The following is a 445,487-nucleotide window of genomic DNA, read 5'->3' on the forward strand; positions in this document are numbered from 1 at the left end:
ATTTATTTTTCCAGGTTTTTTTAAAGTTTTTAAAAAATTTATTTATTTGAGAAAAAGAGAGCGAGAGAACTCAAGCAAAGGGAGCAGCAGAGGAAGAGGGAGAAGCAGGTTCCCCACTAGAGCAAGGAGCCTGATGCAGGTCTCCATCCCAGGACACTGGGATCATGACCTGAGCCGAAAGCAGACACTTCAACTGAGCCACCCAGGTGGCCCTATTTATTATTATTATTATTATTATTTTGTTTTAACTAGGCTCCGTGCCCAACGTGGGGCTTGAACTCAAGATCCTGAGACCAAGAGTCAACATGCTGCACCAGCTGAGCCAGCCAGGTGCTCCAAGATGGTCCAATTTAAATGAGAATTCTACAAACAATTTACAAACAGATGTTTGTGTTACAAACAACTCATAAGAATTTTGGATTAATTAATCCAAGAATCGGGGGTTGGTGCTGAAATGATGCACCAATGCAAAAAAAAAAAAAATTAATCAACTAAAATAAATGAAAAAGATACGAACAATTGGAGAACAGGGCACCTGGATGGCTCCGTCGGTTAAGTGTCTGACTTTGGCTCAGGTCATGACTTCGGGGGCCTGGGACAGAGTTCTGTGTTGGGCTCTGCACTCAGTGGGGAGTCTGCTTCTCCCTCTCCCTCTGTCCCTGCCCCAACTTATGTATGCATGCTCTCTCTAATAAACAAAGTAAATCTATTTTTAAAAAGATGGAGGGGACACCTGGGTGGCTCAGTCGGTTAAGCATCTGCTTTCGCCTCAGGTCATGATGATGATCCCAGAGTCCTGGGACCGAGTCTAGCCTCGTGCTCCTCGCTCAGCCCTGAGCCTGCTTCTCCCTCTGCCTGCTGCTCCTCCTGCTTGTGCTCTCTCTCTCTCTCAGACAAATAAATAAAATCTTTAAAATACATACATACATAATAAGATGGAGTAAAAAAAATAGCTCCTCATTTTTTATTAACAACAACAAAAAAAGGCATTAACACCTTCCAAATGCATGTTAAGTGCTGCGCTCTCCACGGGTGGTCATCTCCAAGTGACATAAATCTCACCTAAGACTCCTGCAAGGCCCTCATGATCCAGAAGGGGAAACACACATTAGCAGGTAACGTTCATAAGATGATAGGAAGGGACAGTGAAAGAGAGGTTTTCTTGGTTTGGGTGCAGCAGAGATAAAAGTAAAGACTCAATCACTAGTAGCAACACCCTCCTTCACAGTCAAACTGGTATATAGCCTTGTAAGATTGAGAACCATTTAAATTAAATCAGTCAAGTAAAAATTTGCCTTACCAGATGTGAAACACATTGATTTAATAATCCATAGTAATTTGAAGAGCATATCACTGGTTTAGAACTTGGTGGATATAATAAAACACAAGAGAGATTAAAGAAACAGAATCTGGTCTCTCATAAGCATAGAATTTCAAATCAGTGAATGGAATACAGATTATTCAATAAGTGATCTTGAAATAAACTTTAATTTGGAAGAAAAATTATATCCCTAGTCCTCCTTAATATCAAATAAACTATAGTTGGATCAAAAATTAAATAGTTAAAAAACATGCAACGCTGAGAAGAAAATATAAGTATTTTATTTATTTATTTAAAAGATTTTATTTATTTATTTGACAGACAGAGATCACAAGTAGGCAGAGAGACAGGCAGAGAGAGAGAGGAAGGGAAGCGGGCTCCCCAGCGAGCAGAGAGCCCAATTCAGGGCTTGATCCCAGGGCCCTGGGGTCATGACCTGAGCTGAAGGCAGAGGCTTTAACCCACTGAGCCACCCAGGCACCCCTAAAATGTAAGTTTTTTTAAAAAAATCTTTGGGCAAATATCCTTCTAAACTGGACACCAAAGCTAGAAATTCCTTAAAAATGTTGATAGAGGGGCACCTGGATGGCTCAGTTGATTAAGCAGCTGCCTTCAGCTCAGGTCATGATCCCAGGGTCCTGGGATCGAGTCCCACAGCGGGCTCCCTGTTTATCGGGGAGTCTGCTTCTGCCTCTGCCGCTCCCCTCTGCTTGTGCTTTCTCTCTGGCTCTCTCCCTCTCTCAAATAAATGAATAAAATCTTTTTAAAATATGGCAGACATTACTAAACTAAAATTTAAAACGTCTGAACTATAGACAACTCTCAAAAACAAATATAAAACGCAAAGCAACAATTTTTTTTTTAAAAGCTACATCATCTAGAGGCATCTGGTTGGCTCCGCTGGTAGAACATGGGACTCTTGATCTCAGGGCTGTAAATTCGAGCCCCACATTGGATATCAAGATTACTTTAAAAAATTAAATCTTGGGACACCTGGGTGGCTCAGTGGGTTAAAGCCTCTGCCTTCAGCTCAGGTCATGATCCCAGGGTCCTGGGATCGAGCCCCACATCGGGATCCCTGCTCAGCAGGGAGCCTGCTTCCTCCTCTCTCTCTGCCTTCCTCTCTGCCTACTTGTGACCTCTGTCAAATAAATACATAAAATCTTTAAAAAAAATTAAATCTTAAAAAACAACTAGACCATCTGAACTAATATCCTTTAGATAGATTTTAAAAGCTGTTATACATAATTAAGAAAAACATGACTCTCCCCCATAAAATGGAGAAATGAGATGAAAACTCATTTCACCAAAAAAAAAAAAAAAAAAAAGACATGCCAATAGTCATGTGGAAAAATGCTCTAATAGTCAAAGAAATGCAAATTTTACCACAATAGAAGATAAGTGAAGATTTAAAAGATGAAAACTACCAGTGTGTGTAGAAAGCAGACATTATACAGTGATGGTGGGAAGATACCTAGGTGGAAATCTTCTGGGTGGGAATTGGGTAATATGTGTAAAAAGAAATACAGGCAGTTCTGGGAGCTGGGAGTTGAAAGGGGTACTTTTGAACTAGCTAGTCCTTTTCTAGGAATTTATCTTAAGTGTGCATCTCTTGTTGCCTTTATAATAGTGTATTAGTCAGCTCAGGCTGCTCAGTCAGAATGCAGCAGACTAGTGGCTGAAATAACAGAAGTTTATTTTCTCACAATTCTGGAGGTTAGAAGTCCAAAATCGAGGCACTGGCAGGGTCGGTTTCTCCCCAGGCCTCCCTCCTCGGCTTACGGACGGCTATCTTCTCCTGGGTCCTCGCGTGATCTTCTCCTGGGTCCTCGCGTGACCTTGGCTCCCTCTTTTCTTCCTCTCGTAGGAGGACACCAGTCATTCTGAATCAAGGCCCCACCCTATGACCTCACTTACCCTCCATGACCTCTTTAAAGGCCCCATCTCCAAATAGTCACCTTGAGAATTAGAGCTTCAATGTATGAATTTTGGGAAAACAGAATTTGGCCCATAATGAATAATGAAAAATTGGAAACAACCGGAAGGTCCATATAGTACAATATTATGCAGCCTTAAAAGTGATAAAATTGATTTGTATGTGTTAACATGGAAAGCTGTCATGATATATGACATGTTTCTGTTTTTCAAGATTTACTTATTTATTTTAGCGGGGGGAGCACGCACACGGGTATGTGAGTAGAGGGAGGAAGAGAGGGAGAGGGGGAGAGAGAATCCCAGGCAGACTCACTGCTGAGCACCCAGCCCAACATGAGAACATGACCTGATCGAAAACCAAGAGTCAGACACCCAACCGACTGAACCACCCAGCGGCCCATACATGACACGTTTCTTAAAAGACTTAAAAACAATAGGCTAGTGTGACCAGATGCATATGCATATTTGAAAAACAAAGTTCAGGCATCTCAATGTAAACAAGATAACCTGTGAGTAGTGGAGTTGGGGGAAATACACACATCAGCTTTATATTTTTATGAGTAATACATAATGAAATGTTTACCTTTGTAGAAAGAGGAAAAGAATTATTGCCTTTTTTAAAAAAAAATGTTGTTATTGTAGTGGACGTATAATGTTATGTTAGTTTCAGGTGCATGACATAGGGACTCGACAATTCTATACCTGTTCAGTGCTCCTCCTGCTAAGTGTGAAAAAAGTCATTTCCCAAAGGACACTTCAAATTTATGTCTTTGAGGATCATTGAAATACATTTTGATTTCTGGTTATTAATTTCTTGCATAAATAATTGCAGCCTATGAGCCGAGGTGTCTCTACAGAGTATGGCGGTAAAGAGGCCACAATGTGAGGCAGGTTACAGTCTTGACCAGAAGTTATTCATTTGCAGGGAAATTATGAACCAAAGTAAATAGTGATTACCCGATAGAATTTATGGATACTTGGCGATCCTTTCTCAATTTGATCAGTATAAGATTAAATAGATCGTTTAAGCCAAAAGGCCCTTAGAGTAAACAAATACACTGACCAATTTCAAAGATAATAAATTTTTCTAGCAACTTGGAATCGTGTGCATAATTCAATACCAGCGGAATGGAATCCCTCAGCGAAATCCACTTTTACAGCTAGGGGAAAAAAACCCAGCACAACGGTCTAGAGTATGCTGCTTTCATTCTTGATTGGTTTATCAATGAATTCGGCCCCTAGAGTGACAACTCATTCCTTTTAGTGAAAAATCACCCCAGCTTGCTGCTTATTTTGAGTTAGGTTTTGTGTTGAAAGAATCAAAATTCAACAGGGTGCCTGGGTGGCTCAGTGGATTGGGCCTCTGCCTCAAGTCACAGTCTCAGGGTCCTGGGATTGAGCCCCGCAGAGGGGTCTCTGCTCAGCAGGGAGCCTGCTTCCTTCTCCCTCTCTGCCTGCCTCTCTGCCTACTTATGATCTCTGTCTGTCAAATAAGTAAATAAAATCTTCTTTAAAAAAAAAAAATCAAAATTCAAGTCAGATCCCTCAAATTCTAAGACCTCAGCGATGAAAGGTCCCGTATTGGTGATGGTCGTTCAAACGGAGCAACACACCCAAGACTGTTCCTGATTCTGCATCATCAGTAATGCTCATGCCATAGACGGAACCTTCGAAATGCTGCTGGATTTGCCTCAACCTGAGAAACAGAACTTTTTCCCGGGAGACTGGATTGTGCCGTCGAGGGTGCAAATTCATCGCCTGAATTCTCACAGTTCCCGCATGTCTGGTGAACTGACTGATCAGAACAAACAAAAGCAGAATGTCTTTCCACCTCTTTTCAGATAACCAAGCGGCTGATCGCAATCTTCCACGACCTTCAGCATAGGGGTTGCAGACTCTATGGGAGGGTCCTGCAAAATATGCTAAGAACGGTTTCTTCTGTGACATGCAAGTTAAGTATCACTACTGAATCTTTAATACTTAAAAAACACACAGTGCTTAATTTGTTCATGAATCAGTGGTTTAATAAATGCCAGTGTATATATTAAATTCTGTTAATGTTTAACATCTTTTTCAAGCAGTCAAAGTGCATTAAAAATTAAAATAAAATTAATTCCCGCTTTCCCATTCTTAACACTGTAGGTAATGTTACTTTACACTGTGCTGTAGTGTTCTACAAATTGATGTTCGGTGCTTTGAATTAATGAACTTTGTGATTTATTTACTGCCTGGGGTGCTATTCATTAGTTTTTCAATTACAGTGAAACTTTATGTAACATGGCATGAGACGCTAAGCAATCACATGAACAGTACTGGGAGTTTTGCTTTTAAACAGAAGCATGTCCTAAAGAGAGAAGGCTAAAATCAGCAACTCTAACAGGCCAGCCAGAGACACTGGATGCCAGGTTGGTAGGCTTGTGAAAAACCTTCCAAAAGTGAATCTTTCAGAGTCAGAATGCTCAGGAAAATCCCACCTCCACCCCTGAGTAACTGTCAAAGTCATAGTGAGCCATCTTTGTCCACAGAGCTCAAAACAAGAATCTCTAGGATTCAGCATCTTAGCAAGCAGCAGCTGGGATTTGAAATCCTGCCACATCCTATCATCCTACAAACTTTTAGAACTGCCAGAAGTGACGGTTATGCTTTGCACCAAGGCTTAAAGGTGTCCATGCGTCTGATTTCTTTCCCTGTTTCTTTTGGTAAGCTGTAACAAGATGCCTGGCACCGTCCCTCGGGGTTTTCTGAATCTGCTAGAAACACTGTCATTTCCAGGAGGGACATTCCACGCAGAACACAGTCCCTGATGGAACACTCACAGGGAGGTGAAGCTGAGGGGAAGAAAGTGTAGAGGGGGCCTTACTCAAGGGCTCCCACAATCACAGAACGCCGAGAAGAGCAGCGGGGAGTGAGGGGAAGCTGTGGGCAAGGCTACAGAAGCAGCTGATAGGCTTGGTGGGAAGTCCAGACTAAGCACCAGCAAGGGGGCTGGCCCGGCGACCACACAACCATGGGGCGGGGGGGTGGTGGTGGTGGTATCTCGCTGCTAACTCAACCCCCTCTGCCCTGTGACCCAAAACCGATGGGTATCTCAGATGTGCCAACAGAGAGGAAAATTTTTGTCCACCACAAGGGATTTACCTTTCAAAGGTAAGGATGAAGGCAAGAAGGAAATGCTTGTTATCTTTGCAGGAAAAACATCGGCCTGAGGACAGGACCCTGCACTGCCAGCGACCCAGGGGCTGGGTATCCCCTTGGCTACTCAGGCCACTTGAGATCAGACCATACAGAGCACCAGAAGGAAGCCTGTGCTGGGGACGGTGGGGGCAGCTATGTAACTCATAAGCACTTATCGGTCTTTTGCAAAGTTATACCAAATACTCACGGCATGAGGAGACTTCTAACTTTAATTTTAGGGATTTGATTTCTGTATGGAAAATATCGCAGAACCCCAGTTTTCTAGAGTTTTCCTGGTTAGTCTGTTCTGGCATATCTTAGTTGGCCAATCTGCCCTCACCCCCATGGTCACCACCAGTTAAAACAGGTCCCCTGCAACACCATTGCCTCATGGGTCACGGGGCTGGTCCCACTTCACTCACCTGTCATACAAAGCATCTGTCTGACCTGACCTCTCACTTCTTATTCACTGAACTGTTTTCTCCTTACAGCCTTCCTAACCCTCTGACCTGATGCTCAGGATGGCTTCTCTGGCTCTTAACCCCGTCTTCATGATTCTTCCTTGATTTAAACCCATCCCTTTGCTAAGCCTCTCTAGGAGCCCCTCACCCAGGACAAGTCCCCACCAAGCCAGTCCTGGTTCTTCTAGTTGAACAGACTAAGGCATTCCCGGAGAAATCTGGTTCGGGGGGGCCCAGGGGAAAAAAAATCTGCGTTTTCTTCAGCTTTTATTATAAATAACACTTCTAAAGACCTCGTGGATTTATTGTCTGACCCCACCTCAACAATGAGAGATGGTGTGTATCTCCCCAACATCAGGGAAGGCTACACAGGGTCATGGTTCACCCAACAATATGGTTCATCAGCTAATAGGACCCAACACTGGGATCCTTGGCTCAAGTCCCCTCTCCTGTCATTTGATGTTTTCCGATAGGAGACAAGTGCCATGAAAATAAATAAGCAACAGATGACCGTTGCTGCAAGTTCGGGGAGTGGAGGTCTCTCAGGCTTGCTATCCCATACCTTCCAAGTAGATGCCAAGCTATGTAGGCCCTGGGAAGTCAAGGTTATCTGGGGTCTCTAAAACTACACAGACGATTACCTTGATAAATCCATCACTGACTCTAGAAATAGTCCGATCATTCATTGTACAACATCGGTTTTCCGGTTACCTGAAGAGGCTGGATGCAGAGACCTAGCACAGGTTACCTAGAGGGTGTAGGTTCTGAGGAATTCAGGACCAGTGCTCACTTCCGTGGTGCCTCATGGGTACTGGATGGCCAGTCCCAGTCTGGACCCACGCAAGGCTCCATGTGGCTTGTCCAATGGCCACCAGACCCCTTTGGGAAGGGTGACTGAGGGAACATTCAGGGCTGGGCCCCACCTTGGTCTCTGGAATAGGTGTGTTATTTTAGCCCCGGTCAGGAGAACTGGTGAATTCCCCAAATCCAAATGTTAGAGTGATGACTTCCTGTATAGCAGGACCAAAGCCCTGGACGTTCTGGAAACTAACCATCTGGTTTCCCCTTATCTCTTCTGGGAGAGCGCTCTACTTCTACACATCTGCTCCTAGGAGATCAGACCCCAAAGAGCTTCCATTTGAGTGCAGCTTATGGGGTCAAAATGCCTTTGCATCTGCCACCATCTCGGGGGGATGTTGGCAGAGAACTTGGAACAGGAGGGATGTGGTGTTTTGACTCGCACTGCTCCCACTGCAGCATACACACACCAGGAAAATGATTTTGAAAAGTCTAGACATCTTGTTGTGTCTGTTCATCTGAAGCTTACCTTAATAACTATAATTTTAAATGGTCTACTTCTCTCCTGATCTTGATTCTTACAACTTATGCTCAATTGTTTAAAGTTTTATAATGAATATTAATGAAACAATTTACTTGGGAATCTAGTGTCTGTTTCCTCATGTATGGGTTGTTTTTTTTTTTTGTTTTTTGTTTTATGAGAGCAATCCCAAACTGCTCTAGGAATATTACTGGCATATTTATGGCTCCCGTTATTTCTATTGGGAAATATTTGAATGCCTTCTGCTGTTTTGTTAACTCAAGGAGCTCACTTACTTTAAAAGGAAAAGTCTTTTTTTCTTAAAGATTTTTTTTTTAAGTAACCTCCACACTCAACATGGGGCTTAGTCTTACAACCCCGAAATTGAGTCATATGCTCCACTGAGTCAGCCAGGCCCCCTTTAAAAGGGAAACTCATGCAATCAGATCAAATGACTCAGGTCTCCCCCTCCAGCCACACTGCTGGGACGCTTCTCACACAGCTCCAGCCACATGTGCGCTACCCAAAGCACATCTCTACATTTCCACACGGCCTGTTGTTCTCTTCTTCCGTAAACTACTTCCTTTTCCAAGTCTCCCTACTGACTTCCACCAGCTACACTGTGCTATTCCTATTTCCTTTGCAGCTCCCAAATCCACCTGTGTCATCACCCACTGCGACCCACGAACCGCCCCCAAAATAACACATAATACTTGGTACACGTGTGCTTAATTTTCTGGGGAGAAGACCCATAGCTTTGGTTCTATCCTGAAAAGGTCCATGACCCTCTCCTCCAAAAGGATCGAAATGGTCTGTCATTTTAACCAATACTATCGTTACACTATACTTGCAACATTAAAGCAAGCTCCCGGCTGATTTCCCCACTTCCAGTCTCCTTCCAGGCCATTCTGCACACTGACGTCATCGCGGTGTTTCATCCTCCTCCCCTCCCCCCACCAAAGCTTAACTGCCTGAAGTACCCAGAGAAGCCTGACGGTGGCGCCACCACACCACTTTTATTCCCAATTCGCCGCCACTCTCCAACCTAGAACACACACCTCCCCCGCCCTCTCCCCCCACACACTTCAGGCCCCGCAGAAGATGCCTCCCAGAATAAGAACAGACCAGAGGAAGAGTTCGGTTTTAGATGCCAGAATACCCGAGTGGGGATGTGGGCCTGGAGGTCTACAGAGCTGGAAATGTCAACTGGAGAGTTGCCTGCCTAGAGTTTAAAATCTTGAAAAAAGATGAGCTCTCCAAGGAGAAATAAAAACAGAAAACATTCAAGTGCTTACCCTCAATTGCTATAACTCCAAAAAGAGCAGCTCTGGAATGCCTACAGAATGAATGCAGAGTGGGACACTCAAAACAAAACCTATCTAAGTGGGTGGGAGATTATGAGGTCAGAATTTGCCGGCAAAATATTTTGAACAAAATGTTCTATACAAAAAGCAGGTGAATTCTTTCCCTGATCTTTGCATCAAAAATTATTTATAAAAACATTACAGTTGATAAGTTTTAAGCAATGCACTAGAAGTGAAATGACATCTTTAATGTGTTAAACATACATCTTTCATTAACATGTTTCAAACACATGTAAATCTAAGGTGGGGAGAGAAAATACACTGAATTAATAATCAGCAAATAATTATCTCTGGTATTTGCTCAGTTACTGTTACTTGTGCAACTAACCCCGGGCATAGTTATTTAGGGAAGAATTCACGTCCTCTTAGCAATACATTCTAAGCAGATAGTGTTGGTTTCTAAGACATAAATGTGTCCGCAGGTAAGTTAGGTGTTTAATAGTATGAGTCAGTATTAATATTTGACTTGGAGCTGAAGAGAGAACAAAAGCCAGGCGGGTGCACAGCGACTTAAGCACACGATGGTCTGTGATTTCTGCAGGCAGCTGGGGGATGCCACATTACAGGTTACTGAGACGGAAGACCAGGCAGGAAGCCAGGGGCTCAGCAAGCGGGGCTCCTCCCTCCTGACAACAGTGCTCAAAAATCTACTGCTCCCACTTGATCTTCTTTTGCAGAGGATAATGGATAATGTCAAGGTCAGGCAAGTTTGGTCAATAACACAAGGTCCCAGCCTGTAGGCACAGAGTCACCAAGGAGCCAGTCCCTCTACCTGACCATCTCCTCCCTCCCGAACTGGCAGCAATTTATTTTATGTTCCTGCAGGGCTTAACCATGCCCTTTGGTCCTCCACACACAGGAGTCTTTTAAAAACCTTTCAGTTGGGGCACTTGGGTTAAAGCCTCTGCCTTCGGCTCAGGTCATGATCTCAGGTCCTGGGATTGAGCCCCTCATCGGGATCTCTGCTCAGCAGGGAGCCTGCTTCCTCCTCTCTCTCTGCCTGCCTCTGCCTACTTGTGATCCTGCTTTCTCCTCTCTCTCTGCCTGCCTCTCTGCCTACTTGTGATCTGTCTGTCAAATAAATAAAATTTAAAAAAATAAAAAAAAAAAACCCCACACACAAAAAACCTTTCAGTTGGGGCACCTGGGTGGCACAGTGAGTTAAAGCCTCTGCCTTCAGCTCAGGTCATGGTCCCAGGGTCCTGCGATCGAGCCCCACATGGGGCTCTCTGCTCGGTGGGGAGCCTGCTTCCTCCTCTCTCTCTCTCTGCCTGCCTCTCCACCTACTTGTGATCTCTCTCTCGGAGTCAAATAAATGAATAAAATCTTTAAAACAAAAAACAACCTTTCAGTTAAGCTCCTGAGAGTTCCTCAAAACCCTCATCCCTAAAGGGGTCTGCTTGTAGCATTCTCCCCATGTTCAGACTACACGGCTCAACTGTGCCCCAAACCTACACGAGGATTTCCAAGCTAGAGAGCCTGTGACAGTAACCTCTCCTTTCATTTCACACATGACAACATGGGGGCCTGAAAACTCCAAGAGCTGACCCAAAACGGTGCAGCTGGCTCAGGACACAGCAGGGCCAGAACCCCCATCTTCTCCCAGTCCAAGGGAGGCTCTGCTGTCTCCCACTTCTTCCAGCTGTTAGTTGAGGGGGGCAGGATTCCAACCAAAGTAGGTCTGGCTTTTCAGGAGATGAAAGTGGGGTCCTTTAGGAGTCCTGAGTACTGGGGCCTTTGACTTGTTCAAAAGGCCTTGCTCTAATTTACTGGAATTTTTTTTCTTTACAGACTCCCTGCCCTTACCAACCCTTCCCATTCATTCCTTTGCAAAATGTCTATTGTGACAAGTCTTGACATTATTACCCAGTTGTGGGCACAGGGACTCCTGTCTACTGGACACCCTTGTGTACTTAGCAGAGGCGAAGAAGGGGAGGAAAGGGTTGGAGCTTCTGAGGTTTTCTGATGCAGCCAGTGGCCAGATCCTTGCACCTGAACCCTGCCCAGGGTGTCTGTCTTCAAAAAAGGCTTCACAGGGGGCGCCTGGGTGGCTCAGTGGGTTAAGCCGCTGCCTTCGGCTCAGGTCATGATCTCAGGGTCCTGGGATCGAGTCCCGCATCGGGCTCTCTGCTCAGCAGGGAGCCTGCTTCCCTCTCTCTCTCTGCCTGCCTCTCCATCTGCTTGTGATTTCTCTCTGTCAAATAAATAAATAAATAAAATCTTTAAAAAAAAAAAAAAAGGCTTCACAGGCTCAGAAGAGCCCTTCAGGTGATAAGCTTTGCGCAGTCCCTCAGCTGCCCGTCTCCACCAATTAAAGCTCCCTCACCCCTTTCCTTCCTGGTATAGGCAGATGGTCCAGTTTGTCAGCAACCAAAGCAGAGACGAAGGCTGAGCTGACTCATTTAGGAAGAGTAATTCCTTCCAGAGAAGATTCCCCATTCATTTAGACACTGGAGCAATTATTTGCTGGCTGACAGTTGTAATTACTTTTTGCTACAGGTAGGTAACTGTTCCAGAAGACAAACTAATAGGATTACTGGTTTCTGAAGGGCTTTTGGAACAAGTAATTTTCAAATAGTCAGCGCAGTATGTTCAGTGAACTTTCCACCCGGGGTAAATTCCTTCCTCTGTGGCTCCCCACGGCAGGCAAGGCATTGGGTTCTTGGATGGGGGGACTTTGGAACTGCAGGGACATTTTTCTTCTAGGCTCCTTTGAAAATGGGACCTGAGCAAATCATGCTTGGAGAGATCTCATGAGCTTGTCTGTAATCACTCTAATTTTCAAGTGTTCTGAGACTTGCCACTAAATTCTATCAGCCAACCAACCAACCAACCTTTTTGGCCATAGTGGGACAGATCCCTTTCCCAGTCATGGGATCCCAGGGTAACGTCTCCCTCCGTGCTACCCATTTTTGAAGGGAAGTGAAAGGGGAAAATCGGCCCAGACAACGTTTTCGTTAAGGTTTCTAACAAGATTACTAACTATTGTTGACTGTAGATAAGGTTTTCTATTTGGTAAGAAAAAGCCTTTTTGAATCCATGTCAACATCTGACTCTACCTCACGGTTCGACATTTAACAGAAGCACTCTCAGGCGGCACCTGGGCGGGTCAGCTGGTTGAGCGTCTGCCTTCTGCTCAGGTCATCATCACGGGGTCCTGGGATCCAGCCTCTGCTCATCAGGCTCCCTGCTCAGCGGGGAGTCTGCATCTTCCTCTGCACCCCCCCCAACCCCCACTCGTGCTCACAGTCTCTCTCACTCTCTCTCAAAAATAAATAAATAAAATATTTAAAACAACAACAACAACAACAAAAACCCCAGCCCATCCATGGTCAGCTGGGACAACAGTTTGTTTTACTGAGAAGTTTGAAGCATTTTTGTTACTGTTATCAGTGGCTCTGTTGTTAAACATTTCCGAGTCCTGCACTGCCATCCTCTGATTAGCTGAGCTCTGGTCTCGAGCGGGCCACACCTGTTCTCTCTGCGTCTGACCTGTCCAAGAACACTGAGATGCTGAGAATCAAGAGAGGATGTACTACTCAGACTATGGATCTGCAGACTTTTTCCTTTTTTTTTTTTTTTTTGCTTTACTGAAAGGTAACTGACACATAACACGGTATTACATTTAAGGTGTAGAGCGAGATGACTTGATACACACACATACTGTGAAATGATTACCGCACCAAGGTTCATCACCCCACATAATTACCTTTTTTAGAGGTGTGTGGTGCGAACATTTAAGATCCACTCTCTTAGCAACTTTTGAGTATACAATATGCTACTGTAACTATAAACTACAGTCACCTCGCTATACAATAGATACCCAGGATCTACTCATCTTACAACCAAAAGTTTGTACCCTTTGACCTACATCTCCTTTCCCCCACCCTCACCCTCCCAACGCCCAGCAACCTGTACTATCTACTTTCCATTTGCAGGACTGTGGCATTTTTAGAAACCACATAGATGTAAGATCATACGATATTTATTTTTCTCTGTAGAGATTATTTTGTAGAGTTTTTGACATATGGTCAATGCACAGAAGTTTGCAAAGGATTTTATTACAAGTCATTTGTGCTATCAGTTTGGTGTATTGATATGCAAATGCATTAGAGTCTAGGATCCCCAGGGACGGAATCATAACTCTAAACCAAACTTCCTTCACGGCCCTTAGAAACGGAAAATCTTTTCTTATTGCTAGGAAAATTGGAAGTATGCTAGATAGCTGTCCTCGAAGCCTGAAAATACTTAGCTGAAAATTGTAGAGTAAGTTCAAGAAATTTTTCTTACTGTTTAATATCACACAACCTTCAGTATGACCACCATCTTTGCAAGTCATTCTGGTGGGGACACTAAGGTCACCCTTAGCTGTAGGACCCCAGCTCTAAAAGATTAGGGGAGTAAAATTTGCAAATGAAAGTATAGGAATCAAAGTGCATGTTTGAAATTAGGGGCAGCTGGCTGGCTCCCTTGGAGGAGCAGCAACTCTTGATCTTGGGGTCATAAGTTCAAGTCCCATGTTGGGTATAGAGATTACTAAACAACAACAACTTAAAAAAAAGAAAGCACAAGTTTGGAATTAGATGAATCTGGGTTCAAATCCCGCCTTACCACTTCCTACCTGTGCACAATTGTTATCTACCCTGCAAGGGTGAAACTGAATACTGTGCCTGGCACGTAGGAAAAGCTCAACAAACCATAATCAACACATTAAATACCCCGATGAATCATGCCTCCTTCAGTGACATAGGCTGTTAACATTTCTGAACGCAGGGCACACGATTTGCTCACCAAGCCTCCTTCGGGGAAGGGCTAATGTTAAAGAAAATTCTAAAGTATCTACCAGACCTAGGCTATCACAAAAGGTCCTTCTGGTCACTGATCACAAAATGTGGTCACCCACGGCAGCAAGATCAGCAATGGTGTATGTTTATAAAACTGGCTTCTGGGTCCCACAGAAGGGCAGGCTGTGTTGGTCAATATTGGCTAGGCTATGGTAACGGACACACCCAACAAGCTGAAAGGTTTACTTCTCACTCATGCCAAGTCCACTGTGGTTCTGAGACGTGAAGCAGGGATTCAGGAAGGCAGGCTGTTTCTCTCCTGTGTCTCCGCCAGGGAGATGAGGCCTCTCACTGGTGATGTGGCAGGTGGAGAGACAGTCAAGGTGACTTCTGGCCCATCTATTCACAGTGCTATTGGCCAGAAGCTGTCACAAGATAGCCCTCCCCTGCCACTGTCAGGGGCTGAGAAATGGCTATCTGGAGAGCAAAACATGTCTCTGGCTCACCTACCTATTTAATCAGCCCCCTGCCCGGGGTGGGAACCAGGACTCTACACTTTCAAACTCCCCCAGTGACAGAATTCAAAGTTGCAGCACTGTGATTATCTGCTGTGGGTGATATTCCTTTATGGGATAAATAATCTGAAATAATGGGAAAGTAGCTCTGTCGATATGCTAATTTATTAAAATGAGCATCTAAGGGTCTAAAACAGGTTTTTTTCTGGCTGTTATTTAAGTGTGCCTCTTAGATACAGATGACTCTCACACTGATTTCTGGTCGACACCCCCCTACCCCTCTCCAGCCCTCAGTCCTGTATACACTCAGCCAGGGGCTTGCAGGTACCTTCGGCTGTTTGTTCATCCCTCCCAAGCCTGTCCTGTGGCCAGGGACAGTGCCTGTACCCACCCTTCCACGTGACTTTCACGGCCTCCTGACTCAGGAGTCTCCCTTGCCCCTTTTCTTTTGGATCTCAGAGCCAGGCACCAAGAGTGTATTTCTGTCTCTTTCTTACGTATTATGTCTATTCTTGTCTCTCTTCCTTCACTGCTATTCCCTTCGTCTAGGGATGTATCATCTGTCACTCCCATGGTCCCCCCACCCCAGTCCAGAGCTTCTGTCCCCTCTCTCTCATGTTGCTGCCAGAGCAATAAATTCCCTTATATGATGAGCACTTCCTCACCTTTCATGAATCAGCAAGACTCCTCCCCTCTATAAGCCGTTTCTGATTATATTCTTTTCTCCTCCACTGTTCTCCAGCGTAACTTCTCCCATGCGGCTATACGCACATCTTTGTCTCTGCCTGCCGCAAGGCCTGTGGGGGCCGACAACAAGTTTGCCTCTCTCTCTCCAGGTTATCTTGTCATAGTCTACACCGCGCTCAGCACACGGCAGGCGGAATGGGGACGGGCAGCAGCATGGAGTCTGGCACACGGTAGGCACAATATAGAAGCTTGTTGGGGGTACCTGGGTGGCCCAGTCAGTTAAGACTCTCACTCTTGGTTTATGCCCAGATCGTGATAGCAGGGTCGTGGGACTGAGCGGCACATCGGGCTCCGTGGTCAGCAGAGAGCCTGGTACATGAAAAAATACACATGCTCATGTATCCTCTAAATAAAAAAAAAAAATCTAAAAAATAAGTAAAATCTTGTTGAATGAAGGATTAAGTGAATATCCAACCATTCTCCTGTGCTTAGTTAGCTGAAATAGCCACTAGTTTCACCAAGCTCAAGGTGATAAACTAATTTAAACAGACTGTTCATCTATATGGGTATGGCACTTCTTCTTTGGAAGACATGATTAGGCAAATCCATGGTTTCTTCACTGGAAACCATGTTCTGCAGCTGTGATCAAAGATGAGAATCAGGCATGAAGCAAATCATCATGTTCAGGGTATCTGAGTAATACTGTTACCAGAGCATTCCACTCTAATTGGCAGAAAAAATTTTTGAGTAAAATAGGGTGAACTAAAAATCAAATGAATTAAAAATACACTGCATGAGGGGTACTTGGGTGGCTCAATGAGTTAACCAACTGCCTTCGGCTTGAGTCATGATCCCAGGGTTCTGGGATCAAGTCCTGCATCAGGCTCCCTGCTCAGCAAGGAGTCTGCTTCTCGCTCTCCCCCTGCCACTGCCTCTGCTTGTGCTCTCTCTCTGTGTCAAATTGGGCTCTCTGGTCGGTGGGGAGCCTGCTTCCCCCTCTCTCTCTGCCTCTCTGCCTACTTATGATCTGTCAAATAAATAAATAAATAAAATCTTTTTTTTAAATGAACGAGGAATATTCTCAAAATTATATATTTAAAATTATTTCATAATTTCAAAATTAAATCATAATAAAATTTTATTACAAAAGTTTGAGGTATTTTATTTTCCTACTTCTAAGTCTGTTCTTCCATTTTTGTTTTTGAGAGAGAGAGAGAGAGAGAGAGGGAGAATGTGTGCAGGAGAGGGAGAACACAGAGCCCAAAATGGGGCTCCATCTTATGACCCCGAGATCATGACCTGAGCCAGACATTTAACTGACTGAGCCACTGAGGTGTCCCTGTTCTTTCATATTTTTAAGGCAAGACTTAGCACTTCTATTCACTATAGATTCCCAGAAATGAGCCCCAAATGGGAAACTCTACAAAAGAGGGTAGTAATCCTTTAATATGTAGGTATAAAGAGATGAAGAAAGATCAATGAATTAGAAATAGGACTTGAGGAGCGCCTACGTGACTCAGTCAGTTAAGTGTTTGCCTTTGGCTCAGGTCATGATCTCAGGGTCCTGGGATCCAGCCCCACATCGAATCGAGTTCTCTGCTCAGCGGGGAGCCTGCTTCTCTGTCTCCCTCTGCCCCTCCCCATGCTTGTGCTCTCTCTCAAATAAATTTTAAAAATCTTAAAAAAAAAAAAAAGAATGGTACATGAAAAAATATGAAATTCCTCAAAAATAATTTTTCATAATACATGAAATATAGACAAGCAAAAATAATAAAATCAGTCATAATCCCCCCAAACCAGATAACTGCTATTAAGGTTTTGGCCTTTCTACCATGAATAAGCATATTTTAGGGAACACAAAGTAGGGGGCATCACAACATGTGTGATGCTTCAGAATTTGATTTTTTTTCTTTTTTCATTAAACAGTATAGCATGAGATCTTTGGCTGCTTATCATTTCTACATCAATGACATTCTACAGATCCATTACAATGACCTTCCTGTACCATGATTCATGGATCACTTCTCTCTGGTAGAATTTAATCCCACTTTTAAAACATTATAAATAAGCCTGAAATTGTTATCTGTAAATTAAACCATTGTGCAAATCCATCATTATATCCTTAGGATAAATTCCAAGAAGTAGAATTTCTGGGTCAAAGGTGATGTGGGAAACAAAGGCAGAAGAAAAACTATTAAATTTCCTTACTACCTAAAGTCCATTGACAATTCCTTGAAACAGGCAGAGGGACATTCCTCTCTGGATTCAACTGCCAAGATGTTGACACTTTGCTAAGGGCAAAAGGCAGTCCTAGCCTGGAAACCTCCCTCTCTGCCTCCCAGGATCCTGTAAGTCTAATTTAACATATAAAAATTCCTTTGAACCCCTGGGGCTAATAATACATTATGTGTTTATAAAAATTTTTTTTTTAAATTCCTTTGGAAACCTCCTTTGTCTCTAAACCCCCCAAGGTATATATTGGCAATCATCCTCCAAGCATATGACCCACGGATACACATCTGAAGGGTCTCATGACTCAGGTTGTATTAGGCAGTACTAAATGACCTTTTCCTAACAATAGCTAGCCCCCTTGCTTCTCAAATTCCTTAGAGACTTAGACTCCCCCTAACCCACTCCCAACTTGAAAATATATAATGGGGCACTCCTCATGACCACAGTGCAGCTCTTTCTGCCCATTGGTTCTGTCCCCGGGGTTTAATAAAACCACATGTATGCACCAAAAACACCTCAAGAATTCTTTCTTGGCCATCAGCTTGAAACTCCAACGTTTTCCTACATCATAAGGGAGTAAAAACTTTTTTAATATACATGGTTTATTTATTACCTAAAGCTGATGAGCTCCAGAAATATTATACCAATTTATTATTTAAATACTTATAGCTCTTCATATTTTCCTCTTTGGTAAATTGCTTAACCATGACCTTTTGCCCAGGTTCCTATTGGAGTGTTTGTCTTTTTCTGATTGTAAGAATTCTTTATATGTACATATATGGGATCTTATGTAGGCCTATTGTATATTACATAAACATATTAAATATATTGTCTCAGGTTTTTTTTTTTAATCTTAAATTTTTGTTTATATTGGTTTCTCTTGCCTTTGGAAAGTTTTTAGAAAGTTTTTATAAATTTCCTTTTAGTCAGATCAATTAATTATGTTTTGCTATTTCTAGTTTTGGTGTCAGGTTTAGAAAAATCAAGGCCAACTCTAGAATATATAAAATTTTATCACTTGGGTAAAGCCTTATAAGTTAATTTCCATTTAAAGAAACTGAGCGGGTATAGCAGGTGTTGTGTCCTCCTTCAAAGCCCAGAATTTTAGATTTCTGCTCTCTAGAACACAGGTGTTGGTGCTTTTTCTGAGATCCTTTGCTTTTGCCACATTTGCGAGGTTTCTTGGTTCTCGGAGGGAACGGGAATACGCCAGCAGTGGTTGCCAAAATGCCCACCCAACCCCCAGCACCCTGGGCACCTCATTCCTGAAGCTAGGAAGACTAGTCAAACCAGAACAGGGAGTTCTAGAGCAACATGGTTAGAAGTGGGTGGGGGTGGGGAGAAAGGGTGCCGGAAGACATTTTCCAAAAATTTAAATGCATTTGCCCAGGATACTGCTCCTTTGAATCTAACCTAAAGAAGTACATTCACATATGGAGAAAAATCTATGGGTAACACTGTCTGCTGCAACATTATCAATTACAGAAAAAAAAAAAAAGTACAAAATTGATTACATAATGATATACCTATATTATGGTGTCCTCTGCAGTGATTAAAAAGAATAAGAGGGAGGGAGGAGGGGCAGGAGAAAGATGGCAAAAAATCGTATTAGAGATGCAAATCCCACTTAGGAAGTAGCAAATGGAATTAAGAGGGAGAATGTTGGGAAAAGGGATAGCAGACAATTTTTTTACAGCTTGCTTTAAATACTTCTGTATTTTTAAAAATCCTTTACAACAAGAATATCTTCAGGAAATGTTTATGCCATTTTTTGAGATAAAAGTAAAAATACAAAAAAGGAAGATTTTCATGGAAATCCTAAGCCACTTAACACCAGTATGAACTAGTGTTCCAGAGCTGCAAAATGGCTCGGTCTTTCTTATCAGTAATTTCAACACGCCCAGGCAGGTGCAGCTGAAGGCCAGCCCACGAATGCATACCTGGGACATGGCGTTTCATACAGGAAATGCAGAATGGGATACATAAGAACAAGAAAACATAGAGGCAGCCCAGAAAGTTTTATATTAAGAACCAAGAAAGTCCAGAATTTAAACAAAACAAAACAAAAGGAGCTAGGAAGGATGAATAGAACAAAATGAAACATCACCCAGATGGAGAAAGAGGACTAGATGGACTTTGTTCTGGGTTGGACTTGGCTATACCATGGCATTAAAAAAAAAAATTATATAACTTTCTTTTACAACCCCAGAAGAAAAATAGAAAAGGTGTGCTTTGAAGTGACCAAAAATCCAAAGTTCTAGTTTTAAAAGTGGAAATGATCATCTATTTTGATACCGTGACATATCTTGTGATTTACTGGTAGATGAAAACTGAATTACTCAAGACGTGGCCTTCAGTTCCTCTTGTATTTATAGCCGCTGTCAGATTAGACACTATCAAACACATGAGTAGAAAACACCTGTCCCAGCCTGTAGCATCAGCCTGGGGCTGAGGACTATCTGTGATAGGAGGGAAAGTCCACTTTGCTTTGTCACACAGGAAAGCCAGGGAGGGGAAAATCCTAAAGAGTCTGACTAAGGAAGGAAACGTCTCCTCTTCCACCTAGGGCCACCTTTTCTGTCTTCTCCTGCTGTAAGCATCCGATGACCTTTCTCTGGCTCAAATGTTCGAACTTTCCCCCTCAGCTGCCACTCTCAGCAGCTGAAGGCTCTCCCATTAAAAAAGAAAAAGAAAAAAAAGAACCTTCAATATCACCTACATGCCAATGACTTGGACTTTCATCTTCAGCTAGGACCTTTCCTCTAAGCTGCAGACGTACAGATGCCTATTTGACAGCTGTACTCGGTATACTCTAAGCCCAACATGTCCACAAACATCTTGCAATTTTGCCCCCTAACCAGGCTCTTCTTCAGTGTCCCCCAACATGCATCCAGCAAAGGAGTTGGAAATCTAGGAATGAATCATCCCTGACCATTTCCCCTTCCATGCCATGTCTGACCTAGCACCAAGGCTTGATGATTTGACTTTCTATGACCACTGCCCTCCACACCTCTTCCTCTCACCCGCCCTACTGCATAGCTTCTTCACTGCTACATCTGCATCTGTTCCTGCTTCACTAACCCATTCTGCGCATTGTAGCCAGAGTGAATTTTTGCAAACTGCAAATCTGATCTGGCCTATTCCTGCTGAAATCCCCCAGTAACGTTATAGACTGATGCTTTTACATTATGACCAAGATCCCTAACGTCGGCCTAACAACTCATCTCACATCCTTTCCAGCTTCTTCTCATACCACACTTCCCACTCATTCTCCACACCACACAGGCCATGCTCCCTCCCGCCAAAGGACCTCGCCTAGAATACTCCAATCTTCTACTCTTTACCTGGTTATGGGTTGAACTGGGGCCCCCAGAGAGGCTAAAGTTCGACCCCCAGTACCCCAGGATGTGACCTCATTGAAGACAGGGTCTCGGCAGAAGTAATCAAATTGAAATGAGGTCATTAGAGTGGGTTCTGATCCCACAAGACTCATGTTCTTTTTCAAAAGCAGCGGTTTGGCACAGAGATAGACACACGAAGAGGGAAGATGATGTGAAGGCACAAAGGGAGAAGACAACCTTGAGTGGCACGTCTACAGGCCAAGGGACACTGACAATGGCCAGCAAATACCAGAAGGAAGAAGAGGCAAGGAAGGATTCTCTCCTGGAACCATCAGAGAGCATGGCCTTCCTGACATCTTGGTTTTGGACTTCTAGGCCCAGAACTGAGAGACCATACATTTGTGAAGTTTTCAGCAACCCAAAGTTTGGTATGTTATTATGGCTATCCTGGGCAACCAAGATATCCTGCCATTTTTTTTGGTCTCATTAACTCCCCCTCAGCCAAACTCTCTCAGGGAGGGTGTTCGGGATCTCCTGGCTCGGTCGAATCCCCTATTATATACACGCAGCACTCTGTTCCCCCGTCTCCTTCGTAGCATTTACCACAGTTATAACTTGACATTTATTTATGCAATTATTTGATTGTTCCACCCTCTCAGTAGACTCGAAGTCCCTTACCATAGGGACCGTGCCTTCTTTAGCTCACTGTGGTACACCCTGGGCCTGGCCTAGTACAGGACACACACTGGTGCTCCAGAGATATTTGCTATACTAAGTAAATGTAGCAAATATACTGAATGAATGAATGAGAGAAAGACGTATGAGGGGCATGCTGGAGAGGAGACTACAGGTGGTGAAGACCTTAAGAGAAGGCCGGGAGATAGTTTAATGTGACAAACTTTCCACAAGGGCTCCCAAATACTTCTGCTGACCGCTGATGTTGTCATTGCACCAGAAGAAAGCTCTGAAATGCATATATCCCTGGGAGAGATCAGACATTAACCTAAATTTGCATTAGCATATTAATAACACATCTTTTCCAGAGAGCAAGCTGGAGGAGAGGGTGTGTTGTGAAGAATACTAAATCAAGACTCTGAAAGTCTAGAGATAGAATTTGTCCCTCGGTGACGAAAAAATGTGGGAACCAGGGTGAACGGTATAAAAAAAAATAACCTTTCTTACGTCATAGCTTTGCTGAGGGTCACCTTCCGCTGATCAGGAACAATCCACCAGATCACAACCTATCTAGGGTCAACGAGACCCCTTCTTGTGCATCTAACTTGCTTCATGGACCTTTGGCAGGCACTGGCAGCCAGGGAAGCGATCATGTCCTCTTCAGCCAGATGGATGTTGGGGGACAGTAGGAAGCTGTGCAGCTGGCTCCCACCCAAAGGGTTCTGATCACAAGGTTTTTCTTCTGGAATTAATATGGAAAAAGCTTCACCATTGATCCTGATCCAGATCCTACAAGGCCACATGTGGTGGCCACTTATCACAGGACAGTCATTTTTGGGGGGAAGGTCAAACTCCATGACCCAATAATGACAGAAGTGGTCCTCACATTCTATTCAAAAAGGACTTGAAGATCAGCAGACACAGAAGAGAAACTGGAAATGGATAACTGTTTTTTATCCATAACTGCTTTATTAAAGCACTACCAGAGCTACAGGGGCTCATTTCTTCCCCTCTACTGTCAACATGCCTTTAACGATAATAAAAAGGGATTTTTCCTCCATTGCTCCAACTCAGGATATAGTTCCAGAATAATGATTAAACACCCCCAAAATACCTCCCATTCTGATATTGTTATGGTAAATTCCATAGAGTATTAGTCTGAAGTTTACTAAAATCTTATACTTTCAGAGTTAGAAGGAATCACTGAAAAAATTTGGCCCAACCCCCCTCCAGTGAAAAAATATGTTCTATAAAGTCTCCAGCAATGACCCCAACTTAGGCTTGAGCTTTCATAAACAATGATCTAGTTTACTTCCGTTTTAGCCAACTTACTCCATTATAAAGCAATACTACTTGGCTTTTCAAATATATCTTACGACCCGAACTCTATAAAACCAGGTAGTTCAATTTAAATTTTACACTGGTATCTTGTTCTTCCAAAAATAATTGCCCAAATAAAAATCTTTTTTTTTTTTTTTTTTAAGATTTTATCTATTTGACAGAGAGAGACACAGCGAGAGGGAACACAAGCAGGGGGAGTGGAAGACGAAGAAGCAGGCTTCCCACCGAGCAGGGAGCTTGTGGCAGGGCTCGATCCCAGAACCCTGAGATCATGACCTGAGCCTAAGGCAGACCCTTAACAATTGCCCAAGTGCCTCCCAAATAAAAAATCTTAATTGCATATTTAAGTGGAAGGCTTAGCAATAATTTTATCTTTAGATTTATGGACACCGGAATATTCCTGTGGCAGGAGAGAAAGTAAACTAAATTTTAAAATTTAACAGATAGCCATACACCTGTTTCAACATGTAAATTACACATGTGCATTCCTTACCAAAACTGGGTTTCAGCATTAGAACTGTTTCAAGTTTTACTTTTTTTTTTTTTTAAGATTTTATTTATTTGACAGAGACAGGAACAGAGAGAGAGGGAACACAAGCAGGGGGAGGGGAAGAAGCAGGTTTCCGACTAAGCAGGGACCCCGATGTGGGGCTTGATCCCAGGACCTGGGAATCACAACCTGAACCGAAGGCAGACACTCAACCAACTGAGCCACCCAGCTGCCCCTCAAGTTTTACATTCTTTAGTAAAACGTGAATCTCACAAAACTTACTTGTGAGATATCCTTCCTACAGTAATTTATTTTTGTGAATAATTTTATTTCTATAAGACATATTGTTGGCACTTAGTATAGTCATTTGATTTTATTATATGACAGCATATTTTTTTAAAATTTTATTTATTTATTTGACAGACAGAGATCACAAGTAGGCAGAGAGGCAAGCAGAGAGAGGGGAAGGGAAGCAGGCTCCCCGCTGAGCAGAGCGCCTGATGCGGGGGCTCGATCCCAGGACCCTGGGATCATGACCCAAGCCGAAGGCAGAGGCTCAACCCACTGAGCCACCCAGGCACCCCTATGACAGCATATTTTAACAGTAAAAACAAATGTAGATTAAGAAATTTTGAAACATCAATTGAGCAACTGGAAGTAAAACCAAACGCTTCCTCAAATATGTTTTAAGTAAACTCTTAGAGCCAAACTATAAAAGATACTTTTAACTTGGAGTAGGGTTTTAAAATATTCTAAATATTTGTAAAAATCTTAAAATACATAACCAAAATAAATGAGAAAACATGGATGTCACAGACTTTGATTGCGCTGAATGTGGACATAACACTGCATTATTTCCTGAAAGTCAACAGGGCCAGTCAAACCAAGAGGAGAAAAGAATCTAAAGAAAGGGCATCTGATTAATTAAATCACGAGATGATTAGAAAAGCATTCACCTTTCAGGAGGCAGTAGGAAGAATGTAATCTCAGCCAATGTCTGTAGTTAACAAAATGGGAGCCCTGAGAAGCTGAAATGGATGCTCCGCTACAGTTCTCCATGAATGATACCAGCTGCTGATGTCAGATTCAGAAAGAAGGATCCATACTGGTGGAAATAAGTTGTATCAAGTAATACTTGCACTGTCAGCCACGTCCAAGAGCTGCCTTCTACTGTACTATCATAATCGCGTTTCAACTTGAAAGGGACTAAAACCACCACAAATACTGAAGCATACTGAAAATAAATTGAAAACTGGTGGGAAGTAGAACACAGTTTAAAAAGCTTCGTGAAGTCAGCAACCTTAAAGAGGAGCATTACTGTTTTTGCCCCAGAGAAAATTTTAGAATGCCCATTAGAAGCGACCTTCAGGATATTTCAGTGTCTCAAATTATATTATTGGGAAGGGCGGCTGAATGATTTTCTTTGGATCTGTTTTGGACAAAGCAAAGTGTAACCAGAGACAAATTCCATCATCTACTTGGGATGCAGTCTTTCTGCCCTTGGTCTTTTCTTTGCAATATTTTAGAGTCACAGTTTCAAAAGAGTTGAAAAATGTTTGCTACTGTCTAACTCCCCCATGTTCACTGTGAACAAAAGTTCCGTGTTGTGAATTTTTTTACATGCCAGAAGATAAATGCTATGGTGTGTCGCAAGCGATGGAAGGATAAGTTCCACAAATGCTCATCCTAGTTGCAGTGGAAAACCATCTATTCTCATTTCTCAGACATAGGAAAGAAAAAAAGAAGACAGTTACATTTCACAATCGTGGCTGATCACAGCTTTCACAAAATATGTACACCAGCGCTTCTGCACCATCATTTCAAAGAACATTCTTTTGTCCCAAGTAATTTCAAAAGCAAAAGATAGCCATTTAGAAATTGAAAGTTTGCCTGGAAAATAATTATTGGGATCGATAAAGAACTAAAACTGGAGGTAGGGGCTTTCTTAGATTTACTTCAATTCTTTACTAGAGGGTTAAAACTAAGATTTATCAAAGAAAATTGATTTCAAGATACTGTACAAACTCCTTTGGAAATGAGCTACACACACGTAAGCAAGTATTCACTTGATGTGTGCAAAAATCATCTCCCAACAGACCCTGTATTTCGGTAGTTCCATTCAGGATCCATAAGATGGCAGGCCTAGATCTCACAGTGTTATTTGTTTCCATCCAACCCCCACCCCCGCCCCCATGATATTTTTACAAGCATAAATATACTCATTGCCTTGAAACTGATACTGTGTATTATCAGCAGCAGGTGGCTAGTAATAACATGTTAAGAGCACCTTTCAGATTAAATTTGTAAATTATGAAAGATGGGAACCATTAACAAGCTAATGCCTTCATTAGTTCAATATGCATCACAAAACACTACAGCCAAAAGGAAACTTATGGTCGCTTATTCTGGTATTGCCTTTCTCTGGATAAGGAAACCCAAGTCCAGATTTCAGAAGTGCTTTGCCCAAGGCAAAGGGGGTAACAAAGGGTTCTAAATCTGCAGCAGTGCTCTTGTTCACTGTATATCTCCAACTCCTCATGGTGGCATCAAAGTCCACATGACTACTCTTCATGGAGCCCCACTTTGCACTTCACAGACTGCCTTTCACCTGTCAGGGCGTCGCTCATCAGTTACCCTGAGCCTGGAATTCCGCAACTCTCCTCCCGGGTCTGTCCATGTGTTTCTCAAACTGGGGTGTGCTGCTGTACAGTGGTATTTGAAGCTGTAAGAAGAATAAATCCTCCTAGATGATCAGGGCTCAGGGAGGACAACAATATCTTTTTAATTAAAAGAAACATAATATGTGTATGAATTTTAAATACAAAATACATGAAGTTTCAAAGAGGTGTGTTGCTTTGGGTAGACTCACTCAGGCTAGACCCTCAAGCCCGCAGTAGGAGACACCCTCGGACCCCTATCCTGTTGGGATACTTTAGTGGAAAGGTCAGAACAGCACCTGGTTAGAAGTTTCCTCTCCATCAGAGCCCACCTTGTCTACTATAAAGCACATCAGTAAGGTCACATTACACTTGTGTCCTAGACAAATTGTCACACGGCTGTCTAAACCCTGTGTACATGATCCCAAGATAAAATCAGAGTCTATATAAGACAAATATTGCATTAAAAACATTATAATATAGGGGCGCCTAGGTGACTCAGTGGGTTAAAGCCTCTGCCTTCAGCTCAGGTCATCGTCCCAGGGTCCTGAATCAAGCCCTGCATCAGGCTCTCTGCTCAGTGGGGAGTCCGCTTCCTCCTCTCTCTGCCTGCCTCTCTGCCTGCTTGTGATCTCTGCCTGTCAAATAAATAAATAAAATCTTTAAAAAAACCCATTATAATATAAATCAAATATCAACTATTATACAGCTATTATACATGGCTGATCACTACCAGATAGAGATCACCAGTAGGCAGAATTCTATGGGCAAAGCAAACACAGTAGATGAAATTAATAAAAATAAACCAATGTACTACTTTCAGGGTTTTATAATGACTTTTTCCATTAGGCATATATGCTAAAGACAAAAGTACAGGGATCCAGGAAGCAGGAGACCTGGAGGGCTTCTGATCAATTAATTACCTAACCTGTCTTAGTCTGTTTTCTATTTTCTCTTAACAGTGGATTGTGTCACTATGGGGGTGGAAATGTCTAGAATTCTAAATTGCTTTTTCTCATCCTTTGCTCTACCATTTCTTTGGGTGTTATTTTTTAATGAATGTAAGATAAGATAATCAGCACCTAAACCTTTTCCTGTGGGTCCTGACAGTGATTAATTCAGTTACTTGAAATATACTTAGTTCCTTAAAAATTCTCAGCATATTGATTGGTTAGAAATCAGTAAATTAGTCAATGCTGTTAAAAACAAAGACAAAATGAAGAAGGATTCCACATTAAATGAAACTAGAGATGTGACACCTGAATGCAATGCATGATGTGGGATTTTCTTCTGCTGTAAAAAACAGTATTAGGACAACAAATTTTGACTATAGATTAGACAATAATAAACAATGGTATTACGTCCTCTTCCTGATTTTGGTAACTGTACTATAGTTATGTGAGACAATGGTCTTATTTCTGAGTTATACACTGAACTACTTAGGGACAAAGGGGCATGATGTCTGCCACTAGAGAGCGAGCACAAGAAAACACGTGCAAATGTGCCAATGTGTAAACGTTAACAGTTAGGAAAAACAGGGGAAGGGTACACGAGAATCCTTTGTACTACTCTTGTAACTTTTTTTTTTTTTTTGAGAGAGAGAGAGTGAGTGAGCATGAGCAGGGGGAAGGGCAGAGGGAGAGAGGGAGACAGAGAAGCAGACTCTCCACTGAGCAGGGAGCTTGACGGCACTCAATCCCAGGATTCTAGGACCATGCCTTGAACCAAAGCCAGAAGCTTAACCAACTGAGCCACCCAGGCGCCCCGTTCTTGTAACTTTTCTGTAACTCTGAAATTATGTCAAAAAATTAAAAATTGAAAGAAATGAGGAAGACGGTTTGTTTGAGTGATTGCATATAGAACTGCAATGGAAACTAGATGTACAAAGATTAACATGAAGGGTAAAACGGTCCTGGAAAGGAACCCTCTTCATTTATAATAATTCTTTAGAATTCAAGTTTATGCTACTAGACATGATACGCTATACTGCATAACATCCGAAGGCATGCTCCTAGTCAACACTGGTGTAACAACTCTTGTTTGAGATGATAAATGTTGCTATAATGCCATTCTGTTAGTCTTGTCTTTATTTTTATGCTCTGCTTCAGTAAATCTTGACTTATAACCAGTGTTATAAGGCGTCCCACAAATGTGTAATTCCTGATAAAGAACTACACAGATTTGCCTTCTGTAAATCCTGATTTATACATCTCAAAGTTAAAACACTCCTGAATCAAGAGTGCAGTTTGGGCTGGTGGGAGGTGTGAGGATGACATTTGGAAGTTATTTCCCATAGTGTTAGTAACTTTCTAGTTATTTGAATAGGTGATGGGTTAAGCTTATTAATTTACATTTACTATATATATTATTTTGTGTATGTTCAATATTTCTAAAGGTGTTTTAAAAGCACATAATGTAATATTTTCCTTTTTAAAAGCTATATTACAGAATAGCAGCTTTCCTTTTATTTAACTCTCTCTTTCTCTCCAACTATTTTAATAGCTGTTGATCCAAATGTTTGACATATATTTATTTAGCAACTACCACATGTCAGACATGGTTGTATACTGAGGATATAAGCCAATATAAACATTACAAAACCAACATTAATAGAAACATGGTCCTTGCCTGCAGGCAGATGATAGTCTAGCTGTGAGCACCTAAAGGACAGAGCTGTGTGTAATTCTTTGCAAGCCTGGTACCTCCCATAGAGCCTTGCCCATGTGAGAGCTTCAATACAGGTCACTGATGATGCTGTTTGCACCATTTACAGATCTTTTCATTGACAGATTTTTAAGATCTTATTATTTTGAGAGAGACAGCGGGGTGGGGGTTGCAGAGGGAGAGGGAGAAGGAGAGAAGCAGTCTCCCCACTGAGTGTGGAGCCCAAGGCAGGGCTTGATCCCAGGACCCCAAGATCACGACCTGAGCTGAAATCAAGAACCAGACGCTCAACCAACTGAGCCACTCAGGCACTCCTTAAAGATTTTAAGTTCTTTAGACCCAATGTGGGACTTGAACTCACAACCCTGAGATCAAGAGTCATATGTTCTTCCAACTAAGCCAGCCAGGTACCCCAGTGAAGTCCATTTTAAGTGGCAAGATGATCTGCATACAGCATAAAGAATCTTCTAGCAGGGCGTTGTTTGAGCCCCACATTGAGTGTAGGGTTAATTAAACTGTAATAAAAGAGTAAAATAGATTTCATTCAGTTCCAAGGAAATCCATCATACTGGATTCCTAAAAGCCAGTTAGAATCTCATCCTTTTTGGGAATCTCAGCAGCCTTGTCTTACTGAAATAACTATCACTGCAACAAGTTTCCAGGCGGAGATAAAGATTTGGAGATGTTTGTAAATTTTGTTCAGTGTCCAATTATCCCATCATAAATTATTCACAGAGAAGAAATTCTCAAATGGCAGGTTTTGTTCCCTCTCTGCACCTTTTAAACATACAAGTTCTAGACAAATTTATAGATTATGACAGGTTTCCTCTTTATCAGTCTTTCTGTAATAAATTTAGCAAATACTGACATTAATTAGGAAGAGGAACACAAGGGAATACAAAAAACCCACTGGGAAACCATTCTGAAAATAACTCATGTAGTCACTACTCTTCAAGATAATAAATGAACATTGATTGAAAACATCAATTGTACTAAATATTACAGGAAAATGTTCTATGAAAAATCTCACTTATGTATCTTGTTTTTTAGTTGAATCATACACATTTAGGGTGGCACAAAATTTAAAATAAAAGAGACTAGAACCTCAAAGTTTCAAAGGTTAGGTCTATCAACATGGCTATTATTATTTGAAAAATGTTTTTATCAGTGATGAATTTGAATGCTTACCTTAATGAATAATGGTGCTATGATGTTTCATCTCCCAAATTCTAGTAGTAGAAAGATGACCATTTTTGCTTTAGACCGTCTTAAGATTAAAAAACAACCAAGCAGGGATGCCTGGATGGCTCAGTTGGTTAAGCGTCTGCATTCCGCTCAGGTCATGATCCTGGGGTCCTGGGATCGAGTCCTCCATCAGGCTCTTTGTAGGCTCTTTGCTCAGTGGGGAGTCTGCTTCTCCCTCTCCCTTTGCCTGCCACTCCCGCTGCTTGCCACTCCCACTGCTCTTTTTATAATCTTCAACGATTGGGAAGATAGTACCAAGGGGAAGCAAGCAATCCAGTGGTTCCTCAAGGCACAGTCACTAGCTCTTTTTCCTTATCGCTTTTTTTCTTAGGAAGGCAAAGTGGGTGGGGGTCGCAGACTTGACCAAGAGCATAGGAAAAACCACTCCTCCAGTGCTCTGAATCCATTAAACATCTTTAAACAGATGCTAGCCCAAGAAATCTTTCACCCAAGGCAAATACTTTGAAAAGTTCTAGTTCACATTCAGGAGACATCCCCAATAGGTTTTTTGGTAGCATAATTTGGTAAACCTCCAAGACAGTGCTTTGGCTCCTTTCTTCTGTGAGGTTTCTGAGGAGTCCAAGTAGAAGGCCAAGGCCAACTAGCATTTAAACCCTTTCTCCATTTTGGTATTATGAGTTTTTATAAACTGAGGCAAAACTGTAGCAACTGTATTTTGCTTACTGGTGTCTTATTTCTTCACTATAGGAAAGTATGCAAGAGATACACAGTGAGATCAATATTTAAGAAGACAATCTTGGGGGATGCCCGGGTGGCTCAGTGGTTGGATGTCTGCCTTTGGCTTACATCATGATCCCAGGATTCTGGGATCGAGTCCCGCATGGTGCTCCTTGCTCAGCAGGGAGCCTGTTTCTCCTTTGCTTGCTCTGCCTGCTGCTTCCCGTGCTTATGCGCACACGCTCTCACTGTGTGTCTCTCTCTCTCTGACAAAGAAATAAAATCCTTAAAAAAAAAAGAAGACGACAGTGCAGGAATTTAGCCCAAACTTGGTGATATTTGTTGTTTTTTCATTTTTTACTTCAAACATAAAGTAAAAAAATACTACTACTTAAAAAGAGCATCATTTCTTAGATCATCTCTAATTCCACTGCTAACATTTTCATATTATAGTTAACTCGTGGACCAACTACTGCAGGCAGATATGGTTCAACTTCCAGCTCTGTCACCATGGGTGAACCTGGACAAGTTATTTATTCTTAGATTTCCTTATTTGTGAAAAGGAGTGAATAATGGGGTTTTTGTGAGCAATAGACAAGATACTACAAATAAAGATACTGCACAGCATTTTTTTAAGTGCTCAATAAATATTTGCCATTATTCTCATTGCTATTGCCTTTATAAGTCTCCCCTCTTCAATCACTCTATAAAATTCACCTCCCACTATGGTGCCACATAATTATTCTTGAATCACCTTTGATTTTGTCAGTCTCTTGTCAAAACTCTTCAAAGGATTCCATGCATACAGGATAGTCTTATCTTCTTGTCTGGGGCATGTTGCTATTCTCTGTCAACCCTTAACCAACCTGACACCAGCCTGATCTCTCCTGAGGCCCCTTAATAACAGATTAAACTTCCCCTTCCCCAACACAGGCTGCTCTTTTCAGCCTCCTTGCTTTGTTCCTGGTATTCCCTCTGCATGGAATGCCTTCCCATATAAGCTTGAAGGTCACTTCCTCCACAAAGTTTTTTTGTGATCTGTTTAGTAAAATGAGTTTTTCCTTTGCACTTCTGAAATACTTGTTTTCTTCTACCTTGAAAACATATTTCTTAGATTTGCATTATCTCCCAAACTGAAATGTAAGTCCTTTAAAACTAGTTGACAAAAACTGTTGGATCTACATCAAAATAAAAAGCTTCTGCACACCAAAAGAAACAACCAACAAAACTAAAAGCCTACAATGGGAGAAGATGCATGCAAATGACATATTTGATAAAGGGTTAGTATCCAAAACATATAAAGAACTTCTACAACTCAACACTAAAAATAATAATAATAATAATCCAATGTAAAAAAATGGGCAGAAGACATGAACATACATTTCTCCAAAGACATACAGATGGCTAACAGACACTCAACATCACTCATCATCAGGGAAATGCAAATTGAAACCACAATGAACTATCATGTCACATCTGTCAGAATGGCTAAAATCAAAAACACAAGAAACAAGTACTGGCATGCATGTGGAGGAAAAAACCCTGATGTGCTATTAGTGGGAAAGCAAACTGGTACAGCCACTCCAGAAGACAGTATCAAAAAATTAAAAATAGAACTACCCTATGATCCAGTAATTGCACTATTGGATATTTATCCAAAGAAACACTAATTCAAAAGGATATATGCACCCCTATATTTATTGCAGCACTGTTTACAACAGCCAAACTATGTGAGCGGCCCAAGTGTGAAACGACTGATGAATGGATGCAGAAGATGTGGCGTATATATACAACAGAACATTACTCAGTCATAAAAAAGAGTAAAATGGGGGCGCCCAGGTGGCTCAGTGGGTTAAAGCCTCTGCTTTCGTCTCAGGTCATGATCCCAGGGTCCTGGGATGGGATGGAGCCCCATATCGGGCTCTCTGCTCAGCAGGGAGCCTGCCTCCCCCACCCTGTCTCTGCATGGCGTGCTTGTGATCTCTGTCAAATAAATAAACAGGATCTTTAAAAAAAAAAAAAAGAAAGAAAGAAAGAAAAAAGAGTAAAATGCTGTCTTTTGCAATGACATTGATGGATCTAGAGAGTACAATGCTATGTGAAATATGCCAGTCAGAGAAAGACAAATTCCGTATCATCGCACTCACAGGTGGAATTTAAGAAATAAAACAAATGAACAAAGGGAAAAGAAAAAGAGACAAACCAAAAACCTGACTCTCAACTATGGAGAACAAACAAAGGGGAGCAGGGAGGGGGGTCTGGTGAAATAGACGAAGGGGGTTAAGAGTACACTTATCTTGGGCAGCACTAAGTAATATATGGAATTGTTGAATCACTCTATTGTACACCTGAAGCTAATATAACACTGTACATTCATGACACTGGAATTTTAAAAAGAAGAAATACAATTGTCTAAGGAAGACCAGCTTAGAGAGGCAAGTTTCAGAAATAAATATTTAATGCCACACAGAGTGGACTACTGGAGGACAGTCTAGAAGTATGCTAAGGTAGTCCATGAAGATCAGTTTTAAAAGGTGAGAGGGAGAAATAAAAGGAAAGCAGTTGTGAGATCAGTGACTTGGGGGTGGTTTTAGGAAGCCCCACATAGTCTCCACCAGGTCCCCTAAATTCAACCAAAATTAACATTTAAATAAATCTGTTCTGCAAATGAAAACAAAAATAAAAACAAAACAAAGGTACAAATCAGTTTTACCTCATATCCCCATTGCCTCTAGTACAGGTCCAAAATTAACAACAGGTACTTGATATTTATGGAATGAATAATCAAATACTCAATAAAAGTAGAATGTGGTACAGAAGAGGGTGAAATAAAGTGCTAAGGGAGCTCAGGGGAGGAAGAGGTTATTTCCATTAACTCTGCATTTGAAGTAAGCCTTCTTTGTGAGGTAGCGATGATGGAAATCAGAATTCTAGGCCAAGAGAAACATGTGAATAAAGGATAGAGGGGGAAAGCACAAATATTGAATAACAATTCACATGGCTCAAATCTAGGAGACGCAAAGGGTTGTAGGTTATCAGGACTGAAAAGGCCAGCTTCCGAAGAACCCTGAAGGAACTCCTAAGGAATCTGGACTTAATCCTCGAGGCCACAGGAAGCCAAAGCAAGTCTGAGGAGGAAATTACATAATCAGATGTGTGCTTTAGGAAAACCACTCCATGGGCTGGGCAGAAGATGGAACTAAGCGTGGGAAACCAATGAAGGTATTTGTGAGAGTTAGGGAACAGCAGCAGTGCCTAGAACTATGGCGGTGGCAGCAGAAATGTCAAGGTGAAAGAATGTAAAAGGGGACAGAGTAGAGAGAAAGCTGCAATGGGGCAATGCAGGGGCAAGGACTCTCCATGCAGGGAATTCACAAGGTACATGAACTTGGTTGGAAAAGCAGAACATCTTTATTTTCACCAACCTCAAAGTGAAATGTAGCTTGTCTTCAATTATGAATATGGGCAACAAACCATAGCAGCCAGGAGGCTTCACTGGGCTGGCAAAGGGCTCCATGGCATAAAAAAGAACTCAATCACTCTGAAGTGACTAAAAGCTCAATAAAGACTTTACCAGAGATAAAGATTTGAATTAAATACAACGACAACAAAAACATGTGTGGGGACAGAGAGAAGGGAGAATAAAGATCGATGGGAGTATCAGTTTGACTTTGGATGAGCTTCAGGTGTCAGCACACGCTTATCTCATTTCTTGTAACCAGTGGCCTTCAGCTGCAGGGAAACCTAATCGCCTCTATACGGCAGGAATCTTCATTTCCCATTCTGTTCACCCTCCCATCTTGCACACTGCAGACAGTCCAGCGGTGCCCCAATGTCCTGGTTTGCCTGGGAGAAGAGAGGCTCTCCAGGACATGGGCCTTTGATGCTAAAGCCAAGAAAGTCCTAGGGCAAACGGATCAGCCAGTCACCCCAAGAGTCCTCAAATCTGGCAGTGTATGCTAATAAGGCTATATTAATACTATGCCTTCTATTAAGGAAAAAAAAATTATGCCATTTAAGATTTTGGATCTGAGTTTCTCCATCTGTTGTTCTTCCCACAAAGTAGAAAATCTTGAAGGAAAATCTCTCTCTCATAAGGTCAGACAGTTACGGGCCTTCAATAAATGCTTTAGTAACTGCATATCATTATCAGTAGTTCTGTAATTTACAGCGCTGGCACATTCACATCTCATGCAAAACTCACAAGGGCTCTGTGAGATAGACTCGATTCTCTTCATACTACAGCAGAAGCCACCGTTCTGGAAGATTTAGTCCTTTGCTGTACTTCACACAGCAAGCAAAGTGGCTGCTCCTCGCACTGCAGCTGCCAAAGAACACTGAATTACTGAGTGTTCCACAGAGGCCCAAGTGGTTGTTGCTATATGGAGATTATGCAAAGCTGCAATTTTCTTTCTTTTGCAATGTCCATGAACTCAGTGCTCTGGCAGTATACTGAGACACGGCAAATGGGAGTGTTCTTTTTAAAGGGAAGGCACCCTAAGGGAAAGTGATGGTTTACCTATGGAAAAAGGCATAAAAGCCGATAATCAAATGTTCCGAATTGGTTAAGGCTAGGGAGGAGTGGCAACAACCTGCAAATCAAAATGTGTGGCAAACGGTACCCAAACCACTCTGCTTCAGGCAGCGTCTAATCAGAAAATCCACAGAAGGCAGTGAACACACCTGTATCAGCCGACACAGTGACTGACACACCCAGGTGTGCCTTGTATAGATCAATTCAGGAATCGTGGACAGGGACGGGAATGGAGGACTTCATACATGGAAGAGGCCTGGCCCTGCTGGGTTTATTGGCCCCGCAATTCCCCAGCCACCTCTCCCCGTAGCCATGGCAACACCCACACCCAGGCAGCGCCAGGGTTCACCTTTGGATAGCCACACTCCACCGAATTTGCACCTGCGCAGCTCAAATAAAACCAACAAAGACATCACCTCCCGCTCAACAGCACGACCCTGGCCTCTTCCGTCTCCCCATCTAACTCATCCAGAGAACATATTCCTTCCTTTCACCCACATCCACGGAACCGGGGGGATGAGTCCCACACAACGACCACTTGGGACGCAAAGAGGGCTTTTCTTCCTTTTCCCGTTTTGCGGGGGTGGACATCAGAGACGGATCAGAAGCGGATGCACACACAAACACAGCAGTTGCCTAAAAAGGCAAATAAACTGATATGATCAAAGTAATTTTCGGCCGACGTCTCGTGCCCTGTCAGGCAAGCTCCGTTTTGCCCCTGCAGGGCACTGTCTCCGGAGCCGGGACACTGGTCCCAGGACGGCTGTTTGATTTACAGTTCCAAAAAAAACCGCAGACCGTGCGGGCGGGACCGCGGCGCAGCAGGAGCGAGAACCAATGACGTATTCGGGAGAGCTTTCCAGAACGGCTTTCCAGCTCGAGCAACAAGCCCAGAAAGCAAATCTCCTTTTCGCTTCTAGAAAACGAAAGGAACCGCGCACGCCGAGAGAACGCAAAAGCAAGCGGTTTTCCTGAGGCGGCGGCGAAAGCTCTCGCCGGAGCCCTCCTCGAACTCTACCCCCACCACATCCCCGGGACCGGAGCCAACACAAAACCACCCTCCGCAAAGTAAAAAGGGAAAAAGAAACCCTAAAGGAAACTTCGGTCACAGAGCCTTTCTCTACCGGCCAAAGACTCCGGGGCCGTCCGCGCTGCCACTAGTAAAGATGGCGGCCATAGGCGGAGCCGCTCCCTCCCGAAGGCAGCCAGCTGCCCCGCCAGCCACAACCATTCACGCGGAGCCCTCCACGCCCGCCGCGGCTTGACGCATTGCAGGTGCGGCGCGGCCAATCAGGCGGCTCGACTCTTTCCGGCCAACCACTGCAGGGTCGCGCTGGCCTATCACAGCGTCCTTGTCAAACTGAACGAGGAAAGAAGGCTCAGCAGCGCCAACTAAGCAACCGGCAACCGAGCGCATTTTGGGGCGTGTGTTGTCAGCCTGTCGTGTGCTCCTCCGCCGGGAGATATAGTGCCCTTGCCCGCGCCCCGCCCTGCCCCGCCCGCCCGCGCGCTCTTGAAAGGCTTAGGCGCGACGCTTGCTTTTTCGTTCGCCCTCGGAGGGACTTGAGACAAATAGCTGTGTTAAAAACGATGCTAAAGGCCATGGCCGTGGCCGGTGGCCCTGCGAGGGGTGATCTCCAACCACTGCCGCCCTGACCCCTTGCTCAGGGAGGCCGCGCGCGTTGCCGTTTACCGGCACGCTTTGTGAACACAGTGCCTCCGGAGAAATAAGAAAAGCTGCCTTTATCTCGAAACCTCGGCTCAAACTGCCGCGGAGCCGACCCTTCCTGTTTACGGGGCGGCCTGGGCGCCCGAGAAGCACCCTCGTGGGCTCTTTTGTTTCAGAAGGGCCCGTTTCCATTTCCCCTCTGTGGTTTCTTATCTCCTCCCGCCGGCCGGGTTTTGAGCCCGGTCTGAGCCGAAGGGGACCGCCAGGGACGCGGCCAGAAGCCGGCTGGGGGCCGCGGGCCGACCACCGGGCTTGGAGGAACAGGCGGTGGCCGCGGAGCCGCGGGGCTGGCCGCTGCTGAGCTCCTTGGGAGACCAAGGGGAAGCTTCTAGCGACCTCCCCCACGGAAAGCCCCTTGTGACTTCTTGGTGGAAAGGCCCTCCTAGACGGAGGACGGGGTTCAGTGGAACAGCTGGGCCAGATCTGGTACCACAGTCTGTCTAGTGCTGGGTGGTACCTCTAAGCCCTGCTTGTGCAAGTGAAAAATCTAAGACCCAGGAAGGGCAATCGACACGCCTGCAGTCACAGAGCAATTGAGTAGCAAAGTGTGGAACACAGTCCAAGTTGTCTGTCTCCCAAACCTGGGGTTTTTTGCTCCCGTAAAGACTCCACTTTCTAGAGCTGACGCTGTAGGTGTGAGATGGTTCAAGCATTTGGGGAACTTGACTGTGCAACGGGCAGAAGGTGTGGGGACTAAGGGAAAGCGTTTCTCTGAACATAATTTTCAGTGTCCTACAGAGAACTATTACATGCTTATTTTCAGTACTCTTAAGAATCTAGCTGAGAAAGTCTTGTTGAAATAAAGATTTCTTAGAACTGCCATTTCCTTTAACATCCTCTATCTGTGATTTTGATGCAATATGGCTTTGGTGATCTAATGAGGTTTGTGTGTGTGTGTGTGTGTGTGTGTGTGTGTGATTGAACTATTCTCTACTCACATCCTGTTTCTAAGGTTACCCTGTTAATGGTGTTTCCTGAAGTTTTACAACCAGTAGTGGGTTTTCTTCTGTACCCACGTAAAGGTTGTTCTTTGATCTAAGGCTGTAGTTGCCAGTAGCAGTTTATTGCTGCTTCTCAAACCTTTATTCAAAGCCTTGTTCAAAAAGGAGAAAAGCTGTGGTTTTCTTTCTGTAGGCGGGTAGTAGTCATCCCCAAAGATGCTTGCCAAGTGAGCAAATCTCTGAACTTCCAAATGAGCAGCTCATCATAAAGATACCTGCCCAAAGAATCAATATGTCACATTTCTTTTGCAATATATATGTTATAGGAAATATATACCATGACTTCTTTGTGTTAAGTCAGATCATGATGCCAGAAAAGAGATTTGACTGGGCCACTAACAAATTGGGAATTCCTGCATAAGTCCCTCTGATCTTGGGGCCTCAGTTTTCTGTTCTATAGAATGAGAGGATAGGATTAGATGAGCTCCAGGTTTTCTTACAGTTCTACTATTTTATTCTGCTGTGAAGAAGTTAGACCACAACTTATTATGTCATATTTAGGCTTATCAGATTCTACGTACAGTGCTTCAGGCTTTTAAAGTTACTTTTACATTTATTTTCACATTTAATCTTTGCAATACTTCTGGAGGGAGAGTCCCCATTGCATAAGAAGTTGGGTTTACTATAAAGTTGGTCCCAAGATTGTGTAAATGTGAATCAGTGTGCTACAAAATATTCCTCTGGGCCTATTACTTCAATCCTAGTACCTACCAAACCTGCTGCTTCTTGGTGGTCAGCAATTAGCTTGCTAATCATGAGCTCTCTAAGGATAGGGCCTTTCTAATTCATCTTTATATTCTCTGTGCTTAGCAAATTTCACTTTACAGGAACTCAATAAAGATTAAAAGAATGAATGAACAATAATTGGGACAGTGGTAGAAGAATCCAGATATAAGTGTGTATTTTGAGTTCCAAGAAAATCAATCAATCAATATTTATTCATAGTCTATAATGTAGATGGTAGGCTTTTTTTTTAACACCACATTTTTTTTTCTCCATTTGTTTCCACTTTTTATTTTTAAATTAAGGAAATATCATCATTGTGGGAAATTATTAATGTCTTATTAGATATCAAGGTTTACCTCCAAACTTTCCTTTGTGTGTATTCTATTACATTCTTTAAACAATACACAGATTTATAAGAAGATAATAAAAAAAATCAGATTCACTCAAACAAAATCACTCAGTTTTCCTTTCTACTGTTATTCTTCTGGTCTTTATAAGGAGATAATGTCCTGGGGTGCCTGGGTGGCTCAGTGGATTAAGTCCTCTGCCTTTGGCTCAGGTCATGATCCCAGGGTCCTGGGATTGAGCCCCGCATCAGGCTCTCTGCTCAGCAGGAGCTGCTTCCCTGTCTCTCTCTGCCTACTTGTGATCTCTGTCTGTCAAATAAATAAAATCTTTAAAAAAAAAAAAAAAAGGAGATAATGTCCTTTATCCAGCTTTTGATTTTTTTGTAATTTGTAATTAATTGTGACACAATCAATTGTGTCACAATTGAAAAGTCAGTTGTTTTGCTTTGTTTTTCTTTAAGATTTTATTTATTTACTTGAGAGAGAGAGTAGGGGGAGAGGCAGAGGGAGAGGGAGAAGCAGACTCCTCTCTAAGTGGGGAGCCTGATATGGGGCTCAATCTCAGGACTCCAAAATCATGACCTGAGCCAAAGGCAGATGCTTAACCACCTGAGCCACTCAGGGGCCCCAATGAGTCAGTTTGAGTAGGCATGGGCTAGTCTGTTCTGAGTATTCTCATCAACTATCATTCCACAAAGTAGGAAATTTATCATGATCTTAATTTTTACTGTTTATAAAAAGATGTAACTCTTGAGTCAAGTCCCTTATGACCTTAGTTCTATTTATATCCACATCTCTAGGGGTCTCCCAGTTACTAATGGAATTCTGCACAAATCTTTCACAAAATTCACGAGCAAAATATTTAGAATCATAAAATTCTAAATCTGGGAGGAATCACAGAAAGGCCATCTGGTCCCCCTTTCCCATTTTACAGAAAAGAAAACTAAGTTCTGAGAAGTGAATAGTTAGGGCCAGCGTGGGCTTTAGGATCCTTACTAGGCTGATCTTTCCTTTGACCTTTGAAAACACTTTAATCAAAGATTAATTGTAATAAGGGGAGCAGAGGAATGTTATCATCCACAAGGCCTCCCAGCAACTGTGGAAAATCTTGAGATGACTTTGCTTTGGACTTTGTTATTCCATTTAGGGATTGGCTGCCCTGAATTGTTCTCTGTGTTTGGTCTTATCTATACAGCTGGTTTAAAATCTTTGACCTTCGTTTAAATTGCTGACACTTTCCGTTGTTAAGCTGTATCAATTCTTTACTTTTGTCTTCTTCAGACTAGCAGTGTTTTCCTTTCTTCTTCCCAGAAGAGTTCAGAGAAGCTCATTTTCTGAAAGGAGTAACCAACAAGTGAAAAGGAATGTAGCTACACAATTGCAATTCTTTCATGAGGTTCTGAAGTATTTTGGGAGGGATTGCAAAGTGCTAATAAAGAATCATCATTGTGGGGGCGCCTGGGTGGCTCAGTGGGTTAAGCCGCTGCCTTCGGCTCAGGTCATGATCTCAGGGTCCTGGGATCGAGTCCCGCATCGGGCTCTCTGCTCAGCAGGGAGCCTGCTTCCTCCTCTCTCTCTCTCTGCCTGCCTCTCTACCTACTTGTGATCTCTCTCTGTCAAATAAATAAAATCTTAAAAAAAAAAAAAAAAAAAAGAATCATCATTGTGGGGTGCCTGGGTGGCTCAGTGGGTTGGGCCGCTGCCTTCGGCTCGGGTCGTGATCTCGGGGTCCTGGGATCGAGTCCTGCATCGGGCTGTCTGCTCGGCAGGGAGCCTGCTTCCCTCTCTCTCTCTCTGCCTGCCTCTCTGTCTACTTGTGATCTCTCTCTGTCAAATAAATAGATAAAATCTTAAAAAAAAAAAAAAAGAATCATCATTGTGGTTTTATCTTCATTTCTTATTATGCAACTTTCATTTTTTACTTATTTATACTTAGATTTTTTTTATTGTTTGACAGAGAAGGACACAGAGAGGGAACACGAGCATGAGCATGAGCCGGAGGAGTGTGAGAGGGAGAAACAGACTCTGCACTGAGCAGGGAACCCCGACGCAGGGCTTGACCCTAGATCCCCAGGATTGTGACCTAAGCTGAAGGCAGACACTTAATGACTGAGCCACCCAGGCGCCCCATCACTATGCAACTTTTAGGCTGCTTCCTAAAATCTGGTTCTCCCCTTCAGCTGATGAAAACAGGTATAACTGGACTTGTTTTGAGCATGGCACTCTTTCACAGAAAAAGAGACTCGTTTCTTGGCTCCTGCAACACCTAACCCCCTCACCTAGCTCGCTGTCTCTCCAGTGCTCACAAGCAAAAAAGAGTTTAGAAAGAATAGCCCTGTGTGAGCCTCTGCACAAAATACAGGCTGAAATGGTGCTTAAACCTCAAAGTATCCCAAAATACAAAGCTCCCATAGGTACAAAGCACCAAACAGCTTTAATGGGTACTCACCTTCCTCTGGGATTGAAAACCAGAAATACCTCCGTCTGAATCATTTGTTGGTAGGCCGCTCAAAATATGGCTTATCTATTTTGCTGCTACCTGATTTGGGGGGTCACGTTTTAGGTTTCCAACTCGATGTGAAACAGGTGCAACTATGAAAATCTGTGTGGCAGGGAAGCGCTGGGGCAGTGAAACACGACACTATCCATCAGTTTTCTGAGTCACAAATCTCTCAGGCTGCTCTGTAAGACGGTGATGACTCAGCAGCATTCCACTGGCCCGGTGGAGGGAGGGAGGCCAGAGGGCTTGTTGCCCCGGGCAGCAGCCTATTGGGGGCGATGGGAGACCTTTCCGATCTTCCCACTGCCGAGCCTTAGAATGACTGCCTCAGATTCCCTGACTGGTCCTGAACTGACTTCTGACCTGACCTTTGCCGCATTTAGCTGACACGTATTCTAGCTATTATAGATGACCACACCTTACATTTGTCTAGGGTTTTATTGTGTACAAACTAATCTGACATTTTTTTCTTTCGTTTTCTCATTTTTTTTTTCTCCCCTTCACAAGAGCCTTTGAGGTATGTTATGATTATGTAGCCATTTTACAGGTGAGATAGCTGAGTCGGTGTGGCTGAGGAGCCAAGGAAGCAGCGGTTAACCTAGCAAATGGTATTTCACAATGCTGTCCTCTTCTGGGAAACAGCTGTTTGCTTGGTCAAGGTTAATAGAAATAAAGCCTGGAATAAACTTTCACTGAAGTATGACAAAATGTATTTCTGTCATCTTGTTTTATGGAGGAGTGTTGGGAGAAGGCACGGGGAGGGGTGAGTACCAATACCAATACTCATTTATTGATACAACTTGCAAACTTTCTTGAAGGCAAAATCTTTTCAGTGACCGAATGGTCCACTCATCTTGTTGTGACGCCGAGAGTTGGTTTATTAGCCAATGACTCAGAGTCTCTACTTAGAATGAATAAGACTCAAGAAGCATCTTCATTGGGCTTAGGCATAGGTAGTTCAGTTTTCCCATTCAAGTACAACTTGCCTTGGGCCATATTTTCTCTACCACAGGAAGCCGGGAATGGAATGTGAAATTGGGGAGAGAATTGCAGAAGACGGGATGGATATGCTTGTACAGGTCGGGAGCAAGGTAGGAACAGTCCAGCACGTCCCTGAGGAGATGTGGCCTGCTACCAAATCTAAGAAGACTGGTTTCAGGCGGTAGTTCAGTGTTAAAGCAAAGATTTCCTTTTCCTTTTCTCACTACCTTGGAAAATTCGTGTCTAATATCTTCCCTAGTTCTAGGAGTGAACTAAGGTCAACACTAACCAATTAAATAATGTATTGGTATTTATTGACTGAGGTACTATGCTGAGTTCAAAGAGTATAACATGGGGACGCCTGGATGGCTCAGTCAGTTGGCCATCTTGCCTTCTGCGGGGGTGGGTCCTGGAGTCCTAGGATGGAATCCTGCATTGGGCTCCTTGCTCAGTGGGGAGACTGCTTCTCCCTCTGCCTGCCACTCCCCCTGCTTGTGCTCTCCCGCTCTCTCTGACAAATGAATAGGTGAAATCTTTAAAAGAAGAAAAACACGGGGTGCCTCGGTGGCTCAGTGGGTTAAAGCCTCTGCCTTCAGCTCAGGTCATGATCTCAGGGTCCTGGGATCAAGTCCCACATTGGGCTCTCTGCTCAGCAGGGAACCTACTTCCTCCTCTCTCTTTCTCTCTCTCTCTCTCTGCCTGACTCTTTGCCTACTTGTGATCTCTGTCAAATAAATAAATAAAATCTTAAAAAAAAAAAGAACAAAGAACAAAAACAAAAACAAGGAGGATAACATAGAGCTTTTGCTACTATCTAAATGAGGAGATAAAATACATGAAAAGATAATATCAGGTAGAAATGGGTAAGAGATAGGGAATTTGGGAGAGAAGAAGTTCATCTGGAACTGTAAGAATCAACAAAGTTGGAAAGGTGTGGGATTTAAACTGGGCATGAAGAACCCAGAGGGTTTAGACAGCTGGTGAGGATATGAGCAGAGAATTTGTTTTTATAGAATAACAATAGTAACTCTGAAAAAGTAGATCAACAAACTGTTGATGGGCTTTGAATTCGAGGCCTGAGGACTTAGCATTTTCTTTCCTGTGGGCATTGAGGAGCCACTGAAGGTTCTGGAGTAGAGAAGTGACACAATGAAACTAACCTGGTGGCCACACACTGCCTCACTCAGAAAGAGAAAAGCTCACTGAGATGAACAAAGAATCATGGATTGGGTATTAAAAATTTGGGGGTCCTCAACATTCTTGATCCAGACAAATGTGGATGTTTCTTCCCTTAAAAAAAAAAAAAAAAAAAAAAAAAAAAAAATATATATATATATATATATATATATATATGATGTTGTCCAAATAGAATTTTTGTGAGGCCAGAGATGTCCTTTGCTGTGTAATATGACAACCACCAGCATATGGGCCTATTGAGTAGTTGAAATGTGGCTAACGACACGGAGGAAATGTATTTTTTACTTCAATTAATTTTGATATATAATTTTGATATATAGCACATATGGCTAGTGGCCACTGTGTTGGAGAGCATGGCTCCAGAACACAGGACCAAGACAATCTATTATGATTCAAAACCGAACCATATAGTTGCCAGACTAGACCTTCCCTCTGATGGACTTGGTGAGGCCCGTTCTTTGCTATAATCCACAATCAGCGTCAATTTATCTGATTAATCACTGTGGTCAGTTTTCTCCATATCAAGACCGTATTTAAAGTACCCATTTGTGCCAATCACTGGCTCTGCTCTTCAGGCAAACTAAGTCACCCCAAAACATGCTATTCCAGCTTACCGTGGTGTGACCACATATCGCTCAGCTGAATAGTTGTCATTTAAAAGCTGCTAAATGTCTATTTTTGTAAGGATGTCTTAGACCAGTTCTCTGGTTCGTCCCCCACTCTCGCACACACAAGAGTAATGAGAAGTTGGATGTTTGGATGTTGATTAAAGTGACTTGTACACTTGACTTTGGGATTAATAGGGAAAATGGTGACTTAAGAATTTCCAAAATAGGGGCGCCTGGGTGGCTCAGTGGGTTAGGCCGCTGCCTTCGGCTCGGGTCATGATCTCAGGGTTCTGGGATCGAGTCCCGCATCGGGCTCTCTGCTCGGCGGGGAGCCTGCTTCCTCCTCTCTCTCTCTCTCTGCCTGCTTCTCTGCCTACTTGTGATCTCTCTCTGTCAAATAAATAAATAAAATCTTAAAAAAAAAAAAAGAATTTCCAAAATAAAATGACATAGAGAATATGCTTCTTAGTGGGTCAGCTGCATTTACCAAAAAAACAAAACAAACAAAAACAAAACAAAACAAAAACCCAAAATAGCAAAACCTGGTTGAATTTAGTGTAAACAACTAAAGCACAAAATGCTGTGATCTTATCCCATTGGGCATTTTAGAATCTGAATTCACATACTTGTTCCCTAAGTCTGTACAACCATTGGCTGCCTGTGACTTAAGAGCTCAGTGGGGGAAAGCACAGAGCTAATGAAGCCCAAGTCATGGGTCCAGACTTATTAATGGCCAATTATTTTGCTCTGTTCTCTATCCCTGACCCCAACTTGCTGTGTTGCATATTCATGACCTTGGTCACAAGCGTGGAACAGGCCAGAGAGGGAAGAGTGCAAATCCATCACCACAGCTACTAGCAAAACAAGCACCAGCCCTGTACAAGGAGGGCAAGATGTCCTCTCCCCTACAAAGGAAAGCCTTAAAAAAAAAAAAAACAAGAATGGGGCAAACATGCAAGGTGGATGGTGTTGCTTGGAAATATTGCACTTTAGACCATTAACTAAATACACTGGGGAACATGGCAGGCTGGAACATACCACAGGGCATTTAGTCTGGGTATGATTCACTCAAAATTATGGGACACAAAATCAACACATGCTAAAATCGATCATGTTTTTCTTCTGGTACGAGGGTTTGGCCTAACACCTGCTTATTGTGTTCTGATGGTCACATGTATTAAAATTTCAGTGTAATGCTAGAATTCTCCCTTTATTCTTTATCATAAGAGCCAGTCATGAAAGATCATACCCCCCAAACGCCGTAACGGCAAAGTTTAAAATGGAAAAATAAGGAGGTATTTTGTTTGTCGGTAGCGATAGTAAAGCTTTTATAATAGTAATCCTTTATGACATTTAATGAAATGTAAATCCACACACAAACAGCAAGAATCTGTTCCTGCTCATGGAGATGATTAGAGAGGCAGAGAATCCCAAATAGTAGATAATCATTAAAGTATTATGGGGTGGAGAAGGAGGGAGCTGGGGACAGTGAAGAGGGAGAGACAAGACTTCTTTCCTGTGCGAAAGCTCAGGGGGCTTCAGTCTGGCATTACAAATTTCTTGAGGAAGATCTTCTAACTATTCAGTTAGAAGATCCATGAAGACAGCACTGACTATAGGTACATGCAGTGAATGAATTTAGATGGGATACTTTGTAAAAATCATCAAACCAACACTCTCATTCTTTCTCTCCCACCCCAAACCCCACACCAAGAGTCATTTTCTCAAAAGATTGTAAGTTTCAGGAAGGCAAGATCTATTTATTATCATCTGCAGTACTTCTGATGCCTAGAAGGGTGTGAGTATAAGAAATACTCAAATAGGCAGAGAAAGAGGCAAAGGGAGAGGGAGAAACACACTCCCTGCTGAGCAGAGAGCCTGATGTGGGACTTGATCCCATGACCCTGAGATCATGATCTCAGACAAAGGCAGAGGGTGAGGGAGAAGCAGACTCCTGGGTGAGCAGGGAGCCCAGCGTGGGCCTTGATCCCAGCAATCAGGTTCCTTCATCAGAAGGGAATCTGCTTCTCCCTTTGCCTCTCCTCCCCCTTCACCTGCTTGTGCTCTCTCTCTCACTGTTTCTCTTAAATAAACAAATGGAATCTTTAAAAAAGGGGAAAAAAAAAAAGAATTCAGTGATTCATCACTTACATACAATCTTCAGTGCTCATCCCAACAAATACCTTCCTTAATCCCCATCACCCATCTAGCCCATCCCCTATCCACCTCCCTCCATTAACCTTCAGCTTGTTCTCTATAGTTAAGAGTCTTGTATGGCTTGTTTCCCTGTCTCCTTTTTTTTTCTTTTCCCCCTCCCCATATGTTCATCTGCTTTCTTTCTTAAATTCCACATTTGATTGAAATCACATGGTATTTGTCTTTGACTGGCTTACTTCATTTAGCGTAATACACTCCAGCTAAATCCATGTTGTTGCAAATGACACAATTTCATTTTTTGATGGCTGAGTAATATTTCACCGCATATACATTTATCACATCTTACAAAGTAAATGTTTTGCTTTGAGTTTTCTTTCACAAATACCCTGCTCCTTATGTAGGAGATGTAGCTATTACTACATTCCTATGAACTTATTTTACTTTCAAATCCTTGGGTAAGAAGTATTTATTTAGGGGCCCCCAGGTGGCTCAGTTGGTTGAACGCCTGCCTTTGCCTCAGGTAATGATCCCAGGGATTGAGTCCCATGTCAGGCTCTTTGCTCGCCAGAGAGTCGGCTTCTCACTCTCACTTTCCCTCTGCCTCCTTCGCTCTCCCTCTCTCTCACAAATAAATAAATAAAATCTTCAAAAAAATACTTCTTTTTTTGAAGATTTTATCTATTTATTTGATAGACAGAGATCACAAGTAGGCAGAGAGACAGGCGGAGAGAGAGGAAGGGAAGCAGGGAGCCCGATGCAGGGCTCAATCCCAGGACCCCGGGATCATGACCTGAGCTGAAGGCAGAGGCTTTAACCCACTGAGCCACCCAGGCGCCCCAAGAAGTATTTCTTTAAAAAACAAATTAAAAAAAAATTTTTTTTAAAAGATTTTATCTACCCATTTGACAGAGATCACAAGTAGGCAGAGAAACAGGCAGAGAGAGAGGAGGAAGCAGGCTCTCCACGGACCAGAGAGCCCGATGCGGGGCTCGATCCCAGGACCCTGGGATCATGACTCAAGCCGAATGCAGAGGCCTTAACCCACTGAGCCACCCAGGTGCCCCACAAATTTAAATTTTTTTGAAGATTTTAATTTTAAGTAATCTCCACACCCAATGTGGGGCTAGAACTCATAACCTGGAGACTAAGAGTCACATGCTCTACCAGCCAGGCCCCCCTAAAAACAGATTTTAATCTTAATCTTTGTTCTTCCTCTCCAGAAAATTAAATTAAAAAAAATTCTATTAAATTACAGGAAATAGTTACAGTGTTATGTCCAAAGAGCTCGGAGCTAGATATTGGGGTTCTTCCACTTAAATTAGGAAAATCACTGAATCTCTTAGTGCCTATTTCTACATAAGGATAACAATACCTGCCTCATGGTTTGGGCAGGAGAATGAAATAATGCATTTAGCACAAGGGCTGGCTGTAGTCAATGCTCAGCAGAAGATGTTTTCTTTCTTTCTTTTTTAAAGATTTATGTACCCATTTCAGAGAAAGAAAAAGAGGGAGAGAGAGGATGAGTGGGAGGGGCAGAGGGAGAGAGAATCTGAAGCAGGTTCCACACTGAGCCTGGAGCCCAGCATGGGGGCTCCATCTCTCAACCCTGAGATCATGACCTGAGCTGAAATCATGAGCTGGCCACTTAACTGACTGAGCCATCCAGACACCCCGAAAAATAAAACCTTTTAAAAAAATTATGATAAAATGGCTTCTCAGCTTTTTGGCTAAGATCAAGTATGAAAATATTATTATTAAAAAAAAAGAATCTAATCAAACCATAAGAGACTCTTAGTCACAGGAAATAAACTGAGGGTTGCTGGAGGGGAAGTGAGTGGAGGGATGGAGTAACTGGGTGATGGACCTGAAGGAGGCATGTGATATAATGAGCTCTGGGGACTATATAATACTGATGAATCACTAACCTCTACCTTTGAAACTAATAATACATTATATGTTAATTCATTGAATTTAAATAATAAAAAGTCTATTTGACTTTAACAAAAGCCTAGTGATCATCTAGGTAAAAGAATCTGCTTCATGAAATAGGCAAATCCTTCACATTGTATATTTAAAGTCTTCAGATATTGATTTCTCTAATATGTAATCTAATATTAGAGTCCCACACAAGGGTCTATGCTCTGTTTTACATCTTTGACTCATAGAAAGATCTTGGGCAAGTCACTGACCTTCTCGTATTTCAGTGTGTCAAACTAGCCAAAAAACTAAAGCATGACCTCACTACAAACCCAGTACACTTGAAAGGTGAGATGTGCTTTGATACATTAAAGAATTATCAAAAGAGAACTTAAGCAAGTAAAACCATATAAAGAATCAGAATTATGAATTTTATAATGAGTAAAATAATTCTAAAATATACAGTTTTTAGCAAGTAGCATCATGAAAAGTTTCAAAGCTTTTTATCTGGGTGAATTTGGTTAAATGACAGGGAGAAATATTATTTTCAAAATCATGGATTATAGCAATTTAACCAAAATAATTATAAGGAATGGGAAGACAGAAGCTAATGAATCCTCAATAACTAAACACATTTCATTTCCAGGCCTTATTTCCCCTTACTTATACAATGTGCACAGTATTTTAAAATGTATTTCATTAAGTACTATATGAAAAGAATACAAATTCCTTTAGAAATGAAGCAGTTTTAAGATGTATCAGGCCATTTAGACTTGTAACTCACCAGATTATTGAATATTCTTTAAATTGATTTCGTATTAGTCCCTTTCCCTCTATTTTCCTATTTCCAACTCTCCCACTCAGGTTTCCTGCCATGAGCAAGCACAAGATGAACAAGAAGAGGAAGAGGAGGAGGATGATGATGGTGATGATTGGCTGATTTGTGAAGTAAATATGTCTTTTTAATCTGCAGAGAGAAGGCAACACCATTCCCTGGCTTGCTGCTGCAGCCTCTCTTTAAACTGATCAGCAGGTTCACCCTTTCTGCAGCATTTCAGAAAGAACAGCAAGTAAGAACAGTTCGACAGAGGTTATACCAGAAGTCTTGTGGCATCTGCAATATGCCTGAACATTTTTCCTTTTTAAAAAACCTCTTTCAAAAAAAAAAACCCAAAAAACCTCTTTCTGCAAATTTTGTCAAAGCCGGAAGCAAACGTCACCAAGGGGAGCCTTTTCTAGCAGAGTTTGTCAATTACACACTTTGCACATCTCTGAAAGAGTAAACAAATGATAAATTGCAACTGTTGCCCAGGCCCTGTAAACAAAAGATCAAATTCTCTGTGCTGCCTTGGCAAGAAAACTAACTGCAGCATTTTGTCAAGATTTTTACAAGTTCTGATTTCAAATTAATAACTGAAATTGCCCTTTTTCTAGTTTACAGAAAAACTGAAAATATTTATTAAAGATAAAATATTTTAAAGAGAGGAACAGAAACAAGACTGTACATTAAAATAAAATCTAGTTCCATTGTAGAGACAACTTGCTGTTTGTTCCAGCTCTAATCTAGGGGATTCTAAGTGCCTGTTTTTTTCTTTTTTTGTTTTTATGAATGAAGATCTGATCCCTCTCAGGACCGGGAAAATTAAGAAAAAACAGAAATCAAAGCATGGGTTTTAAGGTCTATGGAAGATTCACACAGGTACATTCATTTCAGTTAAGACCAGAGCCAGGATGAATAGTATTTTCTGTTGGAAACAAAACAGTTAAGGGAGAAATATTATTCAGGCATACAAAATATTCAGTGGAATCGTGAAAAAATTAAAAGACTGGCTAAGCATATGAGCATGACACAGATTTAGCAACTTAGCGTATATAATGTTTCAGAAATTGCTTCAAAATTTTAAAAGAAAAAAGACATCTGACCAATTTCTTGCGAGAGGAAAACTGCTATGCCCCTTCCAGACACTCTCCAAGGCAGGGGAAGGTGTGCTGTCAATTCCTCTGTCCCCAGCTCCCCGCGGACTTCCCCTGCCCCAGGACCTCCTGAAACATCCCGAAAGGAAGGTGGCCAGCTGGAGACCCCGGGGCGCGGGGCCGCGGAACCCGGCTGCGCCAGGAGAAGGTGTAAAAGATGTGAAGTCCGGGGAGTGGGGGTGTCCCACAGGTGGAGGTGGGTCCGGGGTGAGAGGCGGATAGCTTCTCACGTCCATGGCCGCCCCAGGTCGGGGCTGTGGAGACACTCTGCCCTAGTCCAGCCCCAGACAGGAGTCTCTGGGGATTCCTCGCTCCACCTGCTCCTGCGTCGACCCCAGCCCTCCGACCTCTCGCCTCTCAGCGAACCCGCCGCCTCCCGGGGCCCCAGGCTGGGCCCGCGGCGGGCGCGCCGGGGAAGAGAGAGGCGGGAGGCGGGAGGCGGGGCGCGACGGGGGCGGGGCCAACCGGGCGAGGCCCGGCCCTCCCCGCGCCGCTCGGAGCGAGCCGGCAGCGCCGTGGCGGAGGGATACGGAGCGCCGTATATATACCGCCGGATGCAGCCCCGCACTTCGGCAGTGGTGCTGGGAGCCTCGCGGGCGCGGCGCCGTTACTCACAGTCGGGCGGCGGCAGCGGCACAGCGCTGAGCGCACATCGCGCCTTAGCAGCAGCAGCTACAGCAGCGGAGGCACCCCCCGCCGTCACAGCCCCTGCGCTGGTGCAGCCACCCTCGCTCCCTCTGCTCTTCTTCCCTTCGCTCGCACCATGGTAGGTCGGGAGTGGTGTAGCAGCTGTCTGCCCATTTCTTCCCAAATTTTGAGTTGAGCGCCCCCCCCTTTTTTTCCGTGTGGGTTTTTTTTTCTCCCTCTTTTCCGGGTGTTACGCAGCAGCTGCAGTTAAGGAGGACGCATTTTGGATTTGCATTTCGCTTTTCTTGGCCAGGGTTTCTTATTTAAATTTTGGTCCCTCTTGGAGCTGGACTTGGCCGTGGGCTGTCCGCGGGCAGGGGCTCCGGCCGCAGCTGCACCGGGGCCTGCCGCATCCACCCCCTCCCCCAGCCCCGCACCACTGCATCCAGCGCGCCGCACCCGGGCTTCCCGCAGCGCTGCGCCTGGGCCGGGGCCCCGGGGGGCGGGGGAGCCGGGCGGGGCCGGGCACTCGATCCCTCCCCTGAGCCCCCCCCGCCGCCCTCCACCCTAGGCACAGAGGCGGGGGGTCGGGCTGGCTGCGGAGAATGAATGGGCCCGACCTACCCGGTGGCGCACATTGCTTCGGCCCGGACGTGGGGGGCGCAGTTCGCGTCCATCTCCTCCCCCACCCGACGACCCCGCTGGGCGCCCTGGCTCAGCAGCTATCCCTCCTCCCTCGCGGGGGGCGCGGCGCGGGCGTGGGTTGGGAAGGAAGGAGCCGGGGAAGGGTGGGGTGGGGGCAGGAAGGCGAGGGGTGGGGGGCGGAGAGGGCGGAAGCGGCGGGCCGGCCGCCCTGCGCCCGGGCGGGGCCCCACCGTGTGGCCGGGGCTCGTGTCCCCATGTTTCGCACCCCTGCAGCCCCCTACCCAGTGCGGCAGTGAAGGCGTGCTTGATCCTCTGTACCCCGGAGGTCCCTTCCCGAGGGAGGCACTCGGCTCGAGCTAATTGGGGCGGGGGGGGGGGCGGGGGAGGAGGGAGCTGGCGTGCGGCTCGGTTTCCATTAGAGACGCAAAGTTTCTGCTCCGGTAGGAGGCGGCGGTGCGGCTCGCCGCCTGGGGGAGCAGAAGCGGGTGGGAGGAGCGGGGCGGGCTTGGCCCCCTCTCACCGCGCGGTCCCGGAGCGGGGGTGGGAGTGGGGGGGTGATCCTGGCCAGGGAAGGGCGGTGCCCCCACCCTGGGGCTCCCTCGTTCCTCCGCATCCCGCCTGCTCTCGGGGCATGCATCCCTGCCTGGCCCCTCGCCACTTTGCAGTCCGCAGAGAGATGCCCTCCACGTTTCCGCTTTCTCTGCAGCCTCTAGATTGCCAGATGCGCCTGTGCGCCTGGCTGGGTGTGTTTTCTTCAGCCCCCTTCCTCCATGGGCGGGCTGGGCTGACATCACCCACAGCGCTTTCTGGCTTGGCGGGACGGGGAGATGGCTCCCGACAGGTTCAGAGCACCTTTGCCCTTTAGACCAGAGCGATTTGGGGGTGGGTATTTCTTTGTCGAGGAAGGCTGATGCTCTCGGAAAGCTCTCTTACCAGGAGAGTTTTGCGGTGAGGTGGGACTGTTCTTCCCGGTTAGGTGACAGCTTCTCGTTCGAGGTGTGGCAGGGCTTCCTGTGGTACAAAGACAGATGTTGTCCTGGCATTACGTAAATCATCGTGTCTCCTTCATGCGATATAAAGAAAACCGCCTTCGGATGACTGGGGGAGAAAGGAAGGAAGACCTAATTCTAATTTGAAAAAATAAGTTTTCCCCCAAATCAGTAAATTGGAACACCACACCTATTGGGAAAGTTTTCATTTAAGATCAGTGTAGACATAACGTGGTTAGCTTTCTATTGGGATTTGTTTTGTAACTGGCTTCCTTAGGTGTCCGTCATTAAAATAAAAATACTTATTAGCTCTCCTTGCATTCTGGAAGCTCCCCCCTATTCCCCCCCAAGGTACAGGTCACAGGTTCCGTGTTGCAGGGACCAGACAAAACAAGTGCAAATAACCTGCGTGGCCATCACCACCTGAGTGTAAAGTGGCTTTATCCGAGCAGCTCCTCTGTCATCCTGAAAATTGGTGAATATTCTCTAGCAAAGTTAGTAGTTGCTCTTTTTCCAAAAAAGACATGGTAGAGACTCATAATTATTTCATACCTTTGTGGGTACTTCACGTTTGCGGTTTTGTAACAGCTCAGTAGTAGGATGGTTGCATTTTTTTCCTGGCTTCTTTATCAAAGATAATTTGACTGAGGGCATCAGCCCTTACAAATGGGGGGCTTTTCATAAATAACTGCCTAATTTAAATGGAAAAGCATTTATTGCATGGAAATGAAGTTGGTGGGGGTGAACCATTGCGGTATATTTATATTTTCCACTTAATTGTATTTCATAAAATAGATACTGAAGCCTGTTAATCCAACCCAAGGCCGTTATGTAACGCCTGTTTGGAGATTTTGGAGCGCCCGCAGCAATGCGCAAGGTGCGCTAAAAGCCTGCCCCTGGCCGCGATCCTGGCGGTGGTGACAGCAGCCATCAGGCTGGCATCCTCCGATGGAAGGGGGGACTGCGGTGTCCCTGGCGCAGTAGGTGGCGCTCTTCTTTCTCTAAGCTGGCTGCTGCCTCCGGTGTGGTGGGGCCTTTGCCACTAGAGGTGCCATTTTTCAAATTATGAACTGACCCTTCCTCGTTAGACCTCAGAGTGCATTAGCCATTGGCTCAGCAAAGAAAACGTGAAGTGAAATGTCACCACTTTGTCATCCTTTGTTTTTTCAAGTAGCATAAAGTGTTCCTTTTATTCTCATTGTTTTCATTTAGTGACTAGCAGTTTCACGTGGTTGGCTTTTTTTTTTTTAAAGAGTGATTTTTGAAAGGTCAATATCAAAAATATAATTGAGAAAACCCTGCTGCTCTCCATCAGTGCTTGTGCACTGAGGTATACCTCTTCTTTCTTTACGTAGGCTGATCAGCTCACCGAAGAACAGATCGCTGGTAAGTCGATGACTTCAGGGGGTCCCCTTAGGCCAGAAGGAGGCTTGACTCCTTTGGGATAACTTCTCTGACCCTTCCCTCCCACCCCCACCCCACTATAATTTGAACGGTTTCTTAAGAATTTATTTAAATGGAAGCAAGAAGCAGAAATATTTAGGTCAGGTGTTCATTCCTTGCCAGCGTGTCAGGCCTTGTGGAAGTGGAGCTGGGAATACGTTGTTCCACTCCGGCATGTTTGACTGGCTCCTGCCGGTCCGGCTTTGCATGTGGTGGGAGTGCCGGGAGCCCGCTGTAAGGCGGAATTCAGGTCTTTTCGTAATTTACCCTGAAGGCTCGTGCTTGCTCTTTGAAAATACAGGGGAATGGGTGGAAATGAGGGTTAGTTCTACTGTAATAATTGGAAAGGGAGTCCGTTTAGATTCTAGCTTTGATTATTCCTTGGAGGATTCTTGAGATGATTTCTCTTTAGGAAACCAGGGATGCCTTTGAAATAAATGCCATATAGAGAGAACTCTGGTTCCCTGGGAGGGTGCATTTCTAATAACCCCTTCATGTTGCTGTGAAAGGCGTTCCTGTGGCTGGAGCAGTTGAACTGGAAGGGGCCTTAGGGGGGAGCATGGGGACCAATCTTCACTTGTCAGATTGGACTGAGGATTAATTGAAGTGTGTTTTAAGTTTAATTTTCTTTAAAAATGTGAGAGTACTGTGTGGTTTTATGGAACCAGTTACCAGGAGCAGTGTCTGCTTTATGGAATACGGAATGAAGGCCGTCCGATAGGACTGTCGTGGTCTTTCTTTCAGGAGATACAGGCGAGGCAATTTGTGATAAGTTGCAGACTTGGACGGTTTGCTTTGGCAAGCCCCAGGGAAGTGTGTGCTGTGGCTGGGTTGGGTAAAGACATTCATTCTAAAGGGTAAACTTCTGTTTTCAGAGTTCAAGGAAGCTTTCTCCCTATTTGACAAAGATGGCGACGGCACCATCACAACAAAGGAACTTGGAACTGTCATGAGGTCACTGGGTCAGAACCCAACAGAAGCCGAATTGCAGGATATGATCAACGAGGTGGATGCTGACGGTGAGGGCTCAGACCTATGAATGAGCGCCAGTGTTGTGTAATTCGAGTTCAGACATGTTACAAGATTGTCTTTCAGGTCCCCAGAGCAAAGCAAATGTGCAACGATCTTTTTGGTGGTTGCCTGACGGCCGCTGACAATGAAAATAGAAGATTATGGACCTGCCTTTGGCTGTGCTCACTGTCTAGAACATTTCCTGGATCAGATTGGCATATTGTTCTTTTCTACTTGCCGTGACCTACAGCTCAGTCTTTTTTATCAACTGGCCCATGAGTCTCCACTGAGTCTTCTGCGGAAGTAAAAATAAAAAGCCATAGACCTTTTCTAAAGCTGACTGTCTCCAAGAGGAGTGGGAAGTGAAATGGAAGGAGAGACCCTTAGACTTTAGTGTCGAGTTGAGTACAGCATGAGTTGTAGTTGTGTTTATTACAGAGAATTTTGAGGGTTGTATAAAGCTTGGACATGGAGTGCTCAAAGACTGTGGGGAGTAGATTATAGAACCTAATAGAAAGGGAAGATGAGTAAAGTGCAGAGCAAGAAGGAATAAGCAGTAGCCCTTGTAATGGGGTCACCAGTTGGTCACCGATTCTTCTGTACTCTAGAACAGTGGACAGTAACCTGCTACTGCTCACTTCTCTCCGGAAGCAGTTTCTGAGCATTTCCTTGTCAAAAAGCTGTCCTTTTGGAAACCATGTACATGCAGATAATGTATAACATCATAGAACATGGGAAATTTTTTTAAATGAGCTAAGAGTAAGCAATTTGGATCTAGATTATTTTCTAGACTTGGCTTGAAAGTAACCATTTAAACAAATGTGGTATCATAAAGTGATAAAGTAGAATTAAATTTGGTCATGCACATTGAGAAGCTGGGTGAGCTCTTTAACAAATGGTTTCAGCCCATTCAAGCTACTTTGAAAAGAGTTTTTGTCCCTCTCAATGTTCTGGAAAAGGGATACTTCAGAATTCCCTCTTGGTTGACTGCTAAGATGATTGGCCATCTGGGAACATGGGGTGGCCACTCCCTGTTTTATGGGAACTCTGGGAAATGGTACTTAGGGACTGGCAAAGTGTATTAGGCCCTTAGATTGTAGGGAGCAAGGAAGGAGAAACTGACTCAGGCTACAGAATCTAGTAATGAATAAACGTAATGCCCAAGGATGTCTGCTCTGTGTGGTTATGAGATAGCACTTCAAATAATTTACTTTGTCTTGTGTGACTATCATAATGCTTTAAAATTTTGGAGGCCAAAGGGATTTCTGAATCACTTTGATTTAAAGGTACTGGTGAAAATGAGTATTTTAACCCAGGGCTTTTTCCCATTTAATTTTCTTTCCGTTTAATTTAAGTTATACTGTTAATTGTTTCTGTCTTTGTGGGTGCTCGCCAACTCTTAGTTTTAGAGGGGAAGTTACTTAGAATACTGGCCGTAGAACAGGCTGTTCCGACCCTGTTACCTAAGTGGTAGTGGTCTGAGCTATGAAAACACTTCCGAGCCTTGCCCTTACTGGGAAAGCAAAGATCCTGAGCTAGAGAAAAAAATGATTAGGTGACTTATCATCAGAATGTGGGCAGGAAACGCCTTCTGGAGAAGACTGTGCTAATTTATGGTCTGTGGTATAAGAAAGTCTGTTTTTGCCCCCACTTCCATAATCCTTTTCTTCCATAAAACATTCTGTTGTACTGGCAGGCCAGTTCTGGGACTTGACCAGGGTAACGAACCAAGGCAGAGGTAGGGCCAGGGGCTTACCCTCAGCCTGGGGTCGGGGTAGGGGGGGATGTTGTCTCGAGGGCTTCCTGCAGGAATGGAAGGGTGCTGTAGGCTTTCTTTTGAACTGCACAACTGCCTTTAGTGGTCAGGAACCTCCACGTGCCGTTTCCTTTGCATCCTGAAGTGCTCTCCTGGGCACTGATGACTGGTTTGGATTACATGAGTCATGTGAAATCTCTGCGAAGTATTTGAACAGTTGAGACTTAAACATGGTTTAACCTCGTAAAATAAATAACTCAACCGGTTTGTCCGAGAGAGTCTTAACCCTTCTCTGCCGTGCTTTGAAGATGTTCCCCGCTGGGGAGCATTGCCGGTGCATTTATTTTACGCGAGCTTTTGTTTTCTTATTTGAGGTAATGGCACCATTGACTTCCCGGAATTCTTGACTATGATGGCTAGAAAAATGAAAGATACAGACAGCGAAGAAGAAATTCGCGAGGCATTCCGAGTCTTTGACAAGGTAATCCTGCGTCTGAGTTGCAGCCTGTCCCGCTGCTTTGCCACCGTTTCTGAAATACTTAGAACACTTACACTGAATTGCCTGGGCCTCTGTGGTGATCTTGCTTTGAAATAAGCCGACTTAGCTGCAGCAGCCTTAAATTAGGCGGGGGTGAGCATGATGATAAGCAATGGGGAATTTTGAACCAAGCTTCTTGATTGCTGCTTTCGGTTCCTTAGTGTTTTCCAAGCGCCTGCATTTCGGTGCTGGCCGGGGGCATGCGCTTGGTGGCTTGGTGGGGGAAGCGGAGCTGGGTGGCCTGTGCCCGTTGGGAAGCCCTCTCCGCCGCCCTCATTAGCACCTGCTTAATGTTCACAGGATGGCAACGGTTACATCAGTGCGGCAGAGCTTCGTCATGTCATGACCAACTTAGGGGAGAAACTAACAGATGAAGAAGTAGATGAAATGATCAGAGAAGCAGATATTGATGGAGACGGGCAAGTCAACTATGAAGGTAAAAATGCTGCATTAGTCTCTTCAGCTTAGTTTTGAACAGTCCTCCCTATGGTATCTAGAAACAAGTTAACTGCTTCAAGAGACCCTGATCTTTATTTATTTCATTTATGTGGAGTAGAGATGTTGTGTTCATTCAAACTGCTTTTGAAGATAACCACAAGTTATGATTGTTTGTCTTTTCAGAATTCGTACAGATGATGACTGCAAAATGAAGGCCTACTTTCAACTCCTTTCCCCCCCTTCTAGAAGAATCAAATTGAATCTTTTACTTACCTCTTGCAAAAAAAAAAAAAAAAGTTCATTTACTCATTCTGTTTCTATATAGCAAAACTGAATGTCAAAAGTACCTTCTGTCCACACACACAAAATCTGCATGTATTGGTTGGTGGTCCTGTCCCCTAAAGATCAAGCTACACATCAGTTTTACGACATAAATACTTGTCCTACCTTAATGATAAGGAAGCACCTAGTGGACTCCTCGCAGTTCCATTTGCTCATGATTAATACACTGGGCTGGCCAGTTTTTCATGCATGCAGCTTGACAATTGAGCACAGTCAGGCATTTGTATTAAAAACGAAAAATGAAAAAAATTTAAAACTTCTTCAAATGGGTTCTAGTTCAATTTGTTAGTATAAAATTGTCATAGCTGGTTTACTGAAAACAAATATTTTAAATTGGTTTACCTCAGGATGCTGTGCAGAGAAATGGGTGAAGGATAAGCTGTCTAGACGTAGCCCCACTTAGCAGGACGGCCCTCTCGTACTTCTGGGTGCCCCCATCTTTGGTGACCATGACGCTCATCTGGGTGGCATGCCTCACATGTTGGTTTAGCGTTGTCCGCGTTGTCCTGGAGTGACATGGGTGTCAGGCTGTCACCATTCACACAAATTTAAAACAACAACAACAACAAAAAAACCTTTACCAAGGGAGCATCTTTGGACTCTCTGTTTTTAAAACCTCCTGAACCATGACTTGGAGCCAGCAGCAGAGTAGGCTGGGGCTGTGGACTTCAGCACAGGCATCAACATTGCTGATCAAGGAATTACAATTTACGTCCATTCCAAGTTGTAAATGCTAGTCTTTTTTTTTTTTTTTTTTCCAATAAAAAAAGACCATTAACTTAAAGTGGTGTTAAATGCTTTGTAAAGCTGAGATCTCAACGGGGACAAGGCAGTCGGAGGAGAGGTCAGTACCTTTAAAAGCCCGCAGCCCAGCATTGGGCTTCTTGCCCTCCCGCCCGCTCTCTCTCCCTCCTGACATCCCAGCACCAACCTCTGAGCCTGAGACCTTGCCTAAAACCGGGCAGATAGCAATTGCTTCATCCTATCGACGGACATGTAGGTCTACTTGTATTTTCACTGGGGGGCGGGTGGGGGGGGAGTGAACCCTGTTTAACTTAATGATAATTCAGGCAGTGGCGCTCTTTAATGAAGGAAAAAAAAAACCACTTTTTCTCAAGCATGTACTTAGGGGTTCTTCTCAAATCGTGCTGCTGATTACCTGTTTTATGTAACTACTTGAGACCATCTGTGCAAAGAGACATGATTTAGTGTGTCTGTCTGTAATTTAATCCTTGCTGTGTGGTAGAAGCAGTAGTCCCTTCTAAGCCAGTCTTTCTGCCTAAAAGACACTACCGGTCACCTTCGAGTCATGATTTTTAATTTATGATGATGACTTCCCTCAGACTCCTTTTCCTTTTTTTTTTTTTTTTTCTTTCTTCCAAAGTTGACTTCGCTTCCTCCCTGCCTCCCCACCCCCCCCCAAGCAGAACTAAAGCGAGCCTCCAGCTTGAAAGTAAAACTCGAGCCTGGAGGGGATTTTGTGTCTAATTATAAACCTGTAACCAAAACTGAGATGCTGGTACTGGTCTTTGCAGTGGGATTGGTGTGCTTTAAAAACCCCTTTAAAGGAATATTGCGTCTAGTGCAGAACTCTTTTCTGAAATGTAGCCTGGATGTGCATTTGGTGTCTCCCCAGGAAGGAGAGTTGGGTTTTTGAGTGTCTGTGGGAGGTTTTAATTTGCCAGGGAACCACGGCAGGCTGCTTCCGAGGCAGCGAGAAGCTCTTGGCAGCCAGATGGGTGCGTTCGGGGCTGATTTTTAGAGACCCTTGGCTTCTCCTACTCCCTGTCTTTCTGGCGTTTTGCAGCTTGTTAGATTTCCTGCCATAGGGACAGGTCAGAGCAGTGGAGAGGAGCCCGCCCATCTACTTCTGCCGTTGGTCCTTAGACTGGGTGGTTGTAGAGGAGACCTGGAGCTGGAGGGGACTTGTCGGATTCCCCGAATCTGGAAGGAACACCTTGGAGGTTCTTCAGGTGAGAGAGGGAGAACCGGGGGTTCCTGGATGTTTCTTTTTGGGAGGCCACATGTTGACCCATCTCAGGCCTGTGTCCGATGGCTTCTTGGTAGTTTCAAAGAGAGTTGGGGGTAATTTAACTTTTTAAAACTTTGCCTTCTGTCTTAACTCTTCTGTCAAGTCTTTCTAGAAGCTGGGTGGGCTCCATTTTTGTGGTCCCACAGTCCTTCCGAAAAGACTGCTTTTGAAAAAAACAGATTCTTAACATGGCCAGCATCCTGTATGGGAAGCGAAGCCTTTCCCCCCCTGGGGAGTGCTGAGTCCCAACTTGGTGCAGGGGGCAGCCCGGTCCCCGGAGCTGTTTTCCCTCTGGCTTTTGAGGGGAAGACCAGCCCAGATCGGGTGTTTGCAGGCTGCAGCATGCGTTTGTGAGAGGAAATAGCTGGGTGTTGGGTCCGTACCCTTAAAAGTTGGTTAGCACCTCCCTGTAAACTCTTGCCCCTTACTTCTAACTGCTCTATAAATATATACATATATTTATATATATAAAGTGACTAGTTTAACTGGCATCCTGCTTGAGCCTGAGACTTGCCGTTAGAAACTGCTGAGTCCTTGGCAAGCACTTTCATAGTTTTGTTCTCCATCTGTCGGGGGTAGGTGTTGAGCGAGGCAAATGCATCTCGATGTTTCAGATGGGCTCTTGACGCACTCTTGCCAGGAAAGGCTTTTTCTGATTTTTAGACAAATGAATTTTTGCACACTTCAATTGGTGTCTTTCGGCAACTTAAAACACATTGAAAATTAGCTACTGTACATATTTTTATATTCTCTTTATAAATGCATGTCTGACTCCTACCTGTAACCTGTGTTGTGACAAGTGGCCGTCCAGTAGGCCTCCCGAGTGCCGCTGTGGCCCGTCAGCGTAGCCGCGTATTACCAGCCCCGCAGCATACTGGGAACTTATTCCTCAACAAAGAATGTAAATTTGGTCAAAAGTCTGCTCTTTGGTTTACTCGATTAATTTTAGACATTGGAATTAATTATTATATATCCAAACTACATTCCCCCTTTTGGCAGTGACGAGTTTCCACGAACGTGTCTTAACCTATCCCCTTCAGCTGGAAGTTAGTGTTTTTCTTTCTTTCCAATCCCTCGAGGTTGTCTTGTAGGAGACAGAAATCCTTCGCTGTCCGGATCCCTTGGAGTAAGAAGGTAGCGGCGCGGGTGGAGCGTGTGGTCTTTCTCCAGCTCTTGCGAGGTTCCTTAAACCACGTCCGTAGCAAAGATGGTGGTAGTTCTGGTAACAGAAGTTACCCTTCACCGTGGCAATTGGACAAGGAGATGTACTTGAACGTTTTCTGTAAATCTTGAGATAAACTGTTTGGAGATTTAACCACCTCTCTGATGGGGGACCAACTCTATGGAAATTGTAAATAAGTTTTATTTATAAACCTGGCACTGTATTCAATAAACATTTCTGCAGCCTTTCATCTCTAACTGTGAATGTGTAGGTTTTTAGCTCTGTGTATCCCCTGGTCCTTTCTGCCTGATGAACAAGGTACACCTGACCCCGGATGTAATTCCACCCAGGCTCTAGGACAGTAGGTAAGCGCGAGAGGCCAGAAACCCCACGGACACACCCCGGCACAGCTTTGCTCTAGTTTTCAGCTTAGGTTCAGGTGTTCGTAGCCGACACTGGAACATGATCTCGTGGCCTATTACTGTATCCAGGTCCGCTCTACGTGGGAAAACACAACACCATAAAAAGATGTACCTCGTTGTTAACCCCAAGGGTTTTCAGGAATGGCATGGAGAAATACACTTTAAAAAATTGGATGGGAATTTTAAATTACATAAGCACGTGCCTCTTCCTGTGTCAAAAGCAGAGGGGCTTAGGAAAGGGGGCGGGAGGCAACTTTCCAGCTCTGGGGTTGAAACCTTTCCCTTGATCAGTCCTGGTCCACACCCTGATCCTAGACAAAGTTCTGCAGCAGGAAAGGCCACCTCTGTTTCCAGAAGGATCTTTTCCAGGCTACCTTGCTTGTTTCCTTCTACACAAAAGCAACAAGAGGGCTGAAAAGAAGGGGCAAGATGACCGGGAGAGCTGCTGCTTTGGTCAGAAGGCTTGAGCCCCACTTGCAGGAAACATTTGGTTCCTCCTGTATACAGGAGCTGAATTAGAGGATGCGGATACTGCCTTGGGGACGGAACCCTCTGCCCTGACACTTTTTTTGGCCTGGGTCTTAGTTTTGGTTTTGTTCCTCTGTAGCTATGGGCAGACACTTTGCTTCTCTGGGCCTCAGTTTCCCCAGTAAAATCAGATGATTGGACTAAGTGGCTTTCTGGGATTCTGACCAACCCAGCTTAGCATCACTTGTTAAAGTTGAAACTGTGGCCTGGGGTGCCTGCAGAGGTGAGGGGGAGCTCAGTTGCTTAAGGGTCTGCCCTCAGCTTGCTTGTGATCCCGAGGGTCCTGGGATCCAGCCCCACATCAGCTCCCCCTTCATCAGGGAGTCTGCTTCTCCCTCTCCTTCTGTCCCTCCCCCTGCTTGTGCTCTCTCGCGCGTGCTCTCTCAAATAAATGAAAAATAAAACCTAAAAAAAAAAAAAAAATTGCAGTCTCAAGGGTGGGAGGCAAAATAGCGTGGGCGTGCTGTATGCTTTGAGGTGACAAATGGGATTTTTAAAGTGTCAGCAGCTCCGTGTGGGGAGCGGAGCGGAGGGTAAGCTCGCTGTTAGACTGTGATGTAATACTGGAACGTGGGTCAGAGAAACTGATCATTAAGTGACTTCCATCCTCCTCCCAGGACAGAAATAGGAAGCTCCCACTCTGCGTGCAGAGATTCAGTCCAAGTGGCAACGTCCTCTGGGTTTTCAGCAGCTTTGGCTCAGGAAACACAGACACACACACATTTCCGATTTGAGCTGAACTTCCCCGGGGGCACTGGGGGCTGGAGCACCCACTGACTCAGGATGCCTTAGAAGGAAATAAAACTCGAACTTTTTCTTTTTTTTTTTATAGCTTAGAGCTCCTCTCCCACTGCCCTCAGCCCTCTGCCAGGAAGCGGGAGGAGTCAGCTCAGGCTTCAGAACCCCACTGGAGAGCCGGGGAGGGCCCAGGAGCCGCCGGCTTTTCCTCTGCTCCCGTGGACAATCCCTGAACATGGGTTTAAAAAACCAAAGGTGGCCGCTTTCCTCATGAGAATTACGTTCTGCCGGCGTGTTAGCAACCTTTAGAATGAGTGTGTATTTACACATGCAGAGAGTACTCGAAATGTCTCATTTTAAAGTTTTATTTTCACTTTCACGAAGATGAAAGGGAGAAATCTGGAGGTTCTTCCACTAGTTAGACAATTTCTTAAATTTTGTTACATCATCTTTCTATCCTGGCTGCATAGAAACGTGGGTGGTTTGTTTTTTATTTATTTTTTATTTTTTAAAAGATTTTATTTATTTATTTGACACAGAGAGAGCGATCACAAGTGAGCAGAGAGGCAGGCAGAGAGAAGGAGGAAGCAGGCTCCCTGCTGAGCAGAGGAACCCAATGTGGGGCTTGATCCCAGGACCCTGAGATCATGACCTGAGCCGAAGGCAGAGGCTTAATCCACCCAGGTACCCCTGATGGTTTGCTTTTAAACAAATTTCCTTCCCCTTATTGGGTCTTAGTATACCCTTCAAGTTGTAACTTTCTTTTTTAATTACTGTATTTTATAGCAAAAGAATCCCCCCCCGCCGCTGCAACAGAGATTGGTACCAGAGGCAAGATTTGAGATAATGCGTTATAAAAAGAAAATAGAAAATAAATGAAAGAATAATTGTAAAATAATACTTTAGTTATTATAGACCAGGGGTTCCTAAGTGGCTCAGTTAGTTAAGTGTCTGACTCTTGATCTTGGCTCAGGTCTTGATCTCGGGGTTGTGAGTTCAAGCCCTACACTGGGCTTTAAGCCCGTCATGGAGACTATTAAAAAAAAAAAAAAAGAAAAAAGAAAAAAGGACTGTATACACTGTAGGTCAAACTCTCAGTGCAAATATCCGTATCTGGTGATTCTCAAATTTTGGGGAATATATACCAAGACAAGAAGCTTGTCACCTCAACAGGTGCCCAGTCCCATTTTTATAAAAGTGTGTTTCTGATTCTAAAAGAAATGTTTATTGTATAAAATCTGTGATATCAAATGACCCCACTGCCCTGTAAAACATAGTTAACTCTTAGGATTTCCTTCCAGAATTTTTTCTCACCATATGGATGCAGAGATATAAGTCACAAAATTGGGATCTGTAGGTATGGTTTTAAAAAATTAAGCATAATTTTCTTTATTAGATATAACTACATGTTCTGAATATTATATACATATATAATACAATATTTTGTTCCTTATGCTTTTTTCTTGAGATATGATTCATGTTCCACATAATTCACCCTTTTAATAATGGTTTTAAATACATTCACAAGATTGTGTGGCCATCCATATCGAATTTTAGAGCATTTTCGTCACCCCAAAAAGTATCCGTTTGCAGTCACTCCCGGTTCTCCCTTTTCCCTACCCGTGGCAACCGTGAATCTACTTTGTGTGTCTTCGGATTTACCTATTTTGGACATTTCATATAGATGGAATCATGTATTCATAATTTTTTCTCTTCTCTTTCATTTTTTATGCTGGACATTTCTCCATATACTTAAATTCTTGGATATAATTTTTAGGAGCTGGCTATTTTAATATGGTATGCTTTCGTTAACCAATCCCCTAATAAAGGCCATTTGGCACATCTCCTTTTGAGCCGTTGTAAGTGTGAGAACGTTCTTCTTAGTTGCCCTATTCCTTTTAGCTTCTGCCCATTGGTTCTGCGTCAGCCTGGTGGAGGTAACACAGGACGTCTAATCCTTTTTCCACTTCCACACACCCCTCCTTAAATTTTCAGGCTTAATATTTACTTCTTATTTTTTGTTGTTGGTGGTGGGTTTTTTGTTTGGTATTGCCTTGTTTTGAGATTACTGTGAGAGGAATCAACACAATATAGTGAAATTTGCCCAGATTCTGGCTTCAAACAGATTTCTGCATTCAAATCTTGCTCTCCCAAGCGGTACAACTTGGCAGGTGACAGCTCTGTGCTTTAGTGTCCTCAAGGTGGCTGTTAAGAGTGAATGAGGTGACAGAAACCCTCTAGCACGGTGGCTAGCCCATGGAAGGTGCCTACACGCTCTCTTCTTCCGTGCGTTGTGAACTCCCTGACTTCTGGAGAAAATGAGGCCAGGTTTACAGTCTCCTTCGTTGGATCTGGCTCTTGCTGGCTCTAGGGAATTGCCACTTCCTCTCTTTGTTAAAAACACACAAACCTTCTGTTTAGGCATTGACTCCTTATCCTTTTGGAAGTCCTGATGAGAGTCGCCCGTGTCTAGCCTTCTGGTATCGTTCCCCAGAGCTAATGGGCAGGCCTACTGGGCCCTCAGCGGGACCAGGCTTGAAAGTGTCTGTTGGTGTTCTCCCTTGGTGTGCCCACACAGGAAGATCTGTAGTGTCTTTGGGCACTTCTAGGCTGGGTCTCCTCTGGAGAATGATGGCAGTCCCATTTTTGTTAAAAGTCAGTCTTAGCAGAGGTGGTTGACTATGGGTGGGAGAGGTCAGTGATTATACCCTCTCTTTGTTCTCTGGCAATATCCCATTACCTTCCATCTCTGGCAGAGGCCTGCCTCTTGCCGCTCCTTCTCTTCTGGAACCCCTGTGGTTCTATCGGAATTCTGACGAGCCCTTGAGAAATGCTCACTGTCCCCAGCTGGGAACCCTTCTCTCTAGTATGGCTGGACCATGGCCCAGACCTGTCTAACACCATGGAAAATAAAGCCACCTGGTCACATCCTGCCTCCCCTCTTCTATGCCAAACTCCCTCTTCACCTGGAACATGTCATTTGAGGGGGCCCCCAAGCCCTGATTCCAACTCCAGGTCGGAGACCCATCCCCAAGCCTCAGAAGTAGGCAGTGACTCAATGGTTGGCTAAATCTTAAGGAAGCTCATCTTTTTTGAAGGGTTCTGGAAGGAAATGCAGGGTCTGGATGCAGCTGTTCAAACAGGGCAAATCCTTTAACTCAGCCCTACATGTAACTTCTGGGTCTTCCCATTCGGGCTGCCCACCTGTAACCAGGGAAGAATTCTGAACATACTTTTTTTTCCCGTCCTGTTTCTTCCTGGGAGATCCAGCCAATTAAGGGAAAGTGTGAGAGAGGCTTGTATTCTAATTATTTGCTCTCAGGTTTGATGCCTACAATGTTCAGAGCTCAGTCTCGACCTTTTGAGGTGCTTCTGCAGGCTTTTCAAAGAAGCATTAGTAATTACAACTGCCAAATGGCATGCCGATAAATGAATATACCAACTTGAATACAGACATTAGCAGAACAACGTATAAAACAAAAATTGACACGAAGAACAACTCCATCATGAAAGAGATTTTAATAGTCTTCTTCCAGTAATTAGGAAACAAGCAGACAATAGTACCTTTGAACTACACAATACACAAATTTGATCTCAAGCATATGTAGAACATTTTGTCCAGCGAGTAGAGAATTCAGATTACAGATACTAATTAGTTCTTAATAATGTAATAAACTATTATATTTTTATAATATATAATTATAAACACAAGTATATAATAATACTAACAATGAAATTAATAAGAAGGCATTAGAGAATTAAGATTGATTGTATATTAGGTCATAAATTAAATCTCAACAAACATTTAAAAAATATTTCATACTGACTATGTTATCTCATAACAATGCAATGGATGAAAAATATTAAAATAATGCAACATTTTTATTTTTAAAGATTTTTATTTATTTATTTGACACAAACACACAGCATAAGCCGGGGGGAGGGCAGCAGGCAGAGGGAGAGAGAAGCAGGCTTCCTGCTGAACAGGGAGTCCAATGTGGTGCTCCTTCCCAGGACCCTAAGATTGTGACCTGAGCTGAAGGCAGATGCTTAATTGAATGAGCCACCCAGGTGCCCCTAAAAAAAAAAAAAAAAGCTTTAAAAATACCCATTTGCTTTGAAAATTAAAGTCCATTTCTAATAATACATGGATCTTAATAGAAGTCATAATGGCAATCTAGAAAATGTTTAGGACTGAATGAAAACAAAATTCTACATTTCAAAACTGTAGGACACAGCTTAGAAATTCATAATCAAAAAGAAGAAAAACCAAAAATAAATAAAGTAAGTCCACCTTAAGTTAGAAAAAGAACACAGTAGGTCCAAAGAGAGCACAAGGAAAGTATCAAAGATAACCACAGGTACAAAATACAAAATGAAACACAAAACAAAGGTGCCAAAAAGAAAATCAACAAAGACATACAAGTTGACTCTCTGAAAAGATTATTGGAAATGGTATGGCAATGTGTCAGAAATTAAAAAATATAATTACTCTATGATGAAGGAATCCCACTTGTGCGTATATACCCCGAAGAAGTGAAAGAAGGGACTCAGACAGATGTTTGTACACTCATGTTCGTAGCAATATTATTGACAACAGCTAAAATGTGGAAGAGACCCAAGTGTCCCTCAGCGGGGTAGTGTGTAAACAAAATGTGGTATCTATACACAATGGGATATTACTCAGTCTTAAAAAGGAAGGAAGTATTGACACACACTGAAACATAAACGGACCTTGAAGACATTGGGCTAAGTGAAAAAAGCCATTCACAAAAGGACAAATACTACACGATACACTAACACAAAGTCCCTAGAGTAATCAAGTCACAGAGAAGGTAGACTTTCAGTGTGGATGCCAGACAGGGGAGGAGGGTAAATCTTGTGAAGTGAGTAAGGTTTCAGTTTTGCAGGATTAAAAAGTTCTTTGGAGATGGATGGGGTGATGGTGGCAAAGCAAAATGAATGTACTTCATGCCACTGAACTGTACACTTAAAGATGGTTAAAATGGTAACTTTATGTTATGCATGTTTTACCACAATTTTTTTTTAAATAGAGGAAGTAGAGAGAACATTCCAGAAAGATAATGTCAGCCTGGAAGTTTCTCATATTGCCCATGATGTATTCTCTTCTGTTTCATTGATTTCCCATTCCAATTACTTCATCATTACTATAATGTGTCATTTTTATAGTTTTGTAATCAAAGTTAATTTCTGGCATTTCAAGTAAAAAAAGTTACTAGAAATATCAGGCAGGGCTGATGAAAACAATATTAGGAACAAGAAGGGAGGCACAGCCACAAATAAACCAAAAATAAACTTTAAAAAAAAAAAGCATGTTATAAAACTCTGATGCCAGTTAATATGAAAACCTAGGTAAAAGGGACAGTTTCCTAGAGAAGAGAACTGACTGTGGAAGAAGTAGAAGATTTAAAACAAACTATACCCATTAAGGAAATCTAATGAGTAGTTAAAAATATATCGACCAGTAGTGAAGGTCCGTCAGATTGTTCCATTTCTCCTGAGTGACGAGGTCTTTGTTTCATCCCTTTGAATCTAAGTGGGCACTGTGACCACCCTGATCAATGGGATACGGTAGAAAGGAAGGGCCAGTTTCTGGGTTGATGCCTTAAGAAACTGGGTTTTTCTAATTCTGTCCGTGGAACATTCTGGAAGCCCTGAGATCTCAGTGCTGGAGAGGTCATGTGTAGATGTTGGGCCAAGCCTTCCTGCTGAGGTTCCTACCAAGGTGCTCAATGTCTGAGGCCATCTTGGACCCTCTAGACAGTGTCATTGACCCCTGAGTCACCTCAGTTGACCTCTGGCCACAATGCTTGCCCCTTCACCATTGGATGACTGGCTCCTTCTCAGCCTGTGCATCTCAGCTTTGATGTTTCCTTTTCAAGAATCCTTCCCTGACCATCCTCTATAGGACTCTACAAAAACCCTATCCTGTGAAGCAATCACTTCCCATTCCCTCTTCCTCCAGCCCCCTCCATTCTAATTTATTGATTCAGGATCTTTCAGATAAGTAGTATCACACAGTATGGGACCTCTCATGTCTGGCTTCTTTCACTCAGGGTAACGTTTTATAGTTTCATCTACAGGGTCACATGTATCAGTGCTCTGTTCCTTTTCATGGCTGAATAATACTCCACCATGGAGAGAGACCACCATTTGAGCGAACTGGGTTCTCTGCCCCCAAACGGCAGGTTCCTAACTCTAAAACAATGAGAAGGGACATCTTATATCAAACTGTTGAGGAAAGGGACAGGCTCTCTGGGACACCAAGCTCTCACTCGCAGAGATTGTAGATAAAATCCTTACAGCCATGCGCATACAAGCAGGGCAACTACTATCAAATACAGGAACAGGGCCCTCTTCTCCCTCCACTAACTAGAACACTTTCTTTCCTTCACTGGAGCAAGGCTGGGAGTGAACCCTTCAGTGAGAGGCTCATCTGTGTCAGGGGGCCAGGGAGCCACTGAAGCAACAAGAAGGCATCTGGGTGTTTGGACCCGTGGCTGATGTTTTATAAGGCCGAGATGGTACTTCTCAAGTCCGTATCAGATGAACGTCAGTGTTGCCCAGCTGTGAACAAGCACACACAGGGCACACATCTTCATGTCCACACGTGTCCCCTGCCCAACACCACACTTCCCGACCTCCTGTAGTTCGTTTTCCTTGAATGAGGCCAGAGCTGGACTGACTCAGGTGGCACGCTGCCAGCTTGCTGATATTTCCCTCGGTTCTGGCCTGAGAGGCTTCAGGGAAAAACCCACTCACATCCTGAGTGTCTGGATGTGACCTTCTCTGGGCGGGCCTGCAGGCTTCCTGGCCTGCGTGTCAGGGCAAGTGGCTGTGGTTCCCCCCGGCTCTTCCCTCTGCCAAACACGTTTGTGGGAGAAAAACCCACCCCACACAGGATTTCTCCAGAATCTTCCTTGGAGAGAGGCCTGCGGGATGGGCTGAGTCTGGTTTTCCTACCTTCTGGAGCTGGGATAACTCTGGGATAACTGTTCCAGGGGCTTCACTTGCCAGATGAAGAATTAGGTCCCAAACACTGGAGAAGAACCAAAGTCCACAGGAGAAGGTGAGGCCACCTTCTCCTATGGAACCTAGGCCTTCTGATGGCCCAACCACGGCCTTGTGCCCCAGCAAGTCACAGGTGACATTCTCTGCCTGGGAGCCCTGGTTACCTCCTGGGTAGGAGGGGCCCCCTTTGGTAAAATGGCCTGACCTGCTTGCTTTCTTCTTGAGTCCTGCCCCATTAGCATCCTGAAGGCCTGCCTTGGACCAGCTCCCTTCAGGACTCCCCATCCCATGGCCTGCTCTCCAATTTCTGGTAGGGAGCATGTCCCCTGACTGGCCAGGTGACAAACACACAGAGACCTTGTAAGGAACTCCCTGGTGGGATGTGTGTGGCCTTAGCCTGGTTAGAACTCAGCCCTCCTCAGGCCAACCTTATGCTCACCCAGCGCCCCAGGCAGAGAGCCCACGGAGGCCAGCGCTGGTCAGTCTGTGGCCTTCCCCTCGTGGAGGCCAGTGCGGCACCAGACTCCGAGCAGGCGCTGCTGAGCATGAGGGGAAGGAGACAGAAAAGAAGTCCACAGCTGTGCCTTGAACGGAGGGGACCCAGAGGACAGGAGCCCTCAGGGCGGGCACGGGTGCGGCCAGGTAGGGCAGTGCTCCTCCGGGAGGCCTTGGAATCCGGAGGCCACCATCCTCAGCCCCCTAGGAGTGCACGCACGAGTTCCCCACCCTGCGCGGGACACCAGCCATTCTTGTACAAGATGAGCCCCATGGTGACTTCGGAGGCCTGGGGTGTGCAGGGGGAGGAGCGGGGGCGCCGGCAGCGCGTCCTGATTCTGACTCCTGAGAGAGGTTCAAGGGCAGCTAGGCAGCCCTGAGGGTGCCTGGATGGGTTTCCCAGAAGGAGCCAGGGAGCTCGTTGTGCCAGCTGTTACCCTCTCAACTCATTTCTGCCCTTCTCTGCCCACACCTGGTGTCCAGGTTGAGGCTGGCCTGTTCCCACTGCATGAACGGCCCCTTGCCCAGGGCTTCTGGTTGGGGTTCGCCAGACATGGGCACCAAGGAGACTGAGGGTGGAGGGCCATGGGTCCCTGCTGGGTGGTGAGTCAGCAGGGCCTGTGGCCCAGGGTCTGGGAGGCTTGGCAGAGGGAACCAGCCTTGAGGACACAGCTGCTTCTGCAACTCCGGCGCCTTATCCCCTTGGCCTGGGGCTGGTGCTATGTCTAGCCCCAGGGATGCTTCAACATCCCCCCGGGGTTTCCTTAACGTTGTCTGCACAGGTGAGCAGTCCCAATCCCCTTGTTTGAGGGAACCCTCTGCCTCCTGCGGACATCCTGGCTGGGTTCACAATCCTGTGTGTCGGGACTGACAGTTGACAAGCACTGGTCTAGAAGAGGAGGGGAGAAATGCAGAAATGCCAATATCGGGGACTCAGGGGACTCAGGCTGGGAAATGGTGAGCAAGAAGGAGGTTCACCCCCAGAATAGGGTCCACCCCGCAGCCAGACTTCTGGGCTGCCCATGGCTCAGGCTCTTCTGGGGAGGCCCTGGGGGGTGAGATGGAGAACCAGCTGAGTCCAGGGACACAGGGAGGGTGAAGGTCCTGGCTCCCAGGAGCAAGAGCCCAAGGCCAGGCAGTGTGATGGTTGTGGGGTGGGGGGTGACTAAGCAGGTAGGCAGGCTCCCCAAAGGCTGGGTTTGGGGGGCTAGGAAGTCCTCAGCAGGCCAATACCCCATTCTCCACCCCCACTCCCATGCCTGCTGCACCCCGCAGGGAATTGACCTGGACTTCCAGTGTGCGAATGGACTTCCTAGACCTGGAGGAAGAGACCCAGGCCTGAGGGAGATGTGGGAAGGGGTGTGGGGGTGACATAAGCGCTTGTTCCAGCTCTAGCCATCCTACCAATTGGTGACCGGATCCCAGGGGGCAACTCCTTGACCCTGGGGCTGCAGGTGACCCCCTCCCATGCCTGAACTCTGGGCCTCTGATCCAAATCTACTTGAGAAGCTATCGAGAGCTGCCTTAGCTTCTCTAGAAAATTGGAGAGAACAAAGAAGCAAACTTACCAGTTACCATGGAAACCACCCAAAATTTAAAAGACTAAAAAAAAAGTTTAATATCTCAAAAACCCTTTGGTTGGTTTTTTAAAAAAATCCTTTTAAAAGCATGCACTCATATACAAATCCTATTGTATCACATTAGTCTGATGAGAAAGGGCATGGGGAAGAGAAAAGGATTCAGGATCTCAGGGGGCCATGTGGCACAGGGAGGCCCCAGAATTAGTTTTAGGGATTTAAATTAAAAAAATGAATAAACATTTGAAATGCAAAAGAACTAAATCCTCAGTCTCCACTGCAGATTGAAAAAAAAAAAAGCAAAAGCTTTTTGCGGGATTAAAAGGGAGAGATGAGGTGAAGGTGGGGGAGGGGGAATGATGGAGCCCACTGGCCTCTGGGGTCCCGGGGAAGGCCAGGAACAGCTATTCCCTCCTGGGCTCAGTGGTCATTCCAGCTCCACCTGTCCCATTCCACCCTCCCCCCACCCCCGACCTGCAGGGCCTGAGAATTGAGGACCCAATATTTAAGAGAAGCAAGGCATCCCCAGCAACCCCATTGCATTGGGTTGGTGTTGGGGAGTGGGGACTGAGCTAACTTTCTACTTTGTGGAGGCCATTGAGCCATCGCCTAAATGCTGGATCCACTCCTGTGAGTACAGGTCTCGCCCCTCCCCCAAATGTCATGCTGGTCCTAGGGACGCTGCCCTAGTGGGTCCCTTGCTATGCTGTTCCCCACTGCTGGCAGGGTGAGTGTGTGGAGCATGCTTGCTGCCCTCTCCTGGGAACAGCTCCCTGAGTGCCCACATATAGCCACCAGCTTTGAGTCTCAGGCATGTGGCCTGTTGACAGAGCAGTGCTGAGCCAAGATGATCCTGGATTAAGCTTTACCTGAAGCCCATTCCTCCCAACCCCCCAACATTTCGGTTGTATAAACTGATACATTCCCTTTTGTGCTTAAGTCAGTTTGAGTTGGTTTTTCCATCATCTGTTCCTAAAAAAGTTCTACTTGGTATAGACTCTCAACCCCTCATCCTGGCATTAAAGCTCCTTGACATCTGTTCCTCTCTTCTTTCTTCACCCCCCACCCCGCACTCACTGCTCTGTACTCCTCCGCTCAGCACACTGATCCAGTGGGTCCTTTCCAAACACAATGCAGGCAATCTGCCCTCTAGGCTACTCGTAACACTCTTCCTACCTGGTGAGCTTGCCCTACTTATCTAAGTACCAAGTATGTAGCACTTAGTACAATCTAAGCACTCAGCATCATCTAAATAGTACTTAGACATACACGCAGATTAGATCTATACTAATTGCTAAGGACTACTTGTCTCACTATTTACTTATCTTCCAAGGCTCTTCTGCCTCTTCCAGGAAGCCTTCCTTGGAAGCCTCCGTGTGTGTCTTGTTGCCCCGACTGCCCCAAGTTTCTCCTCTGGTCTCCAGGAAATACCTTTGGCTCCCCAGGTGCTCCATGAATTCCAAGTATCAGCCCTTGGTTTAGTCGATAGCTTTCCTAAGACCTATTCTTATCTCACAGAACCAATCCAGCAATGGACTTGTGTCTGTGGATACCTGTCCCCAGGCCGCAGCCCTGCCCTGCTCAGGAAGGAGAAGAAACGATCAAGTCATACTCCTTTCCTTGTTTGGCCACAATAGCCCCGGAAGAGGAAGATTTTCGGCCACTCTCACAACAGGACCTTGAGGCTCCCAGCAGTTTAGTGACTTGTCTGGGGTCACACGTCCCTGCGCTAGCAGCCCTGGGCTGTCAAAACCAGGTCGTTTGATGCCATCCCACTGAGCTCCCCTGCTCATCCCTCTGATGAAAGACAGATCTGAATTTTACCAAGGGGTCCCAGGGGATGTGTGTGTGTGTCTCTCCTTGGCTCTGCTGAGCCAAGGGTGACGTGGCCAAAGCTCTGCCTTCGCGGATCCAGCAGGCTGCCTCTCACGTGGTTGTGTTTCCAGGCGCAGGCCAGCCTCATCCTGACCACGTGAAATCCCAGAGGTGTCGCTGAAGGATTGTGCCTCTCTAGATGAACGGCGTAAATTCGTGGAAATGTTTTCAGAAGGGCGTTTTTCCTCTGCTGGTCTCCATTTCCTTGAAAAACAGACTGGGAGGTAAACAGTCTTTGCGGCTACAAGTGAGCAGAAACAGATTTCCTTCCACATCCCTAGATCTGACAATTCTGTGTCCTCTGCCCCTCCTCCCAGCACTGCCCCCCAGGGAGGCCCACTAGGACCAAACTCCAAGGAGGGAGGGTGTCCCTCCCGAATCAAGGCACAGGGACTCCTGGGACTTTGGCTGCTTCTGTCTCCCCAGCTGTCAAGGGACTTGACCTTCTGCCCTTTGACTCTCTCCTCGACCATCAGACTGGGCCCAGTGCCCTCCAAGAAGCAAAGGTGGCACATTCCTAAAAGGAGGAGTGTTGTCAGGTCAACAGGGACGCTCCATCCTAACTGGAAAGAATGATCTGTGGGCTTGAACTATCCTTTCTTCTTACTTTCAGACCCTGAAATTTGCTCGTAAACAACACATTGTCAGATCCATTTTCAGCTCCTTGAAATTAAGCGCTCCGTGAGGAAGGGTTTGTGCGAACATCTCTAACTGCAGAGGGCAAGATGAGAGGAATTACTGCCTGTTTGTTTATGCTTTACACCGTATACTTGCAAACTACTTCGAAATACATTTCATTTTCTGTCTAAGGTTTTTTTTTTCCTCCCCAAGATCCTGGTGGTGGTGGGGGTATGCATATTTCTGGTGATTCCTACGTATGGGTTGAAGGAAAACAGCAGTAAAGGAACCAGCCCTCAGGCAGCTGCAAGCTAGAGGTGGACGTGTGGGTCCATGCCAGGATGACGGGTGACGATCCCTCCCTTCCCTGTGCTTGTGTAATAGACCCACAGCGAGGCCCTCGCTGTAGCCTCACAGGAGAGGAAATTTCTTCTCCCCCTTGGCTGTGAGGCTGACCCTGTGACTTTTATTTTTTTTGCCCAGTGGCAAGTAGACAAAAATGCCAAGAGCCAATTCTCAGCTCAGGCCAGAAGATACTGTGTGTGTTTCCACTTGGCCTTCTGCCATCTCTATGAGGACTTCCCTTGGCAGCTCCTGCCCCTTTGTCCTAGGCCCCAGCCTGAACACATAGGGGAGGGCAGAGTTGCTCCTGTCGACCTGCAGATATGTGAGTGAGAACATATGATGGCTGTTTCAATTCCTTGAATTCAGGGGTGGTTTGTTACTCAGCATTTCATGCCTATAGCCGACTGATACAAGTACTTACTAGAAATTCGGTATATAGTAGGCAATGAGTCAGTGACACCATCCCTGGCACATATATTTCCTACAAAGTTACTGAGCATCTGTGTTTTTGCTGGTCACTGTGATAGGTTCGGGGCTAGGGATACAGATCATGACAAAAATCAATAACATAGTAATGATAATAGTTAGCGTATATTAAGCCTTTACTAGGTTCTAGGTACCACGCTTCACTCTTCATGTCTTTCCCTTATTGAATTCCCATCATTCCTGTGAAGAATAGAGGAAGCACAGACTATGAGTGGCAAGGACCCTGCCTCAGACCAGAGAGATGGGAAGACCCAGCCCCTGCCCTCAAGAAACTCACAGAATGGCAGAGAAGGACGCATGATGCATCCCTGTCTGTGTGGCCAGACTGATGATTATTACGGTCCACGTGTGGAGTTGGTGGTGAGACAGCAAAAGGCAGACTGGCAACTTTGGGGAGGAGAGTCTTCCTTGCTCCTCTCTGCAGGCAGAGCCTTTGTGCTGGAGGCTGTTAGGAAGTCAGGGGACAGTGAGCATAGGACCAACACGAAGGTGAACATGTCAGGAAACCCACAGATGCTTAGGAAAGCCACCCCGCCACCAGAGTTGTCAGGTGCTTAAGGCCAGGGTCCTATGGTTCTGGGCCCAGCTCTTCCACAGTCATGTTGTGTGACCTTGGCTTTACTGCTGGCCCTCTTTTGTCTCAGTCTTCTCACCTGTAAAATGGGCTGGAGGTTGCAGTTGGGTGATCTCGATGGTGACTTCTGTTTCAGAGATGCAGGGAGCTCTGGATCCCTGCTTTGGAAGGAAAGTCTTTCTCTTTGCTCTTATCATTGGCAAGGGGGGAGGGGAGTGTTATCATCTGCAAGGGTGAGTGGGGAGGGAGGAGTAGACAGATCCTCTCAGCTGTATGTTAAAAACAGCAGCCTCACTGTGGTATTTGTTTGATTAGAGACCATGACGACTGTGTCCCTTTTTCTTGGGAACTGAACTGTAAGAGTGGGATTTTAGCACCAGCATATGCTGCGTGTGTCTCTTTTGTAGGAGTGGTGGTGGTGTTTGCAGGTTCTGTGGGTTTCGCTTTTTTTTTTTTTAAAGATTTATTTATTTTAGAGAGAGAGCTAGAGAGCTAGTGTGCATGTGCGGGGCGGGTGGCGGGCACAGAGGGAGAGGGAAAGAGAGAATCCCAAGTAGACTCCCCAATGAGCTGGGAGCCCAGCTGATACGGGGCTCCATCCCACGACCCTGGCGTCTTGACCTGAGCTGAAATCAGAAGTCTGATACTCAGTCGACTGAGCCCTCTTGGTTTAGCTTTTCATAACAAGAGCTCCCATTTGTTGAGCAACTCTTACGAGCCAGGCACTTGCGTTTTCTCAATCAATCTTCATAATCGCCCTGAAAGGATTTCTCTACTTATAAAAGAGACAACTGAGCCCTCTTCGGGTTGGATCTACCATGATTTTTTTCTGTTGCTCAGGAGCATCTCTTCCTAGCTTCCCCTTTGGGGAGAGCAAGATGTTCTTCATGGTTGTGTGATTTCGGACAAGTTCTGAGTGTTTCTGAGCCTCAGTTACCTTATCTATAAAATGGGCATAAGAAGCCCTTCCTTGCAAGTTTATGGTGAGGATCACATTGAGAAATGTAAATGTCTGGGACATAGAAGTTGATGTGGGAAACAAAGGCAGAAGAAAAACTGTTGAATTTCCTTACTACCTACAGTCCATTGACAAGTCCTTGAAACAGACAGAGGGACATTCCTCTCTGGATTCAATAGCCTCGATGTTGACACTTTGCTAAGGGCAAAAGGTAATCCTAACCCGAAATCCCCCTCCCTGTCCCCTAGGATCCTGTAAGTCTGCTTTAACATATAAAAATTCCTTTGGAAAATTCCTTTATCTCTAAACCCTCCAAGACACATGCTGGCAATCATCCCTCAAGCATATGACCCACTGATACACATCTGAAGGGTCAATGCTCAGGTTTTTTTAGGCAGTACTAAATGACCTTTTCCTAACAATAGCTAGCCCCTATCAAGGTCCTAGAAACCTTGCTTCCCAAATTTCTTAGGGGTTAGGCTCCCCCTAACCCACTCCCAACTTAAAAGTATATAATGGGCCACTCCTCATGACCACAGTGCAGCTCTTTCTGCCCACCGGTCCTGTCCCCGGGGTTTAATATAATCATCTGTTTGCATCAAAGATATCTCAAGGTTTGAAGCTTGACTTCAAACTCTAACCTCTTTTCCTACCTCAGAAGTCATTTGGTAAAGGTAATTCTTTATTTAATGCATAGCAATTATGTATCTACTTGAAATACATTAGTCAGTCCTTCTTCCCAGATAAAATGATTCTAACTCCACTTTCCCTCCGCAGAATTCTTGATTTTGTTTTCACAGTTACTCACTTTGTCTAATTCATTTCAAGCCACTGAATCACAGGACATCGAAGATTGAAATCACCCAATGGTGATCAACTGCCAGTCCAGTTGATTTTAATCTTATTTTTTTGTGAATCTAACCAGAAAACACTATTTCCTAACAAAGCCTTGTGGGGAAGGCCCGTGAACAAAACAGAGAAGAGCAGCGTTGCTCTGAGTGAGGAGGGAATGATGGGAGGTGAAGGCCCAAGGTCCTGTCCGATGGGGGTCCCTCCTCCCTCAAGGGGGGCCTCTTGGTGCCTCTGAGACCCACTGCCTGGGGCTTTTACCCTACAGTCATGACCCACCGGTTATCATGAAATCAACATAGCAGTGACCACTTCCGCCGTGTAGAGCAGGAAATGTCGTGAGAGGTGGTGAGAGCTGGTTTATGCCTGTTGTGTCCCGGTTCCATAAACACCTGTGTGTCTACTGGACCATGATGTCAAAATCCATTTCTTGCCGTAATTTGCCATTTAAAAAAGGTTGGAAAGCTGCTGCTACTCAGCTCAGTCTTTTCAGCCCACATTTGGGGAAAAAGAGCCCAGAAGAGGGAATCGAACACAAGCAGGGGGAGTGAGAGAGGGAGAAGCAGGCTTCCTCCTGAGCAGGGATCCCAATGTGGGGCTCTATCCCAGGACCCCGGGATCATGCCCTGATCTTAAGGCAGATGCTTAACAACTGGACCAACAAGGCACCCCTGCCCTGGGTCTTTCTAACGGGCCATGCACTGGGCTAGTTCAGAGCTGCCAAGCACTCGCTCTGTGCTGGTACTGCGCTCAGTGGCTCAGACAGGAAGAAACTGCATTCCCACTGCCCAGGACAATATTCCTGTCCCCATCACCATGCAGAAGGGAGGAGCCTGGGGCACACAGAGAAGATGCAGGGGGAAGAGAGAGCCTGATTCAGCCCCAGGGTGTGCCCCCTGCTGCCTGGGAGTAAGGAGGGATCATGGGGAACCCCAGGCTGGTTGGAGAGGTCAGACCCAGGTGCAGGGAACCCTGCCCTAGACTACAAGCAGGCTCCTGCCACACACCCGACAGTGTGTTGGTGGAGCTCTGAGGAAGTGGGATCCCATGAGGGAAGCAGTTCCCAGTGGCTTCTGCCAGGTGGGCTGCTGTCCTCAGGCTGGAGCGGGGGTCACCCCCAGCTGCACCCCGGCACCCTTGGTTCTGCTCCAGAAACCTCTGGGAAGGCAAGAGAGCAAGGGTGACGCTATTAAAGGGACAACCTTGAACCACATTTAAGTTCAATTATATGTAACATATACCTAATAGATACTTAGTACCTTTGCCCAAGCAAATTGGCTATCCTAGACCTCACAAGGGCTCGTGCCTGACACAGGGAATCAGGAGGCAACAGGCCTGCTGTAAAGCAAATTTTGATTTTTGTTTCTCTTTTTAATATTCATTTGTGCACCACTACTGTCCTCTGCCCCTATTGTCCAAGTGTTCCAGTCCCTCTCTGTGTCTCTTTTTGTCTCAGTGTGTGCCCCCCCTCCCCCCCCCGTGGATGCCCCAGTCTTTCTCTCTGTCTCTCTGTCTCTGGGTCACTGTCTCTTCCTTTTTCTCTCCAATGTCTTCCCTTCTTTTTCACTAACAGGAACAGGGATGGCTGCTTGGAATTCCTGGTTGCTACCGGTTAGCCAAATGCACCAATAGACTAATTATGGGGGTGGAGGGTAGAAGAGGTTTTCTTGTGCAAATTTCAGGGCAACGCCTTCTCCCCCTTACAGGAGGGGAGCCATCAGTAGTAGCTGCTTTCTCCATGGGAATCATAAACAAAGTGCTGTTAACCACTGGAGGGCTTTTGAGCCTTGATCCCCTTGTTCTGGAACACTGTCCAATTCCAAAGAGAACCAAAACGAAAGTATCCACACTGGACAGGACAGGGTTTTGCAGTGACCTTAACACTATGATATGAAACAATTTACCCCAGCCTTCCCAGGATCCTCCCAGCAGCTCTGCGAGGAAGGCTGATATTGTCCCCACGTTATGGATGGGGAAACTGAGGGCCAGAGGGGTAAGTGAAGTGACCACCAGAGGCCATACAGCTAGGTCACGGCAGTCAAGATTTGAATCCCCCAGTCTGGGGAGGATCCCCAATCTGAGGTTTCTCTCTCCTTCTCTTTTCTAAAGATTTTGTTTATTTTATCTGAGAGAGTGAGAGCAAGAGCGAGAGCGAGAGAGAGAGAGAGAGAGAGAGAGAGAGCATGAGCAGCAGGGAGGGGCAGAGGGAGAGGGAGAAGCAGGATCTCCAATGAGCAGGAAGACCAAAGTGGGGTTTGATCGTGACCTGAGCCAAAGGTAGACGCTGAGCAGACGGAGGCACCCAGGAGCACCCCGGCCCCCCAATCTGAGGTCTCTTGACTCCAAACCCCAATGCTAATTCCCTGAGGCCTGTTGAGATGGAAACTTCAGGAAAATGTTGGCAGAGAGAACAAGAGAAGCAGGATGCAGGTTGCTTAGAATTTTGACCGTCTGTTTCCCCCATATTGAGCTCCTCTATTTCTTTGGGCTAAAGAGGGAAAGCTCTCCCATGAACAAAAGTTGGATTGCTCCCTGCAGGCGCCTCCCCGCCTTGGGCGGTGGAGGGGGAAGGTTCCCAAAGCAGGAGGGAAAGGGAGCAGGTGGCGGGTGCTTTCCTTGTGTTGTCCCAGAATCCCATGGGGCTAGAATGGGACCTGTGGCCCCCGGAGAGAGCTTTAGCTGGCATGCCTGACAGGTCCCCACGGCTGCACACAGCTGCTAATTTCCCTCTGTCATCCCAGCCTTCTAACAAAGTTGGGTTAAGGGCTTCTGTCTGATCTGGAATGGGCAAAAGGTTTAAAGGGGAACCGGGAAGGGATGATGAAAAGGGAGCAGCATCCCACGCCCCAGAGCTGCACGTGGGAACGTGGTGACCAAGGAGAGCATGCTAAGGAGAGTCCAAGAGGACCTCAACAATTGTAGGGACTGGGTGACCCAGCCCTCACCCCACCCCACGGACACTCTCCCTTCACTGCCAGCTTTGAAGGGTCAGGGTGAGTTTTCATATAAGGAGCTGAAGCTTGTGGGCTCAGCCGGTTATAGTAGGGGGTTGGAGGCACTAGTCCCTTGTTCTCTGTTCTGGGGATCTACCAGTGGTTTAGGGAAGAAATTCTGCCTTGTCCAGCCTCCTTGGAAGGATGCACGGTGCACAGCTTTGGGGAGCACCATTCCCATTGTGCAGTGTACAACCTACACTCTGGTATGAGGCAACCTAGTGGGGGAAGGGACCCGGATTTTGACTGTGCTCTGGGCCCTGCAAATGTTGTAGCTGGTATGCCTCTTCACATCACCCCATGAAACATGCCTGTTGGGCATTGTCATACCTATTCTACAGATGTACAAACTGAGGCACAGAGAGGTGACATGACTTGCACAAACTTAACCAGCCTGTAAGCCGCAGAGCAGGGCTCCTCTCGCATGGACCTCCATTAGACAGAGTTCATTTCACTGGGGTGGTGACCCTGTTGCTGTGGCTGCACACCTGCTGGGCCCAGCAGTGGACAGGTGACAAGGCCACAGACCCGAGTGGCCTTTCCCTCCAGCTCTTAGAGGACAGGGATTTGGAAGATCTGCTCAGTCTCTGGGAAAATGTCCAGCCTTTGACAAAGCAGTGAAAACGGCCTGCAGTCCTCCCACTCTGTTTCTTTCTTGTTCTGGAAGATGAATGAGAGGGAAATGGGGGAGAAGCAAAGATGACTAAATGTCACAGACAGTCAACAGTACCTCCCTCATCAGTCTGAGCAAGGCAAGGAGGACACAGGAGAATGTCAGGAAGGAGCAGCCCCCAACCCAGGTGTGGCTCTGTCCACAGCCCTGGCCACAGCTCTCTGAGCAATGCTGAAAACAAAGAATGCAAGGCAAGCTGGCTTCCACCGCCTAGAACAAAGGGAGGCTGTTGTATCTTAGTCATTGCTAATTTCTAGCAAATAACCGGCCTTGGGACCAGGACTGCTTGTAAAGTTCCCAGCTGCTTCAAGCTGGAGGTAACTTATTCAAAGGGAAATAAGGACCACATCTGTTGCCGTGATGAGGAGACCTTGGGAGCCTCTAGCAAGCTCGTAATGCCTGAGCCAGAATCTCAGATGCACCTGCCGTGGGCTCGGGGCTCTCCCCAGCACGGTTTTCATTCCTTTGGAGTGGTTTGTGGAAGGATGCTCAGAAGGGTTTATGCGAGCTTGGGAAGGTGTGTGCGGGTTTTTTAAAAAAACTAATAAAGTCCTCTACTACTCCCAGGGCTGAGCTCATCTAGGGGAGTCATGGGCAGGAGGAAATTGCACATGGTTTTTTTTTTTTTTTTTTTTTTTTCAGCCTGAGAGGGAGGCCATTGGAAACAGGTGCCCGAGGAGAGGAAACGCTCTGTTAGCCCAGAATTCTGAGGTGGTGGCTGGATTCACACATAGCATGCCAGCAGCTGAAAGCAAGGAGGGAGTTTCCGGTCCTAGCCTAGCGTGAGTCTCAGGGCTGGGAACCCCATGGGGGTAGGAGGAAAGAAGGACGAGGACATAATGTCATTACTTTCTCGACCTCAGCTTCCTTCTCTGTAAAATGAGACACAGGAGGCCAGACTAGAATGGTCTCTTCCAGCTTGGACATTCTCGTTTAGGAACCTAGAGAAAAGGGACAGGCAGGAAGAGGTCATTCAGTAATATGTGTACATTACTGTTTACGAGGCTCTTTAAACACACCGTCTATTTCTTTATCATCACAGCAGACATACAGAGAAGGACATAAGTGTAAATGTCACGAATCATTGTAATTGTAGTACCTGTAAAGCAAACACTTGTGTAACAGCCCAACTCAAGACAGAATGAATAGTACGAGGATGCCAGGATCCCCGAGTGGCCTTTCCCGCTCACAACCCTTCCCACGTCCTGCAGGCACTCGCTGCTTTGCTTTTATGACGATTGTTTCCTTCTTCATTTTAGTTTGCCCCCATGTATGCATCCCTAAATAATAAAGTTGAGTCTTGTCTGGCTTGGACTCATACAGTCTATGTTGTCTGTGTCGGCTTCTTTTGCTCAAAATCCGGATTGTAACATTTGTCTGTTTATCCAGATGAAGAAATGGAGGCCCACAGAAGTTAGGCGACACACCAGAGGTCACATGACTGGTCATGGCAAAGCAGGACAGGAAGCCACACTGCCTGGCTAATCCACTACCCAGAGTAGTCGGCTGGGGTTGGTGACTTCCATTTCCAGCAAAATGGCGGAGTGAGGAACCCGAGGACGAGAGAGATGGCCCATATGGCTGAGCTGAGGGCACAGGCCCGGAGAAGAAGCCTGTGTCCCTTTTTCTTCTGAGGTAGGGTACTGTGCCTGGAATCATCCTGTCGTCAAGAGTATAAAGAATGAGAGAGAAGAAATTCTTCTAAAGGAAGAGGGCATGCTAGTAGGCCGGATAGCCAACAACGGCTCGTCTTCTCATTCATGCTTTCCTCAAGGTAGGTCAGCCATTTTGAATTTCTCCTGCTTCACTTCTTAATATATGAGTTAGGACAAGGTATCAGAATAAACCCCTGAGTACCCATGGCCTGCCCTCGCCTCTCATTTCTATAGTGAGCAGACTAAAGTGATGGAAATATTGCTTTTCTGAATTTCTTCTTCAGGAGAGCCTGGAGTCTCCTCAGAGGCTGTTGCTCCAGAGGCTGAGACCAACATAACATAAAATCACAGCACTTTACAGCAGCTCGATGCCCGAAGGACTACTTTTCCCAGTTCTGCCTGGGGTTTTCATGTTACTCTTGCTTTCTCTCAGCCCCTTGACCTCATGCCAGAGACCTCTAGAGTCTTGAAAAACACCCTCATATAGTTCCCAGAAGTTGTGCAAAATGGTTTCCTCATCTTGTCTTCAGTGGGGCTCCTGGCAAGTCAGTTAGGGCCGAGTGTGTGGAGAGACTCTGGATTTTTAGAAGGTATTAGCAGCTGGGATGAGACTTGGGGAAGGGGGATTCTTGGCTAGAGAGGAGAGATGGTGAGGGAGGAGGAAGGAACAGCTGAAGAAATTGGGCTGGTGGAGACCGGGGCACAGGATTGAGGGCAAGGTCCCACACAGGAAGCTTAGGAGTGACAGTGTAGAGGTTCCAGGTGCTTGTGGAGGAGGCCAAGTGGCAAGGACAAGGGCCTGGACAGTCCCTGTGCTGGCTCAGGTACTCTGGGGGTGCTTGGGACTGACTACTTTGGCGCCTTTCAGGAGGGCACAGCGCCGCTCCCGCCCCCCCCCCGCCCCAACCAAAACCCCTCACCTTGGTCTGAGGATCAAGCCCTGGGCGGCATTCGGGAGCCCTCGAGATGAGCCCAGCACTGCTCCAAGGATGTCCGTGTGTTAATTCACTTGGGACTTACAGGACCCCACATGTTTTATTGGCATCATGACTTGATGGCAATGATTTTTTTTTTTTTTTGACAAATAGGAAAACTGAGGCACAGTGAGGTTATATGACATGCTTGAAGCCCCCCAGTGGTGGAACCAAAATTGGAACCCTGCTGTCTGGCTTAATTTCTCTTCCTCTTTCTCTCCCTCCCTCCCTCCCTGCTGTAAAGTGCTGTGATTTTATGTTATGTTTTTATTTTATGTTTCTTCCTTCCTTCCTTCTTTCCTTCCTTCCTTTGTTTCTCCCCTCTTTCTCTCTTTCTAAGGCTAAAAAGATGAAGGGATGGGATTGGGCGACTCCCAAGGTCCCTCCCCCATCCCGTCATTGGAATGGATGATGGTCTTCTCTGCTCACTTAACAGCAGACACTCTGGGGTCACACAGGGCAACAGAACCAACCTTACGAAAGACAAGCGGCTTTGTAAAAAGATGAGGCTGTCAAGCTAACCCGATTTCCTTCCTTGAGATCACGAGATGATGAGTGAACTGCGGGGCCAGGGGCACACTGTGGCTTGTGGAGGGCGGCCGTGAGCCCTCCACTGTACTCGGTGTCTCAGAACAGGTCCCGCGCTGCCTGGGACAGCTGATGCCGGGAGAGCTGGCCCCATCTCTTCCGCCCACCCCACCCGCTGCCCTCTGCCTGGGGCCCCTCTGGGACTCTGCATCCAAAGTGCCGGGACAGGGGGATGAAGACGGGCCTCTCATGCTTCCCCCCTAGGGTAACACTGGGTTGTCATAAAGCGTCTCCGGCCCCACAGAGGTGAGAACCCAGCGCTTTATTGGCCTGCCTTGACCCTGGAGTTTGCAGAAGCAGAAAAGCAAAGAAAAGCCATGGAGATCAGCACCCAAGGATTGCCTGGTCATCCCAGAAACAAGCAAGGCTGTGATCGGAGGGGAAAATTTAGGTCCAGCTCTGGGGAAGCTCTGAGGGGCAGAACCAGGGGCTTGAAAGGCACCTCTCCCTGGACAGAGGCTGAAGCCCAGAGTAGGAGTGACATGGTCCCGTCCACACAGTGAGCAACAGCAGAGCTAAGATTCCAACGGCATCTCTCAGGGTCAAGTCCAGGCTTGGTGCCCTTAACCTTGCTGCCTGAGCGGCAAAGCTGAGATGCGTGAGACCAGAAGACCTGAAAAGGAGCTTGCCCCGCTCTCTGGGGGACTCGCCCACGGGGGTGACCGAGCAGCACGGCATCCTCTGAGGTCTCGGGGCTCTGCCATCCAGAACCCGAGAGCCCGGTGGGTAGACTGGCTGGCAGTTCTGAGTCTGCAGGCCAGGAGAGAGACACAGCTGCCCCAGCTACTGGGATACCTGCCTTGTGCTTAGGGTGACATGTAGTACGTGGAGAAGCCAGGGTTGCAAACCCAGATAGCCTGGCTCCCAGGTCCAGCACCCCACTATTGCGCCCAGGTCACCCTTCCCTCCTCCTTTCTGAGGTGACTTCATTCAGCATTCCTGTTCAGAAGCACACCCCTCCCCCCATTCCATGAGGTCCCTGGAGGCCTGTCCCAGTGCCCTGCTCAGAGTAGGCCAGCTGAACTCTCTGGTGCTTGACCTTAGGCTGAGTGACACAGGGACCTTGGGTCACCCTCCCAGTCGTCGCCCCAATAAGCCCATTTCTGCCAGAGTGCTCTGGAACCACAGTTGCTTCTCCAGCTTTTCCTTCACCACTGCTCACTGTCTGGCTTCCTCCCAGTAAGTGGATTTTCTCCCTGTTAGTTAGCCGGAATTGGTTTCTGGAATCCAGCCACCCCGTGGATACAGTCCTCCAGAAATGATTTTCTTTTCATGTCATATGTGTTTGGTAGCCACCGCACATGTGCTCAAACAGGCCTGGATTCAAAGGTGGGCTCTACCATGTACTAGCTGTTATGATTCTGGGGAAGTGACCTCACTTCTCTATCTGATCTTCTCCTCTTTCATCTGAGAAATGAGGATATTACCTTGTGGTACAATTATAAAGGTGATATTCCAGGAAGAGGAGAGAGCAGGTGCAAAGAATTGGAAGTGACTCTTTGCCCTTGACCACAGTGGTGGGTTGCATTAATGGTCTCGATTCTTTTTTTTTTTTTTTTTTTAAGATTTTATTTATTCATTTGACACACAGAGAGAGAGAGAGATCACAAGCACATGGAGAGGCAGGCAGAGAGAGCAGGGGAAGCAGGCTCCCTGCCGAGCACAGAAACTGATGTGGGCTTTGATCCCAGGACCCCAAAGCCATGACCTGAGCTGAAGGCAGAAGCCCAACACGCTGAACCACCCAGGTGCCCAATGGTCGCGATTACTGACTCCTCCCTGTGTCCGTACCCTTTGCTGTGTGACATTACAGTGCCCTCCTTATTATGGATGGAAGGTGGTTCCCTACCTCTTCACTCTGGCCTCAGCCGTGTGCATTGGCCAATAGATGATCACAGACATGGCTCAAGAAGACCCCTGAGACGGGCTTGCAGAAATGAGTTTGTTCTCTTATGCTGTTCCCATGGTCTGCAGATGGGCAGACCCAGGCTTGCCCCCTAGTCCCAGAAGGAAGTTGAGAGACACATGGCACACAGCCGTCCCTAACTGAGCCCAGCCCGGATCAGCTGAGCCCTGGCCGACTGCAGATTTACAAGTCAGCTCAGCTCAGCTGAGACCAGCAGAGCAGGTCAAGTTCAGCCTGGATCAGCCAACCCCTCTGTGAGTCATCACAGACATGTGAGAAATAATACATTTCATTGTTATTTTAAGCCACCGAGATTGGGGATACGTTGTTACGGGGCAATAATTGACTCATAAACGGGTATTCGGAAGTAGGGTGCTGCCATGAGCAAACTTAAAATAGGCAGCATTGGTTTCGGGGACTGGGAAGGGGGGATGAGCAAACTATTACAGAACAACAGTAAGGAAACTGGTATGGGAGGCTGGAAAATGGCAGCCCATGTTAGGCAATGTGGAGTTGCTTGGTCAAACCGTTGTCTCTAGTAACTTAGGAAATAACAAGTGTATCTAATGAACCCTTGGACTTGGGCAAAGAGATTTCCAGGCACAAAATCGAAAGCATCAGTTGGCTTTTATGGCTGTGTTTGTTAAGGTACTAAAAAAAGAGGTGAGCTCAGAAAATAACTGGTCAGTTTGCAAATAGAATTAGAAGGACTATAGAGAAGTTAGAATCTATTCTGTTGACATGGCTTTGGCACAGTAAGTAGAATGGAAGCAAAGACATAGGGAACCCACAAAGTCTTAAGAAAACAGTGATATTGACAAAAGGACTACCAGCCTGATTTAAAAGAGAAACTGTTCAAAATGTAAACAGATCGCAGGGTGAGAAGCAACTTGATTGTTTCAAGGATGTATTTTACAGTGCCTTCAGAAGTGACCCAGGAAGGTACCAGAAAAGAGGCTGGAGCTGGAGCCATGGAGAGCCATGCAGATGGGCCCCTCTCCCAGAAGCAGATCAGGGGGTCAATCGGGGAATGTTATCTGCCCTCAGGGTCTGGTTAACAAGAGACATTTTCCCAGCAGGAGTTCAGAATTGCCAGGGACTGAGGAGGACAGCTATGGCCCTCCTTCTTTCCCTGTTTGAATGGTAGTGTTGATTGCAGACGTCCTGTTCCTAGGTCACCACATATATGAGGTGTGGGAAACAGATACTTGCCCATCCGTGTCTGAAGCAAGAGGAGCTACATCTGGGCTTGATGCAGAGCACGAGTGAGTAGACTTTGAGCTTGCTGCCATCAGCTGTTTCGGATTCTTGCTAGGGTAGTTTCGGGGAAGTTATTCAGGGAAGGACCTAAAAACCCGGGCTCGTCAGGGGGTAATGTGGTAGATTTGACTGCATTAAGGGATCTAATACTTTACCCTTCCCTGTATCGGAGTCCTTTATCATGCAACATAGCAACACAGTCCTATTGTGGACAGGGGGCACTTCCCCATTCCTGACTCTGGGCTCGCCCCGGGACTTGCTTCAGACCACGGGATGTGAGCAGAGAAGAACAAAAGCAGAGCCTTGACCAGTGCTTCCCAGCGGGGGCTTGTCCCCTTCACCTCTGACAATGGCGCTAGGAGGACACGCTCAGGCTAGCCCAGCGATCTGTGGGGGCGGATGAAAGACACATGGATGAAAGCCCAGCCAGCTTCAGACTTCGTGGTCCCTTCAGGACCCATAGAACCCCCCAGCCTACGCAGTCTAAATCAGTCCATCCTGGCCACTCCACTCGCCAATAAGGCCAATAATCCTTGCTGTTTTAAGTTACAAAATTTTTTATGCAACAGTAGCTGATCTAATACAGCTACAGAGCTGAATTTTTCTCCATGGGGAGCTGCTAGTCATGGATGAAGATGGAATGAACCCTTTCTCTCTCTTTTTTTTTTGAAAGATTTTATTTATTCATTTGACAGACAGAGATCACAAGTAGACAGAGAGGCAGGCAGAGAGAGAAGGGGAAGCAGGCTCCCTGCTAAGCAGAGAGCCTGATGTGGGGCTCGATCCCAGGTCCCTGAGATTGTGACCTGAGCGGAAGGCAGAGGCTTAACCCACTGAGCCACCCAGGCACCCTTGAACCCCTTCTCTTATTGTAAGAATTCTTCTACTACCAATTATGACCGCAATAACAACAAAAGCCCCTTCTTATTGAACCCTTATTGCCAGGCCTTGTGAGAAGAGCCACATCGGTATCAGCTCATTGAATTGAATTCTTACAACGACCCTAAGAGTGATTATTCCTGGTTTACAGATGAAAAATAGTGAGGCTCAGAGAGGTTAAGAAACCAGATCTAGGTCACACAGCTAATTTGTAGTCGAGCTGGGCTTCAACCCCAAGCCAGCCTAACTCCAAAACCTGCCTTCAGAGAGTTTTCTGTCCTACTTCTGACTATTTATGGCGTGACCATTTTCAGTATAATCTCAAAGAGAAAAAAAAATACCTTGTAAAAAGAACAAAACAACAATGACCTTATTCTGAGTATCGCAGTAACTTTTTTTGTGTATGTACTTAGCCGTACTATAATTAGTTGGTTTGTGTGAGATGATTAAAAAGGGGCTGAAGATAAAAGGTTTCTTTTTAATCCTCTTCCGGTGCAAGAAGTTGATGTTTGCTTTTCTCGTGTTTGTTCTATGTGTGAAACAATGTTGTTCAACAATGAGCAGGAGTTTTGTTTTGCTGAGTTGTTCTAACAACAACGACAACAACAACAACAACAACTAAAAGCAGGCACAGGTGTCGTAATCTCTCTGGATGGTTTCTTCCTTGGGAAGGAGTGACTCAATTCTTTGGGCTGACTTGGGGCTCACACGGCACTTGCTGGGGCTGTTTTCCCGACAGAAAATGCTAGAAGAAATTCTGTCGACAGGTGTTGGAGCTCTGATGTGAAAGGGGGCACTCGGATACCGCTGCGGGAGAAACTGCAGGAGGCTGCCAACACCCCTGGGACCGGGAACAGCGGGAAGAGGTCAGAACTTTGCGGCTAGGAGTGGGGCCCCATGGATTGGCATTCTGTCTTCTGTGAAGTGGCCCTGCTGGGCCCGTGCTGGTGCCCCTGAGCGGGGGACAGGGTATTGATGACATGCCAAAGACATCAAGGAACACAGATAGCTGGTTGGAGGGTGGCAGTTCCTTTGTTCCATACATAAAGAGGATACCCAAGGAGAAGGAATGATGCCAGGAAGAAAATGGGGCTTATACTGGGCATCAGAAGATGGTCAGGATTTGGATATTTTAAAAGAAGGCTAAGGAAGGAGTCACTTAGCCAAAGTTACCAGGACGAGAATGGGGCAGGGTAGGGACAGAACACAGATCCTGGTGTGTGCACTTACTTCTCACTACCCCATACAGTCTTGGGGAGTGACCCCCCTGTGGAAGGTCTGTCCTGCCGCTGGCACAATGTCTACGAGCACCTGCGGCCCTGGGTGGGAGCTGGGGGATGGCAGGTGACGGTGGCCTTCTTCCTGAGTGGTGGTCTGAGGGGCTGGTGGTCACAAGCATGGACTCTAGCAGGTGGCTTGGGACCTAATCCTCGCTGGGCCACCCATGATCCTTGCGACCAGGCAAGTCGCTTAACCTCTTTTATTTTTAAACTTTCCATTTTGAGAGACTTAGACTTACAAAAGAGCTGCCAAGAGAGTTCCCGTATCCCCTTCATCTAGCTTTCCCTGATGTTGACATCTTCTGTTACTGGGATATGTTCCTCACAGGTAAGAAATTAACACTGGCACATCCCAGGTTACCTGACCCAGATATTATTGGTGTTTCCCGTTTGTCCACCAGTGTTCTCGTCCTGTTCTGGGATCTAATGCGGGTATAACACTGCACTCAGACTTCACCTCTCTCTGCTCCCGTCCCCTCAGTGGCAAAATGGGGATGATGGTAATGACAGCATTTATTCTGTCATCCCGCGTGAGGATCACGGGATGAGCCACTGATGTCCAGCACATAGATGGTGCCCAGTGAGGGAAGGTGCTATGTACGTGGAGGTCATGATTATGTCACTTAACCTAGCAACACCTTTCCATGTCCTCCGGAGTATATCTCAGAGGACCAGCTGGGGTCTCTACCACTCCCTCGGAACTCAGATTCTTTTGTCACCCCTGGCAGACTAGGTTGGTGACAGCCAACCCCAGCTATTGGCCATGAGACCCAAGGGGCATTTTCTCTGTCTCTGCAAACTGACCAGGGGCAATGGTTAGGGACTCACTTTGGAATCAGGCAGGCCTGGGTTCAAATCATGGCTTGAATGAGACAGGGGAGGGGAGTTCCACACATCCTCCTGTCATCTAACAAGTTGTCACCAAGGGCCTACTGGCCATGCCTGGCCCTTCACGAGGCACTTCCACACATCATCTCATTGAACCCTCCCAGCAATGCCCCGGATGGTGAATGTTTTCATTCCCATTTTACAGATAAGGGGACTGAGGCTCAAAGTGTTTAAATGACTGGCCAAAGTCATACAGCTAGGAAGTAAGGGAGCCAGGACACAGGCCCAGATCCTTTGGGTGTATCTGAAACCAAAACCCTTAGTTGTTCTTTCTGAGCATTAGCCCTGCTTGTAAGAGCTATATCACCGGGTATGGGGCGTGGTTCTGAGCTCTTACCAAGACCTCAGCCAGTCAGTAAAAGCTTTTTGTTTTAATCCACTCACTCCTTATAATAGCTCTTTGAGGTAGGTACTATTATTATCCTTATTTTACAGATGAGGCACAGAGAAGTTAAGTGACTTGCCCGAGGTCACACAGCTGGAAAGCGATGGAGGCTTTGAATTCAGGCTGTCCAACTCCAGCATTTGCACTCTTCGGCCCTGAGCCACACTGATGCACACTCATCATTTTAGGTCGTCAGGATTTCACAGGCTCAGGGTTTGAGGGCCCCACACATCCTGGGGGCGGTGGTGGACAGGACACAGAGCCGCCTTAGCAATAGCAGAGATAGAAGCAGAAATAGAGAGCAGAATAGGAGGAGAAACAGAAGCAGAAATAGGCACCCAGAGAGAGGGTGGGCAGCAGAGCATCGTCTGGGACAGCCGGAGACCCTCCTCTCCAAGTCACGATGCCACCTGGAAGGCCTGGCAGGGCGCCCGGCGCTGGCGAGGTTCTAGAAGGGGAGGGTGGTGGTGGGCACATATGCTGAGGCCGCCCAAGACCACCCTTGGGGAGCCTCCCGCTGCCTCTGGGTTTTGGAGGTGGCCCCCAGGGAATGCCCTGATGGCCTGGCTGGGCGTTTCTGCAGAAGCATCGACTGGGAGAAGAGAGCACACGGGGAGGGGGGCAGAGAGGAGACGGAACAATATGGCCAAGGCGAGGGGCAGCTGGGCAGAGCGGAGAGGAAGCTGGCATATGTGATTCTGTTAGCCAGGCAGCGTGCTCAAGCGAGGACAAATATGTATGCATGGGCACGGAGCCCATGGGAGCCCAGCAGAACAGCTCAGACAGGGCTCAGCCTTCCCAGGAAGTCATCGCATGGGTCTGCATCACGCAAGGGAAAGCAGGGAGTCTGGGTCTGCTGCCACCAGGGTATGGGGTGGGGGTGGGGCAGAGGGAAGAAAAGGAAGCTGCCAAGTGTCCTGCCTGTTGTGTGCCCTGAGGCCCAAATCACTGTCAGCCACCCTCTCTTCCAGCCACCCTGAGAGGTGGGGATTATGGAGGCTCTGAGAAATGCACTGATTTGCCCCAGTTCGCACGGGTACTAATTGCAAGGTAGAGTGTCTCAGACAGTATAATGCTCCTAGGAGGGTGGGGTGTTTAGGACTCACAAAGCTTCCCCACCAGGCTGGCCTCCCAGCTTACAGCCCCACCTGCTTGAGGTGTGGAGGGGACTCTAATGCAGCTCATGGGCTCTGGAGCTTATACCTAGCAGTGGAGGCAGCTGGGAAGGTCAACGCACAGTCGTGGGGACAAGGACAGACTTGGGGGCATATATATATATATATTAGGAGGACAAACAATCCAGTACCCCCATTTAGTTTGAAGTGGATAAGGAGGGAGACATTCAGGCAAAGCTTTAAAGAACTAGAACAAGGGGCACCTGGGTGGCTCAGTTGGTTAAGCGTGTGACTCTTGATTTTGGCTCAGGTCATGGTCTCAGGGTCATGGGATTGAGCCCTGTGCTGGGCTCTGCACTGGGCGTGGAGCCCGCTTGAGATTCTCTCTCTCTCTCTTTCTGCCCCTCCCCACCACTTGCTCTTGCACACACTCTCTCTAAAAAAAATAAAATTAAATTAAAAATTAAATAAATAAATAAAAAAGATCTAGACTGAGAAAGGTCTCAAGGAACAAGAAACAGGCCAACAGGTGGAGGGAAGAGGGGCAGAGTCCGTGTTTGCTGGCGACCACATGAACAGCCCCAGTGAATGCCCTTCCTGTACCCACACTTTTGCAGTGAGACTCTGGAGCTCCTTCCCACCCCGCAATCTGGGATGCCCTCTGTACTTGCTTTGGCAGAGAGAATGCAGCAGGAGTGTGCCAGTCCTGAGCCCAGGCCATAAGAGGCCTTGCTTGCCGCCACTCGCTCTCTTGGACCCTGGCCTCCTCAGTGTGAACAGCATGGCCTAGCTGCCTCAAGGGGGAAACACCTCATGGAGCCAAGCCAAGTTGCCTGGTTGTCCCCCCTGAGGTCCTGGCATGTGAAAGAGCCCAGCATACAGCTCCTCGGCCAGCTAAAGCAGACGCAGACATGCGTGAGAGAGCCAAGATCAGAACTAGCCCCTCTGACCCACACACTTGGAGGCTAAAGAGATGCATACTCTTTAAAAAAAAAAAAAAAGATTTTATTTATTTATTTATTTGACAGAGAGAGAGAGAGAGATCACAAGTAGGCAGAGAGGAGGCAGAGAGAGAGGGGGAAGCAGGCTCCCCACTGAGCAGAGAACCTAATTCGGGGCTTGATCCCAGGACCCTGAGATCACGACCTGAGCCAAAGGCAGAAGCTTAACCCCCTGAGCCACCCAGGTGCCCCAGAGATGCATACACTTAAGCCATGGGGTTTTGTGGCTTGTTATGTAACATTATTGTGACAAGAGAGAGCCAATTCAGTGCTCTGTAAGGACAGAGGGAATGGAAAGAAAAAGGCTTGGAGGTAGAATATGGACAGGTGTTGGCGGTGGGGGAGCAGCCCAGAATTTGTTATTTAAAAGGAGAACTGAAGGTACTCTCCCCAGCTAGGAGCCTTGAGGCCTCCAGGGCAGGCTGACTTGGCTGGATGATGAATGATAGATTAAGTGAGTGTCTGATTACCTGATTGATCACCAGCCTGATGCTGCCAGGTTCACTGACAAATAGGCCCATGGGTGAGATGTTTCCTCTGCCCATTTCATCCCACTTGGCAGTGGCGGGCTTTGGAAACTCCTACCATTGGCCATAGCTGCTCCCACATTCCCAGTGGGTCCTGGTGGAAGGTTGTCTCATAGATGAGGTTTTCCTGATGTTGAGCAAGAACTTCCAGAAACTCCTGGAACATGCACCTCAGCTCTGCCACTTCTCATGCCTTTTATTATGGACTGATGTTTGGTTCCTCCACCAAATGCATATGTTTGAATCCTAACCCTCCATGTGATGGTGTTAACAGGAGGGCATTTGATGGTGTTGGAAAAACTGGATAGCTTACCTGCCAATTTCTTACACCAGACACAAAAATAAATGAAAAATGGGGTAAAGACCTAAATGTGAGTCTTGAAACCATAAAAATGCTAGAAGAGAGCACAAACAGTAGTTTTTGTGACGTCGGCCATAGCAACATTTTTCTAGATATGTCTCCCGAGGCCAGGGAAACAAAAGCAAAAATCAACTATTGGGACTACATCAAAATAAAAAGCTTCTGCACAGCAAAGGAAACAGTCAACAAAACTAAAAGACAACCTCCAGAATGGAAGAAGATATTTGCAAACGACATACCCAATAAATGGTTAGTATCCAAAATATATAAAGAACTGATAGAACTGAACACCAAAACCACAAATGATCTAATTAAAGAATGAGCGGAAGACACGAACAGACATTTCTCCGAAGAAGACTCACAGATGGCCAACAGACACATAAAAAGATGCTCGACATCACTCAGCATCAGGGAAATGCAACTCTAAACTACAGTGAGATACCACCTCACACCTGTCAGAGTGGCTAAAATAAAAAAAAAAAACCAAAACACAAGAAACGACAAGTGTTGGTGAAGATGTAGAGAAAAAGGAACCCTTGTGCCCTGTTGGTAGGAATACAATCTTGTGCAGGATAGGTTCACAGTAGGGAGGTTCCTCGAAAAATTAAAGAATTATTTATTTATTTTTTATTTATTTGACAGAGAGAGATCACAAGTAGGCAGAGAGAGGGGAAAGCAGGCTCCCCATTGAGCAGAGATCCCGATGTAGGGTTTGATCCCAGGACCCTGAGATCATGACCTGAGCCGAAGGCAGAGGCTAAACCCACTGAGCCACCCAGGTGCCCCCCTTTAAAAATTTTTTTTTAAAGATTTAAAAACATTTTAAAAATTTATTTGACAGAGAGAGAGAGATCACAAGTAGGCCGAGAAGCAGGCAGAGAGAGAGGAGAAAGCAGGCTCCCTGCTGAGCAGAGAGCCCGAGTTCCTCCAAAAATTAAAAACAGAATTACCGTATGAGCCAGTAATTTCACTACAACTACTGATGAAGTTGTAGGTCATCTAGTAGTTGTAGTGATCGTGATGGAATATTACATCATGATCATGACGGAATATTACTCAGCCATAAAGGAGTGAAATCTTTCCATTTTCAAGGACATGGCTGGAGCTAGAGAGTATGATGCTAAGTGAAATAACTCAGAAGAAGATCAAGACCATATGCTCTCACTCACATGGGAAATTTAAGAAACAAAACAAGTGAACGAAGGGGAAAAAAAAGAGAGAGAGACAAACCAAGCATCAGACTCTTAACTATAAAAAACAAACTGATGGTAGCCAGAGGGGAGCCGGGTGGGGGGGATGGGTGAAACAGGTGAAGGGGATTAAGAGTTCCTGTACCATGATGGGCACTGGGTAATGTATAGAATTGCTAAGTCATTGTATATTGTATAGTACACTTGAAACTAATATAACACTGCATGTTAACTATACTAGAATTAAATTAAATTAAAAAGGGGGGCATTTGGGAGGTGTTAGGTCCTGAAGGGGGAACCCTCATGAACAGGATTAGTGTCCTTATAAACAGACCCCACAGAGCTCTCATACCCTCTCTGCAACTCAGAAGAGGGCCCTCACCAGAACTGGAGCAGGCTGGCAACCCAACCTCAGACTTCCAGCCTGCAGAGCTGTGAGAAATAAAAGTCTGCTGTTTGTAAGCACCCAGTCTGTGGTATTTTCTTACCACAGCTCAAGTGGTCAAAACATCTTCTGTGTGTCCATTGCTTGACGGCCATAAGGGCCATGTATACTGATCTGGGTGTTTGGAGTAGGGGGTGGGGAAGGCCATACCTGGGACCCGATGACATAGGAAGCTGGAGTCAGGATAGGTAAGGTTGGGGGGGAATCTTAGATGTGTCTCCCCCTCTGCTGGAGTTACCAGAGCTGCTTGGGGGTGGGGGTGCGGGAGACCTGCAGGCTGGAAGGAGTCCAAGCGTGGAGTCTGGAAGCCGGCCCCAGTCCTAGTACCCCCCCAACCACTATGACTCTTGGGCAAGACCTTCCCCCAGGGACTCTGGGGAATCTCTGTTTGTCAAGTGGAGAGTGGGGAGTCTAGGGAAGTTCTGCAGTCCTGGTCCCCAGCCTGTACCTTCAGTGGGCTGTCCCCTGAAGAGTCGCATCTGAAAAGGCAAGGAGGCTACCTGAGCAGAACGCTCAGCTCACTTTACGCTGGGAACCCTTTGCACCTGCTCCTGGATGTGATTCCCCAGAAGCCCAGAGGGGTTCCAAGACCGTGCCCACATTCCACAGCCAGTAAGTGGTCCAGGCTGAACCAGAATCCCAGTCTCAGGCCCTGTGAGGGTGCTCTGTGGGACAGAGCTGGGACCCTAGCTTAGCTGTACACCTGAGCTAAGCTGGCAAAAGCTCAGGTAGGATGTAGATGAGAATGAACTAGTTCATCGGGTGTGGCCCAAAGGGAGATCTATTGCCTCTATACTAAGGAATGAAACTGGAGAAGTTGGGGCTGGGGGGGCCTAGGCCTCTGCTCTGTTACTAAGGAGGGTAAGAAAATGCTCCCTGTGTCTTGACTCTGGGGCTCCAAGTGGAAATGGGGTTGCAAGATAGGCTTTCTCTTTCCCATCCAGGAAGATCCCCCATCCTTAGAACGTCCACTGCAGGCCCTCACACCCAGGTTGGAACCCTCACTTCAGCCTGGGTGACTCTCAGGCTGGTTACCTGTGTGAGCTAAAGAGAACTGGCCTTGCAGTCAGGCAGTTCCGAGTCAGGCCCTGGCTTTCTAACACTTCTGCCTCTGTGTGCCTCAGTTTCCCCATCTGTAAAATGGGGATAAGAAGAGCAATGACCTCCCAGGGTTGGGGGAAGGACAGAGCCCATGCGCGTCTGTGTTTGGGGTTTGCATTCATGGGGCGGAGGATAGGAAGGAAAGGCCCTCCCCACAGGGGTCTCCCCACAAATACCCCTAGCACTGGCGTCTGGCGTCTCACTCCCCTCCTCAGAGCGCGGGAAGTAAAACCTGCTTCAGTCCCTCTCCCTCAGGGCATTTGAATGATCTTTTCTGGAAAAAGCCCAGTGATTTCCCAGACAAACCCAAGTCGTGAGCAGTTCCCACTGCAGGTCCCCCATTTTGGACTCATCCCATGGTCACACTTTATTTCTGCTGAACCCAGACCCCCGCACTCTGGGTCCAGCGCTCCTCCCTCGGGCACCGGCTGTCTGCGGGCGGCCGGGGCTGGTGCCTACTTCTCCTCTGAGCTCTCCCGAGATCTGCACGCCCGCAGGTGCCAAGACGCTCGCCTGCCCGGGGAGATGACCGAGTGTGGTGTTTAGAACCCGCAGCCGCGCTCCCCCAGGAGCTTTGAGCTCCGCGAAAGCCCCAGACGGCGCCCGCCAGCCCCCGGGCCTGCTCAGGGAGGGACAGGGTTCCCCGCCCAGCCCTCGACCCCCCAACACTCCTGCCCCTGCTGGGTCCAGTGACCCCCTCCAGCAGCAGAAAAACTTGCCGCGGCGAAAGGCGCCGCCCCCAGAGGCCTCAGGAGTGGCAGGAAGGGCAGCCAATGATGGTGGAGGCTGCGCATTACATCATCACCGCGGGCTCCCATTGGTTAATAACACAGCCTCCCGGGCCCTGCATCCCAGCTGCCACACTGGGCTTTTGCCCCCCAGGCTCCCAGATTCATGGTGTCCCGCTGGCAGAGAAGGCCCGCGTGGGCAGAACGCTGGGCAGACGGAGGCCCAGGCTCTGCCACTGAGCAGGGCAGAGACATCGTGTCGGTAGGTGTCACGCTCTTCAAGTGCAGGAGGAGAAGGTTTCTATTCTAACGTCTTCCACCCACCCTCCCGCCACCATTTTATAGAACCCACCCCAGTTCTGCCCCAGTTCCTCCACCAACATACATTCACCCACTTGGATGTCCTCCCTGCAGGGCTGCCAGCCTTGGGCGGGGGGAGGGACAGGGACCCTGTCTGGCTCGCTCTCCTTCGCATCCCCAGAGCCTGGCCAGACGTGGACGTGTATGAAAATGGTAAGCGTTAGCTGAATGTTCCCTAAAAGGTGGACACGGCTAAGGCTCCAGCGTGATTTTATTCATACTATAAACATTCACTCCGCACGGACGTTGAGGCTGGGTGAGGATAGCCGATGGTCCAAGGTCATAGAACTGGTGAGTTTGCATCCAGGCAGGCTGGCTCCGGAGCCCTTAATCCCGATGCCTGCCTGGGGAATGAATGCAGAGCCAACCCTCACTGCTGTGTTTGGTTTGAGCTCCGGAGCCGATGGGCAGTCTTTGGCAGGAGCCTTTCCTGGTCTGGCTTGTCAGGGCCAGGCTGCTCTGCGGAGCTGTCCTAGCAAGCTTGGGTGGCAATGGGGAAAAGGCGTTGCTGGCATTTGAGGAGGTCAGTACTGAGATGTCAGAAAGGACTTCAGCACTCTTGTCACCTCAGGGATGATGGTGGCACATAAATCACAGTGAGCGGGCTCATGTCAGGTCAGCCGAGGCAGTGGATGCTGGCATATTCCTGCCTCCTCTCTCTGTCTCCTTTCTCTCTCTCTCTCTCTCCCCTTCTCTCTCTGGGCTCTAGTCACAGCCCAGTATGGAGTCTCTGAGTGATCCTGGGAAACCTGCGCCTCCTATCTAGGCTTTGGGGTCCTCTCACCAGCATCAGGAGAAGTTAGGATGGATACTCTCAATCCCAGAAAACCTTTGGAGTCCAACCCATGCCCTTTCCTCCAGCTCTCTGGCCTTCAGGCCTGTGCCCTGTGGTTTTGAGCCCCCAGGGGCGCTGTCCCAGCCAGGGGCACCAGCGACAGGGTGCAGATGTCTGAGTGCTTCCTAGGACCAACACCTCTAACCTTAGGGAAGCTTCTGTGAAGTCCAGCCTGGTGACTTGGAACATGAATGTCTGGCCGTTTTCCACTTCTCCTTGGTGGTTGCTGCGGAGGGGGATGGAGAGGGGTTCAGCTCTGCAGGGTGGATTTTGTGAAAGGGCATCTGGCCTGCTCACCTGGTCCCAGGTGGAAGTTTCCTGTAGGCAGACTCATACCTAAAGAAGAGCTTGGAAGCTGAGCGACAGGAGCGGCGCTGTGACGGCGAGCTCTGCCTCCAGAGCCATGCAAACAGATCTCTTTCCCGTGCACCATGCAAAGAGCTTGGTCAGGGGTGTGGAGGAGAAGGATGCCCTGCAGGGGAAGAGCTACTTTCACAGATAACTGCAAAGCTGTGAGTGTGAGCACTGGGAGAGAGCGTCCGAGTCTGCACGGGAGCCTGAAGGGTGCTTTGGGGATGAGAACACAGTCCTTTTCTGAGCCTTAATGTGGATACAAAGTTTGTCAGGCAGACCGGCTGGAGGGAGAGCCAGCATGCATTCACACATTCATTCATTCACGTTATATTTTCTGAATAAATATAAAGGGCATATTGTGGAAGAAATGGATCAGGGGAAGATAGGACTGGACACTTTTAAAATCCAGGGTGGTCTTCAGCATGGGTGGTCAGAACCCATCTCCATGTAGCATTCCAGGAGGGGCCTGGGCCTCTCCCTTTTCGGCAGGCCTGTCTCTTGAGTGCTGTCTTTCTGTTCCCCTCCCCACTGCACAGCCAGCCCGTCCAGTGTCTGTGAGCCACTCTAGAAAGAGATGACTCCAAGGAGGATCTGGGAGCTGTGTATCCTAGCAACCACTGAGGCTGGCATCAGCGGGGCGAGGCCCGGACTCAAGGTTTGTCCCAATTCCCCAGCCTTCCATTAATGGTGCATCTCCTACAGGGATGGGGGATGGGGGTAGGGAGGAAGAGGAGAGAGATGGTCGGAAGTGTAGCGTCCAGCCCCATTATTCTCTCTCAGACAACACAGTTGGGGTGGGAGAACGGGGTGGGGGGGGACAGGGGAGTCCCTTAACTGAATATACCCCCTGCCTGTCACCAATTTGTCACCATTCAGAAGACCATGAATCTAGGCAGTGATCGTCAATGACAGCTAACATCATAAAGGGATAGACAGTTGGAAATTAGTTTCCTTCTCATGGAAGACCGTAACACCACCTATGAAGTGTTCCTGCCAAAAATCAAACCAGAATCAGATAAGCCTCTAGAGGTAACTCCTGGTTCCACAGATAGAGCCAGATTTTATCTGCAGGCAAATGCTTACAGGTTACATCAGTAAAAGATTACAAGGAAAAAGAATAAAAGGAAGGGAAAAACCTACCAAACAAAACAAAGGGGAACCTATAAATTAACAGAGAATCTCCAGAGAAATATTAGCCAATTATCACAGATGGACTTCACTTGATTCCTGACAATAAAAACCGAGACATTCATGAGACAGTTGAGGGACATTTAAACACTGACTGGGTATTTATTCATGTCAAGGAACGATTTTTAATTTTTGAGGGGTATTAGGATGGCATTTGGACTATAATTAAAAAGAGCCCTAATTGTTGAGGTATACATATGGAAATATTTATGGATGAAATAAGATGTCTGGAGTGTGCTCTAAAGTCATCCCTAGGGATGCCTCGGTGGCTCAGTGGGTTAAAGCCTTTGCCTTCAGCTCAGGTCATGATCTCAGGGTCCTGAGATCAAACCCGGCATTGGGCTTTCTGCTCAGTGGGGAGCCTGCTTCCCTTCCTCTCTCTCTGCCTGCTGCTGTGCTTGTGATCTCTCTCTCTGTGAAACAAATAAATAAAATTTTTTTTTTTTTAAATAAAGTCATGCCTAGTGGGGAGGAGGACGTGGAGGATTAGAGGTACCTAAGCTGATAATTGTTGTAGCGGGGTGATGTCAGGGACGTGGGGGGGGGGGTCATACCACCCTATTAAGTTGAGTCATATGAAATTGCTGACATTTGTTCATTTTTGACCTTCAAAATGCCAATTTTATGTGGTGCAAACATATCTTCTGGTATATGTCTGACATTTTTCATAATAAAAAATGTACTTTTAAGAGCAGTAGGAGATGTCCATGCCTGCTTTTCTAAAAGTCTCTGTACTAGGAAAGAGGTATCTTGGGCTGGTACTAGAGTCTATAGCACTGTCAGGAGAAAAGCTGAAAACAGCTCTCAGAGACATCTGTAACTTGCATGAGTTATTTTCTGTTGAACTAATAACAAAGGTAATAATAATTTATTGGCCACTGGCAACAAATTCTCAGTGACTTGCCTGGGTATGTGTGAGCTGTAGAAGGTGGCTTCATTGATGTTTCAATTGCTCAATAAGTAACAATAAAAATGTAAAGGAATTCAAACAAGCACTACACTGGGCATCAAATGGAAATGCTTGCTTGCTTAGGAAGGCACCCTGGGTCTTAGAGCATAAAATAGTCTTTTGAGACATTGGCTGAAAGACCCTGCAGTGGGGGCAGAGGCCAGCCTGGGACTTCAGCCCTGCTGCATTCCATGGTCCATGCCAATCTCCCAATCTTTGGAGGGTCAAGTCCTGCCTATTTCTCAGACCTGAGGTTTCCTGTACCTGGAGAAGGCTCAGGTTTTCCATTAAGTCCCTGCTGTGGTTCCTGTTTCTATCTCAATGCTGAATTAATCACTGGATCAACCCACAAGGTTGTATTTGTTTGTTTTAAAAATATTTATTCGTTTATTCTTTTTAAGTAGGCTCTATGGCCAACATACGGTTTGAACTCACGACCCCAAGATCAAGAGTCACGTGCTGTACCAACTGAGCCAGTCAGACACACCGCCCTCCCTTATTTGTTTTTCATGTCTTCTCTTTGCTGACCGCTGTGCTGGGTGCTGTAAGTGAGGACTTGGTTTCTTGTCCTAATAAGCTCACAAATCTAATCCTGACTCCCCTTCTTAAAAGCTTTGTGACCTCTAGCAATTGTTGAATCTCCATTTGGGCCTCAGTTTTCTTACCTGCAAAATGGGGGTGATGACAGTTTATACCCACATATAGGGATTTTATGAGGATTGGATAAAATAAGGCAGTCAAGTACTTAGTGTCTGGCACATTGTAAAACCCAATGAATGATAACTACTACTACTACTGTAAGTACTACTAATACAGTAAGTATGAGTGCATAAAACTCTGAGGGTTTAACAGTGAATATAAACTGTTGGTTCCAATGATGTGTGATCTAAGATATATGGGGGGACTGGTGTCACAGGGACATCTTGTACTAAACCATAAAGGATAACAAAATCAGAAAGCACTAAGTGCCCCTCAATATTCGCTCTTTTTCTTTTTTTTTTTTTAAAGATTTATTTATTTGACAGACAGAGATCACAAGTAGCCAGAGAGATAGAGAGAGAGGAGGAAGCAGGCTCCCTGCTGAGCAGAGAACCCGATGTGGGGCTCGATCCCAGGACCCTGGGATCATGACCTGAGCCGTAAGCAGAGGCCTTAACCCACTGAGCCACCCAGGCGCCTCTCTTTCCCTTTTTCTTAATAACCAAATTAAGATGACATTTTCCAGCATTCCTCACTGCTAGCTTTGGCAGTGTGACTAAGTTCTGGCCAAGAACGTTGATGTAGGACTTTTATGTAGGACTGGTCACAAGTTTTAGGTAGAACTTCTGGAAAACCTGCTTAAAAGAATCTGACTCAGCTGGGAGGAGTGTCCCTTGATCTCTGTTTGTTTTCTCTGTTGGACTAGAATGCTGATGTGAAGGCTGGAACTCCAGCATCTACTTTGAGGTGTGAGTTGACCTTGCAGACGGAAGATGTGCACTGAGGATGATAGTGCATGATGAGAGCGTTTCTTTTTCTTTTTTTGTGACAGTTTGGAACCACTATGATGTCCCTGAACTGTCTATCTCTCTCATTTTCTGTGTGAGAGAGATGAACTTCTGTCTTAAGTCTGCCCATTTTCCCCTGTTATATGCAGTTGAACCTAATTCCAGGGGTGCTACTCAAAATATTTCACAACCAGAATGGCGTGGGCACTGACCAGGCAGAGCAAACTCTGGCCATCATGCTAGAGCAGCAGGCGAGGGCTGGGAGTAGCAGGGGCACTTTTAGCAGCAAATATTTACCATGTGGTATGGATGCATTTTATTATTTTAGCCACCAGTCCAGTTATCTCAATACCTACCAGTTGAAAACTAGCTGAATACCAGACCTGCTTCTTTTATTTTTCTAAAAGACTTATTTATTTATTTGAGGGGGTGGGGAGGGTCATCAGAGGGAAAGGGAAAAAGAATCTCAAGCAGACTCCCCACCATGACCCTGAGATCATGACCTGAGCCGAAATTAAGAGTCCAAGGCTCAACTGACCGAGCCACCCAGGTGTCCCCAGCCCTGCTTACTCTTAACTGATAAAATGAACAATGTTTGAGAATAGCTAAAAAGACAAGAAGGCCTCCAGGCCATGGACACAGCTTGAGTACAGGCTGAGTGGATGAATGAAGCATGGAGAGTTAGGAGCACTGAGAACCCTGGTTCACTCTGTCTGGATGGGAATGTTTTTCCCTTTTTTTTTTTTTTAAATTTTCTGTTATGTTAAAATACATGCATATAAAATTTAGCATTTTAACCATTTAAAAAATTTTTTTTTATTTTTATAAACATTTAACCATTTTTTAAAGTGTAGCAGTATCAAGTCCATTTCTAATGTTATGCAATCATCGCCACCATCCATCTCCACAACTCTTTCATCTTGTAAAACTGAAACTCTGTCCCCATGAAACGATAACCTCTCACTCCCCCTCCCCCCAGCCCCTGGCAAACGCCATTCCACCCTCTGTTTCTAAGATCTGGAGTCTTCCAAGTACTTCATAGAGTACTTGTCTTTTTGTGACTGGCTTATTTCATGTAGCAGAATGTCCTCAAGTTTCATCCACATTGTTGCTTGTATGAGCTTTCCCCTCCTCTGTGAGGTTGAAGAATATTCCTTTATATGCATATGTCCCACTTTGTTTATTTCTTCATCCATCAAAGGACACCTGGGTTTCTTCCATGTTTCAGCTATTGTGACTAATGCTGTTATGAACGTGGGTGGACAGACTGATGATCTATTTGGGTCCCTGCTTTCGGTTCTTTTTGATATACCAAAATGTGGGATTTTGATATACCCAGGAGTAGGGTTACTGGGTAGTAGGATAGCTCTGTTTTTAATTTTTTGAGGACTCTCCGCACTGTCTTCTACAGTGGCTGCACCAGTTTGCATTCCCACCAACAGCGCACGGGGTTCCAATTAGTCTGCATCCTCGCCAACACTTGCTGTTGACTGTTTTCTCACAGTAGCCATCCTAAAGAGGTGTAGAGGGTTATCTCGTAGTTTTGATTTGCATTTCCCTCATGACTAGCAATGTGGAGCTTCTTTTCATGCATTTACTGGCTATTCATTTATCTTCTTCTTCTTTTTTTTTTTTTTAAGATTTTATTTATTTATTTATTTGACAGACATAGATCACAAGTAGGCAGAGAGGCAGGCAGAGAGAGAGGAGGAAGCAGGCTCCCTGCTGAGCAGAGAGCCCGATGCGGGGCTCGATCCCAGGACCCTGGGATCATGACCTGAGCCGAAGGCAGAGGCTTTAACCCACTGAGCCACCCAGGCGCCCCTCATTTATCTTCTTTGAAGAGAGGACGTCCTCTCGAGTTTATGCGTATATGCGTCCGTTATAAAGAGGGACTGGAAGATAACATCAGAAGTCAAACAAATCAGGTTACAGAAGCCTGTGAAAGGTAGTTTCAGGAGTATTCTTGAATCTGAACATTGGTGGGTGTTTGGATGTGTGAGGGACTAGATGGCCATGAGAAGTGAGGAATCTTGGCTCTGTGATGCTGGGTGTGTATGTGTGTGTGTGTGTGTGTGTGTTTCAGTGACCATTGTAATAATAACCAGCCATCCCTATTAGTCAAAGAAACCCAAGTCCATTGGGATTCAGGGGGGAACAGGCATGGATGCTCCTCTTCCCGGGAGGAGTGTCAAGGTCACGTTGCCGAAACATATGTGAGGTGGGACATACTGTCGCGGCCATCTTTGGAAACAACCACCTGGCACGGGAGGTGTCCTTCCTTTTCTGCCACCTGTCTTGTTAAGAAGCCCCTTTGCTTCCTCCTAGCTCCAGCCTGTTCAGAACCATCAGGAGGTTCTCACTGTCTTCTAAATGGGATACACAGTGTGCACCTAAATTATTTCTGGAAACCAACTATATCTTTGGTGGAAAATGTCCAAGAAAAAGCTTCAGCATTGAACTAATTAGCTAATGTAATTGAAACAAAGGGAACAGTGCAGGCTCTAAATGTGATTCGAAAATGAAGAGAAATGGATTTTTCAGTGGGAGGTGATATAGCTCCCATCACTATCCAAAATTACAGGTTTTATGAGCTTTTCATTTACCAGAATTTCCTGAGAAGGGGTGTAAGAGTACCAGGAATTCACGAATAAAGCAGACCCTGGAAGCTCCTGATGCTTGATCTTTATATATATATAATAAAGATAATAAATATGTATTATATATAAATATATGCAAATATATTATTATATATTCATATAGGCATATATAATATATAATATATATAATAATTTATATATATATATTGTTTTAATATATGTATATATGGTTTCTGTCGCTCACCATAGCCTCAAGATGAACAATGACAAGTCAGAAATGCATCAGAGACCAATTATACAAGCAATATGGGGTCATTCAGTGAGAGAGCAAGCAACCCCAAATTCTATAAGCTCAGAGGGAATGGAATTGCCCAATCCTATTTAAAACAATCAATGTCCAGGGGCGCCTGGGTGGCTCAGTGGGTTAAAGCCTCTGCTTTCGGCTCAGGTCATGATCCCAAAGTCTTGGGATTGAGCCCCACATCGGGCTCTCTGCTCAGCAGGGAGCCTGCTTCCTCCTCTCTCTCTCTCTCTCTCTCTGCCTCTCTGCCTACTTGTGATCTATGTCTGTCAAATAAATAAATAAAATCTTTAAAAACAAAAAACAAAAAACAATCAATGTCCAAACTTTTGATTCTGGGCCCTTTAAATTTTAAGTTAACGCTTAGATCTACTGTTTTAATGAGGTATACTGGATGATTGCGTTTTAAAGTCTTGTGTCTTAAAGGAAAATCAATCATCCTTACATAAATTTACAAAGAACTTATACGCATAGGCTTTGATCTAATTTTCTTGACAGCTGTGTCAGAGGAGTTCACTCCCATTTTTTGGATCATGCTCAGCAAGATCAAGTGGCTTGCTCAAGGTCATGCAATTAAAATCAGAGATGAAAACTCCAGCCTAGTTCTTCTGCTATGTTCTACTTTCTTTGTTGGATAATTAACTTCGGGGGAACAGCTGCTTCTTCCATGATGCCAGATAAATGACGGATGAATGGATTTGAGCTAAAATGATGGAGGGGAGAGAACCATGATCTTTTATCATTTAGATCTCCCCTCCCCACCCCCTGCCAAGGTCACTTTGACTTTTGACATTCATACTGGCAGCAGGAGGAAGAGAGGTTTCCTTGGTTAGGTCAGGGTGTGGTGTGCAGCATGTCCCCCGCATTGTCTTGGCCAGAACACAATTACTGGGCCCCATCTCAAGCTTAGAGTGTCTGCGAAATAGGGTCCCCAACTAGCCAGGTGCTCCCCAGCCCACCAACAAAGAGGAGCATGATTGTTTGGCGTTCAGCTGGTCATCTCTGCTGTAAGCCAGCAATTATAGAGCGCTTACGATCTACCGGGCAGCACTGTAAGAGCTCTGCCTGTATTAATACATTTAATCTTTGAAACCTAACTCTGTGCGGATGTACTACGTTTTGTCCTGTTTTATGGATAAGGAACCAAAGGTTCAGAAAGGGGGTTAGTAACCGGGATTCAGACTGAGATCCTTGCTCTGGACCCTGGAGCTTGGCTGCCCCCCCCCCATGCATCCCTCATTGATTTCTCCTCCAAGACGGGACCACTCCATCCACTCCATCCCTCTGTCACCGTTCCAGGTCACATCCTCTTCATGTCTCGTATGTGTCCCCGTCCCCCAACTTATCCCCTTCCATCTACTCTTGTCTTTGTTGCCAGTGATTTTAAATGTCAAGTGAGGTCCTGTCTCTGCTCTTTCCCACCAGAGCGTGGATGGTGTCCTCAGAGTGAAGTCCAGACGCCCCTCGTCTCTCAAACACTCTAGGTTCCCGCCCCCTGAGCTTCTAACTAGGCCCCACACTCACCAAGGAGCCGAGCCGTAAATCCCTGCTTTTGCCACGTTGCTCCTTCTTTCTGGAATGTTCTTCCTTTCTCTCCTTTGCCAAACTGCCAGGCCCTCAGGACAAGGCTCAGGAGCCACCCGCCTCAGACTTCCCTTCCAGGCTTCTCCTTCCAGGCAAGTCCTTCACTGTCTCTTCTGTGCTCCCCGAGTTTGCGCCTAGGCCCCAGCTGCCCTGTTGTTGGCTCTTTACTCAACTGTCTCCCTCCCCAGAATAGGAACTATTTAGGGTCAGGACAGTATCTCACCTATGATCTTTCCTACGGTGTCCCAAACAGTGGCTGAGCTCTCTGTCACACCAGGAGGAAGGGAGCCCGTTTTCTCGGGCCTGGCCTGCCTCTGCCTAGATTTGACCCTGGCTGGCTTCTCTATTAGGGGAAAGCATTTGTCTAGTCACTGATTCTGAACCCTGGGAAACCTTGTGAAAATTACTGATGGCCAAATGTCACTGCTCCCTAGTGACACTATGATGCAGTCGGGGTTGAGGCCTACTCCCCAGCTCTAACGTGTCCACGAGCTCCCCGGGACCCTGCTGGAGGGCTCATTGGAATCCAGTAGGTCTGGGATGGGGTTGCAGTGCCTGCATTTCTCACTAGCTCCCAGGTGGTGACAATGCTTCTGGTCCACGGATCATGATGGGAGTCGAGAGTCCTTGGATGATCTGGTCATCCCTTGCCTGGCATTCAGTGTCACTGAGATGGAAGGAGGAGGTCTGGAGGTCGGCATGTCAGGAAGGAGGGGAGGGGTGAGGGAAGGGGGTGAGGTCGGGAGGTGGCTCATCCCTGAGAGCTATCACAGAGGATGCGCGGGCAGGACGTGGTGACCCGTGGCACCAGTGGTGGAAGTGCTTGGACGCCTGCCATGCACCAGGGCTCCGTGGTTCTGCCGAGCCGAGGGGCTAGTGCTTGACGTCTGCAGGGCACTTTCCCAGACTTCTCTTCTGGCTCTCATTTAATCCCCTGTCCTATTTCATCGACGACGAGGAAACAGAGGCCCAATAAGGAACAAATCCAAGGCCTGCAGCTGGGAAATAACAGAGCCCTGGCTCCAGAGGTGTGATTAGCCCCTTGGCCGTATGAGCCTTCTCGTTATGACCTGGTACCTTTTCATTTATTTCTCCATCTCATTAAATATCTAATGAGCCCCTGTTCTAAACCAGGCTCAAGGTTGGACACGGGAAACACAGGGTGGTCACCACCCAGGAAAGAGCCCAAAGACAGGTCCTGAAGATGCACTCGGAAGGCTGAGAGTTGGGCCTGTCTGGCCAACCCACAGAGAAACCCCCATCCCTCCTGCAGGGTCCATGCTGATGAGTAGCTCCCAACCTGGGGCCCCTCCCTGAGCATGTGCCCCGCTATGCGACGGGTCAGTGGCTGACCCCGCACAGGTCTCCGGAACCGGAGGCAGACAGAGCAGCCTGGGGCTCCTACTCACAACCTTCTTTCCCTCCCATCCCGGCTTCTTAGGATTTCTGTTCTCTTCAGGCCCCTCCTGCTCACTCCATCCTTTGATTCTTATCGTCACAGCCCACGGGCCACATAACAGCCTGTCCTTAACAGAATCAATTCCATTCTATTATTTACTAATTGCTTAGTTATTATTTTGATGGATGGAATAGGACATGCAGCCCTCTGGGCTCCTGGAAAACAAATGGACTCCCAGCCCACGCCACTTGGATAATAATAGATCTTCATGTGGGCGGGTGCACTGGAACACCATTGTGTCCTTTGCCCCTCGCTCCTGGGGACCTCACTTCAGGTGGCTCTCACAGGGTGGCGGTCCCATCTGATGCCCTCCGGAGCGAAGGGCAGAGCTAGCTCTCCCTCAGGACCCCTGGTTGCTATGGGGCTGATGCTCAGAGCTGCAGGTGAGGGAAAGGCAGAGGGAGCCCGGGTTGGGAGGAGAGTTATCCAAACCAGAGGGAAGCAGACAATCGGATGGAAGGTGTACTCAAAGCCAGGCGCTCCCTGGTCCCAGCTCCTGTTCCACGGGCTGTCCTGTCTGTTGGCATCACTGCCGCCATCATCAGGCTGGGAGCTGCTGCAGGATGTGACTCATATTCATCTCTATCATCCCAGGGGCCAGTGTGGAGTTGGACAGGCTCAATGAAGTCATGTGCATCCCCCTGAAGGGGAGGGCCAAGAGTCGTAATTCCGGCGTCTGACCCCAGCCTGGCAGCTGCCGTTCGTGTCCAGTTCTTTCCAGCAGCTCACATGTGTGACGCATGCTCCCTAGGCTAGGTGACGCTCTGGCATACTGTTGTCAGTATTTCCACTTGATGAAACCCGGTGGGATTTTGCCACTTATGTAACCAACTCTTAGGGAGCATCTACTAGGAGTCAACCCTGTTTTCGGTGTCACTGACTCACCGATTCCTTATAATAGCCCTCTGAAGTAGGTACCATCATTATCCGCACTTTGCAGAAATCTGACACGTGGAGGAGATAAGCCAACCAGCTGGGAAGTGCCCTTCCGCTAAGCTTCTCCTGGTCCCATTTCCCAAGTTCCCTGACCTGTGTGTCTGCTTTGATCTCCGAGAAGCAGCTTCCGAACTTCTTTTCCTGTTATGTAAAATGCCAAGTTCCTCAGGTACTTCCTTTGCCTAAGCCAAATACCAGGATCCAGTGAAAGATACTGTACAATTAACTATGAATGTGCTAACCTCACTTTGCCAACCTTTTATTAGAAGAATAATAGCTAACATTTGAAGAATACCTAAGGCTTTATGCCACAAACTTTCAAAAAAGAAACCAAACTTCAGACATGTTAAGAAACTTCTGAAGGTCACACAGCTAATATTTTTTTTTGTGGGATTAAAATTTTTTTAATTGTTGAAATTTAGTTGACATACAACTTATATCAATTTTAGGGGCATGGGCTTAGTGATTTGACCATTTTATACATTATTCAGTGCTCACCATGATGAATAATGTAGTTACCATCTGTCACCGTAACTTCCTGACTTCTTGATCATGCACTCCACCAGCAGAAACTTCTGAGCATTCATCCCTCCAATATACGTGTGCTTAAGTGCCTATAAACCATGTCCAAGTACTGTTATTAGGAATTACTGTCTCAAGGCCCATGATAGATTTAGGGCAAAGGCCCTCATTTAAAATGATGGAACTAACCCTACTTTTTCCTTCTTGGGAATTTCTGACTGGGGGTGACGGATAATGGCTGGTCAGATCTGTTGCTGGTTTGATCTCAATGCAGCTGAAAAGAAGGGTTGTCCTTGCAAGAGAGGGAAGGGTCAGCCTTGTCATTTGCTTGTTTTTCTTCTGCACTTCTGTGATCAGTACTGTCTTCAGCCCATAGATCTCTGATAGGAGCCTTTTAAAGCCATCTGTCCACTTCGAGAGAGTTGACTTGATGAAAGGTGGACAGTTGCAAATCCAGGGGCCCAGCAAAGCCAAACTACCATACATTGAAACCCCAGTGGGAGACGGCAGTTGCCATGAACCCCTCTACGCCATGGTCATCTTACCCCAGACAACCTGGAGGTCAGTTTGTAAATTAAACATTTGTAAAGCTTTATTTCTTTCCTAATTTTTGCATGAAGATCTGAATAAAAATTCTAATATTGCCTTCCTGCACTCAGATGAATCTGCTCTCCAACCCCCTGGGGTCTACCTCTCCCTCCTTACTACCCCCTGCCCCTGTTATAGTCTATGTTTTTGCTCCTTTAGCATGTAGTAGCATTTCTTTTATGATTTTCCAGAGTTTTTAACACATGATTCAGCCATTTTTATGCAGATTAAATCTTCGGTTGAGCAACTAAATGTTTAAAAATATCCACAGATAATTATTTGATTAAATAAATACATGTTCAGAAACACAAACAGTTCTCAAAAACACTTTTATGTGCGGTATTAAGTTCAAAATAGGTGCTCTCTTTTGGTATTATACACGGGAGAAAATTCTAAGCTTGATTTTAAGAGATCAAATAAACAAATGCTCTGAAGGGCTTATAATTCTTTTAAATAAGCCCTCCCTATCTGTCACTGGTTAGGGCAACATTTGTAAAGTGACAGGCGTGGGTCTTAGGGGGTCACTGTCTGGAGAGATCATGGGATTAGTGGGCCCAGCTGGCCACGCAGCTCCCAAATAAGCAGAGATTTAATAGGACAAGCACCGGAGTTAAATGTCCCACAGTTAATGGTGGAGCTGGATTAAAATCCCTACGGAGAAAACTTGTTGTTCTTTTGTATGAGGCAGCTATTACCACAATAACGCTGTGTAACAAAAAATCCTCAGGGGCACCTGGGTGGCTCAGTCAGTTGGGCATCTGACACTTGATCTTGGCTCAGGTCTTGATCCCAGAGGTGTAAGTTGAGGCCCCATGATGGGCTCTGCCCTGGGTGTGGAGCTTACTTTAAAAAAAGCTTTAAAAATCAAAACCCCAAAACACACTCCCAAACCCAGTGGTTTGAGATGGCCATTCATTATGATCATGTTCATGGGTGTGCAAGGGTAGGGCACTTCTGCTAGGCTGAGCTGGTTTCCAGATGCCAGGCCCTGGGCTCCAGGCCCCAGTTGCTGTCTGAATTCAAGCCTGTTCTACATATGGGTCATCTTCCTTGGCCCAGAAGCTATGGGGGTCATGCAGTCTTCTCCACCTGCCTCATTCTAGGACTCAGGCTGAAGGGCCCCGTGTTCTTCCATGGCGATCACGAGGGCTCAATAGGGCGAGTCCAGCTGGGCAAATTCATTTGGAACCTCTGCCCACTACATGGCCATGAATATTCCACTGTCACCGAGTTACATGGGTCAGTCTAAGTCAGAGGGTGGGGGACTACCCTCCATTCACCATGAGGCTGTAGTCAGTGCAGACTTAGAACTCTGTGATGCAGGAGGCACAAATTGAGACCAGTAACTCAAGCCAGGTTCCCAGTGTAAATTAGAGGCCTGCCACATGGGCCCCACCATCTTGAAGGCATCATTACTATCTTGGACTCATACCTGCTAGAGCGTTTTGGATGATCTAAGGAAGAGGAATGCTTGATGTGAAGGTAAGAAGGCTTGTTTGCTCACTCCATTTTTGCTGAGATATTTGAATAAGCAGGGGGATTTCCTCTGCCTCCCTGCTGCCCTACGGGGGTATCATTCAGTTGCTGAGTGTAAAGATGGTCCTGGCTGGTAGTCCTGGGTTTCCCGGTGCAGGGCTGGGGATTCTGTACAGTGTCTCTGCAGGGGCTCCTTGAGAAGTCCAGAGAAGACCCCGGTTGGCACCCAACACTGCCAGGACCCCTCCAATAGGCTGAGCTATGCGGAATGATGGACCAAGCCGATGTGAGGTCACAGAAATAGGATGCGACCTGGTTGTCCTCCAAATACCCACAGTGATAGAGGTAAGTCTGAGCTTCTGTTCATAGGGTTCCCTGGAAGTACCAGAGTCCCCTTTCTTGCCCACAGAAGCAGTGATGTGGGTTCACAGGGGCCAAATCCCCAGTTGCCTGAATGGACCTGGACTGTGGTGGCTGCTGGCCCAGAGGATGGGACTGGGGTTGGGGCTGGGAAGGATGGCAGTTCTGCCCCCACTGGAGGCCTTTGGTTTTCTTTAACTTTTTATCATGAAACATTTCCAAACATACACAAAATCAGAAATAGTAGTACATCGGACTCCCAAATACCCATCACTTAGACTTAACATTCTGACATTTGCTTCATCTATTGGTGACGCATAACACCAATAGCACTATTATCATGCCAGCATTAGTATCTCATTGCTTAACATCTTCTAGTACCCTTAATTTTGCCCATTTCTCTCACAGAAGTCTTTTTACTGTCCTTTGTTTGAATTAGGATTCTACACATTGCCTTTGGTTGGCATGTCTCTAGGCTCTTTCATTCTGTAACACTTGCCCCTCCTTTTATTCTTTAAGAACATTTAGTTAATTGATTAATTAGTTAATATGAGAGACAACATGCATGTGGAAGGAGGGGCAGAGGGAGGAGGAGTGGGAGGCAGGCACACTCTGCATTAAGCCCAGAGGCTGGAGCCCAGAGCCAAGAGGGGACTTGATCTTATATCCCCGAGATCATGACCTAAGCTGAAACCTGGAGTTGGTTGCTTAACCAACTGAGCCATCCAGGTGTCCCTTGTTCCCCCTTTTAAAAAGCCATTCCTGGGACGCCTGGGTGGCTCAGTTGGTTAAGCAGCTGCCTTCGGCTCAGGTCATGATCCCAGTGTCCTGGGATCGAGTCCCACGTTGGGCTCCTTGCTCCGCAGGGAGCCTGCTTCTTCCTCTGACTCTGCCTGCCACTCTGCCTGTGCTTGCTCTCTCTCTCGCTCTCTCTCTCTGACAAATAAATAAATAAAATCTTAAAAAGCCATTCCTTTGTCAAAGAAACATGATCACTCCCCCTATAAAAAGTCCAGCATTCTGGCTTTGGCCAATTGTGTTCTTGTGGTGTTGGTTTGGCCCGTGCTTCTCTCCTCGATGCTCCTGTAAACGGGACGCTCTGGAGGCTTAAAAAGATGCTCATTTAGTGTCTGGGGTGAGAATGGCTTCCTGAGTGACGCTGTGTACTTGTGGGAATCATGTCAGGAAGACCTTCTGTCCTTTTGTCTCATTTGGAGTGATGTTAAGACTGACCAATTGGGGCAGGTGCTGGAGCCTGACTTATTCTAGAATTCTCCATGAATCTTCTCCCACTTGCAGTTTTAGCAGCCATAGACAGACCCATTATTTCTTTATTTCATTAGGAGTTGCAATGGTGATAGTCTAATTTCATCATTTCTTCTGCTTTTTTTTTTTTTTTCTTAATTTTTTGGCTCTAACCCTTCTATATAGAGGAAAGTTCTCACCTCAGCTATTTGGTTATCTTGAAGATGAGCTTTTTTTTTTTTTTAAGATTTTATTTATTTATTTGACAGAGAGAGATCACAGGTAGGTAGAGAGGCTGGCAGAGAGAGAGAGAGAGAGAGAGAGGAGGAAGCAGGCTCCCCGCCGAGCAGAGAGCCTGATGTGGGACTCGATCCCAAGACCCTGAGATCATGACCTGAGCCGAAGGCAGCGGCTTAACCCACTGAGCCACCCTTGAAGATGAGTTTTACAGGAACGACACGATAAGTGCTTGATTCTCTCTCTTCAATGATCAGTTTTTCAAGTTACACTGTCAACTTGATGTGTAACCATCATAATGTAGAGTTAGGCTTATTTCTTTCAGTTTGGTGTCCAATTAAAAAAATTCAGAGATACTTCGAGCTTTTTTTCGTTTTTATATACTTGATCTCAAGTCAATACTATAAAGCAGGGTATATTCAGAAAGCTCCCTTCTAGCTTTGTTTGCTTCCTTGTTTTTATTAGTTTTGGGGAGTCCTTTAGTCATTTCCTTTTGAAAGTATAAACAAATACATACGTTTGTGTATATGTGTATTTCCCCTGTTCTACCCAAAAAGTAGCCAACAATGCACTCTGTTCTGTATCCTCCCTGAGCAACATGTCTTGGAAATTGCTCCATAACATCGTTTGGAGATAATCCTCCTTCTTTTATAGCTGCATAGTACTCCATTATATGGGTGAACATCATCTTTTCAACATATTCCCTATTGATAAATATTTGGGCTATTCCCAGTCTTTTTCTTTTTTGCTCTTACAAATAATACACCAATGAATGGCCCTGTGCCCTATATCATTTTTTATTTCTTTCAGTGTGCTTTTGGGACAGATTCCTAAAAATGGGATTACTGGATCAAAAGGTAGATGCATATCCAACTCTGCTAGATATTGCCAAACTCTCAATAGAGATAGCATATTTTTGCTTTCCTATCAGTATTATATAAGAGTGCCTGTTTCCCTAAGGCTTATCCAACAGAGAATGTTGTTAAATATTGGAGTTTTGCCCATATGATAGGTAAGAAGTGGTATTCTGTTTTAGTTTTAATTTGCATTTTTCTATTTTCATAAGTTCAGTAGCTGTTTGCATTTTTTCCCCTGGGAACTGTCTATTCACATCTTTCACCCATTTTTCTACTTCATATTTTTAGGGATATTAACTCTTTGTAGTAGGTTAAAAAATAGTTCCCCAGTTTAGCATTTTCCTGTTTATGTTTTTTTAAAAAATATGAACACATTTAAAAGGGTTTTTTAAAAAAAGATTTTATTTATTTGAGAAAGAGCAAGCTAGAGAGAGAGAGAGAGAGTGTGTGTGTGCACAGGAGGGGGAGGGGCAGAGGGAGAAGCAGACTCCCTGCTGAGTAGGGAGCCTGAGGTGGAGCTTGATCCCAGGACCTCAGGATCATGACCTGAGCTGAAGGCACATGCTTAACCGACTGAGCCACCCAGGGGTCCCTAAAAGCTTTTTTTTTTTTTTTTTAAATATAGTAAGTTTACTATTGTCCTCATTGCTTCTGGGTTTCTAGTCATAATTAACAAAATGTTTTTCCAGTCATAGGTTATAAAGATTATTCATATTGTTTTTGTTTTTACAATTAGATTTCTAATTTAAATGGAATTTATCCTGGTGTACAGTGTTTGTCTGGATCCAATTTTATCTTTTTCTGTATGGCTATCCAGTTGTTCCACATGACTTATGAAATATCCTTCTTTGTCCCCACTTACTTGAAATGCTGCCTTTATCACATATTCATTTTCCATAAGTACTTGGGTCTATTCCTGGATCTTCAATCCATGTACCAGAAATAGATATATCCATATTTATGCACCAATACTACACTGTTATAATTATAGAGGCTTCAAAATATGTTTAATATCTTATAAGGCTAGGACTCCTTATTACCTTCTTTTTTTTCTAGTTTTCTTTTTTCCTGGTTACGCTTACTAGCTTTCTTCCATGTGAATTTTATAATCAAACTTTAATGCTCCAGGGGGGAAAAAAATGTATTTTGGGAGGGGAGAACCCCATTAAATTTATAAATCAACTTATGGAGAATTGACATTTTTACAATGTTGAACTTTTCCACCAAGAACATGGTATACACATCAATTTGCTCAAGTGTATATATTTGCATTTCAGGAACTTTAAAAATTCTCCTCCTATAGATTTTACACATTTCTTGTTAAGTTTATGTCTAAATATTTTATTTCAAGTTTTGCTGTTATACATGGAGTCTGTTCTTCTGTTTCTTCTTACAATTTTTTATATTTATGAAGATGACTGGTTTACGTGTGTTGATATCTTTTTAAGATTTTTATTTATTTGAGAGAGAGAATGAGCGGGGGGCAGGGGACAGAGGGAGAGGAAGAAGCAGATTCCCCGCTGAGCAGGGAGCCTGATGTGGGGCTGGATCCTAGGACCCTGGGATCATGACCTGAACTGAAGACAGATGCTTACACGACTGAGCCACCCGAGTGCCCCATGCATGGTGATTTTATTATCTTACTGCTTACTAAATTCTCATTGTTTATATCAGTTTCTCCATGTTCTTTTGGCTTTTTCAGGTATATATACAGTTATATCTGCAAGCAGATAGTTTTTTCTTCCTTTCTGATTACTGTACCTCTATTTATGTTCTTGTATCTAATTGCATTGGCTAGTACCTCCAACACATGTGAAATAGTCAGTATGTGCTATTTTAAATGTGCTGTTGTTTTTTATGTGCTATATTTTACTGAAGATTTTTCTGTGTCCATAGGTTGAAATTGACGGGGCCTGTTTTTTTTAAACCCTTCTGCGGTACCCATGGCGTGTCACGTGTGGGTGACAGCATGAACTACAAAGAGGCTCAGGAACTTCACTTTGCATCTTCTCTTTTTTCTTCCATCCTTGCTGGTTGGTTGTTGCTCTCTTTGCCTTTGTTTCATTGTCCGTTGCTTTTACAGTCCTTTCCATTCACCCTCATGTCTGCTTCTGTTCTTCCTCCTTCCTGGAGATCAATGAACCTTGGTGGTGTTGGGGCAGTGAACGTGCCTCCAACTCACATGAACCAACCTGGCATTAAATCACGGCTCAGCCACTTGCCAGTTCTCTGACTTTGGGTCAGTCACAGAACCTTTTCAAGCCTCAGACTTCTTATCTGTAGAATGGGAATGATAATAATGCCTTACTTTACAGGATTGCTGATAAGACAACACAATTAAAAGAGCCCAATTAACACAATTAAAGAGCCCAATTAAAAGGGTTGCGATAGCGGCTCAACACACCTGTTACTTTCTCCTGGGCACAGACTTAGATAACGTTTTCCACCTTTCTTTGCAGTTGCGTGTGTCCACCCGTGCCTGTGTGCTAGCCAATGGAATATGATCAGAATGTGTGCCACTTCCAGGTAAGGCCGATAAAAAAAATCCCACAGTTAATTGTTCATGCTCCTCTTCCTTCTGCGAGTCTGATGCGGATGAGCAAGGCAAGGATGATGGAGCTGCAATGTGGAAGGGGGCTGGGCCCCCCATCATGTGAAGGTGAGTGTTTTGGGACTTTACATGAACAAATAATACATTTCTAACACATCGAACCCATTGTCCATTTCGGAGTTTGCTTGTCGTGGCACCTAGCATTACCCTAATTAATACCTTGCTCAACAAACACGACTTCTTCCTCTCACTTCTCCCTCTTCTCGTCCCTCATGACCCAGCTCAAAATGTCAGCTCTCTGGTGAGACGTTCTCCAACCTCCTCAGGCAAAATTAATGAGTCACTCTGTCTCTGTGTTCCCAGGGCACTTCCAAGCCATGACCCAGGCACAAACTGGGTTGTGAATTCTTTGTTTACACTTCTTCTCGAGGGGCCTGGCCCAGAGCTGGTATTCAGCAAGGGTCAGAGAACTGTGTGAGGAATGAGTCTAGTATCCAGATGCCTCAGATGCGCTTGCTGAATAAAGACTGAAGGCCGGATAATGTCTGCAAAAGGGTGTGGCAAACACACTGACCTTCTCATCTAACCTCAAGTCTCAGAGTAAACTGTTGGCATGGTTCTACCTCTGGGTCACTGCCCGGGACAGCTCTCAGTAAAGGCTCCTCTTTTGACATTAGTGCAAGTGATGTAGGTTGCATGGGCCCTTCATTTCCTACCACATAAGGTTCACATCTTGGCTGTGTCCGGAACTGGCTCTGTGGCCTTGGACATGTCAAACACACATGTGCCCCCCCACACATGCACACACATATACAGAGAGCTGTATCTGGGAGTGGGGAGACCACTTCTGACCTTCCCTAGGTGGGCCTAGGGAAGATGAGATGCAGGGAACTGAGGCTGGGGGAGGCAGCTGGAGGGCTCAGGTCAGCAGATTTCTGAAACACCAAAAGCAGTGGCCTAGGACTTGGCTCTCCCTGCCTTGGTCAGCTTAGCCTGTCAGTCTTGCTGCTCCCAAATCTCCCACATGAAGACTCTCTGAAACCTTGTGTTTGGAAGAGGTCCACGGGCTGAGCACTACCTCACAAGTCATACAGAATTCAAATAATACTGAGAATACCATAGTCTAATTAAACTCTAATTTTTTTCACGACTTTTACTTTAATAATACTTTTACAGCATGACATATCAAAATCTTTTAAAAATGTTTAATTTTTCCTCATTTATTTTTGATGCCCTGGTTTGCTGTCATCTTTAGCACTTGTTGGGCCTCCTGTTGGAGGATCCAAGAGGTAAGTGACACTAGTCTTGAAGCACCTTGAAAACTGTGCCTCCCCGGTATCCATGGGAGTGGAGCCCAATTCCCATCCATGTGGGTAGGCGCTAATACTTCCCGTCACACATGACTGGAAAGGAGCCAGGTCTCAGAGCTGTAGCACCTCTCCTTAGTTTCTTTGGTGCCTGGAGGAGGCAGGAAGTCTTGCAAGCTGCTGAGTGTGGGGGTGGGAGTGCGACGAAGGGCGCTGGGGATAGGGACGGGCGGGGAGTGGAGAGGCTGAGCTGGGAGGAAAACAAGTAGGGAGGGGCCTGTGGAAAATGCCACCTGCGTCATCTCTTGGACTCTGGGTGTGGCAGAAAAATGTGGAACAAACCCAGGTGCTTCTTGATGCAGGGACCTCAGAGAAGTTCCTTGGGACAGCAGCTTGATGGGTTGGGGAAGGTGGCTTGGTACTTGGAGCAAGGAGCCCCTGGTTGGCCTTGGAGCCTTTCTTCTGATGTCTCAATAGGAACAGTCAAGAAGATTTAGAAAACATGGACTTTAGAGTCAGATTGCCCAGATCCAAATCTGGGCTTCTTCATGCACTAGCTCCATGTCCTTGGGGAAATCATCTAACATTTTTGAGACAAGAGTTGGTCCAGACTGGAAGGGATCAATAAGCCAACTAGTCTAGCAGACTTGTTTTACGTATGATGCTGCTGAGGTCCTGCGTGAGGAAACAGCTCTCCAAGGAGCTCTCCAAGAGTCCTAGCTAGTAGGAGGTAGAGTTGAAGCCTGAACCAAGGACTTCTGATGCCCATCCAAGTACTTCGGCTAGCCTGTCACTATGAACATTGGGCACAAACAACATCCAGCCACCAATCCCCCCATTTAACCATTCATACACTCGCTCATTCATCATCCTTCCACAAACCCACAGGCTCCTTCACTCAACCCTTCATATAAATATGCCATTCATCACCCATCTGCTGTCCATCTATCCACCCATTCATCACCCATCTGTCCATCTATCTATCATTTTATCCAACCATTCCTTTGCCACCCACTTACCCACCATCCTTTCCATCATCTGTCTATCCTCTCATCTCTCCACCCATCTTTCCATCCAGCCATCACCACATCCATCAACTTAAGCTTGGGGGTGGGTGGAATGACTGGTGGATATGTAACACCAACAGTGTTTGCCATGGGATGTGAGAAACTGCAATTATTACCTTTAAAACGTGTATCTCTGGGGCACCTGGGTGGCTCAGTGGGTTAGGCCGCTGCCTTCGGTTCGGGTCATGATCTCAGGGTCCTGGGATCGAGTCCCGCATTGGGCTCTCTGCTCAGCAGGGAACCTGCTTCCCTCTCCCTCTCTGCCTGCCTCTCTGCCTACTTGTGATCTCTCTCTGTCAAATAAATAAATAAAATTTAAAACATGTATCTCTAATCCAATTCAAAGTGGTTACTGAATTGCTATTTAGGTCACAGTGTTGTGTTAGCATTGCTGGCTAGAGGTAAGAGTTCAGAAAAACACTCCATTAAATAGAAAACATTTCATCCTAAAGAAGTATGACAACTAAAAGCAATTCAAGGCCCTGGCTTGGATCTTGGACTGGGAAAATAAAATAACTACAAAGGACATTATTGGGACAGTTGATAAAATTCTAATATGAACTGTGTAATAGATCATAGGATATTGCTGGAGTGTTTGATTTCCTGATTTTTGTAACTGTGCTGTAGTTACAGAAGAGAATGTCCTTTTCTTTAGCAAACTTACACAGAATTATTTAGAGTAAAGGAGCATAATATTTCCAACTTACTTGCAAATGATTAAAGAAAAAGATATTTATATATATATAAAATGTACATATAAACATTGTAATATGTAGTATAAAATACATTTATATATAAAATACATCAAAGATTATTTTATATATCTTATATATTACACATAAATATATTATAAATACATTTTAATATTTTATACAATAAACAATAATTATATATAAATATATATCATAAATATATTTTTATATTTTATATAATAAATAATAATTCTATATAATAAATATATATTATAAACATTTTATGTATTATACATACATATATTATAAATATATATATTTATAAAAAGAGAGAAAGCAAACAAATGGAGCAATTAGTGAGTTTTGGTAAAAATTGGTGAACCTTTGTGAAGTATAGAAGGGAGAACCTAGTATTATTCTGACAAATTTTCTGTTTGAAGTGATATAAAATGATTAGAAGTCAGTTCTTAAATGCACAGTCCCTTTCTCCTGGAGCTTACTGTCAGATGAGGGAGGAAACCACAGGAAACCCAAATACATATGAAGAGGACAAGACCTGTTAACCCATGAGCATTCATGTTCCCTTTTCACCCCAAGTACTGTATACAATAAAGAACTAGAGGGGAGAGAATGGAAGAAAAACCACAGCGGTGGGGCCAGGAAGAATCTGTAGAGAAGGCTGGTGAGAGCTGTAACTCACCAAGGTGCAGAGACCTTAGGGGTGCCAAAAGAAGCTACTGAGAAGTCTGCTACGGATTATGAATTTGATTGTTTTCCAAGAATTAAAAAACAAGGATTGAATTATCTTTTAAAATTACTTTCGAGGGGCACCTGGGTGGTGCAGTGGGTTGAAGCCTCTGCCGTTGGCTTGGATTGTGATCTCAGGGTTCTGGCATCGAGCCCCGCATTGGGCTCTCTGCTCGGCAGGGAGCCTGCTTCCCCCTCTCTCTCTGCCTGCCTCTCTGCCTACTTGTGATTTCTGTCTGTCAAATAAATAAATAAAATCTTTTAAAAAAATGAAATAAAATTACTTTTGATTGCTAGATTTTCTCTGAGTACAACTTCATGGAAAGACTGATTCACATGGAGCCCTGCATTTTATCAGGTTGCAAATGTATAATTCTTCTCCATCAGTTAGTACTACAGTAAAGAGATCATTGGGGAATGGATTGGTAGAGAAGCTCTACCTCCAGTAGTCACTGGAAGATGTTGGGGCTAGAGTTTGAGATTTACATGGCAGCTGGCTAGGCAGAGAGGAAGAGGAAAGCTTGGGAATCCAAGTGAGACTGGGGAAGCCCCACACTAGACTTTTTTACCTACCTATATTTCACTCAATCCATTCCAAGTCCCACTTACTACCTGTCATTTTACAGATAAGGAAACTGAGTCATAGAGTGACTCACCCACACCACTGGTAAATGGCAGAACCAGGAACTGCATGACTCCAAAGACCTATGATGGCATGCTGCTTCAGGAAGTTGCAGGGCCCGAGGAGATGTAGAGAGAGATAAGGTGGGGATGGCTCAGAAGGGAAAGGCCTTGAATGCTAAGAGGATTGGCTCAGACTTTCCCAACATAGATTTCCAGAAAACTACTTAGCAGGGAAGGATTCTGGTGGATGAGGGATGTTAAGAATTGGAATCAGGGCTTTACAGTCTTATCCAGCCACACGAGTGGTGGTGACAAAGAAGGGCACCTCTTACAGGACCTGCTTGGGAGACCCCTTGTCCTGATTGGGTCTCGTCAGGGTAGGAACAGCTTCTTTCACCATGACACCTGATACATTTAAATTCAGAGAGGAGGATATGTGATTCTGTGTGGGCAGACTCCAGTTGTGAACTTGCCAGCTGCCACTTCCTGTTCTCACCTGCTGCAGGATGGGGTGGGGTGGGGTGGGGTGGGGTGGGGGAACAGGCCACCTAGTCTCCTTGAAGAATGGGTGATTATTGGATGCACACCAGCTGCTCATTCATCCAGTTTCCTTCTGTCTGGTGACTTGGACAGCACCGCTTGTCCAGACTAGGCCCTTCCTAGATGGCCATAAAGTTTGAGCATGTGACAGAAGGGGCTAAGAGAAGGCTGAGGTCTGGGGGAATGACTCAAGGGTAGAATGAGGGGAATAGTGAAAATGAGAAAAAAATCACTTGGGGTTTCAGCAAAGTAGAAATAGAGTTTTCTTGACTGGGCCAGATCTCTCTCTTCTGTCAGCTGGAGGAGGACTCTGATGAGGCCCCACAGGATGGCTGATCCACGAACTAGAGAGAGCCTGGGTCTCTAGAAGACAGTGAGGAGGACAGCTAACCAGCCTGCTGTTGGTTGTTCAGGACAGTGTGTGCTGAATGCCTGAATGCCAGCTCAGGATTGGTGTGAGCAGAGTAACTTCTGTTGTAGGGATGTGTTACATGTTTGGACCTATTTGTTATAGCAGCTAGTCTACACGTACCCAGACTGAATCATCTAGGTGCCATGTAAAGAGCACCCTATTCCTGGCTCTGCCACCAATTCCCTCTGTCATCTTGGACCAGCGACTTTTCTGGGCCTCGAGTCACCACCTGTGAGAAAAGAGGATCTGTTAGGTGATTTCCAAAGTCTCTTCTATCCTGTGAATCTCTTTTCTAAACGGTGAGCAGCCATTCTTGAGAACAGAAACCCAGCCAAATATTTGACAAAAGGCCTCACAACATCCTTACTGATAAGATGGTGCAAAATGGAACCTTTCAGGTAGGTGGAGATAAGTCACAGCTGATAGATTAATGGTGCCCAGGGAGCATTGGTTAGTACATCAATAACAGCCTGGAAGGGAGGTCTCTAGTGACATTAGTAATTTGGATGACTACAAAGAAAGGAAGCTGAACAAGTATATGGAAAACATGAAGCTGGGGGGCTTATAGACGGATGAGACCCTCAGGGTTCAAATAGTTATTATAAGGCAAGAGCTTGTGACAAAGACAACAAAGGGAAATGAAGAAGGTAATGTGAGCCCGGTAGAGCTCAAGAGCTGGGGAAGGTTGTCTTGGCAACAGGCCTTAGCAACACGCTGTGCAAAAGTGACCTGGGCATTTTTGTTGAGGGCAGGTTCTCTTGGAGCCAATCCCAGGCCATTGCTGCTGAAACTCCACGGCCTCCGTGGCTGCACTAGGTCTCAGGAGGGGCAAGGAGCAGTCCATCCTGAAGATCAGGCCATACCTGGGGTTTCCTGTGCCAAGTAGGGGACCACTGATGCTTTAGAATAGAGGTCAGAAAACTCTTTCTGTAAAGGGCCAGGTGGTAAGTGCTTTAAGCTTTGTAGCACAAAAGCAGTCATAGCCAGTAGTAAACGAAGGAATATGACTGTGTCCTAATAAAAGTTTATTTACAAAAATAGGTGGCAGGCCAGATTTGGCCCTTGGGCTATAGTTTTGCCAGCCCCTACTTCAGAAATAGGACAGACAAGTATCACAGTATAGTACAGGTTCCTGAGGTTGAGGCATATATGGATTGGTAAAAGAACTGGGTGGGATGAAGTGTGGAGAGGTAAACATGCCTTATCAGTGGTCCCAGAGGAAAAAGAAGAATGAAGGGAAGTTACAGAAGGCTTATTTTCATTCATGTCGGGGAAGACCCTATAAAACAACAAAGGGGTAATCCCGTATCATCAAGGTGTGCAAACAGAGGCTGAAGGGATGGAAGAATAGGGCTTGGTGTTCTTTAATGTTTGGCTTTGCTCTGCAGGGAAAAGTTCTCTGCCTCCCGTGATGGCCCTGTCTTCCCATCCTTCCCAGTACTCAGTGCTGAGCTGCAGCATCCTGCCCGCACAGCAAGACATAAGTAATACATTGGAGATACAACCACCATCCCTTTGATCACAAGGCTCCAGGAGTCGGGGAGGCATTTGTAGGACTGGCTTGATTGGAGACTTGTGGAAGCGACCCCTGCGGGCTGGAGAGGCCTCTGGCTGCAGATATGTTTCCCTACCTGCACAGGAGATAGAAAGCTCAAATGGGGAGCCTGGCCTGGGACTGAGCGTTCAGAACTTGGTCAGTCTCCCCCTGACCAAAATGATGGAGGAGATTGGATGAGTTAATTTCTCTGGTCCTTCTGAGCATAAGCATCTTGGGGCAAGGACATGACCACCGATGACTACAGACGGAAGCACAAGCCTGAGATCACTCCCCGTAGTTGCCATCAGTTTTGGCTGGCTCCTGGAAGGAAGCTCATGAATAGAACTGGGATTTCCAGATTTCTCAAGGCAACATTCTGGATCCACTCCCTTCAGTTCTGTAAAGTTGTGACTGAGCTTGGAGAGGTCTGATCATTGAATCTCACCGTAAACCTGTGAAATGGGTGTTACCACCCGGGGGTTTGGGTTGCTAGCAACAGAAACCCCGACTCAAATGGCCATAGTAGAGAAGTAACTGACTCATCACCAAGGGCAGGAGGCCTCCAAGTTAGTGAGGGGCTGCTCAGCTAAAGGAATCACCGATTCCAAGTGGCTTACATTGATAAAGAAATGGATCCATTATCTTGGCCACAATATTCAGTAAGGTGGGACCTCCACCTCCCTGGCCACAACTGATTGGACGAGAGGGAAGCAGGAGACTAAGAGCAGCTAATCAGTAGCCTGGTCAGCAGCCAATGGAATAGTCTGGAGGCCGAGCTCTGCCCAATTAGAGTGCCTGCAATTAAGAGATCCAGGGTGGATTTTGGGAATTTGATCTACAGAGTTGGATAGAGTGTGGGATAGTACCTGAGGGATCTAAAGGGTAAAAGTCCAACCAAAATAGTGGATAGAGGGAAATGGGCCAGAAGGAGGCAGAAACCAGGGGGAGGGAAGAGCAGGCAGAGTCAGCCTGGAGAGGAGTTGGCCATTTTAAAGTCCCGAATAGGGGAGTCTCTTTCCCCAGAGCTGAAGCAGGTCTTCCCCAATCTCTACTTTGTTCTGGCCTTTTTTTTTTTTTTTAAGATTTTATTCATTTATTTGGGGGAGGGAGAGAGTATGAGTAGGGGGAGGAGCAGAAGGAGAGGGACAAGCAGACTCCCCACTGTGGCGTTTGATCCTAGCACCCTGAGATCACTACCCGAGCAGAAGTCAGTTGTTTAACTGATTGAGCCCCCCAGGTGTCCCTGTTTTGGTCTTTATGAGCCTGGTTGAATTGGTGTATTTGCTGCTGCCACAGTATCTTTGTATATGGCTACCATCAGCCTCTCACTGTGGCCTGGGAGGTTTTGAGGAGAGAAGTGAATCCTCTGGAATTCTAAGTAATTCTTGTGCGGGGTCATGATGTGGCATAGGCCAGAGTTCTTGGGGTTTCTCTTGCCCCATGGTACCCCAGGAGGAATGAGGGGGTGCTGGAAATGACACCCAGATCTCTGGCCTCCTGGACCTCCCAATGCCATGTGTGGACCAGAGAGTGTGAGCAGTTGGCCAGTAGTGCGAGGGAGGTGTGGTCACCAGGAAGGTCAGTGTAGGGTGCAAACAGAAGGAAGGGTGAGGTGGGGAATGTCTTTGGGGGGGGTGTCCAGAGAATAAACATATGCGCCTGTGTCAACTGTCTGCCTCTCCCACCCCCGATTTCATTAGCAGCACCTGGAGTTTTTCAGACCAGGGAGACCATCCAAACACCATAGCGGCTGAGGATACAGTCACAAGTCCAGCCAAGCTCCTGAATCTGCCATTTACTGTGTGAGCTGGTAAGTCACCTGAGTTCCCTGGGCCTCCACTTCCCCATCTGTAAAATGGGGATGATGAGGGAACCTACTGCATAGGGTGGGAGGCTTACATGAGTTCACATGTGTCAAACACTCCAAATGGTGGCTCCATAAATGTTAGCCGCTTCTCCTAAGAGCCAGGGCTCAGGAAGAGGAGTGAGGCAAGAGGGATTTAGAGAAAGGAGAAAAAGATGCAGAGAGAAACACTGAAAGAGGAAGGGAACAAAGAAGGCAAAGAGGAAATGGGCCCATTTGGGTGCAGGCTTTGCCCACTCAGCTCCGCTCCTTTTCTTATTCTTCCCTCCCCCATATAATCTCCCTGGAATTCTGAGGAATTCTGTCTCTGTCTCCCTCCCCCCTCCCCGTAGTTGCCATGGAGACAGAAACCTGGACCCAGTGGAAAGTTCTGTGCTTGGCAACGAGGCTGCAGCACCCTGCCTTCCGCCTGCCTGCCTGTGCGTGGGCGGCCAGCTACAACTGCTTCCAGATTTGGGGCCAGCGCGGCCTCTCTGTGGAGACCCAGCCCTCCCTCCATCAGAATCTAGGATGGGGGCTGGCGTGTGACTGGTTCCAAAGGTCCTCGGAGAATATCTAGCTCGTCCCTTTCCTACAGCTGGGACATTGGGGCAGAGCATGGCTTGGATGATTTGCCCAAGGTCACTCAGGTCTCCTGACTTGCCCAAGTCCTGTCTCCTGGGCTTAGCTTCGAGTCCAGCCGTCATGGTGCACCTGAGGACATCGCAGATGGGAGTAGCTATGTGATAGGCCAGCTCCAAAGAACAGGCCAGCTGCTGAGAGCCGGTGGAGGGGGCACAGGTAAAGAATTGGAGCCTGGGGAGAACACCACTGCCTCCACTTCTCCCACATATAGTGTTAGGTGGGGTTTATTGGGGTGCCGTGTTTGTTTGCTTCTCAACAGCCCTGATTTCCAACTTAAGTGAGAAGTTCACAAAGCCAGCCTTCAGCTTCCTCCTCTAGTGTTCCCTGGGAGAGTTCTGTTTCCTATCTTGGCTTACCCCCCCCACCCCCCACCCTTGCCCTTCCTCTTAGACTGAGCTTTGGTCCCCAGCAGGAGGCAAGCTGCCCCTGTCAGGGTTGGTAGGTCTTGATTTAACAGGGAATCGCCTACATTTCACCTCCCCATGTGATTTCTTCTGTGGACCCCATGTTGTCAAAACATTTGTCCCTTGAGCAAACAGCCTTTATTGAGTAATTGCATACCATAGTCCATTTTTTTTTTTTTTTTAATCATCAAAGCCCTATAGAAACTTGGCTTTGACTGTCTCAAAAGCAGAGACATGGGGCTTGTGTGGTTGAGTGGTAGATATGTGAGACAGTTCCAAGAACTGAAAACTGACACTAGCTCAGGGCTTATGGTCCCCACCTCTCAGAACTTGGCAGAAGGTACCTCGGTGACAATTGAATTTCCCCCAGTTCCTATATGTCTACCCCAGCAGATAGGATGCGGACTTTCTTGGGAGCTCTGGTCACTGACCAGATTGAGACCAGGCTGGGTCATATCATGTTTACCTGCACTTCCCATGAGCCTTGACTGTGTAGACATTTAAGATTACTGTTGAGAATCCAGCTCATGGAATATAGTGCCCCCCTCCCCCATTTTCTGGCAATGTGACTTGGAGACATAACCATGTATTGGAGCAAAGGCCTTTCTTTGTGCAATTTTAGTGGCTAAGAAACTATTATCCAAAGAATAGAATAGGCTGGAGGATTCCCTTGGAGATAAATTTAGTCCAAGGTCCTCATTACACAGAGGTGTGAACTACAGTCTAGAGGGGGCAGTGATGGCATGGATAGGGGATGGGTACCAGGTCCAGGTTTCACCTCCATCACTGCTAAACTAGGTGGTTACAAAAGAATTGCATCATTTTTCTGAGCTTCAATCTTCCCACCTGTAAAATGGGACCCAGTTTATCAACCTTTGTTAATTCCTCCACCAGGTTGGGTGTTCCTTAGGGTAAGGACCATGTCAACCCCTTATTTCTCTCCACCATACTAGAACAGAGAGCCTGACATAGTAGTGCTCGTTTAACCAAAGGGTGAGAACAAACATGAAGGCATTTCTTCCCCAGATTGTTCACCACACATTCATTTCATTCATTAACTCATTTATTTGTTTAATCAAAATTTATTGCCACTGCTTATGTGTGGGAGACAGACTGGGAGCTTTAAATAGGTTGATGGGGTTTGGACAGGTTGTTCTTACACACTGGAATATGGGAAGTGCAGGATATTATGTGAACACAAAGGAGGAAATCACCCTCAGTTATGCAGAGCCCAAAGAAGACTTCCCTGAGGAGGTAACAACTCAGCCAAGACCTCAAAGATAAGAAGGTTTAATAAAAGCAAAAGAAGCAGAATTATGTTCCAAGGAAGATGAATATAAACTGCATGAGGAAGAGTCCTGTGGGGTCACACAATTCTCCTCTCCCCACCTCTATTTCTCAAAGAATGAATCTCATCCATAGCAAAGACTAGCGAGGTGGTTCAGGACCACGGAGAGCACCACAGAAACCTCCTAGCCACCATTTTGGTCTTGCTAATTCTAAGGGGCACAGCTCAGGCTAAGACCCGAGATGAAGAAAGGCAGGGTCTTTGGGGGTTTGGAAACCCCCAGGCTGGCTACAGAGGAAGGAGAGTCTGGGAGACTTGCTGAGGTTGAGGGTAACAACTGTTACTTCTCCAGCTGGGTGAAGGCTGTAGTCACAGAACAAGGGGAGCCTGGTGAACAACTCCTAGGTCTGGGAGCCCAGGAGCTCTGTTGGCCTCAAGGGAAACAGCAAGATAGTTGAGACAAGCAGTTCTCAACTGTTTAGAATCAGAAATCCCCTTGAGAATCTGATAAACAATAATATATTTAGAAACATAACTTGAGTAAATTATATGGCATGTCAGAAGGTGGCAAATGCTGGGGGGGAAAGAAAACCATATTCCCCTCCAAAACCCTCAACTGAACCTAAAATTTTGGCACGATTCAGGAGGCTTTTTATTTTGCATACACAAGATCTTTATGGATATAGTTAAGAACCAGTCCCTCCCCAGTGTATAATTCACTCTGTATTAGAGTGAGGAAGTGGAGGAAAAGGAGGTGGAGAAGGAAGCTGGCCTGAGTTTGCCTCAATTCCCAAGCCCAGTATGAGCCCGTGCTCCCTGACCAGCTTTTAGGGGCTCCCAATTCCCAGCCCCTGATTTGCTTGTAGCCCCAACTTTCCATTATCATATTTATTAATTGAACACCTATCTCAGATGAGTCACTGTTTAGGATGAGCAGAAAAAAAGTCAGTATCCCCATAAAGTTTATATTCCAGTGGATGGAGACAGATAATAAACAATAAAATAATGAAATTACATGGTATGTTAAAAGTGGTAAATGTTATGGAAAAAGAAAAAGGAAAAAAAAAACAAACACATCTAGCAGGGTAAGAGGAATTGAGAATATCCAGGACAGGCTGGGAAGTAGAGAGACAGTTGCAATGTCAAATATGGAGGTTATAGTGGGTATCTCTGAGAAAGTGAGCCCCGAGGAAAGGTGTGAAGGGGTTGAGAGACTCAGCCATGCATACATGAGGTTTGGGGGGCTGAGAGAGTCTCTAGGCAGAGGGAACAGCCAGTGCAGAGACTGTGTTGAAGAAAGAGCATGGAGGAGTCAGGGAGGAGGTGAAAGGGACAGTGGGAGTCCAGATGGTGGGGAAGTTTGCACCAGGTTGTAGCCAGGGCAGTGGAGGGAGCAGGCAGATTCTGGATTGATTCTGAAGGCCGAAACAAGATTTGCAGAAGGATCAAACATAGGATGGAAGAGAAAGAGAAGGGTTAAGTACGACTGGAGTTTTAGCCTGAGTCTCTGGAAAAATGGCGTTGCCATCAACTGAGATGGGGAAAGATGTGGACAGAGCAGGTTTGGGAGGACAGAACAAGAGCTGAGTTTTGGCTATGTCTTTTTTGAGACATTCATTAGACATCCCACTGGAGACACTGAGGAGGGATTTGGAAATATGATTCTGGATTTCATAGCCCAGGATGTCTGAAACGGAACGAGGCTGTAAGAGTCCAGGTCCCCATCAGAGTCAGCATAACTCGTCCACACATTTCCATGGCTCTAGGCCTGGGTCATTGCTGTCTGCCAGGACAGCCCCTGTGTGCCTGAATAGTTCTGACAGAGAAGTTCTTCCTACACTGAGCAGACTTGCATCCCAGGGTCTCAGGACCACAAGAGATGCTTAGTTCAAAGACGCTGTGACTTCCAGGTGTAAGAGAGAGAGGTAAAGAGGACTTTTAAGGGTTCTTGATATCTTCTCAGTGTCTGCAATCCTTTGTAAGATCAGTTTTCTCTAAGACATCTGGGGGCTTTCCAGTATGTGCTCCCTTTCTCTTAAGCTGGCTATGGTGGACTCTGTTCCTGCCATCAGAGACCTCTGCCCAGTCAAGTCAAGTACTGACAGAAGGGCTGTGATGATTCAGTGAAAGAGAAGATGTCAAATGCTTAGTCCAAGCCTGGTGCAGGGAAGTACTAGGTACAATGAAATAGTCACCTGTGCCCCCAGAAGCATCCAGAAGGACAGTGATCAGAGAAAACCCTTAAGTGAAGTCTTAAGAGGAAGGTAGGAGTTAACCAGGTAAAGAGGAGGATGAAGGCACTCCCTGTCCCCAAGCCATCTCTTCTCATACTGAGCATGCCCAAGCTCCTGCCACAAACCTCTTCCCATGGCTATTATGGTTCTGCTCCTTATTGGCCACACCCTGGAGAGCCTTGAGAGAACATGGCACAGTGCAGAAGTATGTGGGGGACTAGAACTAGATATTCACATCCAGGTCTCATACTGGCTGTGTGACCTTGGACAAGTTACCTGACATGCCTGTGTTTCTGCTTCCTCATCTGCAGACCAGGGGATAGTAACAGGCCTATTTTGTAGACTATTTTGTTGTGAGGATAAAATGGGAGAATGCTGGGGCACCTGGCTCCGTTGGTTGAGTGGCTGACTCTTGATTTTGGCTCAGCTCATGATCTTAGGTTCCTGGGATTGAGCGCTAAGTTGGGGGGGGTCTGTGGTCTGTGGGGGCTCTAGTTCCGATTCTTTCTCTCCTTCTCCTTCTGTTTGTCCATGTGCACACATGCAAGTGCACGGTCTCTAAAATAAATCTTAAAAAAAAAAAAAAAGTGAGATGTGCCTGGCAAGAGTCTAGATGTGGTGAGTGCTCAAGGACTGTATGTATTGTCACGGCTTGGGCTTCACTCTGCACCGGCCTCAGCTTCTGCTCAGCCCAGCATCCCCTGATGGGTCTGCCATGGTTCACCAAGCCTGCTCCAGTCCCTGAGCTCAGGTGGCCCTGTTCTACGGAGAAGGAAATGAAGGGAAATCAGAGAGGCCAAATGACATTTCTGAAAGCCTGCATCTAGTCTGGGGGCAAACTCAGCTGAAGGAGACAGGCAGTCGCTGAGGGACCAAGTGTAGGTGTGAGGGGGAGCTCAGGGCTGGGGGAAGGAAGCAGAGGAGACAGGCAGGGCTGCATAGGGAGGGAGGCAGGTTCCAGCAGGAAGAGGGAGAGGAAACCAAGCAGCCTCCTGAGGGGTGGGGGAAGTTCTGGTCACAGACACCTGGCTGTCCCATTAGGTCCCTGCAGACCTCTCCTGCCTCACTTCTGTGGCCTGAGCTGCAGCAGAAAAGCCCTTTGCTGAGTCACCCCACAGCTGGAGGAGTCCTGGAGCTTCCTGAGTCTTCCTGTAGAGCTGGCTGATTTCATTCCCCTGCCGAGCAGCTCCTCGGAGCCTCAGCTTCTGCTCTGGCCTGGCTTCCAGCTGATTGTGTACCCTTTGGGTAGGTTGCTTTACCTCTTAAGCCCCTGGCTGTCCAGCAGGGGTTCTCATCACCAGAATGCAGCTCCCAGGAAGCCAGGGACTTTGATAGCCTGATTGCTGTGTATGCTAGGGCCAGCAGTGTAGTCAGGTCCACGAGGTTCTGAGAGCTTTCGTCAAGTAAGTGAATGAATGAATTCTCAGCCTTGGTCCGAGGGCAGCAGTGGAAACCAAATAGGTAGCAAGGGCCAACTTGGTCCTATGCTCTAGATCTGAACACTCGCTGGCAATTGGACCCTGGCTTTAGGATGCTTCCTGGCCTCAGATTCTCTATAACCGAACCCGGACTCATCCCCACCCTCCCATCCCTGCTCCTGCTCACACAATCCCAGCTCCAACGTCTTTGCCCCTGGCGATGGGGCAGTGTCCTCACCCTCATCTCCTCACCTCCTAAATAACTCTCCATCCCACCCACTCTCTCCATCTGAACTCCATCACCTTGCCAGACCACATTCTCTCTCCCCTCCTTCCTTCCAGAATGATCTCCCAACTGGCCTGTCTCCAGGCACGCCCTCACCCACCTTACCCTACCCCATTTCATTCTCCCCACTGCAGTCAGATGGGTCTTTCGCTTCCAGGGCTTCTCATTATTTTCAGGACAGAGTCCAAATTCCTCAACAGGGCCTGCATGGAAACTGGACCTCCGCTTATGTCCAGCCTCTTCCCTCTCCATATTCCCCTCCTCTTCATCACCGTCCCCTTATGTTTCTGGAACCACCATGCTGTTGCCATGCCTCTGCACTTTTGCACATTCCGTTCTTTTGGCCTCTCTCTGTCTGCATGATAAACTACCCCCCCTTGTCTGCATGATAAACACCAATCTTAAAACCCTTAAAAGTCCCAGGAAACCCATCCTAATAGCCCCAGAGTTGCATAATTTCCCCCTCAGACTTGCACAACTTGTTGTGAACATATTTACATCCTATTTCCCATATTGTACTTTAAGTATTTGGATGTCTCTGATCCCTAAGGGGGTATTTCTAGAATAGGCACATGGTTTGTTTAAACATCAATACACATATATGAATATTAAAGTATAAACAGTATCTAGCTCAAGTAGGTGTTCATAAATATGTAATCGACGAATGTATTGAAGGATAGAAAAATGGGTAGACAAAAGGAAGGATGGAAGAAGGAATGGTTGGATAGATGGAAGTAAGGAAAAAGGAAAGGCAGATGGGTGGATATTTCAGAAGAACAAGAATGAAAGGAAGGATGGACAACTGAATGGTAGAGAAGAAGGATAAAGACAAAGGATGGGTAGATGGAGGGATGAAGGGAAAGACTCAAGTTTGGATGGATGAAAGGAAGGGTGGGGGATGAAAGAAAGGATGAGAAAAAGCATGAGTGGCTAAAAGAGTGGTTGGATGGAATGGATGGGCGGAAGTAAGAAAGGGTGAAATGATGGATGATGGATGGTTAGATGGATGGTTGGATGGATGGGTGGATGGGTGGGTGGATGGGTAGATGAATGTTTGGATGGATGACTGGATGGATGAATGGATGGATGGATGGATGGTTGAGTAGCTGAAGGGAGAGATAAAAAGAAGGAAGAATGTAAGGGAAGGAAGGAGGAAGAATGGGGGCGTGGTTGGGTGAATGGATCAATGTTCAGCTGTGATTCATGGATGGAGGTAACAGTTTTTGTGCCAGTTGAGCTGGTCAGCTTTCTCACTCTGGGGCTCCCAGTTGGTCCTGGCATTGTACATTTACACTGCACATTTTGACCTTAGCCAATAAACAAATCATCTACTTGTGGTTGTTAGGAAAAACTAGAATGCTGGCGATCAGTCAGTTCAATATGTTCACAGGAGAAATGGGGCTCAGGGGGCTTAGGCAGCCTGCCTAGGTCAGAGCCAGTTCCTGACGCATCTCACTGGAACTTGGCTCTTCCAGCTCCTTCCAGAGCTCTGCATTCTACTTTTTGATTTGCTCAAAGCTTCTCTCCAGAGGCTCATTTTGAGCAGGACTTGCCTGTCCACTAACCTGGGAGAGATTTTTTTCATGGAACAAATGAGAAAAGGAAATGATCTCAACCTGGAGTTGAGGCTGGGGAGGCCTGAGTGAGGCAGCTGCTTTTCCATACCAAACGTGACCCTGGGCACATTCCTGAGTGGCAGGAAGAGGATCTGGTCCAGTGCCAGCTTTCCGGCCTCCTGCCAAGGCCAGGACATAGGGAAGCTTTGGGTAGTAGCAGAGAGAGGTCTGGGTGCCCAGAAAACCCTCAGGGAAGTGAGCTGTGAGGTCAGAGTGCCAGGGCAGGGCCTGAGGGTGGAGGCATCTGTGGTACCCCTGCTCCTGCCCCTGCCTTGTGGTCAAGATCCAAAGGCTGACCTTCTACCTGTGTCTTCAGCCTTGGATCCGTGGTAACACTTTCCTCTTTCTTTCTGAGCTCTTCACCCATGGATTTCATTAATAAAACTTCTTGAAGATGCTTAGACACCACCTCTGTCTTGTATCCTGACATCCCAGTGTGGACAGCAGTGACCAAGGGGAGCCATGCCTGGGAAGTCATTTGTCCCTTTCTTGGTTCTCCTTCCATGCAAAGCCCCCCTCTGGGATACCTGGTGTTTACTCCCCCAGAATATCCACCTTTTCTTCTCATGGAGGCCTCACAGCCACTCATGGGGAGGGCCTTGGGGTTTCTACTGTACAGACATGGACCCAGAACCCAGCGTAAGAGGTCAAGCGAGGTCACGCTCTTTAGTTACCCAGAGGTGCCTATCAGGGAAGGTACCATCGATGAGAGGTACAGACTTCACTTTTTTAGCCTCTCTGTCTAATTCTCTAAGTTCTGCTGCATGTTTGTTTTCTTTAGGGCAGTCGAGGGACAAAGCATGTATTTTTGAACCAGTAATGTTTTTAGTGTTTTCTTTTTCTCCCTTTCTTCCTGGGAAACAATTCGGGGCTTTCTTTTCATGCTTCATGACCATAGTGACTGAAAAAAAAAAAAAAAAACAACTGAAAAAAAAAAAAAAAAAACCCAACCCTCTGCTTTGGAAAATCCAGGGAGAGTCCAAGTTTCCTAGGGAGGCCGGCCTGACTGGTGGGGTGTGGGCTTCTCGCCTTTTTTTGGTACAGACGTGGTTGGAGAGTCCCCGCCGGTCAGCCTCAAACACTCAGTCCTTTGTGGGCCTCATGCCCGCTGAGGTTTTTAATGTTGTTATGTTTCAGAGTTAAGAATCTGTGGTTTTTAATTACTCCTCAGGATACCGCTTGGCTGTTCTCAGTAACTGTGCCCCTTACAGGCTGAGCGGAGAGACTCAAGGCAAGGTTTGAAGCTCTGTCATGCTGGTAATCCATGAAAAAACACGCAGAAATCTGTATTTATTCAACCGGCGATGTCCTAGAAACCTTTGCAGAGAACTAGATATGAATTCTAATTTTAAAATATTATGTTTGTGTAAATTCATATTTGAGTTGGACAAATATATAGAAAAGTCTGATAACACTGTGCTTTCTGATGCTTAAGAATCCATATCTCACTGCTTTAGGGTCCACTCTTCTTATGGGCTTCCTTGTGTCTGCTCTTGACCCTTATTGTTTCTTTTCAGCATCACAGACAGAGCAAAACTTAAGGCACCCACATTTAGGACAAGGGTCAGAAAAGTTTCTCTGTAAAGGGCCAGATAATAAATATTTAAACGTCATGGGTCTTACAGTCTCTGGGATGGCCATTCAACTCTCTATAAAGCAGCCATAGGCAATACTAAACAAGTGGCTGTGTTCTAATAAAACTTTATTTATAAAAGCAGACTGAAGGCCTGATTCAGATCTTGGGCTATATTTTGCCAATCCCTCTTTAGAATGACAGACATAAATTATCTGTATGGTGAGGAGGTTGAGATATATGTGTATTAGTGGGAGAGCTGCATGGGGTTCAACATGGAGAAGACCTAGAGTGTTGGACATCTCCCCTTAAAAGATCAGGGGATTGGAGAGGGATCACTCAGGGGTCCCAGAGGCAGGCCATAATGACGGGAAAGTACTGGAGGTTTTTTCACTCATGAGAAGACAAACCCCGTAAACAACAAAGGGGTGAGCTCCCCATCATTAAAAGCATGCAAGCAAAGGCTGGGGTATGGAAAAATTGAGCTGGGTGTTCTTTAGTGCCCAATCCTGCTCTTGGAGTCAGAAGTCCTCTGCTTCTGCTCAGAATTCTCCATGCCCTTCTGTGGCCCCTGGTTTGCACAGAGCAGAAGCCAAAGTCCCCACAGAGACAGAGGGACATCTCTGTACAACCTGGTCCTGCCTGTTGTCTCCCATTCCTCTTCCTCTCTCCCCACTCCTGCCCTGGGGCCTCAGGGCTGCTTCCTGAGCCCCAGACACACACTCACCCAGGGTGTCTGCTCTGGCTGATCTGTTTGATGGAATTTTGTCCCCAGACTTTCCCACAGCCAGCATTCATACAGCCACCTGACGTATATGTCACCCCCCACCCCTTCACTCCCTAGTTCTCTATCCTACATTCTCTTCCCCTCAGCCCTTACCCCTACCTGGTACGCCTTTGAGTTTACCGACTTCTTTGGCTGACCTGCTGATTTAGTTGACTGATTTGGCGTGTTCTCCAACAAAAATGTCAACTCCATGAGGCAGGGTCATTCTGGCAGGGTCTCTGGGTCTCTGGATCATTAGTGGTTCATAGTAGGCACTCAATAAACAGTTACTGAAGATGGCAGGTTGTATTTTTCAAAGATGGCTGCACCACGTCTCCCATAGCACTGCCCCTTCTTCTTTTTCTTAAATTTGTTTCTTTGACACGGAGAGAGAGAGATCACAAGTAGGCAGAGAGGCAGGCAGACAGAGGGGGGAAGCAGGCTCCCTGCTGAGCAGAGAGCCCGATGCGGGGCTCCATCCCAGGACGCTGAGATCATGACCTGAGCCGAAGGCAGAGGCTTTAACCCACTGAGCCACCCAGGTGTCCCAGCACTGGCCCTTCTTACGGCGTGATATCAACATGCCTCCTTTCAAGTAGTGGGGAGTCTCTGCCCTCTCCCCTTGAACCTTGGCAGTCCTGTGACTGGGTCAGAAGTGACGTTATGTGACTTCACAGATTGGGTCCGAGAGAGCGACAGAGCTCAGTCCAGTTCTTTTGGGATGTCTGCCCTTGGAACCTCCCGCCATGGCATGAGGGAGCCCAAGCCACATAGGGACCACATGCAGATGCTCTGGCCAATGGCCCCTCCTGAGGTTCCAGCTGGCAGGCAGCCTTGATCGCCAGACCCAGGTTCGAGGAAGTCTTCAAAATGGCTCTAGCCCCAGCCACTGTCATAAGAGCAGCTCTACATTGAGAACGGGCCAACCCCCAGAACTGTGGGATGTCGTCATAAAAAGTTGTTTGAAGCCACTACATGTCAGGACCAATTTGTTTTCTAAAGAACATCCAGGGACAGTGGGCTGATGGGGTGTTTCTAACTCCCATGTTCCCCACCTCAGTGCTCTGGGACCCCACGTGACCCTGACCCCTTGGCGGAAACCAGCCCCCCTCAGAGGGGTCCTGCTGTTTCTGCAGATTTTCCTGGACGCCGCCTACCTCGTGTGCTCTCTGGAAGCTTGCCCTGCGGTGGAGGGCGGGTCTGCCCTCTTCTCTGGTGTCTGCTGTCACTACTTCTTCTGGCCTGGCTGTCTGCCGAGGACCCAGGAGGCATGGGAACATCGCTCTCCCCAGGCTAGTCCCCGTCCCCAGGGTAGCCAGGAAGATGCCCCTGAGGAGCTGAGGGCTCCTCAGTCATCGTTCTTGACACCGATGTCTCAGAAACCATTCACCACTCCGGGTGCCTCGACCACCCTCAGCGGGAAACAGAGATACCAGGTTCTTTTTACCCCCCAGCTGCCTCCGCGAAACCCAGGAAAGCTCACCTATCACCAAGACTGCTTCAGGCCCTGCAGCTACAAATGCGAGTCCAAGAAGAGGAGAAAATGCTTCCATACTCCTTGCCCCACCCCCCCCCACCTCAGTGATACTTCCTTTTCATGAATGTTCTTTCCAAGAAGATTGGCATCCCCCCTTCATTCCGATTTTACCTGACAAATGTCCCTGTGCCCCTCGAGGATGTGGCCCAGCATTGTGGTCCCGGCAAGTGATCCCCAGAGAGCCTAGTATTTTCCTGAAAGTCTGATCTATCTACAAGCACCGGGTTCTACTTCTCTTTTTCCAGAGTCCTCTGGCCCAGGTTGGGACAGGCTCCCCTGCCCCTGCCCTCTCTACGGGAGTTGCTGAAGGTGCTGAGGGCCAGGGCAGGGTTCGGGCTAAGAGCCCGGGCTCCTGAGTCAACCAGACCCAGGTTTTCATCTGCTCTGTGGCTTTGGCTGAGTCATTTACCCTCTAATGATCTCCGATAGGGGGAAGTGGTCTTTCTGGAGCCGCTGCAAGAATCCGTGAGGCAGTATGTAAAACGTGCTTCGCACAGTGCTTGGCCTGTTGTAGGCTTGCAATCAATCGTCACTCTCTTTATGCGACTTGCTTGGTCATGCAGACAGTCACGGCACAGGCAGCCCTGTGTCCCTGTCTCCGTGCTTCCCCTGGCTGACTGCACCCTGCCTCACATCTTGCCTGCACACTCCCACTTCCGGGGGCTTTGTCCTCTCCTCACTGCCACGCTTCTGGAAAGACCAGCCCAGGGAGCTACCTCAAGGCCACAAAGCCAGCTCCCCGCAGGGCTTCCTTTTGGGGCTTGCAAATCAGAAGAAGCTCTTCTTCTCTGCCTTTGCAGACCTCCCCTTTCTTCTTATTCTCTCCAGACAACACAGAAAGAAGTTTCCAGGGAAGGAGGACATGTCACCATCTGGCCTTTGACTCAAGGTCAAATGGATCAAGACTTGGAAGTAACATGAAGCTCTGGAGGGCTTGGGGTATGCAGCTCTGCCCCCTACCAGCTGTGTGACCCGGAGCAAGTTCCTTTACCTCTTGGAGCCTCAGTTTTGTCATCTCTGAAATGGGTATAGTAATACTAGCCCAAGGCATTTCGTGCTTCTGCCTGCTCTGGAACCGTAGTCTCTTTTCATCTCCTCCCTAGAAGAAATGTCACGGTGATGATGTGTACAGGTTTGCTTGCCCTTCCCTTTCAAGCACCTGAGGCCTGAGATCTCTGCTGTGTCTCCTGTTAGTAGCTCCACACCCAGGACAGGACCATATATGAAGAAACCAACCTGTGTCAAAGGCACAGAATGGATGGACTTGTGACCTCCTCACTCCAGCTGGGACTGAGAGCCCAGAAGAAAAAGGCCCCAGCAAGTGCCCCAAGCAGGCAGAGGTGGGAGCAGAGGCCGGCCAAGGAGGGCTGCTCTCTGCTCACCCTGGCCTTCGGAGAATCTTAGTTATTCTCATTGTCATCATCTCATAAGCTTACGGAATATGCTTATGATACACCACGGCTAGTCTAAGTGTTCAAAATGTGAATTCACCTACTGTACCAACTCCAGAACCTAGGGGACTGTTCGTTAACCTGGGGCCCAGAGAGCTTGGGTAACGTGCCCGTGTCACGTGGCTGATGGGCAGAGTGTGGCTCTTGGCTTCCTTCCGAGAGCAGCAGCTGAGAACAAGGCACCAGGCAGTTCTAGGCCCATCTCAGGCACAACCGTGGGTTCTCTCCCCTGCCACCTGAGGCCCCATGAGCTTCGAGTTCTTCATTTGTAAAGGGGGACAGAGACGGCCAGCTCTGCAGAGGCACGGGGCTGGGTACCAGAGGGAGCTCGATACTCACCGTCTGCCCTTCTCTCCTCCCTGGCCACCCTCTGCCTAGGGCTGGCTCAGCAGTCCCCGCTGATACCGTTCTGTTGGAACAACATACTGGGGTGGAAGGGGGGTGAGAGCAGGGCTGGGGAGGGAGACTGTGACTCCAGGCCTGGCTGTACTAGGGGGGCAGCCCGCGTGTGACATCCTCAGGCCACGGAGGGTGAGCCCAGACCTTCCCTTGTGAGGCAGAAAGCCTTGGCAAGGCTCTCAGCACCCCCAGGGCCCGGGCTTGAGCTGTGGGCTGTTTGCCAGAGTAGTGTGACCCTGGGTCAGAAGGCCTCCCCGGGGTGGCCCACCCCCACCTTTGAGGAAATCCACTCTGTTCTCCAAAGGATTCCCTGTGGGAGTGTCCTGCTGGCCAAGGTACACAGGGCCTTTGTTTATGGAGCCTGGGCTGTGGGCAGGAGGGGAGGCTGGGGCTGGGCCCGGAGGAGCACCTGGCCTGGCAGAAGCCCATTGGGCACCCCTCCCGCCGCGAGTCATGGGTACCCCCGGGGAAATCAATTTCCAGACCCCAGAACCCCACCCCTGGCCCTCCTAGGTCCTGCGGGAGAGATGAGGCCTAACTGGGACCTGAGGGCCAGAGAGGCAGAGCCCGGAGTATAATTTCTCCTAGGCGAAGGGAGCCAGGGAGGGGGGCCTGGCTGAAGGTCACACAGGAGGCCTGGCTGCGGGCCACCGTGGACTGCGCCTGTCACGGGAGGCCTCTCGTGCACCAAGGGCTTCCAGGTAGCCTTTGACATTCTCCGTACAGGAGATGACAGCCTTGGGCATGACTGAGCCATGCACAAGGGCTCAAGGAAGCTCATTGTGTGGCCGCCTGGGAGGGTTCCCTCACTGGGTGCGGCCCCCCACCCCGCCTTGTAAGCCTGTATGTGCGGGAAAGAAATCCTTCACTAGCTGGGAGCTACCCCTGGGATACTGGGGAGGGGGCTTTAAAACCGATTATTGATTAATTGTAAGCAATCAAAACAAGACCGTGTTTTTTTTTTTTAACCCTATCTTGATACGTCTTGGTGTGGTAAGACATAAAGACCCTCAGAAATGATTGCGGTTTCAGTTGTTCTCCACGTCCATGGGCCTGGGCCCGGGGACTTCTGGGTAAGGGCTGGGCAGCCTTCCCCTGACTCCGCACCCACACTAGGGATGGCGGGAAGGTGGTGAGGAGTCACCTCTGAGCCAGGGGCTGACGCCCAGTGTGTAAGGGAGAGGCCGATGCCTACCCAGTCAGCTCCATGCAGAAGACAAGACTCTCAGCGGCCAGGCCCGTCCCAGCCAGCTTTCCTCTGTGACCCGGGGCCAGAGACCCCTACGCCCCTTATCCCTACGCCTTCCTGGGGCCTCAGTGCCTCCACCTGAGCCTCAAGGGGCTGAGCTGAGTGACCTCTCTGGTGTCCTCTGGCCCTGCCCCTGATGGCAAGGCCACCCCAGCTTGGTGCTGGGGAAGCCCCTCCAGTGTGGGGAACCCCCTCAGGCAGTCCAGGGCTTGAGCAGCCTCAGGAAGGAAAGAAAATGCTCTTTAAGTTGTCATAACAGAGCGGGCCTCCCAGGCACCTCCTGTTTCCCGAGGCTGAGTAAATACAGCCGAGCCCTTAGCAACGGGCACAAAGGGGCCCTTGTGCCTCCAGCTCGCCGCCCTCTGCTCCCTCCCTGAGCTCAGCCCCAGCTGGGAGCCCTGTGAGAGACAGGGTGGCCTGGCTCAGGGCCATCTGGTGGGTGACAGTGATGGGTGCAAGACCTGCGGTGGGAGGGTTCATTCTGGGGTTTGGGGGGCCAGGTTCTCAGGGGTCCCTGTCTTCTGCGGGCAGGAAGCTCTGCCTTGTTTCCGTCCGGCCTGTCAGTCACAGATGGAGAAGGCGAGCCTTACACCAAGGAAGCCGGGGTACAATGTGAGTCTTCACTGTGAAGTCCAGGCGTGTCATGAAGCCACCTTGAGCCTCGGTTTCCTCATTTGTGATCAGGGACTACTAGACCCTATCTGCCTTCCCGGCCACCTGGGCTCCAAACGAGAAGGAAGTTTATTCTATAAAACCTGTCCCAGCAGACAGAGGGAAATGCTTCAGACCCAGGGGCAGACCAGGAATGAAGAGTCAGTGATAAGTGGCTGGTTCACCTGTGGAGCCCTAGAAACTCCCAGAGCCCCACTTCAAACGATGAGGGGTCTCACTTACCGGAGGCCTGCTCTGGGCCAGGCACTAGGGGGCAGGCCGAAAGGCCTGTAACCCTCTCCCCTGAGACCCTCACTGTCTAGACAGGGGGTAGGACAGGTGATGACAAAGGGTTGATTTCCTTAGTATGTAAAGTGTTACCACAAATCAATAAAAAGATGAATGGTCTGGTTAAAAAATGGGAAAGGGTGTAAAAAAAGTAATTCATGAAAGAATGTCTGAGAAACAATTGGGGAAAAAAAAACAAACAAACCACTACCAGTAACAAAAATGGAAATTAAAAACCCCAGTGAGGGGGCGCCTGGGTGGCTCAGTGGGTTAAGCCGCTGCCTTCGGCTCGGGTCATGATCTCAGGGTCCTGGGATCGAGTCCCGCATCGGGCTCTCTGCTCAGCGGGGAACCTGCTTCCCTTCCTCTCTCTCTGCCTGCCTCTCCGTCTACTTGTAATCACTCTCTGTCAAATAAATAAATAAAATCTTTAAAAAAAAAAACCCAGTGAGATTTTCCTTTTTTCCCTTCCATTGGATGATCAAAATATTAGAAATGTTTCTCCGTGTATTCACGCAAGTGGGGGAAGTGTGCCTTCCTGTACCAACGCTCTGCCACTTACTAACTCGGGACGACTGACATAAATTTCCTCGGGCCTCACTTTTCTCATCTGTAAAATGGGGTTGACAGCACCCACCTGACAGGTTTGTGGGGGACATGAAATAAGCCATAATGTATGAAGTGCTTACGACAGTGCCAGACAAGAAGGAAAAAGCACTTAATCCGTGGTAGTTATTTGTTTGTATTATTATTGTTCGTTCAAAGCATAAATTGGTAAAGCCTTTCCAAAGGCCAACTTGGAAACACACGTCCCACTTTCAAATGTGCCCCCTAATTCCAGCTCTACGAAAATAATCCAACAAGAGAGCAAAGAAGGATACACAAGGATACTCATCGGAGCGTTGTTTGTGGAAACAGAAATAATGTCAATGTCCGTGAACACGGAATAGAATCATTATGTTATAATCCACCTCTCCAAGGTAGTGCCCAGCAATTAGATCAGATTGGGTAGACATGTTTGTATGCACATGGAAAGTTCTCCGTGTCATACTGATGGAGACAAAGCAGGTCACATGACTGCTGGTGATGCAAAGAGATTGCATTTCTATGCGAGTGTGCCCAGATTTGGAGGGCCGTCGGAGCCCCGAAGGAAGTGTGTGAAGATACTCGCCAGAGTGCTCTCTTAAGGTAGCCTGTATTTTCTCCTTTATATCTTTTTGTACTATTTAAACCAAAATACACACAAATGAGTATAAAGTTGTTTTTAAAAAGTTTATTAAAGCTATTTTTTTGTTGTTGTTGTTCATTAATGTTCAAAGGCAGTTAAGTGCTGCATGGAAACACGGCCTGATGTTCTGCTTCTGGACATGGCCCAGTGTGGAGGGACTTTAATCGGGATTGAAGGGTTTCCGCCAGGACATCACAGCATTCTGTGAGCTCCCAGGCTCCAGTCTCTGTGCTCCAGCCTCTTCCCTGGCTGGCCGGAGTGGCACCAAGGACATTTGGGACTCAGATAACTCCATGTGGCAGGGCTTGTCCAGTGAATGGCAGAATGTTCAGCAGCATCCTTGACCTCTACCCTCTGCCGTCAGATAGAACGACCCAAATGTCTCCCATCTTCCCCGGGTGGCACAGTCACCCCCCCCGCTGGGCTTCCCAGGGACTTCCGTGGCCGGCAGCCCCTCGCCAGGACTGAGCACGCCTCCTCCAGGGTCTCCCCAGCTCCAGCCGGAGCCTGGTAGTTTGTGATGATGGCAGGTGAGCTCCACCCCCACCCTCCCTGGACCTCCTGGATGCGTCCCCTGCCATAGGGAGAGAAGCACCCCCAGTTCCTCCCTGCAGTGAGAGAAGCACCCCTAGTTTCTCCCCTGTGGTGGGCCTGCCTGGTCCAGACACTGAAAGCCTCACTGCGCCTCCCGCCTCTCCCAGCTCTGGTCTGCTGGTCGCCAAGGTAGAAGGAGTCAAATCCTTCGAGTGCCGCAGACCTTGGTGACCTTTTCAGACAAGTGCTCCTCATCACGCCTGCACACATGGGGAAGCCAGCTGCTGGCACTGCCCACGTGGGGACTCCTTGTCCTTGGGTCACTACATAGATGTCCTTCCCTCCCAGTCTTCCCTGGCACTGGCTGTCTCTGGGGGCAGGGCCACCCAGACGTAGTGGCCTGTCTGTCCTTAACACCCCAAAGCACTGAAGGGGAGCTACACTCTCAGAAGGGAAGTTGGAAGCATGCCATAGGTGCTGTGCCTCTTGACGCGTAGGGAGGGGACACCCCGGAGGGGTCCTACGCCGTGCACAGCCCCCGTGAGAAGGGAGCCTCCCGTGGGGTTCATGCAGCAAGCGTCCCGGGGCTGGGATCTGCACCTAGAAGGGTTTTTTTTCTTTCCATCCTACACACACAGATCTGACAGGATTCTGTCACCTGCAATGTTTGGGACAAGGGAGATGTGGGGCCCAACATCAAGCTTGAAGCCATTCTCATTAGGCCGGGGGGCGCCGGGGCGCAGAACGCTTCGGGGGAAGACAGCCCACGACAGCAGCCAGGCAGGCGGTGGGCCGGCAGGGAGCTGAGAGCGCTCGCAGGTTCAGGGACTCCCCCCGCACTCCCCCAGGCTGTGCCTGTGGTGACGCAGCCCTGTATCAGGAGGGGCTCCTTCCCAGGACCCAGGACCTGGACGAGAGCTCCCAGGGTGCACAGGGCCTCAGTGGAACTCAAAACTGGGACAGGGAAGTTTCCATGAAAAGGCTTGTCACAGGTCCCCAGAGAGGAGAGACTGGATCCTGATGACCAGACCTCACTGTCCGGGCTCCGCCGCGACTGTCAGTCCTCAGACTGTGCTCACGGAAGGGCAGACACATTCCTTTTTATTCCAGAAGGTGCCAATAGGCAGTCGACCTCAACAAACCATCTTTACGGAGTGCTGTCACCCAGGGCTTCCGAGCTCCACGTGGTCCCTAGGGCTGTGGGCTCCACGGAGAAGGGTCATACCGCAGTCTCTGGGCTTCTCAATGACTCCCTGTTTTCCCCCAGTGAAAGGGGATTCTGGGGCCACCTGTGACATCATGGCACGCAGGCGGGCAGACGTTTTGATGAGGGCTGGCGAGGAGCGGGGGACCCTGGAGGGAATGTGGCATGGTAGGAAGAACAGAGGCCATAGCCTTGATGTCTGGGTTTGGGGACACTGGACAATATGACCAAGATTCTGGTGCCTGGTGGGGGGGGGCACAACCGGGTGAACGGGCCCCTCCCGTGGCCTGCAAGCGGGCTTCCGAAGCCTGGTCCTGGCTGGGCTTGCTCCCTTCACAGGCACAGTTGCCCTGGAATTTGGGGTCCCTTTCTCTCCTCCCCAGGGACTTCAAAGGCCTGTGCCTTCTGTGTCTTCTGTCCTCACATTGCCCCCTGGAGGAGGGATAGAGGATGGAGCTCATGGCCAAAGGGGCACAAACTGACTAAGCTGGCATTTCAACCTGCCCTTCCCTTCCTCTTCTTGGCCATCCCGTTCCTGACATGGTTCAGACCAGCAGAGCGATGGGCCCCGGAGATGAATCTTGCCTCACTGATGGTCCTGTGTGCCTCTGCCAGATTCTCTCTTTCCTGGCCTCCCCTGTCCCTCTAAATGGCCCTTGACCCAGTTCCAGGCAATAAAATATAAGGGAAAGTCCGTGGAGAGGGAGAAGGTGGGAACTGGGAGAGCGTTGGTTTCTTCAGAAAAGGAACAGGTATGAAAGGAGAGTTCCCTTCAGTCACCTTTCCTTTTCCTTCATGCTGGAATGCAGACATGATGGCCAGAGCGACAGCAGCTATCCTGCAACTACGTGGCACCAGATGAACACTGAGGATGATGGGCAGTGAGATGGAAAGAACCTGGGTCCTTCCTTGATGACCTCACCAAGCTGCTGAACCAACCGAAAGTCCCCTGGGAAATGCCCAGGGTCCTTGCTAACTAAGCAACTAGTGTACTTGTAGTTTAGCTAGATTCTTAGAACTGAACATGTTAGGGAGACAGGGAGGTGCGTCTTGCTCAGTGTGAGTGTGTGTAAAGGACCCAGCATGGTGGGTACTCTCACCACTGTGTGTATGTGCTTACACACATGGACACGTGTGGATGGATGATGGATGTGTCATGTGTATGTATGTACACATGACCTCTGGGGTCAGAGTGTGAGTCAAGTCTAGGTCCCATGACTTGGCCCACTTCCTTGGGGCTCTCCCCAGTCCTCGCTGAGGTGCAGCTTCCAGCACTAACTGGGGAGACTGTGGATGACTGACTAAGCTGGCAGTTACAGGTCAAACATCAAGATAAACCAGAGGTGGGGCAAGAGTCCTGGGTCCACCTGGCAGATGGGGAAACTGAGGCTCGGGATAGGCCAGAGTCATGAGCCCAGCTGTGGCAAAGGTGGGACCTGAACCAGATCTTCTGCGCTCTTGTGTGGTTTCACACAGTGCTCTGGCCTGCTGGAGGACTGCGTGTGTGCATGGTGTGTAGGACACGTGTGCAGGGTGTGTGTGCAGAGGTGTGTGTGGGAAGTGTGCAGGGGCGTGTGTGCAGGTCTTGTGTGCAGAGGTGCATGCACAGGTTATGTGCAGGGGTGTGTGTGCCTGCAGTCACACAGGCCGGTCACATGGGTGTTCCCAGACTCCCAGGCTCCAGCGAGGCCATCCCTGTGCGACAACCAGCTCCCTCCAGCTCCCTTCTGAGCCCTCCAGCTCCCCGGGGGGCCCCAGGGCCTCCACAACAGCTGCCTCCTGCTCCCTTCTCCAAAACAACTTCATCATCGGCATGGGCAACCGCTCCCTGGGGATGGGCCACCTCCTGTTTACCACCTGTGTGGCCCTCCCCTCGCCACGCTGCTCCAGGCTGCCACCAGCCAGCGTTTCCCAGGCCCCAAACCCTTTCTCTTCTCGCATCTTTGGTACAGCTGCTCCCGAGAAGAGTTTTCCTTTCCTTTGCTGCCAAGAGCCCCCAAACAAGTGGGGCTCGGCAGCCTGGGGGCCAGGGGTGGGGACCTGTGTGCGAGAGAAGAAAGGCAAAGGAAGCCAGAAGCTCATAGGGAGAGTTCCAGGCTCCTCAGCCCACTGGCATCCACATTCTTGTCCAGCAGATCTTTCGAGTTGCCCTGAAGACAGAGGTCCACTGGGACCTCAAGCTCAGTCATGGCAAACATGCTGGGAAACTTCTGTTCTCACCTGACCCTGAAGAGCGCTATCTCTTCCTCCCTCCTCCTTGTCCTCACCCTTTCTTCTAGCATCTCTGGTCTCGGCCCCACCTGGAGCTCAGGGCCATCCCACCCCTGGACCCACCTACCTCCTCCAGCATCTGAGCCACAGGCCTTGCCGCTATGATTTTCTCACAACAAACACACTATCCTGTTGTCCTCCCACCAGGGAGTCTTTGATCCAGCTTGAGCCCTGAGCCAAAAAGTCATTAGAAGAAAGTACAGCCAAGGAGAGGAAAAAATTGCTCTTCTGACAGGACAAAGCCAAACAGTGTCACATGCCAGGGCCGCTGGCTTCCTCCCAGGAGCTTGGAGAGAACTTCTGGGGGTAGGGGCAGAGTGGGGGCCAGGGAAGGAGGCAGGAGAGGGCTGGCTGTGGCCAGGGCCTGGCAGGTCAGCTGGGGTGCAGACCTCAGCTGCATTCCTTCCACGGCCTGGAGCGGGCACCCAGGCCCTTGGGGACGGCCACCCTGCAGGGGTAGGGACCGTGGAGGCCTGGCACAGAGCAGGTCCCAGTGTGGAGTGCCTTCTGTGGTCTCTGCTGCTTCCCACAGCTCACAAAACTGTTCGAGAGGGGACAGTCACCGGACAAGTGACCAGCTGAGGTTTGTGGGGGCAGGGGTGTGTGAGCTGCTTGACATCACGGTTGGGACACCCTTGGCTGTACCCACATTCCCCGTGGTCCCCATACCTGTCCCCCTCCTGGCTAATGAAGACAACACAACAGTAAAGATAGCATCCGTCAAGAGCCTCATCTTCTCAGTCCCCAGCCGGAGAAACTGAGGTCCAGGGCTGGAGCTCTGGTGCCACTGGGGCTCTCTGAGACTCGTGTCTCGCTAAACTACACAGCTGACACTTACTGCACGCGGGGCCAGTGCTCTGAGCTTTCCGCATACGATCTTCCAAAGGGATATGAGGAGCCTTTATTATCCTCCCATTTACAGGTGGGTGGGCTGGGAGTGCAAGAGACAGACTCAAGGTCACACAGTGGACACATGGCGGAGTCAGGACTCGAACCCAGGGCAGCTGACTCCAGTGTCAGTGGCCATGGCCTCCCATGAGGGCCTCCTCCTGTTTTAAGTGCTTTGGGTGTGTTATCTCAGTCCCTCGGTTTCTTCTAGGGGATCTCGGCCAGAGTGTCTGCTCACGGACAGCTCAGCCTGTCGGCATCTCAGCTCAGTGCTGTGCCTGCTGGGTGCCTACGAGGTGCTGGACACACCAGAGAAGGAGCCCCTGGCTTGTGGATTCGGGGAGGGGCAGAGAATGGCTGTGTCAGCTCTTCTCAGGAGAGGGGAGGGAGAAGGAGTGGGGAGGGTGGGCGGGGGAGGGGAGGGAATGGGTGCTGTGGTCCATCCTCCAGACAGCCCTGGGAATCAGGGAGCATGGCCACCCATTTTGTGGATGGAACCTGGGGCATCACCTTGGCCAGAGGCATAGCAGGGAGCTAGGGTCCCTCCCAGACCTGCTGGTTCCAGGACCACACTCAGCCCCTGGCCCCACTTTGTCAGCCCCTGGCCCCACTTTGGCATTCCTTCCGGCTGTGGGGTCAGAGCCCAAATCACACCCTTTGCTCTGTCCCGATAAGACTCTGTACCTGGTGCACCCTGGTAGATTTCCGGGCTCCCCTGTGGTCCACCCTCCTGGGGTGAACTGGGAACAGCTGTGCACGAGACTCCGTCCTCTTGGGGTCCCGAAGCGGGAGCAGAGTGTAGACCACAGAAGGTTGAGGACCAGGGAGCCCCAGGAGGAGATGACAAGAGAAAGGGCCATGGGGGCCGGGTCCAGCCACACCCTGGCCAGCTACTTACCCACGGGCCAGCTGAGTGGCCCAGGGCTCCTGTTTTCATCACCCTGTCCCTCCTGCCCCAACCCCTGGGGAGGCCTGGGGCTCTCTGTGGGAAGAGTCAGGGAGCTGCTCTCCTTTCCAGAGACCTCGGTGGACAGAGCATGGGGGACAGATGGTCCTGGCTTCCTGTCCTGCCCCAGCTGCTCCTAGCTGGCTGGCCCTACGTGGCCCTGTGTGGCCCTCTGTGGCTCTGGATCCGGTTCTCAGTCTCTCCAGAGCTTTGGCCTTTTCACCTGTCATCGGGCACATATATTAATCTGTTTGTGGGGCCGTGACAGAGTCCCACAGACCGGGAATTCAGCAATGGACACTCCCTGTCTCACAGGCTGGAGGCTGGAAGGCCCAGGTCAAGGGGTCGGCAAGGGCTGGTTTCTTCTGAGGCCCAGCCCCTGGCCAGGGTCCCACACACGTTATCACGATGACCCTCGCAGCTCAGGGGCTGCTCCTGATGCTGACAGCGCCCTGTGGAGATGGAGGGTGCCTGGTTCATGTGGACCCTCGGCCAGGATGTGGCTTTCCAGGGCCTGGATTGTGCCCTCTCCCACAGAATAAGGCAGGCGTGCACAGTTTTCGGGGCCTATCCACACCTGTGGCCCAGCTGCCACAGCCCAGCTCTAGAGGGGGCAGGGCAAGGTAGTAGAGCGCTGTACTTCCCAGATGGGGAAATCAAGGAACGGAGGAGTTTGGCCACACCACAGCAAGGGGCTGACGTGCATGGGGGCCCGGCCCAGGGGAAGCTGAGGATGAGGGGCTCACTCACGGGCTCTTGGGAGGTGGGGGACAGGAGGTGAGCCTGGCCTGAGCACGGGGAGGGGCCCTGGGGCCCTGGTCCCTTGGTCCATGGCCCCTGTCCGAGGCCCTGCTCGGCCAAGCCTCCATTTCCTGAGCCGGCCTCCAGGACAGGCCGAGCTGCTGAAACCCTTCCTAAAAAGGAATTGGGCTGTGATGGTCCAGGCTATTTTTAGACAATTGTGTTGAAAAATCCCCAAAGTACATGAAGCATCATGTGTTGTATTTTTTTTTTTTTTTCCTTTGGAGTAAGAAGAGAGGGAGTAAGTGGATCCCTCCTTCCAGTGGGAGGAACCCCACAGCGTTCCGTCCTTGGAGGGGCTGTGGCCATGGCCCTGCCACTGTCTGTCCAGGAAGTTTAAGAGCTCAGGACTTTGGGCCAGGGGTGGGGCTCCCACTGGCCCCCACCTCACCCTGGGCTCTCAGAGGGTGTGGGGCACATGGGATCACTCTGCACTACAGGTGAGGACGATTGGGGCCACACTGTCCTTGTCCCCAGACTCAGGTTTCACGTTTGTATTTGGTTTTTTAACAATATATGTATGTATGTATTTTTATAAAGATTTTATTTATTTCTTTGGGAGACTGTGTGTGTGTGTGAGAGAGAGAGAGAGAGAGAGAGAGAATGCACAAGCAGGAGTAAGGGTAGAGGGAGAAAGAGACCCCCGTCAAGCAGGGAGTCTGATGTGGGACTCGATCATCACCAGGACCCTGAGATCATGACCTGAGCCAAAGGCAGTGGCTTAACCCACTGAGCCACCCGGGCACCCCTATGTATTTATTTTTTTAATGTTTTATTTATTTGAGGGGGAGAGAGAGAGCGAACATGACCGGGGGAGGGGCAGACTGATTAGGGGGTCTGATGTTGGGCTCGGTCCCAGGACCCTGAGATCATGACCTGAGCCAAAGGCAGATGCTTAACCGACTGAGCCACCCAGGCGCCTGTACATTTTTATTTCAAATTTTTATTTTATATTAAGTTTATTTATTTACTTACTTTACTTATTTAAGTAGTCTCTAAACCCAGCGTGGGGCTCGAACTCACAACGTGGAGATCAAGAGTCACAAGCTTTAACCGACTGAGCCAGCCAGACGCCCCAGGCTTCACTTTCTTAAAAAGCAGCTTTATTGAGGTATCCTTGGCACGGAATACATTGCATATATTTAAAGTGTACCATTTGATGTGTTTTGACACATGTACACACCCATGAAGACATCATTACTGCTGAGGTCGTGAACGCCCCCATCGTCCTCCGGTTTCCTTCTCCCCTTTGTGGGCCCTCCCTCCCTCCTCACTTCCCACCTGCCCCAGGCAACCACTGGTCTGCGTTCTGTCACCACAAATGAATTTGCATTTTCTAGAGTTTTCTGTAAATGGAATCACACCGTTCTGTTTTGGCTTCTTTAGCTCATCATCATTATTTTGAAATCCATCCACGTTGCCCTATGTCTCCCCAGCTCCTTCCTTTTTCTTGTCACCAGCACCCCACCGTGGGCTGTCCCATTCTGTCCCATCTTCTCCTGATGGCCATCTGAGCTCTTTCCAGTTTGGGGCTCTTAGGAGGAAAAGCTGCTTTGGGTTTTCCTAGACAAGCCTTCGTATGGGCAGATACTTCCTTTTCTTCAAGGTACCTATCTAGCAGAGGAATCCCAGGGTAGTTCTTTGTATCATATTTTAAGAAGCCGCCAGACTGTTTCGAAAGTGACGGCACCAATTCTCAGTCCCGCCAGCAGTGTAGAAGGGCTCCAGTTCCTCCCCATCCTAGCCAACACTTGTTGTTGTCTGTCTTTTTGACGAGAGCCATCCTAGTGGGTGTGAAGTGGTGGCTCCTTGTGGGTTTGATTTGCGCTTCCCTCATCACTAACGATGCAGAGCCTCTTTTCCTGGACTTGTTGGCCCAGATCTCACTTAAATACACACATGGGCGCGCACACACACACATTTTGGAATAATTTTAGCTGTACTGAAAAGTTATGAAGATAACATGAAAACCCATATACCTTCACTCCGTTTCCTCTACTATTAACCTCTTTCATTGCCTGGTACGTGGCTTCAGCAAAGACAACACTGCCGTGCCCTGTGGGTTGAACTTCAGACTTGATTCAGATGTCACTAACTGCCAACACTAGCGTCCCTTTCCTGTTCTGGAATCCCACCCCGGAACGCACGCGCTATCCCGCTTGGTCATCATGTCTCCATGGAAGCCTCTGGTTGGGATCAGTTTCTCAGACTTTCCTTGTTTGTTTCGCTCTTGACAGCTGTGAGGAGCATTGGTCAGATATTTCGTAAAGAGTTCTTCCATCTGGGCTTTTTTCTGATGTTTTCTCATGAGTAGACTGGGGTTATGGGTGTGGGGGAAGCAGACCCCGTAGGTCAGATGCCTTCGCATCCCACCGCATCATTTCCCACCCTCTTCCACCCTGCCCCGTCCTAGCCCGTCCCATCTGGGGTACATGTCATCCACATGACTTACTGCTGATGACATAGGCTTTGATCACATGGCTCAGGTGGGGTCTGGCCGGCTTTCTCCACTGTGGCATCACGGTTTTCCCCCTTTCCAAACTGCTCTGTGGGTGCCATCCCTGAGTCCAGCCCACACATGACTGTTCAAGCTCTGGAAGCCTCACTTTTATTTGAGAAACTTCTATGCCTGGTATTTCACATTGACACCTCACTTAATCCCCAGCCCTTCCACTGTCCCTTTGGGACAGGTGCCAAGGGTCCCTAAACTTGGTAATGGTTAAGGTTTTTCTACCAAAGAATTGGGGTCATTTAGTGACGCCCTTTCTTGCCCTGTTTACAGATAAGGAAACTGAGGCCCAGAGGGAAGTGACCCATCTGTGTTCACACCACTGTCAGAAGGAAAGGCTCTCAGGGCCTCAGAGCAGGGCAGAGATCCAGAGGGATGTCCGGGCGCAGAGTAATGCTCAGTGGGTAATTACTGGCAGATGCGGTGAGTGTATGTTGGATGCATAGTAAGGACACCCATTGGTGATAAGATTTCTCTGTGGGCAGCACAGACACTGGCCACTTCCTAGTTACCTGCACAAACCCAGGGAGCAAGAAACATGTGACGCCAAAGGGCAGACCCCACTCTCCCCTGCTGGGAGCCTCGAATGCCTCCCAGGCTGGCCAGATGGCCCAAAGGCTAGAAGAAGCCAGATCTGGGGCTGCAGCTGGCTACAGATAACCCCTTGAGTGGCCAGTTGGGAACTGGAACCCCACAGTCACATCTCATAGGCAAGAACCAAGTGTAGGACCGTTTATAACACACACCAAGGGCATTCAAAATGTGAATGGCTTTTGCCCTTGTTCCTGCAGGGCGGCAATTGGATCAGATGGATCCTGCACAGAATACAGGTTGTGCTCTTTGGTGAGTCAACCGATCACTCGGTCTCAGTTTTCCCATCTGTAAAATGGGGATAGTCACTGCATCTACCGTTTTGTTTTTTTATTGATGGATTGATTTAATGTTTTTTAAAAAATATTTTATTTATTTATTTGACAGAGAGAGACAGAGAGAGAGGAAACACAAGCAGGGGGAGTGGGAGAGGGAGAAGCAGGCTTCCCGCCGAGCAGAGAGCCCAATGCGGGGCTGGAATCCAAGGCAGATGCTTAACGACTGAGCCACCCAGGCGCCCCTTTTTGTTATTTTTAATTACTTTAATATACATCAGCAAGCTCAGTGCAACATATGTATGTTAATTCTGTTGTACACCTAGAGATGCTTACTTAACATTTAAAGATAAGTGTTATCACTTAACACTTAGACTTAAAGAAGTCTAATCACGAATACACACTCCAGGGCTGCTGGGTTAGCATGTGAGAGACTCTAATGAGAAACTCATGGTCTGAGAGGCACACCTGCTTAGCATCATCTTATCTTCCATCAGGTCCAGAGGGTCTGGGGATGTGCTAGTTAGTACAAGGATATGAAAAATGCTATTTGGGGGGGAACTGGTGTCCACAATTAGCGTGGACTGGCTAGCCCTAGTGTATGGACCCCTCTAAGGGTCCAGCACTCCAGGAATAGCCCAGCACCAAAGACTTGATCTAGTTCTATATCCAGATGCCTTTGAAGACTTTGTTGACTTGATCTGACTGGGAGGGAAGCCAACCTCTGAATCTCGTCATTAGAACCCTGTTGCGTCCCCACTTTGCTGGGAGCCGTGCCTGCTGTCTGCGATGCCCGGAGCTGGGACCCCACCCAGCACAGACCAGGCACCTGCTCTGAAGGCTGCTTGCTGAAGGGATGATCTGCCTGTGCTTTGCCTTCCCTGGGGCTCAGCTGCAAGGCGAGCTCGTAGGGCAGGAGCCCAGAGCCGTCCCTGCCGTTCACCGCTGGCCCCCACTTAGAGCCGCTGGCGAGTCCAAGCCGTCAGCTGGGCTTCATGACGTTTGTGAGGCCCAGGTTTGTGAGGCCTAAAGGTTTGTGAGGCTCTTAAGGACGTGATCCACGGGAAGGGTGTGGAGTGGCTCCAGTACCAGCTAGCATTCCCTCTAGACGTCGATCCTGAGATCGTCCATCAGCAGGGCTGGGGGAAAAAACTGCACGTGAGTGGCTTGGAGTGTGGGTTCTGGAGTCAGGTGACCTTGGTGGGACTCCTACCACACTGTCCCCCAACCTTGGGCAAGGTTCTCCTCTCCTGAAGAAGCTTCCTTTCCTCATCTGTACCATTATCTGTTGCAATAGTATCCACCGCACAGGGCTGTCGTGTGTATTGGAGGAGTTAATCTGAATACAAATGCTTAGATCAATGCCTGGTGCCCAGCACAGGGCTCCGTAAACACGAGCCAGCGGTGATCATTCCGTCGCGATAGGACAGTGCAAGACAGTGGCCGACATAGGGACGGGTTGAATAATTTAAAGTGCATCTGTGTGAAGATTAGGCAGTCTTTAAATTTAAATCTTAAGTGCCAAGGTCTCTAAGTATTATAGATAATAACATTTCCCCTTCATTGGCAATAGCTCAAAATGCTGAGAGGACAAACCCTAGATGGTGACATTTAACAACTTAGTCTTTATATTTCTGAGACTGTCCGCGGGGGTTACGGCGGGCACAATAACGGTCCCCAGCGATGTCCACGTCCTAATCTTTGAAGCCTGGGAATAGGTCACCCTCCACGGCAAAAGGGACTTTGCAGATAGGATTAAATCAAGGTTATTGGTACAGGGAGATTATTCTAGATTATCCAGGTGGGTCCAATGTCGTCATAGGTCCTGACACATGAAGGGCGGAGGGAGCAGTTGGGGCTGGAGAAGGAGATGGGACAAAGAAGAGAGAGTTGCCGTGATTCACTGTTGGCTTTGAGGATAGAAGGAGGCCATGAACCAAGGAACATGGGCTGCCTCTAGGACCCTGAAAGCATTGCTCAGAAGGAGCGTGGCCCTGCTGGTTTGCTTTTTGTGGCAGTTTGCTACAGCAGCGATAGGAAATTAATTCAGATGATATGATTTTTATAATTTTAAAGGAAAAGAAAAAGGTTTTTTTAAAAAAATTAATTGATTGATTAATTATTTTAATGTTGTGGGTGAACCAGCTTCATTTCCACGTGGGGCTGTGTGTATCCGTCCATGCAGATAGGGACGGCCCAGGTTCAGGATGTTATTACCATGAAGGGAAATTTGTAAAATAGCTTCATAAAGTTGAAAGCCAGAGAATTCAAGACAATGTACCAAACAGCCTTATTGTCTTTGAATTCCCCCTGGTTTCTTATTTAATTTTATTGTTTTTAAGAACACTGTTGGCCAAATAAAAATATTTATAAAAGGTAACTTAGTCACCTTTGAATAACCATATATATATATATATTTTTTTAAAGATTTTATTTATTTATTTCAGAGAGATCACAAGTAGGCAGAGAGGCAGGCAGAGAGGAGGAACAGGCTCCCCGCTGAGCAGAGAGCCCGATGTAGGGCTTGATCCCAGGACCCTGAGATCATGACCTGAGCCAAAAGCAGAGGCTTAACCCACTGAGCCACCCAGGCACCCCTATTTTTTTTTTAAAACAACCTAGGTGATTTTAAAGCTGATCCCATTATTTTCAGCTCAGAGAATGAATGCTGTCTCCTTTTCAGGTGCTCAGCCCGGCAGATCCCAGCTGCCAGCCAGCAGGTGGGCCGCCATTTTGTGCGCTGCGAGAGCCCAGCAACTAGCAGAAAGCACAGAACCACCAGTTTCTTGGCTGTGGTTGCTCCCGGGGCATCTGCACACAGTCCCTTTGAGGCCGAGAAGCTGAGGCTCTGACATCTCTCCATAGCGGGCCCCTTCCTCTGGCTCAGTGTCACGCCTCACAGAGGTATTCCCTGACCGCCCAGTCTCAGGTAGACTCTACCCATCACTTAGAACTTGCTCTGGTTGGGGGAGGGGGGCGCACCTGGGTTTCTCAGTGGGGTTAAGCGTCTGCCTTTGGCTCAGGTCATGATCTCAGGGTCCTGGCATCAAGCCTGGTGTCAGGCTTCCTGCTCAGGCAGGGAGGGTGCTTCTCCCTCTCCTTCTGCCTTTCCCCTGCTCGTGCTCGCTCTCTCTTGCTCATTCTTTCTCAGATAAGTAAATAAATAAATAAATAATAAAATCTTAAAGAAAAAATCTTGCTCTGACAGGTCTAGGCATCTGGTAATTATCTGTTTACATCTGTTTGCCATCTGCCTCCCCAGTCCCCATGTAGCTCAGGGCTCTCAAGGCAGGAGGTGCCTGGTACAGGGTAGCTAACCAAGGAAGGACAGCCTTGTTACTGCTGGGATGGGGTTCCATACCGGGGAGCCTCAGGGGGGTTTGGGGGTCTGCCTTCCCAACAGCTGTACCTTACCCAGCTATACCCCCTCCCAGGTGCTGCTGAGGGACAGTGGGGTTGGGGGTAGAGCTGAGGCTTGGTCTGGGATCCTCCTTCCGCCCGTGACCTTGGGGAGCAGACCCACTGGGGGTGTGGCATGGGGGGGTGAGGCTTGGCTCTGGCCTGAGTAATTATAAACACACTGGGGGAGACGGATGGACCATGTACCCTCCTGCTTGTTCTCCACATGCCCTGAATCTCTGCAGTGACCTTGTTCTGCCCATTTGAAGATGAGGAAACTGAGCCTCGGGAGGACTGGTGACCCAGTGACCCTCCCCAGGAGTCCTCAGAAAGCAGGCGTCCGGGTCCAGATTCAGACTCAGCAAACAGCACAGGAGGGCAGGGCTGGGTCTCACCTCCCTGCTCAGGCTCGCCAGACCTAGGGCCACTGGTTGACCCTGTGGGGCCGAGGAGGTACAGTAGGGCGGAGGCCACCAGCTAGTCCCACCCCGGGGACCCCAGCCCAGGCCCCTCACCTCTTTCTCCCCACAGAGAGGGACTCTTGACGCGCTGGGGGAATCATGGCGCAGCTTCCAGCTCTGCCACAAATAGTTGTGTGTGGGAGGGGGAGAAGGGAGCCGCTACATCCCCTCCCTGCCCGCCCAGGGCCGCTTGGTGTGTTCCGGGCTGCTCAGCCCTCCCCCTGTGCTAGGCAGAGAAGACAGAAGCAAGTCCTTGCGGTGCGCCCCTCGGACCAGGCACCGTGCTTCACTGAGATAGTGCTAGCACACACAATACCTCCCTGAGGGGAAGTGTCACCCCACTTTGAGACAGGAGCTCGAGACCCTTTTCCATCGGAGGTGACGTCACCATGCAGAACTGGGACTCCAGCCAGATCTGTGTGACCCACAGCCCAGTGGTCACCAGGAAACCCTATTGTCCTCGGAGGGTCAGGGGCCAACCAGCAGAAGACGGAGGAGGCAGGGAGGGCTGTGGAGGCTGTGGGTGGCCCAGATGGCCGGCTGGAGCTCCTAGCTCCGGATGCACTTGCGGAAGGCACCCCGGAACTGCCTGGTATTTCCCCGGAGCCAGCCCCACTGAGGGCCCGGACCCCCTGCTACAGCCTGGCCCCAAAGCCCCACATGGCGGTCCCACGGGTTATGTACCCTGCCTGGCACCCCACATACCCTACAGAAGTTAGGCTGGGCAGCGCATTCTATCCCCACTGTACCCCGGAGCCCAGACCGGGATCGTGATTCAGGCCAGCGCAGAGCTGGACTGGGTCTCCCAGGGCACGGCCTTGAGAAGGGGGCCCCAGCTTAGCTCCAAAAGACCTTCCGGAGGAGCCCATGCTTGCCTGCCAGAGACCTTTGCAGGATGTCCTTTTCCGGGTCCCATCCAGCTGCTGCGGGGGGGGCGGGGCGGGGCAGCAGGAAGTGAGTGACCACAAGTCCGGGAGGAAGGCCGGGGGCGGGAGTGGCGGGAGGAATAGCAGCTCTGGGCGTCAGCTTTCTGGCCCCAGCCCCGCCGTTGTGTGTGCACGGGGGACATGGGGACCTACCGGCCCCCTGTGGCCTCCCAATGGCTTATCTGCCCCGTGGAAGGACTCAAGCAAGGTCTGGGGTGGGGGGCCAGTCAGTGCCTGGTTCTGAGGAGGCAGGAAGAAGCAGAGAGAGGAACTGAGAGAGGGACAGGGAGGGCAGGGAAGGCGCAGAGAAGGACAAGAGCGTCCACAGAGGGTAGCCCAGGGAAGAGCGCCCACAGAGGGTAGCCCAGGGAAGAGCACCCACAGAGGGCCCGGCCGCCCGCACAGGCCTGAGAGCGCTGGTCACAGTTCTCCAGTTCCTCTCATGCCCTTGAGCCCGACCACGCATGTCCCGCCGACCCCGAGAGGTGGAGGGGAGAGAAGAACACGAAGGACACAGGAGGAGACACGGGAAGGGGGAGCTGAGCCGTTACCGGGGGCCCCCCTATAGGGGAGGCTGCGGTGCGGATGGGAGTGGGGACGGCGGGTGCTTTGGAATCCCCTTCACCCTATGGCCCAGTGTAATGGGTCCTGGCCGTGCAGGGTGTGTAAGTGTGTGTGTGGGGGGGTGTTGGGGAGGGGCTGCTGGGGCCGCTGGGGCGGGTCGGGGTGAGAAGCCCCCAAGGTCCTGCACCAACGGGGTAGAGGGCGCCTGGCAGAGGGCAGGGCTTCCTGTGGACAGACGGCAGGGGCAACCGAAGATGACTGTGGGACCACAAGGTAGCTCTGAGCGACCTTCTGCTGTGGTTCCATGCGGTCATGGACACGGACACATGCATGTGCTCCCTTAGGCCATGAAGACAGGTAAGGGCACAGACAGGAAGCCTTGGTTCTCACCTGGGGACACTGGAGCTCACATCCCTCCCAGGCCTGAGGCTGTGCAGAGCCCAGGCCTCCAAGATCCCCAAGATCCCGAGATCCTTCTCTGCTGGTGGGGGCTGGCCTCCTCTCTTCCTTCACCTTCTTCCTCCTCCGCTCCCTGGTCCACCCCCCCACCCCCCAGGTGCCGTCCAGTGTTCTCCGCATCTTCAGCTTGCTCTCTAGGACGCTGAGAAGTGGGGGCCACAGGGGGAGGATTCCCAAGGTCCATCGGCCTCTGGGGTTGGGTGCTCTACCCGAGGAAAACACCTGCGCTCCTAGCTGAAGCCGCCCGCTGCCTCCGGCTGCTCGGGGACGCAGCTCCAGCACTTTCCGCCTCTGCCCTCCGGGTCCATCAGCGGGCCTCTCTGCCAACTTGAGTGTGGGCCCATCGGAAAAACACCCCAAGCCCTCCAGCTCCCCTACCTTCTCCATGCCCCTTGGCAGAGACGTGCTTGAAACGGACGTCTACGCTGCCATCTTTCCTCCCACTCTTGAACCTACTCCAAATGCTTTGTCCCAACTACTCCATCCCAACAGGCTGCCCTAACTCAAAGGCCACAGGCTGGGGGGCTGAAGCCGCAGACATTTATTTCTGACAGTTCCAGAGGCTAGAAGACCAAGGTCAAGGTTCCAGGCCATCCGGGCGGGGGAGAGAGCTCTCCGGCTGGCTTTCAGGGGACACATGCTCGCATGGTGGACAGAGTGAGCGTGAGGTCTCAGCCGTCTCTTCTTACAAGGGCACTAACCCTATCGGATCAGGGTGGTACACATGGGAACTGATTTAACCTTAATTACTTCCCGAGGTTCTCTATCCAAACACGGGCACAGTGGGGGGCAGGGCTCCTGGGGGACACGACTCCGTCCTTAGCATCGCTCTTGCCAGGATCATCGCCGGCCTCCACGTTGGCAAACCCAAGGGTCATTCGAACACGCCCTGCTGGACCTGTGTGCATGAGCCCAGCCAGCGGCCCCTCCTCCTCGGCCTCTGGGACTCAGCCTCCTGCTTCTGCCTCCCTCCCTCCTAGCTGCTTCTCTTTCTTTGTGGTTCCCTCTCCACTTCCCCAGCCCATTACCCTTGCCACGGCCTGGCACTCAGCCCTGGCGTTTCCCTTTCTGTCTACACTCGCTGCTGAGGCGGCCCCGTCACAACCCGGCTCACGGAGGCCCCCACGCTGACACCGTCGTCTTGGACTCCGGCCGGTCCTCAGCCGCGTCTGACGAGAGCTGCCCCTCACTCAGAGGCTTCAGAGGCGTCTGACACGCCAACTTGCCTCCAACAAGCGCCCGCTTTCCTCCTCACCTCGCGGATCTGCTTTACCTGCAGTCCTGTGTGTCGGGGTGGGGGGCGCCAGCTTCCACATGGGAGCGCGTCCTTTTGGCTCCATCCTCGGGATATTCACGGTCTCACCACCCCTTACCACGTGGCCTGACCCCTGTTGTGTTCCCCTCGAGGACCACAGCAGCCTCCGGGCACCCTGTGGGAGGCTAGTCACGTCTGTCCTCCCCCAAAGACGTCCACCTCCTCATCCGTCACCCGTGAACGTGTGACTTTACATAGCGAAAGGGGCTTCGCAGATGAGATGACACGAAGGGCTCCGAGGTGGGAGAGCACCCTGTGGTTGGGCTGCGCCCACTGTCCCCCTCGCTGTCCTGCTGAGAGGCAGGAGGAAGGACCAAAGGGGGCTGAAGGCAAGAGGGGATGTAACAATGCTACAGGGAGGGAGAAAAGGGGGTGTCACGTGGGGCCATGAGCCGAAGAATGTGGGCAGCCTCTGGAAGCAGACTCTAGAACCTTCTGGAAGAACACAGCCCTGCCAACACAGACCTCCAAAACGGTAGAACTGTAAGTTGTTTTAAGCCACTAAGTTTGTGGTAATTTTTAAAGTTTTACAGCAACCACAGGGAGCTAATGTACACCCTTAATGTGGGCCACAGGACCCCACGGGATCTGGCCCCCGTGGCACCCTCTGGCTCATCTTCTTGTTCTCTCCTCCTTTACCACCCTGCCCCCCTCCCACCTCTGAGTCTTTGCAACTTGCTGTTCCGGCTTCCTGGGATGCCTTTTGCTCACAGATGCACCTGGCTAATTCCGGCCAAATGGTGCCTTATCAGAACCTTTTCTTTCTTTAAAAAAAAAAAAAAAGATTTATTTCTTATTTTAGAGAGAGAGCATGTGCATGGCAGGGAGGGGTAGAGGGAGAGGGAGAGGGGGAATCTCAAGCAGACTTTCTGCTGAGTGCGGAACCCCACATGGGGCCTGATCCCAGGACCCTGAGATCATGACCTGAGCCGAAATCAGGAGTTGGATACTTAACCAACTTAACCACCCAGGCGTCCGTGTAAGGTTTTTCTGACCATGTCTATAAAATCGTGACTCCAATGCCCCGTGTCCTTCTGTACGTGTATCACTATGTACGTCTGGCCCATATGCCGTATTATATATTTTTCTATTGTCTTCCACAAAAACACAAGCCCCATTTATATGTACTGCTTACCCTTGGTGCCTATAGTAAGTGTCTGCTGTTCTAAACACTCTTTGATGGACGGATGAATGAATGAATGAATACATTTTACAGATGAGGAGACTAGGACCAGGGAAGGGGAATAAATCAAACACTGTGTCTCCCACATCCGCTGCCCCAAATTGCCTCTGCTGGGCAGCCTAGGGCACCTTTCAAAGGTTTATCCCTCAGGTCCTGGTCTGTCCTGGTTCTTACCCACTCAGTTTCTGCTCCCTGATCTATTAACAAATGAATGAATGCCTCCGTTCATTCATGGGGGCCCTAGGCTAGAGGACCGGAGGAGGGCTGGAGCCAGGAGAGACTGCGGTGGGGGAGGGGTGCTGGCAGGGTCAGGCTCTGCAGCTCCCGGGGAGCACAGAGCACGGAGCTTGGCTCCAGGAGTGAGCTGGGGAAGCCGCAGAGCGTGTTTAGGGGGCAGAGGCCTGATCCAGTCCTCACCTGACACAGGACGCTCAGGGCTGCCCTGAGGATTGCAGGGGGCCAAGGCAGAGGCAGAGAGGACCCTGCGGTGGTCTGGCCAGAGGCCAGAAACAGAGGGCTGCTGGCTTCCCATTGGAGATGGGATCCTGGCAGAAAGGACAAGACTCGCTGAGAAGTAAAATATGGGGTGGGGAGCAGGTGGGATTAAGGAAGAGGACTGAGGGGTTCGGGGAGAGTTCCTGAATGGGTGGGGGTGACGGTCCCTCCCAGAAGCCTGCTCCGCTGTCCCAAGCACAACAGGGAAAAGTCTGGGGCTCCAGTGCTCCAGCTAGGACTCTGGGACCTGGCCTCTCTCTCTCTCTCTCCTTGTGCTCTTTTCCTGTGTTGGCCTCCTTCTCAGGCAGGCTGCCCCACACAGTGGCCCGCGGGCGGCAGCATGCCGAGGCTGCATCCCATCAGGATAGCAAACCCAGCAGAAAGAGTTTTTTCTGATATTCCCAGAACACAAGCCTTGGTGGGGGTGGGGGAGGGGGTGGGGGGGACGGGCGGGGGTCTTGTTGGCCAAGCTTGAACCACATACCCAAACCTGGCTGGACCCACAGTCTTTGAGCCTTGTGGCTGGGGAGCTGGGGAGGGAGTGGGACACCGTGGAGGGGCTGGATGGTGGGCCCTGCGCAGGCTGGTGTGCACGGGATTTTCTGACAGAAGGGCTCTGCATGGGGCTGGCTGGGGAGAGAATGACCAGCAGCGTGCCCGGAGGATTTGTGGGTCGCGCCAGCTGCCTGCCTTCCGGGTCCTGATCCGGGCAGGCCTTTCCCTGTGCTCCTACATAGGCTGGCTCCAACCAGTGTGAACGGCCACCCCACTGGGCGCCTGGCCTTCCCGGCCCGGCCAGAGTGTCACGTCAAAAATTCCATGACTGATGTGTATCTACAGCCTCAGATGCTGCCTGGCAACGTCAACGCTGAGGCTGGGGTGCCCACCTGCTCTGGCCGTGGCCTCTGCTCGCACGGTTACCTCCCCAGACCTCAGCTGACCTCACGCCTGCCTGCTGGTGAGTCAGGAAGATTGTGCTCAGCTCAGGCGGGGGAACCTCTGAATCGGAACTCAGGCCCCCCGCCCACATTTCCTGGGGAGCTGGCAGGGAACTGGAGAGGTCCGCTCAGCTTCTCTCTGGTCCTTGGGCTTTACTGTCCACTCTGCTGGAGTCCGTCTCCGGCTCCTTGCTCGGCGGGGAGCCTGCTTCTCCCTCTGCCTCTACCTGCTGCTCTGCCTGTCTGTGTTCTCTCTATCTCTCTGACAAATAAATAAATAAAATCTTAAAAAAACAAAAACAAAACAAAACAAAAAACCTTAAAAAAAAAAAGTAAGTCCAGCAGGAGAATGAGAGCCTTTCCTTACAGCTCCCTCTTTAATTGGGCCACTTCAGGTCACACGCTCGTTCCCAGGCCTCTGTGCCCACAAACGCTGATATTGATTGCCCGGGCCCGAGTCCCAGACAACAGAGGAGAGATGGGAAAGGTGAATTCCCATGGGACAGTCAGGGGGCCCTCCCAGCGCCTAGGGCTGACCTGGCCAGGGCAGGTGCCCCGTGCACACCGCTTCCCACCCCAGGAACAGCCTAAACCCCTTGGCTCTGTGGGCTTTCACCAACGACACGGGCCATGGGTCCATTTAAAAATCGTTTTATTATTAACATCATCTTCCCATTTAGCCAAGTGTCTGTCATGTATAAGGAATGTCGGTAAATATTCCATTTGAAGCTTCTTTGTACATATTTCCATCGATAAATAAACTCTGAATTCACATAAAAAAGTTAAACTTAAATAGCTCCTATTTCCTTCTCTTGTAACAGGCATATATTGGTGAAATAGAAACATTCTCACATCAGGCTTTGCTCTAAGTGAGGACAGGAATTCACACGGTGTAGTTACTGACAACAAAACCAAGAGATCGTCAGCTGGTGTCCTGGCTTGGACTAGGACTGAGGTGGGAAATGGAAAATTCACATTTGGTTTCCAGGCGGAGGTTGGGGCGGGGATGGTAGGGGAGGAGAGTTTACTTTACAGCTCTGATAAAAATAATCTGCTCTGCCACTGAATTTTACCTTTGAATATATTCGTCTACATTTGCTGATTAAGTCCATTATCATTTGACTTTAAAACGCAGATGTCGACTAACAAAATATGGCACATAATCCATTTTGAACAATGTCAGTAGGTTCAGAAACTATCACCGGGCTGGTCAGCACAACAACAGAAATGCACGTGGAGAGAGCAATGGACCGGGGCTCGTTCGCTTAGCTCAGTGTGGCCAGTCGCACGCTCCTCCATGGCCTCGGTGCGGGGGGCGCCCGGGGTGGAGGGGGGGCCTGGGGGCCTTAGCGGCAGTGAGGCTGGCAGGCGCCTGCTCAGAGCACCCGGGGGATGATGGTGAAGGGCACGGCTGGGCTGCTGGCCTCCAGCTCCAGGGCCGTCAGGAAGCACTCGGTGGCCGCTGCGTCGTTGCCCTGGGCTTGCAGGACCTCGCCCAGCCCGTTCCAGACCTCGTGGGCTGTCGAGTTCACCTGCACCGCATCCCGGAGGATCTTCTCCGCTAGACTGTAGCGGCCCAGCTGATGAAGGATCAGGGCCTGCAGGCGTCGGGGAGACAGACAGACAGTCAGAGGGACTCTGTAGCTCTAGGCTCTTACCTGTCCTTGAGCTCCTGCACGCTTCCGGGAGGCGGGCATAGATCTCTACTGGGCTGGCACACAGGGTAAGTTCAAGCTCCTCCTGTGCTTGTGGGCAATCATTCCAACAGTCGCTTGAACTACATATGAAGTGGCCCGTGTTTGGCCATTTTGAAAGATAAAAAACCGGCAATTTCACATGGTTCGGGTGAGTACTTAATGCCCAGGAGTGAACCCGTCAGGATGGCCAGTCTGTACTGACCCCATGGGCTGCTGCGCTGGGCATTCTGGCTGCTAATGGTTTTTCTTTTCTTTTTTTAAATTATTTATTTATTTATTTGACAGAGACACAGCGAGAATGGGAACACAAGCAGGGGAAGTGGGAGAGGGAGAAGCAGGCTTCCTACTGAGCAGGGGGTGTGATGTGGGGCTTGATCCCAGGACCCCGGGATCATGACCTGAGCCGAAGGCAGATGCTTAAGGACTGAGCCACCCAGGCACCCCGTTAATGGTTTTTCTAACCTAGAGAAACGTCATTTGTGGCATTGCTGGCGGTCATGGTTAGAACACAACTTTTTTTTCATTGCCCCTGCCTTTACTGCACCCTGCTCACCTCAAGCACAGCTGTCGTCTTACACAGCTTTATTTTAATTGTTTCTAAGATTGATTTTAGAGAAAGAGAAAGAGAGAAAGAGCGGGAGCAGGGGGAGGGGCAGAGGGAGAGAGAGAATCTCAAGCAGACTCCACGCGTCACTTGGAGCCCGATATGGGGGCTCCGAGATCTCATGACCCTGGGATCATGACCTGGGCTGAAATCAAGAGTTAGACACTTAACGGACTGAACCACCCAGGTGCCTCCATTTTACACAGTTTTAATTAGGATGTAGGTGTTGGTCGCCAAATATTTTGCCATAACCCTGTTTCCGAGTCGTGCATCCCTACGACTGATGGGTTCGCCCCCTTTCATCCAACGATGGACTTTCATTTACTCAGTCTTTCCCTTGCGGGGCTGACCCTGAGGTTGCACCCACTCCCTTTGCTAAATCACACCAAGAAGAACATCTTTCCAGAAGCACCCCGCACCCTGACAGAATGGCGCATTTCAAAGCAGTGACAGGGAGAGAGAGGGTCAGCTGGCTCGTGTCCAGCCCAGAAGAGACCCACGTAGGTTCCCGTCTCCCGAGATCCAGAGCAACTACTTAACGGAGTGGAACTGAACATGTCAATTCTCTGAAAGGATGATTTTCAGAGCTTTGAAGTGACAAAAACAAAACAAACCCCCCCCCAAAACCCAACACTCAAGTTCAACGAATCCAATTAAACTAAAAACTTCTCTTCAAAGAAAAAAATTTCCGAAGTTAAAGAACTGTCTAGACAGTTGTGATTGCAGATGCACAGCTGTCCTCTAAAAGGTGCAGACAAAGACAGGGAAAGTATGTAACCCCGACTGTTGGTAAAGAGACGCAGGTTTCAATAAGGAACGTTCTGTGCTTATGAGACCAGCAGCGGACCGGGCTGTCATGCTGATGTGAGAGCGGGGGGCAGGGGACCGACCCCTGACGCTCTGCTTATGGCTCCAAGAGGGACACGACCCTGTGGGGATATAATCTGCAGGGTATTTGGAGAACCTAAAAAGAGGCATATCCTCTGGCCCAGTCAGGCCACTTTGGGGGAAATTTGCTCTAAAAGAAGAATCTCCAAATGGTTGTCAAGCTGGTTCCACGGAGCCCCTGTCCAGGGCTTCCACGAGGGTGACCCGGGTGGAGTGCAAGGCCTGTGGCGCCACAGCCAAGCAGAAGCAGGACCCCAGGGCAGGGGAACTGTGTGCTGAGAGCAGGGACAGATGTCCAGCACAGACCTGGCTTCCTGGCCGGACGATGGATGGTGACAATAGAGGACACATTCCCATCTGGCTGCGAGGCCCGCTTCTGTTGCTGTGGACAAAGATCCCGCAGTCGAGGAGCGCCTATCACATGGTGGGGAGATCTCCCCATGCACTCCCCCATTTTGTGGGTGAGTCAACTACGGCTCTTGCAGGCTGAGTCCCCGGCCCCGGGCGCCAGGCCAGCTACTACGGTGCTAGGCTAGAACCCTCATATGCTAACTCTTAGGGCCTGCCTGAAATCCATTTCGGCGCAGAGTCCTGGTGGGGGAGGGAGGAGTAAGTAGGCACCTCCATCTCCTGGAGGGGTGCTGTCCCCACTTTGGCCCTCCCTCAGACACACTTGGAGAGCTCGGTGCCCACTTCTCAATCATAGCGGCCGTGCAGAGAGAACAGGACTTCCCTAGGAGGTGTGCAACAGGACTTGAAAATCAACGCGCTCCTGCCTCTTTTCTTCCAGGGGAGGTCATCAGCTTGAGCTCACTCCAGAACCTTCCCATTCAACCAAAAGAGAAGTAAGAGGTGGGAGGGGGTTCTGGGCAGTGGCAGGAGCAGAGGCATGACCATGACAAGAGTCACCCTACCCCACTTCTTTGAGATGTGACTTTGTCCCTGCATCACATTATTGAATACACACAACCCTTTTCTGAGTGGCCCTACCACCCACGCTGGGTGTGCTGGGCAAAAGGGTGATGAGGGACAAGCCCCCTGGGGAGATGGAAAGAGGCATCCCTGGTTTCTTGGCTGAAGGCTGAGAACAGAATTTAGGTTCTGCTAGGCTCTGCCACAAAGCCAGGCCTGCACTCTTTTCTGCCTCTACAAGGAGTGTTTTCTCCCCATCAGCCACGAGGCTAGGCACATGTACTTGGCTCAGCTCACATTCCCACTGCTTTAGATACAAAGAGACAAGGTTCAGCGGACCAAGGGTCTTGGCCAAGGTCACAGGGCCAATGAGTATGGAGCTGCAGGCCAACCTAGGCCTGCCTGAGGCCAAAAGCCCCGTGCTCCCCTCTACACCTTCCTACCCGCTCACCGGCTCACTGCTGCCTCTGTCCCTTTAAGAGAGGAGCCTGGAGCCCCTGGGGCACTAACCCAGTTACGTCTGAGCAACAGCTAATGGGCATCTGCTGGGTGGGTCTTCCCTTTCATTTCTCCAACCATGGATCGCTGGCTCTGCTCCTGCCCATGCTTGTGACCCAGGCGTGGTTCCTCTCCAGGGGATGCCTGGAGATCATCCTGCATATTCACTCAAGGGCTAGGAGGGCTCCTTGTCTTCCTTCAGTGGGCCACAGCCAGGCTGTGATCTTGAGGCTTGGGATGGATGTAGGTGCCAAAGGACTGCAGGGTTTTGTTAGCCAGAAAATGGGCCCAACGGCAAGTGGTGACCCAGGAGGGCCAAGGCCTGGGCCCAGCAAGACCCAGAGGTCATTACTCTCAGCAGCAGTGACCTGACCCACCCTGCTGGAGTGCGGACAAGGACACCAGCCTTTTTGCTGGGAATTTGGTGTAGAACATGGCAGGTTGCTGAATCTGGCTAAAGCTTATCCTGGGGGCTCCAGGGTATACAGCAGGGGCCAAGCCTACCCACCCGAAAAATGCCTGCAGAGAACCAGCCCACAGGCTAATCTGACTTAGCACCCTCCATACTGGGCAGCTGGGGATCTTCATGTTCTCTAGGGTTCTAGGGTTCCCATGGGCTTGGAAATTTCCAGCCCATATACCTGGACTTATATTCCTAATGTAGGAACAGGCTATCCTTTCCAGATGACCTTGAAGCTTCCTGAGCAATCTGTTTAGTGGAATTAATTCCTAAAGCTGGAGCTGCTCAGGGAGACATCAGACGCTTGCCAGGGGCTGCCAGCTCAGGCTTGGCAAGGGAATGAAAAATCAGCCTCTGCCCAGTGCCCCAGCAAGCAAGAGCTGCTCAGAAATCAGTCACATAATGGGATCAACCAGGACAAGCTCCGGCTGGGGTCTGAGCCATTGCTGGCAGGTTGGCTAGAGGTGGGCTGGGACCTGGCTGTCAGCCCCCTCCACCAAGCCCCGGTGAGCTGTGAGAGGCCCTCCTTGGCTTTGTGGTGCTCTTATGCACTAGAACCCTGACATCTTAAAAAAAAAAAGAATCCTGACACCTTTTCCAATTCTATGCGCCCTGCTTCCTCTCTTCTCCAACTATCAAAGGCCTGACTCCTGAGGCTTGAATGGGACTATTCTTACTCCTGGCTGGACCTTACTGTAGTACAGACCCCAGAAAGCCCATGCATTTCTGCAGGATGCATCCCAGCCCCCTTCCACCTCTCTGATGTCACCATTCCTGGTCTGTCTGGCCCCTCCTGCTGGAGCTCTAGACCATCTGTTCAAAGCCCTATTGATTGCCATTCCCTCAAGATCCCAGGCCACACTGCACGTCCCCGGCCCCTGACCTTAGGCAAGACTACCCAGAGGCTTGGGTCTGGCTCCCAGCCCCCAGGCTGAAAGGAAACAGAGATTTCCAGGACTGACATATTTCAAGACCAGAATAACCCACCTTCTCCCCCATATCAAAATCCCCAACCCCACTGAGTGACTGTCCAGATCCTGGCCATGTAATGGGGATAGAGAGGAGGCCAAGGAGCAAGGCTGCTCTGGAAGCTTGGGGTCCCGTGCAAATCCTAACGAGACCGGGCGACAGCTGCATGCCAGGCGTTGGACTGTGCCAAGGACCTAAGACCCTTGGCAGCAGCGAGTGGCCTAGCTTGAGACGTGAACTCGCATGGTTCATGCCTGCTCCTCGCACCAGATCGTTTCCTTCCCCGGGAGAGGCTGTGCAAACAGGCTCCCCGCCTTCTCCACCCTGGCGTTCCTGAACCCTACAGGTGAGGAGCCAGCAGGGCTGGCCTTCCTGGAGGAGGGGAGCCACCCACAGGTATCTTATTTGTCCCTTTGGACACAAATGAAGACAGCCTCCCAAGCTGGTGATTATTATAATCAGGTGTTCTGTACAAACGAGATCTTGGTGCTGTACCAAATTGGAAGTAAGGGAGGAAATTAAACCTGTTATTTCAAAAGAGACAAAATGGACTTGGCTAATTTGAGGACAATTAGCCTCTTCCTCACTCATGTCCTGCGTGCGTGCGTATATGAGAGAGAGAGAGAGAGATAATTGATGCCTGAGGCCTGAAGACCTTGCCACATGCCCTGGGCAGGCTTCCTGCTCCAGCCTTGGGTCCGGTGACCCACAGCAAAGGCTATAGGACCAAAGCCCCCCTGGGAGACTTCAGGCATTCCCTGTGATGCTCTGCGCAAGTGCCAAGTCAGCCCTTGGCTGGGCTCAAGGGCATGTCGCGGACCACTGCTGGTCCCTGGAGGGGGATGGGCACCGAGAGATAACATCCCTGCAAGGAAGCGTCCTTCCCGAGCGTCGAGCTGCCGCTGAAAAGCAGTCTTGCAGCTCAGCTCTAGCTGGGGATCAAGCAGCGGTTTGGTTGTGGCTCTCACATTTCCCCAGGTGGGATGTTCCAGAAATCAAACCCTGGGCAGCAGGGTGGGGACGGGTGATCCCTCATGCTTGCCCTGCCTCAAGGGGTTCCTGCCGCGGACCCCACCTATGGGCGCCCCTCTCGGCTTCTGGAGCAGAGGCCAGCAGCTGCCCTTGCCATGGCAGAGCTGGCCTGGGATTTGCAGAGGCCGTTGGACCTACCAAGGCCGGGGTGGGGGAGGTCGTCCCCCTTGGTGGGACTTCTGTTGTTAGGACCCTGGGACTGTGATGGCAGCTAAAGCAAAGCGCATTTCCCCAGCCTGTCACCCTTTGGGACAATGACAGAGCTGCCGGGCTGGCTGAAGCCTGGGCATGGCTGTGCTGGCCAGAGACGGCTTGTCGCTGGGGGGTCAGGACCCAGGTGAAGGGTTCGAAAGATCTCTGGCAACGGCCAGAGGATCCGCGCAGCACAGGGGAAAGGCCTGGCATTCTCTTAGAGAGTTCGGAGTGGAGGTTAAGAGTGTGGCCTGAGGCTCCCTGGGACAGGGTGTATACCAGCTCCACCAGTGACCTGGACGACTTCTGGGTCCCAGACGCTTTGTCTGTCTAAAGGGAACAACTTCTAACTCACAGGACAGTCGTGAGGCCCAAATGATAGCAAGTTCGTAAAGTGCTCAGTAAACCTCCGGTGAAGGGTCACCTTGATCGGCAGGATGACCATCACCATCAACCTTACCGACTGAGGGGAGGGGAAGCTTTTCTGGGATGCCCACGGTTGCAAGACCCTTCACTGCCAGCCTCATGTCCCTCTAGATAGTTCTCAGTAAGAGCAAGGACCATCTGATTCGTCCTTGCACACGCAGCCCCCAGAGTGGGGGTGGCACAGAGGAGGTTCCTCGTGTGCATCTGGTGAACCAATGGAAAGACGATGAGCGGAGGCGTGGGACACTGTGCGAGGGTGGGGAGGACAGAGGTGGGCATGACTTCCTGCCAGTGCTCTCAACTAGCGTGCGCAGAAGTCCTGGCCTCAGGTCACCCTGTCCACACCGCCATCAGAGCCCGTGCACAGGAGCCTCCTCTGCCTTCGGGGAACATGAGCGATGCAGCTATCTGGGGGAGGGGGGCAGCCCCGCAGGGGAAGGTGCTCTGCTCCCAGTCGGTTGCCACGGCCTCCCCCCCAGGTACTTGGCCATGCACCACAGATCTGACGCTGCTTCTGAAGAAAACCCCAGCACCCTCTGCAGACTCTACTGACTCTCTGGCCGGGCACTCTGGCTCAGATGAGGAAACAGAGGGTCAGAGAGGAAATGAGCCTCGCATAAGGCCAGAATAGGGCTAGATCCCTGAAGCAGCCGAGGAGGGGGCCTGGTGTGGTGCCTGCCACGGGGCATGGCCCCGAGTCTGTGACCCCATGTTCTGTACTCTGACTCGGCCCTCAGCCCTCGGGCCCCCGAGACGGAACAGGGGCCTCCTGTGGGCTCCCACTCCTCCCCAGACGTTGTGGGTGGACGGGACTGGAGTGTGCATTAGCTGAAGCAGAAGCATCACTGAGGAAACTAGCACGCTAGCCCCTGAGTCTTGTCAGGATTTGCCTTTTCCTTCCTGAGGATGCAATCCGTCAGACGGGGGCCGGGTGGTAGTGGCTGTGCTCTCAGAGCGATTTTCCTGTCAAACCAAAATATAAATAGCCTGCCAGGCAGGGTCGCCCTGAGAAGGCCACGGGAGCTGAGGGCTCCGCAGAGACCTTCCTGGAGCCGAGGTGGGAAGGCCAGGTGAGGGGCTGCCCACTGCCTCCCTTCCCCGGGCGTGGCCCTTTCTTCCCTGAGAGGATCAAAGGCACTGATAGTTCCCAGCACTGGCATTCTGTGGGCGCAGCCGAGGGGGCAGCGGGAGCCCCGCCCTGCTTCCCAACAATGTCTCCAAAAGGAGCTGAAATGGGGCGGGGGCGGGGCTCAGCTTCTCTACCTGGGTTCCGGCAGCTCTGGGGGAGGTCTGGTCTATACCAAGCTCTGTTTTATGTTTCCTTTCTGTGTGTTTTGAGCGTTCAGAAATGCACACTGCCTTGCCAGGGGGCTGAGTTTGTGCGAAAGGCCTGCCTAACCAGGCCAGGAGCTCCAAAGGGCTCAGATGCTAGGTGTCCTGGGGGACGCCAAGGTCATCACTGTCCCTATAGCCCTTACACACGTCTGCCAGCCGAACCTCTGGAAGCAGGGGAGGCTCACACACTGCAACTCAGCCCTCTTTGCTCAGTCAGTCAAGAGAGACTTGGGGGTGCCCTGGAGAAGGGCCTCCTGGAGGGTCAGCGGGTCGGAAATCTGGAGTACGGACTGGTATGGAGTTGGTCTTTTCGTTTTGGCCATTTTACTTTGTTCTGGATCAGTTTCCACAAAGGCCTAGGCCAATCGTTCCCTGGAAACTCACGCCCGTCTAAACACAGAGAGCAGGCTCATGTGTGGCGGCCACGGCCGCTAGCCGGGTTCCAGGTCCCGTCTACCTCACCTGACCCTCATGCAAAAGCATGCATGAGACCACTTAACCTTTCGAGCAAAGGGCCTTAACATCCTGTACCAAGGACTCGGACTGAAGAGCAAGAAGGAAGAGGCTGAGGGACAAAGGGGAGAGGGAGACATGGGCTGAGCAGCTCCTGGGGAAGGGCCAGTGGCTGGACAGGCTGCACTGAGAAGGGACTCTCTGTGACGAGGAGAGAGGAAGTCAGGCCCCCACGGTAGCTGGCCCTGCTCCAGCTGTGGTGGGGCCAGAGGTGGGTACTACAGCAGTGTGTTCTCCAGTCTGCAGCTGGGCAGGCCTGGGGGCTGAGGGCAGGACAGACACCCCCTGGAGGCCTTCCCTTGCGGTGTGCTGTGAATTGGAGCTGAGGATTCCAGAACGGGGGAAGCAAAGACCCCAGCCCTTCCATTCCCTCCACCCAGGGAATGACCAGACATGCCTGAGAGGCTGTCTGCATCTCTGTTCACTCAGGATATCTGACGGCTGTGGGAGGCTGTGCTCTCCCGGGGCCCCTTTTCCAGGTCAAATGCTTTATTTGAAGAAATATGCCTTCTGGAGACCAGGCCTTTCTAGCATTGAACTCAACTCGGAAGGAAACAAAACTCAATTTTCTCCAAACCTCTTAAGCCAGCAGCCAACCATCTACGGAAGCAAAGCTTTTCGTGGTGAGGAGGGGGCTCAGGCCTCTGCTTTATGACGCACAAGCTCCTGCTGCAGTCTCTGACTGGCAGCCTCCCACTGTGGCTTACTCCCTCCAGTGACGGGGAGCTCACCACTACCCCGGGCAGCCCACACCGTTAGTGGGCAGTATGAACTGTCAGTTAAAAATGTGAAGCCCTAATTAGGCTTTTTGTCTAATTCCCACTCTGATATTCATTGAGTCCTCTGGAGTCATGTGGAAAAGGTCCCCTCCCCTCCCCTTTTCACCAGACAGTCCTTCAGGATGTGAAGAAAGCTTCCAGAATCACACACACGCATGCACACGCAGTCCAGGGCATTAGAGGAACAGTAAACGCAGGCCGCCCTCGCCCCCCGCCCCGAACTCTGCCACTGAGCACAGCCCCCCCAAGGATGAGCCATCAGGCTCCAAGACAGTGTGAGTGTGGCTTTCCTTTTCGTAAAGCGGGTGACTGGCAGCATCTTTTCAAAGCCGTCTCTCCTCCAGAATGGTTAGGAATATTCTGGAGAAGCTAATTTTGCAAATAGAAGCGCGACAGGCTGTCAGGCAGGAAGGATGCCAGCAGTGAGAAATGGGGGCAGTGCGGCCGGAAGCCAAAGGGCCTGCCCAGCCTCGCATGGATTTCACGCAGAAATCCCAATTTGGCCCCAAATTTCCTCCGACCTCATTTCTTTGAAACTGGGTACTTCAGTGTTGGTGCCAAAATATCCACGTGCTGCAGCGGCTTGTAGAGGACACTCGCCGGGGATCACTGGGACCTTGAGGGAGGGACACAGCCAGCCTGCCAGCAGCTTCTGAGCACCAGCGACCCCCAGCCTGGCCCTGCCGTGGAAACGTGTCTGGGGCGTGGTTGGGGTGGCTGAGAGGAGCGCAGATGTATTCCCCAGAGGGCTGGCACTCCGCCCAGATCACGGACTGGGCTCAGGAACAGCATCCGGGTCCCAGGCTGCGTGGGTCTGTTGGGTTGACTATAACCACAAGTGCTTCTGGCTCGTTCCTCCCTTCCGTAAACTTCATGAGCACCTGTGGATGTTCCGACCCCAGTACGCTGAGGGCTGGGAGCTCAGTGGCATAGACTGTCACTCCGGTCTTGTGCCCTGCCCTCTCTGAGCCAGACAGGGCCGAGTGCCCCTGTGGGGGCCCAGCATCTAGAACAGGAAGGCCTGCTGGAAGGAGGAGAAGGGAGGACATCTTCAAAGACATAAAACGCCCTTTTCTTAACAAATGAGAAAACTGGAGCTCAGAGTCGGGGTGGCTGGCTCACGGCCACATAGCTACTCTAGCCTCTAAAAGCTTCGTGTGGATGGGCCTGTGGGCAGTCACAGCTGCGAAGGGCCTTATTGATGACAGAGACATGAGAAAACGGTCCTGGGCGGGCAAGCACCTGGCTCAGTCACCCAGCTTGAGGGAGGCCAAGTTGGGTCTTGGGTTCCAAAGGGCTAGCTTGGGGCTCCTTCTCTAGGTCAGGGGACCAGGGTCTCTGGAGGGTGGTGGGCATTTAGGGGACCAAGAGACACATTCTAAGATGACTTCTTAGGGTTAGCTGGCTCTGGGCGGAGCTGCTGGGAAGCAATCCTCTTTGGGGGAGAAGTTCTGGGGATGTGACTTTCCTGTCCAGTTCCATCAGCCTGCCTGGGCTCTGCAGGTCCCTCTCCCAGGTGGTGGCTGCCGCACTCCAGTGGGGTTAGACTGGGGTCTCTCCAGACCTGGGTGAGCACCACGGGACCTCGCTTGAGAGGGGCTGACAGGGCTGCTCACAGGGGCATGACAGGAACAAAGCCCACCCTATCCAGAACCCTATGCTGGCAGCCCGGATGGTAGCGCCCCGCCAGCAGTCCCTCCAAGTCTGGACCCTGCTGTGCGGAGGAGGACAGCCCAGCCCAGCTCCCTGCCATTCGGCCTGCTCTGCTCATCCTATAACTGCCCCTTCTGTAACGCCTGCTGGTGCTGATACCATTTAGGAAACTGGTCACTCTCCAAATCAGAGATGGGGTACTCTGTGCCCTCAGCAGTAACCCCCACCCTAACTAGAACCCACTATCTAGCACTCTGACTCCCTTTCTTTACTTGCCCTTTGGAAGGGATGGTGTGAAGGTTTTGTTAGTCAGGAACAACAATGTTGGAGCCCCTATTGGACTTCAGCATTGTAAAGGCTAACAAGGCATCTGCCTCCTCCCTGGAAACCTCTCCAAGGCAGCCTGTGAGCTGCTCCCTCTCGGTCCCAAGCACAGTCCCCACCCCCAGCCCTGGGGGGTGAATCACTCTGATCTGCATGCTAATACCCTGCGGCCAAACACTGCTTTAGGCAGGCCCTTGGAGACCAGGCCAAGGGCAACGGGGAATCCCCATATCTGGTGGGGTGAGCTCTCTTCTCCTCTCCACGGCAGCCCGGGGCAAGGCTCACACAAATTCCACGAACACGAACACGGCACAGAAACCCTGGCATCAGCGCCTCTACAGGTCCGCACGGCGCACTGACCTAAGTGAAGAAACGTCAGGCCAGGCTGGTCCGGCACACAAGGACACCAGCGGGAAGGTCTGCCTCTGTGCAGCTCAGGTTGAGCACCCTGACGAGGGCGGAGAAGGGGACAGGAGGAAGCCCTGGGGTCCCCAGAAACATACAGGGATGCTGGGCATCCTCCTTACTCTGACGCTTGGGTCAGTTCTTGGTAAAATTCCAGATGATTCTCCACCTGTCCCCCCCCACCAATTTGCCATTTAAACTGCATGCCCGTTGTTGCAGTATTCGCTCCGAGGCTCCGCGTGGATGTGAATATTAGCTAAGTCTATTTCGATGAGAGAGAGCCACAGCTGGCCCTCGTGCTGTGGGACCAGCCATATCCCAGCCAGCATCTTTTGTGGGTGCAAACACGGCTCCCCTCGCTCGTACTTGCTCGTACTTTTCCATCGGTAATGGGCAAGAGACTCCTGTTGACTTATTTCTACATCTCCCAGGCTGACTTATTTATTTATTTTTATCTACTTTCCCCAGCAACGAGTCAGGCAGGGACAACGGCACAGGGCGGCCTGGAAGTCAGCGCCTCCCCACGGTGGAAAGTTTGAGCTAATCACTCCCTGGAGTCCGAGGCCCAGTCTTCCAACCCTCTGGGAGGCTGCTGCTTCCCCAGGTGGGTGTGAGAGGATGGCGTTCCACCCCAGCCAGTGAGGTGTGGGCCACGGGGAAGCTCTGAGTGAACTTCAGGCCCAGCTTTGCCCCGGGGTCCCGGGACCCTGGCTTCCACAGGTGAGAAGGGCAGCGCAGGCAGACGATTTGCTCCCCGTGAAGTGATGGAGATGGGCGGGCGCGGAGGGAGAGACGACCCAGAGCTCTGGTGGGGCAACGTGTCTGACAGGCCCCAGCTGGAGGTTCTCTACCCTCTGGAGAATAGCCACACATGTCCCCCCACAGCGCTGAGCTGAGGGCTTGCTGGGAGCCAGAACTCCGGGCCAGAGCATGGGAGAGTCCTAGAAACCCCTGTCCCATTCCTGAGGTCAGGGGCTGGGTGTCCTTCCCAGTGACCCTGACAGACCCTCATCAGGCCTGGGTGGGTGGGGGCAAGGGGAATGTGTCACGCCTTTCACTGGGGTGTCACTGCACTTCTTTCTGACCACTTATCACCAAACATGGCAAAAGCCTGTCCCAGTTACTCCCACGGAGAAGTCCTGGCTTTCCCTGGAGTAGAAGCACAGGCTGGGGGGCCTCCTGCCAGTTGGTGGGGGGCGCACAGCCTCCAGCCTGCTCTGCAGCCCAGCCCCAAGCACCCAGCTTGGGCAGGAGCTTCTCTCTGCCTCACTTTTCCAGTGTGGAACACAAAGTGGTGGAGCACGTGCTCGAGATGACAAGTCTCGGGTTTGGTAAAATCTTTCTCCACCAAGTAATTTGGGGGTCACCTAATGCACCTCTGGTTTCAGAGCTTGAGCGTCAACTAGAGAAACAAGCAGAAAATGCTATAGGGTAGCATTTCTTTCCGCAGCCTGTGGGGAAGACTGCTCACAGCATACCAGGAAAGGACAGGGTGGGGGGCCTTTCTGGAGGAGGAGAGGCTGACACAGGCCAGGGCAGTGGCCCTGGGATCCCGGTTTCCCTTGGCGCTGAGTTGGCCGGGGCATTGTGGGGCGCTGGGCCACGCCATGTGGCTTCTGACACTTGAAAGGCAGCCATGGCTGGCAACACCTTGACCCAGTGTGGGCAATTGTCAGAAGATGAGCTCACTGGCAGTACCGACGACCACTGGATTTATAGGAAACCCTGAAAACTCAAGAAGCCAGCAGTGCAGATGGCAAGGGCTATCAGCTGCTGGACTGTGCCAGGGCCTTGGGGACTCATCTCCATAACCCTGTGTGGTCTTGGAACCCCGTGGACCCTCATTGATGACAGGAGCATGGGTGTCCTTCTCCCAGCCATGAGCCTATTGCCCCCCGCCAGTCCAGGCCTGGGTCCACTAGAAGGACCTGAACACCTCTCCTGGCCACCGTGCCAGCCTGTAGCTCTGGGCCAGGTGCACCTCTGTCTGTGTGGTGGGGTGGCAGGTGCGCTCTTCAGCTGGGCCGGCCAGCAAGGCTTCCAGACCCCAACCCTGAAGGCCACCCGGGGACGCAGGCTCATCTGGGCTCCATGGAGCACACAGGCTCCACCAGCAGCTGCGAGGATGACACAGAACCAGGGTGCACCCCAGGTCTGACCGTTCAACAGGCTCTGCTAGGGGCCTCTGCTCCCCCACACCCCCTGGCCCTGCCCTGGCAACGCCATGCCACTGCTAGAGACAAACAGTTCTCTTGACGACGCGCTGGGACACAAACGCTGCTGATTCACTACCTGCCACGGGGGACGCGGTCACTTTGGCAAGCGCCTTCCCCATCCCTGCCAGGGTCTGGCACCAGCTCTTTTTTCCACGTTGAAACAGAAACAAACAAAAATGATAAGATAATTCTGATGGAGAGAGGACTGCAATCGATAAGCCTTGGAAAAATTTTTTCCACAAATGACATGAGAACCTAACAACACAGAATGCAGGCAGCAAGGCAGGGCCCGGGGCTCACTGGGCAGTGCTCCTGCTCCGCCCTGACTGCCCCCCATTCCAATCCTCATGGCATCCACCAGAGCCGAGAGACGCTACCATCGAGTGAGAGAAGAAAATAGGCAGTTTGCTCAGAAATGGGGAATTTTACTCCTGGGCCTTTGCCAAGATTTTCTCCCTGGGGCCCCAGACCTTGTCCCTGGACTGGAACAGTGACAATGGCAGACGGGCTGGGGACTTGCGGGGAGCAGTTGCTGGCAGGGAACCACATGGCTGCTGCGGAAATGGGACAGGGACTCAGCCTGGCACTTTCTTTTCCAACACAATTGAGCTCTTATCACTGGCCACTTCAATATGGAACAAATCAGCATCAAGATTAGAGTCATTTCCTCTGAAATCCCCCAGCAGCCCTAAAGGGAAGAGCACGGGCATGCGCCCACTCCCCAGGACGGAGGCTCTCGGGGATGACTGAACGCACACTGGCCACCTGCTCTTGGGTGGGCCTGGCCAGTGAGGAGCATCGAGCCTCCTCCCAAGCCACAGGCCCACGCGCAGAGCTCCAGACCCATCTGAGAGGGCCTGCAAACGTTAGCCAACAGCAAGTATGGCCCTCGAGGTGCAGCACGCAGGCCTTCCATGCCACATGGATTTAGGAAAGGGTAATGCTAAACGCTGCTCCCTGGGGTCCACAGACATGGCTGCTTGCAGCAGGGGGTGACCTGCTCGGGGGCTGCGGCTCCAAAGGGCTGAGGGGATGAGGCCTCAGCCTCCCTGTCCCCCACCTGGGCACCCCCGGCTCTCTGTACTGCCCTCTCCTTATCTCAACGAGTGAGGAAGAGCGGAACCGTGGGGAGGCCTAATGTCCGTCCCCACGGCCTCTAGGCGACCTCTTCACTTCACCCGTGATTCTTGAAGCCACACTGTTCTGCGAGGAGGAAGGCCGAGAAGACTGGCAGCTGCTGGGTAGACCTGATGTTCCAGGCAGGTGCTCAGAACCATGTTCGAACTTGATGACAGTTCTGTTAGGGTGGAATTTCTACTTTTGAGTGACAGAGGTTAAATAACATGTCCAAAGCCATACAAATTGCCAATGAATGAATGCATGGTAGAGCTAGTGTTCGAATGGAGGTCTTTTTGTTTCAAACCATGGTCCCCTTCCTGCCACCTGCCCGGGCAATTCTGTGTCTCGCTCTTTCTCCCCCGAGCCTCTGCTCAGCTTCGTCTCTTTCTAGAGGGACAAGGTGAGCTCCACTGTGTCTGTGCCACGAGCACCCTCCACCCCGGATGTCCTGAGTCAGGGACACTGGTGTTCTTCTGTGCTGATACCCTCTTGCTCCCTCTCCTCTGCGTCCTCTTTCCCTCATGAAACCATCTAGATCTGTGAGTCCAGTGGCGTTCTGGTATACTGGCTCTCTGAAAGAAACGAAAAGGCCCTGATGTGGAGTGCTTGCCAGTTTCCATGGTATAAATACTCCCGCCATGGCTGGTTTCGAGCTCCCCATGACGTCACTGCAGGCAGGGCTGGGGAAAGAGAAGAGCGGGCTTGCCGGCGCCGCGCACCGCCTGCACCTGCTAACGGGCGGGAGCTGCAGAAGGCCCAGGCACAGCGGTGGGCGGGACCACGGATGACGCAAGGGACGCTGGTGCCATACAATCCACCCAGTTTGTTGGCCAAGCATGCTGCTACCTTGATGGCTGGGGGGCAGGGGGCAGCACAAAAGCTCTTCAGGGTTAAAGGAGGCCGACAGGGAGAAAAGAGAGATGTTTTCTACGGTGATCGAGTAGCTTGACTGGGGGAGGGCTGAGAGCATCTGGGGAACCATGCTCTCAAACACCTCTGACATCCGGGAAAATGGGGCTGGGGGCTTTGTCTTCTCCCAGTTAGTCTCCAAAAAAATCATTCAGCAATACAGCGCTTTGAGCCTACTTTCCCTAAAGCCGATTTTCTTGTCAGCTGGGCTGCGTCCCATGTCATCCTTGCTGGTGGGTGTGTGGGCGTTGGCGCCATGGTAGGGGGTGGCTGGAGGGGGCTGCTGTCGGCAAGAAGGATGGGGCTGTAGCCGGCTTTCTTTAATCATTCCACAGGCAGAAGCAGATGTGTCACCTCTGTGCAAGATGCCAGGCAGCAGGTAAAAGAATTTAACAGCTTGTGGGAGTTCTAATTAGATTGCCAATTATAACTCCATTGACCTGCCTGGCTTTGAAAGGCCTGGAAAAAAAATGCATGTTGTCCTTAGGAAGAGGCAGATTCTGCTTCTAGTTTGTTCTGGGAGATCCCTGCGGGGATGGCTTGCTTGCACTTTGGTTCTAGCCCCATGACTCTGTCTGGACTCCCGCTGCCCTGATGCAGAGGATGAGAGAAATCTGCGGGGACTCGGATCCCTACAGGCGAGGGGCCGGTTTTTGCACTAGGCATGCTTTGCTCCTTTATTTGTGAAGAAAGACTCAGCATTGTGTGCCACAGGCTCCCCGGTGGGTGGGCCAGCAGTTTCTGCTTCCTTTTGGAAGGACATCAGCCAGCATTGCAATTAATGGATCTAATCAAGACTGACCTCTTGGGGTGCCTGCGTGGCTCAGTCAGTTAAGCAGCTGTCTTTGGCTCAGGTCATGATCTCAGGGTTCTGGGATCAAGCCCCTTCTCTCTCTCCTCCCAACTTTTGCTCTCTCACTCGCGCGTGCACGCTCTCTCTCTCTCAAATAAATAACATCTTAAGAAAAAAAAAAAAAAAGACTGATCTCTTGGCAAGGGCAGATCCCAGGCTATGTGGAGATTACTTGCCGGAATGGTCACTGTTGTCATCAGCCTGGGTCACCCCCCTCCCCAGGGGCGCTGGCACCTGGCAGGAGAATCAGGTCCCCAATAGACATGACAGGGGATGTTACACATTCCTCCGAGGAACTATGGCAAGCATTCACTGTGAGACACCATCAGAGCCCTGGCTCACACAGGGGATCACATCTGATTCTCCCATCATCATTCCTCGTCATGGAGGAAGATACTGAGGCCCAGAGGAGCTCAAGGCCCTCAGCTAATCTATGTGGAAGTTGTGACTGTAATTCAAGTCACTCCCACTTCCCACACTTCTCACAGTGATCTCGTTGACCGGGACCCTTCCTCTGCACGGTGGCTTCATGGAATCCCCTAAACCACTGCAGAACCCAGGGCTGGCCACAGCCCTGAGCTGAGAGCAGACTGGGACTGTGGGAACAGGAGGGCTTGTGCATCTGGCAGGGCTAGGCCCAAATGCCAGCTACGGTTTGGATGAGCTGAGTGGATGGGAAAACTGTCAATGACCAGAATGTTCATTTCCTCATTAGCCAAATTTCTCTCTTGTTCCGCAAATGTTGGTGCTTCTTGGGTTTCGCCCTTGGCCCTCTTTCTTTCTCTGTCTCTGATTCACAGTCCAGCTGGGAATGGGTCTCATGTCCCTCATTGCTTCAGCTGTCCCCTCCAGGCCACCATGGCTTCCTAACCACGGCCCCTGCCCTGGAAATGCCTCCAGACCCAGCCAGCCACAGGCCAGGCCTGTATCCTTCTTCCTATAGTTGCTCTTCCTGCGTCTCCTCCTGTCGGGGAGGTCGTCTTAGCCACCAGCGACATGGCCCAGGTGTCTGAGAACCAGACAAGAACCTTCCAGTTCCTCCCTGAGCCTTACTGAATCTACTTTCTCAATACCTCTTATCCTGGACTGTCAAGACGTTACTAGCAGAGTCCTTCATGTCTCTTAGCCTCTGCCTAACGTAGCCTCCCTGGCTTTTAGAATGATCGCTCCAAAATGCAAACCTGATCATGTCACTTTCTTTGTTTTAACCTGTTTTAATCTTGAAACATTTCAAGCATGCGGAAAATCAGAAAGGTTAATGTCATGAACATCTATATACCTACCACCTAAATTTAACAACCGTTAACTTTTTTCACACTTGCTTTATCTATTCTGGGGGCAAGAATTGGTTTTTTTAATTATAGGCATTGTGACACTTCATCCCTAAATAGTTCAGCAGGAAGCTCTGAAAAATAAGGATGTTTCCTTATGGAACCGCCTCTACCAAAATCAATAGTACCAAAATCAAATCTACCTCGCCATCATCTTTTGTCTGACCCCAACTGTCCCATACGGATCTCCAAGGGCTGGTTTGTTTATTATGTATTCAAGCTCCATGTGTCGCCAACCTGTGGCAGAGCCCACATCTCTGCCCAGCTGCTGATCCCTGGCCCCCAGGTCACACCTATGGTAGAGCTGTGTTTGTCCCTCTTGCTCCAGGAGACCAGATAGCCTGTGACCTGTACTTCCGCCTACAGGAGTCCCTCTGGCTTTTCCTACATTTTCCTTCTAGACTAGAGCATCTGGCACAGAACCAGGCTCCATGACTCTTGCATACATCGTGTCATTTAATCATTATGACAGTTACAGAGAGGCCGCTGTGCTGAACTCGTGGCGTGGGAGGCGAAGCTGGAGTGGTGCATGGCACAGAGATGGTGCCCAAGTCCTGGGTCCCTCCCTGGGCACCAGGGAGCTGGGCATCAGCTGAGAGGCTTGAAAAGTAACAAGTCCTGAAAAGGTATTTTCAGAGACAGGTGTTCCATAAATACCAAGCAGACGAGGAAAGGGAAGGATGAGAGCTCCCTCGTCTGTTGGTGAGCTTGGGGGGAGGTAAAAGCAGCCGAGGGACCATGGGGACAGGGGGTGGGCTGCAGGGCAGAGGGGCTGGAGGCCCAGGAACCCCAGGGGAGGAGCTCTCGCAGGGCTTTCCTGAAGCTTCTGGAGCTTTCCGGACGCAGGGGCCCAGATCTGGGAGCTAGGGGTGGGCCCTCAGACTGTGGTTCTGTCCTCTCCCCAGTGCAGCTTCTGGGGCCTTGGGAGGCACATGAAGGGCAAGGCTGTCTCTGGACCCCGGGCGGTGCTCTCACGCAGTGCCCCGGGATACAGCCTGTGCACAACGGCACCCATTCCTTGGTCAGCGGCACTTACTGGTTCCCAAGAGTATGGGGTCTCCAAGGACAGGGCCCAGAGCACACTTCTGTGACGAGCAGCCCCGTCGTCGGGGGGCTGCCTTGGCTCCAAGTAACTATCTTCCTGGAGGCCGAGGGTTTGAGACTTGGTGATACTTGGAATTTTGTCGCTGGTACGTTTGTCATTCCTCCTCCTAAGCAACCCCTCCCCCCACCCTCCTCGGCAACAGGAAGGGTGCCAAAGGCACCTGGAAACTTCCCTGTGCCCAAGTGGGCTCATAAATCAGTGTTGATGCTGGTGATCCAGGTAGACGGGGCAAGGGCAGCTGCGAGAAAGGGACACTATCCAGTAGGGGTCACCTCGAGGCCAGGGTAAGAGGCAAGTGGGGAGACCAAGTCTGGACTCCAGTTGGAAGCAGAGAGAAAGGACACAAGCTCAGAGGATGCTGTGTGACCCCAAGACAGACTGGAGCCCTCTGACCCCCTCATCCCCCCAGAGCAATGAGTGGAGCTCCGGGGGCTCATCTCTTCTCCACCCCCACCCCAAACGAGAAGGCAGGTGCTATGGCCCACTTCGCAGACAGAGGAAGTGGGCACGAGGCCTTTGGGAGTGACGGCCTCAGGATTCCAGGTGGGTCTGTGCTTTTGCTGAGTCCCGTCCCCTCTTTGGCCTCAGTTTCCCCATCTGCACAAGCGGGTGCTTAGACTGGGGAATTCTGTGGACTTCTGAATCCTGCAATGCTCTCTGGTGAGTGCCAGGTCCAAAGACTCCCCGGCCACGTTAGGCCCTCACCCCTGACACTGACGCAGAAAAGCTGGAAGTGGTACCTGAGAAGCTTCTAGGGTGTCCTCCCTAGACCTTTTAGATGAAGGCTTTTAAGCTCAGTCTGAAGGTCTGGACAACACGTGGGCACACACATCCCCGAGAACCCATGAGTTCTTGGTTGGGGAGTCTGGAACCAGCACCATGGGATGCAGAAGCTAGGTGGGGGACAGCCAACCCACGGGGCCCAAATGTCACTGCTTCGTGGTGACAGCCACTCCCTCCTGTTGACTTCAGGGGCAGGCGGTGCTGGGGAGGAGGGTGCCGAGGCGGGGCTGACATCCAGGGAGGCCGGAAATAAGGCAGGGGCGTTAGGGACAGCTAGCTGGGAACACAGAACAACGCAGACAAGTGAAAATGTGGATCAGATCCTCTGATCCAAGCCAGGGTGCAGTAGCTGTGGCACGGCAGGAGCGCGATGGAAGGGAAATGTCAAATCACACCGGAATAACGGGGCAGAATTTCTAAGAATAAATGGTTTGGAGAGAGTATGTCAGATTTTAAATAATTTTAGATCATAATTACTAATGAAACACTGAGCTGCACTGCCTGTAATTAGTCATCTGAGACACCAAAACAGAAAAGAGAAATAAACACAGAATTAATTTTTTCTGCAAGCCACAGCAAAGGAAGGCCTGGTGACATGGCTCGTGTTCAGAGCCCGCGCCGGGCTTGTGTTGCTTCTGGGTCTGTGATTTCAGCCCTTGATGAAAGCACCGGTGGCCCAACGCCAGATCTCCCTAGCCAACACTGAGAAAATGCGGCAGTGGGTAGGAGGGATCCAAATACCAAGCAGAAAATGTCTGCACAGAGCACCTCTGCACCAGCGATGCTGCTTGCCACGGGAGAGCTTTGCAGGAGAAGGAGGGCCATAAGCCACACAGCAGTCACGTGGGTACAGGAGCGCCAAGTTCCCAGGGGACACTCCTTTTGCTCCAAGGACGACACACAGGCCCAACTAACAGAAAATGCTCTAAGCTAAAAATATGTATTTTCAAAAGAATGTGAGGACATAGCTTGAGTCATTAAAAACAAAAACAAAAAATAAAACCCACCTTTCAATTACCCGGTTCTTCCCCTAAATCATTTCCAATCCTTCTCCCTTCCTCAGATGTCCTCTCCACATGGTTCGCACCCCTGACCTGGCTTTAGTGGGCTCCTGTTATTGCCACTGTGGTCATCCTATCCCAAAGCAAGTGTGGGCACTGTGCAAACCCAGTTAGAGCAATGCGGTCCCCTCCCCCATCCCCAGAGGAGCCCATCCACAAAGCTGAGCGTGGAAGCAAGGGACATGTCTTGGCGCTGTGGAAACCAAAAGAAGCTACTTGAATCTATGTTTCGGGTGGGGGTGGGGGTACAAGCAGAGGCTCCCTCAGCCTGGGACCAAGATCAGAAGGCACACCCTGAACAAGACGCCAGGCTCACAGTCTACAGCGGGAACTACAGGAGGGCTAAGGATGCGTCTGGGGTCACCATCAAGGGAGGAGGGAGTGTCCTTGGGATGAGGTGACCAAGGGGGCAGCTTGCCAGGAACTCCTCAAGAGAATTTGTCTGAAGAGAGGGAGTGGGGTTTGGGCATCTGTTTTTCTCACATAAAAAATGGTATTTAATGATATTTTTATGGCACACTGGGGAGAGAGGACCAGGTGGCTCTAGGCCAAGGGTGACAAGCTCCCTGCCCTCCTTGGCACTCCCAAGGGCAGAGGCTATCCCCTCCTTGGCTCCTCTGTAACCATGGGACATTGGCAGGGACCTCTGGTTTAAAGGGGGAAGTGACAGGAGGAGAGTCTGGGGCCCAGGAGGGGCCTCTGTGTTGGAGCCGGGGCTACTGCCTGGATCTGTACAGCCCCAATCCCTCGGCACCTGCCACGTCACCCTATCTGCCTCTGTCCTGGCCTGTGTGGGGATGGCCATTTCAGCCTCCCTGATGTCTGTCTCCAGGAACCTAACCTGGCTTCTGGCTTAGAGGGTGAGCTCCTTGGGGATGAGGATGGGTGAGAGGGAGCAGGGGGTCTGCCCAGGAAAGGCACCATTCTTTATAAATTATCATTTTAGTTCCTAGTCTGAAACTAGGTCTCTCATGGGCAGGGTCATCGTGGGTCAGCTTCTCCGAGGGTGGTCCCCTCCAACAGAGCTGAGAGAGACGGAGAAGAGACCTGCAGGACACACATGGGCCCAGGAAGACCACTGCGGACTCCAGCATGGCTGCCTCACATCGTTCTGCAGCAGTCTCTGGTCTAAGGACAGTGACCCTTGCCACCCCCAGGTGGGGTACAGGGGCTGGCAGAGAAGAATGTGCTTGGGAGCAACAGGATGGAGCATCTAAACTTGAGTGGGGTGGCCACGGCTCCTATCCAGGGCCCCAGGGCTGCCCCGTGGCCTTCAACCATATTGGGCTGTGGAGTAGGTGCTGTCGGTCAGCTTGGGGACACGGCTGTGCCAGGCACACCGGCCAGGAGCCCTGCCTTACTGCATAATACATCCCCTTTGAGATTTGGCCTGTAATACACTCAGATTCCACTGCACTGGAAGGTTCTATTAATTAGCTGACTTGGCCTCCATGGTCTGGTATGAAACCATGTGCTGTGTCTTCCAGTCCCCCCCAAGGTCATTTCCTGTACCCGTGGTGGGAAAGGAGTATGCCAAGGCCAAGCCAACAATCACCCAGGGGCCTCTGCACAAAGAGTTAACCTGACTATTTAAAAATAACATGTTCCAATGATACTGGCTTATAATCCATTCAGGGGAAAGCACTCGCTGCTTTGGCAGGGGGCTCGTTTGTAAAAGGGGAATAATGATATCTGTCAAGGTCAAGCTGGCTCTTGAACACGTTCTTCCTCTCTCCCTGCCCCACCTCATCTACCCACCACCCTTGGTCTATACCCGCCACCTCAGGCATGGAGCCTGCTCCAACGAGCGACACATCCATGAAGAAAGAGCTTGATGTTGGTTCAACAGGGGCTTCAAGGGAGGGAAGTGAAGGGGTTGAGGGCCCCTCTGCAGGGGTGTGTGGGGAGGGGGCAAGGAAGCCTTCTCAGAGGGTGACACTTGAGCCGGGCTCCATGGCAGGCTCTGCTGCCTGGCCAGTCTATGGAGCCCGCCCACCCTCTCCATCCGGGTCCAGGGCCTGGCTACCCCTGCCCCTCCTCCCCGCCCCAGGCCAGAGGTGGGCCTAGCTGCCCGCAGCCCTGGTCTGGTCCCCCCGAGCCCAACCAGAAGAGATTCTCCCCGTTTCTGCCTGACATGTCACATCCCCCTTTCTACTCCTTTCAACCCTTAAAGGCAAAAGCACACGGTTTTGGGCAGCCACACGCTATGATATATTCTTATTTTGGCTCCTCCAGCTGCTGAAATTTGGTTCAGAAGGAAAGCCAGGCCCAGGGGCAGATCTTTTGGAAAGGAAAGGCACCCCACCCCGGCCACTGTTAAGTAGATAAGAGGGAGACAGGGAAGCAGGGAGCCCAACACGGGACCCTGAGATCATGACCTGAGCCGAAGGCGATGCTTCACGGACATGAGCCACACAGGCGCCCCTGTGTTAACTCATTTAACCACACAGTAACACCACGGGGGGCACTAGGGTTCTCCCTGCTTAACGGCTGAGGGAATGGCTGACGGAACGGAAGTTCGGATAGATTAAGGAGCTTCCATCAGGCCGTACTATTTACACGTGATGAAGCTGGGATTCGAACCCAGACAGGATGGCTCCAGCGCCAGACTCGTAACCCCTGTGCTGAGCTACTGCTCGAGGCCTAGACTCCTGGAGCTTGGGTGACTCCAGAAATGCCCAGCCCTGGTTCTGCTGAGCAGCAGGGTAGCCTGGGATGGGTCACCGAGAGCAGTGGTGAAAAGGAAATTGTCCACCTTGGTGCCTGCTGTGAGGACCAACTCATCTGGCAGGTGAAGTTTTACATTTCTCTGCAGAGGTTCTATTCGTGCCCAATATTAACGGTTCTTGAATGGGCCTCGAGCTCCTAAGGGGCTTAAATGGAGTGTGTCCCATTATAAGAAGGGTGAGAAGGTAGACGGAGGAGCAAAGTCCGATCCACCCAACAGAACGCACTACTGTCTCTCCTGCACTGTTAGTGTGAATCCCAGTTCGCACGAGTCAAGATATTAGAGAAATTAAGTCTTGTGCACTCAAGGGGTTCTATCAACCAGCCCACAGATGTGTAGAAAGGGAATAAATATTCCCTTAATATTAAATATTTCATCAAGTCTTTCTTCAGAGAAAAATATCATTCTCCTTAATTTTAAAAGCATTTTTTTTAAAACCCAGGAAGCAAATAAAATGCAATTCATAGATGAAAGAGGCTTCTCACTTGACCATGGCAAGGTTTTGTTCCTGCCAATCATTCTGCGAAGAGGAAGAAAATGGATACTTCGGATGAAAGGGATCCATTTCCAAAGATCAGCGTTTGGAAGGGGCAGGGTGTCTGGATTCTGTTTCATCTGCTTGGTTGTCTTGCCCAGGGTAACAGAACGGATCAAGGGCTGCTCTTTGAGACGGGGTTTGCTCGGGGACAAGTGGAGCTGTGCCCATGTGAGACCCTGCCCAGTGTGTCAGCCCTGGGCTGCCCTCGACCCCAGCGGCTCCTGGCCAGACGGACGAATGGATCAGACAGATACACAGACACAGGCTGTCCGTCTCTCGGGTAACCCCACAAGTTCATCACCTTCGTGCTACATCTCTCCTCCAACAGATGCACACACCCCCAAACATACTTCCAAGTAGTAAAATGTGGGACCCAAGCAAGGTCCCCCCAGCGTTCACAAAACAGACACTTAAAAAGATGCTTGAAGAGAAAAATGCCCAGGCTCTTCCAGCATTTCTTGGTGCAAGCTGGCGGCAGCAACAGAGCTCACCTCTTTCTCTAGATTCAGGCATTATGGGGTGAAGTCTTTTCCCACAGTCAACAAGCACCTCAGCCTGAAGATAGCTTAAAGGGAACTCGCACTCTGGCCTCCTCTGAACTTCCAAAGAGCCTTCTTTTCTGAGCCATGTCGTTAGCCAGCCTAGTTCTGATGAGTACTTCCAGCTCAAACTTTAGAGCTGGTAAGACAACGGAAAACGTGGTAAGAGTCCACAAGACACATCCCACGATATGGCATGTTGGCTGTCCTCCTTCCAGACCTGCCATCCATGTGACGCGCCTCAGCCACTTAGTCCTAAAATGTACTTTTCCAGAACGCCTGAGTGGTTCAGTTGTTTAAGCCCTCGGCTCGGGTCATGATCCCAGGATCCTGGGATCGAGTCCCACATCAGGCTCCTTGCTCAGCGGGGAGACTGCTTCCCTCTCTGCCTCTGCCTGCTTGTGCTCTCTCTCTCTCTGACAAATAAATAAATAAAATCTTTTAAAAAAAATTTAAAAAAAATGTACTTTTCCAACAGCTAGTCTTCCCCACTAACGTGCGCCCTGGGACAGAAGTCCAACACCACCCCTAACGTCTCTAATGTTACTCCAGATTTCTGATGTTTCCGAAAACCCTCGAAGAAAACCCTTGGAGAAAACCCTCGAAGACAGCCTGCGTATGAGAACACCTGAAGTCAGCCTGACTGACCTCGGGGGGCTTTTCACGTCTTATGATCCTTTCACAGAAGACAGGCCTCAGCCACACTCCTTGGGTGGAGTGCCAGGCCTAACCCATTATCTCCAACCGCCTCTTCCCAGCCATCTTCCCCTCTCTGTGGGGAACTCCATCAATGGTCTCTCACCACGACGCTGTGCTAAGGTGCTGGAACTTTCCACCATCCCCAGTCTTCTGGCTACCTTCCTTTGAATGACTGCTGCCTTCTGTCCCTTTCTAGGCCTTGTTTTGGGAATGTCAACATTCAAGAGGATGGCCCCTTACTGCTTTTAGCCTATATTTTCTCCTCTCTGAGCAGCAGCTCTGGATTATCTCCAGAGATACTCCAGATACTTCTGGAGATGCTCCAGAGGTAGCTCATCTCCAGAGGTAGCTCTGGAGTGTCTCTGTCGTACCAGACTTGCTCTAGGGGATGGCTGATCTCTCAGGGTGACACATCAGCTCTCCTCCTGGCCCCTGCAGAGGGGTAGGCTCAGGCTCTGTTGGCCCCCCCACCCTCCCCTGCTCCCCTGGGCCCAGTCCCTCTCCAGCTCACAGCCCTCTCTTTGGGAAGCCCTGGGAAACCCCCACCAATGGCCTCTGCTCCACACTTTTTCTCACCCTGTCAAGCGGTCTGGAGGAAGGCCTGAGTTTCCTGCTAATACGGTCTGGGATAAATTAATTTCTCCATCTTTGCTTTATCAGCTCCTGTCCATATCACTTCTTAGCTCCCTGTCATGCTCCTTCCTCTCCTGAAAGTTCTTGTTCCTTTCTTGCCCTCTAATCTCGCGCATTGCCCCCAAGAGCCCAGGCTGACATTATCAGATGTTAGGTGGATAACATTTTGTCTGCAAAGCCTGTCCCTGTCTCATAATTCTGTCCTTAGCTACCCTGAGTCTCTGTGCCTGCCCTGGGCCTGGGCACCACTGTCCAGCGAGCCCATTCCTCGGCCCCCAGGCCTCGGGCAGCACTGTTTCCACCTCTCCCTTTACTCCAGATTACAGGATAACTGGTGTGGAAAATCTTGCTCTATGTTTCATTAATTCATTTGGGGTACTGGGAATGAAACATGCCATGCAAATGTATGTAAATATATGCACTTATGCAAAAATGATGTGAAAATATGCTTTTAGATTCTCTGGAAGAAGTCTGCTCACTCTCCGAGTTCTTCCCCTTGTCAACAACATTACTCAGTAATTCCTTATCCCTTCGCCTCACCGGTCCCTTAATATCTGCCCACACTCAGCTCTTGCCTCCCTTGTCTTGTGCTAACTCATTATTAATATGACACACATTATTTCTGCTCTCCCTTCTCTCTGTATGTGAATTTAAACACACAGATGAAGGCTAAAACTATTAGAAATGTGTTCATTTTCACTGGGGTGTAATTTACATTTCTTTTGTCAAGTCTGACCTTCTATTAACTTTAATGAATACCATCTGCCTCCAAGTCATTTCTGCTTTTCAGGCAATATTCACGTGTTTGTGTTTCTGCTTAAATTGTACCTCTCCTCCAAGCTGGGTCGGGCACTCTGGTGCACGCCACCACGAGCAACCCTAGGAGTTAATGAATCATTGTTCATCACGGAACAAGCTGAGCTCCTGACCACATTCATAGTTCTCTGCCGTCGCCATGTGCCTCCAGGGCCCCACCTGCAGTGGACACGGCTTCCTTCCTCCAAAACAGCTCCCTCCCACGGTCCCTCCACCGCCTCTCCTTCCTCCACCCCTCCACCCCCAGCAGTACTGCTGGCGCAGACACACTTTCCATCGTCTGTTTTTTTCTACGACCCACAGCTGGCCTGTACGGGTTCCTTCCCTGGGAACCCCCCTTGGCTGGTTCTCGGGAAGTCTCCAGCGCTCAAGTTCTTTAAACTCCTTCTAACTCCGCCATCCGCATCCCCTCCACCATAGACATCTTGAGCCCCCGGCTCTTCCCTGCTGAACACTTCTGATCTCTCTGCTGACCCCTGTGCCTCAACCTAGGGACCGGCAAACCAATCCGGTTTCTGCGAGAGCAGAGTAGGACCTTTTGTGACTTGATAAGAGACTTCAGTTCTGTGCTTTAATTTGTGTCTGGTGCCAATTTTATCCCCATTCATATGTCTGAGGATGCTGAGGTACCAAGAGGGTGACTTGCCCGTGGTCCCAAAGCCAGCAACTGACAGAGTTGGGATTCGAATTGCACATCTTGTCTGGCCCAAAGCCTCATCCCTGGCCGCTAGAGTACATTGCAAAGGCCACCTTCTTCCCTTCTTAGGCCCCAAGCCATAGAAACACAGCTTTCCTGCACAGCCTGGGGATGGAGGCAGGGGAGAGAGGGCTGAGATGTAGCTGGGCCAGGGGCCTCCCCTCCACAGACACCATGCGGGGGGCAGTCTGGGGAACACAGGTCGGGGGGTGCCATTTACAAGGTCACAAAGAAGGGGCCGTCCCAGCTGCCCTTTGGGGGTCATCCCAATCACAGTCACTGGGCAGTATTAGATTCCAAAGATTGAAACTCTTCGAAATTTGCAGGCCTGCTGCTCTCAACCTGCCTCCAGTCTGGACAGAAATATATCAGGATGCACTGAGGAAAGTCTTCAGGGTTTATGATGACTGCTTTTTCCCGGCAAGAACGCCTCTGAGCCAGACAGGGCTCAGCGGTTGCCCTGATCCAGCAGGCAAGGCTCGGCCTCATCCGGGGGGGCTCACCGGCTACCCGGCCCGGGGCTGCACCTTCGCAAAGGAAAGCATCCGCCATTTGCCGGGGAGCTCGGGTGTCTCGAAAAACTCCAAAGGTGAAACAGAAAACTTTCCCAGTGCGATTTTCCTATTTGATCTTTTGTCTCATGTGTTCCCCTTGGGGATGAACAAGAAATACTTGTCTGAATAATTCATAGCCCCGAGGCAGAAACACGCTGCTTCTTTCCAATAAAAAGCCTGGGTACAAGCGTTGATTATACCTTTTCTGCGATGCTCTAGCAAAGACACAGAGATCTGAAAAGCTCTTTACAAAACCCTCTTACAATAGAGAGACAAAAAATTTAAAAGCCATGTAATATTTTTAATCAAACAGGCTAATGTTTGGATAATACGTAAACTTATTTATAAAGCCGTACTGAGCTACAAAATACGCGCCTCAAGGGAAGGTGGAAAGAAATCAAGTAGTTATAATTATGAGAAGGTCTGATTTATTTTTAAAATGGAATACCAGTACTTAGTTATTTTTGAAACTGCTGAGCCCCTTGTACATTTTGCCCCTATGACTATGAGGAACGGCAAGAAAATGGAGGCTTTGGGATCCTTTCAAGAACTTTACATCTTAGGTCCCAAACTGTACCCTCCTGGCATTGGAGGAGACTCACAGCCCATCCAGCTGATTGTTTTCACTTTACAGAAAGGAAACTGAGTGCAGACAGCTCAGGGTCTTTCCCCAAGGTTAAAGAGCCAGCGACCGATGGCACAGGGTCTGTCCCCAGACAGACTCCCTGTCCAGTGCTCGCTCTTCGTATCACACACTAACCCCTGACTACGGACCCCGTGCTCCCAAGGGCTGCGGACACGAAGGCCACCTCGGCTTCAGTCTAAACCTCCCCTTCTCATGGTTCATTAGATCAGAGAGAGCCTGCCATTGAGTACAAAGCGCAGATCCCGAACCCTAGCCGGGCACGCAGGCACAGAGAGGCAACTACCAGCAACTCAGCAGCACAGAGTTTGGTACCTTTTGAGTTTCAATTCAGACTCTCACAGGAAGACAGGAGGACACTGCCAGCTTTGTGGGGCAGCTGTGCTCAACATACGTGCCTAACACAGTCAGCCTTACGAGAAGAACCCAGCAGGGGGACCAGTCTGCTCCCCCACCTAACCAAAACCCAGGCGGAGGGAGAGCTGACTCTGGCAAGGCAGGGAGGGGAGCAGTAGGGCCGCCCCAGGCTTCTGGCCTGGCCATCTGGGAAGGGCACAGGTGCATTTCTGGGGAGCCACCACCCCCATACACAGGGTGTGAACTAGGTGACTTACCTGGGTCCTCCCAACATAAGAGGGTCCACCTCTCCCTCCACTGATAGGATACCCCTACTAGCTAGCAGCATCAGAGACAAGCTCGGGTCTCTCTGGCGTATGGACATCCCACAAGGTGGCTGCCACTAGCAGCACAGCGACCAAGGTGACAAGGGCAGTGGCCAGGGGACCAGCGACTCCCGCCGGACCCTTGCACAGAACAGGACCACTGGGTGGAGTGGCAAAGGCTGAGCACGGCTAACTCCCACGGGATCCATCTGGATAAACCACCCGGGAATGGGCACTGCTGGCCCCAGGCAACGGGACAGCCTGGCAGGCTAAGTGCCTGGGCCTTCAAAACTGGATGAGGGTTTAGAGGTCCTGAGCTACCGGCTATTCCAAAGTGGAGCCCCAATCCAGGAATGGGGTCCCACCCTGGTTCAGGGACTCACCAGTCGCTGCATGCTCCTCACGTGGGTGGGACTGATGGATAAGGCTTCTTCGTACCACCGCCGGGCTTCCTCAAGGTTTCCTCGGAGCTCTGCGACCTGGCCGCGCATGTACAGGACGTTGTGGGACATCGGGAAGAGGTTGGCAGCTTCCTGAGTACAGGCTGTGGCTTCTGCAGGTTTCCCGATGCCAATGTAGACTTCAGCTGTGGGTAGAGAGCAGAAGGCAGATGCTTTCCTGGTTCACTGCCCTTCAGAGGCCCTGCAAACGGCTGTGATTCTGGGGGTGGGGGGCATTTATAGCGCCCCTCCCTTGGGAATCTGGCAGGGGCCCATCTGGAATATGCAGGGCCCAGAGCCAGCCAATCCCCCAGCCTAAGTGGAGACAGCTGCAGGCTGGCGGGCCTTTCCGCCCACGGTGGCACAGAGACTCCAGTCACTCCCGGTGTAGGGCCTTGGAGGGCACACGTGTCACCATCTGCCAGAGGGGAGGCAGGCCTGCCCAGCCTGACCCGCCCCACCCCACCAAGGTCACCCACGTTCAGGGCCCACCTTGGTATCTAGGGCATCTGCCCTCCTCTTTGACAACCATAAAGAAAGGGCTGGGATGACAGAAGGACAAGGAAGCCAGAGGCACACAGCCCGTCAAGGGCACCAGCTCTACCCCGCAGCCTGTTCTCCTGACGCCAGAAAGTGCACACGAGGAGCAGGCTGTGGCTTCCATGTTGACAGGCAGGAGAGAAAATGGTTGGTCCATCACATCCTGCCCTCCATCCCGGGAGAGGTACCATGCCCTGGAAACTAGAACCCCGTAACACCAACACGGCCCTTTGAAAACCAAGCTGTCACTTTTCAAAAAGCAGGAAAATGACCTTTTCTCCACTCGCAGGCCTCGACTCTCTCCCATGGAGTCCTGAGTTGCACGGCAGCCCCTGCCTCCCAAAGAGGAGGGATGTTCAAGTGTCACCCGCCCCGGCTCTGGGGTGTGCTCAGATGCGCTCTTCTTCCGAAGGCCTGTGGTCCCAGTGCTGGGCCTGCGTCTTCAAGGACATCAGACCCCTCTCCTCTTTCCTTGGCTGTATCCGTCAAGACTACTGCCCCGAGTCCTACTCAGGTGGCTGCTGAGCTCCGGGACCCTCAACCCCTTCTCCTCGGGCCTGCGCAGCCCCTGGCTTGTGGGTTCCTGCCTGGACCACTGGCTCTCCACCTCCAAGTTCCACGCACAGTAATATTTTATGTGTAATACAACACAAGCCAAAACAGAAACGGAAGGACAACACAATACAAAAGGAACAGAAAAGTGTCACTATTTTCCTTGTGCACCTCATCTGCGGTCTTCTGGAGGCCACTCTGGAAGTGCCTTGACTAGCCCAGGGCCTCCTTGGGCCCCTCACCTGCTGGCCATACCGTCTGTCCTCACCACTGTGCTCCCAGGGATGAGACGAGCCCCTGGCAGTCAGAGCTCAGGAAGCAGCTGCTGAACGAACGAATGGCGGAATGACTGATAGCGGTAACAGCGGCTAATGTTCATTAAGCACGTGCTTGGTGCCTTTCTCCCTCACCTGCACAGGATCCCATGGTACACAGGTGCACAGGGCCATTGCACAGACGAGGAAACAGGGGCAGGGGAGCTGAACAGCTTGTCCCGGGACTCAGGGCCAGCTAGAGGCAGAGCCTAGCTGGAGACCTGTGAACAGAGGTTCCCCTGCCCCCAGGTACCATCCAGTTCCCCTTGCCTGGCATTCGGAGCCCTTGGTGGTAGTTGGTTCTACTGGCCGTACGAACCTGTGTCCCTCCTGCTCCCCAACACCCCAGGCTCTGCCCTGGTGAGCCCGTGCTGTTTCCACACACGATTTCGGTCTCCTGTCTCCTCTGGTAGGGCCGTGACGCCCCAGCTCCCTGGAGGCCTGCTCTGTCGCTGCCATTCCTGACAGCTACTTCCGACCCACGTTTCCCCTCAGAGGGGAGCCCAGGCTCTGCGCTCTCTGATGGCTGAGGCCCCGCGTGTGATTTCCTGAGGGGGGTCCAGGGTCCGCCCCCGGACAGAGACTCCTCTATCTCCCCACCTCCAGCTTCGAGCCCTGAGGCTGGAAAAGGGCAGGTGTGTATCACACAGTTGTGGTGTGTTAACGCTGCTGACTTTTGACTTCAACCCTCCTGGATGGACCTTTTCTTTCCTGGTGATCATGTTCCCCAACAGCAGTCGCCTCAGGCTAGGAGAGAGCCCCTCAGGCTAGGCGCGGGCCTGCGCCCCCATCTGTTCTTCCAGCCTGTGGGTCCCCCCCGTCGACGAGGGATCCAGCCTTGCACAGAGATGATGGGCTGGCACAGGGCCCCCCAGACATGGAAACGGGCCACTCCAATCCAGTTGAGCCCCGACAGCAGCAGTGCTGGCTCAGTCCTGCCTCCTGTCCTGCGGAGGTCCGGCTCCCCAGGTGTTCACTGCACACCTATGACACATGGGGACTGTGCAGGAACAGGGGTGACACGTATCTGTCCTTCGGTTTGCGCCCCGGCCAAAGCCTGCCCATCCTGGGAGATAAACATACTCCTGGTGCCACCACAGGGCTGTCTGCTTCCGTCCTGCCGTGCCCTTTCCGCTCTGGCCAGCCGGCTGCACGCCCGCCATGGTTTTAGGCTACCTGAGTGTTCCAGCTGTATGAATGTTCCTCCCACTGTGCACTGGGCTCCCAACTGGCTCCCATTTTGAGGGTGGGCTCACGGACATTTCTAAGGACCTCAGGGCCTATAGCTGATGGGTTGGGTGACCCACTGGGCCTCTGCCATCCAAATCACTAGGCAGAAAGGACCAACTTGGGAGTGGGGACAGAATGCTTCTAGAATTTTTATAACAAGATTGGGGAGTGGGGCAGCGGCTTAAACACCAGCGTGACAATGTACCCATCAGCCCTATTCTGGGAGGGTCCTCTGTGGGACCTCGTGTCTCAGGGAGTCTGATGCTCACTTCCTTCCGGAGGAATCGATCGGAAGACAGAGACTCCGCTGAGTCATGATCATGCAAGTAGGAGAAAGAACTCAGGCCTCCAAGGACTTGTTTTCGGTGGTGCAGAAGTTGTAGGAGGAGACCTGCATGGCTGGTAAAGCCTATGCTCCTCACGGCAGGGGGTGGGGGGAGGCAGGTGCGTGGCCGGCTGAAGCTGGAATGGAAGGACATGGCACCATGTGATATGATGATTTTTAAACTGTCTTCCGCAGTGGAGCCTCTTCTGCCAAAGGCATCTTAAGAGTGGCAGCTCGTCTCCCTCTTGGTTTGGTCCCCCATCCCAGCCTCTGGGGCACCCCTGGGGACTTCCGGGCTCCAGGTCCCCCATTTGTAAACCAGCGTCATGAGAACACAGAGGGTTGGGTTCCTGCACCTGGGCTGTGTGTGCAGCCTTGGGCGAGGCGGGAAGGTCCCTCGGCCTGTTCACCTGTTGGCGGGGGCCCGATGTCGGCCCACAGCTCTCCAGGATGGTGGGAAGGATCGGCCGAAGTGGTGCAAGCCGATCCCAGAGGCAGCTGAAACCGCTGAGGACAGCACTTGGTGCAGCCCCACCACCTTCCAGATGGCAGGGAGAAGACCGAGGTACAGGGAGGGAAAACCACTTGGCAGAGCCCGCACCTCTTTGGGCTGGGGGTGTATCTGGGGGCGCCTTTCATTTTACCATGGCTCCTTTGAGACGATGGCTTAGAACAGTCACTCCCCCTTTACGAGGAAATCACATCTTCCTGGGGCACAGAGTCTTTGGCTCCAGAAATAAAACCTTAGTGCTGGGATTTCTGACTTCAGTCGAATCTTTTGGAGTACGGCTAGGGAGGAAGAGGGCTGTACTCATGGTCCCATACAGGTCCAGTTTCCTTTCACTCATGCTTCTAACACTTGTCAAGCACCTGCTTCATGTCAGTGGCAAGCTTGAGGTGGCTTCCAACATGCCTGCCCTGGGCTCAGGACTGTGCACTGTGCAAAAGTACTGGGCAGTACGGGGCTGAGATCGAGTCTGGACGCTGCTGGGGCCAGGCTGTGTGCCTGGCGCAGGGCTGCGTTTGCCCAGAAAGATGCAAAGTGGCTTCTCACACAGGTGCCTTCAGCTATCGAAGCCTGCCCCCCGGGGGTTAGTCTACCCAGAGGGGACACCTATTTTGAAGCTCTTACAAAGGAGCGGCAGTAAATGCTGGAAGCAGCCTGAGGGCTGTACCCGCGCGGGTGCTGTCGGCTCTTCCATGCCACTTGAGGTCTGGCAGAGAGGGAGGAAGGGAAGGACTCGTGTGCTCCCCGGTCTCACAGGTGAGGCCTGCAGGCAGGCAGGCAGGGAGTGAGGCCGGCAGACTCCCTGAGCCCTGAAAACAATTTCCTTTACCCTAAACCCTGCTTTCCTGACTTGTGCTTGGAAAACAAATCTTAGCAGCTTGGTTCCAGGCTAGCCCCTGCCTATGGGGGTGCTGAGGAGTTCCCAGGGGGAGCACAGGGTCCCTTTCCGAAGCAGCAGGTCCTCCCAGAGCACACCGTCTGTGCTTTCATGAATTCCCTCTCCTATAAACTTCAGCACGAGGGCCTGGGTGAGCTGCCCTCACCCTTCAAAGTCACGAAGGTCTCGGGGAAGGGACTGCAGCCGTTATCAGCTCTCCCCAGAACTGTTCTTCACTTTTCCCTTGTTTGGGCAAGGTTGGAAGTGATTTTGTTTGTGTGTGTTGGTCCAAACCTGAGCTTCTCTGGCCGGGGTCCCAAGCCGGGCCTGTTGTGCCCAAGCTGAGTGCAGCCCAGGTGCTTTCCTCAGTGAAGGTCTGGCCGAACGCCTCTGTCAGGATCTTGGCTGCATGACTGATACTTATTTCTGAGTTTCCAAGTGGCGGTGCCCACCTGCCTGCAGGGACGCCTTCCCCAGTGGCTGGGCAGGGTGGTGGACTAGTTCCTCATCCTCTCGCTCATTCGGGAGACACTTGACCCCATCCAGACCCTGGCCCAGCTGGTCTCCTGATGCTTCCATCCTTCCCCAGAAGCCCCCCTCCCCTTTGGCTGACCTTGATTCTTCATTCAAAGGGAAAAGAGAAGCCAGTAGAACAGACCTGAGCGTCTCCTTGCTGCCACGTTGACAAGCCCTCTGTTGTCCTCTGTGCCCATCCATTCTGCTTCCCTTCTGCTGTAACTGAGGCCAACCCCTCTGCCTGTGCCCTGGACCCCAGCACTGGCCTGCTCTCCTCAGGGATTCAGACCTTCACGAATCCTCTCTCTCTCTCTCTTCGGGAGGAAGAGGAGCTCAGTGTGGATGTGATCGGCCCAGAGGCCATCAATATGCTTCTGGGTCAGCCAGTGCAACCTCCGAGCTTGAACTCAAGCACATTTCCTCCCCAACTACCCCACATTTCTCTTCTCTGCTGCACGGGGGTCTTTCCTGGGATGACCGTGCACCCTGGCCTTGTCCTCCTCACCTGCCGGAGCCCTGTAGCCACATTGGTGGGCTCCATCCCCAGCACGACCCCCCTTTCCCAGCCTCACCTGTCATGGCCACCGACAACTCCCATACGCCACGTCCAACAGGTCCTTTTGTCTGCGCCCATTCGACCTCCCAGCAGCACTTCCTACCAGCCACAACCTCCTCAATAACAGTGATTTTAAGAGTTACCAGGTGCTTGCTACCCACTGAGCACTCCGCTCGCCTTATCTGGTGTAGCTGTCACAACCGCCCTCATTTTGCACAGGAGCAAACCAGGGCTCACCCGGAGGCGGGAGGACCCGCCCAGCTCACCCTGCCGGAGCGAGGTGACACGGGGATTTGCACTAGTCTGACTGCGCAGCGCACAAGGGAAGGAAACCCCTCTAGCTGCCCCAGCGCTCCCCCTCCTGTTTTCCTCCTGCCTGACTGACCACCCCCTCTTTGCTCACTTTGGCTTTCCCCACTCCTGCCCAAATTTTAAATGTGGGCGTGGCTTGGGGCTTGGTCCTGGTCCTTTCCCTTCTCTGTGGAGAGAGGCCTTCTCCTCCCAGGCCTTCTCATCATACCCCCGGGCATTCCATCCTTACTCCCCAGTATCTGTTTCCAGGCAAATCTGAAACGAGGCTGGACTCTCCAGCTGCCTGCTTGCGGCCCTCACTCGCATGTCCACGGGCACTGGACACTTCCAAGTTCAAACGCGACTCTGGTTTCCCTTCCTCCCTGACTCTACCACATCGGTCCCTCCCCACCAGCTTCCCATTGCAGAGAATGGCGTCACCAGTGGCTCACAGTGACTCAGGCCCCGAACACAGGCTTCTTCTCCACGCCCCCAACATCACACCCATGGAAAGTCCTATGGTTCCAGCTCCACGGTGCATCTCAGAGCCCACTTCCCTCTGCCTCCACACTCTGCTCTTTCTCTTCCCACTTTTGCTGCTTCCATTCCACTCTCCATGTTTAGACAAAGTGGTCTCTGACCCTCTCACTCTCCTACTGGAAGTCCATCAGTAGCTTTTCAATGTTTTTAGGATTCACTTAAAGACCTTAGCATGGCTTCCAAGGGCCTTGGCATTTCTCCAACACTCTCTAGCCTGGTCTGCAGGCCTCCCCACCATTGGCCTGACCACCACCGATCACTGCTCAGGCCTCTGCTCCCCCCACCAGCCCCATGCTCAAACCTTTTCTTGCCTCTGGGTGTGGGGACAACCTCTGCCACCAGTTCTCCCAGGGGACCACGCTGCCCCTTTATGGCACCTGGCACCATAAGAATGAAGTGCTTCTCTAATTGTTTTGTTTCACGTCTGTAAGCTGCATCAAGGCAGGGACTGTTGTCACAACCACTGACTCCTGAGCCTTGCTCTGACGCTGCCCCATAGACACGTGCTTGAAGACACTGTGCTGCCCACCCGAGTGCCCACCCTGGCTTACAGCTGGGGTGCCAGGGCCACACTGGCTGGCTCTGAGTTCTGGCTCCTCCACTTATTAGCCAGGTAATAATAGGCAAGAGACTTGAGAGCTGTGTATCAGTTTCTTCATCTGTAAAGTGGGGTGAATAAGGTATTTATACCTCATAGGGACAAAACAAATTAAGACACACAAAGTCCTTGGAATAAAGTCTGACATATGGGCAGTGCTCGATAAAGGTGTAGATCATTAATCAACCCCCCCGCCCCAGGGCAGGAGCTGGGGTTGGGGGTAGAGGTGGGGTTTGCTTAATCTAGACTGGCCCTGAATGAGGCAGGCCTGATGGGGTGGGGGGGTGGGGGTAGGGAGGGGGGGTAGGGGTGGGGGGGGTGGGGAACCATGTGTTTGCTTCTGTAGGGGCTCCCAAGGACGTGGACACCACCTGTCTGGGCACAGGCCTCATCTCTTCTGGGGGCCTGGCCACAGGATGCCCCCTCCACCCTGCTGATGCAGCCTCTGGGAGGAGCCTGGGAAGGGGGTGGGGGAATGGGAGAGGCCAGGCCAGGGCTGGGGAATTCGAGAGAGTATTGAGAGAGTATCGCGGCTTTAAATTCACAGTAGAAATCAGAAAATCTGATCTTGCACATCTAAGAATAGCCGTTGGTTTCAACTGTGAGAGTGCCAAAGTGAAAGCTATAATTATTAGTACGTAACAAGCAGAAATTAACCACCTACCGCAAAGTCATTTTTAGCTGCCATCCCAATGTGGAAATTAAAAGATGGGCACCAAAAAGCTGCCTGGCTTGGCAAAGGCTCTGGTTCAGCCTGGAATATCAGCGAATATCTGAGTCTTTGATGGCCAACCAGGAGGTTTCCATCCTAAGGAAGCGGTATGGCTTCCAGGGAGATGGGTTTTGCAGTACAGTAAACTTCAAATGCTCTAAGGCAGCTCCCCTGACTCTGACTCCTGCCCCAGTTAGACCCCAGAGACATTTATTTCTACCCGGCCTGGGTTTCCCTCTTGCAAAGTGGTGGAGATAACCCCTTCTGACCTTCTTTATAAGACGGTGTTTATACTAACGGTCCCAGAAGATACTTGGAATTTCAGGAAAGGAAACCGTAAAAATAGGTAAATGTCATGTAAAGCCCAGAAGCCATAAAGAAAAGATTGATAAATGCATTTTCTAAAGACTGGCAAAACAAAAACAAAAACAAAAAAGACAAACATGAACACTAACAAAATAAAAACAGGAGAAAATATTTATAGCTTGTATCACAGACATGAGGCAAATTTCTTTGACACATAATAAGCGCTTACAAACCAAAAAGGAAAGCTCAGTGTCTAAGAAGACAAATGAGCAGAAGCCATGAACAGACAACTGAAATACCACTTTTCACCGATCGGACTGGCAGAGATCTAGAAGTCTGAGAATGCTCTGTGTTGATAGGGATGTAAGAAAATGGGCATTCGCACATTATTGGCTGGGCTGTGGACTGGTACTACTCTGTGGAAGCCAATGTGACAACATTTATCAAAATTAACAAGAACACACCCTTTGATCCATCAATTCCATTTTTAGAAATTTATCTAAATTTACCTAATTTATCTAAATTTTATCTTTTTATCTTAAAATATAGATGGATACTTATTGATGTATTGTAAAATATTAGAAATAATCTAAATGTCAATTAATGGAGTACTGGTTAAATTACGGTAAATTCACACAATGGATTTATTCTATGCGGCTGGTATAAAGTCTGAGTCAGTGTTAGGTACGCTGATAAGCAATGACATCCCAGTGTGTGTGACAGCCCTGGAAAGTGCACAGGGGCTTACTAGCAGTGGTTGCTGGGGCCAATGGTGGCTGAGTCTCAGGGGAGGGCTAGAACTTCTCACTCTCATCCTTTGTACCTTTGTAGTCGTTTACGATTTGCAGGTACTATTTATTCAAAACGTAGGCCCCAACAAACTAAGGAACAAAACACACACAACCCATGCTGGTCAGCCGCCAGGTGTCCTGGCAAGAAACCCAAGACGCTGGAGTCAGAGGTGTGCAGGATCGGAGGGGAGGCACAGGGGGAAGGGTGTGGGTCTCACCCCTTAGGAATGGAGGGGCCCTGTGCGATCAAACACTGTTGTCTTCCAGGATCTGTGACTCCCTGCTGGGCCATTGGTCCACCCCCTCACAGAGCAGCAGGTGGTTTAATGTCCAAGTTCATGATCTCTCTGCCATTCAAATGGACATATCCTGGCCCAGGGACCTGCTCATACCATAGGCTGGAAATTGAAGGTTGTCTCAGAGTGACCTCACCTGCAAGCCTCAAATCTGGGGTCCCCTCACCATGGGCTCCTGTCATGGGCTCCCACTAGACTAAACTCACCAGAGAAAACCACCAAGAGAGAAGAGACCCGCAAATGCCACAGAAAAACCATGGCCTGGGGGTGTTAGGCCTTGATCTTTGGAAGTTTCTTCCAAAGCTTGTAAAATTTACACAATCTGGCCACAATACTTTAGACCTAATGATGGAACCATAAATTGTCCAAAAGTAAGGGGGGGAGTGTGTCACTGTTATTTTGCCTGTCAGAGCAGCAGAGCTCTTACCACGGGTGGTAAAACCTCACAGATCAGAGGAAGCTGTTTTCTGAGTTCATTCTGAAGTTACCTCTTCAAAGACCATATGAATATATGACACGGTTCTAAATCTTGGTGTAAACCAAGTCACTGCTTTGAAAGAGTCACTATGGCACAAATCCTATAAAGATTCGAATTTACTCAATTCCTTCGTACAACAAAAGCCCCCTGTATATTCTGTCCAGAGTTTAGAAGGCAGGTTTGGCGTTCGTTTTAATTGTTCAATCCCACCAATTTATAGAAGGTTAAAAGCATACCCATTAAGTAAGGAGAGGTTTATCCTGTGCTACAGGCTATGCCAATGAGAAGTGGATATCATGCAATTAGGTCCAAATTCAAGGACCTCTCCAAACTGAATCTTAGCCACCAAGTTCTTCAATGTTCTAATCAGCGGCTACCAAATTTCCTCCTGAGAGTCACGGGGACCACGCAGAAAGGAACAGAGTCTGGATAACTGAAAAACGGGCAGCAAGCCAGCAGAAGAAATGGTCCTGGAACTTAGTGACCCTCACTTGGGTCACTGACTTTTCCAGGAAACAGGGAAGAGGAGCAATGCCTGTGAGGTCAAGAAAGTTCATTCCAGCCTTGAAGGATTGCCTTTAGCTCTGCTGGGTTTTTTTTAAGAGGCAAGCCCTTCAAATCTCACTTTCAATTCCGATTCAAAAGACACCTCAGCCCCCCACACTGACCCTGCAGGGTCAGCCGGTCTTTCCTGGCCCAGACTCTGCAGCCTTTTCAGGCTTCTCTCTGAGGTCTCTGCAGTCACTGCTCGTGAGGGCTACCGAATGGGACAGGAGCCAAGCCCTAGACGGGGGGCACAGGACCTGGGGGGCAGGGCATGACCGCTGTCCCTGCACCCTGCATGCCGGCTTTTCTGGGACCCAGCGAGAGGCCACACGCTGGCAAGTGTCTGCCCTGGAAGAACAATCAGTACATTCATGAATCATCCCTCTTTTGTGCTTCTGCTTTGAGGAATGTAATTTGTTAATTTATGGTAGTTGTTATGGCTCCATTAAAGATGCCAACACAGAGGAGGCTGGCTGAGCTGCACTTCGTGACACACCGAAGCCAGGTGAATCCCAACACGTTTTCATACATGGAGGTCTGCCAACGGTTCCAAACAAGGCTGACCAGCACACAATTAGCTTTGGCAAAAAAGGAGTAAACAGACGGACAAGGGTGGATAATAAGCAGTTTCCCCAGCCAAATCTGGCCTTTCACTGTGCACCCTGAGGGTCCGGCCTGGGAAGGCCCAGGTGACATCTTGCAGACCCGGTGATAAAGCTCGAGGAACAGAAGTCACCGTTCGTACAGAAACATAATGTCAGTAAATCACCAGCAACCATTTGCCTAGAGCCTCTGCCTAGGGGGTTCTCCTCGATACACTGCCGGCTTGTGGGATGGATTGTGGGGATTTTCAGCTCAGTATCGGCACCCGCGTGAAGCTGGAGGAAGGGCGGTCCTCTCTGCTTGCTGGGCTGGTTTCCAGTTCTGCGGCTGCGGCTCCCCTCTCCCTGCTCTCTGGGTTGGCAGGAGTGCCAGGTTGGGGGTATGCAGGGACATCGAAAGTGTTGCCCCTTCCTGGGGTTTGATGAAGACCTCTGAGTCATCAACACACACGTCCCCTCTCCCAGGGACTCTAGATGTCCCCGCGGAATGCGCCAGGTACCAGCTCATCAACCCCAGGAGGTGGGTGCTAGTACCCTCCCCCCCAAGATGAGGAAGCCCCAGCTGCGGTGAAGCAATTAGCTCCCGTCCACACAGCTGGTAGAGGATAGAACTTCTGGACTTCTGCCTGGGGCACCCTGCCATGCTGTGCCCCCTGCGAAGCAAGCCTTGGTGTAGGTCGCTCTCTGGCTCCTCTGAGGGCACACAGCTGGCATCCCACCCGGTGACCTCCCTGTGCCCCTCAGAGGCCAATCGGGTCATCTTGGCTGCCTGTCTGCTCTGTACCAGGTTCTGGGGCATGACGGGGAGACACAGAGGAACTCATGGTTCCTGCAAGCAGCTGTGGCATTCTGACCTGTGACTGCTTTGATTTCTCAAAAACCCTCCAGAGAGGGGTCATAGGTAAACAGGCGAGCACCCACAGGCTCCCCCGGCATCTGGCACGGCCGTGGGGGTTGCGGGGGGCAGAGCCATACCTGCATGGAGCCAGATCTGCGCCAGCGTCATCCAGGGGTGTAGCGGGCCCTGCTTGGGGGCACTGCTCTGCAGAGACGAGGCCACTTCAGACAGTGCCTGTTCCACTCTGGATGCTGCCACGGATGTGGCATGGACAGAGCCTGTGGGGGGGTTTTGAGAAGACGGCATCAGAAGTAAAAGGACAGACCTGCCCAACCAGCCATCCACCCGCCTCCTCCCGCACACAGACACAAGTTCAAGACGAACACACACTCCTTCCCCCATGGTGTCTCCAAGTTGGATGTCCATGAAATACAGACAGGCATTACGGCCTGGAACGGGAGTCTCCATCCTCCACTCTAGCTAATCTTTAGTCAACAACCAGAGCACATGCTAGGGGAAGTGCTCCACGCGGGAGCTGAGTCTAAGACAGTGCGAGTGTTCGGGGGCAGAAGGGCAGAGTTGGACACACGGCTGTGACGCTCATGCTGGAACGTGGCATAAGTGAAGGACCACAAAGGGAAGTGACAGAGCACGCCTGCCCGGGTCTAAGCCTAGAAATCACCAGAGGGCCAGGCAGGAGTCAGCCTTGTCTCGTGGGGATGGAGAAGGCCATTCGTAAGACAAACCCAGCAACTTGCCAGTCCTCTCCCTGGCCTTCAAGAGTGGGCCAACATCCCTAGATTTGGAACCACATTCTAGGACATGACCTAAGGATAGGAGGAAGAGCACACGTTAGCCCAAGATTTAAGCCGATGTCCATTGTCAAGGCTGAACTAGGAGGATAGACTACAGCAAACGTCCCTGGGCTCAGGAGTGGTACCCGTGTGCCTCAGGGTCAAAACTTGTCTTAAATAGCTACGGAGATGAGCAGACCAAGCACATCTACTAGTCAAAGGAAGCAGGTAAAGGAACTTCTATTCAGAAATCAAATGCCTCCTTCCTCCTCACTTGCCCATCTACGAGGCCTGGTGACTGGAGACCATTCCCTGCTCAGGGGGCTGGGTCTTCACCTCTCCCTGACACTCCCTCTTAGAGGTGTGGTCTCGGAGCTGAGAGCAGGCATCTCAGTTATTTTAACTGCGAACTGTTGATATTTATATCACTGGCCATATTCTTCATTTTTAATTTATTGTGAGGGTACCAGGGAGAGAGATGTTCTGACATGGGTGAGCGATGACTCTCAGCTTATCGTTAGGTTTCAAATAGTGATCATCGATAAAGACAAACACTGAACACTCTAGAAAACCGGAGCTGGTTATACTCTGGATAAGAAGAAATTGTGAGCATAAAAGTAATTTCTGTTGGGGCTTTGAGATGCACTACAATTGATGCATCTTGAGAGTATTTGCAACAAGAGGCTGGCCACCCATATTGTGCTTTGACAGTTCCAACATGAAGGAAACATGGGTACTTCTGAATACCATCACATCCTTCAGCAGGGGTTTGCTGGAGGGGGCTCACGGGAGGTGGACGGAAGCAGACTGGGAATCTGCCTTCGGTGGATGAGCCATACAGAGTGCCCACGGGGACAAGCGGGAGGAGGGCGCCTCTGGGAATGGCCAGTGAGTCCTGCAGAGGGAACAGGGCTGCAGCGAGGAGGAACCTGAGACTCAGTTAAAAGACACCAGCCGTTGCCATCATGATCCAGCACTAAGGAAGTCCCGCTAAGGACTGACCCTCGCTTAGACAAAGCGTGTCTGACTACTTAAAAAAAAAAAAGAAAAAAAAAAGAAAAAATCAAAACAGCAAAATGATTAGACTGCTGTTGATTTTTTTTTTGGGGGGGGGGTCTTGTTTTGTTTTGGACTTTTTTATGGAAAAGAAATATTTTAACTTTGAGAACAAGGATTTGATATAGTTTTCCTGAGACTTTTAGCAGCAGCTAAATTTCAACTAAATAAACAAGGTTGTTGTTGCTATATTCTGACGTCACCAGGCCAGTTTGCCTTCTCACCGACCACCTTGAACAGTGGTTCTCAACTGGGGCTTCAGATAAGAATCACTTGGAGATTTAAAAGACCACGATGCTGTAGCTGGGCCCAGGCGAACCGAATCCCTAACTTTTGCAAGAGTGGGACATGGCAGGCCTCTTGCGAATCACTCCAGGGAGTCTACTCTGTGGCCAAGACTGAGAGGGGCCCACCGGGAGAGACAGAAAGCAGTTGTTATTAACATTTGGTCAAAAAAAAAGCCTGAAGGCGTCTTCTACACACGCCAGGCAGGGAGCATGTGCTCCCCTGCTTCCCTGCAGCCCAAGGGGAACAGTGTTCCAGGAAGATCTTGTTCCTTAGAACACTGGTTCTCAATTCTCCTGGTCTCAGGATCCTTTTATAGACTCTGCAGAGTTCCCGAGACTCCGCCCAGAGATTCTGCTTATCTGGGTTGTATCCGCTGATGTTTTGCCACACTGGAAATCAAAACCGAGAAACGCTTAAAATATTTAGTCACTAATTCATTTGCAACTAACAATAATGAACAAATACTAAACAAAAATTCTACCCGTTTTTCTCCTAGTTTCTACGGGTCCTTTGCTACGAGGACCTGTGACTGTTGGAGGGGCTAATTTTGATTTTTGGATTCACTGTTTTATTTGGGCTGCAAACGAATTAATCAGAACCATTGTTAAAGTCCCTTCTCTTCGTGATAGCTATACACAACTACATAACTAATTATTCACATAATAACGTGTTTCCCTATGAATAAGGTCTGGCTAATGATGACGGGAGTCATTATCAGTTTTAGTTACATGCCATGGCAGGTTTCAGGCACTCCGATGACCACTTTACATTTATTATTTCATTTAACCTTTAAACAATTCTGTGAGGCAGCTAACGGTGTTACCTGCATGCTTTAGATAACGAAGCTGAGATTTAATGAGCTTATGAACTTATCCAAAGTCGTACACCCAGTGGGTGGCAAAAGTAGGACTCGAACAGTAGTCTAACTCTGAATCTGGCTTCTAATCCAGCTCCGCTACCACCTCCTCCAGGAAGGCTGCCGTGAGCCTTCCGTTTTGTTTCCCTGTCACACCCCTGTTAGAAGGTGGGCCTTGGGTCCTCAGTGCTCCTCCAGCACCCTGTGGCTATGGCTACCTGGCTACCCACTGCACAGACCACACTGTTTCCTGTTAATGTCACTGTCTCTCCTCTTAGATTGCGTGGAGGCAGGCCCCACATCAAGGTGCTCTCAGAGGCTGACAATACCAGGCCCATGCGAGGTACTAGGTAAATGCTTGCAGAATGAATAAGTACTGTCGACAGACATGTCACGGGCTGCAATCTGGAGGACAGTGGTCGGTCCCCTCTTCTGGAAGCATGTCTGTGTGCTCTACTGTCCTGGCCTAACAAGGACTCAGGGGCCAGAACCTTCACTGTCTCAAAGGGCTTCTCGGTGTGGCTGTTCTCACCTCCAGCCACTAGGACTGCAGATGACTGCGGCACATCGTAGGGTTACACGCTGTACCTCGTTCCATGACTTCTCCTGTCTTCGATATAACCAAGCCATTTAAATATCAGGGGGACTATGGATTTCCCTCCTAGCTGGTCCCTTTATAACACATGCTTCCCAAGGGCAGAAACCCTTCATATTCTAAACTAGGGATGAGTATTAGAGCATTTAGGTACTGGCTAACAATAGCAGTTGACTAATAATAAGGGCAACATTACTGACTAGTTAACCTCTACTATTCCTGGCAATAATACAATCAGTCAAATTCTTCCATAGGATTAGAATTTGGAGGAAAAAAAATAAACATCATTATGAATCAGAATGGCTATATCTGATTAAAAAAAAAAAAAAAACACCACAAAACCAAAAAACAAAACAGTCTTTAAGTGACTATCTCATAGGACTGAAACAGTGAGTGCCAGATAATAGATCCTCTCTACCAAACCAGATTTTGGTTTAAGTAGGTACACAACTAGAAATGCTCGTTCTTACCAACATTTTTTTTTTCTTTTAAGGCAACCCTTGTCTTTCTCACCAAAGCAAATGTATTCCCACAGTGTACGTGGGGGTGGAAGGGATTATTATCCTAAGGGAAATGGACAAATTGAGGCTTAAAAAAGGAATCAGAGGGAGGAATAGAAGATAGATTTCTCATTTGAGATCCAAGACTCTGGAGGGATAAGCCTCCACGTAAGCAGGTTCAAGAGGTAAGCCGGGGAGAGAGCCTGGCTGGTGGGCATCTCTTATTTATCACATTAATTCGAGACGTGCTTACCGCCGTCGTCACCCAGCAGGCCGAGCAGCTGCTGTGCTCCCCCAGCTCCCTCAGCCATAGGGCAAGGAGGCTCTGCAAAGCCACCGCAAAGCCAACCGAACCGAGAGCGGGTGCAGGCAGCTGAGGGCATGCCTGAAAATCCGGCCTGGGTTCCGTGAGCTAACTGTCCAGATGCTCCAGGTGGCTTCAGATGCCCTGGCGCTGAGCAGATCTGGACCTCCTCAAGCCAACTGCTTTCTCTTCTCTGCCACCCAGATGCCCAAAGGAAAATGTGGTCTTGGACCCCTGATCCAAAGGCAAAGTGCCGCCTGAAGAACTGTTCTCATTCAGGCTTTTCGTCTGGAGGGGTTGTGGGGGAAGGGAAGCAGCAAAGAGGACCTGGGAACCGGACGGGCAGCTCCCCATGGCTGATGGGACCCAGAACCAAGGTCACTGACCTCAGGAAGCTGTGAGTCCGAGCTCCGAAGCCCTCCCGAGGTTTCCTGACCCAGGCTGCTACTGTGCGCGGAGGCGTGTTGAGGAACCCGGGACACTGGGAGCCTTGGCTCAGACTGCGGGTGCAGCTGGAGCCTTTTGGAAAACCCCTTGTCCAAAGCTCGCCACACCTGTGCTCAGGTGTGCTCAGACAAGGGTTGCCTCACACAGACCGCCCCGGGGGCATCGCACGTGAACCCCATCTCACCATTCAGAGGGATCTCGGAGGCAACAATCTTGTTAGGCATAAGGCATAAGAGATGACGGGGCGTGGTTATGTTCGATAAGGCCTGTTTTCGCGAGCAGGGTTCCTGAACGCAGAGCCTCCCTCTACAGTCCGGCTGGCTGTCCTGACTGTTCTGGTGGCACTGGGTGAGCGGCTCTCGTCTGAAGGGCATGCACCTCCCTCTCCCCCGTATCTTCCCAGCATGTCGTAGCTAGACTAGATCTTAGATGGATCTCCGCCCCCCTGGTGCCTGGGTGCACGTCAGCGTCCAGGAACAAGGGCCAAGTGTCACATGATGTGCAACGAAAATCCTTTACTGCATATCCCACATGAGTTTGCTGGGGCTTTGGGCTGCTCGCGGCTTCCCAGCCCCAGAATTAACTCAGATGCCTGGTGTGCATGAATCTGGGATAATGGGCCTTGCGGCTGTGCCCGAAGTCCCCTGTCTCCGCTGGGCACCCACCTTCTCCCTGACGAACCCCATAGCAGCAGACACCTGTGCTCCCCATGTTCTTCGGAAAAGAAAAAGAGCCACTCAGGGGCGGGCACACAGCAGCCCCGACGGCTGGTGAACCTCCACACTTAGTGCCCCTCAGGTCTGAAATGATTCGATATTATCTGTCACTAGACTTTATTCAGCTCCCAGTTCTGAGAAGCTGTCCCCCCCCAACCCCCAAACAACTCAAACAGGAAGGAAGAGGCCGCCGGTCTCCCTCTTCAAGACCCCGAATACTGAACAGCGGTCTGAATGACTAAGCATTCTTGCCAGAGAGCTCTGCTTACGATGCTTCATTTTTAACAGGAAAAGAACGTCTTTCTCGAGCTAAGGCTTGAAAGTAAAATCAGTCCAGCACTGCTCACTGCAGGCAGCCTGGTGACCTTCTCACACTTGCCACCTGGGCTCTAAGAACCAGCATGTCCCCGGGGCTGCAGGAGACACAGCTCAGTAGCCTTCTGTTCTGAAGACGGGGGACAGTCCACTCTCACACCAAGCACCAAGTTAGGCACTTGGCCTCTACACCTTTTTTTTTTTTTTCGAACATTAAACATTCCGCCCCCACCCCCCGCCCCCCAGGTGTTATAGGACAATTCCCATCTTTGCTAGAGGCAGTCCTGCTTCTCTGAGGTAGCTGACGTGGGGTTTGGGGTGGGGGGGCTCCTCCCTGGCATATCTTCAGTTCCGTGACAGTAGCCACGTCCCCTGTAGCGTGTCTGCCAGTCTGACAGGGTGTGGGACCATAGCGCTTGGCAGGCGCCCGCCATTCCTGCCTGATTCCCCCTGACAACGGGGCTTCTCCTGTCTGTGGGTTCCTCTGATAAATAACTTTGGTCCCCGTTCTGGGAGACAGTTCCCTTTTCCACGGAATGGAAAAGAGATGAAGACAGCCAAGTAAGTCAGGACAGCCAAACCCACGGTCTCGAGACGAGATCACAATTTCCAAGTGACTTTAACAGAATATCAAGCACATGGAACCTGACAGGATGTGTCTTCTCCTGACGGGGGGGAAATGTTCTCCCCAGGGAAAGCTTTAGGGAAGGATCCCACTAAAGCGGGGGCGGAGGCGGGGGGGACTGGGGTTTATGGCCACCAGTGGGCATGCGGGGGCACCCGGCATGCTGCTGACAGGTGTTGGCAGGGACAGGTGGGCACACGGGAAGCGTGGCGGGAAGCCGTTCGCAAGCATGCGGGAAGAGGCCAGCTGTCAGAGCGAGCCGAGCCACAGCTCTGGGCTGGAGACAGTACCTTCTGGAGGACTACACCAGGCAGATGCTTTCATCTCCACTAGAAACCCTCCCTGTCGCATATTCATGAGGCTGTGCGTCTGGACTCAAGTGCTGGGGGAAAGGTTGCGTTTGTCTTTGAATGCAGCTTCTGGGAAAAGCCTCTCCAGTTTGGGTGACAATCTCATTACTGGACACACACTCCTTCACTTCCGTCTGAGTGCCACTTATTACTGCCTCGTCAATCTCCTAAAACTGTCTTTGATCTCATTTAAAGAAAGACACCACAGAACTAATTGGGGAGAATTAATTTTAATTTCATTAAAATAGCAAGAAAAGTTTCATCCTCGAATCATCGAGGCTTATTTTTTTTTTTAACCGCCACCCCGCAAGAGCAGTGGGGTCATCACTGGAGTGATGTTTTCATACACAGATTCTAAAAACCTGACTTTATTCTGTTAAGCAGGAGCAGAGGGTGAAATGTACACCCCATGGACTAAGTCATTTCCCGATCGAGAGATACAGTATTAAATGTCAGAAAAAATGCAAAGTCAATAATGAAATGCTAGCCAAAAGAAAAGGGGGAAACGTAACAACCTTGAATTTGTTTCTCAACCTTATTTCATTTAAGAGGTGCGTTTTGTCATGACTCTGCTGATTCCCTTCCCCGGGGTTCCCCGTTCCTAAAGAGAGCAGCAGTCTCACTGGAATCAGGGATCTGAAAAGCCGAGCCAAGAACCCAAGTCGGAATTCCTGATTTTAGCACCTTCTTGGAGAGGCGAATAAAACGTCAACATGCATTTTCCTCCAAGATGACTGTGAGCGCTCAGGAATGGGGGTGCCTGGGATCCCCAGGTCTAAGGAGTGGTGAGCAGCCCACATGGAGATTGGAGAGCACAGAGTGTGTCCCAATAGGGCTCCTACCACCCGGCGGCCACCTCCCTGCAGGAGCCACAGCTGCCCGCTGTCACTTGGGAGTGGGGCACCTAACCCAGGCCTGGAGATCAGGCTGCGCTCCTGGCACGCCATAAAGGCATGTGTGAATAGGATTAGTAAACTGACGTCCTTACAGATAGAGAAGCTAAGGTGCAGGGAGATTAAATGAGTTGCCTGGGTTCTTCTGCAGAACAAGTCCTTGAACCTAGCTTTCCTGACTTTGGAGAGCTGGAGTGGTTTCCATGGAAGACAGTTATGTCCCTTGTATAAATGCACTGAGCCTCACTGTAAGTAATGAGGGCTGCCTGAAGATTCTAGTGTAACCTGACTTTCTGAAAAATCAAATCTTTTTAATGTATCTGAGGAGCTTGATTTGAAAGAACGCTGGCAGTGAAACTTTTTTCCCTTAAAACCCTAATGTGATGACAATACCAAACAACTCTCTTCTACTATGTACTTTTATTCATTTAAAAAATATTTTATTTGTATGGACACTTTCAAAAGCCAGAAATAAAGTCATATCTAAGCTGAGCTGGATTTCAGAGGGGGAAATCAGCTCCCCTGAGAGGAATATTTGCTCTAAGAAGTAAAGGCTCAGATCATTCAAATAGCCTGGTTCACTATTACATACATTAGCATTTCTAAAAATGCAGTCCCTGGAACACGGATTCCATAGGGTGAGAAAATGATGAAATTAGCTGGGGAACAAGGGGTCAAACTTCAGAACCTTGACTTTTTTTAAACTGCAGGACTTCTCAGAGCCTTTAGTGTGCCAGTATGAACTGTCACTCTCTAAGAGAGAGATGCAATATTTCCCCAAAATATTTGATCACAGAGAATCTGCAGTCTAGGAAACATCCTTGGAAAAATAATTCACTCATGCCTTAAAAGAACACCATTGAAAGTGTTAGTCCTATGCCTGGGGAACTGCTTAGTGTCCTTTCAGTTTGGTTAGATGCAGGTTAAATTTTATGAAGTCTGTTTTGCCTTTTTTAAGGAAAATTAATTATTAGAATTGCTTTTCTAAATAGCAATAGTGGTTGAACTGGAAAAAACAATTCCATGATTCAACTGGTTCCCTCTACCCCAAATTCACAGATGACCTGCACTTGGGGGTGGTGGTGGAGCATCAGCACTTCCGATCAGCTTCTGATCAGCACGGGGGTGGGGGGTGGGGGTGTGTTGTGTGTGGCCAATCCACTGGAGGCCTGACTAGGACATCTTTCATGCACTGCCTCCTTCTGTAGTCCCTCCCAGAGAAGTACTGCCTCCCCAGTGCTTACACCCAGGCTGCAGGGGGTTGGGGCGGGGTGGTGAGGGGGTGGAGCATGTAGGGGGGGTGGGGGGGGAACATTAGCATCTCAGGAGAGAAGGGCCCCAGGTAGCAGTGGACAAGCAGGTGGCAGCCTCACACCCATGTCATCTCAGCATTCCCCACGATCCACAACTGCAACACACGTTCCACGGTGGAGGGAAGCGTGATTCTGGAGACCCTCAGAAAGGTTAATAGAGAGATCGGTAAACTACTTACTAACTGAAAAAAGGGAGGGAAAACCATGAAAGTATACTTCTGGAGAGTTGCCTTGGAACAACAAATCAAATCAAAAATTAAAACCAAGAAACAAAACATTTGAAAAATCAAAATTAAGGCTAAGAAAGCAAATAGAGTTCTAATAACCTTCCAACTGTAAGTCTGGCTGGCTCAAATTAGATTTCAATTCAAGAGTGACACATGTTTTTCCACTAACAATGTTTTTTGTGTTTTGTTTTTTGAAACCAAAGAAAGGCCAACTGGGCATTCCCCTCTACATTTAAATGTTCACCCAGCACATGAAAGCTGACCAACCCATGTAATGTGTTTTGTTTCCAGGGCAGGAAATTCCAAAGGGAAGGGAAAAATAATCAAACAAGCGGTTTTCAGATCTTTCCACCATTAACCCTAATCATGATTCTAATAGTTTGTAGACTTGGGCTAGTTTTCACTCCTATAAAGTCAAAGGATTGGAGAGAGAAATTCAGAGAACTTCAGGCCTTGGCTATCTGTCCTCAGGAAAGGAGCCAGGATTCAAATTCATTACACTTCTAATCAAGAAATTTTATATCTATCGGTAATGTACAGTATGCTTCTCTAACTAAATGTGGTAGCTATGGGCGAGAAAAAGATTCTCGGGAACATCACCTGGGCACCTGTGAGGCACTCCCTAAGGGCAAGACATGACTCATAGTTTCACAAAGAATAAACAATTGAACCCTGCTTGGGACGCAGCACATTCAGCAGAAAGCCCAGTGGGTGCTCATCGCCCTGACAATTTACTAATTAATCAAGTATCAGATGTCTCACCAGAGAGGATCTCAGTCTTCAAAGGTTTAAAGGAACGCTGGGCTCTCTGGGATGTGACAAGATAAACACTGGCGGGGGTAGAGGTAGGTGGGTTTGTTGTGCAGCGAGAGTGGCCGGGCCACTGGGAATCTGTCATGCTATTCTAGAATGGTAAGATCCCATTTGAAGACAGAAAACTGGGCAAAAGGCAATGTACCCAACACCTTTTCCAGAAAAGCGGAAGGAGGCAGTTGCCCATGGGCACTGTATTAAAGGGAAAATGTCTATTTTAAGAAATAGATTAAAAACCACATAAGCAGTTTATAAACATTATCTTCGCCTTGCATTTCATAAAGCCGGGATTGCCATGAAAGCCGAGTTCAGAAAACTTAACTATGCAGTGAAGTAAAACCAGAGCGTTTCTTGGTTTGGATGACTTATTTTAGATGATAGCATCATTTCTGCCCAACTTTGCGTGTGTGTGTGTGAGTCTAACACGGCAGGGTAGCCATCAGAAAGATGAGCCCATTAGAGAAAGTAGTTCTTTCTGGCAGCAGCTCCCCTCAGGAGCTTTTGTTCAGCATATAACTGAGCATTTGGGACAGAGATGAGCCCTTATAAATCGTGGATACAGAGATTAAATTTTCTGGCAATGCTGCAGGAAAAGCGAACATAGAATAAATGAGTGAGAGAAGGCAAGCTTGGCCTCTCCTGGTGAGACCCACATTTAGGTCCCATTTAAGGACTTGATCAACCAGTGTTTCATTTTAATACAGGAATCTGTTTGTTTGTTAAATGGACAGCTCCCCAAACACCATAAAACAGACTTTCCAAATTTTTGTATTATATAAAGGCAAGATTAGATTAAATCCTGTCCAATTTCTCTGCCTAGTTTCATAGGTTTCCCCACAAGCCCTACATTTTCCTTCCTTGCAAATGGAGAACAATTTAGAGCATGTTTCTCAAGATGTAATACCTGACCCACTGGCCCGGGAATCCTCAGTGGGTTCTCTGTAAATCCACATGCCTGGGCTCCAGCTCAGGCTACTGAATCATAAACTCTAGGGATGGGGCTCAGGGGATCTGCAGTTTTCAAAGCTGTTTCTGTGATTTTAATGCATAGTCAAATTTGAGAACCACAAATTTAAAGGGCTTATGACCATTATCTTTATGATATCACCTTGATCACTGTATGCTTGTTGAATTAATTTCTAAGTAGAAAATCAGAAATTCATAGAAATAAATTATGTGCAAAATGTTCTAATTGGCCTTTTTTAAAAATGGGATTTTTATGCATGTATATTAACTCCAGGAAAGCATGCAAGTATGCTGAGAACCAGAAGCATTGTTTAGAAAAGCTTCTATTTATCCTGCTCAAAACAGGTCTCTTTCACTTTTCAAAAAAGAGGTTGGAACTTGGGCAACAATGTCTCCTTCTGCCCCACACAGCTTTGGGATTTTCAAACTGGCAAGATTTTCCTCTCCGATAAATTTGATGGAGTTTCCTACCCAGCTTATCAGTTAGGAAGATTATCAGAAAATGAAACATCAGGCAAATGAAGCAGGTCTAACAAGAAAGGAAAAACCATAAACCATGTTTACACAGAGAGGGTTCCTGGCGGGGACTTGGGTCATTGAATGAATGAGCCGCGGGGGGCCACACAAAGATGTCAGGTTTAGGATGAGAACGAAGATGAGGAGACACAAACAGGTGGAGAGGAGATTCGGTTCTTGAAAGAGAAGAGGAGGAGGAGGAGGTATCTGACACTAAAAAAGTGAAAGAGAAAAAAAAACGATAAAGGCAAAAAAAAAAAAAGCTTTAGAGACACAAAGGAAAAAATAAACTAGCTTTTAATATACTCACATAAGCTGCAAAGAAAACGAGGTCATGTAATACACAATCATTCCTCTACTGGACAATAGAATACAAGTGTTTTTCGAAGAAAACAAATTTGTTGTTTTTTTTCCCCACTGGTTATTTAATTGTTCTGCAACAACACCACGGAATAAAAATAACTCCGATTTACCTGGGCACAGACTCGGCAGCATGATCCGCTGAAAATAATACATCTTTAACCTACAATATCCAGGATATTCTAGAGGAGACCACTTTTCAGTTGGAAAGGTACAGACCTTGGCTATTTCTAGATTTAATTTTTATGAGAAGCACTTACATAAAGTTTACTTGAAAGTGAAGGTTTTCCTAGGTAGAGATACTGAGGTATAACCATAGGTCATGGTGCCAGCATCGTGACAATGGAGGGCTAAGCTTTCCAAGCTGGCCTGTGGTCGGGTGCACAGGCTGGGCACTTTGGAAAGAAGCTGTCACCACCACCTTCATGCCTCGCCACTGGAGACATATCCATTAACAGGGAGACAACCACGGCTACAATGAAAAATTGTCCCAGACACAATGGACTAAACTTTCACGGTAAAAGAATAATTTTGCTTTGGAGAGGTGTCTGGTAATATCTACCAATGATTAGAGATAAACCGCCTTACTCCACATCCTGTTTTGAAGGCAAAAGGAAGAAAAAAACATTTTTTTCTTATCCTCTATTTAAGGAACTACCAACTTATTCCTAAGAAAAGACAATGATTCATAGCTTCAACGCTAAGACTGTCACTCTATCTGATTCCTCTTTTTTTCCAAGGCTGGGACCTATTAAAGGTGGGGGCAGGGGAGCCAGAGGTGACAAGGGAAGGGAGATCATGTTGTTTTGGGGCTTTTCCAATTTGCCACATCCACTTAATGAAATCATACCTACTCCATTAGCCACAGTGGACTGGGCCAGTCCCAAGCTTCTAGTTCCCCTTACAGTATTCCATAGATGTTTAAATGGGCAATTTCAGAGGTAGAGAACCACATCCTAGTTAATTAGCCACTTCCCAAATCAATAATGCTAAGCCTGCATCTTAAAATGATCCAAAGGTATAATAATGGCACTGTGCTTCTAGTTTTTAAGAGTTCTTATCTCTTTGACATTTATACTGAAATTTTAGCATACGAAGTATGATGTCTGGGATTTGCCTTAAAATACTCTATAAAAACTAAGTGTGGGACAGGAGAGATGATGAAAAAGGAATACTAATCATTGAAAGCTGGTGGTAGGTACGTGGGGATTCATTATATTGGTATCTCTGTTGTGATATATTTGAACATTTTCCACAACAGAAAATTAAAAACCACAAAACCAAAAAGGAAATACATTTTAGTTCTGGAACACAAAAACAAGGGACCCAAGAGGGCCTGTGGCTTCACAAAGGACTCTCTGTCTGTACCCTGGGTGACAGAGAATGGACAGGGTCACGGTGGTGGAGGTTCACCATGGCCCTGGCCACGTCCTTGTGGATGCCAGCACTGTGCGGCTTCGCTCGTGTCAGATGCCCAAGCCCTTTAAATTAGGGAATTCAGGAAAGGAGAGAAGCCCCAGGTGGGGCACGGACCAATACTATCAGCGAGCTGTCCCCTGCCAGGGCTGTGTCCTCTCACACCACAGTAGACCTCGGTCATTTTGTTTCGATTTGGGACCACTTTTACCTTGGATAAGTTCCTTTTCTCTTTTCCTCGATAGCCCAGTTGCTTCCCTAAATGAGCAGTGCCGTTCAAAACTGGCCAGCCTCCTCCCTCACGTGCACTGAAGACCGTGGCAAAGAGGAGGAGGAAGCCGGGATGGAGAAGCCCGGAGTGTGAAGCCTGCGCCACGGAACGCCACGTTGCCGGAGAGGACGTGGACGTTCTCTGCAGGTGGCTATGGAAGGGTCTTCGGGACGTGTGTGAACTGAAAAGTGCCAGGTGCTCGATGGCACAGCTACACAGCATTATGCTAATTCTGACGTAGGGGAACATGGGAAATCTTATCTATGATTGTTTGCGTGAAGAAAACACTGGAAGGGCAACCACAACGTTAATAAAAATGGTCACCTTCGGGGAAAAACAAGACGAGGGTGTAGGGATGGGAGCAAAACTTCTCTGTGGCACCTTGTGAATCAGAACTTAGACTCTGCGGGATGTTCCCCAGTCAGGCCATCCGGAGGCGTACGAGTGAGAGTGCGCCGGCTGAACTACAGGAAACTGGGCTCTAGGAATCAAGATGGAGGCACGCTTTCTGTTTTTAGATGCGTCTTCCTCATTTTTGTCTCTTTGATTTCAATCGTCATTTCAGAATGTTCTACCCTCATTTATAACCAGTTGGCAGTGATAAGCCCTCCTAATGTGGCCTTCCCCATTTCTAATTCCCTGGCCTCCTGGGTAAGTAGGGAGTGGTGTGTAAACCAGTAATTGCGGGCTCTGAGGGCAGGACCGGTAAAAGACGATTCCTACAGGAATCGTCTTGCAGGGATCCTACAACAACAGTCAAATGGCCAGTGACCAGGCCTGGAGGCGGTGCCGTGGTCCTGTTGTCCTAGGGCGTCTGTGTCAGCGCCCCACTCCAACACCCTGGGCTTCCAGCGGGAGGGACGGAGCAGAGACCCCAACCCCACTAGGGATCAGGGTGCGGCAACGCCCTCACTGCGCCCCACCCTGTACACACCTCATCTGGACCCTCCCGCATCTCAGAAGGTCTAACCTGCCCGGGGACACTCCTGAAGTCTCCAGGGGAAATGTCCCACGGGGCAAAGGGGAGAACAAATAACAAGGGCCTCTCCTCTGTTCTGCCACAATCTGTATTCGGTGCGATGCGGCATTCGAGTCTTGGGACTGCAGGGGAAATTAAGGTCCAGGCCAGCTGGAAGGAAAGGGGTCTGAATTTAGTAGGACTGTCCTCACAGGATCCTGAGGAGGGGGCAGAAGGGGGGAGACGGCCCCGGGCAGGCGCGGCAGCTGTTCTGAATCAGCCAAAATTGCTGCTGGTGCCTTAGTGAGCTTCACCTCCTTCTCCCTCCAACTGTGTCCCAGCCTCACCCCGCAGTGGCTAGAGCCTATGGCCCTGTCCTCCCTTTCCAGCAACGAGGGGGTTCCATCGCATCTCTAGGAGGACTGCTGTGATATGCAAAGTCAGAGGCTCCCCACCAGGACTGCTGGTCCATGAAGGACCAGCGGCTGGGATGGTAGGGGGCAGGTCACTGCAGCGGCTGAGTTTCTTTGTGGCTTTGTCAGTCTGCAATTTGAGCAGTGGCCTCCAGCCCTGTTCACCTGCACTGATCTGCAATTCGTGGCATCCAAGACCCAACACTCTCTTGAGTTGGGAGCCCCCGGGGCCCTGGGATCAGACTTCTCAAGCTGACCTTAACTTTGGTCAGAGGGAGCCTAGCAAAGGAATGAAGTCTGCAGGCAGCTGTGGGCATGGGCTCGGCGAGGAGCACAGCTGGCTTCTAGAGGTGGTCTCTCTCCCATCCTGCCAGGGCCAAGATTTTTCCGGAGACAGCTGTGCATACCCGAGGGCTGCTCTCTGGCTTTCTCTGGAAGGACTTGGGCAGGGGCTGGGGACTGTCACAAGGTCAGGAGAGGGACCTGGCAGCTCCCTTCATGAAGCCAGCCAGAAAAGAGGAGGCACATGCGGTTGGAGAGCAAGCCTTATACAGGCCCTCTGTGGGGGGGGGGGGCATGGGGGGCTGAAGAAGCAACAGCACCAGCTTTCTTTCAAATCACGCTCTGGAACTACCTTTGAGGCCTGAAGCAGAGGGGAACTTCTTTCCAAATAGCCACGGAACAGTCGGTAGAACTATTAGAATTACTTGTCTGGAGTTTTGAAAACGACAGAGGCGTATTTACTCCTCTGTCCTCAGGCAAATGTGGAAGCGCAAATGACAAGGTTGTACACATGTGCTCAGGGGACCCGAGAATCAGAAGCTCAGGACCCACCTGGGTCCCTAAGGGACATTTTTGCTGGGGGCGGGGTGGGGGGGGGATGTTCCTATGTTCAACTGATTAAAAATCAAAATCTAAGATCTGAAACTTAAAGAGAAAGGGAGAAACCGAAAAGCAGAGGGGAAGCTTCATGGGGATGTGAAAAATCTAATTTTAGTCTTGAATTTGAGGCTTTGAGAGCATGGGGTAAAACAGATCTCAAAAGAACTGTGCCAGCCAGGCACCAGCGTATCCCTCACTGTGAACACACACTTGGAAAGACACTTGGAGAAAACGTGCCTCAACTGAGTTTAACCTCTTAGCGTAAGGAACATTTTCGAGCCCCGGCCCTGGCCGTCTTTGTCCCACGCCACTCGCCACTCGGGGCCAGGCTCCACGCGCTCGCGGACACCGCTCCGTCCCCTCTGGTCTGTTATTCTCACCTGTCTCGGGATCGCTGAAGTCTGGCAAAGTAATTGTGTTAAGCTGTCGTCTGTCAGCAATGGTTCTATCTAAGAGGCTGCTCCCACGTCCAGAATCACTGCAAAACACAGCTACAGAGGTCAGTCATGGGAAAGGGGGCAGAGGGAGAGACACAGAATCAACCATCACCGACCCCTGATGTGCAGTAACAACTTGTGTGCGTTTGGGATGCTCCTTAGCCCCTCTCCGTTGCCTACCAGGCATCCTGTGTCCTGGCTCAGCCGGGACTGGGATCCCTTTCCATGTTCACTGTCACAAACACGCTTAAACCACACCCACAGACCCTTGCTAATTTTAGCCTCTTTGGTGTCATTATAAGATACAAAACTGAAAACCTGAAGCCAGGTTCTCTGTCCGCCCTCTAACGGGGAACTGACTGGCCTTCTGTGTAGGAAGTCTTGGAACGCATCAAGCCCATAAACATACCTCCCCTGAACTGTCTTACAAATCAACGGTCTACAGCTGGAGCCCTCCCTGCCCAGGGAAGACACCCAGGGCATTTCTAGAAGACCCTTATGTCAAGGCCTCTCCCCAGACCAAATGCATCAGTATTTCTGGCGAGGTCCCCGTTTTGCTGAGCTTCCCAGATGGTTCCAATGTGTAGCTAGATTTGAGAACAACCCCTGGCTCCTACTTTTCAAAGGGCAATCACAGCCGTGGCCTATCTAATAGTCACGAGATCACACAGGGAGCTGCTGGTCACTGGAGGAGCTGGGGATGTACCAGCCCACGCCCACATCTGACTCGTGCATTGATGGGAAGCCAGAGAATGTTGGGCCTTGCAAACACACAGCACATACAGCAGGCTTCGGGCACCAGCTCCCAGGCCGGCAGCTTCCTGCCCTGAATCCCCCCTCCCCAGCCCCACTACAGAGCAGGCTTGGCACCATTTGTTTGGGTAGTCACATGGGAGACCACCTTGGGCCCCAGTGGAATGAAACACAGGGGACCTTCGCTCCTACAGACTCTGGTGTTGTTTTGTTCTGAGAAGCGTGCAAGCAAAAACAGTTACATTCTTCTTTTTTCTTCTATCATGATATTCCATCCAAGAAGCTCTGAAAAGCAGCACATCTGTCTCATGAGGTTTGAGTCCATAATGCTTTTCTTTGAAGCTCTTTTGTTTTGTCAATCGGGGGGCTCTAGGCATGGTATTTTTTTGTTTTTGTTTTTTGTTTTTTTTTTGTTAAGAAGTTCAAATTCTATAATAAAGGGACACAATTTCCTTCCTGTATGCAGCTGTTGCTAAAAGCAGTACAAACAAGATTTGGTATGAAACTTAATATGGCTCACAGGCTGTAATTTCCACGTCCAGTGATGTAGTTAGAGAAATCCACAGGAAACAGACGGAAACTTGCTTCAGTACAGACTATCTGCCAGCCTATACTTATTACATCTTTGGAGACACAGTTTTTGGAAACTGTCCTATTAATTATTTCCACAACTGCGAAACAGTAACTGTCTCTGAGCAGAAGACAACATAAAAGTAGCTACAAATATTCATGAATCACATTACTGACTGAATATTTCTCACACTGGTCTGTTCATGTATATATTTTTATTGTAATTATTAGAAAAATATTACCAAGAGTTATGATCCGAATACTCTTAACGGCTCCCTGCCTCAGAGATTTTCAGAAGATGTCATCGCAAAATATAGTGATTTTTTGCATCGTCTTGGGGATTCTAGGGCACATGGTAAGGTGGTAGGCATTGCAGGAAAAGGATTTGCCTGGGTTTTTGATGGGTTTGCTTTGGCCATAACCCTCCGGGCTGACCCATCTCACCAAGTCTCATTGCCCAGGATTAGCGGCCACGTGTTCTGCTGGGTCCTGGAAGCTGGCCAGGGCTCTGGGATCTTATCTTCTGTCTGTTTTAACAAGTAGGTCACTCCGGTCCTAGTCTCCCTGTGCCTCAGTGTTTTCCCTGTCAGATGAAGGTAAGGATTGTTTTCCTACACACAGCGGTGTGAGCCTGAACTGAGGTCATATGGACAGAACATTCAGAAGATGTCATCGTAAATACATATACCTCCAAACACACACCCGAGGTGAATGTGGCTGGCCACTTTCCGAAGACCACTTATTCCCAGCCCTCTAGTGCAATGGTAGGTGTGGGGAAGCTGAGTTAAGGGCCTCCTGCTCTGAATGTTAGAAACTGCTGCTAAAACCCAAATCCTCTCTCACTCTGGCCAGTCTCGCTCACGAAAGTCTTCCTCTCTCCCTGTGGGACCCTGCTTGGGCCCTTGGCAGGGACCACCCACTCCCGCCTCACTGCCCAGGGACCTCCCCTCTTCTGTGCTTGGCCCAGAGGCTGCCAGGAGCGCCTCCTGAGGAGGACGGCAGGAAGGGAAGGAAAACAATTCCCAGTCAGTGGTACTAAGGTTTAGGGGGAGGGCACTGGCAGGAGCCCCAAATCCATGGTATGGAAGCTGTACATACTCCCACAGGTAGACTCGCGCATGCGGGGGACTTCTGTTCGCCGTCAGGACTGAACATTCAGAGTACAGTCCTGTGGCGGTCCTGTCAAGTTATACTGGAAACGGGGAGCTTCTCTTGGAAATCTTCCACCTTCCACAGCCCGCAAAGGCTGTTAAACACAAGAGGCAAGCTGGTGGTGGGCTTGGGGTGAGGGCCCGGGGCTCTCTGCAGCAACCCCGGGCTCCTACCTGCTTCTGAACTAGCGCCCGCAAGCATTTACTGGATGGAAGACAGAGGCCTGGGATGAGAGGCCAGAGCGGGGCAGGTGGGAGAGGAGGAAATGCCTGTTTTTCTCCAGGCCCCTCATCGCTGATTAACAAGAGTCCAGGCAAGGTCCCAAGACCCCGGACCCTCAATTCTCATCAGTAAAATGGGTTGTGAAGGAATGTGACTTGGCCTGCTCTATGGGGCCGCTTGGAAGATGGAAGGAGAGCACGCTTTGTAAAAAGAAAATCTTCCCCAAACACGGGTGACTATTCGGTACCAGATGGGGTTTCCAGCTTCCAACTTGAGGTTACAGTAAAGAAAGCATATATATCCTATCTCAATCACTTACTTACAGAGCACTTTAAGTTTTTATTTGTTAAAAAAAAAATTTATTTGTAAATTAAAAAAATTTATTTGTAAAAAAATATTTATTTATATATACATACATATGTATATATATAAATAATAATAATGTATATATATAAATAATAATAATTATTATTATCTTTTTACAAATAAAAACTTAAAGTGCTCTGTAAGTAAGTGACTGAGATAGGACTGGGGAAGAAAACCTTGTCTTCCGATCACATGGCTCCTCCCTTGTCTTCCGATCACATGGCTCCTGGATGGAGATGGTCCACGTGGCTGGGGCGAGGAGGATGGGAAAGAAGTGGGGAACAACAGAAAACAAAAATAAAGGGAAAGAAGTTGGTTGCTGACTGGGAGACGTGGCGCGCGTGGCGCCTCTGATGTCAGCGCAGACCTGGGCCTGAATCCGAGCTCTAGTGCTTCTTTAATTGGGAAAATTTAGGCAATGTATTCGGCCTTGCTTATTTTCTATAAAATGGAAAGAAGAGTTGCGGTCTCGAGAGGCTGATGTAGGGACTGGAGGTAAGGCCCACACGGATGGCCCAGGGAAGGGGGCTGCCCTCCCCAGCTGAAACGCTGACTGTCCGTTCTGGGAGGCGGCCGGAACCTTCCAGTGAGGCCCTGGTCCCCAGTCACGCTGTTCTGAGCAGCTGAGCCAACGGGCACGAGAACTGAAGGGACGGGCTCTTCTACTGAGAGAGGAGACGAAACACGAGACAGCTTTCTCTCTTAAAGGCAAGTCAAACTGCAGACCCAGCAAATAAATCCAGGCTTCTGAAATGACACACACCTTGCCAAGTGTACACTCGAGAGAATGCCACCCACCACTCCGCTCGCAGCAAGAGCTGCATTCCCAGCCTGCAGGTGGAACGCTCTCTGCGAGTCGTCTAAGGCTCGGTTCAGCGACTAGCTCAGTGGGATCTTCCTTCAAGCAAAAATCAAGACGGAACGAGTTGCAGGGGACACCGAAAGCTCGGCCTCTTCTCCACGTGGCCGGTTACTGCTCAGATCTCCCTCTGTGCCTCATCATCTCACCGCGGTGGAGGCCTGTGCCAGTCCAGGGTGGAGCGGGGAGGGGGTGGGCGATTAGAGAGCCCTGGCAGGGGAAGCAGAAACCTACCAGGATGCTCTCTGCCCAGTTTTTGTTGCCTTTTTTTTTTTTTTTTTTTTAAAAGCAGGGATGCTTCTCATGCACTTGTTCATGCAATTCTACTCTCTTCTAGAACCCTGCGTGACCTGATCATGAACTTGACGCTGCTGGACCCAGAGTTGGCCTTATCTGGAGAACGAGGAAGTATGCCGTCCTTTGTCCAGAGGCAGCCTTCCCCTCTTTATGCTTCATTCTTCTGCCAGAGTCTAACCTGACCATACTGGGGAGGATGTCTAGATTTACGCAATGGTAAGGCCTACAGGAGAAACATTTATTTATATCCCAGAGAAAATAAATAAAGTTTAAAAAAAAAAATCAGGAAGCTCCTTAATAAGGGGCTGCGCAATTACCACCCCCTCCCCTTCCCCCAAGGCTTTGGGAGTCCCTGGAGGGAGCAGTTTTGCAAACCGGTGATGGGTCCTCCCCCGTCCACCCCCACACCCCCTCCAGACTCTGTGCCCGGAGCCAGGGTTCTCTGGCCCTGCAGGATCCTTCAGGAAACGGAGGAAGCATGGACACAGCCCAGGCATTTGGTTAAGTATTTTAAAAAAGCTTTCCAATTCTGCTATTTTTTTTTCTCCTCACATCCAATATTCTTGGTTGCTAAGTGGGAGGAAATGTGGGGAGGTGGGAGAGGTGTGGAGAACGGAGGGAAAATTGGCAACATGAAGGCCGATGGGTTTATTTTCTCATTCTGAACGGGGGTACAGGCAAAGGAATGCTCCAGGACGGAAGCAACCAGCCTGGGGAGGATCTCCTGTTAGCGGCGCTTGTGGCCAAGACTTCCCTAAATCCTGCTGCTTCGGAGAGGCTGGGAGTGGGGGGCTTTTTGGGAACATAACATGGGCATTTTCTATTTCTGCTTACAGACTTAGAAAAGTGGAATTCTTTAAAAATTAAAATGATCTTTATTTTCAGAACATATCCGCAAAAGGGAAGAGGCCAGTTTCAGGATTATCTTTTCACCGAGAGGAAGAGGGAGCATGGGGCCATCACGTGCCACGGGCTGAGCTACGAAGGGGGTTCTTGGCTAATTCTCGAGACTCCAGCTTTGCAAGGGGCATGGGGCTGCCTGCTGGGCCTGGGGCCAGACAGCATGAGCTCCCTCCCTTCCCACTGGGCGGCTCACGAGGCCCAGCTGCGGTCACAACTCTGCTGAATGTTAGTTCACAAGGACCCGTCCCCTAACACGGAGGGCCCTGATTTTGAGTATTTTAACGGCTGAAATAAAATCCCACGTGGAACCCCTCCTGCACTCAGCTGCTTCCCTAACGCCCACCCCACCTTTCTTCTCCCCGGGCCTGCATAGCAAAGCCACTAGCCTGTTGCCTCCCCCTGGGGGCGGGGGGGGGGGGCTCTAAGGGGCAAGTGACATCCTTAGTTAGTACACATTTACGACTTGAGTTGAATATTTTTAGCCTCCCGACGTTTAAGAGCCTCCTGTGGGCTGTCCGTACATCTTGCTATGAGCTTAAAAAATGCACCAAGCGTATGAGCTGTTGTCTGAATGCACTTGGATTATTAGGTCCCTTTTCGTTAAATGACTTCCTTCCAAGGGCAGGACACACTTAGTAATTTAAATAGATGCCAGGAAAAACTGCCCAAGACTTGCAAATGGGCACAACAGGTTAGTGGGTGTCTTTCAGTGGTGACTTGGGAGTTGACTAGGGGGCCTTTCCCCAATTAATCGGCTTCAGTCGGGGTGGGGATGTGCCCTTGACTGACTCCAACTGATTAAGGTCATTTTACTGTTCTGCAGGCAAATGAGACAAAATTGATTTCCACCCTGTAAAAAGACAAACCCAAACCATACATTTCATTGTCCTGTAAGAATACTGTTTTTGTTTTTGCATTTCTTTGCAAATTCACTTCAGTAACTCTTTTTTTTTTTTTAATATATTTTATTTATTTATTTGACAGACAGAGATCACAAGTAGGCAGAGAGGCAGGCAGAGAGAGAGGGGGAAGCAGGCTCCCTGCTAAGCAGAGAGCCCAATGCGGGGCTTGATCCCAGGACTCTGGGATCATGACCTGAGCTGAAGGCAGAGGCTTTAACCCACTGAGCCACCCAGGTGCCCCTAGGATATCTATCTTTCCAATTCTTCTCTGAATGAATCTTAACATTTTACTGGTTCCCTCGTTAGCTAATGAGGTAAATAAAACCTCTGATACATGCTCATTTTATATTTGTGTCATGATTTTAATGGTTTGACAATTACATTTTATCTTGCCCATCATGGTGATCTCTCCTCTCCTTGGTAGGACATGGCCTATTGTCTCTGCAGGTCTTTTAAATACTATTCTAAGACCCCCCTACATCTGAAGTAAGTAATTGACTAGTCTATCCATCAATTACCACAAAGATGCTAAGACTTGTCCATGAACTTAAATAAATGGATGGTTGAGAGAAATCAGGTGGAGATCAATGGGGCCTGGGGCCTCATGGGTCACGGCGGCCGCAAGAAGAAAAGCAAGCCCCAGTCTGGGGGCCTCATCAGCCCCTGGGAGAAAAGCCCCTGACAAATGGAGTATGTATGGCTCCACTGCGATTATCTGTTGCTCACGAGGACCTGGAGGTGCACAGGGGGGCAGGGGGCTTGCCTGCCTGCCAAGTGCCCACCTGAGACGGCTCCGGGAGGTGAGGACCCATGCAAAAACCACACAAAACAGGCCTCGCTGGCCTCTTACCTGGGATTGGTTAGGTTGTAGCAGGATTTCCATATTTGTAACATGTGCTTACAAGTGAGGAGCGCCTCATCTGGGCCCCGGCAGAGAGACTCCAACTTCACTTTGGAAAACAGTAGTCTGTGATGGGGAGACAGAGGGAGAAAACAACACAGCTCAAGCCAGAGTCTCGCCAGAACCACCCACATGGCCTGGCCTAGACCTGGAAGGGACGGCACTCAGTCTAGAATGGGGTGGGCAAAGGCTTGATCCGAGGGAAGTGGTGGTAGCAAGGGCAAGGGTTCCAGAACTCCTAGCTGGATACATGGCCTTGTAGACTGAAGGCAAATGCAGGTGCAGTCAACGTGATGATTTGAGATCAACTTAAAAGAATCAGAGTGGCTAATTTTATTGAGAACACGGGGATTTTATTAAGAGCCTGCTTTTTAAAACAAAACCAATTTATTTGTAAAACTTCAAAAATTCATTAAAACCAAATCTTGATTTATTTACAGATTTAGATGGAAGACATGAGTCAGTTGATATAAATGATCTACAAATCCCTTTCCACAAAGATCCTCATCATGTGAAGGTTAACATGTGAGCATCGAAAAGGCACATAAAGAAGGGGGCGTCTGGCTCAAGCTCTCCCCTCAGATCTTCCCAGCCCTGCTACTGAAGGACTAGGACTTCACCAGCTCAATCCACAATCACCAACTCTCTTTTCCCTATTTTTATTACCACCAGTGGCTCTACCCTCTGTCCAGATCTTCTGTGAGATAAGCTTAGACCGTTCTCTCTTTCTCAGCCCCTTGGTTATCCCATTCCTGAATTCTACTTATGCCTTTCTGAAGACTTTAGCTCCCCTGGTCCCTGAGCTCATTAATACTACCCTTGTGAAGCCCCAGCATGAGCCCAGATAACTTCCTGGTGGTTTGCCTATTCCCCCGAGTTGCACAGCTCTAAGAAACCACCTTATGAAGATCTCTAAAAATCAGTTTCAGTCCCAGCTCAAGAAACTACAGCGATTCCTTACTGTTTATAACAATAAGTCAAAATTCCTTACTGAGTCCTCGAAGGGCCCCTGCCCACCAGCCATGCCTGTCTCACCAACTCATTCTGTGCCATACATCCCTTCGGACCCAGTACTCCTACGAGTATAATTGATTGGCCAAAGGCCAGGTTCTTTCCTAACTCTATGAATATACATGCTGTGTCCTCAGTTTTGATCTGTATGAACCCTCTGTTTTCCTAAATTCTTCCTGAATTCTAAGCCCAGCTACAACCCCACCTCCTCAAATAATACCACGCTTACATCTCTGTCTACTCTACTCTCTATCACATTAGCTGGTGTTTGCTGTTAATGATAATACAGAGAAGAAAGAGATGGGAGAAGCTCCTGCCTATTAAAGACCTCCTCTGTGCCACTTCACAACACAACCAAGGTGTGTAAGGACCCTTCTTGGTGGGTGGTATTTATCTCTCTTCCATAATAGAACACCACCCTTTCACTTCCACAGTGCCTAGGATTGTGCTGTAAGGCTTGGGGGGGCCCAAGATCCACATTTGCTCATTGACTTTCTCTACAAACCACAGAAGACTAAGAAATGCATATCCAGTGATTTAAGTTAGACATAACAAGAGAATTCCTCAACCACGCATGATGTAATGGTCTCAATCGAAGGCATTTTGGAGGAAGTCTCTTTTTTCTCAGTGGGCGATGGAAAGAGGGTGGTCCTAATGCATCACCTCCCAAACTCTGGAATGGGTTCCTACCACCCACTCCCTCCAGATGGAACAGAGGACGCCCAAGGGGCTGCTGGTGGCTCTGGGAGGGCTCAGGACTGCAGCCTCCTCGAGCCTGGGTCTGTGGACACCAGGGATGATGGCAATGGGCCAGGTGAGGGCAAGGATACACCCCTGAGCCACAAGCAGGTGGGCGTAAAGGCTGAGGCTAGACGTGAGACCAGGGCTTGCCTTCTGCTCAAGAACATTTCAGGAAGTGCAAGTTCTCTGAGGGGTTTCTTAGGAGCCAGGTGCTAGCTCCTGCGGAGGTCTTCACCAGTCCAGAAAGTGGTAGGAGCCTTTTTGCATCACAATCTCCCACCAAACGTGGGTCAACTGGGAAGTGTGTTGCAAAGGGAGGAGAAGCTGCCAAAGGGTCACTTTGCAGCATTTGGCAGAGACTTTTTCAGAGACCAGAGACCCTCCTGCCAAGCAATTTTGGCCAAGGGAGATCCCACCTAGGACTGCAGTGATGTTCTCTGGGAGGCACAGCAAACTCTTCTGGCTTAGCCAAGCTTGGAGTTCACTGGCCCCAGGGAGGGGGTGAGGTCATAGGGAAGGCTGCCCTACATGTGGTGGTGTATGGCTCTAACTGTCCAATTGTCCTCTAACTGTACCCCAAGTACAGAATGCCAGAGCTTGTCTCTAAGCCTCAACTTGGGGGAACGGTTGCATGCAAGGCTTCTTGGCTGGAAAAAGAACTTCTAATTAACATGAAATAACAGCTTTCAAACACTTGACTCAGGATATGGAGTTGAAAAGGTGTGGGCTGAATTTCAGAGAACCAGACAGGAAGAACAATAGTAGAACTGCTGAGCACAAATGATGGGAAAGGCACCTGGAAGTGAAGCGGGAGGAACAGCATGACAGAGAGACTGGCAGAGAGAACGAGCTGGAAAACATGGGCAGGGGAGCAAAAGCAAAGCCTGGCAGCTGCTGTCAGGTGCCTCCCAGATGATGGGCAGATTGGGGGGCCCTGACAGGCTGAACCCAGTTTTCTCTTGGATACACAAATAAGAGCAGGAGACAGAGGCACCGCCTCTGGGACACTGCTCCTCCTCGTCGCGTCCTCAAACTTCAATGTGGCTATATGGGCAGAGACCGTCCTGAACACAGGACAAGCGATGCTTGTCTTCGTATTTGCTGAACCCTGTGCACACATTTCAAGACTGTTCGAAAACATCGGGCTGGGCATATGCCACATTAGCACAGAAATGAAGAGAACACAAACAGTGATTGGCACTGGTTTGCTGCAGTTGATGTCCAAAGATATCAGAGATTCAACCTACTGAGGAAACCCAGAGGACAAAACTAGAAGTCATGAAAAAGAGGGCGCCTGGGTGGCTCAGTCGGTGAAGCAACTGCCTTCGGCTCAGGTCGTGATCCCAGGGTCCTGGGATGAGACCCGCGTCAGACTCCCTGCTCTTTGGGGAGCCTGCTTCTCCCTCTCCCTTTGCCCCTCCCTGCCATCCCCGCTCTCTCTCAAATAAATAAATAAAATCTTAAAAAAGAAAAGAAAGAAGTCATGAAAAAGCCTGGGACAAACCAGCATCGTTGACATTCCTGCATGTGGAATGAGCAGGCGGAAGGGACTGCAGGCCCAAACAGTCTACAGGGCAACAGCAGCAGAGACCGGCCATGAATTAAGTAAGGTGTTTCTCTTGGTAAGAAGCCATGTGCTGGAAAAGTGGTCTACTCCTACTCCCTATACCTGGCTCAAAGTTCATCAACCTAACTACAACAGTTTTCGTTCAGAGACTCACTGAAACTTACAGGAAATTAATGAAGACTAGATAGAAGAAGCCTGCTGATGGATGAATCTGACTATGTTACCGATAGCCCAAATCTAGCATCTCACACAATGCTGTTCCTGATCTGGCTCCTGCCCAAATGCTCAGCCTCGGTCTGCTTACTGTCCATCGTGGACATCTCCCACTCTAGCCATGATCGGCTTCTTCCATGTGATTCTCCCTCATGACTCTGGGCCTTTGCACATGCTATTATTCTTTCTGTCTGGAATACCTTTTCCACCCATCTCTGTTTTTCAGGCATCTACTCATCTTCCAGGTCAAATAACTGCTTACCTCCATCCCCCCACCTCAGTAAAGCCAACCTTAGGTACTAGAAGCTAAAGCTCCCAGATGGAAATGCAATTCCAGAAAATACGAAAATAGAGACCTCTCAACCCTGGAATAATAAGAGACAAGCCAGGAAACTTCTGCTTTCAAGACAAGCAAATTAAGAACAACAGCTGCTGCCAGACACTTGAAATATTTAATCGCTGATTCTTATACCAACCCTGCAGGTTAGATCTAGAGTAATTTGCCTAAGTTCACAATGCCAGTCTCTGATAGACCAGAACTACGAACCCAGATCCACTGAACAAGAAACAAGGAAGAGTGACTTAAAATATTCTAACGGCACTCCTGATGTTAACGAAAATAGACAACATTTTCTAATCCATTGCCAAATACGTAAGACCCTATGATAATGCGAAGACCTGCGTTACTGTGTGAATTTAAAGTAGGTATTAAAATATAGTCCCTGGCCCTCAAACAACTTAAGAGTCCAAGCAGAAGAAAAGACCTGGCCACAAACATGAGGCAGGATTCCCGGTTTAGGGACAGATTATGGCCCTGGAACTCGAGCGTGGCCACAGGAAGATGGGGCTGCGCTTTTGGGGGACTGTTGCTAGGATACATCACGTGAACTTCTTCAAAAAATGATCGCATTGGCCTGAGTTTTTTGTGACTTGCCTCTCTCACCCCAAAGTTCAGTGCATGTAAAATTCTAGTCATTTGAAGGATTCAGTTAATCAAGGTTTTACTTTCATTAAACCCAAGGGAAATAATATTTTACCCTATTTTTGGAATTTCTTATGACTCCCAAGATACTTGTTGAAAGAACAGCTGCGTTCGGCTTGGGGTAGAATTTAGAAAGAAGATACACCCCTCAGCAAAGCTCTGGGGTGTGTGGCATTGTGACTTGTCCTTAGGCACCTCAGGGAACATATCAAAGTGGCTTTTTATCAGGGCCTGGTTTGATATCTGATGATCTTCCTCAGGAAGACTTTCCTAACTCCCTGGGAACTGCCCCCAGTGACTTGACACTCATGTCCAGAGGAATAGTCTGGTTTAGTTTCATCCTGCCGGACCCTAGAGCCACTCCGTGAGCTCAATGTAGACCCTCACATCTTCCCACTCAGCTCAAGGTGCTGCATCTACCTCCCATAAGTCCACCCCGCAGAGCCCCTCCCACGGCCAACTGTGACAACCCCACTGTCTGACATCTTCTATGACCCCCAGCCTCGGGCAGAACGCTGTTTCCTTCCTCACCTCAGATCTATAAAATGTCTTTTACAATCTGTTCAAATCCTGTATTTGTATCGTTGAGCACCTATATGTCAATGTACCTGAGAATGCATTCAAATCTGTTCACCCTTTTGTGGATCATTTTCTTATTTACTTATTTATTTTTAAAGTTTTTAAAATTTGAGACAGAGATATATATATAGAGAGAAAGAAAGTGAGAGAGAGAGGACATGAGCCAGGGGAGAGGGAGAGGCAGACTTCCCTCTGAACCGAGAGCCTGACACGGGGCTTGATCCCAGGACCCTGGGATCATGACCTGAGCCAAAGGCAGGTGTTTAAACGACGGAACCACCTAGGCACCCCTTGTCAATCATTTTAAAATTGCCTATTATGCCCTTGAGGCGACAAAGGGGAATCAGACATGGTATCTTCCCTTATGGTCGAGTGTTCTGTACACAGGATACATGATGAACGGATATATGGACAAAATTCTACAGCAGCACAAAAGGAGACTCTGCCGGTGAAGGGGGGGGGGTCATGGAAGACCGCAGAGAAGAAATGGGACCCTCACGGGGTGGGGGGTGCTGGGGAGGGGTCTTTCAGGCGGGCAGATGGACAACATCTCCAGCATCGTCAAGGAGGTGTGAGCAACCACGATATGCCCGGGAGTGGTGTCTGCGATCTGGGCCAGAAGACTGGGACCTGAGATAATGGTAGAAGGGCCAGTCTGCCTGCCTTCCCACCCCTCCCGCCCTCTGTCCCTTCCTTCCTTCCTTTTATTTGTTCTTTTTTTTTGCCAGAGAGGGAGGTGGGGAGAGGCAGAGGGAGAGGAAGAAAGAGGGCATTTTAAGCAGGCTCCACGCCCGACACCGAGCTCAATCTCATAATCCCGAGATCATGACCTGAGCCAAAATCAAGAGTCAGATGCTTAGCCCACAGAGTCACCCAGGGGCCCTAAGGGTAGATATTTCTAAATGCTAAAATTTAATATGCCTTACAAAGCTTTCTGGTGAAGAACTCTCGATGACAGTAAATGAGAAAAGTTTAGAGAAGTACTAAATTAATGATTCCCTCCGACCTTATCTGGCAGCATAAAAAAAAAAAATGTGCTCATTAAGTGCATCAAGGAGGAAACATGCATATTAATACACAAACCCCACACTAATTAGCCGATCTGTAAATGCCGTCTTCAAGGCAGCTGATTCAGAATGAAAATCACGGGAACCTTGAACATTTGGTATTTTGTGCTGGCCTGGGTTGGAATGCTCTTGGGCTCAGCCTGCTCTTTGTTTATCTGCCGAATGTAGGCAGGGACGCCAAACAGCTGTGAAGAAAAGCACGTGGTGTCTGCCCAAGTGAGGCCACGGCCATGGGGACCGTGGGTGCCATCCCCATCTCTCCCTTCCAGGGAGCCTGACCTGGGAGCTGAGGAGGGTCACCTGAAAGAAAGTGCAACTCAGTCACCAGGTGAAAGAAACAGGTCGGGCAGAGGGGGCCGGTGTGGGGGGCACAGGTTTGTTGAAATGGAATTTTAAATTGAGAAGATGGTTGGCAAGCCATAGATCAGAACGGCAGGAGAAATCAAAAGAGACGTGCCAAAAGCATGTGGTGATGAAGGGGAGATAGATGGCAATTTGAAGCCAGATGAGTCAGCTGGGAACCAAGTCTGAAAGGACCCAGAAGGAGGCAGCCCTTTGCTGGTCAGGCAGGGGAAATGTGGCCAAACAGATTGAACCAACCCCTTAGCGTGGAACGAGGGGTTTCTTCCAGGTTTCAGTGTGGCTCTCAAGAAGGAAATCTAACTCAATGTCATTGTCACCAACATTCCTGATGGCCTACTGTGTGCTGGTCTCCGAGCCTCTTCTGGCTGGGGGTCAAAACAATCCAATCCCAGATGGTGTTCCTGGCAAAAAAGCAGCCTCTGATTCTGGGCTGAGTCACTGTTGCTGAAAAGCCATACTGTGCCTGGCCGGGGAGTCCTTGGGGCTGACACAGTTCAGCAGAGTCCCCTCCACCATAAGATTGGACGATGATGCTGGGTTTACAGCTCTGCCCACCCCAGAGCTGCAGCCTCAAACCGTCCTGAGGGTCCTCTGACAGTTGCTGGAAGCGATGGGCAGTAAGGAACCGGTTTACGGCACCGCTCCCACTCGACATCAAATACTGCTCAGGGACTCACTAATGGGGCACATTCAGTAAACATCACCTTAATGAATGGTCCATCTATCAACTGTGATGCAGGAAACAGACAATTTCGTTGACCACTTGGCTTACTTCATTGCTGCACTGACGCACTGTACACTGGCTCATTAGGGGAAAAAATACATAGATTTTTCCAATTAATCCAAAGCTGGACAAGGTCTTGAGCGGTCCCTATAATGCCTCAATACTCAGGAGTGTGGTCTGGGGCTGGCCGCCTCAGTGAGCCCCCAGTGCAAAGCCCCCTGAGACCTGGTGAGCCAGAATCTTCACGTAACATGACTCCGTGTGATCTGTGTGCAAATTTAAGTTCACTCTGGTTCATAACTCTCCATCCAAACCTTCAATATGCTGATTTTTTAGAAGACCTCCAAAGGAAAGAGTTCCCATAACTGTCCCTCCCCTTAAGAAATTCTACCTGTATTTATTTTACTCCAGTAAGAATTCTGGGAGTATTTTATGCTTAAATTCAGTGGGAATTCTGATCAACCACCTCCATTAAGCCCACAAATGGAGGGGGCCTCTACCCATGATCTTGAACGGAACACTTCCATTCCTTCTGGAGAGATTTCCGGGATGGCTTTCTGATGGCTGCCCTAGAACCCGGTCCAGGTCCTCCCTGAGACTGTCCCCAGGGAGGGTCAGTGTGCCAACCCAGGGGGCACATTCACACGGTCACCCACATACAGGGCACCCTGAGTCTTCAGAGCCCTGAGCGGTCATCCACGGCTATTGGGAGTCCTCTTTGAGGACAGAAGACTCCAATGTCTTCCACAATCAGGCAAGTAAACAGGAGCCAAGCTCAAGACGTTCGGGAGCATTTGGAGTCGTGCCCGCCTACCCAAGAGGTAATCAAATCCAAACATTTTTAAAATGTGCGCTGACCTAACAGGACTCAGTGAGCCAATGTCAACGCACAGGCAGCCAGACAGAAACCCCCCAGTTTACAAGCTTTTCAGGAGTCAAATCTGAGTACCTGGTTGTCTTTGTAAAACCCTAAAGCCCACGCCGACTCCGTGCCAGTTTGCCAACACAAGCACCAAAGGGGGTTTTGACAAGTGCGGCTCTTCTCTAGGGTCAAAGCCCTGTCTAGGAACTGACCCCATGGCTTACCCACAAACTTCTGTCTGAGAGTTTTTAACCACTGAGGAAGTTCTAAAATTCTGACCACTTTTAAGATCTCGAGTTGCTCAAGAAGGAGATGCTGCCTAACGAGTGCCGGCCCATCTGGGCGGTTATTCGGCATGTCCCTACATTGGCCTTGCTGTCACCCTGAGTGTCATCTCGGGCCAGGCTTCCAGGTCTGCTGGGTCCTGGAGATGGACCCCACACATATTTAACAAACTCAAGTATCCGGAGCAGGAGCCCTGCTCTCCAGAACTCTGCAGCCCCTCGTCCCCGATGGGGTGGGTGCTGCGGCGGACCGACCCCCGTGTGCGAGAACTTGGCTGTGCCTCTCCGATATCCTAACCCGGCGTCCTCTTCATGACAGGCAGGAGCTCCTGTTAGATCCCCTATCAGTTACATTTCGCTTCTCATTTCAGTCAAAGTGTCAACAATCTGGAATACGCCCCCTTCCTTCTAGCGGTATTTTTAGAACAAACAAACAACTGACATATTTAGCTAAAATAAATCACCTCAAGAAACCCGGGATTGGCTCATTTTTTGCTCCCGGTTCGGCTATGAATCTCAACTTGGACCAGTGACTGAACTAGCACCCAAGCTGGAAATGACGGGGTGAATGAAAACACCCCTGGAATCACATTGCCCGTGTCTCAAGGACCTCCCTCAGTGTCCACGTTTGGCACTTTTGTTGAAGAGAGTCCTTTCACGCGGTGCCATCCACAAAGCAGCCAAGCGTGGACGTGGGCGGTCAGGACTGCTTCTGGAGCGCTGTCTCCCGGGGGCGGGGGAGGGGGATGCCCTGCCCTCTGCTTCACTAAGGAAGCTGGTCAGCAAGTGCCCTTGGCCCCGGAACCATCTAGTAAGCAAACATGTGATCAGGAAATATCTGAATGTAAGTCTTCCCATCAAATGATCTGGATTGACAAACAAAAACCAGTTTATTCTCTCTGAACCACAAAGCCCTTGGTCATTTCCAAAATGGGGGAGGCAGTGAGCCTGAAGTAACACTACTGACTGGCCCCTCCCCAAAGGCCAGACCTTGGGAGCGCTTCCCTGTCTTTAGTTCTGACTCAGTTCCCATGGCCCCGATTTCCCCATACTCTCAGGTCTGAGGATGGGGGCTCAAGTGAAGAAAGGAGACATGTGGGCCTATTTTAGTGGGTGATGGCAGAGCCCAAAAGAATGGGGATCCTTCAAGGGGAAGAGCCCAGAGCCAGATGTGACAAGGGCAGAGGGATTCATCAGGCCCTGTAGGATCGAAATGGCACCCTCCAAAGTCAGGATGGGAGCCAGAAAGGAGGAAACCAGGCAGGGTGTCGGCAAACTGAACCAGCTCTCTGGGACCACAGGTAGACGATGCCTCTCTCTGGGATCTGGAGTCCTTCCACCAGGGAACTGTGGCTGTGAATCCAGCCTGTTGCACATTCCTCACATTCTCTGACTTTACGTCCTGCGTGTTCTTGTGGACTATGCCACGAAGGGTTGGACTTAGTTTTATTTGGCTTTGTTTCAGCAGCACGAAGGAGACCAGAAGCAGGACCCATGTCCCTGGGGGCTGGCGCTTTCATGGAGGGCCCTGCTCTCCAGGGGTGCCAATGGCCACGGTGGCAACCTTTGTTTCCTCTGAGGCCCTTGGTACCTTCCAGAATAACTCCTCACGTGTCACTGTGAGTGGCACGAAGGCGGGAATGCTGCTTTCCTCGGCCTCAGCAGAAAGCGGGGGCTCTCTGACCTTTAACTAGAGAGGTACTCAAAGGACAGTGAATCAGATCATCTGTAGGTGGGCTTATTGATCCCGACCAGCTGTTTCTGGCTCAGGACTCCCAGGAGAGTACGCATGGGATAAATGTGGAGCTTGTCTTCTGTATCTTCTTTCCTCTCAGGTGTTTTTTGTTTTGATTTTAAACAAATAGTAAATACTAAACTTTCATGACCTTAAAATGCAAAAAGACCATTATGAATGCACTGACATTCAATTGTATATCTGGACTGTTGGATGTGTTTTGCAGTTGGCTGGGTGCTTTTACTATGCCCCACATGCAGTAAGCAGAACTCATTATTTTATATAGCAAACTTGGCAAATTACGGTCCAAAATGGACCGTAGAAGAAACACAGGTAGTCATATGCTTAGCTATGAACTAAGGCTCCCAGATGACTTCTCAGGGTCTTCAGTTTCAACCACCTATTGCACAAACATGTACTCATGCTTGCAGCTTGCCGACCATGGGGCTAGGTGCTGGGGACCCAGAGGTTTCAGGAAACACCTTGCATGAATCCTGAAGATGATACTCCATACTCAGAGTGGTTGAATGAGATACTCCGAAGAGCTTGAGATCTTGTAAAGGAAAGCACCAAAATAAATAAACCTTTTGCATGCCACCATTGGGGATAGATGTCTTTGGTGTGGTTGTCCTACCCTGGCCTGTCCCAGCTGCCAGGCCTCCTGAGGAGCTCTCTCCCGTGGCTGATGAGAGGGTGGCAAGTCCTGCTTTTTTCTCCCGCCTATCCTGAAATAACCAAGAAGAGGGGAACTCTCTGGAAGGGAAGCAGGACACTCCCATGAGGACTTCGGACTGGCCGCATGCAAGTGGACTTGGGGAGCAGAGCTTGGGCTGGCACAACTGCCAACCTGGGGACAAGGCCATCCCTCTCCCTGGAGAAGGGAGGGTCTTCTCATAAGCAATTGGGCTTCAAATACATTTCTTTTTCATTTCCTCTTTTCCAGTTCTTCTTCTATCCTTGCCTCAAAAACCCAGTTTTTCAGTTTCTAAGCCATTTTTCATTGCCTTTTTGGTATTCTGTCTCTCTTAACAAGCATGGACATTCACTGAGGGCAAGGACCCAAGGACCCTGGCCAGAGACCCAGGACCTCACAGAAAGATTATCTAAACAGGCTGGCACAGGGGGAGGCTTCTTCCCTGCTCTAGCCAGCCCCTCCCAGAAGAGCGCTGGCTTCATGACCCAGAGCAAGAGACTCCCAGAGCAGACAGGCCCCCAGGCACCTCATCTCAACCTCCCAAGAACACTGGAAACCCTCCCATCACTAAACATGTCGAAAGGGAGAGGTTGGAAAGATGATTTTTTTTTTTTTAACTGTAGTAAAATATACACGACATAAAATTTCTCATTTTAATGTGTCTAGTTCAGTGGCATTAAGTATTTCCACATTGCTGAGCCATCACCACCACCACCCATCTCCAGAATATTCTTCCCCTTGCAAAACTGAGACGCTCCAAACCCATTAAATGATAACTCCCCATTCTCCGCTTCCCCCAGCCCCCGGCAACCCTGCTCTACTTTCTGTCTGTGGGATTCTGACTGCTCTAGGAATCTCATACAAGAGTAACCACACAGAATTTGTCTTTTTGTGACTAGCTTCTTTCACTTAGCTTGATGTCCTCCAGGTTCATCCATGTGGTAGCTTGGGTCAGAATCCCCTTCTTGTTTAAGGCTGAATGATGTGTCACTGTATGTATGTATCACATTTTGTGTATCCATTCATTCATCAATGGGCACGTGCATCAATGGGCACGTGCTTCTACCTTCTTAGCTGATGTGAATAATGCCACTGTGGACATGGGTGTGTGGTATCTATTTGAGTTCCTGCTTTTAATTCTTTTGAGTACTTACCCAGATGTGGAATTGCTGGGTCATATGGTAATTCTATTTTTAATTTTTTGAGGAACTGTCATACTATTTTCCACAGTGGCTGCACCATTTTACATTCTCACCAGCAGAACACAAAGGTTCCAGTTTCTCCACAACCTTGTCAACACTTGCAACTTTCTGTCATGTGTGTGTGCGTGTGTGTGTGAATAACAGCCATCCTAAGGGGTATAAAATGGTATCTCACTGTTTGATTTGCATTTTCCCAATGACTAATGATGCTAAGAATATCTTCATGTGCTTATTTTTAAAAAGATTTTATTTATTTATTTGACGAGATCACAAGTAGGCACAGAGGCTAGCAGAGAGAGAGAGGGAGAGGGAGAAGAGGAAACAGGTTCCCCAGCGAGCAGAGAGCCCGATTCGGGGCTCGATCCCAGGACACTGGGATCATGACCTGAGCCGAAGGCAGAGGCTTTAACCCACTGAGCCACCCAGGCACCCCTCATGTGCTTATTGGCCAGCTGAATATCTACTTTGGAGAGATGTCTACTTTGGAGAAAAGTTACTTTGCCCATTATTTGTTTGGGTTGTTTTTTGTTGTGGCAAATCGCCTTTAAATGTGCTAGTGTACCACTGAACTTGCTCCATCTTGATCCATGGTGTTTTTGAGGGGCTCCCCACTCTCCTTTGCCCAAAGATCCTCTTCTCCAACTTGTATCTGAGAGGCAGGCATCCCTCGGTCGGTAACCTTGCACTCATCCTTCCCAGACACCCTTCAGGTACCCACGGATTACTTCTCTTGAGTTAATGAGAACAACTCTTCTTTGTGGCCCAGCTTTCTACCAAGTGCAGATTTAATGGGTGTGTTCTTCACTGCCTCATTCAGCTCACGCACAACGATAGCCTACAGCACCAGGCCTCTTAGTAATCACTACATCAACACATGACTCGGTATCACATTTCTACTTAAATTGAATGCAAGTAAGACAGAGTGAGAAAGAGGCAGTCTTACTTGCCAAGTAATGATTTTTTTTAAAAATGAGATACATGCTCCACTTGAGTAAAGAATGATCCTAACCATGTTTTCCAGTTTATTGCTAAGATTGACAGGGGAGACAGCAGAAAAATCCTGTTCGTGTGGATTGCTAGCTCTAAGAAAGCACGAACTGTCTTTCTCTTATTTGTGGCAGCATTCCTGATATCTGGCATGGCATGTGGAATGTGGTAGCAACTCCGAGCTTCAGAAGTGGTGGTCAAGAGCACAGATGTTGAGGCCAGACCACTCAGATTCAAATCATGACTCGGTCACTGACCAGGTGGGTAATTTTGGACAAATTAGTTTACAATTCTGTGCCATGATTTTCTTATCTGTAGGTATGATCATATCATCTACTGTGGTTCTCATGACGAGTAAATTAGTTTAAAATCTGTTACTTCCTGGGGCAGCTGGGTGGCTTAGTCGGTTAAGCATTCTCTCTCTCTCTCTCTTTTTTAAAAGATATTTATTTATTTATTTATTTGACACAGAGAGAGAGATTACCAGTAGGCAGAGAGGTAGGCAGAGAGGCAGGCAGAGAGTGCGGGAAGCAGGCTCCCTGTGGAGCAGAGAGCCCGATGCAGGGCTCGATCCCAGGACCCCGAGATCGTGACCCCGGGCCGAAGGCAGAGGCCTAACCCACTGAGCCATCCAGGCACCCCAAGAATCTGACTCTTGATCTCAGTTCAGGTTTTGATCTCAGAGTTGTGAGTTCAAGCTTCGAATTGGGGCCAGCGTGGAACCCACTTAAAAAAATGTGTTAAGTGCTGCTAAGAGTTGTCTATACCAAGGTGGTATATAGATGCTACTGGTTATCGCCGCTAAATGAGTGAATGAATAAATGTTATATATGTTCGCTTCTTTCCATAGTTAGTTCCTGTTGGCATGAAAAGAACTGTGATCACATGACAGGATCTGTTCTCCAGGTGCAAGAGTAGAAAATCATACACAGTAGTGTTTAGAGGAACTGGTGGTCTTCTAGCGAGGTGTTGTAGTATCTCCTCATGTATCAAAGTTATGGGTCAGAAAACATACTGAAAAGAGTCATCAAAACACCTCAGTGGTGCCATTTGGATTTGTATCCTTGAAGGTTCCAAAATACTTTCTTATGATTCATGTCACATTTAACGGTTTAAATTAGAAAGATTAAAATTCAAATCAATTAATAATCTGTAATTAGCAAAGTTGAGTAACCATGATTTGTCTCAGGGCAAGAGACTAAATCCAGCAGCGTCTGTACTTCACGGCCACTGTGAGGCTTGCTGAATCAGAATAAAACATTCCAGTCACACTACGGTTCTCAGATGCCACTGTATATACGATACTATCTGATATATTTTCCCAAGACAAAAAGCAACAAATTATCAGCTCTCATCCCAATATTTTATCTAAAAATGAATCCCCGTGGCAGAGACACAAAGTCTCCAAGGGGTTGATCAAAGCGCTGGCTGACAGACTGCCGTACTGTCCTCAGGAGAGATGACTGTCCCGAATGTCACCTGGCAACCACTTCTACCTTCTTGGGCCAATGAGGAAAAACACTAAGTGAAATGGAGTCATCAATTTGGAAATTTTTGCAAAGCTGCATTTCAAAAGAAGGTATGTCAAGGATCCTCTACCAAGTACAGTAGATAGTGAATCCACCTGAATTTATAAACCCTCTTCAATATAAAAATGTGTTCTTTGTTAGATTTTACTTTGGGGAAAACTTGCAATGCATTAAAGGTATTTCATACACCATCAGCAAGTAATTTCTCATTCCTTTGTTTAGGTATTTAATAGTTAAAGGGTTTTTACAAAAATTGGTTTTCAACAGAAAAAGAAGGCAGATCAGGAGGAACAAAATAAGACAGGACACAGAGAGAAACTGTACACATAAATCCAACCATAGCATTACCTACATTAAATGTGAATGGACTAAACATTGAAGACAAAAGGTAGGAATTATCAGACTAAATAAAAAACAAGACCTGGGGGGGCTCGGTCAGTTAAGCATCTGACCTTGATGTCAGCGTCACAAGTTCAAGTTCAAGCACTGCATTGGGCTCTATGCTAGGTGTGGAGCCTACCCCCCCCCCCCAAAAGCAAACCCCAACTCCATGCTGTTAAGAGAAGTATTTGAAGAAGTAATGGCTGAGAATTTTCTAAAAATGATAAACAATACAAAAAATATCAACCTGCAGCTTAAGATAGCCCAGTGACTCCGACCAAGAAGAAGCCATTCTGAGCTGTTTCACAGTGAGAACATACAGCGCCGGCAAAACGACAATTGGAAGTGGCCAAGGAGAAAAGACAGATGACATTAAAATGATCTAAAATTAAACAAACAGTTGACTTCTCAACCACTACAAGAGGAGCAGGATCATTTGTGCTGTGAGAAAATGTGAGCCTAGAATTATATATCCAGTTGGAAAAGCTCTTTTGAGAGTAAAGCCAATATATTTTCAGAAACAAACTGAAAAAGTGTGCCAGCAACAGACCCTCACTAAAATTTCTAGGATAATCACTAAACAACAACCAAAACAGAATGCTTCTTTTCCAAATCAGTAAGGAAAAACAAAAAAAAAAAAACACATAATAAAAACATCATGAACCTAAAAGAAGAAGGAAGGAAGAGTAGACTATGAAGGAAAGGGCAGGACAAAGAGAAAGCACCAAAGGAGGAGATACTAACACAAATGTACCAGCATTTACAGTAAATGGAAATGAACTAAATGTTCCAGGTAAGACTGTCAGTCTGAGTTAAAAAAAAAAAAACAAACAGCTGTATATAATGAGCACAAGAGTGAATCTAAAACATTAGACTATAAAAAGTTCAAGGTAGGAGAATGAGGAAAGATAGATTAAGCATGCATGTGCAAACACATGCACACACACATGTGGCATATGTGTATCTGTAAATGGACACACAAATGTAGAGAAGTGTTGTGGATGTGTGTGGATCGCATCCAAACGAGATTCTGAGTCAAAATGAATTATGTAACTTATTACATAAAGATAAAGGGTTGAATCTACCAGGAAGACAGCAATTCTAAATTTATATGCACCTAAGAGCACAGCTTTAAACTATATAAAGCAAACATTGCTATGACTATGTGGTGAAATAGGACACTCTACCATCCCAGTGGTAGATTTCAACACATCTCTGCTCAATCATTGACCAATTAAGCAAACAAAAACCATCAGTAAGAATAAAGAAGATCCGAATAGCAGAGTTAATAGCTTAATCTAATAAAATGTATAAAATGTACCCCTAAATGCAGAAAGCATTCTTTTTAAGCACACATGGAGGATTTATAAGATGTGACCATATGCTGGGCCAGAGAACAAGTCTCAATACGTTTCAAGTTCATGTAAGATGACAATCTCTGAACACAATATAGTGAAGTTGTTAAAAGCTCATTAACGACAGATAAGTGGGGGAAAAGACCCCATATATTTGACAATTAGAAAACACAGTTCTAAAATAATGAAGGAGCCAAAGAATAATAATGGAAATTTAAAATAATTTGAATGAAATGATAAAAATTTCAGATACTGAATTTGTGGTCTACAACTAAAGCCGTACTTGGAAAATTATGTCTTAAATATTTATGTCAGAAAATAAGACAAAAAATTAACGAACTAAACACCAAACTTGAGAGATTAAGAAGGAAAACCAGGTAAAACAGAACAAACTCAAAGAAAAAAGTAGAAAGGAAATGTTGGAAATAAGAACAGAAATTCATGAAACAGAAGTAAATATATAGTTGAGACTATAAAGAAGCTGGTTCCTTGAAAAGGTCAACTTAACAGACAAATTTCTGGCAAGGCTATTCAAGAAAATAAAAAAGAAGGCACATTAGGCAATATTAGGAATGAAAAAGACTTAACCGCTGGTGCTGTATGACAATAAATAGATAATTAAAAAACACGAACAGCTCCATGCCAAAAAATTTAAGTTTTAGATCAAATGGACAAACTCTTAAAATATATATGCGTTATATATATTTTAGCTTCTATGTTTTACATAGCTTAAAAAATGAAGCAGAAAACCTGAATATCCTATAATCATTTTTGTAAAAGCATAAGAAGCCTTTCCTTAGAAAAAGAGACCAGCCCCAGATGGTTTTACAGGCAAATTCTAGTGAAACTTATCATTCTAGAAACAGATAATTCCAATCTTACACGAACAATTCTAAAACACACAAAAACGAATCACTCCAACTTATTTTATGAGGCTTGCCCAACCCTGATGCCAAAATCTGACACATATACAGTGAGAAAGGAAAATGGCATGTTATTTCACATATGAACAAATATAAATGTTCCTTAAAAATTAGTAAACTGAATCTACTAAAAAAAGCTAATATGTCATGATCAGGTTGAGCTTATTCCAGGAATGCAAGGTTAATTTAACATTTAAAAATATCAAGTAATAAGGGGGTTCCTGGGTGGCTCAGTGGGTTAAAGCCTCTGCCTTCAGCTCAGGTCATGATCCCGGGGGGTCCTGGGATCGAGCCCCACATTGGGCTCTCTGCTCAGCAGGGAGCCTGATTCCCTTCTTCTCTCTCTGCCTGACTCTCTGCCTACTTGTGATCTCTGTCAGATAAATAAATAAAATCTTTTATTAAAAAAATCAAGTAATATAAAATTCCCAGGTTAAAGGAACAAAACCATATAATCATCTCAACAAATACAGAAGAAGCATTTGATAAAATTCAGTATCACTTCATGACTGAAAAAGATCAACTCTTAGTAAAATCAGGAGTTGAGGGTCCTAGATAGTCTGGTAAGGCCAGTTTTAAAAAGTTGAAGGATTAGAGATAAAGAAACTAAATTTTATTATTTCAGAAGAAAGTCATCTGTATAGGAAGTCCAAACTAACCTACACATAAATTGTTAGAATTAACAAGAGTTTAGCTGAGTTGTTAGGTCAAGAAGAATGTACATAAATCAGCTGCCTTTCTATACACTAGCAACAAGTAGGTAGTAAATTTGATTTAAAAAAAAAAAAGACTGCATACATACAGTGTATCAAATGGAAAACTTTTTGGGTAACTAGGAATAAATCTAGTAAAAAAAAGGGCAAAATATTTATATGAAAAATTGTAAGACTTCATTAAAAAGTATCTTTAAAAACCTAAATAGATATAATGGCCATGGTTTGGAAAACCCACTGTCACAAATATAGAATTCTCTCCAAGCTATTAGATTAAATGTCATCCCAACAGACTTCGTTGCTGTTGTTGAACTTGACAAACTTGATTCAAAAACTTACATGCAAACTCAAAGGCCTGAAATGGCCACAACACTCTTGAAGAGCAAGATACAGGGATGGACATACTTCACATATAATAAAGTTGTAATAATAATAGTAATAATGATGATGACGATGACAATAATAAAGTGGTAATCACACAGAGATGGGCACACTGACTGAAAGAACCAAGTAGAAAGGTCAGAAATAGTTCCCCACTGACTCCCTCACCCACATACGGGCATCTGATTTAAGACAAAGGAGCACGTGGAGCCACAGGGAAAAGGGAGCTTTTCAGTACATGACACGGGGACAACTGGGTATCCACGTGTGGGGAACACCACCATGAATCCATCACACCATACAGACATAACAATCATTTCTAGATGGACCCTTAGATTTAAGTGTGAAAGGTAACACAAAGTGCTCTTAGAATATAACTTAGGAGACTGTCTTCGTGACCCCGGAGAAGGGAAGGGAATAAACTAGATGCAGAAAGTACAATCCATGAAGGAAATGGTTGATAAATTCAACTACTTTAAAAACAAGAACTTCCATTCATCAGGAAACAAGTCACGAATGAGGAGATGAGTTCTGGAACACATGTAAGCAACAAAGGGCCTTATAACCATAATATATAAAGAAATTTTACGAGTTGGCATGAAAAAATCAACCCAGTTAGCAAAGAGGAAAGACCCCTCCATGTGCTTCATAGAACAGGAAAGCTAAATGAGCATTAAACAGAGACAGAAGTGTTCAACCTCATCATGCCACTTAAACTCACAATGTGATGCCATGAACCAGCAACCACGCGGCCAAGAATAAGTCTGAAACGTGAGGGGGGCATCGGTATGTGCGGCCCCACGTGCTCTCAGGCGCTGCCGCTGGGAGCGTACAGTGGCACAGCCCCCTTGGAAAATGGTTTGGAATTATTTGGTGAAATGGAAGAGGCCATATCCTATGACCCAACCATCTCACTCCCAGGTAATCCCCAGAGAAGAATGTGCACCTGTGTGCCAGGAGACACATACAGGGATATCTAAAGCAGCGTTGTTTCTAATAGCTGAAAACTTCAAACACCTGTATAGCCACTTCCAACAGCCTGGAAAAACACATCATGGTATATTTATATAAAAAATAAAATAAAATAAAAAAATACTACATATGGGCGTAAAGGAATGAATTGTTGCTGCATGCAATAAGGACGAACCCCGGGAATGTGATGTTAAGCAACGGAAGCAAGCAGTATAAGGATATATTCAGTACAAGGCCGCTGAAAATTTTTCAAATAGCAAAACTAGAAATTTTTATAAAATTTTTCAAATATGCAAAACTAGAAATTTTTATAAAAAATTTTATTATTTGGGAGTACGAACATATATGGCATATATATATATATACATATATATATGCGCCAAGGGAATGCTCCGCCTGGAATTCAGGATGCGGTTAACATCCAGAGATGTTAGACAGTAAGGGGATAGGATAGACAGGGTTGCAGAGGAAATTCATAGGTAATATTAATCTTCTTTTTCCAAAACTAAGAAGTGGGTATAATTGTTAGTCGTATTATTGTTTTAAGTATATTTAATAAGTATCCTTTGACTTTTACTCAATACTTAATAACAACAACTTTGAAGAATTCTAAATCTTTTTTTTTTTTTTTAAGATTTTATTTATTTAATTTGACAGACAGAGATCACAAGTAGGCAGAGAGGCAGGCAGAGAGAAAGAGAGGGGAGGAAGCAGGCTCCCTGCTAAGCAGAGAGCCCGATGCGGGACTCGATCCCAGGACCCTGAGATCATGACCTGAGCTGAAGGCAGTGGCTTAACCCACTGAGCCACCCAGGCGCCCTGAAGAATTCTAAAATACAGTATTTGAGGAACACTAGAGAAGTACCAGTCATCCTGATCGTATGAATTTCTACCAGGTACTGAGTCATTACCATTACAAATGTCTTAAATGCAGTAGCTCACAGAGCTCAAGATCCTTGGAGGGGGCAGGTGTTTAAGTACCTTGAGTGCACCTAACAGGGACCAGTATGTCGGCGATTCTCGGCATCAGGCGAAGAGGCTAGCGAAATCCATTCTCTGCTCAACAGCTGAGCTGTCCAACGGTTCAACAGGGCTCATTCTAACTGTGGCGAGGCCCTTTACTTCCAGCCTGCAGGAGTGGAGGAAACACCAGCCATGCCTTCAGCCTGCGTCTGGCTGATGGGACGCAAGAAGCATGAGGCCCTCCCGGGCTTCCGAGAGTCTACGGTTCTGCAGGAGACGGGCTTGTCACAAACAAACAGATACTACTGCCCGGGATTCGGGACAGGTGCCCACATAATCTTGTTTCGGTTGGTGTTGAAATGTTTTACCCTGGGTTTGGAAGGAAACCACGGGATCCACCAACTACATCTGGCCCCAACTTTTAATAAAGTATTCTTGGGAAGAAGTTTCCCATCACATAGGAAGAAATACAAATATTTAAAAAGCAAACAAGTCATCGGCTGCTCTCAGACCTGCTGCCATATGCTTTGCTTTTTTGAGCTTACAGCTTAACATTAAAATAACAGGCTCGCATTCCTCAAATATCTCTACTGCTGTTCCTTACTTATTCTACTTGAAAAGGCTGTCAGCTGCTGTCACTTGGAAGCATTACCATATTAGCCACCACTGTTTACTGCTCACTGCATGGTGTGGCTATTAGTTTAATGATGACACCCTGGGCTGTCTACACAGGAGATGCATGGTGGAGCCTACCGTCTAATGAAGGTGTTAGGGGTGGGAGGCAGGGAACGCCGCTTTATAAATATTGATGAGAGAAAATGACTTCAGTTGCATCAAGGTTGTCCCTTTAAAGTGCACTGACTTCCTGAAGATCCCCGGGGCTAATCAGCTTTGGAGGAAACTCAGAAACACACTCGGTGTGCAACAGAGCAAGTGTGAGGCCGGCACAAAGCAAAACCCTGAAACAAGGCTCTTTAGTGCACTTGGCACAGATAGCTGAACCTACAAAAGAAATCTCTAGTCAGAGGTTGCCTGGATTATAATGAGAATTTTCTCGATGGGGAGAAGAGAAGTGCCCTTTTCACTTGAAGACAAAGAAATGTCTGTAATGGAAATGTGTGAACCAATTTTCCAAGGCGAGCTGCTGAAATGCACTGATTAAAGACAGTGAGGTGATGAGGCAGAGAAATAAAGCCAAAGTCGATCCACTTAAAATTCGCCGCGGTGCTGATGGCTTGATTTCCCCAAGTGATGAGAGCTGCCCTGAGCCCCCGCCCATATCCCCCTCCCCCGCCCCCCCACTCCCCAGCCACCACTAACCCTGCCACTTAGACAATTAGAACCTGCCAGTGTGTGCGGTGTTTACTGTTTCTGGCTGCTGTGTCCTGGTTACCAGACTACTCCACTGCAGATAAAACGGGAACTGAGCACCCACATGACAATGCCCTTCTCCACAAAGCCTCCCCGACAGGCCTGGATTCAGGGATTTGGAGGAATGTCGAGAAGATAAGCAGACAGTCAGGCCTATGGTAGCTTATGATGGCAATTCTTCAGTTGGGTACAGAGATGAACTGATTTATTTAAGGAATTCTAGCTCCTAGAGAATGAACCAAGGCATAGAGAGGTCAGGTACCTTGGTCCTTAAAATACGGTACCAGGTACCAGGTACCTAAAATACGACACCCCCTGGAATTAGTAGAAGGTGCTGGTAACAAGGACAGATCAGCCACAGAGCGTGTTTCCCAGGCTTGTCTTTGGGCCTGTTCGGTCTAACTGCTGCCGGAGCTGGGCATATCTGCAGTAGCATTTACTCACTATTTTCTTCAAACTGACTTTAAGATGACTCATTTAAAAGATCTGTCATCTCCCCCTGACCAATAATTTCTGTGAAATCACACTTTGATAGGCAGTAGATTTTTTTTTCTACTTAAAAATGTAAAACTATTACAGTAAAAATGTTCATCCACCATCCACCTAAAATCATCTTGCGTGCACCAAAGGTACACACTAGAAAAGACCCAATAAGGTATTTTTAAACTAAATAAGATTTATTAACTAAATAGATAACAAATAAGGGTGACCTAACGGGTTATGTTTGTTTCCAAATATCATGGAGAAACAATAAGGGAAGTTAGTACTATTTAATCCTCAGGATATCCACGAAGGACTTCAATGAAATCGAATGAAGGAAGGGAGGAGGAGTGAAAGTGAGTAACTTTCTGAGTATGGGAAAACAAAAGGCCAGGAGCACTTACATAAAATTCTCCGGATATTCACTGAGGGCCATGTCAATGATATTCAGAGCATCGTGGTAATGCTTTTGTGCAGACAGTAGGAGGGCAAGGAGGTGCAGGGAGTTGGCGTCATCACCTTGAAGTTGAAGAGCTTGGCGGACGTACCCCAGAGCCTCTGGGATCTGGTTTAAAACAAAATCAAAAAGAATTTTAAAACACGCATGTATGTGCGTACGCGCACACACACAGACACACGAAGCTACCACTTCAATATCTGATTCTCTGTAAATATCAAAAGTTGCTTCACCCTGTGCCACATTCAGATTCTAATCTCTGTGATCGCTCCAGGATATTAACCACAGACATGCAAGCAGATGTCCCCTTGAAGCGATGGTGTGACCCAGGGAGTGAGGCAAGAGGCTCTGTTTCTCTGTAAGATTGCCAGTCCCAAATCTTTTGTTTTTCCTAAAACACAATTTCTCTTTTCTGCAAAGCTGATGCACTCTTGATTGTGCCCAGGATAATTTCACTCTCAATGGACAGACATACAATTTGCCAGAGGTTCTTAGTGGAATTAAACTACCTTAGCTGAACCATTCTCATTTTTTAAGGTCTCACTGAAATGAAGTACACAGTGAGTTGCAAAACTTAAACAGAGTTTTCCAGACGATCAGACACCTGTGAATCTTTCCAAGTTCCTCAGTCCAGGACACCTCCATTAGACATCAAGGAAATATGCAAACAAACAAACAAACAAAAACCCCACACCTTTCCAAACTACAACCCCAAATAGCTCCATCTGAGAAACAAATTGCAATGCCACATACAAAGCAGATGTATCCAAATTCAAATAGGACGGGAGACGGGCTTAACCTTGAAAATGCAAGAGCTGTTCAAGACTTTCTTCAAAATCACCCAAGCACCACGGTAGATAAAATGCATACATAATGGATATTTGAACACCCGAGATTCCTTGCAGGTTTAACAGTGACCAGGAAGACTTAGAACCTGACACTGGATTTCGAAATAGAGCTCGGGACTGAAGCATTCTTACACAACCTCCCCCGGGACTTCTTCCAGTCCGCCCCTCTCCTCCAGCTCCAGTCCATGCCGGACCTCTGCTCGGCTCTCCTGCCTCTTCTCGGTCCTCGTCTCCTCACTCCTTCAGGAAGAAGCCACGGCTTCCCAAACCTCTTCACTTTCCTCTCTGATATCCTATTTTTGACGGATTTAAGTTATAAATGCTGGCTACAGAGCCTTTCTGCCACCAAGCCACAGCCTTAGGGCTGTCACAGCCCAGCCCTTCATTTATAGGGACGGAGCCCGGTCCAGGGAGGTGACATGGCTTGAGCGCTGCCATCCAGCTACTGACTGACTAGGACAAGAGTGGCACTAGACCTTCTGATTCCCCTCCTGTCCTCTCCTCCTGCTCAAATGGCATTGGCTTTAAAGACAAGAGGGCTACAGCCCTGGGCCCCTGTCCAGCAGGGACATCGTCCCACAGAGTGTGGGCCTTAGGGTGTGGGCCCACAAAGGTGGAAGCTGCACCCACGAGGCCTCATCCTCTTATCCTCGCCTCAGGACGACCACCCAACGTGTGGATGGCACCCAGCCTGCGCTTACAAGGAGGGTGGAAAGGCAGGTCTATTCATGGTGGTGATTTGCAGGTATGACCAGAACAAGCAGGACAAACTGCTTTATGGTACAATATGACGTCCTTGAGGGCTAGATGACTTGAAGGAACTCAAAGCTGGTTCCTTCACGGGATGAGCATTACTGGGTGCCTAACACATGTCGGGCAGTGTTCCAGCTGCTGGGGTAAAGCGATGAGGATGACGGACAAGGGCCCCTGCTCTCATTGAACCTAGTCTGGGGAGGAGGACAGATCCTGAACAGAAGAGCTGAGCAGGAGGAGGGAGAAGCGCAGGCCGCTGGAAGGAGGCTTTGCGCAGAAGGTGAGAGGAGCTCCCAGGGGAGGGGGGACCAGTGCCCAGCTGCTGCCGAGCAGCTCCTCATTGGTACAACTGTGAGCCCCACCACGCCAGGTGACAGGGCCTGTATGGAGGAGTCATCTTGGTCACCACTGGAAGCCATTCCTCCACACCATTCCCAGGCCTGTGGGGAGTCAGAGGCATGCCTACAGCCCAGGCCTGCCCCGGGAATGGCATGTCTGGGGAACTGACCTTTGCTTCACCCGCCAGTCAGCACTCAGGAATGTGCTGGGGTTACCACCAGTGTCTTGCACCTGGTGGGCAGGCAGGCATGAGGCCAGAGCCTCAGAGCAGCTGGGAGGGGACGGGAGGGGGTGAACGTGGCCAAGGCAGCTTCTGGAAGCTGCCATTGAAAAGATGAAGGCCAGCAGAGCTTGCCTCCCCAGCAAGGAGCATAGTCCCGAGTCCCACATTGGGAGGAGGGAGCTACTGTGACTGTCCCTATCTTCTACATGTTATAAAGGAAGCAGGTAACTCTCGCCCCTGCCGGCTGGCATCTTCGCCGTGACAACCAGTGGCTCATTCCTCACCAGGCAGCTCAGCGCTGGGCCTGCCAGCAAGCAACAAAGGCTCCTTGGTGACTCCTGGGCTCAGGGCACATTCCATGAGCTGCATCTGGTGCTGCCCTCCGAACCCTCCCGAGCTGGGACTTCCTCTCCCAAAGCAGAGCCTGCGACACCTGTGTCTTCCCAGCAGGGGCTCAAGCTGACCGAAACACCCGTGTCTGTGCTGTGAGGAGTCAGCATCCTCTCAGAAGAGACCCTAGCTCCAGGTCCGCCTCAGGTGAATGAGGAAGACCAGCTACGGCCTCACACGGAGGCGCTGAAGGAACTGTATGGAGACGGAGCCCCGGGTTTAGGGAATGTGGGAGAAACTGACCTGTCTGGAGATGGCCAGCTGCAGAGCCAGGTAGAAAGCTGCTTGGTGATCTGTAGGTGACAGGCTGTGGGCCCTGAAAAAGTATTGGTGGCCATTAGTACACGGGAGAGGCCATCCTGCCTTTCCTAGCCAATGGGTATTTATAGTTGCTGTTTCACACCAAAGCCATGTATTTAACTATGTGATGTTTCACTCAAACTCCTCTCTGGTCCACCCACAAATGTAACGCATGTTCCCTGTCAGGACTGTGTGCAGGTAGGACACAGGAGCGTGTTTCTGTGTCTTCTCTGGCATCTGAAGTGGCAGCCCGTGATTGTTGGCTCCGAGGAAGAGCCCGAGGGGAAGGACCTCCGGGCGCTGGGGTATGATCCCCCAACCCCAGCAGACGCCTCCCCTTGGGCCGAGCAGGAGAGGCCCACGTGTCATGCTGGGACATGGGGAGCTTCCAAGTGTCCTTGGCAAAGCGACGGCTGCTTTGGTTAAGTGTTGGGTTGGCCTTAACGCTACTTCATCCAAATGTCTGGATTTCAGAGAAACGGTATGAAAATCAAAGACCTGGCTTTGTTTGTAAAATAAGGTTTTAGTTTTTGATGAACCAAGGGAAGAAAAGAAGGGTTCTCATTCAGTCTTTTGAAGCTTTTACTAAGTTCCACGCAGTTTACTAATGTAGACTGTGTAACTGTGACATGCAGGGCTCTGTGGCCGGGCACCAGGCGTGGTTTTATTAATTGGCCTCTGACAGTGGATGGGGAGAGGCTGTACCGGCCTCCTACCTAACAGCAAACAGTCATCCTCGCTTTTATGTGGAAGTCGACTGTACTCCACCCGGAGTAACTCAACATGTGACTATGTACAAGACATAATTCTGCATTTAAAAATTGGGGAGGAAGAGAAAAACAAACTTTCACTTTCTTTAAAAGGCACTATGGGGCAGACTAATTACCAATGGGGGGCAGATGGTAAACAACCCTTCATGCTCTTCAGTCAATACTCGGTGACTAAAGGAGGATCTTCCACCAGCAGAAAACAAATTCGAGATAAAAAAGGAAGCCAAATCATTATGGATTCAACTGCATCAAACATGCCAAGGATGGTTTTTCTGTAGTAATAAAGCCTTTTACTGAAACCGTCCATCCTGCTATGGAGAGAAGGCTCAAAAGTCTTCCAGGTATTTGGCTACCAGAAAATACACAAAGTCCAACAATTAGGGCATTGCTTAAGCAAATGTGGTAGCTCCATGCTACCACATTGTGGGTAAAAGTGTTGTGGTGGGGACCTGGGTAGTGGAGGCGGCGGGGGGGGGGGCGCTCTGTCCTTTTGTTAATCTCAACAGCAAAGCACCTAAACTCTCATTCCTGGGGAGTCTTCAGTGGTGACCTTGCCTTAGGACACAATCTTAGTTTAAGAGGTGGTGACTGAGTAGTTGCCTGTGTCACCTTTTTAAATGTCTTATTGCTATGCGAGGTCTGATCTGTGGGCTCCAGTTTTTCTTTTTTTATTTTACAAGTATTGGTTTTCCATGAATTTATATATCAAAGAATTTTTTTTCTTCAATATTCATAAAAAGGGAGATTGGAATATCATGGTTTCTGTCTCTCCTGATTACTCAGGAAAAATGACTACAAAATTAATTATGAAGAGACTCTGAATTATTTAGCATTATTTATCTTATCTTCTTTCACAATTGATAAAGCCAGGTTTCTACAACTTTAAAAAAAAAAAAATTCCTCAGAGCTATAATTTTCTCAGCCCAGTCTAGAGTTGTCACAAATGAAGTTAAGTCAAATCATGCCCTCTGCCCAACACCAACCGAGGGAGAAGCTGGCAATAGCCCGGTGAGTTCGGGGAGTGGGCGAAGATAGTCCTAACCAAAGGCCCCACTCTGGCCTCATCATATAATGACTAACTGCTAGCCACAGCACTGACTGTGAAAGGAACAAACCAGAAGGGATAGAAATATCAGCCTTCCATGGTGCATCAGCGCAAACTGAAGAACTGCCAACTTGACTAATAATGGATATCCAACTGCCAAGTTTCTAGGAGACGCAACTTAAATATACACATTTGAAAAATTTCACTTCAGTAATTTGGCTAATGAATTAAACTGACCACTTTAGCCTATGAGAACAACAAAGAGATAAAGGAGAATGTCCAAGAAAGCAAGAAACAGTACACAGTGATGAGGTCACACAGACTCCAGAAAACTTGCTTCAGTCAGGCAGAACAGCTTCAGCAGCCATGCTTCCCGTGGCAAAGCCACGTCCCCAGAAATCCGCTCAGCAGAAATCGGCACGTTGATGCAGGCAAGAAGGACATTAGTGATCTTGAGAACTACAAGCCTGCTGGACTTGCACATGGATTTTGTTTTTGTTTTTGTTTTAAATGTAGGCTCTACACCAAGCATGGAGCCCCATGGGGGACTTGAACTCATGACCTTGAGATCAAGAGTTGGATGTCGAATTCACTGAGGCACCCTGGTGCCCCTCTGCACATGGACTTGAAGCACCCTCATAAAGCCTATTCCCATACAGTGAGGACCTGGTGAAGCTGCTAGGAGAAAGCCAGAGACCTAAAAATGGCACCACAGGGACACTCACAAAAGCACTTCCCTTGTCAAAGCACTTCCATATCCATTAAGTCAATTCCTCTTCTATAAGGAAAGAAAGAATTATTAGATTGCTGCCTCACTGATGTTGCCCATCTATCCATCCACTTACTCCCATTTATTCACCTACCCAAGTAACCCATCCACCCATCTATTCCTCCATCCATCTATCCATCTGTCCACTCATTCTTCATCCATCTATCTACCCGAGGCACCCATCCATTCACTCATTCACCATCCAACCATCTGCCCACACATCTATTCATCTATCCACCTGCCCAAGTCATCCATCCATCCATCCATCCAACCATCCATCCATCCATCTATCCACCTATCCATGCACTCATCCACCTATCCATCCACTCAACAATCCACCCAACCATCTATCCATCCACCCTAGTCATGCATTCATCTACCCATCCATCCAACCATCACATTATGCAGTACGTACTGTGATGCCAGTACTTTCTCCAGCCACTGGGGAGGCTGAAGATGAAAGAATAATTCAAGTGCCCTTCCTTCGGGAGCCCGCCCCCCTGCATCCCACAGAGGGGGAGACCAAAAGTGATCACGCCCTGAGAGAGGTATGCCAGGCTGTTATTGAAAAGCATGGACTGGCCTCCCAGACCACCCAGCTAAAACTCGACATGCACTGAGGTCACACCAGTGCTTCCCTAGACTCTGTTTCTAACATCCTCTAGAACTGAACCAAGAATATAGAGAAGACTGGACAATTTGATCCTGGCCCATAAGACACATTCCTTGTAACAATCATAACTACAGTTTATAAAGCATCTACTATTAACCATCCTGTCTAAGAGCATCCAGCTAAAGCAGTAAAGCCAGAAGCGAAATCCAGAGGCCTGGCCTCCCTACCATCACTCTGCTGTCTTGTTCAGTCAGTTTTTGAGGTCCCTTTAGTCCTGATTCTAGTGGGCATGACATCAGTGTGTTATTAAGAAAAAAAAATATATAAACCTGATGAAAGCTATTACTCAGGAGTTACACACATAGAATGACCAACTTGTCCCAGTTTGCCTAGGATTGTCCTGGTTTTAGCATGGAAAGGCCCACATTCTGGGAAACTGCCTAGTTCCTGGCAAACCGGGATAGTTGGTCACTCCACGCCCACAAAACATACCACATTGACTTAAACTCAAGCTCAGAGGGAGAGAGAAAAAAGAATGAGATTGGACATGCTGGGTCACTTTGTATGGCAAACGCGAACGACACCATGTCCCCTCTTCTTTGTGGAGCAACCTAGATTTCTGCACATGGTCAGGGGAGGGGGGTGAAGTTCCTGAAACATGCTTTCTACTCTTTGTAGGCTTGTTTTTCTCTGGAGGATGTGAGATCCCTTCAGATCAGCTGTACACCTTCAGAAAGTTTTGCAGACAACACTGTTTTTCTTCGTGACACTTCTGTACCAGACAAATGAGCTGGTTCAGTTGCCTGGGCTGAGTGTATGAGTCAGCAAACAGCTGAGGGTCTCGGGATTAAGACATAGTCATGCATCTGGTATGTTTTAAAAAATCACCTCTTTGCGTCCACTAGAGAGCAAGTCTTTCCGAGTTCTGACTCCAGTGATAATTGAGTTAATTTTCACGTGCTGTAACTATAACACCATCCCTTTCCCTTTTTAAAGCAGGCTTCATGCCCAATGTGGGGCTCCGAGATCAAGAGTCCCATTCCCCCCAGACTGAGCCAGCCAGGGGCCCCCACCTCATCCTTTCTGAGTCACACCGCTTTCTCTTTAAACAAAAAAATAGTCAAACGATAGTAGACTTAATAGAATTGTGGGGAGAAGATTTACAATGCACAGCAAATAAGTACTTCTCTGCCAAGTGGTTTTTAAATACCTGCTTACATTTAAGAAATAATACAGATCATTCTTACTTACTTCAAATCATTCCGTTATAGATTTACATCTACAGTGTACCAGAATAGTTCCAGTTAATGGATGTATTTGAAACAAAATAATTTTATTCCTTTGAAAAATATTATTTTTTTTCCACAAATACTAATTTAGGTTAGCCTTCCTCAAGATGGTCATGTAGGTAAGCAGGATTTCATTACTCTTTATTCCCATGAACTAATATATTTTTTAAAACCTCTATGAATTGAAACCTAAGTAAAAAAGGAACAGAAAGGAATTTCAGGCCAATGGAATGGCTGTTATGTAACATGAAGTTACGAATTCTGGCAGCTCAAGGCAGACCACCACCATGGCTGTTTTTAGAGAGTCGGTAAGATGTGCTGATTTAAGAAAAGTGAAACAGATGTGATGACCACTTTTGTAGGCATCCATGTGTGGGTTTGACAAACTAGGACTAGAGGACATAAAACTCCAAATCATTTGAAAGGGAAATGCTTCTACACTCCATGCTGGAGAACGTTAACAAAAGCTTAGCATAGAGACAGAAGGTCTGTTGGCAGATGTCAACTGGTACTTTGTGCTATTAGCCAATTGGGGCGGGACTGGCAAAGTGAAGAAGCCATCAGCAAGCCCGCTAGGAAACAAAATGAAACAGAGACGAGAGTCTTCCAGTCACTGACGCCAAGTGATGATGATTTTATGAGAAAAGGGAGGTGTGCATGGTGACAAATGTGTAGGCAATCCCCGTTCGAAGGAAAGAAATTGAACGAAGGTTATTAGGTATTGAGAGGGCCTCATGAAATTTTTAGGTAAGCAACTAAGTTTCTTTTTTCTTTTTTTTTTAAAGATTTTATTTATTTATTTGACAGACAGAGATCACAAGTAGGCAGAGAGGCAGGCAGAGAGAGAGGAATGGAAGCAGGCTCCCTGCCGAGCAGAGAGCCCCATGCGGGGCTCGATCCCAGGACCCTGAGACCATGACCTGAGCCGAAGGCAGAGGCTTAACCCACTGAGCCACCCAGGTGCCCCAGCAACTAAGTTTCTAATACAACTCCAAGAAGTCAGTGCGACTCAGATATATTCAAGGTGGCAGGATCAATACCCATTCAAGATTTGACATCATGGGGTTATACTTTCAGGCAATGATTTGTTAGGGTGATTTATTACACCTGCAGTAAGAAACAAAATTAGGGCGGCATGGTATAGGAGGGACAAGGAAAGCTTGAGTGGGAGTCAGGAGACTCTGACCTCAGCAGCTGTGTGACTCAGGTAACTATTTTTCCGTCCTGTGCATCTCGGTCCCTTACCTGCAGAAGATGCACCACTTGTTCTGTCTGTGTTAACTGGCCCGAGGATCAGGCTTGAGAAGGAGTGGGAAAGAGCCCTCAGGCACTCTCTAATTATAAAGCCCTCTCCTAACTTCCCGAAGATCATAATGACGGAGACAATCACAAGGTTTATGGAGCACGGTGGGGTAGCAGGGTCCTGAGATTTGCTCACCTGCCATTAACCAGTATTTTAGAAAGATTACCCAGTATTTTAGAAACTAATAACATAGCATTTCAGAAACTGTCCTAAAATCTGTTTTTTTTCATTCTGTCATATAAAAATCTGCAGCATGACATGTAAAACAAAAGCTAGCAAAGAACGATCCCTCTTCTGGGTGAGGACAGTTGCCTTTAAGAAAAGGAATCAGCTCCCGAGACATCCAGAGTACCCATCTTCTTAGAGCTGAAATCATTTGATTAGGAATGAACAACACGTGCCCAAATGTAGGTAAACAGAGTAAGAGTGCGGATTACACGGCAACAAGTCAGGCAGCAAGTTTTGATACTGTATGTTCAGTGCGCAAGATGAAAGACTCCTGGGGGGAAAACACTGTTTACATAATCTTTATAAATATCTCTTCTTTTTATACTTATCATACTTTGGTGTCATTATGAACAGCCGAGTGAAAAGATGAACTCCCACTCACCTCTGAAATGCAAGAAGCGCCTTTCTCTGTAGGACCTCCTGCATCCCTCGCAAAGAAGCTAAGAAAAGGGTTCAATTAGTCAGTGGCATGGAATATCAGGGAGTTTTTGACAAACACGAAGCTCATCATAAAACCTATACATTCAACTGGAACAAAAGCAACACGTTTGTGGCCCCTACGTGCCTGCAGAGGTGCAGACACCGGGCAATGAAGCCCAGGCCGACTCCAGACATGTGCACTTGATGGGCACCACTGTGGAGCCATGCTTCGGGGAGAGTATGAGTTGGCAGGTGACCTTGATGCCTGAGGCAGGGGGCGCTGTTGTCAGAAGGCCAGCTGGGAACTCCAGAGGGCGCAGGCGTGTCTGGGTAAGGACTGCCTCCATGGGGTGGTATGGAAGATTCCAGCACCAACGGTGTTGACTAGAGATGGCCTTCAGAGGTCCTTCTGGCACTGAGAAGCTATGACACTGAGCCAAGGGAACTAGCCTGATGCTATAAAAGGCCCCTTTAAGTCACACTGGACAATGGTCAGGACCTTTAATACCTTGACGTAAACACAAGGGAGAGACCAGGCAAAGCCAACACTGACACTAGAAAATCAGCTGGAAAGTGTGAGGCCATCTTGCCGCGAGCCCACATGTTCCCTGTAGAGAGCATGTGAAAGATGGTGCCCTTCGAGTCTGTCAAGGGAAGGTACTTTTTACTGGGGCAAGAGCAAAAGTCCTGGAGGAACTGCTTATGGGTGGAACTGAAAGGGCCCGCTTGAACATCATCACGGGCCAGATCCCTTCCTGCCACCGCACTGGGAACGGAGGATGGCTGTCCCCAAGTGCCAGATGTGGCTATCACCACAGCGAACTCAGAATAACAGGGACGAAGCTAGAGGGAACCTCAGGTGATCCTACTGAGCCATGAATAAGAGATGAGGATCAACTAGGCTGAGCCGCTCTCCCAAAGCTACAGGGTGCGTGAGAGGTGGGTCCAAACTTGGAATCGATAGGGATAAACACAGGGCATTACACTCCTGCTTCACTGAGAGTCTACTACAGTTAAAGCAAGGTGCTGGCAGGTGTCTGCTAGCGCACCATGTATGCATGAAAAATTAGCCAAAATGCCATTATTGAGAATCAACTGATATGTGAAACCTCTTTAAGTTCTTGGATTATTTTAGGGCAGATGAAAGAAGGCTTTGGGGTAATCTGTAAAATTAACTATAGCAAAACCATAAAAAAAGAAAAAGTAAATGAATACTATAAAAATCAGGAGAGCATTTTCTCTTAGGAGTCCTGTGACTGGCAGGGGGCACACGCAAAGTTCCCCAGGGGGCTGGCAGGCTTCCACCTCCTAAGCAGGGTGGAGATTACAAAGATATTTGCTGTATCCTAATTCATTAATTATACATGGGTTTTTGAAATTTTTTTGTATTCATATTATATTTAACAATGAAATGCTGAAGAAATATTAAGAGTTCAGGAAAGTAATTAATCAATTTATACTTCCTGCAAACACATAATGGAAAACTTCATTAAGGATACAAAGCATAATTAAGATTTTTAAAAAATAGCCAGAGTCCGTAAGGTCTATGTACAACCCAAATGCATGTCACCGCATGGGTGTTCGGTAAGTTGCCACACAGCATGTGTAAACATCTGTGAATTTAAATGTACCCATAGAGAAGGGGCATCCTGAACAATCAAGGGAAGCTGCCTGGAGGAGGCTGACCCTAAACTCTTCCACATTCCAGTACCTGAAATCCAATATCTCCTTGTGTAGGGACAGCCCCACCAAGTGCCGGGGTGGATGCAGGTGCAGGCTGAGTGGGGGGAACCATCTCTCAAAGGCCCCCTCACCTTCACCTCATGGCAGATGCCCTGAACCTGCATGTTGGGCACTGTGCACCACTAGCACATGCCCCCAGGACCTTGTTCTCTGCTCTCCAACTCTCCAGCCAGTTTGAGCAGAAAGGACAGCAGCCACAGGTTCCCACATGATGGCATGCCTGAGTGATCCAAAATACGTGGCCTCCTGCGACAGTCCTCTCTGGGGACTGTGGGAACCCTGCAGTGCAGACTTAAGCTCCCAGATCCCAGGGGGGGCAGGGGGACGTCTCTCACCATCAGTGGCCTGCAGACTGTACGTGAGCCCCAGAGCTAAGTAGCCTTTGGCCTTGAACTCTGACGTTTTCTCTCCCGCATCTACGACAGTTTTGGCAAACTTCTCAGCCTCTTCCAACTGAAAAACCAGACAAGTTAAAAAACAACAACGACCTGCAGAATTTCTAACATGAGTTCCCATAAGCATCTGCTGCCAAAAACAGATTTCTGATGAGTCACTGTGAAAATCACTCCCAAATCTTCCGACTCCACTGCGGCGATTCCGTTTTCTTTATTTGAGTCTCTCCAACGGTCCTCAGGGTTCCCACCTTGCCTTTTTTCTTTAACGTTTTCCTTACTGCTTTTTTACCTTCTTTTCCAAAGTCATTTTCATTCTTGGTGGGGTGGGGGTGGTTCTTATCTTTTTTATCTCTATTTTTTACTAATTGATTTTCTGTTAGGTATTCAGTGAATTCTATATATATTTAAAATAAAGTCCTTGAAAATTTTGTGTCTGGGTCCTTCCTTCCTTTTTTTTTTTTAAACGACAAAAAGAATACATTTAGGCTTGGATTCTCTTTCCTACAAGATGTTAATGTGTTCAGGACTCCCCGTCTATTTATTTTACAATGCACATCACATGGACCTCGTGCCAGCAGATTCCAATGAGAAAATGTGCACCTGTAAACTACACCCACAATAAGACCTTCGGTATAATTCATTAGAAGCCAAAATAATAAGATTCATTCCTTCAAAATATGGCCAACATTAAGGTCCCGGAAGCTGGGTGAGAGTATCTGGGAGTTCATTATATACTCTTTACTTTGGTAGAGTTTGGAAATCTTAATAATAAAGATGTAAAATATAAAAACAGAAAAAATCTGTTAGGCTCATCTTTAAAAAAAAAAAGTCTGTTTATTTTTGGTCTTAGATCTATGTGACAGTCACGAACAATGCCATAGCTGGAAGGGGCACGACAAAGTTCATGTCTGGAAACTGGCATTTTCAAAGCTGCAGGGTCTGGCCCGCTCCCCGGCCTGCGGCTGGAGCGCGCCTGCATTGTTCCCTGCCAGTGGCACCAAATGTTCGAATCCTGCACGGACCACACGACACCTTCACAGCTGTGAGAGTCAGGTGAGAACCTGCTCTTTCAAAATGTCTTTTTCCTTCTACATTTCCCCCAGTCCAACTGAGCAGAAGAACACTTTCTCACAAGGCTTACTTTTGTCTCGCTGGGTGAGGAAAAGTGGAAAAAAAAATAGGCAGCAAGGACCGTAATGGTGAAGACCCTTAGTAAGGCACTACGGTCTTTTGAGCAAATTCTTCTTGTAATTAATCTTTTTTTTTTCCTTCTAATTAATCTTGATGTGAAGTTAAAGAAAAGAAATTAAAACTGGATCGCATGTGGTAATTATGTGTACCAACACCTCAGCAGTTAGTGGAGGCTTTTCTATTTTCTTCAATGGTGCATTTTTGAGGTACTGGAACTGTTACAAACCAGACTAGCCCCCAGTTTGTATCTGAACAAGACTATCTGAAGAGGAAAGCCTACATGAAGGAAAAGGAATGAGCATGGTTGGCTTACACAGGAGCTGAAGGAGCGGATGACTGCTTTATAGAAGAACTCAGCCTTGCTAAGAGTGATTCATTCGGTGACATAAACCTTTTCAGCCCCGCACCCCCTGCATCTACAGCAAAACTTAGGTGAGTATGAATTCCAATTCTACTTTATCAATTCAACTTTTGAAGCATTTGAAGCACATTCCCATGGGGATCCCAGGAACATGATTTCCGTCAGTCCTAGGATGGGTTAGGGAGGCCTGAGGGGGTCTGGGGGCCGTGCCTCTGAACAGCCTTGGTTTTTTTTTTTTTTTTAATTTTTATTTATTTATTTATATGACAGACAGATCACAAGTAGGCAGAGAGGTAGGCAGAAAGAGAGAGGAGGAAGCAGGCTCCCTGCTGAGCAGAGAGCCTGATGCGGGACTCGATCCCAGGACCCTGGGATCATGACCTGAGCCGAAGGCACAGGCTTTAACCCACTGAGCCACCCAGGCGCCCCAGCCTTGTTTTTATGTAGCTGAATGATTGCTATTTTCTCTCAGTGCCTTGAGGTGGGAAAGGCTGCCACCTTTCAGCTCAGTGCCTGTGAGCGCAGGGCCCTAGCCTTACTCACCCAGTGAAGGGAGCCCATGCACAACTTCGCGGCGAGGAGCGGGATGGTAGCGTCGTCAGGCTTCAGACGGATACACTCTTTCAGCACCTTCACGGCCCGTGCAGACTTGGCAAAAGGAGATTATTTCGGTGAAACTCAGAAGTTTTTGATGGAACCAAACACTAAGGCCTTCCCTGAGGGGTTCTGGTTAGGAAACCTGTTAATGAGGTTTTTCAACCTTGAGCCCAAGCTGAGGACGGCGACAACCAGGGTGTGGGGCTCTTGAGGGACTGGGGAGTGAACTGTGGTTAGAACAAGCAGAGGTGCTTCCCTGGAATCACCCTCATTTTCTTCCTTACTTGTGTAGCCATTGTAAAAATAAGAAGAAAAAAAAAAGACAGGGAAGGCTTAAGTTACTATGAAACATAGACTATATAATTTTAGAGCACTCTATACTAAATTTCTGCATCCACTTGGCCCAAATAATCTCCTACCTCAGACTAAATAAGTCACTAAATGGTCTGAATTAACAAGAAGTACAACGGCTCCTCCCTTTATTGAGTGTATACTATGTGGGGGACCCTGTTCCACGCATGTTACGGGTATTACCTCATTTACCTAGAACGGTTCTGTGAGGGAGGTGCTGGGATGGCTCCACTTTGCCAAGAGGACCTGGAGGCCAGTGACCTGGCCCAGGTCAAGGCCAAAACCCCAGCAGCTGGACTCCAGAGCGTGAGCTTCCAACCAGTATCATATGCTACCTGATGTGATATGTTGCTAATGATCACTAATGGCCTCCTCCTCTAGGAATACATTTATGCTCTCAAATTAAGTGAAAGGGTCTGTGTGAAGAACCAGCCTTGGTTTAAGCTTGTCTTCATATGACAAAGTTACCAGGGCTAGAAAAAGGCAAATATGTCTGATTTTTTTCTTTTCTATGCCATGTCCATGCTGGCTCCCAAATCACTAAATTTGATCGCTCTTTTGTAAATGACCACAGGACAGCTTCCGATAGATGGTTTAGACTTCTCCAAGGCCTCATATCACCCCTTGGAATTCTGGGATGTGAACACTGACAGGGAGGATGGCGCCTCCCAGGGGGTGACTCACTTTTCCCGCAGCCATGAGAGACAGAGCAAACTGGTACCAGAGCTGGAACTCCTCGAAGGCAAACTTCATGGCTCTTTCCAAGCACTGGTGGGAGAGAAGAACAAAGGCAGACATCTGAGAACCTCCAGGGTCACAAGCGGATGAGTATGGGTTTGCGTCTCTGCACATTAAGTCTTACAAAACCTAAGCATTCCCTTGGAAGCTTAAAACAGAATCTTCCAGGACCATCCACAGTTGACTAGAACACAATCCTGGGTCTCACGTGGTTTCTCATCCAGGACAAAGAAGGAGGCAGGGACACAAACAACTCAAATACAAGGCCTAGAGGGACAAGTGCCCCATGCATGGGAAAGTAATCACAGGATTCAGAAACGACATCCTGCAAAAATACTCCTTAAGCTGGGCCTTGATTAATGAGAAACAAACAAACAAACAAAAATGCAGCTATGATTTGGAAGGGGGGGTTATGAACAGCCATGTAGAGGTGACAGGGTACGCTCTGACTGGAGGACGGCAGGTGGTTCCGTATGAACCTAGCTTAGGGCACATGGGCAGGAATGGGTGGAATCAGGCTGCACGGGGGGTGTGGGCTGGGCCCACGTCACTGAGTCTGACATGGCAGCTCTGTTTCAAGGATAGCCCATCTCCTTCCTCCATCCCAGCTTTGGTTCTCCTTCCTCTATGGGGGTGGTAATCTACAAACACACTCCCTCTCTGTCAGTGAGGAGCTTCTGGCTTCCGCACAGAGTGGTAATGATCACATCAGAGCTTAGGAAGTTCAATTGCGGGGTCAGGGGAAGGCTGTGCTATCAGAATGGAGACAGACCAGGAATAAGGTGCATAGAATGGTCCAGGGACCCAAGAACCAAGAAATGTATCCGAGTTAGAAGCAGCAAAGACAGGCCACCCAAGCAAGGGGTGGCTGGTGAGGTGTAGGGACTGAAGGAGGCCTCCAAAGTCTCTGGGACCAAACTCCTGGCAGAAAAGACCCTTGTGTATGCACGTGTGCGTATGTGTGTGTTTATGAGAAAGAGAAATTTTTTTAAAAGATTTTATTTCTTTATTTGAGAGAGAGAGAGAATGAGACGAGAGGTCAGCGGGAGAAGTAGACTACCTGCTGAGCAGGGAGCCTGATGTGGGACTCGATCCAAGGGACTCCAAGATCATGACCTGAGCTGAAGGCAGTCGCTTAACCAACTGAGCCGCCCAGGCGCCCAAGAGAGAAAATTTTTAGAATAAAAGGAGAATGCGGAAGAAAGGATTTTTTTAATTAATGAGCTTGGTAACAAACATGGTGGGCTTGAGATGTCACATGGATGACTTACTAGAGATAATTAGAGACAATCTGGGGACTTCAGAGAAGATCTAACAAAAGACATACCTTTAGCTGAGAGAAAGACAAAAATAAATGGAAACAAATCAGTACTACTCAAAGAGTTCTATGTATTCAACACAATCAATCCCTATCAAAATCCAAATGGCATATATATATATATATATATATATATATATATATATATATATTTTTTTTTTACAGAAATAGAAAAACCTGTCCTAAAGTTCACGGAATCTCAAGGAACTCCAAATCGCCAAAATAATCTTCAAAAACAACAGAGCTGGAGGACTCACACTTCCTCGTTCCAGAGCTTACTACAAAGCTACAACAATCAAAACAGCATGGTACTGGCATAAAGACAGACCCCAAAGAATGCAAAGCAGGGGCTCAAACAGGGATCTGTGTATCGGTATTCGTAGCTACATTATTCACAGCAGCTAACACATGGAAGGGACCTCAGTGTCCATCCAAGGATAAACAGATACACAAATTGTGATGTTAACACACAATAGAATATTATCTAGCCTTAAATCGACTTATTTTTTTAAAGATTGATTCATTTATTTTAGAGAGAGAAAGAGAACACATGCGAGTAGGGCAAGGGGAGACAAGCACATTCCTCACTGAGTGGTGGGCATGACGCAAGGCTCGATCCCAGGACCCCAAGATCATGACCTGAGCCAAAACCAAAAGTCGGACATTTGACCAGCTGAGCCACCCAGGCGCCCCTATCTAGCCTTACATTGAAAAGGAAGGAAATTTGGACATAGGCTACAACACGGACAGACCTTGAGTAGGTGATGCTCAGTGAAGTAAGTCAGTCACAGAAAGACAGATGTCATGTGATTCCACTTGTATGAGGTACTTAGAGCAGTCAAAATCAAGAGACAGACAGCAGGATTTGGTGGGGGGCGGGGCGGGGGGAGTAAGCGTTTCATGGGGACAGAGTTCCAGCTTTACAAGATGGAAAGCGTTCTGGGGATGGACAGCGCTGAGGATTGCACCACACTGAGGGGGTCTTCAAGGTCACCGAACTGCACACTTGAAAACGGTGAAGGTGATGAGATATGTATTTTACCACAAGAAAAATAACTGGGGAAAAAGTACATTCAAGAAAATAGCTGACACCCTCGGAAGACGCTGGAGGACGTGAGAGGAGTGCTCGCAGGGACGGCAGCTGGGGCGGGACCTCAGGAAGCATCTCAACTTCGGGGCCAGGAAAGGAGATGCAGGTAGGGTTTCAGGACGGAGAAGACGAGAGGGTCAGGGCGCTGGAGGCCCAGAGGCCCCGGACCAGGCAGTGGGTGGCCCAGCTCTGGGAGCGCAGTTCTGGGGTGTGCTGGAGGGCGCCCCCTGAGGAGCAGAGGAAAGAAGGGTGAGTGGTGAAGCACACGCCTGTGGAAGGAAGATCAGAGACTCACCATGGAGGCAACCTGAGATGAAGGAGCAGAAAAGGCCCCCCAGTGGAAGGCCTTCTCTTCAGAAGGCTCTAGAAGATGAAGAGGAGAGTCCTGTCCTAGATGTCCAACTCAGCCACTGTCTTCCCGGCAAAGATGGGATGAAGTGGGTGTAGGAGCAGAGAAACGGAATAGAGCTGGGGGTTTTCAGAAAAGCTTTAAACAACAACTCCCTCAGGGGACAGAATGTAGACATCAGGGTCACCTTGGGGACTGGGGTGTCAGGCTCTGGCGTCTGCAGCACAGGGCTGCCAGTTCTCATGATGCTCTGTGGCCGGCCCCAGGCAAGGAGTGAAAATGGAAGTTTCAGGATTAATGGACAGACACACAGGTAGGGGCAGGGGGCTGGGGGACATAGGAGCCACAGAGAGGGTGACAGACTATAGAAAATGATGAAGGTGGATTGAGGAAGTAGGAGAGGATCTGGGCTGGTATTTACCTAGAAGGTTCCAGCAAATTGTATGCTAGCTGGTTTACTGGGGAAACCTGCCCTAACAGATATATATTAAAAAGTGAAGTAGTGAGCATTTAACACGTACCACCTATATGCCTAGTGATGGTACAGTACAGGCATCTGTAGATCCCATGCAAGATGAACACTTAGAGCCTCATTTTGAGCTGGCAATGTGCTTAGCCCAAATCTGTGGACATGTGACTTCACTGTGGGCGATGTGATGTCAGCAGAAGCCGCTGGGCGAGGCTTCAGCAGGGGTGTCTAAGAGGAGGACGGTCTCAGCTGGCACACACCTGCCCTCAGCCCTGGCCCTCCCACCCGGGACGCACATTTGGTGCTGGAGGTGGGGACGCCAGTAATGGGAGCAGCCCACTCTGTAGAATGGCTGAGCAGAAGGAGGGAAAGCATTAGGTCCTTGAGGCCGTGATGTGCTGTGGCTGTGACTGCAGCCTCTCGCCAGACTTGCTGTCATGGGGGAGAAATTCATTCCTACTTGGTTAAGTCACTGAGAGTTGATTTTGTTAATTACATCTGGCTACACCTCTCACTAACACAGGCACCAAAGAGCAGAGCTGGGATCTGAACTTGGCCCAAGAGCCCTCTTAAGAGTTCTACTATACTGATAAGAACAGGAAGCCCTTAAGAAGCCCTCACTGTGCCTTTAAGAAGCACCTTGGGAGTGAAAACCAAAGCTTCTTGTTGAAAAGATCAAGTAGGCAAGATGGGCAGAGGGGAGACCCCATCTAGGCGTGGGGTGGGATGGGCTGGCAAGACGTGGGGGAGGACGGGTGCCACAGAGAGAGCCTCAAGTGATGAAAAGCCAACAGTACTTGGAAACTGAGTGGGGAGATGAGGGGTTGTTGGGGAGGAGGAACCAGGAATCCGGATCACGCTGCTGGAATCAGGCAAAGGAGCCAGTGCGTGGAGAAGGATGCAGAGGACATCGAAAATGAGGTTTGTCCTAACAGCTCTACATAGCCAGCTCACTGCAATAGAACCACTAAGTACTTAAATATATACACAGAAACATTTAAATGTTTAAATGCTTTTCTTCTTCCTATTGCTAGAAGGAATGACAAATATCAACTGTTTTCCCAATAAACAGAAGGAGCTCAGTCGCTGAAACAAGCCTGTCCTGAATCAGAAAGCTAGATGTTACAAATGAGTGTGCATCCTTATTTTCTTTTGTGCCAAAGGCTAACATACTCATTACACAGTCACTGAAAAACACTGGAAGCCTAATTGGTATAGAGCTCTGTTCCACGTTCTATCAGCCACAGTACCAGGAAAACAGCAGCTCTCCTGAAGAGCAGATCCAGAGAATCTTGGGGATATGAGAGAACTTAAGAAACATCCAACTGAGGTCCCCAAAGGAAAGGACATTTGTCATTTTGGCTTCCTCTCACCTCAAAACTCTTCTGAAGTTTTTGTACTGGGAGTGGGGAATGGTGGGGGGTATGCCCTAGATAGAAGGAAAGCAGCCTCTCCACCTGTCAGTAATGAAGCCTTGAAGGAAGGAAGCAAGAGGGTGTCACGTGACCCAAGCACAGCCAATCAGACGCTCCTGCCAGAGCTCAGCACGGGGTGGGGGGGGTGGAGGGTGGACTGGGATGTCATTCCTAGTGGCAGGGCCTGGGGGCCCAAAGAGCACCAGGGTGGGTGGAGGCCCTTGAGCCAGGCGTGTCCTCCCAAACTAGGCCAGGGACCTTGCCTTCTTAATTTCTGCCCACGCCCATTCTTCAGCCTTCTGTGGATCCTGTGAGCAGTACACATGGATGAATGCCTTTTCTGCTTGAGTGAGCGAGTCAGTTCTGCTACCTACAGCCAAGGCCCTGAATGTCCCCCAAGCCTATACTTCAGGCTCTTATAATCAGCTCCTGCCTCCTAGCCCCCAAGTAGTCGTACTGTTTTGTCATAGCCGTTTGAATGGACTAAGACAACATGCCTTTGGATCACACTATGAAGCCAGAGACATGAACTATCTTTCTTTTTTTTTCTTTCTTATTTTCATTTGAGAGAGAATGAGAGAGACTGAGCAGATGGAAGGGTCAGAGGGCAGCGGAGAAGCAGACTCCCCGCTGATCAAAGAGCCCCACACAGGGCTTAATCCCAGAATCAAGGGGTCCATCCCTGGGATCATGACCTGAGCTGAAGGCAAACGCTCAACTGACTGAGCCACCCAGGCGGCCCACCAGGAGTCATTTTAATTGCTTTACAACAGCCCCATTGCTCATCCTAACAACTCTACCAGGAAAAGTAGGCACTGTTATGGTCCTCCATTTATAGATGGGGAAACTGAGCACAGACTACAGTCTAGGGTCCCCTGCATGACTATGTGGGGTCTCAGTGTATTGGTGGAAGGGCAGGACCTGAATCCGGGCAGTGTGGTTCCAGAGTTGGAGCTCTGAACCACAGCACTCTGCTGCCTCTGCGACTTTAATTACAGACATGCCACTCTCGCTGAACTTATCAGGCCCACTTGTGCTGTGTAAAGCAAAGTATAGCTAACTAAAAGGCCCCTAAAAATGCCACATGTTCCTTGAACTGTTTTGAAGATTCAGTAATATTTTTTACTGCTAAAGGGGCATGGCCTCTTTGGGATCCTTCAGGCTCCAAAGCACTGAGGCCTTTCCAGGTGGCAGAATTTTCGAGAAACCTCACAGACCCCATGAAACCCACCAGCACCACATATGATATCAAAAGCACTAAGGTTTTATCAGTCAGGCACTTCCCCTCTACTGTCTTGTCTTTCACCGTTTGGACCTCTTCCCCATAACTAAAACAACCCACAGCCCACAGAAAGTCACTGGTGTGTCATCAACAGAGTCCAGAAATACAAGCCAGCGACTACAGATTAGCCCTTCACCCCCAATTCTGAGGTGTCTGAGCTCCAGCATCATAGCTGATGGCCCTGTCCTCCCAGGGCTCTTGGCATCTTATATATAGTGATGACTCGCTGGCTCTGAGAAAGTGCCCAGAGAGCTCCAGGTGGTTCTGGAAGCCCAATGCCAAGCATACCACGTGGATATAATAGCACATCCTCCCCTGTGTTCCGGTAAACATCACGAGTACACAGTCCCTCAGTAGCTCAGGCCAACATACCTCAGAAACAAAAGGAAGCCCTCTCCCCGTGAACACATCTGAGAATAAAAGGCACTTGGGTTGACCCTGGAGGCATTTGCTACCCACAGCTTCGCCTCCTGAGATGGTATGCTTGCTCACCCAGTTCTGACTACCCCTTTTAAACACCCTAATCATCTCTGTACACAATAAATGAAAAATTTCCGGTTTCAATATAGTAGCGGAGATTGCAATCAGAATATATGCTTTAAAATGAAATAAAATAAAACAGAAACATTCACATTGTTCACATAATGGCTCCAGTCTGAAAGAAGGACTAAGGAAGCGGACTTTTGAGAACACGTGGGTGTAAGGTGGACTGGGGGCAGGTAAGGGGCTGCTTCCGTCCCCCAGCCCTGCATGGCTAGTGGCTGGGAAGGGGACAGCAGTGGCATGGGGCCAGGCGAGAGCAGTCACGTGGTGAAGGTGCTGGCCCTGGGCCCACGGCCCAGGCTTCATCCAAACTCCCTACTCACCAGCCATAGGCTGTCGCAGGGTAGAGTGAAGGAACACGTGTCAGATGCTTAGAAGAGTGTCTGCCCCAGAGCCAATGCTATAAACGTTATCACTGTTGATGCTGCTTTTATGAAAAAAAGAAACAGCAGATGCTGAGGACCTCCGAGTTTGACCGGAGGGGGAATGAAGGAGGAAGAGAGGAGCCCTGGGAATGGTGTGGAGGTGCCGGTGGGTGACAAAGGACAGATGGAAAGGGAGACATGACAGCAAGATTCTGGCCCTTTCGCCCTCGCAGTGTCCAGTGGAGAGGCGGCAGTGTGGCCTGGGCAGGGGGACATGGGGCAGGTGCCTGGGTCGGGTGCACCAGGCGAGCCACCTCCCTTGCAAGGAAGGAAGGGGGCTGTGGCAGTGCTGTTATTTCTACCAGGAAAGAAAGGCCCATTCGCCGTCATCACACTTCTGCCACCTCACTAAATCCCAGATAATACCACAGATATTTGGTAGGACAATAATTACACTCTAAATGGCATCCTAATCATTTGAGTGCGGTTATGAAAATGTCACTTGCAAAAATCTTGTTTCCTTTTGGGAGCAAGAGCTCCTCCCTTCCGGTCTCTTATTTTGGCTTTTCCTAGACCAGCTACCTCTGAGGGGGATCCAGGAATGAGAAGCTCTTCTGGCACATGGAAGGGATTTAGCAATTACCTTCCTGGTACCCAAATCCCAATGACATGAACTGGGTGCATGGCAGTGACAGCTGGGTACTAACCACAAGCAAGGAAAAGCCAAAGCCTATTTTTGGAATTCGAGAGCGAGATTCAACAGCCAACACCCAGGGGGGAGGGGGCAGGAATAAAACAATCAGATACCCCTCAAATTTAGCCTGCAGCTTATGTCTAAAATCCACCAGTGTTAAAATAGAACAAATAACCCAGCGAACCGTCTTCATTATTCACCTCTGTGGGCAGGTTGGCTGTGTCCTCAAAGTTCTAGTCACAGAGATCCTTCCGCAGCTGAGGAAAATTTTCTTTTGTACATCATATATCCTTAATGAGTTAGTTGATAAATGTAATCCTTTGCAGTTGTGTAAAACTGTGGCTTTTTTTTTTTTTTAACTTTAACACAGCACATAGATAATATTTCATGTCTTCACTTGCGGCAGTGAAAAACTACCTAAGCAACTGGGACATTTTGGACTACTATCTTTTTTTTTTTTTTTTAAGATTTTATTTATTTATTGGACAGACAGAGATCACAAGTAAGCAGAGAAAGAGAGGAAAGGAAGCAGGTTCTCGTGCTGAGCAGAGAGCCTAATGCGGGGCTCGATCCCAGGACCCTGGGATCATGACCTGAGCTAAAGGCAGAGGCTTTAACCCAATGAGCCACCCAGGCGCCCCTTGGACTACTATCTTTAAGACAGTGTCTGGCTTTTTTTTCCTTTACAGATAGGGAAACTGAGATGCAGAGGGAAGACAGGATCTGCTCAGGGCCACTGAAATCAGAGCTCTGGTGCTCAGTTCCGAGCCCCTATTTCTAAATTAATTACAAATAAAAGTACACACGACAGTGGAGTTTGAGAGATCTACTCCACAAGAGTCAGGGTCCAGGAAAGCTTCTAAAAGTCATGCTTATGGGACTTTCGGCTAGAAAGAAAAGTCTCCCCTGCCCAGGTTTTGAGGAAACAGATGATGCCCATCAAATCTTGCTTAATAAGATTTCTCCTCTGAAATGAGAAATAAAATAGAGCAAACCCCTCATCCGTGCCCCATCCATTTATCTTTTTGCTTTACAACACCAATACTGCTCCAAGCAGAGGTTTCTCAAAGCTTTATTGCTTTGGCAAATGCTGAAATTAAAGGATACCACTGCCTCTGGCCATGGTGGGAGGAGTAGAGAGTGGGCTGTTTTTCAGAGGTCACGGTTTTTATTATAGAATTTGAATGTTGGATGCCATCCTCTGGCACACTCTCTGCTCAACTCTATGAAGCAACTGGATCGAGTTTCCCTAGCGAGTGACGGGTCTCCAGGGTCCTACTCAAACACTGTTCTATCCGCCGCTGTGCTGCTGTTGCTGCTGCTGGTGACTCTTGCAAAATCAATCACTAAATTCAAGAAACGGGTGTTTCGTTCGTCTCTCGCTTCCTCCTCCACTGCCTCTCACCTCGGGTCTTCATCTGTTCTCAGTCCTTCTGCCCTGGCTGGGGGCCCTGGGTGTCTGCCCTTCAATGATGCGGTAACAGTAGCCCAGGGGCGTGTCATACACAAAGCAGGTGCTCAGTGAATGCCTGAATGAAGGGATAAACCTGCCTGAGTGAGGATCCATTCTTCCGGATATCCTTTAAGGGGGCCACCCGAACAAGAGAGCACTTGGGAAGAGGACCCACAAAATGCTGAGAATCCGAGGTCAATGCGCGTGGCCCGAGAGCCAGATCCGACCCGCTGCTTGTTGTCATAGAGCCCAACAGCTAAGAGTCGTTTCATAGATGAACATTTGCCAGCAGTTTGATGAGAGGAAATACTAACTTTGAGTCCCAATTAAGTGAACTGTTGTCTTCCAAAACCATCCCATTCTTCTCATTAGTGGACCCATATTATAGAAAGTTGTACTCACTATTGTATTTTGAATTTAATAAAGAGAAAAATCTGTGGAAATTTGTTTCCTCTCTTGTCATACGTACACAGTATCCTTGATTTTGCCTCTTGGTTGTCAAAGCCTAAACTATTTAGTGTCTGGCTCTCTTTATAGAAAAAGCTTGCCAACCCTGAAACTAAAGGAATGGGATACTCTGTGCTCAAGGGAAGAAGACAATAGAACAGTTGCTTTCAATCAGATGGGTTGTGACTGAGGCAGAAGTGGCCTTGCCCTATTGTTCCAAAGAGATAGACTAGATGGAGGTTACAGGAGACGATCTTCAACTCCATCCTTTCTAACAGCCAGAAAGGAATGGAAGGTATGTATTATATACCCAGGGCTGTGCTGGCTATTTTACACCTATTGTCCCAGCATGTCTCCTAACTATCTCTGAAGTGGAAGCCCAGAGTGGCGAACCCTTCCCAAAATCATGAGCTAGGAAAGAGTAGTGCCAGGTTTGGAACTCAGATGTCCTTTGACTTCAAGGCTGTTTTTTTCCACTATTCAATGAAGGACCCTACTAAGGGTCAAGCATTATCTGCCAAGGTAATTACAGAGGGCCATTTCCTTGAGAAAGCAGACTATCAACACCACTGATAAGAACAGTAATGTATACTTTGCATTCGGTCTCTCCTCAATCCTTACAATAACCCTTAGAGGCAGGTCCTATCATTATCTGAAAATTTTCCCTTGGGGGATAGGTTTAGAGAAGTACAGGAATCTGCCCAAGTTCTTACCTAGCATATAAAGCAGCAGAAATGAGATTCAGATGAAGATCTGGTATCAAAACATGAGATACTGTTAGAAGGGTAACACTATCCAAATGATCCACAGAGTCAACACAATCTCTATGAAAATTCTAACAGTCTTCTCTGCAGGAATGGAAAAGCCAATCTTCAAATTCATGTGGACTTGGAAGGGGCCCTGAGCAGGGGGAAACAATCTTAAAAAAGAACAAAGATGGAGGATTCACACTTCTTGATTTCAACTTGTAACAAAGCTATAGTAATCAAAATCACGTGGTACTGGCATAAGGAGAAACAATAGACCAATGGAATAGAACTAAAATCCCAGAATCCAATCCACACATATATAGTCAATCAATTTTTGACCAGGGTGCCCAGTCCATTCAAAGGAGAAAGAACGTTCTCTCAACAAATGTTGTTAGGACAACTGGATTTCCAAATGCAAGGAATGAAGTTGGCTCCCTATTTAAAATACAGAAATTAACTCAAAATGGATCAACATGCTAAATATAAGAGCAAAAACCATAAAATTCTTAAAGGAAAATATAGGAGTAAATCTTCAGGACCTCGGCACCAAAGGCACGAGCAACAAAAGAAAAAAACTGACATTATAGACCTCATCAGAATTAAAAGCTTTTGTGGATCAAAGGACATTATCAAGAAAATGGAAACACAGCCTACAAAATCAGAGAAATATTTAGAAATCATAACTGTTAAGGGTTTATTATCCACAATAAATGAAGAACTCACCTAACTCAACAACAGAAAGACAAACAACCCAAATTAAAATGGGTGACAGTCTTGAAGAGATATTCCTCCGAACAAGACACATAAGTGGCCAAAAAGCACATGAAGAGCTATTCAACATCATTAGTCATTAGGGAAACACAAATCGAACCCACAATGAAACACCATTTCACACCTACTAAGATGGCTATGACAAAACAAAACAAAAGTATTGCCTAGGATGTGGAGAACTTGGAACTCTTATGCCTCGCTGCTGGTAATGTAAAATGGCGCAGCTGCTGTGAAAAATAGTTTGGTAGTTCTTTGAAAAGTTAAGCATAGAATTATCATATGAGCTGGCAGTTCCACTCTTGGATATATACGTAAAAGAACTGAAAACAGAAACTCCAATGTGTACACCAATGCTCATCACAGCATTATTCACGATACTCAAAAGGTGGAAACACTACACATGTCCACCCACAGATAAATGGATAAACAAAATGTGGCATATACATACATGGGAGTATTATTCGGCCAAAAAAGGAACGAAGTCCGATACATGCTACCAGATGCGTTATCACAGCAGAATGGGACCTCAAAAACATGAGGCTAGGTGAAATCAGACATAAGACACAAGAACTGCATGCTTCCATTTACATGATGCGGACTCACAGAGACTGAAAGTAGATGTCAGGAGGGAATAGGGAGCTATTGTTGATGCGTAAAGAGTTTCTGTTTGCGGTGATGGAAAATTTGGAAATAGTCATGAAGGCTGCATAATATTGTGAATATAATTAATGCCACTGAATTTTACACCTTTTAAAAAGGTTTAAAATGGCATGGTAAGATTCCATAAGATGGCATGGTAAAATGCCATAAGAAGAGAGCAATGATACTTAAGTCAAGAAATGCTTCCATAATGGTGGAAAAGAAGGTGCTGGCGGCCATGTCAGTAGCTGGGATGCTTCGGGGCAGGCCTGCCATGCAGGGTCCTGGTCCCTGCTGGGTGACCCCTGAAGCTGGACCAGAGCTGGGATCTGTATGATGCTCTGTCCCACTTTGGGACCAGCTCTTCCTCTGTTACTATTTCCCAGCTACATGACCTTTACCCTTTGGGCCCACCTGGGGTATATACCCAGGGAAAATTTATCTCAAAAATCAAAGGAAAGGGAATGGGATGAGAAGGTACATTGGCTTTGAAGCACTGGTTTATTCAGCAGGTTTTTACTGAACACCTACCATGAACTAAACATTCTGCCTTCATCTCTCAGAAGTCTTCAGCCTTATTGGTCAGGACACACCGACACTGTCCAGGGAGCTTGGCACCCAGGTCAAGGCTGGGCTTCTGCAGTCCAAGTGGGGCTGCATGAAACACCAAACTCTAATAGAAACTGACAAATGGTAGGCCTGTGAACAGACTTAGACGTTCAAGTGTTTTTCACAATACTCCCTGATTAAATAAGTGTTTGGGTTAGGAATGTGTAAATTGTCCCTTTGGTACAAGCACTAAGCCAGACAGTTCTACCCACAGAACTATAATGTTGTTGAGATTTACCATAAACAAATGAATATGAGTTCAACAGGGAAGATAAAAATATCATTTCTGTCTCCCAAGCTGCCATAGCTATGTACAGGGGACACATACACCCTTCTAGAGGGACCCCATAACATTCTGTCAAAATGGAGCCATTAATAGTCAAATTCAAGAAACAAACCTACTTAGCAGTTTGGGTTCATTCTGAAAAACAGAGGAAGCAAGGCTTGTTGCTTTACTTTTAATAGCATGGGTTGTCATGCCAACTAGTGCTGCTGTTTAAATTGAAGGGGGAAGAAAAGAAGTGTTCCTTCCTACACAGACCTTTCAGTGAGGCTCACAATTAGTCTTTTAAAAACACGAAAACTCATCGCACTGGAGATATGGTAAACATTGTGCTTATATTTAAACCTGTCAGAATAAGGATGTGATAACCTCTGGTTTGTATTTCCTTTGTACTACGGTCCTGGCCCAGTATCTGGTCGCACAGTGCCCTGAAAAGAAGAAAGGTGTTCTGTGGGCACCCACGAGGGTAGCCAAGCTTGGGCTGGGAGAGGAACTGTCCATCTGGAATAAATACAACTGAAGAAACAGACAGAGAGGACAGTTTTCTCGCGAGAGCGGCTCTGCTCCCCTGCAAAGGCACAGTTCCTGAAAGGCTGGGTCTGCTCCATGCTGCAGGACAGACCAGAAGTGTCAGCGAAAGCAGGAGAGCAGATGACAAGACAGGCTGGGCACCGCGGCAGAAGCACCCCGTCTTTTCCCCTGTCAGTGTGGGAGTGCTGAGGGGCTCAGCTCAGCCGGCGAGGCGAGCCAGCAGAAGGAGAATGGGCCGTGTCTGATGTGGAGCGTTGGTGGTTGCGGACAAGAGAAGGCAGGAAAGTCTGAGGCAGGGGGAGGAGGTAAGGGGTCTTCTCTCCCAATAGCCTGGTTGTTGTTAAATTCTGTTTATAAAAATTTCCAACTGATATAAAAGATCTGTGCAGCGTCGCTGAGGCTGGGAGGACCTGCTCACGGACCAGCCAAAGGGGGGTATGGCAGGAGCCCGTCGGCGAGGGGCACAAGCAGTCTGTCCCAAGATGTTGGGGGGCTGACAACCTGGCCCCGCACTTTCGGTTCGGTGTCCTGTCCTCCTTCCATAAGAGCGAGCTTTTGGCTCCTGGATCCTCAGGCCTTATGCCCTTTACCCCACAGTCTTGAGGATGAGTCTCTCTGCTCTGGGACTTTTTAAATTCCTATCAGTCCTTGGTGTACCAGCTGTTCCTACTCTCTCAAGGGCACCCAACCTCCAAACATGGCTGCAACCCACCCAGTCTGTTCACCTGCAATGAACATGCCTTGGACTCACCGGTCTTCTCTGATCAGTTGTCTTTTCGTGTCTTTCTGTTTGATCTCCTGAACTAGACTAGAAGTTTCTAGAAGCCAAAAGACCTTTTTCTATACACACTGTTACTTCTCCTGTGCCTGGCCACTCCTGGGCATACGGTGGTGGGAACAGCGCAGCAACACACAGCTGCCATTTAATAAACTCCACTTATTATCATGTAGTAGGTGCGGGGCTCTGCTCTGGTTAACTTACATGGTTAGTAAATCACCTCACAATGATCTGAGATAGGTATGGTTATTGTCCCCATTTTACAGAAGGGAAAACCAAGGCATAGGGGATTAATGACTTGCCAGGATCACCAAACTATAATCTGGGAGTGGCAGACCCGGGACCCAAACCCAAGCTTCCAGACACAAAGGCCTGGGCTCAGGACATACGAGGTTGCTGACCTGGGTCTGGGATCTAAGGAGACAAGAGTTAGGGAGGAGTGCCAATGGAGGGGAGAAGAATGGGTGGGAACACCTACAATAATACATATATGACACTATTCCATTCCTTGAAAGTTACATAAATGTACATGCATTTACTCATAAAGAGATACAAGGAAAGACGGTCTCTACAATGTCAATGGTTGGTCAATCTCAGAACGGCAGGACTCTAAGTGACTTTTATTTCCTTTTCCATACTTGTCTGTGTTGTTTGATGCTTCAAGGAATCTGCAAGGTGCTGCATATTGCAAAAAAGATAATTGAGGAAGTCACTTTCTTGATGGGAGGAAAAGGAATACAAGACAAACGAAGTAAAAAGTGGGGCGGATGGGAAGAGCCATCAAATGTTTCTGCACAGAAGGGTGGCATGACACTCCTGTGTCTTAGAAAGGTCGCTTTGGCGACAATGTAGGAGGTGAAGAAGACACGGACCATACGACCACGATGAATGACAGCAACGGTAATCACTAACACTCACGGGGTCCCCAGAAGTAGTACAGGAAGTTTAAAATCCAGTGGCCCCCATAGCAGCACGACTCACCAGAGTCAAATGCCCACCACCGGATAACTGGGTGAAGAAATTGTGCTAGATTTACACAACGGGATGTTGTTCAACCGAAAGAAGGAATGAAGTTCCGATGTGGGCTACAGCATGGGTGACCTTGAAAACATTACTCTGAGAAAAGCCAGATATCAGGTCACTTACTGGATGGTTCCAGTTATAGGAAATACCCCAGATGAGTAAATCCATAGTCAGAAAAAAGATTGGTAGTGGACAGGGACTGGGGGAGCAGGATGGAGGATAACTGCTTACTCAGGAGGGGGTTTCCTTCTAGGACTTAATAGAAGTGAGGCGGCATAGCAGTGAATGTACCAAATGCCAAATGGTTACCTTTATGTTACAGGGATTTACCAAATGCCAAATGGTTACCTTTATGTTACAGGGATTTACCCCAATTAAGAAACAATACAGTTAGCCTTTTAGCCTAGAGCCGTGAGAAGACAGAAGGGCAGATGAGAAGAAAAGAGAAAGAAGGAAGAAGAAGAAAATCCCAGGAAATGAAGGAAGCAGGATCCTAGGCCTGGGGCCAGGGGAGAGAGGGTCTGTGCTCAGCCAAGGCTGGACCTTCCGAAACTGAACACCCAGATGTCAGGTGCTTTCTCCTAGATAGGGCCTGTTTTAGTTAAAAAAGACCTGAGACGACATGGTCATCAAAGGTTTGCTGGGGGCGGCTCCAACTGCAAAACTAAGTAGAAAGAGCAAAAAAGGCTGGAGCCGTGTATTCAAAGGCCTCACTACTGGAAGCAGACCCTGCCTCCCCGGCCCCAGACACATCAGATGATAGCTGCCTGCGGCCTGGCTGCCTCCCGCTGCACAGGGGGTGGGGTGGGGGGTGCTCATGGGCAGGGACCGTGCCTCACACATGGCTGAATCCTGGCCTTAATCACAGCCTCTGGCTTAGTACAGGGGACCCCATATATGTGTATTACGGAAATGAATGTCCTCCATTGTCTCTATCTTATCAACGGATTTATATATTTAATAGATAATACACACATATGGTATACAATCCTTCAAGTAACATATAGTGGTAAATTTCCCTTTCTCCCACCCTTGTACTCCCTCACCGATGAGGCACCCTCTGGCTCTGTCCTCATTGCTTTAAATGTGACCAGTGCAGTGAAATTCTGAATCGCCAAAGCTCTGGCAACCGGATCGGACCACCTAGTGACTCAGGCATCAGGTCATTGCCACAAGGTGGAAGCTATGTGTGATACCAAGACAAAAGTCACCGGAGTGAAAACGAGGCCCAGTATTCGGTGCTGGAAGGAGGCGTGTGGCAGGCTTGCAGAGGAATGCTGCTAAGGTGACAGCCGTCCCCCTACAGCCATTCATGGCATGACCAGAAGCCTGTGGGCAGGAGCCAGCCAGCCAGCCAACCACGCCAGCCGCCCCAACCTCCTCACACCTGTTCCTGACGTCGGTGAAGTTCAAGCTGAGGAAAGGCCAGATTGCTACATGATGGTATGAAGGGAGACCCGCCAACCACAACCAGCCTCGGACCCAGAGAGATGCTTTCTTTAGTGGTTTGTCTGGAGGAAAAAAAGTTTACCGGAAAAGGACTCAACTGGGAGCTGGGTGGCACTGTCCCCACGGAGGGGCTCCACAGTAGACACAGCAGACAGGCACTAAGTTGGCTGGGAGGGGAGGGTCCCGGGAAACGGAGGCACATGGAGTGGGGAAGAATCCGGGCAGAGTCCCAGGGGATGAGCCGCATGTGACAGGAGCACTGGGCACACTGCTTTATCTAGCCGGACTGCAAGGGGCTTTTTTTGAAGCCTGAGTAACCACTGCCCTGTACAGTCACCAAACCAAAGACTAAAAAAAGACCCGAGCCATGCAGGCTCATCTGTCCTCCAAGGCTCCTGCCTCGTGTGGCAGCGTCACAACAGCAGGCTAGGGGCGTGAGCCTGGCACTCATCTGATTCCAGCCAATGTGTTACTATGTTTCAATCCCTGTCCCCAGGCCCCGAGGCTGCTGCGGTGTGTATAAATTTAGAAAGTAAAAGAAAAATAACATGCAAAGTCCACTTGAACAAAATGAGTTGTTTCCCTGTTTCCTAACTTCCTTCCTTCCTTCCACATTCTCTCTCTCTCTCTTCCTTCCTTCTCCACTAAAGAAAGAATAAGCTGATCGTGGCACTCATTCAGTCCTTGCCCGGGTGGAATCTGGACTTCTGGGCTACTGTGTAGTAACGCATGACTGCAGCCCGAGGTTAACTAGCTTCCTCTGAAAACTGTGTTAACCGTTAAGCTTCCGTCCTCAATGTTCTTCAGAAGATGAAAAAACAAAATGACAGGACCTTGCACAAGATCTGTAATCAACTCGGGTCTCTTCTGAACGAGCAAAAGTCTTTAAGTGAAAACTGTGTTTCTTGACACGAGAGACGACACCCGCTCACCTGACAATCACGTGCCTAAGGGGACCATTTCACCGGGAGTTATGCATCCATGTTTTAAACAGAGTAAAACTGGCTTTTTAAGGAAATTAGGATCACAGATGGAAGATTTTGGGTGATGGTAGAAATTACCCTGCAAGAGAAGCCGCTTGAGAAATGCTTGCCTTTCCTCACACACAAACTCAGTGGGTTTGGGGGCCACTGCTAGGAAGTCGCCACCAGTGAATTCCATGATCCAATCATTTAACCCAATTCCCATTTCACAGAGTTAAGAGTCGGGCCAAGGTCACATGGCTGCCAGGGACAGAAGGGTCAGGACCTGGTCTCACAGCTCTTCTCAGTGCTGCTTTGGCTAGCACCGCGCCCCCCCCCCAACTGGGAAGTACCAGACTCAAGGGCTCTACCTCCGACAGCATCTCATACTGGCCTCTTCTTCCAAGGGCAATGGTCAGTAGATCATAGACCACCGAGGCACTCTGCAAACTGATGAGACGGTCACTCTTGTGCTCGGGTGTTCTGCTCAGCACAGCGTCCCGGTTGGCCTGAAAACAACACAGAAGACAAGAGGAGCAGCTGGTGAGTCAGCCCATGCACACAGCTATCATTGCGTAGAGAAGCCACCTAGGCCCTCCTGCCCCTCGTGGCTTGCCAAGGGCCTGGAGACAAGGGCAGGAGCAAGTAAGGGGCTTGTCACCTTGGCTTGTTTACTCAGAATGCCCCAAGCCCCACAGCACGCAGTACGAGGTATTAGCCTGGAGATGTGGAGCCAGAGGACCCTCGGGACCCACCAGCCGGTGGTTGCAGGGGGCTTTAGAAGCTGATGCCAAGCAGGGTGATGGCTCCTGGGCTCAGGCCCACCAGCCAGCCCTGCTGCAGACACCGCCAGTGCTCTGGGGTGGCAAACTCACACACCGGGGCGGGGGGACTGTCGTGTCTTGCCTGTCGGTGCAGCTCCTGCTCTGCGTTACACAGCAGAGGGAACATCCCTAGCCCCATACTCCCACCATCACATGGTGCCATTAAGTTCCCTCAGTCCTGCAGGGACATGTCGTACTTTTCCTGTCACGAAAGCAACATTCAGGTCCCTCTATGGCACCTTCATTGGAACAGACTACAAAGACTAATGCAATCCTGATTAGGGAAGCACAGAACAGCTGTAGAAGAGAAAGCAAGAAGCAGACTGAGTTTTGTTTTAAAAGATATTACCAGAGGACTCAGGAGAACACCTTGCCTCTTGCATATCTCCACAGCTTGCTGCAGAAATACAGCAGGCACATTCGAGCTTATTAATCTCATCTATCTAGAAATCAAATGCTCTTTACAACAACGTGCTTTCATTACTTTTTGAAATTTAATTTCTCTAGGGAGTCTCCAGACATATCACATGTATTAGGGCCACTAAACAACTCTAACCATTTTCCATCCCTCCCTGCTAGGGAGTTCAGAATCAATTAAGTTAGAGTTTGCCTGTATTTTCTCCCCCTGCTCATTACCAGAAGCTTCCAGAATGATCCTTTCCTAGGAGGAGAGAAAGGGGCCCTCAGTTTTCCCTGTGCAAGTGGTAGGTGAGGCACCAGGGTCCCTGGTCCAGGCAGGGTGACAGCTGACACGCCTACACACCTTCTCCCTCACTAATGAGATGAAATGCCTTCTGTGTGTGTGTGAGTCCAAGCCACTCACTTTTAGCCATCTATCCGTACTTACTCACTTTAAAACTCCTTGCTCTAAAATGTCAAAGACAAATAAGAATATATGACAGGCCACTTCCTACCAAGTGAGTCATCTCTTACAGATACAAGCCTGCTTTTGAAGATTTCATTCTAAGGCTTTCTTGTGAGGAGCAACTTTGAGCCAACAAAGGAAGCTCTAAGGGAAACAGGGGCTGCTGTAAGGAGTCTCATTTTATTTACTTGCTATAAATGTTCCGTATTAGGACCAAGGCCTGGAAGAGAACAAAACAAAACAAAACAAAACAAAATACTACTTAAGAGAGATTTTTGAGTTGTGCCAAGTACATTTTTTAAAAATTGGTGTCTTTTGATTCGAACCTCAAACAGGTCCACAAATAAGAAATATCCCAGAACACTGTCTCAGAGGCAGTTGTGCAAATGTAGTTCTGATTAAGCCCTTTCTCCTGGGGAAAATGCATTTGATTTGAGGTGAGAAAGCAGTACAATGCTAAACCATATCTTACAGGTGGAGAGACTACGGACAAACGATGTTTCTAAGTTAAAGTCAGAACCAACGAAGAATACAATTTTCTCAGACAACAAAAAAACACAGTAATTCTCATTTGGTTCTGAAATTGAGCATGTGCATTTTCTGTCTAAAAAACTGAAAAATCAAGAAGTCAAGAAACATGAAAGAGGCTTCCAAAAGGAACTTAGTTTAGACTTCTACCTACATAATTATGGAACAATTTACAGGGAGAACATAATCATTTTGGTTGGAAACCCAGACCTTCATATTTACTGATGATGTCATTGGGTTTCACCATCCTCTGAAGAGAGTTTCCAGAAATTAAATACCATAGAGCCACAACTGATGGTCTCAAAGGGATCTCAATTTTGAGTATTATTAGTTTCTATCATTTCAATTAAGGAGCAGGAAAGGTGGAGACATCATTCCCAAGACATCCACACTTGGAGCAAGCATTTTAGAGATGTGGCTCTGTTTTCCAAATTCTAAAATGGGAACACATGATCTGACAACGGAACACAGTATTTTCGATTAGAATTGTCCAAGAAATAAAAAATGTGTGGTCGCTACTCCTTCATGACCAACATAACATTTCCCAACATAACCAACCAAGTGTGCCCGAAGGAAACTCACTGCCAACCTGCGAGGAGTCCCCCTCAGAATGAGGGAACATGAGCTAGGGGGCCAACACGAGGGGGTCGCCCCCACCGAAGAACTGATGGCAAAGCACGGTGAGACCGGCTCATTCGAAAAACGGTTACCAAATGCCACCAGGTGCCAGCCTGTTCACATAGATGCCTTCCCCGGCCGTGCCAAGGCAAAGTAGAGAATGTAAATGACACCATTCTGAGTTACCAGCTGACAGTCAAGGAAAGATGAGTCCAGGGGGGCGACCTGTTTCCTTCAGAGGAAGGAAGGCCAATGACGTCAAAGAGCTTCCAAATAAAAAAGCAGTGGTAACTCAAGCAGTCTTGTTCTTGTAAACATCTCTGGGCCGTTTCGCAGAACAAGAAAACGCAAGGCTTGAAATTAAGGCAAGAATGCAAGCCTCCCTGACTAACCCCGCCTCTCCAGATCCCTCCTTCACTCAGCCCATCCGGCATTCTTCTTGGGCTCCATTTCTAAATCCTCTTCAGCTGGGTGTGTTTCATGCCTCCACTGAAACCACCTGCTTGGGGAAGAAGGCAAATACCTCCTCTTGCTTCGGTCACGATTCCTGTTCCTCCTCCTTCTCCTCCTGCCAGCCTGGTGAGGTGGGAGACATGGGAGGAGGCACTCTGATCTAGAAAGAGCAACAGACCACTGCAGGATGCATCTGTTTTTCCTGTTCTGGTCCTCAGGATTCCCACTCATGGTATGAGGGAATGCGTACGAGGACATCTAGGTCCTTCCCAGTTCCAGGAGCCCCACCGTCCTGTCCAGGTGTTCAGCAAACACCGCTTACATGCCAAGAGACTGACTACCATGACACAGATTGCCTCCCACAACTTCAAGCCTGGGCAGTCATGCCTAGCACGACGCAGAGCAGAAACCCAATAAATGGTGAGGAATGAAATTCTAGACGTAAACTTTGATAGCCTGGCCAGACATTAACAAAACATTTCAAGGGAATCCAATGGCCTTGCAAAAACTCCCTCATGACAGCAGAGCCAGGGAACAGGAACGCGCTCTCACAGCCGGGGACTCCGGAGTGCCTTGGCGCAAGCGGGAGTCCGACCCAGGAGGTTGAAGCTGCTTATCAGGCTCAGCCACCACCCACTGATTTATCCCTAAACTCTCCCTCCTTCCCCCGGGCAAGTTGAGGTGGCTTGGAAAGGTTACCCTGGGGGGACTTCCTTCCCTTCTCAGGATTCCTCTGGTCTTCTTTCAGCTATAGTTTACCTATCCGCAATCGTGTTTGTGTCCTATCAGTAATCAGTGGGCAAATGAATGAACTCAGATGGCCTATAACGGCTTGCCGAAGAGAAGCTCCATGCTCCAGGCTGGGATTAACCTGCAAGGGACACCTCTAACTAGCCCAAGAATTAAGAAACATCCCTCTTCTTCGGGGCGCCTGGGTGGCTCAGTGGGTGAAAGCCTCTGCCTTTGGCTCAGGTCATGATCCCAGGGTCCTAGGATTGAGCCCTACCTCAGGCTCAGAGCCTGCTTCCTGCTCTCTCTCTCTGCCTGCCTCTCTGCCTACTTGTGATCTCCATCAAACAAATTATTTATTTATTCTTTAAAAAAAAAAAAAAAAGAAACATCCCTCTTCTTAAATCCCTGTTGTTCCTTCCCTCCCCCAACCCAGGTATCCCCCCTAGAAAGTATTCTTTTCCCAAGTAAAATAGCCACTGTACTGATGGAGTGACCATATCAAAAACAGGACTGTAGGAAAGGGGGGTGGAGAAGAATTTGAAAGCACATTCTACTTACCATCGATTCACTAATCAGCAGTAACAACAGGGCTTCTTCAGTATTTTCTTGAGGACAAAAAATGCTGTGTAAAGAAAATTGAGTTTTATATATGGCAATTTCAAGATCATATAAAATACATGACGATGAATAGCACTAAATATTAAAAGCTAGATTTTTATGTAGAACCACAAAATATACTGTATCATCTGACACTTGAATTAATTTGCTTATTTCTATGGTAATCTATGGAATTTATACATTTTAACTATGCATTTTAATAGCAGGCAGCAGAGTGAAGTCAAGCTATAAAAACCAAAATAAAAGCCCAGAGAACATATATGCCTGTTATAGAGGCAGAAATTGAGATTGCTACAAACTGACATCATCTCAGTGATAAAACTTTCTCCTAAACCCATTTTGGGGGTAGAGACTGTAGACACCTCACTAAGCAGTCCGCTTCTTACCTCTCACTTGCTAACTGCCGTATCTTATACTGTCCTTCAGATGAAATAAGAGATTGGAAGCAATTTTAGACTTTGAATCATTTCAAGAATACTGTAAGAACTTGGGCAAGTCACTTTAATTAAACACACGTGTTCTATTGTGGGGTGGCATGCAAGTGCTAGTTGTCTTATTAATCTATTTTATGGAAGTTGGCCAAGCTCTGACATCTGTGATTAAAAGAAAAAGCTTTTTAAACTCAATATTGCTCAAGATTAGAGAACAACAATAACAACAAAAAGCCCCAAGCCTGACCCCAACCTCCAGCCTTTGGAGCCTACTTTTTTGGTGCTTTGAGGATTTTTAGAGACTTGCAGCATTTTTTCTCTCTGTTCTAAAAGCTCTAGAATCCTTTGAGTAGAATTGAGAGTGTTATCACCAATTGAGCCAAACTCGATTCTTTTTCACAAAATGAAAGAAGAGAGCAACAAAAATGAAGTTGGTTTAAAAAAATTTCTGGATGTTTTAGAGATGATCAAATAAAGACTAAATTTACATCTTCCCAGTGCTAACATCACAGTCATTTAATTTAAGAGATGGGATGATCCTCCCCACCCCTCAAAATGGCAAAAAAAAAAAAAAAAAAGTCTTCCATATCATCATTATAAATACTTGTTCTCTTTGAAGTGCTGGCAACTTTTGTATGGCATCAAAGGACCAGGAAGAGCAAGACAGAAAAAGCACAGGACCTGGTTCTCTTTCTGTACCTCTGACGTCCATAAGGGTAAGGAGACCACCTGTGGAGTGGTTCCCATTGCCCTTGTAGGGCTAAAATTTGGTGAAAAGTCTGGCCTGTAAGTGGAGAGCAGGATTCTGGGATTTGCAGAGAACTTCTTTAAACAGGAAGCTTAAGGGGAGCTGGGATTTTCGATGACAGAAGTCTTCTTTCCCCTTCAATTCAGAAATAGAGCCTACAGGCTTTGAATGAAGAGTGCTCCCAAGCATGTGTGTGTGTGTGTGCCCACCCAGCAATCGTTTCCTGCCATCCTGGCCATGCTTCCATACCATTGGGACCTTACCAATCGAGCAGTAACATTAACCATTTTTTCCAGGGCGGCTAGCCAGTTCTACATGGTCTAGACTAATTGAAAAGAAGAGAGCCCATGCTAATTGTGACTTAACACCAGCCAATTCAGTCCATGGATAATCCCCAAATTCCATCTGAGCCATCCAGCCTGCTTAAATGCTAAGTTGTGTTATTTTTACCAGAGCTGCTAACAAGTAGCACATTAACTGATTCTAATTCCACTTCCTCTACCCTTCCTTTTGAGGCAGGCGAGATGGGACTCAGGAGTGCGGCAAACTCTCAGAGCTGGCAGGAAGAAATGGGCAGAGAGAAGAGGAGGAACGGCAGTTTTAAGAGACATGCTGAAAAACTATACACCAGAACGCCCCTTCCACTACGTGTGGATTCTCTGGACCCCCTCTCTGGCCATTCCTCCCCTGTTCTCTGTTGAAGGAGATATAGAGCTCAGAGTAGATGGTAGAAAACACTGGGCTCCTTTGTGACAATCTCCTCTGTGGGCCCAAGAACATCGGGGAGAGCCCTGGTGCCTAAGCCTCAGCCTTGTGGAGTGGAAAAACTGGGGGCCTAGACCAACAGGACACTGACTGAAGGGCAGGGTGCAGGATAAGAAGGGACAGGGAGCACACAGGGCTCACGGACAGTGAGGACAAGCTGCTGGTGGGAGCACAGAGCTTCTGAGCAAAGCTCAGAACTGATGGTAATAACTGGCCCAGGCCCAGCCACCTTACTAACTCCTGGGCTGACCTTTAGGCAAGTTGCCCATTTTCTCACTTTGGATGAATTTATCTACTCACTGTCTGACTCTACACAAAAGGAACAAGAGCAAGAATCTTCACTTACGGATCGTGATCATGACCTTGCCAAGGCTGCCAGATCACAGCCCTTTCTAAAAATTTCCCCAGATGGGTGAAAAATGTCACTGTATGTGGTAGAAACCATCCTACAAAAGAAATTAATCCAATTTTATCCAAATGCAGTTCATCTTTCTGTCATCTTTAGCTATTACACAACCAATGACGAGTTGGATGTCTGAAAGTCAATGGCACCATCCAGGTGTCAATGCAGACTCCAAGTAGGTGCAAGGAGGGCTCCGACTGTTCTCCAAGGAGAACACCTCCAACTCACAAGGAAGTTATGTGTAAATGACAACATCAATTCCAAGGCCCAGCAATAGTGTCTTTCTAGTTTTTTTTTTTTTTAAGATTTATTTACTTATTTTTAGAGAGAGAGAATGAGTAGGGGGAGGGGCAGAGGGAAAGGTGGGAGAGAATCTCAAGCTGACTCCCCACCAAGCAGGGAGTCCAACTCCGGGCTCAAGCCCACGATTGGTGAGATCATGACCTGAGTGGAAATCAAGAGTCGGATGCTCCATTCATTGGACCACCTAGGCGCCCCTGCCTTTCTAGTTTTAATATGCCAGGCCCGGTTTTGAAACCCCTAGAGAATTCCCAGAGAAATACAGCCTCTGAACCACAGCCAGTGGATAAGAGCTAAAAAGAGTCAAAGCCCACGGTGGCTGCTGCTCTGCTTCGTCCCTGAGTCACACCGTTAAACATGCTGAGGCAGAAAGTACCTCAGTCTCAGGTCTGTGTGGAAGGACAAAAGTTCTAAGAAAGGAAAAGGACTTAAATTAGTCATTGAGAGTACCTATTGGTTATGAAGGATCGGCTAGTCCGACCTGAGGATCACCCTGGCACACAATTCCAGACAGGCCAACACCCCGTCGTGACAATAAAGAAGGGTCCTCCATTCGGATCAAGTCCACTCAGCCATGCTCTGGAGTGGACTGGGAGAGTCCCACAAAGCCTACGTGGAGGCCACCGGAGCTTTCCCTGACCCTTCAATGCCCCCATCTTCACACTTTCAACAGTGTCGTCATCCTTTCCCAAATCCTGTGCCCTGGCTCAGGGAGGTTCAGACCTGTATTTAGAAGTCCACAACAGTCACCCTCTCCTGCAGGGCCTACAGAGGAGCTGAGCACCACGTCTGGCTCCCAGCTTTCGGTAAATGTTTTCATCACCCACTTTTTGACACAAGAGTAGTTTTTAATCTCCTTTCTTACTTTGTGCTAATCATGAAGTCTAACATGCGTTTAATGATCTAAGCCATCTCAAGTGTTTTTTTACAAGGAGAAACACAACAGCAGGAAGACATCCCTGATGTACGTGCACTAAGGAACATGTATGAAAATGTTCACTGCAGCACATTCTAGAAGAAGGATAAACCAAAAAAAAAATCTGTATTTTAGGTGCTATGATGAAAAATGAATGAGCTCATGTGATAGAAAATGCTCAGAAAGGAGGACAGTTAGATAAGGTGACTGGGGAATACCTTTCTGAGAAGGTAACGGTCAAGCTATTTGGACCTGGGCCTGAATGAGATGGAAGCAGCCCCATATGCGAAACGACTCTAGCATCCATCACGAGTAGAATGGATCAATATATTGGAGTATATACGGAAAATTTCATAATAATGGAAACAAACTCCGGCTGCATGCAGAAACACAGATGAATCTCTCAAACATAATATCAGACAGAAGTTAAACAGACGAGTTTTTAATATATTATTCCAGTTATATAAATTTCAAAAATGGCCTATACTAATGATTGGGCTAGGACTCAGGATGGTTACCCTTGGATAGGGGCAGTGATCAGGAGAGGGTACAAAGAGGGCCTCAAGGGTTCTGGCAATGTCTGTTTCTTGATCAGGGTGCTAATTACATGATGTGTTCATTTGGTAAAAATTCATCAAGTTTTATACTTTCGGTTCGTGTATTTCTTCCAGTATGTGTTATGTTTTTTATTTATCTCTCAATAAAAAGCTTACTTAAAAAATAAAGCGGGGTGCCTGCGTGGCACAGTCAATTAAGTGTCTGACTCTTGGTTTCCACTCAGGTCATGATCTCAGGGTCCTAGGATTGAGCCCTGCGTTGGACTCTGGGCTTGGTAGGGAGTCTCTCTACCTCTCTTTCTGTTCCTCCCGAAATAAATAAATAAATCTTTAATAAACAAATGAGCAAAGGTCAAAAAAATTCCTCACAGAAAGACCTAGAAGGAAGAAAGTAAAGAGGTCCATGTGATCCCTTTCCTATCTAGGATTGTCAAGAGAATGAGCACCCTGTTTCCACCCCAGGTCCAGGCCACAGTGACAAGGAGTGGAGTTTTCTGACAGAGCTCACTTTTCTGCTGTATTCCATTATGACCAGCTATTCTGAATGGTTCTTGTGATCTGCTGGAGCTGGAAGGCTCTGTGCTCATACTTCTCATAAGGGACTAAGGAGGGGAAGCGTTTGAGACTATTGGCCAAGATGGGGTTTAATCATTATCTGTGGATTCCCTTTTTTACCCGCCAAGCAGTATAACTGAATTGGTATTAATATCCTTTTTGCCTAATTAGAGAGTCCTGGTGATCAGGGAGCCCCAAGACAAGTATAATCCCAACAAGGCTTTCTTTCTCTCTTACCTAATAAACCAGAATTATCATTGTGAACAAACAAAACTAGAAAGCTCAGAACTGATGGTGATAACTGAAAGAATAAGGATCAGTGTGGAAATTAATAAAATTTTAGTGAACAGAGACACAATAGAAAAAAATGAACAAATGAACAAAAAAATGAACAAAACCAAAGTTGGTTCTTAAAAAAGATCAATGAAATTTGTCAAAGATTGACTTTAGCATCTGAAAATCCATTAATGTAATACATTACATCAACAGAATAACAAATGTACATGATTTTCTCAATTGATGCAAAAAAAGCACCTGACAAAATTAAATACCCTTTCAAGATAAAGAGTACTCCACAAACTAGCAATAGAAAGAACTTTTTCATCCTGATGAAAGGTATTTATGAAAACCCACAACTAATTTCACACTTAATGGTGGAAAACTGGATGCTTTTTCCCTCCTAACATCAGGTATAAGACAAGGATATCCACCAATCTTTGCCATTTCTATTCAACATTGTACTGGAGGCTCTGGCAAAGCAATTACGGAAGAAAATAAAATAAAAGCCATTAAGTTAGAAAGGAAGAAGTAAGACTACCTCTATTTGCAGATGACATATTCTGGTATGTGGAAAATCCTAAGGAATCTAAAATACTATTTGAACAAATGAACAAGTTCAGCAAGATTGCAGTATATAACATCAATACAAAAAATCAACTGTATCTCTCTATACCTGAAATGAAAAAACCAAAAATGAAATTAAGAAAACAATTCCATTTATGGCAGTATCCAAAAGAATAGCAGGCACACACACAGTAAGTTTCAAGAAAGAAGTAAAAAACTTACACTCTGAAAACAACAAATCACTGTTGAAAGAAATTAAAGAAGACCAAAATAAATGAAAGACATCCCATATTCATGGATCAGAAGACTCAGTATTGTTAAGATGGCAATATTCCTCCAAATTGATCTATGGATTCAGTGCAATTCCCATCAAAATCCTAGCTGCTTTTTTTCTTTTCTTTTCTTTCTTTCTTTTTTTCAGAAATGGACAAACTGATACTAAAATTCATATGAAAAAGCCAAGGGATCGGGGATGGTGAGGTGACACCTTAGGGGCACTAGGTTTATTTTCAGGGTAAAAAAAATTTTCAAAGTTGATTATGATGACAGAAGCACAATTATGTGACTATATTAAAAGCCACTGAACTGTATTTTTTTTTTAAGTTTTTTTATTTATTTAAGTGATCTCTACATCTCATGTGGGGCTTGAACTCATGACCCCAAGATCAAGAGGCACATGCTCTTCTAAGACAGTCAGGTGCCCCCTGAACTGTATACTTTAAATGAGTGAACTGTATAGTATGTGAATCACATCTCAGTAAAATGGTAAAAACAAAACAAAACAAAAAACCTGACTGTATCTGTGTGGAATGAAACTGTGACTCAGCAACCAGTCCTGGTAGGGGAATCTCCCTTTAATTGTCATTGCATTTTCTAGATCTTCATGTTGCCTCCATAATTCTCCTTGGACAGCTGGGGCTGTTGACATCAGGAGAGTAACAGAGTCTGAGTGGTTCACAAAATAAAGGAGAAATGGCCAGCATCCTGAGCTTTTCTGCCTTCAAGGGATGAAGCCACATTGGAATAACACCCAAAGAAACAGAGCTCTACCCATGTTTCCAGCTTGATCAGGGGAAGGAGCAGGAGCTGAGTTTCTCAATATACCTGGAACCTTATACATCCGTCTACTAAGCAGCATAGAAGCAGAAAACAAACAAAGAACTCAGGCCTATTCTTAGGATATAAATTTCACTTTCAAGATGAACCCCAAAACTGCTTCTAAATACTTCATACTGAGGGTTCAGCATTTTTAAAGTGAGAGTTTGGGATTTGCTAGAACAGATGTTCTGTGAATTCAGATAAGGACTAAGGAGTAACACAGGCTGTGAAATGAGCAAACTCATGGTTCAACAAGGCCACAAAAAGGGGGGTTAAATTAAAAGGGGGATTAAGCGCAAACTAAAATAAACCTAGGGAAAAAGTTAAGAATATGCTCGCTTCTCTGAATCCATGTAAGAAATGCAGTTTGAACAAGAGGAGGATGAGGGAGAGAAATGCCAGGGTCAACGTAAGGGGATTAAGAGAAGGCTGCCTGCCAGGGATGGGTTGTCCCTTTTGAAAATGTGACAATCATTTCCGGAAGTCACACATGCAGTAAGCATCTAGTCAAAACCCCCTCCCCGCCCTAGCTCTGGAGCCTCAGAAGCAGCCGCCTGCAGTCTCTCTGCCATTTCTCATTTGATAACCATTGTGGAAGGTTTCCATACTTATTCATACACGCCCCCTTCCCCTCACAGAGAGATTCTGAAGAGCCATCAAGCCTCCTCCTTGCAGGAACCGGCAAAGATGGGAGGGTGAGACTCTAAGGGGAGGAATCAAGAGTGAGTCAACAATCTCCTGTCTCCTGGCCCCTCTCATGGTCAATGCCTGCCACCTCCTGCTTCCCAAGCTGGGGAAGGCCCACATGGAGGCTGTAGAGGTTCCCGAAACCACCTTCCTCCAAGGTAGCCAAGTCCCAGATTTATTTATTTATTTTTTTAAGATTTTATGTATTTATTTGACAGACAGAGATCACAAGTAGGCAGAGTGGCTGGCAGAGAGAGGGCAGGAAGCAGGCTCCCCACTGAGCTGAGAGCCCGATGCGGGGCTCAATCCCAGGACCCTGAGATCATGACCTGAGCCGAAGACAGAGGCTTAAACCCACTGAGCCACCCAGGCGCCCTGTCCCAGATTTAAAATAAAAAAAAATTAAAAAGTTCAAAAGAGACGTCACCTTCCAGTCACTTACAAGTTATTTAATTCTCTTTCTTCTTATAGCTAATTTGGTTTAAAACAAATTTATAAACAAAAGGATCAAGGAATTGCTGAAGAAAAGAAAAAAAGGCTAACTCTGGCTTACAAACAGTTTTGTCACTGATTACTGGCTAATGCTAGGGTTCTTAGAAGAAACAGAATGAGAATCCGAAAGACCAATAGTGATGGCCAAGAACAGTGGCCAAGGACTGAGAGGAGACAATTTTCCTACTTAAAATGTACCCACTGGTGCACAAATATCTACTGAGGTTACTAAAAGGAATGGAGTGTCTCCATTAAATTGGCAAATGAGACTTGTTTGTCTGGTTCTCTTTTACGGGAAGAATCTGTTCCAAACTTTACTCATCCTTGAGTTTTCCTCCCATCCCCCAGCCTACGAAGGAGGACATCAAGGGCCATACTTCTCTCCTGAGTAGACGCGGGCTTTCCGAGTGAGGGTGTAGGTTTTTGTGTTTGCTCCTTTCCGGAGAGGGTCGTCCAGAGGTGACTGGCAGGGTGGATCCTCCAGAGGGTTCCAGTAGCTCTGTTCACACATACCCCGCAACAAGATCTCCGCCAACTGCCTGGCTATTGTCTGGGAACACAAAGGAGCAAAGGCATAGCTGTGAGTCCATTCTGTATCATTCCTTCACTCATTTGCTCATTTGGTTAATATTTTCCAGTCATCACTTTGTGCTAGGCACTATCCCAAGACTCATGATTAAAGATTTTTACTTCTCCGATGAACATTTTACTACAAAAAAGGAGAGAAAATACACTAAGGTATTTGAACCATTAAAAAAAAAAAAAGTCTATGCCCTTCGAGCCATCCTGCCTCTGTGATATTCTGAAACAACCGAAACTTTTAGTTTAGCTCTTTTCCAAAAGCTCTTATCATAGGTTAATTGCAAAATATTTCATCACCTCCCAACAGATAACCCAAACTTGGCACAATGCTGGTGCTCAACCTAGAAGACGTTACTCCTGAAGGGGAGGAAAAAAAAGCTCTTCATTGCTGATAAGATGGTATCCAGTGTAGATTTCGGAAATGCCTTCCCTCTTTGAAGTGCCAAGGGCCAGTCCCATGGTGGCCCCGTCCTGGGACTCAGCGCCCTGTTCTTAGTGCACTCTGGGCCTTCCAGCCCAAAGGCTACTGCTGGCCTGTGCAAAAGAGAAAGCAAAGTGGCAAGTATGGCTACTGATCAAGAAAGACCTCTTTGCAATGCTGCATAGGTATCTCTTTCCTCCCTGAGAAAACCCAGACATATCTGGATCTTGTCATCCTAAGTTAGACAACGACTACTATGCTTTTCGAGCTCTCTGCAGTAGAACAGTGCCTCGTCTGATGAATGGGAGGAGGGGGGTATGTGACATCTAGAAATATTTTGTTAGCATATCAGTTTACTTACCTCATAATCTTCCAGTGATAAAGAATAGAAGTAAAAACAAACAGATAAACAAACCCCCCACAAAATCTCCCTGAGAACAGAAGCAGGTGTACCTCAACGTGGCCCGTGCTACCCCACGATCAGCCAAAGGTGGCAAAATAAAACTTCAACCATCAGGTTTTTCCATAAGGTTTTTATGTTCTTTGGAAACACGCAGGCAAAGAATGCTGATCTTCCCTGAGAGTGAGACTTTTTAAATAAATATGTTCTAGAAGAGAACTTTGCTAGGTTTTCATCCACGTGAAATCGCCTAAAACACCACCAGGAAACTTAAATGCAACCAAATCACTAGCTTAGTGGCTTCCGATAACCACTGGGGAAAGGCAAATTTTCCTGATTATTCCCAAGTAAGACCCACTGGCTTTAATGTCTATAAAAATGTGAAATTAAGTGCACTCCTATCATCCCCAACTGAGCCATCTGTAAAGATCTCATAAGAATACAATTTTCAGAACCTAAACAGTACCTGCACTGTTTTCTTAAACCTTCCATTATAGTTTCATTTCAATCTCCCTGCAGTCATATAAGCTAATGACTTCTGCTGGAAGCATCAACGGGCAAAAATAACCTCGACTCCCTACAGTCGAGAAAAAAAAAATGTCAAAGGTAAAAAAATGAACAAGGAGCTTCATTTTCTGAATATACCTGCCATGGACAGGGATTCTAAAGTTACAAAAATCTCTGCCCTCCACAGTCTGCTTGTCCACTATGCGACAGCTTGTGCTAGATCTCACTTTACTTCCGGGTATTAATCTTCCAGAGAGACTTTTAAAATGAGGTTTTGATGTGATTGCGTATTTTAAATGTGTCACTCTACCACTGCACTAACCAAGGAAGGCTGTCTGGTTGTGTGCACTGAGAGCTCACATGAAGTTCAGAACAGGAGATGAATATGAGAAATGACCAGCACAGTCACCAATAGTGATCAGACCTTTTACTTCTTATACTTGGGTTTTATATGCTTGCCATTGAAATGCTTACAAAGTGTTGGCAACAGATAAGATCAGAAGGAAAGGAAGGGAGCCAGAAAGAAGTCAAACCTTAATATATAAACTTGGTCATTAAATCTGTTTAGTTATGTATTTTCTTAATTGTGGTAAAATTTACCTAACCTAAAATTCACCATTTTAACCATTTTAATGTATAACCCAATGGCACTTAGTACATTCACAGTACTTGGCAACCATCACCTCACCCTGGTTCCAGAATATCACCCCAAGAGGAAGCCCTATACTCTTCAGTGGTCATTTTCCAATCCCTCCTTCCATACCCCAGGAACAACTAACCTGCTTTCTGTCTCTGCAGATTTGCCCATTGGGGACATTTCCTATCAACGGAATCCTATAATACGGGGCCTTTTGTGACTGGCTTTTTCACTTAGCATCAAGAGGTCAAGGTTGACCCATGTAGGGCGCCTGGGTGGCTCAGTGGGTTAAGCTGCTGCCTTCGGCTCAGGTCATGATCTCAGGGTCCTGGGATCGAGTCCTGCATCGGGCTCTCTGCTCAGCAGGGAGCCTGCTTCCTCCTCTCTCTCTCTCTCTGCCTGCCTCTCTACTTGTGATCTCTCTCAGTCAAATAAATAAATAAAAAATCTTTAAAAAAAAAAAAAGGTTGACCCATGTAGTAGCCTGGGTCAGTGTGTTATTCCTTTTTGTGGCTAAATAATACTCTATTGTGTGGACGTACCACATTTTGTTTATCTCGTCATCAACTGATAGAAATTCGGAATGTTTCCATCTTCTGGCTAGCATAAACAGTGCCGCTACAGACATTCATGTACAATGTTTGTTTCTAACACCCACTTTCAGTTCATTGAAGTATTTGTCTAAGTTGCTGTAAATGGACTTGTAAATCCTTCTCAGCTATGGTCTCACCGCCTGACAGAGTTTACAAGGTAAATTTTTCACTTCCTAAGAGCATCATAAATTTGCAATGATCAACTAATCTCGAAGGAATCACAGAGTTGTGAGCAGCATTAACTTGACAAGCTTTCTGATGGCTACTGTAGACCAAGATACCAGTGATCAAGGCCCATGAAGTACTTCTCAGCTAGGGAAGGCAAACAATTCCCCATGGAAACGAGAAGAGAAGATTGTTGGATTCTGCCCCAAACCTACTCAGCTGGCATTTCTGAGGTCAGGAAAAGGGATGTGCATTTGTTCAAAGTTCCTCAGATAATTCTGATGCACACCTTCTGCTGAGCACGCAAGGAACTGTAAGCAGTTCAACCTAGGTCACCTGAGACTCATCAACCAAGACCAAAGGCCTACTTACTTGTACCGCAAGTCCAACAGAGAGAGGAAGTGACTCCCCTCATGTCAACATCAACCAGTTAACAGCTGAAAATGTGCAGGGGCAACTCCAGTCTACCCAGCCTTCTTCAGAAGCCTCCTCACAGCATGTCTCAGAAAAAAGAAAATAATAATTGAAGAAACTTATCTCACTTCCTGACATGTCTTTATTCAGAATCTCCCCTCACAGAATTTTTAGAAGTTAAAGTACATTGATCCAAATAACAGAAACCTTAGGCAATAATGGAAGATATTCTCTAATTCTGTGAAAAGTAGTGTTGATGTAAGCAGCAGGTAGATGGCCCACAGAGTAGTCAATGCACTCACACCTTCTAACAGGGCAAAACCCATTAATCACTATAATAAAATATATATGCTTTTGAATCAACAACATGGACAAATGCTCCACATTTAAGCAATTCTGAAAGATTGGCTTTTTAATCAGCTTTTAAAACAATGATAAGAACACGAGCCAATATCATCGATTACTTTAATTGTGCTTCAAAGACTTAAAAAGAGCTGTTCATGCTGACCAGACAAGAAGTATCATGAAATGTTGTTAGTAGGTCAATTTGAGAGAAAAGACACTTGGCAACAATTTTTACCCATATTTTTTCAGAGGTTTTTTTGCCTTAAAGAACTCCACAAATCAAAATGTCTGGTTTGAACTTCTTAAGGCACACCCAAATCATATCGGGTATATAAATAAATACCAAAGACCAAGTGAGGTCTTGGGGGAAGGGTGAGGGAGTGTAAAGTTGCTCCTTTGTCTCGCCCCCATGAGTTCCAGGAAAGCCTATTGATTCGTCATCTGGCCCCATGAGTCGGATATCTGCATCCCCAAACCCTGAAGACACCAAAATGAAGAAACAGCCTCACTTCCTATAACAGGAGTCACTGAGCCTGGCCTAGCTTTAAACTCTCTGGCAACACTGAAAGGGGTCATGACAATGGGAAAACGATGGCGCTAGAGAGAAGACCCAAGAAGGTGGACTCTTCCATGGGGCTGTTGTGTCAGTTGTGACACGTGGTATTTGCTTCATCTCTGGTGAGCACCAGGACTTCACCCAGACAGCCCTTGGCAGAACAGCCATAGAGGGATCAGCGATCACCTCTCCAGCCAGGAAAAGTTCAAGGGTTTCAAAAGGCAAGAGAGAACCTAAATCAACAACACAGCCAAACTGCTGATGAGCCATGTTCTCTAGCTAGCTTTTGTTTCTCCTCTAAGTTTTAGCATCACTATACTTAGTCTAACAACTAGGTACTCTTCAGGATCCAATCTGCTCTGCTCTGGCTGGGTTTTGGTGTGAAATCATCAGCGTACAGCCAACCCCTTCACCACCCTGGCAACTGGAAGGGCTTATAATCTCCCTGCCATGAGGGATGCCGTTCTTTTGTTTCAAGAGGTAGTACGACCGATCAGTACATAAAAAGATGCTCAATGTCAATAGTCATTAGGGAAATCTAAATTAAAACCACAATGAGACAGCACTTCATATATACTAGAAGGACGAGACCAAAAAGACAGGCAATAACAAGTGTTGTCAAGAATATGGAGAAATCAGGAGTGCCTGGATGGCTCAGTGGGTTAAAGCCTCTGCCTTCAGCTCAGCTCATGGTCCCAGGATCCTGGGATCGAGCCCCACATCAGGATCTCTGCTCAGCAGGGAGCCTGCTTCCCTCTCTCTCTCTGCCTGCCTCTCTGCCTACTTGTGATCTCTGTCAAATAAATAAATAAATAACCTTAAAAAAAAAAAAAAAGAATACGGAGAAATCGGAGCCCTCCTAACTGCTGGTGGGGATACAAACTGGTACAGCTGCTTTGGAGAATTGTCTGGCGATTTCTCCAAATGTTGAATGTACAGCCTGCCCACCTAAAACTTGTCCACGTGTCCACTTAAAAACTTACGTAAGAATGTCCATAGCAGCAATATTTACAATAGCCAACAAGTGGGAACAATCCACGTGTCCATCAACTGAGGAACAAATGCAAACAATGTGTTCTGTCCCTGCAGTAGGATAGTATCTGGTCACAAAAAAGGAGTGACGTGCTGATCCATGCTCCAACGCAGGTGAACCTTGAAAATACCACACTAGGTAAAGCAGGTCGGTCACAACAAGACCACCTAGTATATAATTCCATGTATATGAAATGTCCAAAATGGGCAAATCCATAAAAACAAAACACAGATGAGCAGTTGCCAGAGGCTGAGGGTAAAGGGGAGAATGGGGAGTGACTATTGAGAGGTATGGGGTTTCTTTTTGGGGATGAGAATGTTCTGAAATTAAATATTAGTGATGACTGAATAATGTGGTTAGTACACTAAAAACCGCGGACTTTAAAAGGGTGAACTGTGAACTGTGTGGTGTGGAAACTGTATCTCAACAAAGTATATACATATATATGTATATATGTGTATACACACACATACACACACACATACACACACACATACATACATGTATGTGAAGGGGGAGAGGCAGGAGGGAGGGGGAGGGAGGGGAGGAGAGAGGACGCCTAAAGTGCCCTTCCGGCCTCAATCAAATTACCCATCACACTCACCATTCGCAGGTTTTGTGTTGTTCTTGTTTCTACTGCTCTGAGGATCTCTCTGAATCTCCCGACTCCTCTCGTCAAGTTCCTGTGTGCACACAGAGTTTGACAGGGTTTCCATCTGGCGTGCATTAATATTAAATATTTTATACACATATTTCAATGCATTTTGTCTACATAAAAGCTGTTGGCTAGATTTTAAGCAAACAATTATTCTGCACATGTCTGTCCATCTTTGCTTGACTCTGAAAAATTTGGCCTGGGATTGCTGGTCTTTTGTGCTTCCACAATCAAATTTTCTTAAGGAGAAAAAAAAAATCCGAACATCAGTTCTGAAGCCAAGGAAGGAAGGAAGAAAGAAGAGAAAGAGAAAGAAAGAAAAAGAAAGAAGGAAGGAAAAAGGAAAAAAGCAAGGGAGGAAGGAAGGAAGGAAGAAGGGAAGGGGGGAGGGAAAGGGGAGGGGAGGGGGAGGGGAGGGGAGGGAAAGGAAGAGAAAGAAAGGGGAAAGAGAAGGGAAGGGGAGAGAGGAAGGCAAGGGAGGGGGAAAGGAAGAGAGAGAGATAGATGTAAGGCATCTAGCAGAATCTACCCTCAACCTCCCAATGGCTCCATAGTTTTCCTGCTCTACTGAGTGGTGCTGAAATCTGTTTTCACTTAAAAGGTGGGGGCGAGAGAGTGCGGGAATATCCACAAGGCACAGAATGCGGTGTGCTAAAGCCTTCCTGTAACTTGCCATTTTTATGGTCAGGACAAAGATAACAGGCATGAAAACTGAGGGGCTCCACCATGCAATCACTCTGCATCTCTGAGAACCTAAATTACTGCCCCAAAAAAGCCACCAAGCCAACGCTGCCCTCCCCACTCTGCCCGGACAAGAAGCAGCAAGTGGTCAAGGCCCCTTTTGCAAGCAAATGCATGAGGACTGGAGCCCTGAGCGGTGCGACTCTGATGGGAACACGTCTCCTCTCACTGCCCCACACTTCACCGAGACACGTTTGGTGACACATTTCCATCAAGGACAGGTAATTATTTAGTGACACCCTGGGCACTGTATCCAGCAGTCCTCCCTGCAAAGCTGTGCCCGGCCCATTCGGCTGGGAACACTTCCCAGCCAGTCCCTTTACATTGAGCGCTGCCACCACCTATGACATAACTCGGTGATATTTATAACTGCTCATTAGAACACATCTCATCTTTCCAAAAAGCCGCAGAGCGGGTCAGCCGGTGCGGACCTGTCAGCCAGCCTCTGCGGGCTGTGGCAGGCGCTCTAGGCATTTGGCTTTCTTCTTGGATGACATTTTCAATCGCGCAAAGGTACTGAATCAAACTGAACGTGGGCTCTGTATGCTACAAGCACCCACAAGGGCTATTAATTTGTATCTTCTCCCTACACGGCATCCCAGGACTCTCGTTCACAAGAACAGCCCCGGAACTTTAAGATAACAGTTTACTGGCGAGAGCCCATCAGTTCTCCTGTGTTCCTCTCACCCACACATTTCAGATGGTATCAGATCAGAAGCTTCACAGTGGCATAAAAAGACACTGGTGCTTGGGACTCCAAGCAGTGCTACAGGGACTCTAACAGAGCCGTGAATGCAAATTAGGTCATGGGCCCCAGGACACGCGAGCCACTCTGCTTTCCCTTTCGTTTGTTTTTATGGGATCCATGCTCATGGGCAACAAAGTATGTTTGCTCTGGATGGAAGCGCAGCTCTCCTAAGTGATGGGGGGAAGGAAATAGCTCTAACTCACCCGGGGGGCGGGGCGTGGATACAGTGGTCGAATTTCATTCCAGAACCACGGACTAAGCTCCTACCCTGTGTACACAGAACAGCAGTCTTGACTGTATGACACAGGGGTGGGAGGGACTGAGGGAACGTAACTGGAGACCCAGGTTCACAGGACTGTTTCACCAGGTGGCTATCAGCTCTGAAAAGGCAGCATCAAATCTAAATAGGATAAGCCGGGGTCGGCTGCAAGATAGGAGCTGGTCATCCGCACTGTCTCTCGCGCCCTCCTGGCAGAATGAGATACTGATCCAGTTACGAAAGCCCAGAATTTTCTGGCTATCCACAAGAGCCAATGCAGACTAGCTCCTTATGACACAGAAGTGGAATGCCTTGCTCAGTTCACCAACCCAGTGAGAGAGTGAGCTGGAAGCTTTCTACTAGATTCTGTCGCCTTCCTGGGCAAGAGAAACTAAACTGGCTCTAAAACTGAACTGCAGCTCTAGAAGAAGGAACAAAATTAGAATACAAGAGCTCAGGTCTCTGACTTAATCATTTGTATGCAAATTACCTCATATATACCTAACACACATTTTATGCATTCCAGTGATCACGGCTAATGAGATGCTCCCAGGAAGTGCCTCAAAATTGGAAAGAAGACCCATCGGCCCAGGTGAAGCAGGCCGGTGTCGAGGGTCCTGCCTCAGCTGCCTTAGAAGAGAAAGGATGGCTGGAGAAATCAACTCCCCTCTGCGGGCCGGGTGGCTCTCCCGCGCGTGACCGAGGCCCCCTGCTGGACAACTCGAGGAAGTGCCCGGACTCACGGAGGCGCCGCGCGGGAGGAGGTGGTCAGCCACTGGGGGCTTATTCCCAAGGCCCGGTAGTGGCCTTGAAGCAAATATTGTTTTTCGCAACTGTTTTCAGATTATTCTGGAGAGAGCCTAGGATTCAGCATCAAATTCTTCAAGCTCTGGGAGGTCCTGCTTGTAAACAGTAACCCTCAGGGGCTGACACCTCGCCAAGCAAACAACAGGGAGCCCTCAGGAACCACCACAGATCAGTCTGACAGCAGCAAAAAGCCGCTGGAGGGGAAAGATTTTAAATATTAGAAAGAACAGGAAGGAAGTTTCCCAAATGCAAAAACATCTCATTTTCAGCAACTCCTATACCATTCATACATTTTTTTAATCACCTAATTTTATTCAGTCAATCATTTCTACTATTGCCATGAGAGCAGAAAAAAAATTTTTTTTAAGCTGGACAGATAGGGACGCCTGGGTGGCTCAGTTCGTTAAGTGGCTGCCGTCAGCTCAGGTCGTGATCCCAGGGTCCTGGGATCGAGTCCCACATCCGGCTCCCGGCTCAGCAGGGAGCCTGCTTCTCCCTCCCACTCTTGCCTGCTGCTTTCTCTGCTTGTACTCTCCCTCTCTGTTAAATGAATAAATCAAACCTTTAAAAAAAAAAAAAAAGCTGGACAGATAATCATGATAAAAAGGAACAAAATGGGGAAATTAACATATAAGAATTATATTCTAAGTGCTATGAAAGACTCCAATTTGAGGGAAATAAAAGCCACATGATTGCTTTCATGTCTCTAAACTATTAGTTCATTCCTAAAACGTTGAGGTCGTTAAATATCCAGAATGAACTGTTGCTTAAAAACTCCACTTCAAAATGAAGACAAGGGAGCCAGGGACTCTCCTCGGTTTTGAGGGTTTCCACAAACCCTTCACATTAGGTCATTTATTCCATTTCAACATTCCTGACTGAGCGAGCGCAATGATGTCAGAATGCATTATGGCAAACTATTCTCAAAAACGAATGTTCCTGCCAGCCAATGAACAGCGGGCACTTTGGCAGGCTGTCAGAACATGGGGTTCACCTCCCGCATCTTGCTTGGGGAAGCTTCCCGAGCTGGGTGCGTGTCCTTCCGTGTGGAATGGTTCCCAACGGCTCAGCCATTACCAGGGAGAAAGGAAGGGCCCTTGAGCACCAGCTGCCTGTTAGTCTGATGAGCAGGCACAGCCCTGTTTTCCCTTACCAGCCCCTCTTTCTGTCCCCTACCCTGCAGCGGGAGCTCAGGCCAGTCCCACCGCTTTGCTCAGGCCATCTACTGCTCTGTCTTGACAGGAAAGCCCACCCACTTTTCACAGGGACACATTTGACTCCTGGTGACCTATCTGCACTTTTTCTTCCCTCCTCCTTTTTCATCAGGTTTCATCATCTTCCTTCCTCCTTCCAGGTCTCATCTGCTGGCCCTCAGGTCAAGGCAAAAGCATGACTTCCTGAGGACACAGAGGGAGGCCGACTCGGTAGCACTTGGCCTCCCTCCTGACTTGGAGGCCCTGCCTGTAAGCAGGATTTCTGAAGGCGGGTCAAGTCCAGGGTGGGGCCTGTTCTGTGACTCTGAACCACATTCAGAGCTCTTTAACACTGTCACCTGTGACTCTGTACCACCAAACCAATGGGAAGCTGTATCAGGAGGGAGGCCAGAGCTCCAAAATCAGAATCAAAATGGAAAAGTGGGACTGGGAGAAACTCAGAGACTTAGAGAACCATTTCGCCTCGTGATGGGTGGCTACTCGGCTCAATCCACTTTTTTGGTTGTCATTTCTCCTTTCATTTCTTGGGACTAGGCTGGGAAGAGACAACTCTTCTCCTTAACTTGTCCTTCCAGATTATTTTCTGACCTCGGAGTGTGGCCTAGGCTACCAACGCATTTAAATTCAATATCAACCATCACTGCCATGCTAACTCAAATGTCAGAGGTGAATAAAATGTTTGGCAAACTCTGGATAGCGAGGACAAGGCATTTTTTCTCCTTCCCAGTGGTTTAGAAATTATACTTAGAAAAGATCAGTTACAAAATGAGTCAACACCAGAGATGTCTCAGAGCCTAGAAATCGTGTGGCATTTCCCAGGTCCCTTTGTACCAACGAGCACTCTGAAGCTCTTAAGCAGCAGGTCATTTCAACAGCTACTAAGCGCTATTGTACATCAGGTTCCAGGCTCATCCGCGAAGACATACTGGTGAGCAAAGGACACCATTCCACCTCAGGGAGCCCGGAGAGCTTCACACCCCTCACCCCCATAAACACATGGGCACCATGTGGACTAAGATCTGTGTTTTGCTCATCGACATATCCCAAGCCCCTCCAACAGAGCCTGGCATACAGCAAGTGCTCAACATACACTCGTTGAATGGATTTCAGAATGACAGTGAGTTGAAATAACCAAGACCAACAAGGGGGCACATTTTCTACCTGTTCCTTGTCCTCGTTCTCACTGTACTGGATTGGGTAGCCCGGCAAAGCAGAACATGTCACATGTGCCCTCGGGGGCACCGCAACATGGGTCCTGTGGGGGCAGGGACCCACACGCCTGACCAAGTGACACAGCTGGGCAGGCTCTGCCTGACAGCATGGAGAGGGCTGCAGGGATCATAAGGATTTTGAAGCCCTTTTAAAAAAACTTCCAGACATTTCAGGGTAGCTTTCCTGCCCGTGTGCCTTTATACGTGCTCCTTTTTGTCTGAGGTGGCCTGGGGGAAGGGGACTGTTAGTGACCCTTCCAGACCCGGGTCAAAGGTCACCCTAGGGAATGGCTTCCCAGCTTCCCTAGGAAAACACAGGTGCTCAAAATACATGCAACCTAGAATGCTTTCTAGGTGCTCCCAACAAGCTTGCATGTATTTTGAGCAACACACTGATTTTCATTTGTTTTGATGTCTGTTAGCCCACCAAACGGTGATCACCTTGGGAGCAGTGGCCCTCTTTGTCCCAAGGGCTGCACAGAGCCAACCAGGCACCCAGTGACACCTAGGAAGCTGGTGCCCTCAAAAAGAGACGAGAGCGAGGGCCATCTTATATTCTGAAGTCTCCCCCCACCTCCCTGCTGAAGTGAAGAGTTTTCTCAGTTACAAACAGGATGCCTAAAGCAGACACTTCTTACTTCACAAGACCCACCCCAGTGGAACGCTAGCCACTTCAACATGACCCCAGAAAGCCAGAAATAAACCCTGCTGCTCCAGGTCACTTGCTCTGAGTTCTCAGGCTGGAAAACTGCTTCCCCTTCATTTACATAACCTCAGTGGCACCTATCTGGAAAAAGTCTGAAATCAAAACCAGAGATCCAGATCTGGAAAGTAGAAGAAAAAGGCATCCTTCTCAGTCCAAAGGGCACTTCTGGCCGGCGCTCAGGGAGCTGTTTTTCCCAGAAGGGCCTCCAGCTTCTTGCTCTGTATGTGCTCTTCGCCTCGTATCCAATGACATGCATTTATGGACACAGATGGCCCACTGGAGTCAGAGGTCAGGGATCAAACCCACAACCTTGGCCTCAATAGCAAAGGACCCCATCTGATCCACCGAGCAAGCCAGCTGCCGCCTAGATATGGAGACGGAGGGTGTGACAACTCTCCACGCTGGGATGTGAACAAGCCGGCGAAGCTTCCGGAAGCCTCATTTCAAACCTAATGAGAGCTGTACTAGGCTTAACAACATTTTTTGTGACTACATCAGCAACTGAGGATTCCCCGTGACAAAGGCAGAGCAGAGGAGACACTCTGGTCAGCTGGCCAGGCAGCCGGCAGCACGCTGAGCGGGTGCCGTGTACCAGGCCATGTCCTGGGCAGCAGAGGTTCAAATCCAACAAGGCAGACAGAACTGTCTTGGTGTCAGGACAGGGACATGCAGACTGGTCCTTCTGACGGGGCATGCTAGAAGCCCAGATGCAAGCCCGACTCCGAAAATGAACCTCCCTGCCTCCCTCAACGACCTGGTCCCTGACATTCGTCCAGACCCCAGCTCCCTGATGAAACAACAGAGTACAGGAAGCCTTGCCTCCTCCCATGTCCCTCTTCTCCAACCTTTGGGAACGGGTTAAAGGATATCAATCCTCATTCCAGCAAACTATCCAAAGAGCCTACTGTGCACCAGGAAAGGGCCCTGAGGGTACAGTCATGAACCAGCACGAGCCAGGCTATCACCACGCTCAACGTCACCCCGGAAGCCAAACAGTCCCTAGCACGGAGCTGGGCTGCTCGGTCTGATGACACCTATGCTGGACAACCCAGAGCTTGTCTGCTGTGGAAGGCCTGGAGATCCCTACACTTATCTATACACTGACACCAGGAGACACAAAACAGAACGTGGACCCTGGAGCCAGCTGGGATGGGCTCAAGCCCCAGCTTCACACTCACTAGTTGTTGACCTTGGGCGAGGGCCTGTGTCTCAGCATCCTCATCTGTAAAATGGTGATGACAAGAGCACCTGGGTGGCCCAGTGGGTTAAGCCTCTGCCTTCGGCTCGGGTCATGATCTCAGGGTCCTGGGATCGAGCCCCGCATCGGGCTCTCTGCTCAGCAGGGAGCCTGCTTCCCCCTCTCTCTCTGCTTGCCTCTCTGCCTCCTTGTGATCTCTCTCTCTGCCAAATAAATAAATAAAATCTATAAAATAAAATAAAATAAAATAAAATAAAATAAAATAAAGTAAAATAAAATGCGTCCCCCTTGTAGACTGGTCCTAGGAATTAAATGAGTTAATGCATGAAGTACTTTTAAGTGTTCACCTGTATTACTACTATTCCCCTCAAAACTCTGCCTTTGCTCTGAACTGTTTTGGAATTCTGGTATCTACCTTCCAGTCCATTTACAGAATAAATATCCGTTTTACTGCTTTGGTGACATTTAATTTTGGAGGGGAAAAAAAAAAGGTATTCCCCAGTTTGATTCATTCATTGACTTTATTATTTACTGAAAGCCTGCCATGTTCTCAAAGACAAAAGATAGCAGCCGATGTCACAGGAGGGTAATAGAAGCTCCTTCTCTGGGGCTCTGTGGTTACTCTGCCAGGAAAGGATGGTGACATCGCCTAAGAGGGCAGGTGCCCCCACGGAGGAGCGCAGAGTCTCCACCGAAGGCCAGAGTAGGGGGCAGGACAAAGGCAACACTGAGAAGTTGAGGAACTGAATCCTTCTTGTTCTAGCTCCGTTAATACAGCCAACTTCCAGAGATTGTTGTGGAATCAACTGACAAGGGTCAGGCCAAACTCAAAACTGTTATTGGGCGTCTGAGCCACAAAAGATAGTTTAGTGGCTCAAACCAATAATTTGGGCAGTTGAACTACTAAGGTTTTGTAAGTGTGTAACACAAAGCTGACCAGACAGAAGCTTAGCACTGACATAATTTCCTTCCACTGAGGGAAGTGTTTGCTCCAGATCCTGCCCAGGCTAGAAGGAATCCATATTTAGCAGGAACAGAACAGGAGTGGCCAGGGCTCCAAATGACTTGCTTCCTAAGAAGGGACATAACTGCACGTGACACTGGAGCATCAGGCCAACTTACTATTCATTTTATAAGTCACTATAAAGGTAGTAGAAAGACAATCTAAAAGGTAGAGATGGTCTGCTAACAGTAGGACTTCAAACATTAATGGACACTAAGCGGCAAAGTCACATAGATAAAAGGATTTCTGATCTCTTCACCCCATCGGCTGTGCTCTGGAGAGGGCAAAAGGCAGGAACAACATCAAGGGGAGGACAGTCCTTGCAAATGTACCAAAGTTCTTGAGCTAAACGTTAAGTACAAGGATCAGAGTGCATGTTCACTTCTATTTCAATTAGCAAAAAACAGAACTACATTTCCAAAATAGCATCTGGGGACAATATTTCAAAAGCTATGACAAGTGAGAAAAAAATCCAAAGGACTCAGTTTAAAAAAAAAAAAGACCTTAAAATGTACAGGGGTCACCGGTCCAAATGCCTCCAGGAGCCAAACAGGCAGCAACGTGGGTAGGGAGGGACAGTGGGCCCAGGGAATAGCAGCAGCTGCGGGGGACAGGGGACCGTGCTCAGGCCCAAGGCCAGTCTAAGGAGTCCTGTCCAAAACCAGGCCAGATGCACTCAGTAGTGGGCTCAGCCATTACATCGGCAAATAAAAGCCTCCAATATTTTCTTGGGGGAATAAAGCACCACAGTATGGCTCGGCTTGAGGCAGCCTGGTGCTGTTTGGGATTCTTGTACATCCTCGTGAGTCATGCCAGATAATTTTCTTGGGCCTGGGAGAGGCTAATCAGAAAAGAGAAAAGGGCAAAGGTTGAGAGTGATCATGAGAAGAAGAGGAGGAAAGGAGAATGGAATGTGAGACATCTGGAACCACATGGAAGGGAAGACAACTCCAGATGCTAGGCATGCACAGAGAGAACTAAGGACTTGGGCAATGGGCTTCACCCTGCTGGGCCTATTTCCTCATCTATGAAATGGGACTGTCCCCACTCCTGATGCCCCAGTAAGACGACACTTGGAAAGCTCCTGGCCCAGGGCTCAGAATCATGTTGACCCTCCCATTCCCTTACCTCCCCATGGCCTCCCACCACCTGGCCCTCTACTCCACAGGGAAACATTCACTGGGCAAGAGCCAAAAGCAGCTGGTGGTGTGTTTGTGTGGCTCTGGTTTAGCAGAAAATGCTGCAAAATCATAACTATTTTATACCCTGTCAAAATTATCTTTTCAAACAACAAGTGTTTATTTAGCACCTACTAGAGTTTAATATGTAGGGAAACAGGCTTAGGATATTAGGTACCATGCCCATGGTCACCATCTAGCCCACAGACAGAAGAGCTGGGATTTGAATTTGATTCCAGGGCACGGAAAAGCTGAAGACGACCCCTGTGGTGCGGGAGCCAGGGACAAACTGGAAACTGTGACTATTTCCCATGACATGAAAACAGAGGCAGGAGAGGAGCCAGAAAGGCCGGGAGCAGACAGGGCCAGATCAAGGGTCCACCTGGATGCGCTTGTTCCTGAAGAAGGGGTGGGATTCAGGGTCCTCCCAAGAGGGGTGGACGACAAAGGGACAGCAGAGAATTTCTGCTGAGCGGTCTGAGCAGACACAGAACTCTTAAGTAAGACAGTGTCAGACAAAGAGACTCACTGACAATACCAAAGTGGGTCTATCCACGCTCATTACGTTATAAATTCAGTCCTCTCCTCCTACAGCGCCTCATGTATCTGGCCCTTCCCAGTCAGAATTCACAAACAATCACCTCAGATGGTGAGCTCAATTGTACCTTTGGACCACCTACAGAAAACAAGCTTTGCCAAGTGCCAAGAGCAGGACAAGTGTCACTACGAGGAGCATATGTAGTTTGCTCAGGGGGATAAGCTATTCCCAAGCCCCTCGAAGCCATTCAGAAAACCACTGGCAAGATCACTAAAACATATTTCGCTCCCTGATCAAGAGAGCCCCCCTAAGAATTTTGACTCCTTCAGGACAGAGACTGGGTCCTCATGTGCCCCATGTAAAAGACCCAGCAGCACACGCGCTACTCACGGGGCCACTGTGAGGATAACATGAGGCGACAGTAAATATGAGTGAAGGTGAGCCATCACTGTCAGCTGAGGTGACACTAACTGGTTCCATGCCGCCCTCCAACCTGCTATTCCAAATGGTTCTCCCACCAACCTAGTGAGGCACACAGGACTTCAGTATCTTCCACTGATTGGGGGGAAACGGAGTCCCTGAGAGAGAAAGGGAAAGGCTTGCTAATTGGGCCTGTAAGGAGCGGCCTCTTGATTCCCAGCATGGGGACCCCTCCCCTGGCCTCCGCTGGGCAGTGTTCTACCTCATTTTTCACTGTCCTCCCCATACACGGAAAGCCACATGAAACAAATCTATCACCTGGGTAATTCTTAGGAGACAAACACCCTTGTAACTACCACCTAGGTTTAAAAAAGACGATTGTCGATATCCTCATCCCAATTAACAGGCTCCCCTGTCCACCCGAAAGTAACTGCTACCCTGACTTTTGGAATGATCGCTTTATTCCATTTTCTTATGGCTTTATCACTCGCGTGTACATGCCGACACCAGAGTTCAGTTTGGCCACTTTCATCCTTCCTGAAGGAGGTTTTCAAATCTCTTCATCTGCAGGTGCCCCTTCTAGCTCTTTCTTTTCCTTACAATTTATCTGTTAAAGAATCTGAACTGCTTGACCTGTAGCATTTCCCTTGGATAGAAAAATCATAGTTTCATATATTCCTCTGTCCTCTGTTTCTTTCACTTGACAGCTGGATTTCAAGGCTTGACCAGTCCAGGTTCAGTCCCTTTGCTCAAGATTTTGCCAGTGGTACGTTCTTCTATAAGGATCTTCATCATTTCTTGCTGTCACTGTTTTTTTGCGGGGGGGGGGGGGGGGCGGGGCAGCGAGGTGCCAGTTGCCCATGATGCTCGGTGGTTAGATACATTAATTCGCTGTGAGTTACAAAATGGTGACATTTCAATATAGAATGTCTCCCTGTAGTTTTCATTCATTAGCTGGAATAATCTTACAGAAAGGTGGCTTCTTTCATCTAATATTTGGTTCTCTAGTTCTTTTTATTTACTTTGTTAGATACGGATTTAGAACTCATGAATTTAAACATATCTGATGAGGTTATTGCAATTTTTATCCTTCTTGAAATTCAAATTGTCCCATATTTGGCCTCAATTCTTTTACCGTGATCCTAGAAATCTTTTGAGCTTCCTTGCTATCTGGTATGTAAAGATGTTCCAAGTTCATCTTATTCATCTCTTATTCCAGAACTGGAATGAGGTTTCTTTTATTGGTAAATGATACTTCAGGATCACAGCCATGGCACTAGGGATGTTCACTGGTATTGGGTCAGTCCCTGAGATGGAGCTCTCTCTCTCTCTCTCTGTCCTTCCCTCCCTCCTTCTCTCCATGCACCCATATATATACATTTACATACACACACATGCACACACGTACCTATGCAAACACACACAATTACCTCATGATTTCCATTGTTTCCAGTATTTCCAATTTAATCATTTGAATTCAGGACTGACAGTTTGTTTCTGATTTCTCCTATCTCTTTTAAGATTGTATTTATTTATTTGACAGAGAGAGATCACAAGTAGGCAGAGTAGGCAGAGATTCCCTGCTGAGCAGAGAGCCCGATGTGGGGCTCCATCCCAGGACCCTGAGATCATGACCTGAGTGAGCCACCCAGGCACCCTGATTTCTTCTATCTTAAATCTATTTTGCCTTTCTCCCACACCAAGAATCCTGGTTCTCAAGGACACAGGGGATAATACTTAGAACATTCCATAAGTATTCATTTGCTTTATACAATGTCATGTAAAAGCATTTCAGAAATGCAATGCTAATAATACCACCATCATTATGATTACTGAAATGTTAAAAATTTATTTTCTGCATGTGCTATCAGCATTCTCCTTCCATTTTTAAATGTATGATTGTACTCTATCTGTTATGAGACACACAGAAAACAGAAAAGCATGACCTGCAGTGAGAAAAGAAGACAATCAATAAAAGCTCACTTCAAATGGGCCCACATGTTGGATTTAGCAAAGACTTCAAAGAAGATAAAAGTACGATCAAAGATTTAACAGAAACTATATAGAAGACTTTTTTCAAGATCAGATGACGATGATTCAAAAAATGGGGACTCTCAATAGTGAAATAGAAATGATAGAAACTAGCCAAATGGAGATTTTTAGAATTAAAAGTCTAAGTACAATGAAAAATCCCCTAACTGGCTCAACAGCAGCTCTGAGATGGCAGAAAAAACAATGATCTTAAAGATATACGAATAAAAATTATCCAGTCCAAAGAACAGAAAGAAAAAGGACTGAAGAAATACAGACACATAATTATAAAACTGCTAAAAGACAAAAGAAAAAAATCTTCAAAGTAACAACCAAATTAATCACATACAAGGGAACAATAAGAAGATTGACAGCAACTTTTCATGAGACATAGAGGAAGATACACTCAAGGTACTCAAAGAAAAGAAACAGTCACCAAGAATTCTATATATAATAAAACTGTCATCATGGGGGCGCCTGGGTGGCTCAGTGGGTTGGGCCACTGCCTTCGGCTCGGGTCATAATCTTGGGGTGCTGGGATCGAGTCCCGCATCGGGCTCTCTGCTCAGCGGGGAGCCTGCTTCCTTCTGTCTCTCTCTGCCTGCCTCTCCATCTACTTGTGATTTCTCTCTGTCAAATAAATAAAATCTTAAAAAAAAAAAAAAAACTATCATCATGAGTGAATGAAGGCAAATAAAGATGTTCCCAGATAAACAAACAGGTGAAAGAATTCATAGCTAGCAGACATGCCCAATATGAAATTTTAAAGGAAGTCCATCAGACTGCAAGGAAATGACAACAGAGGGTAATTTGAATCCAGAGTAAAAAATTAGTTAGAGTATCAGAAATGTAAATATGTGGATAAATATAAAATATTGTATAAATACATTTTAAATCATTTCAAGTTCTATAAAAATAAGATTGTTATGAGGGAATATTTCCTGCACTGTTGTGTTTCTAACATATAGAGACATTAATAGCACAAAGAAGAGAGGAAATAAAGCTCTATTAAAGCCAAGTTGTATATTTTACTAAAATTAAGTCAGTATGAACCTGAAGTACTCTGCGATAATTTAAAATGTACATGATAATTCATAGAGAAACCACCGTAAATATTTTAAAAAGACAGCTAAAAAAAAAAAATCAACAGAATTAAAATGTAATAATAAAAAGTATTTGTTCAAAAAGATGCCAGACATACAGAAAACAGAGCAAGATGGCAGACAAAAATCTGATCATATTAATAGTTCCATTAAATGTGAATGGATTAAATATGCCAGTCAAAAGGCAAATATTTTTATGTGCTATCTACAAGAAATATAAAAGAGAGGTATTTTGCTCCAAAGACATATATAGTTTGAAAATAGAAAGATAAAGAAGATATACCTCTGTAAACTAACTACAGGATAGCTGGTGTAGCTGTATTAGGATCAAGTAAGACAGTCCTTAAGTGATGAAACATTACCAGAGACAAGGAAGCATTTATGAAGAACCTACAGCTAACATCAGGTCATGGTGAAAGACCAAATGCTTTCTTCTTAAGATCAGGCAGGAATAAGATAAAGATGTCTGCTCCTGCCACCTCTCTTCAACTCTGTATTGGAGATTCTTGCCAGTGCACTAAGATAATAAAAGACATACAGTTTGGAAACAAGAAGTAAAACTGTTTTTAGTTACTGACGACATGATCCCATATATAAAAATTCTAAGTAACCTATTAAAAAATTCCAACTAATTAATAAGTTTGGCAAAGTTGCAAGGTACAACAACAACATACAAAGTCAATGGTTACATCCATATGACAGTAAAGTAATCTGAAAGTGAAATTAAGGAAATAATTCCATTCACAAGAGCATGAGAATTGAATAAAATACTTAGGACAAATTTAACAAAAACTGCAAAACTTGCATAATAAAATTACAAAAAATTTTTGAGAGAAATTAAAGAAAATCTAAATAAATGGAGAGATACTGGATTGGAAGATTCACTATTATTTATATGGCAATTCTCCCTAAATTGATCTAGAGATTCACTGCCAAACTTATCAAAATCCTGGCAGGCTTTTTGTGTAGAAATTGACAAGCGGATTCTAAAATGTATATGGAAATGTCAAGGGCTGAGAGTAGCCAAAATAATTTTGAAAAAGAACAAAGTTAGAGAACTTATACTCTCTAATTTCAAAACTTGCTGTGAAGCTACATATTTAACACAGTGTGTTACTGGCTTAACGGTAGACATATAAATCAGTGAAACAAAATAGAGACTCTAGAAATAAACCTTTAGATTTATTTTCAGTTAACTAATTTTTTACTATAGTGTCAAGGCAATTTAGTGGGAAAAGAGACTTTTCAACAAATGGTGGTTGGACAACTGGGTATCTTAGATACAAAAAAATTTTACTTTGACCCTTACCCCACACTATACACAAATATCAAAAGACAGACTAGAGACTTTACATATAAAAGCTAAGACTACAAAATTTCTGGAATAAAACATAGGAGAAAATCTTTGCTGTCTTAGATTAGGCAAAATTTTCCTGACAGGACACCAAAAGGATGATCCATAAAAAGAAAAACTGATAAACTGAACTTCATCAAAATCAACTTTTCCTCCTTAAGTGACATCATTTAAAAAATGAATACAAGCCACAGACAGGCAGAAAATATTTGCAAATTATATATCTGGTAAAAGACTTGTATCCAGAATATATAAAGAGTTCCTACAGTTTGATAATAAGACACCGGATAGAAAACAGGTCAAAAAATTTGAATAGATGTTTCACCACAGAAGCTACAAGAACAGCTAACAGGGAAACAAAAACGGCTGAACCTCCTTAATCATTAGAGAAATCCACATTAAATCACAATGAGATACCATTACGAACCCAGAGACTGGCTTCATTTAAAAACTGGCAACCCCAAGTGTTGCAGAGAATGGAAAGAAGCTGGAACACTAACACACTGCTGGCAGGCATGTAAAATGGCACGACCACTTTGGAAAACAGCTTGTCTGTTTTCTTGAAGAGTTAAACATGAACTTGTCATCTGACCCACCAATGCCACTCCTATGAATCTCTCCAAGGGAAATGAAAACATGTGTCTTCAGAAAGATTTGCACATGAATGTTCATTAGCAGCATTATGCATAATAGCTAAAAAGTGCAAACGACCCAAATGTTGATCAATTGGTAAATGAGTTAACAAAAGAGAGCACAGCCATACAATGGAATAACTTATTTAGCAATAAAAGGGAGTGACCTACGCAGATACTCTACAATGTGGGGGAACGCAGATACTCTACAATGCTGGGGAACGTGAAAACCATGCAAAATGGAAGAGGCACGACACAAAGGTCCACCTACTCCTCGATTCCATTAATGTGAAGTTTTTAGAAGAGGCAAATCTATAGGGACAGGTAACAGATCAGTGGTTGCTTGGGGCAGAGGGTGGGAATGGGAACTGACAAATAGGCGGGAAGAACTTTTTAGGGTGATGGAAATATTCTAAAGCTCAAGCATGCTAATGGCTGCCCTGCTGTGAAAACTGATTGAGAACTGAACTGCGTATTTACAACACATGAATTTTATATATATATTACAACAGGTAAATTCTATATCTATATATCTATATATCTATACATAGATATAGATATAGATATATATATATCTATATATCTTGAACAGAGCTGCTAAAAATATTCAGCAGCTTGCTTTATGCTAATTTTTGTCTACCACCCCTCCCCCATGTTCACCTCTACCTTTCAGCTCTTTTTGTCCCTTGTGCCACTACTTGGTCAATTTCCATTCTACACTCCCCAGCTTCCCCTCATTGTGGGGAGCAGTCCCAGCAAAAAGCCCAGTGGTCTATTTTCAAGTCTTTGCAGGGACCAGACCACTCCAGCTCCTTGGATCTTACTTGGCTAATTCCAATTGGCTAGTAAATACCTGTTGGCTATTTCAGGGTCTCTTGTTCTCAGGCCCATGAGATGGCCCATTGCTTTCTCCTACACAAATGCAAGTGACACACCAGACCATAGTGGTAAGTGCTCACTACATGCCAGACACCATCAGGCAAACTACCATTAATAACTCACTTAACCCACCCAAAAACACTATAATGTATGTGCATTATTGTCCCCAGTTATGAAAGGGTTAACCGAAACACAAACAGGTAAATAACTTGTCAAGGTCACAATGCTAGCAAATGTCTCTGATAACATTCAGAGTCAGTGCTCTTTATCCACTAAACAATGCTGCCTCTAACAAGAGCATATGAAGTTATCCTGCCTGACAGATCAGCATTCACTCATGACTAACAGCCCTGTCCCCCTCAATCCTCCCTGAGATAGGAAACTGTACCCCTCCTTCAAAGACTAAGTTCAAATGTCAGTTCTAAGAAACCGGATGAACTCACATTGGCAGGTGGCTACCGCTTCTTCCCCTCCCTTCAATTCTCCAGCCCATCCCTCTATGACAGTGCTTTTCCCCAGGTGTTACAATTATACGTTGACATCCTTGTCTTTCCCATGAGCTCAGAGAACATTTTTTATTCATCTCATATCCCAGAGCTTACCCTAGTGACTGGCGCCCGGCAGGCTCTCAATAAGCATGCACGGAATTGAGTGGGCAATAGTTAGTTTAAAAAAAAAAAAAACTAGCTCAAAGTGTACTTGAAAGCAATATAATTACATCTTTTAAAAAGATCTGTAATTCAGAGGTTTTACCAAGGCTGGCTAATGAGTTTTTCTGGGGTATTCTTTAGAAGAAACACAGCATTTGATTCTTCCTGGTATTTTAGCTGCTTATTCCCAACAGGCAGAGATTGGTGCTTCTGATGCTAATTTGCCAGGGAGATTCAAAGGAGAAGCAGCTACCACAGCCTTCAACCAAGCACCTGCCAGCACAGAGAGGACAGAAGAACAAGAACTAGCAGACGGAAGGTAAGACGGGTCTGTGCCAGGCCTAAAGAATTACCACCAAAGTCACCTACATGAAAAAACGAGAAAATTTCAAACCTAAAATAGAGAGGAAGGTGGAAAAACCAAATGTCAGTTGAAAAAAAATTCATTAACTTTTTTAAACTCTTACAATTTAATGCAGGATTTTGCTATGAAAACACACAAATATATTGTGGATTTCTTTGTTGATGTACAGACTTCCAGTAGACATTGCCATAAAAATATAAAGGCAGATACTTATAAGAGAATTTATAGCCCCTCTCACTTTCAGTAGAAGGTTCTAGTATTTCCTAAGAAAAGTCAGAAATTCTGCAAAGATGTCTCAGTCATTTTCTGGGCTTTAACTCAATCCCTCTCTGTAACTACAAGAGTTGACTAAAAATACCTCTGGGGGAAAAAAGAATGGAGAGAAAAACAATGATTTAAAAAGAAATAGGTAGGAAGTATCCCTTGAAAAGAGCTGGCGCCCTCACGCCCTCCAACCCTCCTCTCATGTGAAATATCGATGCATTTGACACCCAAACCAAGGAAGGAAAAGATCAGGTTAAGGAGTTTGCTCTGGCCAAGAACCAGAACAGGGGTGCTGCCTATTCTCCCCAACTTCTCCCATGCACCCCGCCTTCTAGGGCAAACACATCTGGACCCACTCTGTGATACAGATGTCACCAAATTACCAGGAACAGTCCCCACAGTCTGAGAGGCTCAGAGATGGTAAAATCTGCCTTCCTTCTTTTTTTTTTTTTTATTATTTTTTTTGTGTGTGTGGCATAACAGTATTCATTATTTTTGCACCACACCCAGTGCTCCATGCAATCCGTGCCCTCTCTAATACCCACCATCTGGTACCCCAACCTCCCACCCACCTGTCAATTCAAACCCCTCAGATTGTTTTTTAGAGTCCATAGTCTCTCATGGTTCACCTCGCCTTCCATCTGCCTTCCTTCTTCACCAGACAGGATGCGAATTCCTTTCCCAACACACATGTGTCACTTCAACCGTCTACCCTTCAGGGGCTGTGTACAAAGGCCATAAACACTGTCACATGCCTCTGGGTCCAACTTGGCTCCACAGAGTTTCAAGTTGAAGAGATACTTAAAAAATGCGGGTCTGGGAGGTCCTGGGAGCAAACTTTCTCATCAACTAAACCACTGAAGACAATAATTCTCTTTCCTGCTGTGGGAACTCTGGAACTCCCATCCAGATGTGTATACGCTAGGCTTAAGTGAGGAGGCCTCTAATTACCGAAATTCCGCTAAGCTAGGAGCATCTCAGGAATGAGAATCTGTCAGAGCCTGCTTGAGGACTTTCTTTTTTTTTTTCTTTTCTTTTCTTTTTTAAAGATTTTATTTACTTCTTTGAGAGACAGAGACAGAGCATGGGAGGGGGAGACGGAGAGAGGTTGAGGGAGAAGCAGACACCCCGCTGAGCAGGGAGCCAGATGAGGGGCTCGATCCCAGGACCCCGAGATCATGATGTAAGCAAAAGGTAGACACTTAACCGACTGAGCCACCCATGTGCCCCAAGGATTTTCTTATAATTAACACACCATTATTCTAAGTACTGTCCAATCTCGGAGATGGGGAGAAAACAGAGTGCCCTATGATTTACCCAGAAAATGTATTATTTCATACTGAGGTCAAGGAAGGTGTTTGATACCTGTCCCCCTTCACCTTCCTTTAGCAGAAGAACATCATATGCAGAAAGACCTAGATAAGCAGAGCACATCTCCCTTTCCACCACCAAGACGCAGGAATCAGGCCAGTAAGTTCTACTTAGCTCTCAATAAATATATGCTACGCTACCTAACTTTAAAGAAATGTAACCATTAGGCATCTGTGAGCCACAGCCATATCCGCTGAGAACGAGAAGCTCATTCACTCATTCATTCACTCATGTACAATTTATACCAGACATTGCTCAAGGTACACATCCCTCCCCAAACAAAAGAGACATTTCTGCCCAAGTGGAACTTATATTCTAGTGAAGAGAGACAGACAAATTAGATAAGAAAAAAAATACAATGTGAACAAAGGGTTAACAAATTCCTTTCCATCTCTGCTCCAGAATTTGACCTGAGGTTAACTTCCTAGTTCTGTTTCCCTGGAAACCTAATAAAGATAAAATGTCGATTATGTGACTAGGCAACACTGTTTATGATAAAAATGACCCCTGATTGATAACTTGCATCTGGACTAGAAGGACCATTCGTATCTGATAGGGACATCGTAGCTTGGGCTTCCTGACATGAGGACTTCCTAAGTCCTTCCTAACGTGAGGACTTAAAACTGAGCATATCCCTTTGGGAAACCCTGAATTCTTGGGACAAATCCCAAACTCACTCATTGTGAGGCTCATTCTCTACAGCTGAGCTGTCACTTGAGCGGGGAGGGGCAAACAGAACAGCTCCTGGGCAGCCATATGGACTGCTGAGGGCATGATTCACACAGAAGAGAAACCCCTGACATTGCCCTGCTGGCAATTCATGATCCTGTTCTAGATCTTTCTATTTAGATGGGAGTCAACTGTGGCCTATGGAAGTCTTGAGTTGGAATGTTTAACTGAACCTAAGAAGACCCTGGTTAACACTGTTTATATTTGATGCTGGTTAAATGTTAAGGAAAAAAGTAAGGCTGGGGAAAAAGGACCAGCTAGTTGGACTAGATGCTTTTGAAAATCCCTTCAGGTCTAAATAATAAGCATCCCTCCCGCCCCACTTTGGGGTTGCTAGTTAGCTCTCACACCCTGATCTGTCCGATTTGTTTTCAGGCTTCTGCTCAGTCACTCCCTCGGGGAAACCTCCCTTAATCACCAAATCTAGGTCAGTTTCATTTTAAAATGGACTCTCCCAGAAATGGGTCCCTCGCCTGCTGAACACTATCTCAGCGCGATACATCCAAGAATAAAATGATCTAACGTCTCTCTGAGAGCAAGCCACGTGTCCAGCTGCTCGCCATTTTATCCCCAGCACCTGAAGAATGTCTGGCACGGAGCAGGAGCTGAACAAATGTTGGCGGAACAAGTGAATATCACAACATACCTGAAACTGAACAGAGCTGGGAGTAGCGCTCATGGCACACTGCTACACTGTCTGTTCCTGAGTGTTCTAGTCATGCTACTCCCATCCAGAGCGTGATCCCAGAGGCGCTCTGCAAACATTGCCATTGTTATCAGGAATTCCCAGGGGGTCCATCTCCGGTCATATCAAGAGGTTATGGGAATATTTTTAAAAAATTAAGTTAATTTTCATTGTTAGACACTGTATTGTACAACTATCTCTATTTAGGAAAACTTGCAAAGTGATAGGGTAAATTTTAAACCTTAGCACTGTCTTCTTCCTGTTTTCCTAAGGCTTAACCCACTGGTAGTTATTAGTTTGCTGCTGAACTAGAAAGTCCATAGGGATCATTTGCTGTCTTGACCCTAGCTCCTAGCACATGAATATTTGAGGGATGAATACATAAGTGGATGAACAAACAAATAAAGAATCTCTCCTTTTCCCTTGCCCCCGTTAAAAGAGAAAATCACCACCCGAGACAAATCTCTGGTGAAGAACTAAAATAAACTCCTGTATCAGTTCACGTTCCCGAGAATTCCAATTTGAAATGGTGGCTAAAGGAGGCAGTGTATGGCTGGTCAAAACCATGTGGGGAAAGGCCTTTATAAGATGGGATAACTGCTAGTTAGTTTACTGGTCCCTCTCCCTTCACCGGCCCCCACCTCAGCACTCTGGAAGCCTGGAATGACCCACCCTGTGCTCACAGAGCTTGCAGACGACCCAGAACTCTAACACATTGTTAGTACCCTGAAAGCAATTACCTGTTCCCTAGAATTCATGCCCCATAATTCATCACTGATGAATTAGCCTTGGAGTTTCATAATTAAGATTGACAAAGACTTCTTTGTTTCCATACTAACAGTTCTGAAGGGATTAGCCAGACCTAGTCTACACTTAAACAAACAGAGAAGATTTGGCTGATGCTTTGGTTACATAAATAATTATATCTAGACTGGCTTTTAAAAGTCCCAGTTTTCTAAGTGCAGTGTATTCATTCCAGTTCTGAGACTCAGTGCTCCACTTTCAAGAACAGGGTACAACCTGGGTGTGGTCCATGTGGTCCAAGTGGTGAGAAATGGGACTGGGAGTCATAAGGAGGAGGTGCAGGTCCCAGCTCTGCCACCAACCAGCTATGTGGCCTTATTTACTGACTGTTTTCCCAACCAAAATGGAAACTCTACAGGGGGCAGTGACTGGGTCTCACTTGTTCTCTTAGAACAGTGTTTGGCTCTAGTAAGTAATCTAGTAAAGGTTCTCAATAAACATTTATGAAACAATACTGCATGTGATTTTCTGGATCTTAGAATACTCATCTAGAAAGGGCAGTGATCGAAACAAACGTGCTCTGACAGATTCTGTACCCCACCATCAGCTCAACGATTCTGGAACTTCTCCTACATGGTGAGATGATTCACGGGACGTGCTCAGCACAGGGAGCGAGGTTGACCAGAGTCTTCCACACCCAGTCGTGCCTCTCTCCCCGCTCGCAATGGCTTCTACCACCCTGGACCCCTTTCAGATTCCGAAGCACATCAAACTCTTTCCTGGGTCAGGAGCTTGCACATGCTGGACCCTCCACTTGGAATCCTCTTTCTCCTGCTCTCAGCAGGGTTACCTCCTGCTCACCGTCATGTCCAGGGCTCTGGGTCGCCTCCTCAGGCGGCCCAGCCTGACCACCTACCTAAGCAGGTGCCCTCTGTGAACCACACGCCCTGTATCCATTCATTCCCTGACACGCATTCTAATTTGTAATAGTATCGTCAGTTTCCTGGCTGATTGTCTGTCTCCCTCAGTAGACGGCATCCTCCCTGAAAGCCTGGACCATGTCATCTCTTCTATTTGCCAATGTAGCACCAGGCACAGTACCGGCCACATCGGGGAATTCAATAAATACTTGTCCAGTGACTGGTCAAACCCACCGTGTGCCAGGTGCTCTGCTGAGAGGTTTATATAAAATCCACAGATCTCTACAGAAACCCTCACTCCAGCCAGACTGGTCTCCTCATACCCTGCAGGATATATACAACGCTGAGTAGGGCTCTAACTGCACTCATATAACCACTGTCTGGGAGGGGGCCCTGGCTTCCCCAATCAATTCGCATGGACAGGATGAGCGCCCTTCACTGAAGCTTTATTCCAGCTTCGCTGCCCTTTCCAGATGGTGCAGCTGTGTCCATACGGCAGCTTCCTTATTTGCTTTTGTGGCAAGCTGAACTCGCCTAGTCAGCACACACAAACTATCCTGAAACTGCTCGTTTGCACCCTTAATTCCCCATGGGGCTGTGCGTTGTAGCAAGGCAGGGACTTTGCTCCTCCTCCTTGCTGCTGCCTAGGACAGGGTCCAGTACCTAACACGCAGGCAAGTCATCCTCCTTACGTGATGAACAAATGACCTTCCTGAATAAAGAAATAAATGGGCCTAGAAACTCGAGCTCACTTCGGTCAGTTAAAGTGCTCTCCCATGGTTTGCTCCTTTATACAACAGAACATTACCTACATGTACATATAAACCCTTCCTTCTCTCCGACTATCTCCTAAAATGCAGGCCCTTTTCCTTCTAATATCTGAATTTCTCTCAAAGACTGTTCACAGACAGAAAGCTGATACATATTAAATGCTTCCTGGAAACATCTGAATTCTCTATTCGTTGCATTTGATTTAGGCTATAAAAAGTCACGTGCAGATTAAAAAGTGAACACTTCTTACCACTGCGGGAGAGAAGACAGCCAGAATGCTAGAATGCACAGGCCAACTCGAAGCTGCTCTGGAGCTTGGGGAGCCACCACGGGGCCCCCCCCTCGCTTCCTGGCCGGCCCCCGCCCCATGGCCATGCGGTCTGGCTGCTGCGGCTACTCTCTGGGATGGAAACACAGGAAGCGCCCTCCTCGGCAGCCACTGGGACACTGCAGGCCCCACGGCCCCTTTTTCAACCTGCTAATTCTAGGCCACATTAAGCAGAGCTGAAGAGTCACAAAGGTCAACAAAATTACCGAGGAAGTCTGGGGATTTTTAAAGCCAGTGCACAGTGGTGATCATCGGTCTGTTGGATTGACTATAACAAAACTCCCCAAACTCCCCTCTACATGACTTTATTCCCCGGCCTGGCACCAAGCATGGTAGGGCAACCCGAGTCTCATGGTACCCCCTGACTTCCCACCTTCTCCAGGTCAGGGTCTCCTGGGCAGAACTCCGTGATGTACCCCAGCAAAGCATACGACCCACGAGCATATCTCCCAGGAGGTGCGGGGCATTGGCCTTTTGGTTTTAATGTATCCGCATCCTCCCTGAATTAAAACCAATTCAGAGCCAAGGAAAACACCAGATGCCATGCATTTTGCCCAGTCAGTGCATCTGACAGGGCTGACAAGAAGCAAAGATACTTGAAATGTCCTTTGCCACCCTTTGTTGATAAGAGTTGGGCAAATATTCCTAAACCAGCACGCAGACCATAACTGGCACCCCAAACCCAAGCTTCCTGGAAATTCTGGCCATAAGGACTCCAGTGAGGAGTATCATTTCCCTTTCCCTTCGAAGGCTGAGGGTAGGAGGATTCCTGGCTCACTCAGTGGGGAGTATGTGATTCTTGATCTCAGGGTTGTGAGTTCAAGCCCCACACTGGGTGTAGAGATTATTTAAAAATAAAATTTTAAAAATCTTAACACCCCAAACAACAAGGCTATGGGGACCCCAGGCTGAAGCCATCTCTGGGCACTAGCTGTGCTGCCTAGCAGACACCTCTGACTACCCCATGAGACCAGTCACCCCACCTCCTTTCACTGGCGCACCGACAAGGTCTTCAGTCATTAGCACTAGGCCACTCAACCAGGACACATCTTGAGCTGAGCTCATCTAAACCAGCAGTTGAAAATAAATGACCTTCCCTTAAAAATGTGTCATGGAGGGCGCCTGGGTGGCTCAGTGGGTTAAGCCGCTGCCTTCGGCTCAGGTCATGATCTCAGGGTCCTGGGATCCAGTCCCGCATCGGGCTCTCTGCTCAGCAAGGAGCCTGCTTCCTCCTCTCTCTCTGCCTGCCTCTCTGCCTACTTGTGTTCTGTCAAATAAATAAAAATTAAAAAAATCTTAAAAAAAAAAAATGTGTCATGGAGGTTCAGCAATCAAATGAGTGCTTTGCAAACTCCCACTTCCACTGGAGGCCAACCTTCACCTAGTACCGTCCTGCTGGAAAGTTGGCCAGGCATCCGCATCCCTGGAAACGACAGCTGGGCGCCCACTACCTGCCTGATGACTTGCAAAGTGCTTCCACACATGTTGTCTTACTTGTGTCTCACCTCAGCTCTTGGTGGTTGGGGGTGGGGGGGCTAGACCCATTTTACAGATAAAGAAATTGAGACCCAGTGAGGAGAAGGACTGGTTCCAAATTGCTGCTCTTCCTCTGAGTGCCTGCCTGGGCAAGGCCACTCCAGAAACGCTTGGAGCTTGTGTCCCAACCCTCTGAGGCTAATGCATTCTCATTTACCCTTGGCAGAGCTGAGCAAGAGGGGGTTTTTCATCCCTCCCAGGCTTATTCCTGCTACCCAGAGGGACAGGAGAACTAGACCCGAAACAGAAGTGGCTCGGTGGGGCTCAGATGGCACCAGGTATTCTGTGCCTCCGGGAGGAAAGAGGCTACAGGGGATGTGGGGAAGAGGAAAAGGGGAGGAGAGAGAAGGAAACACGATCTGAGGCGTGTGCTGGAAAAGCTGCAAGGAAAAGTGGGAGGAGAAAACCCCAATCGACAGCACAGGCTGGGAACCACCCCTGGCAAGGTTTCATCCTTGGGTCCAGTGCCTTGGCGAGGCAGGGTGACGAGAGACCACTCACTGTCGGAGCGTCGGACCCGGCCTCTGCACACACAGCCTTTCCCCTGAGTGGAGCAGTGCCAGGAGGACGGATGGCAGATCCTAGCAGCCAGGTCACCATGGGCACACGGGGACAACACTAGTCATGGCGCCAGCCTCGCAGGGCACCAGTGCCCGGGAGAGAGCCGAAGCTGTGGAGATCAAGGACGGTGAAGGAAGAGCCTTGGTCTGGGACTCGGGTGCTTTCTGAAGGAGACCCGAATTCACTGGTTTGGCATGTACTCTTGGGAAAGATGGGAGGACTATAAAAGAATAAGATTAATTACTCAAACTCAGTAAGTACTCTGGGATGACAACTACGAAGCTGAAGATACCGAAGTACATTTCTAAAGACAAAGATGGGCTTTATCAATTCCCATCTCTTATTGCAAAGCTCTTCTATAGCCCATTTCCTTAATCCTTGCAAATCAAATGCTGTCCATGATACCCTTCCAGATACAGATTTCTAAAGTGCAGAGGGGCACCTGGGTGGCTCCGTCTGTTAAGTGTCCGACTCTTGGTTTTGGCTCAGGTCATTATTTCAGGGTTGTAAGATCAAGCCCCATGTCGGGCTCTGTGCTGGACATGGAGTCCACTTAAGATTCTCTCTCCCTCACCCTCTCCCACTTCCTGCTACGCATGTGCTCTCTCTCTCTCTCTCCAAAAAAATAAATAAAAATAAAAGTAATTTAAAAAATAAAGTGCAGGAAAACAAAAGGAAGCAAACACATCAGAAGACCGGATGTGGGAAGCCACTGGTGCTTATGGACAGCAGCTACCTCCAGATGTCCCCACCTACTCCACAGAGATCCCAGCTGTGAAAGTCCATTGACAATGACCCAGGCGTGGTTCTTGGGCCCTGAGAAATCCACTGCTCTAAGTCAGGCAGCCTGGAAGCACTGGACATGCCCAAAAGCTCCTGCTGCTTTCTCTCCTTTCATCCATAGTCTGTGGTCCCCAAACTGGCCTTCGCCTCCATCTACCTCAAAGTAATCTCTCATTCCAGCTGCAAAGGACATGGTAGCTAGCAAGAACCCTCTAAAGAAGTTGGCCAATCCTATCACTGGTCTTTGAAGCCATAAAAAGAGTGAGAGGACAAGAAAGGAGAAAAGTCTTCAAAGTTAAGCAGTCCCTTCACCTTGGCTACGTCAATGGGAATCTCCTTGAACTTGGGTAAAATAAAAAGAGAGATGAGCCGCTAAGCAATTCCCGGCATGTAATCAGTCTTCTAGGGCAAATCTGTCATCATTATATTTTTTAGTTGGATTCCAGGGGGCAGCCAACATTTCAGGGCAGGAGGTCAGAGCCCAAGGGGACTAGCTTCTTCCTCTTCAATGAATAGGCTTCAGATGAAAATAAATTATCCAGCCCACCTTCACCAATCCTAAAATCCAAAGCATTTTCAATAGAAGTAGTGGTTGGGCAACCCTGAAAGCCCCAAGCGAATGCATTCCTGCCTCTGGACTTGCATATGGGAGACAAGCACACTTACAGGTTAGAGGAAGAGAGAGCAGGGTTGGGGTTCCTCTGTGATGACAACCATTTATTGTCAATAGGGAGAAGAAACAAATCACTCAAAAAAAAAAAAAAATTCCACTTTCACTCCCTTCCCCCTCTATTTACAACACCATAGGAAATAGAACTAAAAATTCAGCTTAGAGGACATGCACTATTGCTCAGATGAACCCAATCCATAGCAGATGAGATCAAACTCGAGAGCATCTTCTTGGCCACCAAGGCCTCGGGCCAATCCAAACCTTGGGGTGTTACTGCGAACCTTCACACGCCGTGTTGATCTGAACCAATGGCCTTTGGAGCCAACCAACAATTTAACTGGATTTGGAAAGCATTTACCGGCAACAAATGAGAAATGATTGCACATGTCTCTGAGCCACTGGGCAGAAGAAACGCCACTTCCATGAGCTACGCCCCAAGGTTTGATGCTCTTGAAAATGAAGAGGGAGCAACTCCACTGTTCATTTATCCAAAGGCTGGGACTCATGTCCCCTCTGTGGTTCCAAGCACTACTGGACTATTTCTAGAGGAAGGGGAACAGGCCTACGAGGAGCTATGGAGAAGCCAGATACCTACTGTGGGTCTTCATGCACATCTATCCTGCAGCACAAGGTCAAAACAAGGGACAGCTGAAGAGATTTGGAAGACAATCATCGCATTTCTCATAAAAGCAACACAGAAAGGAAAACAAACGTCAAATGTATCAGAGAGCTATCCCTCACGGTCGCGTTGATAAACTTTCCTAAACCCTTCTCGAAAGCAGCTCAAGGTGAAAGTGTGCCCGGGTGACAGCAGAGCCACACTCACTTTCCTAAAAACTGCTAGAGATTTGGCAGACCCAATTCTCTGAAGTGAGAAGCCAACCGGTGATGACCCTGGGTGCGGGGATTTCCAGGTCACGGACTCCTCCCCCAACCAAAGGGGTTGGCCTTGGCCACCACTGCCCAGGAGAGGGGGTGTGGCCTAAAGCTGACTCCCCAGAGACCCACCCACCCAGCTGGTGCTTCTAACCTATGACTCCTACTCAGGAAGGGGCCCTCCTTCCTCCCTTCTCCCACCTTCACACCTCATGGCAAAGGGAGAGAGCTGGGGGAGAAGACACAAAAGAGCCTACATTCACGATTTTTAAAAACCCTTCCAATCATAGTTCATATTTAAAATTGCTCTGGTACAATAGCTAAACCGGAGATAGCATGGTGAGGCTTTCTACTTTCCTCCTTTAGGAACCTGAGTTAAAAAACGAAGAAGGCTTACCCATTTTTGAAATAGAGGACATGGGCTCTCTGAAGTCCTGTTTCTAGGAAAAAACCTAGTTCTTGATCGTGGGGAGCAGGGCCAGGCTTAGGGCTTCTGTTTTGAATATTGGTAAGTATTACCTGGAAGGGGAGAAAATCGGAAAACTAATCAGATCCACATCCAAGCCTAATCCTTTCAAACCACATCTCTAAACGCGCTGCACGGCCTGATGGATCAGTTTCCTCGCGCCAGCATCGGTGCATGGGGACTGGTGCAGAGGTGGGCGCGAAGACTAGGAAAGCTGGGGTGTGCCCGGCTCTCCTGGCACAGAGGGCTCAGGACTGAAGGGTGCTGAGGGGTACACAGTGCCAGCAGAAGCACTGAGGCGGAGGGGCTCTGCTAGGTGCCAGGATATGGCCGGAGAGGGGGAGTAAGAAACAGGTCCTGGCAACAGACAGGAAGAGAGTCATCGTCCACCGATGGGTGAGGTCACAGACAGGTGGGCCAAGGCTCCAGCCCTAAGTAAGCTTGATGAACCCAAGGAAAGCTAAGCTGAGAAGTGCCGTGACTAGCACTGGCCCCGAAATTCCCCAGGGAGGGCGAGCTCTCTAGTCCAAAGCCAAGGCCTATGGACTCTCAAGGGGACTTCGGAGAAAAACAAACTAAGTTCTCTCTCTCTCAAAACTTGATCTTTTGTCAACAGATGATGAGCTTGTAAAGGTCTAAATGTTTAGCCCCACAAGAAAGACTGCCAACAAATCAGGAGAAAGACCTTCAAGTCGAGTGGGTTACAGAGAAGTGTAAACACATGTCTACTATTAGAGGTTACCCGCTTTATACTGGCAAGTGAAATAAAGCATTTATCAAACAGAAGCTCCTTGCAGCCCATTTAAAAACCCTACACGTGTTCTCCAAACATGTTGTCCCCATCTGCTGAAAGTCAGCAGCCCTTCAAAGACCCAGCTGTAAGCCAAAGCTCAGACACTCTAGAGGTCTCAGAAGTATTCTCCATGTGGAGTTGAAGCAATTGCTGGTTCTCTAACTTTTAAGCTTCAGGAAACAGCAAAGAAAGTGCACAATGAACAGATGTTGTGGGATGAAATCCAGGTGAGCAACCCTTGCATTTGAACTACAGCCCAGCATCTTATCAAAACTGCCTGGCTCCTTCCCGACTTAGCACTTGGCTCTGCGAGTGCTAAGCAGTAGGTGTTCCTCATACCCCATGTGAACTGTCATTTTGGGCTTTACTGCAGGTTCCTCCCCAACACATCCTCCAAGAGCTGCACATGCAAAGAGCACGGTCTCCTGTAAGTCTCTCTCAGGATGATCTCACCCATAGAAATCTCTGAAGCCAGCTCCCAAAGTTATCCTCTCTACTACAGACTTTCCTTCTGAACACTAGACTCATACATTCAACTGCTTCCTTGTTATCTCCACTTGGAGGCCCAACACTTAAACCTTTAAAAAAAAATTAGCCTTCATTTGCTTTCAAGAATAGTTTTTAATTTTTAAAAATACTGTTATTACTGTAAAGCAAAGCCAGTTCGGTACAGTACAGAAAGAAAATAAAAAATCATCTCAAAATTCCATCGCACAGAAATAACCAGGTAACATTTATTTAACAATAATTCAGGTATCTCTATACATACGTATCAGGGAAAGAAAGGTAAAAGTCATTTTCCAAAAACTGAGATTGTGTTTCATATGCCAGTTTTAAATGGAAACTATTACATTTAATTTTAATTAAATTTAACAGGAGAAACTAAAATGTGACCAAAGTAATCACTCAACTTCAGAAAAATGTGTTTTTTTACACAGAGTCATTAAAGGTATGGGCACTTGTCTTAGTTAAAAATGAATCTTGTATTTATTATATGTATATATGTGTGTGGGTGCATGGAGAGAGTATAGATGTAGATACAGATATATTTTAACAAATTAAGTCTTTTGCTCCATAAAAGTGAGATGTCTTACCACTATTTAGTTTTCTTTAATTTCTTTCAATAGTGATTTGTAGTTTTCAGGGTATAAGGTTTGCACTTCTTTTTATTATTCCCATGTATTTTCATCTTTTGATGCTATTATAAATGAAATTGTTTTCTTAATTCCATTTTCTGGTTGTTAGTGTAGAGAAATAAAAGTGTAGTTTTTATACCGACCTTGTATTCTATATTCTTGCTGAAATCATTTACTAGTTAAAATTGGGTCTGTAAGTGTGAATTCCTTAGGATAGTCAATATACAAGACCATGCCATCTGCAGACAGAGATAGTCTTACTTCTCCCTTTTCAACCTACATGTCTTTTATTTCTTTATCTTGCCTAATTGCATTGGTTAGAACCTCTACTACAATACTAGAAAGAAGTAAAGAGATCAGACATCCTTGTCTTGCTCCTGATCTTAGGGGCGAAATACCCAGTCTTTCACTATTATATATGTTGTTAGATGCAGGTTTTTCATAGGTGCCTTCTATCAGGTTGAAGATGTGAACTTCTATTTCTATCACGAGAAACGGTACTGGATTTTGTCAATGCTTTCTCTACCTCTACTGAAAATATCATTATAATATGGGTTTTGTCTTTTATTCTACTGACACATTACATTAATTGATTTTCACATGTTAAGTCAGCTTGCATTCCTGAAATGAAATCTTGCTTAGTCATGGTATATAATCTTTTCTATATGTTGTTGGATTTGGTTTGCTGATATTTTGTTAAGAATATCTGCATCTATATTCATAAGAGGTATCAGTCTCATAAAATGAGTTAGGGAATGTTTTCCTCCTCTTCTGTATTCTGGAAGTTTTTATAGCATTGCTGACATTTCTTCCTTTAGTGTTCAGCAGAATTCACCAATAAAGTCAACTTGACCTGTAGTTTTCTTTAAGGAAAGGCTTTTAACTACAAATTAAATTTCTTTAATAGACACAAGAATATTTGGGTCATCTATTCCTTCTTCAGTGAACTTCAGTAGTTTGTGTCTTTCAGGGAATCTTTTTTTTTAAGTGATCACATTTATTGGCATAAAGTTGGTCACAATTTTCCCTTACCACCTTTTTTTTTTTTTAAGATTTTATTTTTTAGGGCACCTGAGTGGCTCAGTTGGGTAAGTGTCTGCCTTTGGCTCAGGTCATGATCTCAGGGTCCTGAGATCAAGTCCCATGTCCATCTTTCTGCTTCTACTTCTATGCTCACTCTCTCTCAAATAAATAAAATCTTAAAAAAAAAAAAAAAAGATTTTATTTTTTTAAGTAATCTCTACACCCAACATGGGGCTCAAATTCACAACCCCCAAATCAAGAGTCACATGCTCCACTAACTGAGCCAGCCAGACACCCCTCCCCTCACAGTCTTTTTTTTTTTTTTAGAAGATTTTTTTTTTTTTATTTACTTGACAGACAGAGATCACAAGTAGCAAAGAGGCAGGCAGAAAGAGAAAGAGGAGGAAGCAGGCTCCTTGCTGAGCAGAGAGCCTGATGAGGGGCTTGATCCCAGGATCCTGAGATCATGACCTCAGCTAAAGGCAGGGGCTTTAACCCACTGAGCCACCCAGGTGCCCTCCCTTGCAGCCTTTTAATGTTTATGAATCTATGGTACCATCTCCTCATCTTGGGTGTTGGTAATTTGTGTCTTTTCTTTTATTCTTTTCAATCTTGTTAATAGTTTACAAATTTTATGGATCTTTTCAAAGAATCCATTTTTAGTTTCACTGATTTTCTCTGTTTATCTCTTTTCTATTTCATTGATTTTTGTTCTGATCTTTATTCCCTTCCTTTTGCTTGCTTTGGCTTTAATTTGTTCTTTTTCTAGTTTCTCAAATTGGAAATTTAGACCATGGATTTGAATTATTTTTCCTAATACACATTTAATGCTATAAATTCTTCTATATATTTTGTTTTAGACATTTAGAAGCTCTATTATTAACTACATACACTTTTAGAATTGCAGTGCCTTGTTGATTGACTCCTTTCTAGTGTACCTTCTCCCTTTATTGCTTGAAAATATTCCTTGTTCTAAATTCTACATTCTGATGTAATAATCACCCTAGCTTTGTTTTGATTATGGTTTACATGGTATATAATTTTACTTTTTGTCAACTTAAATATTAATTTTAAATGGTTTTCTTATAGATAGCATATATTAGGGCTTGCATTTTCATCTAATCTGAAAATCTCTTCCTTTTAATTGTTCAGACTATTTACATTTAATGTAACCATTGACAGGATTGGAACCATCTTGCTTGTTGTTTTTTTAATTGTCCCATCTGTTGTTTCTTTTTTTCTTTCTCATTCTGCTTTAAAAAAAAAAGAAAAAAAAAATATATATATATATATTTTTTTTTTTTTGACAGAGATCACAAGTAGGCAGAGAGGCAGGCAGAGAGAGAGAGGGAAGCAGGCTCCCTGCTGAGCAGAGAGCCCAATGTGGGGTTCGATCCCAGGACCTTGAGATCATGACCTGAGCTGAAGGCAGAGGCTTTAACCCATGAGCCACCCAGGTGCCCCTCTCTCTTTCTTCTTTTTTGATGATTCCATTTCATTTCCACTAATGACTCGTTAATTATGCTTGTCTACCTGTCCATTCACCCATGCCCCCATCCTCCATCTCTTAGCTGCCCAAAGGTATATAATATAGCTCTTTAGTTTATCATGGTCTATGTTCAAATAATATCACACCAATTCATATATAGTATAAATGCTTTATAAAAATATACTTACATTTCTTCCCCCATCTTCTGTGCTTTGGTTGTCACACATCTTACTCCTATTGTATATTCCACAATATGTTTACTATTACTGGTTTAGGTGGTCAATTATATTTTTTAAAAACTAAAAATAAGAAAAAGTCTTTTATATGTATGCTCGTTGTCACCACTGATGATGATCTTTATTTCATTGTATATATCTTTATTTTCTTCTCCTTGAAATTTCCTTAACATTTCTTGTTATGCAGGTCTGTTGCTAATGCATTCTTTCAACTTTTGTTTGTCCTATAAAAAAAACAAAGTCTTTTGTCTTCTTTCATTGAAGGTGTTTTGAAATTTTTCATCCAGCACTTTAAAACCATCTCTCTGATCTTCTAACTTGCATGGTTTCTAATGACAAATCTGCTGTAACTACTAGCTTTTATTCTTCTGTATTTAAAATTTCATTTTCTCTGGCTTCAAGATTCTGTCTTTGATTTTCAATAGTTTAACCACAATACATCTAAGTGTAGGTTTCTGTTTATCCTGCTTGGGGTCCTCTGAGATTCTTGGATATGTGGTTTGTTGTGTTTCATAATTTTGAAAAACTCTCAGCCATTTTCTCTTCAAATAGTTCTTCTGTTTCAGCTTCTCTCTCCTCTCCTTTGTGGACACCAAATACATATTTTTTCTGTATTTCTTGGATGCTGTTTTGGTTTTCCCCACTCTTTTTTTCTTTTCCTTTTGTGTTTCTATTTGAATCATCTCTACTAACCTACAATCATCTGAAAGATTTTTTCCTTAGCTATGTCCAGCATTCTAATAAGCCATCAAAAAATTTATTTATCTTGGGGCTCCTGGAGAGCATATGACTCTTGATCTTGGGGCTGTAAGTCTGAGTCCATTGTTGGTGAGGTAGAGATTACTTAAAAATAAAACCTTTTATTCAAAAGATTTATTTATTTATTTGAGAGAGAGAGAGCACACACACACGTGAGAATGAGGAAGGGGCAGAAAAGAATCTTCAAATAGACCTCCTGCTGAGCTTGGAGCCCAACATGGGGATCAGTCCCAGAACCCACGAGATCCTGACCTGAGCCAAAACCAGGAGAGGAGTGAGATACTTAACTGACTGTGCCACCCAGGTGCCCCAAATACGAAATCTTAACAAAAAAAGTTTCTTCATCTCTTATATCATGTTTTATCATTTCTAGCATTTCGGTTTTACATTTTTATAGTTTCCATCTCTGCTGAAATTCGCATCTCTTTATGTGTGTTGTATACTTTTTCCACAATATCCTCTAATGTACTATTTTTAAAAAAATATTTTATTTATTTGACAGACAGAGATCATAAGTAGGCAGAGAGGTAGGCAGAGAAAGAGAGGAGAAAGCAGGCTCCCTGCTAAGCAGAGAGCCCAATGTGGGGCTCAATCCCAGGACCCTGGGATCATGACCTGAGCTGAAGGCAAAGGCTTTAACCCACTGAGCCACCCATCTCTAACATACTATTCATTAATATTTTTAAGCTCCTATCTGATAACTCCAACACCTGGGGCACTTCTGAGTTTCATTTTATTTATTGCTCCTCGCAATAGTTTGTGTGTGCACTTGTGTATATCTCATACTTTTAAATACAATGTTTAAGATTGTGTGTAGAGAATGAGGATGAGGTAAATAATATTTATACCTGAAAATGGGCACCTCTTTTCATCTATAAGGCAACAAATGTGAGGGACTGAGTCAATCCAGTCAGTAGTTGAAGTTGGGCTGAGCTTTGCTGTTTTTATAATTACCTCCCTACACTGCAGACTTCAAAGTCCTCAGGCAGTGGGCTACTGACTTGTGCTTACTGTGGGACCGGGATTCTGGAGGGGTTTTCTAAGTGTTTCTGCTCCATCCTATTTTCAGCAGTCCCTGTATGCTTGGACTAGAGGTGATTTCTCTCCAAATTCATGCCCCTTTCCCAGCAGTATTCTACAGTTACTTGTTACTTGGTGCTTTGTTACATTGCTGGTGGTGGGAGGGAGAAATTCTTGGATTTTCCTGGTCCAGCCTCAGTTTTAGGAAGGGCCTACATACCTAGACCTCAGGGATGGGGCTCATCCTCAAGGGGCCTTTTCTGGGCCTCTCCCTCCTAGCTCCTAGAATGTCTTCTGGGGGCAAGAACCACTTAAATTCCACTTCCAGGAAAACTCTAAGCAGGAGTAAAGCTCCTAGAAGCCCAGTGTCACCCCCAAAACATAATTTTCTAGTTATCCCATCTTAATAAATAACATCATCCACCCAGATGCCCAAATCAGACCCTGGGTGGGAGGTAGGGAGGTAAAGTTTGAAACCCTGCCACTCTCTATTACCAAGTTCCTCCTAATTATTTCTCAAAATGTCCGTATCTATCCATTTCTACAACAATTACCTTCACGGAAGCTACAATCACTTCTTGTGAGATTTCCACAATAGTCTCCTAAATGGACTCTCCATGTCATTTCGTGCTCCTTTTCTTCCTTCCCACTTTCCACAAGAGGTCTGAATAACTTTCTATAACACAAACTGGGTCATGCTGCCCTTGTGATCTTTCTCATACTTCAGGTGTCACCTTGATTGTCACCCTGTTGGAAGGGCCTTCTCTTAGGTGGAAGGGCCACCTAACATCACATAGGCCTACCTCTATTATTCCCTCTCCCAGCAGCCCAACCTATTCCTTCACTGCATTTATCAGTGTATTTTTTTTTTAACTTGATTACTGACTGTCTCCCTCTGTGGTGCTGAAACATCCACAAAGTCAGGGCCACATCTATTTCACTTATTAATAATGTTCAAGGTCTACTGCGATGTTTGGTGCAGGGTAAGCATTCAATATACATAATAAATGAATGAAATACATGATGAATGAATGAATGAATTTGCAAGACTGACCAGAAACGCAGGAAAAAAAGCAGTAAGAAAGTAACCTACTCTGCACTAGGCACTATGTAGCCACATAGGCTCTCTCATTTATTCCCCCACAAAAAGCCACTGAGACCTATACTACTCCCCTCACTGCACTAAAGGAGGAAGCAAAGCTTTGCTCCATTGGGTGAGTCCCCAAACTGCATGGTAGCAAGGGTTAGAGTCAGTGCTAAAACTCACGTCCACCTGACTCTGCAGTCCAGCTCCTTCCCCTTTGTCCCATCAGTCTGCCTTTGCTGGCAGAACAAAGCCCAAAAGACAAGAGGTCAGAGCTGCCAGGATGAGGTTATAAATGGGAAGAACGGGGAAGATACAAATGGGGAGGCAGAGAGAATAGCTTATCTCAGGGTTTAGGCTTAAGCCTAAACATCTTGGATTTCATCCCTTCTTCACAAAGAGCCTCTAACACATGGGCCTGGGCAGGAGCACTGTTTGGCAGTGTCGAAGCCACCACTTGTTCTGAGGATAAACACTTCCCTGCAACAGGACTGCCAACAAGCATCCTTAACATGCGCGGCCCGCTTTGGCAAAAGCATATATGCGGTGACTAAGGAAGCACGACAGCAAGAGGGGCAAAGACTTTTAGGTCCCAAGACCCAGGTTCAAAGTCAGGTTCTGATACCCCTCACCACTTGTGGACTTAGGACAATTCCTTCAATCTCAGACCTTCACTGTCCTCATCTGTGTAATGGGGATAATTATATCTGATAAGATTGTTACAAATTGTAAGTGGGAAACTTAATGAAGATATAAACATTATAATCCTTAATGGAGGGGCGCCTGAGTGGCTCACTTGGTTAAGTGTTGGCTCGGGTCATGATCCCAGAGTGCTGGGATCGAGTCCTGCATCAGGCTTCTTGCCCATTGGAAAGCCTGCTTCTTCCTCTGCCTGTTTGTGCTCACTCTCTCTCTCTCTCTGGCAAATAAATAAATAAAATCTTCAAAAATAATAATAATCCTCAATGGGGATATATTAAAGAGTTACCTTCAAGTAGGAACAAAAAAACTTTTATTTTTTAACATGGTTTTAGAAAATCTGGAGATTGGAAAAAAGAATCTGGAGATAGGGGGGCGCCTGGGTGGCTCAGTGGGTTACAGCCTCTGCCTTCGGCTCAGGTCATGATCCCAGGGTCCTGGAATCAAGCCCCGCATTGGGCTCTCTGCTCAGCGGGGAGCCTGCTACCTCCTCTCTCTCTGCCTGCTTCTCTGACTAATTGTGATCTCTGTCTGTCAAACAAATAAGTAAATTCTTTAAAAAGAAAAGAATCTGAAGATAGGGAGATAAAAGGAAAACATGAAATAGGCAGGAATAATAACAAAAATCATTCCTCTGCCACATAGTCATACTCTTAGAAAAATGAAAAGAATCAACTCTATTTTTGTAGAATTCAGCATTGTGGCTAATATTCCTATGTCTTTACCCTTGTCAGCCTTCAAAATTCAGCTCAGGTGTCCTCTCCTTCAGGAACCATCCCTGAACTACCAGGCTGGTCCACCAAGACACTTCTCTGGGCTTGCAGAGTCCTCTGAGTGTTCATCACCAAAGCATGGCCCACACTGGTTATAGGCCTGGGTCTTTGTTAGATCATATGTGTCCTGAGGACAGGCTCTGTGGCTTTTTCATTCCAGTGCCCCTGATATCAAGCACAGTACAGAACATAGACAGCACTCAAAAGGGGTGCCTGGGTGGCTCAGGCGGTTAGTGTCTGTCTTCAGCTCAGGTCATGATCCCAGGGCTGGGATCCAGTCCTGCATTGGGCTCCTTGCTCAGCAGGGAATCTGCCACTCCCTCTCTCTCACCCTCACCCCTGCTCATGCTCTTGCTCTCTCTCTGAAAAGAAAAAAAAAAAAAAAGGGGGGGGGGACTCAACAAATGTTTGTGTAAGTGAATTAAAAAATCAGAAGCATTGCTATATGTGAAAATGTAATTTAAAAAATAATGATCCTATTCATAAAGCAATACAAATAGAAAAACCTGGGAATAAAATAAACCCATTAAAATCTGTGAAACAAAAGGTCTTGCAAAATGGAAAGAGATATCATGGTCATAGATGAGTGAAGACTAAATATAAAAATTCTCCGAATTATGTATAAGGTTCATAAAATCCAAACAATCCCAACAGGATTTTTTTAGAACTCAAGAAAATTATTCTAAAATTCACCTTTAAGTATCATCAGAAATGAACTAAGGATATTCTGAAAAATACAAGTGATATGTAGTTACAATCCTTTCAGATGTTGAAACCAGTCATAAAGAAGTACTTATTGAATGGTGTCATACTGGTACAATATAAGATCAGCAAAACAAAATAGGAAAGCCAGGAATTACTACTGTATCTAAAATTTTATTAAATTACTTAAAATATATGATAGCAAACGTATAAAAACAGAGATCATCTTAAAGTGGTAGTGAAATTTGAGAAAAACATTCATTTAGAGTCATATCTAGTGTCGCACAACAAAATAAATCCCAAGAAGTTTTGGAAGCTAAAAGTTGTTTTGAAAATATGGAAAAGGATTGAAAACTTTTTAAATCTTGGAGGGAGTCTATCCCAATATTTCAGCTTTAAAACAATGAAATAAATGTAAAAAAAAAAAAATCAGGTTAAACTATATACAGATTTAAAATGTATGAGCAACTTAAAAATGTAAATTTAGTGACTGAGAAAATACTCAGAGCAAATATGATTAAAGAGTTAACATATTTATGATGTAGACTTTATTCAAATTGTCAATGACTTCATCCAAAAACTGGACAGAAAGTATACACAGACAAGAACGGAATATAACATAAAGTTACAATATGAGCCAGCAATTCCACTCCTAGGTATATACCTGAGAAAAATGAAAGCATTGTCCACGCAGAATCTTGTATATGAATGTTTGTTGAAACCTTATTATAAGAGCCCAAAGGTGGAAGCAACCCAAATGATAAATGATAAATGATGAATGGATAATTATACCCAATGCAGCATATCCATAAAATCACATATTATTTGTCAGTAGAAAGAAATGCAGCATTGGGACATGCCGAAGGAGCCAGTCATAAAAGACTGGCTCATAAAAGGAGCCAGTCATAAAAGATGTGTGGCTTTATTTGTATGAAATGTTGAGAATACACAAATCTGTTCAGACTAGGGGAGATCAGAGGTAAATGAAGAGTGAGTGCTAGTGGGACAGGTTTTCTTTTTGAGGCAACAAAACCGTTCTGGAATTAAATATTGGTGATGGTTGTATGACTCTAAATATATTATAAAGTATTGAATTGTGTACTTTAAATGGGTGATTTGTATGGTATGTGAATCCTATCTCAATAATGCTGTAATTCAAAAAGAAATGAAATATAAATCATAAGCAAACAGATGGGAAAAAAATTCACCCGGACTGATAGTAAAAGAAATGTAAACCAAAATTGCAAGCAAGGCACCACTGTCACCTAGCAAACCAGCAAAATAACATTTACATAACAGCAACCCCATCAAGAGTGCAAAGCGACCACTACCCCCCTGCACCGCGCCAAAGGGAAATGTTGGCATGACTCGTAACAAGCAAACGGGACACAATATGTACTTAAAGTGAATGTCAAAAATACCTCCACTTGTGAGAATCTGCCCTTGGGGAACAATGACAGTAAGGGGAGAGTTAGCCGAAGGAAGGCAACATCAGCATTATTTACAACAGGTCGGACCCAACAAGAAGGTAATTATATCATAGAGGCCATGTACTTGATGAAATAGTGTATCTCCATGAAAACATTTTCAAGTGCTGACATAATGTTGAGTGAAAAAAGACAACACTCTTTAACGCTGTAAGATTATAAGGACAAAGACTAACCAAGGATGTACGAAAATTAAAAGAAGCTACTGTTCTTTTCTGGTTTCCAGACTTTTCTAACTCAATTTCAAGTGCATGTGGCCCCCCCATCCCAGTCAGTCAGATGGCAGGCCTGGAGTCAGAGCACATTTACTGGCTGGTCGCTGGCTTGCCATTTCTTCAAGGAAGAACCTGGTCCCTGCCGCTTGGGTTCAAGAGGAGAGGGAGGGAACGGAAAGGACACGGAAGGCGGAAGCTTTGCCTTTATGTTGTCTCACACGTGAAAGCCCCAAACATGGCTGTGTGGATGCCTCTGCCATCAGCAGCACCGAGCACTTCTCCTGGGATGTCTCATTTGAATTCAAGATGCACCCGAATCTCACCCACCAAGTCTGGCACCTCAGCTCTGTGGCCACAGCGAGGAGGAAAGGAGGCCAGGGCCTGACCATGCTCACCAGGGAGCAACTCCCCGAAGAACAGAGGAATTCCGATGGGGCCCGGCAATATTTGGGGACTGCCTGTTTCCCCTCAAAACGTTAGCCCTAAAACTGCCCGTCAAAGTCGATTGGTAGCCCATCATTTAGCGTTCACTTCTCTAAAATAGGGTGTGAAGAAGTGAACTGTCGGTGGAAGGTGAAGTTCCAGCCTGGTCTGCTCAGGACAGCCATAAGCAGCTGGTGGGACAGAGATGGGCTGATTTCATTTGCCAAAAGCAGGGCTCAGAGTGTATGATATTCAAGAGTGAAGTCATCGTTATTCCTATCACGGCACCATGAGAAGCTCCTTGTGGGGCAGGTAACTCTATTTACCATTGGCAGGACGCCACCATCTGAAGAGAAACAAATCAAGGACAGCCTCTGTCATTTCTAATCTAACTCAATTTGTCTGATTAAGTTGTTGTATATGCACAATTTTGGAAGTACCTTTTATTCCCCTTCAGAGAACAAACTATCAGAGAAAATTAGATGGTTCTATAACCCTAATAGAACAAGAACAACACTAAATAAATAGTTAATTGCCCTGCTTTTGTGTATTCAAATTTTCAAATATTTGAAATATTTCAAATATTCAAATTAGTGTATTCAAATATTCTTTGGCCCTGCCTCCACCTTCAGATGGGGGCAAGGGGGGCAAGAACACATGGAAATTTCCTATGGCAGCTGGCTCACGAGTTCTCTAGCCCCAGACAAATCAGGCAATATTAGCGCCCCCATGAGAACAGGAAGCTGTGGCACACAGAAATACACAACTGGACCAAGGTCAGACAGTTGGGGGGTAAACAGAAGCCCAGAGCCCAGATATGACATGGAGACTCTGGTGGGGGTAAGATGCTGTCCCATCAGCTTCTGCACAAGAGAGGGAAAACCAAGTTCTCCCAAGAAAAACTACTCTGTAAATATTCGGTTAAAAATTATTTAACATTGGGGGGCACCTCAGTGGCTCAGTGGGTTAAGCCTCTGCCCTCAGCTCAAGTCATGATCTCAGGGTCCTGGGATGGAGCCCCACATCGGGCTCTCTGCTCAGCCAGAGCCTGCTTCCCCCTCTCTTTCCGCCTGCCTCTCTGCCTACTTGTGATCTCTCTCTGTCAAATAAAGAAATAAAATTTTTTAAAAAATTAACATTGGGGCACCTGGGTGGCTCAGCGGGTTAAAGCCTCTGCCTTCAGCTCAGGTCATGATCCCAGGGTCCTGGAATCGAGCCCCACATCAGGCTCTCTGGTCGGTGGGGAGCCTGCTTCTCCATCTCTCTCTCTGCCTGCCTCTCTGCCTACCCGTGATCTCTCTGTCAAATAAATAAATGAAATCTTAATTAAAAAAAAAAACAAAAACCAGCATGTTTCTAATGTTCTACCTATATGAAATCTTCTAAGATGAAGAAAGAATCCACTGGCAGATGACACAAATGTCATCTGTCATGTCAGAACATGACAACAAAGCTAACATTTAACTGTTACTAACCACGTACCAGGAAGTATATTAATTAAGCCACTCTATCCTCACCATAGCCTGATAGCAGTCACTATTGCTACTTTACAGATGAGGATCGTGTGGTGCACAGAGAGGCTGAGTAACTGGCCTGAAGTCCCACAGCTAAAAGGTAGCAAATCCAGGATCTTGACACTGGCCATCACTCTACCACAGTGCTCTGCTCCCTCTCACAGCTTAAGTTAGCTGCCTCAGGGGTCAGCCACGGTCTCCCCCTTTCTGAAGAGTTATTGTCCTTCAGGTAGCAAACAAATCTATCATCAAACATCTCCACTATTCAGAGAATGGGGCTGCCTCAGAAACATGATTTTGTGGCTTCAGATCATGAGAAAATACTGACCATGACACTCCAATCTGTCCTCAAAAATTCTTCCCCGATTTTTTTCTTGCTAGTGAATGAAGTTAAGAACCAATACTAATAAATAAAATGCCAAAGGTCCTCACCAACAGAAGTTTCTTCACTATGGAATGGCTGGGAAATGGAGGTAAACCAATGAGCAATGGCCTGTCCCCAGCAGAACCCATATAGGAACAGAGTGTGCGGGATTTTCTAGATCCAAGGCGTGCCTACCCAGAAAAACAAAGCCCTATTTACCTAGGCTTGTCCCAGTCCATTACTTCTTTCATAGTCTATTTCCCTAACATTTCTGTTTTTATTTATTTATTTATTTATTTGATCTATTTATTTGACAGAGGGAGAGCCGGGGTGCACAGGCGGGGGAACTGTAGAGAGAGAGGGAGAAGCAGGCCCCCCACTGAGCAAGGAGCCTGATGCAGGGCTTGATCCCAGGACCCTGGGATCATGACCTGAGCTGAAGACAGTTGTTTAACCAACTGACCCACCCAGGTGCCCCACATTTCTGTGTGTGTGTGTGTGTGTGTGTGTGTTTTTAAAGATTTTATTTATTTATTTGACAGAGATCACAAGTAGGCAGAGAGGTAGGCAGATAGAGAGAGAGGTGGAAGCAGGCTCCCCGCTGAGCAGAGACCCCGATGCGGAGCTCAATTCCAGCACCCTGGGATCATGACCTCAGCTGAAGGCAGAGGCTTTAACCCACTGAGCCACCCAGGTGCCCCCACATTTCTGTTTTTAATTTAGCATAATTCTTAAAAGTTATTTTAAGTTCAAATTAAAAGAAAAGGTCAAGGTGGTATCTACTACCTAGCACACCCCCATCTTGCCTCATAAAGACCTTGAACGCTCACCAAGCCCAGCAGTCACTTAAGGAAAGTGGTTTTTCTCTTAGACCTCCCATGAATCAACAAATGGCTTCTTGAGCACTTACTACAGTCAAAACAGATACTTGGTTCTATTAGTCTCTCCCACTACTAATATCCCAGTTTGCTGGACCTGGCGAGGACTGAAGTGGTTTCCCATAAAGGAAAACTCACGCTGGAAAATCGGAGCCAGAAATGTGAAAATCATCTCTACCCCCTAGGACTGTACCCAAGCCTGAGGCAGTTTCCTCACGCTACCAAGAGCTCGCTTGGCCAAACGGAGCGCTTTCTGCAGGTGAGAGTGTGGGAAAAGACACAGTATGCACTTGTGTACAGCGGCCTGGGATAATGACATGAGAGGGCCCTGAACTTGGTGTCAGAAGAGTTCTAATCCTAGCTTTGGTCCTAACTTCTCTGTGTCCTCCCTGTCTGGGCCTCCATTTCATCTTCAAATCTGACATCCTCTGACACCGTCTCCCCAAAACTGCACATAAAAATCTCTTTTAAATCCTATGATCAGGGCACCTGGGTGGCACAGTTGGTTAAGTGTCGGACTCTTGATTTCCACTCAGGTCATGAAGTCAGAGTTGTGAGATCGAGCCGCGCATCAGGCTCTGTGCTCAGCATGGAGTCTGCTTGAGATTCTCTCTCCCCCTCTCCCTCTGCCCCTCCTGCTCTTGTGCTCTCCCTCTCTCTCTCTCTCCAAAATCAATCAATCAATCAATCTTTTTTTAAAAAATGCTGTGATTATACAAGTCTCCTCCTCGATGGTCTGGCCAGAGAACCCAACAGTGAGAAGGTGGTTACACACGAACACAACAGGAAGTACATCCAGATCTGCCAGTCCCCATGTCATTAAATACATGTGTAACAGACACGCCTCCTCTCTGCCAGCCAAGAGAAGGCAGCCCCGAGAGGACAGGGCTGTAACAAATGTTGGAGAGTAAGGTACAAAGCAAGGGCCCCTATGGGGCAAAAGGGCTGTGGGGTCAACAAGAACTGCTTCTCCCTTTCTAAGCACTGGCTATCAAGGAGGTATGTGATGAAAACAGTGTAGATTTTCAAAGCAGGCTGCACAATCATTTCTCTAAAGATCATACCACAAATTCTGAATAACCAAAAAATTCCTTTCTCAGAGCAGCTTTCTGATAGAACATTTTGGCAAGACAGTCGAGGATCTTCCTGAGTTCCCAGACATCACGACCCCTGATTTAGAAGCCATGCTGGTGTTGCCCAGGTTCCAAGCTGGGCCCATCACTCTCCCCTCCCCGTCTCTGTGGCGCTCACCTGCACTCCCTGCCCCTTACAAAGCAATTCTGATCCTTGTCACACACATCAACACACTAAGAGAAGACTGTCAGCCTGTACAGTGACAACGGAACAAAGCTAACCAGACTTTGGTAGCCCCTCCCCATTCTAATCCTCAGGGAAACAGAGAACCCAAAAAATTGATGGGAAATAAGACTTGGATCATTTTCAAAGTCTCACAGGATTTCTCATCTTTTCAAATAATCTCACAGGACATGTCTCTGGGCAGAAAGGGGGGAATCTCAGTGGAAGCCTTGGTGAGAATGTCAGGAAACTCTGCTGGGAGCAGAAATGACTAGAACCGGTTGTTATCAGTAAAATAAATAAATAAATGACATTCACTAAGAATCCAGGGTTTCTGCATCTGGGCTAAGTCCCTTCATTTACATGATCTTTTATAATCCCCACCAGAACTCCATGGGGTTGAAACTATTCTGCTCTTTTCACAGATGGTAAAATTGAGGCTGAGATGAAAGAACAGTAAAGAGCAAAGATAAAAGGCAGCAATCCTTCTGAAGAGACAAGTTCAGAGCAGACAAGCCTCTAACCTCCTGTGCCCGAGGGTGTGGGCTCAGGGCTTCCTGCTCCGTGTCTGCTCGGCTGGCCCCCCGTCAGCTGCTGGTTTCATTCCCCACCACAGGCAACCACTGACTGGTAGGAGGAAGCCACCCCAGATGGTCTCAGAGGATACACACTCGCTCCAAGCAGGTCAGCTGGGAGTCCCCAGCAGTAACTTTCTTTCGAGTAACTACTGAAGTAAAGCCTCCCAAACCCCGGAGGAACGTTCTGTCGGCATCTCGTCCCCGTGAGTACAAATGAAGGCAGCCCACTGTGTACCAAGAGAGCACGAGTGACTGGCCAGCCTCGGGGCACACCGTCATTTCTGCTCTGAGGATGTTAACTGCTTCCCAAACACTCTTCACAAGGTCCCACTGTGGCCACCATCTCTTCTGCCCTGAAACAGAAGTCAAGCTTTGCACCCAGAGGCAGATGTGTTGAAGGTTTTCCAGAGATCGCTCACAGCTCTCTACAGTCTGATTTGAAATTTTTAAAAAATTATCAACTGGAAGAAACACTTGGTCCTCACTTACTCTTTCTATCTCTTGGAGGTACAGGAGAGCGATGTCCCCAGCTTTCTCATAACAGGTGATGACATCCTGTTCCCGGTCCACGTGGAGGTTACTGGTAGAAGAGGAAACAGGCAACTTCTCTAAACAAAGTCCTAAAAAAAATCAAACATACAAAACCTGGCTGAGTTTTCATGGAGCTTAATTTTTCAATATTGCCCTAGAGGGCCAGAAAACAGTCCCAGGATGTGACAAACTGTCAGAAGAAACAGGTTCTCTGTCCTTTACCCTCCCTCAGTAAGGACACATGACCTTGACATCCAGGTTGAGAATCTAATCAGGTACTTCACCATGACCCCATTCAGACCTCACGGAGCTTCTCAGTCAAGTTGTCCCAAGATCCTTAAAGTAAGCAAAGGTAGGCTCACAGCATAATCCTACCTGAAGAATATCTTCTAACCCAAAATGTCCACTTAACTCATTCAACATCAAAAAAAAAAAAAAATTGTTAAATACCCTTGGGGTCTCAGTTACTAAGAAAATCTTCCAACTCGGAGCCTTAAAATTTTGGAGTCACAATAACACCACAGACCACGGCTCAGTTGTGGGCTAAGAAAATACCAGAACTGCTCTGGGCACTTCTTTGGAGATGGAGGAGATCCTCTTTGCCGAAAGAGCTCCGAGTTGGCATGTATGAAGGCAAAAAGGGCTGAAAGGACACAGCAGCGGGAGGAGTGGCTCATGCCTGAACCACCTCCAATCTCTGGGCCTGCCCTGGGCCACCAGCCCGGAGCAAGCCAGGCCCCAGGTGTCTTTGCACAATCCAGGGTGGAGAGAGGGCACACTGCAGGGAAGGCGTCTGGTGCCTCCACATAAGAGGGTTTCTGCTGTACCACGTGCCCTGGGACACATGCATACACAGAAGACACACATTCCGCTCCAGGCCAAAGTGTGGAAGAAGGCTTGATATTGACAGAAATGGGATCTGGAACTAGAAGAAACCAGGGACACCTCCCCCCCTCAGAAAACCCACTCCTTGTACAGAGAAGCTGAGATGGGCCATGGGAAGGTAAATGACTTGCCCCAAACCTGGCAGCCAGGTAAGGACACAACAGGACTCAGAAATCAGCTCTCCGACCTGCCAAACAATGCCCACCTAGTTAGCTGCTGACTTTCAGAGCAGACGCCACTGAGGACAGGGCCCCAGATGCACTAAGCACCAGCAAATGACCCATGGGTTCATGCACCATCATTTCCTGAATGGTCTCTTCCAAGCTGCTCTTGTCAAATAGTGATTGTCCCTCCAGGCTGTCCCTCCAAGGCCACGGGAGATGGTTCTGCAGAACCAGAAGGAGGAGAAACTGCTTCCGCTCACCACGGACCGTGTGCCTGGGAGCTCAGAGGTTACTGGTCTGTCACAGAAAGTATGGCTCAAAGATTCTGTTATTTTCTTGATGGCTGTTATGGAGGTAGAATTGGCATATAACAAGCAAAACATTTTCTCAGTGTTGCATCATGATGATTCTTTTGTTCGTATTTATTTAGTCTTATTTTTTTATTAACTATAGTCCATACTTAAACCACTTTAGGGTTCACGGTGTTCTGTAGTTCATGAATTTTAACAAATTCATAATGTCGTGTGTCCACCTTTACAGCACCAGATAATTTCACTGCCCTAAAATTTAATGCCCTAAAAAGGATAAATTCACTGCCCTAAAAAGGTCCCTTACCCTCTAGTCACCCCTACCTCCGTCTTCCTGAACCCCTGGCCATCACCCATCTTTTCACTGTCTTGATGGTCTTGCCTTGGGCAGAATGTCACACAGTTGCAATCATGCAGTATACAGTCTTTTCACACTAGCTTCTTTCACTCCTTTTACTTAACATTTAAAGTCCCTCCACATCTTTCTGTGGCCCAATCACTCCTTTTTGTCCCTACATAATATTCCATTTATTCATTAATCCATTGAAAGGCAACTTGGTTGATTCCAAGTTTTGGCAATTATGAATAAAGCAGTTATAAACCTTCATGTGCAGGTTATTGTATGAGTATAGACTTCAAGTCAAGTGGGTAAATACCAGGAGTGAGACTTCGTAAGAAAGAGTGAAATAAATATACTTTATGAATAGCTTTGAAACAATATATTTAGCTTTGTAAGAAACTGTCCAAATGTCTTCCAGGGTGGCTGTAACATTCCACATTCTTGCCAGCAATGAATGAGACTAACTGTTGCTCAGCATCTTTGTCAGCATTTGGTGTTATCAGTTTTTTTTAGATTTTAGTCATTCTTTTTAAGATTTTATTTATTTGAGCTAGAACACGAAGTGAGAGAAAGAGCACAGAGGGGCAGAGGGAGAGGAAGAAGCGGACTCCCTGCTGAGCAGGGAGTCCGACATGGGGCTCGATCCCAGGACCCTGGGATCATGACTTCAGCCACCCAGCACCCCAGTTTCAGTCACTCCAATAGGTATGTAGTAGTGTCCCCTTGCTGTTATAATTTGCAATTCTCTAAAGACATGATGTAGAGCACTTTTCTGATGCTTATTTTCTATCCGTATGTCTTCTTTGGTGAAGTGGCTGGTTGGGATCCTTGGCCCTTTTTTCAATTAGGTTGTTTGTTTTCTTATTGCTGAATTTTAAGAGTTCTTTGTATATTTTGGATACAAATCATTTATCAGATATTTTATGTATTTGCAACTATCTCCTTCCAGTCTATGACTTGTCTTTTCATTCTCTGACCAGTGTCTTTCACAGAATGAGAGTTTTGGGTTTAAGCACAGTCTACACTATCAATTTTCTCTTTCATGGATCCAGTGATCTTGGAATGGTATCTAGAACCCCAGTGCCACACCCAAGGTCACCTAGACTTTCTCCTGTGTTCTAAAAGTTTTACAGTTTTGCATCTTACACTTAGGGCTACAATCCATTCTAAGTTAACATTGGTGAAAGGTCTAAGGTTTGTGTCTAGATTTTTGTCTTTTCCATGTGAATGTCCAGTTGTGCCCAGCCCCATTTGTTAGAGAAACTATCTTTTCCCCTATTGAATTGCCTTTGCACCTCTGTCAAAAATCAGTTGACTATAGTTGAAAGGGTATCTTCCTGGCCTCTCTGTTCTGTTCCATTAATTTCTTTGTCTATTCTTTCCTCAATATTATGCTGTTCTGATTACTGCACACCATTTTATTTTAAATAGCTCTATTGAGGGATAATTTATATGCCATAAATTTCACTAGTTTAAGTACAATTCAACAACCTAGATTTTATTTTTATTTTGTGACATGTGTAGGGTATTTGTTCATAGGAAGGCCACAAATTTTGTGCTCCTTGTCACAATGAACCCAGATTCCTGTTGGGTGTGTTGTAAACAGAGGGGCCATTTCTTCAGGCCCCCTGCTCTGAGCACACCCCTTAGAACTTTTAATAAACGCAGAGCTGTGCAACTGTCAACACAGTGCAGTTGGAGAACATGTCCATCATTCCCAAATGATCCTTTCTGCCCCAAGAAGTCAATCCTTATTCCCACCCCTGCTTCAGGCAACCACTAGCTTGCTTTCTATTTCCATATTTTTACCTTCTCTGGACATTTCATCAAAACAGAATCATGGAACATGTGGCCTTTTGTGTCTAGCTTCTTTCACTTAGTATAATGTTTCCAGTGTGCCTCCAAATTATAGCAGTACTCCATTTCTTTATACTCCTGTTTGGATAGACTGCATCGAATCTCCCCATTTGCCACTAATGGACGTTTGGATTGTTGCCACTTTTTAACTACTATAAATAATGCTGCCATGAACACCCACGCGTCATTTTTTGTGGGGACATATGTTTTTAATTCTCTTAATGGGTATATTCTTAGAACTGGAATTACTGGGTCAGATAATACATTTATTTTTAATATTTAAGAAATACCAAACTGTTTTCCGAAGTGGTAATACCATCTTACTATCCCACCAGCAGATTACAGTGGTGGGGGGGGGGCGGAGTTTCCAGTTTCTCCACACACTGGCTGACACTCATTGTTGTCTGTTTTACCATAGCTGTCCTGATGGGCATGGTGAAGTGGCATCTCACTGTGGTTTTGACGGGCATTTCCATAATGACTAATGATATTGTCCAACCTTTCATGTGCTTATTTGTTATCTAAGTATCTTTTTTGATGAAATGTCTATTAAAATCTTGTATCCTTTTTTTTTTTTAATCTTGTATCCATTTTTATTGGGTTGTTTTCTTATTACTGAGTTTTGAGAGTTCTTAATATACTGTGAATATAAGTTTTCTACCAGATAAGTGATTTACTAATATTTTCTCTCAGGTATAAAGTTTTATCATTCTCTTAACATGTCTTTTGAAGAAGAGAAATCTTAAATTTTGATGAAGTCAAATTTGTCAATATTTCCTCCTCTAAATTGTGCTTTGGCTTTCATATCTAAGAAGTCTTGGCCCAACCTGAGGTTACAAAGATTTTTTAGGTCTATGATCCATTTTAAAACAATCTTTGTACATGTTGCAACATAAAGATCGGCATTTACTTCTTTACAGATAGATAGCCAAGTATGCTGGTACCACTTACCAAAGATTTGCCTTTGTACTTTTGTGAAAAATCAGATGGGTACAGTCTTTCCTGGACTCTCTTTGTTGTGCCAATGAGCCATTTGTCTATATTTATGCCAACATCACCCTGTCTTGACTCCCGTAACTTTATAAATCTTGAAAGTAGTGTTAGTGTTCCAATTGTATTCCCATTAATCAATTTTCTTGGCTAATGTTAGTCTTCTACATTTCCATATAAAATCTGCTTGTCTATATATATTTTTTTAAGTTAGCTGGGATTTTGATTGGGAGAATTGGCATCTTAACCATATTGAGTTTTCCAACCCATGATCACAACATGTCTCTTCATTTATGCGGGTCTTTAACTAATCTTTTGACAATGATTTGTTTTCAGTATACATGCCTTGGGAACATTTTCTCAGATTTACCCTTAAGTATTTAGTATTTACTATGGTGTTGTAAATGGTATTGTTTCAATTTCAATTTCCTTTTGTTCATTGCTATAGATTTCTGGGCTGCCTGGGTGGCTAAGGAGGTTAAGTGTCTGACTCTTGATTTTGGTTCAGGTCATGATTTCAGGGTTATGGTATCGAGCTTCACATCAGGCTCCTCACTCAGCAGGGAGTCTGCTGGAGATTCACCCTCTCCTTCTGCCCCTCCGCCCCAAAGATAAATAAATAAATCCTTAAAAAAACACACACTTGATTCTTGAATACCGGTCTTGAATTCTGTAACCTTGCTAAATTTAATTGTGAGTTCTATCACCCATTTTTGTGGATTCCCTAGAATTTCTACACAAACCATCATGCTGTTTGCAGATACAGGCAGGGTTGCTTCATCCTTTCTAATCTGGATGCCTTTTATTTCCATGTATCACCTCGTGTTTTATTACCCAAGAACCTCCAGCTGAATGTACTGGTGAGGGCAACATCCTTACCTCATTCCTATTTAAGGAGAAAGCACTCAGTCTTTCACCATTCGGTTTGATGTTAACTGTTAGTGTTTCACAGTTGCCCTTTCTCAGGTTGAGGAAGAGCTCTTCTACACCAATTTGGCTATGAGTTTATATCATAAACTCATATGGATGCTGGATTTTCTCAAATCCTTTTTCTTTGTCCATTGAGATAATCACATGGCTTTTTCTCTTTTAGTCTTTTAATCTGGTAAATTACACTGATTTTTCAAATACTAAAAACAAACTTTCTGTCCTAAGATAAACCCCATTGATTATGATGCATTATTCTTTTTAATATTGTCAGATTTGATTTGTTAAATTTTTCCTTAAAATGTTTTTCATCTATATGCATGAGTAATATTTGTCCATAGTTTTCCTGTAATGGTTTTGGTATTTGTGTAAATGCTAACTTCATAAAATGACTTGAGAAATATTCCCTCCTCTTCAATTTTCAGGAGGAGTTGGTGAGGAATTTTTATTTTTTTCTTATGTTTTTGGTAGAATTTACCAGGAAAGCCATCTGGACCTAGAGTTTTCTTTGTGGGAAGCTCTTTAACTATAAATTCAATGTCTTTGATATAAGGTTGTTTGGATGATCTCTTTCTTCTTAAGTGAGTTTTGGTAGTTTATATTTTTTGAGTAGTTTGTCCATTTCTTCTCAGTTGTCAAATTTATTGACATAGTGAGTTTTTTTTATATAATATTCCCTGCTCCCTTTAATATCTATAGAATCTCTAATGATGGCAACTGTCTTATTCCTGATTTAGGCAACTTGTGTTCTCTCTTTTTATCCTGAACAGTCTGACTAATGGTTTATCAGTTTTATTGAAACTCTCATTAAAGATCTTTTTATTTCATTGATTTTGGTTTTCCAATTTTTCTCTATTATTTCCCTGTTTTCTATTTCATTTATTTAAGCTCTAATTTGTATTATTTCCTTTCTTCTGCATACACTGGATTTTATTTACTCTTCCTTTTCTAGTTTCTTAAGGTAGATACTAAAGTATAAATCCAAGACCTTTTTTCTTTCCTAATATAGGCAATTAATCAAAAATTCCTCCCTAGGGGTGTTTCAGTGGCTCAGTTGGTTAAGCTGCTGCCTTCAGCTCAGGTTATGATCCCAGAGTCCTGGGATCGAGTCCCACATGGGGCTATCTGCTCAGTGGGGATCCTGCTTCTCTCTCTGCCTCTGCCTGCCTCTCTGCCTGCTTGTGCTCTCTCTCTCTTTCTCTGACAAATAAATAAATAAAATCTTAAAAAAAAAAAAGAATTCCTCCCTAAGTACTGCTTTAGCACTATCCTACAAATATTGATATGTTGTTTTTATTTTCACTCAGTTCACAATACTAATTTAACTTTTGATTTCTTCTCTAGAAATGTATTATGTATTTATGATTTTTATTTCTCCTCTTTCATTCATGACCCCAAATAGCCAAAGGAATGCTGAAAAACGCATCACAATCTCAGACTTTAGGCTATATATCACAAAGCTGTCATCGTCAAGACAGTACGGCACTGGCACAAAAACGGACACACAGATCAATGGAACAGAACAGGAAACCCAAAAATGGACCCTCGGCTCTATGGTCAACTAATCTTCAACAAAGCAAGAAAGACTATCCAATGTAAAAAAGTCTCATCCACAAATGGCGTTGGGAAAATTGGACAGCCCCATGCAGAGCCACATGCAGAAGAACAAAATTGGACCACTTTCTTATACCCTACACAAAAATAAACTCAAAATGCCTGAAAGACCTAAATGTAAATCAAGGATCAAAGACCTAAAACAGGAATCCATCAAAATCCTAGAAGAGAACACAGGCAGCAACCTCTTTGACCTCAACCACAGCAACTTCTTGCTAGACACGTCTTCAAAAGCAAAAGAAACAAAACAAAAATGAACTATTGGGACTTCATCAAGATAAAAAGCTTTTGCACAGCAAAGAAAAGTCAATAAAACTAAAAGGCAACCTATGAAATGGGAGAAGATATTTGCAAATGTCTTATCAGATAAAGGGCTAGTATCCAAGATCTATAAAGAACTCATCAAACTCAATACCCAAAACCCAAAACATCAAGGGGTACCTGGGTGGCTCGGTCAGTTAAGCAACTGCCTTCAGCTCAGATCATGATCTTAGGGTCCTGGGATTGAGCCCCATGTCAGGCTCCCAACTAAGTGGGGAGCCTGCTTCTCCCTCTCCTTCTCTCACTTGTGCTCTCTTTCTCAAATAAATAAAACCTTTTTTTAAAAATCCATGAACAGAAGACATAAACAGATATTGCTCCAAAGAAGACACAAATGGCCAACAGACACATGAAAAAATAGCTCAGCATCACTCAGCATCAAAACCACAATGAGGTATCACCTCACACTGGTCAGAATGGCTAAAACTAACGAGTCCAGAAACAGCAGATGTTGGCGAGGATGTGGAAAGAGGGGAACTCTCCTACATTGTTGATGGGAACAAAAACCGGTACAGCCACTCTGGAAAACAGTATGGAGGTTCCTCAAAAAGTTAAACATAGAACTATCCTACAACTGTACTACTATCCAGCAACTGCACTACTAGGTATTTATCCAAAGGATACAAACATAGTGATTCGAAGGGGTACATGCACCCCAATGTCTATGGCAGTCATGTCCACAACAGCCAAAATATGGAAAGAGCCCAGCATCCACCGACAGATGTTGCATAAAGACAATAGTGGTATGCATACCATACACACCACATCTTCTCACAAACACACGCACACACGCACACACAATCACACGCAATGGAATATTACTCAGCTATCAAAAAGAATGAAATCTTGCCATTTGCAACAATGTGGATGGAACTAGAGGGTATTATGCTAAGTGAAATAAGTCAGTCAGAGAAAGACAAATACCATATGATTTCACTCATATGTTTAAGAAACAAAACAGATGAACATAGGGGAAGGGAAAAGGAAATAAAATAAGACTAAAAAAGGGAGGCAAACCATAAGAGACGCTTAACTATAGGGAAAAAACTGAGGGTCACTGGAGGGAAGGTGGGGGGAGATAGGGTAACTGGGTGACGGGCATTAAGGAGGGGACTTGATGGAATAAGCACTGGGGGTTCTACACAACTGATGAATCACTGAATTCTACCTCTGAAACTAATATAGTATATATTAATTAAATTGAATGGAAATTTAAAAAAAATTTTTTTAAGAAGTGTATTATTTAGTTTCCAAATACTTGGGCATTTTCCCAAGATCTTTCTATCCTTGATTCCTAAACTAATTCCATTATGGTCTGTGCAGAAAAAGGCAAAGCAGGCTTGGGATGTTCCAACTTTGCACATTCCCAAGAAAGGACTGGCCCTTGTACAGTTCTTAGGGAATACCCTGTAAGACCCTGGACCATCCCACCTCATAAAAAATCTCTTTGTATATCTGGGGCCTTAGGCCATACCCGATAGTTATACTTGCAATGTGATTTATGGGTGAAGGCCTTGGGCCACACTGTATCAGTCTGACCCCTGGAGGTGCTAAACACTGAATAATTAAGGTCTGTTCCACTGGGCACTCCATAAGCACCTTTTCCCTTTACATATTATCATCTGCAGCCTTTTGTTGTGATCAACAGAAACTGGTGAGTAGCGGCAGCTTTTCTGAATGCTGCAAGTCTTTGTAGTGAATCACTGACCTGAGGGTTGACAGAGGTCAGAGAATGCACTCAAACCCTTCTAATCTGTAAAACTTATTTCTGGCTCAGAATATAGTCAATCTTGGTAAATGTTCCATTACACTTGAAAAAAACATGTGTTCTCTTGTTGGGTGGCGTGTCCTATAAATGTCAATTAGGTCAAACGGGTAGACTGTTTTGTTCCAGGGTCTTGTATCTTTATGGACCAATCAACCGTGGACTTGTTCCATCACGTATGGAAATGGGTATTGACGTCTCCAGGCAGAACTGTCAGTGGGTGCTTTACGGTTTAACTTATCACGGTCAACAGTTTCTCAAATGCAGACTTCCGTTTCTCCCTTTCCAGACTTTAACCTCTCACTATATATGCATTTTACTTTCACACAGGTTATCAGTGCCACCCTCTATAGTTATTATTTTTAAGAAAATGACCAATTATCTTTTAAAGACATCTAAATAATAAGGAAGAACACATATAGCAGCCATGGACACAGCTGTGACTTCCAACGCGCTTCCTTTCTTTGTATGGATTCGGACTTCCTTCCTATGTCATATTCCTTCTATGTAAAGGGACTCCTTTAACCTGGACTTGCAGTCCAGCTAATGAATTCTTTCAACTGCTGTATGTCTGAAAAAGGCCTTTCTCAGCCTTTTTTGACATTTTTGACAGATATCTTCACTAGCTATGGCAATCAGAGCTGATAGTTCACTCCCCACCTACCCGGTATGGAAAAGGTGTCACGCCACTATATTCTCACGTCCATGGTTTCTGACAATAAGTCCACCACCACCGTTACGCTTGTTCATCTGCATGTGCTGTGTCTTTCTTTCTAGCTGCTGTTCAGATTTTCTTTTCATCACTGGTTGTGAGCAATTTGGATTATGAAGTGTTTTGATTCAGTTTTATGTTTCTTGTGCTTGGGCTCCACTGAACTTTCTCGATCTAAGGATTTATAGTTTTCATAAAATTTGAAAAATGTTCAGCCATTATTTCTTCAAAAAAATTTTTATCTACCTCTCTCATTAGGGAGCCCCAATTATATGCATATTAGGCCATTTAAAGTTACCCCACAGCTCACTTATGCTCTCTCCACTTTTTGAAAAAGAATAATTTTCTCTGTTCATTATGAATGGCTTCTATTACTATGCCTTCAAGTTCACCAATTTCTTCAAAGTCTAATTTGCCATTAACCACATCCAGGGTATTCTGCATCTAAGACACTGCAGTTTGCAATTCTAGAAAGTTGACTTATGTCTATTTTTATCTTCCAAGTCTCTACTCAATTTTTAAACAGAAGGAATACAGTTCTAATACCTTTTTTAATGCACCTCCAATCCTGGATGCTCAATATTCAATCCCTTCCTGTTTAGAGCCAAGTTTGTTTATGCAGTCGCAAAAAAAATCACTAAGCAGCCTCTCTCCAGTATGAACTCTGCTACAACCTCTTGAAATTTTCTTTGGAGGTGAATACAAGATAAACTGAATGAGTTCAATGGGAGTATTAGTTGAGTTTATTTACATAAAGCACTCAATAAGGGTTTGCTATTATTATTGTTAAGATATTATTACTATCACAACAAATTGTCTTATACTCAAAAACCAAACCAAACCAAACCAAACCGAACAAATTCACCATTTGGCAGAACAGCGCTAAAACTACTCAGGCGCACACACTTGACTGGAGCTTCCTAAATGTGCTTTAAGTGCTCACTTGTGTAAAAGCGAAACCACCAAAAAACAACAAGAAGAGATAAATTGTTTCATAATCTGCCCTCTGCTTGCATGAGAAATAACCAAATAATGTGCAAGTCGATATCAGGAATTTAATATAGAGAAAAAATAATTCTCCAGAGTGTGTCCAAGGGCCAGGAAAAAAAAAATGGGTCTATTCTTTGGCACTGTGTAACACTGCAGTCTGGCCCTGACTGCTAGTGCTCCCGAAGAGGACCACAGTGCTCAGGACCTGCCAGGCCCACTCACTCAAAGAAAAGCCAAATCTGGTTCAACACGGTTTGTCTACCTTGTGTATTTGGAGATCTGAAATATTTGAAATCCAGTCATCTAGGTCTGCAATCCATCGACAAGCACAGTTGTTAAGAACGCTCCACCTAGTTACACAACTTAAGCCTCCACTATGAGGAGACACTGCTGTTCTTTCTGGGCCTGTGTTCTAATGAGGGAGATATATGGATACCCAAGGACTGGGGTGACAGATGGGTCCCCGGCAAGGAGTCCATTCTTAAGTAGGGGGCCCTTTATGGTGAACATTATTCCTTTCCTTCTCCCAAATGCTGTGATATTCTTTCCATGTGTCACAGGCACATCCCAGAGCAGTAGCAGAGTCTTGATTTACCACAATGAATTCGTGGCTCCGCAGCTCAGTTCCAGAATATTTAGTTCTCTGTCAAAAGCTACTTACAGGACCTCTCGACTAGACTATAAATTTTCAAGTGTCTGGGATCGGATCAACACTGTCCGAGAAGTGAGTCCTGAGGTCATGGCCCAAACTGGTCCCCATTACAATGTCAGACGACACCCTGTCAGTTTGGAAAGCGATCATCAATAATGTTTTGAGTTCCTTTCTTTTTTCCAGAGAAATGCATGACCAAAAAACTGAAAAACAGACTTGACAAATAGCTGGTCTGACAGCAACACCCAATGCACATCTTGATAAGCTCGGCACCTCCAAGATCAAAGCTGCCTGCAGAGAGTGGCAATCAAGCGCTCGCTGTCCAGTCATTGCGGCCAGCTTCAGAGCATGGATGGCGACATAGGCGGACTAGGTGCTCTAACTGATAGAATGCTGGGTAGCCCCTGGCCCCCAAAACTATCTTCCTCCAGAGGAAGGGGTTCCCACAGGCAGACTCACTTCTGAAAGATCCTGTTTAGGAAGGGTTTAACACATTTAAATAAATTCAGGATGAGAAAAGCCTGTAGATCACACTTGACTGCTTTCGAAGCTCTTCCATGGACACTGGCCTATTTGGCCCTGTTTAATAGGCAACATTCTCTTTCCAATCTTATGGAAAAAGAATGTCTCAGAAAAGTGAAGTGACAGGCTGAAGGTCTGTGGGAGGGCTAGAAGGACACGGTAAAAGGGCCCAGGGTGAAGGGCACATGTATCCTGCCCCAGGCAGTATCCTAAGATACCGTAACAAACACCAGTGGGAGGCAGGAGTCGTCTCATCTCTGAAAGGAAGCTCCATTGTATTTCCCTGAGGGCTCGACACGGTTGGAGGTCTGGCTGAGGAAGTGGAAAACTGTACATCTCACTGCCAAAACCTGCAGAAGGGTAACCACCCTCCAATTCTTTCAGGACTGTCCAAATTTGAGAAGCCTCAGCGAGGAGCCTGATTGGGTACATAAGACTGAAGAGTTTCAACAGTGATAAAGGTTCCTGAATCGAGGCCTCCTCTGCACCCAGCGCTCTGCCTGGGGTTTGACAGGTCCCATAGCCACCCTGCCAGGAAGGTGTTAACAGCGCCTTACAGATAAGACTGAACTTTGGGCTCCACAGCTGGTAAATGATAAAGCCATGTTTCAACCCCTGGTCTATCTGACCACAGAACCCTACTCACAATCCCCAGTCTCACTGAGCTGCCGACAGCATATTCAGGGTCTGATAAGAGCAAGGACAATAAAAATGAGTTTCAAATTGGGAAGGCACAGAAGTCAAGGTCCAGGGCCCAAAAGCGGTGATGTCTCCCACCCAGCACTGCACACCCTCGCAGCTCTGAGGCTCACCGGCCCTCCCACTCCTTGTCCGCATCAGGAAGGCTCAACTACTGGGAAACCAGCTTGAACGGTAGAACTTTGGAGCACTAACAGCCAAAACAAATATTTTGACTTTTTTAATCTCATTAAAATGAACAAGGAATTAATTTCTTATAAAGTTATGCAATGCGATAAAGGCTATAAAATATAATTACATGAACTATGTACTACAACATTAGGTATCGTTTCCTTATTTATCTTTAACCGCATCTCTGGAAGCCAGACCCAGGACAGGTGCACTCTACTCTGATTGTTTGTTATAACATGACCCATGAGGGAGTTTATAACTGGAAATACCAGAAAAACTTTATTTATAATACCCTGTCTCTGATCACCCAGCCCTGTGGTATAGACTTCAAAGATAGTAAGAATCTCCAGGGATCTCAATTTCCATGGCTGAAAAGAAACTCAGGAAAAGAGATTGAAGATCTTCAAAGCAAAGTCCTGGCAAAGGCAGCCTCAGATTGCTGGTCCTGTGTTCTCACCTCTAGAATAGCCAGATTCCCACAGGTGTCACATGTATTCAACTCAGAAGAAGGACAAGCCACCGTACAGGGAATAGAGAGAAGAAACCAATGGAAACCACCAAATACTGGTGGGGTGGGGGATGGCCGGCCCAGAATTCCTATGAAGTTCCTGTCAATCCAGAGATTCTCTGATTTGTAGTGGTCTCTGACCTGGGAGACTCGTTTGGCCCCTTCTGGATGTTTTTGGAAATTCTTGTCTTCTTTCCAGAGTTAGCATCTTCTTAAGAAGATGTGCATGTACACACACATACACACACACACACACCCCACTCATAAAAGATGCCAGATCTTGAATCAGACATTCACCTGCTAGAGCAGATGACCTTTCAAAGCCCCTTCCATAATTCTGTGAGCAAATGAGATGCTAATTCAATCTGAAATGCTCACTCGATGAGTCTGCAATTGAACTTGGGCTCATTAAGTCACTACTTAGTTACACCATAATAGTAGTAACAACAGGTAGGGAGTACTAGCTACACATGAGATACTTCTGAGAGTTTGGTATAACTGACATGACCTTCAAAGAATGCTCTGAGAGAGCTTCTAGAGAGCAGGAAACTGGTCTCTGTACTATTAAGTAACCCAGCCAAGATGATGCAACTGGTAAGTGGCAGAGTAGGACTCCAACCAGATACTTACTTGAGTTTTTGCTCTTAGCTTTTTCATTACACTGTCTCATGTCTCTGATTCACCTGTCTCCATACGTAAAGCAGCACTATGTAGAGGCTAAGAACATGGGCTCTGGAGCCAGACTCCTTGGTTTCCAACCCACAGCTGACTTTGTATGTAAAACTGTTATGCGCTTGCAAATAGAATCTTAAATAAATAAATAAATAAATAAAATGGGATGCCTGGGTGGCTTAGTCGGTTAAGCACCTGCCTTCAGCTCAGGTCATGATCCCAGCATCCTGGGATCGAGTCCCACATTTGGCTCCTTGCTCTGCAGGGGGCCTACTTCTCCCTCTGTCTCTGCCTGCCACTCTGCCTGCCTGTACTCTCTCTATCTCTCTGACAAATAAATAAAATTAAAAAAAAAACAACAAACTGTTACGTGCTTGGAACAGTACCCAACATACAGTACACACCTGAAAAATAGTACCTACCAAGATTATTCTCGAGACCACTATAGTTGTTAGGTAATAGGAGGCTGGAAGGTCTCCAAGTGGGAACATTTTATTCATTTGTATATTTCTATACATATTTTAAAAACAGCTTTACTGATACATTACACATATATTAGAACACTTAGTCTGTTTAAAAAATCACAAGTCAGTGGTGTTAGTATATTCACGTAGCTGTCGAAACGTCCCCACTAGCTAATAGAGGAACACTCTCATCACCCCTAAGAGAAATCCCATACCCATGCACAGTCAGTCCCCATTTCACCCTCTTCCCAGACCCTGGCAGTCACCAATCCACTTTCTGTCTCTATGGACTGGCCTGTTCTGAATATTCCATGTCAATGGAATATGACTGTTATAAGATCTTTTGTTTCTGGCTTCTTTCACTCAGCATATTTTCAAGGTTCATAGTTCTTAAACCAAGTATCAGACTTCATTCTTTTTTTTAATTGAGGGAAAGTGCACATAACATAAAATTAGCCATTTAAAAAATATTTAATGGCATTTATTACATTCACAATATTATATAACCACATCTCTATCTAGTTCCAAATACTCCATTCTTTTTATTGCTGAGTAATAGTCCATGGTACAGGTATAGCAAGTTTATTCCTCCATTCATCATTTGATGGCCATTTGGGTTGTTTGCATTTTCTGGAAATTATGAAAAATGGTGCTATTAATATTCACATATTGGTTTTCGTATACACGTATGTTTTCTTGTAGCTGTTGTTCTAACATCCAGTCTTTGTTTTTTTTAATTAAGTTTTTAATTTTAATTCCAGTGTAACACAGTGTAATATTAGTTTCAGGTGTACAACACAGTGATTCAACAATTCCATATACTACTCAGGGCTCATCATAAGTGTGGGCATATGTTTTTAATTCTCTGGATATATACCTAGAACAAAACGGATACAGGACATGGCATATTATTATAATTATATAATATTAAAGTGTTGGATTACTTTCAATCTTTGTTCTAAAAAATCAAATTACTATTGAACTGCCACACTGCTGGATAAAATATTAAGGAGTGAAAAGACAAGGGCTTCTGGGTAGACAGACCTGGACTCAAACACCCTTGCTTTTCCATTTATTAGCTCGATGGCTTTGAGAAAGTTGCTCACTGTCTTAGAGCCTCTCTGTTTCCTCATCAAGTCAATGAGAATAATAGCACTTACTACAATTACTATGAGGCTCAGCCCAGTGCCTGGCACACAGTGAAATAAGTACTTGATAAATGATAACTATTATTACCAACCAAGACCCTTTCCTGGGGGCAATGACAAAGCTCGGCTTTTTTGAGAGGTATGTGAAAAAGACAGAAAAGCACTGAGAAGGAAATAATAATCATCGTATCCCCACCATTCAGAATGAAACGCAATTAACATTTTAGCATATACTCTCAACCTTAACCATTCATGATGCCGTATAAACTCTGGTCTCAGCTTTCCTAAGAGAAGCGGACTGACTCATCATCCTGGAAGATCTCTACAGTGCAAGTGAAGGCCCTGGATGCCCCAACTACAGCAAGGAATGAGGGCTGCCAGTGAACAGATGTGCCTGTCCTTCCTTCATTTCCACAATTTTCACTGAGCACCCCGTGTGCAGTGCTCTGGTGCGAGCTGGGCTTCAGAAAACAGGCCCCGCTCTTCTCCCTGGAGAAACTCACCTCTAGTGCAATGGAGAAAGACATTTTCAAAACAATGTAAGAAGTGCAGTGACTCAGACAGAGCAGGTATCACAGAAGAACTAAGAACAAGCACCTGAGTGGACCTTGGCCTAGGACTCCAGCCCCCAAACTTTTTTTGGTCCCTTTGAGTCTCTGCTTGCTTTCACAAGGAGAACCAATGAGGAGCCTATTAACACCACCAACATTAAATATGAATATGGGTCAGTGGCAGTAAAAGGGCTCTTACTCTTCTTACACCATCTAAATATAAACAGGAAGCTTTGACTAGCAACCTGAGATGAGTGGCTGCACAGCATGTGGCCTCCCACCAGTGGCAAAATGGTTACATCTAGCTGGGAAGAGGCCTGAGATCACCAGTGAGAAGGCTTATGCTGCACAACCCCTCCCCCCACTGCCAGGCCATGGCCTCAAAGCTCCTCCCATTCTTGCACCCCTGGTTCTGGGTTTGGCACATTAGCAAAAGCAAGCACTCTGCAAGTACACCCCTGGCCCCACCTCTATTCCCTCCACCTTTCGATTTCTATGCAACTACTTTTTTCAGGGTACCCAAAGGGATCTAGAGGCTTCAAAAAAAAAAAAAAAAGAAAGAAAGAAAAGGAAGAAAGGAGAAAGCAGCTTCTCAAGGAAAAAAACTGGATCTCCTATCTTCTCTGCTCACTCTGCAGATGAGGAAACTGAAGCTCAGAAGGGTTCCTGATCTGCCCAAGGTCACATGAGTGCTAGTACTGGCAGAGTCAGCCCAGAGCCCTGATCCCGCGAGCTAACTGCCAGAGCAGAGCCGCAGTGGTTGGACCACGGGCCCCAACGGACCGGAAACTCCTTCTGCCAGGGAAGAGACACCATCAGCAGTTACCTGTCCGTGCTGGGCCTCCGGGATACCTAGAGGGTCCCTGGCAAAAACCTAATTCATGAAGGTCAGACCTAGATACTGTCACTCCAAGATCGGTATATTAATCTATCAAGCAATCTTCCAGGGAAATCATCCTTGGACTTCCACTGTCCTCATGGCCAGGGGTTTTTTGGTCCGTGATAAAAGGGGGCCGTGTCAACTCCCGCGAAACCTCCGCCAGCAGCCTACAGACTGGCATGTCCTTTCCCTTTGCAAGTGATGCCTGCTGGGAAAGCTTCGGGGACCAAGGGCCGCGGACGCCTGCGGGGAAACAGCTGAGGCTGGGCGGGGTCAGCACCTGCCAGCGAGGTCCCGCTTCCAGAACCGGCCCGAGCTTAATAAATAAGCCTGGCAAGCTCACCCCTCTCCTCTGACCCCTTGCCTAGCGCCGAATCTCACAATGACCCCAGTTTCGGGGACTGCCTCGAGTCAGCCCGGGCGACGGCAGCGGAGGCCGCAGCGAAAGGCGGGAGGCGGGAGGCGGCAAGCGGGGGCTCTGGGGCGGGCTTGGCGCATGCGCGACCCGGACGCCGGGCGAGGACGCGACTCCCACGCCCCCTAGCGGCGGCGGCCGGCTCGGCCTGGAAGCCCTGGAGCGGCTGCTGGCCGCAGTCCAGGTTGGTGTGGCCCATGACCGAGTCTTGAGCAGGTGGCCTCGCTCGAGGCCTTCTGTGGAATTCCGGTTCTGGAACGTGCTCACAGGACCAAAGAACTCCACTGCTTACATAGGAACCCGAGTGCTGTCTGTGCTGTTCACGGAGGTGGAATGGAAGTTCTCCAAGAGCTCCTGGCAGCAAACCAATGCACCCCTGGAACCCTGGGGTCCACGCGACCGAAGTCCAGCTTGGACAGTATCTGGAGGTCACCTGGGGGTTCCTACCGACACGATATGCCAGCCCCAGTCTAGGAAGCAAGCCCTTGACACAAAGGAAGAAAAAGGGCCAGGGGCTGGCACAGGGGACCCACCCCTCACTCCTCTTAAATGGGGAACCCTACCTGCTTCTGTCTAACAGGGTTGCTGTGAGGATGAAGGGTGTTAAGGGGCAAGGGCTTATAATGGTGTGTAGAATGCTGTAGATATTAGTAATAATTTGCTACTAATATTCCAGAAGCTGGCACACAGTAGGAGCTCACCAAAGCCGAGAACCCCTCCCTGTCTTTTGAGTTCTCCGTGTACCGTTCAGGGCAGCTGCAAGCCTCTGCCTGGTTGCCGGGTCAAGGCCCTGCCCCAGCAGGCCCAGCCCAGCAAGGCCCAGCCCCGGGATGGCTAGCCCCAGCCCACCACAGCTTCCCACTCTTCTGCACCAGTCCCAGCCTGAGGGAGAGAGCGGGAAGAGCCAGCTCTGACACCCTCCTTCTCCACAGAACAGTCTGTGCTCTGCTCCCGCCCCCAGAGAGCTCTGAGCTTTCCAAATATGGATGCTTTTTTCATTCCCGAAGCATCAGGAACATTTGGGGGAAGAAAATGAACACCAGACATGGTTTGGAAATGATGGAAGCCAAGTGATGGGTGGTGGTGGAGGGAGCACTGTCTGAAGAGTCAGAAGTCGTGGTTTTTAAGATATTGAACAGGAGTATGAACTAGATGATCTTTTAAAGTGTGGCCAGCTTTGTATGCATCTAAGCCCCAGGAAGATCCCAGTAGTAAGGACCCGGATCCCAAGAGTGAAAAATACAGCAGCTAGCACACAATGCAGGGGAGAAAAACGGCATTAGCGACACCCAAAGAGTCACCGCTTCCAAAGTAAAGGAGCCACGGGAGATGGACTCTCTAGAGCCCCACAACCTGCATTAAGTCCACAGACTGGGATGATCCAACCTGAAGGTGGACGTGGTAGGAGTTAGAGACAAGACTATTTTGTTTCATATCAGCACCAAACCAAAATCTGTTTTTGTCTAAAATGGAGAGGATTTCAGTACACTGAAAACACTGCACTTTTGCTTAAGCAAGAGTGTGTTACTCAGGTCGAGTTTATCTTCAACAGTGCACCTGGGGGTTGCTAGGGAAAAATGTTTAAAGACCCACCCCATCACAAGTAGGCCTGTGTGGCAAGCATTGTCCCTGGTGCAACTGTGGAGACACAAAACAAACAGTTTAGACATGGCACAGCCCCAGAGCCCAACCTTAAGTAGGCACTCACGTATCTGCTAGTTTACTGAATTAATTAAACATATAATCTAGTTTGAGAGAGGCAAATGACAGATATGATGTAATTAAAAACCAAATGCCAAACTGCATGATACTAACTATAAATAAAGGTGGAACTATAAATAAAGGTGGAAGAGGAAGGGGAGATTGAAATGGACAACAGAGCTGCAGAGGTTGTCACTGACACGTCACCCAGGGTGGACTCCTGGCAGGGAAAAGGAGGAGACCCCGGCTGGAGGACAAAGACAAGCAGAGGTAGGGAGGGGGCCTGGGAGAGGTGAGGGCGGGCATCAGCAAGCAACCTGGGGCAGAGCATGGGTGGGACAAAGCAGGCTATGGGGGCCCCCTGGCAAGACCAGGACATAGCCTTCAGAATCTGAAAAAATGATTGGCCATGCCTAGACCTGCTTTAATTAGCAGAAGCACTCATCAAGAACCCGGGCTTCAATAAAAAGGGAAAAGATGACTTTGAGGGGGAGGCAGAGGGCTCCACTCTTGATCTCCTGAGTGTGGAATTTTCCACAGTACATTAAACCTCAGACTGACTTGTCCTGACACTCAGGCCACTGTCGACTTACAGTTTTCCCTGCATTTTCACTTCAACCTACTTGAGAGTATCAGTCTGCCACAAAGGTAAATACTGCTCCTGTGTTTTAGGCCCCGTAGAGCCCAGGGAAAAGCTCTTTGTCATCTGCATCCCTCCTCCCTTTCAGTACCTCCCCGCCGCCCCCCCACCCCCAAACCCAGGTCCTGCTGGTTGCTCTGCCTCTAGTGGAGCTCCCCTGGTACATTCTGGGGCCCCCAGCCCTCCGGGTTCACTTCTTGCCTTCCTCAGTCTCTGTGTTCTTCTGAGCGAGCACCAGACGCTGCTGGGTTGTGACCAATCTATACTCAAATCAGTTCCTAAATCCTGACCAACAAACATATCGCCTAGTGACCAGACCAGCGTGCTGAGCCAAGTCCCTGGAATTAGACTGATTCCCGGCACAGCACCCCCTTGCGGTCACAGAGGTATCACCACGTCGCCCTCCAATCCCGTATCTTCCCCCACCCTCCAAAGGAAGCTGGCTCCTCCTCCTGTAATCCTTAACCTGGTTTAACACCATTCCCTGCCCAGAGAGTGAAGCTAAAAATCTCAGTCATCTGGATTCCTCCCTCAACCTCCCTCCCACTGCAACTCCTTCAGCACACACACACCATCTCCTTGGCCTGCTCCAATCCAGGTTTTTGCAATATCTGTCAGGCTCCAGCCAGGACAAAAGTATCACTCTAGATCTTTCAAATAAAGGAGATTTAAGGCAATGAAACCAATGAGAAGCCAAACAGGATAGTATCTCATCCCAGAATTCTAAAGCAGCAGGAGGCCACTAACTTTCCTAGGGCTAGAAAGGACAAAGGGATGAGATGGAGTTCCAAGAGCCCAGAAGCTGGGGCCACAGCCTGGGAGACAGAACCCAGCAGAAGCTCCCTCCTGGGAGCCAAAACCCCAGGGGGCAGCAGGGATGGGCAGGGATGAGTCTGTCATAGGTGCTGCTGCTGGAGGCAGAGAGAGAGAGAGAGAAATACCCTGGCTGCTCTCTCCTCTTGCTCCTTAATTTCCCACCAATGCTTCCTGTTGGCCAAACCCAGGCAGAAACCAGTTGACTAGGGCATCCTGGAAACAGCTTGCAGAAGTCAGGCCCCCTGCAACACAGAACAAGAGGGGAAGGGCCTAAAGCCAGTTCACCTCTCTTGTCTGTCTCCTTTCCTCTAATCTCTCATTCCTTCTAATTGGTTCTCCATTCTGTGCCAGATAGATCATTCTGACTTATAAGCTTAAGTCATTCCTTCTGCTTAAAAGCTGGCTGGAGCTGGCAGTTTCCTGGCAGGGAAATCCAGGACTCCTCCACCGGGCTGACTTTGTCAATCACTTGCAAACACAGGAAGTGCTGCTTCCCTTGACAGCAACATGTACGGAGTTCACTGTAGGGCATGGGATGAACTGCTGCTCTAAGTATTACTGGACGAGAAAACAGAGACTAGTCCTCAAAGTCATCCACTCGGAAACCAGTAAGTAAATAGCTAAGCTTCATTCCTTTCTGGCCAGGGTTGTTTGCCACGATCCAGAGGCTTAAGGCTCCAGTGAAAAGATGCCACGTCTGAGAAAGTGGAGAGTAAGTAAAGGCTTCTCAAATCTATTAAAACAATAGAGTAACAAAAGATTCAACTGAGTAATCAAAAAACCTCCTAGAAAGAAAAGCGCAGGTTCAGAGGGCTTACTGGTGAATTCTACTAAATGTTTAAAGAATTAACACAATGCTTCCAAAGAGTAAAAGAAGAGAAATAACTCAAAATTTACTCTGTAACCCCAGTGTTACCTTGATACCAAAACCAGACAAATGCATCACCAAAAAACTATACCAATATCCGTTCTAAAATTGAAGTAAAAATCCTCAACAAAATGTTAGTGCACCAAATCCTGCAACATATTTTTAAAAAAGAGTGTATACCATGACCAAGTGGGATTTACTCCAGGAATGCAAGGCTGATTTAACATATGAAAACCAATCAACATAATATACCATATTAGAAGGATAAGACACAAAAATTATAAGATTATCTCATTAGAAAAAGCATTTGACAAAATCTAACATTCTTTCACGATAAACAACACTCAACAAATAGGACATAAAGGGAAACTTCTTCAATCTGATAAAGGGCATCTACGAAAAACACACCACTATCATCATACTCAACGATGAGTTCCTATCTTAGAAGAAAGGAACCTTCCCCTATGTTAGAAGACATTTGCTCTGGTCATTTCTATTAAACATTGTAATGGAGCCTGTAGCCATTGCAACTAGGCAACAACAACAACAAAAAGGCATCAGATTGGAAAGGAAGAAGTAAAACTATTCAATTTACAGGTGACATGATCTTGTATAGAGAAAACCCCAAGGAATCCACACACACAAAAATTATTAGAGCTAATAAGTGAAGTCAGACATTATAGAGTAAGAAATCAAAATATAAAAATCACTTGTATTTTTCTATACACCAGCAATGAACAATCTGAAAGTGATATTAAGAAAATCATTCCATTTATGATAGCACCAAAAGAATAAAATACTTCAGAATAAATTTAACAAAAGGAATGCAAGACTTGCACACTGAGAATTACAAAACATTTTTGAAAGAAATTAAAGAACACATTCTATGTTCATGGGCTGGAAGACTTAATATTGACAGGATGGCAATACTCCCCCAAAATGATCTATTGATTCAACAGAACCCTTATCAATTTCCCAGCAAATTTTTTTTCCCCCAATAATTGACCACTTGATCCAAAAATTTACGTGGAAATGTAAGGGACCCAGAAGAGCCAAAATAATTTTGAAACAGAAAAAAAGTTGGAAGACTCACACTCCCCCATCTCAAAATTTAATACAAAGCTACTTTGTATTAAACTGTATAAAGACAGTATTGTTATTGGCATAAGGATAGACATATAGACAAATGGGCTAGAATTAAGAATCCAGAAATAAACCCTTACATTCATGTTCAGTTGATTTCCACAAAAACACCAAGACAATTCAATGAGGAGGAAAACATTCTTTTCAATAAAAGCTGCTGTGATTACTGGATATCCACATGCAAAAGAGTCAAGTTGGAACCTTACCTCACACCATACAGAAAAATTAATTCAAAGTAGATTATAGAGCTAAACATAAAAGTTAAAACTTTAAAACTCTTAGAAGAAAGCATAGGAGTAAATCTTTGTGAACTCAATTAGGCAGCAACAATACCAACAGCACAAAAGCAACCAAAGAAGAAGGAGGAGGAGGAAGTGGGGGAGGGGGGATGGGAAGGAGGGGGAAGAAAAACTGAACTTAATCAAAATTTAAAACATTTGTGTTTCCAAGGCTATCATCAAGAAAATGAAAATACAGCCCACAGAATTGCAGCAAATATTTTAAAACTAAATATCCACAAATCACACATCTCTAAACCATGTCTCCTATACCCGTATCTAGCATATGTAAAGAAATATTACAAGTCAATAATAAAAAGACAAATAACCCAACTTAAAACTGGGCACAAGAGCTGATTACACATTTCTCCAGAGAAGATACACAAATGGCCCATAAGCACATGAACTTTTGCTCAACATCATTAGTCACAGGGAGACACAAATCAAACCCACAATGAGATACCCATTTCACACCCACTAGGATGGCTAGAATCAACAGGACAGATAAGAAAGTGCTGACAAGCTGTGAAGCAACTGGAAGCTTTAGAGCAAGGCAACCACTTAGGAAAAACAGTTGTGGCTCCTCAAAACATTAAACCTAGAGTAGTCACGTGACCCAGCCATTGCAATTCCAAGTGTATGTCCAAGAGAAATGAAAATATACACGCACCCCAAACATTATACACAGATGTTCACAGCAGCGTTACTGATGACAGCCCAGATGTGGAAACAATCCCACGTCCATCAACTGATGCATATGGATTAATAAAAATGTGCAAAATGTGGGCCATCCGTACAATGGAATAGTATCTGTCAAAAAAGGAACGAAGCATGCATTCGTGCTACAACACATTTGAACCCTGAAAAACATACTAAGTGAAAGAAACCAGACACAAAACATCACATATTATGTGATTCTATTTATATAAAATGCCTAGAATAGGCAAATCTACAGAGACACAAAGTAGACCAGTGGTTGACTAGGGCTGAAGGGACGTGAATTAGATAATTGAAAGTGACCACTGATAAGTACAAGTTTCTTCTGGGGGTGATGAAAACATTCTAAAATTGACTATGGTGATCACTGCACAACTCTTAATATACTGAAAACCACTTAACTGTATATGTCAAAAGGTTGTTTTTCATAGTTATCTGAATTACATCTCAATAAATCTGTTTTTTTAAGAGCTATAGACCATATTTGTAATATAAAAAACTGTATCAGACATTCCATAAGCAACCGTTCAAAATATCCATAAGGCACATCATGGTGCAGTCACTAAAAACTTTTTTCACAAATATTTAATGATATGGAAAAATAATTGTACACACACATATACACATATGGTGAAAAACAGACTGTAAAATAATATATGGCATGAGCCTAATAGTGTATAAAATATTGTATAAGTATACATCTTTATATCTTTAAATATTTTATATAAGTATATATCCTTCTCTGTTTTATATATTTATATATAACTTCAACAGTGGTTCACTAGCTCAAGTGGTCATATGGTGACTGATTTTATTTTCTGCTTTATATTTTTCCTTCTTTTCCAAATAGTCTACACTGAACACACAGCCAAGGAATCAAAGTTCACTTTCAGATCAAAGGGATTCTATTCAGTGTCAGCCAGAAGGAGAGGCAGCTGGTCCCACACCCTGTGGGCAGGAAAGCACAAAGGTACAGCCGTGCTGCAGAGCAGTCTGGAAATACTTCTTTTTTGACCCAGAAACTCCACTTCTGGAAATCTCTCCTAGGGAAATCATTAAGGACAAGCACAGAGACCAGGCTGAGAGGGAGTTCGTCACAGCTTTACTTATAACTGTAAAAAGCTGAAAACAACCTCCATGTCCAAAAATAGAGGCTTTTTAGTTAAATATATTATAGCTTATCCATATAATGAAATGCTGTACAGCTGCTAAAAGTGTTTATGATCTGTAGCGAAGTGGAAAAAGCAGGTCATAAAGCAGTGTATGTGGTATAATCTCATTTTTATAAAAAAAAAATCACTCATGATAATTATAGAGATCTAAAAGTAAATGCACTAAAATGTTAACAGAATTTGGCTCTGCGTAGACCAGGTGACGGATATTTTTATGTTCTTTTTGACCGGTCTGTATTTCTGATTTTTATATAATGCACACATATGTTGTCTCTACCAAGAACAATAAGATAAAATTATAGGGGAAGGGGCACTCGATCAACCCCAGTGAAAGCTAGAAGCCCTGCTGTCTGCCCAAGGAAAGGAGCGTTCTAGACAGGATTGGTGGGGGAGGCCGTAGGGACAGTGAGACCATCACAGCCATCGGCTGCTCCCAAATGCAGGTGTGCATGAGGACGGACTACACAAATCCCCTGCTGTTGAGCTCAGATTTAAAGATTTCAAAGCATTTTCCCATTTTGTCTTATTCAGCTTTCTTAGTACTCTCATCTGAGCATTATCCCCATTTGGCAGATAAGAAAAGCGAGACTTAGAGACTTAGATCAAATGGCTTAAGATCACAGAGCGGAAACAAGGGCTCACAGCTTATCTGACACCAGACCCTTGTCAACAGCACCCCCACTCCAAATGAGCATTTGTGCTCAGCTGAAAGGCAGGTCAACAAAGCAGACAGAGCAGAGATTCCGAGGCCACAGCCCTTGATGTGAGTCCCTCCTCACCTCGAAGTTCAGCCTCTCAGCTCCTCCCAGGGAACGCTAATCGCTACGCATGGGGCAGTTGCCAGAATGAGGCGCCGTCGTCACACAGGTCAATCCACAAGCACCACACGTGGCTCTGGGCAGGGCGGGATCTATGCTAACCCCCTGGAACCCCGACCTCAGGGTAGCCGAACTCAGAGATGGCCATCACTATTAGAAAGACTTCAGTCCAGGCCTAAGGCTGGAGTTGGTACAGTTCTCACTGCCCAGCTCTGGCGCCATCCCCAAGCCAGAACAGGGAAGCCTTTCCTCCCCCACGGGCCCTCCAGCCCTGGAGACTACTCTTCTCTAAAAGGCCCTATCCCTTCAGCACGGACCCACCTGATGAAGTCTGGTCTCGAGGAATCACCAGTCCAGTCCACAGACGGACGGTCACCAGGCTCCTCCCCAACCATCCCTCCTCCTTCTCCCCTGGAAGGACCGCCTCCAAGGAGAGAAGGGCACACAGGGTCCTGGGCGGCTTTGACGAGAGGGCTCCTATTCAGAAGAGCTGAGCTGTGGACATCTGTCATGGACCCTCCCTCTGATTCTCCTAGTGGGACCACGCCCCTGCATCACAGCCTTCAGGCCACACAGAAGCCAATCCTGGGGCATGAGGCTGGCCACTGGAGCTAGATCACAGGTGAGAATGTGATCCACCAAGGCCACTGAGACACAGTGAGGAGGTGGCCCAGGTTAAGAGAATCAAGGGTCTGGGGCTGCTCCAGCCAGCCCCGTGGAGACTGAAAGGGGAACTGACACGGATTATAGCAGGACGAAGAATGGGGAGAAAGAACCCATCTTTGAGCCCTGAATCCAACTGCCACTGAAGTCAGACTAGGTGGGGTTTTCTTTCACCAGTAACGCAAAGGGACCTAACCCACGGAACTGGGCAGAACTTCAAAATGGTCTTCAGCTGGGCTCGGGACCTCAACTCCCCATATACTGATCCCATCCCTGCCCCCACACAGCTCCAGCACGGAGGCTCTGGACCCCCCACCATGAAGCCCTGCAGGATGGAACTGGGTCCGCATGGCCTCCTCCCTTTCTGTGACCACGTCACTCGCGTACCACCTCTGCCAAGCAGCTGGCTGGGCCTGGGCAGGCCAGATGACATGGACACATGCCCCTGGGCCATACCCTCCCTATTCCGGGCTCCCCAGCAACTGTCACATCTCTCCAGTGACACCCTCTCCTACCAGGCACAAAAGCGGCCTCACCCCCTCTCAGCCATGTCTCGCCACCCCCTCCCCAACACTCCCCAGCAGATTCTGCCTCTGTGTGTGGGCCAGCTGGAGAGCTAAGCCCTGGTCACCATGTTGGTGCCTGAAGCCAACTGGTTCAGAAGACAGCTCCTCTGCCCACCCCACCCCCGTCTGGAGAGGGCGGGGGGCCCTATGTGTGAGTGTGACCCCCAGAGGCCTTCGGCACTGGCAGAGCCTGACCAGCCTGCTGCCAGCCCTCCACACCCAGGGTCCCCTTGGGACCAGCACACCAACCTCTCCACGGACAGAGCCCACATCAGTGACAGCCCGAGCACTCCCTAGTAAATACGCTTCCACTTTCCTGGGGCAAACTGGGGCTGCTCCTGGGAACCAATATCCCAGGATGGAAAAAAATAAGCTTTGAAGCAGGAAAGTCAAGCATCCTCATAGGAAACGCATCCCTCACGTCTCGGGGGTCTGGCCTCACCTTGACATTCAGGACTGTTAGAATCAGCCTCTGAAGGGAATAGAGCAGACACGCCTTCATTCTCTTTTCTTTTCTACTTCACAGAGGGAACCCCTGATTAGAGAGAGATGCTTCTTCTGTGGTCTACGTGCATGAAAGTCTTTAGGGAAGACGAAAGATCGTAAGTCATAACCACCCACAATCTGAAGAATTTCCAACTCAACTTGTTCCAAGCCTTTTCCCATGGCACCCAGATGCCGAGGACCGGCAGGGTACGGGAAACAAACACACAGGCAATGCATGATAGAAGCCCCTCATCGAGGGACTGCGTCCCTTGTGCTGATGTATCTGAAGTTTGCTCTGGTGGGAGGCCCCCCGGAGACAGCGAGGAGCCCCAGGAGCATCTTCCGAAAACACCTGTTGGTAAACATGTTAAGTGTCCCGGTCTAACTCCTTACGGTAAGCTGAAGTCCGAGAGTGGGTGAAGACACTCAGTTTCAAGCTGGGGAGAGCAAGGCTGGGATCTAAGCCTTTTGGAGCTGGGATCTCTGTTTAAACACTAGTGCTCATCAGCTTTGGGGAAAAGGCAGCACTTCTGAAAAACCTCCCTTGAGAGTTCCTTTGCCCCTTCACCCTGCCCACTGCAGAAGCGGGGTGTCTTCATTCCTTCCTGACACCATGTCATGAGACGGGATGCTCAGCTTCTCACAGCGGGCCGTCCATACAGAGCCCCGGGACAGCTTTACATGAGGCAGGCAAAAGAAGCTGGAACATTTTCCAGGGGAGGTCATTATGTAACCCGAACGCTATCCTTCATCGCACCTATGCTTCTGGGAAGAGCAAGAGGTCCATCAGCTCTGCAGACCCCAGAGAAGGGGGCGTCGTTAGGATCAGCCCATAGCCTCTGGCCAGGGAGGGCAGTCCAACCGAGACTCATAAGAGTCTCCCCTTTTAGGAGCACTGGGTTTAGCATGCTTCTTATGAAGACAGCTGTCTGAGGATTTTGAATGGCTCTCACCTCTTAAAGGACGACTACTCAAATCACCCATCCATTCCACTGTGAATAGCCTTTTGTGAAAAAACCGTGAACATGGGCCCAATTCCAAAGACCTCTGACCTTCTGGGTCTGCCTCTGGCAGGACTGGCAAAGCACAGAAGGAGTGATCTTGGGCCCCCTCCTCGAGCAAACCTCTCCATCTGCCCCCGGCCACTGGGTGCTGACCATCCTCCAACCATCCATATCGCTTCCTCCCCAAGTGGCACTCCGGACTTCGGTCTCTGCTTGCTCTGCCTCTAAAGAATTCCCTCTCAACGTACCATTCCCGGGTCCACTCCTGGGACCACACCCTCTGCCAGACATGGCAGATATATAAAGCAACTCTCCCCTCTCCCCTGGAATTGGATGTTACCTGGGGCTCCCAAAGAAGTCTATCCATTTGGGGGTCATGCCCAGGAACAAAAGGAGCTAAACTTTGTTGCTTTGCCAGGCACAGTGCTAAGAACTTCAGCCCCTCATTCCCTATAATCACGCTATAATGTAGAGACTCCTATTACCTCTGTTTTACAGATGAAAAACCTGAGTCCCAGGGAGGTAAAAGTCACTTGCCTAAGATCTTATAGCTAATAAGTGACAAAGCTAGAGATCAAACCTGGGCAGTCTGGCTCCAAAACACCAGGCTCTTAACCAAGACATCAAAGGCACAATTTCAAACCTGGGAGCAAAGGAGGAAGAGAGAAAATAGGAGGCTCCATGGAGCTCCCCAACACCGTGCCGCCTTCTCTACCTGGCACAGAGGTCACGCAGTTTAACAGGAAGGTTTTCTACCCCCTCCTGGCCTTGCCTGCAGCTTGGTGGGCGTCATCGGGCAAGTCCCTTCGCCTTTCGGGCTCAGTGTCCCCAGTGGAAAAAGAAAGTGTTTGTATAAGGGATGATTGGGAAGGCCCCGCTGACCCTCTGCCATCAGCCCTTCTCTGTATCCTACCGTCTGATCTAGAAAGGAAGCTTAATACCAGGCCACTGTTTCCAGGTTCATAATTTCCCTCCTCTTGGGCACCAGAGCCTCAGGTCCTCCACGTCCCCTTCATTCACCTGAATGCAGGCTACTTCCTCCTCCCTGCCCCCTTCTACGGATGCCAACTGGCTGAGAGACTGAGCTCTACTGGACATGTCTAATCAGAGACTTAGGTGAGACCCCAGTCTTCTTTTTCCCAGGCTCCTGGTGGCTATGTATGGTGCTAGAGTAACCTCTCTCCAGGGGGCTGTCAGCAGAACCAACATGCACTTCTTCTGCTCACCCCAGACGTCTCCCTCTATCCCCCCTTTCCATAAGAGGCAGCAAGCCAGCACGCCAGCTTCAATCACACAGACGAGGATGGCACTCTAGTGGATGGGGAGAAATAAGAACCTTCAAGAACACAGCTGCCCCACCAGCTGTGACCAGCCGGTTGGTGCCAGGACTCCCTTATATTGGAGCCAGTGAGTTTTTGGTCTCTGTGAGACAAGAACATATATACCAAGGCTGTTCATAAAGGCCATATCTGGGAAGGCAAGCCACTTCTAGCTCCCACTGGCCTGTCGTGGAAAGTCACCCCATGTCCAGCAGATCTAATTCCCAAAATAGATGGCGGCCATGTGTCCACTATTCCCCAGCCTTCCCACTTGTGAAAAGAACATCTGTGGCCACTTGGTGTCCTGGAGATTTCATTTGCTACTTCAATCTGTATCCCAGAGCAAAGATGTCTACTCACTTGATTAAACCAGGACTACCAGAAGCTAAAGAATTTCTCCATTTCGATTCCCACTCTCTGTTTGTCTGCTTAGATTTACAAGACGGAAGGAAGGAGTTGAGGGGATCGTGGGGGGAGCTAAGATCCACTTTGGAAGTCCCTGATCATGGTAATGAACTGAAATGTACAACCTTTCAGAAAGAAGTCCGTATGGGGCTCTCTTACAGTGTGACGTCAGCATGCTCACAGAGGTATTGCCTGTAATCGGCTGGGAAGGACTCTGAATCATCGAAATATGCCCAGTATGTCACCTACAAAGAAGACGCATCTCACCATGCCAGGCTAGGAGTAAAGGTGCCCGGATCACCTGAATGACATGATGGGCATCTCAGTAAAAATGCCACCAAGGGAACTTGTACAAATTCCACTCCATAACTGAGCACCGATTACATGCCAAGTCCTGCACTGAGCTGTGAGGATGGCAAACAAACAAAACAAATAGCTCCTCCTTTAGAGGAACTCACAGACCGGCAGAGGCGGCTGATACCGGGACAACTGATGCTAGTACGATTCTCACGTCACCTACTGATCTACTGAGCAGTGAATCTGACCAACTCTGAACAGGTGAGTCCCAGAGGCTGTCAGAGAAGACAGGACATGTGAGCTGGAGGTACAGAATTTATAGGAAGAAATCTGGGCAAGGAACAGGAATGATGGTGGAAGAAAAACGAAGGTGAGGCTGCCAAGAGGGGTCTAGTGCAAATCAAGAGTATCCTCTAGCAATCTGAATGTTTTCCACATGAAGAAACCTCACCTAGCCCAAGCATGCTCTGATCCACATGCACCAGAGCAGAATGGTTAAGAACATGGCTTTAGACAGAGGCCCCTTCTGCCTCTCACTAGGAGAGCGTGGGCTCTGCCTCGAGTCCTGCCTCAACCACTTCCTGGCTTCAGGACCCTGGACAGCTTATCTAAACTGCCTGTGTCTTGGTCTTCTCATCTGTAAAACTGGAAAGAATAATAGAGGCCACCTCCTAGGGTGGTGGTGAAGACTGGCTAAGATATCCAAATAGAGGGCCTCTAGTGGGCATTCCACTAACCTCGACCAGTCTCATCTCCCTTGTCTGTAAATTACAGGTTTGGAGGATTTCAGAGATAGTGAAGCTCTAACTGATAAGGAATGATGTTGGCTGCAGATTCCCAATAAGCCAAGGCTACCATTAACTGGCCAGGGGAAGAGCTCGCAGCCACGGCTGGAAGCACGGATGTGGGAGTAATACTCCCAGGCTCTGGCTGAAAACCTTGGTCCGGTCAGACCTCGGGAGACCGTGGTGGCCAGGGAAGAGGTGCGTGCTAGATGCCCATCCTAGGGGCAGTTGCACTCAGCTCCAGCCCCAGCTTGCCCTTCCCTTCTTCCTGAAGAAGCCAGGAAGCCACATTTTTAACAGGATGGTCTCAATTTGGCAATGTCAGCAACTATTTCAAAAGCGCTGGAAATGCTGAGCTGACGACACCAACCCTCCCTCAGGCACCGGCAGGCTTGTGGCTCACGACGGAGTACACTGGCATTCACTGAATGTTTGTCCACAGTCTCTAGTGGAAAGTTCTCAAGGAACTTGAAGAAGAAAGAGGAAGCAAAGAGTGCTACTACACAGAATTAGGACCAAGAGCCTCTTGAACTCCTCAGAGAGCTGGCCCGTCTTTGGGCATCTCCACAAATTAAAGGTATAGTATTTGGGCTATTGTAAGTCACTTCTTATGGTGCCCCATCAAACACTCAGCTTTTATGCTAGTATTTAAATCATGTTCACTATGTGCCGGGCCTTCAATACGTAGGAGCTTGTGAAATCCGCAGGACAACCCAAGGAGAGCTGGACAGACAGAGAAACCGAGGCACAGGGCCAGTATGTGGTGGCGGTGGGCAATGGAGCAGGCAGACGGCTAAGCTCCGGTGCTCAGAGCCACCACTCCGCACCACCTCTCCCCTGGCCGGCATCAGCTCTTAGTGCTGGGGTCCCCCTGGGCTGAGAGCCACTTCCTCTGGCACAAGCAACCCTTCCCTCTCCTGTATGTGTGTGACACTGTGTGAGCCCACGGAAGCCAGCCAGGACCAGGGCTCCCAGAAGCCAGCCAGCGTGTCCCAAGTGCCTCACAGCACCATGGCTGGGGGCCCACTGCTAGCCACGTATGACGGGGGCCCAGCCCCAGCAACCACGTCTCCTGGCCTCCTTGGCCACTTGAAGCCACGAGACTGAGAGGGCTATGCTGCCTACAAAGGGCTGCTGGGGCCAGTCCATCTTAGAGCTGATGTGAGGGCCCAAGCTCTTGCTGCAAAGTGGGCCCCAGAGCCACCCCCCTCCGCAACTAGCAAAACACTCCCGGCAACAGCCCACCGGGCCCCAGGTGCCCAGCGACTGCCCAATAAAGCTTTGCTCTCCTTGCAGGATATTGTTTCTGGCCCCAAATCACACACAAACTCCCAAGCCCAAGTCATGTGAGGTGAGGAAACAGGCAGCAGGAAAGTGGCACACAGCCCAGCACAGCCTGCAGAGCCCCCAGGACCCCTCCAGCAGCCTCAGGGGACTGTGCCCTCCAAAGCGCCAGTGCGTTCCGCCAAGAGTGACAGCGTCTTTCCCCGGGCCGCAGGGAGGTTCAGAAGATTAATTAGACGAACCTGGCAGAACTCGAGGTTCCCCAGGGAACTGGTTGAATATGTCACCCCTGACACAAAGCTCTGAAGTGTGCCTCGGGCTGGGTCTTTGTTCACCATTGCGCAGAACAACCCAGTCAGACAGCCAACAGCACACGAGTGCCCAGGGCCCTGGCCTCCGTGCCAGCCACAGTCAGTTACAATGCATGGTTTGGACAGTAGGTGGCAGGAGGGAGCAGAGCTGCTTCAGATGCTCCCTTTCTTCAGGTGGCCTTTAAATTCATATTCAAAACCTCCTCCTCTTCCAGGAAGCCTTCCTGCCCTGCCAGCCTGTGTGACCTCTCTCACCTCTAAAAAGCTATTAGCCATGCCTGACTTTTACCATCTGCTATCTTGTTTGGGGCTGATATTTTAAAATATCATTTGATAAACACTTTAGTATGCGCCAGGTAGCGTGGTCAGTGCTTTACATACGTTATTTGACTGAACCTTTAGAATAAATCTATGAAGTGAATATGATTATACCCATTTCACAGATGAGGAAGTGGCAGCTTGGAAAGGTCAAACAATGTGTGTGTCCTGCGTCTGTCGTCTTCCTCTCCGTGGGACTATCCTCTCACGTGGGATTGCACGCTCCTCCTGGGCAACCAGGCTGACGTTTATGCTTCCTTCCAGGCCCAGAGCCCCCAGGCACACAACTGAACACGAGATCACTGGCTGCTATGGTGACTGCCATTCGCAGAGACCAATCCACCTTTCTTCACTTAGCCCAGAGGCAGCATTAATGAATAACACTGGTCAACCATATCGCAAAGGGGCCATTCGACAAGAATCCTGGCCTGTTCTGGGCAGTATCTTAATTATAGAAAAGAAAAATCCTGCTTTCATTGCATATTAATTATCAGAACACTTTACTGGAATTCTGCTGAGGAACTGAGGGTCTGAGGGAACGATGTGTGGCAGGGCCCACACCATGCGATGTGCTGTGGGCCCAACCCCAAAGCCTTGCTGGGAGGTGCTGAGCCAGGGCACAGGGTCGGCCTGTGGGTTCCATGCAGCGTGGCCCCGGGGGACAGCCACCCAGGAGGGAAGGCGTGGGCTCACCTTTGGTAGCGTAGGCTTCCGCAATCATGCGCAGCCTGTAGGGAGGGACGGCTGTCAGCGGCAGGTCATCGAGGCCCACCCGGGCATAGATGTTGAGAGCCTCCTTATAATCTCCTTCCACATAATTCAACTTGGCCATGATCAGATTGGACTCTTGTAGGAACTCTGACTAGAAGGAAAAGGAGAGAGAAAAACATTTTCCTACAATGCTATGAGTAATGCTCCCTCGGGGACCCGCCACCTGCTGCCACAGAGCCTTGGGGCTCTCCACACAAAATCACGCACAGGAAGGTTCACAGCAGAACTGTTCACCATGGCCCCAGGATGGGCAACAACCCGAATGCCCACTGACGGGGGAGTGGATAAGAAAAATGTGGTCTGGCCTCACAGAGGAGTATAACTCAGCCACAGTGTAGAAGGAAACATTGCCCCATGCTTACAACAGGGATTGTAACACCTTGGCAGGTGAAAAAGCCAATCATAAAAGGCAACATGTTGTCTGCTTTCATGGACATGAAATGGCCCGAGCAGTCAAAGCTATGGAGGCAGAAAGTAGATTAGTGTGTGTGCCTAGGGCTGGAGGGTGGGGGGAATGGCAGGTGACTGCTAATCGCTTTATTTTAAATAAATAAATTTTAAATAAACCAAGGTTTATTTTGGGGGTGATGAAAATCCTCTAAAATCGGGTAAGGACTGCACGAGTCTGTGACTATACTAAAAACCACTGAACCACACATTCTAAATGGGTGAATTACATGGCATATGAGCTCTACTTCAAGAAAGCTGCCATAAACCAAAACAAAAGAGAACACCGAGGCTCCCCGCAGGCCCGTGTCCTTGGCTGTGATGGGCCAAGAACAGAAGGGACATTTTATGAACAAGACACACAAATACCTGTCTCAAAAAAGGACAACCTGGTGCATCCTGCCTGCTGCACTAGGGCTGTGCCACAAGACTATAACCCAAATAACCCAAAGAGAGAGGTTTTCTAAATTGGTGCAAAACCCAGGACTTGCTTTCTTTCCAGGGTCTAACTTTTCCCACTGAGCCATTCTTGCTCGTTCAGGGGACTGAGCCCTGGTCCCCTCTGCCCTGGGAGGCTGCAAGCGCCCCACCAGGAGACACACTGGTTTAGGTCAAACAGAGAACAAGTTTCACATTAGCCAGCTATTGGGACGACACACCCACGTGAAAGCTGGGTGACTTTGGAACATTCTCTATAGGGTAGAGGAAACTAAAAAATGGCCACCACAGGAGAAAAATCTCTAGGTAGAACCAATAAAATTGCAGTAAACAAGTCTCTGGTGTTGCGAAGTTGTGAAAGAGCTTCCACATCTGAGCCTTAACACAATCCTGAGCTACCTATGCTTATAGATGAGAAATGTGAAGCTCAGAGAGGGTAAGTAACTTCGCTAAATCACACAGCTTACAAATCTAGAACTGGAACACAAAACTCAGGAATTCTAACTTGAAATTCCATGTTCTTACTACTACATTGGGTGGAGAGCAAAAACCACCAGCACCTGGTAAACCAGAAGGTTAATTTTCACAGTGAAGTCAGGGATCTGGAAGGCAGAAAGAAACTAGCCAGATGTCAGGCCTGGAGCATGGTCCTCAACCTTTCTCCCCCAGCACACAGCCACACCCTCTGGCCTCTTGAATGGATGCTTGAGTCTAGGAAGCAAAGCCCACGTGTCCACTGTCCCTCCACCCTTCTTCACTGATGAGGACCAACCAGTATCACAAACTGACTCTGAGGAGAAGTATGGCATGGCCCTTTGAAAGAAATAGGGAAAGGGAGACCATGTGTTCTAAAGGCCCAATTTACTTAAATGTATCAAGCCCTTAGTAAACCGGCCTTCCTATGTTGAAGGGATGTGTGGGGCGCCTGGGTGGCTCAGTCAATTAACCGTCCGACTCTTTTTTTTTTTTAAGATTTTATTTATTTATTTGACAGAGATCACAAGTAGGCAGAGAGGCAGGCAGAGAGAGAGAGAGGAGGAAGCAAGCACCCTGCTGAGCAGAGAGCCCGATGTGGGGCTCGATCCCAGGACCCTGAGACCATAACCTGAGCCAAAGGCAGAGGTTTAAGCCTTTGAGCCACCCAGGCAGCCCAAGCGTCCGACTCTTGATTTCAGCTCAGGTCATGATCTTGGGGTTGAGAGATCGAGCCCTGCATCAGGCTCTGTGCTCATCATGGAGTCTGCTTGTCCCTTTCCCTCTCTTTCTACTCCTCCCTCCACCCCCACTCACAATATCTCTAAAATAAATAAATAAATTCTTAAAAAAAAATAAAATAAAAAAATTAACTGATGCTCTCAAACCAGCCTGAGGGGCCTAGAAATGTGTCCAGTGGAGACAGACATACACAAAGGCCTTTCAGAAAGGAGGCTTTCTGCCTGCATTTCCAGAAACCTGTAACCACATAAGTGACAAATACTAACACTCAGTTATACAAATTTTGCCCAGGCCCCTAAATACTCCATGGCCAAGGAGGTGACCAGATGACAAGGAGGAAGGACATCTCCTTGGGGTCACACAGCAATTTGAGAATAGGCACAAGCTTCCAAAACAGATAAAAAAAAGTAAGCTAAGGAAACATGGCTTTTCGTGGTGGAGGGGGGCAGGGAATGTACACAAACATGAGAATAAAGCCCAAAGAAGTAGGTTCTGAGATGGGAAGCGGAAAAAAAAGGAAAGAGAAATCATCAAGATTAAAAGCAAAGAGATAAAACAGAACAACAGCAAAAAAAAAAAAAAAAAAAAAAAAGCCCAACCCAAATAACAAACGGGCAAAGCACCTGAATAGATTTTTCTCCGAAGACATACAAATGGCCAATAAGCACACAAAAAGATGTTCAACATCCCTGATCATCAGGGAAATGCAAAGTAAAACCACAGTGAGCTCTCACCCAAAACTAATAGGATGGCTACTATCCAAAACCCAAACAATACCAAAGAACAGAAAATAAAAAGTGCTGGCAAGCATGTGGTGAAAGTAGAACTCGTGTTGGTGAGAATGTAAAATGGCGCAGCTGCTATGGAAAACAGTATGGAGGCTCCTTAAAAAATTAAACACAGAATTACCACATGATTCAGCAATGCCACTTTTGGGTATATGCCCAAAAGAACTGAAAGCAGATCTGGAAGAGATATTGTGAACCCACATGCATAGCAGCATTATTCAGGGCACGTTGGTGACTCAGTGGGTTGGGTGGCCAACTCTAGATTTCAGCTCAGGTCATGATCTCAGAGTTGGGAGTTCAAGCCCCACATCAAGCTCTGCACTGGGCATGGAGGCTGCTTAAGATTCTCCCTCTCCCCCTCTTCTCTCTCTCTCCCCACCCTCTAAAATAAATAAATCAATAAAGTTTGCATTATAGCAGCGTTATCAAAGTCCCAAAAGGCAGAAGCAACCTCAGGGCCCACGGAGGGATAAACAAAATCCAGTATAAACCTATAGTGGAGTATTACTCAGCCTTAAAAAGGAAGGGAATGCTGACACAATTTACAACAGGGATGAACCTTGAGGATGTTACGTTAATGAACTAAACCAGTCATAAAGAGACGAATGCTCCAAATTCTGCTTATCTGAGGGACCTGGAGCAGTCAGAATCACAGAGACAGAAAGTAAACGGGGGTTGCTGGGGGGCAGGGAGGCTCGTGCACCGAGTTTCAGTCTGGAAGGATAAGAAAGTTCTGGAGACGAGATAACGGTGAGGGTTGCACAACAGCAGGAGGGCAGCTGAGGACACTGATGGGCCTGGGGCTGGGAGCAGGCAGGCGCAGGAGTGAGGAGCATGACCTCAGAAGGGCAGGAAGAACAGGCCTCGGCCTTCAGGGAGGGGAAGAGTCCGGAGCCCAGTAAGTGAGGTACTGGGTGAGGGAGGCGGCAGGGACAGGGGGAGAGAAATGGAGAGGAAAGGAGATTCAAAGGAAGCAAGAAAGGAATATGTGGTGAGAGGGAGAGCTGAATCTAGAGACAGGAAGACAGGGCTGGGGAGGAGCAGGAGGGTAGCACTTAAGGTCTCCTGGGCCTTGGGGTTAGGGCCATGGCTCAGGCGGTGGGGACAGGCCCAGCCTGGCTGCCTCCCACACCGAAGTACCAGGCCAGGAAGAGCCCAAAGCATTCCGGGCCACAGAGGCCTGGGGATGCTCAGGAGCTGCATATTTGAGGCAGGAATCGAGAGGTAAATGGCCCTCCTGACTGACTTCTCTCCTTCCTAGAGTGGGCCGGGTGTCAGGTTGAGCTCTGGGCCCTATAGAACAGCTCCCTTCCAAGCGCCTGGAGAAGATTTTTCAGAATAATGAGTCTCTGAAGACTCAGCAGAGAGCCCCTAGTGAGCTGGAAGCGCCCAGAAGGTGGTGGACACACGCAGGATGAGCAGGCCTGCTTCTGAGGAGCCTCGCCGTGGCAGCACGCTCGTGCGCTCCCAACACTGCCCGGTCCATCACGGGCCGTCCTTCCCGACAGCTCACTGCCCCAGGGAGGCTCGCAGCACCCCACTGCCCCCCTCAGCTCAGACACCCACAGTACCTTTAGGTTCCCACGGTCCAGGGCGGCGGTCAGGTGCTTGCGGACCTCGGTCAGCTGGGGCCTGGGGCCTCGGGGACTGGCCCCCTGCCGCAGGGGGTGCTCCTTCAGGGACTGCTCCAGCTTCGACTCCCCAAGGAGGAGCTCTGCCATGTCATCTACAAAGAACCAGGTAAGAAGCTAAATGGGAGCCGGGAACGGTCTGCGTGTTGGGAAGCCCCCCCAAGGACTTTGGGACTAACATGCCTCAGCAAGGCCCTTCTGGAACTTCATAGCCTTAGAGGGAGTCCAAGTGGGCACCAGCTTACAGTGAATTTCATTTATAAGTAAGAATGTTCCAGAATTTGTACGCAGACAGGGGATAGCTCATTCCTTTGTCACACATTTACTGGATCTAGAAAGACTAGAGACATATTAATATAGCAAGAGTGCAAGTTCAGTAGGAAAACACAGCTGTCTGACGTTATTTTTCAGCAGGATCTGTATAAAACAATACTATGTATTTTCTCAAACACTGACGCAGTGAAATCTCCTAGCTCTTTTGTGTTCCCACAAATGGATGTGAGCGGGAGCAATGTCTTGTACAGTCAGATTCTTAAAACAAGTTTGTGTCAAAATGACATGCATGCACCCGGTCTGTTTCTGCCTACAACTCAAAGCTATACAGACACTGTCAACTAGGAACCTCTCCATGAAGGTTTTACCCCTAAGAGTACTCTACTTAGAGTTGCAATTTCGTTACTGTCTGTGTCGGCTTGTTAATTAGAATGAAGAGCTCACTCCAGAAGTTGCTCTTGGGAATCCACTCATCTAGACATTCTGAATAAACCCAGAACAATTCATACATCTGCCTGAGCTTGACCTACTTGGGACAGGACTTAATTATATTAAAATATAAGCACAGTGTAAAAGGCAGCTACGTAGTGTAGCTACTACCACTGGGCTGCAAATTTGGAGGGGACCCCAACTGGAGTTAGGGATCAAAATGGCCTTTAGTTTTATCTTTAGCACTGCTGTCCCAAAAGGAGAACAGATTTGCCTATTATTTAGGTAATCTAAAATTAACTCCAGAAAGAGTCATGGAGCACCCACTGAGATTCTGAGTGGTAGGTGCACTGAAGGCTACGAGCTATAAGGAGAACCTTCCCAGTCCTCTGGCCAGTGACCCAAATCTGCCAAATCTAAAGTTCTCAGCAGTGTCTCTGTCTGTGTACAGGGAAGCCCAAAATAGTCTCTTAGAGATGAGACCCAGGGTCCTGGGATCGGCCAAGCCACAGCAAACCAGGGCTGAGTTAAGCTACCGAACTCAAGAATTCCCTCGGTTGTCCAAGAAGGAAAAGCAAATTGCCTTTAACATGAGGGGAGGCTCTGGCTGGACCCACAGCAGCATCCAATAGCAGAAGACAATGAAGCGATGACACAGGGACACACAGCTTAAGCCAATGGGCCTGGAGTGGGCCCCAACACCAGTCAGGTGCGAGAGCTGCAGGCAGCCTCCTCCCAGAAGCAGGAGCCCTTCTTTAGAATGAAACGCAGCTAAGAGAGAAATCCAGGGATGAAGGATGTGTCGGCAAAGGCCTGACCATGGGGATCAGAGCATTTACATATAGAACACTAAATGCCTACAAGAGTTAGTTTCGGAACAGAACAGGACTGCTTGCTATAAACCAACCCAATGCAGAAGTGACAGTGCATCAAAATTGGGAAGTGCTTTAAAACATGGTAATACATGCTTAAAGAGAAAAACATGACTCCGATCAACTTCACTGCACTCTTGCAGGAAACCATGCCACGCGGTGACACATTTACCTAGAGCTCAACAATTCCCTTAGATTCACTTTTTGTTTCCTTCTTCCCATTAGTACTTACTGATAACTTTATTTTTAAAACAGCTGCTGCCCAACAGATACGGATGGAAACCACATGTTATTTTAAAAGTTGCAGCAGCTATGTTAAAAAAGGAAAAAGAAACAAGTGAAATTAATTTTGATAATATCTTTTATTTAACTCAATATATGCAAAATATTGCTAGTTGAACAGGCAATCTACATTTTTAAATTATCAACATGTTTTATATTCCTTTTTATATTAAGTTTTCCAAATCTAGGGGCACCTATCTGGCTCAGAGCATGTGACTCTTGATCTCGGGGTCATGAGTTCGAGCCCCATGTTGGGCTCAGAGCTGACTTAGCGTACTTTGCACTTATGACACATTTCAATTCGAACCAGCCACATTTCAAGTGGTCAGCAGCTACCCGTGGCTAATGGCTGTGATATTCGATGGGAATGTGATCACCATTTATAAAAGTATGCCTGTTTATCTTTATTCTGTTTCCCTAAAAAGATGTCTAGAATGAGTATCATTTAGGAATAAGTAATAAAAACTTCTGAATGATAGGAGCTGGGATAATTTTTTCACTCTCTTTGCAGTTTGAATTATTTTTATTGAGCAAAATCATTTTAAATTACCTTTAGCAAAAACCGTGACTCTTCTTTAAAAACTAGAAGTACATACCTTGGGACATTAATGGTGGTTATTTCTGAGTGGTGAGACTATTAGTATACATTTGTTTTCTTTTCTGTATATTTTAAATTTCAAAAAAATAAAATAACATGAGATTCAGAGTCGTAGGTATAAATCTCAGTTTGTCACACTGTGTCCATGGCCCTAGAATTTAGCCTCAGTGTTTTGGGGGACAATTCTAAGAAAGCCCCTCTGAACATCTGAGCTGAAGATTGCTATCTCCCATTATCCTCCATCACTACCCCCCACTCCAATGATCTCCTTGCGGCAGACTCCTCTGACCTTGCAGCTGGAAATGGCTGTTCCAAGCAGAATCCCCAGGCCAACAAGCAGAGATCACAGCAGATCAGGCTCTCTGCTGCCTGCTACCTCTTTCTAGCTGTGGGACCAGGGGCACATCGCTTACCCTCTTGAAGCATCGGCCTCCATTTATGAGTCGGGAACAATAAATACCGCGACCATAGCAAGACTGAATGAGAGCTAATGAGTTCTCAGCGAGGGAAATGCTGTGGCCTGGCCTGCCACACCTCTCAACTAGACCTCCCAGGACGAGTAGGGTCTGGACTGGCCAACAGGAAGGAAGGGCAAACCAGGCTGAGGGAACAGCAGGGCATAAGAGAAGTGGGAAGGCAAAAGCACACTGGACCAAGTGGCCAGAGAAGAGGGTGTGGGCGAAGGAGAAGACAAGAATGGAGACTTAAGTGGGGAGCAGAACATGGGACTAACGGTTCCCTTCTGCCCGCTCAGCCCCATCCCCACGTTAAACAGGTCCTGGCAGTTTCCATAGGCAGTCCTCCACACAGAAGCCCCGTGAACTTCCTCCATATCTTTGGGACGACTCGCAAAGCTGAGAACACCAACCGCCATTACTTGATAAAGACCTATTAATCTTCCTGCGCTCGTCATCAACCCTGCTCCCAACATGCCCTATCCCAAGCCAGCCCCAGCTGCCCCAGGAACCTCGAGCACCCCAACCTGGACGTTTACGTATCTGTTTGCCCCTTCAAGACTGTAATGAGACCCTGAAGGAAGAGTCTGTGTGTTACTTTTTGGTCTCAGAGCACAGCACAATGTCTGGCACAGAGTCAGCGTTCAATAAATGGTGAATTAACTTAATGACAGGCCAAGGCACTTGACCCATACCCTCCTGTGTTAGGCCTGGTCCTGTGGCACGATCTGTCAGTTGTCCCCCAAATATTCGTTCTCTTCTTCTTCCTTTATTATTAGAGTCCCTGAGTTTTATCAGGGCACAGAGCTGCCAACATAAAGACTATTTCCCAGGCTTCCTGGGAGGTGCAGGCTGTCACACGACTAAGTTATGGCCAGTGTGATGTGAGCAGAAGTTCTGCATACAGCTTCTCTGCTGGGCCCTCCCAGGGAATGCGCTTACCCTCCAGTTCCTCTTCACCCTACCCCATTAGCTGGAATGAGTCTGTAGCTGGTGGAAAATGGAGCCTCCATTCTGGTCCTCAAGATGGAAGCCATCTACTCAGGATCCCAGAGCGTCACAACATTAGGAGCCTTGGTCTCCAACACCCCGGAGCTGCCACTCAGCCCAGAACTGCTTATGATCAATTATCACACTAGAGAGAAACATTGACTTCTACCTTGCTCTTGCTTTAGTCACTGTTCCTCTGACCTTAGTTACAGAGGCCAAACTGTTATCCTAGCTAGAGCTCCCCACTACCAAAAAGACTTTAAGTTGAGAGCTGCTACCTGATAATACCTTACCAGTCAATACTCATTCCCAGGGTCCCTCATGTCTGGAAGGAATCTCACAGAACCAACTGAGGCCTTTGGTAGAACACCCCTGACGTCACCTCTCCTGTTTCACTGGCTTGCAGAAATATTTAAACAAAGGACTACATACAAAGAGAAGTATAAAACTACCACCTTAGTGCTTTGTAGGATTTACCGACTTTTTGTTTCTTGATCTCCTGATACTGGGGGAACATACCAGAGTCTTGCTGCTAAGATGTGCAGAGCGCCCAGCTCTATCAGAACAACGGGGGCAGCGGGTTGCTGGGAAAGGCTCAGCTGAGAGGAAGAGGCTTTGCACAGAATGCGGAGACACAGCCCCTTGCCTCATGCGAGTTCCAGTCCCTCAGCACCACCCCTCATGCTGTGGCTCTGCTGGACATGGTAGTTCTGGGTGGTGGAGGAGGAGACAAAGCCTTCACCAAAACAATACAGGTACATGTTTACAAGATGGAAAAGGTGGGGAAAGGTCTTTCAAGCAGCAAAAACAGACTATGCAAAGGCACAACATGGCCTAGATGTTTGGGGAACTCCAAGTAATTTGTTAGAGCTGAACCATGAAGGGCAGAGGGAGGGAGATGGCCATAGTTGGGAGTTTCCTGCCAGGCAGGCAAGGATCAGCTCCTCGGGTCTGAAAGGAGCTGTGCACTCTGAGGAAGAGCTTACAGTCCAATTGGAAATTAGCATGCTGGCTGTAAAATCATTTGTGCAATTTTAAACATTTTCTTTGCTCTCCTTAAAAAAGGTGACTTCCCTACCACTCACTCTCTCAACCAGGAGGCTAAAGATCGGAAAAACATCCAATGAACTCAGGCCGGAGAAATCATACAGAGACTGCAAGGCTCCATCCTCACGAGGTCATCCTCAGCAGCCCGACCAACGCTCCACTGCTCTTGTTGAGGAATTCAGAGTCCACAAGTGACAAAAGAAACAGAGGTCACCTAGCCAGCTGTTACTGCCCATAGTGTGTGTGCTTACATGCTAGGACAGTGACCTACAAGGGGAAAAAAGGCACCTCGGGCATACAAGAAAATTAATTCTAGCTGGATTAAAGAATTAAATATGAAATAAAAGAGGATAAAAAGATAAAAATAGAACTTTTGCTTTCAGCCAAGATGGAACAAATTTACCCTCCTGGATAAAACAACCACAAACGCAAGATAGAATATATGTTTTTCATATATTGTTTTCATAAATTGTTTTTTACAATTCTCAAGACACTGGACATGGGACCACAGAGAAAAGTGATCCCTGAGAAGCAGGTAGCAAACAAGATGAGCTCTGGGATTTGCCTTGAGAGTTTCCAGCTGCGCCACAGGAGCAGGGAGCCCTTACTTTAGGATTCTGCCTCATGAAAGATTTAAATCTATCTCTCCCCCCATTCATTTGCCTGCTCACACTCATCAGGCACAGAGCGGGGCACATCCAGGCATTCCACACTGCAGAGGGTGAGGCAGGACTGCAAAGTGGGGCCAGGCATGTACTTTCCAGAATGCAAAAGCCCAAGATTACAACACAGGGGACAGAGCTCTGGCCTCAGGCAGCCCCGGGCTTAACACCAGCTCCTCTGCTTGTTAGCTGTGTGGCGATGGCCAAATTAGTTAACCTCTCTGAGCCTTCGTTTCCTCACCTGGCTACTGTGAGGCGAAGACATAATGTATGTAATGCAGAGAGTACAAAGCAGGTGCTGAATAGATATGAGTTCCTGTTCCTTTTCCTGCCATTCATTTTGGACTTGGTATTTCCCAGAACGGATATGTTGGATCTAATGAGGTCAGAAAGCACTGTGAGACACAACCCTTGTGCTCAGGAGGCCTGCAGTTCAGTAGGAAGATAAGAATGTTTGCAACATTTATTACTAGACAAGCCATGCCGGGCTCTTCTAAATGCCGTGCAGTGGCCTAAGCATCTTCACAATCCTGTTAGTCCTCCCAACCTCGCTAGGACCTGTCAGCCCCTCCATCTCACAGATGGGGAACCAGGTACAAGAGGGGAAGCAATGCACCAAAGGTCGCAGAGCCAGCACATCCCGGAGGTGGGATTTTGAACCCAGGCCATCTCTCTGCCTGTCACCCCAGCATGAGGACATCAGCTTCTGGAAAAGGGGCTCAGCTTCCCTCCTAACCAGCCATGTGATCCCAGCCAAGGCACTTCATCCTTTTGCTGTGGGGCTGAGCAGCCCATTCCTATGTCCCTTTCCTGCTCCACCTGCTAGGACTCTCGGGACAGGAATAAGGAGGGACTCGGGGGTGCCCAGGGTTCGTTCCACCTTCCCCTCAAGCATTTTTCAGGGTTTAAATGAGGCTGCAGTAACCAGCTCTCCAGTAACTTACATAGAGCTAAAGCCTGAAGCTGAAAAGAGACTACTCCTGGGGACCATCACTGAGAAGAATATGGGGAATCAGCCCCAGCAGGGTACTCTGGTGCCATGCTTCGTCTCCAAACAGACAGTCCCCCAGTCCCCAAGCTGGCCCAGCTCCATGCCCAGGCGGCTGCAGCCTCCCTGATCCCCCTGAGGAAGGGCCGGGAGCTGTGGTCTTTGCCACTTGAGGTGACTGCCCCTTCCTCCCACGCTTCTTCCTCATGGGATAAACCACTGACACGGAGAGATCTGATCAGATGAGGAAGAAAAAGCTTAGGGTTTCTACTCTATTCCAGGGAATACTTGATACCAATACTAAAACAAACAAACAAAAAAAAAACAAAACCAAAGACCCAAATCTCAACAACTGGGATTTGTCAATTGAGAAGCATTTAGGTCTATTCAAACCATTCCTGCCATGGCAGTGATCCAAGAGGAAAAACAAAGCCCCATTCAAGCAGGGGCCAGTTCTTCGGTTCTTCGGCGTCTCCTCTGCCACCCAGCAGGGACAGCCAGCTTCTCCGTCTCTTGGTCTCAGCAGGACCTCTGTGAATGTCATCCCCTCACTTAGCCACTTCTTGTAAGTCGCAGGTCCCTCAGCACTCACAGTGCCTACCATCCCCTTTCCCACGAAGGAGTAACAGAAACACAGACACTGTTGGGACAGTGCTGGTAGGAGCATCGTCGGTATGAGTGTCCACAGAGGGCAACGTCGATAACGTGATTTATGTACCTAGACCACGTGACCCAGAAAGCCCAGTTTCAGGAACGTCTCCCTACACACAAGCACTCTCCAGCACCGATGGTTACCCCCGGGATGTCTGCCATGTACAGCCCTACTGCTAAAGCAAAGGACAGAACACACCCATACCATCCTCCCTGGGGACCTGTGAAATGAATCACCCCACATGATGGGACATAGTGTGTCCATTACACGAAAGAAATGAGTCTACCTGCAGCCCCGTGGTAGCCGGACTATGCACACCGCTCCAGGCCTTCACACCTCACTGAATCCACGTGCTCTGTGGCCACTCACCCTGACCCTGGGCTCAGCCACGCGACTTGCTCTGACTGATCAGACAGTAGCGCATCTGACACATACAGAAGCTGGGAAACAGACTTCTCCCTCTGCTTCCTGCTTGCTTCTCTGTGGCCGCCTTGAGCCCATGGCCAGACTGGCCTGGATCTAAGAAAGGCCATGGGGGACACAGCAGAGTCGTCTCAGCCAGGCCCCGCCACGTGAGCAAGCCAGCCCAGGGCAGCCAGGTCACGGAGCCACCATGCAGCTGGCTGCAGACGCGTGAGCGAACCACAGCAAGCCCAGAATCATGACAAATAATAAAAGGTGGCTGTTTTAAGACACTGAAGTTGGGATGGTTTATTACACAGCAATAGGTAACAATGTCAGAGAGATAAAAAATACAGTGTGCGGTATGTTACCATGGGGTGTAAAAAGAAAAAAAAAAAACCAAAAACATGCTTTCTAATAAAGCTCCAGATATGCTGAAGATTACTGAAAGGACCCTCCAGGAAAGTCCTAAGAGAGGCTATGTCCGTGGAAAGGAGCAGGAGGACACAGAGGGGACGTAGGAAGGAAGTTACTTTTCCCTCTTGTATTATTTGATTTTTTAGTACTGTGCGCATTCCTTACCTGCACTAAACATTAAGTAGTTAATTTAAAATTTAAAAGGAAAAGAAGATGGCCTGTGTTGGAGTGAGCTCTGACTCCGGAATGCCTTGCCTGGTCTCCCACAGGGGTTGACAAACCTGGCCCATCATCTCAGAGCCAGGGCAGGAGGTCTGAGTCTGTGGTTATGACTGAGATCCTGTCACCCGCCCTCCCTGGGCCACCAGCCTCCCATGTGCACACTCTCCAGGCCCTCCGCATCCTTCCGAGGCTGTGGCAATCTGTCTCACCTGAGGGTGCCTGGACACATTGTACCTCTCTCCCTTCCCCTGCCAAAACCCAGGCATCGCATGAGCTGCATTTCCGGGTCACCTTGGAGGAGACCTCCTGCTCCCTCAGCGCGAGCTCCCCACACTCCCCGTGCTCCTCACAGTCACACACCAGCCAGCATCTGGCACGGACAGCACTGAAGGAGAAAAAGAGATCTCTGCCCTTGTGCTGCTTATATTCCAGAAGGGAGACAAACCAGAAAAAGGCCAGCTAGTGGTACGAGATCAGCGGAGAGTTAAAACAGGGACGTAGCAGGGAGTGACCAGGTGGCTACTTGAGGCTGCAGAGTCAGATCAGAGCCAGAGTCTCCCAGGAGTCTGAGTTTGAGACCTGCATGACGAGACAGAGTCAGCCATGCAAAGATCTGAGGAAAGAGCACCCTGGGGTGGGAACACAGCTGGCACATTCGAGGAACAGCAAGAGGGCCATGTGGCTGCGGCAGCGGGGACGGATCAGGGCAGTCAGAGGGCAGCTAAGGGCAGCCATGAACACGCTCGCAGGCTATGGTCGGCAGGGTGGCTTTCCTCCGAAGCGCACCTGGAAGCCTCTGGAGGGGGCTGGGAGTGTGCAAGCAGGGGTGAAGGGATCCGGTTGAGGTGTGCAAAGACCCCTCCGTCCACTGTGTGGAGAGTGAACTCAGGGCTGAAGAGGAAGAGGCGATGGCAGGGATGGTTGGAAGGTCACTGCCAGGAGTCCGCCGGGGGATGACAGACACTGGGACAAGGGAGCAGAGGTGAGAAAGAAACAGTGCAGAAAGGGAGAGACAGGCAGAGGGAGGACACAATTTGTAGTAAGAGAAACAAGACTTACTAACGGGTTGGACTGGAGATGTGACAGGCAGAATACCCCCCACACCTCTGAGATGACTCTGTCCAACTTGCTGGAACCTGTGAGTGGCATAAACCTGTCACGTTACAAGGCAGAAGGGACTTTGGGGGTGTGATTAAGTTACAGACCTTGAGACAGGATGATCCTAGATTATGTGGGTGGGCCTGCCGGGGTGCTTGGAAGGGGGAAGTAGGTGGGTCAGGGTCGGAGGACATGTGGTGGTACAAGCATGTACAGTCACAGAGGAAGCTAAACTGTGGGCTTCACAGATGGAGGAGGGGCCAAGAGCCAAGGAACGTGGGAGCTGTGGAGGCCAGGAAAGACAAGGGCACGGATCCTCCCCGAGAGCCTCCAGAAGGAAGACAGAGCTGTGGACACTTGAGTTTCGACCCATGAGCCGCATTTCCAACTTCTGACCTCCAGAACTACCAGAGAACACATCTGCATTATTTTAAGCCAATAAACGTGTGATTACTATTAGTTTCAGCAGTGATGGGAAACAAATGCAAGAGGGATGAGGAATGGAGAGGGATTAAAGAGAAATTCTTTTAGCTTTGAGGCAGCACACTAGACTGGATCTTGCCATTTAGTGAGGTGAGCAGAAACAAAACCAAGAGTTCTGTTCTAACTTAAATAACATCTGATACCCAAGTAGACAAGTCAAGTTGGTGGATGGAGGTTGGCATCAAAGCTGGAAGAGAGTGAGTAGAAGGACCCAGTTAAAGAAACCAGGACTGTATTTGTTACAGAAACAGATTAGAAGTTTCCGGAAAGACGGAGTGGCCAAGGCAGCTGGAATATGGAGGAAGATAAGAACACAAACAGAACCGTTGGATTTGCCAATAGGACAGGGCGACCTTGACATGGGAAGTCGGGGTGGGGGGGTACCAGCTCAAAGGAGCAGGCCGAGGAGACAATGGTTCTTTGAAGAGGCTTTGCTGAGACAGAGCAGAGAGGCAGGCAGTAAGTCACAGGGATGTGGGCTTAGGGAAGGTTTTTATAGGAGAGTCTAGGGTGTCTGTGAATTCTGGAGGGAATGACCTAGGAAAGAGACAAGGAATTGATCCAGAAGACAGGAGAAATGACAGCAGCCTGAAGTCCTGAGGAGGCATGAACAGAGAGATTCTGAGCACAGGTGAAGGGGCTGGAGCCTCCGCAGTGACAGGCAGGAGAGCAGGCACACTTGGTGGTGGGAAACAAGGGGCTTTCCTAACAGCTTCTGGGTCCTCAGTAAAGTTCATACCAGCTCAGGTCCTAGGAGTGACAGCATGGAATTCCAAGAAAAGACCTAAGAAGGGGAAAGAGTACGTGAAAGCAGGGATACGAACATTCCTGAAGCGTGGTAGTGCCTCTGAGGTCACTGGTCATCAAGCGCAAACGACCTATGACATTTGTCTTCTCAGCAGCACACAGGAGCAGGCAGAGAACTGGGTGTCATCAGGGTAGGGCTGCTGCCGAGCAGCAGGATGGAGAAAACAAGGTCATGTCACCCTGCTTCTCATAACCTTCCAGTGGCTCCCCTCTCATGCAAAGTGAAAGCGAAAATCCTTGTACCTTACGCCCTTGGCTCTGACCTCCACCCTGTCCCTCTCACATTCATGCCCCATCTCCAGGAGTCAGCACAAAGCAGGTGCTCTGTAAATATCTCTGAAATGAGCAGATCAATCCATGGATCTTCCTTTCATGGAGAGGACCTAACCAAGTACTAGCCTCTGGACACTCAGCTCTTCCCCCGGGGTGCCTGGCACATGGCTGGGACATGACTGTTGCCAGAGACCAAGCCTTCCTGTTTCTACCTCAGGCCCTCCGTTGTTCCCCCTCTAGTATCTTCGCTCAAATTATGACCCAGTTCCAAGGACCTGCTATTTGGATCTTGACTGAAAGGCAAAGGTGCCATTAGTCAAAAATTAAAGAGCTCAAAGAAATTGGCAGAAACGATACTCTGGGAAAATCTTGGTAGTTCGGAGACCAGGTGTCATGCCAAAGCCTCCTCCCCATGTTCGCACACAGTGCAGAGGCTGGAAAGACAAGATGAGAGAGTAAAATGTGGGAACAGAAGACAATACTTGCTCTGCACTGGCAGAACAGAGAAACATACTGGGTTAACACGCGCACACACGTGCGCATGTACAGGCGCACGCACACAGACAGGTCCCCTCAAAAAGCCTTGTTTAATAAGAGAGAAGGTAACTTGAAAGCCATCTTGGAGTTGGTCTGGCCTGTCTCCAGGGCCCAGCAGGGCAGGAAATGACTCTAACAGGGCAGGGGGATGTTATCAGGCCAGCCCAGAAGGCTTGGAAATGGCTCTTTCAGGAAGCCAGTCCCAGACAAGTTGAATGCACACCCACACAGTCAGCAAGCATCTCTTGAAGATTCAAAGTGCTAATCCACGCCCTACCCTCAAAGAGGACAGTGTAGAGGGAGCCAGGGACTAGCGAGTCCTGGCATGGTGGGGTGGAAAGAGGATCAGGCACACTCAGACTGTCAGAAGAGAGGTCCGAGCTGGCTGAGCCTCAGGAATTTCTCCAAGTGAGAGAGGATTTCCCCAAGTGAGGGTCCAGGCAGAAGGGAGACACCACAGCTAGTGTGTGGGGCCGGGCAGAGGCAGGAAGGAGGCTACCAAAGGACATGAGGCAGCTGCAGAGGGCATGAGGGACACACAGTCCCAAGGACTCTAGACCCAAGACTCCGTGGAGATCTGACTCCCCTGGCCTGGTGGGCCAGAGAAAGGAAAGGCATGCGCTTGGCATGCCCAGCAATATCATCTCATCAACTCAACACTTCTTTTTTTTTTTTCAAATTTCTTTTCAGCTTAACAGAATTCATTGTTACGCTTGTTTTTACACCACACCCAGTGCTCCATGCAATCCGTGCCCTACTTAATACCCACCACCAGGCTCCCCCAACCTCCCACCCCCACCCCTTCAAAACCTTCAGATTGTTTTTCAGAGTCCATAGTCTCTCATGGTTCACCTCCCCTTCCAATTTCCCTCAACTCCCTTCTCCTCTCCATCTCAACACTTCCTACTTGAGAATAAAAAGCTGCTTCTTGTTAAGCTTCGAACCTGCAAGGGCCAGAGAAGGCAGTTAGTCAGGGGAGGCAGGCCTCACAGCCAAGGGGCGCTGAGCCAGCCCGAATGTGAGGAGATTGGAGGGACAGGGAGAGGCAGCAGAGAGACCCGGAACCCCTCCCTGGGAAGGGCCACTCGGCAACCATCGACCCTTCAGCTGCACAAGAGACATAGGAAGAGAAGGTCACGGACATCCAGTCAGCCTGAACAGCAATCCATCAGCCAGAACTCGCCCAGAGCCTCAGGCCAGCAGGGCCATCCAGTCACCAGAGACACAGCACCAAGAGTCTCAGTGACTCAGGTGGACATTCCCTCCCCTGGATCCCCGCCGCCCTTGTCCTCTACCATTCCCAGCTCCAAGCACATAGATGCCGGCTCTCCACGCACTAGACTCGAGCATGACCATGGTCTTAATGGCACTGTACTCCAGGTTGTCAGGCAGGGGCTGGCACCCAGCACACACTCACTAGGTGTTTGAGGAGTAAATGAATCTAAGTTGACTCCTCAAGGGCAACACCCAAGCTGTTCTTTGAACAATGAACTGAGCATGTCGGTATGTCAAAGAACTGCTGTGTGTCAGACATGGTGCTGGAGACGGAGCAATGGGCAAAACAGCAAAAAGCCCTGCCCCTGTGGGGCCGACAGCCCAGTGGTCACGTTCTTTGTGGCGTCCCCAATTTGTGTCCCAGAACCCCCACACAGAAGTACAGAATGAACAGCCACAGGAGGAGGACTGAGGTGTGTGTCAGACTTGAGCAGAGGCCCCAGGTTTGCACTGACTAGTACTGGGAGCTGGTTATCGGCGACTGCCATCAGCTTTGGGCCTCAGTCACAATTCAGCATTATGGAAGCCCACCCCAACCCCCGTGCACAGCTCTGCTATCCTCGCTGTTATCGTCACCCAGCCTGCTCGTCCCCACACGCCCCCCATCAGGGGCTAAGCATCCATCCGGGCCTTCCTCCCCTGCTGCCACACACAGAACTCCTGATCTGGGCAGCTTCAGATGACTGCTGGTGCCTGAAACTAGCTGCATTATCCCTTGTATTCCTCAGAACAACCTTGGAGCTGGAGAGGGAGGCTCGGGGAGTGGAGGAACACACCCACAGCCAGACCCAGTGCTAGACCCAGGATCTAATCTCATGTCTAACAGGACAGAGCCCACGGCTTTCTCCAGCACCAGGTTCCTTTCCTCATTGCGAAAATGCCTCCATCTGCCCAACAGGGTAAACGACAGTCTTGCTTGCCCAGAGCTGAGGGGGTTCCCAGGACACGGGATTTTCAGTGCTTCAAACTCTCAGGCCAACTGGGACAAAGCCACAACTCTGCCCAATATCCTCCTCCTTGCGCTTTGCAAGGCCTTACCCACTGTCACCTAAGCACACCCTGCTCTTAGGCCCCAGTAACACAGTGGCACCCTGGGGCATTGTATATAACGCTGTCATTGTTCTGCCCAAGCTACTGGTGACACTGTCCCACCACTTGCACAATCGTGTCTAAAATCTGGTCCTAGAACTTCCTGGGCTACAACCATGATGCTAGTTAACAATCCTGCTTTCTGAACCCCAACCCCACTAAGACCTCCTGAAGCAGGACTCCATCCCAGCCTAGGAATCTGAGTTGCTAACCAGCCCCAGGTGACTCAGGGGCCCAGAGACTGTGTGACTGCTCTGAGCTATAAGCTTCTTGTGGCTGCTGACCCACTCAGTCTTTTTCTTCTGGTGCAGGCCTCATACACAGGAGGTACTCGTTACATGCTAAAGATTATGGCTAAAGGGACAGCTTCAAACCTACTCCACCACACAACTCCCCTAAGCCTCTATTTTAAAATGCAGATTTCCAGCCCCTATATTGGCAAGGAGACCACTACCCCACAGAAGTGGTCTGGGAACCCATAATGTGCAGGCTCCCTTAGCTCCCTTAGCTCCCTTAGCTCCGGGCTACTCAGGCAGCATTGGCATCACAGGGAAGCTTGGTCAAGCCTATAGCAGCGCAGGCCTCAGACCTGCTGCATTGGAATTACTAGGAAGGGGGTCCCAGGAGCGGACTTGGTGATTCTTCCATCCGACAAGCTTAGAAAACCATTTATTGGTGTAAAGAATAATGGAACTGGAGTTACAAGTAGGTTGGAATTCAACTCAGAGAACATCTCCAAACCTCAGTCTACTTACCCCTGATTAAGAATTGTGACCCTTGACCCTGCTCCTCTCCTAGTTCTTGTGATGATTAACTGAACTGAGATCCACGTAAAAGTTCATGCCCAGAACACGACACACGGCAAAAGCTCAAGCAATGAACATTCCCTGCCAGCACAGTTTTAACACCTGCAAAGTCCAGAAAACTAAGGTTTCAGAGAATCAAGTGAGACGCACAAGGTCACTGGGAGGGCAAACGCATGGAGATTCTGACTCCAGGTCTGGCAGGCCTCTGAAAGGACGAAAAAACGTGTGTCCCGCCTCACTCTGGCACTTCCACCTCCACCGCACCTGACGCACCTGCGCAGACAGACAGGGGCTGCAGCCACACTGGTCGGTTTCCCCCGGCTTGCGGCTGCCCTTCATACAGCATGCGGCGCTCCTCCGACCCGTCTGCCAAACACTGCTCATCCTTGCCTGGGAGCTGATGGGGATGGTTTCGAGAGAGCTCAGAAAACCTCTTCCCTTTCCTTGGCTTCTCAGATGGGAAACACTGGCTTTCACAGAAAGGCCTGCAAGCCTCTGCCACCTGCCAAGCATGAGGTCACCCAGAGGGGCAGGAATCTACCCAAGAGAGGTCACTTGGGAACCAGGGACGAAGGCCATTCCTGATGATGCACCGGTGCCAAGCCGGCGGGGCAGCTGGGGGTGTTCCGAGTAAGCGAGGAGGTGCACGGGAGGGAAAACCTGTAGCGGCAAGTAGCCACCGGACGCTCACTCGGCGTGGCTTCAACAAGAAGGCATTTTCTGCTCCACATAAATGATGTCCAGACAAGAGCCGCTGCAGGCATGGAGCCACATCCGTCTTGCGTCTCTGCGTTGCCGCGCTCTGAGCGTCAGCCTCGCCGCCACGAGACGGCTGCAGCTCCCCGCCTCAGAAGCCAAGCACCAGTTTCCAAGGGGAGAAGACCACTCCCGTCGCCCGGAAGGCTCGCTTGTTACTACTGAGCAAGAGGAAATCTTCTTCAGAAGCCCCTCCCGCAGCTAAGACCCCTGATGTCTCATTGGCTAGAACTAAGTCACATGCTCAGGCCTCAACCAATCACAGTCAGGGAGCAGCCCCACCAGGGCCCATACCCTCAGTGAAGCACGGCGCACACGGGAAGGGCTGGCAGTTGGACAAAATTGGGGCGCAGCAAGGAGGAAAGGGAACTCAGGTGCAGCACGCTGGATTGACAACCGGGGCCCCTCTGGCGGGCCTCAAGTCACGTGACACCACCAGCTACACAGGTGAACAGCCCTGGTGGGAGCTCCAGTCAGGGCTTGTCCTGCGGCCTTCGCTTCCACTTACGAAGGCCCCGGGGCCTGCCCTCCTGAGGCCGCTTCCAGTTGCTCCGCGGCCTCCTGGGGGAGGAGACAAGGCACGAGCCACGACAGGCCACGAGCCACGACAGGCCACATGGGGAGGAGAAACAGCCCTGAACTGGGAGATGATAAACCCACCATCGTGACCTACACTGAGGGCTTACTCTGTGCAGGCAGCAAGCTAAGCACTGTTAGGTGCGGTTTTTTGTTCCTTGTTTTCACATTTGGTCCTTAAAACTGCCCTACACATTTGGCACTATTACTACAGGTTCGTGATCCCTTATGCATAATTTCCCAGATCTAGAACTCTAAAAACCAAAACCTGGTTTTGTTTTTGTTAACTTACTGGGCAAAAACCTGGTTTTGTTTTTGTTAACTTACTGGGCAATAAAACCTCAACTGAACCAACATGAGGCTATTTATAATCTATCTGTCCTTTTGCAAGGCCTGTTTGCATGTTTCGGTGCAGAAAATAGTGGTGTGTTGTTTCATTATGAAGTGCCGCTCCTGGAGCCACTGAGTGTCACATCCTGGCTGGTATAGGCACCATGGTCTGGAAAATTCTGCACTCAGAAACAGAGCTGGCACCAAGAGTTTCAGAAGAGGGATTCTGGATGCATATCACCACTTTACACACAGGGCTTCACAGGTGAAGTTAGGAAGCAGTTAGGAAGTAGAGGTTAGGAAGTTAGGAGTTAGGAAGCAGCAGCAGCTCACTTTGAACTAAGCAACTGCACTCACAGGCTGGAGCTCTGACCCACCCTGCCTGCTTCTGCCACTTTGCCAGCTGGTGGTTTTAAGGGAGGACACTTCTGTGGGCCTATTTTCTCATCTATAAAACGGGGAGCTTACAACCAGATCAGTGGCTTTCAAATGTGTTGCAAAAGCACATTAGGCCTTCCTTCCAAGGAAACCTTAGTAAAAAGTATCACTGTTCCAGTGAGTGAGCCCTGCCTACCCAGCCACCAGGCCCTAATGCATGTTCCCAAAGGGGTTCTCAACAACACAGTTTGAAAATGGTAGCGTGATCTCTCAGACCAATCTGGTTCTAACACTGTACCCTTGTTCTTTTCTGAGGCAAACATCTTTTTTGGGGAAGGAAGGACAGATGGGAGGAACTTGAACCAGACCATGACAGACGGGTAGGCTTCTGGCCTGCAGAGAAGACTTCGGAGCAAACAGCATGAGCACAGGTGAAAAGACAATGAGCAAGGTGAATGAGAGGCTCCACGAGGCCCCACCAGCCAGTGGGTGCAGGGTGGGGGCAGGGAGGGGGAAGCCCAGGTAACGGGAGGACACACTGGAGAAGCTGGCTTACCAAGCAGATCAATGTCAGGAATCCTCAGAACCTGAAATCCCTCCAAGCCGGCGGCCAGAGAAAAGCTGAACAGTCCTGGCCCCACTGTATACAGCCACAAGGTCATGGTCCTTCTGTCCTGACTACAGTGACCATGAGCCCCCGTGCTTAGCTCAAGAGCTATCAATATGTTGTTGTCAAATAAGTGACTCTTTTGAGTCCAAAAATCAGGACATATGGTCTGCCACAAAGGTATGTCCTTCAGAGGACAACAAGACAGAGTATTTAAAAACAGGATTGCTGCCCTGGGAAGGCTGGGGTGGAGTGTCATCAAGGTCTCACTGTCCTTCCCCACTGTCTGGGGAGAGTCTGACTCCTAGCAGTCTGCAGTACCCTGGGAATGACCAAAGAAGCCATTTTAAACAACAGTGCCACTTTCCTACCCCACAGCTGACTCTTGCTTAAACCCCAGCCTTGTTTCCAAAGAAGCCCCTAGAGGGGCAGGAAGGATTCCAGAGGACTGAGACCCAAGAGCTGTCTGGGAACTCAGCCCATCTCCAGAGGGGGATGCTACCAGTCTGGAGGCACCAAGGCCATTGGGAATATCAGCTAGTGGCAAACGAAGAACTTCACTCCCACTCAATGGTCTACACACATCTTGTAACCAAACTTTGCCCCAGAAATATTGTTCCAGGCACCATTTCCCTACCTGCCCATCACAAAGAGGTAATTAAAATGTCTCAAAATCACACCCAATCAGAACAGTGATGATCTCTTAAAGGAGAAACCACCATCTGGGGCCTAATTGTTCTAAGGAAGCTCAGTAACTGAGCTTACCTAAGAAGATTAACAGACTGGGAGAGGAAGGAGAAGCAGACACTGCCTTAGAAAGGGAGTGGCTGGCTGTTTGGCAGCCGTGGTGCAGGCTCCAAAAGGCCCACTTGTGTTACTGAAAGACGTGGGAGTCTTGACCAGGCACAAGCTCATGTATCATTTCCAGGGCTCCCATTCTTTGTCCCAGCCAGGTGTTATCCAGGACATGGCCTGCCTTGCCCAGGGTTACACTGAGTCAGCTGGAGGGAGTCAATACCAGAGTTTGCATGGAGCAAAGTTTGCATAGATCAACCCGCTTCTAGCTCACAGCCACCTGAATGGAGGACGATTATGAACCCTGTCAGGGCGATGAAGGACACGGGCTCCAAGAGGTTAACTGACTGGCTCAGGGTCACCCAGCTACAGGTAGAGTCTGGATTGAAGCCCAGGTGCGAGGCCATGCACTTTGTCACACAGCAGTGAACCTCATCATTGGGAGGCTGAAGGGTGACATTCTGGGGATAGAGGGACCCTCTCCAGAGACAGCAGCTGGGACTGCCCTCGTAGGGCCAGGACTGACCTGTGAGCCAACAGGGAGCTGACATGCCGTTATTCTCCATCTTTATCCCCATCCCCTCAGGCCGCCACCTCAGTTCTAGGCCCCCGTGCCAACAGACCTGCTGGATGCCTGGTTAAGGTGCAGGGGCTGACCCAGCAGGTCTGCGGTGGGCCCAAGAGTCTATATTCCTCACACGCTCCCACGTGATACCCACGCTGCTGCTTTGCTGACCACACCTCAGGCAGCGACAATCTAGACTTGAGTCGACTTTTCTCGAACCCCACCCCACCCTTCTTAACTTATGCGATCACTGCCTAGCTGGAACTCACAGAGGCCTGGCATGTAGCTGCTACACATTTGGGGTTTGGGGCTTTTTTTGCCTTTTTTTTTTTTTTTTTTTTTTTGAGATGGGAGTGATTAAAGTGGTACCCACAGTGGAGTATGAGGCAGAAAATGGATTCCCGGCGTCTGTTTTCAGCTTGCCATTGGCCCTTTCCTTCCTCATTCACCTCTTGGCTGTCTGAACTAATTTATCTCAAAGGAGTCCGGCTGGAGCAGCGTGCTCTGAACCTGTCCACTATTTCAAGTCCTTACTGGGAGGGGCTGCTATGAGCCCGCCCCAGGAGAAGCAAATGCTGCTGAGTAGGGAGGCCTCAGGCAGCAGGAGCACTAAGGACATGTGACTCCTCCGCTCAGACCCCTCCGTTGGCTTCCACCTCATTCAGAGAAAAGCCAAAGCTTAACCATGACCTCTAAGGCCCCAGGTGATCTGGCCTAGCCACCTCTCTGCCCTCATCAGGCCTCGGCTCTTGTCCCCTCCATAGCCCCAGATCCTATCTTAAATGCTGCCTTCCAGATGCCCTCCCTGGCCACGTATTAAACCAGACACTTTTGTGGCCCCCACCCCCAGCCCACTCCCAAAGCACTGCTGCCTCTTCCCACTTGATTCCCCTCTGATACCACTTAGCATCATCTGGCAGCCTACAAATTTTACTTATGATATTTATGTCTCCCTGCCCCTTCCCCACTAGAATGTGGACTTCATAAAGGTAAGGACATTTGTCATTTTTGTCTGTTTTGTTCACTGCCTACAACAGTGCCTAGCATGTAGCAGGTACTCGATACCTGTGGAATGAATGAATGAAGGGCCTACATGCTAACAGGTCAGACTGATGAGCCCTGGGAGTCAGTTCCTCTGATCCTTGTAACAACCCCTGCAAACTCAGTCTTTTCCTCCCCATTCTAAGATGAGGAGACGGAATCTCTGAGTGATTAGTTAAGGAATTTGGCTGAGAATGCAGAGTTAGGCTCAGGCACCAGTCTTCCCAGTTCCAAAGACTGTTCTTTTCTGCCTGTGGCTGCTGCCTTCAAACTGTCTTACTATGACAAACGTGACATTAACTCACTTTCCTTATTGTAACCAGCAAATGCGTTTGCTTAAGGATTTTCCCAAATCTGCCCAGAATCTGAGGTCCAGTTCACCCAAAAGGGTCTAGGGGGAGCTGATGCCCTCAAAGCCAGGAAGAAATTCCACCACCAGACTCAGGAAGCCCCCCATCAGCAAAAGGAAGGGAAGGACCCTCCTTCAAACATTTCTCTGAACCCCAAAGAAGAGCCACAGTAATTCTGGTTTTGTTTCATCTTTTTCTTTATTTTATCTTGTCATGTTCCTGACCAATCTCTCTGACCTTTTCAAGTCCGTGTGACCTTTTGCCAGCGATGGCAGTTACTAACCATGTGGGTTCTCGGGCAGAATCTATCTCTCATGAGCTTCCCAAAATCAAACCTGCACACGGACCCATGGACCACTGTGCCACACACAACCCACTCCCCCAAAAGTTGCATAATGACTGAGGCTCAGGCCCCAGGGACCAGGCCCTGGGAAGGAAGCCAAGTTTGTGGGGCTGTGAAGGTAAGATGGGCCTGGGCCACCAAAGCCCATCTAGAAGCCACCCCAGTGTGAGCCGTCCCTCCTCCTCCTCAACTCATCACTCTCAATCCCATTTCTTCGCCTGTTTTCTTCTCACTAGGAAGCTATCCCATTTATTGATTTCTGTATTTGCCATTGCCGGTCTCTTCAGAAGAGGTTCAGTACGTGAGGGCTGGAGCTTGGTCAGTGCTGCTCACTCAGCCCTGTTCTGTTCCCGGCACAGGTGGGCACGCAAATGTTGGCTGAATGAAGGAGTAAATAAAACAGAAAATAAGTGGGTTCTGAAGGAAAAGGACTAGGAGGCTTGCAAATGAACCCATTTAACCCTAACATCAACCTGCCCGGAAGGTATTTTATACCTATACAGCTGGGAAGTGACAAAGTAGACCCAGGACTGTCCCAACTCCAAGAAGAAATGAGAAAATCCTGCAGATAAGGAGAGGAGAAGCAAGAGGACAAGCTGGTGAGCCTTAGAGGAAGGGCAGGGTCAAGCTGCCATCAGGGCCCATGGGCCTGCACACCATTTTCCTTGAATGCTTAATTAGAGAAGAGGCAACATTTTCTACCCAGCTGAACCCAGATAGGTCTATCTATGCCTCCCTCCATGCCCCTAGGAGAGTTATGGTACCTGCATCCCAGCCCCCCACCCCCCGCCTCCGGGGGAACCTCTGCCCAAAGCAAGGTACCATAGTTGAGAATGTTCAAAATGAAGTTCTTATTTCAAGGCACTAACACCATAAAAGACACAATCATAAACCACTCTTGAACAAGACACTTGACGTCCCTCTCCAGTTCTGGGTAGTTTGAGGTTAGAAGGTTGAAAATAGCACGATGGCCTTTCTTAGAGCAGTGTCTTCCATTCATTCATTCTTTCATTCGTTTGTTCAGCCAACATTTGCTCACCCAGCCTCGAGCTGCCAGGGATGAAATAACACAAAACCTCTGCCCTCTCACCAGTACATTGGTGCCCACAGTTTTGGCGGGTACTGAAAGACCAGCAAATATTAAAGATACTTGCTTCCAAAACAAATAAGGCCACGTGGAGCTGCGCTCTGAAATGGGATTTTGGATGCAATTTTGATTTGATTGGGTGGTACAAGAACCAATTCAGTCAGCTGGGTCATAGACTAACTCCAAGCAGCAGGCTCCTACTCAATGGCTCCCTCCGACCCCTTCCCCCTCTGGTCACCAAAACCCTAGGCCCTCCAACCCCATTCTTCAACACATTCCCACCTCTCTCTACCATATGCTCTCTCTGACTCTCCTGACTCTGTTTCCCCTATATTCCCAAACCCAACCTCTCTAGGTCTACAGCTTTGACATTCCACTCTCTGAACCCTGCCTTCCCCCACCACCCTCTATACTCACCCCAAGTCTGAGCTTCCACCTGGAGCCCCTTGAACGTCATGTGTTTACAACCCATATTTCCCAGGGGTCTCTGTTCGACACCCCCCCCCCACCCAGTACAGCATACGCACACCCTGTAATCCCCTGCACACTTCCCGGCCGTGCCCCGGGGGAGCACTCTCCCCCTTCGCCCCCAACTTCTTAGGACCCGAAGGCCGCCAGGGCCCCTGGGACCTCGCTGGGGCAGCCGGCTCCTTGAGCCCCCGGACGCGCTGACCCCGCAGGAGCCCGCCCGCACGCCGGAACTCTGGGACGCGGGGCACTGCCCTAGCCCGCCGGCCGCCCGACCGCGTGACGCCCGGGACCCGGGCTTCCCAGGCCCCGGCCCCGCGCACCTAACCGGCGCGGCGCCCGCGATCCCGGCCGCGCCCCTGCCCTCACCCCGCCGCGCCTCCCGGGCCCGGCCCGGCCCGGAGGAGAGCGCGGTGTCCCCCGCAGCCCAGGCCGGCGCGCCCGGCGCCTACCGTTGGCGATGAGCTTGGCCGACAGCTGCTTGACGAGCTCGGGGATCCGCTCCCACTGGCACTCGGAGCGGCAGCGCTCGATCTCCGTCTCGAGCCGCGAGCCCGCCTTCCTGGTCGCCATCGCGGCCTGGCCGGGCCCGGCCCGCTCGCAGGCCCCGCAGGCCCCGCCGCCGCCGCCGCCGCCGCCGCCCGGGCGCCCCCGCCGCCGCCTCCCGCTGCCGCCGCGGGCGCGGGCTCCGGCTCCCGGCTCCGCGGCGTAACGGGAGCGCCGGCTGGGGAAGGGGCGGGAGGCGGGCGGCGGCGGCGGGCGGCGGCGGGGCCCCGGGCGCCGCGAGGAGCGGCCCCTGCCGGCCAGGGCCGGAGCGGCAGCCGGGCGGGGGCCGGGGCCGGGCTGGGGGCAGCGGGAGGCCGAGGAGGGGCGAGGTGTGGTTGAGGCCAGGGAAGGGAGGGAGGCCCGCGAGAGGAATGTGGTGTGGGACCGGGGCGGGGGCTGGGTCGAGACCCGAGGGGGAAGGGCTGGGGGAGCGGCCGCGGTGCAGGCAGGTGAGGAGGGGCGGGGGTGAGGCGTGAGGGCCCCGCAGGCAGGATGGTCTGGGAGAAACTGCGAGGGGGCGGATGGGAATGCGGCCTGAAAGGGGCGGTGACCCTGGGGAAGGTCACAGACCAGGCAGAACTAGTGCGCCTGGGGCCTGGTGTCAGGCGGGGCGGGGGGGGGGGGGGGGGGTGCTAGGCCTGCCTGAGCTTGTCCCGCGATCTCAGATTTCAAGTAGATCCCCTGGGCCTGGGTTGGCCTGTCCCCCTGAGCAGGCCCCCCATGCTCCTGGCGGCCTCAGCCCCCGACCAGATGAGGTGGGCAGGGAGTCCTCCATCTCAGGCCCGCACAGCACCTGCACAGAGGCTCCCAACTGACTGCCGAGTTGCACTGAGCCTGGCAAGGACTGCTAGCAGCTGAGATGCCCGCTCCCTTGGCGCTCTGAGGGGGATGCAGAATCACCAGTGGGCTCCGTAGACTGAGAGCTGGGGGCAGGTGTCCAAGGTGTGCATTCTTTCAGTTACTTGATAACTATGTAGGGATTACCTGCTGTGTCCTAGCTACTACTTTAGATGCTGGCAATACAGTGCAGAACTGAACAGACAAAATGTCTGCCTTGGTAGAGCTTTCATGCCAGTCAGGGGAATAAATAAAATAAAGTACTAAGTTGGAAAGTAAGATGGTTACTTGAAGAAACAGAGCAAAGTCGAATGAGGAGAATAAAGAGGGGGGCGGAGGGGGGTAAGTGTTCAATGGGATGTTAGCAACAGCCTCATGGAAGTGACATTTGATGAGGACTCAAAGAGGGTGAGAGAGAGCCACGAGGCTATCTCGGGGAGAAGAGCATTCTTGGCAGAGGAAACAGCCATGCAAAGGCCCTGTGGTGAGAGCATAAGACCAAAGAGACCAGAGTGGTTGGAGTGTGGTGAGGGAGGCGAGGTGAAACAGGAGAGCTCAGAGGTAGGAGGAGGAGTTTCAGTTCTTGGCAGGCCTTGTGGGCCATTATAAAGACCTTTATAAAGATCTTTATAAAGACATTACAAAGATCTAGTGAAGTGGGAGGCCCATGCAGGACTTGACCTGTATTTTAGGACTATGACTACGGCTGTTGTGCTGAGAATCCTGCCAGTAGCTCAGGAGAGGGATGGTTGTAGATGCACCAGGGTGATAGCTGGCGCTGGGGTAATAATGTTGGATTCTGGACACGCATTCGAGGATGGAGCTCTGCAACACCAAGGGTCAGGAAGCACTGTCATCATCAGCATCGCCCCTTCCGGGTGCCTCACTCCAGCTTTCCAAGAGTTTCACGCAGGTTCGTCCATGTCTTATCTCCTCAGCAGCTGCGGGAGAACAGACCTTGTGGACGGCGGTTCACCATGAGGAAGCTGAAATGAGATACTAGATGTGAGGAGGGAAGGTTAAGAGATAACTTTTGCCATGACCAGCACAACCTTCAGGCACCCCCAACCTCAAAGTTTGACCCGAAGGGTCCAGATGCCGGGGACAGCGCAGGAAGGGGTTATATTAAAGTTTTAGCAGGGACCCTTTTGTACCTGGTCCCTTTGGTTCCACCAAGAGGGAAGAGGAGGAAGGGGAAAAGGAATCTCCACAGTAACTGTTTCCCCTCCCTCTCAAAAGCCTCATATTCTCCTGTCAGCTCTCACATGGAGATCTGTCTTTCTAGATGTTTGCCTGAAATGTTCTCTCCCTTCTGATCCAAGAGGGACATTTCTGTGCATTCTTGGAGACTGAGGCCCAGGAGCCTAGCTCCACGGCTGACAGATCCTGTGGGACCCCCCAGAAGTGCTATCTCCCTCTGTGATAGGGCTCTGTAGTGACAAGTGTCACTCAGCCTCAGCCGCCACGCTGTGATGTGACTGCTGCTGTTTCTTCCATGCCCCCACCAGCTGATAGGTTCCAAGACAAGGCCTCTGTCTTCATGAGGGCAGAATGGAGCCTGAACCCTGTCTCAGCAGGTGCTGCCTGGCCAGTGGCATTTAACTCTCCGTCCCTCACCTGCTCACAGCTCTTCAGGTAGAACACCAACCCCCACAGAGGTGGTTGAGAAGTCAGTGAGGAAATACAAGCAAAGCACTTGAAATTTACTACACCATAAGAATACAAAAAACATGAGCTCTCATTCTGCGTCTCTGTCCCCCTTGCGCCCACAACATAGCAGCTTGAGTGAAAGAGTGAATGAATGAAGTAGGAGATCTCCAAGGTCTGGAATCAGCCTGCAAACGTTTTCCTTTAGGACTTCACAGAACAATTAGAATCTGTAATGATGTCTGAGACGTTCATCTTCACGGCAGGCCACCCTGGGAATAGCAGACCCCAGCAGAGTACTCAAGGCCATTTGCTTGAGTCCTGAGGTCACTGGGGCAGAGGTTTCAGGAGGAGAAGCTACCAAATATTGTCAGCCTGACCTGCCCAGAGAAAGAACCGCTCAGAGCCCCGGATGGGCCCCGCGGTCCCTGGACTCAGTCTCACCTCTGTACTGTTTTGGTCCTCACCCATGGCCTGGGCGGCTCTGACAGCTTCTGTGACCGCCCTGGAGGCATTCAAGAGATGGCATATGGAGAAGTTGTCCAGACTGTTTTCCAGGTAAGTTTACCTGCAGGTGGCCTTCAGGGAAATTCAGGAGTAGGAAGTCATTGGTGCTAATAATAGTAATTAAGCCAACACCTTTTTTCCAGACACTGGTATTACAGGTTTGACAAGGATGTGAAAAATCACAGCCTGGAGGTCAAACGCAGCCCTGAGGCCTGCCGATGCCCAGAAGTGGAAGATGGCTCAGAGAGTATAACTCATGCTAATCCCTAGAGCAAATCTGGCTTACCAGGAGCTGTGGGGACAGGCTAAAGGCTCAGAGCAAAGGTCAGTGCAAATGGGGGTGCCTCTGGGGCCTGGAAACCTCCCAGTCCCCTACCCCCTGAAAGCCTGGGTCTCCTTTGCAACTAGAATAGGAGATGAGGGAGTAGCGAGGGAGGAAATACAAGCAAAGCACTTGAGGTCTGGGCTGGGGTGGGTTGGGGGAAGCTCTAGTGGCTTCCCTCAGCTTCTCTTCCAGGAGGAGAAGGCAAGAAGAGGGACAAGGGCCCGTGCCCGGGACCTCCCTCATCCAGGAGGGCTCTTCTCAAGAGACCCATGTGGTCCTCCCCCCTTCCTCATGTCTTTGTGCCAAGGTCACCTCCTCAGGGAGGCCTTCCCCAACCACCTTATCTAAACCCACTTCCTGCCATTCCCTTCACTCCCTATCCTTCTGTTCTGTTGTGGGTTTTGCCTTCTTTCTTGATTTCTAGGTATTAATTCAGTGTTTATTGTCACTCTCCCATCACTCAAATGTAGGCTCCATGAGGGCAGAGGGTTTTGTGGGATTTTGTCGTTGGTGCTTCACAGATATTTGCTGAGAGGACGAATGAGTAGAAGGAAGGTAGTGGGGCTGCGCTGGATGGGTGAACTCGAGGCCTGGACATCCCAGGAGACAGGCCCGCAGAAGTGGGAATCCTCTTGCTAAAGCCAGTGGTTCAGACTGAAGGGGCCGATGGGAATCCAGAAGGGGCAAAGGACCAAGGCCTCAGCATGCTGACAGAACGTCTCTTCTAACCTTTGACCTGAGCATGCTGGGTGGAAGTCCTGTGGTCTGGTGGCCTGCACCCCAGGAGGTGCAAGCCATGAGCAGCCACCGCAGGGCAGGGGCAGGCAGCCCTGCAGCCATGCCTGGAGGAACCTGGGAGGCACGCCAGAGCCTGTGGGCTTGGGGCTTGAGTAATAACCGCCTTGGGATGGTTTGTAATTATGAAATATTTAATACATACAAAACATATAATCAGGGGGCACCTATGTAATAAAATAGTAAAAAGAATACCAGGACTCCGCCTATCAATCCCAAAGTTAACCACCATTTGGTCTTTGTGCTTATTATGCCCTCGCGTTGTTTCTGGAGCAGCCTTCTGCTGCCCCTGGGCTGTGAGTCCTCTACGGAGCCCAGCGTGCGATGTTGTTTGGTTTCATGCTCTGTAAAGATGCTGTCCTGTTTCGTAACTTGCTCTTTTGCTCTCGGTGTTCTTGGATTTCTCCTTGTTGCGGCCTTTGTTGAAGGCTGTGGTTCCTTCCTTGTCTCTGGTGTGCAGTGCTCTGGGGTGTGCTGGCAACATCCTTGTCGGTCCCCGTCAGTGTATCATCCCTCCGGCGCCCACACTGTGATGAACAAGACCGCGTCTGTGCTGTTGGGATGAGCAGGGTTTCCAAGGATGACTCAAGATGGCTCTGGGCCCCTCCCCCTTGAAGTGTCCTAAGGGCCTCTTGAGTTTCTTCCCAAAGGCCACCTGCTGCTGCCTGGAGTCATGGCTCCCGCTATAGGGACAGACGAGCGGGAATCTCGCAGCCCCACTGCGAACACAGAAGCCGGTGTGTCTAGTTTTCCATCTGTTGCCATCTGACAGGGCTAGCCAGATCGCCAGGGACAGGAAGCTGGCTGGTGGCTCAAGGAGGGCCTAGGCCTGGCATGACCTGTGTGTGGAAACCATGTGCCTAGGCTTCCCTTCAGCTTTGGCAAATCCAGAAGCACGTGGGTGCCCCAGGTGTTTGCTCCATTTGGTGAGTGAAGCTCACCAAAGACCAACGTGTACCCGCCCCCCATGACAACTTTTATCTATGATGGCGGCCATTCCTACCCTGTGCCCAGTGTCAGAAAGCATGCAAGCTGAAACTGTTGTTAAGAGATTGCTTGGTGAGCTTGGATTTGGAATCAGAGAAGGGGAAGTTTTTAAAAGGTCAGCCTTCAGGCTCTGGAAAAGAGCTGAGAACTGTCTTGGTTCCATTCTTGAGCCTACCTCTCCAAGGCTGAGAATATCCACATGTCTCAGGTCTGCGTCTCCTGCACAGGGTGAGGCTGGACCAGTTCTGTGAATTTTCACCGCCCGTCTCCATACATGATGACCTTGCATAGGCTTTGGACACTGTAATAACAACCAGTTGGTTTGCATTTAAGGCTGTATGATAGGAATCCCTTATCCTCATGAATGTTTTTTCATACTCTGAGTTCCTGGTACCTAGTATACAACCTATTCCAGAAAGGCAAAGAATGGGCTGATGATAAAACACCCACCTATATGTCTGAATGGACAGCAATGTAAAGATCAGAAACTACATGGATATAGGCGGAGAACACTGTACCTGTCACCTAGTCAAGAGTGTAACTAGAATGATTTTTATGCTTCCTGGCAGACCCTGCACAGAGGAAAACACATGGGCTGGTTTGATTTGAAAAATGGTTGATTCACACATCTGGAGTTTGAAAGGGCAATCAGGAACCCGGTGAGCACAAAGGATTTGGTTGTTCCTACAGAGTTATATTAGCAAACAGTTGTGACATTTTCATTTCAAACACATTACTAGTAAAAAGAAGCTAATTCTCATTCTGTGTGAAAGAGCCTCAAAAACACAGAATCTGCTTTTGTTACGAATTGCGAGTGATCTCTCCCTGGACAATGCCACTACCAGGCAAAGTTTCCACAGTTTAATTCAACAAGCATTGATTAAGCATCTATTGTATGCCAGTGTTAGGTTCTGCAGATACAAAGTTTATAAAATGTGATGCCACCCCTCAAGGAACTTACACTCCAGTTGGGCAAAGGGACAAAGAGGTCAAGGATAGCTTTGTAGTTGGGACTCGCAGGATTGCCTGGGACTGGGGAAGCCCTTGGCCTGCTGTGGGGCTTCAGGACAGGCAGTCTTCCTGGAGGGGGTAACACCTGAGCCAAGCCTTGAAAATGATTTCTGGTCTGGTCTGCTTGCCAAAGTGGTGAATGTGTGACGCCGAAGCTGGAGTTAGAAGCCCCAGATCAGATTTTCATCTCTTTAATTAACCTGCTGTGTGACCTTGTAAAAGTCCTATTCCCTCTCTGAACGTCAGCTAATTCCCAGGTTAAACGTGGGAGAGACGATCACTAGCATTCCGCAGTATGATTGGACTTGAGAAATTCATCCACTGGGAAGGAAGACAAAGCTCGGTAGAATACACGATTAAAGTAAGTGGGAAGTAAGTGTGATGTGTCAGGTGCTTAGAAAGGATGCGAGCACCAGCCAAACCCCAGTAACATCAGTGAAAAGTCAGCGCAGAAAACCTGTTCTTGGCAGGTTAAAAGAACACTCAAGTCTTTCTCAGGAAGCAGTTTTCTTCTGGTGAATCTGTTGAAAGGAAGCCTGCAAAGCTTGCAGACCTGGTTAGGAACCGTAGGGGCCTTCACTCTAGGGGGCGGGGCCCACGCAGAAATCCCGAGCTCTAATGAAAGGGGCGGGCCTGGGACGGCGGCGGCAGCCAGTGAGAGAGCCTCCCGATGAGGTCATGGAATTCCTCGGCGCTTCATTGGCGGAACCCCCTCCGCTCCCCCCAGCGAGGCTTCGGCGCCGACCTCCCAGCAGGCGGTGGGCCTCTAGCGGGACCCCGGGAGCCAGGGCTCGGAGGGCGTGTCCCCAAACTTTCTCCGGGTATTTACAGACGCTGAGCAGTGAGCGAGCCCTGCCATGAGTGGGACCCGGTCTCCTGCGGGGAGAACTGAAAATGCCCAGAGTAAAAGGGCTCTTAAAAAAATAAAAATAAGAAATAAAATAAAAGGGCTCTTACCCATCCAGAAGCTGGATTCTGACAAAGCCATTTTCTCCAAAGTGGAGGGCTTGTTTTGTTTCAATCCAAACACACTGGTTGATTAACCATTTTAACCATTTAAAGACACTGAGCCAACTTGTAGTGGCTGGACACTTTTCTGGCGTTCTGAAACACTTTAAAACCACGATTCTCCAAACCCTGGTGTCCAGAGGAATCCAGAACATTGGTTGCCCATGCCTACCCTGACTCCAGTCCTGCCCGCTCCAAAACCTGCAGGTTGAAGAAATTGGCAGGGCCAGGGAGCTGTACCCCGCTTTGGTAACCAAAGCATTTAAAGCATCATCAGAACTTGTTAGAAATGCACTCTAGCAGATAGCTCTGGTGCTCACTTAGGTGTGAGAACGGATTTAAATCAACTCCCCTCAAACGGTGAGACTGCTTCAGAACAGTGTGGATTCTTCACTCTCAGAATCCTATGGCTGGAGAGGGCCCCCTAGTCCAGTCCCATCTTGGGGAGGTAATTTTGGAGTGCTTGCCCGTTCTCACCATTGAACTCCTGGGGTCGAGCTGGGCTCCAGGCATCTGCCGTGGTTGGGCTACAGGTAACTGGACCAGCCATGCCCATGTGACCAGCACTTTCCTCGAGATTGAGACAGTCCCTATGAGTGAATCACCTAAGGGTGAACTTGGTACCCAAGGGCAGTCCTATTCTGCTGTGTGGCCGGGACAGCAGAGGAAACCAGTATGTAGAAGGGAGAAAGACACATAAGGAGTGGAGATGGAAAAAGAATCGGTACCAAGATGCCCTCCAGGCCCCTGCCTCCCTCTCCAACTTCATGCAGACCTCCTGCTCTGGCTGATGGAACTCGGGGCACACTCGGCACAAGCAAGCATAAGCTGTTCCCATCTGAGGTTTTGCAAATGTCACTCCCTCCACCTGGAATTCTTAACCTTTGTCTTTCCCAAGCTCCTTCATTCCCAACAACGAGGAAAGTTCTTAAATGTCGCCTCCTTGGGGCGCCTGGGTGCTCAGTGGGTTAAAGCCTCTGCCTTCGGCTCAGGTTGTGATCCCAGGGTCCTGGCTGGGATCGAGCCCCACATCAGGCTCTCTGCTTGGCAAGGAGCCTGCTTCCTCCTCTCTCTCTCTCTCTCTCTCTGCCAGCCTCTCTGCCTGCTTGTGATCTCTGTCAAATAAATACATAAAATCTTTTTTTTTTTAAATGTCACCTTCTCTGGGAGTGACGCTTTAAAAGAACCCCTCCCACAGCTGCACTCCATCACGTTAGCCTCCTTTCGTGTGTTTATTGCATGTGCTATCTTGTGTGCCATCACAGGTACTCATGTGCTCACTAGCTCACCATAAGCTCCTTGAGAGCAGAGATCCTGGGGTTTGTTCATCACTGGATCCCAGGGCCTTGAAATGGCCCAGAACCTAGCATGGTAGCTCAGTAAATGGTAGTTGAAGAAAAGATCACTTTCCCAACCTTCCTGAGGTCCAGCAGCTTCCAGTCCTCAGGTTGCAAGAGACCCCCAGACCCCTTCCCCAGTCTTGATCTCAACACACCCCTCTATATGGATTCCTGATGTTTGTCACACAAGCATCCCAGAGGGGTTCACCTTTGTTTTGCAGGCAAAAAAACTGAGGCCCAAGTGACTTGCGCAGGGGATTATGTGGCCAGTTAATGGGACAAGGGGGACAGGAGAACTAAGCTTTCAGGCCACTGCTGGGTCCCCAGGGTACTCCTTCTCATGATCTGGGGTTGCTCCCCACAGTAGAACAGTCAACTCAACCTCAGCCCTTTTTGTCTCCTTGTATAAACTTTTAATAAATCAGTTTCATTTTCAAAATGCTGCCCAGAATAGTGTGTGGTCCGCAGAAAGATGCTGTCAGTACTGTCCGCTGTAGGAAGTTATTTTCTGATGAACTCTAATGGGTTGGGTGGTTTGAACATCTCTGTTGCTCCAGGAGCATGACAGAGGTCACACTGGTCCCCACTCCACCCAGGTTCCCCTTTTTAGGATGTAAAAGGATATGATCCAAGGTGCCACTTCTGAATATTTATCCAAAGAAAACAAAACACTAATTTGAAAAGATATCTGTACCCCCATGTTCAGTACAGAATTATTTACAGGAACCAAGAAATGGAATCGACCTAAGTGTCCACAGAGAGGTGAGTAGATGAAGACATGGTGTATAAAATAGAAGATCATTCAGCCATTAAAAAGGAATGAAATCTTGCCATATGCCCCAACATAGATGGACCTTGATGGCGTTGTGCTAAGTGAAATAAGTCAGAGAACGACAAGTCCTGTATGATTGCCACTTATATGTGGAATCTGAAATAAAAACAAGCTCATAGATATGGAGAACAGATGGGTGGTTGTCAGAGGCTAGGGGTAGAGGGATGAGCAAAATAGATGAAGGGTCAAAAGGCACAAATAAACGCATGGGGATGTAATGTACAGCATGGTGACTATAATTAATAACACTGTATTGAATATTTGAAATTTGTCAAGAGAGTAAATCTTAAAGGTTCTCATCATAAGAAAAAATGTGCAGCTATGTGCAGTGATGGAGGTTAGACTTACTGTGCTCACTTTACAACGTGTACAAACTATATGATGTGATATGTCAATTATACCTTAATTGAAAAAAGAAATGTAAAAGGACGTCTTATTAGAGATGTCTGTATATTTCAGCCTCTAGGTTACTGCAGTCCAGGGAAGCAGAACCTTCGGCCCAGAGGAAGTAGCTGTGACTGCTGGGTGCAGAACATCATTCTAGGGAGCTCTCCCAAGTAATGGGACCCTTGCACTTGGCCTGGGACCTCAATACACATGTGTTGCATAGCTGCCTCAGTCATGGCGGCCTGAGTGACTGTTGTCAAATTCAAGCGATCATGCTCAGGAAGGCAGGGAGCAGGAGAGTGGGGGTTGGATGCCCTTACTCTGGGTACTTATCCGAAGATAAATGGTCATCTGTCATGCCTTGTGATCTTTATCTCCTTCCTGTATTGGAGAGATCACCCACATGATGAGACCACCCCCTCCTCCCACCCGAGAAGCTGAGAATGTCAGGTACTCACTGCCAGGCTCCCTTGTGGCCACAGTGAAGGTGGGTGACCTCAGCTCTGATGGGCGGACACCTCTAGAGCCACCTCATCTCCATCTGGTGGACATTGTTGTGGCAGCAGTGGGGTAGTTGGCCCAGGCACACCCATGCGTCCATGCTCAGCCGAGGCGTCCATGCTCCTTCCTCTCCAAACCAGTCCTGAGGAGGATTTCCGACCTCTGTAGAGGGCTGCCCAGCAACTTCCATCCTGGTCACCGTCCTCCCAGAGATTGTGAGCCATCTGAGATTAATTCCGTTAATGCCTAAGCCACCCAGAACTGGTTTCTGTGGAGGACTGAGGGAGGAGGGTTCTAGAAGGAGGACCAGGTGCTGGCAGGGAAGAAGAGGGTACGGGTGCTCTGGTAGAGGAAGTGGCATTTCAGCAGTGGGGTACAGCAGCCCTGTTGTCCTTGAGACCAAGTCCCAGGTAGTGTGGAGGGAAGTAAGTCACCAGGGGGGCAGGAAGGTCCTCTGGCTCCTCACTCAGGTTACAGAGTTCCGTGAGCTGGCGGGTTTTCCTGAAAGTTGGGTTTCTTTTCCTTTGCTGCTTTCTGAGCTGTTCACTTGAGAAGGTAGTTGATGGGGCCACCTCATCCTCATCACGGACGGCTGCTCAGGTTTGACAAGCCTCAGTGTGCGCCCTCACCTGGAGCCCAGAAAGCCAAGCCTTCACCTAAGGTCCTGTGTACACTTGGGGTGGACTTTCTCTTTACAGGGAAAAGAATATCTTAAAACACTTCTCCCTGCCCCCACCTCAGCTCGAAATCTCCTGCATGGCTCATACTTGCCTGCCTTTGATGGGAACAACTAATCGCAGTGGGTTGGGCCCTTGCAACTCTGTGCGCATTAGAATGGGCCCCTGGGTCTAAGCGGGGGCGGGACAGGAAGGGTTTGGGGTCTCCACTCCCGAGCTGCTGAAGTGTCCTTCTAGTGGGGCTTCAGCCTACGTGGGGAGGAGCTGATGCACAATGCAGGGCCCAGGGATCAGATCTTTTCTTGGGAGTAGGGTTTGGATGAGCAAGGTGCAGCTGGGGCTCTTGGACATGGAGGAGGAGGAGGAAGAGGAGGAGGATAAGGCCTCTAACAGGTGGGAACAGAGTCAGGTGCTCCATAGATCACCTCCCTCTCCTGCTCTCATCTCATTCCTAACTCCAATTTAAACCAAGTGCCACACAGCGCTTCATACAAGTCCAAGTCCACATGGACAGGCTGAGGAGGCAGCTGCCCACACAGGGGGACTTAAGGAGCACAATCTGAAAAGAGCCAATGCAGGACAGTCGGGCACTCCTGCAGCACTTACCATCCTGGGCCCTCAAACCAGCAGCTGTCACATGCTGCCTTCTACAGGTCATGGGCTCTGTCGTCAACTTCTCACAGTGTCTCTGCCTTGGGTGGCTGTGGAGTCCCGGCACTACAGGCCATGCCTTAGTCCCCCCCTGAATCCCCCAGGACACCCAACTCAACAGGTACTCATCAGTTCACCCATCCAGCCAGCAGGGGTGGCTTGGAGGACCCCCATAGGAAGGAGAAGGGAAATTTCTGTAGAGCCCTGTTTCCCTTGGTAACAGGCCCATCTCCCTCCCTAAGAGGAAGGAAGAGTTGGATTTTCAGTTCTTTCCTTTGTCACTTCCTTACATTTTGTGCTTTTATCTTAACAGGCACACACAGTCCCTCTCCTGTTAGAGGCATTTGGGCGTGTATTCGCTCCTGTGGAGAGCCTGTGAGTGTCAGAAGGGCCAGGACTGGGTCTTGGTCCCCTCAACAACCCCACTGTCATCTGGCATATGGTTGGCATGCGGAGTTTCTGAATGAAGGAACATTCATTAAATGGAATGGTCATGCAAGAAGCCACCTACCCCCATGACATCTGTGTAGTGTGTAAGAATGTGTCACTTAAAACAAGTTTTAGATGTAAATCAGCATATGGTCTCAATTTAAAGTATATAATTTAATAGTTATCAATATATTGACGGAGTTGTGCCACCATCACCAAAATCAATTTAGAACATTCTATCATCCCCCGAAAGGAATCTGGGACCCCTTAGCTGTCACTCTTAAATCCTCTCTCCCAACTCTTGGCAAACACTAATTGATTTTCTGTCTTTATGGATTTGCCTATTCTGGCCGTTTCATATAGAGGCAATCACACAATATATGTTTTTTTTAAAAGTGGCTTCTTTGACTTAGTATTTTCAAGATTTCTCTGCTCTGTACATGTATCAGCCTTTCATTCAATTTTACGGTCAAATAGTGTTCCATTGTGTGGATTCCACAGTTTTTTCATCTATTCATCAGTTGTGGACACTGGGTTGTTTCTATTTTTTTAACATTGTGAATGATGCTGCTGTGTACACTTATGTGTAGAGTCTAGTGTAGACACACATTTTCATTTTGCTTAGGTATACACCCAGGAAAGGAAATGTCAGGTCATATGTTAACTCTGTATTTAACCTTTTGAGGAATTATCATACTGTTTTCCAAAACAGCTGCACCATTTTACATTCTCACCAACAATGTGTAAGGGTTCCAATTTCTCTACATTCTTGCCAGCACTTGTTATTATCTGTCTTTTTGATTCTAGCCATCCTAGTGGATGTGAGATGTATCTCATTGTGGTTTTGATTTACATTTCCTTGATGAATAATGTTGTTGACCAACTTTTTGTATGCTTATTGGCTCTTTGTCTTCTATGGAAAATTTAAATCCCTTGCCTATTTTTAGTTTTTAAAAATTTTAATTGAAGTAGAGTTGACATATAACATTATATTTGTTTCAGGTGTATGATACAGTGATTTGACAATTGCTTACATTAGAAGATGTTCACTCTAAGTACAGTTACCATCTGTGATCACATAAAGTTATTACAGTGTTATTGACTATATTCCTTATGCTGCACTTTTCTACCCTGTCACTTCCTTGTCTTATAACTGAAGTTTTGAACTTTTTTTTTTTTAAGATTTTATTTATTTATTTGACAGAGATCACAAGTAGGCAGAGAAGCAGGCAGAGAGAGAGGAGAAAGCAGGCTCCCTGCTGAGCAGAGAGCCCGATGTGGGGCTAGATCCCAGACTCTGGGATCATGACCTGAGCCAAAGGCAGAGGCTTAGCCCACTGAGCCACCCAAGTGCCCCAAGTTTTGAACTTTTTAATCCCCTTCACAAATTTCTTCTATCTCCCCACCCCCATCCCTCTGGGAACCACTAGTTGTTTTCCATATTTATGAGTCTGTTTGTTCATTTGTTTTGTTTTTTAGATTCTACATTTGAGTAAAATCATATGGTATTTTTCTTTCTCTGATTTATTTCACACACAGCTTTGCGCAGTGGCAGTATTGTAGCCAATGAGGTTTATCCGAGGTGCGATTATTGCTAATTGATTTATTTCACATAGCATGACACCCTTTAGGTCCATCCATATTGTCACAAATGGCAAGGTCTCATTCTTTTTTTTTTATGGCCGAGTAATAGTCCATCATGTATATACACCACATCTTCTAAACCATTCATTTATCAATGGACAGGGGTTATTTCTATACCTTGGTTATTGTAAATAATGCTGCAGTAAACATAGAGGTGCATGTATCTTTTTGAATTAGTGTTTTCATTTTCTTTGGGTAAATATACCCAGTAGTGGAATTATTGGATCCTATGGTAGTTCTGTTTTTAGCTTTTTGAGGAGCCGCCATATTGTTTTCCATAGAGGCTGCACCATTTCCTGGCCAACACTTGTTATAGCTTGTCTTTTTTATTTTAGCCATTCCGACAAGTGTGAATGATTATCTTATTGTGATTTTGACTTGCATTTCCCTGATGATGAGTGATATTGAGCATCTTTTCATATGTCTGTTGGCCGTCTGGATGTCTGATTTGGAAAATGTCTATTCAGGTCCTCTGCCCATTTTCAATCCTTTGTCCATTTAAAAATTAGATAATTTGTCTTTTTATTATTGGGTAATGACAGTTTTTTGTATATTCTAAATATAAATCTCATCAGATATATGATTTGCAAATATTTCTCCCATCCTGTGGGTTGTTTTTTCACTCTCTGGTTAGTGTCCTTTGAAGTCCAAATGTTTTTAATTTTGATGAAATCCAATTTATTAATTTTTTCTTTTGTCACTTGTGCTTTTGATACTGTTTTTAAGACACTGATACCTAACCTAAGGTCATGAAGATTTGCATCTATGTTTTCTTCCAAAATTTTATAATTTTAGTTCTTATGATTAGGCCTACGATCCATTTTTGAATTAACTTTTGTATATGGTATGAGGTAGGGGGTTCAAATTCATTGATATCCACATGCAAAAGGTTGAATTTCCAGTTGTCCCTGTAAGGACCTATTTAACCAGAGGCTTCCATTAAGGTTAAACAACAAGGTTGTTAAACTGTCCTGCTTAAACTGTCCCTGCTCCCCTTCCCCCAGGGGACTGACTAAAAAAAAAATGAGTCCTGGAAACCAGCCCCAGGTAACAAAGCCCAGATACAAGGGTGGGTCAGGCCAGGTGGAGACATCTCATCAGTGGGGGGGTTGCATACTGTCTCCAAGGAGTATGGGCCCCGCCCTTTGGGAGCCTTTGGGCGCCAATTCTAACCAAGGTGTGACAGGCTAGGTCAAATGTCTACTATAGGGTAAATTGTAATTCAGTTGGTCACCTAGCATACTAGGTGCATCACTGTGCAACTTTCTCTGTGTGTTACAATCTCATTGGCCACCTGTGCGTGGCCAGGCCCAACCGCATGGCCTTTGCCCTTAAAAGCTAGTCTGTGAAACAGAGAAGGGTCGCCCTCTCTGTAAGAGGTATGGCCCTGGCTAGTCAGTTTGATTCTTGATGCTTGACGCGAAATAAAGCTTTGCTTGACCTTTGCTTTATGTCAGTCTCGCTCCTTTAATCACGGACCCATTTTGGGGGGCCATAACAGTCCCAGCACCCTTTTTATTGAAAAGACAATTCTTCCCCCGTTGAATGGTATTGGCACTCTTATAAAAAAATCAGTTGACCATAAATTGACCATACAATGTTTATTTCTAAACTCTGATGTTTATTCCATAGAAAATAGAAAAGCTGCACGTGGACCATGAGAATCAGACCAGCTTGCTCCTGTGATGGCAGGCCCCTTTCTTGGAGAAATCACAATGGCTAAGTCATCACATCTCTGAAAGGAAGGTGCACTGGTTATTGGGAGAATATAGGCAACCTGCGTCTGAGGTGAGGAGCCAAGTCAAGGAACCCTGTCATCAGTGGACTGACGAAATCAACAAGACTTTGCTGTAATTGGTATTCCTTTCTTTCTCAAGGATGGAAATGAATATTTGGCATCTAATGAGCCTTCTTTCATACTTTAAGAATAAAACCTCATTGTTGGATGCAATGTCTTAAGAGTAAAAGACAAAATCATTCTAGTATTCTGCAATACCACAGAGAAACGTCCAGCCCAGGGGAGGTGGGGGGCAAGTGGGGTTTCCAGCGGCCTCAGAGAGAAAATGCCAGTTTGATATATTTAATCCTTACCACTTTACCTTAGAGTGCAAAGATGTTTTGAACTGCCAGAAAGTATGTTAAAAAGATCCGCATTTCATTTCTTTTCTCTTTGATTTGACTGAACTCATTCCCATCAGTAGTTACTGATGGCTACTAAGTGATCAGGCCGGTGTCGAATCCCCTCCCCCACCCCACCCCCACCCCTTGGAGGGAAATAGAAGTGCAGGAAAATGTCCCTGTCCTTGACTTTGGGCTCTACTGGGGAGACAGATGGATTGTGAAAAAGTCTGGATGAAAACCACGAGACAGAGTAAACATGGGGTGAGGCTGGATCTATCAATGTTGTTTCCACCCTGAGTCCAAACTCCTGTCTTCTGGTTATGCTCCCACTGGCTTTTGAGGAATGACCTCAAACTAACAGGTATCCAGTCAGAGAAGATGCCCGGCCCTCCTCTAGCTAGGGCAGATAAAACCTCCCCTCTTGGGTGGTTTAGTCTTGCCTGGAGTGGCACAAGGATGAAGGGAAAAAGAAAGACAGACAGACACAGACAGACAGACAGACACACACACACAGTCACATGTTGTGCACCCTCCACATTAGCTCAGACTCTGCTCAGCACTGAGGCCCAGATGAAGCAACCATTAGCATTTGTTCTCGGGCCCCCAAGGGCCAGACCAGGTCCCAGCCTCTGCCAAGCCCGGCTCTTTGATCCTTGGCTCCAAGGGGCTCTCCCATTTCCTGTCATCCCTTCCGTTTTTGCTTAAGTTATTCAGGGGTAGTTCTTGTTGCTTTCACACAAAGAACCCAAGTGGGATGCTGGGAAATTATTTCTACATCCCTCAGGGGTTGGGAAAGATTAGAGAACATTCCCAGGCCCCAGGAAGACTGACAGAACTATCCAGAGCCCAGACCCAGCCCGAAAATGGCTGGTCCTGGGGGCTGCGAGCTCTGAGAATAGAAGGAAGACTGCCTGGACTATGGGCAGCACAGAGAGCCTCCTGTGTCGGTCAGATGAACAGAGAGATTTTAACATCTCATCCCTGCTCTTCTCCCTCTCCCCTGCACACTTAGCATAGAACGTCCCACATACTGGGACCCGTGGATGGGTTCCGTTCCAGGGATAACTGTTCTGCCAGGCCCGTGGCCCTGAGGCCCCAGCCTGAGGGAGCGCACACAGCTTCTCAGACTGAACTTTGTACCATCTGCTCAGTCACCCTGGGAATCATCTGTGTTAAAATTTGATTTTACCTTTTTGAAAGATTTATTTATTTATTTACGAGAGAGAGAAAGAGCAAGCAAGTATACACAAGCAAGTGGGCCAGAGGCAGAGGGAGAGAGAGTCTCAAGGCAACTCCACGGTGAGGACAGAGCCCCACGTGGGGCTCGATCCCACGACCCTGAGTTCATGACCTGAGCCAAAACCAAGAGTCCGACGCTCAACCAACGGAGCCATCCAGGCGCCCCTGGGGTGAAAATTTTAGTCTTTGGGTGGTCTCCCCCCATAATCCAACATTCTCGGGGTGGACTGTCTTCCTTACCAGTGGCTGAGGGAAATATTTTCTAACTGGTGGGAGCCTCGGTCACTGGTAGCGGCCTCTCTCCTTGTGTCTATTGCTCCTTGCTGGTGGCACGAGGCCTACATTGTCTTGGAAAAAATCCTTCCGAACTACTTCTGACGTGCAGAAGCGCATAAGGAGCGCGACAGCGATCACCTGTGTGCTGGCAGTAAAGGCCACAAATAAAACATCAGACGCCGCCACACCAGCCCCAGCCTGAGCAAGCGCCTGCTCCGAAGGGCTACAGGCTCCGAAGCAGAACTTGGTCTGGAACCTGCTCCAAAGTGTGGGACTCAAGGTAGGCCACTTCGGATCTGGGAAGACAGGGGGCATCGCTGTGGATCTAGAAGATCGCCAAGTGCCCCTGTCGTGAGGGTTTTCTGCCTCCAGAGTGGGTGAGCTGAAATTTTGACTCCAGGGCTCTGTGGCCCCTTCTCATCCTAGTAACAACCCCAGTGTTGGAGTGGTTCTGGGCTCGAGCCCAGACCACCATGCCCAGACCTTCCAAAGGAGCTGGCTTGCCCCCGAGAAGTCTCCCCACCTTGAGCTGAGGGTGTCTCCCTGGCCTTAAACCCACCCCCAATATTTGTAAACTTTTGTAACAGTCTGAAAGTATCAAGACACTTCAGAAAGACTTGACAGTCCCAAGAAATACCCCCAGAAAATGTTCCAGCTCCTGAGACAGAAGGACGACAATAATGTCACCCCTGTTTTGTAGGTAAGGAACTGAGGCCCAGAGAGCGGTTGGCCCTCAGGGGTGGGCAGAACTCGGGCGGTGCCCAGCGGTGGTGTCAGGGTCTCAGGCAGAGGTCTTCCCTGGCTTCCCACCACGGTCTGCTTCTGGGTTTTGCTTGCCTGGTCTGTCCACTCTTTGGGATAGACCAGGCACTTGTACTCAAGCTGCAGTGTTCAGTGGACGCAGCCAGGGTGGCCTTCATCCGGGTTTCCTGGGAGTTCCACGTTGACACCAGCCCCGACCTCGCACTCGCCCAGGGGCAGAGTGTGGGAAGTCCTGCCTGGCGGTGTTGCTTGCCAGGGAAATACATTATTCTTACACAAAAATGAGATTCTTGACTTGGTCTTGTGACTCAGCGTCCCATGCAGCTGAACCCCCGCATAGTGAACACGCAGACAGGGCCCTTATGGGGTTCCTGGAGCCATTCGTGGTCCCAGGCCAACCCTTTACCCCACAGCCCTCTGGGGCAGCTTAGTCCGTGGTCTCTGCTTTCACCTGGTGTTACCCCGGGATTATTTCTTCTTTGTCTTATAAATAGCCGAACGCGTGCCCGGACTGGCTGTTCATCCAGGGCGCCGGCGTGGACACTGGGGAACCCTGTCCACCCCAGCTCGAGCCCAGAGCCACACACAGCACCCCTGCCCCGAGGTACAGAAACACAGGCTGTGAGGTATGAGGCTGCACTTCTGGGTCTCTGGCTGGTTCCCAGAATTGATCAGAGTGAGACACACGAAGGACAGTGTCGTCGCACAGCCATCCCGCTGACATCGTTCCTCCCACAACACTTCCTCGTGGCCTCGGGCCTCAAAGGCTGTAGAAGCCCCCTCCGCCCCCTGGGACCCCTCAGTGGTGAAAGTGAACTTCTTCTGTTTCATCAGGAGGTCTGAGACCCAGAGAGAGGGAGGTGACCTCCCAAAGCAGGAGGTGGGCTCATCAGTGCCAAGAAATACCAAAAAACTCAGTGCAAAAAGAGCCAGGTGGCAAAGTCATGAACAACTGACAAGCAGACTTTCTTTTTCTTTTTTTCTGTTTGAAAGATTTTATTTATTTATTTGACAGAGAGAGAGATCACAAGTAGGCACAGAGGCAGGCAGAGGAGGGGTGGGGGAGCAGGCTCCCTGCTGAGCAGAGATCCTGATGTGGGGCTTGATCCCAGGACCCTGAGATCATGACCTGAGCCGAAGGCAGAGGCTTAATCCACTGAGCCACCCAGGCAGCCTGACAAGCAGACTTTCATTTAAGAAAAAAAAAAAAAATCAAGAAAATTGCTCTTTTTTATGCGTCCCATTTAAAACAAAGCCTGGGGAAAGACACCCTGCGGTTTGAAGCTGGGGACAGCACAGGAACAGTGTCCAGGAGCAGTGTCCAGGCAGCCTGGCCCCAGCGACCCCAGGGTCAGCCAATGACAATGAAGCTTTACTCTCAGGCCCGATAATAAACTAAGCATCCGAGTTGAAGGCGTCTATTTCACTCCCAGTGTTTTGTTCTAGTTGGTTGAACTCAGGACCAGAATGTCTTGAGAAAAGCTCTCGGGGTGTTGGTCCCAAGCAGGGTCATGCCCCAGGCAGGTGGGAAGGGGGAGGGATGTGCTCCTGGAAGGGTGCTGGGAGATGGCACTCTTGTGTCCTGGTGGTTAAGCAGAGCCTCTTTTGTGTTCTGTGTTGGTGTGGGATTTTAAGTGTTGACTCTCCTAAGGTAAGTAAAAAAATACATCTTCCCCAAATGGTCTGCACTACTAAAAGGAAACCCTGCCACACCTGTTTAGTCATCAGCCTCTGATGTTACCCGTCAACCCCCTCCCTTACCCACCCCTCCTTATCCTAGGCAACTGGGAGCCCAGTGTCTGTGTGGGACTGGAGAGGACAGCGTGCTTCCCTCTGAGGGACGCCTGGTCTTAGATGCTGACTACACTGTGGGTCGGGGGTGGGCCGCAGCCTCCGGTCTCCTAAGCCTGCCTCCCCCGGCCTGGAGCTCCTGCCCCAGGTGCCAGGGCCGTTGGGGCCCGGAGTTCTCAGTGCACGCTGCCCACGGTGGGGCCTCCATCCCGCAAGCAGGGGCCGGGCAGAGGAAGGGAGCCCCCAACTCCCACCTGCACTTGCCCAGGACTTGACCAGAGCACCAGGTCACTGGGTCAGGTTGAGAAATGCTGACATCCTGCCCCTCCTGGGAAGAGAGCCCCCCACCTGCATGCTGGGGCAGCAGGAACTCTGTGTTCTCGGCGGCACCATTCTGGAGGGGAGCTTCTATCTCGTTGAGCTGGAGGTCAGAATTCCAAAATCAAATGTCACCCGTCCAAATCAAGGTGTCAGCAGGGCTGGCTCTTTTGGGAGGCTTCACCCTTCCAGCGACCACTCCTAGCTTCAGGTTTTGTGCCCTTCCCCCACCTTCCAAGCCAGCAGCACAGCATCTTCCCTCCGCTCTGGCCTCCTGTCTTTCTCAGGGGAAGACACTTGCCATTATTCTGGGCCTCCCGCAGATAATCCAGGATAATCTTTCATCTCAAAACTCTCACCCTAATCCCACCAGGATGGTTCCTTTGCCATGGAAGTGGCCATCTGCACAGACTTTGAGATTAGGATATGGCCATTTTTCTGTCTACTACAGGGTGTGAAGCAGAAGGAAAGCCAGAGCACCCTCCAGCTCAGAGGCTGGTACCCTCCTCGAGTGCCCAGCTGGGCTCGTTCCCTGCCCCGGGAGGGAGAAGCTGAGCCTGTGGCTGCTGGGAAACTCCTAGAACCGGGGGACAGTCTAGGGAGTGTTCAAAGACAGCAGCCCTGGGCAACATCCTCGTCCTGGCTGAAACACACAGAAGACCCCGATCTGAGCCAGAACTGTCCAGCAAGCTGCTCTGGACATGGCCCCTGCAGACCTGCAGGGACTGCAAATCAATCAGTGGTTATGGTTTCAAGCCACTATGTTTTGGGGTTTGTTGTGATGCAGTAACAGATAACCCACACGGGGGGACCTGAGCTTAGGCTCGTCCCATCAACCCCTGCTCCCACCAAAATAATCAAACTGGGTCATGATTTCTTTGGAAAACCAGGAGAAGCTGGCCTTGAGGGATAGAAGGTGGATGTTTCAGATGATAAAGGGAGGGATAAGGGGCCAGGGTAGAGGGGGAGAGTCACTTCTCAGGGGTCCTGAGTCCCAGGAGATTGGGTGAGTGGTAGCAAGGGGACCAGGGAACCCGCGCCCAAGAACCGTAGTAATGAAAGTCCAGGCACACCTCCGCTACCATCTGTAGGGGTCGGTTCCTCTGGGAGCCCTCAGGCCACATGACAGGGGTTCTCTGGGAAGAGTGATGGACAGGCAAGTAGAAGCCGAGGTCTCTGGAGAGAGGAGCTTCCATTCTTTCTGGACTCTGCAGAGCAGAGCAGAGCAGACAAGTGTGCTTGAGAAGTCTGCATTCAGGGATGCCTGGGTGGCTCAATCGGTTGAGTGTCTGCTTTCAGCTCAGGTCATGATCCTGGGGTCCTGGGATTGAGCCTCGTGTCAGGCTGCCTGCTCAGCGGGGAGCCTGCTTCTCCCTCTGCCTGCCACTCTCCCCACCCCGTTTGTGCACATGCACACGCTCTCTCTCTGACAAATAAAAAAGTCTTTAAAAAAGAGAGAGAGAGAAAGACAGAGAAAGAAATCTGCATTCAGTTAGCTCCACACAGTTTTAGTACGAGTCAATGTGAGTCGTTCTTCAAAGAAGTACTGATACATACTGTTGTGTTTCTTTAAGAATCTTATGTAATTCCAATCCCCCCTCCCCCCACAAATCCAAATCAGGTGTCAGGTGTTTGTACATCGACAGGTTTATTCTTTTCTTAAAGCTTGAACAAATACATCTTTACGGACACAAAAGTTGGTAAAAAGTAAGCCCTTACTGCTTTGTTAAAAATAAAATCCATACACAAACCTTTCTGGCCAAGACCCAAACCAAGAAAACATCACATTTCGACAATACATCCATGTAGGGGTATGTGTATGTTTTCCAGTCGATACAATTCATTCAGACCTGCCTCAACAAAGGGAAAACTAACTTTAAGACCATGAAGGGGAAAAAATACATGCCTCTTATAAGTGTTAAAGACAAGTATCTATGGAATTCTGAAAATTCTCAATAAATAGTTCATGGTATAAAAATTCTTAACTCTGTATTGTTTACGTTTAATCAATGGCAGTACCAACTATCCCTATAAGAAAGCATTTAAAAGACATTAAAATAACTATGCATATTTACAGCAATAAAAGAAACATTTGTAACCTTTAGCTCTTCTTCTACATAAATCCCAGAAGAGGGAAAGTTCTCTATAAATTCATATTTGATGATTCTAGCCCAGCTAGAATTAATCAATTTTTTAAAATCAACCATAAAATGTTATAAATATGGGATTCAAGAGACCAGCTTAAAAAAAAGCTACTACTTAATAAATGCAGGAGGCATCAAACAAAAAAAGAAGAAATGCTACTCCCTTGGGGGAGAATTAATGCTGGAGTAATACGAATAAAAATAATATAAGATGGCATAAAAGGCAGATAGAGAATAAAGATGATCCTTGATGTGAGAATAATTTTATTTCTTGCATTGTAAGAAGGTCTTATGTTCTTCTAGAGAGGCTTAGGGAAAAAAAACCCATGCAAATAAAATTCTAATTACATGCCAGTTGAGTGACTTTGTCAAAGGTTTGCTCCAGAAGAGCTTTTTCATAGAGGTTAAAAACCTGTCCTAATTGCCATCCAAATTGACGTTTACAACCAGCACAACCCATCACCTACTTCCAAAGCAAACCCTATCTAGACACTTCACTTAAGAGCACTTTTTGCTTCTTGATTGAATAAAAGGGAATTTCCCATATTGGAAAACTGCAAGTAAGAGCAGGAGAGAAAGAGATAAGCTATGAGGGTCAAGGACCTCATCAAGCCAGATAGAATATGGGAAAAATCAAAGAAAGGGAAAGCAAGTTTCTGCAAATAGAGTAATTCCCCTCCTGGAAGGCAGGTGAGTACCTGGTCCTGGGCAGGAGACCTGAGCAGGCACCCTGGGAGACAGGCAGCCTGGGGGTCAGAATGTAACAGATTCTCCTCTAGAATTCAGGCCAAAAGGGTTTAGCTAACTGTTTCTCAGGCAACGAGAAACAAGCCAGAAACAAACAAGTTACAAAGACATCTTCAGAACTAGCCCTTTGAAACCAGAAACAAGCTTGGCCAGAGACAGAGACAACAAGCACCCATGCATGTCAAAAGAGATATTAAAAGGGGCATTTGAAGAGAGGTCTTTTATTTTAGAAACATATCCACTCTGGCTGGTGATTCTGCTGCCCTGCAGGCCATCTTGGATGCTGCATAGCCAGTGTGACTGGACAGCAGGCAGCGGTTGCAAATGGTCTAAAGTTATCTGGTGTCCCCACACAGATAATCACAGTTACAGGGGTTAGAGTCTAAGACTGATTCATCTTCACATGGTAACCTGGACTGAGCAAGATCAAGCACAGCTTCCCTTAGGAAGGTGGGAGAAAGCAGGAGGAACCCCCGGTGAGAGGGAGACCAGGGGAATGAAAACCAAAAGGAAAGATACGAGTCATGCGGTTTACTTTGTTGATGCAAATTTGGACAAGTCAGCAAAACTGAGGTACCCTCATTTCCCAAAGATGGAACAAAGGTGGAGTTCAAGGTCAAGGCTGGCTGATGCCCCTGCACTTGACCTGCTGAAGGAAAGTTAACAAACTCTTTCACATCCTTCCTACCCAAAAGCTGGTTCCACTGGAACGCGGTGTCTCCAGGAAATGTGCTCCTTAGAAAAAAATACAGCTGTGGGGCATTGGGACACTTTTCTTCTGGTCCCATGGCTTCCCCCTCCTCAGAGCAGCCCCAGGCCACTTACCAGGCATTTACCTGAAAAGAATGGTTTCTAGTTTTGAAGGACATTTAAATAAGAGATTAGTAATCCAGTAGCCACATAAGATAGGAACAAAAGTCACGATTTCAGTCTATTTTAATAAAAAATCAACAACTCTTGGGGTACCTGATTGGCTCGGTTGGTGGAGAGTGTGACTCTATATCTCATGGTCATAAGTTCGAGCCCCATGTTGGGTGGAGAGATGACTGAAATAAACTAAAAAAAAAAAATAATAAACAGTCCTCCCCTTCTCGTTACCATAAGCACCAAATGGAAGAAGGTACACATAAAAAGGAAAGAGAATATTTTCAAATTATTAAGACAATAGAGAAAACAACACATCAATGGGAGAAACCATGCAAAGCTAGGCCCTTTGAAAAGATGGTATTCCATTAAAAATTGAAAATGGGGTGTTTGGATGGGTTAAAGCCTCTGCCTTTGGCTCAGGCCATGACCCCAGGGTCCTGGGATGGAGCCCCACATCGGGCTCTCTGCTCCTTGAGGAGCCTGCTTCCTCCTCCTCCTCCTCTCTCTCTGCCTACTTGAGATCTCTGTCCTCTGTCAAATAAATAAAATCTTTTTAAAAAAATTGAAAATGCTTGCATGTTCTAATGTAACATGACTACTTCTAAGTTTTAGGAAATCCGTGAACAAAATGTACACAGCAAACAAGCGACGGAGCAGCCTGCTCCCTGCTCCAGAGTCCTCACTCAGCAAGAGGCCCCCCTAGCGCCTACCAGTGATGGCAAGAGGTGGGACCTTGCGTCTGGCAGGAGATGGCACTGGGCGAGCGGTTTTAAGATTCTAGAGATGTTAAAAATCCTGCTAAGACCATGGTTTGGTCTGATCCACTATGTAACCCACTGATATAAACAAAGTTGGCTCAAATGACAAGACCTTCTACAAATGTGCTGAGCACAATGACCTACTACTTTAAACCCACACTCAGAACCATAATATACATTGTAAATTTTTCCCAATACTATTTGATAGCTGAATATATTAAACATCTATTTAATTTTAAACCTACTTATTCTCAACTTCTATTTCAAAATACCAGTTATTATTCACTATACAGAACCAGGCAAAGACACGTTTAAAAATTAAGTTTCTATAGGGGCTTCTGGGTGACTCAGTGGGTTAAGCGTCTGCCTTCGGCTCAGGTCATGATCCCAGGGTCTGGGATGGAGCCCCACATCTGGCTCCCTGCTCAAGGGGGAGCCTGCTTCTCTCTCTCCCCTTGCTGTTCCCTCTGCTTGTGCTCTTTCTCTCTAATAAGCAAATAAATAAATAAATAAATAATCTTAAAAAAAATTAAGTTGCTATATAAAAGAAAGCCTTCATTATTTTTTTTAAGATTTTATTTATTTATTTTACAGAGAGAGATCACAAGTAGACAGAGAGGCAGGCAGAGAGAGAGAGAGAGGGAAGCAGGCTCCCCGCTGAACAGAGAGCCCCATGTGGGACTCGATCCCAGGACCCTGGGATCATGACCTGAGCCGAAGGCAGCGGCTTAACCCACTGAGCCACCCAGGCGCCCCAGAAAGCCTTCATTATTAAAGAACAGTCACTGTTCTATATTCTGCCCATCTTTGGGATCAAGGCATCTTAATAGAATTTTTCCTCTTCTTCACCTGACCCCTCTTCTTTACCCGACCCCTGCTGGTGAGGCAGGAAAGGACAGGAACAAATATTCCCATTTCATGGCTGAAGAAATGGAGGCAGGGAGAGGCTGAGTGCCTCGCTCAGATTCGCCAAGTCTGTGGCCAGGCTGGAAATGTAGGACCAACTGCCTCCCTACTTCCTCCCGTAAAGTCATCAGCAATATCATGGGAAGTGTCACATATAGTACATCTTACTCCTCAATGACAGCCAAGGGTGCAGGGAAGACAGAAGGAATCATGTGACGGTTCTCTTTTTTTTCCAGTAACTCCGTTTCCTTTGAGAGGGCAAATGTGCTTTTCTTAAGATGCTGGTAAGTACAATTGTTAAAGACAGAGTGCTGAGACACAAAGCTGAGGCATGGACCACCCCAGGCGTGAATGGCGGGCTCCGTGTTCACTGCTCAGCCTCCTGGCGCCCTGGTTCTTGCCACAGGCTCTCTGCACATAGGTCACTTGGCCTCTAACTTCACCACACAGTATCCTCTAGCACCACAAGGCTCTTCTGAACATGAGGGAGCTAATTAAATAATAGGTTGGTCGATATAAGGAAATACATAGTATTAATTCAGTAACAGTCCTAGAATATAAAAACAGAACACCATGCTTTAGCCATCCATTGACAAAAAAGTTAAAAATGGAAATTTTACCTAAAACTGTTGCTCAAGTCTGTGGTTCATAAGTAAATAATTAATTTCCAATGTCTAAATGCCTCCAAAGGAACAAATACTTATGCATTAGTCCAATCACAGGAAACCGACTGAGCAAAGATCTGATTTGAAAGCACTTTCCATGTCAAGTGCCAAGTTTAATGTGCCCGTGTGTGCTGTTGGAATGGTTCGCAGCCAGTGCTGCAGGGGTGTTCGCTACAGGACGGGCATATGTGCAGTTTTTATTTTCTTTGTATTAAACATATTTATCTTTAAACAAATATCAGTTCCAGTCAGGCTTTTATCAGGGAGGAACATTAAGTTTGTAAAGCAATCACAACGAAAAGAAGCCCAGTGTTAGCAAAAAGGGCTAAATATGCTTGTCATTCTGTATGCAAGATGAATTTACTATGAAAAAATAAAAGAATTTGCCATGATGCTTTGCTTATCTTCCCTATCTCCCAACATAAGCTTTGAAAAACTCCTCTAAATGCCACAACTATATAAGGAACATATACGGTTTCATGGTATTTTCTACTGCAGGAATTTCTTAGGGTACCACCGCCCACCGCCCTAAAAAAACCCAAAACCAACCAACCAAAAAATTAAAAAATCCAAAACCTAGCAGGAAGAGCTGACTAATCAAACTAAACCTTCCCATTAAGACAGCAACAATGAAGTCAATTAAAAAAAAAAAATAAGCATCGCATTTATGTCTAGAGGAAGTCAACCAAGTAAATGAAATGCATTCCTTACTTAAAGTTTAAAAAACAAATACCAGCTATCACTGGATGTTTTAAATACGCAAAATTTAGCACTCTGAAGTTTTTATATTAAATCAAAATTTGATCATCCTTAAATCTACATTAAAATAATCCTGGAACTCTGGAATGTTATCACCTGATACAACTGAATTAATTCTTTAGGGGACCAAGCCAGTGTTACTAGTTGGAACTACTTGTATCTATAGCTTTTTTTTTTTTAATAGTTTATTTATTTATTTGAGAGACAGAGAGAGAGGATGGAGTGGAGGGAAAGGCGGGGGGTGGGGTGGGGAGAGAGACAGGCAGGCTACCCTGAGCAGATGAGATCATGATCTGAGCAGAAATCAAGAGTCGATGCTCTACCAACTGAGCCACCCAGGTGCCCGGTAGTGTTTCTTTTAAAAGAAACTAACACAGTTTTCTCACCCACTTTGGTTGGTTGAAAGTTCATATTAGAATATTCCAGTACAGGCAGGGATCACAGTAGGACAGATAGATAATTTTAAGTAGTTATGCTGCAATTATGAAAATCTGACATTGTAATTGATACTAAAATAATCCCTGAATATGCTGCCATATTGCAAACGAAGCCCTCTGTCTGCTAACATCTGAAAAACATCACATGAAACCAGTGTAGAAACTTATTAAAAGAAAAAGTGTACATAATGAAGATGATACATTAAGTCTTAATACTTAAGTTTCATAATCACATAGGGCACAAAGAGATCAACTCTAATTAGAACTTCTAACCACTCAAGGTTTTCACTGAATATAACATTAGATATGCCAATAGGACAAGTTTTCTGAATTTTTACGTAAGTAGGATTTGATTTTTCTGGCTTTAGAAAACTAACACCAGGCTCAAAAGCAAAGTGAAGTTAAAAAGTCTGAATACTTTGACAGTAGACTTTACTCCCTTACCTAAAAGATTTATCAGAATCAGGGCAGTTGGATGGTTTGGATGGTGGAGTGCACGACTCTTGATCTCGTGGTTGTGTTTGGGCTTTGCACCGGATGTGGAGATGACTTAAAAAAAAAAAAAATCTTGGGGCGCCTGGATGGCTCAGTGGGTCAAAGCTTCTGCCTTCGGCTCGGGTCATGATCTTAGGGTCCTGGGATCGAGCCCCGCATTGGGCTCTCTGCTCAGCGGGGAGCTTGCTTCCTCCTCTCTCTCTGCCTGCCTCTCTGCCTACTTGTGATCTTTCTCTGTCGAATAAATAAATAAAATATTTTTTAAAAATCTCATTAATGTTTTATGGCAGTGAGATGCCTCTTGACCATGTCCAAGTGTGTCTTCCACTGTATCTGTTTCTGATCATGTTCCAGTTGCTTGGCACTGCCATGGGCCCAGTAGTCATTCTGAGTGTAATGGTGCTATATCTTTTTTCTAGGTCAGTATAATAAAGGAGTGATGTGCAATAAAAAATAAATAAATAAATAAATAAATATCTTTTAAAAAATTCTTCCTTAAAATATTTAGAATAAAGCCCAGCTAAAATGTATGAGCTAGTGTAAGTACTATGTTGCATCATTAGTGTAAAGATATATATGTTTCAAAACAAGAATGGACTGGGAAGATAAATATTTGTTTATAGCATTATTTTACTGAGTGGTTCTGAAATGTCTTCTTTTATCTTATTTTTTTAAGATTTTATTTTTATGTAATTTCTACCCAACGTGGGGTTCAAACTCACAACCCTGAGATTAAAAGTCGCACATGCTCCACTGACTGAGTCCACTAGGCGCCCCTTTAAAAAGAATTTTCAATAGCTAGTTACTACTGAAAAATACGTTCAAAACATTTACCATTCAACATGTATAAAAATTACTGATTTTACTGTTACAACATATATTTTTCATAAAAATTTTAGGTGAAATAATTTGCAGTTTGAAACTTTATTTACATTGGCTATAAAAGCATCTTGAAAATTTCAAAGTCTAATTACTTTTTGTCAGGACAGGTCATCACTGCCAGAAACAAAAGCAAAGTTTCATGTGATGTCTCAATCAGTGAAAAAAGAAATTTCTAAATTCCCCCTCATTTGATGACACTTTTATGTTTAATGAGTGTACATAATTTACTGAGGACAAAGATACTTGCACAGTATACAGTGGAGTTAAGGAAGACAGTACAGCCTCAGACGACTTAGTAAGATGGAAAAGTAATGAGTAGCATGACTTTCTGGGGTTTCGATGGCACCATCTTTGAGAAAAAAGACAAATGATTTCATGATAAATAAAATAATACTTCATTCAACTGCACACATGAACCAGCTTCTGAATGAAAGTTAGTATTGATAAGAAATACTTTTTGAGAAAAGTATTCATCAAAGAAAAATGTGTGCAGAGCAAGAGCCCAATGGTCCCATAAGGACAAACAGGCCAAAAGCAAGAGAAGAACCTTTAGTGCGGAGATAAAAGTAACGACAGGCTGGATGAGACCATCGCTAAAACACACACTTTGGTATCTACCCAAACATTACCGAGCCCTGGGCAAAATATGTCCCGAGGAGGTGCCCTTTCTGTGAGGCTGCAATTTTGGTGTTATCTGTAAGAAACATATTCACTCTATCCCCCAAAAGTTAATTTCTGTTTGTAAGTGAAGATTTTCCAACCATAATAAAATTAATTATATTTCAGAGTTGCTGCCAAATAAATGACAAGTGGGGATGGTATTCTCAGAATAGCAAGGAGATAGAATTGGCTCCATCCAAGTAACTCTAATCTTTTCTAGCTGGTAGTTCGTGTGTGTGCTTTTCAAAAATTTAGGGTAACAGTCACATAATAACATAACATTGAAAGTGTACACTTCAGTGGTTTTTAGTATATTTACCATGTTGTACAACCATTACCCTATTTAGTTCCAGAACATTTTCATCACCCCGAAACCTCACCTCTGTGCATCACCTACATGCATTAGCAGTCACTCCACATTTCTCCCTCCCACTGTCCTTTAGAAACCTATAATTTACTTTCTGTGTCTATGGATATGCCTATTATGGAAGCCTCAAATACATGAACCTATACAATAAGGGGTCTTTTGTGTCTGGCTTTGTCTGTTTTAACTGGTAGCTCTTAAACCATTCCAAAGGGGTTGTAATTCCAAGGACACCAAACCACAGTGTTCAGGATTCTGATCTGTCCTCATGAGTGCACAGTTTTGCTTCTATAGAGCTTCTATATATGAGGTTCTAGTTCTTTGACTGCCTTTTGATCCCAGGAAAATGGATTAGAATTGGAACTGCAAATTATCGTTCCCTAGAATATGTGAAATTTCTAACGTGGGAAAAAGTAACAAAGAACAGAAGAGTAAAATTCTTAATTTGACTGCAGTCTCTTAACAGTAACGTGTGCTCAGGTTAGAGTTTTCTCTTGGTACCAGTGACATTCAAGCTATTCTGGAAGACTGGGAAAACCAAATCATTTTTTTTTAGTATCTCAAAGCACTTAATATAAGTAAGTGCTTTGTAACTTGTGAAATGTTTTTTAAAAACTGAAGTTAAAATGAGAAACCACGGGTAGGCTGATTAGAGCTCATGTTAATGTTCATGGAAAGATTTACTTTCAGAAGTAAATTTGCTCTCCATGAATCAATTCTAGGGAATTTTAACTCAAATTGTCATATATTCCTGCTCCAAAGTAAGTCTTTCATGTGTTTGTCTTGGCTGTATGATGTAGAAACTCACAGATAGAGAATTAAGCACAACGCCTTAGCTTTCAAAAGGTGGCCTTGTATTGACGTACTGTGTGTAAATTGTGCACTAGGTTAATCTCGGCAGAATTTTTCAAAGGCTAAAAATACTTGTATAAAATAGGAAGGTGTTGTCATCCTAAAGGTCTTGAGCTCAGTCTGTCTCTCATTCACCCACACATATGAAAAAACCTTTAAATAGTACAAGCACGACACAGAAACCCTTTAGTAGCCAGTCCTCCTATGAAGTAAAAGGCTCTACCTCGTGAAGTGGCTGAAATCTTATTTACTGCTGTATTACCTGTGTCTAGAACAATAGCTGGTCTTAGTAGGAGCTCAAAAACTGTGTGTGAAAGAACAAATGAATAAACTCTGTGCCCTCTTATGTGAACCCATGACAATCAAGTTCACATTGCCAGAAGCAACTGGGGGGAAATGACTTTGGTGATTAAAAGTGATTGCCACCAGATTCCTACTTTGGGCCACAATAGAGTACATAGAGTAACTAGAACTGGCTTTCCTCCTGGAAACTACAGGAAAGCTAAGTAATTAATATGTAGCATCCGGGCAAACTCACACAGGGGCTCAAAGAAGCTCTAATCCCTAAAAGAAGCGAAGCACACTGGTGTGAGCTCCACATTCATTCTGACTCCTTGGAAGTCACTGCAAATTCATGGCACAGGGAAATATATACCTAGTAGAAAGCAGCAATCCTATCTGGTTGAAGAGACAAAGGTTGGAGTCTGGGATGCTAAAGCAGCTAGGACTTGAAGGGCAAAATCCCAGAGAGGAGGAAACCTCAGGGAAGGGAGCCAGAAATGCTGTCACTTGATTTCCTTGAGGTGTTTGCCATCCCTAAATCATGTGTGCCAGGTGAGGCCTCCAGAAACCCAGCAAACAGCAGCAGCTGTGAGGCTGAAGAGAAGAGAGCTTTTAGTAGTTTTTGGTCCTGAGATTTTGGTGCAGGAGTAAGGGCAAAACCGAAACTAACCTTTGCCAAGTCTAAAGTCAATCTTCAAGAGGATCACGGTAACTGCCCATACCTACCTGCCAGAAGAAAGCATAACTATCTTAAAAGGAGATAACTCCATGCAGAGCCTCTATAACCTTTAATACACAATGTATAGTATTCAGCCAAACTTCTGAGAGATCCTAGAAAACAGGACAAAATGACTGAAAACCAGAAGAAAAAATATATATGAATAATACAACCAACCAATAGGGAGTAATTCAGACATTGGATTTATCAAACAAGAACTTCAAAATTCCTGTGATTAATATGCTCAAGAATTGAGAAGATAAGATTGAGAATTTCAGCAGAAACATGGAATCTATTTCAGATCTAAATATTTTAGATCTGTAAATAAAATATATGAAATTAAGATTAAAATTCATTAGATCTAGCAGAACAGAGGATAAATGAATTGGAAGACAGATCAGTAAAAATTATGCAGATTGAAGAATAGGGAGAAAAAACCAGAAAAACACAGAAAAACTGAAAGATACATATAGAACATACATACATATATAGAAGATACATGGTGAAAGGTTTGGAAGAATCCTAGAAAAGAGGAGGGAGACAATAGATTGGAAAAATTATTTGAAGAATGGTTAAGAATTGCCAAAATTAAGGAAGAACATCAACCAAAAGACTAAACAAGTTTACTATCCCTAGGGAAGATAAAGAAACCATACATAGGTATGTCATAGTCACACTGCTAAAAATCAAAGACAGAAAGAATCTTCAAAGTGACCTGAGGAAAGGAGTAACAGTACCTTCAAAGGGGTAACAGTAAGACTGATGGCTGACTTTTCCACAGAACTTATGGAATGGAATGACATCCTGAAAGTGCTGAACCCAGAATTTCATACTCAGCAAAAATATTCTTCAAAAATAAAGGCAACAAGGAATTGTACACTTTATGTAGGTGAACAATATGTTATGTGACTCTTATCTCAATAAAGGTGTTATAAAAGGAAATGAAGGCAAAAGTTTTCAAAATTCAAAAGTTAGGGAAATCATTGACAGCAGATCTGGCACTAAAATAAATACTAAAGAGAGCTCTTCAGGGGCACCTGGGTAGCTCAGTCGGTTAAGTATCTGCCTTCAGCTCAGGTCATCCCAGGGTCCTGGTATTGAGTCTGCATCAGGCTCCCTGCTCAGTGGGCAGTCTGCTCTTCCCTCTTTCCCTCCCCCTTGTTCATGCTCTCTCTCTCAAATAAATAAATAAAATCTTGAAAGAGTGAGAGAGAGAATTCTCTAGGCATAAGGAAAACAATCCCAGATAGAAGTAGGAAAGGGTAGGATGAAATAAAACAAAACAAAACAAAAACTTCAGAAAGAGTAAATATGTAGATAAAACTGAATACTGATTCTTTAAAATAGATAATGTTAGTAATAAGGATAAATAAAATAATGAGTTGTAAAGTTTAAACATACGTACAAGTTAGAGGTAAAACACATGACGACAATATAGAAGCAAGGAGGGGGAAACAGATTTACATTGTGAAACAATTCTTACATTGTTGGGAATTAGTAATGTACCAACTTCAGGTAGACTCTGGTAAGTCAAAGATGCATGTTGTGACCTCTAAGTTACAGCTAAATGAATTTTTAAAAAATCTCCAATATACTCACTTGGTAGGATAAAAAAATGGGTAATAGAGAGCACTTGGTTTATTAAAAAAAAAAGGCAGGAAAGGAGAAATAGAGGAACAAAGAGGAAATGGGACAAATGGAAAACTAACTGTGGGACAGGAGCCAACAGTCAAATTGACTATAAATGGGCTAGATATTCCAAATAAAAGACAACTTAAAAAACTTAGGTAAAATATTAGCACACTGAATGCATTGATATATAAAAATAATATACCATGACCAAATGTGGTGTGTTTCAAGAATGCAACATTTGAAAATTGATTAGTGTAATTAATCACTGTATAAAACAAAAGTGAAAAACTACATGATCATCTCAATAGAGGTAGAAAAAGTATTTAATTAAAATGCTCAGAAAACGAGGAATTAAAAAAACCTTAGTTTGGTAAGTGGTATCTCTTAAAAAATCTGCAGCAAACATCATATTGAATGGTAAAATACTGAATTCTTAATTTGAGTTCAGGAATAAGTCAAAGAGGTTTGCTGCCACCACTTCTATGCAACATTCTGCTAGAAGTCCCAGTCAGCTCAGTAAGGGAATAAAAGAAAAACTGGAAAGGGAGAAATGAAACTATCATTATTTGTAGAAGATATGAATATATACATTAAGAAATACATAAGGAGCTATAGAATTAGCATAATTAAAGTGAATTTAGTAAGGTTACTAGATGCGAAGGTAGTATAAAGAAACAGATATAGGGGTGCCTGGGTGGTGCAGTTGATTAAGCATCCAATTCTTGACTTCACCTTAGGTCATGATCTCATGGTTGTGAGATCGAGCCCCACATCTGGCTCCTTGCTCAGCATGGAGTCTGCTTGAGATTCTCTTTCTGCCTCTGCCCCTCCCCCAGCTCTGCATTCATTCTCTTTCAAAATAAATAAATAAAATCTTAAAAAAACCCCACCCCAACCAATTATATTTCTACACACTAACAAAAAATAGATAATAAAATATAAATGTCAACAATCTAAAAATAAATCCAACACTTAAAACCTTGCTGACACAAATTAAAGACCTAAATAGAGAGATATATGCCATGTCTATGGGTCACAAAATTCAAAATTGAGTAGATATAAATTGTCCTGAAATTGATCTATATATGCAATGCCTTATCAATTAAACAGTAATAGATAACCTCCCCCAGGAAACTGACAGCCTGTTTCTAAAATGTATATGGAAATGAAAAGGGTTAAGAGTAGCCAAGACTATCTGGAAGAAAATCAGAGTTAGAAATCTTACATTGCCAGATGGGGAGACTATAAAAATTACAACCACAGTGCACTGAGGTTTTCAGGACATTGTGCTAAATCAAGTGAACACTCACAGACTATGTGAACTTTGAATACTATACCTCATACCATATACAAATATCAGTGCTAGATGGATCATGGATATAATGTGAATGGTAAGATGATAAAGCTTTTAGAAGAATAACAACCTTGGGTAAAGGCTGATGAATGAGGACACAAAGATCATTAACCATAAAAAACTGATATATTGAACTTCGTAAAAATTCAAACTTTCTGGTTACTGAAGGACATCAATTGGAAAGCAATAAAGCCAACCAAAGAGAAGAGATTTATAACAATATAACTGACAAAACTTCATATCAACCAACTCCAAAGAACCTTCAAATCAATAGAAAAAACACAGACAACCTAATAAATTCAAAGAAGTGACTTGAATAGACACTCAGCAAGTGAGAATACTCAAATGGGCCATAGAGATATAAAAGGGTGTTCTACTCATCGTTACTTCTCAGAGAAATGCACATTAAAACCACAATGAAATACACACTTGCCAGAATGCCCAGCACCACAATGAATACACACTAGCCAGAATGGCTGAAACTAAAAAGGCTGATGGTTCCCAAGGCTGATGAGGATAGAGAGCAACCACAACTCTCACCCACAATTGGATGGGAGTAAACTGGTACAACCACTGTTGAAAACTATCTAGCAATATCCTTTCAGCTACATATACACCTATCCTATGATTCAGTGAGCTTCATTCTTATGTACAAACCCAGGAGAAAGGAATGTACGTATCTACCAAAAGGTACGCACAGGCATACTCGTGACAGCGTTAGACATCAAAGCGAAAAGTTAGCAACAACCAAATGCCCCCCAACAGTAGACTGGATAAACAGACTGGGATATACTCATCTGATGGGAGAACACACAGTAATGAAAAAGAGCCCACTGTTGTTATGCTGTGTGTGAGGACGTAGATGGATTTCACAGACATCATGATCATCGAATAAAACCAGACCCGAAAGGCTAGACTACAACTCCACTCATAGGAAGATCAAGAACAGGCAAACAATCTGTGGAGACAGAAGTCAGAGCAGTGATTCTATCTGAATATGGACTGAGAGTCTCACCCTGAGGGAGGGGACGGTTTTAGGGGTGCATACCCACGTCAACACTCATTGAGCTGCCCACTTAAGATCTGTACACTTTACACACTGTTCTGCATTAACATTTTTAAAGAATATGATCACTACCTATAGGTAGTCTTAGTGCTCCATTTGAACCGCTCTCTTTGGCCTTAGGATGGCAACGGTCTGGACAGAAGGCAGTGGGGAAAGTTGGGGAGGAAGTAGGGAAACAGTGAGGAGAAAACAATCACATGGGCCTCCTAGAATAAAAATAACCCCCTTGCAAAGCCTGTAGAGACATGTTAAATAAGTTCCCCTACCCACCCAGCAGACAAAATTATTAAAGACCTTTACATACATGGTGACTGAAATGGCATTTCATAAAGTAGCCCTCTCTCTCCACGTTCTCAATGCATTCCAGAGATGAAGGGCTGCTCACTTTCTTACACAGGGTCCTTCCTGCCTTATTGCTACATACTTGCCATCCCCAGGGCGCCCAATCAAGCACTTCTCTGATCTTAAACACAGTCTATAAACAGTAGTCAATCCACAGTTATATGGAGAAGCAGTGCGGGAAATATGTCAGTGTGGGGAGACACTCCGGTGTGCGGTTGTACAACTGGAAAGCAAGAAAACAAAGCGAGAACTAGCACAATTCTCGCAGGCAGAGAAGACAGCACAGATGGCGATGGGCGGCCTGCGTTCCGTGGAACCACAGCGGGGCTATACTTTGCCTCTTCATCGTTCACCCAAAAGAAAAACAAAGTTTTTCATCTTGTTCTGTTCCATTTACTTTCTAGGAAAGCAAATTCTTGGCTTTCTGTAAGCTGAGGAAGAATGTATGTAGTTACGTGGATTATTGTAGCTTTGATTATTTTCAGGGATTCCGTCCCCAAGGAAACATATCCGTTTAGACAGAACTATACCCGCTATGCGTTAAAATGCCAGTCTTTCAAAAATTCTTCTGAGTATGTATAAATGTGGCTTCCTCTTCTTCTAAAGTTCTTTTGGGTATTTTTCAGAACTTGGGTACTAAAGCATTAACTTCATATGGAATGTAGTGGCTTTGTATTTTCCCTTCTTATTCATCAAAAGAACAAGGATGATTGTACATTTAATCTCTCCTTCTACTGGTATTTATAACTTTAGCAAATAGGCCAGCACTGTGGTACCTAAAATAAACTGTTATGAATGCTCAAATGTCTACACAGCCAGCAAGTCTTTCATGAGGATAATTGTCACACATCCTTTCAACACAACAGTGCACACTTTCCGTGACCAGCCTCTTAGAAAGTTAAAAATAAAACTGCAGTTAAGAATGTCAAGTTCGTGGGTGCCTGGGTGGCTCAGTGGGTTAAAGCCTCTGCCTTCAGCTCATGATCCCAGGGTCCTGGGATCGAGCCCCACATCGGGCTCTCTGCTCAGCAGGGATCCTGCTTCCCCCTCTCTCTCTGCCTGCCTCTCTGCCTATTTGTGACCTCTGTGTGTCAAATAAACAAATAAAATTAAAAAAAAAAAAAGAATGTCAAGTTCGTTAACCTAACTGGATTTTAAACAAAGAAAACAAGAGAAACAATGGTTTTCCCAATTACCTTAATGAGCAGAAATGGTAGAAAAATAAATCTACAGTATTCTGCTCAGACTCAAATTTCCTTTTCTAAGTCATGACATTTTTTGGTTCTATTTCTTTTTTGAGAGAGAGAGAGTGTGTGTGTGCAGCATGGGGGGTAGTGGGAGAGAATCTCAAGCAGACTCCCTGCTCAATGCAGAGCCTGACATGGGGGCTCGTTCTCAGGACCCTGAAATCATGACCTGAGCTGAAACCAAGACTCTGAAGTTCAACCGACTACGCCACCCAGGGGCCCTTCTTAGTAGAGGGCTGTAAAACATCAATGAAAAGATAAAAACTCCTCCCTAGGGGAAGGAACAAGGAG

At 47.3% G+C, this 445,487-nt stretch overlaps 2 protein-coding genes and 5 long non-coding RNA genes across 20 annotated transcripts; 5 read left to right on the forward strand and 2 right to left on the reverse strand.

The window, feature by feature from the left end:
• Positions 1 to 10,697: 10,697 nt before the first annotated feature.
• Positions 10,698 to 18,120, forward strand: LOC309866870. Its single transcript, XR_014312849.1, has 3 exons — positions 10,698 to 11,600; positions 11,814 to 16,715; positions 17,777 to 18,120. It is a non-coding gene; the product is annotated as an uncharacterized lncRNA (long non-coding RNA).
• Positions 18,121 to 25,328: 7,208 nt separating this feature from the next.
• On the reverse strand, positions 25,329 to 38,844 carry LOC309866871. Its single transcript, XR_014312850.1, has 3 exons — positions 31,637 to 38,844; positions 30,148 to 31,167; positions 25,329 to 26,360 (listed from the first exon to the last, which is right to left on the reverse strand). It is a non-coding gene; the product is annotated as an uncharacterized lncRNA (long non-coding RNA).
• Positions 38,845 to 51,025: 12,181 nt separating this feature from the next.
• On the forward strand, positions 51,026 to 61,793 carry CALM1 (calmodulin 1). 3 transcript variants are annotated; one of them, XM_082733926.1, is made up of 7 exons: positions 51,125 to 51,319; positions 53,610 to 53,691; positions 54,170 to 54,200; positions 55,133 to 55,276; positions 57,399 to 57,505; positions 57,863 to 57,998; positions 58,184 to 61,793. In XM_082733926.1, exons 2-7 carry the CDS (start codon positions 53,683 to 53,685, stop codon positions 58,210 to 58,212), a joined length of 456 nt encoding a protein of 151 aa, XP_082590052.1. In that variant the 5' UTR covers positions 51,125 to 51,319; positions 53,610 to 53,682; the 3' UTR covers positions 58,213 to 61,793. The 3 variants fall into 3 exon arrangements, with proteins under 3 accessions (XP_082590053.1, XP_082590054.1, XP_082590052.1); XM_082733927.1 differs by lacking the exon at positions 53,610 to 53,691 and having other exon boundaries at positions 51,026 to 51,319; XM_082733928.1 differs by lacking the exons at positions 53,610 to 53,691; positions 54,170 to 54,200 and having other exon boundaries at positions 51,050 to 51,319.
• A 27,669-nt stretch (positions 61,794 to 89,462) lies between these two features.
• LOC309866307 lies at positions 89,463 to 111,152 on the forward strand. The gene is made up of 2 exons (XR_014312570.1): positions 89,463 to 89,827; positions 110,927 to 111,152. It is a non-coding gene; the product is annotated as an uncharacterized lncRNA (long non-coding RNA).
• A 52,915-nt stretch (positions 111,153 to 164,067) lies between these two features.
• On the reverse strand, positions 164,068 to 408,115 carry TTC7B (tetratricopeptide repeat domain 7B). Of its 6 annotated transcripts, XM_082733929.1 has the most exons (23): positions 407,841 to 408,115; positions 385,376 to 385,530; positions 380,839 to 381,007; positions 346,958 to 347,088; positions 329,931 to 330,052; positions 329,253 to 329,276; positions 302,209 to 302,287; positions 296,329 to 296,501; positions 288,097 to 288,160; positions 283,890 to 284,027; positions 266,246 to 266,329; positions 265,157 to 265,261; positions 263,002 to 263,119; positions 260,886 to 260,943; positions 254,430 to 254,502; positions 251,581 to 251,741; positions 229,047 to 229,163; positions 222,116 to 222,213; positions 217,484 to 217,648; positions 215,093 to 215,143; positions 205,999 to 206,139; positions 194,389 to 194,591; positions 164,068 to 165,030 (listed from the first exon to the last, which is right to left on the reverse strand). In XM_082733929.1, the coding sequence occupies exons 1-23, from the start codon at positions 407,959 to 407,961 to the stop codon at positions 164,809 to 164,811; spliced, it is 2,772 nt and encodes a 923-aa protein (XP_082590055.1). In that variant the 5' UTR covers positions 407,962 to 408,115; the 3' UTR covers positions 164,068 to 164,808. The 6 variants fall into 6 exon arrangements, with proteins under 6 accessions (XP_082590055.1, XP_082590056.1, XP_082590057.1 ...); XM_082733930.1 differs by lacking the exon at positions 329,253 to 329,276; XM_082733931.1 differs by lacking the exon at positions 217,484 to 217,648.
• On the forward strand, positions 366,252 to 380,616 carry LOC309866306. 2 transcript variants are annotated; one of them, XR_014312568.1, is made up of 4 exons: positions 366,252 to 366,525; positions 368,357 to 368,423; positions 374,463 to 378,809; positions 380,410 to 380,616. It is a non-coding gene; the product is annotated as an uncharacterized lncRNA (long non-coding RNA). The 2 variants fall into 2 exon arrangements; XR_014312569.1 differs by lacking the exons at positions 366,252 to 366,525; positions 368,357 to 368,423 and adding an exon at positions 373,013 to 373,329.
• A 71-nt stretch (positions 408,116 to 408,186) lies between the features above and the next one.
• LOC309866305 lies at positions 408,187 to 423,463 on the forward strand. 6 transcript variants are annotated; one of them, XR_014312565.1, is made up of 4 exons: positions 408,187 to 409,610; positions 409,710 to 410,976; positions 411,069 to 411,249; positions 411,772 to 412,218. It is a non-coding gene; the product is annotated as an uncharacterized lncRNA (long non-coding RNA). The 6 variants fall into 6 exon arrangements; XR_014312566.1 differs by having other exon boundaries at positions 409,713 to 410,976; XR_014312567.1 differs by having other exon boundaries at positions 408,187 to 408,876; positions 409,464 to 410,976.
• Positions 423,464 to 445,487: the final 22,024 nt, after the last annotated feature.

The sequence above is a fragment of the Mustela nivalis genome, assembly GCF_964662115.1.
Source record: "Mustela nivalis genome assembly, chromosome: 6".
NCBI classification, from domain to species: Eukaryota; Metazoa; Chordata; class Mammalia; order Carnivora; family Mustelidae; genus Mustela; species Mustela nivalis.

Bases quoted from the DNA above. Each gene is read 5' to 3' on its own strand.
- CALM1 (XM_082733926.1), top strand. The intron at 54,201-55,132 runs GTAAGTCGATGA...TTCTGTTTTCAG, and splicing joins CACCGAAGAACAGATCGCTG to AGTTCAAGGAAGCTTTCTCC. The intron at 57,506-57,862 runs GTAATCCTGCGT...TAATGTTCACAG, and splicing joins CATTCCGAGTCTTTGACAAG to GATGGCAACGGTTACATCAG.
- TTC7B (XM_082733929.1), bottom strand. From the start codon at position 407,961: ATGGCGACCAGGAAGGCGGGCTCGCGGCTCGAGACGGAGATCGAGCGC. The intron at 302,288-329,252 runs GTAGGTATCTGG...GTGTGCACACAG, and splicing joins GATGTGCATGAAGACCCACA to GAACTTGACGAGAGGAGTCG. The intron at 284,028-288,096 runs GTAAGTAGAATG...TGTTGTTTTCAG, and splicing joins TGCTGATTAGTGAATCGATG to GCCAACCGGGACGCTGTGCT.